This window comes from Apodemus sylvaticus, chromosome 1 (assembly GCF_947179515.1).
Source record: "Apodemus sylvaticus chromosome 1, mApoSyl1.1, whole genome shotgun sequence".
Classification (NCBI taxonomy): Eukaryota; Metazoa; Chordata; class Mammalia; order Rodentia; family Muridae; genus Apodemus; species Apodemus sylvaticus.
In genome coordinates this window covers 183,456,701-184,012,635 of record NC_067472.1, presented here as the reverse complement: position 1 = coordinate 184,012,635, position 555,935 = coordinate 183,456,701, and the positions used below count along the sequence as shown (strand labels likewise).

The following is a 555,935-nucleotide window of genomic DNA, read 5'->3' as shown; positions in this document are numbered from 1 at the left end:
TCTCTAGCGGGCCCTGGTTCAACTTCCAGCACCCACCGGGCAGCTCACAACCATCTAAAATTCCGGCCCTGGGGTTACATCGCCCTCTTCTGGCATTCATGGGTACTGCATAGTTATGGTGCACAGATAAACATGCAGGGACATTCATACACATAAAATAAAAATTTTAAAATTAAAGTCATTTCTAGCCAGCTGGTGGTGGCACATGCCTTTAATCCCAGCACTCAGGAGACTGAGGCAGGCAGATCTCCGAGGTGGAGGCCAGCCTGGTCTACAGGGTGAGTTCCAGGACAGCGAGGGCTACACAGAGAAACCCTGACTTGAAAATAACAAATAGGGCTGGAGAGATGGTTCAGCGGTTAAGAGCACTGACTGCTCTTCCAGAGGTCCTGAGTTCAAATCCCAGCAACCACATGGTGGCTCACAACCATCTGTAATGGGATCCGAAGCCCTCTTCTGGGGTGTTCGAAGACAGAGACAGAGTACTCATATAAAATAAATAAATAAATCTAAATTAAAAGAAAAATTATTCTCTAAAAAAAATAACAAATAAATAAAGTTATTTCCAACTGTCTCATCACCATTTGTAGAAAAGGCCACCACTGCCCAGTACTGGCCCCTGTGATTTTTTTTTTATTATGTGATTATATATGTGATTGGTATTGTCTAATACTGCCAAGATGGAGGACTACATTTTTTTGTTTGGTTTTGTTTCTGCAGGAACCAAAATTACCCTTATTCCTTTCTCTTGCAGTTTGTGAAACAAACAAACAAACAAACAAAAACCCGCAGTCATGGTTTTGATTTTCTTAGACTTTTCTGTTCAATCAAAATTCTTGGGAGGCTGGGGGTGTGGCTGGAGTCCATGGTCTGGCTGTCCCAGCAGGCACAAGGTCCTGGGCTGCCTCCCCAGCACAGCAAAGCACATAGAAACTTCTAAGGTGAGGGGCTATGTGTGATGCAAGGGTTTATTGAGTTGCTGGGGACGTTAGCCAGGGCAGGACTGGTCCCAGAATGAGTTTCATAGCTACAGGCCAAGCAGAAACACACACATACACACACACACACATTTCCATAGTCAGCATATGGAAGGAAAGCCTCTGGAATCTTCCCCAGCAGACAATGGTGAGTGGAAAGTTTAGGGTGGGATACCATCCTAGGAAGTCCTAGATTGTTACTGGGTTGGTGGAGCTCTAAGCACAATGCTATAGTACCCACAGCTTGAAAACAAAGTTTCCAGGTATATTATAGAGTACTGTTTGCTGACATGCACCTTAAATTCCAAGTTCCTAGTCTATGCAGGAGCTCCAAGCCAGCCAGGGATATGAAAACATTAAAGAATGCAAAACAGGTCAGGTTTGGTGACGCACACCTTTCATCCCAGCATTTGGGAGGCAGAGGCAAGTGAGTTCTAGGCCAGCCTGGTCTACAAATCGAATTTAGGACATCCAGGTGGTTGTGCATTAGCACGTGGGTGCTGGGAATTGAACCCAGATCCTGTGGAAGAACAGCCAGTGCGCTTACCTGCTTACCTACTGAGCCATCTCTCCAACCCTCATGAGTGTTTTGTTGTACAGTGAAATACATACCTACTTTATGACTCAATAATTTCATTCCTAGGTATTTACTCAAGGGAATGCAACCCGGGCCCACATAGACCTTCATACATGAACACTTCATACATGAACAATCACAGCAGTTTCATTCAGAACAGCTCCAAATGGGAAGCAGCTCAGGTGTCCATCAAGATGAGTGGATAAAACAGATTGGGGTTTGTCTGGTCGCTGGCAGAGGACTCAGCAAGAAAAGGGGGTGGAACCGATGGCACCATCCAACCACGTGGATGAGCGGCTGTCAGCTGTTCATTCTGAAGGAGGAAGCCAGATTCAGGGAGTGGTACATGTCAATCAGAGACCAGTCAGGAACCTGGCATCACTTAGTCACTGGAACCATGATTGATGATGTCTCCGAGCTATGAAGAGTACCAGGAGCCACACAAGGATCACGCACGCCTTTGATCCCAGCCCTTGGGAGGCAGAGGCAGGCGGATCTCTTGAGTCCAAGGGCACACACACGTGTGATCTCCACACTTGGGAGGCTCAGGACGTAAGACCAGCATAGCAAGACTCTGTCTCAGGAAAACCAATCCTAAACAGAGAAAACAAACATGCTGGCAAGATGTTTCGGTGTAGCCTGTCTTTAGCTACTTTGTGAGTTCTTTCTTCCACTCTTGTCTACCTTTCAACCCCTCTCACTAAACAGGAGAGGGATAAAAGGATAGAAAGGAAAGGAGCACTTATCCTTACACTGATTCCTGCTGACTAGGGGCTGACTTCCTTGGGACAATTTGATCTTCACTGTCAGGCTGTCTAGTTTCTTGTTGTCTTGTTTGCTCACAACTACTTAGCAAACAGTAAACAACAACAACCAATAGCAAACCCACCCCTTCTCTCAGGGCCCTAACTTTCTTTTAAAAGATGCTGGGTGGTAGTGACGCACGCCTTTAATCCCAGCACTTGGGAGGCAGAGGCAGGCGGATTTCTGAGTTCGAGGCCAACCTGGTCTACAAAGTGAGTTCCAGGACAGACAGGGCTACACAGAGAAACTCTGTCTCAAAACAAACAAACAAAGGTTTCTTTATTATATGTAAGTACACTGTAATTGCCTTCAGACACACCAGAAGTGGGCATCTCATTGTTGGTAATCTCATTATGATGGTTGTGAGCCACCATGTGGTTGCTGGGATTTGAACTCTGGACCTCTGGAAGACCAGTCAGTGTTCGTAACTGCTGAGCCATCTCTCCAGCACCCCACTCCCCAGCTTTTCATACACACTCTGAAAATTCCCCAAAATTCCAAATGTCACACACTCACAGAAACTATCTGCAGCTGGCAAAATCATGCCCCTGCTCGAGCACGAGGCAAATCACTGTCAGCCGCTGCGGACAGTCTGAAGCAGCGCCATGTCCCACATCTGGGAGTTAAAGGAAACCATATTCCCATAATGTTTCTGTGTCCTTCAAAGAAACCAAAACTCCCATTACATTTCAGCGTGTAAAGATACTTGCCACCAAGCCTGAGTTTCATCTCAGAGCCCATGATGCAGGAGAGAACCAGCTCTCAAAAGCTGTCCTCTGACCTCTATATGTGCATGCATATGCTTACACACACACACACACACACATGCACACACATGCACGCGCGCACACACACACAGTACACACACATGCACGTGCACACACACGTGCACACACACACATACACACAGTACACACACATGCACATGCACGCACACACACACAGTACACACACACATGCACGTGCACACACACGTGCACACACACACACATACACACAGTACACACACATGCACATGCACGCACACACACATACACACACATACACAGTACACACACATGCACGCGCGCGCACACATGTGCGCACACATACACACACATACACACAGTACACACGCACACGCACGCGCGCACACACACACACATGCACACATGCACACGCATGCACGTGCACGCACACACATACACACAGTACACACACACGCACATACACACAGTACACACACATGCACACGCACGCACACACGCACACATGCACACAGTACACACGCACGCACATACATACAGTACACACACACATGCACACACGCACGCACACACGCACACAGTTAAAATATCATTATGTCATTTTGGGAACTGGGAAGATGACTCAACAGTTAATAGCACTTGTTTAGGACTTACACAGTCACAAACATTCTTAACTCCTGTTCTGGAGAATCCAATGCCCTCAGATGACTTGTGTCTCAGGCACCAGACACAAATGTGTGCACTTATTAATTCATGCAGTCAAAACATTTACTTACATAAAATAATTAGTTTTAAAACATCATTTTATTGTGTGTGTGTGTGCCTAAGTGCATGTCTGTATTCTCTGCTACCTGGGGAACTGAGTCAAGAGGGTAATTTAAGCCCAGTGGTTCAAGTCCAGCCTGAGCAACATAGGGAGACCATTACTAAGGAAGGAGGGAGGGATGGAGGGGAGAGGAAATTATGGAGGCAGAGAAAAATGAGCACATACAGGGTCGAATGAGGTATCATGCGGCCGTAATCCCAACACTTGGGAGATAGAAGTTCAAGGCCAGCCTTGACTGCCTAGAACCTGTTTCAAAAACACCAAGAAGAGCCACTGAGATAGCTGGGGGGGGGGGGGGCGCGGGGGGCGGGAAGGCACACCCTGAGTTCATCCTCAGAAACTACCGGGTAGAAGGATCGACTGAGTCTACAAACTTTCCTCTGATTGCCACACACGTGCTGTAGCTTAAGTCCATCTACATGCACACAACACTATATAAGCAAGTGTTAAAGATAAACATTTAAACGAACAGAAAAAAGAAATCAAAAGGAAGAACAATTAAAAAAGACAGCAGCCCCAGGCTGGAATTGGATTTACCGGGCGTACGTATCCAGTAGGATGCCAGACAAAACCACACACAGGGAAGTGTCTGGAGCGAGATGGTGGTGTCAGCCCCACGAGGTACGAGCCAGGCGCTGGAGAATCCTGGTGATGCCACAGATGCGTCAGAGCCTGCAGGAAGAGCCTGCCACAGAGAAGCCCGACCGCCTGCCACGCTCCTCCAGCGCCCCCTACTGGAAACCTGTAGCTTCGTGGCAGCCATGAGAGGAAAAAATAAAACTATTAACAAACCTGATTTCAGTTCTATAATGGTTCATTGACATGTTCTACAGCAGTTCAGTGCTGTGGTCCTAGAACGCCTAAGGCTAAGGCATGTTCTAATCCGACTTGCACTAGAGTGAGACCCTGTATAACAGCATCAACAAAAATAAAAACTACCATCGAATACTTGAGGGCAAGTGACATGGGTAAAGGCTCTTGGTGACACACGTGATGACCTGAGTTCGATCCCCAATGATCCACATGGTGAAAGAACAGAATTGAAATTGATGTAATTATAAAAAACAAACAAACAAACAAAACACTTTTAAAAAGCCAAGCACATGTCTTTTTGATCCCAGAAGTCCCAAGGCAGAAGCAGGTGGATCTCTGTAAGTTCAAGCCCAGCCTTGTATATTTAGCAAGTTTCAGGGCAGCCAGGGCTACACAGTAACACACACACACACACCACACACACCACACACACACACACAGAGGCACCCAGGCAGACAGACAGGCAGGCAGGCATGCACGCACGCACACACCCCTTAAAAAAGAAAAAAAGAAAAAGAAAAACCCTTGGATTTGGAGTGGGAGAACAAAGATAGATGTTCGCATAATTATTTTGTTTTCATCCGGTGCTCTGGGAACTAACTGGTCTCGGCCAACTGGCCCACACTCAGGGGTCTCATATGTCATTGCTGTAAATGGAAGAGGAGTCTGGGTCACCCAATGATGACTTCTACCTTGGTACACATGTTGGGAATGCTAAACCAGCTGGCCCATCCCTGCAGTCTTCAGCACAGCGCCCCCAAGTGGCCATCTGAAGCGTCAGCGCTAACATCTGCAAGGATGTGCTGGGGCCCGCTTGCGCCAGCTCAAGCGGATAAACTGCGTGTTCGCAGCTCTGGGGCCTCAGCTGGGCCGTGTGGTTGTGTGATTCACACCCCAGGCAGTAACCAAGGCTATAAACATTAGTCTTCCCACCCCCAAGCCACACCGAGCCAGTTGTTAACTACTTAGCAACGCTCTAGGACTCCCGAGAAGGATCGTGACTCTACAGGGAGACAGAGACATTTTTAGACTGCCACCTGGAAAATCCCTTGGCAGTGCCACTTCTCGAGTGACAGAGGCCTTGTGACTCGCAGAAGTATGGAGGAGCTACGTGTTAGATAGGAAGTACTGTCATAGTCTTTTTTGGAATGTACAGTCAGGGGCCCTTGCAGATGGAATGTTAGCAGCATCCCAGTTACCATGCCAACCAGAGATAACCAACCAACAAACATGCAGCTCAGACTCTCTTACCAGGAGCTGAGTAGCTAGCAGGCCGTATCTGATTTCTCCCACCCAAACCGGTCTCAGCCAGTGACTGACATTTAGCCTCCAGACTGTGGGAGTGAGGTACCACGCGCATCCCCACAGAGAGACCTTCCTCACCATCTCCCTTTCTTAATAAGGATACAACCCAGGCATCATGCAAATGAGGAAAATGCTTGTCTGTCCATCTAGGTCCAGTCTGTCCATCCAGGGATCCAGCCCAAGAGATGACCTCAACTCTTTGTTTTAATTTTTAACTACTTGTACTTTTTTTTAAAAAAATTATTTATTTATTATTTATTATATGTAAGTACACTGTAGCTGTCTTCAGACACTCCAGAAGAGGGAGTCAGATATTGTTACGGACAGTTGTGAGCCACCATGTGGTTGCTGGGATTTGAACTCAGGACCTTTGGAAGAGCAGTCAATGCTCTTAACCGCTGAGCCATCTCTCAAGCCCTACTTGTACTTTTAAAATATATCTTTATTTATCTTATGCGTAGGGGTGTGTGCCTGTGTAATGCATGTACACCTGGTGCCCTCAGAAGCTAGGAGAGGGTGTCAGATTCCCTGAAACTGGAGTTAGAGCAGTTGCGACCCACATGTAGGTGCTGGGAGAGGCAATCAGGCCTCTACAAGAGAAGCAAGCGCTCTTGACCCCTCGTCCATTGGTCCAGCCCCGTTTGTCTGTCTTTCCTCTTCCTCCTCTTCTTCTGGAGACCAGCCCTCACTGTGTAACCTTGACTGGTCTGGAACCCACTGTGTACATCAAGAATGCTCAAGATCACAGAGATCTGTCTACCTCACCTCAGGAGCACTGAGATTAAAGGTGTGGGCCACCACATTTGGCAGGAAAAAGAATTTTTTTTAGAGAAAAGTTTAAGGGGGAGAAGTTTGGTAGTGAGGCCTTATAAAGGAGACATCCAGGGAAGGGCTCAGAGGTGTGGCCACCTTTAAGTGAGTACTTTAAGGGCATACGGAGGTGTGCATATCCCCAACGGAGGGACAGCCAAACCTAAGGCATGAGGTGTGGGGCCTGTGTGACTGAGTCAGAGTGAGGGAGAGGAGGACAGAGAGACAGTGGGCAGATAGTGAGGAACCTTACGGCCCTCAGAGAGGAATCTGCCTTAGCTTGAGAACGGGGAGTCGTGGCGGGTTCTGAGCTGCACAGGACATCACCTGACCCAAGTGTTTCTCCTACCTGATTGCTTACGAGGAAGGACGCACAAAGCAAGGAGATGGTGGTGGGTGCAGGTGATGGCTGATGAGAACTAAGGTTCAAAGGTCATTTCTGACAGGCCATCAGGGCAGCCACCAAAGGAGGAATCCCGATAGAAGCCTAGAATGGGGAGAAGGTTCCTAGGAACGAGGTAACAGCAGCAAAATGTTGCTGATGGCCCCAGCTGAGAACTGCTAGCTTTGTACCATGACAGTCATTGATGACCTTGATGTTACAGCTGCTTAGAAAAGGTTCACCGTCTGGACATGGTGATACACACCTGTGACACCAGCACGTGGGAGGTGAAGGCTAGGAGTTCAAGGTCAGCCTTACCTACATAGCAAGTTTGAGAGTATCCTGGACTACATGAGGGTATCCTGGGCTACATGAAATCCTGTCTTGGGGGTGGAAGGCAAGGGAGGAAATGGAAAGATTCAGGGGATAGTGAGAGGGCAGAAACCACAGGTTTAGGCGAATATGGACTTTTTGTTCTTAGATCTTGATTTTAGAGGCATTCACTGGGCTGATCTAGAACTTAGAATGCTCTGGAATCATGGATACATGAACTACTGTGCACGGCTGTATTAGTCAGGGTTCTCTAGAGTCACAGAACTTATGGGTAGTCTCTATATAGTTAGGGAATTTGTTGGTGACTTACAGCCTGTAGTCCGACTCCCAACAGTGATCAGCAGGATCTGTGAATGGAAGTCCAAGGATCTTGCAGTTCTCAGTCCCAAAAGCAAGCAGGTGAAGAAGAGAGATTGAGTCTTCCCTCTTCCAGTGTCCTTATGTAGGAGGTCTCCAACAGAAGGTATGGCCCAGATTAAAGGTGTGTGCCACCATGCCTAGATCTAGGACTTGCTTTGTCCCAGATGACACTGAACTCAGAGATCTCCCCGTCTTAATCTTCTGGGATTCATAGCCACTGTGCCTCAAGATCTCCATGATCAGAAACTTGTATCTCCCAGCCTCCAGATTAGGATCACAGGTGATCCTTCCGATTCTGAACTATAGTTCATTCCAGATACAGCTGACAACCAGGAAGAGCCACTACAACGACTAAGTGGGATAAAGGGCAAGTTTTACTCTAAAGAGGCAAAAGGAACGTGGCCCGGCTCGATTGTAGAGCTGCTACCTAGGATTCACCAGTGCAAGTCGATGATAGAATAATTGCCTAGTGCACACAAGGCCCAGAATTACACCCTCAGCACCGTGGGAGTTGGGGGTGTGGGGAGAGAGAGGAAGGAGGAAGGAAGAGCAGCAAGACAGGAAACAGTCTAAGAGAGTAAGAGGGAACCCGGCACGGCCATGTCTGGATTTGTGTAAAGGAAGGCTACATTTAAGACAAGGCGAATGGAGGGCCGTCTCAGTGCCAGAAGCCAGTAATCCCAAGTCCACTTACAGGCTGGAATGGCTAAAAGGTTAGGTAACAGGAAAGGCGACTAGTTGTCAAAGATTTCCCTTTTGGCCTGCAGTTAGCCATTGCTAGGGCTAAGCAGTGAGTGGTCAGTTAAAAAGAATCAACTGATCCAAAAAATTATCTCATGGCCAGTCATTAGGGACGGAGTAGGAGACCAATGGGGAAGTAAAGAATCTAGAAAAACAGCCGGGCATGGTGGTTCACACCTCGAATCCCAAAGCAGAGGCAGGGGGAATCTCTGTGAGTTCAAGGCCAATCTGTTCTACATGGTGTGTTCCAGCTACGGCGGAATAGTGAGACCCTGTCACAAAAACAAAACAAAACAGAAACCACAAAACAAACAAAATATAAGCCAGAATTGTTCTAGGGACCAAATTACTTTAGTTTGGGAATTGTCATTGTTTAACCAAAATGGAGAAGCCTTACAAAAATGGTATAGACATGGCTAACACTTGGGAAGAAAAGGGGGAGTCCTGGGCTTAAGGACAACAGCCTTGACATCACAGGAAAGAGAAAGGGCGAGAGGGAAGGAAGGAGGAAGGAGGAAGGAGAGAGAGAGAGAGAGAGAGAGAGAGAGAGAGAGAGAGAGAGAGAGAAGAAGAAGAAGAAGAAGAAGAAGAAGAAGAAGAAGGAGGAGGAGGAGGAGGAGGAGGAGGAGGAAGAGGAGGAGGAGGAGGAGGAGAAGGAGGGAGGAGGGATAGAGGAAAGAGTAAATATGAGAAAATCCGGTTCCCAGGTAGCACTGAAGAGAGTGATGGAGGTGGGGCTTGTAGGCTTATATTTTTCAAAACCTACTTTACTAAGGGTTCTTAAACATGTTAACCTCCCTGCTAGCCCACCACCCACCAGGGGTAGTGGAAAAGAAAAGTGAATAGGGTGAAGAAGGATGTGGACCTGTTTAGAAATAGTTCTTTGGGGTGATTCCGATCTTTGTTGTCAGGATACTGGACTCATCAGCAGCAGTAGCACAGCCCACTTGCAAACACTACCCATGAGTCAGCAATGGCAGTTTGATCCAGAAGAAACCACCAGGCTCTGCCAGTGCGGCTCCAGCACAAGGAAGTGGCAAGAAGCCACCAGAAGGTCTTTGGTTCATCTCTCTATGAAGCCATGACAAACAAGGTGAACCAATGCCACTCAGCGCCATCCACCGTCGGGTGGGTTATACTTATACCCTTCCCAGACATCATGTGTTCCCTCAGTGTCTGCTCTGGCAAAACATCACAGGTCCAGGCAGCTTCCAGAAAAACATGTCTGTTCTCAACGAAACATCCACGTGTCTGCTTCAGCAAAAACGTCCTCTCATAAAACGGTTTCCAGAAAAAAGTCACATGACACAACTGAATCTCTGAAGAAACCAGAAATTTCCACTTCAGGGGCTTGCTTCACAGAGACATGAGGCTGCCATGCAAGGCTGTATTGTTCCTGTGGGTACAGGCACAGGGGAACTCAGAGCTGGAATTCACACAACCCTAGGTGTGAGGAGAAACTAAAGGGTCTGAGAGTGCGTGGTCAGCCACGGAATTGAAGCTAGGCACGGAAAGAGCGAGGGGCAGCAGAATGGGTAGAGGAACATAAGAGACCAAGGTGACCTCAAAGGGTTGTGAGTCTCCAAGACACTGGAGAAAATGGCAGAGTCAAGGAAATGATTGGCCTTGCACCAGAATAGGGTGGGCGGTGGACTCACTACCCTCCTGACTGAGATCTTCAGATGGGGCCTGGTGGAGGCTTGAGACGGAATGGTCTGAATGCAGCTAGGAGGGGCAAGGACACTACTGGTCTGGAAGGCGCCTAAGTGGAGACTCGGATTCTAGGTAAATTCAGGAAGAAAGTGATGAGATAGAAAGTGAATTCCAAGGCCCAAGTGGATGGCACAAGCTGGGCAGAAATGGTTTTTCCTCATTGACCTTTGTTGTTTTTTAAAGGTCTTAATCTGTGGGACAGGCTAGGCTCAAATTCGTGGCAATCCTCCGGCCTCTGCCTCCAGGGTGCTGTCATTACAGGCAGGCAAGCGCTCCACCACGCCAGGCTGGGATTAGATTAGATTTGTCTTTAGGCAATTATTTAACTTGGATAATTTAGATAATTAGATTAGATTGGTCTTTGTCCCACCCCCCAGCCCCCAGGAACCGGTGTGCAGGTGTGCACTACATTCTCTATGCTGTCAGGCATCCGGACCCCGTCTGTGACCTTGGGAGGCTGACCCACCAACCCCTCTTCACCCAGAGGACGCCTCTGGCGGGACATGGGAGCCAGGCCCTCATGACGGCAGGTGACCGACGTTCCACGCATGGCTCCGACCAAGCTGCCCCCTGAGCTGCTGGTGCAGGTGCTGTGCCACGTGCCTCCTCGCGCGTTACTGACCCGCTGCCGGCCAGTGTGCCGGGCCTGGCGCGACCTGGTAGATGGCCTAAGTATATGACTTCTACAGATGGCTCGCGACCGCAGCGTGGAGGGCAGAGCCCTCTACGCCTTGCACCAGCGCTGTCCCGCCGACGACAGCGACCGCCACATCGAGTTCCCATTCTGCCCTCTGGCCCGCTTCTGCCTGCGAGCGCCGCTGGGCAGCAACCTCAACCGGAGGGCAGGGCCTGTCACCCGGAGGCGCGGCCTTCTGGTTGGTGGGAGGAGCCTGGCACTTGGATTGTGGAATGTGCAATCTGTAGGCCCCGCCTACCTGTAGAGGGCGGAGTCTAACGCCTAGAAGGCGGGACCTAAAGCCCAGAGACCCAGACAGGGGCGGGGCTTAGAGGCAGCGAGGGAAAGAAAAGCCGGCTTAGAGGGCGTGGCTTAGGACAGAGCTAAAAGGTTGCGGATTGAGCAAGGGTGGAAGGCGCACATCAGCCACCGGAGCCAATGGGCGGGGCAAGGCAGAAGGATGGAGATGGGACCAAGGGAGGACTTGGGAGTCTGACAAAGCTGAAAGCAGAAGCAAGTTGGGTGGCAGGCTCGATGGGGCCAGGATTACAGGTACTTGGAAGACAGGATCAGTAAGAAATCGCCAGATTGAAATGTACTGGGGAGGAGCTGATGGGCAAACTGGGAGGCCTCTGCCCCAGTGGGTAAATGCTGTATACTCGGACACGTTATATTCCACAGAGGGCTTCAGAGGGTGGGAAGTGGAGCACGGCGGGAACGGCTGGGCTGTGGAAAAGAATTGGACGCTGGTGCCAGGGGCTCCTTCCCAGACCTGCTTCGTGACTTCTTTTGAGTGAGTGGCCCCCTAATGCCTGGGGGGGTAGATCCAAGGGGAGGGTGCTACTTCAGGCTGCCAGTCCTAGTTTCACTCTCCTTTTCCCTCCTTCCTTCATTTAACAAATATTTTAATTATTTTTTTAATTATGTGTATGTGTGCAGAAGTGAGTTTTGCATGTGAGTACAGGCACCCAAAGAGACCAGAAGAAGGCATTAGATCCCCGGAACTGGGGCTTTTTATGTAACTATTGGGGATGGAATTCAGGTCTTCATCGCAAGGCGGGCATTTTACCCCCTAACCCCTGACCTCCAGCATGCTGGGATTCCAGGTATGTGCTCCCACACCACACCTGACTCTGGTCATTATTTGGTACTGGTGCTGGTGCTGGTGGTCTCTGTGATACTAGGGATGAGACCCAGGTCTCCAGGAATGACAGGCATTGGACCATGCCCCTAAATCTGCTAAATCCATCACTTATCTCCTTCACTTATAAAGAGAAACTAAAGCATAGAGGAAAACTAATATCTAAGATACAGTGACTGGTAGTAGCACAAGCCTTTAAGCCCAGCACTCAGGAGGAGGCAGAGGCAGGCGGATCTCTGTGAGTTTGAGGCCAGCTTGTTCTACATAACGAGTTCCAGGTCAGTCGGAACCACAAAGCGAGATCCTGTGTTAAAATAAATAAATATATACAAATAAAAAAGTAACTGGTAGAGTTGGGATTTGAACCCAGATAATCTGGCTCCAAATTTTCTGATTTTTTTTTCTCCTTAAACAGTGTCTCATATTGGCCAGGCTGACTTCTAACTCTTTGTATGGGTGATCCAACAATCTGGCCTTGAATTTCTGATCCTCCTGCCTCTACTTCCCATGTACTGGCAGTACAGGCCCCACTACCATGTCCATTCCCTCTATCATTTATGAAGTTCCCATGCATACTTTGGTTTGTCCCGACATCGCTCACTTCCACCAACAAGCATTTATGTTATCTTTTGGGCACCCAGGATGGTTTTTAAGAGGCTCTAGAATTCCCCAGTGCCCAGGCGCTGGAGAGATGACTCGATGGTTAAGAGCACTGACTGTTCTTCTGAAGGTTCTGAGTTCAAATCCCAGCAATCACATGGTGGCTCACAACCATCTGTAATGAGATCTAATGCCCTCTTCTGGGGCGTCTGAAGACAGCTACAGTGTACTCACACATAATATAAACAAACAAACAAACAAACAAATAAATAAATCTTTTAAAACAAGAATTCCCTGCTCAGGTGCCTAATGTGTGGGGCCCTCCAACATGGAGACTAGCATGAAGATCAGAGCAGGGTGAAATGGGACTGGGTGTAAGCGATGTATCATCCCCCATACACCTTCTGGTCCTGAAAAGCATGGTGAGTTGCTACCGTGAGCACAGCAATCAGGACAAGCTCCGCGGAGGTCGTTTTAGGACTGTGCCTCAGCCCCAGCATCTCCCTCTCAGGTGGTGCTTCAAGAGGCAGCTTGTAGACCTGGTGAAGGAAGGGGTATGGCCGGAGCTGCTGGACAGTGCCCAGATTGAGATCTGCGTAGCTGACTGGTGGGTGAAGACCGAGGGGGCCACCCGGAGCCACAGCAATGGTAGCTAGAGTGGGCTGCCGGGATAGCTCAGGCTTGCCCCATCCGGTCCACTGGATTGGACTCCGCTTTCCCGGGAGGTACTTACTGCGGCGGCAGAGCTAGGGAAGGGGGAGCCCTGTTGAGCCCCGAGAGCCCCTTCCTGTAGTCCCATGCAGGCAGGCGTCATGCACACAAGCCCACTGACTGACTCCATGCGATCGTTCCACTCAGAGCCAACCCTAAAGTCTTGGGGATTGTCAAGGCTTCTGATGAGTTGGCAACACCGACCCAAGAACTGATGCTCACAGAGGGTGATGGAGCTGAAGTCCTGCCTACAGGCACCACAATCTCCTGAAAAGCATTTTGCTCTCTTCTCTTGGGCTCTGGGGTTCCTTCTTCAGGTCATCACGTTCCTGCCTAGGTGTAATTCCTTCCTAGAACTCCGTAGTAGTTCCACTTTCCATTAACAAAGCCTTCCTGGGACCCTTTCCTCAGGCTTGGCTCCTCCCACATGATTTAGCTCCGCCCCAACCCTCAGGCTCTTAAGAACCTAGATGATCTTTTTTTTTTTTTTTTTTTTTTTTTTTTGGTTTTTGGTTTTTGGTTTTTTTCGAGACAGGGTTTCTCTGTGTAGCCCTGGCTGTCCTGGAACTCACTCTGTAGACCAGGCTGGCCTCAAACTCAGAGATCCACCTGCCTCTGCCTCCCAAGTGCTGGGATTACAGGCATGCGCCACCACGCCCAGCTGCCTAGATGCTCTTAAGTGGATAGGTGCAAGAAAGGGCGGCCCTCAGCCTCCCTCCCTTCAACCCAGACAGCTGGCTGGGTGGCAGGGACCTGAGGATGCACTCCTACCTTACAGGTGGGGCGCCCGTGAGAACTGCGGCTGCCATCTACCGGCTTCGGGTCCGCCTACTGGATGAATATGAAAATGAAGTGGTCAAGTTCTCTGCCTCACCCAACCCAGCCTTCAGTGGACTGAGGGGAGCTGCTGACAGGAGAGTCCTAACTGCCCGCGCAGCCCTGGCCCGCTCCAGGGAGCCCGCACACAACAGCCACCCTGCTGACCGACTTCCAGTTTCATTGATATGCCCTTACATCTAGACTCTGCTCCAAGATGTTTACTGATTAATTAATCCATTTTATTAGAGCAATGACCCAGTCATGCAGTATTTTATTGAACACCTACTGTGTTTGAGGTCCCCTTAAAGGTGCCGTGATGCAGGAACTTGGCCTGTTACTATCCTAGAGTTGAGAAGCTGAGGCACAGAAAGCCTGAGTGACCTTAAATCTCACAAAAACATGAAGGAGCCAGGCCTGGTTGTGCACGCTTCAGATCACAGCACTTTAGGAGACCGAGGTTGGAGGATCAAGAGTTCAAGGCCAGCCTGAGCTACCTGAAACCCTGTTTCAATAAGGGGTGATGCAAGCCTTTTAATTCTAGCACTGGAGAGGTAGAGGCAAGTGGATCTTTGTGAGTCTGAGGCCAGCCTGGGCTACATAGACCCTCTCTCAATCAGTCAGTAACAAATGAATGGAGATAAAATTAAGAGAGGTGCCAAAGTTTCGGCTCATCATGTCCCCTAAAGCCACACATGGTCACATTACCTACAGAGCCCACTCCCACTCTCCCCTCAGGCGCCGCAGGAATTCTTTTTTTTTTTTTTTTTTTTGGTTTTGTTTTTTGGTTTTTTGGATTTGTTTTTTTGGATTTGGTTTTTTCGAGACAGGGTTTCTCTGTGTAGCCCTGGCTGTTCTGGAACTCACTCTGTAGACCAGGCTGGCCTCGAACTCAGAAATCCACCTGCCTCTGCCTCCCAGAGTGCTGGGATTACAGGCGTGCGCCACCAATGCCCAGCTGCCGCAGGCATTCTTACCTCAGGGTCTTTGCACTGTTTATCATCTGCAATGCTTTCTCTAGAACCTCACTGGCTCCCAGGCCTCTACTCTCTCCTCCGACATCACCCCCACGAGGCGTTTCCTTGTTCAGTTTCACGCTTCCCTGCCTCCCTCCTGGAGAATGCCCGCCCACCCGCCCGCCCGCTCACTGCCCTTGTGCGCGCCATGTCTCTATCATCTAGCCCCTCCTTTCACTGCTGACCTCACTGCTGTGCTCCCAGCACCTAGAGTATAGCCGGGTGCCCTCTGGGTGCTCAGGGAGTCTACTAGGACGGAAGAGGGGTCCGTCAGCCTCGCTCTGTCCCTCTCCTGTCCCACAGGTCTCTCACGTCTTCACTGACTTTGGCAAGGGCATCTGGTATGTGTCTTTTGAGCAGTATGGAAGAGACACGTATTCCTGGGTGGGGCACTACGGTGCCCTTGTGACTCACTCCAGTGCGCGGGTCAGGATCCGTCTGTCCTAGCTGACCAGTCTGATTGGGACCTCCGGGATACACTGCCTTCTCCTGGATGGTGTTAAAACCAAAGGTGACTTTGCAGTCCCCAGCTGATGGGTATCTGGGGGGTGCGGGGGGAGAAGATCCCATGTGGCTTTACTGTGACAAACCAGGGACTGCCAGCTTGCTCATAGCTTCTGTCTCTCAAGCAGGGACTACCATGGTGTGATGCAGACATCTCTAGATTGATAAGCCTGAGAACTACTCCATGCGTGGATCCCAGGACAAACTTCTAGTCACAGAATCTAGGTAAATCCAGGAGGATTGGGAGTTCAAAGTCATCCTCAGCTGTATACTGACTTCGAGACCAGCCTGAGCTACATGAAACACTGTCAAAAAAAAAGAGAAAACATCCAATAGACCAATCTCGGAATTATAACACAAGGAGAAGGCTACTTATAAGACAGTGACAGGGGCTGGAGAGATGGCTCAGTGGTTAAGAGCACTGACTGCTCTTCCAGAGGTCCTGAGTTCAAATCCCAGCAACTACATGATGGCTCACAACCACCTATAATGTGATCTGATGCCCTCTTCTGCTGTATCTGAAGATAGCTACAGTAGTATACTCATATAAATATAAATAAATCTTTAAAAAAATTTTTTTAGCTGTGTTTGTGTGTGGGTATATGCATGTGTGTCCATGGGTATGTTCATGTGTGTCTGTGTATAGTTATGTGCATGTGTGTGGCTATGCGCATGTGTGTATGTGCATGTGTATGTGCATGTATGTGTATAGGTATGTACATGTGTGTGTCTGTGTGTGGGTATGTGCATGTGTGTGTGTGTGTGTCGGTGCATGTGTGCGGGTGCATGTGTGCAGGTGCATGTGTATGTGTTTGGGAATATGCATGCGTATGTTTGTGTGTGTGTGCATGTGTGTCTGTGTATAGGTATGTGCATGTGTGTGTGTGTGTGTGTGTGTGTGGGTGCATGTGTGTGTGTGTGCAGGTGCATGTGTGTGAGTGCATGTGTGTGTATGTGTTTGGGAATATGCATGCGTATGTTTGTGTGTGTGTGCGCATGGGTGTCTGTGTGTATAGGTATGTGCATGAGTACAGGAGTCTGAAGAGGGAGCTGGAGTTACAGGAGGTTGTGAGCCATCTGATGTGAGTGCCGGGAACTGAACTTGGGTCCTCTGAAAGAGCCACACTCACCATGACTTCAGTTTGTGTAGACCAGAGAGTCTCAACCTTCCTAATACTGCAATCCTAATACTGAAGATAACTACAGTGTACTTACATATGATAAAATAAATCTTTTATTTATTCATTTATTATCATCATACACTGTATTATCATACACTGTAGCTGTCTTCAGACACACAGAAGAGGGTATCAGATCTCATTGCAGATGTTTGTGAGTCACCATGTGGGTGCTGGGATTTGAACTCAGAACCTCCGGAAGAACAGTCAGTGCTCTTAACTGCTGAGCCATCTCTCCAGCCCCAAAATAAATCTTTAAAAAAAAGAAAGAAAGAAAGAAAAAAGAAAACCAGCTGGGCGGTGGTGGCGCACGCCTGTAATCCCAGCACTCTGGGAGGCAGAGGCAGGTGGATTTCTGAGTTCAAGGCCAGCCTGGTCTACAGAGTGAATTCCAGTACATCCAGGGCTACACAGAGAAACCCTGTCTCTAAAAAACCAAATCCAAAAACCAAAAAAAAAAAAAAAAAGAAAGAAAGAAAAAAGAAAAGAAAGAAAGAAGAAAACCACTGGTGCAGACAAACACATCCCAGCACATATCAGGTCTGAGCACAACTTGCAGGTGGAACCAGGGGATCAAATTCAGGCCACCAGACTCGTGGGCAGCCATCTTTGCTCACTGAGTGGCCATGCCAGCCCTGGACAGTGACTCTCATATGCTTTTTTGAGGGGGATGAGTTGATTGTTAGCAGGGAACAGTGGTCACTGGAACATCTGCATCTCAGATCCAGCTGTGGCTTCCTATCCATCTGGGGGACAGGACTGTGTCTGTCCTGTCTGTCTGTACTAGCCTATAGCACCTCACCTCTGCCTGGCTGGCAGCGTGTCTTATCAGTTCCTCAGAGGCCCCTTGCCTCCTGCCAGACAAAATCCTTTCTCCTGTAGGGATGCCTGGCACCGGACAGGCTGTGGGGGAGCCGCCCCTAAAGCCTACTCTAAATCCTTCCAGTTTGCCCAATAAAACGGGTGCTAATGGGGCTGGCAGATGGCTCAGAGGTTAGGAACACAAACTGCTCTTATAGGTGTTTCCAGCACCGAATCCTGGGGGGTCCAGAACCTGTGACTTCCGAGGGCGCCTGTGCTCACATGCACATACCCACCCCCCAAACAAAAGAACCCACATCACCACCACGCACATACATATATGTACTAAGCATGTGGAGCACACGGTCATTAACCTTCAGCACCTAGGAACCAACAGTTCCTCTGTCAGCGAACTGTTCAGGAAGAGGGAACTGGGGTGCACAGATTGGCATGTGCCACCACACCAGGGGCCAGACACTGCACACTGCGTGACATCACAACCTGAAGATAGGTTTATTATAACCTCCATCCCAGCACATGAGGCCAACCTGCAGGTTCCATACATGGAAGCCCAGGGATCGGGCACAGGGGTCCTTCCTTCCAATTCACCTCCAGAACTCTTGCAGGTTAATAGCAGTCTTGCTGAATCACAGTAAGATCTGAGCCCAAGACTAGCTGTCCCCGAGCAGGAGGAACCGGTTACCAAGGATCCAGTACCAGACCACTGTGAATTATGATTATGATCATTTCTTCTTTTGCACGTGGCCGCAGTCATACTTGCCCCTCACAACTTTGAGTTTAACCCCAGGCAGGTCCTGGGTGCGACCCCCCTCGACGAGGACCACGTGGTGCTCCTGCAGGGTGTGGCCCTCCCCGGGGATGAAGCAGACAGCCTCTTTGCCGGTGCTGAGACGCACTCGGCAGCACTTGCGGTTGGCGGAGTTGGGCTTCTTCGGCTTCCTGATGAATGTACGCAGTACCACACCCTTCAGCTGGGGCCGGCCCTCTGTGGGGCCTGGACGCTTGGGGGGGTCCTTCGGGCGGCCTAAGCGGTGCATCTGGTTCAGGGTGGCCATGGAGCGGGTGGCCCAGAGCTGGGGAGCCAGGGCTAGGCCTGGGGAGACACAAGAGGACGGCTAGGCTTCCGTATTCTAGACGGGGATCCAAGCCCTTTACAAGGTCATGTCTGCTTCTGTCTAAAGGTATTCAGCGGGCATGGACAGATGGTTCAGTGGTTAGAAGCACTGGCTGCTCCTGCAAAGGATGACTTTTTGAGTCCCAACACCCACAGTGGTGGCTCACAATTCCAGTTCCAGAGGATCTGACACATGCATGTGTTGCACTTATATACACACGTACATTCACACAAGGGACGCCTCGGTGTTTAAGAGCACGGGTTGCTCTCACAGAGGACCCAGGTTCAAGTTTCAGCACCACATGGTGGCCTTAATGACAGTTCTAGGGATCTGATGCTTCTTCTGGCCTCCAAGGGCACTGCATATAATTAATGCACATATTCATGCAGGCAAGACACTCGAATATTATTAGGACTAACACAACCGCTAACCTTTATTATTATGCCCATAATTATATAGTAATGTTCTTACAGATCTTAAACATTTTATATAAACTGAGCACGCTAGCAAGGCCAAGCCTTCTCGAAGACCCCACTCCCTACCCAGCCTGCATTGCCTCCCATCCCCCCCACAGTTCCTTGTTCAGACGGTTCCAGCCTAGGGACCTTCAAAACAAACAAGCAAACAGCAAAGACCTCAAACGTGGCTGCAGTGTAATATAAGGAAAGGCAGGGGGAAATACTGGAGATACTGAAAAGGCTGTTTTCAAGGCAGTCCTTAATTTGTGGAGCTGAAGAGGCGGCTCTGTGGTTAAGAGCACTGAGTGCTCTTACAGATTCACTTTATAGCACCCACACAACAGCTCACAATAATCATCTGTAGCTCTAGGTCCAGGGAATCGGAAGCCGTACACAAATGTGATGCACAGACGTATACAGGCAAAACTGATTTTATTTTTTGAAACAGGGTCTCCCTATGTAGCTCTCTGCCTGTCCTGAAACTCTTTGTAGAGCAGGTTGGATAGTAAAATATCCATGTGAATGAAATACCCAACGCCTCCCTCAGGACACGCATGTGCACAGACCTGATGTCTGGGCGATGTCTAAGAACATAAAAGTTGTCCTCCTGTGGGTGGCACGTCTTAGAATTAGAGAAATAGCACGGGAGTGTATAACTCAACTTCCTAGCTTGGATTTCTCACCCGTTGGAGGTCATCAGTAAATACTCGCTGAAGGAATAAACACAACGGAGACACCTAACCAGGGAGACATGGCGAGAAACGATCATTTGTTGGTATGACTGTTACAAGGACATCAAGAGTGTACTTAAACTAAGACAGAGTATCACTAGGCAATACAATCTCAGGGATTCACCGCTATCTATTCTGATACCATCCGAAATCTGGCGAAAGGACATATGAGTCCCAGCGAGTTGTCGTCCATCCTCGTCCCCGTGGCCCATGCTCACTTACCACGACTGAGGGACGTGGTGAGGCCATAAAGAAGTCCGGGCCAGGACATCTCGCCGCCTGCTGCGTCCCTGTATTAGGAGATAAGACATTCAGAAAGGAGGTTGGGACCGGAATCCCACTCTCAGAGCCTTTTAGAATCTCCTCTAAAACTCTAAGACAGAAAGTCACCTCGCAAATTCAGTCTCACTCTGAGAAGGCCCCCAAGGATACAACCGCCCTCGCCCGGATACTGGAAGGGGAAACTGAGGAGAGATGAGAGAGATGTCTGGATCACTGATAATTGCACCCACCCCACCAACCTAGCGGGGTCGTACACTCGCCAACCTCCAGCCCCTTCCGGGGTTGCTCTTTAGTGGTTGGCTACATCTTTCTGCGTCATTGAAGGGGCGGGATGAAGATGACGATTGGACAACGACAGGTTCTATTTGAGTTCAATCTTCCTCATTGGACGGGTTTCTGAACTCTCCTTCGCCTCTGATTGGCTCGTCCACGATGAGTGACTTTTTGTTTCCAGTCCAAGATGGCTGCGTCCATGGCGCGGCTCTTGTGGCCTTTCCTGGCTCGCCAGGGGCTCCGGTCCCGAGGACGCCGCGTGTGCAACCAGAACCCAAGGAGGGATTTCGCTACAGAGAAACGAGTTCGGAACCTCCTGTACGAACACGCACGTGAGGGCTACAGCGAGCTCCCATACTTGGACATGGAGTCGGTGTGCGCATGCCCAGAAAAAACCGCGCGCTCCCTGGAGCTCCGCAAGGGGGAGCTGCGGCCGGCCGACCTGCCTGTGATCGTGAGTGCGCTTGCGCCCCGCGGGAGCGGGCTGCTTTTTAGAACCGGGTTTGCCAGATGCATTCCAATTGTGGGAAAAACGACTCAACATGAATTTGGGTTCCTTCCCAAGTTAGGCAATGTCTTGTGCATGACACCCACTTATGTGCCAATGATCTGGGGAGAACTAAGGCCCTATTGAACGCCGTGGATGCCTTCTGTGACCTGCATGCCCTTTGGCATGCGTTTCGTAATTGGACAGTTGGTATCTACTGTACTTCCGGAACTTAAATACCATTGTTTTCTGTACCCAAACTTCATCGCGGCGCACCCGCAGGCCACAAAGAAAAATGAGGAGGGAGGTGTGAACCAGAGGGACTCATGGAGACTCTTAGGACTCTGCATCCTGCTATAAACAGCAACCTGATAGAGTTGAATGAATAAATACCTGCTGAACAGAGATATTTAAGATATCTCTGTTCATGTTCTTATGATCCAGATGTTTAGACTATGTGCCATAATTCTACCTTAGAGGGAACGAAAATCGGGGGTCACCATGTCGTAGCGAGTTCCGAACATAATGGGTGAATCTTCCCAACTCTGTCTTGAACCCTTCTGTAGAGTTACTTTTCTGTTGCTGTGATAAAACACCACCATCAAAGCAACTTACAGAAGATTTATTTTGGGCTTGGCAGGGACAGAATGGCACCAGGTGGCAGAGCAGTGAGGCTGACATCTTAAACCACAAGCGTGAAGCACAGAGCTACAAACTAGATGTAGGTTTTAAGCTCTCAGAGCCCACCTCCAGGGAACACATTTCCTCCAGCAAGGCCACGCCTCCTACGCCTCCCCAAACATCATCAGCCACTGACCACGTGTTCAAATGTCAAGATGTGGGGGACATTTCTCATTCAGATCACTACAGACTCTCACACCAGTCATTGTAAATCATGTTAGCCTCATTTCAAGTTTTTGTCATGTTGAGTTTTCCCACCGGGAAGCACTGGTGGTCCAACCAATGAGGGCACTTCCTGCCAAACCTGACCACCTGAGGTCAATTCCCCGGTGGTGGGAGAAAAACCAGTTCCCGAGAGAATTGTCCTCTGACCCCCCCAATTCAAGCGCAAACACAAGAACTTCATGTACATGCTTAGTAATAATAGAAAAATCTGTCTGGGTGTGGTGATGCAGTACTCTGGAGGATACAGAGATGGGCAGATCTCTGGTCTCCATAGTGCATTCCAGGCTACCCAGGACTACATAAGGAGACCTTGTGTTTAAAGAAGAAGAGCCCGGGGAGATGACTTAGCAGATAACCTTACTGCCAAGCCGGTGACCTGAGTTCAATCCCTGGAATCCACAGAGTGAAAGGAGAGGACCTGTACGCTGTCCTCTGACTTCCATCCTGCAGCCACACACAAAGTAAATAAACAAGAAAGAAAAGGAAAGTTTAGTCACCCTTAAAGAGGTGACTTAGCCAGGCGTGTGCTAGTACCTCCATCGTCCGAGCACTCAGAGAAAAGGACAGTCACACTTCCATGATTGTCCTTTGGTTGGTCGTGATTGAACCAACAGAAGCAGCTGCAAAGTAAACTGGGGCATGCACTGATTCAGGGCAGCTGTGCCCATCTGGGCTTCTGGGTGTCATAGTGCTAACGGAGGAGAGAGTGCCCCTCACCCACTGTCATCCGGGTACCTGGTACATGAGACTTCAGAGCCGTGGCCATTTCACTGTGGTATTCTCCCGCAGATCTCCACGTGGCAGGAGTTGAGGCAGCTGCAGGAGCAGATCCGGAGCCTGGAGGCAGAGAAGGAGGCTGTGGCTGAGGCAGTGCGGGCCCTGCTGGTGAGCATGGAGGAATGGGGGGTCCTGCGTGGGCCAAGGCAGGCCGGAGGCAGCAAGGATGCCTCTCTGTCTGGAAGTAACAGGAAACCCAATTAAAAGGGCTTGAATCATGTAGACGGTTGTTACCTCGTAAAACAACCACCCAGGCCTGATGTTCCTAGGGCTGACGAATTAGCTCTCGTCAGCATCCCCAACCAGATTCTGTGTGCCCAACTTCAGGGCATTGATAGAACCCCATCCCAAGATGGCTGCCACCAGGTCAGAGACAAGGTCTTTCCCAAGAGCAAGGAGCCCATGCCCTAAGTAGAATCCCCTCTTGTTGCCAGAGCTTGGACCCCCATTTTCCACAGGAGAGTTTTAAAGTCACTGTTGCTAGGTTCGGGGCAGTGCCCTGTGGTCCTGAACGGCGGCGGAAGGCTGTCTAGAGAGGGACAAACTGAATCCGGTCTGTGAGGAACGGAGAGAGCCTGGCTTAGACCTGAGCTTCTTAACCCTCCCCCACCCACCAGCCCCCTTTTGCCAGGAACACCTCATATGCCTTACATGTTTGATTGGTGACTAGTTTACGAAACACTTATTGTTGTCGACTTTTTTTTTTTACAACCCAAACATTCACTTACAACACCCCACGAAGAATCACAATCCAACATCTGTAACCCCAGCATCTGGCAGGAAGAGGTCACAGCATCAGGAGTTCAGTACCCTCCTTGGCTTCCGTCTGAGTCACTGTTCTGTTGCCGTGAGGAGATCCCATAACTAAAGCACGTGTTTTAACTGGGGACTTGCTTATAGTTTTGGAGTGTTAGTCCGTTACCATCATGGTGGGAAGCAGATGAGCATGGAGGGCTGGAGCAGTGGCGGAGACCTTTCTGTTGTAGGCAGAGAGCAGGCACTGGCGTGTGCTCTTGATACCTTAAAGCCCAAGCCCAGTGACGTATCCTTCCACCACACCTCCTAGTCCTTCCAGAGAGTTCATCACCTGGGGACTGAGCGTGAAAACGTGAGAACCCATCGGGTCCGTTCTCATTAAAATAATCACAGCTATATATCAGGCTCCAGTCCAGGCTGCCCTATGCGATTCCCCAAAAAGTTGTTTAAAAAGCAAACAGACAAGCGGGGGTGGTGGCGCACGCCTGTAATCCCAGCACTCTAGGAGGCAGAGGCAGGTGGATTTCTGAGTTCGAGGCCAGCCTGGTCTACAGAGTGAGTTCTAGGACAGCCAGGGCTACACAAAGAAATCCTGTCTCGAAAAAACCAAATCCAAAAAAACAAAAAAGCAAAAAAAAAAAAAAAAAAAAAAAAAGCCAGACAGGGACTGGAGAGTTAAGAGCACCGACTGCTCTTCCAGAGGTTCTGAGTTCAATTTCCAGCAACTACATGGTCACTCACAACCATCTGTGATGGGATCTGATGCCCTCTTCTGGTATAGAGCACTCATATACCTAAATAAATCTTAAAAAATAAAAAAAAAAAAAACAAAAAAAAAACCAAGCAAAAAACCTGGGAGGTGGTGGCGCACACCTTTAATCCCAGCACTCAGGAGGTAGAGGCAGGCAGACCTCTGAGTTCGAGGCCAGTCTGGTCTACAGAGTGAGTTCCAGGACAGCCAGGGCTACACAGAGAAACCCTGTCTCAAACAAAAAACAAAAACAAAACAGAAAGCTAGCGAAAGAGAGATGGTCCAGCGGTGCTTGCCGACCTGAATTTGGTTCTCAGACCCATGCCAGGTACTCATACCCACCTGCAACTCCAGCTCCAGTTCTGACACCCTCTTCTGGCCTCCAAGGGCATCCACACATGCAGGAGCGCGCACACACACACACAGACACACACACACACACAGCATCCACACATACAGGAGCACACACACACACACACACACACACCAGTAGGCCCAGAAATGTAGCTGAGTGGTTCATTGTTATCTACCTTGCACAAGGCCCAAAGTTTAAACCGCAATGCACAAAGTAAATAACAATATAAAATAAAGAGGTGTGCCCACATGAGCCCCCATCTTCCCCTCACACAGCCCAGGAGGAGGGAGCAGTTCATTCACAGCACCAAGTGTCACTGCTGTCCCGTCATGTTGCCACCTCATGGTTTCACCAGCAGATAACCTGAGGCAAGGTGGCAGATTCAGATGTCCTGCTCCTCTTTGAACTTTGACCTCTTCTGTCTCTACTCTGAACCCCCAAGCTCATTACCTAATCACCTTCTCCCCTCTCCTCTTTCCCACCAGGCAAGCCAAGGCAGTGACCAAGTGCAGAAGGTACTCAGGGCCCTGTCGTCTGCGCCCTCAGTGGGGAGGGCGGGGAGGGTGCCGTGCTGGTCACAGTTCTAACTCAGTCCTGGTTAGGACGTAAGAGCAGCTGTCACAGGGCCCGAGAGATGGCTCAGTGGTCACAAGTGTGTCCTGCTCTTATAGAGGGCCCAAATTTGCCCTCCAGCACACACATATACGTATGTAAGACATATGTATTAAAAACAAAGATTGACCGCTAGTGTCAGGTGCACTAGCGCTCTTGTACCCTGGCGCCATTACAAGGTTTATTCTGAGCCCAGCTTTCTCTCCTTTTCTGACAGAGGAAGACAGAGGCGAGTGCACCTTCCCGATAGTGTCCTCTAGGCTGATTATGGGTAGTTCAGCTTGGCTCCTGTCTCCTCACAGCCCAAGCAAGAGAAAGTTCCAGTTAGCTAGACCTGAGCATTGTCTGCATGATCTTGCCAAGTTGAGAGGAAAGAAATGACGACTGTCTACCTGGGGTCCCACCAGCAAAGATAAGTCACGCTGGAAGAGGGGAGCCCTGACTCTCCCCAAGGGTGACCCTCTGCCCTGTCTAGGACCCCCAATATCAGGGCCTGCGGGCCCGTGGCCGGGAAATCCGGAAGCAGCTCACACCCTTGTACCCCAGAGAGACCCACCTGGAGGAGCAGTTCTACCAGCAGGCGCTGAGGCTGCCCAACCAGACCCACCCAGACACGGTAGGTGAAGGCCATTCAGGCTGCAGGGCACACAGAGCATCCGCGCTGTCCCCTTCCCTCTGACACGCTCCTCTCCCTGCAGCCTGTTGGGGATGAGAGCCAGGCAAGAGTGCTGCGTGTGGTGGGCCACAAGCCGGGTGAGTCCCACCCCCGGGCGCAGTGTCTCTGCAATCTCGGGCTGGGAGTGGGACGTGGCAGGTCTTGGGTCGGGGGGGGGGGGGGGGGGCACAGCTGGAGGAGCCCTGCTCTGGGGCTGTCTCTGTGCACTTCCTTCACTGGGCAGCCTACCCCGGCACGGATACCGCCTGGCTGGCCACCTCTCTCTTTTCTTCCTGGTCCCTGTGTGTGTCTCCATTCTGTCTGATCTCCTTCCCTGCTCTCGCCTCTCATCCATTTCCTTCACTTTTTCCTTCCTTCCCCTCCCCTCCCTCTCTTCCCTCCTTTCTCTCTGCTTCTCTTACCTACTTCCCTTCCCCCATGACCCTCTCTCTCCTCCCTGCTCTCTGATTCATCTTTCTTCCTTTCTTACACCATCGTGTTCCACCTACAACCAGCTTTCTCCTTCCAACCCCGAGGCCACCTGGAAATTGGCGAGAAACTGGACATCATCCGGCAGAAGTGAGCCCCCGCCACCCCATGTTCCCCCCCACCTCACCCACCCCCCTAACCCATCATCCCCACTCGCTCTAACAGCTGGCAGCCCTAACAGCTGGTAGCTAGCTTCTGTCCTGCAGCCTTAGGGTACAAGGTGGAATGCCAGGGTCGGGCCCACCCAGCATGAATATTTGATCCCTGGCCCGCCTGTCATCTGGGCCTCTCTGCCCCCTGGGTACACGAGTCCTTTCCCCACCCAGCCGGGCCCAGAGGCACTGCTGGTTTGTCTGCCTGTCTGTTCCTAGGCGCCTGTCTCACGTGTCTGGCCACCGGTCCTATTACCTGCGTGGGGCTGGAGCCCTCCTACAGCACGGCCTGGTCAGCTTCACACTCAGCAAGCTTGTCAGCAGGGTACGGCCTGCCCAAGGACCTGCTGGGACAGGGCGGCCGCGGGACCAAGCTTAGGTGGATTCAGGATGCTCGAGGGGGCTGGTAAAGCCAGCACTTGCCTGGCTACGTTCCCCGGAGCATATCTATACACAGATAGTAGCACATACTGTACCCTGTGATGGAGAAACTGAGGCAGGAGGATCAAAACTTCAAGGCTTACCTGTGCAAGATGGTGGAACTCTGTCTCAAAAAATTAATTAATTAGTTAATTAATTAAAAACCAAGAAGCCGGGAGCTGGAGAGATGGCTCAGTGGTTAAAAGCACTGGCTGATCTTCCAGAGGTCCTGAGTTCAGTTCCCAGCAACCACATGGTGGCTCACAACCATCTGTAATGGGATCCGATGCCCTCTTCCGGTATGTCTGAAGACAGCTACAGTGTACTTACTTACATAAAATAAATAAAATCTGAGCCGGGCGGTAATGGCACACGCCTGTAATCCCAGCACTGGGAGGCAGAGGCAAGTGGATTTCTGAGTTCGAGGCCAGCCTGGTCTACAGAGTGAGTTCCAGGACAGCCAGGGCTGTATAGAGAAATGCTGTCTCAAAAAAACCAAATCCAAAAAACAAAACAAAAAGAAACAAAACAAAAAGAAAACTTAAAAAAACAAACCGAGAGGCTGATATGCTGCCATCTCAGCATCAGCATCGGCATTTATCGTCAATGCATTGATTCCCACGTCATCTGCACTAGGTGAATGCTATTATTATGCCCCCTTTAAGGATGGGAAAATTGAGGCTTGAATGGAGCTCAGAACTTGGCCTAGACCCTGCACCTGTGACCACTCCTGCCCGTCACTTCTGCTGCAGGGTTGGGGGCACCTGAGGAGCACAGTGTCCTCTGAGGCAAGCAGGCCGTGCCTTCAAGGCCCATGAGTCCTAGTCCAGTGGGGACGCCACCGGCTTCCAGGTTCTTTTGGGGTTTTTTTGGGTTTTTTTTTTTTTTGCTTGCTTGCTTTTTGTTTGTTTGTTTGTCTTTTGAGACAGGGTCTGACTTTGTAACCTTAGCTGGTAGCCTGGAGCTTCCTTTGTAGACCAGGCTGGCCTCAAATTCAGAGATCTGCCTACCTCTGTCTCCTCCTAAGTTCTGGGGTTAAAGGCAGTCGCCAAACAGATTTTCTGAGGGCACTAGGGAGGCTTCCAGTTAGGGCTGACTTCTCTCAGTGGCACCGCAGCTGCCCTCTGCGGGTGAACTGTGGGGAAAATGGTACTGTCAGCAGGAGGACCCCAGTAAGAGGGTCCCAGGGCTCAGGCACAGTCCTGTCCTCTGCTGAGGGCGTACTGCGGACAGGCAGGGCAGCGGCTCCAGTCTCCCCCCTTGGGCTGATCCCCTCCCTTCTCTGCAGGGCTTCACCCCCATGACGGTTCCAGACCTTCTGAGAGGAGCTGTGTTTGTGAGTGAGACTGGAGTGACGTGCCCCCCCTACTCCCCCCCATCTCCTGAGGAGACCACCCTGGGTTAGGTCATGGAAGTCAGTCACAGTGCGGGAGAGAAAAGCAATCCCGGAAGCTTCTAAAGGAACAGCTGGGGTCAGACTTAGGGAGGCCAAGGTTACCCATTACCTGACACGCCCCCCCCAAACCTTCCCCTAGGAAGGCTGTGGAATGACACCAAATGCCAACCCATCCCAGATTTATAATATTGACCCCTCCCGCTTCGAAGACCTCAACCTGGCGGGGACAGCAGAGGTGGGGCTGGCAGGTAAGCCGCTGCCCGGGTAATGGCAGGGGTTGGGGGGTGGGGTGGTGGCGGCGGCCAGAGGGAGGGTGGGGGGACAGCTTCCTGCAGGGAACAGGTAACAGCCCTGGGGATACCACATCCAGTTGTGTTGGCCGTTGACTGCCCAAAATCACAGGGACTCCAGAATCATGTCCTCTGCCCTGGGGTTCTGCTCTGAATCGCCTGTGGGCAGTGGCAACCCCGGCTAACCCCACCCCGCCTCTCTCCTCTCAGGATACTTCATGGACCACTCTGTAGCTTTCAGGGACCTGCCAGTCAGGTGACGCCCATTTCCTTTAATGCTACACCCCATCGGTAACATCCACCCTCCCTGACCCAGTGCCCCATCTTCCTTCTAGGATGGTCTGCGCCAGCACCTGCTACCGGGCCGAGACAGACACCGGGAAGGAGCCCTGGGGGCTGTACCGGGTCCATCACTTCACCAAGGTGAGCGGAGTAGGCCTGGCTGGTGTGCACAGGTCCCCTCCACCTCCGGGACCTCCTGACCCAGTGTCCCTTGCCCTGTCCCAGGTGGAGATGTTCGGGGTGACAGGCCCTGGGCTGGAGCAGAGCTCAAAGCTGTTGGATGAGTTCCTGGCCCTGCAGGTGGAGATCTTGACGGAGCTGGGCTTGCACTTCCGGTGCGGACATGAAGCTGGGCAGGACTGGTGGGCTGGGGGGGCAGGGTTGGCTGGGCTGGCCCACCAGCTGCTCCTTTCCCCTGGGTGAGGCCCCTGGGCTGTATAGTTCCTGTCTGTATTATTTTATTTTATGAGTGTCAAAAGCATGGGAAGGAGAGCTGCCCCCCTCCCCCAAAGACTTCCCCCTCCCATCTCTAGAGTTTGGTCCAAGAGTCCTCATCGTCCTCCAGGGTGAAGCAGGGTGCAGAGGGGAGGCGCCAGGTAGCACAAGGCCCACTTGTTCTATAGGACACATAGTTTTACTGATAGCTGAGGATGGCCACCTTTTACCCAAGTGACTCACTGCAACAAACAAATAAACAAAACAAAACAAAAAAACAAAAAATTGAGACTATGCAACCAGGTGGCAGGTCTCACGCCTGTAGTCTTAACACTTTAAAGTCCATGAGTTCAAAACCAGCCTGAGCTGTACAGTGGAACCCTGTCTCAAAATGAAACAGAAAGGAAGCAGAAAAGGCTTGATGTCGCGGCTCACGCTTAGAATGCAAGCACTGGGGAGGCTGAGGCAGAAGGATTGCTGTGAGTTTGAGGTCAGCCTGGATTACATGAGACCTTGTTTCAAAGGAAACAGAAAACGACCCCAGAAGAGAGCCCACTGTGCAAGCAGGAGGACCTCAGTTCTGGCCCGCAGCACCCACATAGGAGCCGGGGTGTTGGCGAGCACCTGCGCCCCGGTGCTGGAGAGGCAGAGACCGCACCCTAGAGCTCGCCGCCAGCCTGCGGTGCAGTCAGTGGGCACACAGCACGGGGCCCAGAGATGCACACTAGAGCTGGGATCTCCAGCCCCAGCACTGCTGATCCAGACCCTAGTCACAGCCATCCTCAGCTACATAGTGAAGTCTAGGCCAGCCTGGGCTGCATGAGACCTGATCTCAAAAAGAAGACAGACAGACAGACAGACAGACAGACAGACAGACAAAGCCAATTAGAACTCCATAACTGGAGGTGCTGCTCTAGACCGTAGAATGGTAGCGCGAGTGCCCACAGACGGCTGCTTGGCCGTCTTTCCTTTTCACGCAGGCCTTCTCTTCTGTCTCCGGTGGATACCCCCTCCCCATCTGCCGGTTCTCCTCTTCATCTGTGTTCCTATCCCTTCTCCTCCTTTTTAGTTGCTTCCTCCTCCTCTTCCTCCTCCTCTTCCTCCTCCTCCCCCTCCTCCTCCTCCACTCACCTCCTTTAGATCCTTCACCTTTATCCGATGGCTTTTACCCTGTTTTCTTACCTTGGCCTCAGGGTGCTGGACATGCCCACCCAGGAACTGGGTCTTCCTGCTTATCGCAAGTTCGACATCGAGGCCTGGATGCCTGGCCGAGGCCGCTATGGAGAGGTGAGAGGCCTGGGCTAGTGGACACCTTTGGTGAGACACTGGAGGACGGCCTGTCCCCCAAGACAGCCTCTCTCTCAATCACTCCTGTTCCAGGTCACCAGCGCCTCCAACTGCACAGACTTCCAGAGCCGCCGTCTGTATATCATGTTTGAGACAGAGACCGGGGAGCTGCAGTTCGCACACACGGTAAGGCCCACGCTGTGTCTCCACCTCCCCGTCCCAAAGTCAGAGCCTGGTCCTGAGCAGAGCACACCCTTCTTCCAGGTCAATGCCACGGCTTGTGCTGTTCCCCGAGTCCTCATTGCCCTCCTGGAGAGCAATCAGCAAAAGGTCAGCGATCCCCCAAGTCGGGAATCTCAGGTTTGACAGGAGGACTGCAGGTTCAAGGCCTGCCTGGGCAACTTAATAAAAACCTGTCTCAAAAAGTGGGAGGGCCAGGGTGTGGCTAAGTGATAAAAACACCTGCCAAGAATCCCCCAGGGAGGGGCTGGGGGCGTGGCTCAGTGGTAGAGCCCCGCCTAGAATCCCCCAGTGAGGGGCTGGGGGCATGGCTCAGTGGTAGAGCCCCTGCCTAGGATCCCCCAGTGAGAGGCTGGGGGGCGTGGCTCAGTGGTAGAGCCCCTGCCTAGAATCCCCAGTGAGGGGCTGGGGGCGTGGCTCAGTGGTAGAGCCCCTGCCTAGAATCCCCCAGTGAGGGGCTGGGGGTGTGGCTCAGTGATAGAGCCCCTGCCTAGAATCTTCCAGTGAGGGGCTGGGGGTGTGGCTCAGTGATAGAGCCCTGCCTAGAATCCCCCAGGGAGGGGCTGGGGGCGTGGCTCAGTGGTTAAGAGTTTGCCCTATGGAGAACACTCTGGGCTCAGTTGGCAGTACCACAAAGAGGAGGGGAACCGTGTGAGGCTTGAGACTTCCACCAGCAGCTGAGGGGAGAGCTGGAGGAAGGGTCGCATCCTAATAACTGCGCTGTCCCCAGGATGGTTCGGTCCTTGTGCCCGCCGCTCTCCAGCCCTACCTAGGCACTGACCGGATCACCGCCCCTACCCATGTGCCTCTCCAATACATCGGCCCCAATCAGCCTCAGAAGCCCAGGCTCCCCGGCCAGTCTGCCGCCAGATGACAGCTGTCTGCTCCAGAGGCTGGCGTCCTAGGGGCCCCTGATACTTAGAGCCTTTGCCCTGCAGCTGGTCCTGATGTCTCTGCGCTTGTGACCTCCCCTCCTGGACTCCTGAGTCTGCCTCTGTCCCTTCCCTGCCGGTGAATTATTGTCAGTGACCCCGACTACCACTGGGGCTGTCTGAGCCTGTGGCAGGAAGAAAGCCGTCCCGGCACTCTCTTCCCACCTCAGTCCTGAGCAGAATGCCCACAATAAACGGTCCTGGGATCAGTCTTCTGGGTCTGCGAGCACAGGAAGTGCTGGGTGACTGGACTGCTTTCATTGCAAATCATCGCAGAGGCTGTGGCCGCCTACGGGGCTCCTGCTGGGTGGCCTCAGGCTCCCCTGGGGAGTTGGAAGGGTGCGGAGCCTCTCTCTTCCTCCGGGATAAGTCCATCACCCACTGATGACTCCGTCAAACTGAGCCAACTTTACCCTTATCCTTGGCCCATGGTCCCCACTCTGGTGCTGTCCAGAGTGTCCTCATGCAGCTGACCCAGCCCTTTTGCCCACCTCACAAGCACTCCGACCTCCGCCTGCACGAGCTCCTCCCCTGGTGGGCCGTGCTCAGCACCTTGAGGTGCTCCCGCCACCCTTCAGGCTGTCCTCGGTGGTTTTACACTTCCAGTGGGTTAGCGAACCTGAGGCTTCGTCCTCAGAATGTTCTAGGGTCTGCCAGTAGCCCTCTCCTCCCTCAGCCCCGTTCCTTATCTGGCCACTCCCCCCCCCACCCGGATAGTCACAAGAGACTCCCCAGAATTCCTAATGTCACACGATCCTAGAAACTATCTATAGCTGGCACAGTCACGCCCCTGCTAGAGAACAGGGCAAAGCAACCGCTGCGGACAGCCGAAGCCGCCCCGTGTCCCGCTCCTGGGATGAAACCAAACATGTTCCTATTGCTCCGCTTTTTAAAGATGTGTTTGTTTGTTTATGTGAGTACACAGTCACTCTCTTCAGACACGCCAGGAGAGGGCTTTGGATCTCTTACAGGTTATAAACCACCCTGTGGTTGCTGCGAGTTGAACTAGGGGCCTCTTGAAGAGCAGTCAGTGCTCATAACCGCTAAACCATCTCTCCAGCCCCTATTTCTGTTTTGTTTTGTTTTGTTTTGTTTTGTTTTGGGGTTTTTTTTTTTTTGTTTTTGTTTTTTTAAGAAGCCAACATCCTCACTGGAGTAGAGTGCTTGGCTAGCATGCACAAAGCCCTGGGTTTGGGGCCCTCGCACACTTACCTGGGCATGTCAGTGCATTCTGTAATCTCAGCACTTCAGAGGCAGGTGGATAAGTGTGAGACAAACCTGGATACATCAGGTCCTTCCTTGGAAATATAAGTTCCTGGAGACTGGTAGGATGCCACACATCTGTGGTCCTAGCGTGGGGGAAACTGAGGCAAGAAGATCAAGGGTCAAAGGCTTTCCAAGAGTGTTAGTGCACACCTTTAAGGTCAGCATTTGGGAGGAAGAGGCAGGTAGATCTTCTGAATTTGAGTTCCAGGCTAGCCAGAGTTGTACGGTGAGACCCCATCTTAAGATAAGGAGCTGGAGAGAGGGCTCAGCAGCTGGGAGCACTCACCCTCTGCTCTTGGCAAGGACTCGAGTTCAGTTCCCAGTAGCCAGGCCTGGTCGCCCACAACAGCCTCTGACTCCTGCCCCAGCTGCTCAGAGGCCCTTGTTTGGACTGCATGTCACCTGGACTGCACGTCACCATCACCTGCACTCACATGTGAACATAACCACCGCCATACACTCTCATGTAATGTTTTTAAAAAGAGGCTGCAGCTAGCTGAGGCTGTCTCTGGCAAGACCCCGTCTCAAAGAAACAAAACCAGATTTCTTGTTATTATCTGTGGTGGTTTACATTTTATATTCCTAGAATTTTAGAAGGTAAAGCAGGAGATTGCCACAAAATTGGAGGCCAGCCTGGGCTATTTAGGGAAAATAAAAAAGAAGGGGAGGAGAAGAGGAGGAAAGGCAGGGGAAAAGTTACTTGGGACTTGGCTGGTGGCTTATGGAGAAAAGTGCTGTGTTAGCGTGACCTTAGTTCAGATCCTCGGAATCCACATAACAGCCATGTGCTCTTGCTACCCAGGCACTAAGTGGACAGTTGATTGGATCCCGGGAGCTTCCTAGTTAACCATTCTACCCCGAGGTCTAACTCGAAGCTCAACGAGAGACCCTGTTTCAAAAAAAAAAAAACAACATCAGGAAGACATTTGCCATGGTTGTGAGCCACCATGTGGTTGCTGGGATTTGAACTCAGGACCTTTGGAAGAGCAGTCAGTGCTCTTAACCATTGAACCATCATCTCTCCAGCCCACACCCCTCATATTTCGTCCTTGCCCCAAAGCTATGGAGTGAGTCGTCACCAGAATATAAAAAGGTGTCTTAAGCGGTTGTCCCAGCACTGAGCAGCTGGTGGGTGATGGAGCGGGGACTTGGGCCAGAAGGAACTCCCACCTCTGGGGAAGTAGATTTAGAAGGATCCACTTTCCAGATGAGGAAAAGAGCTGAGAAAAAGGAGAGTTGCCCAGCCGCCACGTGAGTCTCTGGGGAGACCCTCCCCGGCTGGTGGCTGGTGCTCCTGAGCCCGAAGCCCAGAGGGGTGCATGCTCGAGTGTGGGTTCCTATGAATAATTGAGGTTCCTAGAGGGCCCCACAGCTGTCCCCTCGCCCCGAGCCGAGGAGGGGGCGGTGGTGACGTAATTTCCTCCCCAGCGGGGCCACTACACCTGGGTTATAAGGCGCTGGCACTGGCTGTCTGCCTGGCAGAGAGGCCCCGGTCCGGACTCCCCACCATGCGGCTCCGTGCACCCACCTCTGCAGCGCTGCTGCTGCTCCCTCTGCCCCCACTGCTGGCGCTGCTGCTGGGGACTGGTGAGTCCAAGGCCCGCAGAGGGATACACCTGAGATTGGGCTATAGGTGGGCAGCTGAGCTAGCACATCTGGCGGGTGCGGGCTGCGGACCAGGGTGCTGGGGCCGAGGGGTGGGTGAGAGATGGGATCAGTACCATGAACAGCAACGGTTTCCTCCCTCCACAGCCTCCTCAGCTCCCCTGATGCCCAGACCCTCCAAGGAGGAGGTGAGCTGAGCCCTTCCCTGCCCTCCACATCCCATTAGGTCGCTTCTGCCCAACTTCTCCCGGTATCCCGACCTCTTTTGATCCTGTAGCCACTCTATTTTCCCAAATCCCTTGCCCTTGACCTCCCTCTGACCGCTCATCCTTACCCCTAGCTAACCCGCTGTCTAACAGAGGTGGTCATGGAGGTGCTGACCCTGGGCCAGGCCCAGAGAAGCCCCTGCACAGCTCTGCTCCACAAAGGTAGGGATGTTCCCAGTTCCCCTCAGAATGCCAAGATCCCTTTTCTACCTCTCTCCTAGCCCGCAGTGCATGGTGGAAGGGTTTCCCTGGCCTGGGTGAGTGCGGTACTATTCCCAACCCCAACTGAAAGAACCTGGCTCCCTTACAGCAGGACAGGGACTGGGCGGAGAACATCTGCAGCCCTGACTCCCTCTCAGTGCTGAGCACTTCCCTCCATGATGCCGGGAAGGACCAGGGACTGTTTCTCACCTGGCTGCACATATCCTATCTTTTCCCTGCCAGAGATATTGGAGACAGAGCCCCGTGGCTGTGTACCCCCTGAGGAGGAGAGGCTGCTCGCTGGGGACTTCGACAAGAAGGAGTCCGGAAAGGTGAGGTCCAGCCAGGAGATAAGGGATGAGGAAGAGGAGGAAGAAGCAGAGAGGACCCACAAGTCTGAGGTGCGGGAACAGGCGGTCCACACGCAGCTTCACCAGGAGGAGGAGAAAGAGGAGGAAAGGGAGGAAGAGAAGGGCGTTCCAGGGAAGATCTCTGAGCATGTGTGGAAGCAACACCTCGAGGGCACCAGAGGCCTCCAGAAGCGGGTGGCTGAGAAAGCCAGTGATGAGGAGACCGCCCGGTTTCAGGCAGAGGAGAAGGGCTTACAGCTGCTGGGTGGAGGCCGAAATCTGCGGCAGGAGCCTGAGAGGGTCGGAAGAGAGAGGCACGAAGAGTCCTCAAAGCATCGTCACCTCCCGGAGCAGCCGGGGACCAAGGCCAAGCAGGAGGAAGAGGCAGAGGAGGAAGAGGCTTTAGAGCAGGAGGTAAGTGGAGGGGCACTTCAAGACTCCAAGGGAGTGTCCTGGTGCTGGGCCATACGATGTGAAATTCACCACGACGTGGGTCAGTGGCCAAGTGTGCACCAGGACTAGGTAGCAATGCCCAAGCAGGGACAGTGACCAGGAAGACACCGCTAATTACCCAGAAGCACCAGAATTAGCCACCATTATCTGTACCAAGTAAGTCAGCTCCCACTGAAGCTAGCAGCTGCTCTCTGGCTCACAATGCTAGTGGCAGAGGCCATTGACTAGGCCCTCTGCAGAGTTGAATGCCCCAGCAAGATGGCTCAGTGGGTACAGTCACTTGCTGCCAAATCTTGCCACCTGAGTTCAATTCCTAGATCCCACATGGTGAACGGTGAGGCCTGGCTCCCACAGGTGACCTCTGACCTCTCCACACATGCTGTGGAGCCCGTGTGTATGCACAAGTTTGCACACGTGTGCGTGCGCGCACACACACACTATAAGTAAATCTGTAAACTTTTTTAATTTTTGTAATTATGGGCTGGATAGATGGCTTAACAGTTTAACAGTCTCCTCCAGAGGACCCAGCTTCAATTCCCAGGGTCCACATGGGGACTCTGTCTCTAACTCCCATTTCCAGGGGATCATATGTTCTCTTCTGGCCTCTCTGGGCATGAGACAGACATGTGATGTACAGGCATGTGATATAAAAGCAGGCAATCACCAATTTTTAAAAATTCATTAAATATCACTTCAGTTGGGAGCAGCCGTCAAAATGGTCATCACTTCACAAATGGGCCACGTAGGGCTAGCAATGTAAGTTCATGGTAGAATGTATGACTAGTGTGCACAGGCTCTGGGTTCACTTCCCAGCGTTACTACATAAACCAGCTGTAACGACACACATCTGTAGTCCCAGCACTCATAAACGATGAAGAGATCACCGTGGCAGGCTGTGTGAACCGCTGTGCTGCTCTGGTGGGCAGGCAGAGCTTTGGGGTTTGTAGAAACAAGGATGGTAGCCATCACTGACCGTAGCACACAGCTAGGGCAGGATTTCAAGTCAAGAGCATATGGAGTGGCAGGGCCGCTGTTCACAGCAGCCGCAGAGGTAAGTATGCATCTGATCTCCCCAGGAGCACGATGTGGAGCGGCTGGAGCGCATGCAGGAGCAGCTAAAGAAGGCTACTGCCATGCTAGGGGAGGCTCTGGGGAGGGAAGGCTGATCCACTCCACTCCGTCCCCACACTCTGAGGCTCGGGACTGTGGACCTCAGAGCCCCGCTTTCACCGGGCGTCCTGATCCACTTCCAACTGGCAGGGACTGGACAGCAAGGATGTGCCTGAGAAGCCAGCCTGAGAGAAGGCTGAGTGGGCGGGGCGGGGCAGGGCTCGGCTGCCTCGGGACCCCACTCCCCACTCCCCCATCCCTCCGTGAATAAAGCAAGCAAAGCACCCGGCGCACACTTGGCTCTGGAGGGACGGGACCTGGGCGAGCAGGCAGTGTCAGTCTGCAGTTTTATTAAAGTGGATATTATATTAACATTAGAACTTAGGTCAGGCAGGGTTGGGGTCATCGGGAAGAGGTCTGGATGCCGAGGAAGGAGGGAGCCGGTTTTGGCTCCTGCCACTGTGAACCACGATGTCGTCATATTCATCCTGGGAACAGAGAAGGATAGCACAGGGGTCAGAGAGCTGCCACCTTGCCCACTGCCCAGGGCACAGCACCCTGTGAAGAATGGGTGTCACTGTGAGGCCTGTGTTCTCACTGTCAGCAGAAACACTGCTCTGGGCCACTTTCTCCCCATGCTCCGGCCCCACCCACCTCGTGCCCCAGCCCCACCCACCTTCAGCCCTTTTCACACTACACTAACCCTCACCCCGTGTGCTGTCTGGGTTCTTCAGTGTGCTCCCCTCACCACTGCCTGAGGTCTTTCCCTACCATCAGTGTTCTAGACATTGACCAAAGTCACCAACCCGCACCGCGAGCCGGCCATCTCCTGCTCCCAAAGTCACTCCCCACACAGGGTTTCACCATGCAGCCCTTGCTGGCCTCAAACTCACATCCACTGCCCCTGCTTCCTGAATACTGGGGTCCTAGGCTAAAGGTGTGTGTCACATGACAGACGGCCTTAGCTGTTCAGATGCCACTACCACCCTCGCCCAAGTCTCTGTCTGTTCCCCACATCTCCTCATGGGCCCCTCCTCTGGATTCCCGGACAGCATCCAGCCAGGTTTCCTTGATGCTGGTTTACCCAGACCCTCTCGCTGGGATACCCACTCCCAACTCACGCCATCATCTCTGTTGTCGCTGTCACTGTCGCTGCCGCTGCTGCTGCAAGGGCTAAGCTTATCATCCTCGTCCTCAGGTTCCGGGGCCCCGTGTGCACGGAGGAGGCGGGCAAGGAGGGGGTTGGGCCGGAGCAGGGCACTGCCAAGCGGGGTGCGGCCGCCATACATGCGGGCGGTGGGGTCCGCACCAGCTTTCAGGAGAAGCTCCAGCACGCTGGCTGCCTGGGCTTCTACTGCCAGGTGCAGAGGGGTCCGGCCACACGTGGGCTCCTGTGGGGTGTGCCAGAGGTCAGTGACACTGGAGAGGGGACAGCGCCTTGCCCACACTGGCCCACCACAGTGTCTTACCGGTTTATTGAGGTCGGCTCCAGCATCCCTGAGCAGCCGGACCATCTCTGCATCTTTGTGGATGACAGCTACATGGAGTGGGGTGTGGCCTGGGGACAGAGCAATTGGTGTCAGACAGTGAAGTAAGAATCCTGGGCTCTGTCCTCATCCTAGGGAAGGGCCATGTGAGCTAAGGGCCCCGGCCTAGGGCTGGCTTCTGAAGTCTTCCTAGGTATGCATGCCAGCTCCTGAATACCAGGTGCCTACATCTTGGGCCTTAGTAGCCGGCGGGTACAAGCCTGACCTGCTGAGTCTGGGATCTACAAAGGATGAGGCCAGGGATGCCAAATGAAAGCACACAATCTGTGGACCAAGACACCAAGTCTTTGACCTTCCTTCACAAAGAACAAAGGCTTGACTAGCATGCACAGCCCTTGAGTTCCAGCCCCAGCACCATAAATAAAACAAAGGATATAATAACAATAACAATGAAAGTCCCCAAAAGGACCTGGTGCTCAGGGCTCTGGCTACCAGATGACCTCAGTCTATCCATGAGGCCTGGCTGAGAGGGTGACCTGTGTCCTCTGCCCTGGCTGGGAACATGGGATGGATCCTCTCATCATGGGTGGGCGGGGCTGGTGGCTTATGCTTGGGAACAATTGTGGAGGGAAGGCACCTTGCAGGTGGGTAGCCCCGGTTTAATCACTGTATCCTGGCATCTCTGGATCTGTGGGTGACGGGTCTGGGTTATAAGTGGTTTGATGACTAGATCTGTGGAGATAGGCCCTGTGCGTCCAATTCTTAGTACTCCTGAGACTATGTGGAGGTCCTCAGTCCAGATGCAGGGACCTAGGGAGCCTAGGGATGACTTCCCAAGAAGCCAGTTTTGCTTTGGGGGTTTTGGAGATGGGTTCACTAAGTAGCACAGGCTGAATTCGACCTCGTGATGTTTCTGCCACCCAAGTGCTGGGACTAGGTGTTTGTTTGAGACATGGTCTCCTGTAACCTAGACTGGCCTCAAACTAGTTAGTTAGCACCAAGGATGACCTTGAACTCCTGATCAAACCATGCTGTTTATGCTTGAGATCGAACCTAGGGCTAGGCCAAATGGGCACTCTACCAACTGGGGCATGCCCGAGGCCATCAGCTGCGTCTCAGGTTGGGTGAGAGGAGCCAGGAGCTCACACCCTGCCCTGGGCCTGGTCGGGAGCTCACACCCTGCCCGGGGCCTGGGGCCCTCACCATCATAGTTTTCAGCTTCTAGCTGCAGCCTCCAGTCTTCAGCACAAGGCTCCTCTTCGCTCTCTGGGTTGGGTTGGGGGTCCGTGGCAACAGGGGCATGGCTGCCGTCTGGGGTATGGTCCTGGCTCTGAGTGAGGTAGGTATCTGAGGCATCTCTTGGGTGGCTGGGACGGGGCTGGAGCAGCACGCATGCACACGTGTGCGCCCTCACCCGGCAGGCCAAGTGCAGTGCCGTGTGGCCCCCTCTCTCCGCCACCAACACTCCCGCGCCAGCTGCATACAACTTCTCCACTGTAGATGCCTCCCCGAGGATGGCTGCCAGGTGCAGGGCTGTCTACAGGGACAGAGAGGAGGAGTCAGGGCCACAGTGACAGTCCTGGGCCCGGCTCCCCATGGCAACCATCCCCAGTGGCTCACTTGGCCGAGGTCATTCTGCAGGTCCAGGTACTCGGTACCGGCGGAGAAGCCCAGGAGGAAATCCAGGAAGGGCTCGTGCTGATGTATCACAGCCAAGTGCAGGGCTCTGAAGACCAAAGGCAGAGGTCAGTAACACAGAGTGTCTACTGTGTGCTACACACTGTGGCCACAGTTGGAAACACTTCAGTGTTTGTTCCGGAGAGTCAGGGGCAGAAGTTACTCCAGAAACTCTGTCTAGCTGGTCGGGGTTCTGAGATGAGACGGGACCTTCATAAGTTGTCCACACCGACCTTGAGTTCGAGTCCCTCCCGCCTCAGCCTCCTGAGTAGTCCGGCTGACAAGCCAGACGAATCCATAAACGCGGTGATTTCAGTAAGTCTCTGTCACCAATAGGCCCAGCTGCCAACTTTGCTTCACCTATGTTTACTAAGTAATATAATCAGGTGTACTAACTCTAATTCCAGCACCTGGGAAGGCTGAGGCAGGAGGATTGTTAGTTCAAGGCCAAACTGGGCTACATGGTGAGTTCTAGACCTGCAGGGTTAAATCCTAAATAGTGAGATTCTAACACACACACACACACACACACACACACAGACACACATGCTGGGCATGATGGCACACATGAGAGGCAAAAGCTGTAGATCTTTGAGAATTCCAGGCTAGCCTGATCTGCATGGTGAGTTCCTGGTCAGCTAGGGCTGCATTGTGAGACCTTTGTCTCAAATAATAATAAAGTAATAAAGTGAGGTACAACTGAGGTCTTTAGCCTCCACATATACACATACACAAACACATACACAAAGACAAGCTGGGTATGATGGCTCTGCACCACACACACACACACACAGTGTAGCTCTAATAACAGACCTTAAAATTACATAAAGCAAACGCTAATAGGGAGAAGAAGCAACAGACGAGTCCACAGACTGGTGCTTTCACTAGGTCTCTGTCACCAACTGTTGAAGCAAACAGAACGGGAACAGAGAGGCACTGGGCGACTTGAACAGGGGGCTTCTTTGGTGGCTGCTGCCCTGGCTTTGCGGACTGAACCTAAGGGAGCATGGTGCCGGGCAGCTCTCTGCCCCTCAGTGACCTCCTACTGGTTCCCTTTATTTTGAAACAGGGCATTCCTATGAATGTCCCCAAGCTGGACCTGAATTCACTCATTCATAGGCAGGTCCTGACCTTGAAATCCTCCTGCCTCAGTCTTCTTTGTAGCTGGAATTACACAGCCAGCTTTGAATAACACTGCTAACCAACATCATCTCTAAGTCACACATTTATCAAAATGAATTCTGTGGGGACACGGTTCCTGCAAACACTTGCCTAGCACTCAGAAGGCCCTAGGTGTGATGACCAGGACTGCAAGGGAAAAACTAGAGAATGTAAATCAGGCAAAACATGTTCTCTGCCTACAGTGAAATGAAATTTAAAGCCAGTAACAGGAAGAGATCTGGAAATTCCAAGTGTGGAAAATGAATGTGCTTCTTCATAACCTACTGGCCAAGGGAGAAATCAAAAGAGAAATTAGAAAATATACTCAATAACGCAAAAACAAAAACACAATATATCACAAGTTCTCTAGAGGAAGTATTTACAGCATTCCAAGCCATTAGACAAGGAGAAAGGTGAGTTAGGCAGCGGTTGGCTTGGTAGAGTGCTAGCTTAGCATGCAGAAGGCCCTGGGATCAACCCCAACTCTGCAGAAACCAGGCCCGTGCCACCCCTCCTGGAACCTCAGACAGGAAGACCGAGAGTTGAAGGCTGGCTCAGCAGTGATGAACGCTTGTTGCTCCTGCAGAAGCCCCAGGCTTCATTCCCAGCGCCTCCACCGTGGCTCCCAGCCATCCCTAAGTCCAGTTCCGGGGGACCCGACAAGCACAACCCACACACATGTATGCAGGTAAAACATTCCTACACACGTAAAGTAAAATTATTCAGGAGGCAGTGGCAGACGTGTCCCTGAGTTCAAAGCCAGCCTGGTCTACAGAGAGAATTCTAGGACAGCCAGGGCTACACAGAGAAACCACGTCTCTAAAAACCAAAAATAAATGAAATAAATAAAATAAACCAATGAAAAATTTCATAGTGTGTAGACAGAATCGCTTATAGGCAACACCCGTCAGTCAAAAAAGCATATGGCCGATGAGCTGGGGCAGGAAATAGGAGATGGGACACTGGCAGGAAGAGAGGATTCTGGGAAATAGTGAGAGAATAAAAGGAGACACAGGGAGAGACACTGGAGGAGTCACTGAGAGAGACACTGAGAAAGATGACGCCAAGGAAGAGGCAGGCCCTAGCCTGAGGGAGAGGTAACTAACTCCATGGGAGACATAGAATAATTTAAATGATGAATAAGTTATAAATTAGTTAAATAAGTTATGAATTAGCCGGAGAATGAGCCAAAGCTTGTAGCCAAGACATTTATTAATAAATAATGCCAGAGTTCTTATTGTTGGGAACGAAGTGGTTAGAGGGAAAAAGGATTTTTTTACAGTAGCATTCAAGGCTAGCCTGGGCTACATAGTGAGACACGGACTAAAAAGGGGGGTGGCCTGGGTGGCTGGGAAAATATTTTGATAAGTAAAGCACAATGACCTTAGTTCAGAAACCGCTGGGTGTGGTTGGGATTTATAATCCCAACGCTAGGGAGGAGCGAGCACCAGATCCTGGAGTGGGGCACAGAGGCTCGAACCTTTGATCCCAGCACGCTGGAGGCAGAAGCAGATGGCTCTCTATGAGTTTGAGGCCAGACTGGTCTACCTAGTGAGTTCCAGGCCAGCCACCCTGTCTCAAAGAGGAGGAGGACGGTGGGGAGCAAGAGATGCTACCTGAGGCTCTCAGGCCAGCTGGTCTAACCTATGCCATCAGTGCTAGGCCACAGAAAGACTGTCTCAAAACACCAGCCCAAGGAAGGTTGTCCTCTAGTCTACACACACACACACACACACACACTCTTGTCCCCAGGCTAGATGTAGTGATACACACTTGGGAGGTGGAAGCAGGGGGATGAAAAGTTCAAAGCCATCCTTCGCTACAAAGTAACCTCAAGTCTAGGCCAGGCTACCTGAGACTGTCAAAAACAAACAAATGAAAAAGGAAGGAGGAGGATAAAAACTAAACCCAAAGTAACCAGAGGAAAATAATAAAAGGAACAAGAACCAATAAAGTAGAAAGTGAAAAATAAGAAAATTTAGGAAACTGCCCCTGGCTCTTTAAGATGAGTGTTTGTCGGGTTCCCCTCTTCGGTCAGGCACTGAGTCACTAGGCACACGCAGTAAGCACAAAAGACAAGAAAATCCCGGGTACAATCCCTTACGCACACCATCACCACAGCCATCCCTTCTCCCGTTTATCTACGAATCAACATTTCCTGCTTTGTTTTTTTCAGTCTCCTTCTCCTCCTTTTCCTCTTCTCTCTTTTTTGATACTGGCTCTTCTAGGCTATCTTCAGACTAGTGATCCTCCTGCCTCAGGCCCTTGAGTGCAGGGATGACAAGCGTGTACCATCACACTCAGCTAAACTAAAATCAGGGACTGGAAGGGGGTATTTTGGGAGAAACATTTGGTTAACAGATGAATCTATCCTCATAGAATCAAGGTTCTAAATTTTATGTAGCTCTGGCTGGCCGGGAACTCAATCAGATGGCCTCAAATTCACAGAGACCCACCTGCCTTTGCCTCCCAGGTGTTGAGAGCCCCACCCAGCAGCTCAAGTTCTCAGCTGCAGGGTCGATGCTGGACGTGTCAGCATCATAGACTTAGGGCCAAAAACCAATAAAAATCTGGCTTATACAAGAATAGCCAAAGACCACATCTGGAAGCAAGAGGTCAGAACGAGTGGGGACTAGAGTGGTCGGAAAGGTTCAGATCCGATTTGGGGATCAGGAGCTCAAATTTAGAGTTCAAAAAGGTGAGACAGACACCTGACTGTAAGCGAAAGCGGACTAGTCTCACAATTTAGTGTTTGTGGGTTATGGGTCAGGAAGTACAGCATCGGAAATCAGAATTGGGAACGAGAAGATAAGAAGCTACAGGAATAATAGGTTAATGGGGACTCAGGTAAGATCCTAGGGCTCAGTTTGGTAATTTAAGGTTTACTCACGTGTCCCCATCCTCAGTGACGTAGCCAAAGACTAAGGGCGCCCACGACAGCTCTGGGCCAAGGTCTGCGCTCAGACCTGGTCCTCCGGGAGCCGCTGCGTCGGGACCTAGAGAGCCCAGGCCGCTGTCACACCATTCATCGGCGTCCGCAGTTTTCCCCAAGCACGCGACCCCGGCCATGGCCCCTGCCACCTCGGGTGGCCCCCTGTGGTCGCCCGCCCGTGGCTGGACTCTGCCGTGAGCTCCAGCGCTTCCGCCCTGTTGGGAATTCCCCAACACGCCCCCTCATATACCCAATCAAAATGTGTTAAATAGCTACACCCCGCCCCTGTACTGCACCAGAACCAATCAGAATAATGAGGTGGACAGTCGCCGGCTGAATTTCCCCACATTTTCCAGACGCCCTTTATCAATATGGCCGCCGGCGCCGGGCTTTTTGGGAATTGTAGTTTGACAACATGAGAGGAGCACTGTACAAAAGCGGTTATGGGACCGCGTTGCCTGCCGGGAGTTGTAGTTCTCTATCCTATCTCGGCCCCTTCTTGTTTCCGCTGCCGTCACGGGACAGAGCAGTCGGTGACAGTCCCGAGGGCCCCCACCCCGCTCCCATGGCCGAGCCGGACCGTGAGTTAGGGCCCCTGGTGGGACGGTGGGAGGGTCGGGTCGCGCCGGGGCCTGGCTTTGGGCTGCAGGCCCCGGGGCCCGAGGGCAGGCTCGGTGGGGAGGGAGACAGGATCTACCTGAAGGGAGTGGGATTCGGAGGGCTGTTGCTAAGTAGTCGGTATTGCTAGGTTGGTGGGTTTCTGGATTGTTAAATTTAAGGGTCCGATTGCCAAGTTCTTAATGATCGCATTTCTCGCACTTTGGTTGCTGAGGACCCTCGTTGCTAAGGACCAAAGTTGTTAAGGACCACGATCCCGGTTGCTAAGGTTGTTTGTTGTTAAGGGCAACTGTAGGATGTTCGGGGACCCCTGCGGCCCCTTTCTATCTCATTCCTTCAGTTCTGTGCCTCTCCTAAACCTCCCACCTTCACTGCATCTCCTCTCCCACACTCAACTCTCAGCAGAAGTTATCCCTGCTTACATCTCTCGAAAAACTTAGTTCTCCCTCATTCTCCTGACTCGCACTCTACCATATCCTGCCTAACTCTGAAACCTTCCTTCGGTCCCGTTTCGCCTGCTTTCTCCTCCTAAACATTCTCCTCCTCGGCCTTCTCACATCACACATTCCTCCACTCTAAAATATGACTTTTCCCATCTCTGATAGTTTTACCATCCCTGACTCCAGGATAATTAGGTTGGTGGGTCCTCTTGTCCTCCACCATTGTGAGCCCTTCATCTGTTTAACTATTTCCCCCCCCACTGTAACCACGTCTGCTCCCCCTCCTCCCCAGCCTCTGACCCTCTGGAGACCCAGGCAGGGAAGGTGCAGGAGGCTCAGGTGAGATGGGAAAAGGGTGGAGGGAAGGAGAGAGATGGACTTGGTTCCACGCACCGCACTGGGAGGGAGGTGGCAAGGGAAGGCTTTTACCCAAGGGCCCTTGGCTTATGGTCCTGATCCCTAAGCCCATCTGGGGATTAGTACAGCCTCCTGGGAGAATGGCTTCTGGGGACTGTCAAGGAACATGGTTAGCCTCAACCCCTGGTTTCCTTCCATATTATCCTTGTTTCCTCCTGTTGCCCACCCCATCCTCAGCCCCTTATGAACCTCAATTGTGCTGGACCTGGAAGAGACAGTTTTCCAGTTCGATCCCCAAACCCAGGTCCTATGGAATGGGGGAAAGGACCCTATAGGGCTTGTTATCAAAGTATCGAAGCTGGGTGTGGTGCCAGCCACCTGTAATCCCAGGACTGCTGTGGGGGTGGTGGGGGGCGGGGGAAGCTGAGGTAGGAGGATGGAGAAAGGAGAGACAGCTTGAGCCATGTAGTGAGACCGGGTCTCAGAAAGGGAGGGGCGGAGAGGGGGAGAGCATACTCCGGGAATGCAGGGCAAACTTGGTGGATCAGAGATTAGAGAAGATGCTAGCCAAACTCTTCCCTGGTGGAACCCCACAAGCTGATCTAGGAACAAGGCCAAGATACAGTCACAGTGTCATCAGTGAAGTGATAGGGGATTTTGTTACATGAGATGGGAGATGGTGTTCCTTGCAGGGTATGCAGACCTGAGGGCGAGAAGGACTAATAAATGTTTCATCAGTTGGGTTTCAGGGTGGCCATTTATCGACACTCTGTATTTTAACGCACATGACCGCGTTTAATCTGTTCAGCATCCCTGTGGCGGGAAGGCCTTTCACGAAAGGCCGAGTTCCAGATGCGGAACTTACTTGGTGAAGACTGTTGGCTCCTGTGTCCTTTGGGTAGAGAGAAAGGAAAGGGCTTGAAACTTATGGGAAAATGGGCTCCAAAGATGCTCAGGTCCAGTGGAGAGGTAGATGAGCCGCCACCTCAAAGATGTTTGCAGACGCCCAGCAGTGCCTCCGGTCCCCCCAGGCCAGGCCGTCCTCATGCACTAGGGGAGTGGTCCTCAGCCTTCCTGACGCTGCAACCTTTTAATGTATCTCCTCACCGTGTGGTACCCCCCCCCAACCATAAAATTATTTTTGTTGCTACTTCATAACTGTCATTTTTGCTACTGTTATGGACTATAATGTGAAGATCAGATATGCAGAAAATCTGATATGGGACTCCTGTGTGTGATCCCCAAAGGGATCGTGTCCTACAGGTTGGGAAACAGTACTAGACCGTTCGAGCAACCGCTGACCGCCAGTATGCTCATCCTCTGAGATCACGCTCCGAAGGGAGGCAGGTGCAGAAGCTGTGGTCACCAGTACCCCCACAAGTGCACAGCGAGCCGTGACAGCCCGCTCTGGGTCTCTAGTATCTTACTTGTCTGACTCCCAAAGGAAGACTTAATGCCAGACCAAGAAAGGATAGTCAGAAAGGGGTCTCAGTGGCCGAGAAGATGCGGGGTGTCAATTGCAGTATTATCCAGACAGGGCGACACTAGCAGCCGCCTCAGTGGCTGTCAGGAGAGGGAGTCAATGAACCGTGGTCCATCAGACAATGCGTTACTATGGAGCCACAATAAAGAATGAGGTGGGGGCTGGAGAGATGGCGCAGTGGTTAAGAATGCATACTGCTGTTCCAGAGGTCCTGAGTCCCATGTTCCAGGCAGCCCACAGATGTCTGTAACTCCAGTTCCAGGGGATCTGAGCCTATGGGAACGTGCACACACATGCACAGATACACATAATTAAAATAAACCAAAAAAAACAAAAAACGACATGGGTCTGTGAAACATTGGTCTCATACTCTGGCAAGACCAATTTCTATAACAATGTGCAAATGAGCAAAAACTCATGCAGAGAAAACATGTAGCATCATCTCTGTTTAGCTGTTGCTTGGTTTTGCTTTGGTGTTTGTTCGTTACCCAAAGGCTTGGGAGGCCGAAAAGGCAGATTAGGAATTGGAAGCCATCTTGGGTGAAACAGTAAGACATGAAAAAGCTCTTTTTGAGGTTTTTATCTTTAAAAAAAAAAATTCATGTGCATTGGCATTTTGCCTGCGTGTAATTCTGTGTGAGGGTGTCAGAGCCTCTAGAACTGGAGTTACAGACGGCTCCGCTCTGCCATGTGGGTGCTGGGGATTGAAGCAGCCAGTGCTCTTAACCACTGAGCCATCTCTCCAGCCCCTCTTTGTAAATTTTTTTTTTTTTTTTGGTTTTTTGGCTTTGGTTTTGTTTTTGTTTTTCCGAGACAGGGTCTCGAACTCAGCAATCTGCCTGCCTCTGCCTCCCAGAGTGCTGGGATTACAGGCATGCGCCACCACCACCCGGCTCTCTTTGTAAATTTTTAAACCTAGTTAGTTTGTTTGTGTTTGTGTGTGTTTCGGAGCCAGCCTGAGCGATGTAGGACCCTGTGTAGTGATCTGAGGGTCCTCACCCTGAGGGTGATCTGAGCTGTCTCTCCTCCCACCATGTAGGACCCGGGGATCAAGCTCAGGTCGCCAGGCTACATGAGCGGCAAGCACCTTTCCTGGTGGACCTTCTTGCCAGTTTATGTAATTTTGTTTTGTTTTGTTTTTTGAGATAGGGTTTCTCTGTCCTGGAACTCACTTTGTAGACCAGGCTGGCCTCAAACTCAGAAATCCGCCCGCCTCTGCCTCCTAAGTGCTGGGATTAAAGGCATGCGCCACCACTGCCCAACTGTAATTTTTAACATCAGTGAAGGATCATTTTAGAGTCAGGCATGATGGTGATGAAACCCTGTAATCCCAGCACCTAAAACAATAAAAATGGATGGGTCAGGAATTCAAGGTCACCCTCATGTACATACAAATTGGAGCCAGCCTGAGCTATGTAGGATCCTGTCTCAAAACAATAACAGCAGAAGAATCTTTCAAAATAATTTGGAAAGGAAATTTGGAAGCAGAGTAGGGAAGGGATGGTCTGGGGGTCTTTGAGCAGGGAGTTGACTGTGGTGGCATCTGCTGCAAGGCCAGCCCTAGTCTGCATGTGTTCAGTGGCAGATGGTTCTGGAAGTCCTGTTATCTAGGCTGGGTGGTAAGTGGCGAACATAGATAAAGTCTCTGCCCTTGTGCGGCTGATATTGTGGCCCTCTGCAGATGTTTGTGATTTGGGGGAGGGGGATGTGTTAACGAAGAGAGAGGTGGCCTGCCATCATGTGATCTAAGACCTAAACTGAGGCAAGGAGACCAGGGCAGGACCCAGGAGAGAACAGACTGAGCTGGGTGGAGCTCTGGGGTTGGGAGGGAGTCAGTGGGAGGATGTCAGGAGGCTGACATCCCCGTGGTACACTGGGACTTGGCATGAGGGTGGTGAGGTAGGGAAGCCAACTAAGGGACAGGGAGACCTTAGTATGGGGGCTGGGAGCAGGAGCTGGTTTCAGGGAGATGTTGAGACCATTCTGGAACACGGTTGAAAGATGTCCAGTGTCAGGAATCGCATCCCAGTGACTAGGCTGTGGCACAGCGGGAGCCCTGGCACCAGCCCCTAGCATCTTGTCAGGCTGGGATGGCCAGCTGGATAGGGTTGGATGTGCTTCCCAATTTCATGCCCGTAACCCCAGCTTTGGAGGGGTAGAGGCAGGAAGGTCAGAAGTGCAAGGTCACAAAGATGTCATAGCAAGTTTGAGGCCAGCCTGGGCTATATAAAACCCTAACTCAGAAAGCAAGCTAGGCCCAATGGCACATGCCTTTAATCCTAGCAGTCAGAGAGAGGCAGGTGGTAATCTAGTCTACATAGCCAGCTCTAGGCCAACTAGGGATATATAAAGTGAGACTCTGTCAGAGAAGAGACATGGGGTAAGCATGCCTGTGCACGCCTTTAAACCCAGGCCGCAGAGCCAGGCGGATCTTCAGAAAGTCCAGGTCAGCCTGGTCTGTGTCATAAGTTCTAGGACAGCCAGAGAGGCATTTCAAAAGAAAGATAAGGCCCAGAGGAGAGCCAGGTCCCCTCTCTACAGGCTACCTTTCCCAGAGCCCTTACACTGGCCCTGTGCTTCTTCAGGGCCCCTCCCAGTCAGAGCCCTACTCTATTTGAACCAGGTTGTCACCCCTCCCCTCCCCTCCCTTCCCTTCCTTTCCCCTCCCCTCCCTCCCCTCCCCACTAACCCCCACTTCTTGGGCTTGGCCATCCCACCCGCCCTTCCAGGATTCAGACTCGGACACTGAGGGAGGAGCCACTGGCGGAGAGGCAGAGAGTAAGTGTCCTGGAAGAGGGAGGGAGGTGATCTGGGGTCTGGGGTTATAGGGTGGGCTCCGGGGAGACTCTCTCAAGAGCTAAGTGTGTAACAGTGGGGCTGGGGCTGGAGGCTGCTGGCTGTGCAGACACAGGAGTTCAGCTGTGGGAGAAGAGTGAAGCCCACACTCGGGCCCTGGCTCAATGCCCACTCTTGTTGTTGGTCAGTGGACTTCCTGCGGAATTTATTCACCCAGACCCTGGGCCTGGGCTCCCAGAAGGAGCGTCTGCTGGACGAGTTGACCCTTGAAGGAGTGACACGCTACATGCAGAGCGAGCGCTGTGAGTCCCCGACTGCTCGGCCACTTCTCCCATTCCTGGCCCCAACTGAGTCCATATTCTGGGGGTAGGCGTAGTAAGGAAGGCCGCTGTGCACACCCGTAATCCCAAACTCTGGGCAGATCGGAAAGTCTGAGCTCTACTGTGTGTTTCCTAAAACAAAACAAACAAACAAAAAACCAAGGGAGGAAACCCAGCTCTTGGGATGGAGAGATGGCTTAGTAGTTTAGAGCACTGGCTGTTTTTCCCAAAGACCTGGGTCAGATTCCCAGGACTCAGATGATGGCTCACAACTATCTGTAACTCCGGTTCCAGGGGATCCTACCTATGGCCACCATGGACACAAGCTTGCCTGTAGCACACAAACATTCACGAAGACAAAGCACCCATATAGCTAAACACAACTCAGCTCCCGGGCGGTGGTCGGGCATGGCTTTGATCCTAGCACTTGGGAGGCAGAGGCAGGCAGATTTTTCTAGTTTGAGGCCAGCCTGGTCTACAGAGTGAGTTCCAGGACCGCAGCAAGGGCTATACAGAGAAACTTTGTTTATAAAACCAAACCAAACAAACAAACAAACAAAAAACCTTAGCTCTCCAGGAAATTGAGGCCAGAGGATCATGAGTTTGAGGGTTGCATGTACTATGTAAGATTGTTGATTCAAAGAAAGGAAAAAGAAAAGAAACCGGAACTCTAGCCAAGAGGAGCATGCACACTCTAAGCATTAAACGTGATGGTGCCAGGCTCAAGGACTTTGTTAATCAGGTCTCACAAGTCTGTCTGTCTGCGTAGGGGGAAGGAAAGTCCCAGCTCCTGCCTGGGGAGCTGGGGAGGGAACCTTTGCTCTAAAGCACCAGGCCACACTGGCCCAGACTGAGTCACTTGACTGCCCTGAACAGGTTCTGAGAGCCTTGACTGTCTCTGATTTCCCAGACCTGAGTCACTACTTCTCTCTCTCTCTCTCTCTCTCTCTCTCTCTCTCTCTCTCTCTCTCTCTCTCTCTCAATGGAACAAGTAGGTGCTCAGGATGGCAGCCAGCCCCCCACACTCACACACCGTGCTAGTCAAGCACTGTGCAGTGAGCTACAGCCCCAGCCCTTTCTTACTGATTTATCTTGAATGGCTCTGACTTTACTCCATAGTCCCTGAGGTCAATCCTCGTCCCTCAGCCTCCGGCACAGGTGGAGTACAGACTCCTACCCCTAGGCCTCACTTTGGGTCACTTCCCTAGTAAATCTATTGCTGTCTTCTGATAGGCCAGGCCTGTGCCCTAGACTGGAAGTGATCAGACCTCTGGGGTGACTGGGGGGTGGGGGGAGGCTAGGGAAACTGCCGCAGGTGTGTGTGCTCAGTGTGCCGCGCTCACCCGCACGCAGGCCCAGCTACTCCGGAAGCTGAGGCTAGAGGGTTGGAATCTAGAGGCGGCCTGACTACACACAAAGAGGGAAATGGAATGACAGTGGTGGCGCAGGGCTGTAATCCCAGCACTCAGGAGGCAGAGGCAGGAGGATTTCTGAGTTTGAGACCAGCCTGGTCTATAGAGTGAGTTCCAGGACAGGCAGGGCTACACAGAGAAACCCTGTCTCGAAAAAACAAAGAGAGAGAGAGGCTTAGGAGATATCTCAGTCCACAAAGTACTGGCAGCTCCCTCATAGGAAGCTCAGTGCCTGTAATTCCAGGGCTGGAGAGGCAGGCAGGAGCCCAGCCAAGGTCCCCGTGACAGACCCTGTCTTAAGGACCACGATGGCGCCAGCTGTCCTCTCAGTTTCTGTCACATGTTTGTTGTGAAATACACAAAGAAGACAAACAAACAAACAAAACCCCCAAACCAGGTGAATGACCCTAGAGACATCCCTCCCTCTCTCTCTTCTTCTCCCTCTCTCTCTCTCTCACTCACACACACACACACACACACACATGCACACGCACACACAAACACACACTCTCTCTCATAAATGATTAGAACAGGACCCAGTCTCTTGAGAGATGTGGCCGTGTTTGCTATGGTATTGTTACAGGAAGCTTGTCTCAGAGGAGCTGTTTAGAAGCCAGCCAGCTGGGTCACCGTGAAATGTATATTTCTTGCTAAGGTCGAGTCACCAAAGTCTGAGAACTCGGCCCTCACAGGCCTCATTGGGAACAATGCAGCTTTGAGGGTCCTGAACAGCCCTTTGTTGAGGCCATCTTCTCCAGTTTCCCCTTTGCCCAGCTGCTCAGCGCCCTCCTTGGCAGCCAGGATGGCAGCTGAACCTCCCTCTCCTGCCTCAGGCTGGGTGGCTGCCTGCAGAGAGAGCCCACACTGTGGCCAGGAGACGCTGGTCCTTTCTCTTACACTCAGACCTTAGAGTCCCTGGCCTGTAGGGTGCTGGTGGGACACGGCATAAATATTGGTTAAACAGGCCCTTGCTGTGTGCTAGGCTCTGAGCTAAGTGTCTCACCAAGCATACTTGTACCTAACTATCATGGAAGAGCTGAGAGGTCTTTGTAGAAGTAAGCTGAACAGAAGAGGAAACTGAGGCACAGAGAGGTTGTGACTTGGTGTGAACATATGGCAAGGGGCACCACCACGGCCCTTGAAGCTCGGTCTTGTCTTTAGCTGTACCAAGCTTTGAATTTAAGATGATCTTGCCTCAGTCTTCTGAGTTTTGGTATTACAGTGTGACCACACCCAGCCTCAGTGCCTACGATCTCCAGCCAGATGTGGGGCCAGTGACATCCTAAAGACAGACACTGGGTGCATAGGCTGCAGAAGGCTTTCTGTTGTTGTCATTTGCCTTTTGTTTTGTTTTGTTTTGTTTCTGTGTAACAGACCTTGCTGATCTGAAATTCATTTTATAGACCACACTGGCCTCAAATTCAGAGATCTGCCTGCCTCTGCTTCCCAAGTTCTAAGAATAAACACACATGCCACCATGCCTGCTTTAACCCTTATTTTTGAGTGTGTGTGTGTGTGTGGTGTGGTATGGTATGGGCATTACTGCAGGTGCATGTATGCTACTGTGTTTGCCAGGGAACAACTCTGAGGAGTTATTTTTCTCTTTCCACTGTGTGGTTTCTAGGAGTCCGGCTTGGCAGCAAGTGCTTTACCCACTGAGCCATCCCCCCAGCCCCTGGGGCAGACCGACCTTTGTTCACACTTGTTGTCTCTTACACAGAACATTCCAGGGGCTCTCAATTCATGGGATACCACACTTGTATCTGTCCATCAGCTGACGGACAGATGCCGGGGTTCCGTGTGGCTGGGCCACTGGCCAGCCAGCAGCTGGGGCAGCGACAGGGCTGCGGCTCCCCAGCTCTGTGCTTGTGAATGAGCCAGCCATACCATCCCCTAATAGTTCTCTTCTAAGAACTATTCAAAACCAAGAGCAAAGCCCTCATACGAATACAAACCGTGGATCTGAAGATGCTTAATACGATTGAGGGGCTGGAGGCGAGGCTGGATCGGTAGAGGGCTGGCTCAGCATGCACAGGCCCTGGATTCAATCCGCGGGGCGGGGAGAGGCTTGGTGGCATCCTCTCCTCCCAATGCACGTAGGTCACTGTGAGTTCTCATACTGAGACCCTGTCTCAGAGAAAGAAAACAAAAGGTGGCCATGCTGGCACTTAAAGATGGAAGCAGGAGGATTGGAAGTTCAAGGTCATCTTTGACTGGCTACACAGTGAATGTGACGCTTGCCTGACACCCGTGAAACCCTGTCTCCCCCCCTCCCCCCCTCCCCCCCGCCCAAAAATGTTATTTGGTGCAATTGACTCAAAGGAGCAGACGTCAGGCTTTCGTGTGAGCAAAGCAGTGTGGTGAAGGACGCATACAGCATCCCTTTAGCGTGCTAGGAACGGGTCGCAGCCAGAAACCAGCAGGCTTGCTGGTGCACGCCATAACTCCAGCACCCAATAGGTGGAGCCAGGAGGGTCAAAAGTTCAGGGTCATCTTTAACTGCATCGAAGGCTCAAGGTCAGCCTTTGGCTATATGAAACCTTGTCTCAAATTTTCTTTTTTGAAAAACATTATTTTTGAGAGAGAGAGAGAAAGAGAGTATCTCTCTCTCTCTCTCTCTCTCTCTCTCTCTCTCTGTGTGTGTGTGTGTGTGTGTGTGTGTGTGTGTGTGTAAGCATGAGTATGGATGTACATATCCCCTCAAAGGCCAGAGGCATTGGATCCATGGAGCTTGAGTTAACAGGAAGCTGTGAACTCTGCCTGACAGCAGTGCTAGAAATTGAACTCAGGACCTCTGGAAAAGGAGGAAGTGCTCTTAACCACTGAGCCATCTATCCAGCCCTCGTCTGTGAGTGTGTGTGTGTTTGAGACAGGGTTTCTCTGTGTATCTTTGGCTGTCTTGAAACTCACTCAGTAGACCATGTGGCCTCAAACCCATAGAAATCTGCCTGCTTCTGCCTCCCAAGTGCTGGGATTAAAGGTGTACACAACCACCTCTTGACCCAAAAGTGATTTTTTTTTTTAAGTCATACAGTATTGTACCTAGAAGATAAGTTATTATCAGAATTCACTTTGAGTTGATTGTCAAGGTTCTGGAGTTGGAATGCAAGGCCTCAACCTAGCCGTCGCTGTACTGCCCCGAGCTGCCCCCAGCCCTCTCCCCAAGACCTCACCCATTGCTGTTCAGGCCAGCTGCTGTCCCTTCTCCTGGCTGTGTCTCCTCATCTGTGGTGTGAGGTTGCCATACCGTCCTCCCCACCACTGGCAATACATTTAGGAGGGAAACCCTAGCATGTGACATCAATTCTCTGCTCCAGGTCGCAGGGTCATCTGTTTGGTGGGAGCCGGCATCTCCACATGTAAGTGTCCCCTCCTTCGAGCCACTCCTGGGGGTTGGGCCGCCTGGAAGGGTGCGTGCACACGTGGGGCTAGAACCTCTGATTGAGGGTGCCTTCCTAGCTGCAGGAATCCCCGACTTCCGCTCCCCATCCACTGGGCTCTATGCAAACTTGGAGAAGTACCACCTTCCTTACCCGGAGGCCATCTTTGAGATCAGCTACTTCAAGGTAGACTGCTAAGATGAGGGGAGGTGGGTCCCAGCTCCAATCCTTATCTTACCTGGGACTTGTGGCCCTCTGGTTCTCTCTCCCACAGAAACATCCGGAACCCTTCTTTGCCCTTGCCAAGGAGCTCTATCCCGGGCAGTTCAAGGTAAGGTCTTCTGCAGGGGGGATTGGGGAGAGTAGGCACGGGAAGCAGGCTCTTTGTAGGCCCTTCAGACAAGCGTAACGTGATATAGACCCTAGCCTCTGGGGGCAGCAAGACGGTTCCATGTGGGTAAAGGCGCTTGCTACCAAACCTGACGACCTGAGTTCAATCCCTGGAACCCTCATGACTGAAGGAGAGAACCAACTCCATCATGTTCTCTGACCTCCATATATGCACTATGGCAAGTGCGTGCCCCCAGATAGATGGATGGAGAGAGGATAGATAGATACCCCAGATGGATGGATGGATGGATGGATGGATGGATGGATGGATGGTAGATACCTGAGACAGGCAGACAGACAGGCAGATAGACAGACAGATAGATAGATGGTAGATAGATGATAGATAGATAGATAGATAGATAGAGATATTATTAAAGAAAAAAAGAAAAAAATTACCTAAGTTCTGGCCAGATGTGATAGTTCATACCCATAATTGTAGCATTTGGGAGGCAGAGACAGGAAACTTTTAAATGCAACGTCAGCCAGAACTCCATGGACCCTATCTCAAAAGTAAAAAAATAAATAAATGTGAAGGCGGAGAAGGTGGAGAGATAGCTCTGTGTTACGGAGCAGATAGTACTCTTGCAGAGGAGCAGGTTCAGTTCCCAGCTCCTACATCAGGAGGTTCACAACCCCCTGTAACTCCAGCTCCGGGGAGCCTGCCACCTCTGGCCTCTGTGGTCACTAGGACTCACCTGCATATATCAACAGAGACACACACATACATGTAATTAAAAATAATAAAATGTTTTTAAAGGAATGCCTGGGGTGGTGGTGTGCACCTTTAATTCCAGCACTTGGTGGGACTGGAATGGTAGCTTAGAAGTTCAGTACATTGGCTGCTCCTCCAGAGAAACCGGGGTCAATTCCCAGACCCACACTGCAGCCTGCAGCTCTCTGTAATGCCAGTTCCAGGGGATCTGACACCCGCATACAGATACACATGCAGACAAAGCACCAGTCAGTGCACATAAAATAAAAATAAATAAGTAAATCATTTAAAAAATTCCAGCTCTTGGGGGGCAGAGGCAGGAGGATTTCTGTGAGTTTGAGGCTAGCCTGGTCTATATAGCAAATTCCGGGTCTACCTAGAGAGACCCTGTCTCAAAAACAAAATAAATAAATAGTAAAATAAGCAATTTTAAGAAATTAAAAGAAAGGAGGAGTGGGTTGCAGGCCTGGGTGGCCTGGCCTTCTTGGCCCCTCATCTCTACCCTGTGACTCTGGGCCTCAGTTTACCCAACTGTAAGAAAGCTGCTGAGATTATCAGGAAGGACTGAGGCCAAAGCCTGCGTGTGAACCCAACTCTGTGCCACCTCGCCCTTGCCTGGGTCTCCTCTGTGGAATAGGGAAGGCATGCTCGCCCTCACTGGGCCCCTGAGGTGGGCGGCTGTGGGCAGAATGGGCCCACGGCATGGCCTGGGACGATCCGTCAGTGCTGTCTCTCTTTTCTCAGCCAACCATCTGCCATTACTTCATCCGCCTGCTGAAGGAGAAGGGACTGCTGCTACGCTGCTACACGCAGGTAGGCGGGGCGTGGGTGGCCACGGCTGGGCGTGGGTGGCCATGGCTGGTGGGCAGGGGGCTGGATGGGTCTTGGAACACTTGGTCGGAGCTGGGGTAACACAGGAATGCACAGGACCAGGGCTCAGCTAATTGTAGTGGTGACCTACAGTGGGACACTTCCTCTTGGCCTCGGTTTCCCCTTTGTAAAACAGTGGACAGAAACAGGATAGAAGGTACTCATGGGAATCAGAAGGAAGATCAGAAATTCAAGGCTGGATGGTAGTGACATGTCCCTTCCTTTAATTCCAGTACCCAGAAGGCAGACACACGCAGATCTCTGTGAGTTCAAGGCCAGCCTGGTTGACATAGCAAGTTCTAGAAGAGCCAGGGCTATATAGAGAAACCCTGTCTTTAAAGACCAAAAAAAAAAAAAAAAAAAAAAAAGGTATTCTTGGTACAAAATGAGTTTAAGGCCAGCCTTCAGGATGTGAGACTGTATCTCTAAATTAATTGGTTAGTCAATTAATTAAAATATAAACGAACAAATATAAGAACTTTTAGATATAAAGAAATCAGAAGAGCTTTAGGCCTCTCAAGTCTGATGTGAGGTGACGGGTCACAGGACATCCCACATTTACTGCAAAAGGCCTCTGTATCTGAGGGACACCGTCCCTACCACAGCCGCTCCAATTCAGGAAACCGACACTGCATCGTAAAGGAGGTGGGCTTCTTCTTTGTACACTTCTGAGCCTGGCCGTGGGTACGGTGGCTAACGGGGCACTGTGGCCACACTGCAGTTCAGACAGATGTTCAGGCTGCTGGCTTCTAGATTAGCAACCGGAAGAAACATGTTTGTGTCTCTGTGTGTTTTATGGATGTGTCAAAGTTCAGACTTCTCTGTGTATACATGTGTGCTAAAAAAATTACGTCTCAGAATACAAACCGGCCATTACATTACACTCTTGGAATCCCAGTACTTGGGAGGCTGATGAAGGAGCTGATCATGAGTTCAAAGCCAACCTGGGTACATAGTGAATTTAAGGTCAGACTGACTCCAAAGCCACCGCCCCCCCCCCAACAAAGTTAAAAAGTTAAAAAAGAAAAAGAGAACTCCAAGTTGTACAGGAGACTTAATGCTTGAATACAAATAGATTTCTTCAGGAAACCCGATGAAGCTCTTGCAATGTCAGAAATGGCCACCAGGGGGAGGATGAGTCCAAACTTTTGGGGCCAGATGGCTGGAGGCCCTAGCTGGGGAAGAGCAGGCTTAGCCCTTCCGCGCACTGCTCAAGCTCAGGACTCTCCTAGCTCCGAGTCATCCTCATTCACAGAGAGGCCAGGCCTGACACCAGCGGCTCCCTTGAAGGCCATGCTCCGGCTGTGGTCGCATGTCCCCCTGGCACCCTTGTTTGCCGGCCTCTGTGAAACAGACGTCCACCCAAGTACCAGGCTCTGCCAGGGAGCAGAGCAGAGCAGACCCCGCTGCCCTCCTGGTGCTAATCTTCTCCCATATGCGACAAGAACAAGAGGAATGATGAGTCCTAGACGTAGGATGTCAGATGTGCCAGGTCTGCGCGCTTCCACGGAGGCGAGGCGGGGTTGCATGAGTGGGACACTGGTGCGCACAGGCAGCAGGGACGCCTGGCCAAGAAGGTGACATTAAAACGAAACCTTGGAGCTGGGAAGGAAGGAGCTCACTGTGGCTGCATGGGGACGGGAAGGGAACACGGAAAGCAGGCAGGCTGTTGATGCCGCTGTCCTGGTCCAGCCACGGTAGAAGGTGGGCCGTCAGTGAGGGCCGCTGATGCAGGGACACATGGGTAGGCGTCTCCTGGGTGGTGGCTGTTTCTCAGCCGAGCACCTCCGTGCTTTCCTGAGACTGAGAAGGGCAGATGTTGAGAGATGCTGTCCTACCTTGAGGCCCTGGGAGATAGCCAGCTAGAGGGAGCAGGGGGACAGCTGGACATGGGGTCCGGGCTGAGCAGAAAGGCAGTGGCCAGAGAAGCCACAGACGGGGAGAGAAATCGGGGCCCCAGACAAAGCCTGCTGTGCACCAGAGCTGCCAGCCCAACAGGCACGCTCAGTGTGACGTGTGCAGGTGTCTATCAGCCATCTGCAGTGTGCTTTAACTTTGGTATAGTTGGGTTGGGGTGTGTGTGTGTGTGTGTGTGTGTGTGTGTGTTTCCAAGTATACACAGACTGTGCAGGCATGCTACAGCAGGCATGCTTCATCAAAAGTTTGGAGGTCAAAAAAAAAAAAGCTAGGCGTGGTAGTGCATGCCTTTAAACCCCAACATACAGGAGGCGGAGGCAAGCAGATCTCCGTGAGTTCAGGACCAGCCTGAAGTTTGGAGGTCAGAGGGCAGTTTGCAGGAGTCAGTTCTCTCCTTCGAGCATGTGGGTCTCAGGGACAGAGCCCAGGTCATCAGGTTGGCGGCAGCTCCTTTCTCTGAGCCGCCTCACTGGCTCCACACATAGACTTTAAAAGGCGTTTATTTTTATTTCCTGTTTATGGGTGTTCTGACTGTGTGTCTGTCCATGATCTATGTGTGTGCAGTGCCCTCAGTGGCCAAGAGAGGGCATTAACAGATGTGTGCTGCCCGCGGACGGGCTCTTGGAACCAAGCCCTGGGGCCTTCTGGGAGAACAACCAACACTCTCAACTGCTGGGCCAGCCCCCCAGCCCCCATCCCCACGTTTTTGTAAAATATCTAAAGGTGGAAAGAAATGTTCCACTGCCCCTGTGGGCAGCTCTTCCTTCGTGGCCTCCTCTCCTCAGTCACTGTCTGAGTCACTGACCCACGCTCTGGAGCACAGTGGGTCCGCAGTTGTGCTGACACAGCATCTCTGGGGCTGTGTGGTGCTGTTTTTAGCTCTGCGCAGACACCCATTCTCACATTCAGTCAGTTGTGATCACTCAAGCCGCTGTGGTCCCCACAGAAGAATGGTTCAGACCCTTCGAGTGGTATATATGCAATTCACCCTCCAGAAAGTCCTCTACGCGCCCCTCACCCAGCCTCTTGTCAGGGAACCCTTCCGAACTCTCACCGGAGAGTAGCACCATGCTTTTTAAAAACCGAAGAGTAATCTTTTTCTTTTTTCCCTTTTATTTTGGGTGTGTGTCTGCTGGGTTAGTTATATAGGCCGCAGGGCTTCCGGCCTGCTAGGGAAGTGCTCGACCACTGAGCCACACCCCCAGCCCAGGCAAGACCTGAGCTTGTGATCTCCTGCCTCTTCCTGTAGCTGAGACTATGGCTTGGTGTGCAGACCCAGCTCTACCGTGCAGACACTGGCTAGAGGCAGCAGTCTGCCACATCACCATGAGGGGAAACTGTGAACCTCCATCACTGATGTGCAGTAGGGTAGAGTCACTCCCAGTGGGCTCCTCAGGACAGAGTCCCATCGCAAGGGAAACAGTCTGAGATTCAGGGTCTCCTTCACCCTGAACCATGTTCCTCTGAGGTAGTTCTGTGCGCCTTTAGGTAGCTGTTTGTATGTGTGCTGCTACCCCCAGGGTAGACTGAGCCAGCAACAGCAGAGACAAGGGTCTTGAGTGCAGGGCGTGGCGGGGCTCCCTGTAATCTCAGCACTCAGGAGGGAGGTTCTCAAAAACCATATCCCCTAAAGAAACAAAGAAGTCATTCTCATTTTATTTGTTTATTCCTCTATTTCTTTCTTTCTTTCTTTCTTTTTTTTTTTTTTTTTTTTTTTTTTTTGGTTTTTTGAGACAGGGTTTCTCTGTAGCCCTGGCTGTCCTGGAACTCACTCTGTAGACCAGGCTGGCCTTGAACTCAGAAATCCGCCTGCCTCTGCCTCCTCTATTTCTTTATATTACATTTATTTAGTGTGTGTGTAGAGATCAGCAGACAACTGAAGGAAGAAGGTGTTGCTTCTGCCATATGGTTTCCAGGGCCCAAAGCCAGGTGGTTATGTTGGTGGCAAGGGCCACTGCCTGCTGAGCCATCTTGTCAGCCCTTACTGTGGCTTTTCAAGACGGGTGCCAGTCTTGTCCCAGTTTGCCTGGATCTCACGGTGCCCCTCAGGCTAGCCTCACAGGTGTAGCAGTCTAGAATTACAGGTGTGGCCCACCAGGCCTGACTTTATGTCTTTCCATGTAGCCCTGGCTGGCCCAACACTAGCTATGTAGCCTCAGCTGACTTTAAACTTAAAGCAGTCCTCCTGCCTCAGTCTCCACTTTACCGGCAGCCACCGCACCACCTCCACCACTGGCCTGATTGATTTTACTTGTGTTAATGTTTGGCCAGAGTTGTTACATGTAAGCCGCACAGGTGGGGTCCCCAAGGGATGCCACATCTGAGGGGACACTGAAGACAGGTACATTTATTTCAGCAAATTTGTGGCAAACGGAGAGAGCATGTGTGGCTCTATCAGAAGAACTTCTCTGAACAATAGAGGCCGTGACCCAAGTTTACAGGGGAATTTGGTTCCCAGGGCATCCTTTAGCAGCCGTCAGTGGCTCCCTGGGAAAGTGGGCACTTTCCCTACATCCTTACCCTCCCTCCCTTGTCCCCTGCAATGCCACTTCTCAGAGCCACAAGGGTGGCTGTCTTCCTGACCTCCCTTCCCCCTCCAGAACATAGACACGCTGGAACGAGTGGCGGGGCTGGCGCCCCAGGACCTGGTGGAGGCTCACGGCACCTTCTACACGTCACACTGCATCAACACCTCTTGCGGAAAAGAGTACACGTTGAGCTGGATGAAAGGTGAGGCTGGGCTTCACGGGCAGGCCGGGCGCAGGCGGGCGAGCCTCGCCTCCCCTCCCACTGCCTGCCTGTGGAGCAGGCTGCAAGGAGTTGGTCCCCAGTGTAGCTGGCTCCAGCTCTGGCTCTTACCAGTCAGTGAGGTGGATGGTTGTGTTTGAGCCTAGGCTTCCCTACGTAGCCCAGGCTGGCCCGGGGCTTGCACTCCTGCCTCAATCTCACTATCCCTGAGACTGCAGGCGTGTGCTACGGTACTCAGCTGTCTTGCTTTTTGTGGTAGCTGTAGAAGCCTCAAGGATTCGAGGTGACAGCAAGTCTTTGTTCCCATGCCGCCCTCTGCGGGCTGTCATACATAGGAACCGCAGAACACGGCCAGCCACACGTGGACGGTCACACAGCCTCTGTCTCTGAGGTGTTTACTATCATGAAAGTTCTTGCATCAGGGCAAACATAGCTACATTCTCAGGAAGGCACTCCACAGAAGAACCTTCTGGAATGAGGAAGCCTGTGCCACATGCTCCGTGTGTCTCCTGAGCACTGGAATGGGCCTACTGAACCACAGAATCTATTCTCTGCCTCCACCATGTGGGTCGCAGGGATTGAACTCAAGCTGTCAGGCTTGAAGATGGAGCTTTTTACCACCTGAACCACCTTGCTGGCCCAGAACAGTTTAGTTTTTCTCATTTTTTTTAAAGATAGGGTCTCTAATGTCATTAAATATTTGTTGATTTAAATTGTAGAAGTCACATGAGGAGCCATGGTATATGCCTATCAGCCTATTGCTTGGGAGATAGAGGCAGGAGGATCAGGAGTTCAGGGCTAGCCTTGGCTACATACCAAGTTCCAGGCCAGGCTGGGGTACATGATGAAAATGAAAATAAAAAGTAATAAATTTATTTAAATAAATGTATTTAAATAAATAAAAGTATGTAAGTCTCATGTAGCTCAGACTTCCATATCGCACAGGGCAGGAGGAGCTTGTGGAGATAGAGAGGGAAGCCGGATGCCGTGCTGGCTGAGACAAGTGCTAGACGCACACGTGACGGGGCTCACTGCTGTCACTGCTGTCACTGCTGTCACTGTCCCCATTCCTGTGAGGACACAGCATGCAAGGGATGCCGGTCCCCACGCCCGGGTGCCAGCACCAGCCTGTTTCTGGCAGCCATTGTGCTGAGCCTGGAGCTGCTGTGTCACTCTGGGACTCCATGTCTATATTCTTTATGCTGACTTCACAAAGCCTCTGGTGTCCCCTTGAGGTCAGAACAGCCGTGGGCTTTGTCGCGGGACTCTGGGAGGTGGCTTTTCTGACAGAATGCCAGCCAGCTGCCCCAGACTGAGGGTTCCTGGGCAGCCCGAGCGTGCACAGCTGGGGGTGATGGACAATGGACATCGCCCCCTTTATGTCCCCGTGGAATCGTATCTATCACCCCCAGAAGAGCACGTTTGTGCAGAACCGCCCTCGGCAGCGGCCATTAGAGCTTCATCTGCCCTGGGGCTGGACAATGAGCAGCGGACCCATGCGCTGCGGTCCTGTGGGCAGCCGGCGACAGACGCGCTTTCAGACTCGCTGACCCATAAGTAAGGAGGAGTGGTGATTTTCTAAGGGTCATCTGTCCCGGAAGGGGTCTGCTACAGAATCCAAGGATGGGAAACAGATGGCCTTGAGGTTTGATCCAAGCCAAGACTATCTGCAGAGCCTTTCCTGACCCAGGGGCAGATAGGATTGTCCCCGGGACCCATTGGAACGACTTGACTCCCATTCCCCAGATGGGGTCTGGCGGAGTCCAGTGGTGCCTGTCTGGGGCAGATGGGTTTGCCCTATATATGTCCCCTCGTTCACTAGCTGTAGGCCACGGTGCTGCCAGCCACCCCAGGATACCTGGGGGTGAAGGGAGCTTTTTTCTGAGAAGCAGGAAGGACTGCCCCAGAAATGCCCAAGTAGTGGGCTGCACTGTTTGTGGTGCTGGGGGCCAGATTGGGGACTTGGGCATGCAAGGGCAGAAGCTCTACCGCTGGGCCACACCCACAGCCCCACACTGGGCGCCTCTAGGCGGGCATCCACTGCAGAGGCAAGCCCCACCCCACGTGGCGTCACCACTGAGACTCCTCAGCTCCTGGGGTCTGTTAAGTATTGATATTGATTTGTGTGTTTGTATGCATGGGGAGGGGGTGTACACAGCACAGCGCGCCTGTGGATGTCAGAGGACAGGCTGCAGAGCTCTTCCTCTCCTTTAGCGTGGGTACTGGGGATGGAGCTCGGGTTACCAGGCTTGGCAGCATCCCGTTACACACTGAGTCACTCTGCTGCCTCAGCTCTTGGGTTTTGAGATGTGGTCTTATTGTGTAGCCAAGGCTGGCCACAAACACAGTCCTCCTGTTTAACTCTCCCCCACCTCCCCAGCAGACTTGTGGCATGCACCACCGCCACCTGCCTGGGATGCATTTATGTTGACAGTGGGGAGGGGCAGAAAAGGGCTTCTCCAGCTGCCCTTGGGGGCCTCACAACTCACCCTCTCTCCCCCTTTCCCACCCAGAGAAGATCTTCTCAGAAGCAATTCCTAAGTGCGAGAAATGTCAGAGCGTGGTAAAGCCTGGTGAGCCTTGGGGCTGGGGGCTGGGGCGTGGGACTGCAGCTGGGACCCCTTACACACCCCTAATCTAGCCACTCTGCCACCTGGCCCGTCCCTTCTGTTCTGCAGAGAGTGGGTATCTGTCTGCCCCCCATACCCCAGGCCTCAGTCGGGCCCCGACTCCTGTGTGTTCTAGCTCTGTCTCTCATGTCTCCTCTCCTCTGTCCCTGTGTCCCTCTGTCTGTTTCTACCTCAGATATCGTGTTTTTTGGTGAGAACCTTCCACCACGCTTCTTCTCCTGCATGCAGTCAGTAAGTGTCCCCTGGGCTGCCCGCGTGGGGACAGAGGCCCTGCGGTGGGGTCCAGGTCCTTACTGCCCACTCCTCACAGGACTTCTCAAAGGTGGACCTGCTCATCATCATGGGCACCTCCCTGCAGGTGCAGCCCTTCGCCTCCCTCATCAGCAAGTAGGTAGAGGGTGGGGCTGGGGTCAGCAGGGCAGGGCACCAGGGCAGGTCCTCACTCAGCTCCCCCTTCCCAGGGCGCCACTAGCCACCCCACGGCTGCTCATCAACAAGGAGAAGACAGGCCAGGTAAGTCTGCCATAGCTTCTCTCCCCTCCTCCCCTTCCCTTCCCCCTCCTCCCTCCCCTCTCCTCCCCCTGCCCTTCTCCCCCTGCCCTCCTCCCTCCCCTTCCCTTCCACTTACTTTGCCCCTTCCTCATCCCACTGCTTCCTCAGGAGGACAGGACAGGTCTCTGTGTCCTCCCTGGACAGCATCAGTGCCTTATCTTGCCAGCTCAGGCAGGGGACCCTGGGAGTTGTGCTGTGCACTGGGCCAACCTGGTGCTTCCGGTGTCTGTGCCATTCTGGACTCCTCTGAGCAGATGACGAACTGTGCCTTGAACCTGCTGAAGCCCAAGTGCTTCCCAGGACCCAGGAGACAGTCCAGGCGTTACCTTCCCACATATCAAAGTCTGGCCACTCTCAAGTCCCCTGTATGAAGTGGCAGAATGTTTGTATAGAGCGATCTCCCGAAGATGCTAAGCTGGGTCTATGTGACGTGGCGTGATACAGTGTGAACTCAGGAGATAGGCTCCCCAGTAGCCCTGACCTCTCAAACACACCATGTAATCAAAGATGACCCTGAACTCCTAACCTTCCTGCCTCTGCCTTCCGAGTTCTGGCATGAGCAGCCTGCGCCCCGCCCCCGGCTGTGCCGTCTGGTTGCAGGAGTTGTTTGCCATGCATGCATGAGACACTGAGCTTAACCACCAGTGCCCACCTAAAGATCCAGGCACAGTGTTTGCAGTCCCACACAGGAGGCAAAGATTAGGGGTCCCTGGGGCGGGGGTAGGGGGGTAGGGGTTGGGGCTCACCGACAGCCAGTCTCACATAATCATCAATTCCAGGCCAATTGAGAAATGTCTCAGAAAGAATGTGTATGCGCTGAGGATATAACTCAGTGGCAGTGTTTGCTTGGCATATACAAGGCCCTGAGTTCAATCATTTATATATATATAATTTTTTGGGGATAGAGAGATGGCTCGGTGGTTAAGATTCAGGTCAGGTGGCTCACAACTGCCTTCAGCCCCAACTCCTGGAGATCCAATGTCCTCTTCTGTCCTCTTTGGCACCCACACATAAAGGACATACATACAGTTAGATAAAAATAAGCCAAGTGGTGTGGGGCACACTTTGATCCCAGCACTTGGTAGGCAGAGGCAGGTGTCTCCTTAGTGAATTCCATATTAGCCAGGACTACATACATATATTTTGAGACACTATCCAATCAATCAATCAATCAATCAAAATTGGCTAATTCCTAAGAAACAGTACACATGGTTGGGCTCTTGGCTGACCTCTAGGTCCACATGTGTACACACATAGACACACACACACACACACACACACACACACATTAGTTAGTAAATAGAAAAATAAGGCTAGGTATGCTGAGGCACACCTCTAATCCCAGCACTGAGGATGCAGAGGAAAGGTGAATCTTTGTAAGTTCACAGCCAGCCTGGTCTGCAGAGCGAGCTCCAGGACAGCCAGGGCAGCACAGTTAGACCCTGGAAGCAAACACAAGGTCGATCTGATGGCTCAGTGCAGGGCCCTTCGCTGTCCTCTCCCCACAGACGGATCCCTTCCTGGGCATGATGATGGGCTTGGGAGGTGGCATGGATTTTGACTCCAAGAAGGCTTACAGGTGAGGCTGGGCCTGGGTGTGGCAGCTTGGAAAGGGCGGGCTGAGGAGGGAGAGAAGACAGAAGGCCGGCCAGGCCTCAGCCTGTTCTCTCTGCCCACACTGCAGGGACGTGGCCTGGCTGGGTGACTGTGACCAAGGCTGCCTGGCTCTCGCTGACCTCCTCGGATGGAAGGTGAGGCTCTGGGCCACCCCAGCCCTCCCTGGGCCCAGCCCCACCCCAGCCCTCCCAGGGCCCAGCCCCACCCCAGCCCACCCTGGGCCCACCCCTACCCCAGCCCTCCCTGGGCCCAGCCCCACCCCAGCCCTCCCTGGGCCCAGCCCTACCCCAGCCCTCCCTGGGCCCAGCCCCAGCCCTCCCTGGGCCCAGTTCTGTAGGGATGCACGGTAATTTCTGACTCACATCAACTCTGCCCCTACAGAAGGAGCTGGAAGACCTTGTCCGGAGGGAGCATGCCAACATAGATGCCCAGTCAGGGTCACAGGCCCCCAACCCCGGCACTACCACCTCCCCTAGAAAGTCCCCACCTCCTGCCAAGGAGGCGGCCAAGACTAAAGAGAAAGAGGAACACCAGTAACCACCACCTCCCACGCAGGACAGCGGAGCCCCGGCCAGCACTGGGCCCTCTAACATGCAGCTTGTGTGAGCTCATAGACCCTTCATTCTCTTAACCACTTTCTTGAAACCAGGGTCCCCGACTGAATCCCAGAAAAGTCTAATCTACCTAAGGGCTGAGGCCTGTGCAGTTTCTAACCACGGCCCACAGCCTCTAACCACCCAGGGCAAGAAGCAGTCTCCCTAACTTCTAATTACTACCAGAGAGCAGGTTACCCCAAAACTCCTAACAGTGTCAGAACAAGGCATTTCTCTATTGTTTTCAGGGGGGGCCTATGGCTAAATCAAATTAATCTACCCCACATAGGGGCTGGACCCTCCAAATATAACGTCACCAAAGGGGGTGGGGCCTTGTGGGATTTCTGCACCTGCAGGCCTGCCAACTTCTGCCTCCAACAAAGTGGGTACTGGGCTCCATTTCCTGGGGACCCACTTGCCAGCCACTGGTGGATAAGCAAGAGACCTTGCTTATTAGAAACGAATTAAAAAAAAAACAAAACAAAGCAACTAACCATGCGCTGTGTGGCCTCTGCTTCTTTAGTGCGTACTTGAGGTGGCAGGGGAGGGAGAAGGCTGTGCCGTGCAGACTCCAGACCATCTCTGGCTCCAAGATCTTAGGAGGAATGGCGACTGGGGCCAAGAGACGCCCCTGGAGAGGGTAGCCTGGGGACTTCTCACCCTGGCTCTTAGCCAGAGGCCCACTCCTCCAAAGTGGAGCCCTTCTTACTGACCCCCAGAAAGAGAGAGGAAGGTGATATCAGACGCCAGCCCCGCCTCTTCCCCGCCTCCCTAGCTTCCTCTTCAGAGCACACTTTCACTTCCTGCTGCTCTGACTCCCCTCGGAACAGGTAGGGCCCCCAGGGACCAAACATCTGGTCCCATTTGTACCCACCGCTGCCTCCATCCAACCCTGCCCAGCACTACCCATGTCCGGATCTCCTTTAAAGGGTCCTGGGGGGGGGGGGAGGAGCACTGCCTCTCCCTCTTCACCCCTCCTCCCTGCTTGTCTGAGGTGTGCTCCCCATCCTCACACCTGAAGCTGTCAGTTGGCAGCTGATGATTATCTGGTTTGCACACAATAGCCTCAGAGAAATGGAGCCTGCAGAATAGGGCTGGCCTGCTTCTCAGCACTCCTCCCAGGCCAGTCAGTCACCTTAATGCTGGGCCAATGATTCAGGCAGAAAGATGGGGTGAGGCAGCTGGATGTTCTGTCCTGGCCCACACGCCTTACTCTGTTGACTGCTGTGGGGGAAACACCCGAAAGGTTCACTCTTGGGCGTACTGTGGGCATGGCGGCACCTTCCTGCTGAACCAGAACATGGGGAGTGGAGGCGAGAGGAAGAGGAAGAGTCTAGCCTCTGCTACAACACACAGCAAGTATGAGACAAGCCTGGGTTATACAAGGGAGGCCCTGTCTCAGAAAAGTTAATGTATGACAGACAAGTGGAAGCCAGGTGGTGGCCGCACATGCCTTTATGCCAGCTCTCGGAACAAAGAAGCAGGCAGATCTGTCAGTTCCAGGCCAGCCTGGTCTATATAAAGAGTTCCAGGACAGCCAGATCGACATATCGAGATCCTGTCTCCAAAAAAGAAAACACATTTTTTAATCAAATGTGGGAGAGGGTGTGGCAGGGCTCCTCTGAAGTCTGGGAAGAGAAGTGGGTGTCATGTATCTGGGCAACGGACAGAGCGAGCCAAAAACTTCTCCCCTCATGCTCTGAAAATTTCTGTTGGGAACGAACGCTCTCCCCCATCTCAAGATACATGGGCCTTCCTCCTGGGGTCTTCAGAGTTGTCTGTCACCTGGTAACTAAAGAATGTCACAGCTACCCCAGTGAAGCATGGTAGGGCAGCGGATTATCTCTACGCTTGAGAGCTTGAACCAGGAGGATTGCCATGAGTTCAGGGCCAGTCTTGACTACAGAGCATCTGAGCTAGTCTGAGCTGTCTCAAAAGAATAAAACAGAACAAAGAAACTCTCCTTGGCATAGCTGGGGACCTCTGAGGTCCATTCTGATCAGGCAACATCTCTGAGTCACACGTAACAGAATTGAACTATTAGCTCTTGCCCTAACTGAACAGCCTTGAGTCTTGTGTTCCTCCATGCCAGAGGCCAGAGCATGGCTCACTGGTGCCTGGCAGCATGAGGCTAGCCCAGCTGGGCATGGTGTCTGCAGCCCCTACTGAAGTGAACAGGTAAGGCTGTGGAGTTAGCTCTGGATCAAAATCCCCCTACCCAATTCCTTCTCCCCAGCTCCATCTTTGACCTTGTGTTCCTGGGCTATCCCTGCCCCTTGGACCGTGCCTCCCCCAGCCCCCACCTCAGCGGACAGCTTCCACTATGACCCTTGACCTGGAACCAGTACATCCCAGGCTGGTTTGGCCAGCAGACAGAGCAGACAAGCGCCCACTAGGGGTCCTAAGCACGACAGAACTGCTTCTCCGACTGCAGAGGACACAGAGAGTGTGGCAAGTCCCAGAGCTGGATGCCCAGCACGCCAAGGCCTTTCTGGAGCTGTGGCCACTGGGGGTGAGTACTCAGGACTGGGCATGACCTCTGACCTTCCCTACGTCAACTTGGATCAGGTGGGTGACCAACACAACACAAACTGGGCTAACCTTAAAACTTAGGAATTTGCTATAGGAAAGGCTTTATATACCCCAGGCTGGTCCCCAACTCACTGTGTAGCAGAGGCTGACCTCAAATTTCTAATCGTCTTGTTTACATCCCCTGAGTAGAGTATAAAGATTACAGGTGTGTGTGTGTGTGTGTGTGTGTGTGACCACACCCAGCATGTACGTGCATTACCAGGGATAGTTGAACCCAGTGCCCATGCCTTCAAGGCAGGCACTCTCCCAGCTGAGCTAAATCTCCGGTCCTGTCTGCAGGGACATCAACAAAAGTATTTGTCTTTCCGACAGCCAGGCACCTGGAAACTGGAGTTTAGCAGCCCAGTGACATCAGGGCTGGCTGTTCTCTGAGCTTTCCTCATTCACCCGGGGTGTGGCCCTGGCCTATGACATGTGTATCCCAGGCAGGAAGAAAGGAAGTGCCAGGTGTCTTTGTGCCTTTGACCTGAGGAAGAATGCATGGCAAGGGCCGGGAGAGCCACGGGCAGAGGAGGTGGCTCAGCCATTAGGAGCAATGTCCTCTTCCAGAGGCCCTGAGTTCAAACCCCAGCAAGCACATGGTGGCTCACAACCATCTTTAATGGGGTCTGATGCCCTCCTCTGGCATGCAAATGTACATGCAGACAGAGAACTCATATGCATAACGTAAATTAATAAATCTTTAAAAACAAACAAACAAAAAAAAAAAAAAACACAAAAAACCTGTCTTTGGAGCCTGGCAGTAGTGACACACCCTTTAATCCTAGCACTTGGGAGGTAGAGGCAGACAGGTCTCTTTTTTATTATTATTTTTTTTAATTTTTATTTATTTATTTATTTATTTATTTATTTGTTTGTTTGTTTTTTCCAATTTGGTTTTTTCGAGACAGGGTTTCTCTCTATAGCCCTGGCTGTCCTGGAATTCACTCTGTAGACCAGGCTGGCCTCGAACTTAGAAATCCGCCTGCCTCTGCCTCCCAGAGTGCTGGGATTACAGACGTGCGCCACCACCGCCCGGCTGGATACATTTTAAAACGAAGCAAACAGTACTGAGTCCTCAGCACCATTGCAGGGGCAGGGAGCCCACAAACAAACAACACAAAAAGATCTCCCGCAAAAGTCCCAGGAGTTAGGTTCATGAGTTAGGCAGGCCCAGGCAATTGCCGATCCCTGAACCCCTCAGTGACTGCGCAGTAGCCCATCCTATTGGCTGGGTCTAGTCTTGGCCCCACCCCCTAGGGTCCCATGCACAGAAACTGAGGGAGAGTTTCCCCAATGTCACTGGGCTGCCAAACTCTTGGCTGCCAGGTGCCTTGCTGTTGGAAAGACAATTACATTTGTTGATGTCCCTGCAGAACAGGCCGGGAGATTTAGCTCAGCTGGGAGATGCCTTGAATGGATCGAATGTTGGCTTCAACCATCCCTAGAGGTGCTCAGCCTGTGGGTCACAAGTACCCTCTTTGGGGGTTTGAACGACCCCTTCACAGGGGCCACATACCAGATATCCTGCATATCAGATATTTCCATGACGATTCATAACAGTAGCAAAATTAGAGTTATGAAGCAGCAACAAAAATAATTTTATGGGGCTGGAGAGATGGCTCAGCAGTTAAGAGCACTGACTGCTCTTCTGAAGGTCCTGAGTTCAAATCCCGGCAACCACACGGTGGCTCACAACCATCTGTAATGAGATCTGGTGCCCTCTTCTGGTGTGTCTGAAGACAGCTACAGTGTACTTGCATATGATAATAAACAAATCTTTTTTAAAAATTAATTTTATAGTTGGGGATAGCCACAACATGAGGAATGGTATTAAAGGGTCACAACTTAGGAAGGTGGAGAACCACTCCCCTTAAAGGAAGTGTCACCAAGCAGGCAAAAAGAAACACCTGCACACACCTGCCTCGAGCTGATTGTCACCCTCGCCCTCTCCTCCAGAGCTTCCTGGTCATCGGCCATGACCCTGGCCAGGTCCTGATGCTGAAGACAGGACCTTCGTCAGGAGATATCAACTCCTATCAGATTCAGAAGTTTCCTGGAGGTGAGAAACCTGTCCTAGGTTTTCAGTCCATGCAGCAAATGGGCCGAGAGCTCTCCGCTTTGATCCCCAAATCTCTCTTGAGTCTCCCCAGTCTCACACGCCTCCATCACTGAGTCTGAGCTTGCCTGTCACTTCCTACTTAGACCACTGCGGTAGCCTCCTCCCTGTTGCCCCTGTGGCCCCTGCGGCCCCGCGGCTACCCTTTCTCTTGAAATCCGAGCTGAGCACAGCCGACAGGTATGCTCACACAGGGGTTCCACGGGGTGCAACCCTCCCCCAAGCCCTGGAAGTGTCTGGTAACGTCCTCGAAGGCGAAATTAGGTGGCCATCGTGAGCTACAGGGTGGCGGTGGCAGGGTCAGGTTCAGTTTGCTTACTCCCTCGTTTGCTCCTGGCCCACACTCACCGATCGGCCCACCCCCCACACGCTCAGCTCTGGTCCTGCTCACCCAGATGGCACGACTGTCCTTCCTGCCAGGACAGTCTTGCTTGAGTGGTCGACTTAGTCTCTGGCCTTGAGAACCTCCATAAAAAGATAAGCTGTGTTGATTCGAGGATTCAAGGGCTGGAGCTGGATTGATGGTACCACGGTTAAGAACACTATCGATCTTCCAGAGTCCTTCGCTTGGGTTCCCAGCACTCCTGTCAGATGGTGCAAACCCCACCTGTAACTCCAGTCCCAGTGAATCTAGTGCCCTCTTCTGTCCTCTGTGGGCACTAATGTACTATACAGACATGGGCAGGCAAAACAATCATACACATAAATAAAATAATTTAATATAATAATAATAATAATAATAATAAAAGAGTTTTAGTCTAGCCTGGGCTACATATACAAAAACAAAAGAAAGCCTGGCATGGTGTCTCAGGACTGTATTCTCAGGCAGAAAGATTGCCATGTCTTTTGAGGACAATCAGGGCCACACAGTGAGTTCCAGGCCAGCAGATCTCACAGGATCTGAGGGATGTCCCAGGTGTGCAGGGGCACCACTGCCCTTAGGACCCAGAGATAATTTTTTTAGATTATTTTATGTATATGCGCACATCATAGCTGTCTTCAGACACACCAGGAGAGAATATTGGATCCTTTTATAGATGGTTGTGAGCCACCATGTGGTTGCTGGGATTTGAACTCGGGACTTCTGGAAGAACAGTCAGTGCTCTTAACCTCTGAGCCATCTCTCCAGTCCCACAGAGGTGGTCTTATCCCCCACCACCACAACTGCCTTCTCCTCTTCCTCTTCTTTATGGCTTCTTGAGACAGGGTTTATCTGTGTAACCCTGGCTCTCCTAGAACTCATTCTATAGACCAGGTTGGCCTACCAGAAACAGTGAGACCCTGTTTCAACAAAACAAAAAACACCGAAAACATTTTTGATGAGTCTTATTTGGTGTCAGAACATCAAGAGAGAAAATGATGTTAACTCCCAGTGGTGGAAACCCCCTGTCTCTGAGGGATAGAGGGGAGGGGGCGGGGCCACAGGGGTAGGGAAGAGGTGGCCAGTGGCCACCCTGCAACTTCCTGTCCTTTTCTCCTCACCAGGTGTGTCCCTGGAATCTTCCAACCTCTGCATGCCCGACTTTCCCCATCTCCTGGCCTTTCTGTCAGCCAGCAGGTACAGGTCACCCGGCAGAGTGGCAGTGGAGGACCGTTCCCTGAGGGACCCCATCCATATCAAGGTTTCCTCTCTCTTAACTCAGGGACATTTTGCCTAGGACTCTGCTCTTGCCCATGCCGACGGTGTGTCCTGGAGATAAGACTTCAGGTGAGGTCCACCGCTCCGGGAAGGGGAGCTCAACCTGCCTCTTTTTGGTCCAGAGAGACTGGATCTTAAGGACCAGATTGGGTCGGGTGGTGGCGCACACCTTTAGTCCCAGCAGCCGGGAGGCAGAGGCAGGAGGATCTCTGTGAGTTTGAGGACAGCCTGGTCTACAGAGGGAGTTCCAGGACAGCCAGGGCTACATTGAGAAATTCTGTCTGGAAAAAGCATAAAGAAGAGGAGGAAAGAGAAGGAGGGAAAGAGGAGGGGGATGAGAGGAGAGAAAGAAGGGGAGGAAGAAGGAAGAGGGGGAGGAGGCAGCCGCTGCGGGCACAGCTGTGGCGGGAGGACATAAGATCCCCCTGGGTTCTAACAGGATAGAGTTGGAGGGGCTGGGGCTGGGGCTGGGGCTGGGGCTGGGGCTGGGGCTGGGGCTGGGGCTGGGGCTGGGGCTGGGGCTGGGGCTGGGGCCGGGGCTGGCCTGCATTTTTGGTCCTAAGTGAGTAAGGATGACAATGAAGTCTCTCCCGGTGCCCCCTATACACCTGGGACACCTTGTCTCTTCTGCTCAGATCCTCATCGGCTTGGCTGCATCCGGGTGGACACCTCAGGGCGGGTGCTGTCTGTAGTGAACCAGCTTTACCTGGAGACGCACGGAGGCTGGGGAATGGAGACTCCACAGCAAACAGAGGCACAGACTGGCCAGAAGCACAGTCTCGGTTAGCGGGGCGGGGCCTGGGGACCTTGAGAGAAGAGGGAATGGATGCCCCTCTAATAAGAGAGCCAACCTGCTTCTCACCTCTAGCCCCCAGGAAGCCCACCCCACACCGGGTCTCCTGGGTGGAAGACCCTCCGAGACCGGAAGTTCGCCATACTGGACAGGAAGCGCATCATCCAGCAAGACAAGTACATTACCCTGGACCAGAAGCTCGCTCACTTGGGCCGGAAGTGCACTTTCCTAGTCCTGCTCTAGAAGAGGAGGAGGAAGTGAACAATGACGGCTACAAAGATGAAGAGGAAGGCTGCGAGGCTATGCTCACGGCCCACATCCGTGCTTTGGCCAGGACCCGGAGCAGCTATGTAGCCAGGCAGTGCCGATGCCTGCGGGCACGCCTCATCTCAGATTCTGGGAATCCCTGCAGCCCGGGGGACCCGGCTACAGAGCTGCTCCAGGATGTGCGCCAGCTCCTCACCAACCTCCAGAATTACCTAGCAAACGACCCCGATGTTAGAGCTGTCTTTGGGAACAGGGGACCTAGCATCCTGCGGGAAGAAGATCTTGGTAATGGGAATTGGAGGGAAACTCCCCAAGGGTTTAAGGGTGCCAGGAGTTGGTCCTGTAAGTGTTCACATCTAATCTCTGGGTCCCCAAAGTTGCATATAGCTATTACTTCATTGTTCCTCCTACCATGTTCATTGCCCGCTAAACCCCCTCTCCCCCATCCTTGGGAGTGTTCACACATTCCCCACAGGCCCCTAATCCCGCCTACACTTTGTAGGTGGCCTGGAGCAGGAGACAGGGTGACTAGGGATCAGGGTGGCATTGTCCTCACACGCCACCCACGCGCTTTGCAGGCTCTGCTGTGGAGGTGGCCCTGTGTCGAGCGGTTCTAGAGCCCCTGAAGCCCGCCCTGTGGACCAAACTCCGAACTCTCAGAGCCCAGGAACTGCGACGACTGCGCCGGCGCCAAATAGCCTTGAGGGTAGGAGCAGGGCCCGAGGGACAGAGCCCGGCTTTGCGGAACCGGATCCACGCGCGCCTCGCTCACCTGCACGCGGCGTGCGCCCCGCGCCGCAAGGTGGCGCTGCTGCTGGCGGTGTGCAGCGACGTCTACGCGGGCCTGGCCGGCGGCGGCGACGACAATAAAGGTAAAAGACCTCCGGACTTTAGAGTGGTTTGAAGGTGGGTACTCACGTCCAGGAGAAGAGTAACCCCCTCTGGTAGCAGACGCCCATTCAGGCCTGGGGACATGAAGGAAGGTGTTTTGTGCACCCTGCCAAACTTATGACCTGTCCTCTGGCTTCCTTAGAGCCCCTGGGAGCCGACGCCTTTTTACCTGCCCTGACCGAGGAACTCATCTGGAGTCCGCATATTGGGGAAACACAACTGGATGTGGAGTTTCTTATGGAACTCTTGGATCCAGGGGAGTTACAAGGAGAAGGTGAGCTCCCAGCCCCAGCGCCCTGTGCCTCAAAAGGGGAGGTGGGCATTCAGGGATGCCCAGAGGGCCGTGATGATCTCATTTGCTCTCCCCCAGCTGGGTATTATCTTACCACGTGGTTTGGGGCTCTCTACCACATTGCTAACTACCAGCCGGACACGGGCCGTGCACCCCAGGAACTCAGCTCCGAGGCCCGAGCCTCCCTGCGCCAGTGGCATCGGAGGCGGACACTGCACCAGCCAGCCCAGCCCACAGCCCAGGTAACCACCGGTGCGGGATCCAGGTCGAAGGGACGGTGGGATCTGTTGCCCCTTTGACACACTCTCCCATCTCTCCCCACAGGCCAACCAGCCCTTTGAGGAGCCATGGGCAACAGGGGACCCATGATGATTGGAGGTCTCAAACCCTAGTCACTTCTGAACCTTTTGACCCACTTCTCTGCTAAGCAAGATTCCAGAGGCATCTGGGGCAGCACAGAGGGTGGGGCAGGAAAAGAAACCGTGCCTCTTGCACTGTTCCTACTTCCTCCCTTTCTTCCCCTCCTTCCGGTCTGTCCAGACGGTACCTCAATGAGGCTCTCCCCAGCAAACAAAACCCACGCCCAAACAGTACTATGACTACAGCCCTCTCACCCGAATTGCTTTGGGGCAGGTAGAATAAAGACACAGTCCCCAAAGGGTGTCTACGTCCTGATCCTATCTGTGACTGTGACATTTAACTTGGTCAAGTGATCTTGACGAAAATGACAGCATGTCTGGACCTGAGACGGGAGCTTATTCTGGATTCTTCTGCACCTTATAAAGTTAAGAGGGCAGCAGAGGTATGGGGAACATCATGAGCTGATGCCCCCAGCTGGACAGCAGAATGAAGTGGAAAAATTACTTGAGGCCAGGACTGTGAAGACACAGTGGGACTGAAACATAGTAGGTGTTTGGGACAGTGGCACTGAAACATAGTAGGTGTTTAGGAACACCTATCTGCTTTGAAAACATGTCACTGCCCTAATCTTTGGCAAAATCTTTGGCAATGGTGTTTGTGCAGCCATTATTGTTGTTGTTGTTGTTGTTGCTTTGGTTTTTCTTTTTCTTTTTCTTCTTCTCTTTTCTTTCTTTCTTTCTTTTTTTTTTTTTTTTTGTTTGTTTTTTTGGTTTTTGGTTTTTGGTTTTTGGTTTTTTGTTGGTTTGGTTTGATTTGGTTTTTCGAGACACGGTTTCTCTGTATAGCCCTGGCTGTTCTGGAACTCACTGTGTAGACCAGGCTTTCCTAGAACTCAGAAATCCACCTGCCTCTGCCTCCCAAGTGCTGGGATTAAAGGCGTGCACCACCACGCCCGGCTCATTTGGCCATCCTTAAGGATAACAAGATGAGGGACAGTGTCCCCCAAGGATTGTGTCCCCAAGGATTGTGTGTGGCGCCAGGAGCACTCACACAATATGGAAGACAGGGAGAAGGGATGGAAACAAGAGAAAGAGATGGGAGGATCAGAAAGAAATGGAAAGATGTTGACTTTGAAGCCAGAGGAAGAAGACAAGTCGAAAATGGAGAAGCCACCCGACGCTGGGCAGCTCCAGGAAAGGCGTCTCTCCCCAGAGCTGTCGAAGTCATGGGGCCCTGCTGACACCCCGGTTTCTGTGAGATTGATGATGTCAGAACTCTGACCTCCAGAATTGTGAGCAGATAAATTCCTGCTGTCTTAAGACACCAAGGTAGTAATAATAATAATAATGATAATGGTAATAATAAATTATAAAATGTACTGACTGGGAATGGTGGTGCAGACCTGTAATCCCAGCACTTGTGAGGAAGAAGTAGGAGGACAGGAGACTGAGGCTTGCCTGGGATGCCTGACTCAGTAATGAAGCTCTTACCTAGAATTCGTCAGCAAAGGGCTGTGGGCAAGGCTCAGTGGCACAGTGCCTGCCTAGAGGCCACCGTTAAGGAGCTGGAGTGTGGCCTGGTGGTAAGGTGTTTGCCTTGCATGCTTGAGGCTGTAGTTTTTATTACCATCAACATACACACACACCACACACACACACACACACACACACAGGTCAGTGCTGGAGGGCTGTCTCAGTTAACAGCACTGACTGTTCATCTAGAGAACCACCAGGATCCAATTCCCAGCACCCACATGGCAGTCCAAAACACTCTATAACTCCAGTTCTAGGGTCTCTAGGGAGACCCTCTGGCCTCCACTAGTATCAGACATACATGTGATACACAGACATACATGCAGGCAAGGCACCTATACACGTAAACATTTTAAATACCTTTAAAATATAAGTGAAACGGTTCTAAATGAGCAGATGTGCATATTAAGTTGATAAAGGTATTTGCGTGTTTCTGAATTATGTGAATCATCCTAACAAGTCAACTAAGTCCATGGTGTGCCCATGGGAATCTGGGAGCCCACTGGCCAGATAGACAGTGTATTACCTGAAACCCAAGACTGGTCCTGAAGCAGCAGAAATTGGGTGCGTCCTGTAGACCCAAGCTCATTATCTGTGGGAGCTGCAGCTAACTCCAGATAGTGTCAGGATTGGGTTAAATTATAGGACACCCATCTTTATTGGCATGGACTTTCTTGATGTATGTGTGGGAAACCTTTATACACATCTGGTGTCTGAAGTGTGTGAATTGTGTGGGAGTGGGAAAAATGTCTTTTTTTTTTTTTTTTTTTTTTTTTTTTTTTTTTTTTTGAGATGGGGTGAAGCCCTGGCTGTCCTGGAATCCGCTCTCAGACCAGGCTGGCTTTGAACTCAGGGATCTGGTTACCTCTGCCTCCCAAGTGCCGGAATGAAAAACATGTGCTACCCTCCTCAGCCCCCCCCCCTACCTCTTTTGTTTTATAGAAAAATGAGGAAATCTTCTTGCAGATGGATCAGACAATGATTCATGACATACAGCAGAAGAAGGGGCAGCCAAAGAATTACTTGGGCCACATCTGTGTGCATGGCTTGTTGCGATAACACCCTGACCAAAAGCAACCTGAAGGAGGGAAGGGTTTATTTTGGTTTAAGGTTCTAGAAGACTACACGGTGGCGGCGAAGGCATGGCGGGAAGAGTGGGGAGCCGAGAGATCACGTCTCCAGCCATTCACAGAAAGCACAGCGAACCGGAGGGAGGGGTCAGGTTGAGAAGCCGCAAATCCTTTCCTCAGTGACATACTTTTCGCAATAAAGCTCTGCCTCCTAAAAGTCCCGGAACCTCTCCAGACGGTGCCACCAACCAGGAGCCAAGTGTCCAAACATCTGAGCCCGTGGGGACATTCAAGCCACCACGACATCAAAACGTAAAACTTCTAAACATGCGTGCCTATCTAAAGAGGCAGCCGAAGAAGAACCACTTGGGCCACATCTGTGTGCATGGCTTGTGATAACAACAGCCTTCAGAAAGCAGAGACAGGGGGATTCCTTCTAGTTCTAAGCCAACCTGGCCTATGTAGTAAGACCCTAGCTTCAAAACCCAAGTAGACTCAGGAGGTGGCCCAGTGGTCTACATGCCTACTGTCCAAGAGTGAGGACCAAAGGGCAGGGCCTGGGGATGGCAGCAGGTACCCACAGCTGGCTCACTGGTCCGAAGCAGCAAGCTCTAGGTTCAGCAAGAGACCCTGTCTCAAAAAAAAAAAAAAATGTGAAGCTGGAGAGATGGGGCAGAGGTTAAGAGCACTCCGCTGGTCTTACAGAGGACCCAGGTTCTAGTCCCAGCACCCGCATGGCAGCTCACAACCTTCTCTAATTCAAGTTCCAGGGGATCCAACACCCTCTTCTGACCTCCATGGACACCAGGCACACACGTGCAAGCAAAACACTCACATAAAATGATTAAATATGGTGCTGCCCCCCAGCCCCAAAAGTAAAGGGTTCTGCTGCCAAGGCAGAAAGACAGACATGTCAGGTCCTTGTCCTTCTGGTCCTCTGACCTTCATATCTGTGCCATCAGACCTGTGAACATAAACACACACACCACCAGGAGGTGGTGGTAACATACCTTTAATCCCAGCCAGCACTGGGGAGGCAGAGTCAGGAGATCTCTGTGAGTTCGAGGCCAGCCTGGTCTACTGGGTGAGTTCCAGGACAGCCAGGGCTACACAGAGAAACCCTGTCAAAAAAAAAAAAAAAAAAAAAAAAAACCAAGACAAAACAAACAACAAAAAAGTAGAGAAAGTATTGAAGAATATTCCAGTATCAACCTGCACTGCATATCCATGTGCACACACACATACACCAGAGAGAGACAGACAGACAGACACACGCACAATATAAACAGACACGGTGGTACAATCCCAGACCCAGAGAAGATGAGACAAGAAGTCATTTGAGGCTATATCGTAAAACCCTGACTCAGTCAAACAAACAAAAGACCGTGTGTGTGTGTGTGTGTGTGTGTGTGTGTTTAGGTTTTTTACCCACAATTCCTGAATCATAACCCTGGACCTACTTCCTTGGGTAGTAGGTCACAATGACACAGGAGAAACAGAGTTCTGTGAAGCATTCACCAATCAGTTTGCACAAGGCAGGTTTTAGCTAAATCGGTGCTGCCCCTAAATGACTTAGAGATATGTAGCAAACCACACAGGCTTGTGAGGAACTGTACGGAAAATTTCGTACACTGAACATGATTGCAGTTTGGGTTTTCTGAGAATATATTTCTGTTAAGATTTGTTCACTAAGATTGGCACCAATTAGGCCCCACCCCCGTCTCAGAGAACATGCTTCTACCTGGCTGGTACAAAGGGGCTGGTCCTGGCTAGCCGCCACCATTAAGTTCTAGTCTGCCATAAGCCCTGGTTCTGTTATCAGGAAGAGAGACCGCAAAGCGAGTACTGGTATAATCCCAAGGTAACTGTGACGGTAACGTTGGCTGTGTAAATCTCCCAATTGTCTAAAATGACCAGACTTGCAGGTTCTTGTCTCTTTTGAGTTCCTGAGTGTAACGTGGGGCCGGGACCTTAAAGAGAAGTACAGATGACAGTGTATGTGACACACTAAAGACGGAATCCCATGTAATTCGTTACAAAGGGCTGTTTGTGGCTGCTTTTACACTATTAAAGACTTTCTTGGACTGGAGAGATGGCTCGGTGGTTAAGAGCACTGATTAAGGGCCCTGAGTTCAAATCCCAGCAACCACATGGTGGCTCACAACCATCTGTAATGAGATCGGGATGCCCTCTTCTAGTGTGTCGGAAGACAGCTACAGTGTACTTACATATAATAAATATATAATAAAAAAAGAAAGAAAGAAAAGAAAATGTTTTTGTTTTCTTGTTTTTTTAAAAAAAGAATTTGTTTTTCTTATTCCCCCAAGTGTTTGGAGTAAATTCGGTGGGAACTAAACAAGACTCTGTCCACGCATCCAACCCTTTGCCCCAGAGGAAGGAATGCTAGAAGGAAGGACAGAAGAATCTGAACCAACAGGGTTTTCTGGGTCTCCCTGTCTAGTCTGCTAGCAATCCTGCCCGGGCGAGCTTCATAAAACCTCAGAAAGGATTGTGCTGGCGGAAGAGCTTCCAGACAGCAGAGCGTCCTGTGGGAGGTGGCCCCGCGGTAGTCTATGTGCCTAGCAAGTCCTGCCTTATACTAGATTCAACTAGTAGAGGAAAACACACACACACACACACCCTAAACAGCCAAATATATTACATAGTATAGGAGCTACAGGATTCCTCCTGCATTCCTTGTCCTGAGCCCCATCCGTTGCCTAGCAAATTTAGCAACCATGGAAGGTGGTAGTGGTATACTGGATTGCTTTAACTGTCAATTTGACACAGCCCAGAGTCACCCAAGAAGGTACTCCCAACTAAGACATTGACCAGATGAGATAGGCCTGTGGGCTTGTCTGTGGGGCGGGAGTGGGAGATGGGGTAGGGTGGGGGACAACATTCCTTAGGAAGGTGGTCCAGGGCCTTATAAGGAAACTACTCCAGCTCGAGCCCAATCGAGCAGGCTCGCTGTACTCTTCCACTGTTTCCGCTTGAGTTCCTGCCACGCCCTTCCTCATGACGGATGCTTGTGAAAGTGAAACGAACCCTTTCTTTCCACTGACTTGCTTTATGGTGTTTTACGGCAGCCACAGAAAGGGAAAAGGACAGATGGGACCCTGGTTTCTACACTGCGCTCCTATATTTGTATCACTGTAGCCAAAATATCCAACAGTTACAGTTTAAAGAAAGAAAGCCTGATTTGGGCTCAGCATTTCAGAGTGGTCCACGCCATCCTGGCCAGAAGGTATAGGGGGACCACTCGATTCATGGAGGTGCAAGTGGGTAGCAGAGGCTACCAGCGAGCAAGACAGGAATCAGCAACAAAGTCCTAACTGCCCTGTTCCCAATGACCTAATGACCCACTTCCCTCAGACAGGCCTCAGCTTCCAAAGCTTCCCCAAGTGGCATCCACCAGCCAGAAAATGAGAGCTCCACAACAGGAACCAACGAGGGACATTGCACACTGAAACAATAACATGGGCAGAAACACAGAAGAAGCCTGTGTGTGACTTGTCACCGACTGCTGTGTAAGTGGGGAAGCAGTCTTGGGACTGAGCCCTTAATCTAAGGGTCCTGACACTATACTCAAGTCGACAGTGTCAGAATACTGTCGGAACTGAATCCAGGTAGAGGAACACGAGCTGGTGTCTGAGATGGAATTACTTGCTTGATGGTGGGAGATGTGTGTGTATGTGTGTGTGTGTGTGTATGTGTGTGTGTGTGTTTTATACACATGCGGCCACCATAGCCAGCAGAGTAACAGTGCAAGGGGAGCAAGAAGGTAGTTCGTTTCAACACTACTAAGTAAATAGTCAGCATTGGTTCAAACTTTGAGAGTCTGACTCCAAGTAATTTACTTTAGGCATGTTTACGCACAGCACCATTTGACAAGAAATTCCCTGGCAATAATTAACCCAGATTCATGTGCACAGTAAAGTTTAAGGAGCAACTTTTTTGAAACTCTTTGTAAAGTGCATGTGACATCTTCCATGGCAATGGGGGTCTATAAATAGATTCCATGTGATACCGTCTATAAAAATGGGTTCTACAGATTGACAAGCACATGACAAGGGTCTGGGGGAGGATCTGGTGTGGCCTTGGCCACACAGAGAGCACAAAAGGCACCCGGCTATTCTCCACCCCCAGCATTCTGGGCTGAAACCAGGTTACATCTCTATCTTTTTCCTCTTTTGTTTTTTAAATTTTTATTTATTTATTTTTTTATTGGTTTTTTTGGATTTGGTTTTTTCAAGACAGGGTGTCTGTGTATAGACCTGGCTGTTCTGGAACTCACTCTGTAGACCAGGCTGGCCTCGAACTCAGAAATCCGCCTGCCTCTGCCTCCCAGAGTGCTGGGATTACAGGCGTGCGCCACCACCGCCCGGCTTATTTTTTTTAAAGACTTATTTATTTATTTATTTATTGTTATATGTGAGTACACAGTAGCTGTCTTCAGACACACCAGAAGAGGGCATCAGATCTCATTACAGATGGCTGTGAGCCACCATGTGGTGGCTGGAATTTGAACCCAGGATCTTCGGTTCCGAACAGTCATTGCTCTTAACCACAGAGCCAGTTGCAGTCAGGGAACAGGGTTAGGGTTAGGGTTAGGAACAGCTTTGTGGAGTCTCAGTGGGTCTCTCTGGCTGTATTATTTTGATTTTCATTCTCTCTCTCTCTTTTTTCTGAGAAGACTGGATCTCATGCACCTCAGGTGGCTGGTTCCCAACTCACTAGGAGTGGAGGATGACCTTGTACTCAGTTCTCCCGGAACTGAGGCGTGAGGAGCGAGGTGTGGTGGCAGCAGCCCTGAACTTCCGGCTAGGAGGCAGGGTTTAAAGGTTAGACTACATCAAGCAGTGGCTTTGTTAGCTGAGCTGGCTTTGTCCCTGTACCTCTAGCGAGGATTAGCCAGTTTAGCAGGCCAACGACAAGGAGGCTCATTTCATAACCCTTTCTGTCCCAGTGTGGTCGCCCGCCCTCCAGGTCACCCTTAGGGCAAAGAGTCCCAGTCTCCTGGCCTGCCTGCTTTACTTCTTTCCTAGGCTCTAACCTTGGGAATAAAAACAGAGAGTTTCTGTGATAGGGCAGTTGTTGTCCACACCTGGGTTCTCTCAGGGCGTATATATAATTAATACTGTGAGTAGGCTTAGGTACTAAAATAGCTAAGAGGCCAAAGGCAGTTGGATGAAAAGGAGCAAAGACAGGACCAACAACCAGGCCAGACTTGGTTGTTGTTTGGCTCAGCCCTTAAAAGCACCTGTTGCTTCTGAAGAGGGCCGGGGTTTCAATCCCAAGCACCCACATGTCAGCTCACAACTGGCCGGTGGGGGAGAGGGAGGCCTCCAGTACCTGGTAATCTGACCTTCCTCTGACCTCGGCAGGTAGAGAATCAGCAGATTTGGGTTGGTGTGGGTGGACAGGAGTTGTGAGTCAGATGACCTGCGTGTGGTCTAGATATGTCGCCCCAAACTGTCCTTACACTCCAAACTCCCTGCCTCAGCTGCATAGCTGAACCTGGGCGTGGGGTCTAACCCCTGTGCTTAACTAAGGTTCTCTAGTGTTCTCTGATAGACACACAGACATCACCCTGCATCAGTTTCCATGTCAGACACTTAGCAGCGGTGGCATCTTAGGCCCTCTGAGCCTGCTCACTCATCTGTACAACAAACATGTCCACATTTATCTCCCAAACACTCAGCAAATGGAGAAAACTGCCCCGTACACTTCGGTTTTCTGTACACATCAGCAACTGGGGGACTTATTTTCCTGGCCAGGGTGGAAAGTGGGACGGAAGGTGAGCAAGAACGTGGAGCTAGGACAACTCAGCTCACCGTTCTTCGCATTCCGTTCTAGATTCGGTGTCTTCCTCAGTTCCCCTCCTTTCCCCCAGTGAAAAGAGGTCGTGGTCCCTTTAAGGTCCGCCCCTCCCTCCCCCAAAACTTCCCAGTGTCTGCTCTTTACGATCCCGGACGGCCGGCCAAGCTCGCCGCCGAGCTGGTAGGGGACAGGGCCAAGGGGTCGGGGAGGGACGTGGCGGGGTGGGGGCACCAGCGGGAAGCACGTCTCTGCGCCGGCGGGAGGGCGGGGGACAGGCTGCGGGAGCCGCGGGCACGGGCACCGCTGGTGCCCCGGGCGTGCGCGGTCTCCGAGCCGCTCGCACTGTACAGGACCTAGCCTAGTGCGGCCAGCGCGCCCGAGTGAGGGGCGTCGGGGCCCGGCCGGGGGAGGATAGGAGACCTCCCGCTCCCCTCCCCCACCACCGCCTCTGACGTCGACGCGGGACCCCGCCCTTCTGCGGGAGCGGCCCGCCCCCTCCCCGCCCCCCGCGCGTCACCTGCTGCGCCGTGGCAGCGTACCCCATGTTGGGAGTTCCTTCTTTGGAACTGTGTCCCGTGAAATGGATGAAGGTCCATGTATATCCTCATCAGCCTCCACCGCTTCCAAACTTTTTTAATTGGAGAATCCCTGTGTAGCCCAGGGTAGCCCAGAACTCAAAGCGATCCTGCCTGACTCCAGAGCGCTGGAATTGCAGGCTTGCAACCACCACGCCACGCTCAAAACTTATCCCAACACACGGGGTTCCGTTCTCTGTGCCTTTACTCACATTTCAAACTTAGTCCCAAGTGGATATCCGCCTGGGGAATGACCTGGTAGAAAGGTGCCACAGCACGTTTTGGGGCGGCCTGTGAATCTTATACTGTCCAAAGACGTGTGTGTGTGTGTGTGTGCCTGTATGTGTGTGTGGGGGGAAGGGGGGGAGGAATGCGTCTCGTCTGTGCTAGGCAAGCGCTCCGTTGCTGAGCTACGTCCCAGAGTCTATGTGACTCTATATAAAGCCTCAGGACCGGACCGTGGTCAGGATCCGGATCCTCGATCAGCACGTTCCCCGTCCGCTGGCTACCCGGCGGGCAATGGCCCGCGTGGCAGCTCTCAGGGAAGAGACAATCGCTTCAGGGCAGCCTCCAAGGAGCGAGTCTAAGCCACAGAGAAACTCTCTAGGTCGAACAGTGCTCAGTTAGGTGCCAAGTGCGAACCGACTTGAACTATAAAGATCTACCGCCACGACTGAATTTAGAGTGAAATGACGGTCCCTGTCAGGGTCCGAAGTGGGATGGCAATGGATGCTTTATTAGTGAGGTGCTCATATTTGGAGGTTTTTTTAAAAATAATAACCTCCAGCTTAGGATAGGGTAGAGGGGAAGTAAACGTTCTAATGGGTTATAGCTGCTGCAAGCTGCTGCCTTGCTCTAGACTTCCGGAGCTTGCAAACAACAGACGTGAGAAAGACTGTCCGGGCACTCCAGTAGTTGCTTCCCTTACAGTCACCTCTTCTACAGAGGACCCCCCAAAGTACAGGAGCGCATGCGCCCTCACGGGGCCTGTTCCTAGATTGCGCCAAAGAGCGCGTACGGGCTCTCCTTTTTCGCCAATCAGAAGCTATCAGTCGTCCTACCATCTGGCAAGAGGGCATTCTTTCCACTCTCCATTGACCAATTGAGTGTTGACGTAGGAGACGGGCACCTGCGGGAACCATTGTAGGAACGCAGAAGGGAAGGCCTTTCTTGTGTCCCAGCGGGGTGGCGCGGGAAGATGCTCGTAGTGACTGGGAGACTCAAGGATTTCAGAGTGACCGATTAGCTAGGAAACCAATGAGAACGGGAAGGAGGCGGAGCTTCGGAGGCCCACTTCCATTTGCTGTCTGTGGGAAGGCGGAGCGATCCCAAAAATCTGGCCTATTAAATCAGAGTTTATTTTAAGGAGGTGGGGCCTGACGGAATGACTGGCAGGAAGCATTCACCTATAAGAAGTACAATTGGCAAATGGGGGCGGTCTTTCCAATAGAACGGCATGCGTTCTATCCAATAGAAATGAACCGTGAGAAACCTTCCCCTCCCCCCAAGATAGGGCCAGTGGCTCCCCCTATCGGGTGGGGGCGGCGAGTGACGGGCGTGTCCCTCCCCCAATGAGAGGCGGGGGGAGGCGGGTTCTGCGCCGCCATGTCGCGGAGGCTGCTGCCCCGGGCGGAGAAGCGGCGTCGGCGGCTCGAGCAGAGGCAGCAGCCGGACGAGCAGCTGAGGCGGGCGGGAGCGATGGTGAAGATGGCGGCGGCGGGCGGCGGAGGCGGCGGTGGTCGCTATTACGGCGGCGGCAACGAGGGAGGCCGAGCCCCTAAACGGCTGAAGACTGAAAACGCTGGCGACCAGCACGGAGGCGGCGGCGGCGGAGGATCCGGGGCGGCGGGCGGCGGCGGCGGGGTGAGGCTGGGGCTTTAGACTCCCGGAAGGAGGGGGAAATTTCGTACTTTAAAGCCATTTATTTTTACGGGGGAATCTCTGCGCACGCGCTGCAGCCCTCGCGCTTTTTGGTGGGTGGGGGAGGGGCAGTCGTTGGGCAAACGGCGGGGTTTGCGCGAGGACAGGCGCTTGCGCGTGCGCGCAATCCAAAGCGGGGCTTGAGGGGGCGGAGGAAGCGGCTGGCTCTGCAGGCACCGCACTGCGCAGGCGCCGCGGGCTGGCATGTGGGGGGCCCAGGCACGCGGCCGGGCCGTTTTTTTTTTTTTTTCTTTATCCCTTTTTTTTCCCCCCCCTTGTGTCCCTATGCGCAAGCGCGTTTCTACAACCACAGCTAGTGAGCGGGAAGCGTGTGGGCGGTGGCCTGACCCGGTCGCGTCCACATAAAAGTTCACTTGATGGAATTATAATACCCAGACTAAATTGTGAATCATCTTGCTTTGTGCATTGTAAAATGGAAGACGATTTGTGAAAGGCAGATTTAACTTTGGGAATTGAACCAAGCTTAGAAATTATCACTCGGTTTGCTTAGAGCTCCAGCGTTGGGGCATTGATAAACTAAATTATATTATGGTCCTGTGGCCATGCACGGGGACATTCGGCCTATTTAGTCTTCTGAAGGTCATAATTGCGATTTCTGGGTTAAGATGCAGTCTGCACTTTTGAAAGTTTTACTAAAGTCCTCCCGGTGGGCATGGAGTCACAGGCCTTTAATTTAACTCTTGGGTTTGCATACAAGGCTAGTGAGACTCCTCAAAAAGCCAAACAAACCGTGCTCTCTTCGGGCTGCTTCTTGTGCAGTAGGTATTTATCAGCTTCTCCCTGTTGTTAAGTCTCTGGAAGACATTTTAGTTGGGTCTATAAGTTAACTGCCAATCTAGCCAGTGAGGTGGAAGGAGAGGCCAGACTCCAGAAGGTGGTTCTCTGAACACCTCATGGGCTGTGTCGTGTGCCTTACCCCCTCCCTAATACATTAAGACGAGAGATTCCTCACATGCAGTGTTGGTCCTCTGAGATAGGGAATTTTATGGTCCTCCTTTACAAAGCAGGAAAGAACCTGGTAAGTTAGGTTGAGCCTCACCAGGGACAAACAGAACTAGGCTTAGAATTCGCTTGTGGCACGCCTTTAATCCCAGCACTAGGGGGGGCAGAGGCAGGCGGACTTCTGAGTTCGAGGCCAGCCAGGGCTACACAGAGAAACCCTGTCTGGCGGCAGGGGGAAAGATTTCAAGGTTGTGGAAGACAAACCTCTATGGGCCCAGAGTTCAGGAGAGATGGAGGAAGAAGCTCCCTCCTGAGCCCCAGAAACTGCCTGTGTGTGGTTGTGTGGGTGTGGAAAGATAGAGCCCCCGAGGAAAAGAGGAGGAGCTGTGGTAGCTCTCACAGGTTGGGATAACAGTTCAGTGTGGAAGACCTTGGCCTAGACAGTATAGGACGGGAAGGACATACTGTCCTGGAAGCCATGTGTCTTGAAGCACTTGGTCTTTCGCCCTGCCTGGCCTTGAAGGTGACTGCTTACAGTCACTCTTAATTAAATGGCTGCTGCTTGCCTAGGCAGAGAAAACACAAGAAGCTAGAGCGCTTGGATGGGGCAACTGTCAGGGCTCTTTCTTCCTGTGGGTGTGGTCCCTTTCCAGGCACTCTTCCTGTTGTACTTTGAGTTGGAGATAGATTCCAGGAAGAGTGTCATATGTGAGCCTCTGGCTCTTTCTGCACGTAGACTTCCTTAGAAGCTAAGCTTACCACTAAGCCTCAGGGTGGCACATGGCCAGCCACTCAGGGCTTACGGTGACCAATGGCAGTGTATTGGGGGTCCTTCTCACTTGTGACCTTCCTTTTTTCAGGAGAACTACGATGATCCCCACAAAACCCCTGCCTCCCCAGTTGTTCACATCAGGGGCCTGATTGACGGGGTGGTGGAAGCTGACCTTGTGGAAGCCCTGCAGGAGTTTGGACCCATCAGGTACTTCTGACGCCAGGGCTGTCTGGTCCTGGTCTGTAGCTGGATCCTGTGACTTGTCCTCAGAGGGTTCACGCTTCAGTGTTTCTTCAACTTTTAGTTCCTCGTTCCCCCATTTCTACCCCATGCCCGAGGCTGTAGTCAGAGCTCCTTTCTTCTAGTGATGTCTGGCTATTTGACCAGACCAGATGCTTGCTGTGAATAAGTGTAATAAAACTGCCCTAGATTTCTTCTCCCACAGAGTTGCCCAGGCAGTGATTGATTAGCACTGTGATTAGCTCAGCCTAGCAGTCTCTTCTAACGTGGGAGTGGGGCCTGGAGGATGATTGTGGCTTGGAGGGTTGGGGGTTGCTGTTTAGAAGAGCAGGAGTCGGTTCACAAAGTTGACTGGTTCCCTTCCCCAAGAGAACTGTAGCTTGCCTTCTCTCTGCAGCTATGTGGTGGTAATGCCAAAGAAGAGGCAGGCACTGGTAGAGTTCGAAGACGTGCTGGGGGCTTGTAATGCAGTAAACTACGCCGCAGACAACCAGATCTACATTGCTGGTCACCCTGCTTTTGTCAATTACTCTACCAGCCAGAAGATCTCTCGCCCAGGTGACTCTGATGACTCCCGGAGCGTCAACAGTGTGCTTCTGTTCACCATCCTGAACCCTATCTACTCTATAACCACGGTGAGTGCTGACGGCCACGTTGAGATCGCCTTCCCCTTGTCCCATCGCCATCCTCTGCCAGCCTTGGCCCCTTACCTTTCCTGTTTTTGCTTTTCTAGGATGTTCTTTACACGATCTGTAATCCTTGTGGTCCTGTCCAGAGAATTGTCATTTTCCGGAAGAATGGCGTTCAGGCTATGGTGGAATATCCTTTTCTGGGAAACCTGGTGTTCTTTGGTTCTCAGAGTTAGCGGTGGTGTGCGCCTTTAATCCCAGCACTCGGGAGGCAGAGGCAGGCAGATTTGAGTTTGAGGCCAGCCTGGTCTACAGAGAGAGTTCTAGAACAACCAAGGCTGTTAGAAAAACCCTGTCACGGAAAACCAAATAAAAAAGGCCAGGCACTGAGGCTTATAAAACAGCTGACAGCTGATCAGGGTGTGTTCTGGTGGGTTGCTGCTTTGTTCGGGTGGTCTGTGTACCCCTCATGAGAATTGAGCCCAGTGCTTCATGCAGCTGTGCAAGTGAGGCAAACCACTGGGCTGTATCCACCGTCCTCTCGTTTCTTGGAGGTGAATGGGTAAATTCTGTGTCAGAGGAGCTTAGTTAATGGGCAGAAATCAGACTACAGAATGATGGGAAAGGGGGAGAGGATTTTGTTGATAGGGTCAGCTTGGCCACATTGCTGTAAGAAGCCACCTTTAAAAGCAGGCAGGGAAAGCCGGGCATGTGGGCATGGTGGCGCATGCCTGTAATCCCAGCATTTGGGAGGCAGAGAAAGGCAGATTTCTGAGTTAGAGACCAGCCTGATCTACAGAGTGAGTTCCAGGACAGCCAGGGCTATACAGAGAAACCCTGTCTCGAAAAAACCAAATAAATAAATAAAAGGCAGGATATAGATTGCAGATGTGGGGTGCATGAGAGAGTGCTGCTGCTATCTCTGCTGAGGTTAGAATAAGGGTGCAGATCACAGTGAACCTAGCCAAAGACTGCTTCCTGAGCGCATTTCCTGGTCTGTGTCCATAGCTTGTTCCTGAGGCTGTAGGTGGTACTGTGTTGTTCTTGTTTTCTTGGGCAGTGTCCTTTTCCAAGCTCCACAGTGCTGCTTCCTTAAGTCCTCTCACATTTGATTCTGTGCAAAGTGCCCAGCGCGCCAAGGCCTCACTCAATGGGGCTGACATCTATTCCGGCTGTTGCACTCTGAAGATTGAGTATGCAAAGGTAGGACGGGGAAGTGACTACCCCGTGCTGGGTACCTGGTGAGATGAGGCCCAGACAGTTTCAGACTTTGTCTTGTCTCTGCAGCCTACGCGTTTAAACGTATTCAAGAATGATCAAGATACTTGGGACTACACCAACCCCAGCCTCAGTGGACAAGGTAATCAATCCCATGGCTACTTTGTTTTAAGTACACTGCCCGCCTCGCCTCTCCACTGGACTAGAGCGCTTGGTAGACCCAGGCTCAGGGTCATGTAATGCCATTGGGCTCCCTGTGGACATGGGAGTGCTGAGGCTGGGGCTTGGGCAGGGTGGGAACAGGGCATCGCTGAGAAGGAGGCTGGCAAGAAGGGCAGAAATGGGTAGCAGCTACAAATGATTCTGCTGCCTTCGTTCCAGAGCCTGATTAGGGTTGCTGGAATCTCCATTCCCTGGAAGATGAGGAAAAGTCCCTCTCGGTCTCCATTGTCAAAGAGGGACTGAAGTGGGGGTGTCAGCAAGAAGGGGTGAGCTCGGCTAGGGTTTGGAAGCACAGACTCCAAACAAGTAGACCTTGTAGAGGTCAGACACGTGGGATAAGTTGAGGCAGACATCACTGTTCTCCTTTGTAGAGGGGACTCAGCATCTCTTCGGGGGCTACATGCACAGCTCCCTTTCTAGTGTTGTCAAGAATGGCTTGCCTTTGGTAAGCGGGTGAAGGATTATCTTTGAAAAACAGCGTCACCCCTGTGAAAATCAGCAAGATTGACCATCTCTTGGTCTGATAACGTCGGACTAGTTCTTGGGCTGTGGGAGGAGGCTTGATGGCTGACATTGCAGAGGCTATGGAAGGCCAGAGACTCACCCTACACTTGTAGGCGGGCCTGTCTTGCTTGTTTTGCAGCTAAGAACCAGTGGGCAGGGTGGGCTAGACTCTCCCAAGGACCCTCAGAATTGGCCCTCTGGGCCTGGCTGCTCCCTCCAAAGGTCAGAGGCAAATTATGACCAAATGAATGTACCAGAGCGGGCAATGGCATTACATGACTGCTGACAGAAACATGGCAACCAACCATTTCTTCTCCAAGGAACACAAATAGAAGATGTGCAGACCGGCAGGGGCTAGTAGCAGGGGCTGGCTGTGCATTGGTTTTGATGCCTCTCAGCTTGGGCTGATGAGGTAACCTGGAGTGAGGGCGGTGCTTGGCCACCCCCTCCGGAACCACACTTCAGCGGCTCTGCCTCTGCACATTGCGCACCAACACACAGGGTACAAAACCACTAGTCCTTCCTGGAGAACAGAACATGCAGCCTCCACCACGTTCCCAGAAACAGCTGCAGATTGAGCTCACTACATCAAGAACACCACACCGCGCTCCAAGGAACAGCTACAAGCACAAAGACAGAGGCAGACAGAGACAAAGAAAGAGACGCAACATGGCAGCAGACACTGCTTTTTTATTAAACATAAAAAAAAAGTCAAAATCCAAGCAAACTTGAACCCAAGAATGTACACAGAAGTAGGAAACACAGCCCAGAGCGCGCCCAGCCAGCCAGCGGTGCTCTTTTCGGAGAACGATTCGATTCATAGACTGAAGTAGATTCCATGGGCCTCCAGGACAATAGGATCCTCTCTCCATTCCTCGCCACGCAGGTTTTGATTTTTAAGTCCTTTGGTTTGGGGAGGGCCTTCTTTTTTTGCTTTTGTATTTTGATTTTTTTTTTCTGCAGTCATCGGCTGCCAACACAGTCTGCACCAACTGGAGATAAGAAATAAAAAGTTAAACCACAACAACAAAAAAAAACAGAAAACCAAACAGACCTAAAATCAAAACAGCTCAGAGGCACACAGTTACCTGCTGGTGGGTAACCGGGCACGCTACCAAGGCCAGAGCGCGAGCATAGTGGGGCCACTGGCACACTTCATACCAGGAGACACGCACATGGAGCGCTACACAGCCAGAAGCACCGCACTGCAGCACACTGAGGAGGTGACAACACGGAGGGACACTACCCACTTCATACACCTTCATTTCCACTTTTCTGGTATCTTCTGAGGACAGAACTTCTGAGCCAATTGTGATTTAATCAGAACAGTGACTTTAAAACGGTTCTTTAAAGAAAAATGTAGCGGATGTGTACGTGACTTGTATTTATGACTGTAAAACCATGTGATGCAGGGTCGCAGTGTATGTTTGATGGGACGCCATCTTTCAGAACTGTGCTAACTCACTGTTGAAGCGTCCAATGGTAAGAGAAAAATACAGATTTGTTTTTTTGTGACAAATGGACATTGTACTCTGTACTTCTGCTGTAAGTAGCCCTTTTCCATCTTTGTAATGACTTGAAAAACAAACTCAGGCAGGTGGCACAAAAGGGCGGTGGTTTCAAGCTCTGGGTCTTGGTGCCACCCAAACCTGGGCTGAGGTTCTGGCTCAGCCAGTTTTGCAAGTGTCCTAACTGCTCAGTGAAAGAGTAACTGCTCTAATTTCTTATCTGTAAAGTGGGGCTAAGAAACAGTACCTACCTCATAGGGTTGTTGTGAGGAACTCAAACTGTGATGTCTGTAAAGTGCTTACCTGTGTCTGGCACTTAAGCCCTGAACTAACGGTTAATTAAGAACTGCAGCTGGGGAGGGGGCTCTGCGCCATCTTGGGACTGAGATTGTTGATGCCTTGTACTACCTAACTGCTCTTTGAAACTGACTGTGCTCCTGCCCTGCTGGTCAGCACCTAGAGTCCTTCTCCAGATAGGTGGGATATGGAGGGTGGCTGGGCCCAGGGGTGGTAAGAGGCCTGGAGCGGAGCCTGGAGCTCCTGGGACATAGAGGCATTGTGGGCTAGTCACCTCATTTCTGTCACCTTGAATTGCTTAACTTGGTTGTTGCCCTTAATCTTTCTCCCTTCATTGGGAATTACTTCACAAAGCTGCCCTTCCTGTCCATATGTAATACACCCATGCTATCGTTCCCTAGATGGCCTGTGAGCTGGGCTGCTCCTGCCTGTTCCCTACTGTAAGCCATAACACAGGAATACAAGGGGTCCCAAAATCCTCAGCCAAGGAGGAGAGTGGCTCCCAGCTGGGAGACCTGGGCTTCATGCCCCTACCTCTACCTCTTAGGAAGGAGGCCCCAGCAGCCCTTCTAAGGAAGGAGTTTGTAGCTGTGCTCACAGAGCTCGATGGCCTTAAGATTGGCCTCTAGTCAGGACTCCAGGGATTCTTTCTTGAGTTCTATTCCTAACTCTGTTTTCAATCTACAGGTGACCCTGGCAGTAACCCCAACAAACGCCAGCGGCAGCCCCCTCTCCTGGGAGATCATCCCGCAGAATATGGTGAGGGCAGGGGGTTCCCCTCCGTGGACTCCCGTGGCTCATGTGCCCCTGCCCGTCGTCCGCCGCGAAAATTCTCACCCGTCCTCCCTCTCTTTCCTTCCCACCCCCCAGGAGGGCCCCATGGTGGGTACCACAGCCATTACCATGATGAGGGCTACGGGCCCCCCCCACCTCACTACGAAGGGAGAAGGATGGGCCCACCTGTGGGGGGTCACCGACGGGGCCCAAGTCGCTATGGCCCCCAGTATGGTCATCCCCCACCCCCTCCCCCACCACCCGACTATGGCCCCCACGCTGACAGCCCTGTGCTCATGGTCTATGGCTTGGATCAATCTAAGATGAACTGTGATCGAGTCTTCAATGTCTTCTGCTTATATGGCAATGTGGAGAAGGTGAGCTTTCTTTCCTTAAAGAGCTGATGGAGGCCCCGTGTGTCAGACAGAGGGGAAGGAGCCAGTGAGGTGCATCCTTTGTAGTGGTGTCTCTAGTGTCACAGACAGCCTGCTGCTTCATGAGAGCTTCAATGTTTGCAGTCCGTGTTACCCATGTTAGAGGGTCAAGTGCCTTATTTTAAAATTACTGAATAGTTAAGTCCTAAGAATATAGGTAGTAAAAACTGTAAAAATTGCCTCTGGATAGCTCCAGGTTATCTGGCAGCTCAAGGCCTTTCTGCATTATGTGCTGGAAAGTTGACTCCACCTGGCTAGTGGTATCTTAGAAAAAACTCGCATGGGCCCAGAGTCATTCAAGTGTATGCCTGGGCTCGATTCAAGTGTATGCCTGGGCTCGGTGCTCCTCCTAAGAGTTAATAGCAGCTCCGTGTCATGATGCACACCTACGCACTCAGGAGCCCAGGCCACAGAGTGAGACCTTTCAAAGAACACAGGGACACTGGCTTTGGAACAGGAGCATTAGTGCACTTTGTGTAGTGGTTTGAGGGTTTTCCTGCTGTATTAAAGCAGAAAGGAGGGACAGGTTAAATACCCTTCGTATGGAAGTCTGACCTGGCTGCTTGGCCTGGCTTCTCGGAGCCTCATATAAAGATGTTTGAGACTCAACACTTAGAAGGCCCAGGCAGGGTTCTTCCCTCGGCACTTTTATTGATATTGTGATGGAATATACAACATGTAATAGCAAAATGCAGCTGGCTGGCGTCGTGCTTCTGCATAGCCGGCTCCGTGCATCAGCTCTCCAGTGAGACACGCTGGGCTCCACCGCCCACGTGGACGGAGCTCACTGCAGGGGCCAGGCCCACTTTGGGGTTAAGTCTGATCCCCATTCACCTGTGAGGAAATGGAAGTCTAGAACCAGAGCAGGACTTAGCTTGTAGCTGTCGGGGGAGAGGACCCTGGCTGGCAAGTAGATGCTGGTGCTGAACTGCACTTTTCTCCCCAAGGTGAAGTTTATGAAAAGCAAGCCGGGGGCCGCCATGGTGGAGATGGCTGATGGCTACGCTGTGGACCGAGCCATTACTCACCTCAACAACAACTTCATGTTTGGACAGAAGATGAATGTCTGGTGGGTACTTGTTGCGGGCGGGGACAGGTTGGCGGGAAAAGATGGGCAGAGGGGTGTGACTAAGATCAGGGTGCTGGAATAGGCAGGGGTGGGTGTGGGGATAGGAGCCATGCTGTGCTTCCTGTGACGCCTGGGGAGGAAGGGGCTTAGGTTAGCTGCAGCACAGCTGTGCAGCAGTGAGTGCTAAAGCACCCAGCAATATCAGATAGGCCGGAGGCCAGCTGAGCCTCTGGGGCTGGCCCTAGAGGACAATTCAGCATGTAACAAAGACTTCCTTTCTTCCCTCTCAGTGTCTCCAAGCAACCAGCCATTATGCCCGGTCAGTCATACGGGCTAGAAGACGGATCCTGCAGTTACAAAGACTTCAGCGAGTCAAGGAACAATCGATTCTCCACTCCAGAGCAGGCAGCTAAGAACCGCATCCAACACCCTAGCAATGTACTGCACTTCTTCAATGCTCCCCTGGAGGTGACTGAGGAGAACTTCTTTGAGGTAGGTATAGGCATTATGGAACTGATCTGTCATGACATTGTCTTGAGTTGGGCTCATTTGGGACACAGCAAAAAAACAAAGCAAAACAAAAAAAAGGGGACAGAGTCTCCTCCTCATGGCTGCGGTAGGCAAGAGCAGATGCATACTGTGTCCGGGGTAGAGCTCTGCACTGCTTTCACACCTTGGCCAGGCAGTCATGATTTATTGGGTTACAACAAAGGCGACGCTTTGGGACTTGGGCAGAGGGAGCAAGGGGCCCACGGTGTTGCCAGCATTTCAGCAACGCCCATCTAATGTCATAGCATGGGTGGCCGTGGTGGCCAGGGTTGGGGTTTGAGGAACAGTCTGCTCCTTGTGCTGCCTCATTGGGAGGTGGGTTTCTCTGTGGGTCCCAGGCTGGTAGGGTACCGTCCGCACAAGATCGCAGTTGTCTGGTCTGCTTGAAGTCTTGCATATGATTTCTGAATTTTTTTACTTTCTGCACCAGATCTGCGATGAACTGGGAGTGAAGCGGCCAACCTCTGTCAAAGTATTTTCAGGCAAAAGTGAGTCCTCTTCCCCCAGCCCTCTGCAGCTGTGGGTGGGTGGTTGCTGGGAGGAGACTTCCCTTCTCCGGCCCTGCCTAACCCTCTGCCATCTCTTGTTTCATTCAGGCGAGCGTAGCTCCTCTGGGCTGCTGGAGTGGGACTCCAAGAGCGATGCCCTGGAGACCTTGGGCTTCCTGAACCATTACCAGATGAAAAACCCAAGTGAGTGTCTTGTGTGTCCTGCAGAATCTCCCTAGTGGCTTGGTGGCTTGTCTGGCTGCATGCCAGAGTCATCTTTCTACCCTCAAGATAGGACCCTGGAGACTGCCTTTGTCGCAGACACAGGCAGATGGGACTTGGTCACCAGGAGAGCAGTCTGATGACATTCTCCTGGGAGGCCAGCCTGGCTGCCAGGTTCCACCCACCTGATAGCTTGGGAATTGCTCCAACTTACGCTGGGTGGTGATGAGTTAGATCCCTGTAACTGACCTGCAGAGGAGGGCGCGTGGGTGCAGATTTGCGGTGGCTGGTCCAGGATCTCCAGAGGGCTCCAACCTGACATCTGTCCTCTTGTTTGCAGATGGCCCGTACCCATACACTCTGAAGTTGTGCTTCTCCACCGCACAGCACGCCTCCTAATTAGATGCTGGGAAGGAAGAGTCCATCCGAGCAGGAAAATGTTTCGTTCCTTTATGCTGTTGGTTTCTTTGGTTTTGTTTTGATTTATTTTTGCAGTTCTTTTTTCCTTTTAAATACTAGGTCAGTAGAGGCTTAACCACAACAGAAATGCTGGAACTCTGGAGGGGGGGAGGGGAACTGGTATCTCCCAAGATTAACCTTCACTTTTTAAAATGATTGTATGTGTGATTTTTTTTTTCCTGTTCATACATTTGTGCTGCCCATGTATCTTGGCACATTTCAATAAAATTGTTTGGAAAATAAAACTATTTGCTGGGGCTCCAAGGGTGGGGTGTGCTTTCCTCTCTCCCACTTAGCATTCTGGGGAGTGGTGGACCCAGCCTTGATAGGGACAGGATGGGCAATAAACAGGAAGTAGAGTCCAGTGGCAGGACTTTTTGTTTGTTTTTTGGATTTTCAAGACAGGGTTTCTCTGTGTACCCCTGGCTGTCCTGGAACTCACTCTGTAGACCAGGCTGGCCTGGAACTCAGAAATCGCCTACCTCTGCCTGCCAAGTGCTGGACTTAAAGGCGTGCGCCACCACTGCCTGGCCCAGGTGACATTCTTGAAGGCCACTGCCCAAGCCAGGTTCAGGTTCTAGTTAGTGATGGGAAGATGCTGACTTTGAGTACCACCTGTTCTTTAGGAAGTCCTGTGTGTATCGTATCAAATGTACAAACTCACGTACATGGATATGGCCAAACTTTGGGCCAGCAGTTGTAATCCCGGCACTCAGGCTGTAAGGGGCAGGTCTGAGTTCCAGGACAGCCAGGCTTACACCGAGAAAACCTGTCCTGAAGACAGTAGAGTTGGGGCACTATTGTGGAGTCCTGTTGGCCAAGTGCTTACCTTGAGGCTGATCTGCAGCACAAAATGGTTGCCAAACTCTGGGAAGACTCAGTGGCTTGGGGGGGAAATGCCTTGACCTGCTGAGTGTGTGTGTTGTCACTTGTCAAACGGAACAGTGTCAACTACTTTTTTTCTTCCTAGTTTAAGATGTAAGATATCTGAGTACTCATCTCCATGCACACCTGCATGCCAGAAGAGGGCATCAGATCCTATTATAGATGGTTGTGAGCCACCTTGTAGTTACCTGGAACTGAACCTAGGACTTTAGGAAATGCAGACAAAACCTCCAGCCCCTTTCCTAGTTTACACACACACAGCGCTTGGACAGACTGCACAGACCTTGCACTGTTGTGTACAGAGTTGAGGTGTGTTGTGGTTTACTTAACCTGGTCCTGAAGACAGTTTCCAGGTCTTACTAACTCATAGGGTGCAAACTATGTGGTGGATACCTTCAAAGGCTTCAGTAGAAGCAAGGCCTAGGAGGAGCATAGGCTAGAGTGATGTCTTGGAGAGTGGAGCAGGCCACACTAGTCACAATGGTGACAAGGTCCTGGAGAGCCAGAGCCCTGGCTGTCCTGGAACTCACTGTAGACCAGGCTGGCCTCGAACTCAGAAACCCGCCTGCTTCTGCCTCCCAAGTGCAGGAATTAAAGGCGTGTGCCACCACTGTCCGGCTCACAGTTACTTTTTTATACCAGTTAAATGATGCACATTTAACTGGTATAAAAGCCAGAAAGGGGGAAATCATTTGAAATGTAAATAAAGAATATATCAATAAAAAAAATGCACATTTACCGAATGGAGTGAGGCTGTGACCACTCTAAGGTATGGTTGAGGTTTTGTAGATAGGGAGGGTACAGCCAGAGGCATCTGGAAGGGTCCAGAGCCTGGAGAGAGAAAGTACTAGACTGAGCGTGCCCAATATGGAGTCACAGAGAGGGGGTGGGCCAGGAGAGAGGCCAGAGAGCTTACATGGCCAAAATGGCAGGGTTGTATAGGATTCAGAAGCTGGGAAGGCAGCCCAGGAGCTGGAGTTTAGGGTAGGGGGTGGGGTGAGGAGCTACAAGGGTATATACTGAGCCTGCAGCTGCTTTGGCTTGCTAATAGCACCACAGTTAGCCATTAGTCCCAGGGTTTCTTCTGGATCTGACAGTCCAGAATTATTGACAAGAGGCAGCAATTTTCTCCCTAATTTCTTAGCTGAAAATTAGGGTGTCCTTTCCGCTCACATTTTGGCATTTGCATAGGATTTTCCAATAAATAGAGGATAAAACATTGTTCCTGGTAGCTGCTGTCTCTTGTGTGTGTGTGTGTGTGTGTGTGTGTGTGTGTGTGTGTGTGTGTGTGAGGGGTGGACAAAAAAACCCCTGCCTGTCTCAGCTGTAAGTCTGGGTAGCAGACATCCCCTATTGTCCCACTGGCCCAGGGACATCTGTTCACCCTCTTGGTAGACAGCTCCCTAAGGAGCACACTTAGACTGTATTTTATGCTCTTGGGTAATAGGCTTTTTTTTTTTTTTTTTTTGGTTTTTTGAGACAGAATGTCTCTGTGTAGCCCTGGCTGTACTGGAACTCACTCTGTAGACCAGGCTGGCCTCAAACTCAGAAATCTGCCTGCCTGCCTCTGCTGGGATTAAAGTCGTGCGCCACCACTGCCTGGCTGTATGTCTGTTTTTAAAATACAGCCTTTTGCCAGGTGGTGGTACAAGGTGGCACATGCGTTTAATACCTGCACTGGGGAGGTAGAAGTAGACAGATCTCTATAAATTCGAGGCTAGCCTGGTCTACAGAGTTCCATGAAAGCCAGAGCTACACCGAAACCCTATCTAGAAACATTTTATTTTTAATTAATTTATATTTGTTTAGTTATTTATTTAGACAGGGTCTCTCTCTCTAAGGAGCCCTGGAACTTGCTACGTAGAAGAGGCTTGTCTTGAACTCACAGTGTTCTGCCACCTGCCTCTGTCTCCTGAGTGCTGGGATTAAAGGTGTGAGGCACCACACTGACCTTCCTCCGTTATTTTCAGAGTCTATGTTGCGGGGTTAGGTGACTCATTCCACCCCTTTTCAGGAGGCAGAAGGAGGAGGATCCTTGAGTTCCAGGCCAGCCCGGGGTTTTATGTAGACCTTACAGAAAAAAGGGCGAAGAGGCTAAGGCTATGTTCAGCATTAAGTGTTTGCTTATGCTGCCCCAGTCCCCTAGCACGACAAAACAAAGGCGGGAGGGCGGGCGTCAGAGCCTACGCACTTCTAAATATCGTGTTATCTTGAATCAGTAACTTCCCTGATCCAGAAGCCAACTTCGTAAGTAACTCCTTCTGGCGGTGAGGGAATAAAAACTGCTTAATTCTGGCCAGTCTGTATCCTAGCAACTTTTTTGTTTCCATATCCTGGCAAGGACTGTAGATTGCTAAACTGCCGCCATTACGTCCTTGACTATTTCAGTTCTTTGCATTTTTGTTGTTCCAACACAGCGTTGTGATGAACTTTATACACAGTTTTCCAACAGCACCGTGAAATATTTTCTCAGGCCAGCTTCCCACTGGGCCAAAGGTTTAAGCAACGTCCTAAGCACATGAGACCTGACGGAGTGCTAGTTTCGTTTGCCCTTAGTAAAGATGGCGAACCAGGTGGGGCTTCGCTGCTAAAGGGCGGCGGCTGCGGTGGCTTCGGTGCCCTTGATCAACATGGCGAACTCTTGTGCCCGCCCCCAGTGTTTTTCTTCGGCAGGAGGTCGCACAGCTCCAGAGCTCCAGAGATGGCTACCGCGATGACAGTTTCCAACAAACTCCGCGGCCTGCTGATGCAGCGTGAGTTATCCCTTAATCCGTGGGGACTCGTTGTTGTGTCGTCTTGTTATAACTGCGATAAGATAAGTCTGCCCGGGTCACTTTAAACTCAGGAGTCCCTTTGTAGTTTAAAATGAAATTAATTTTTTAGGTCTGTCTTTCAATCTGAATTATTTGTCCCCAAGCTTGGGTCATTTCCACATGTAGTCTCAGACTGAAACCACTCATAAGCAATACCCTAGTCTTTTTTGGTTTGTTTTGGTTTTGGTTTTTTGAGACAAGTTTTCACTGTGTAGGCCTGGGTATCCCAGAACTCTCTCTATATATAGACCAGGCTGGCCTTGAACTCACATCGGACTGCCCCTGCTTCCCAAATGTTGAGATAAAAGGTGTGCACCACCACCTCGTGGTTTGCATACCCTAATCTTTTTTTAGTTTGTTTTTGGTTTTTGTTTGTTTGTTTGGATTTGGTTTTTTTTTCCGAGACAGGGTTTCTCTGTGTAGCCCTGGCTGTCCTGGAACTCACTCTGTAGACCAGGTTGGCCTCGAACTCAGAAATCCACCTGCCTCTGCGTCCCAGAGTGCTGGGATTACAGACGTGCGCCACCACTGCCCGGCTGCATACCCTAATCTTAAAGGTTATGTCTGGTCGTGCCGGTGTCTCTGGGGAGCTTCTGTGGTCCTCACTAGGAGCATTTCCTGTTAAAATGTCCCCGTTCTAGGATCTCAAACCCTCTTCCTTTTCCCTCCCCAGAGCTGAGAGGCACCAGCCAGCTGAACTTCAACATTAGCCTTCGCTCTCTGAGCTCCTCTGCACAAGAGGCCTCCAAAAGGGCCCCCGAGGAGCTCTCAGACCACAACTACGAGTCTATTCAAGTAACGTCTGCCCAGAAGCATGTTCTCCACGTCCAGCTGAACCGGCCAGAGAAGAGGAACGCCATGAACAGGGCCTTCTGGAGGTCTGGTCTGCAAACCCACGATCCTGTCTGCTAGAGGAGGCAGAGGTGGGCAGCGACCGAGGCTCCGCACTGCACATAGAACCCTTTACTTTTTGTGCCTCTGCAGGGAGATGGTGGAGTGCTTCCAAAAGATATCTAAGGACTCGGACTGTCGGGCTGTTGTCGTCTCTGGTGCAGGAAAGATGTTCACTTCAGGTACTTATCTTCCTGTTGGCACCCCTCCCCTCCCCCGTGGTATTTTTCTTTGCTGATTTTGTTAGCTTACCCTTTTATCTTTTACCTTTTGCTTTTTTTTTTTTTTTTGTTCCCTGCCTGGCCTGGGACTCTATTTAGACTAGACTACTCTAGAAGTTGAAGTAATCCTCCTGCCTCAGCTTCTTAAATGTTGAATGCTGGGATTATAAACGGGCTCAATGCTTTGGCCTCCTCCTTTTTTTTTTTTTTCTAGAAGGAAACAAAAATACCAGGCAGGTGGCACATACCTTTAATCCCAGCACTGGAATGGTGGATCTGTGTGAGTTCAAGGCCATCCTGGACTACAGAGCCAGATCCAGGACAATCAGGGCTACACAGAGAAATCCTGTCTAGAAAAACCAAAAAACAAAAATAAATGACTTTTATTTTGCGTGCACATACATGCACACAGGTGCACAAGTCAGACGACAACTTTTCGGAGTTGGTTTCTTCCTTCCCCATGGTCAAGCTCAGCTGGACGCTGGCCCCGCTTGTCTGCAAGCCTCCTTTTCCTGCTGAGCCATCTTGCTGGCCCCACAATGGTTCTCAATTAGAGTTTTCATTTTATTTTTTTAAAGATTTATTATTATTTATTATTTATTTTGGTTTTTTTTGATTTGTTTTTTTCGAGACAGGGTTTCTCTGTGTAGCCCTGGCTGTCCTGGAACTCACTCTGTAGACCAGGCTGACCTCGAACTCAGAAATCTGCCTGCCTCTGCCTCCCAGAGTGCTGGGATTACAGGCGCGTGACACCACCGCCGGGCAAGATTTATTATTTTTAACTACGAGTCTGTTTCTATGTGACCATCTCTCTATATGTGAGTGCAGGTGCCCCCTAGGGCTGGAATAACAGGTGGGTCGTGAACAATTTGACGTGGTTGCTGGGACCCTGTGTGTTGTTAAGAGTATATGGTCTATCTCATCAGCCCTCTGTGGGCTTTTGCTTGCTCTGTTTTTTGAGACAGGGTTTCTCTGTGTAGCCTTAGCTGTCTCAGAACTCTATCTCTAGATGGAGTTCAGGCTGACTTGGAACTCAGAGATCTGTCTGCCTCTGCCTCCTGAGCACTGGGGTTAAATGATTGGCCCACCATGCTCAGCTTTTTTGTTAAGTCTCATTTAAAACATTTGTGTGTGCATATGTGTGTGTGTGTGTGTGTGTGTACTCAGGGGTTGTTACAAAGCCCAGAATTCCCTCCCCACCACAAATTCAAATATAGAAAATTTTCCCAACAGAACCTGATAGGATCCTGAAGGTGGATTACCACAGTGGATCTGTAACCTTGACTGAGACTCCGAACCTCTCAAAGCTCACAGGGGTGTCAGCCAAGTGGGATACATGCACGGGTTTTCCTGTAATGACGTGGCACACAGCTCACTTCTGCTTACAACCTCACATGTGGAAGTTACCTCCACTGCCCTTTCTCCTCTTTGACCCCTGACCCCCTTCTCCATTTATTAGCATGGCCTGTTCCCCAAATCTCTGTTCTGCTGAGAAACCCACCCAATGATTTTTAAACTTTTTTTATGTGCATTGGTATTTTACGTGCCTGTGTGAGGGTGTCAGATTCCTTGGGGCTGGAGTTAGAGACGGTTGTGAATGTCTGTGAGTGCTGGGAATTGAACCTGGATCCTCTGGAGGAGCAACTGGCGCTCTTAACCCCTGAGCCATTTCTCCAGCCCCGACCCAGTGATTTTTTTTTTTAACTTCAGATGTTTTGTTTGCTTTCTTCAGATTTCTAGTTGGTTCTTTGTTATGAGGCCCATTGAATTTCTAGATCCTCCTGCCTTGGCCTGCTGTCTGACCTGCCTCTTGATTATTTTTTTGTTTTAAATTTTTGCACATGGGTGTGAGTATACTTGCACATGGATGAAGGCACCACCCCAAGGTTGATGTCCCGTGTCTTTCTTTTTTCTTTTTTCCTTTTTTTAATAATTTATTTATTTTTGTTTTATGTATATTGGTGAGTTGACTGCATGTATGTCTGTGTCAGATTCCCTGGAAATGGAATTATTGACACTTGTGAGCTGCCATGTGGGTGCTAGAATTTGAACCCAGATCCCCTGAAAGAGCAGTCAGTGCTCTTAACTGCTGAGCCATTTCTCTAGCCTTGGGATTGTATTATTATTATTGTTGTTGTTGTTGTTATTATTGTTATTACTATTATTATTATTGGTTTTTCAAGCCTGGGTTTCTCTGTGTAGCCCTGGCTGTCCTGAAACATGTTCTGTAGACCAGGCTGGCCTCAAACACACAGAGATCTGCCTGCCTCTGCCTCCTGAGTGCTGGGATTAAAGGCATGCGCCAGTAAGCTCGGCTTTCTGTTTGTTTCTATTTGGTTTTTTTTTTTTTAAACACCTTGAAGATGAACCCCAATGTGTTATTTGAATACAAGGCTTCTGCATTCTAGGCAAGTGCTAAACTCAGTGGGGGGTTCTAGGCAAGTGCTCCACCACTGAGCCACGCCCCCAGCTCTTCCCTTGGGAATACCAAGCAAACAGGAACGTGCCCTCCACCGCCCTCCACCGACTTGGTGAATTCTAGGCAAGCGTTCCACCACAGGCACAAACCAGCTAGGACTTTTACATTTACCGCATGGGTTGGGAGACAAGGGCTCACAGGCTCGGTCAGCTATGTGTGGTAAGAATAGCTTGCCATGCGTGGGGAATGTTTGAAAAAGTCTATAGCTGGTCTTGGCAATGCTGATATTCCCAGCATTGGGGATGCTGAGGCCGGAGACTCTGTAGATTGAGGTTAGCCTGGGCTGCACAGAGAAACCTTGTCTTAAGCAAAACAAAACGATTTATGTATATTTGGTGCCCAACAGGAAATCCCCACTGCCCCTCGACGTTCGTGAGTTTCTTTCTCTGTTGTGGTGATGTTTTGTTTTTGTGTTTGTTTTTTTCGAGACAGGGTTTCTCTGTGTAGCCCTGGCTGTCCTGGAACTCACTCTGTAGACCAGGCTGGTCTTGAACTCAGAAATCCGCCTGCCTCTGCCTCCCGAGTGCTGGGATTACAGGCGTGCGCCACCACTGCCTGGCAGTGATGTTTTGTTTGAACCCACAGATCCTGGGTTCTGCGCCCTGGCTTGGTTAGCGAGTGGCCCTGACAGTGACACAGCCTCTCATCCCACTCTTCCCAGGTATTGACCTCATGGACATGGCGTCAGACATCCTGCAGCCCTCAGGAGATGATGTGGCCCGGATAGCCTGGCACCTCCGCGACCTCATCAGCCAATACCAGAAGACCTTCACTGTCATCGAGAAGGTGACTCAGGGCTGGGCGGCATCCCCTCTGCCCACCCCTCCTCTGCCGCCTTTGATGACGACAACCGTCCTTTTCTATTCTAGTGCCCCAAGCCAGTGATCGCTGCCATTCACGGAGGGTGCGTCGGCGGAGGTTAGTCTGTAGCCAGTGGCCGCCGCTCGGGTCGGGCGCCAACTAGCGGTGAGGCGGCTACTCCCCTCCCCGCCTCCGCTCCTGCCCGTGGCCTCGGCGCTGCTGCTGCTGCTGCTGCTGCTGCTGCTGCTGCTGCTGCTGCTGCTGCTGCTGCTGCTGCTAATTAGACTTGGTCCCATGTTTTGGGAGGACAGATTGGTCCCTGTCGTTATTTATTGTCCCTGGCCTTTTGCTCCCAGGTGTGGATCTCATTTCTGCCTGCGACATTCGCTACTGCGCCCAGGATGCTTTCTTCCAGATCAAGGTGAGACACTTCCTGAGCTCTTGCCTTCTGGAACCCCTGTAGTGACAGGTAACCTCAGGCCAGGGTGGAGGAGAGACAGCGTGGGCCTGGCCATGGCTGCTGGTTCTGAGAGCTTCCTGGAAGGAGATCCGTCAGAACCAAATACCTCCAGACCAAGGCAGACATGGAGAGGCTCAGCTTGTAGTCTCGGCACCCGAGAGGCTGAAGACAGCCGGGCTGTTGCGTGAGTGGTGAACAGTTGATTTTTTTTTCCTGTCACTGTGATAAAACACTTGGAAGAGCAACTTATCAGAGAAGGGGTTGATTGTAGCCCACGGTTCAAGGTACAGTCAGTCAGTCCATCATGGGGAGGGAGGCAGTGGAGTCAGGGCGGCAGGACCTTGAAGCACCTGGTCACATCACTCTGCAGTCAGAAGAGATCGGTAAGGGCTGGAACTCCACCATCTAGCCCCAGGATCCCACCCACATAGATGCATCAAGGAATGCAGTCAAGACAGTTCCTCACAGTCACGCACAGAGGCTGGTCCCTAGCTACTGTTAGGTGTGTAAGCACTAGCCACCACCCAGCCCAACCTGAGCTACATAGCAAGACCATGTCAGAAAGGTGGGTGCGAGGGAGAAAAAGCTCTGAGTTGCTTCTGCCCAGCACCAAAAGGGAGATGTAGGCTCATCTGTACAGAATGCCATCCACCATGGGCACTGGGACGCCCGGTGAACGAGCTAGTGGTCTGTACTAGAGACAGCTGGGACTGCTGCCAGCGGTGCTGGAGACGGGTAGGAGGTGGAATGCAGCCCAGGGTTCTGGAAAAGACCTCGTGAGCAAGCCAGAGGGCTGCCGAAGCCTCTGCAGGCAATGCGTGATGCCCCAAGCTCGCTCGCAAGGGAAAGGACAAGCAAACACTGATAAGTTTCTCTCTAGGAGGTGGATGTGGGCCTCGCTGCTGACGTAGGAACCCTGCAGCGACTGCCCAAGGTCATCGGGAACCAGAGGTGAGAGGGGTGAAGGGGAGGAGGGGTCCCGCCCAGCCCCTCCCAGACTCTGGTTGACAGCGTCTTCTGATCTGCTCTTCCCCATTCTGTAGCCTGGTCAATGAGTTGACCTTCACGGCCCGCAAGATGATGGCTGACGAGGCCCTGGAGAGTGGGCTGGTCAGGTAGGGCCCTGATTGGCTGGCTGAGGGCAGGGACGTGCACGGGGCCACCCAGGTCAGGTTGGGCCTCTCTGGTGCCCTATATCCTCACTCCAGAGAGCAGAAGGCCTTGGTCAGAGTGTCTGTTTCCTCCTCTGAGCATCGTGATGTGGTTGAGCCCTTTGGTTGGGGTTTTCTGTTTTTCTCTGGGAGGTCACCTGGTCATCCACAGGGCAGGGGGAGAGTGTCCCCCTCACCTAATCCTTCCCTGGCAGTCGCGTGTTCCCAGATAAGGACATCATGCTCAATGCAGCCTTTGCCCTGGCGGCCGATATTTCCAGCAAGAGCCCTGTGGCTGTGCAGGGGTCAAAAATCAATCTCATCTACTCCCGAGACCATTCTGTGGATGAGGGCCTTGACTACATGGTAAGGCCCCGCCCACGCCAACCCTGGCCCGCCCTGGTCCAGGGTGAGCTACAGTTGGCTCGGGGAAGGGGGAGAATGTGCGCGTGCGCGCCCCTCCTCTGATTGGTCTTTCCCACCCCGCTGATCCAGGCCACCTGGAACATGAGCATGCTGCAGACCCAGGACATCATCAAGTCAGTCCAGGCAGCCATGGAGAAGAAGGACCCCAAAAGCGTCACCTTCTCCAAGCTCTGAGTGTCTTCCTGACGCTGAGAGAGGAAGACTCCGCGGGGCCAGGCTGGTCCCCCCTCGGCCCCTCCTCCCATGTGGATAGAACTTTAGGACTTAGTTCTTCTTTTCCCGGGGCCTTATCTACACTGTGAACAATAAAGTTTGAGCACCGTAAGGTGTCTTTACTGCAGTGGGTGGGGCCTCGGAGGCCCGGGCTCCTGGGAGGGAAAAGGGAAGGCAGGAGGCGGGCGAATCTGTCTTGGGCCAAGAGGAAGTGTGTAAGGAACTAGATCAGACCAAGGCTGAAGGGGACGCCTGTTCCCTGTGCCTGTCCTTGTGTGAACTGCGTCACTGCCCAGCGCTGTGGAATTGGGCTGACTTCATTGCTACCAACCCCGAGCCAATCAGTTAATTTCTCCTTTCTTTTTCTTTCCTTGCAAGAGCAGTAAGTGCTCTCAACTCCGTGGCTGTCTCTACTGCCCCTTTACCTACTGGTGTAAGTGTATTTGGAAGGAAGTTCGCTCTCTTCCCACCACGTGGGACCTTGGGTTGAACTTGGTGGCAAGTGTCTTACCTGTTAAGCCACCTAGCCACTCCTCCCCAACTCCTCCTTTTAATTTAAATTATATTTTAATTTAATTATATTTAAATTTAATTTTAATTTTATTTTTAAGTATAGTCTCATGTCTGGCCTGGAACTCACTGTGTAGCTGAGAATGACTCCAGACTCCTACTAACAGATGTGCATCACCACATCTGGCCAGTTGATTTTTTTTTCCCATTTGTTTTCTTATCCATGAATGATAAGGATTTATGTTTGAAATGAGTGTACGAGGTCAAACATTTACTTAGGGTTTTCTGTATGCAGAATACTGAGGAGTCCTGTGACAGGCACTTATTAACCGGGTGAGCCATCTGCCCTCCATCCTTGCGTTGGTGGGGCTGGATCCCAGGACCCCACACGGGTCAGGCAAGTGCTCCACCTCTGAGCTCCAGCCCAGCCGATCTTTTCATTTCTACTTTAATTGCACTTTGTGTTTTTGTCTGAATGTCTGTGTGTGTGCCTCAACCTTTGGCAGTATTCCTCAGAAATCCTCAATCTTGTCTGGTTTTTGTTTTTTAATCTTATTTTATGGATGGGTGTTTAACTTGCAATATGTATAACATATCACCCATAGGAGTCAGAAAAGGTTGTTGGGTCCCCGGAGCTGAAGTTACAGATGGTTGTGAGCCACCTTGTGGAACTGGGAATCCAACCTAGGTCTTTTAGAAGGGATCTTAACTGCTGAACCACCTCTCCGGCCCTGATTTTTAGTTTAGATTTTTTGAGTCCGAGTTTCTCCGTGTAGTCCTGGCTGTTTTGAAACTCACTCTATAGACCAGACCTCAAACTCCCAGAGATCTGCCTGCCTCTGCCTCCCAAGTGCTGGGATTAAAGGCATGTGCCATCACTGCCTGGCATGAGAATTCTTTTTCATTTATTTATCTTGTGCATAAGTATTTTGTATCATGTATGTCTATCTTAGCTAGGGTTTTTACTGCTGTGACAAAACACCATGCCCAAAAGCAAGTCAGGGAGGCATGAGATTATTTTATTCACAGATCCGTATCACTCTTCATCAAAAGCATTGAGGGCAGGAACTCATGCAGGGCAGGAACCTGAAGACTGAGCAGATGCAGAGGCCATGGAGGGGTGCTGCTTACTGGCTTGCTCCCCATGGCTTGCTCAGCCTGCTTTCTTACAGACTCTAAAACCAGCAGCTCTGGAGTGTGGCCCTGCCCACAGAGGGCCGGGCCCTCCCCATCAGTCACTAATTGAGAAAATGCCTGCCGCTTGTATCTTACAGACACATTTTTCCCAGCTGAGGTTCCCTACTCTCAGATGACATTAGCTTGTGTCAAGTTGACATAAAATGAGCCATCACAATGTCTGCACACCACATGTATGTCACTCATGGGTGCCATCAGAGGGCAGGAGAGGGCATGGGATTCCCTGAAACCAGTTACAGCTGGTTGTGAGCCTTCTGATGTGGTCCTCTGCAAGACCAAGTACTCCTACCTGCTGAGCCATCTCCCTAGTCACAGCTATGCTAGGCCGACTGGGCAGCAGGCCCCAGGGATCTAGGTTCTGTCTCTGCCTCTTCTGGGGCTGGGAGTCCAAGTGTGTGCTCATACCCATCTGTCCTCCGGGCTGAGCTCAGACCTCCATGAGTGTGGGAAGCACTTTGCTGACTGAGTCCTCTCCCCATTACTCCACTCCCTTTTCTGTGTGTGTGTGTGTGTATGTTTACTTTAAGACAGGATCTCATTGATCCAAGCCAGCCATAAACACCTGATCCTTCCTTCTGCCTCACTGCCTCCTGGGGTTGGTTACAGGCCTGTGCATCCCACCTCATACCACCACCACCACCATCTTGTTTTTGGGAAATGGTCTCTTTATGTGGCCCAAGATGTCCTTGAACTCACTGCAATCCTCTGGGCTCAATCCCCCTAAGGTTCAGATTACAGGCACGAACATACCGTCTGTCTCCTGCTGTGAATGTTCCTCTTCTTCCTCCTCCTCTTCTTCCTCTTTCTCTTCTTCCTCCTTCTCTTTCCTGCTTTTTTTTTTTTTTTTTTAATTTTTCAAGACGGGATTTCTCTGTCTGGCTGTCTTGGAACTCACTCTGTAGATGAGGCTGGCCTCAAACTCAGAGATCCGCCTGCCTCTGCCTGCTGAGTGCAGGGATTAAAGATGAATGTGCCATCACCACCCACCTTCTCTTTCTTTTCCTTTTTTTCTTTCCTTTTCTCTTTTCCTCTTTTCTTCTTGTTCTTGCTTTTGTTCTTCTCCTCTCTCTCTCTCTCTCTCTCTCTCTCTGTCTGAGACAGTCTTTTTGCATAGCCTTGACTGTTCCAGAACTGACTATTTAACTGTTAAGACACCTGGCTGCCCCTCCCCAGTTTGAGCCTGCAGGAGAGCCTCAAACTCTGCCTTCCTCTGTCTACTAAACACTAGAGTTAAAGCCATTGCCACCGTGCCCAGCATTTTTTTTTTTAAAGGAAGAGTCTTGCTCTGCAGACCAGGCTGCCCCTGAGCAGGCAGGTAATTCTGCCTCTGCCCCCCAAGTCCCCAAGTGCTGGGATTACTCTAATATCAGGGCCCCGGCAGCCGGCCACCATTTCCCACACAGCTCTCTGGACAAGCTATCAGTCCGATCCTCAAGATGGCCTATGTCCCAGCACCAGGCTACCAGCTCACCTACAATCCGGTGAGATGGCCACCTGAGCCCACACCTCCTCTTCCCGAAACCCCATTTGTTGTTGGGTTTTTATTTGTTTTGGGACAGGCTCCAGGCAGCCCAGCCTGGCCTTGAATTCACTGTATAGTGGAGGATGGCCTTGATCACCCGGGAACATCCTGGCTGGTCATGGGTGCTTGGGTCCAGGCGTGCACTAGAATACTCTGTAATGAGAGGTATGGAATCTGGGGTTTCTTGCAGGCCACAAAAGCATTGTACCAACTAAGCTAACTTCAAACTTGCAGCAATTCTCCTGCCTCAACCTTCCATGTGCTGGGGTTATGGATTCCGTTCTGCATTCATTTCAAGGATTTGTCATGTGGTTACTACCAGTTCTTCCACGTTACAAGTGGGCAGAGGAGACAATGGCAGAACTGGAACCCAGCCGGCGGCATTGGCGGTGGTGATGCATGTCTGTAATCCCAGCACTCTGGGAGGCAGAGGCAGGCGGATTTCTGAGTTTGAGGCCAGCCTGGTCTACAGAGTGAGTTCTAGGACAGCCAGGGCTACACAGAGAAACCCTGTCATGAAAAAAACCAAATTCAAAAAGCAAAACAAACAAACAAAAAAACCAGAACTGGAACCCAGAGCCTGTGGCCCAACTGTGTGTGCTCTGAGCCCCTGTTATATAGTGTGTGGGGTCAGGAGGTACCTGCCCTTTCTCCGGCTTCTATTGCCCACCTGTTCAGACATTCCTGTGGCCTAGCCCCTGCCCTGCCCACCTAGTTTACCCTCCCTCTGCCAACAGTCTTCAGGGCAGGGTTTTATGGCTCTGATAAAGCCTTGAAAGGGCAAAGTCTAGAAATACTTCCTCCTTGTCTGGGAGGATCAGCATCCCTGCTGCCAACTGGGAGGCGAGGGTGTGCCCTAGAGGGTGTGCCCTAGAGGTTCCCCCCACCCCCTGCCCCAAAGAGACCTGATGAACTCTCTCCCCTGCCGGCCCCTCCCTCTAGTATAAGGGCCCCCTGCAGCCAGCCACCACTTCCCACACATCTCTTCTCTCTGGACAAGCTATCAACCCGGACTCTCAAGATGGCCTATGTCCCAGCACCAGGCTACCAGCCCACCTACAATCCGGTGAGATGCCCACCTGAGCCCACTCCTCCTCTCCTCTTGTTTTTTTCCCATTTTCTCGTTTTTCTCCCTTTGCTATGCTGGGCAAGTATTCTTCGATTGAGTCACATCCTTAGCCCCTTACCCTGTTTCACCACTCCTGCTTAAGGGACTGAGGGTCTTTGGGGTGAGAGGAAAGGGTTGTGGCAGACAGGCGATCTCTGAGGCTCTTCAACTGGTCCTTTCTGCAGACTCTGCCATACAAGAGGCCCATCCCGGGTGGCCTCAGTGTTGGGATGTCCATTTACATCCAAGGAGTGGCCAAAGAGCACATGAAGCGGTGAGACTGTCCCCAGCCCCTTCCCCGGTCGCCCCAGGGAGGGGCCAGCCTTCCCTGACTCTGGTGCTGGGTGGTTTGAAACATGCCGGGATTCCATTGTTCACAAGGTTCCTCTGGTTGCTTGTGGGGTACAAATGGCCTACAGGGACAGAAATGAACAGGGAGGTCTCAACCTAGGAAGTGGACAAAGGAAGGGAGCAGTGAGTAAAGGCCATGTGGGTCACCTCAAGACTGGCCAAGCGAAGTCGGCAAGGGGTCGCTACGAGAGGAGCCCCCCCAAGGCTGGGACAATACCCTGAAGGGACAGATTTGAGAGCGAATTCAGATCACAAGCTCAGAGTCATACCCTGAGGTCACCTCACCCTGCCCCCTGTGTGGGGAGGTACTCAGCCACTGTGGGATTCAGATTGCTACTGAACATCTCTGTACTTCAGCTTCCCATCTGTAAAATGGGATTCTTGTAAGGTTTCCATGTGCAAACGAGCAGCTCCACTAAGGCTTGGCTTTTTCCACAGTTCAGCTTGGCATACAGGTGTGTGCAGAACATATATGTGTACATGTGTGTGTGCATGCATGCATGGATGCAGGTGTATTGTGAGGCAGAGGTTAACCTCAGGGGTCTTTCTCAGGCACCATCCACCTTTGTATTTGTGTGTATGGGCACATGTGTGTGCAGGTGCATGTGTGTGCATATGTGTTTGTGAGCAGGCATGTGTGCATGTGCAAGTATATGTGTGCACATGCATCTGTGTGCATATGGAGGGCAGAGGTCAACTTCAGGTGTCACCTCAATCACCTTTCACTTTGGTTTTTTTTTTTTTTTATGCATTTTGTTTTGTTTCTGAGGCAGTGGTCTCAGTATGTAGCCCTGGCTACCCACACCATGCCTAGTACTGGCAACAGAGAGGGTGAGGACAAAGACCCTTGCCCTCTCAAGTGGCACCCACCAGTAATCCCAACACTCTAGAGGTTAAGGCAGGAAGAGCAAAAGTTAGAGGCTAGCCTAGGCTACATCACCCCACCCCACCCTTCAAGAAGAAACCAATAAAAGAAAGATAGGAGTCCTATTTGCCCTGATCACTGAAGAGACTCTGGGGAGATGAGAAAGAGAGGAGGGGTGTCCACAAGACTCTGCCCCTCCCTCCCTCCCTCCCTCCCTCTGAACTGGGTCAAGGGCGCCCAGTTGGGGGTCCCTGCTGAAGGCCCCACCACTGGCCTGGCGGGCAGTACTTTGATCCAGCCCTCGTATCCCACCAGGTTCCACGTGAACTTCGCTGTGGGGCAGGATGAGGGGGCGGATATTGCTTTCCACTTCAATCCGCGCTTTGATGGCTGGGACAAGGTGGTCTTCAACACCATGCAAAACGGGCAGTGGGGCAAAGAGGAGAAGAAGAAGAGCATGCCTTTCCACAAGGGCAGCCACTTCGAGCTGGTGTTCATGGTCCTGGCGGAGCACTACAAGGTGGGAGCCCCTCTCCCTCCCTCCCTGCAGCCTCCCTCTCGTCCTCCCTGCCATCCACCCTGGTGATGGCGTCTAGAGCCTTGGGCACATTCAGCAGATGCAAAACGCCACCTCTATATCTGAGCCACAGCCCTAACTCTCTTTTAATTTTTTATATTCTTTATATATTCTCTTTATGCTCTTTATATATGCTCTATATAGGCCCAGCTCTCCTGGAACTCATTATATAGACCAGGCTGGCCTTAAACTCACGGAGATCTCTACCTGCTGCTGCCTCACGAGTGCTGGGGTTAAAGGCATGCCTGGCTCTCCTGACTTTTTACAGGGGGGATGCTAGGATCTAATTCAAGTTGTCAGACTCGGTGTGGGGAGTTTTTAGTTGCTGAGCCATCTTGCCAGTCCTCCAGTCTTTTTTTTTTTTTTTTAAACTTTTAATTTAAGATTTTACTTGTTTGCCCAAACTGTCCTGAGGCTTGGGCAGTCTCCAGTCTCAGCACTTTGGCTGAGACTGCAGGTGTGTATACCATATCCAGTTTGACAGTGGCACGTTGATGTCACCAGACCCAGCACTTAGCATACAGGAAGTTCTCAGTCTCATGGGACTAGCCCCAGATCCATGTCTGTCACATGAATCAATGATCAGACAGCTGGGGACATAAAGTACAGCAGACTGCCTCCAGCCGGCTGTAAGCCTCTGGCATGCCTGGTGGGGTTGCCATCCTCTTAAACTCAGATCTGAACACCTCCCATTTCATGGAAGATTTTAAAGTTCAGAAAGGTAAAGTAACTTACCTGAGGTCACACAGCCAGGACCATGTCAGAACCAGACCTTCCAGCCAAGTTATTCTGTGCCAATACCAACCCTCAGGCCTGATTCCACTCTTGACTAAAGTCTCCATTCTTTCTCACCCACCACTGTGAGCTGACTTTGTACTTCAGTTGAACCTCTGTCCCCAAGTCCTGATGGTGAGGCGCTCCTAGAACCCAACGAGTACATTGACTTCAGATCAAAGAGATCCCTTAGGGCTGGGGAACTGGCTCAGTCAGTGGAGAGCTGGCTGTGAGCTTGGGTTCCATCCCTTCCATCCAGAGAATGAGCTGGGAGTGGTACCCATGCCTATAATCCAAGTTCTGGGGAGACAGGGACAGGAGGAGCCTCAGGGCTGGCAGCCAGCCAGCCTCGCCTACTTGACAACTGCAGGTTCTGTGAGAGACTGGATTCAAAATCCAAAGCAGATGCATGATACTGAGGCCCAACACTCACAGCCGACCTCTGGCCACCACATAAATGTGAACACATGTGTGCTAGGCCATGGTGGTGCACGCCTTTAATCCCAGCACTTGGGAGGCAGAGGCAGGTGGATTTCTGAGTTTGAGGCCAGCCTGGTCTACAGAGTGAGTTCCAGGACAGCCAGGGCTACACAGAGAAACCCTGTCTTGAAAAAAAAACAAAAAAAAAATGTGCACACATGTGCACCTGCACATATATGAACACACATGCCCATGCATACACACTAAATCAATCAATCAATTCTATTTCCGGTTTCCCACAGTCTCTTGCCAGTCGTGGTTGTTGATGTCTGACACCTTGTCTCTGCCCTCCAGGTCGTGGTCAATGGCAATCCCTTCTATGAATACGGGCACCGGTTGCCCCTACAGATGGTCACCCACCTGCAAGTGGACGGAGACCTGGAGCTTCAGTCAATCAACTTCCTTGGCGGCCAACCCACGGCAGCCCCACATCCGGTATGGAATTGTCTCTTCATTTGTCCCCTTGACCTATTCACACATTCATTCGCCACAGTCTCTGTTTCCACCCCTAGTCTCTTTAATGAACGGGTCCAGGGACTCTGTGGTGACCAAGACAGTCCACCAGAAAGACAGACATATGACCAGACAGACATGATCAAGACCACCACGGTGTGGGGTGTGTGTGTACACACAGAGAGAAGGTCAGGATCCAGATAGGAGGCTCAGGCAGAGGGTTAGTCTCAGGGAAAGGGTTAACGAAGTGTTCTGAACATCCAAAGGATCTGACTCAGTCAAGAAGGGCTTCCAGGAAGGAGGAGGAAGCGATGTGTAAACTGAGTCAGAAAGTGAGATAAGAAAAGACAAGCAGATAAAGAGTAAAGAGTTTAGCAAACGCATTCAGGACAGGTTGCTTAACACACTGGTCGCCCGGAAACGCAAAGCCACGGTGTTTTGCTGCTGCGACTCCATCAAGCTGTAATGGAACACGGTGTCATACGGAGCCGTGTGACCTGTTGGCAGGCATGCGGATTGGCTAGCATGGCCACCATATGGCGGTTCAGAGCACAATTTGATGCAATCACCTTGGAAATTGGCCAGCAGAGCTGGATCTGAATGCCAAGAAACCATAGATGCCAGTGTCCTAGAAGGTCCACGCCCAGGGACACAGCCCTCGAAGGGGCCTCTGATACACACCCACTGCAATAAACCAGCACGCCACTTCCAAAAGTCTCAAGCTGAGGCTTACTTACTGGTGAGGAGGAGCTGAGGGCCTGGCTCAGCTGTAGAAGCTAACTGAGGGTGAGGGGTGATTTCCTGAGTTCTTTTAATGCCAACCAACTAACTAACAAAAGCCTGAAAGTCAAAACTATCAGCCTGGGGGCTGGAGGAAAGAGCATCTAAAACATCAGGCAGTGGTGGCACAGGCCTTTGATCCCAGTGCCGGAGAATTGAAGGCAGGTGGAGCTCCGCAAGTTCAAGGCCAGCCTAGTATACATAGTGAGTTCCGGAAGAGCCAGATTTAAACAGTGAGGCTCCTGTCTTGAATAAACCAGAAGGATCGGGATCCAGTTCCAAGCTCCCTAGCTCCCAACCATCTGTAAGTTCCAAGGTGTGGATCTAAGCCCTCCTCTGACCCCCACAGGGGTCACAAATGTGTACTTAGGCAGGTACACAAAAATTGAGTAATTCGATATTTTAAAAATAAAAAATAATCAGCCTGTTTTTCAACAAGTCAATGAATCAAAATGATGAGTTTATCACCCAAAGGAGAGAAGGAACGAATTACAGCCACACAGTGGGAGGGGTGGGGTGGGGTGGGGTGGGAGTGGGGTCTAGCCCAGCGTGGTGACTACCGCCTGTAATCCCAAGAACTGGAGGCTGAGGCTGAATGTTCACTGCAAGGAGACCGCCTGAGCCACATATCAACATGCCGATGTTCATGTTTGGATGTGTGTGTGGAGATGGGGGCAGGGAGACAGAGAGATGAACTGATCGATTGATTTGAAGAGTTTTCGGAATAGGAGATAATTAAAGAGGAGAACGCAGAGAAAGAGAAAGCAAGCATGTGGAGGATGAGCCGGGCGGTGGTGGCGCTGCCTGTAAGCCCCGCACTTGGGAGGCAGAGGCTGGCGGATCGCTGAGGTCAAGGCCAGCCTGGTCTGCTGAGTGAGTTCCAGGGACACACAGAGAAACCCTGTCTCGAAAAGTCAAACCAAACTAAGCAACTAAACAAACAAACAAACCTACAACAATGGAAAAAAGAGGAGGAGGAAGAGGAGAAAGAGGAAGAAGAGGAAGAGGAGGAGGAAGAGGAAGAGGGGGGAAGGGGTTCTAGACAGAAGAGTCATCTGCACAGAGCTATGGCTCCAAGAGAGACTGAGCCACAAAGGGCAGAGAACCTGTTAGACAGGATCTCGGGTGACTCCCAGGACCCCGACTTGCTCTAGGGTTGAGTATGTGAAGTGTAGGTGGCAGGACCTTGATTATCACAGGCCTAGAAAGAAGTGCCAAGGCCCCGATTTACCCTCTGAATTCCACTTTCTAGACTGACCCTAGGCTAGGGGCAGGCAAGGAGCAGATGAGGGGCCCGGGACAGAAAGGGTCAACACACAGTTGTGGAACGGCGAACAAAGAAGAGACTCTACCAGGAGTTGTCCCAAAGCCACAGGGGCTCCTGCCATCCCCAAAGACAGCAGGGGCCGTGGACCATGTACCAGCCTGGGTGCCCAGGGATTCTCCTCAACACTTTCCAGTCTAGATTATGGTCCCAGCCATGACCTCCTTCCCTCTCTGTACCCACAGGGACCCATGACTATCCCAGCTTACCCTGTAAGTACCTGCCGAGGGGTGGGCGGTTTCCCAGAGTTGGATTAATGGCAAGGGAAGTGTGGGGGCAGTCAAAGGACCCCACATGCCCTCATCTCTCCTCCCTTCTGTCTGTCCACCCCACAGAGTCATGGGCACAACCCTCCACAGATGAACAGCTTGCCTGTAAGTGGGGGGAGCATGGTGGACTCCAGGAGGGTGGGGGCAGGTTGGGGTTGGGCTAGGAATGGAGACATGTTCGATTAAGGTATCTGTCAAATCTCTCACAGTGGAATCTCTTTCTTCCTTCACAGGTCATGGCAGGACCCCCAGTGTTCAACCCGGTATGATATTCCAGGGGCGAGTGGCTCTGGGGAGCAAGTCTGGGGAAGGAAGCAGAGAATGTTGGGATCCCAGAAGGGTGGCCTGTGTGGGGGCTGAAAGTTTTGGGGTGGGAGGAGAAGAAACAGCTGGTAGTCAGGGGTTGGGAGGCAACATGGTTGGGGACAATGCAAAGGCAGACCTCTCCCTCTCTGTGAACATGTGCTCTTGTGTCTGGGTTCCCTCATCAAAGACTGAATGGGACCCCATGTTCTTTCTCTACAGCCTGTGCCATATGTGGGGACTCTGCATGGGGGCCTTACAGCCCGAAGAACCATCATAATCAAGGGATATATACTTCCTACAGCCAAGAAGTAAGCACTCAGGCTCAAGAGGGGGTCCACCTCACACCCAGAGGTTCAGCCTCAGCCCTCCTCCCTCAGACCCAGGGGCTCTGCCTCAGCCCTCCTCCCTCAGACCCAGGGGCTCTGCCTCAGCCCTCCTCCCTCAGACCGAGGGGCTCCGCCTCAGCCCTCCTCCCTCAGACCCAGGGGCTCTGCCTCAGCCCTCCTCCCTCAGACCCAGGGGCTCTGCCTCAACCCTCCTCCCTCAGACCGAGGGGCTCCGCCTCAGCCCTCCTCCCTCAGACCCAGGGGCTCCGCCTCAGCCCTCCTCCCTCAGACCCAGGAGTTGAGGTCCCAGCTTGCTTGCCTTGGAGCCTCAGACACTGGACCCCATTTGACACCATATTTGTCTTCAGCTTTGCCATCAACTTCAAGGTGGGATCGTCCGGAGACATAGCTTTTCACCTGAACCCCCGCATAGGCGACAGTGTGGTTCGCAACAGCTATGTGAATGGCTCTTGGGGCTCTGAGGAGAGGAAGGTGGCCTACAACCCATTTGGCCCTGGGCAGTTCTTTGATGTGAGTCTGGGGGTCCCCTTCCCACCTCCCACAGATCCCAGGCCGGCTGGACCTCACCCCTCCTCTCTCCTACAGCTGTCAATCCGCTGCGGCACGGATCGCTTCAAGGTGTTTGCCAACGGGCAGCACCTTTTCGACTTCTCACATCGGTTCCAAGCCTTCCAAAGGATAGACCTGCTGGAGATCAAAGGTGACATCACCTTGTCCTACGTCCAGATCTGAGCTCCTCCTGGGAACGGAAGCAGAAAGACCCAAGTTCCATCTAAGCCTCTAATAAAATGTTAAAGGGGTCTTGTGTGTGTGTGTGTGTGTGTGTGTATGTGCGTGCGCACATGTGCACATGCACACGTGTGCGTGATATTCACCTCTACCATGTCTCCTGTGGCCCCGGCTCTCCCATCTTGCACTGTTCTTCCCTCCCACTACAATAAACTTAGGTATGCACCACACCCTATAGCTTTATATATATCTGCCCTTTCACTCCTCACACCAAATTGCAAGAGTTAAGAGTTAAGAATTGAGCCAAGGCTACACAGAGAAACCCTGTCTCGAAAAACCAATAAATAAATAAATAAATAAATAAATAAATAAAAGAGTTAAGAATTGGCCAGGCAGCTGGGCAGTGGTGGTGCACACCTGTAATCCCAGCACTTGGGAGGCAGAGGCAGGCGGATTTCTGAGTTCGAGGCCAGCCTGGTCTGCAGAGTAAGTTCCAGGACAGCCAGGGCTACACAGAGAAACCCTGTCTCGAAAAAACCAAAAAAAAGAAAAAAAAGAATTGGCCAGGCAATGATGGTGCATGTCTGTAATCCCAGCACTCTGGGAGGCAGAAGCAGGGGGATTTCTGAGTTCAAGGCCAGCCTGGTCTACAGAGTGAGATCCAGAACAGCCAAGGCTACACAGAGAAAACCTGTCTCGAAAAAAAATGAAATTCAAAAGAACCAAAAAAAAAAAAAAAAAGAGTTAAGAATTACTGCTATATGTTATCCATAACAGATGAGGAGACATGCAAGGTGGGGGACAGAAGGGACAATAAATAAAAACCTGAGTGTGGCAGTACATCCTTTTAATCCCCACTTGGTGAGGGTAGGAAGTTCAGAAGTTCACGATCCTCCTTAGTTACATAGTGTGTTAGGGACTAGCCTGTGCTACATAAGACCCTGTTACAGAAATGAAGGAAGGAAAGGAAAGAGGGAAAGGGAGGGAGGAAGAAAGAGAAGGAAGGCAAAAGCAGCAATTTGCCTTTCTCAAAACAGACAAACAAAACCTACAACTCTGAGACAGACTAACACAGGCCTGTGGCTCCAGTGCTTGGAGGGCCTTCGAGACTAGCCTGGTCTACACCATGCAGGACTGTATAATGAGAACCTGTCTCCAAGAATTACATTTTTTTTCTGCATAGTGTCCTACAATCTCAGCACATGGGAGGTTAAGCCAGTAGGATTACAGTCACGTTGAGGCTAGCCTGAGCTAAGAGTAAAATCCTATCTCAGACTAGAGAGAGGAAGAGAGAAAGATGGGAGGAGAAAAAGGGAAGAGAGGGAGGGACAGGGAAGAAGATGAAGTTGTCCAAGGTTGCAGAGCCCATGAACCCTAGCACGAGGAGTGTGGCCCACTGTCTTGTCGTTCCGCCATCTGCCCTCTTACCCATCTGGGATGTTTAGTTTTTATGATTTTTGTTTGTTTGAGACAGAGCCCAACAGGGAACTCACTGTGTAGATCAGGGTGGCCTCAAACTCAAATATATCTACCTGCTTCTGCCTCCTGAGTGCTGGATTACAGGATTGTGCCCACCCCATCTTGCTTGTGATGGTTTTGCTTATCAACCTGACACATCTAGAGTCACCTGCAAATAGAGTCTCAGCAAGGGTTTGTCTAAAGGGGTTAGCTTGTGGGCAGGTCCGTGGGGATTACTTTATCCTAATGAGACAGTCCCCTGTGGGTGGAACCAGTCCTCAGGCAGGGATGCTGGACTGCCTACATGTAGAGGGATCTAGCACAAGTGAGCATTCATCTTCTCTCTGCTCTTGACTGTGGATGTGGCCAGCTGCCTCAAGATTCAGTTCCTGTCTCCACTGTCCCACGACCCAGAGCTCTGAGCCAAAAATCCTTTTCCTCCTCAGTTGTTTTGGTTAGCATGTTTTATTATAGCGACAGAAATAAAAGTAAGACACCATCTGACCTTCTATCATTCCCTTCATTCATGAGGCCAGCCATAAGTCTGTCCATCCATACATCCATCTGTCTATCCATCTATCCGTCTGTCCAACCATCCGTCCATCTATCCATCCGTCTGTCCATCTGTCCATCCATCCATCCATCCATGCATCCATCCATCTGTCTATCCATCCATCCATCCATCCATCCATCTGTCCATCTGTCTATCCGTCCATCCATCTGTCTATCCATCCATCCGTCTGTCTATCCATCCGCCCGTCTGTCCATCTGTCTATCCATCTGTCCATCTGTCTATCCATCAATCCGCCCATCTATCTGTCTATCCATCCATCCGTCCATCTGTCTGTCCGTCCGTCTATCCATCCGTCCGTCAGTCTATCCATCCGTCTGTCTATCCATTCATCCATCTGTCTGTCCGTACAGACACCCATCAACAACAACCCATCCACTAGCCCTGCCCTCTTCTCTGCCCATCCACGTACCCACCCACTCATCTCAAACTTTCTGAACATCTACGCACTCATTCCCAACCTGCCCAGCTAGCGCTGTCTACCATTGATCTCCCTTCCAGTCCTGCACTTGCCTCCCTGATGTCATCCATCCCATTCACCAAGACACACAACACCGTGACTAAACACACACACACACTCACACACACTCGCAAAGAAAAACGCCCATCCTAACATCTACCCATGCAACGCTCCTTACATCCAACCTCCATCTGCCCTCTGCTCCTACTTCTTCCTTTCCTGTCTCCCTCCCTCCTCCTTCTTACTCCAGACAGGATCTTCTTTTTTTTTTTTTTTTTGGATTTGGTTTTTCGAGACAGGGTTTCTCTGTATAGCCCTGGCTGTCCTGGAACTCACTCTGTAGACCAGGCTGGCCTCGAACTCAGAAATCCGCCTGCCTCTGCCTCCCAGAGTGCTGGGATTACAGGCGTGCGCCACCACTGCTCAGCTCAGACAGGGTCTTCTATGTAGTCCAGGCTAACCTGGAACTTGCAAGGTAGCCAATTGAGGCTTACTTAGAGGTTTCAACAGCCCTCCTGATTTTCAAGTGCTGGACTTTCAGGAGCATACATCCCTAGTACTTATGTGTGTTTGTGCGTATGCATGTATGTGTGCGCATGTGTGTGTATGTGTGTGCATATGAATGTGTGTACATGTGTGTGTATATGAATGTGTGTACATGTGTGTATATGAATGTGTGTACATGTGTGTATATGAATGTGTATGTGTGTATGAATGTGTGTACATGTGTGTGTATGAATGTGTATGTGTATATGAATGTGTGTACATGTGTGTGCATGAATGTGTATGTGTGTATATGAATGTGTGTACATGTGTGTTTGTATATGAATGTGTGTATGTGTATATGAATGTGTGTACATGTGTGTATATGAATGTATGTGTGTATATGAATGTGTGTGTATGAATGTGTGTACATGTGTGTGTATATGAATGTGTGTACATGTGTGTATATGAATGTGTATGTGTATATGAATGTGTGTACATGTGTGTGTATGAATGTGTATGTGTGTGTATATGAATGTGTGTACATGTGTGTTTGTATATGAATGTGTGTATGTGTATATGAATGTGTGTACATGTGTGTATATGAATGTATGTGTGTATATGAATGTGTGTGTATATGAATGTGTGTACATGTGTGTGTATATGAATGTGTGTACATGTGTGTATATGAATGTGTGTGTATATGAATATGTGTGTGTGTATGAATGTGTGTACATGTGTGTGTATATGAATGTGTGTGTATGTGTATATGAATGTGTATATATGTGTGTGTATGAATGTATGTGTGTATATGAATATGTGTATGAATGTGTGTACATGTGTGTGTATATGAATGTGTGTGTATATGAATGTGTGTACATGTGTGTATATGAATGTGTGTATGTGTATATGAATGTGTGTACATGTGTGTATATGAATGTATGTGTGTATATGAATGTGTGTGTATGAATGTGTGTACGTGTGTGTATATGAATGTGTGTGTATATGAATGTGTGTACATGTGTGTATATGAATGTGTGTGTGTATATGAATGTGTGTACATGTGTGTATATGAATGTGTGTGTGTGTGTATGAATGTGTGTACATGTGTGTATGTAGACCTACTTTTAGCTGCTTCGTGGGTTCTTCTTTCTTCCACCCTTCTCTCCTCTTTCCATGCTTTCCACCCCTTAGCACAAGGTAGGACAGAGAAAAGGACAGAGGGGAAAGCGGGCCATGTTACCCTTAGACTACTACTGGTTAGGGACGTCACATTCCTTAGGGCAAGTCTGATCTTCGCCAACAGGATATCATTTCTTCTTTTCATCTCTTTGTGCACAAGTACTTGACAAACCGCAACAAATCACAACCATCCGCCAACAGGCCCAACAGCCACTTCTGTTGAGGCTCTAGCATTTATATAATCTCTGAAAAGTCCTCAGAATTCCAAACATCACACACAGACAGAAACTATCAGCAGTTGGCAGAGCCATGTTCTGGCTAGAGCATGAGGCAGACCACAGCCACCTGCTGTGACGCGGCCCCAGATCCCACACCTGGGACTAAAACAAAAGCACGTTACCATAGTGTTTCTGTGCTTTTTAAAAAAGAAACCAAAATTCTCACTGCAAGTGTGTGTATATGTATATGAGTGTGTGCGTGACCGCATGTGTGTTCATATGTGTGTGCATTTTTGTGTATGTATATATGAGTGTGTTTGTGTATATGTGTAAATGTATATGAGTGTGTATATGTGTTTTTGTGTGTGAGTGTGTGCATGTTTGAGTGTGTGTATATGTGCGTGTGTTTGACATAGGTTTTGTTATGTAGCATAGACTAGCCTGAAACCCTTTAAAAAGTAAAACAATTGGGCTGGAGAGATGGCTCAGAGGTTAAGAGCACTGCCTGCTCTTCCAAAGGTACTGAGTTCAAATCCCAGCAACCACATAGTGGCTCACCTCCATCTGTTATGATATCTGATGCCCTCTTCTGGTTTGTCTGAAGATAGCTACAGTGTACTTCCATATAATAAATAAATCTTTAAAAAGATAAATAAAACAAAAATTAAAATTAAAAAAGTAAAACAATTTATTTATGTCTGTCTTTATATATATATATATATATATATATATGTGTGTGTGTGTGTGTGTGTGTGTGTGTGTGTGTGTGTGTGTGTGTGTGTATGTGTGTGTGTGTATTTATTTACATATACATATGAGTTCCCTTGAAGGTCAAAAGAGGTTGTTGGCTCCCTGGGAGCTGGAGTTGAAGGGGGTGGTGAGCTGTCTGGTGGTTGCTGGGAAACTGAACTTGGGTTCTCTGAGAGAGCAAATTCTCTTAAGCACTCTGCAGACCTGGCCCGGGACTTTTGGTTTTATTTTTTTTATATTTATTTATTTTGTTTTATGTGCATGAGTGTTTTGTCCAAATGCATACATTCATACACATGCATGTGCACCACATGTATGCCTACAGATATTTGTGAGCCAACATATGGGTCCTGGGAATTGAAACTTGCATCCATTGCTACAACAGCCAAGTGCTTTAAACTGCTGAGCCATCTCTTCATCTTTGAAGGTTTACTTTTACTGTTTTTAAAACAGTGTATGTAGGAGCCAGCCTGGTAGTGTCTTCCATCTATGACACTGTGGCCAACATCCTAACATCTTTTTTTTTTGTTGTTTTTTTGTTTTGTTTTGTTTTGTTTACAAACAGTTGATACTTTCATGTTTTACACTGTCTTTTGTTTTGATTTTTTGAGGCAAGTTCTCTCTATGTAGTGCTGGCTGTCCTGGAGCTCCCTATGTAAACCAGGCTGATCTTGAACTCCTGAGGTCCTCCTGCCTGTGCTCCCAAAGAGCTGGAACTAAAGGCATATGCCACCACTCCCAGCTACTGTATCTTTAAAAAAAAAATCTATTTATTGTCATGAATGTATCACTGCTTCCTGGGGCAATTTTTAAAGAAATGTATTAATTTTTATTTTATGTGTGTGTGTGTGTGTGTGTTGCCTGTATGCATGTCTATAGGTACATGCATTACCCACAGAGGTCAGAAGATGGTGCCAGGTATACTGGAACTAGAGTCGCAGGTGGTGCTGTAAGTTGAACCTGGGTCTTCTGGAAGAACAGCTGATACTCTCAACCACTGAACCATCTCTCTGGGCCTTCTCTACTGTGACTTTTAGTATTCCCTAACTGCTTAAGGCCAACTGGCATTGAGCTGAACCGGATGAGGGCAGCCCTGGAGGGATCCTGCCCACATTCTGATAAAGGGTTTGTCACATAATGCCAAGCTTGAGTTGAGTACAGGTCTGTGAAAAGGACCCCAAAAGACTGTGAGATAGCAGTTAAAGGTTTTAAGTGAAGGCATCCTACAGTAGTGGGAGGAAGTTTTCCAGTACTGGGGTGAATTACCGCCCTAGGAGTTGTCCCTGTTCGGTTGTTGTGAAGAGACACCGTGATCAAGGCAACTGTTCCGAAAGGAAGCATTTAAATGGAAGCTTACTTACCATTTCAGAGATTTAATCCATTACCACCATGACAGGAATCGTGGTGGCACGCAGGAAGGTATTAGCTACATTCTTCAAAGTCTACTCTGAGTTACACTTCAGCCTCCAACAAGGCCACACCCCCTAATCCTTCTAATCGCTTCAAATGGTGCCACTCCCTGGTGACTAGGCATTCAAATATGTGTGCCCATGGGGGTCATTTTTATTCAAACCACCAGGGAGGCCCCAGAAGTCTCACAAACCATTAAGTCCATTGACACAGAAGTCAGTTACATGGCAGAAGTAAATGGTAAATTTCTATTGCTGAAGACACCACACACGGTGGCAGAGACATTAAGAAATCAGTCTGGGACTGAGCTGGAAGCCCTCTCCCTGCTTAGATGATTTTCTTCCTTCCTTTTCTCCCTCCCTCCTTCCCTCCCTTCCTCCTTCTCTCTCTCCCCCTTCCCTTTCTTTCTTTCTTTCTCTCTCTCTCTCTCTCTCTCCCTCCCTTCCTTCCTTTCTTTTTCTCTTTCTTTTTTGTTTATTCTTGTTTTTCAATAATAATAATAGTCTGTGTAATAGTCTTGTCTCTTCTGGAAACTCACTTTGTAGACCAGGCTGGCCTCAAACTAACAGAGATCTGCCTACCTTTGCCTCCTGAGTGCTAGGATTAAAGTCGTGTGCCACCATGCCCGGCTGCTGGCTGGGTTTCAGTGTTAGGTTATACCATTCAAACTGATTGCTGAGAGAGAATTTTCCCCAGCAATCCTGCTTTACCTTAAGCTACCGTGCTAACACACAAGGCAAACTGACCACAAAGGCATAAGATTGACCCAAGTGAGCCAGGTGGCGGTGGTGGCACACACCTGTAATCCTTGCACTTGGGAGGGATTTCTGAGTTCGAGGCCAGCCTCGTCTACAGAGTGAGTTCCAGGACAGCCAGGGCTACACAGAGAAACCCTGTCTCGGAAAAACCAAATCCAAAAAACAAAAAAAAAAAAAAAAAAAAAAAAAAAAAAAAGATTGGCCCAAGTTTTATGAGCAGAACCAACTGCTTTCCAGTGGATCTAACACTGGAAGGAAATCACATCTGATACTGTAAGCTGGATCAAAAGCCTGTGGCTGAGAAGGTCCTCAGGTCAAATTACTCGTAAACACTTTTGCTTATGCTCACAGATTACTGTTGCTTTCAGTTGTTTGGAGCCAAACTGACCCAAGACTTTCTCAGAGGCCCTGATAAAAGGACAAAGGCAAATTTAGTTCTGTGCCCTTGTCTAGGAGTGGACTTGGCAAGGCCAGTCTAGTGCTGGAGCTAGGACCTTGAAGGTCTTGTTAAGGAGTCAGGGATGTTACTTCTGGGGACACAACTCTCCTGCTGTGGGTATCAGTCCTAAGGCAGTTGTGCCTGAGATATCCTGTGTTCTCTTTGCCAACATTGTTTTAGTTCTCTGATGACCTTGGCCATTTTTTCCTATCAAAAACTATGTAGGATTCTGTACTTTTTTTGAGATTTATTTATTTATTTTATGTATACGAGTACACTGCAGCTGTACAGATAGATGGTTGTGAGCCACAATGTGGTTGCTAGGAGTTGAATTTAGGACCTCTGCTCGCTCCGGTCAGCCCCTCTTGCTCTGGTTAGTCTTGCACACTCAGTCCCTGCTCGCTCTGGCCCAGAGATTTATTTATTATTAAAAAATTTTAAGATTTATTATTATTAAAAATAAGTACACTGTTTTTCAGACACACCAGAAGAGGGCATCAGATCTCATTACAGATCTCATTACAGACGGTTGTGAGGCACAATGTGGTTGCTGGGATTTGAACTCAGGACCTTTGGAAGAGCAGTCAGCGCTCTTAGCTGCCGAGCCATCTCTCCAGCCCCGGATTCTGTACTTCTTAACAACATGCTTGGCATAAATTGTCAGTTTATGAAAGACTTCGTGGTCCCAGCTATTGCTTTTGTCTTATTTCTTGTTTCCTTTATGTCCCATCCCCAGCCCTCCTACCTGACACCTCACATTGAGAACCATCATCCCTGTGGATTGGGGTCAGTTAGTCTTGATTTGTCATGGAAGAAATTTTCTTTTTGCTGTGGGAGGTGTACTGCGGAGATTCACAACTGGTCAACACCCTGGGACTGATTGTCGTCGTAGCACAATAGCCCAAGACTTAACTATAGATGAAGGAAAATAATCAATCAGCCACACGACTCCATCCATGACTGGGGAAAACTGTGGAAGGGTTGGCAAAAAGAATGGAGAGCCAGAGGGAAGGGTGGGATGTTACCTAGCCATTTTCTTGGAACTGAAACACTCCATTCTGGAGGGATGCTCCTTAAGATTTATGAAGTACAAAACTGATAACAACTTCCAAGTCTCAGGGACTTCCTCAAACTTACAGAATTCACAAGGCCCTTGTTAGTATTCTGTCTAAGCTCCACCCCTCACTTACCTGGCAACAGCCAGGTATGCCCCGCCCCATAGACGGCCCACTATAAAAGGGGCTACTTGTCCCTCCTCAATCTCTGTCATCGCTCTTGCCTCTTGACACTCCCACCTCTCTGCCTGTCTTGGGCTCTCCTCCCCTCCCCCCTCTCTCCACATGGTCAATGCCTCCACTTTTCTACTCTCTACTCTCTCTCTCTGCCTTTCTCTACCTCCACTATACATTAACTCCCATTCTCTGCCCTGAATATACTCTATTCTATACCATGTCTGTGTGCATGTGGTCCCTCAGGGGGAAGAGGTGCCTGGGCAGGGGCCCGCCTGGGCACCCCCTTCCCCCACACTGTCATGCCACATTCTCTAAACCCCCCATTCTCTCTTTTTAAGCCCCCTTCATTGGTGCGTTGGCCCTTCAGCCCTTCCAGAAGGTAATGGAAGCAGTAACAATTACTAAAGAGAAAAGACTCTGAGCCCTTTATCTATGATGGGGTGTGCTTTTTGGTGATGGGGTTGCTCTTAAGTTATCTGTGATCCAATAAGTAGTTCCTCACCCGTACTCCTTCTGTGCGTCACCCCAATCAACTTATTCATTTACTAAGTTGGACTTTTCTGGAATTGCTTCTTTGGTCAGTTGTTAGTGCACTCTCTGGAATGAATATAAATTTGCTTACTATTCCCCAGGTGTCTTAGTTAGGGTTTTACTGCTGTGAACAAACACCATAACCAAAGCAACTCTTATAAGGACAACATTTAATTGGGGCTGGCTTACAGGTTCAGAGGTTCAGTCCGTTATCAAGACAGGACCATGGCAGCGTCCAGGCAGGCATGGTGCAGGAGGAGCTGAGAGTTCTACATCTTGATCTGGAGGCTGCTAGCAGAATACTGGCTTCTAGGCAGCTAGACCCTCACCCACAATGACACACCTACTCCAACAAGACCACACCTACTCTAATAGGGCCATACCTTCTGATAGTGCCACTTCTTGGCCCAAGCACATACAACCTATCACACCAGGAAAAGTTATACAATACAAGGGTCCTTTTATTTCCAGAGTCTGGTGTGACCCTGCAGTCATGATGTGATGGTCATGGTATTCTAGGGAATCTCCAGTTTCAAGATGAAATTTACTATTTCCAGGTTACCCACCCTCTCACATGACTTGAACTTTCAGTGTCAGGAAACTCTAGGTGTCAAGGGTGTGACGCAAGAGCTCCAGCAGATTTCCAGACTCCTGGAGGCTTGAACATGGAGTTCCGAGCATTAACCAGAGACCCCGAGGTTGTCTTGGAAGCTTGAATTCCCAGAGAGACTTGAGGGCCCATGATGAAGTCAGAGGAACATCAGAGGGTACATCGAAATTCAGTAAGAATCAGAATCCAAGATTTCAATTATCAGATCCCCAGGGATCCCATGTCTGATACAAAAATTGGGGATCTGCTGATCCCAGAGACAGTGTGCTCTTTCTCCTGGGATCTGGGATTCTACCTGCCGGGCTGGTCAGGGATAACGCCTTAAGTCTCATTCCATTGCTCAGACAGATTGCTTTGGACATGGTCTACAAGATTTGGGTGGGGCGGGGCATGAGAAACAGGGAGACAAAGAGACAAATGGATCAGCCCTAGCTAGGAACTCCAGGGACGGGCTAGCATAAGGAGAGACTCGGGGACAAAAGAGAAACACATGGGACAGAGACAAAAGTCACAAGACAGGGAAGGTGGCAGGGCGATGGCCATCCGACCAGCTAGTGAAACCAGAGATAGGCAACGCCCAGCTCTCCAACGCCCAGCTCTCCAATGCCCTGCTCTCTTTTGATGGGAGGCTTCAGTCAAGCTCCGCCTCCTCATCTGGTCCTACCCGGATGCAGACCACCCAGTTTGCGCCAGAGCCCAGGCCAACAGCAACAGTGTGACAGGGAACTTAGCCTATGCCTTCCAACCATCACCTACACCTGGCACAGACCCTTCCCCCCCACCCCCCAGGCGAAGCTGTCGAGGCTGGGCAGGTCTCCTCCTGCTCTACCCCCACACTCTGGGGCGTGGCTACTCTCTTAGGCTTGTAGAATTTGCCCTTCCCTCCCCTCCAGGACACCCTGCCTCCTGCCTCACACAGGACTCTGTTGGTTTTCCTGGAGACTGGCCAAGTCCAGACAGGCTCAGCAAGCCACAGCCTCCACCTCCTCTCCCCAGAGGGCCTTCAGCCCAGGAGCCCGGCCTGCTGTACTCAGCCAAGATGAGCCTCCGCCATTTGTCCCAGCCATGAGAGCTACAACCGGAAGTCCCAAGGGCTGCATTGTGTCTGCTTGTCCAGTGCTGGGTTAGTCGCGGGCGGCTGGGCATACGAGAAGTGCCCGGTTACAGAGGGCGAAATAAAGATGCCATACTTAACAATGTCCTCTGGACAGAGGCAGGAGGATGTCTGAGTTTGAGGCCAGCCTGGTCTACAGAGTGAGTTCCAGGACAGCCAGGGCTACACAGAGCAACCCTATCTCAAAAAACCAAAACCAAAACAAAACAATAACAACAAAAAAAGTAGGAGAGTTGGGTACTGTATTAAAAGAAGTTGCTGGAAGGCAGGAAAGGAAGAAGGAGCTGCAACCACACCTAGCAGCCCAAAGTCCACCAAGGCCCCGCTCTTCCCCCGCCCACCAGGTTGTAGAGTCCAGGGATGAGGTGCATGCCGGGAGTGAAAAACTAAAGACGGTTGTGAGCGTAGCCTTTAATGGCCCTCTCAGCCCGAAAGACTGAGACAGAGATGCAAAACATAGAACCAACTCCGTATAGTCCTGCCCGTCCTACTCTCCCGAGATTCTAACCATGCGCTCCCAAGGCCCCTCACACGGATGCCCCGCTACAGAGCGTCAGGTGATGGGTTGCAGCCCATGGAGGCATTGCAGACCTCCTGACGATTTCATGCTAGAGTTTCCTAGAAGGCTGTGGAAATAACTCAACAGTAAAGTACCTGCCTAGCTTGGGTGAGCTCTGGGCTCCATCTTCAGTGTCACAAGAAAAGAAAAAGGAGAATATTCAAGTGTGGGAGTGGTACATGGTTGTAATTACAGAAGTGGAGGCAGGAGGATCAGGAGGAGTTCAAGGCCAGAATGAATGTAAGTTCAAGACCACTTGAGATTCTTTTTTCTTTTTCTTTTTCTTTTTCTTTTTTTCTTTTTCTTTTTCTTTTCTTCTTCTTTTTTTTTTTGGTTTTGTTTTGTTTTGATTTGATTTGGTTTGTTTTTTTTGAGACAGGGTTTCTCTGTATAGCCCTGGCTGTCCTGGAACTCACTCTGTAGACCAGGCTGGCCTCAAACTCAGAAATCCGCCTGCCTCTGCCTCCCAGAGTGCTGGGATTACAGGCCACCATCGCCTGGCTGAGATTCTTTCTAAAACATCTTACTTTCCCATCCCCCAAATTCCCAGGGGAGATAGAGAAAGAGGGAGAGGTTTTCATTTTGTATGAGACAGGTTCTCACGATGTAGCCTTGGATAGACTGGAACTTTCTATGTAAAGTGGGTTGGCCTAGAACTCAGAGACATTCCTCCTGCCTCTGACCTCAAAGGCTGCTTTTCCCACATGTGTCTCTTGGGCTTGCTAAGCCCCTTCTAGGGCTGATTTTGTTGATGATTACTCTGAAACCATTTGAATTAATTAATTAATTAAGACTTTAAAAAATTAATCTCCAATTTTAGACAATTTCTTTTTTGTCTCATTTTCCCCTTGGCACTTATAAAAGGCAACATGAATACTGATTTTATAATTTATTTGAGAAAGGATCTTGCTATGTAGCCCAGGCTGGCCCCCAGTTCACGGCAATCCTCCTTCCCCAATTTTCCATGTGCTGAAATTATAAGCATTTGCTATTAGACCTCCATAATACTTTTCCAGGGGGGGGAGAGTACACTGCTTCCCTTGCAACTTTTTAGTTCTAAGGAGTACAATGTCAGTTTGTTGACATCTGTTACAAGAATCTAGTTGCAAGGGAGTCCGCAAGCAAGTTCCTCATTAACCTCCCAGGGGAACCCTACCTCATCTGTTCCTGCCTGACTTGGGAAGTTATACTATAACTATGTGACCCCATTTTCTTAGTGTGAGTGAACTAGTGAAGTTAGCTTGAATTGAAGCCCCTGTTATGATAATATAAATGTCAACAAAGGGCTGCAAAGATGTCTCAGTTAGTAAAGTGATTGCTGAGTGAGCATAGGACCTGAGTTCAGAACCCAGCACCCATCCTAAAGGCGCGAGGTTTGGTGTGTTCTCAGTCCCAGTGCTTGGGAGGAAGAGAAAGGTGAGTCTTCGTGAGTTTGAAGCCAGCACGATCTGCATGCTGGTGAGTTCCAGGCCAGTCAGCGCTACATAGTAAGATTCTATCTGAAACAACAAATGAAGACATGTTTTAAAAACTAGGCATGCCCAGTCCTGGGGAGAACGGGGACAGGAGGAGGTGGGGGGGGGGTGCTTAATGTCTAGCCGACCTAGCTTAACCTGTTGTCTTGGTTAGGGTTTTACTGCTGTGAACAGACACCATGACCAAGGCAAGTCTTATAAAGGACAACATTTAACTGGGGCTAGCTTACAGGTTCAGAGGTTCAGTCCAGTATCATCAAGGCGGGAGCACAGCAGCATCCAGGAAGGCGTGATGTAGGAAGAGCTAAGAGTTCTACATCTTGTTCCAAAGGCAAACAGAAGACCGGCTTCCAGGCAGCCAGGATGAGGGTCTCAAAGCTCACGATCACACCCACAGTGACACACTTCTTCCAACAAGGCCACACCTCCAAACAGTGCCACTCCCTGATCCAAGCATATTCAAACCACCACACCTGTGTACCATCTCAAAAAAAAAATCAGTGTCTCTGAGTAAGTAAGTACACCAGGTCTCTGGCCTCTACGTGCTTGTATGAAGGAGCCTGCACACGTGTTCACACACAGAAAACTAGATTAACCCTAACTAAGTATTTTAAAAAGTGGGAATGGGCCGGGCGGTGGTGGCACACACCTTTAATCCAAGCACCTGGGAGGCAGAGGCAGGTGGATTTCTGAGTTCGAGGCCAGCCTGGTCTACAGAGTGAGTTCCAGGACAGCCAGGGCTACACAGAGAAACCCTGTCTCGAAAAACAAAAAAAAGAAAAAAAACATATTTAAAGATATTATGGTCAGTCGGGTCTATGTAGTCCGTTCTAGGAAAGCCAAATCATACTCTCAATAAGGATATATTTTATCATGTAGTTATTTTCCATGGTGGTGTTGTGTATATGAGCATGTGCCACAGTCCAGGTATGGTGGTTGAAGGTCAGCCTGTGGGAATCAATTCTCTCTTTTTACATTGTGGTTCCAGGGAATCAAACCCAGGTCTTCAAGCTTGGAAGCAAGCACCTCTCCTCCTGAGGGGGACCTACTGAGTCATTTTGCCTGTCTAAACTTTTTGTGTTGTTTTCTTTTCTTTTCTTTTCTTTCTTTCTTTTTTTTCTTTCTTTCTTTCTTTCTTTCTTTCTTTCTTTCTTTCTTTCTTTTTTGTTTTGTTTTGTTTTGTTTTGTTTTTGTTTAGAGACAGGGTTTCTCTGTGTAGACCTGGCTGTCCTGGAACTCACTGCCTCTGTCTCCCGAGTGCTGGGATTAAAGGCGTGGCCACCACGCCTGGCTTTGTGTTGTTTTCTTGAGGCAGGGTCTCACGAGGTAACTTGGCTGTCCTAGAAGGCACGATGTAGACCAGACTGACACTGTGTGTGTGTGTGTGTGTGTGTGTGTGTGTACACTGGAACTTCCTACATAGATGAGGCTGGTCTGGAACCCCTGACCCTCTTTTCAAGTGCTGAGATCGCAGGCATGCACCGCTACATCTATCTTGTTCTATGCTGGGCATTGAACTCAGGGCTCCATGCATCCTAAGTAGGCACTCTATCAGCTAAATCACATGCTCGGCCTCATGTATTAGATTTATTGCATGTGTGTCTTTGGCTGTGTGGGAGTGGAAGGAAGCTGGGTGTGGTGGCACATTTCTGTAATCCCAACACTTGGGAGACTGCGGCCGGAGAACCGTGACTTCCAGGCCAGCCTGAGCCCCACAGCAAGACCCTGTGTCAAAGGCAAAAATAAAGAATGATGGAAGGCAAGAATTCAGTGTGAACTCTGTTTAGGTAAAAAACAAAAAATTGCCCTGATCGGGCCCCCCCACCCCATGGCTTAGTGGCCTTGACGTACAAGCTTTGCAACCTGAGTTCAATCTTGGACCCCGAGAGAGTTGCAAGGGGAGAATGACCTTCACAGAGTTGACCTGTGACCTCCACACATGTGTCATGGCAACACATACATGCACACAAACACATACACATGTACACATATACACACATACATACACACACACACACACTTCTTTTTTGAGACAGGGTCTTTTTTGAGACAGGGTCTTAACCAGGCTGGTCTCTAGCTCACAGAGATCCACCTGCCTCTGTCCTTCAAGTGTTGAGATTAAGGACTGCACTACCATGCCTGGCTGAAATATATATATATATACACACATATATATTCATATACATATATTCATATATATGTATATGTATATGTATATATAAATAATGAAGCATCTAAGCCAGGTGATGGTGGCACACGCCTTTAATCCCAGTACTTGGGAGGCAGAGGCAGGCAGATTTCTGAGTTCGAGGCCAGCCTAGTCTACAGAGTGAGTTCCAGGACAGCCAGGGCTACACAGAGAAACCCTGTCTCGAAAACAAACAAACAAAGAAGCATCTAGTGAAAAACAGGAGGGTGTTTTGCCTTTCACCTCCCCACGGTCTTTTACAAAGAGGGCAAACACTTTTAACTTGACCTTTACCTAACAGTGTGATCATTACAGAAATCATGTGCTTCCTGTTCCTTCCAGAGTCCCCTGTTGGAGTGTCACTGTGGAGGACAGAGAAAAAGCTTTCTCTTTCTCTATCGCACATCCCTAAGAGGAGCACCTGACGCTCTGTTTATGTAGAGATTTGTTTTCTTTTTCAAGGACTTGTGCTTAGTTCCTATCTCTGTATCTCTGTGTGTGTCTGTGTGTGGGTGCATACAGGTGCGTGGGGGTGCCTGCGAGCATGGCACTGGATCCCGGGAGCTAGAGTTGCAGCTGGATGTGAGCCTCGGAACAAGGATGCAGGGACCTGAACTTGGCTCCTCTGCAGTAGTGAAATGCACGCTTAGCCACTGTGTCTCCAGGTTATGAAGCTCTCTCTCTCTCTCTCTCTCTCTCTCTCTCTCTCTCTCTCTCTCTCTCTCTCTCCTCCTCCTCCTCCTCCTCCTCCTCCTCCTCCTCCTCTTCCTCCTCCTCTTCCTCCTCCTCTTCCTCCTCCTGCTCCTCCTTCTCCTCCCTGAAAAGACTAGAAGACAGCATGGAACCCCTGAAACAGGTGGTTGTGAGTAGTTGATGTGGGTGCTGGGCACCGAACTTTGTTCCTCCCCAGGAGCAGTGAGCTCTCTTAACCACTGAGGCAGCTCTCTAGCATCTCACTGTGTCTCTGCTTTACTGTGAGGTGACAGAACTACGAATCTGTCTCTCCTGGGCACCAGATCTGTCTATAATAGATATAATAGTTAGGAAAGCAATTCTGCTTGCCTCGGTGTCCAGCGCTGGTGTTCCGGAGACAATGCAGCATCCTTCTCCAGCCAGCCCTGTGCTGTGTCTGTGTGGATGTCTCCTTGCATAACTTACCATCGCATCCTGGCCATCGCACTGTCTGCGTACTGTTGGGTGCACCTATGTTTCTGTTATCTTGGACTGAATCCTTTGGTTTGCTCAGTGTTTTGAAACAAGTCAAGGATCCTGTCTGGTTCACCTTGGTAGCGCTCTGACCCCAGTGGTTCCTTCTGTCTGTCTTCCGTTTCCTGTGGGGGGCAGGGCAGGAGGCCACAACCCTAAAGTTGCTGCTGTCCAGAAACCCCCTTCATCACCGCCACCCTCAGCCTCCTGCTTCAGGCCTATTTCCAGAAAGACCTGGTGCCACAGATTCCTTCGAGTTTGGAGGTCCTCAGGTCATCGAGCGTTTCTTTCTACCTAGGATTCCATTCCTCGGGTCTGAGAAACCACCATCCGTTTGGTTCTCAATTCATTTTCCCCCTCCTTTCCTGCCAGGGAATAACACCTGAATGACAGCCGGTGACGTCTTAGAGCTTTAGCAGATTCCTTCAGGCAGGCTGCCTAAGAAGGCAGAGAGATTTAGTTACCTCACAGTTTGGGAGCTGAAGGCCCAAAATACCATAGTGTCAGCCTTGTAAGGTCCCCACTGAGGGAAAGTGGGAGCCCACGAGGGCAGAGCAGTCATGTCACCCGACAGCTCACTCCCACACAACTCTTTAACATGTCTTTCTTTCCTTTCCCTCTCTTTCTCCCACTCTCTTTCTTTTCTATTATCTTTTTTGGGGTAACTGTGTGAGATACTTCCTCAGACAGCCCAAATTTGTGACCCTTCCACTTTTGCTCTGAAAGGAGGGGTTTTTTTTTGTTTTGTTTTGGATTTTTGGGTTTTTTTGGGGGCATGTGCCACCACACTGGCTATTCTCGATAGAACAGCTTCTGGAAACCACACACCTCTCCCCTGGCCCACAAAGTGACTGAATTCTGGGTAAAACCTAATATCCCTATCCTCAATTTTTTCTCTGTCTCATTTATCTTAAAACCTTGGCTTACAGCCCTACCCAGCTATGACCTTTATGAGCCCCATTAACAACCAGCATGGGGGTCTGGAGAGATGGCTCAGTGGTTAAGAGCTCTTCTGACGTTCCTGAGTTCAAATCCCAGCAACCACATGGTGGTTCACAACCATCTGTAATGGGATCCGATGCCTTCTTCTGGTGTGTCTGAAGACAGCTACAGTGTACTCACATATAACAATAAATAATTTTTTTTTGGTTTTTTTGTATTTGTTTTTTTGTATTTTTTCCGAGACAGGGTTTCTCTGTGTAGCCCTGGCTGTCCTGGAACTCACTCTGTAGACCAGGCTGGCCTCGAACTCAGAAATCTGCCTGCCTCTACCTCCCAGAGTGCTGGGATTACAGGCATGCTTCACCACTGCCTGGCCAACAATAAATAAATCTTAAAAAAAACAAAAACAAAAACAAAAAAAACAACCAGCATGGGACAACAATCCTGGCACACACGCCTTGGCAGTAACTAACAGCTCTCTAATTGGACTTAAGACCCATTCAACAAGAGGGAAACCTTGCCTGGTCCCAGTACTGAGTTAACTACCCAGTGCTAATGAAGTCATATTGTTGGAGGAGAAGCTACAACTATTAATTGACTAAACCACCATAATCCCTAACAACAAGCTGTAAACATGTGTCCCATATGCACAGATAAGTGTAGTCTTCATCCCTTGCCAAGGAAGCTTCTCTTTGTAACAGACAGAAATCACTGTAGCATCACCAGTCCCAATGGATACATCTACAAAGCACTCCAGCACCCAAGGCTCAGGAAATATTGATAAGGTGAGAAGGATTGTGAGAACCAGCAGATCAGGGAGCTTGCCGTGAGACCGTGTTCGCCTAGTAATATCAGAAGCGACAGCCATGAAGTCTCACCAGTCTTCCTCAGAGAAGTGAGTGTTATATGAGTTAGTTTTCCAATACCAAATGATCATCCCTGAAAATATACATATAAGTTACGTTGTATCAATGGAACAGGTTATACTTAAGAATATATATGTAGAGCTGGAGAGATGGCTCAGCGGTTTAAGGCTAGGCTCACAACCAAAAATATAAGAACACATATCTGTATTAAAAATTATATATATATATATATATTGTGTATATACATGCAATTGTATAGAAATGCACATGTATGCATTGCATATGTGTACATATGCATGCAGTAACAATTAGTGAAAAAAGAGGACATGAATTTGAAAGAGATGAGGAAGTGATATATGGCAGGGTTTGGAGGGAGGAAAGAGAAGGGAGAAATATTGTAATTATAATCTCAAAGCAAACAAACAACACTGGGCCAGTCTCCTGTGTAGCCCTGTGTTAATCACCCCAGGCGGGGGTGGATCTGTCGGGACCTAGCGGTCACTAACTCATCCCATACTCTCCAGGGCTGACGGTACAGGCGCTGAGGAGGCTGGGACAGATTACTCAGTCGGTAAAGTGCTTGCCACCCAGGCATGAGAACATGAGTTTGATCCTCGACGCCCACATGAAGAGCCGGGCATGGTGGGGCACGTTCGTAAACCCAGCCCTGGGGATTTGGAGACAGATGGATCTCTGGGCATGGCTGGCTCTATGACCTACCCAGATATCAAACTCCAGGCTAATGACAGATGCTGTCTCCAAGACCTAGGTGGGTTGCGGAGGGTGGGGGCACATGTCTTTGATCCTAGCACTCAGCAGACACAGGTAGGCAGGTATCTGTGAGTTCCAGGCCAGCCTGGTCTACATAGTGAGACTTGGTGGGCGGTGGGGGATGGGGCAGGAAAGACAGGACGTCAGAGGAGAGAGTCACCCAGAGCAGTTTATGATCAGGCCTTGAAATTTACGAGACCTACTTTATGGCCTAGAAATGCGTACTGCACAATTAAAACATGGAAAAATGAATCCTTTGTAAACAGCATACTGTCCACTTAAAATAATTAGTAGATTTTAATGAACTAAGGTCATAAATGGAACTGAAGACTACAAGAGAAGGCTTCCCTCATCAGAGACTGGAGTGCACACCTCACTCTAGTCACCATCAGAATTAATTAGCTTTCATACAGGTTCAGGGGCTCTAACCCAGCGATGGGGAGGCTGAGAAAAGAGGTTTGGTAGTTCCTGGCTCACATGTGCTACAGCAGAGACCTCATCTAAAAAAGAAAGAGGAGGCTGAAGAGATGGTGTCAGCAGTTAAGAGTACTTGGCTGATCTTCCAGAGGACTCAGGTTCTGTTCCCAGGATCCACCAGTGACTTGCAACTGTCAATAACCCCAGTACCAGAATACCTGGCACCCTCTTCTGACCTCCTCAGGTACTACACTCACATGGCACACATACATACATACATACATGCAGGCAAAAACCCATACACATAAAATAAAAACCCACAGAATCTATGTCAGAGGGCTCACAAGCCCGTGTAATTCCAGCTCTGGGGATCTGACACCATCTTGTGGTCTCCCCAGACATTACACTCGCATGCATATACCTCTCCCTAGACAGTGCACTTAAACCAAAATCAAATTAAAATCTTTAAAGTTCAGATTTTCACCAAATCATCAATATCATTATCACTTCATTTTTTTCTTACCTTTTTCTATCTTTTTTTTGTTGTTTGCTTTGTTTTGTTTCAAGACAATTTCTCTGTTTCACCCTGGCTGTGCTGGAACTTATTCTGTAGTCCAGGCTGGTCTCAAATTCAAAGATGTACCTGTCTCGGCCTCCCTAGAGCTGGACTTAAAGGCATGAACTACCGTGCCTGGCCTCACTTCATTATTTTCACTGTGTACAAAAAAATAATAAAAATGATGACAGACTGACATTGGCGATGGAGTTTTGGGTTTTGAGTTCCCACACCTCAGCTGGGGAAATGGATGCAGGTGTGTCTCTCTAGCACGGACAAAGCTCTGGGTCAGCATTGCACCAAATAGCGTGAGAGCACAGCCACTTGGGCGGCTGGGTCAGTAGGACCAAGAATTCAAGGTCATCCTTGGCTAATTAGGAAGACCAAGGCTAGCCTGGGCTACCTGAAATTTTTGTCTCAAAACAAAAACAAAAACTCCCCCTTTACCTTCCCCCAAACCCTCAAGGATCTATTTGTTAGAATCTTTCTTAGTCCACAGTATTTTACCACGAAAATGAGACATAAATACATTCACTAATGAATTAGAAATGAAAAAATGACCTGGTGGTGGTGGCGCACACCTGTAATCCCAGCACTTGGGAGGCAGAGGCAGGTGGATTTCTGAATTTGAGCCAGCCTGGTCTACAGAGTGAGTTCCAGGGCAGCCAGAGAAACCCTGTCTGGGAGGGCGGGGGTGGGGAGTGGGGGAGACGTGGAAAAGTGAATGCGTTCAGAGCTTACAGTCAAGCACATTCAGTCAACGATGAGCGCATCTCAGTTCCCAGTTCCCAGAAAGGAGGTAGATACAGGAACCGATAAAGGATTGAATGCAACTATTTTACCAATCACCTAAGGCGAGTTCAGACGTGACGAGCGAGCTGTTCGTGAACTTCCATCCAGCTCGGATGAAGAAAACGAGAGGCCAGCCCGTGGGAACCAGCAACCACAAACAGAACGAGGTGCAGACACGTGTCAGACGGTGATTTACACAGAGCGTGGAGCTAAAATAATGGGAGCCTCAATTATCAGTCTAACTGTGACGGGCGGGAGGTGACGTAACATGAAACTGAGGTCCTCTTGCTCCGCCCTGTGATGGGTCCTTGTCCTGTGGAAACCCGAGTCAGAGCCTTCAAACCTCGCTCTAGATCCTCTCGAACCCAAGGTTTCTTGTTTGTAAAGAGTATTAAAGTGTGTGTGCGGGCTGGAGAGGTGGCTCAGCGGTTAAGAACACTGACTGCTCTTCCAAAGGTCCTGAGTTCAAATCCCAGCAACCACATGGTGGCTCACAACCATCCATAATGAAATCGGATACGCCCTCTTCTGGAGTGTCTGAAGACAGCTACAGTGTACTAACATATGATAAATAAATAAATCTTTTTTAAAAAGTGTGTGTGTGTGTCTGTGTGTTTATACAGGGTTTCTCTGTGGAGCCCTGGCTGTCCTGGAACTCCGTCTCCAGACCAGGCTGGCCTGGAACTCACAGAAGTGCCTTCCTCTGCCTTCCCGAGTGCTGGGATTAAAAGCATGCCCCACCACTGTAAAAAAGAAAGGAAGGAAAATCAGTTGCTGTCGTTTGGGTCAGCCTCCCACAGCCTGTGATGGCTTCGAACGACCTTGAGCTGACTCTCCCGCCGTCGCCTCCCCTGTGCTGGTTTCCGGGATGGGTAATCTCTCCATCTCAAGGACGTCTTCCCCTGCGCTCCTCCCGCAGCATCGCAGCGCTCAAGAGTCTCTGGCATCTTCTGCGCCCCCTGTGGACCTCGGGGGAGGGGGGTGGCGAGTCCTTGATGTGTGTTCTAGGGGCGGGGACGGAGGCGGGGGCGGGGGTGGTGAATCTGGGATACTGGGCCCAGGAGCAGGAGAGGTAGCACGCTCCTAATCTCCGCGGCAACTTTCCACTCCCAGCATGCATCTGGCCTCGGGCTCTGCCACCTGCTGGGTGGGGCAGGAGTAGGGTGGTGGGGATAGGCATGGGAAGATCTTTCTGGAAGGCCGCTGGGCTGTTAAGAGGGGAAACCGCTCAGCACTCCCACCGCCCCTTTGCCTGCTTTCTCTTTTCATTCTTTATGAGTCATCGCCCCCCTCAACCACACACACACACACACACACACAGACACACACACACACACACTTTCTCTAGAGTGCTGGTCCAAGAAGACTAAAACTCAGGCTATTGTCAGTTTCCCCCGTTGTGTTTCATGTCTCTGGGTGGTGACTGGCGGCCCGGGTCACCCACCAACTCATATTCCATTTCACTCTAATTGGATGGAAAGATGGACTCAGTTTGGGGAGGAGCTGCTAGAGATCTCAGGAAGAAAAACAGAAACCAGAGAGAGACAGACAGACAGACAGACAGACAGACTGACTGACTCTTAAGACTACCGGGCTAGTGGCAAACTGTTCCCACCCGCTCCGTTTCCTGTAAGCCAGTGCACGGGCTAAGCTACACCCCACAGGTCCGGGTGAGGCTCTGACACATCTGGACCCCCAGAGGCCTCAGCCTGGCCACTGTTAGCCCACCTGCTTTATTTGACCCTCTGCTACTGGCCACTTTAAATGTGCCAGACACACTCTGGTGACCCTGGGGACCCCAGCATAGGACAAGAAGGAATAACGGGCTTCCTGGAGAGCCCAGTGGAGAGCATTGAGTTATTATGCGTGTCTTCGATGGCAGCGGCAGAGTTGCCCAGGACAAAGCCGAGCAGCCTGAGCTCCAGGGAAGAGGCTCCTTTCAGAAAGGGCGGAGGCCGATGCTTGCTCAGCCTTTCTGGATCCAACAGGTCTCCAAAGAAGTCCTGTACAGGCTGGCACGGGTCGGGGCACAGGAGGGGAGGTGGGGTGGGGGAGGGAGCACAGGGCAAGCCTCCCCAGTCTTGGTATTGAAGGTTGTGCCTATCTGTAAACCTAGGAAAGGGGAGAGGGAGCTCTACCTGCAGCTGGCGAGTAGGGGCAGGGCAGGAGGAGATGCGCCCAGCCTTGACAGCTTTGCCCGAGGGCAGGGGTCTGTGCCAGGTGTGGGCGTTAGATGGAAAGGGAGGAGCTGAACCACCACCTTGCCTTTACTTAAGGTCCCCTCCTACAGCTACTGGCCACATTGTTGCTGTATAGCTGTGCCAGCCATGTCTGTAAGTATACTGGGGGCCAAGCTGGGGAAACTGGGACTCAGGGTCTGACTGAAACCCTGAAACCTCCCCTTCAGAGCAAAAAAAAAAAAAAAAAATGGGTATCAGGAGAGCGGGGTGCTAACTCTCTCTGGGGTTTCACCAGTCCTGCTGGCCGTCTCCCCGCTGGCTTTGTCTCTGTCACATCTGTGTGCCTGTCTCTGCCTCTTCCGGAATCTGCATCCCTCTTGGTTTCTGCCCTGTCCATGGATGGTCCCTAGCTGGGGCTGACCTGTCTGTTTCTTTGTCTCCCTGGGTCTCATCCTTGCCCCCACCCAAATCTTACAGGCCACCCAGCACAAGACCGCTCTGCCTCAGGGCGTCCGAGTGGGCACTGTCATGAGAATTCGAGGCGTGGTCCCTGACCAGGCTGGCAGGTGATGTCCCAGGTTCCAGGGGAAAGGGTGGGTGGGGCATCTCCTGGCTCAGTTGAGCCCTGTTTCTCAGAGCTCACACAGGGTGTCCCTGGGACCTTGCTTGCCAAGTGGAGTCTTAGATTCCCCATTGCTAGCTTAATTTGGATATATTCACTGATATGCCCCCAAAATTGTGGGTGGGTGCCCAAGTCTCCCTAAAAATAAGAGTCCCTGGTTAGTCCTAGGATTTCCACGTCTAGTTTTCCAGATCATTGAAAAATCTGTCTTGGATCTTGAAGCTAACCTGGATGCCCAGGGTACCTGGTTATCAAGTCCATGGCCCACTAAAATTGAGACCTTGGGCTTTGTGGGAGTATTGATGAAATCTGTCCGTCTGGGAGTGGGGGGGTCCCTGTCCTCAGGCACAGCAGGCCGTCCCGCCAGAACCCTAGGACAGCTCCAGGCTCTGGAATAGAGGGGATCCTGGCTATCATCACAGGGACGCTCTTCGGGTGTGGGTGTACCAGTGCGCGTGCGCACGGTAGTTGCTCATCTTTGAGGTCCACTGTCCCCCAAAGGTTCCATGTAAACCTGCTCTGCGGCGAGGAGCAAGGGGCAGATGCCGCCCTGCACTTTAACCCGAGGCTGGACACGTCCGAGGTTGTCTTCAACACCAAAGAACAAGGCAAATGGGGCCGCGAGGAGCGGGGCGCTGGCATCCCCTTTAGGCGTGGGGAGCCCTTTGAAGTGCTCCTCATCGCCACAGAGGAAGGCTATAAGGTGAGTCTTCGAAGGAGAACACCACCAGACCCAAATTCTGGGGACCGAGCGGGAAAGCCCTTGGGGTACTGGAACCCGGGTCCAGACCTGACCCAGGCCTCCACAGACCCTCTCCAGGTCTGCTTCTAAGAGCGACAAAACAGCGATCAAGAGCCAAGCGCCCAGGGGTTGGGTGTCCTAGCAGTACTGCGTGTCCTATTACAAAGGACAACAGACCCATTTTCCTTCGGAGGCTCGGATGTCGTTAGCCTCTTCCGGGGCCGCAGACCGGGATCTGCATCCAGAGTTAACTTGGGCTCTCACCCTGCAGGCTGTGGTCGGGGATGACGAGTACCTCCACTTCCAACACCGGATGCCGCTCGGGCGCGTGCGCTTGGTGGAGGTGGGCGGAGACGTGCAGCTGCATTCCGTGAAGATCTTCTGAGCAAGGACTCAAGGGCTCGGTGGGTGGGGCTGGGGGTGGAGGGTCCTCGAGGAGGGGTGTGGATGGCGAATAAAGTGCAGCTGTAGTTCCTGACTGTGTCTGTGCCTGTCCTTTATGTGTGACTGAACAAATCGAGGCTCAGAGAAAAACAGTAAACCCACTGTCAAAGTGAGCATGGGACTCGCTGAGCAGCCCCCCCCCCCCGCCCCGCAGGGTTTCCTTTGGGGAGCAGGCAGGTATGGGGTGGGGGTAGGAAATAAAAAGTCAGGCTGTGTGACCCAGGTCGGTTAATTTGTGGCCACTCCCTTGCCTCAGCAGAAATTATAGGGAGCACTATCACACTAGTTACTCTGTGTGTGTGTGTCCGTCCATCCGTCTGTCTCTGGTATGTGAGTATAAATGAAAAGGGTGGTGTTACAAGGGTTTGTGAGGTGCTGGATACGGATACTGGGAACTGAACTCAGGTCTAACGCAAAGATCATCAAGTGTCTTTTGCACAGCAAGCCGTTGTGTTCCGGCGGCCCGCTAGCATTGGGAGGTACCTTCATATGACACTATGTCATCCTTAGAAAGGTCACCAAAATGCCTCCTTTTGAACACGGGGAGATTCTGGGCCTGGCGGTTCATGCCTGTTAGTCATCTCAGCACTCGCGAAGCTGAAGCAGAACAACTGCTTTCAGTTCTAAGCCAGCCTGGGCTACACACACAATGAGAGTCTGTCTCAATAAAGTTAATTAAAAAATAAAGGGAGTTCCATTTTATCTCTCTCATCCGGGCATCCCAAATTTACCACTTCCTGGGCCCCTGGAGGTTCCCCGGGCGAGCGGGGATGGGCATCCGGCTGGGTGGACCCAGCTGGGATCCACCCCTAGCATCCCCAGCATCGGAACAGGTCGCCACTTGCACACCCCCAGGGCAGACGCAGTGTCTCCAGCAGATGTTACTCTGAGCTGGGCGGGGCGCTGCGGGCAGGTTTGGGCCCCGTGGACACAGGTCGTGAGGTCCTGAACTCACGATCCCGACCACCAACCTCCCCGGCCCTGCCTTAAATAAACGATTTTGGAGGCGGTGCGCAGCCTGGTCTCCAGGTTTATTTTCAGGCTCCATCAGGGAGGTACCAGACCCTGCGCCTCGGAGCCACCCCCTGCTCCTCGTTGGAGACCAGGAAGCCCTCCCTGTGGCCTTCACTTTAGGCAGCAGATTGGAGCTCCAAGTTGCCCTTCTTTCCAGAACATTTCTTCCGGAGACACGCCCAAGAGGGACAGGCCACCGGGCTGTGCCCAGGCCCAGAGCACAAACGACAGTTCCCCCTGGTGGCCACCGTCTGCCTTGCCACCTGGATCAACGCTGGCGCAGAAAACGCCCCAGCATCTCTGTGGCCTCAGTGGGACCCTGGCGTCCGGATCCCCAGGATCCCGCTCTCCCTCCGCCCAAGGTTCCCTGCCCTTGGGACCTTCCGCTGGAGAGCCTTCACCTTGCCCGCGTCCTGAATGCGCAGAGGCCGCGCTGAGGACGGGCGCCCCCCAGTGGTAGAAGAGAATACTGGAAACACGGAAGCGACGTTAAAAAAGAGTTCTTTTTTCTTTTTAAAGAAAATTTAAATTTATTTTGTTGTTATTGTGTATGGTGTGCTTGTGTGGCACACGCCTTTAATCCTAGCACTCAGGAGGCAGATGCAGGCAGACGCCAGCCTGGTCTACAGAGTGAGTTCCAGGACAACCAGGGCTACACAGAGAAACCCTGTCTTGAAAAACCAAATCCAAAAAAAAAAAAGAAGAAAAATTTCAAAACACACGTTGTGCTCCAAGTCTTTGTAGAGGGAATTTGCCCCCAGATACTCTGTAGACTTTGACACAGAGTCACATTAGCTAATTTTCTCTCCCTGGGTAAGTGGCAGTGTGGTCCCTGAGCTGCTTTTAGCTCTAGTAATCACCCCAGTCACAGTGACATCCCGGAGTCCCTGCTGTGTATTAGGCCCTGGTTATGAGTATTCTTAGACAAAAACAAATATTATTTGAAATCTTATTTTAGTTATTTAATGCGGATGGGTATTTTGCCCACACCTATGCCTGAGCATCACACCCATGCCTGGAACCCTCAGAGACCAGAGAGATCATCAGATTTCCTGGAACTCGAGTTACAGACAGCTTTGAGTCACTATGTGGTTGCTGGGAATCAAACCTCTGGAAGAGCATTCAGTGTTCTAAACCTCTGAGCCATCTCTTCAGCCCCACCCCTCCTTTTTTTTTCGTTTTTAATAAAGATGGTTTCATGTAGCTCAAGCTTTCTTTTTTAATAAAGATGGTTTCATGTAGCTTCAAACTCACCATGTAGTTGAAGATGACCTTGAACTTCTGATCTTCCTTCCTCCGCCACCTGAGTCCTGGCTTTATAATCAGCTGGGCTTGATAGGTGTGCGCCACCATGCGCAGTTTTATTCAATGAGAGAAATGAAACCTACAGTTTCTGTATGTCCGGTAAGGACTCTGCCCCATTGAGCCACATTCCCCAGTCCTATGGTTAGCCCTTTCAGTTTGGGGGAGTTTGTTTTTGTTGTTGTTTTTCCCCCAATACAGGGTTTCTATATGTGGGTCTTGCTATCCTGGAACTTGTTCTGTAGACCAGGCTAGCCTCGAACTCACAGAACTCCTGCCTCCTGAGGATTAAAGGTGTGCACCACCACCACCACCACCGCCACCACCTGGCCCTTTTCATTTTTTTTAAACAGCTTTATTATCTTTATTTTATATGTGTGAGTGTTCTATCTGCATGAATGTATGTGAACCAGGCTGGCCTCAAACTCACAGTGGTCATCTTCAATCCTCCTGCCTCAGCCCTTTGAGCACTGGGATTGTGGGTATACACTTCCTCATCCTGTCTAAGAATATATCGGTTCTCTATTGCTGCATAACAAGCTACCTCAAAAACGTAGCCCCACTGATTATCTTGCTTGATATCTGAGGCTAGGAATTTGGGAGTGGTTCTGCGTGGGGGCTCAGGACTGCTCGTGCCAGTGGAGCTTACAATCATATAAAAGAGAGAGTGGTGCACTGCGGAGGGAGGCCCAGTTTGCCCCACTTCCTGTGGCTCACAAGCCAAGAATGAGTTTTCCAAGCTAGAGAGAGAAAAAAAAATCAAAGACGACTTCCATTATGTGATACTGAAAATTATATGACTTCAAACGTTGGTGTTCACAAATAAAGTTTTATTGGCACAGAGCCACGCTCATTCTGTTGCGTTATCTAGTGGTTGGTATCTTGCTTCACCAGCGTTGCAACATTGTGGCATCGCCCACAATGCTTTAAACGCTTGCCCTACCCATAGTGCCTTGCGCTCTATTGGCGCTCTCAAGCCAATCCCGGTACAGAGAAGGTGCGCTGGCCTTCCAGAGAGCTGGCTGATGCTGTGGCCTCTAACTCCTAGAAGATGCTCAGACATGGGTCTTAACCGGAAGCTCGAGTGGTTTTATCACTCGTGTCTTTTCATAGGAGGCATAAGGAGTGGCCGCATCCCCAGAGAGGCTACCCAGGGCAAAAGCGGTGATGTTTTGTGTAGCCTTCCCCTACCAACCTTGGTATGGTTTAGGAAAGGAACACTGCCAGTTCCGCAGCTTAGGAGGTCACCAGGGACCTGGCTGCCACAGACAGTCTGAGATTTTGTTTCTCTTTTTGAGAAGGGTTTTTCTGTGTAGCTTAAGTTGGCCTCAAATTCAGTCCCAGTACAATTTCCTGAGTGTTGTGACTAAAGGTACATACTGCCACCACGTATTTAATAGCTGTTTTCAACCTGTGTGTTGGCACAGGACTTCAATCCCAGTACTGGGGCCAGAGGCAGACATGTGCCTGTGCATTTAAGACCAGCCTGATCTACATGGCCAGCCTGATCTACATGGCCAGCCTGATCTACACGGCCATTTCCAGGACAGCCAGGGCCACACAAAGAGACTCTGTTAAGAAGAAAAGCTCTCTAGGGGCTTAACAATATGTACTGTCTTTCCGGGTTGATGTCCCTGCAGGGAGACGCAGCAGCCTGGCTCTGAAGTCTTCCTTCCCTTTCTCTTTTGTTCTACATCATCACATACACAGATCACAACGATATACATTATTTCAAATTGAAAAATCCATTTTAATTTAGCGCGCGCGCGCGCGTGTGTGTGTGTGTGTGTGTGTGTGTGTGTGTGTGTGTGTGTGTCTGCCAAAATGCTGGAGTGGAAGTCAGAGGACAATTTGCAGGAGTTGGCTCTCTCCATCTCGTAGGGATCAAATTCAAGTCAGCAAGCTCGGCAGCAAGCAGCTGACCCCCTTTATAGTTTCTGAGACGTAATTGGCTTGTGGGGGGGAGGGGGCAGGGTAGAGCTCTGCCTTTCTACAAGGCTTCTCTCCCAGTGCCCGGGGCCTCGGGCATGTGCAGCCACACAGAGCCTGTAGGGGTGTTGTTAGGATCTGAGCTCAGGTCCCCAGAAAGCACTTACCCGATGAGGTATCTCCCCAGCCTACCTGGTCTTTTTTTTAAGATTTTTTTTTCCAGGCGGATCTCTGGGTTCGAGGCCATCTTGGTCTACAAAAAGAGTTTCAGAACAGCTAGGGGTACCTAGAGAAACCCTGTCTTGAAAACCAACAATGACAACAACAAAAGTTTTGTTTTGTTTTAGATGGGGTCTCTCTATTTAGCCAGGGTCCTGGCTATCCTGGAACGTACTATCATTATGGGGTATCCACCAGAGAGGTCTACTCGGACATGGGTTTAAGCCAATAGAGGGTTTTATTAGGCAGCAGGCGACTGCAGCGTGTGTTTAGATCCCGGTGTAGCACTTAGCCTCTCTCGGGGTGAGCTTTTAAGCACAAACCATATCTCAGATTGACATACTTCAGTTAACAAGACCAGTTCGTCAGAATCACAACGACAGAAGCCAAAAAGCAAGGTTGGCACATTTAGAGACCTTCCCATGACTGTGGGCTTTCGTGGATTAGGAGTTCATTTTACTTTAGACAGGTGGCGCTGTCTAAGTTCTGGGTTTTATAGTCTAAATTCGAGTCAGTTGGGCTAAGGTCTGGGGGCTTCTTACATTCTCCAGTGGTCCTAGGGAATGAATCAAAGCATGAACTCATCCTGTTTTAAAGAAGTATCATCGGCCCCCAAAGACTACTAATTTTACTGAACTCATACATAATTGGCCATATAGTTTAAGATGGGACTGGGACAGGGCGGGCGGTGGTGGCACACGCCTGTAATCCCAGCACTCTGGGAGGCAGAGGCAGGTGGATTTCTGAGTTCGAGGCTAGCTTGGTCTACATTGTGAGTTCCAGGACAGCCAGGGCTATAAAGAGAAACCCTGTCTTGAAAAAACAAAAAAACAAAAAAAAACAAAAAAAAAAAAAGAGAAAAAATTAGAATTAAAAGCTCAGTCAGGGCTGATAGCAGAGCAGTTAGCTACACTAAGAGGACAGAACTGATATCAATGATCTGATCTAGGGCTTTGTCTCTTTCTCTTTTCGAGGTTTCTCCCTGCCATGACCAGATTTTTTTTTTAAATTACCTCCAATCAACATAGAAATAATAGGTTTTCCCCAAAGCCAGACACAGTTTCCTTTATCTCAGGAGAAGTGAGTCTAAGCCTCTCCAGTTCTGTTTCTGCAGGGGAGTGTAACTGTCTCCCTCTAGGTCTTGACCGATCTGTCGTAGTTTGGAAAGCATCAGAGGAGGCACATTTGGTCAGATCACTGCTACATGCCCGCCAAGTAGACTCAGGCACTCAGTAACACTGCTGTTGTCCGATGAAGGAGCCCACAAGGCAGAACAGCAGGCGTCAGAATAAGGGCAGTGCCCAAGTTGAACGTTGTGGACAGGTTTTAGCCCCTTAAAAGTCCACTCACACTAATCTGGGCTGCCCCCAGTCACAGTGAGTTTTGTCAGTCACTGGGCTGACAGTCTGGTTTGTTCTATCCCTGTGTAGTATGTGGTCTCCGCGTCTAAGCATAACCAGTGATCTTGGCTGATTTAAGTCTGGGAATAATTAACTCTCATCCCCAGGGGCCCTTCCTGTGGCACAGAGTCTGAATCCCCAGGTTTTTCCTGTTTGCCAAAGGCCCGAATCTTTTTAAAGGATTTTTTTTTTCACTTCAATTTCAGTTTTATAACCTCAATTTTTGAAATGGAAACTCTAAATTTGTTTCTGGCAACTAAGACGTCCATCCACAGGGCATGCACAGATCATAGACTCTGTGTTCCTGTCTCAAAATAAGTTTCCATGTAATAGTATCTTTGATGCGCCTGATGTAATTGTTGTCTCTGAGGCTTACTGCCTCAGTCTGCGACCCAAGGCCTAGTCCTGGAAGCTTCTAGGCTCTGGAAAATCTTATTTAGGCCTAAAATGCTTTCAGCCTCTGAGTCTTAACTGCTGAATAAGCTCACCCTTTCTAGCTGTTTCTGAATTCTGGCTGGCCGCTTCAACTCGGCTGTTCTGGCTCAAACTCCTCCTCGGCCGACTGATTCAATCTGGCTTCTCTTGACCTCCTCGGCCGACTGATTCAATCTGGCTTCTCTTGAATTGCTCTGCTTGGCCTCAAACTAACTTTGACAATGTGTTCTAATCTTCTGGCTCCTTCTCATCTCTGGCTCATTCAGTCTTCACCTGTGTCTAGCTTGTTCTCTCTGGAGCCTGCCTCTGCACAACTGTCCCAGTAAAAAACTGTCTCCTCCCCCCCCCCCTCCTCCTCCTCCTCCTCCTCTTCCTCCTCCTCCTCCTCCTCTCCCTCCTCCTCCTCCTTCTTCTTTTCTCTCTCTCTCTCTCTCTCTCTCTCTCTCTCTCTCTCTCTCTCTCTCCCTCTCTCCCTCTCCCTCTCTCTTTCTCTCTCTGAATTGCCCCTCAAGTAGCTTCCCTTCCCTTTCCTCTCTCCTTGTGAGAGTTGGGCGTATCCTATTCTGTCAAATCTTTCTCTGATTCGTCACTTTGTCTGCCACTCAATTAGACATTGCTTTCAAACATGGGCGCTTCCTTCTACAAACTAACCCTACCTTCATTGTTTGGGATTAAAGCTGAGTCTATAGTCCAGCCAGAGGGGTTAAAGCTGTGTGCTAATCGCTGAGCCACACCACAACTAGAAACAGGTTTTTTCCAGTAAACAGCACAATCTTGAGGTTCATAGTGTGATCAAATATCCTGCAACATTTCCAGATCTTTCTTTTTCTCCAATACAACCAGACACACCAGTGAGCCTTAGTGAACAAAGGTCAGTATGGAATATCGTTGCTAATCTGTAGTCACACTGACTAACACCTTCCTTGTATCTCTCTTCCTCAGTTTCCAGACCAGGCCTGAGGGTTAGTGGGCCACGACCTCAAATTCATACTCATAGTGAAAAACACAGGCTCAGGAGGAGGTAGAGGGGCAAGAAGTGGAAGACCCAGGTCCAGGGCCCAGTGAAGCCCTAATTCCAATAAGTCCATCATCCAGAGATTGTCCATTTAGCAGCCAGCGTCTGTGGCTTCTGCTTTTTCTTTTTTTAAAAAAAAATAATTATTTTGTGTATATCAGATCCTATTACAGATGGTTGTGAGCACCATGTGGTTGCTGGTAATTGAACTCAGGACCTCTGGTAGAGGTCTTAACCACTGAGCCATCTCCCCATGTCTCACTCTGGCCTACACACACACACACACACACACACACACACAGATGTACAGGAGGCTGCCCTGGCTCCCTTGGCACACAGACGTTTGCCTCCACTCTGCAATTCTAAAAAGAAACCATGCCTAAACATTGAAGATATTACCTTGTGGTTAATCATCCTTGAGCTCTACAGAAGCCGGGACCTGTGCTGGTCTTGAGATAGCATCAGGAGTCTCACATCTCTTCCCTGATCCTCACCTGCTGCATCCAGCACAGTCTGTCTACTTCGGGACTGTTTATTTGCAGAGAAACATTTGTAACTAGACCCCAGAATGTCAAGGTCAGTCATGATGTTTTGGCCAAAGACAGGGAGGAAAAAAAGAAGTTCTGGCTAAGGGAGACATTGTCTCCCATGTCACAAGATGGACTTTGAGAACAATGTAACAATAATCCTTCTGTCTTCCTGGGGTTGGACCTTAAATACGCTGGTTCTTTGTCATTGTCGTTGTCTTCTTCTTCTCCTTCTCCTTCTCCTTCTTCTTCTTCGTATCCACCTCCCATCCCCCTCATCTTCCTCTTCCTTTTCCTTTTTTGGTTTTTAGAGACAGTCTCTGTGGAGTCCTGGCTATCCTTGAACCTACTCTGTAGACCAGGCTGGCCTCGAGCAGAGATCAGAGATGTGACTGCCCCCGTCACGTGTGCCACCGCTGCCCAGCTGAATCTTCTTTTCTATTTTCTTATTCTTTGTTTGTTTGTTTGTTTCTAATTTCTATTTTTTGACAAGGTTTTACTCTGTAACCCAGGCTGACTGGAACTCATGGTGCCTCTCTACCTCAACGTCCTCACCATGCCAAAAGATCTGGGTAGAACCCTGGCTCTTGGGTGGCCTGGGGATGCTTAGTAGCCATCCTCTGCCTTATGAATATGTGTAGTCCCTTTGAGTCAGCTGAAAGCTTTATCCTAGCGCTAGAGCGCTTGGCTAGAGCGCACTGAATCCTGGGTAGCTCTCATTGTAAAGCTAGTGTGGTGCTGCACACCTGTAGTTCCTGTGCTCAGGAGGTGGAGGCAAGAGAATCAGAAGTTCAAAGTTATCTTCACTGTCTAGTGAGGCTAGCCTGGACTACCTGAGAAGAGTTTGTCTCAAAAAAAAAAAAAAAAAAAAAAAAAAGCCAAAAAAACCCAGTCCATCGAGGCTGGAGTTCGGTGGGTAAGAACACGTGTTGCTCCCCCAGAGGAACAAATTCAGGGGATCGAACCCAGGGAGGGCTTCATGCGTGCTGAGCAGGCTGTCTTCTCCTGAGCCGGTCTCAGCCCTGGTGTCAGGGTCTCTTGCAAGGATCTTAAGTATCAGCTTGCCTCTCCAGTCGGTCCTCTTGGACACAGCTGCCTCCCAGATTCTGTTTCTCAGGATCTCAGTCTATCACATCAAGCTAATACACCTAAGTATGTGCTAATAACTCACCTGTTGGGGGCGGCCGCTTTCCCCGGTGTGGGCCGCTCTTTCCCAGGGGAGTCAGTCAGTGACAAAACAGAAGCCAAATGGAAACAGGGTTTGGTGGCACATTTCTGTGAGTCCAGCACTCAGGGCACTGAGGCAGGAGGATGGAAAGCTAGAGAGTGGCACCTGCACAGCAAAACCTGTCTCAAAAAGCAAACAAGGGGACATGAGACCAAGTCACCAGAGCCACATATAGAGATGCGTGTGTTCCTGAGCAGACACCGGAAGTTTCGGTGCTGTGGAGACTGAGATGGGGAGGAGGGGACTGGAGATTGCTGGGCTTGATAGCTCCGGGATCGGTGAGAACACCTGACATGCTGACATGCTCTCTGCATTCTCTCTCGCGCTCTCTCTCTCTCTCTCTCTCTCTCTCTCTCTCTCTCTCTCTCACACACACACACACACACACACACACACAAAACACACTTTTTTTTTTACAACAAGGTCTCACTATATAGCCCTGGCTGGCATGAACTTGCTAATGTAGCCCTCACGTAGACCTTACAGAGATCCACGCCCTCTACCTCTCTAGCTCTGAGATTAAAGGTGCATCTCACCAAGCCTAGCCCACACAACCAATATATTTTTAAAAATACTATTTTATGTGTATGAGTGTTTTGCCTGCGTGTATGCATTTGCATCAGGTGCTAAAAGAGGCCAGAAGACATCGTCAGAGTCCAGGGATGGAGCTGCAGACAGCTGTGAGTGTCCACATGGGTGCTAGGAACCAAATCCAGGTCCGCTGGAAGAGCAGAAAGTGCTTTTCCCCATCAAGCCACGTCTCCAGCCCCTCACGCTAGCAGTTTCTAAAAAGCTAGACGGGCAGTTATGACCAGGACTTCCAGTAGTCAGCTGCCAGAGACACCAGCCTTCCTGGGTGGCCATGCTGGAGTTTAGAAATGATTTCCCATTTGCATATTCATTGGCTTATTAATTGACATAGTGAATGCTAAAGCTGAGTTTGAATTGGTGAGTCGGTGTGCCGTGTTGCTAGAATATTCTAGATACTTCTGCCTTTCTTTGAGCAGATTACAGGGATTATGTGTACCTTGGGGACTGGATGTGCACTGTAATGACCCCGCCTTCAGGGACTAGTTTAGGGCTCTCATTTCTAGGGCTGTCAGAATATGGTTTTCCAAGGACATGGTCAAGTTGACCTCAAACGAACCTTGTAGGAAAGGTGTGTCCGTAGCACAGAACTAGGACCTCATCAACTCACAGAACAGGTTGTGTGGCTGCTCGCGCCTGCCTGCCTGCCTGCGTCATCGGGGCCCTGCATCTCCCTTCTCCTTCCCTGCATTCCGGCTTCATCTCCAACTCCATGTGTGACCAAGAATGACCTTGCCGACCCTCCTGCTGTCGCCTCCTTGGGTGCACCACTAAGAAAAGTCCTCATTACAGCTGGATGTGGTGATGCACGTCTTAAATCCCGGTACACAGAAGGCAGGTGCAGGTGGGGCTCTGTGAGATGGAAGCCTGTTGTCTGATCCACACTGTGACTTCCAGGCCACTGAGACTCTGTCTCAAAAACAAATAACAAACCTAACAAACCCAGCTGGGTTTCACCACATCTGGACACCTGGAGTATGGTTTCACACTTGGGGGACTCGTGTCTCTTCCCCACCCCCATCCCCGACCCCATCGCTTGGCTGTGCTTGCAAGTCACCCTCAGCTTCTGAGGTAAGCAACTCGCCGGAGTAAGGAAGAGGCTAGCAAAGATCGCAAAGATCAACATTGGGGGCGTGGCTGGGGGAGGTGGCCAGAGGCTGCTGCAGTGTGATTGGCGGGTCTGCGTCAGATGTGATCTGAAGGGAGGGGTCATCTCAGAGCCAAGTGGCTATCTCTAGCCACAGCGTTGACTGTCCAGAAGAGTTTCTGGGTTCAGGAGGGAGCGCAGCCCTAGAAGTTTGACTGGAGTGTAGGGGTCCGCACTTAGCTCCAGCCCAGGCCAAAAAAGAAAAAAAGAAAAAAAAGGAGGCTGGAAGGCAAACCACTGACACACACTGCTGTTTGAAGAAACTAAGGAGCCGGGCGGTGGTGGCTGGTGGTGTATGCCTTTAATCCCAGCAGTCTGGGAGGCAGAGGCAGGTGGATTTCTGAGTTCGAGGCCAGCCTGGTCTACAGAGTGAGTTCCAGGACAGCCAGGGCTACACAGAGAAACCCTGTCTCCAAAAAACCAAATCTAAAAAACAAAACAAAAACAAAAACAAAAAAACAAAACAAAAAAAAAACCAAAAGAAAGAAAGAAAAGAAAGGAAGAAAGAAAGAAACTGAGGCACATGGCGTGTATGTGACTTAACTCAAGACACACAGTCCTTTGTCCCACCGTTTAGTGGAGGCAGGCCTGGAATTCAGGTTCCTCTGGTCTCTTCCTCCCCAGAGCTCGAGTCACAAGTGAACCAGGCACCTGTCACGTGGGTCTTGGTGCAACCCCGGCAACTCCACAGGAAGTTGGAGAAAGGGAGAAAAATCGGTGGTGGGATGTTTCTTTGTTTCTTTACTGGGTCTCTCGTAGTTTAGGCTGCCTGGTATTTGCTATAAGCTAAGACTACGGTAGAACTTGTGCTCCTCCTGCCTCAGACAACCCCTATTGTTGGCCATGGTGCTTGGGAGGGACAGGGTTGGATGGAAGATGTTGAAAGCTTGAGTTGTCAACATCTCAGCAAAATCAGAGTGACTAGGCTCCTCCAGGGCCAGAAGCTCAGAAAGGCAAGTCAGGATCCTCCTCGCCAAGGATCCTCCTCCGTCTGCCTCATAGGGCCTGCGCAGCTTCGGAAGGGGCCGCAGCATCCTGGGCACAGGTGAGCCCACATCCACAGCCCAGAGCAGAACCTGTTTTCTGTAGTCAGCCTTGCCTGGGTGACCTAGCTGTGGTCTACCTTCCTGAGAGCTAGCAGAGTGTAGCAGAGTGAGCCGGAAAGGAAACCAGGTTATGTATGTATATATATATATATATATATATATATATATATATATATATGAATGAAAGGGCCAGGTATGGTGAGGTGGAAGGAGATGACACTCAGTGGGCCTATGCTGAGACATCCCTTCTCCCTGAGGTACCAGTATGGTATAGAGTTCATTTAGGGCACAGGAAGGGGAGTTGGAAAGGGGGGGGGGGGAGAGAAACGTGGAGAGAGGGGGATGGAGAAGGGGAGAAAGGGGGCAGAGAGTAAGAGAGAGAGAAGGGTGCCAAGCGCCCCTTCTGTAGTAAACCAGGCACACCTGACTATTGCCAGGTAACTGTGGGGCGGAGCCTAAAAGCAATGTTGGTGCTAAGGTGAGTGGCCCAGGCCACATGTGGGCTGCGAGTTGACACTGAAGGACCAGAAATGGGAGATGGAATCAGATGTAGAAGCTGGTGTCCTGGTGTACGGTTTTGATTTCAGGCAAGTAGACCTCTGTAAATTCAAGGCCAGCCTGGTCTATATAGTGAAACCTTGTTTCAACAAGAAGAAACCAAACCAATAACAATAAAAACTAACCTCCCCTTTAAAACTGGTACACACCTTTAATCCCAGCAGTCAGAGGCTGGCCTCTGAGTTTGAGGCCAGCCTGGTCTACAGAGTTGAGTTCCAGGATAACCAGGGCTACAGAGAGAAACCCAAACCAAAACCAAAGGAACAAAAGGACAAAATCCACCAAAAACAAACCCACAGATACAGCAGTAGATCTAGGACCTGGGACCCTAAGGCAAAAGGACTTGGGAGCCCAAGGCTAACCTCAGAAACTCAGGGAGACCACATCTCAACGTAAGAGGTTAAAGGGCCTTGGAGATGTGGATGCAAAGAGTGCTCCCCCACCCCACCCCCACCCCACCCCCGACGCAGCTAAGGAAACAGCCAGGCTGGGCTGGGCTGAGATGTGGCAACAGGACCAAGCGGGCAGAAATACACCCCCACACTGACCTCCTTCCTGGCGCTCCCAGAGCGCAGGCTGGTCCTTTAGGCCTGCCTACCTTTTGTGTGCTGCTGGTCATTAGCTGCTAAACTGGCCACAACTGAAGGCTCCACGCCCCAGGGAGGAAACCACTGAAGAGGCGTCCCTGCTCCCTCGCGCCTCAAACCACCAATTAATGTTAACAAGAGAGAATGCTCCTCCGTGCCTAAAGACCCCCAACAGGGTACAAATGGAGCAGAAGCCCCGCCTCATGACTCAGAGGGTTAAAGGGCTTGGGTCCATCTGTGTGCCCAGAGTGTCCGAATGGCGACTGGCAACAGGAAGGTCACCATCCAGCTGGTGGACGACGGGGCCGCGGCTGGAGCTGGGGGCCCACAGCTCTTTAAAGGCCAGGACTACGAAGCCATCCGAACAGCTTGCCTGGATTCCGGGATCCTGTTTCGTGACCCTTGCTTCCCTGCTGGCCCTGATGCCCTTGGCTATGACAAGCTGGGACCTGACTCAGAGAAGGCCAAAGGGGTGGAATGGAAGAGGCCTCATGTAAAGTGGGGCTGGGCTGGGACCTGGGTCTGAGGGAGGAGGGCCAGGGCCTGGACCCTTGGGTCTGAGGGAGGAGGGCCAGGGCCTGAACTCCTCCTGAGTCTGATAGAGGAGGGCCAGGACCTGGACTCTTGGGTCTGAGGGAGGAGGGCCAGGGCATGGACTCTTGGGTCTGAGGGAGGAGGACCAGGGCCTGGACTCCTCCTGGGTCTGAGGGAGGAGGGCCAGGGCAAGGACTCCTAGGTCTGAGGGAGGAAGTCCAGGACCTGGACTCTTGGATCTGAGGGAGGAGGGCCAGGGCATGGACTCCTCCTGGGTCTGAGGGAGGAGGGCCAGGGCAAGGATTCCTAGGTCTGAGGGAGGAAGGCCAGGACCTGGACTCTTGGATCTGAGGGAGGAGGGCCAGAGCATGGACTCCTCCTGGGTCTGAGGGAGGAGGGCAAGGGCCTGGGTCTGAGGGAGGAGGGCTAGGGCATGGACTTATGTGTGTCTAAGGGAGGAGGGCCAGGACATGAACCCTTGGGTGTAAGAGAGGCAGGCTGGGGTCTAGAACCCTGGTTCTAAGGAAGAGCAACTGGGAGATAAGGGCAGCCTCACGGGGTTCAGGGGGATCCAGGAAGGCGAACCCCCACCCTCAGACCTTCCCAAGGCTGGAGGCCGTCCCTCATTGCCTGGGATACTGGTGTCAGGGCCCCAGGCCTCTGACCTCTGGTTGCTCCGGCCTTCCCTTACCTGGCTTCACTGGAGCCCTAATCTTCCAGGAGTTTTGTGCTGAGCCCCAGTTCATCTGCGAAGACATGAGCAGAACCGACGTGTGCCAGGGAAGCTTGGGTGAGCCCCTCGTGACCATCCGGAGCCCCTGCCCCAGGACCTGAACAGCTCCTCTTCTCTGTCTCCTGTCCCCATGTCTCCTGTCCCCATGTCTTCGTTCTTCCGTTTGCTGGTCTCTGGTCCCCTCTGATCTAATCTGAGACCCTCTCCTCCGCCCAGGAAACTGCTGGCTCCTTGCAGCCGCTGCCTCCCTCACCCTCTACCCCAGACTCCTGTACCGGGTGGTGCCCCCTGGACAAGGTTTCCATGATGGCTACGCGGGGGTCTTCCATTTTCAGGTAGAGCTCGGTTCCTCTCTCTGTGCCTCAGTTTCCCCCATGGTAGCATGATGACAGAGGCTTCACAGTTACCATTGTGTGCCCACCCCAGTGCAGGGGGATTGGAATTCCAGAACTTGGGAAGTGGAAGGCAGAATTGCGGGCGTTGCAGTAGGATTCAGGCAGGGTCTGGAAGCTGAGCAGTTCCTGCCCTGTTTTATTTTGTTTGTTTGTTTTGTTATTTTTGTTTTCACAGCTCTGGCAGTTTGGCCGCTGGGTGGATGTGGTGGTAGATGACAAACTGCCTGTGCGTGAGGGGAAGTTGATGTTTGTGCGCTCGGAACAAAGGAATGAGTTCTGGGCCCCACTACTGGAAAAGGCCTATGCCAAGTAAGGACTCCAGCCCCTCCCAGCTGCAGCCCCAAGAACAGGCCCAAGCCATGTAGAGTACGGACACTGGGGGTCCTCCAGATACCCAACCAAGGACCCCGAATCAAGTCATAGCCGCCATGGTCCTAGTATCACCGCGCTCTCCTGGAAGAATCTTCAGTTTTTGATATTTTATTTTATATTTATTGAGAAAGGACCTCATATAGCCCAGCTTGTCCAGGAATTAGCTGTAGCCAAAGGAGACCGTGAACCGATGGTCTTGCCTCTACCTCAGAAGTGCAGGGGCTATAGGTGTGGGCCACCACCCCAGGTTTATGCGGTATGAGGGATCGAACTCAGGGCTTCATGTATGCTCTACCAACTGTCTCATTTTATGTAGGCCAGGTTGGCCTTGAACTCATAATCCTCCTTTGTTGAGCTCTTGTGTACATAGAATACAGGCATGCACCACAACCCTGACTAAATCTAGGAAGGAGTGTGTGTGTGCTGGAGACAGAACCTGTGATCATGTGCATGCTGGGCCACGCCCCAGCCCCTCACTGGGGATTCTAGGCAGGGGCTCTACCACTGAGCCACGCCCCAGCCCCTCACTGGGGGATTCTAGGCAGGGGCTCTACCACTGAGGCATAAGATTCAGCCTGTTAATCTAATATTTATTTATTTATTTGTTTATTTATTTATTTATTTTTGGTTTTTTGAGACAGAGTTTTTCTGTGTAGCCCTGGCTGTCCTGGAACTCTAGATCAGGGTGACGTCAAACTCATAGAGATCTGCCTGCCTCTGCCTCCTGAGTGCTGGGATTAAAGGCAAGCACCACTACCCAGCAGGATCTTCCACAAACATTTCTAGACCCCCACTGACACTCATATTTCCCAAGGATCCTGAAACGCCATCCGTCTATCAGGCCCTGGCTTTGCCAAATCTTATTCCCTCAAAGGCCCTTAACTTCACCCCATCTCTCATGGTCCTCTGAGATACCCCCAGCCCACTCTTTCCCATCCCAGGCACAGGAAGGCCTACAAGTCCCCGTAGACATGGCCTCCACAGGCTCCCAGAGCCGCAAAGATTCAGGGAGTGTTGAGGGTGCTGGGTAGCTCCTTCCGTGGCTTCCAGACACCACAGGTTTAGCATGTATCAGAGCCCCTAGCTCATCTCTGAAGAGTCCAGGGATTGAGGCAGGCACGGTAGCCTACTTCTGTAATCACAGTAGTACCAAGTACACTGAGGCAGGAGAATTGCAAGTTTGAGGGCAGACCGAGATGAGCAGCAATACCATGTCCAAAACAAAACAACGAAACAAAAACACCCAGTTAGCTGAGCATGGTGGAGAACGTTTGTCTCTTGTACTCTGAGAGCAGAGGCAGGGGGATCTCTGGGATTTTGAGGCAAATGTGGTCTACAGAGTGAGTTCTGGCAGTCAAAGCTTGGCGTCAAAGACAAGAGGGAGGGGGTGGGTGGGGCGGAGGATCTGTAGAGACAGCTCAGTGCTCTGAGCACGAGCTGCTCTTCCAGAAGACCTAGCTTTTATTCCCAGTCACAACTGTGTGTGACTTCAGTACCAGGGATTCGAGGCCTCCATGGATACTGCACACATGACATGTGGTGCACAGACACGCATGCAGACAAAACACATACATATAAAAATCCTATACACATATACACAATGGGGGACAGGTCCTGCGGACCCTCATCCTGATAGAGCCCCCAGGCCCAAGGTGTTCCTACGTACCTCAGACCCACCTCTACCTCCTCCAACAGGCTCCACGGTTCCTACGAGGTAATGCGAGGAGGTCACATGAATGAGGCGTTTGTGGACTTTACAGGAGGCGTGGGTGAGGTCCTCTACTTGAGACAGAACACTCCAGGTGTCTTTGCTGCCCTTCGCCACGCATTGGCCAAGGAGTCCCTTGTGGGGGCCACTGCCCTGGTGAGAACTGAGCTCCCCCAGTCGGGGATGGGGCGGGAGGGGAGCCTTCGCATCCAGTGTCGTTCTTACCTTCTGCTGTCGCCCCCCCCCCGCCCCCCATCCTCAGTGGTAGATTCTATGCCGGCACTCTACACGTGAGCTCCATTCCCCCACCCCCTCCATTTTTCCATTTCGTTTCGAGGCAGCGTCTAGTTACCCGTTACCCACGCTGGCCTTGCACTTGTGATCTTCCCGCAGCAGCCTTCCCTGTAGCTGGGATCCCAGGCCTGTGACGCAGAGTCCCGGCTTCCCCCATCTCCTTTCTGTCACTCCAACTGTTCACCCCAGCACCTCTCTGAGTCCCTTGGCTTTTTATGCTGCTCGGAGTCGGAGAGCTCCGGGGTTGGAAGCATGAGGCTGGGATGGGAGGCTAGGGAGAGTGGTCTATCTCCTACCCGAGGCTCACAATCTTGGCCTCCTCCAGAGTGATCGGGGTGAGATCCGCACAGATGAAGGGCTGGTGAAGGGACATGCTTATTCAGTCACGGGCACGCACAAGGTGAGTCACTCCATAGGTAGACTAGGCTAACCCTACCCTCTGTAACGACGCCCCCAACACTACCCTCACTGATGATTTTGGCTTTAGATGTCTCTGGGCTTCACCAAGGTGCGGCTGCTGCGGCTGAGGAATCCCTGGGGCCGCGTGGAGTGGTCCGGGCCCTGGAGTGACAGGTGGGATGGGCTTGGGGTGGGCGGGGGCGTGGTATGGGGCGTGGCCCGGGGCGTGGCTCCACATGCCTTCCTCTCACATTGGTCTCCTCAGCTGTCCACGTTGGGACATGCTCCCCTCAGAGTGGCGAGATGCCCTGCTTGTGAAAAAGGAGGATGGCGAGTTCTGGTAGGTTCTTAGGGGCTAGCTCTACCTGTTGGGTGGTCCGCTGGGACAGGAGCCTTAGAACACAGGGCCAGAAAGGACACAGAGAAACTCATGGGGTCGATGGTTCACGTTGCACAGCAATGGTTCCTATCAGCTGTGATTTGGGGATCTGAATCTATTTTTGGCAAAGTCAGGGCAGAAGCAGTAAGATCAGGACTATAAAGGGCATTGTTTTCAGAGGGAGAACACTGGAATTAGGTTAGCCTAAAACTCACTATGTAGACCAGGCTAGCCCCGGATTCGTGGCAGTCTTTTGATCTCAGCCTTCCCCCAAGGGCAAGGCTGGGATTGCAGGCATGAGGGAACCAAAGAAATTTGGAGTCAGTGATTTTGGGAGCTTTAATGGGAACAGAACCACATTTAGGGTGATCTGGGGGAGGCTTGGTGACATTCGGGGCTTTAAATATATGTAATTTGAAACGATTTTTCTAGTTTTCTATTTCTCTATTGAGTCTGCTCCTGAAGCATGCCCCGGGGTGAGCGGAGCCAGTTCTCCCCTTCCACTGTGGGCTAAGGGTGTCGGGCTCGGACGGACGCTGCAGCTCTTATCGGCTCGGACAGCTTCCCAGCTCTATTTGAGGGTTTTTCTCAATTTCTCGAATTTCATTTGAACATATTGAGAGACGTTTGTGAATCTTCCCAGAGGTGGGGTATTTGTGAGGACTTGGAGACCTTGGCAAGGCCTGAAGATTTCGGGGAATCTGGAGATCGGAAGTTATTCGGCAGTATTTAAGGAACTGAGGGCCCTTCTGGGGTCCCTCGAGCCGGGCTCCGGGGTGGCTGGGTACTTCTCACGGTCGGTACCTTCCAGGATGGAGCTTCAAGACTTCCTCACGCACTTCAACACAGTCCAGATCTGTTCACTGAGCCCTGAGGTGTTGGGCCCCAGCCCTGCTGGCGGCGGCTGGCACATCCACATCTTCCAGGGCCGCTGGGTGCGAGGCTTCAACTCCGGTGGGAGCCAGCCCAGTGCTGGTGAGGCCTGGGGACCCCTGAGAAGCAAACTTGGGGGAGGCTTGTGTCAGGATGAGAACTCCACCACCTTCTTCTCTGTCAGAAAACTTCTGGACCAATCCCCAGTTCCGGCTGACACTGCTGGAACCTGATGAGGAAGAGGATGACGATGACGAAGAGGGGCCCTGGGGAGGCTGGGGAGCAGCAGGGGCACGGGGCCCAGCCAGAGGAGGCCGAGTCCCCAAGTGCACGGTCCTGCTGTCACTCATCCAGCGCAACCGCCGCTGTCTGAGGGCCAAGGGCCTCACTTACCTCACTGTGGGCTTCCACGTGTTCCAGGTGAGGGTCTGGAGGGGCAGAGAAGGGGTGAGGGCACAGGTGGAAAGGAAAGGGTTGGGGACGGGGTCAGAGGGGACTTAGGTCAGAGATGAGGAAATGTTAAGGGTCCAGAAAGGAGGGGTGTGAGAGGTGTGGAGGGGCGGGGAGTCTGCGAGCTCTCCAGCCCTCATTCCGTTGTGTTTTCTTCCTGCAGATTCCGGAGGAGGTGGGTATCAGATGCGGCCCCAGCCTCACCCTAGGGCTCGGTGGACCAGGGCAGGAAGCCTGGGAACACGGGAGGGCCTGGCCAGACAGTCTGGGTGTGTGTGGGGAATGGCGGGGTGGGGGGGATCAGAGGGTCGGGTGGGGGGCTCGGGTGGGTGGTGGTCATGGCGCCCCGCCCGCAGCTGCTGGACCTCTGGGACTCCCCGCGCAGCCGCGCGCTCTTACCGGGACTGCTGCGCGCGGACCGCTCGGTTTTCTGCGCCCGCCGCGACGTGAGCCGCCGCTGCCGCCTGCCGCCCGGCCACTACCTGATAGTACCCAGCGCCTCGCGCGTGGGCGATGAAGCCGACTTCACGCTGCGCATCTTCTCGGAGCGCAGCCACACAGCAGTGTGAGTCGGTGCTTTCCTCCCCTTACCAGAGGCAGGCCCCCGCCCCCCGCCCAGAAACCTCAATCTAGAGTCCCCTGGCCCCGCCCCTGGCCCCAAGCCCCGCCCAGGGACCGCAAACCCCGGGCCCTGCGTTCCCAGCCCCGCCCTGCCCCCCCAACCCTCAATCTAGAGTTCCCTGGCCCCGCCCCTGGCACCAAGCCCCACCCAGGGACCACAAACCCCCGGCCCTGCGTTCCCAGCCCCGCCCTACCCAGGGATTCGCTCTCTCTCCCCCATACCCACTGCCCTTTGACTGTACCCACTTCCTCTGTCGAGACCCCCTCCCCCGCCAGAACTCCTTCCTTCTTCCGTAATTTGCAGGGAGATCGATGACGTGATCAGCGCAGACCTGGATGCCCTCCAGGTGAGGACTGTTGTGGGCCGGCACAGGACTCAGGGCGGGCAGGGCTTTGGGAAAGAACTGAACTCCTCCACCCCACCCACAGGCCCCCTACAAGCCCCTGGAGCTGGAGTTGGCACAGCTGTTTTTGGAGCTGGCTGGAGAGGTGAGAAGAGTCGGGAACTGGGGCGCCCGGCCAGAAGATACTGAGCACTCCTCTCTCCTTAGGTGTCTTTTTTTTTTTTTTTTTTTTTTTTGAGACAGGGTTTCTCCTGGCTGTCCTGGAACTCACTCTGTAGACCAGGCTGGCCTCGAACTCAGAAATCCCCCTGCCTCTGCCTCCCAGAGTGCTGGGATTACAGGCGTGTGCCACCACCATCCAGGCTTCTCCTTAGGTGTCTTAAAAAAACAAACAAAAACCCAACCCAAGTCAAATAAACATTATAGATCAGGATATCCAAGAACAACTATGTAGCCCAGGTTACCCATCCTCCTTCAGGTTACCCAATGCTGGGGTTACAAACCTGGGTCACTTTGCTGGGGTTTGGGGTGTCTTTGCCTTACATCCGCAATGCTTTCCTCTTGTGTGTTCTGGGAATGCTCAAAGCGTCTCAAGGCCTTTGCTGGGTCTGCACCTTTCTCTGAAGGTTCACATCCCGTTCCAGACTCAAACATCTTTCCCAAGTGCCTTCCTCTGCCATTTGCCCGCGGTGGCGTCCCACAGTGTCTCCCACCACTGTCCTGACCACTCTGAGGACAGAGCTGCCTCCTCTAGCTGAACCCTAAGAAGGCAGCCACAGATAATGCCCTCAGCAGTATGGAGCACAGGGCCTGTCCCAGCGGGGATCGTTGACTGGATGTTTTGAGCTGGTGGCCTCACCGGCGGTTCTTTCCTGATTAGGAGGAGGAACTCAATGCTCTTCAGCTGCAGACCTTAATAAGCATTGCTCTGGAGCCTGGTGAGTTCGGCTCGAGGTTGAGGTGGGGGGTCCTTGCAACTGGAGCACCATGGCTATAGAGCCCCGGCCACGCCTCCGGGCACAGGAACCAGGCCTCCTGCACCGTTAGAGGAGGGCCTAGGTCACTCGAAGCCCCGCCCACTTCCTCTAAGAGGCGGGGCAGAGACATAGAAACCCAGCTTGGGTGGTTTTTCAGGCGTGAACTCTCAGCATCTGTTTTTACAAAACGCCCCCTGCGGGAGTTACTCTGCAAAGCTCTTGCAATGTTGGCCTGCATGCAAGGGCTGCTGGGTTTCTTCTTTGCAGCGAGGGCCAACACCAGGACCCCTGGAGAGATTGGGCTTAGGACCTGCGAACAGCTTGTGCAGTGTTTTGGGGTATGTGTGTGGGGGGGTGGTGTATGGAGAGGAGGGACAGGGATGCTGGGGTTTCCCCTTGCCTTTTAGAGGGGTACATTGATTGTAACCAGGTGTTCTCACTGCAGCGTGGGCAAAGATTGGCCTTACACCACTTCCAGGAACTCTGGGGCCATCTCCTGTCATGGCAGGTGGGTGAGAGTTGGGAGCAGGTGCCTCCTTCTAGACACTGATATCCTGTGGACCACCAAGGGGGCACTACTAACATGCGAGTGGGGTGGATATAAAGTCCCTGTCACCCCAGGGCGGCCCTCTGAGGGCACTAAATGCAGTGCTCTAGAGCTGCCTCTGGTTCCAGCTCCAAACTCAGCTCCTTCCTTGCCAGGTGACCGACCACAGGCCTGTCACCTCCCCTCGGAGGAGCCTCTGCCCAGCTACTAATGGGTGCTCCTTCAAGGGAGGATCTGAAGGCTCCCAGAACTGAGCGCAGTGCTGCCTCCCTGCTACTGAGTCCTCCCTAGCCCCTGTGGATAGATGGATTCAAATGTGTCCCCATCAGCCTGGGAGCTTGTTCCCCTCTCACAGACAAGCGGGTGCAGAGTGGTGCCCGCCTGGGAGCCAGGAGAGCTGCAGTCTGAGCCCCGCCTGTCCTGCCTCAGAGGCCCCTCCCTTAGCTCCTTCAAGGTGCAAGAGCATCACTCTGCGGCTGGTCTTGTGATGGTGACTCCCACCTGCCTCCATCCTCCAGGCCACGTTCGACAAGTTCGACGAAGATGCCTCCGGGACCATGAACTCCTGTGAACTGAGGCTGGCGCTGACTGCCGCAGGTGTGGCTGGGGACCTGGGATGGCTGTAGGGACAGCACCCAGTCCTCACATTCTTGTCTGCGTTCCTCCAGCTGTGGCCATCCCTAATGGGCCGTCCACAAGGCCTCGTGCCAATTTCCTCCCATGGAGGCTCTGACCGCTCTTATCTGTGACATGGCTGATGTCTGTCTGGTGTGGCAGGGAGCCCACAGGATGCCACAGAACACCCCAGATACCCTGAAGAACCTTCTGAGGCTATGAGTTAGAGCAGAGGAAGGAAATCCCACCCTAAGCTATGGAGAAATGTTAGGGTGGGATTATGGAGATTCCAGAAGACAAGTCAGCTCCATGCCCCACAGCTGGGTCCATCTGTGACCACTAAGTAGGAGCCAGGGCAGGCAGGGGGTGGCACGGTTGGCTAGTGAGAGACATGAGAGACTACAAGTATGAGACCTGGAGCAGTGGCCAGGAACATGGAAGACATGATCCCAAGGTATCAGAGTAGGTGGGGGCCAGGGTGCTGAACTAAAGCGGTGGACACAGGACAGAGAGGAGGGCAGGAACTTACTGGGCCATCCCCCCATTCACCCCGGAGTGCCTGGCACATGCCAAAGGCCTTTTTGGATAGGAGTCTGAGAATGTCTGCTTGGGAATTCTCAGCAGTTCTAAGAGGTTGACTGAGGGCTTTTGGGTCCTTTTACTGTCATCTATCCTGGTTTCCCTCCAGACCTGGGCCAGCATAGACCAATATTCAAGGGCACATGAACATCAGAGGGACACAGACCTGCCTCAGGCCACCTAGCTCTGGGAGTGTGGTGCACGTGTGTGTGTGTGTGTGTGTGTGTGATAGCATTTGTTGAATGAGTACACAAACGTACAATTCAAACTTGTGCAGTTGTCTTTGAGTCCGTATGAGGCACGTGGAAACTGGGAGGGACAAGTCCTTAGGCCTTGGGGCTTCCAGTTGCATTGTGCTGTACAGCAGATGTGACACAGCTAATGTCTAGACTGTGGCCTCAGAAGCGGAGTCACACAGTCACACAGCAGTGTTCTCCAGCACCCAGGCAGGGAGATAGCCCTTCCGCCTCTGAAGGAGCAACCGCATAGCTGCACCCATTGGCACCTTGAGAAGCAGAAGCAACTTAAGTGTCACGCTAAATTCGCAAAGGGCTGGGGATGTAGGTCAGTGGGAGAGCTGGCACCTGAGCCTGCCAGTGAGGGGCTGAGGGCAAGCGTGGTGGAGAAAGCATTTGCTTCAGCGAGGGCCCTGGGGTTCCCGCCCCCAACACTCCACAACAGCAGCAGAACCCCCACGTCAGTTGGAGAGTGCTCATCTAACATGCTGGAGGCCCCGAGTTCTAGATCAAGTGCTGTGTAAGCCACAGGGTGAACTCCTGGCGCCTGGAAGGAGGGGGCAGGACTCAGGGGCTGGTGACTGTCCTTGGCTATTTAAGAGGCCAGCTTCTTCCAAACAATGCAGCACACAGGAATGTGGCTTAGGTAAGGTACTTGCAACTGAAGTGTGAGGGCCAGAGTATGGATCCCCAGCACCCGCCTGAGGGCCAAGTGATCTCCACAGGAAGTTAGACAAACTGGTTTGAGTCCTGGATCTCAGCAGACTTCCTCAATACATAAAGGAACGATTGAGGAAGATGCTTCCTTATGGACACACAAGTGAACACACTGCATACATTAAAATGAAAAGACAGCACACGAGAATCCCGTAGACACAATAAACAAGGTAGCCTCCTCGCAGGCTTCCACCTCAACAACCAGCTGACCCAGTCCCTCACTAGCCGCTACCGGGACAGCCGGCTCCGCGTGGACTTCGAGCGCTTCGTGTGCTGTGCGGCCCGGCTCACCTGCATCTTCCGTGAGTGCTACTCCTGGCAGGGCGGGGCGGGGCGGGGCGGGGCAGGGTGTGCATGGGACCTGTGCTGCTGCTGCTGTGTACTCACCCTGGCCTCTCACACACAGGCCACTGCTGCCAACACCTGGATGGCGGTGAGGGGGTCGTCTGCCTGACCCACAAACAGGTGAGCCGGCCTGAGGGACCGCACAGTTCTAGCATCGCCCCAGGCCTCCGCCTCAAGCTCTTTTCTTTCTCTTCAGTGGTCGGAGGTGGCTACCTTCTCATAGGTTTGGAGCTGATGGAGGTCACCCTGCTGCCCTGCGTGGTGCCATTGATGGAAGATGAATGTGGGAGCAGTGCCTGCCTGGGTCTGGGGCCCAATAGCTGTCACACGGGCGATGGCCATGGGGTCTGTCTTCTGGCTATGTAGCCCTGGCTGGCCTCACAAGTGCTGGGATTACGAGCCGGAGCCATCACAAACAGAACTGCCTTCCCTCCCTTTGAAGCCCGCGTGTGTCAATCCCTGCTTAGAGAGGCCCACAACCCACCCACAGGCACTGGGCCGGGGCACTGTAAGCTCCCCGGGGCGTGGACAGGGACGCAGGGAGAAGATGACACCAGAGCCCTTCTTAAAAATATTACATGTTTTATTCTCCCATCCCCAGAGGGTGGTTTATCCAGAAACCAAGAAAATAAAAATCAATCAGAATAAATTCAAGGGGGCGGGTGGAGAGAACCCCATTAACGAGCAGGCAGGCAGGCCAGCAGCCCGTCTCCATCTCAGGGGTCCCCAGAGACCCCACCCACCGCCACAAGGGGAAAATCAGGAGGGGGTGGGGGGGCATTGAATCAGCTATGTCTTCATTATGAGTGAGAGGTGGCAGAGATATGCAGCTAGATGGATATATATTTATATAATAAATCCGTAAGTTAATAAAGTAAATAGTAATTCTCTGGAAGGTTTTACTTTTTTATAGTTTTTTTTTTTTAATTTTTTTTCCTTTTTTTTTTTTTAAATGATTTTTTTGTTTGTTTGTTTCTGCTCCATTCTTTGTGTGTTGTTGTTGGCTTTGGTCCTTAGAAAATCTGAGACTCGGCCAGGTGAGACAGGGCCAGGTGGGCGGGGCCGGCTGCCCCAGCAGCCACTCCTGAGGGGGAGAAGGGCTATGGCAGGTCCTCTGCTCCTGGGGATCAGGATTGGATCGCACAGGGCAGGGAGGTGGGAGGAGCCACTAGAGCCTCGTCCAGGGAGCTGGGTGCTGTCTGCTGTCCTCTCAGGCAGGCGGGTCCTGGACAAGGCACTTGGAGCTTTGGCCTGGATGTGAGAGGCTTTGAAGAGGCCTCAGGGGCAGAGGGGACCTGGGTCTAGAAGGATATCTCTGGGGCACAGGGGTCCGTTGTCCCCTCCGTATAGGCTAAGAACCCACAACACGGCATATATATTTAGCAGACCAGAAAAGCTGACGGCTAAGCCTCCCTCCCCTACAAGACTGAGAAAGAGAGGCCTGCATAGCCCCTCCTTGCCTGACCCCCTAGAAGGACCACAAAGAGCTCTTTGCATAGATAGTCAGGGTGGGGCAGGGCTCCTCAGCCCCTCCGGGAGGCCAAGGGAGTCTCTGTTCAGGGTGGCTGAGGCCTCACAGGTCGCTCTCCCCATAGAGGGCTGTGGAGAAGGACTTGTAGTCAAGGGCGCCAGGAGCGGCATCGGGCCCCTGGTAGGGCGCCATGCGGGCGATGCAGTACTCAGCCTGGTCAGGGGGCAGCTCTCTCCGCAGTTCCTCAGCAGTGATGAAGTTCTGGAGGCGTAAGACAGGACTCTGAGCCACCCAATCTTGCCCACTTGACCTAGTACTGGCTCAAGTTTTAGCAATGGCCCCAATGCTTCTGTGGTTCAGCTCACCTTGTCCCCGGCCAGGACCTTGAAGGAGGCGATGACCTGATCAGCTGTGTCCGTGTCTGTGGTCTCCCTGGACATGAAGTCGATGAAGGCTTGGAAGGTCACGAGGCCACTATGGTTGGGGTCCACCACGCTCATGATGCGGCTGAACTCAGCATCACCCTGTGGGGAGGGGAGGGGAGGGGAGGGGAAGGAGAGGACACGGTCCTTAGTGGAGCTGCTACAGATGCAAAGACAGCAAGCTGACAGCCAGTGCCAGGCCTGGGGCCTTTGTCCCTCAGCCTCCTTCCCTACTCCGGGGAATGGGGGGGGGAAGAGGGGGGAACGGACGGACACGGGGACTGTGGAAGGTGAGGGCAGAAAAGGAGAAACAGAAAGAGAAGGGCAGAGTGGGAGACTGCTCCCTGAACACTTGTAGGAGGAGGTTGGTTTGCTTTTTTGGGGGTGGGGGGACCCCAGCCTCCAGTGCAGCAGCACAGAGCAGGCAGGCAAGGCCATGGTGCACTGGAGGTGGAGGAGTGTCCCCAGGAAGATATGCAAGCTCGGAGGCGGTGAGGGCCAGGGAAGGAGGAGGAGCAGAGGCAGGGAGGCAGACGCAGCATACCAGGCTGTATCCTGTGGAGATAAGCAGAGCCCTGAAGTCATCGGAGTCCATGCTGCCTGTCTGCTTCTGCTCCCAGGACGCAGGCATAGCAGAGGCCAGGCCCAGAGGAGGCCCCATGTGCACAGCGGAAGACAGGACAGTGGAGAAGCAAGGAGACAGGAGGCCCAGAGACCAGGTAAGGGGGAAAGTGACAGAGGCAGAGGGGGCGGGGGAGGCACGGGAGCCAGAAGACAGCACGGGGTGCCAGGGGTGGGTGGTGAGGGGAGGAGAGAAAGAGAAGAGCAGTTAATGTCAGTCTACTGGGGCCACGGCGCTCCTACCTGCCGGTCATTCTCCACGTCGTAGCCCAGGCTGATGAGGCAGGCCTTGAATTCCTCAGGCCCCAGTGCCCCGCCATGGTCCTGCCCGGAGGCCATCGAAGGCAGGCGAACAGGGGTGATGTAGAGACAGGCCACGGCAGTGGGAGGGGCCAGGCCACATGCAGTGGGCAGGGGAGGAAGACACATGGGGAGGGAACACAGTTAGAGGTGATGCAGACAAGGTAGTGGCCGGGGACTGGTGGGGCACAGGTCTCCGTGGCCTCAGGGGGGTCGAGTGGGCAGCATGGAGGATCAAGGCCAGGGCCCAAAGATGGAGGGGACCTTTCCCTGCCCTCAGAGCTCACAGCACAGTGTACGAGGCTGCACACTGGTACTCACAGAAGCTGAGTGGCTGTGGTGTTGGGTCAAAGGTCATCTGAAGACAATCAAACTCAACACTTAGAATTCCTCTCAAGAGGCTACCAGTCTAGATCCAAATTTTAAAAACTCTGCATATGGGGACCAGAGTCCTGGAACCTCTGCCCACCTGGCCTTGTGTATACTCTGGGGTCCTGCCCAGCCTGTGGACAGTGGATGGAATGGATGGACGAGTGCAGATGGAGAGGGTAGGAGAAATGTAACAATGGGGAGACGAAAGGCCATGCTATGCCAGTATGGGGTGGGGGAGGGTGGGTCTACCTTGTCAAAGTGGTTGAAGGATGCCCGGAACTCCTGCATCTGCTCCTGGCTGATACCCTTGGCATCTCGGGTGAGGATCTGGTTTTCCACCTCGTTGATGGTTCGGGCAATGGTAGTGAGCAGCTGCTCCCAGCCCACACGGATATGCTGAGGGAGAAGAGGGCATGACTGGGCATGGGTGGCTGTCCTCAACAAATAAGGTCTGCGGGTGAAGAGCTCCACAGCTCATCAACTGACGGGGACACGGGGCCTTTGCCAACTGCGTGCCTCACTTGCTCCACCCTCAGATGTGGCAGACGAGAGGGGCCAAGCAGCTGGGGATACACGACAACCCTTTACAATCATGCTGCTCGCTGCTCCGCAGCTGACCCTCTGACGGGGTGGAACCCCATGGGGTCCCCTGGTGGGCTGCCCCAAGGGTGGCCTGGACTTGCTGCTCGGGTAAGGCCCAAAGTGCTGAGTCCACAGGTAGGGTAGGAATGCGACCCTTTCTGTGTCAGGTAATTCTGGAAAGGAACTAATGGAGCCACGGTTTTCAAATGTCTATGTACACTAGTCTGTAAAGACAGGCTCTCCTGCAGTCCAGGCTGGCCTTGCAGACCCCGAGGGAAGGAATGCTGGGATCTGATAGTGTCCCATTCTGGCGACTTGTGCGTGACACACACCTCCATTGTGTAGTTGGTGTGCTTGTTGTCGAAGATGAGGGCCTCCTGGATGAGCTGGTGCTGCTGCTCCAGCAGGTCCAGGCTGGGCTTGTAGTCCACAATGCTGCGCTCGTACTGCTTCAGGTGGCTCAGCTGGTCCTCCAGAGTCCCGTTCATCTCGATGGAGATGCGCCCAATCTCCTGCACGGAGGAGAGACCACGGTGTGACAGCAGCCCAGGCCACCCACAGCAGTGTCACCCGGAAGGCCTGCTGATGCCACCCCACGCTCTGGTGTTGAGTTTGTTTTATGTATCCAACCTCACCAGCTACTCTTGACCCCTCTGTGAGGCCCTGCACTGTGACAGAGAGGGAACTCCGGGAGGGCAGGCCAGGTAGCTTGGGAAAGAAAGTGCCTTCACCCTATGACAAAACTCTCTTTTGCTACTTAGAAACAAGAAAATAAATAAAATACAAAAGGAGGGCAAGCCTCTGGCGGTTGGCAGAATCCCCCTGCCCATGGCTCCCATTGCCTGGCACACCGAGCACTTGGGCAGTGGGGCAGGTAGAATTGCTACCTTACAGACTATCAGGAATGTCCCTAGGTACCGTGTTGCTCTTAGATCCACTACGGCCCTCACAGGGGTCTAACACAGAGCGGTGAGCAGAAGTCATTTGTTGTGGGAATGTTATCTCCAGAGATGAGCGCACAGGAGTGGAAGGCCAGCTCTGGGCTAAGGTGGACAGTCAAGGTCCAAACCGGCTCTAGCTGGTTTAGCCCAGCTTCCATTGGCTTGACATTACCATTTCCTCAGCATGGTCCTATGAGATCAAAAGGGGTGCTGACTGAGAGAGTTGAGATCAGACCTACCAAGGCTGTGGAATCTTCTCCAAGGCCACTGGGACCATGAACCTCTAGGATCCAAGAACCCACGCTTCTCTCAGTTGACAGACAGCCTGGGTTCACTGTTTGGGGTGGGGCAACCTTACCTCCATCTTGGTCTGGATCCAGGGCCCCACCATATTGGCTTGGCTGGCGAACTGTCGGCGAAGGTGCTCATTGGATTGCTGCTTGCTCTGCTCCTCCAGGAGGGCATGGTCCCGCTTTGGCACCAGCTGCTGCACCTGTGGGACGTGCCGCAGCAGAGGTCAGGCGACAGCTTCCCCACCTGGACCGTCCAGCCCTTGCATGTCAGAGAGCCTGGCCCACCTTCTCCCACTTGGAGTTGATGATCTGGGGGGTAACGGTGGTGTAGGGGTTGCTGCCCGACAACTTGATGTGATTGCTCTCGGCGATCCTTTGGGCCTCCTTGTGGATGGCCAGGATGGCCTCACGCTCCCTGTCGGCATCTGGCAGGGTGGACTTGAACTGGTCATGGGCTGAGATCAGGCCCTCGATCTCCTCGATGGTGTGGACGATGAACATGTCCTGCAGGTCCTCCATGGCGCTCTCCATCCAGTTGTTGAAGGGTGCGGCTCGCTTGGCGTACTCCAGATGTAGCTGGTCGATCGTCTCCAGCTGTTTCTCTGTTTTCTGTAGTGTGCAGAGAGAGATGGGGCGGGGAGGCAGGTGAGAGGGTGAGCAGATACTTGAGGGCCTCTGAAGACACCCTCCCAGACATCCCCAACATCCTTTAAGGGCCTCAGGCTCCCGGGTGACACACCCCTCCTCACCTCCAACGCTTCCCTGCGGCTGTGTGTCAGAGAGCCCAAGTTATCCCACTGGTCGCAGATCTTCTGGCACCGTGTGTTGACATTGTGGGAGTCATAGTAGTCCAGCTCGCTGTGGAACAGAGATGAGACCCAGCAGGTGGGCGGGGCATGCACAGACTCCACCCCTGGGACCTCGGGCCCTGGGGTACAGGCTACAGACTAGAGTAGGTGGATGGAAGGAGCTGATTTTCCTTTTCCTTTCAGCTCACGAGGACAGCATAGGCTGCAGCCACGCCACTGTCTGTTCCTGCCTATGCACGCTCAGTGTCTGCCTCAGTGATCCCACCTTTCCATTTAGACAGTCTCAGGGAAAAGCCCTGGCTGGCCTGGAACTCAAGAGTTCCTCCCCTTCCCGTACACTCTGAGGACTGGAGCTGAAGGTGTGGACCACCACACCCACCTGAAAGGTACTTCACTATGATTAGTGTAAGCATGTACACTAATGTCAGAATGTGTTTGTGGGCTTCATACTTCAGGGCTACCTGGCCTAAGAGCTCCTTGGACATTAGAGAGGTGCCAGGGTTCCAGACTTTTGTGGGCTCAGGAGGATGAACATAGACCGCCAGGCACCCACCCTCTCTACCTTACTGAGAAAAGGTCTCCCCCGACCCTGGAGATCATGGGATCCTCTTGTACCGGTCTCACCTAGGCTGACATTACAGGCATGCACATTTTTACATTTCCTCTAGGGATACGAATGCATCCTCCTACTTGCACAATAAATACTTCACTTACTGAGCCATCTGACCATGTGTTCTCACGGAGGCCAGAAGGATACCTGTGGGAACTGTATCCTTCTGGCCTCCGTGAGAACTGGGATCCCAGGCACTGAGCGGGCAGATGTGGGTACTGAGACCTGAACTTCAGTCCTCGGGACAGCACGCCCTGGAGCACTGAACAGGTCTCCAGCATGCCTTTCTAAAATTCTTCTACATTTATTTACTGTGTGTGTGTGTGTGTGTGTATGGAGGTCAGAGGAAAATGTGTGGAGAGAGTTCTTTCCACCTTACGGTCACAGGATCCAATTTGGGTCTCCAGGCTTGGAGGGAAATGCCTGACCCATTTTCCTGGCTCCAGGCTGCTCTTGTGGTTTTAACAACATCTAGCAGAGACAGCACACAGTGGTTCATAACTGTAAGCCCAGCACCAAGGATGCTAAAACAGGAGTGAGTTTAAGGCCAGTGAGCTATAGAATCAGGTCTTTATGAACTAGAGAAGTCTACCTCCAAACAAAATAAACAAAGAGCCCAATCACTGATAGCAAAGTCTTGGCTACTGAAACATTATAGTACTGGCTATAAACAAAGTTAAGGTTGCTGTCTTGAAAGGTTCTATTTGTAAATGCTGTCTGTGGTGACAATTTTGGAATTTTGGTTTCTTGAAAAAAAAATTATAAAAATGTGGGGGGATGGAGAGATGGCTCAACAGTGCAAAGTACGACTGCTCCTTTGAAGGTCCCGAGCTCAAATTCCAGCAACCACGTGGTGGCTCACAACCATCCGTAATGAGATCTGGCGCCCTCTTCTGGTGTGTCTGAAGACAGTTACAGTGTACTTACATATAATAATAAATAAAACTTAAAAAATAAAACTGTGCTTTCAGGATGGATAGATGGCTCAGGTTAAGAGCACTGGCAGCTTTTCTAGAGGTCCTGAGCTAAATTCACAGCAACTACATGGTAGCCCATAACCATTTATGAGATCTGGCGCCCCCTTCTGACTGTGTAGGTGGAACACTGCATAATAAACAAGCAAGCAAGCTCTTGTTTCACTCCCAGGTGTAGGGACACGGGGCTGCTCAGGACTGTCCACAGCAACTATGATTTGCCTGCTTTAGCAGAGGCATGGTTTTGCCAGCTGCAGAGAGTGTGCCATTTACAATTCTGGGGACTTCTTGGGGTTCTAGAAATGGTGATTTTCAGGAGGACAAAGAAGAACCCAGCTACAATGCTTATTACAAAACTGTTCTAAAGCTTGATGTGGTGGATGTCTTTAATCCCAGTACTCGGGAGGCAGAGGATCAAGTTTTGAGGCCAGCCTGGTCTACACAGAAAAACCTTGTCTTTGGGGGAAAAAATCTAGTTGTACTATTTTATTGCTGCTGCTGATCTCTTGGTGTGGCTTATGTAAAAGTTAAGCTTTATGACAGACATCGGAAATGACACAGCAGACTCAGGTGCGTGCGCTCTCTCTCTGAAGCATGCACACTGCACCCTGGCACTTGCTTGACTGACTTGAGAAATGCTGGGCGGATAAAGATAACATTTTTTTTGTTTGTTTTTTTTGTTTGTTTGTTTTTCGCGACAGGTTTCTCTATGTAGTCTTGGCTGTCCTGGAACTCACTCTGTAGACCAGGCTGGCCTCCAACTCAGAGATCCACCTGCCTCTGCCTCCCAGAGTGCTGGGATTACAGGCGTGCGCCACACTGCTCAGCTTAAAGATAACATTCTTGTTGGTTAGGCACAGACTCAAGAGACTTCTTCTGTGATACTGTTGTGTACCGGGCAATGGGATGGCACCCGGGTAGCCTCCTCTCCTTCCTCTAGGGCCATGTCTAGAATGTTGTTTCTTTAACCTTGCCTCAGGGATCAGGCCTCATGTGGCTGGGACCTAGTATCTGAAGAGCAGGCTAGCCCAGCTCTCCAAGCCTATGTCTCATGGGTATCTCACCTGCCACTCATGAAAGCACTACATGCACTGCTTTCCTTGATTTGGATGAGCAGGTCTCTGGAGGGCAAGGTATTGGTCACAGTACCGTGGTTCTGCCTCTGGCACACAAGCCTGCAGACTATGGCCAGCAGCAGGGGGAAGCAAGAGAAAACGAGCCCTGTTCCCGTGGTCCCACTGGCTTGTGTGGGAAGGCCCTGCAGAATTGCTCAAGTGTGGGGTGAATAGTGGGTGGGGGTGTCTGCGGAAAGAGCAGTTCCAGCCAAGGATCTTATTTTGGGAGCTCCTTCAGGGCCTGTGGATTTTCCATGATGTAATGGGCCAGGCCTCCCACTCCCTGGCTCCTCCTTGCTGCTGGCCACTGCAATGGTAGAATAAGGGCCCCATTCATTGGCTTCTGAGGTGCAGTGTACTAACTGTGTGCACAAATTTATGTGACTAGGCAGGGGAAGAGAGGAACACTGGCCGCCTGGAAGGCCTTACAGTGACTGTATTCTGAGCAGAAGGGACAGGGGCAGGCAGAACAACAGGCTCACTATACAACACTCCCTATACAGGGTGGCAGGCTGGGGAGAGAGGGACCCTTAGAGTCTGAGGTCACGCCTGTGCTGGAGAACCCAGGTCCCCTATGCTTGTTGGTGTTGGGACAGCATGGGCAGAGAGATCATTCTGGAAGACTCTCCTGGTGTATGGAGGAGGCAGGGTTGAGAGCTGTGGATAGAACTAAGCTTGTGGTGATGATGCCACAGACACCCACATAAGTAGGGGCGCACGTACTTGAGCTCCTGGGCAATTGCAGCAATCTGCTCCACACGGTCCTGGTGTGCGGCCAGGTCACTCTCAAAGGCCTCATGTTTTCGGATCAGAGCTTTGATGTCTGACAGGGTGGCTGTCTCATAGTCCCGGTGCTTCAGCATGGCCTCCTTCCCTACAGGTGAGGCAGAGAGGCACCTTAACAACAGTCACAGAGTCATCTGAGGGGAAGAGGTACAGCAGATATGGATCACATCTGTTACCACAGAGGACGGAGCCTAGAAGCTACTGGAACCTTCCTCCTTGCCCTTGGGGAATCTCCAAGCCCATTTATGTTCTATGCAGTTCTGTATAGACTTAGAAGATACTGATACTTGGTGTTTATGGGCCTGAGACAGATATCACAGTGTAACTACTTTGCTCTGAACAGTATCTCTTACTGGCAGGAGAACCAGGATAGAACAGTTGATACCAAGGCCGAAAAGTTACAGACACCCACTTGCGGAGGATGAGCACTGGGAGAAGCCTTGGGCTTTCAGCCAGGCCCAGCGGGATCAGGAAAGGGACAAGCCCGAAGTCTGGGCCCAGGAGCTGTGCCTGTGCCAGCTTTTTAGAGCCAGTTCTCCTGGGTGGTGGTCCTAACTCAGTCTTGTCACCCCGCCCGTTCTCAGCCCAGTGGGCGGGGCTGTCCAAACCCTTTGAAGGAAGGGAGTAACACTGTTATTAGTCCTGGAGCCGGGCTAATTACATGCCCAGAGCAAAAGCTGGAGCAGCCAGCTAGTAAGCTAAGGGACAGGCTACTGCGGGAAGGGCTAGCCAGGATGGCAATCAGGCTCCACGTTCGAAACCCTCAAGGAGCCCTGCCTCCCACGGCCTCTGGGCTCACCCTCAGATGAGTCCCCAGAGCACCTGGCAACAGCTGCACCCCTTGGCCAATCTCCCCTCTGTAAAACAGTGCCAGCAACAGCACCTCTGTGGCCTTGCCCATCCTGAATTTTAGCAAGATGATGGTTAAGAATGGAAAGAGTTGGTGCCACCCCCACTCAGCCACTCCCAGCCTCATCTTCATGCTTAGCCACTGCCAGCCACCCTCAGGCCAGGGCTGGCACCAGGAGGCAAGAGGTGGGCTTGGAACACAGACTCCACAGGCCTGCCACCCCTGCCCCAGGCTGGAGGGCTTAACCACAAGGCAAACTTGCAATTCCCTTCTCCAAACTGCTTTCTCCCAAGGGTGGGAACCAGAAATAGCAGCTGAGAAAAATTCAGCATCAGCTGTTTCAGCAGGGGACTGGCAAGTGTCTACAGAGCAGCCACGAGATGTATGCGGGGCTCAGTGGCGTCTGGGTTTATCCCCAGGCACCCAAGTCCCTTTGGATTCATCCACTTCTGATTACCCCTCCCCCGGGCACGGGCTTCACAGTGATTCAGAACACACATAGGGTCTCAGGAGGTGTGCCAAGTGCTGGGAGGGAAGGTGTATAACAGCGTCAGCCCAGTTGCAGGTGGGCCTCATTTCCAGACCCCTCCCAGTGCAAGCCTCCCCCAGGCATTCCCAGAGGAGGAGCTCTGGGGGGCTACCACACACACACAGCTCCAAGAAACCAGCTGTCAGGCCTCTGGCAGCCCTAGGTTGGGTACTCCAGCTCATTTTGTGAGAACCACAGAATAATCTAGAAAATGAGCTGGCAAGACAAAGCAGAAAACAGCCTAGCTATGTATGGGGGCACAGCAGCTACTGCGTTCCTTATGTACTTGGGGCCCTCACAGGACAAGTGTAAGCCCTATGTCTGAGTTCTCTCAAGGGCAGGCAGGACTCGCCCACTCGGGAAACAACCACACACAGGGCCTAGCACACCAATGTGGTCCAGATCCACAGCCATGCCTGTGCTATTTTGTTTGGATTTTCAAGACAGTAACACCTCATACTGTACTGTAGTCTAGACTGCTCTGGAACCCTCCATACAGCCCCAGCTGCCCATGAAGGGCACCATGTCTGAAGCAGGAGAGCAGGAGGTACTCTCACACCCAGCCTAGCCTGGTCAGCTCACCACCTGCCTCCTCTCCTTGGCCTGCTCTGGACAACAGCAGGGCTGACGACCGTGAGAGCAGGAGCAGGAGCGGTGCACTTTGTGTGGGGCTCAGCATCTGGCTGCAGCTGGGGCTATATGTCAACATAGTTAAGGAGGCTCCCTGTGGGACCATGGGGTAGCAGTGGTGGAGAACTGGGGTGGAAAGGGAGACAGTGCTATAAAAGAAGGGCTATTTATGTCTTGGCAGTGAGGCTGAGCCTGGGGCCTCCACTGAGTGACAGCTTGTCTGTGGGCGTGTCACGTCATGACTTTTGCTTTCCATGGGCATTTTCTGAGGGCTTAAGGGCTCCCAGGAATCATCTGGAATCTCAGCGATGGAATGGATCTCAACCAAGGGCCAAGACTGTGATGGAATTCTACATCCTGAGTCAGAGGCAGGCAGTTGCAGGGCTGCTGGAAAGCAGGCTTTTGGACAGGGCGGTGACTGGAGCAGCAGCCTCAGACATGCCAGTGGAGTCAGGAGGTGGCTGAAGATAGGCGAATGCACCCTGGCCAATGTGCTGTGAAGCTGTCACAGACAGGGGTGGGCTGAACCTGGGACTGGAAACCATTCTTGGAAGGGACACAGCAAATGTGAAGGCACAGGGAAGGGGGCTCAGCCACAAGGCATCTTAGGCCAGAGCAGAGGTGAAAGGGAGACCCTTTTCTGCAGCTGGGAGAGGGGACAGAGCATGGGAGCATGGGAAGCGCACCGTCAGTCCAGGACTCGTGGATGGAAGCCTTCTGCCGGAACTTCTCTGCCAGGTGGTCAAGTCGCTCCAGCCTACGGATCTCGTTCAACAGCCATTCTTCATAGCCCTTCTCCGCCTGCTCGAGGTGCTGCCACCCATTGTTGATGTCCTGTGGGGTAGGAGAGAGCAGAGGTCTCACAGGCTGCTGGTGGAGAGGCCTGCCTGACCTGGGCCTGCAGCTCTGTCTACATGGACTAGGATGGACAGACTGAGTGTGTGTGTGTGTACCCATGGGGACCAGAAAATGGCTGACACCCCCCCCACACACCCCAGGGACAGGAGTTCCAGTGGCTGTACTGCCTGCCGTGGATGGATACTGGGACCCTTTGCATTGATTGCTTTGTTCCAACTGAATGGATCTCAGTAAGAGTAGGCAGGTGGGCGAATCAATGGACGGAGGCTGCTGAGTAGACCTTGAAAGGTGTCGTGCTATCCCTCCTCTTACAGAGGATCTCAGACACTTGCTAGCCTGGAGTCCCAGCAAAGTCAAAAGGCCCATACAAACTGGTATGGCCCGGGTAGTGCATAGAGTTCTGGGTGTAAAACCTCAGAAGAAATAGTCCAGAAATGTAAAGCACGCCCATCCCCCCCAAAGGCTAATTTACAACGATGTTGGCTAAGCTTTATACCCTGCTGTGATTTGGGAGGTGATGCCCCTGGGTCCCAAGGTGGCAGCGAACTCACAGAGACCATCCTGCCCTCAGAAGGCATGAAGGCAGGCCGGTTGCTGAGCCGCAGCTTGGTCTGCAGTGTGTTGAAGTTGATCTCCAGCTGACACTTCTCCTGCACCTTGGGGGGCTTGTGCACGCGCCTGTAGTCTCGGAAGTCCTCCAGTTTCTGCTGCATCTCCTGGATGGTCTTCTGAGGCACGCGGTCCTCCAGCCAGGGGATGGTGCGCCGGATCCACTCCAGAAGCTGTGGGCCCATACACAGGAAGCCATGGTAGCTACTGAGGAGGTGCTCAGGGTGCTGCCAGGACACCCCTCCAAACCCCCAGCTCACAGGGAAGCAGGATGTGGAGTTACAAAAGCCCTGTCCTCAGGGCTGCCTTGCTCCCAAACCCAAATTTTCCAAGACTCCTGTGGGAACCCCATAGCAGAGGTCTATGAACGTGTGCCACTGCTAGGAGCCCTGTGCTATCTATCCCCTACTTTCTGCTCAGTCTTCCTTCCCAGACTGAAGTGGGTGGTTCAAGTCCACTGTCCCTTCCCATACTGTCAGGGGACTTGTGATTGCTGGACTCACATCACTGGCCAGGCGTTCATAATCTTCCATCAGGTGCTCATTCTCCTGGTTCACAGCCAGCACCTTGCAGATCCGGTTGGCAGCAGTCTCAGCCTGGAGTGGAGAAGCACAGTCAGGGCTGCCAGAGGCTGGGACCCTCCCTCCTAACAAGCAGGTCCCTTGAAAGCAGGCTGTCCAAGACCCACAGAACTCCCAAAGAGGGAAAGGAGAGAAAGCGCATCTCCAATAAAGTGGCCTTGAGCTGCCGTGTCCTCAGGGTCTTTGTGAGAACAGTGGCAAGACCTGAGCCCTGCTGAGAAGCAGCCTTCTAGTTCCCAGACTGTGTGGGCACAGTGCTGGCGGGTGGTAGGGGTGCCAGCACCATACAGTGCAGTGGTCGGTGCATGTCCTGTCCATTCTGGCTCCTACTTGGAGGTGAGGCTGACTACAGGGACTCATACGGGCACAGGTCACAATAGGGAGGGCAGAAGGGAAGCACAGAGGGGAGATGTCTAGAATCGGCTGCTGTCCACTAGGAGCCTAGGTGAGGGGCGAATGCCACACAGGAGAAGGGAGGCAGGTACCTTTTGGGCAGCACAAAAAAAGATCCAAGAAGAGTTGGAACGGCAACAGAACAGGAACAGAAAGAGTGAGGAGAGTCTACAGGGTGATGAGGAAAACAGAGGCTCGGGAGTCAGCTCCAGGTCCAGTGTGCTTTCCCATCCACCCCTGGCGCAGGGCAGCTAGGGGGCTGACAGAGCGGCCACAGGCGGTGTGCACTGTTGTATAGACAACCCTGTGCTCGGGAAGCTCCCGACCCCAACTGAACAGGTTCCTCCAGCTCTAACCTACTCTGCAGCCGGGGTGCTGACAGCCAGAGGTGTTCGACTTCACTGCTGGAGCACAGGGCATTTTAGAGAATTGGTAAATTTTAAATGCAGACAAGAAGAATGAATGCTTTGGTGACTGGACACGTGGAAGATAGTAGTCTTGTGCCAGGTCTGAATTCACCCAGAAATCATTTTGAGGAGACTGAACTGGCCTCTGGGAAATGACAGCAACCCTAAGGGGTACATACGAGAAAGCTAAATCTAGCAGAGTCCCCATTTTCCTTACTATATAGACCAGGCTACTTCAGAAGACAGGCCGAGAACAACATTCTGAGCCCACAACTTTCATGAGAGTGACTGATCCCTTTACCAGACCTTAAGTCAGCTCCCGGCAAGGGGCATTTCTGGTATTAAAAAATGGAATCATAGCTTGAGGCTAGGGAGGCCCACCATGGGTGTGCCCAATGGTAGTCTTGCTGTTAACCGGGGCTCATCACTACCTTTTCCCACTCAGCCTTCATTACCAGTCAGTGGGGGTGGGGGAGGGGGTGGAAATGGGAGTAGGGGAGGGGGTATGTCTTCCCTGTTCGTACCTTCCAGCAAAACACTCCAAAACAAGCTCTAACCAGTGCTGGGTGGGTAGGAAAGGAGCACGGAGAACTGGCCATTTGGGGAGGATTCTGGAAAGAACTGGGCACCCTTGCTGTAGCAGACTATCTTCAACTCTGGAGCTAGCTAATCATTAGCGCATGCCTATACCATCCCATCCTGTGAAGAGCAATAGGACCCCATCTTACAATGGGAACTGAAGTAACCTAGCCAAGATCACGCTGCCAGGAGGGGCAAAGTGGGGCAGGCTAGCCTGCCCATGATGAGGTCCCTACTGGATGTGGGCTTCTAGGAAGGCAGCACATAGACGACAGCAGGTGCGGTGTCTCTGGGCCTCCATTTCCTCCCTGGTGTGAACAGGAGTTCTGTTGGACCAGGGCAGCTACACGATGCTATTGACCAAGCCACTACATAAGACCAGGAGGGCACAGAAGTAGATGTGCCGAGTCCCTGACAGGAGCCAGGGCGTTGTGTCAGCAGGACTCATGGAGACTCACAGCAGACCAGACATGTTAATCTGACCCACACAGGAGCCTCTTGAGCATCTGGGCAGTTGACAGTTTTCTGAAAGGAGGCTCACAGGTAGGTGGCCCTAGAGTTCCTGATAGGTAAGGGGTCATAACACCAACTCTACCATCTACAGTGATCTGGGCTTCTGTTTCCCTGTGTGTGGTCAGAGCTGTCACATCCACCATAGGTAGCTATGCGAGAAGGTCTGTGAGACTTTGGCCAAACAGGAGGTACTGAGGTCCTATGATCATGAGGGCCCTGAGCCGTTCAGCCAGGCCTCCACACAGGCGTGTGTGGACATATAGGTTGTTTTCTTTTATATATGTTTTTATATATGCTTTTCTTTTATGGGGCTGACTTTAACATGACAGGAAGGGAAATCTGAGTCCCCAGCAGTGAGGGATCTTGCAGTGATAAAGTGTTTTCATTTTAATCAAGTATGGGCTACGGCTGTATCGGACTGTCCTCAGCAGTTGACTATGATTTATCTAGTGCTCTAGCAAAGGCGTGGGTCTGTGGCTGAAGTGTGTGAAGTCTGGGATTCTATAAATTTTTCAGAGGGTATGGTAATGCCTAGGGCCCTGAGAGGTAATCTCAGTCTTGATTTGTTAGAAGTCATGCTCAAAAGAAAAAAAATAGAAAGAAATTAGATTCAGGATCTCTTATCTCTCTCTGCCCATTCTATCCTTTCTCTCTTATCTAGAGATAGGGGGTGAAACTGGGGAGATAAAGGATGGGAAAAAGACGAACTCACAAAGTAGCAAAAGACTGGCTACAGGGTCCTCCCACCCTGGCTCACCTTCTGGGCCCCTGAGAAGGCGTGGTAGAAGCAGGACACGTAAGTCATGATGGCCTTCTCATCTGGCCTCAGAGTGCCTACAATATCTGCGCAGAGAGAGAGAGAAAGAGAGAGACAGGAGAGAGTGAAAGATGCAGGAGGGAGGTGGCCAGCCAGCCCGAGGCTCATGCGGGAAGAATAGCGCTTGCTCTGGACTGGAAACCAGCGGAGCTCAGACCTGGGGGGCATGCCCTGCACAGAAGGGCTATCAGGCTTTGAGGGAGGAACCTCATTTCCAAACAGGCCATTGAAACTAACTAGACTGCATGAAAGGAGCTGTATTTGGGGCCAAAAGTCAAAAGTTAAGTGACTGTTTCTGAAACCCTGCAGGATTGTGTCACCTGAACTAGCAGCCATTCTGCATAACCCCCTACAGATGCTGGGCTCTGTGATGCACAGCCGTAATCCTGGCACTCAGGAGGTGCTATAAAACCAGATTCTGTCTCAAAAATAGTCAAACATATTGTTATACATTGGCAATCCCAGCACCCGAGAGGCAGAGACAAGAAGATCAAGGCCAGTCCGGTCCATACATAGAAAGTCCCAAGATTCCAGGACAGCCAGGACTATATTGAGACACCCCGCCTCCCCACAAAATTAAATAAAAAGCCACAGGTAGTGGCACATGGAATATTGGGACTTTAGAGCTAGCTGAGCTATGTGTACGAGACGCTGTCTGAAAAAAAAAATCAACCTGTAACCAGAGAGATGGCTCTGCAGTTATGAGCACTGGACTTAGGTTTAACCCAAGCTCCCACATGGTGGTTGACAACCACCTGTAACTCTAGTTCCAAGCGATCCAACACCTGGCCTCCCTAGGTACCAGGTGCACAGGCACACTTGCAAGCAAAACACTAACATTAAATTAAAAAAACAAAACAAAACAAAAAATCAGCCCTCAGCAGAATGACCCATAGCTAACTGCTTTTTGCAACTTTCCTTGCCGGACTCTCAAGTCGTTGCATCTGCGACCTGAGCCTTTCACTTGCTGAGGCCTGCCTGTGTAGCCTTCACCTGGCAGAGTTTCGAGTGAAGCCCCTTTCCAACTGATGGTTCCAGCTATCAGGGGACTCAGGTGCCTCAGCCACACCACCCTGTCCGCTGACTCCTCACATGACCTGTCTGTCTGTCTGTCTGAGAGACTAGGAAACGGGCTTCCTTGCAGCAGGAACTTGCCTGTTCTCACTGCCTGCACAGAGCCTGGTGTACAGTAGGCACTCAATAGGCTGAGCAAGGACTAGCTAGGCGGCAATGCCCAGGACTGAGGGAGCTGGCTTCCAGTCCAAGAGAGGCCACTGCCGTCTGCAAGAGAAATGAAGTGAGCGCAGGAGGCAGAGGAGGAGGCGGCGGCGGCGGCATTGGGCAGTGGCGGCGAGGAGGGCTGCCTGGCCCTGCCTGGTACCTTCTGCGCTCCTGAAAAGGCATGGTAGAAGCTGGACACATATGTCATTATGGCCTTCTCGTCGGGCCGGGCTGTGTTCACGATGTCTGTAAGTGAACAACAAGGGTTAAACGGCCCAAGCAGGGGTGAGATCATTTGCTAGGGCCCACAGGCTCCCAAAGCCACAACTAAGGTGGGGAAAGACCCTCTAAGCTGCCCCAACAACAGTTGTTCAGTTGGATGGGCTCAGGCACACCCTAACCTCCCCTGTGGTCTCAGGAAAGGCCTACGCTGTGGGAACTCAGCTGCAGTGAAGCCACTTCCTTTCTCTGAGAATGGCCTCAAGGGGCTACAGGACAGTGAACTCCAAAGGCCACCAGAGGCCAGAGACATGGGTCCTGCCGGGGGGCAGGGGGTGGGGTGGTGCTGGCTGGGAAATGGAGCAAAGCCGGAAAAGGAAAAAACAACATTCCACTTTGGCAGGCTCCAGACCCCAGACCTTTGGCTGGTCAGGAGAGAGGCCAGGGTTGTTCACAGGAAGCCAGGAGCTGGCCTCGTCAGCCTCCTAGCCCCACTCTGTGGTACCAGAAAATTGACCCTTTTAGCCCTGAGCGCCCTCCCTTTTCTGCTGTCCGACTGCATCTGGCCATGCCAGGCTCACCCAGCATCTCGCCCGGATCAGCTAGCTAGCTCCCCAGAGTTTTCCTGAGGCTTTGAGGCCCAGGCAAAGCTGGGTCCAGAGAGATACGACCCAAGGAAACGTGCTGTTGAAGGAACATGGAGAGGTACTCACCCTCAGCATCCAACATTTTGGGGATATCAAGGTATTTCTCAGCCACTTCAAATGCATTGTTTAGGTTGGTGACTGGATCATCCTGGAGGCAGTTGGGAAAAACACAGAATCCCATCAGGAGCTGGACCCAGGCAATTGTAACAGGCAAATGGCTGGCCTGAGACAGGGGGGCCTTGAGGAGCAGGGCTGGAAAGTGTCAGGGTTTCTTATGATCCAACTGCTGCAACAGCAGCTACAGCGTGCTTAACAGACCGATCTACCTCACTCCCCTCACTCGTTTCCTCCTTCCTATCACACCCAAGCAGGCTGGGTGCAGGTGTTCCCGACACTCCCAATCTTGAGCTCTCCCCATCTCCAGGGGTCCTTCCCTCACCAGAGCAGCTTAGGGTTCCACAATCCTCCAGACGTCCAGCCAGAAACTCTGCAATCCCGCTGGCCTGGTATGGCACAGAGGGCTGGTTGCTTTGGACATGGGTCCCTGCCTCTCCCATGGGGCCAGGACCTCAGCTCTGTGTAAGCAACTAAGAGCAACTCTGCACAGGAAATGGTGGCCGGCGGGAAGGGTCGAAACTCCCTCTTCCCTCCTCTGGACAGAAGAATGCTTCTAGAACCCAGAAGGTCAAGAAAGGGGGTCAATGGTCAAGTAAGACCCTAAAACAACAGCCAGTTGCTGCGCCCATGGAGGACTTGACAGCTGGACAGCACCCAGGTGAAAGCTGACGTGAGCAGCTCGCAGCTCGTGTGGCCGGGCAAGAGTTCAGCTGTGAAGGTCAGCAGTGGGCAGCGTCGGGGATGGAGATCACAGATACCTACCTTCCTCAGCTTGTCATACTCAATCAGCTCAGGTCTGTGTCGGTGGATCAGAGCGTTGAAGGCCAGACCATCCTTCCAGCTGTAAGAGAACACAAGGGTTAGGAGTGGGTCCCTGGGTGGCATAGGCCAGGGGCTAAGTGCCTAGATGCTTCGTGGCCAGAAGGCCTTTGGAGCAAAATGATCTCTACAAAGCCAGTCTCCCCTGAGATGCTGTAAGAATCGGCTCCTTCTAGGGTGCAACTCTGTAATCGCCTGCTCAGAACAGTCACTCATTTCCCACCACCGCACTATAGGAATCCACGGCCCGACTAGTGCTTGGACTCGGGGGCAGGTGCTCCCTGCTGCAGAGCCTTTAGTGCGCAGCAAAGGAAAGACACTGAGCTGAACCACCAAGGAATCGATGTGCTGTCAAGGACAGAACACCATCAGCATGGAGCGATACAGCAGGGCCCTGTGGCTCCTGTTCCAGACATCACATGGTAAGATTAGTTCAGGGCACACCCCCAGGCAGATGGTAACCTCCTGCTGCCCTGGCCCACACAGCACAGACCCCTGGCCTCCTCATTTACAGCAACAGCATCTATCCTTTGCCTCCCTCGCCAAGGGACAGAAGACCCATAGCTGGGCTGAGTTTTGCTCATCCCAGCAGTTAGAAAGCTAAAGTTAAAACACAACAGCAATCTACATGCTGGGCTCTCCTGAAACGTTAAAAATGAAGAGGAAGGCTGACTGGCTTGAGCCGTGCTAGAAACAGTCTCCTGTCAGGATAGACAGAGCACACGGGCACACAGCAGATCAAGGACTTACTGAGCGTTGCTATGTATCACAGACCAGGATGAAAACATGGCAAGGAAAGCCAGGTATGAGGGAGCACCCGGATCCCAGGGTCAGCAGGGTGCTGCCGGGTGCCTACCTGATATGGAAGTTCTGCACATTGACGTTCTTGTATGGGGCTGTCTTTCTCTGGCACCACAGGAGGAGTCCTTCCTTAGCAGAGGTCTCTACAAAGCATACAGCAGGTGAGCTCAGAATTAAACCTCAGCACATGGCCCACACTGAACAGGACTTTCAGTCTGGATGGGGAGGAGCTTTGCCCATCTACCCACCATCCAAGAAGCCTTGTCATTGGGACTACTCCAGAAAGGAGTAAGGCAAGGGCGGGGTCTGAACCTTGCCCCCATCCCTCACTAGCCTGCCATCCGCCTCTAGGCCACGTGGTGAGTAGCCCTGGAGACTAGCCTCAGGCTGCTTCCAACAAGTACCATCTCCGCTGGGTAACTTGGCTGTCCTCACATGGGGAGTCGTATGGAGACAGGAATATATCTATCTTGGTCACCATAGTGACCCAACACCCAGGAGCCCCTCCAGATACTGCCTCATGGCTTTTCTCATTTTGTGGTGCCCGCACACAGTGGCTAGGTGGAAAGGGCAGCGTTCTTGGATGGCCTACACAGGCCAGATCGCCCACCCACACAGTGTGTGGGGCTGAAAGAGAAGAGGCCAGGCCTGGCCAACTCCTCCTGAGTTTGCTCTGCATCTCACGTCACCAGGATGTACAATGGTGCCAGCCATTCTGGCCTACTTCAAGGGGAGAGCTTGGGGTTGGTTTATGAAACAGAGGCCACAGAGCACTGTTGCTCTGGGGCAACCTGGAGCCAGCAAGAGCTGTGGGAAAGATGGGCTCCAAGCAAGCATGGTGGAGAGTGGAGGCAACAGCAGAGCTGGTTCTTGTCCGTCCCATCCCAGAAGACTGACGAGGTACTCTCTGCCATGTCTCACCTTCCACAGAGATGTCCTGAATGGCGAACCTGAGGATGATGGTCCAGATCATTCCCAGGGTCATCTTTGCATTGCCATCCACAATCTCTGCACACAGGACAAAGGGAAGGAGAGAGGAGGCTGTTAATGAGAGCCGAGCTCTCTGTCTCACCCCAAGGCAGAGCCCACCTTACTAGGCGAATGGACTGAGCATGCTCTAGTCTAGATAGTACTATTCTAGAAGCCTATGACACTGTCCCTAAGCCCCTGAACACATGCTTCCTAGCCACAAAGGCCTTTTTTCCACTGGCCAGCTCACTAATGGTCCAGCTCACAGTGCTCCTCCAGACTATCCCAGGCCTGTGGTCCTCACCTCAAACTTGTCATCCACTACTGTGGTCAAATTCCATCTTTATGTGAGCGGCCTGCTCTCAGGGTTAAGGAGGTCCAGCGACTATACTATCACCGACTAAGGACTAGCCACTTCCTTTCCAATCACTTTGCCACCACCCATACAATCTTCTGCACAACTAGACAATGCTGCCTCCTAGTGACTCTGCAGTATAGTGTGATTTACAGTGTGTACCTGGCTCTTTAAAGGAGCCCTAGTTTCTAACTGAGCTGGGCGTGATAGCCCACACCTTTAACACCACCACCGGGGAGGCAGAGGCAGGTGGATCTTTATGAGTCAAAATAAGCTTAGCTATGAGAACTGCTTAAGCTTATAACCTTCGGGGTTGGTTGTCTCTTAGACAGAACAAAGCCAGCTGAGGCAGAGAAAAGAGGAATGGGGCTAGCAGAGTGAGAAGACAGTTGGTGGACAAGATGCTAGGAGACTGAGCTGAGCAGACAGGGAGAAGAAATTGCTGAAGAACACTTTGGGAAACTGAGGAGAAACGGCTGGGAGAATAGTTGACAGGGCTGGGCTGGAAATTGGGAAGAGGGCTGGCAGGGAGTTACTGTTCCAAACCAGCTAGCCGTTTTACACTGCAGCCTGCCTCTGGACACAGAGGATGTCCCTCTGTGTAGACAGTAGTAGGCAAGCACTCTACCCTGTGAGCTCCCGGGGAGGCAGAGGGATGGAACGTCGGCCCGTCTCCCCAGGACTCAGAGCCATAGATTCAGTCAAGCAGGGCTACCAGCCTGCTACAGCATGGAGCCAAGCTAGCTCTCCCACCAACAAAAGCTAAGCTTCAAGAAGGCCAGGCTTCCTCAGTCAGGGACATGACCAATCTCCCAGCTGCTGCAGGTATAGGCTGGCCAAAGTTCCGGGAGGAAGAGGACTCTTATTACACATCCACCAGCTGCCTCTGTGACCCGCAGCTGTGCCACCCTCTCACAACCCTGGGGAAGAAGCCATGCTCCTCAACCACCAGACCATGAGGGCCGGGGAGGGCCAGCCAACATTCTTTGTGAAGCTGCCCTTTACCCTTGTTGTTTAGGCATGTGACCGTCACAGGTTGGGACAGGATCACTTAGAGCATGTGGAAGAAGCATTTGCAGCCGAGCTGTCCTCCCAGTGAGGTGGAGGCTGGAGCACCCGCTGGGCCCTCCTCTCACCCTCTGTATTTACAGACGAGCCTCTGAGCCAGACAACCGCAGCTGTGCGCACCCGGGGCTGGAGCGGAGCCCGGAGAACAGACCCATGCAAGGACATCAAATCTCTGGGCCTGACTGAATTTTGGGTTTTGGTTTTTAAACAAACACCAGCTACCTCTACTGTGGCATGCAAGGCTTGGCACCCCTCCAGAGGTCCCAGGCTGGGGCAGGGCCTTGGAACTCAGAGGCGCACATTCTGGCCTATTGTCCCACCAAATTCTCAGTCTTGTCATTAACACAAATTAGTTTTCTTTGTTTTTCTAAAAGCTGGGACAACATGGATGTCAGGGCAAGAAACTCTACTTTGACTAATGAGCAGAGGCTGTTGGCAGCCTCTGGCTCCATGAGCCAGACTCTCCTCATCCAAAGGCGCTGGGAGCTCAACCCCAGGGCCCCAAAGAGCTGCTGCTGACTGAGGTTGGTGATGCAAATCTAAGAATTTCATTCAAGACAGAGGGATCCTGGGTGTCTGGGGCCACGCACTCGGCCTATGCAGCAGAAGCAAAGCCTGGGGCTGGCTGACCTTTGACCTTGCACTTCCGGATCCAATGCCCCCTTAGGCTACTAGCTCCCCCTTTCTCCGTGCACTTTCTTCTACCCATATGGGCAGGCAGAGGTGCTCCTGTGGACAGGGCCCATGCACAGGGTTCCTCCTCACTCCTGGTACACACGAGCTTTTGCTTAAGGGCGCAGAGGCCATGGATTCCCCATGCTCTCCAGTGTAGGAGCACTGCTAGTCACTGCCAGCAAAGCTTCCTGTATTCATTGAGCACATAGGCATCCTACCAAAGAGCCTAGCAGCCAGGAGCCTGGCTTACCTTCTGCCCCGATGGACACTAGCTTGACTCCCTTGCTGGCGATGAAGTCCAGGGCTTTGTTCACATTGTTGATCTTGTGCACTCGCATCTTGCCCCGCTCGGGCTTAGGCAGCCGCTCCCCTGAGAAGACAGGTGGTGGGGATCCTCACAGTCACTCCAGCCACTCCCAGCCCTACCTCTCAGGCTCCCCTGTCAAGCTTCCCAGTGGCAAGGGGGCAGCGCCCCTTCCTGCTAGGCCAGGGTACTGTATGGGCGGCACAGTGATACCCGAGCCTTACCTGAAATGACCTCCAGCAGCAGCATCAGTTTGAGCCCATCCCTGAAGTCCTCGTCGATGTTCTCGATCTGAGTGCCAGCCTTGCGCAGGTGGGAGTTGCACCAGGCTGTGAAGGTCTAGGGAGAGAACAGGAGGGACAGAGGTAAGCCAGCATCCAGGCTTCACACCAAGCCGTACTGACCCTCCATATACATCATGCCTTAAGACAGGTTCCCATGTAGGCCAGGCTGGACTCAAGGATGGCCTTAAACTCCTAGTATTTCGGCCCCCACCTCCTGAATGCTGAGATGGCGGCCCAAGAGGTCACAGGCTTTCTTTACCTAGCATCCTGCCTCAGCAGGACCTCAGCTGTGACCTTCCTATCCTGGACACATATGACCTGGGACAAGAAAGCTATTGGGTGAGCAAAGTACTCTCCAACCAGATCACTGGAGCGGAGGCGCCGAGTAGCCACACCCTCTTCTGTAAGGCAGAACTCTGAGCCACAATTCTGACCCAGAGTTTGCAGCCTCACAGGTCAAACACCTTGGCCTCCCTACTTAGTCCATCCTTCCAAATGTTGGAAGCTAGATGTGCCTTCAGGGTGGCTGGAAGGTAAGTGGAAGGCAGTTCTATCTGGACATTTCTGAAGATCAGGTAGATGGTGAAAGCACGTGCTCTGGAAGAGAGCTACAAAGCAAGCAGCTGCAGTCCCAGACCCAGCACACTGCGAATGATGGTAGAACACCCCAGTGCAGGCCACTCAGCGCCTGCAAGCCGGAGCCTGTTATCTGTGCCACAGACGCGGCTCAGATCAGTTAATACCAACAAGCCCAGGCATCTTCTGGGGAAACTGGCCTTTTCCCTCCCACAGCAGGATCTGGGAAAGCCCAAGCCTCTGCTCTCCTAGGAGCCCCCAGAACAGAAATGGGCAGCCCGCCAGGAACATGCAAGAGCACATTCCATGCCTGGAGTGTAAGCAAAGGCCACACGGGGTGCCAAGGGCTTCCGTGGAGCCTCTGGCCAAGCATCATGTGTTTTGACAACTGTCGGCAGGCTTGCTCATTCAGAGACTCAGCACAAGGCGCCTTCCAGACAAAGACACTGTCTAATAATTCACCAACCCACAGCAAGGACTCAGCAGATGAGGGCAGGGGGTGGCCAGACCCGGCACTCACCCATGTAGCTATACAAAGTTCCTTGCCTGTGAGACAGAGACCCCTCCTGGATGCACACTGCTGTTTCCCACCTAACCATGCCTCTGCCTACTTTGTAGCCTTGCAATAGAGCTACCAGTTACCCATCACTCAAAATGCACCCACGTGGGTGTGGTGGGACATGCTTTTAACTCCAGCACTCAGGAGGCAGAAGCAGGAGGATCATAGTGTGAGGCTAACCTGAGCTAACACACCAAGAATCCGTCTCATAACAACAAGCAAAGCTGAAGCAGAGTGCAGCCTCTCCTAAAGACGGCCCCACAGCTCTCTCGGTTGGGGTCTGGCCCCGTGCCACTCAGACAGCTACTGATCTGCCAGTTGTCTTCTGTCACTCACAGTGTGTGCTCCTCCAGGGGAGGGGCCCCAGAGCAGGTTCTCCCTGACCTGTTTGCCAATCCTCTCCTCCATCCCCATTTCCCCTTCCTTCACCTGGCAGGTCTGAATTCAGTCAAATCAAGTCTAGACTTGGCTATAATTCTGAGGCGAATTTCCTAACCTTTCTTAACATCCATTTTTCCCCTCAGTATCATGGCAATGAAGACGCCATTGGGGCCGTGAACATGATAAAGACCTGAGCGCTAAGGCTGTAGAGGGCACAGCAGTGCTCAGCGTCTCCTCCGCCCGGTTCCAGGAATCCAGTCAACTGCCTCGCAAGCGGCTGGCCGTGCTGTGCTTGGCCCACCGTGGACTGCAGGTAGACCGTGGCTCACGTCATGCAGCAGTCTCCACCCATGTCTCTCTGTTTCGTTCTTTTCTTTGGGGGGTTGGGAGGGAGCAGGAGAGGCTAGCCTCCCTCTTGCTATGTAGCTGAGGCTGGCTTTGAACTTTTTAATTTTGAAACCTAGAAGAGGGCATCAAATTCTCTGGAACTAGAATTATGCACAGCTGTGAATGCCATATGAGTGCTGGGATTGAACACAGGCTTCTGGGAGAGCAGGCAGCACTCTGAGCCATCTCTGCTGCGTCGGCTCCACCTCCGACTACTATCCGAGCACTAGGATGATGAGTGTGAACTACCATGCCTTTTTTATTGTCTTATGGATTCTCGCAGACGCGCAGCCCACTCTCCCGCTGTGCGTGATCTTTATTGCTGCCCAAAATCCAGTGGGCGGCAGGCACAGCACTCAGAGATAAGCTGGGGCACAGCTCAGTGGTGGTGTGCCTGCCTGCCTACTGCACGAAGGCTTGGGCCTTATCCACAGCTCTACTAATCTCAAGAGCACAGCTCAAGAGGAACTGGGCCCAGCGTGCGTAGGGGACAAGGCTGAGCAGCCGCGTCTCAGCTCACAGCCTGAGCTTGTAGGAAGGCGGTCCTGGGGGTGAGCTCTCTGGTGTCGCTCAGAGCCCAGGGCATGTATGTGTCTGAAGGGTGCCTTTGCCTACGTGGGCCGCTCTAGCATGCTGCAGGAAGGGAGCAGATGAGGGCCTCTGTGCCAGCTTCTTCGGTAATTTGTTCTGTTTCCAACTGACTTTACCCATAGAGCTTGTCCCTTGTCCTGTAAAATGGATTGATCAGAGTCCCCCTCCTGTAGTTTCTCCAAGTATCAGTTGTGGAGAAAGGCAGTTAAGCATCTGTCACAGGCTGGGCACAGTGCCCGATGAAGCATACACACTAACGGGTTCCTTCCTACCGAGCCTCGGGAAGGGTAGGATGCCCTCTGAGCACAGGTCCTTGGCCCACTTCTGCAGGTTAGAGGGGAAAGGAGACTCTGAGTGTCTGTGCAGCTGTCCCGTTCCCACACAGGGAGATGACCCTGCTGCTCAGGGGCAGCCACCTGTCCTCACAGGGGCTGCCACACGACCTGCCCTTGAAACACACCTCCCATCTTTACTCCTGGCCTCCAGGCAGTGAGTGAGTGAGTGAGTGAGGTAGTCTCACCTCTGCCACTGGGGCAAACGGCCATAACCTTGGGCAGACAGCTGAATGGTGACCGTGATCTCGCCTACGATGAGGACTAAACAGAGTGATCGAGCCAGTCATTCTACACTGGGCCCAGCACAGAGGCCTGTTTTGACGACTGGTGGCTGGGCCATACACATCTGTCTTTCTCACTGCAGAACACAGAGCGGGTGCCAGAAGACACCCAGCAGGAGGACACAGGGTTGCTCCTTCCTGGCCCTGAAGTGCTCCAGGGAACTGAGCAGCTGTCTGCTGCTATGCGGTCATCCCGTCCTGAGATGAGGGACTCAGGAAGCTGTGAAGGAAGGACAGGCAGCTGCAGCCGTTACTGCTCCATGCAGCAGGACCAGTGAGGGGGCTAAGGGCTGGAAAGGACATTAAAAATTCATAGCTTCTTATACTTGGTTACAAAAATAACACTCTGCTCAGACTCTTCCTCTCCCTCCCCATGCATATCAGCACTGTGAGGTGGATGACAGAGGGCGGTTTCTATAGCGGGAGGCCTCACTCCCTGTGCCCACCAACTTCCCCTCTGTGCCCACTCCAGGCCTGCTTGCAACAATCCAGTTGCCTAGAGTCAGCCATCTGCGGTGTGTCTCCAGGCCAGGCCTAGTCTGCAGTGTCTAGCAGGAATCAAACCCTGACAGAAAAGATGGACATGGAAGCTTTAATCCAGGCAGTTAGGAGGCAGAGACAAGTCTGTCTCCGTAAATTCAAGGCCAACCTGGTCTACATAAGACAACCAGGGCTATGTAGAGAGACCCTGTTTCAAAACAACCAAACAAAACAACAATAACAACAACAACAACAAAACCCCCCAGTACCTGATAGAAGCTGCGTTGGCAAACCCCTCACCCTGAGCAGGGCCAACACATGACCAATCCTGCCACATTCGACATCAAGCACACCTTACAGCAGATGCCTGCCAGCCCCACTCTACACGCCTGCCACACAGCAGCATGTCTATTCTCACACTGGTTTGTAAAGCAGTACAATTACTGCTCCTGTCTGACAGAAGAGGGAATGGAGAGCCTATGGCGGAGGCGGCTGCCCACACCAGTCACCCATGGCCTTGGCTTGTAGGCACTGAGCTTCAGAGGCTCACTGCTGGGGAGGTTGGGGGGCACAAGGAAAGAGTGAGAGACAAGGAGAGAGAGGGAGGGGGAGAGAGACAGAGACTATACAAGCAGCTGCGCTGAGGTGATCACAAAGAATAAGACTCAAACACGTGCAAAGGCCCTGTAGCAGAGGAAGCAGAACCTGGTCAAATTCAAGAGCGAGAATAAGGGGCGACAGCAGGACAGCTCCCCATGTCTTCCCAAGATCCTGTGGACTGCTAGAGTGTGTGTAGCGCAGGAGGCCAGCGTGTTAGAACCAGGGAGAGAAGGAAGATGCAGAGGAAGTAGAAACTCTCTTCTGGCAGGAAGACGGAGGAACCGTGTCAAGGATGCCTAGTGTGACTTAGAAATCCAAGCTCACGGTCTCAGAGGTCAAGATGGGCCACATAGCACTGAACTGGTTTGGGGGACTCAGCGGACTTCCTCAAGAAGGCGCTGTTCCTGCTGAGGCAGGCTAGGCCCCTTTGGCAGCCATGCTGCTCTCAGCAGCGGCCCGAGTGCAAAGGCAGACTGAAGAGGGAAGCTCTGTGCCCAGCACTGCTTATGGAGACCAGGGAGGGGGAGCTGGGTACAGTGAGCAGCCTCCTTAGAGACCCTGGCTAGGGTGTTCTGCATTGTCACGCTTGAGGGCTGGGGGAGGGGAAGAAGGCTTGGCATCACTGGTCATAAAGTCCTTCCTGTGTCACAGGGTCCCCTCCCAGCCATCAGGATATGGGGCGGCTGGGTAGATGAATGATGGATATTGTTTGTGAGGTGACTTAAGCAGCCAGGAATGTGGCAGCAGTGGGCTTTAATGAGCCTTTCATTGATGGTGACGCCTCCTCCAACCCAAACCCAGAGAGGTGAACTCTCTCTGGGTTGTCCCTGAGCAAGAAAGCGAACACTCCCAAAGCCGGTGGCCAAGTGCCACAGATGGCCTGGACAGTCTGCGTTGGCCCCGCTGGAATGGTCCATTTTCTTTCTCATTTCCCTATACAAAAGTTGTTCTTTGCATTCAGCACAGAACAAGAAGCCCTGTAATGTCTGTCTAGACTTCGAGACAGGCTGTGATGTGTCCCAAGGCTAAGGCACACTTGCTGGCTCTGATGTGAAGGGACAGAGAGTTTGGCCTACCCAACACACCACACATGTGGGCTCCATCAACCTCTCACTTTAAACGATTTTAGGATAAACCGTTCAATACCTCAAGAGCTACCCCTCCCCACTGCCACCCACTCAGCAAGCCAGTCCACTGCCTGACCCAGAGAGCCTGGACTGCGCTTTCCCTGGGTCGAGGGTGAACTGAAGTTGCCCACAGCAACCTCCCCCAGGGAACAGAGGCCAGGGGTCCTCGGGTTTCAACCCTCATCTCTGAAATACCGTGTTGGGTGTGTTGGGTCTGCAGCTCCGCTGGGGCACCGACTGCTTTGAGGGAGAGGGCGCCATCCCACCTCCTGAACTCCCACCTTGTCTGCTGTGGCCTCTGACAGTGTCCATGCTCCTGCTTCCTTGGGTCCTCAGACGGGACATCCAGGGCTTGGCCGTGGAGAGGTGCAGTTATTTATTTCTAGGGTAAATAGCTACCTTTGTTATCACCTATCTGCCAGGCTCAGGCCAAGCCGGACCCAGTGAGACAGCTTGTCACTTCCTGAAAGCAGAGACTGCTCCTGGGCCCCGGCCTTGTCACTAACTATAAAGGTGCTTTCAGGGCTCAGCCTCTGGAATCTAGGTTACCAGCTGCCCAGGCAGAGGTGATCACTTTGCTAGTTTCTAAGGCCTCTGAGACCGGCTGTTAGCTTGTACCTGTGAGTGATACAAAGATCCATTACCTGCCCCAGATCCCTGAGGGCATGGAACCCAGGGGCTACAGCAACACAACACAAGTAGCCTTTGCAGCACAGGGAACCAGGGCTCCCACTGCTGAAATGCCAGCACACTGAGCCCAGCCTAGACCAAGGGCAGAATAGGCCGCGGTATGACTGCCCCATGACAACATGGCCTAACTTGAAAGCAATTACAGTGAAATATGGCAGCTTCTCATGTTCGGGTCTGAAGTTGCCTTATTCGGCATTTTCTCGGCCTACATGAGAAGCTGCCTTCCCTTTGGAGGAGAGGCATAAACACTGCAGAGTGCAGCCGTGAGCATTCCAAAGGTCCTGCGTGTCTATCCAGGACTAGCTCCCCAACCCCTCCCAGCAGCCTGGGTTCCAGCCAGGGCCAATCTCTTTCAGGGTGTCAGAGAACATGCACTCCCCTACGGACTTTGGAGTGCAGTCTTTCCTCATGAGACACGCTGGCCTACGGCTTTCTTCTGGTTTGTCACAGAGCTGGCTGAGTGTCACCACTCAGAACTCCCTTCAAATGTCACCATTTTAGGAGGCTCTCCCTGAGGACAACCTCATGAAGCTATCACTTTACTCTGCTTTATCTACAACACCCATTATCGGAAATTGCATTATCTGTTCACAAGCAGTTGCCTTACCAACTGTAACAAGAATCTACTGAGTCTCTCCGAGGACCCTTCTGGGGGAAATGGAGTCTTACAAGAATGCTCTGCTGACTCCTGGGATTAGGGCTTTTCATATTCAGCCATTTAGCACCTAATGGTTTCTTTAGTTTGTTACAGGATCTCACATAGCCCAGGCTGGCCTCAAACACACAATCCTCCTGCCTCAGTCTTCTGCTAGGACCGCAGGCATGCACATCATGCTGGCCTTCGGTTTCTGTTCCTACCCTACACTGAAAGTCACTGTGTGGGGATGAAACTGTGACTACACGCACGCCGTAGGCAAGCCAAGGAAGACAGTGCTGGCCTGTCACTTTAATGGAGGGCCAGCCTGACCCTCAGCAGCCCTCAGCACCTGGTAGTCAGATCAGTAGAGACGCCACTCGTTGCTACAACAGCAAGGCCACTTCAGAGCATGCCGCTCCTCAGCACCTGGGCCAAAGGTGCAGCCAGGCCCTTCCTGGGCTCGCCAAGTTGCTGGCTGTACTATCAAACAAATAAAGGAACCACCATAGTGGCACTTGGGAGGTAGAGGAAGGAGGATCAAGGGCTCAAGGTCACCCTTGGCTATACATAAGCTCCTACAGCCAGCCTGGGCTACATGAGACACCCTCAAACAGACAGACAGAAATGAACAAAAGAAAAAAGTAAATAGGTTAGTAAATAAATAAGAAGGATTATCTGCTTCTTATTTCTAAGAACTGGGGCTGTAGGGCTGTAGTGGGGCAGAGGGGGGTGGGGTGGGGGGCACAATGACACCTGTAATGCCAGCACTTGGGATGCTAAAGCGGGAGGATCCAAGTTCTGGGCCAGAGTGACACATTAAGGAAGTCCCTTTAAGTCCTTTCAGTGTCTCCGTGTGAGAAGCACCTGGGGCTCTCCTCGCTTTCTTGCCAGTTCAGACTATGGATATGCTACCTTGTGAAGGAGTTTCCTAGATCACAGCTATACTTGCATTCTTTCTCCCCAACCCCCTTTTTCTTTTTAGATAGGGCCTCCCTGTGCAGATCTGACCAGCTTAGAACTCATGGTGATACAGCTCGCTTGTGAGTGCAGGCCTTCAAGGTATGTGCCATTATACCTGGCCTTCCATACCCTTCTTAAAATATATGGTTTTCAGAGTCACGATTGCTTCTATGGGATGTAATTCACATAATTAAAGATTAATCCTTTAAAAACTGAGTCGGGCGGTGGTGGTGCACACCTGTAATTCTAGTACTTGGGAGGCAGAGGCAGGCAGATTTGAGTTCGAGGCCAGCCTGGTCTACAGAGTGAGTTCCAGGACAACCAGGGCTATACAGAGAAACCCTGTCTCGAAAACAACAACAACAACAAAAAAAAAATCTAGCCTGGGGGGGAAAAATAATCACACAGGGTTTGGTTATATTTACAACGTGCAACTGTCTCTACTATCTACTTCCAGGATATGGACACCACTGAAAAATATTAGGGGCCACTGCCCCACTTCCTGTCTCTGTGGAGTTGCCTCCTCTGCAAGAGACAGAAGAGCTTTCCAGGCTAGCTTCTTCCGAGATGTCTTCAAGACTCAGCCATGTTGAGTCATGTATATACCTGACTAACAACCCCTTCTGGCTGTGATGAATGGTGGCTGTAAATCCTTGCATGGATGGGTTTTCAATTCCTTGGGTATCTTGGATGTGGGATTTCTAGGCTGGATGCTAATTTTATGATTTGCATCATCTGAGGAACTGCAGTGGCTTTCCCAAAGACCATGTGACATCTCACATTCCTACCAGGAATTCCAGCTCCTTCATCTTCTTGCCTAACCCTGTTCCTACAGGACCTTTTTTATTACAACTGAGTGTAAATTCACATCTCTCTGTATGGGCTTTTTTGGGGGGGTGGGGGGTGCTGGGGAATTCAAGTCCAAGGCCTGGAGCATGCTGGGCAAGCACTTTATTTGATGCTAATATCCCTACACCTTCTGTCCTGATTCCTGACTGATGATGTCAAACACCTGTATGAGGATGTCCTGACCACTTACTTAGAGGAATGCTCATTCAAATCCTTTGCCCATTTTTAAATTTCATCTTTTTTTTTTGGTTTGTTTTTTGGATTTGGTTTTTTCGAGACAGGGCTTCTCTGTATAGCCCTGGCTATCCTGGAACTCACTCTGTAGACCAGGCTGGCCTTGAACTCAGAAATCCGCCTGCCTCTGCCTCCCAGAGTGCTGGGATTACAGGCGTGCGCCACCACTGCCTGGCCAAATTTCATCTTTTTATTGCTATGTTGTATAAGAGTTCATTTAACCTCGAGGACATTACATCTTCACCAGAAATATGATTTGCAAATATCTATGTGGGCTGTCATTTCACTTGCATAATATCCTTTGGGATGAGGACACGGCTCAGCTATACAGTACTTTATCTAACAACCACTATCTGACTCCTGATTTTGTGGAGTTAGGGCTTGCTTTTTGGAAGGTCTCTGAGCCACAGAAAGTTTCATCTGGTGTGTGGTAAGGTGTGCATCTCCACTCTGTACATGGGGTGTTCAATTGTTCAGGCACTATTTGTTGAAAAAGACTACTCTCCAGCTGGGTGAATCTCGGAGACACCTTATCTCACAAAACAAAACAACAAAACCCAAAACAGACCAAAACAAAATAAAACAAAAACAAAACAAAAAAAGAGTATTCTCTTCCCTAATTAAGTCTAAAAATCAACCAACAATAGACTTATGAACTTAGGGAATTTTGCTATTTTTCCTCCTCCTCTCCTTTCCTTCCCTTAGTTTTTCATTCAAGAGAGGGTTCTCTGTGTAGCCCTGGCTGTTAGTGAACTTGCTCTCTAGCCCAGGCTGGCTTTGAACTCAGAGGTTTGCCTGCCTCTGCCGCCTGAGTGCTAGCTGGGTAGGTAGACACTCGCCACCAAGCCTAATGATCCCCGTGACAGAAGAGAGTTGACTCTGAGTCGTTCTCTGAGCTTCACAGATGCTGTGGCATGTGCACACATACTAAATAATTTAATCTTTAAAAATGGCAGAATTTTACCCAAAGCCAAAATGACTCAGGTTCCTTGGAGGTGGATCCCAGACAAAGACACTGACACAGGAAGTCAGGGTTGAGACAAGGGAGAGGTAGCCTGGGGTTGGAAGGTGCTTCAATTGACCCTGTCTAGCCACACAGATTTACGGAGCCACCTCACACTCAGGGAGCTAGCCAGGCAACCAAAAGCTATTCACACAAGCCACAGAACTGGGTCCTCCCCAAGGACATGTGTCCAGCCTCCCCAAAGCAAAGTTCACCTGTCTAGGAAGAAACTGGCCTGATTTAGAGGTAGGAGGGGAGACAGACTCAGCAGGCTCAGCCCTCCCCACTGAGATGTTCAGCCGGAAGGAAGTGAGTGAAGCCTACCTTGGTAGCCACTCTTAAAAGTCCAAACATCCACTCCCAAGAGCTTTAAAATTAGGGCTCTGCCCACTCCCCTGGCATCCTGCCAGGAAGGCCCTCTGGCTGCCCTACTCACCTAGAGGACAGGGAGCTAGCTCCAAGGACAAAAAGCTCATTCATCTTCAATGCTTCCAGCTGAGCTCAGGTTTCCTAGTGAGGGAGGGGGACTGAATATCTGGTTAAACTTTGATCCTTCAAAAGATAGGCAAGGCAGCTGATTCTGACCTGGACACAGTGGCTCGCAACACTTACCAGTACCAAAGACCAGTGTTAGAATTAAGGTTTTAATATGGACCAATCTCCCTAGGGCCCTTGCTCATCCAGACAAGAGGGGGCTGAAACTGATGGGCACTGATGGGCAGTGGTCTAAGCAGGCACCATACCTCTGTTCCAGGCCACCCAGGGAACTCCCCATAGCTCTTAAGTGCCACAGGCCATGACATCAGGACATGGGGACCAGAGCAAGCATCCCTCCTACTCCCCCTCCCCTGGGAGGTAGCATGCTTTTGATGATACTCATAATACCCAGATACTGGGCTCTTCAACTACAAGAGGCCTGTTAACTGAACTGGTTTCACCTTCACAACTAAAATTCAATGACCTCTTCCTTTTTTGGAATATTTTGATTCCAGTTCACAGCATTCTCGTAGGGAAACAGACAGACCTGGAGGGTAAGCCCATAAAGCCCAGGGTACAGAAAAAAAATGAGTCTAGAAATCTGTGGTCTCAATCCCCTGAGGGACGGACACAGAAGCCAAGTACAGATGTCTTGCGAATACTGCTTCCACTGGAGCCCTGCGCTCTGAGTCTGGGCTAGAGGGTCCATCTCAGAGGGCTTAGAGCCCTAGGGGAATGAGGAGCCCATACAGGCATCATCAATCTTTTGCTTCTGAGTCCAAGGTCAATTGGTGTGATGCCAGAATGACTCCCGTCAGAGAGCACTAGGTGAGAGTGAAGGAATCCAATCAACCCAGGCAGGAGAGGCTTTTGACCAGAAACACTGGCCTTCTAGTGCAGACTTTGCCCCGGCCTCCTGTGAATAGGTGTTGGCTGATCCCTAGTCTGGAGATGCTGTGAGGTACACACTATGCTTGTGAATCTCCCCACCGCTGCACACATACCTGGTCTATCTCAGACTCCAAGGATATAAAACCTATACCAACAATAGAACAGTGTCTGGGGAGAGTTTTAAAAAAGAAAACCCAAAATCAGATTCTACAGTCAGAGAGTAATTACAGGACTAGGAGGAACCAGCAGGGAGAGACTGAAACCTCTGACTCACGGCTGGCTCTATTAAAAATGGTGAAACGGTTTGCTCTGGCCGAGTGACAGGGCAGACTCTCCCCCTAGCTTGCACTGCCCACATACTTTCTCAGCCTGGCCCTAGCAATGAACAGACCAGTCAGGCTTCTCTAAAAGCAAGTTCACTCGAGGCACTCTGAGGCAGAGCACACAGCTATCCTCGAAACAGTGGACAGGGCACTGGGCGAGGCCAGGTGTGGATTCCATTTCAACAGGGGGACAATGGAGAGGGGAAGCTTTGTATCTTTTCAACCCACCCTCAAAGCTACTAAAGGAGCCAACAAGAGGTGTCTTTTTGTGATTAGGTGGGGTTTTATGTTAGCCCTAACATATCACAGAAATGACTCATGACTCTTGAGCCCTCCCTGTGTATGGGGCTTTCTTTGATTTTACAGGTAAGGTTCCCAGTACTGAAGGAGCTGCCTACAGGTGGCCTGGAGCCCTACCTAGCCGAGATGGCTGTTAAGAGCTTCCACAGCCTGCTCCAATCACCATTAGACTTTTCACATTGTTTCTCATCAGACCCCCAAGAAGACACTAGCCCAATGGCAGTCTCAGACCCTCAGGCGGATTCCCAGCCCAGATGTGTTGCCCGCTTGTGATGAGGCACAGTGCCTGCCAGGGCTGTAGGTGAGTCAGAAAGAGGGAGGGCAGTCAGGTGACCAGGTGAGACTCAGAGCTCCTGAGGTAGCCTGGTTACCTTGACATTCCTGTGATTCTGCCAAGGTAAAAAGTAACCCGAGGAGTTTGCCTTATATGGGCACAATGACAGATTTCAACACAATGCGTTAACTGACCCCACATCAAATCTAGTCCAGGTTGCTCGGGCGACACCTGATAAAGCTGCTCTGAAAGTAGGAAGTAACAACTTATGACAGGTTGTGGCCAATGACTCACAAAACAAAGGTGCAGTCCAACTGCATCTGTGTGACTTTTAGACAGGGGAGGGGTGGGTGGCCTGTAGACCAAGAGGCTCTATCCTTCCTCCACCCACACCTGGTGGGGAGACCCTGCTTAAGGCGGGGAGGGGTGTGGAAGAAATCTACTTCGGGCTGTAACGGAACGGCAAGTCCCGTCATCTAGGTTCTGAGAGGTTCTGCTTTCCCCAAGAAGGCCCAGGAGGAGCAGGGGCCACTGGGAAGCATGGTTCTTTAGGCTGACAGGACAAAATGGGCATAGCAAGTACAAGGTTCCTTCATGAGAAATCCCAGCATTAGATTGAGATAGGAGGACTACATGTGCAGCCTTGGCTACATAAAGACCCCAGGGTTTTTGTTTAAAAAAGAAGAAGAAGAAGAAACATATGAGAACTAAAGAAAGCAGCTGGGCTTTGCAGGAGTCCTCAAGCCATCCTAGGAGGCAGGCCCTCCCTTCTCCAACAGCCCCAGGCCTCTAGAAGGAGGCACTGCCCAACCTCTGCCAGACTCCACTCATTCATTCATTCCAGGTTACAAAGGTAGCCAATACAAAACAGAGAAATCCACAGTAGGAGAAAGACTACTCCTAGGAAGGGCCTGGCACCCTGGTGGGAGGAAGCCTGGAGAGGGAGAGCAGTAGCACTGGTTCACTCCTGCGGGGTGGAGTTTTATCCTGCCAGTGAAGGAAGAACAGGAGCAACACGAGGTAAGAGAAAAGCTCCTCCCCCCATGGTTGGGTGGAGCAAAGGGGGAGTGTCTTGGACTAGAGTTCCAGAAGATGGACTATCTGAGCACACTGCAGACACACACAGTTGGAATGGACACACTTCCTGTCCTTTATAGAGCCTCTTTCTAAAGTCCTCTCCCTACAAGAGATAGGGACCACCAGGAGACTTCTGTGTAACTGCACACACACAGTAGGGGCCCCAGAACCCACAGGCTTGACCCATGCGTCAGAGACATAGGCCTCACTTCCACTCAGCCAGTGACTTACAATGGGCCAAGAGCAACAGTGGCAGTAGAATTAAGTCATAATAGTGATTGAACTCAGTATCCCAACAATGGGGTGTTGGGTCATAGTGCCCTATACTCAAAATACAACGTCAGTAGTTTTTTAAAGTGTTCTTTCCTGTTTGCTTCTGCAATGGTGGAGATGGATTGATCTCAGGCCTACCAGAGGAACACTCCAGCTTCAGGAGCTCTTGTCTACGCTGTAGTGTGGAAGACACATACAAGAATCAATTTGAAAAGCAGCTGCTTTGTTACAAGATATGATTTTAAGTCCTCGATACAAAATCTATTCCACATGGTTGTGGCCTGTATATTCCACTGGGGAGGTGAGTCCCAGGCTGAGATGCATGTATTCCTGGCCCGTCCTCTGCAGCCTCTCAGCTTCTTTGTTACATGGGTGGCAGGCACCACACAGATGGCGACTCCAGTCTTCCCTGGCCTGGCCTGAGCCACTCTCCTATGGAGAGAAGGCCTGTATCCTAAATTTCCCTACAGGCAAACTCCAGTATGGCCCAGGGCTAAGAGATGGTACCTGACAGGAGAGGCAGAAAAAGAACGGCCTGGTTCTAAAGACAGGGAGCCCTTCTTCTCAGAGGGAGAACACTTGCTTGCTATGACCACCTCTCCAGCCTCAACACTGTCACCTCAAAGGACCAAAGATGAGAGGAAGAGAAGCACTCCTCAGATGGTAACTAGCTCCTGCCAAGGGGAACCCTGCAGTCAGACGCCCCACTACACAGAACTGAGATCCAGGACATGGAAGGAGATCACAGCCAGGCGTCTAGAAGAGTACTGGTGGAAAGGGACCCTGGTGAGGTAGTCACTGCAGGGCAGTGTGACACAAGGACAAAGGTGAGAGGACACATGATCTGGGCCTTGAAAGAGGAGCACTGTTCTGATGCATGGTGGCCTGGGAAGAAAATCACTCCATAGTCAGAACACTGACAGGACCCCAGGGAGTAGTAGTAGGGTGCAGCACCAACATGAGTCAGGCATGTGTGCATGTGTGCACACGAATGTATAGTCTATAAGTCTCCTGTACTATAGAAAGGTTGAAGAGAGCAAGGTTTGTTCTTGGTGCAGATGGGAGCAGAGCAGGTTAACTCGGTGACCCGGTTAGAGTCTCTGAAAGATAATGTTCACCAAAGTACCAAGACTCCAGGTGAGTGGAGTCAAGCCAGGTAGGGGATCACTACAGTGTCCCATTCACCAGGCAGAGTGGCTGACTCTTCCACCCGGGGTAGCTACAGCTGTAGAATCTGCACTTTCTACTACCCACCATGTGTCCTGAGTTATTAGGGCAATGGAAGGAACATTGTAGAATGAGAAGAAGGGCAGGGTTCTAGATAGTCTAAGCAGTGGTTCTCAGCCTTTCTAATGCTGCAACCTTTTAATACACTTCCTCGTGTTGTGGCGACCCCCACCCTAAAATTAGTTTTGCTCCTACTATCCATAGCTGTAATTTTGCTACTGTTGAGTCATAATGTAAATAGCTGCGTTTTCCAATGGTCTTAAGCACTCCCTGTGAAGGGGCCATTGGAGCAACGGAATGGGTCTTGACCCACAGGTTAAGAACTGTTGGTTAGAGAGAGAAACTCAGTACCTACTACAGAGTGAAACGTCAAATGTTCCTAGGCTTCTGACAGGGATGGCTTATGAAGGACAATGTAAAATGTGGGTGTGGAGAACCTAGGAACATCAACTGGAGAACGCCAACATCAGAGTGCCACATGACCAGCAGGCATGTGACAACATCTGTCCAAAGCTAGCAGAAGAGTGTCTGTTCACGCTCGCTTCCATTCCACACTCATCACACATCCTGCCATGCTGCTGGCTCTGGGGACACAGGAGAAAGTGAAAGCTTTCCATGGCTAAGAGAAGAGACACAAATCTGAAAATAACTGGGTACAAGGAGTGAGCGGATCCCGGCCAGAGAAGTGAAGATATCACTGATGAGATCCTTAGGGTCAAGGGAAGAATACCTAAGATCCCTCAAGGAAAAGCATGTGAAATGTCATATCCATGATGAAAGTGGGAAAGGGAGGCACACAATGAAGGGTGGGAGCAGGGGTTGGACACAACTCTGGGACAGAGGATGAGCAGAGGGCCGGGCAGTAGTGGCTCATACCTTCAGTCCCAGCACTTGGAAGGCAGAGGCAAGTGATCTCTGAGTTTGAAGTCAGCCTGGGCTATGGATGAGTTCCAGAATAGCCAGAGAAACCTTGTCTTTAAAAAGAAAAATAAAGAAAAAGAAACCTAGGGTTGAACATTGGGGAACAGTCAAAAGCATCAAATACAGTAACTGTGATCTATTGTTAAAGTGTACACCTCCTAGGGGTTGGGGATACAGTTCAGTGATACAGTGCTTGCCTAACTCAGTTATCATCTCTGGATCCTACCTCTAGCATTACAAGAACAAAAACAAACAAGAAGGACCCATGGCTATTTGATCAGCTATAGTGCTCTATGGTTGAAGTGGGATATGTAGATCTGGCAAAACACTGATAATCACTGATGCTGGCAATGGATACATGACTATTTCTCCACGCTGATAACTATTCCAAAGATCAGCACATGTGTATGTGCACATGCATGTGTAGTCTTTAAGTCTCCTGTGCTGTAGAGAGGTTGAGGAGAGCAAGGCTGGGACACTGGCCTGTGTCCTGGGTGCCTGCTGAAGGGCTGCAGACACATCTGTGATGGAGCAGCCGGCCTTGGTAGACACTGGAAACTGCGAGGCACGCAGGAAGTGAGTTTTAAAGGCTTCGTGTTTTAATCACTAGATTCAGTAGACTACACTGACCTCTGATAAAATACTATAAATGTTCTCATTTGCTTTTCAACCTCAGTCCATACATTCCTTTTGAATCAGTAATAGACCACTGACCAAATGCATTGCGTCCAGTGGAATAAAAGTTAGTTGTTGCCCCTCAAATTTAACCATAGCTCTGACTTCTAAAACTATAAGCTAGGTTTTACACATTATAAATCTTTATGTAAAGTTGGATTATTAGTATATGGTCTTTCATAACACAGTTGGTTCCACTCATTATCTCTGGGACTGTCATGAGTGCATGGGCAGAAGTTTATTCTCTATAGAATTCCATTACATGCCTATATCTCTTACCCATTCTGCTATTGGTAGACTTTTACATTGTTTACTGCTTATGGCCATAATAAAAAGGTGCATGTGTGCACTTTTCTGTGTACATTCAAGGAGTGGAATCACGGAGTCGTGGGGCATATGGAAGTGAAGAGATTGGTCCCATTGGCAAAGGTTCATAGTGTAAAAATACACCAAAGTCAATATCCAAGGACTTTTCCCCAGATCTAAGCCAGCTTGTGAGCCCCAGTGCACTATCCTACAAGTGAAAGAATCGAATGCCCCCAGGTACAGGCTGGCCATTCACAGCCCATACTCTAACAGTGCACACTGGACTCCGTGTTCTCCTCCTGGCATTCATTACCCAGCAAAGGATGCTAGGGTAAGGCTGTGCCCTTTGCAAAGACAGACTGGAGCACACCCACCATAGTCACAAAACAAGCCACCTCTTTCTTTCCCTCTCCAGCAGAGCAAGGTTGCATTTAAAAGGAGAAACAGTCTCAGGTTTTGTCTCCCGAACAGTGAAAGCCCCAGGGGCAAGGGCTGGGAACAGAGCAAAAGGCTGGAAACAAGAGCAGCTAGTTCCTGGGGAATGGGTCACTACTGCCTGTGAAGAAGGTGCAAGGGACACAGGAGACAAAAGCCCCAACCCGAGCTAAACAGCAGAGAAAGAAAAGGGAGCAGCTGTGCGCCTTGGGTCCTATGGCCCAGAGAGAGCTGAGGAGCTATCAGATTCTGCCTGGCCACACCATGTGGCCTCTGTGTCTACATTTTCCACAGCTCTGGCTTCTCTGCCAATGTCACATAAATAACAATGGTCGGCAAATGCAGAGCAGCTCACTGCTCCTTTCCGGTGCTGCACTCTCAAGGCTGGGTGGGGCCCGGAACCTGGAGCGCTGAAGGCCAGGTTTCAGGAAGGTGGCTAGCCGGCTCCCCACAGGACTGTGCTTTAATATTTGTTAGCTGTTCCTAGGAACAAAACACTTTATTGTCTCTGGCTTCGTATATTAATTTTACTTAGAGGCAGCAATTTTGCTAACAAAGGATACGTTTTTCAAAGCAACAGCAGCAGCAAAGGAAGGTCTGAGGACGGGACCTTCTGATACCCTCATCCTATCCCCTCTCCTTGGACTCTCAGAGGATATGTGCACCAACCAGAGCCCCACCCCTCTAGCCGAAAAGTAATGGCTTCTTCCTCTGCCTGCTGGGAAAGCATACTGCTTGTCTCCCGATTGGCAGACACTCATGAAGAACTCTGTAAGAACAGCTGGCTGCCATGCTGGATCTAGACCTGTCCCAGAGAGGACTTTTTAGGACTTGTATAGCTTACAGCTGGACAGGAGGCTGGTTTCCAAATATATCACAGCAGGTTTGTAGGAGTGAGCTGGGCCTGGAGGGTAAGAATCTTTCTCAGAGAGCAGGCCAAAGGTAGATCAATTTCCACGCTTAGCGTCATACGAATGGCCGTTCTCAGGGAGGTCAGACAGACAGCAGTCCGTCCTGTCTGATGGTATCCATCCAATCAACATTCACTTACTGAGCATGTGTCAAACCACATGCTAAGGGCACTAACAAATCAGTGCCTCTGCTTTTGAGATGCTCACGGTCTTACAGAGGATGAAGAGCAGAGCACGGCTGGAGTTTAAAAAAAGTACAAGTCGGCTTGCCCCACAGTGAGCTCAATCCTTGGAACCCACAGTAGGAGTACTAACTCCTGAAAGCTGCCCTCTAGCCTCCATGCCTGTGGGGGCACTCTCACACACTTCGTACACACTTGTGACTACCACCACCACCACCACCGCCGCACTCGGGAGGCAGAAACAGGCCTGAGTTCAAGGCCAGCCTGGTCTACAAAGCAAATTCCAATACAGCCAGGGCTACAGAAAAACCCTGTCTGAAAACAAAGAACGGAGGGCAGAGAGATGGCTAGCCCATATTAAGGGCATTGGGTGTTCTTCCACAGAACCTGGGTTCAACTCCCAACATAGCAGCTCACAACTGTCTGTAACTGTCCGGTTCCAGAGGATCTGATGCCCTCTGACACACATGCAGGCAGAATACCAATGTACTGTGTGTGTGTGTGTGTGTGTGTGTGTGTGTAAAAGATAGTGAAAACTACGGTCTAAAGAATGAGGAGGAGGGGAACGGGGTTGAAATGGAAAGAGGCTAGCACAGAGGTCCCTGTGAAGGCGCTAGGCATGAGAGAACATGACCGTATCTGGGATAATGTGGATGTGACTGGAAAGACCAGTGGACAAAGCACATGCCACAGGGCCCCATCACCAGGAACAAAGATACCTAGGAGCAATCCAAGCAGAATAATGCTCAGTCCTATGAGAACAGCTCAGAGGGCCCAAGGCAATGCTTGGGCCAAACTACTTCCAACTGCAAGACCTGAACGCCTGGCTGTGCTCTTACAATGGGACAAAGAGGCTGTCTCAGAACTGGTGGGCCCTTGGGCTTCCTGAGATGAAAAGCTACAACATGGGCTTTCCTGGGCCTGTGTACAGCAGAGCAACGCTGCCTGTGTAGCTCCTAATATGTGGTCTAGATGGCACACACACACAGAACTCTGCATGATGCATGCTAGCTCGACATATGCTTGGGAGACTGCTGCGCGCTGCGGCCCCCTCTCAGCCTGCCCCACAGACACTGCTACCTCGCACACTGTCCTCTCGCCTCTGTTCAGCTCTATCCACTCTCACCCCCGAGGTGGGCTAAGGAAGACGACACTTATGCTTACTATGTGGCCGCTGAACTGACTGCAGCTTGGTGTCCCATAAAGAGCTGGCTTCTAATGTGACACCATGGATCCCTCTTCTAAGTTCCCTGTTTCCCAAACCCCATAAAGAGCCATCTCTACATCCTGACTGCTCCAGGGTGGAGACTCTTGGCCATGATTTTGTAAATAAGAAAACTGAGGCTTCTTTGCCTGAAATCCCCCAGGCAGGCAGACAATCTGGTATATTCCAGCTTGTAGCCTGAATCCCTGGAAACCAAGCTCAAGAGTACGGTAGTATTCAGAACCTGACCACATGGGTCCCAGCAGCAAGGCTCACAGTGTAAGGCCCTGTGCTCAGGCCTCTGGGGGAGGGCTCAGCCAGCTGAACCCTCACCAGGACACCTCATTAGCCAAAATGCTGTGACAGCCTGGACTAGGGCCCTTCCTTCAGAGAGCTGGAGGCTCCCAGGTCAGCTCTCAAGAACGCATCGATGCCCGCACAGATCCTCCTTCTCCAAAGTCATTTCTGGGCTTATTAAAAAGCAACAGCCAAGGAAACCACACCCACTCCAGGTTGGCTGTACTCTCATCGTGCAGATCTCAGACCAGGATTAATTCTTTGGCTGGTTTCAAACCTTTAATTTCAAAGCTATCTAGTTTGTGCTTGTCTACACAGGAATGTTACTGGGCACCTCCCGCTAGCAGCACAGAAAACAACTCCCACCACCGTCACCTGCTCCTTGAGACTAAGCCATATATAGGCAGCCGACTCCAGAAGGCCTCACTCGCCTCTACGTCCCCCCAGGTAATCAGGCTCCTCAACACAACCTTTAGCCAAATGCCTCTCCTACCTAAGGGTCCAGGGAACCGAAGTGACCTATGAAACCAGAGATTTTGCCATCTCTCTCCTCACCACCACACCCTATCCTCAGGACATGATGCCACCACATGGTAGAATCCCAAGTTTCACCAGGAGACCAAACTGCTCCATCCTGCTAGAATAGCCAAAAGTGGAAAGGCCGATTTGGTTCTCAGTTCTGCTGTTCACAGGTTGGGTGGCCTGAGGCAAGCCAGGCCCTCTCTCCCCAGGGCTGTACGTCAGTGCTGATGCTCAGTGCACGTGAGGCTGAGCTGAAGGGATCTTATAGGAGCTAGTGTGCCAGCTGTACCAGCATCAAACAACACAGTTTCTGGGGTGTCTCTCTTGCCTGGGAGCCTCCCCAGGGCAGGGCTGGTTCTCTGGTCGACGCTGTATATTCAGCAATTAAATGTTTGTGGACAATGTTCTGTCACATTTAGACTAGAATCCACGGCCCTCACGAGGGCCTGGTTCTGGGTGCTCTACCACCTGGCTCCTAGATATGTGGCCTATGTCTCACTTCTCCTACCCCTCTCCAGGCCTGTCCTTCCCAGCCTCTTTCACCTTGGACCAGTACACTATCTGAGAGTTGTGTGTCAGGTCGAATCGTCAGCCCCCTAAGGACAGGAGGCCTAACTGGTTCCCGCCACTTTAACAAACAAAACAACATCTGAGGCTGGTAAGATGGCTTCTCCCACTCTGCTCCAGTTCATTGCCATCCTTTCTCCATTCATCGCAAATCCACAAAAAAGGACACACTGTTGGGGACTTAAAACACTTTATAAAGGTTTTACAAACCCTTATAAAACTGGGTGTGGCGAGTGTATACCCTGAGCCTTGGCACCCAGGAAGCTAAGGCAGGAGAATCTAAAATTTGAATCCAGCCTGGTCTACATAGCAATTTCTAGGCCAGCCAGGGGTATTGAGATTCTTGCCAAACAAAAAACCTCTCCAAAACCCCACATAGTACTGCTATGTGATCCACACAGCTGGCATTGAAGGCTACTGCTACAAGAAGTCCCTGCATGCTGGCCCCTACCCTGATGTCCCCTGGGCTGTAAATCCGTGGGGAAACGTTCTCTTTATAGGATTAAGTGGCAGGCCAGTGGCTGATGAAGTCCCTCTCCATCCAGAGGTTTGTTTTTTTTAATTTATTTATTTTTTTTTTTTTGGACGCACAGCCCTCTCCAGGCAGTTTCCGCAACCACGGAAGTGGTGAGCAATGCAAAGCATTGCAACCATTTTCCCTCCAGCTATTTCTAGGCAGACAAAGAACGTGTAAGGACTCAAGGCCAGCCTGAGAAAACAATCGAATCAGGAAATAGTCACCAGCTCAAAGGCAACAGAGCCCAAAAAAAGTCAAAAGTTGAGGGCTTTGCCTTGGTGGAGACATTTCCTGGCTTTTCACAGGCAGTTTCAGCAAAGTTTGGTGAAGACAGTGGGACCACGAACAGAATTAGCACAGCATTCAGCTAAGAGCTAAGAAAGTCCCCAGGGTTCAAGCCGTTCTTTATTAACAGTCAATATGTCTGAGTGCCTACTATATCCTGCTTTCCCAGGTTTATCAGCTCAACGGTAGGAAGCATGGTGATCCAGTGTTCCTTCCCAAATGGGAACTGTCAACATCTTCCAGGTCAAAATTAAAGGGCCAATTCTACAGGGCATTCTTGCCCGTGTCATCTCTGTGTAAATTTTGAACAGGCAGGTTGTGTGAAGCCTGCTCCCCAGGCTCTGTGGGTGCAAGCAGCTGCCCGTGTGTGCGCATGTATGGACTTTAGGCCCTTCTGGACAAGCAAGCAAAAATACTTCCCACAGGTCAGAGCCTCGGAAAATGTGCATTTGTATGAGAGAGGCATCCACATAAATTACCTGAGGTAATGGACTGAAAGGCTGGGCAGAAATGCCCTCACCTTTTTATCAGGGTGGCTACTGAGGAACCCGAGGAATGGATTCGTTCCCTCCACTAAGAGGATTCTGAAACAGCAGTTCATAGGAGGAAAAACAGCAAAGGAGAGGCGGCAAGAGGGACACGGGTGCGAAGCAGATGGCGGGCCGCGGCAAGCAGTCCACAGAGCACTCCATGGGTTTCAGGTCTACACAGTGCTCCTGTGGGCCTCACTGTTTGGCTTAAGAGTTGAATTATGGCCGGTTGTGGTGGCGCACGCCGGTAGGATTTACTGAAGGAGACAGAGACAGGAGGATCATGAGTTCGAGGCCAGCCTGGGCTACACATTTAGCTGAGCGGTGGTGGCGCACGCCTGTAATCTCAGCACTCTGGGAGGCAGAGGCAGGCGGATTTCTGAGTTCGAGGTCAGCCTGGTCTGGCAAGTGAGTTCCAGGACAGCCAGGGCTACACAGAGAAACCCTGTTTTGAAAAAAACCAAAAAAACCCAAAACAAAACAAAACAAAACAAAAAAAAGAGTTGAATTATGTCAGTAGTGGGGGGTACACACCTTTAATCCCCAAATTTTTTAATTTATTATTTATTTATTTATTATTTAATCATAGGCAGAGGAAGGCAGACTTCTGAATTCAAGGTCAGCCTGAGCTCCATAACAGCCAAAGCTACAAAGAAAAATGATAGACAGACAGACAGATTGACTTAATTGTCCTATAAACTAAAATTGCAGCCTCTTGGAAGATGACCTCCCAGGACCCACTCTCACCTGGCAGCAATCAGTGAGGGCTATCTGGAGCTGCCAAAGCCATCCCACCTTTCTGTGAGTCACCTGTCCTAATGATACGCTAGGACCACTGCCCCTCATCCCTCAAAGAACTCACATCTATTCCCACAACAGTGGCCAAAGCACTGGCCTACCCACTGAACGACCAGATCCAAGATGGAAACACACCTGTCCCGCCTTTGAAAATGTACTAAGGAGCCAGATGGTGGTGGCGCAGGCCTGTAATCTCGGCCCTCTGGTAAGTAGAGGCAGGTAGATTTCTGAGTTCGAGGCCAGCCTGGTCTACAGAGTGAGCTCCAGGACAGACCTTGTCTCACAAAAACCAAAATCCAAAAAAAAAAAAAGAAAAAAAAAAAAAAAGAAAAAAGAAACTGGACTGAGGGTAGGGTAGCCTGGGCCCCGCTTCCTGGCTCCTTTGACCTTGACACTATGCTCCTACCTTCTACAGAAGCCCAGAGAAGTGTAGAGGGGGATCTGTGATCTCTGTCTGAAACACTGCATTTCCTCAGGGATGCAAGAGATATCCCAAGCACCCTGTCCAAATAGTGGGGCTCAGAGGTTGTGATAGGGCAAAGAGAACGTATGTTGAGGAAAATGTTACAAGCACCAACATCCTGGCTCGGCAGTCTGAGTAGTGCCCACCTGCTACAATACTTTCCAAGTTGTGTTCAGAGAGAATAACTATTACCACATAAATTAGAGAAGCCCTACAGATCCTTTCTGAACCCAGGGAGGCACTGTCAAGGGTACTGAACAGCTAAATCAGTCAACATGTCTGAGCCAAAGCTATATCATTTGAACACTGTCCCCCTTTTTAGGACCTAACTGCAGGACTAGAGCTCATGAGGGGCTGGCCTAGAATCCACCACTGGGGCAAGACTCAGTGAGCATGCGCAGTGTCTGGCTTCATTCTCAGCACTGGTACAAGTGTGCATTGATTTAAGTGTTTTAAAGCCATGATTAGGCACACACATGCGCACCCGCGCGCAGAGGATATGAAGCACAGGAAACATTCATGGCTTTCTTGTTTAACATGCACACTTCCTTCTAAGGCTACTAGGAGGGCACACATACTAACTGTATCCGGAACATGCATTCACTTTAGAGGCCCAGCTCCATCCAGAAAGCAGACTATGCAGTGCATGAAAGGAGACACCACATATAGCCCATCTAGATGACTGCCTGCCTGTGGTTTGTCTGGAACTCAGAGACGCGGGCACTTCCCTGGTCTTCTTATGGGAGCCTCTACATATAAATAGTTGGACAGATTGTATGCATTGCATTCATGTCCTTACACAGGGCTGCTCTGAGTTTATTTTTGTTGCTTTCATTTCAAAGGTGTATTTGTGCCTCTCTGTTAGACTTCCAGCCGGGAAAACTGACAAGATGCAAAGCTTGTCCTTTGCTCAGAGACAACCCAGACGGCACTGAAGGCACAAGGAAGATTGTAGCAGCGTGGGGCTGCCAACTCACTGGCACTGGCAGTCTTCTGAAATGCTTTCTGCGGAGGAAGCAGATGTATCAATCTAGCTTTGTGTCGGGTTCCATCCTTTCTAATGCAGGCAGGAGCAGCTACTACCTCTTACTTCACTAGGAGAACTGCCAGTTACACAAAGCACCCAAGAAGGAGTCGTTCAGAAAGGACTGTCTCTGGAAAAGCAGCATTCTGTGGAGAAAGACTAGTAACAGTGTTTTGTTTTTTAATTAGAAAAACTGAATCTAAGACACACTTTAAAAAAAAAAATCCTTCTTTTCTTTCTTTTAGGGGATTGACAGGGTTTCTCTGTATAGCCCTGGCTGTCCAGGAAGATATCTACCTGCTTGGGATTAAAGACATATCTCACCATGCTAATTTAAGATCCTCTTGAAATTCTCTTTCATTTGACTTGCTAAAAAAACAAAAAAACAAAGAACAAAGACTGATAGACTCCCCCCACCCACCCAAGCACTAGGTCAGATGTTTGGTGTTAACTACCGCAGGGGTTCTCAACCTTCCCAGTGTTTTGACTCGTATTTTGGTCCCCCAAACATAAAATTATTTCACTGCTACTTCAAAACTGTGATTTTGCTGTTATGAATCAGGCAGTTCAAACCTCCCCACCCCCGACATGCACAGGGGTCAAGACCCACAGGTTGAGAACTATGGACCTAGAACAATGACATTATCCAGGTTTTTGGTCCTTGGCAAGGGTCACAAATATTGTTCACACTGAGTTTCCTGCGAAAGCTCTGAAGACAGGAAACCAGCCCTGTGCCTCAGTCCCTTGCCTGATCTGAGCCATCCTGTCAGGGCAAAACAAAGACTTTGTATTTTTCCCTTACACACACACACACACACACACACACACACACACACACACACACACACACTTTACCAGTACTCTTAATGAGCACCTTAATTAAAAGCTAAAGAATTAGGTATATTTACAGATGACCTCATGCTTGCTGTAATTAGCAAAGTGCAAAGAGCTGGCACATCCCTCCAAGGCTGCTTCTTTTTCCTCTCCCCACCCCCACCCCAGTTCAGGTTAATTAGGAAGCTTGACCTCCCAAAACTAGTAGCGCTGGCCCAGAGAGCCCCCCACAGAGAGGATTGGCCCTCCCTCTCCTTAGTCCAAAACGGATCGGACTTGAAGGAGGGTTTGCCCTGCCTGGGATAATGATGCAGGAGAGGTGACAGATTTCTGAGGGGCCCCACTCTACACGTTGACAAGTTTTAATTAACACTGAAGATAATTTAACCCTGGCACAGTACAGGGTAAGAAAACCACTCATCTCAGGGGCGAGTGTTGGGATCTGCATGGTTCCCATGCTTGCCCCCACTGCACTAAGTTTGTACTTAAGTGTTCTCCTGATGTGTAAACCCAACACTGAAGGTGCCGCTGACTCAGGCTGTTACTTTCCATAGAGGAGTGTCGATAGCCTGATTTGGAAAAGTGCAGGCAGGGTGGCCCTCCCTCAGGGTCCTGCCTGCTGCCAACAATAGGAGCTCCTAAGAGTGGCTGTGCCCCCCCAGCCTTCAGTCAGTTGTCACTCTGCTGTAACATTTTCCAAATTTGCTGTGGGCCTGCGCCCTGTTAGGGAGGCTGGGAGGCGGACATTCTCCTCATTCTTTTCCCTTATTAGGCTGTGGGTTTGATTGCTGTGGGGGGGGGGAGGGATAGGGGCTAAGTTGAGGAATGGCATCAGGAAGTGACCCCAGGAAGGGGGGGCTGGGAAGGAAGAGGGAAGATGAGCAGAGGGCATGAGGGTTCTTTTGGGGGGAGGGGACACGGTTCTGCTAAGCCTCTAGAGCTCCACCTGACATCTGAGCATAGGCTCCAGAGTACCTCGTGGCCCTGTGTGACAGCCTTTCTGGGCACTTACTTTCTTGGTTATCAGTGGGAAACTTTCCTGTTTCTACATCCCTTAGCAGAAATGGCTGCTGACTGCAGTGAGCGTGGGGGAGGTGTGCTTCTAACATGAGGTCATAGGATTTTTTTTTTTTTTTTTTTTTTGCTTTGAAGAAAGGGGACTGGAGGAAACCTGGGGAAAAGACTCTCAGCTGACAGCAAACTTGGCAAGCTGTTGCATGGAGAAGTCTTGCTGATATTGTCTGTAGCTCATCCAGACACAACTGTCCAGGACTCAACTCTGAAACGAGCAGCGCCTCCCAGATGGACACGGTGCCCGTCCACTTTGCTACCACTTGCTGGAGGGTGCTCACTTGAAGTCACAGGCAGGCTTTAGGCTCTAGAGCTCCCAGGGAGAGAACTAAAGGATGCTGGTTCTCCTCTGTTGCCCAGAGGAGGCTAAAACAGCAAACACTGCCTGGATGCAGGATGGAACGCTAACATCCTGCTTCTGGATCACTATTTGTCTTGGTTAATGCTCAGAATGCTTCATTTGTGAAGTAAAGGGATGGATGCCCTTTCCAACACAACACTGAAACTTAACCCCCTGATGCCTGCCCAAGGACAAATAGCAGAAAAGTAGCCGGAGTGGGTCCAGTTCCAATTTCTCCCAAGAACAGCTTTGAAGCACTCCCTCCCAACCACATATTTTACAGCCTCCTACTTGATGCAAGGATAAAGTGTGGACTGGGGATCACAATTGCCTACCCACAGGTATTCACCTCAACACTGCCTCCCAGGGTGCAAACGCTGGGGTGAGGTACCATCTGGGCTGCTTGTGTCTAGTAAGGAACAGAGACTGATCAACCAACCCACTTGCCCAGCAAGCATCCCCACAAGAGCCTGGATCCATTCAAAAAGTACTTTCTTCTTGGATGCATGTGTGTACGTGTATATTATGTATCACTATATAACAGGCTAGCATTGAACTCGGGTAACCCCTGCCTCTGACTCCCAGGTGCTGGGATTACAGGAATAGGAACCACTCCTGGTTCATGCAAAAGTATTTTGCAATTTATACTCCAGGAACTTCTTTTCAAAATGGGAGTTAGACAATATATCCCCCAACTACAAGCATGAATCCCAAGTCCCCATCTGACAGTCCTCCCTAACTTCTCTGCCTTTCATGAGAGGGAGAAGAGGTACCTCAGGCAGCTTTGACCAGATGCCTGAATAGGCAGAAAAGGAAACAGAAACTGGCTATGTTTCTCCACCCCCTGGACCTAATGGCACCAGTTACAGCTTTGACTATGTCAAAGCAGGTCATTTGCACCACCTTCCCCACCCCTGCTGGGCCGCACAGCGAACCTATTAATCCCAGGTAGAGGAAGAGGAGGAGACAGCACTACCAGGTAACTGCAGTCCTTTCTGCTCGAGTGGAGCTGTAGTATGAGCGTCATGCATCATCTGCAAAGGGATGCCACTGGGACAAAGGCACAGCGAGTGACGCTAGCTTTATCTTAGAGGGGCCAAAACACTGCCCAAAGATGTCCGTTTATGAAGCTCATCAAGGGCACTGCAGTATCAGAGCCACACAGTTGGCCAGGAGCAACTGAATAAGGAAGGCATTTAAAAGCAAAAGCAAAACAAAACCAACCAACAAACACACACCTTAGTCAAGTGTTTCCTGGGTCGGGATCTCTTCAGATTCCATACTGGCACCTGGAAGTTTAGCTTGGCAGTAAAAATAACTCTTAGATATAGTACTTCTGGGCACTGCAGGGGCAATATATCATCTATAGAAGGCTCCACAGGCCAGCCTGCCAGAATCAAGCCTCACTCACTCATCTTTGAGAGCATCAGACAGAACGGCAGTAACTAGGCTTACGGAGCTATCTGCACCATGTGGCAGTGTGCAGCCTGCACAGGAAGTGGATGCACTACTGGACATACGAAAGATGTGTCCCTGTTGGACATTCAAGAGGTGTCCCTGTTATTTATGTTTGTTTGGTTTTTAAGACAGGGCCTCTCTGTGCAGTCCCGACTGTCCTGGAACTCAGACTGGGCTAGTCACGAACTCAGACCCAGCATGCCCAGCTTCCTGTCTTGTTTGAATTTGAGATCATGTCTCACATAGCCCACTATGAAGCTGGGGATGACCTTGAACTTCTAATTTTCCCGGCTCTCCTAAACACAGAGGTCCCAGGTGTTCATCAACTTGCTCAGCTTCGCCGAATGTTATGAAGGATGGCTACCACAAGTCTGAAGCCAGCCCAAACTAGAGTGAATTCTAGAATAGTTAGGCTGTCTGAAAATCGAAGGCAGCCAGAACAGATTTGGGCCACTTACAACGTTCTACCTGTAAAAACTAAGAGGACCCACGTGGACTTGAATACTTCAGGGGCTGGGGTGTTGTTACTCAGAGGGCTCCATACACAGCTGAGCTAAAGCAAGCACGGCAGCCACCTCTAACATCTGGGGATCCCACACAGACAACAGTCCTCAGGGCACTATCTGAAAGCAGCAGCTATGCACATAGGACCCTCCTCCAACTTTGCCCCCCAAAACTTGCCCAAAGCTGCGGTACACAGCCCCCAATCCCACACTCACCTCCTTTATGAAAACTTCCATGACTGACCCCACCTGTCCTTTGTCACCCCTTTCCTCTCCCAGGACACAGCGAGAGTGCTATGGACTGTCGGTGTGCAGTTCAGTGGCCTTCTGAGGTCTCCTGTAGCTTTGCTCGCTACCCAGACACGCTGTGAGCTCCTCGAGAGCGCGGGTCTCCGGTTTCTCCTACCCCAAAGGCTCTGCATGGTGCTCCTCTCAGCAGAGGCCCCGCAAGGGCTGTTGTTCGGCCCTGGCGGTCATGTTTCTACCTGAGTACTAGACTTCAGGGCCCATGGAGCCCCAACTCAAGTTACACGAGAAGCTGGCTGGCTATAAAACGCAAACCTACTCTGTAGCCAGTGGCCCCTCATCTTGCTACCTAAGTGGTCACTTTCAAGAAACCTTCCTCCACGTTACAGTTTAATGAAAACACAGTTCCCCCCCCTCACCAAGACTTCTCTATCTACAGCAGTAACCTGGAGCAGGCTCAGGTGAACATAAATGTGCAATTAAGCACCCACCGTGGAAACTAGCTCCAGCCTGCATGAGGGGGGAGCACACACACAACGGACTCTGACACACACACCCTTCACTGTACCCATTTTGTCCACTAAGTCGGTTTTATCAAGAGGAAGCTTATTTTCACATTTGAAGGGATGACTATAAACACACACACACACACACACACACACACACACACACACACAGCGCTACCCTGCCATACAGCTACTAAAAGATTTAATAAGTCACATGGGTACTCTGACAACAGCACACAGCACACCATCTTCTTTTTGACTGAAGCAGTCAGCTGCCTGGGCCACTAAGACAGAGCTGACTCCACTGCTCTTTTAGTTTCTGTTGACAGGGAGATGTTTGCTATAGGCTCTCTGGCGAGCAGGGTGAAGCCAAACCCACTCAGAGTACACAGGAACTTACCTTCTCCCTCTGATACAGTATGCACAAAAGCAAGAGTGTTCACCAAGAGCCCCAAGCTCACTCCCTGCTCCTCCCTCCAGGGAGTAAAAGCCATACAACTAGTCTGACGAGCTGAGCCTTCAAATAGCCATGGGCCCAGTGAGACTACATTGACCTGCACTGGCTTCCAACAGGATACAAACAGCAGAAATGCTGAGATGTAATCACCTAAAAGTCTACCTCCTTCTTTGAACTAGCCCTAGATGCACCTGACCAGAGGAAACAGGAAGAGATACAGAGTGGGTGGGAGGGGGCCTAGAAGAGCTACAGACTTGCAAGATGGGTAAACCAAGGTGATTGTTGATTACCTGAACCCCAGAACCCACAGAGTGGGGAGCCAGGTCTAGGATAGCCATGACTACACTATACAGAGAAACCCTGTCTTGAAAAAACAAAAAATACCCAGACTTCTGACAGAGTATGGTGACATATGCCTGATTCCTAGCAGTTGAGAGGGGAAGGTAAGAGTGGATGACACAGTGAGACCCTGTCTCAGAAGCCAACAGCAGGAACAACAGCATACAGGCTTGAAGCTTCAAAGGGGCACTGAAAGCTTTAAGGTCTCCTGGTGGGAGCTGGGATGGGAAGGGTGTTGGACCTGTCCATGTGGTAGAAGTTAGGTGCCGTCATACTACAAAGCATGAGCATTCAGAGCTGTAAAACTCCAGACTCCAAAGTCACCCAGGCTTTAATCAAATACAGGTGCCTACTGCAGCAACGATCACAGAGATAATTGAAGCCTTTGTTTGCTTTACTGTAGTGCAGTTTGGGGGTTCCCACTTCAGAAGTCAGTTCTGGTTTGGCTTGTCCAAGAAGCCCAGGAGGAGAAGGCTGCAACGCCCAGGTTCCTCACCACCTTATCAGTACTTCAGGAGACAAAGCCCCAGATTGCTGTGCCAGGCGGACTCTGACACCCTGGCCTTCCTCCACCGGAGGTCACAGCCAAACCCACTTCGACCTTCCCTCCACTCCAGAGCTATTCCCAATTTCCAGTCTATGGTGAAGCTCAGGAACAAGAGCATAGTCAGAGAGAGCCAGCCTTCCCTTCGCTCAGCTCTGGCCCATCAGTTCACCTCATGACTACATTGATTATTTGAGCCAAACACAATCGTTCTCATTTCCTTTTCTGAAAGTCTGTCTTGGCCTGGGCTCACGTGAACTTATTATCCTTCTGTCTCAATCTCCTGGATTAAAGATGGCTGTTGTTCAACCCAGGCCCTGGTCCCACTGCTGCACAAGTAATGTGAGGATAAAATCCACTTCAGAGGATGACATGCTGACAGTCACCATACCATGTACCAGAGTAAAATGCTAGCTGCCATTGTTTTATAGCACACAATCCAACCTGACGTTGTCTTGTTTACTGTGTGAGCACACTCACCTGTACAGACAGGTGTGGAGGCCAGAGGCTGACATTGCCATGTCTTCCTCTACTGCTTCTCTGCCTGTTTTCCTGAAGTGTGTGTGTGTGTGTGTGTGTGTGTGTGTGTGTGTGTGTGTGAGAGAGAGAGAGAGAGAGAGAGAGAGAGAGAGAGAGAGAGAGAGAGAGAGATGTATCTGAGTGCCCAGAGACCAGAAAAGGGTGTTGAATTTCATGGAACTGGAGTTGGAGGCCATTTTGAAGTAACTGCCTAGTGAACGCTGGTCCTCTACAAGCATACAGGCTCCTAACCAAGGCTACATCTCTAGCCTTATTTGTTACACAGGGTCTCTTGCCGAGTCTGGAAGTCGCCTCTCTGACTACAGAGGCTGGCCAACAAGCCCTCCAAATCTGCCTGGCTCCCTGAACATATATACCTGTGGTCCAGACATGTGTTGCCATGGCTGGTTTTTACATGTGCTAGGAACCCCACATCAGATCCTCACACCTGTGCGGCAAGCACTGTCACACTGAACCATGTCCCCAGGCCCCACCTTCCTTGTGTACATGTGTAGTGTCCCCATCCCCACCGCCCTCCAAGGCAACTGAGAACACAGAGTGAAATGGAGGAGGGCCTGCATTTTTTGGTCCTCCAACTTCCTTAGTGGTCACACACCAATCCCAAAACAGTCCCCAGAGGCCCTGAACTCCTGACAAAACTGAACCCATTAGAGCCTGAACTGCCACTCCTCAGAAATCTCATTTTCCAACTATGCTTGGAATGTTTGATAGGAACAGGAATTTATTTTTAGGCAAGAAAAGTTGCCTCCTAAGCTAACCCTAGTCTTAGAGCAGGCCGTATTTGGCAAGGGTTGCCTTCGACTTGTTTATCAAAAGGCTCAGAATTTTCTCAGTCTACAGTAGCTGCTCAGGGAATACCGTGGCCTGTGGCTTTTCTATCTTTCCTGTCAGAGCTTTGCTCCTGTTGAGGCTTGGGGTACTCCTATATTGCAGTAGAATCCAAGCATCCCTTCCACACCTTCCCCGGTTTGGGGCCAAGATCCATCTACCAGGCGTCCAGAAAGTGTTCAGAGTTATCAGTGTACTGAATTTTCTTCCCTCAGTTGACCCCATCACTGAGTTATAAAAGTCTGGCATGGCGGTCTATAATACCAGCTGAGACAGAAGCATTACCAAGGACTAGAGCCAGGCTTCACTATGTGCTAACTGACCAGTCAGGGGTTTGTGCCAGATTCTTTCTAAAAGTGAGGAGAGGTTGGCATGCTAGGGGTGTGGCACAGTGATAGTCTGCAGAACATCCACGAGGTCCTGGATCTAATCTCTAGTATCAAAAAATAAAAAAAGTTTTAAGACATGGCCAAGGTAGGTGTTTGTGTTGGGGTTCGGGGTGTGCCCATATACCTTTAACCCCAAACACTTGGAAAGCAGGGGCGGACAGGTCTGCGCTCTGCCTCAGCCTGGTCCACACTGTGAGTTTCAGGCTAGTTAGGACTACACAGTGAGACCCTGTCTGAAAAGGGGACAAGTGGAAAAGTGACTAAGAAGGAAGGCCCTCCCTCACTGGTGTGTATATTTCCTGACCACCCCACCAAGAACCATAGGAATGGGTGACTAAAGCCAACATCTCTGAAAAAGACATCTTGATACAGGCCGTTCATTCTGTTTTACAGAACGTCAAATCTACCACAGTCTTGGCAGCGCAGCTCAAATGATCCAAAAAAAAGTAACTGCCTCCCAACCCTGGCGATGTTTACTGTCTGGACACCTTCCAGGACTTGAAAATCTGAATCATGACTGGTTCACCGACAGCCTGCAAGAAGGGCTAATTCATCAGACTGCCCTTGAACTAGCCTGCAAGTCACTGCTTCCAGACATTTTGAATTTTGAAACTGGGTTTACCTCATAGGCCCAAACTAGAAGATTATGTTAAGTCTTAAAGCTAAAAAAAGAAAGGAAAAAAAGAACAAAGAAAACCCAGCCTTTCCCAAAGTAAGCCGTGTCGGCACCAGCCAGGGCCACGCTTCTCACAAGGATTTTAGTTTCATCAGGAATTTAATGAGCCATGTGTCTTAAAGGAAAGGACTCGGGTGTTCTCAGGTCTGGAAAGATGTGGATTTTTTTAAATTTCTTTTTTTTTTTTTAACAGTATTCTTTATTTGCTCTTGGGGCCTGATTGAGAACTTTAGAATTTTTAATTTGTGTTTGTAAAAACAGGCAAAAGATGAAGGCGCACGCACGCACGCACGCACGCACGCGCACACGCGTATGTGTGTGTCTGTTTAGTAGCTTGGGGTAAAGCTGCTCCCTAACACATGTGAGGTCCTGGGTTCAACCCCCAGCACTGAGACAACAAAAGGCCACATAGCTGGAATTCCAACTCTAAAAGCCTAGAGAAAAAGACCCTAGAATGGCTACAAAGCCACCAGCTGCTGTGCAAATCCCTTATCAATAAAGTAGGCTGTCCCAACTTCTCTTGTCAGGGAACAGAGCCACTCATACCCTTGTGGGCATGGCCACTGTGCAAGACATGTGGGCATTTTCCTGTGAGACCACCTGGCAGCATCTTTTCTGCCCTGGTTGGGTGCAGCACTTGCCTAAATAGTAAGCAGACTGGGTTTCCATGGTGAGAACAATTAAATACCTTCTATTCACACCAGAGTTAGTCAGACAAGAATGCTAATGTGCTAATCTAATGTAAGCGCGTGTGCACACACACACACACACACAGAGAGACAGAGAGAGAACACACACCACGAGCCCTGATGACACTGACTGAAGCCAGTTTCCAAGACTGCCTTTGGCCTTAGTGCTCAAAGACCTGTCATTTGGATACCTGAGCAGAAGACCCACAACTCTTCTGCCTGAGACACTCCCTCCAGCAACCCTGTCATCCTTCCCCGACCCTCTGGATGCCGATGAATCATTTACAAGCTTCCTTCCACAAGGCAGTTTAACCTCAAATTGGCTTCCTCTACTATGGTAGGGAGTAGGGGACACGACATTTCATTTTTGCTGTCCTCACTCTGGAGTGCTGTTAGAGACATTCTTAAAACTGCACTTAAGCTGGGCGGTGGTGGCGCACGCCTTTAATCCCAGCACTCTGGGAGGCAGAGGCAGGCGGTTTTCTGAGTTCGAGGCCCTCTTCTGATGTGTCTAAAGACAGCTACAGTGTACTCACATATATAAAATAAACAAATCTTTAAAAAAGCAAAAACAAAAACCCTACACTCTAGAGAAACTCTGCCCTCTGTGTATGTGGGACTGGGAAGAAGAGGCATCAGAAGACGGGCTGCCTATACTCCACCCACCACCAGAAAAACCCACTAGAAAGCCAGAGACAGACATCACTCAGCCCCACACCTTTGAGGGAAAAAGCTGAAAAGGGATAAAACAAACCACAATGTCGCCTTTCTTTCTGTCTGCAGCAGACACAAATGCCATTGTGCTGCTGGTACTCCAGCGCCCCATTCAGTCATTGCGACACCATCACAAGGATATTTCCCAAGATGACTTCACGATGTTCCTCAGGGCAGTAACAGCCACTTTCAGCTACTACTGCCCCATGCCCATGGTTCCACTGCAAGACAAAGAATCTGTTCTGCTCTGATATTTAGAGGAAAAACATTTTGGTAAGTCAGTCTTACCTCCACAGGAGAGCACCGGTTTCCCTTTCAGACAGGAAAGCAGTGTGCTTTATTCACAGCAGTGCCCAGGCTTCTAGCATGTAAGTCTAAGCAAACAGCCTTGGAGAGAAGCTATGTGTGGGGCAAGTGACAGCTCACTCCTATATTTACAATAGTCTGCAGTGGTAATGTGGACCTGTAATCCTAGCACTCAGAAAGCAAGTGCAGGAGTTTGAGGTCCTCCTGGTTTACATACCATTAACCTGTCTCAAAAGATCAGGAAGGAGGCCTAGAGATGGAGTTTAGTAGTAACAAACTTGTTTAATAAGCACCATGTCCTGGGTTCCAGTCCCAGCATGGCATCACTTGGTAGCCCTGCCTATACCACCAGCTCGAGAGAGGAGAGACCGGAGGGTCTGAGTCCGGCTTCAGCTACATACTGAAGCCGGCAAAGCCTGGGCTATGTCAGAGCCTGAAAGAAAAGCAGAAAACAAAAATGGGAAAGGGGACTGAGCAAGGATGAATCAAGTACCATCCAATCCTGAGCAAGTCTCTGGGGACATTCAAGGGACTGACTAGTCCTGGGTGAGTCACTGCTCTGCCCACTTCCGGACATGTTTCTAGGGTCAGATGAGATAGTTTTGAGTGTGGCAGGCACAAGGGATGGTCACGGCTGTCCTCCACAGACCCTCTGCAGAGCCTTGAGTCACAAAGTGGTTTGTCCCATCAATTCAGTCACCAGTTAACCTGGTGATTTTAGAGGTCCTTGCCATACGGGTCTTCAATACCTACCAGTACGCACCACCCTCTGAACAAGGGGAGCTGACTTAGGCCAGCACCTTTGGCAGGAATAGACCCCCGCTGGAACTTAACATGCTTTTGTTCTCCATGAATTTATTTTTACGGTTTCCTTTTATATATGGCCAGGGAAACCAAATCTGTCAGTCACCATACAGATTTCCCCCTTTAAAAAAAAGGCTTTTAGTGCCATGCATGGAGGTACGTGCCTTTAATCCCAGGATTCAGGAGGCAGAGGCAGGTGGATCTCTGTGAATTCCTGCCCATCCAGAGCTGTATGGTTAGATCCTGTCTTTTTTTTTTTTTTTGAGACAGGGTTTCTCTGTGTAGCCCTGGCTGTCCTGGAACTCACTCTGTAGACCAGGCTGGCCTTGATCTCAGAAATCCACCTGCCTCTGCCTCCCAGAGTGCTGGGATTACAGGAGTGCGCCACGACCGCCGCTCGGCGATCCTGTCTTTAAAAAAAATGAGAAGTGTTCCGTGTAGCCTAGGCTGGGCACGAGCTTGGCAGTAGCTAAGGAGGGCTTTCACCTCGCTCCTCTGCCTCCATCCACCTCCCAGGTCCTGGGGCTGCAGGCATGTGCCATTTATTACATCCAGTTTTCAATTTGCTTTTAAAACCAAAAAAATCTCAAATTGACTTAAAGATACTTATTAAATATGTAAGGCAAACATGGATATGGAAGAGTTTAGGAGACTGAGTTAAGTGCAGAGAGTATCTAGGTCAGTTTCTTCATGCATACATGCATGTTACCTAACTATTGGCTGGGGGTGGGTGGCTGGGAGAGGTCATTACAAGAACAGAGGAGCAAGTACAACAGGTGGCAAACACCAAGTCCCAGTAAGGTCAGCCTACAGCTTTTCAGGTAACATTTCAATATATCATAGCTAAGAAAATGGCCACCAGCCTCCCCAGTAACTGTGGCTCAAACTAGCTACTGCGGACTTTCTGTGGGCAATCTGTTATATACAAGAGAGAAGGATGTGGAGAGAGAAAAAAAAAAACCCACAACCAAAAGAGGCATAGCATCAAGATAAATGCCACAGGAACTCTATAGTCCAGGCAGACTGCTCTGAGCTAAAATCCCCAAGCACTCAGTTCTGTTCATCTATACAGAGATGCTGCTCCCTGCCAGAGCCCCTCCCTGTAAGATGGTTTAGGCTACCTCATCTTTAAAAAGAAGCTAAGATTGAAAATAGTTATTTCTCTTTAATTCAATGACATTAGACTCCAGATATCTAGGCAACAGACTAAAATATTACTCATGATTCTTCTTGAGGCGTTAAGAGCTATTCTGCCACTTTCAGATACTCTGTAACAAATCCCGACACCTACATTGCAACACAGTAACTATGCTTCCTTGTAACTGGTCTTTGATGTTTTAACCTAACTAAAAGGACTCTAATCTTGAGTTCTCAAACTACCCAGTATAAAGGCTTCTTTCACTGGTCCAGGAAAGAAGGTTTTTGTATCTGCTTTCATCTCCCCTTTAATAGGTCAGTGTCTCAGTTACCTTGGTCATTGAATTGCCAATTTGCTATATCACTAGCCTCCTATTTCCATGAGAAAGGAAGAGGAAAAATAATCATTAACAATGAAACATGAGTGTCTTTGTTATTCTGTAAAACTAAACACATACATAAAGGCAACAGAAGGAAACTGAGGGGCTGGGGCTGAATGCTGAGAACAGAGACATGGAGAGCACAGGAAACAAGGATCAGCAGGTGGACGCTCAACAAGACCATGTAGGCAGCGCAGGGCTGAGAACAGCATAGGGGTATTTGCACTATTCAGAAAACCCAAAGGAGTGAGACTGCAGCAAGCCGCTCTTGGCTCAGTTCCTCCCCCTCAAGATACCAGCAAGGCAATTAAACAAACAAACAAACAAATAAATGAAAGAAAAGAAAAGATCTGGTGTCAAAGGTTTGTGCCATGTCCAGCATGCTATAAATCAGTTCATCTCACCAGCCTCAATTCCTCGGGCATTCCCAAAGTGAAGCTTTTTTGGCTCCTCCTCCTAGCTGTCATCCACTAGGCAGCACTGCCAGCCACATCACCTGTACTATGCACTCACTCAACTCTGGAAAGGCTGCTGTCTGGCCAAAGTCAGCCCTAAGCTGAGTGCGTCCTGAAATGGCGGAACTCTACCTACCTGCCTGCTGGGTTTAGACTTGAAATTCAGACTAGGCCCTGCTCCCCAGGAGGAGAATGAAGTGAAAATGTGAGGATACATTTTAATTGACTTCCCTGCTAGCTAGCCTCACTTGGATAGGAAGACAGTATCACACCCTCACTTCCTGGTGGGCTTTTCGTTGCTGTCTTTTATTTAAGGTTTTAAAAGGCCTGAAACTCTCCGTAAAAACCCTAACCAGCCTTGAACTTATTTATAATCCTCCTGACTCTGCCTCTAGTGAGCTGATATTACAGATGTGTGCCACCATGCTCAGCTAGAGTCTTACTCACTCAGGCTTGCCTTGAGTGTTAGTTAGCTTACCCAGGCTGGCCTCTAACTCTCAGTGATCTTCCCGCCTAGGAATACCAAAAGCTGGGATTAGAAGCCGACTCATTCATTTTTTGTTTTTCCCACTAACACTTTCACCCAACTTTCCCCACAAGGCCAAGCAATTGGCTGCCATTAAATGAAAGCTTTTAGCATGACTTTCATTCAACTGGAGGATGAGTCAGTTCCTGCTGCCAAAGAAACCACCCAGTTGGTCTCAAAAGCTGGAAGCAAAGAGGGTGAAGAGGGTGTTTTAAAAGGTAAAGGCAACCCCCCACCCCAACACTGCCCTGGACTGCCTAGGATTAGGTGAGGTGGTAGATACTACTCCAGGGCCACAACCAGACCACAGCTGTAGAGTGTGAAGAAACCTTATCCTCCCAGCAACTTTTCATTTCTTCTTGCTTTCTGAAATAAAGGGATCCCCATATTTGCTCCTGCTGGCAGGCCCTGAACTTGAGATCTGCCTGATTCAAGATCTTGAGTGCTGGACTTCCAGGAGAACACCACACATTTTCCAGGAGGGTGTGAGGAACAGGATACTGGCAGCTGAGGCCCTTCCTCCTCTCTTCTCCCAAAGGGCACACGCACAGTATATACTCACCCAGCTCACATACTCATCTTGTTTCCAGAGGACAACCCAGTTTGGCTACATTTTTTTTTCTTTGTAAGTATGTTATTTAATTTTGAAAGCTGCTAAGGAGCTGTTAAGTCTTAGCCAGCTCCTTAGAGGGGAGCAATTAGAGTAATGGAGCAAAATACCAGATGGCCACTTTGGGGCCTTCATCATCAGTCCAAAAGAAAAATGGGGGTAGGGGGAAGGATGGCTTACAGAAAAACAAAACACTATCAGAGCTTTCAAATAATTAACTCACATTTAATACAGCCTGAGCCAAAGGTCAGGGTCTAAACTCAGGTCTGCAAACAATGGCGTGCCACAGAACACTCAAGCTCAGAACAAGGCATTTCCTCTTACTGTGAGACCTTTGGGGGTAACTCTCACCCTTCCACCAGAGCTGGAGATGTTACAGAAGTCACTTTAGGAAAGTGGTCTTCAGTCACACTATCCTAAGGGTTAGGTCTGATTAGCACTTGGATGGGACAAACTAGGAAAGGGAACTAGGGACTCTTAATTGCTCAAGAATTTGTTTACAGGCCTGTAGTTCCAAGCTACTTGGGAGGCTGAGGCACGTGGATCAGCTGAGCCCAGAATTCAGGGAAAACCTGAACATAAACCTAGACTAAAACGACAACAATAATAAAATATTTTCATAAACTAGCTCAGTCCCCTGTCCTCCCACAATGTTCAAGACTGCCCTGTGAAACACCTGTTGCATAACCTCCTTGGTATAGGGCCCCTAGAATTCAGAGTGAAGGGCTTCCAGTGAGAGACTTGACTTGAGCCAACTCCTGCTTCAGCTGTCCTGGTCACAAAATTTTAGTGTGTGAACAGGTACATACAAGACTGTCGTTCTCCCTGTGGTGGGAATATCTATACGCCTGGGAGAGGCAAGACAGGCCTGTCATTTACATTCACAAAAGTCAGACTGGAACATGGGAGAGGACCAGTCATAAAACAAAAAAGGAAAGTCCTAGCCATCCTGTCGGGGGTTGGGGGCTCTTGTAAGAAAGATAAAAAAGCACCGACTGGTATATTCCTTTCATAACTCGTTCCGCAGGCACCAGGGATCTTAGCTATGCAGGACAGGGTGTAGAGGTGAAGCAATACTGTTCCCCTAAAGAACAGCTAAGTGTAAATATTTGCTGGAGTAGGTTATAAAGCAAGCACACTAAAGCAGTGCCCTTACGGGGAGCTGAAGCAACTTCAGGGAACACCATGAGCCACCCTGTTCCTCGACCTTTCCTAGCTGGGAAGGAAGGGAACCAGGAAGGAGCAGGGGAAAGTGACACAGGCAGCCATGGGGATTCTATTGAGTCCAGGTTCCTGCCCAGGGTCTGAATGCACACTAGGCCCTACGAGTGTGGCCCCTACTCCTGTTATCTGGGGGGGGGGGGGGGGGGGGAGACAGCACAATTCCTAAACATTAGAAAAGATCCAAGACAGTCTCAAAGCCAATGCTGTGACCCTGTTTCCTTCCAACTTTCCAAGTCTTTTGGCAACTTTCAACCTTTTCCAATCTCACATGGCCTCAGGCAATAAATAATTGTTGAGATCCAGACTAGATCTCCCCAGCTTTTCAAAATGCATTCATTCCTCAGTTATTTTACACACCCACTTTTATGTTTAAAAAAAAAAAATGTAAGACACCATCCTTACACCACTGCTGACTTCCACCCCGTTAGCATTCAATCGAACATTCCGATTGAGCCAAGGTTATACCAGGTCCCACTTCAGGCTTCCCAGGCACAGAAGCTTCTTCCACCATCCACCCTCCAGACTGGTGACTGGGCCCAGGCGGTATAGCAACTCCCCTGCCCCCCTATCCCGGGGGTGGTCTGGGAAATGTCACCAAACCAGCTCTCTCTCACACCCTCAGGGCCCCGCTCCCAACTCCATGCAGATCCCGTCTGCAGTCAACAAAAGCACACTTCTGATCGCCCAGAGAGCAAGGATCTTGTCCAAAAGCCACAATGCCCATCAGTAAGTTACAAATCTTGAAAGTCTCAACCTCTGGAACACATGAAATAGCTTCTAACTTCGATTCTAATTTCCCACCCCCTTCACACACTTGTGAACCACCCCCTCTTTCTCACCCACTCAACACACCCTTCTTTAGCTCTTCCTGCATACACTCACACCCTCTCTACCACCCCAACACATCACCACCCTTGGCCTCCTATTCTGACCGCCCCTCCATTCTGTGGCTTCCCTTTAACATTGCCCCCACTCCTAAATACCACCAGGAAATACTATTTTAGTGTCCCTTTACCTACCCTCCCCATCCAAACACACCATTCTCCCAGGACACCCATTTCTTCCTCACCCAATAAATAAATACCCCTTTCTTTCTCAGGCTCTGCATCACCCAGGGCCTTTCTAATCAGACTTCCATTTTCCCAAAATAACCTCCTCCCATTATCCTCCATTCCACTCGACTGTCTTCCACTAGTCTCACTCTTGCTGAACTATCTCCCCGTGGGGCCTGGAACCTTTACTATTTCACTACCTCTCCCTTCTTCACAGCACCCACAAACACTCTTGTGGGTGGCTCTTGGGGCCTCCCCACGATTCTAATTATGCCCCTATCCTCTTCTTTTACTGAAAGGCACCCTCAATAAACCTCACCCCCTTCACAAATATCTGTTCCTAGGCCCCTAACTTCTGCTCTAAACACCTACCTTCTCAGACCCCTCGACCCATCAGACCATCTTAACTCCTAGCCACCTCACACCCCAAGCCCATGTAGACTCCCTGGCCCTCCTGTCTCAGGACTCCACAATCCTCTCCCTAGTGCCCCTTCTTTACCTTTTCTAATTCCCCATCTCTTCTAGAACACACACACACACACACACACACACACACACACACTATGGTTTCCCGCAATTCCAATCTCTTCTTCAGACTCTCTGCTCTCCAAACCATCTCCTCCATACTGGGATTCCCAAACCGCCAAATACTATCCAGGCTCACCAATTCCCTTCCTGGACCCCACTGCTTGCTTGCCTGGGCCCTATCAATTTCTCCTTAAAACCCAGTTCGATTGCAACCTCCCGAATGATCATCTCGTTTGCCCCAGTTCCCCGCGTCTCATACCTGGCCGCCACTTCCCCCTCCCCCTCCAGATTCCCAATTGCTTCCTTAAGCTCTGTAATCCCCCTCCGGGACTCCAAACCCGTTCCCAGACCCGCCAATTGTTTCCCAGGATCCTCCTCCAGACCTCCCCGCCCCGCGCAGGAGCCCATCCAGCCCGGCTCCCGGGCCGCGCACCTTGCGCTGCTGCTTCTCCCAGGCCGGGTCCAACAGCAGGTCCCGGTCCCAGTCATCCTCCTGGGCCATGTAGTCGCCCATGCTTCCGCCGCCGCCCGCGCCATTGCCGCCGCTGCTCGGGCCGTACTGGTACGCCTGGTTTGCTGCGTGGTAGTCCACCATCCCGCCGCCTTTCGCTAGCCCGCCAGCCGGTCCGCTACCGCGTCAGCTCCCGCCCCTGTGCCGGAGGCTCCGACTCCGCCGCTGCTTCAGCTGCTTTCAGCCCGCCCAAGACTGACGCCTGCGCAGTTCACTCGGCGCGCCTGCGCACTGAGCTGCCGCCGCCGCCCTCCCGCGCGCGCGCGCACCTGAGGAAGCGAACCCGCCCCCAGGCGCTCGGCGCCGGCGCAGAACACACCTCCGGCCGCCCGCCCAGCGTGGGAGCCCAGTCGCTTCTCTAGCGTGAACGCGCGCGTCTACCCCCCCCCGTGTGGGCGGGGCCTGAGTCATGAATGATTCATAAGGCGGGGCTCGTCATCCGGCTTTAACCTGTTTCGGTGTGGAATGTGTTCCCATTCAGCCTTTCAGACTTAATCAAGATTTGGCTGCCTACTGTGTGCAAGACCGTGTTTTCTGCCTTGGTACTAAAGAAGTCAGAAAAAGTCCCCACTCTTTCGGGACTATATACTATAAACCTTGCACGATGGTACATGGGGTCTCTGTTCTCAGGCCGCTAAGACTGAAAGACATGTTGGAGTTTGGGTTACACCGGGAGACCGGTCTTAAATAAATAATCGAGCTTAAAACTGGGCTTGGTGACGCATACCAGGGATCCCAACCGGAGGTGTGGACAGGAGGATTCAAAGCCAGACTTGGCCCACAGCGAGTTTGAATCTAGTGTGGACTACGTGAGGACCCTGTCTAAAAAAAAAAGAAAGAAACAAACACTAGGGCTGGAGAGACTGCTCAGTGACTGCTCTTCCAGAGGTCCAGAGTTCAATTCCCAGGAACCACATGGTGGCTCACATCCATCTGTAATAAGGTCCGATGGCCTTTTCTGGTGTGTCTGAAGACAACTATAGTGTACTCATATAAATAAATAAAATAAATCTCTTAAAAAATCTTTTAAAAAAAGAAAAGAAAAGAAACTCTAGAATAGGCTGGATTTATAAAGTCTTCAGGGAAATGGGGAAAAAAGGTAGATATTTGAAGAAACTCTTTCACAGAATAGACCTCAGTTAGAGTGGATTGGAATAGCTAGCTAGCCAGGAAGGCAAGGGATCCTTTTAAACTTAAAGCATTCTCTCAGCAAATACTGAGCACCTGTGTGCAGCCACTTTCCAACTACAGACGGCATGATAAGCCAGGTCGATTACCAAATAACTAACTTTGTAGGAGAGAAAGGCAGTAATAAGAGTCAAGGAAACCAGGCGTGGCGGTGGTGTATTCGTCCCAGCACTCAGGAGGCAGAAGCAGGCAGAGCTCTGAGTTTGAGGCCAGCCCAGTCCATAGAGTGAGTTCTAGGACAGCCAGGAAAACCCTGTCTCAGAGAGGGAAAAAGAGAAGGGATAGGGAGGTGAGAGAGAAAAAGCAGAGGAGGAGAAATGAAAAAATAATAGTGCCTCATTAACAGCCAGAGTGGCCTTCTCCATCTTGAAAGGCGACTTCCTGCTTCCAGGCGCTCAGGGAACTGTCATCCTCCCTTACAGGGCTTCTTACAAAGAGGCAGTCAGCATCCGCCGCCACTCAACAGCCTTCCTTCTTCCTGCCCCCCAACCTTCTGCCTCCAGCCCCAGTTTGTTATTGTCCATGGGTTTGAGTTTTTTTAAATTTACATGTGTGGGGCAGGGGTGCCCATGTCACCTGTGGAGGTCCTAGGGGTCAGACTCAGGTTGACCAGCTCTGCTGCAGATGCCTTAACAACGGAAGCATTTGGAGGTGTTGGTTTGGTTGGAAACAGGGTCTTATGTAGCCCCGGCTGGCCACTAATCCACCTCCTAAACTCTGGTCCCTCCTTTTCTTTTGCTTTCTTTCTTTCTTCCCTCCCCCTCCCCTCCCTGTAGTGTGTTTTTTGTTGTTGTTGTTTTTTGTTTTTTTTCTTTTTTCTTTTGCCTCCTAACTGGATCTCACTATCTCTAGCCTGCCTGGTGCGGAACTCTGAAGAACCATTCACAGCCTTAGCAGAGAGAGTGCTGCTGGGTCAGACACCTGAGTGAGACCACAACCCTCCCTGCTCAGCTCAAAACCTTTCTCCACATTTAGAAGTCAGAAGAGCTGGGGACTGCCGCTGGGGTTGCTTTTTCCTAGTCTAGACCTGCCCCTTCTCAGTCATTTAAAAAAAATTTTTTTTATTAGTTAAAACTCAGTTTGATAGCTCACAGGTAAAAGAACTGGGACCCATAAGGTAGAAGAACCATCATCTCCTACAAGTTGTTCTCTGACTTCCACAGATGCCCCTTTACAAAATGAAATGTAGTAAATTTAAATATTTAAATACGTAAAAAAGATAATTGTACAAGAGGAATGGGATTCTGTCAGATCCAAAAGAAACTCCCGATGAATGGCTGGCGAACTGGGGTGCTTATGTAGCATACCACAGGGAACACTGGCTTCTTATTCGATGAGTACCCGCCGCTCCCCTCTGTGCTCCCCTCCGTGCTCCTTATCCTTATAACCCTGTCTCTTTGCCCTTTTGGCTCTTGGTTCTCTCCTACTCTGTCCTCTCTGCTTTCTCTCCTCCCCCCCCCCCCCCCATGGTCTGGTTCAGTCTACTAACCATGACTAATCTACTACTTTCCCAGCTCTGGGCTCTTCCAGATGCCTCTGGCTGTATTCTCCCTCCTAGCTACAATAAAACCTCCCCTGGTGGCACGTGCCTGAAGTCCAAGCGCTGGGAAGGCAGAGACAGGCGGATCTCTGTGGTGAGTTCAAGGCTAGCCTGGAGGAGTGAATTAAGGACTTTCCCTTCAACCATTCCTTGAACCAGTTATATCTCCATTCCATTCCATTTCCATTCCATTTCCATTCCATTCCTTTCCATTCCATTGCGACATTTCACAATTCCTATCTACCCACTACCCCTTTTCACTCATCCCTCCCTAGGTAATTCCATTTCCTAATCTCAGCAAGTCTCCTTCCCCTTCCACACCTGGGATCTTGGGTCGGACCTTCAGGCGGAGCCACGTCGCCAGCTTTGCTTGTTAGCCTCTTTTCTCATGGAATTTTTATTTTGTTTTCCTCTGAACTGGAGATTAAAGTTAGGGCCTGCTAGGCAAGCTCTCTACCCTTTTCTTGATTTTGTATTTTGAGCTTGGGTTTCATTAAGCTGCCCACACTGGCCCGTTGACTTGTGATGGTCCAGGTGCAGCCTTCCGCTACACATCTTTCTTACTTTCTTTCTATCTTTCTTTCTCTCTCTCTCTTTCTTTCTTTCTTTCTTTCTTTCTTTCTTTCTTTCTTTCTTTCTTTCTTTCTTTCGTGTGTGTGTGTGTGTGTGTGTGTGTGTGTGTGTCTGTGCCTGTGTGTGCCTGTGGTCTGTGCCTGTGTGTGTATGTGTGTGTATGTAATTTGTCAAGACAGGTTTTCTCTGAGTAGCCCCGATGGTCCTGAAACTCACTCTGCAGACCAGGTTGGCTTTGAACTCAAGAGATCCACCTACCTCTGCCTCCCATTGCTGGGATCAAAGGCGTGCGCCACCACAGCTCAGCTCCACGTATTTTCTTTCAAGTGGAAATTTTATTCTTTATGTCAGCATAGCCTTTAAAATACTAGGAAAATATATTTAATAAAACAATGAAAGTCCCGGGCTTTCAGTCAGACCCAGAAGGCTCTCCACATCCGGGTCCCTGATCTCTCAGCTTACCCGCGGATCTCTCCCTAGCTCCTGGCCTCCTTGCCTTTCCTGCCACCTGTCCAAATGACCCTTAGCCTCCAAGGCCTTTGCAGTGTTGTCTGTCTGCGGTGCTGTCCCCATATTCCTCAACTCCCTGACTCAGCCTCCTCCCCTGCGGGCCTCTGCTCCTTCCGGAAACCCGTCCCTGATTGCTTTATATAAAACTATATTCTGGGTTGGAAAGGTGGAGGGGTGTTTTGTTGGAGCTCACCAGAGAGGGATACGGGTGCGCCCCAGTGGCGGAGCACACGCTTGGAATCCAGCAGTGAAGGTTTCAGAACGTGGCTCTGAGGTAGACCGCTTAACTAGAACCCACCAGCAAGGGTCTGGGGGTGTGGCCTACTGAAAGAATGCTTGCCTAACCCACGGTGCCTAAGTTCAATTCCGTCCGGGCAAAGACTGACTCCTGAAGTCTTTTTTCCCAAAATACTTTTCACCGTTTAACGTTGTTAATTCATTACTGTTCTAGGTCTTGTCAGCTTTCCTCCCCCGAAATAGCAACCCAACCCACGAGGGAGGGAGGGGACCTTTGCTTCAGATTCTGCTCTAGCCCTGGCCTCTGAAGCAGCAGCTGTCGGGCAGAGGAAACTTACCAAATCCTAAGGGAAGGAATGAGTAGGCTCAAACCCACAAGCAGAGCTGGTGCAGTGACGCAAGCCTGGAGCCCCAGCCCTTGGGAGGATGGGGCATGAGGCGTTCAAGAGCAAAGATAGCTTGGGCTACAGGGAGAGGTTAACAAAACTATGAAACGGCACAAACCAAGAACACGGGGGCACTTAGGGGGTGTTGGGATGGCTCAGCAGGTAGATACGTAATGCCAAGCCCAATGTCTTAGGGTTTCTATTGCTGCAATGAAACACTACGACCGGTGGCTCCAAAAACTTTGAAGAGCGCCTGCGTGGGCTAGCTCATTCTTTTTTCCTCTTTGGGCACCCGAAGGCAAGATGGGTCACCAGCAGCTCTACCGGAGTACCCCACGATATGGGATACGGGCTGAGCATGTGCAGCCGGAGTATGCGAAGGGCACAGGCAGGCTTCCGTAAGTTGGATTAAGCGACCTTGAATCGATTATTGGACCATCTACCAAGTGGAACCAATCATGCTAGTCTTTGTGCACAAAGAATAAATATGCGAAGACCTTTGCAAAAAAAAAAAAAAAAAAAGAGGCTCCCTCCTCTCAGATGACTCCAGCTTGTGTCAAGTTGACAACACATCTAATGGCTTCAGTGTCATCTCCAGAACTTACACAGTGGAAAAAGAGGACTGATTCCTACAAGTCGTCTTCTGTCCCCCCACCCCCCACCCCCACAGAGGCAGGCACAAATAAGTGCATTTTAAAAAGTATTTAATGTGTTCGTGTTCATGTGTAGATGTGTAGTAGAGTTTGTCAGATGCCCTAAAGCTGGAGTTGCAGTCGGTGTGAATCACCCAACATGGACACTGGGAACCACACCTGAGTCCTCTGCAAGAGCAAGAGCACTCTACTGATGGGCCTTTCCCCAGCCCCTAAAATAGTATATAAATATATAATAATCTATATTATTTTTTATAATTTTTGTTTTGTTTTTGGATTTTGTTTTTTTCGAGACAGGGTTTCTCTGTGGAGCCCTGGCTGTCCTGGAACTCACTCTGTACACCAGGTTGGCCTCAAACTCAGAAATCCGCCTGCCTCTGCCTCCCAGAGTGCTGGGATTACAGGCATGCGCCACCACTGCTCGGCTATTTTTTATATTTTTTATGGGGATTTAAAGTGGGGTTTTCGGCAGTGGGAGGCTGCTGACTCGTGAGGAGCCACAGGTGAGGAAGGACTGTTACCTACAGCACTGTGGAGGAGGGAGATAAGAAAGCGGACTGGGCAAGAATATCATGAATTTCACTGTGTTGGGACAATCAGGGTGACTCCCAAGACTGGGATCCCAGCAGAGGAGACATGAGGGAACTTTACAGAAACCAGAAGAACCCCAGGGAAATGGCTTTTTTGGGGTGTGATCTCAAGTAAGCCATTCTGGTCTCCAGCACCCTGCTTATCTGAGGATGGTCCTGAACCCCTGATCACCCATCTCTCAAGAGCTAGGATTCCAGGTGTGCGCTGCATACCCAGCCTAGCCCAGGACTCTTGCGATGGGTACAAGTGGCAATCAGCCCTCCCTGCCCATTTACTGGTGGGCACTGAGAATTCCAGCTCAGAAGCAGAGGCAGCAGCTTGCATAGTGAGGTTCATACCAAATGGTCCCTAGAGCACTTCCTGTCACCCACGGTCGCAGAGCATAGGAACTTCCATATCCTTGGGGAGGGACTTAACAGTCCATGAAGGTCAAGTTAAGGACAAGTCCTCTGAGGGTCTCCTGTAAGTAACCACAGCTGCTGGTTCTTAAGATTAACATGTGTAGATGTGTGTGTGTGTGTGTACATACCCATACAAGCACCATATGCACACCTGGTCCCTTCAGAGACCAGAAGGGAGCAGAATGTCCTGGAACGATAGTTACAGATCTCAGCAAGTCACTGAGCTATCTCTCCAACCCTAGCCTTTGTTTTTGTCTTTTGAGACAGGGTTTCTCTGTATAGCCCTGGCTGTCCTGGAACTCAGAAATCTGCCTGCCTCTGCCTCCCAAGTGCTGGGATTAAAGGTGTGTGCCACCACACCCAGCCAACCCTAACCTTTTGAGACAGGGTGGTACTACGTGGTCTAGCTGGCCAGGAACACAGGAGTCTCTCCCTCCACAGAGCTGAGAGTAAAGGTGTGTACCACCACTGCCAGACACTAGACTGCAATAGCTGTTACACCTGTTCATCAGTGTTCTACAACACAGGGTCTCCCTTTGTATTCCAGGCTGATCTTGAATTCCAAGCAGTCCTCCTGCCTCAGCCTCCAGAATGCCAGGAAACTATAGCTAGCTCCTGTGTCTTTCTTTTGGTTTTATTTTTCAAAACAGGGGTTCTCTGTGTATCCTGTGTCCTTTATTAACACTGTAAGAGGAGTCTCCTGAAAGGACGGTGGACTGACTGTCTCCCAGGTTGGGAGCAGACAGTGGAAAGTCACAGTGACTTCAGCAGTTCTAAGAGGCGGACATCAGAAACACCAGGTTAGACTCTGGAGTTTATATCACACACACATACACACAGGCGCCAGTCATTAAACCAAAGTCCGTGAGTTCTGGTCTTTAGTCAGATTGAGATCGAAAGTGAAGGAGACATGGCTGACAAAGAGCACAAGGCCATTTCTCCCCCTGCTGAGCAACTGTGGCCAGTTGTTCAAGTTGCACCCTACACAAGAGCACTGGCCAGTGGCTGCCTAGCTGTGGTCCCCACCCAGAGATGGCTCCTTGATTTCTCCACAAGACAGCTGAGGGTAGGGTAGGGCAGCACACCAACCCTCCCTCCCTTAGTGCCTCAGAGGTTTCGGGAACAGAAGTCATTTACTTGCTATCCCCAGGGTTAGGGTGAGTTCTAGTTCTGATGCCTGCTCTGGTAGGGTTAGGTCTAAAGGCCAAAGCCAAGGGTGTGTGCCCCACCCTGGCTCCTCAGGCCAGGATCCTCGGGAGGAAAGATAGGTGAGCGCTGATGACAGGGAGGGTGAACACGCCAGCAATCCATTCCCTGGCATGACAGGACAGGCCCCAGGGAGCTGGGAGTGGCCAAGGCTGAACATTTACTGGGTCACTTATCTCCACTGACCTCACCCCTGACCCTGAGCACGAAGAAATCACCTGTTGAAGGTCACTTGGCCAGAATACCAGGAATATCTTGGGTGTGGCATGAACTGGGTGGCTGGGAGGACAGCTGACTAGGCAGACAGTCTGGTAACCTTTCTGACTGGAACTTCGAGAACGGCCAGCCAACCCCCAAGTGACAGATCTAAGTCCAAGATGAGCGCTTCTCTCCTCGCCAGCCATTTGTGTTTCTCTGGTGACTCAAGGAGTTTTGGATTACTGAGAGCAACAGCTAAGGGGCTGTTAGAGGAACCAGAGCAAACCACTTCATGCTGTCAAGTGTGCAGTGTGCACACGTACGCGTGGAGGTCAGCCTCCCAAAGACGGGGACTACAGGTATGCTGTGATGCTCAGAACTGAGCCAAACTGAGCATAGCTTTAGTACCAATTAAATCAGGGTTCCCCACTTCACTCAGGGGCCAGCAACTTGGTTAGACTGGCTGGCCAGCAAACCGCAGGGAAGCTCCTGTCTCAGGCTCCGCAGTGTTAAGGGTTACGAGCGCATTACCACATCTTTTTATTAGAGCAGCACAAAGTTTATGGAGTGAGCCCCTCAGTCCCCTTTACGGGCAGACTCGATGAGGCCAAGGGTAGCTTCCAATCCCTGATCTTCCTACCTGCACCTGCCAAGGGTGGGGCTGGGGCAGGCTGCCCCCCCTGCCAGGTGTGGAAGCCTGGGTGACTAGTCAAACTCAGAGCACGAGCTCCACCACTCTCCAGAGCTTAGGGCCCCAGGGTGGCAGCTCCCAAGGCCATTCCCTGGCCTCAGCTTACCTCATCCAGTGCTGACTCACAGGTCAAAAAGGAGGGGCAGGCAAAGGAGGCAGGGTGGGTCGAAGGAGGAAGTGGCGTGGGGGACGCCCAAGAGGAGGGAAGGGCCCCAGCTCAGGCCACAAGTTGGCTCTCTAAGGGCAGAGGCAGGAGACAACAGGGTGGAGTGAACAAATCTTTATTAAAGCACACTGGGTCACTGGGAGGAGGCCATGATGCTGGACACACCTGTGGAGGAGGAAAAACCGGGGTGAGTTTGTGAAGAGGGGGAAGAGCCACCTCCCAGGGAGCTGCTGTCCTTCCGGGCAGGGTCACAGTCACAAGAGGGTAGTTAGGTGCTCTCGGATATGATAATAGTGCTGTTTCCAAGGCTGTCTATATTACAGGATTAGAGCTAACTGCGGAGCTTGAACAAGCCTGGTACTAAGCACCGCATGCACTTAAGCCACGTGCTGCTGGACACTGGCCTGGCCTGCGGCTCTCCACAGCAGACAGAACTGTGGGATTCTGAGACCCACGCAAGGTGAACACCTTCTGTATAGGTCAGAGGGCCCAGTGGGAAGAGACACAGCTCCCTGCTGCTCGGGCGTGGAATGGGGAGGAGCCCAGCAGGAGGCGTCCCTGCTCTCCACGTCATCTCACTTGCCCTGACAGAAGGCCAGGCAGGGCACCTAGCTAAATGCCTGTGCGACTTTAAAAATATTTGTTACTACTTACTTACTTAAAGATAGAAGCATATTAGGTAGGCCGGGCTGGCCTTGAACCTCCCACCTCTTAAGTGTTGAGATCAAAGCCAAGTGCCACCACACCTGCTTTTTGCTCTTTTTGTCTGTTTACTCAAAATGTGACAGGAGCCGCAGTCACCGCCGCCGTTCACTCTGCGCCTTGCTCTTGGCTGAGTGCCCTACGCGATGAGGCAGGCACTGTGCCATTTCTAATAGTGTCCAAGTCAGAACAAGAGCAACTGCCGTACGGTGGGACCAAGTGACTCATTGAGAGCCACAGCCTGAGTGGACAAGTCTTTAATCCCCGCACTGGGGAGGGAGAGTAAGCAGGTCTGAGTTTGAGCCAGTGTGGCAGGGCAGGCTACCCAGCACCCCTCACTGATTCTCCCTAGGCTAGCAACTTGGGTGGGTCAGTGGAATCTGGCAGACAGTTCCCAGCCCAGGAAGGAAGGACCTGCCCAGTGCCCTGCACACCCAGCGCTGCTGCGCTCTGATGAGGACACCATGTCTCCCCTGCTGCCTCTGGCCCCAGGCCACTTACTGTCAAAGTCGATCTTCTCCACGATGTTCTTGGGCTTAATGCTCTCCTCCTGGCTGCAGATGAAGATCTGCCCGGACTCGTCAGCGCTCCAGCCGTACTTACTCATCCACACCTTCAGCTGGTTGTCTGCAGGTCACATGGGCAGAGGCGTTGGTTGCCTGAACCCTAAGACTAATGCTCTGGAAGCAGGGGAATCGGGGCTGACCAGGCCAAGCCCCCTTGGCCAACTGCTCCAGGCAGCTCTTGACTGGACAGCAGCAAGGACTGGAAGAGATCCTTTAGGGCAAAGCCAGTGTTCTGGGGCTCATTCTCCACTTGGCCACCAGAGGGCGCATTAGCCTCTTTCTCCTAGTCACATGGGGTTTTGCTGTAGTTTTATTTATTTTTGAGACAGGATTTCACGTAGCCCCAACCGGCTTGGCTCGCCATAACTTAATCTCCTAACACTCCAGGACTCTTTTCCAAGTACCAGGATTATATTGTTTGTGCCTCCAGGCCCAGGTTCCCTTAGTTTCTTAACAATACTTTCTATTTCTTTTAAAAACCATTTATTTATATGTGTGTGCAAACCAGGTCGAGCCTGTGACCCGCCCACCTCGGGGACCGAGATCCTCAAACCTTCTTCCAGATCAAGCAGGAAACACTCACAACTGCTAAACCACTCTCCAGCCCAGGCTGCCTTTTACAAACTCAAGTGCTGAGGATTTTGGTTTGGAGGGACCTTTTAAGGACATCATTCTGAGCAAGGCCAGTCCTTCTCAGAGCCGTCCTATGTCCTGTCACTAGAGGACAGACCACGGAAGTTCTCCGAAGATGCGTATGTGACGGGAAGGAAAGCTGCCTTCTCACCTGGAATCACGCTGGCCTGGTTCTACAGCACAACGAGCACAACACCCATGACAGGCAGGCCCCTGCTGCAGGATGACCACACTGGCTTTCCTCTAGAGGCACTGGGGCGCTGCCAAATGCCATGCCTCTAAAGCAGCCTCACTATCCTTGGCAACACCAACTACAAGATGCAAACGCTTCCACTTTGCTCCCTCTGTGCACAAGGCCTGAGCTCTCACGTTCACTCCCACGGTCAGCATCAGGACCACTGTCTGCCATGCACATCCATTAACTGGTTGGTGCAGAGGCTTACGCTATCGCCCGGGCTGGCCTGGAATTTCAGATATCTTCTTGCTCCAGCTTCTTGTAGCTGGGATTACAGGAGGACAGCACCACACCTGGCGAGGGTGTTTTCGAGGCAGTGTCTCACTATGTAGCCCAGGCTGGCCTTAATCTCCTGGATTCAGAGGGCAGCAACCTATACCAAATCCTCACCCATACTCTGGGGCAGGTAATAACCTAGGAAAGGCGAGATGGGTTCCCCTGGGCTGGCTGAGGCCCCATTCCCCAACCACCTGTCCCTCTCAGACTGACAGAAATAGCACCAGCCTCACCAGTCAGGTCTCCGAGCATCTCGGCCAGCAGCCAGCGGTCGATGTGCTGGTATGTGATGCCCACTACATGGCAGATAACTGTGGGAATCAAAACAAAGACGGTCAGAGGCCACTGAGACGTGGTCCAGGAATGTATCTGTGTGAGAGCTCGAGGGCTCTTCTGTGCCGCCCTCCCCCAGGTACAGCAACAGCAGTGAGTTTGCTATTTTATTCCAAAACCATTCCCAAGCATGGCTTTATCCTTGTGGCTGTATATGGCTTGTTATGAACTTTGGTCACGTGATCATGCGTAACTTAACCTTCAGAATATAAATTGGTGCTCTAAATAGAGCTGGTAATTGGACGAGGCCCAGTCGGCCTCATTCCCCCCCCCCCCTTCTCCCAGGATCCTACTACACTGCCCTCAACCCCTCGGGAACCCAGGCTCACAGGACTCACATTTTCGGACAGAGTCTTCAAAGCCAGTTATGCCTTCCAGGAGGTCCATGTTCTCATCCAGGGCTTGCTGGGGAAGAAATGATGCTCAAATATTAGCACTAGCACCATCACTCAGCATTAACCAGGAAGAGTGCTGATGTTCTCTGGGGGCTGAGGCAGGAGGATCTCAAGTACTGGGTCCACAGGTGTGATCAATCTGGGTGCAGGAGATCCTGTGTCTGTCTGTCTGTCTGTCTCTGTTTTAAGACAGGTTTCTCTATGAAAACCAGGCCTTGAACTCAAAGAAATCCACCTGCCTCTGCCTGGCTGGGGAATCCAACAACCACAGAAGGTAAATGCACGCACACACACACACACCTCCATCTCCCTCAGCCATGAGGGTCTCCTCACTACCCCTCCACCCACCACGCCTGTCTACCTCAGGCCCTTTGTGCCTGGAAGCCTCCTCTTTGCTGCGGTCTTTCACCCTCTCCAGGTCTCCACTCCCAGCAAGGCTCCCTTCAGCAGGAGCAGAAGGAAGGGCCTGCACTGTATTGGAAGTCATTGTTACTAAGGTGGGAGGAACCCTGCGAGCAGTGACCTTGTCTGCACTGGAAACTGGACCCCTGAAGGTGGGGTGGAGGGCAGCACAGAACCAACCGCCCAGTGAACAAAGCGGAGCGGCTTCTAAGAGGAGGGGACACCGAGGAAGGAGACCCGCAGCCCCTGGCCTGACCACCTAACAGGGGTTTGTTTTTGCTTTTTCCTATTGTACTTTGGATAGTCTTGTCACGTAGTGACAGTTGGCCTGAACTTGTTTTCTAAACATTTATTTTATTTTTAAAAGATGTTATCTATTTTATATGAGTACACTGTAGCTGTCTTCAGACACACCAGAAGAGGGCACTGGATCCCATTACAGATGGTTGTGATCCACCATGTAGTTGCTGGGAATTGAACTCAGGACCTCTGGGAGAGCAGTCAGTGTTCTTAACCACTGAGCGATCTCTCCAGCTTCCTAAACATTTATTTTAGAAGGCAAGATTTGGGGGATGGAAAGATGGCTCAGTGGTTAACTCAGAGGTCCTGAGTTCAATTCCCAGCAACCACAGGTGGCTCTCAACTACCTACGCTATTTGATGCCCTCTTCTGGCAGACAGGTGGAGATGCAGTTGGAGCACTCACATACATACAATGAATAAGAAAATATTTTTAGAAAAGGGAAAGATTATATTTCTATTTATGTGTATGTGCGTATCTCTATGTGTGAGCATGAGGATGTGTGAGGGGGCGACCATGGTGGCCAAAAGAGGCGGCCTGAGGAGAGTGCTGGAGCCAAACTCTGGTTCTTTTTAATAAGACCAAACAAATCACACATGCACATGCATGCACGCACGCACATATGTGTATGGGACTTTGCCTGCATGCATGTCTGTGTACCAAGTGCATGGCCAGTGTCTATGGAGTCAGAGGAACACGATGGGCCCCCTAGAACTGCAGTTCGGATGGGTTTGAGCCACTGCTTGCAACCGCCCTGGCCTGGAGCGCTATCTTCATTCTCCTAAGCTACATCGCTCAGGACAGGACCACCTGCCCAGCTTAGCTTTGTCCTGGAAAGGCAGAGAGCTCAGAGCGGATAGGGGAGGGTTTGTCTCCAAGGGCTCAGCACGAGGGGACGAGGCCGGCCTCAGCCACGGGGCCGATGCTGGCTCTACGTGAGGATGAGACGTCCTGAGCACTTGGCTACCATGCCTTTGTGTGAGACAGGCCCTCATGCAGCTCGGGCTGACCTCGAACTGTCTGTGCAGCTGAGGGTGGCATCAAGCTTCTGGCTCTCCTGCCCCCAGCTTCGAGAATTACAGGTGTGGGCTAGCGTGCCTGGTTTTATGAAGCACTGGGCGGGGAATGGCACCCGGGGCGCCCCACACACTAGACGTGTACTCGAGCATCCCAGCCTGCACCCGAACGACATTACCCAGAAGGCTTGAAAGTGGCAGGTCTCCAGCAGGTCCCCAAGGTACAAGATCTGTCGGATGGGCCGCTCTTCTTGCTAATGTCACGACGCATTAAGGCAACAGTGCAAGAAGCCATGGGTCTAGCTCGACCCTCTCCATCCATCTCCTAGCTCCTCCTCACCCCCAAAGAACTGGGAACTAGGATGGGGGTGTCGTTCAGCTGCACAGTACTCCAGTACTTGCCTCACACGCGTGAGGGCTTGGGTTCCATCCTCGACACCACTTGGGAGACAGAGGCAGCCGATCTCTGTGTTCAAGCACAGCATGGTCTACACATGCCAGCTGGGGTGGAAAAGCAAGACCCTTCCTTAGCCAGCAAGATGGTCTAGTAGGTAAAAATGCAGTGTAAGCCTAAGGACCCGAATCGCTGGACCCCTCAGGCAGAAGGGGAGAACGGGTAGCCCAAATTGTCCTTTGACCTCCAGATGCACTAAGACACAGGAGCACCGTTCAGCATCTGACGCCGGCCCGGCATTGAGCAGGCGCCTCTACCTGCCCCGCTTCCCAACCCTTACACGCTGCAAGGATACGTGTGCCTGGTCGATCATACATTTGCACAGAGTGAAGTCGGTATGGGGCAGGTTGGTGAGGGCTTTCAGCAGAATCTGGGCAGTGACTGTGGTCTGGAAAAAGGCTGGGTTGAACTGGTACCTGAGAGGGACAAGAGACATAGCAGTGGTGTCACCGTGCAGAGCTGGCTGTAGCGGCGGCACATGCCTGCAACCCCGGGACCCAGGCAGATTGCAAGTTCGAGGCCACACTGGGCTATTTTAAAACAAGTAGATAAAATGATAGCCTGTGTATGCCCCTTGCCTGGGGCTTGGAATCTAGGAACGTGTGAGCTCTAACGCCAACTGTATCTTCTATGTAACCTTAACTTCTCCGTGTCCACCTCCCTGCTCTAGACACTGTTGTGTAACTCGCAAACGGATATAGTTAGAAGCAGCCCTCTGGAGTGGGAGTTACGGCTCTGAGCCAGGCTGTGTTCAGCCCCCACACAACCTATAATAGAGGAGGCTAGCACACAGTGAGCACTCAAAGGGCAGCCAGCATCTCCAGTATATACATTATCCCCATTTGCTAAGGCCACATAAACCGGCACATACAAACGGCAGAAGGAGAAGCAGGTGGACCTCTGTGGGTTCAAGGCCTGCCTAGTCAACATAGCAAGTTCCAGAACCAATGGCCATATAGTGAGAGGCCCTGCTTCAAGAAACAAAACGAACTTAGCTATACAGCGGGCAGTGTGTCAGGAACGCACTGGAGGGTAACCAGGTGTGCTAGCACATGCTTGTCATCACAACACTTGCGAGCCGGAAGCCAAAGAACCCCGGGAGTTTAAGGCCAGCCTGAGCTGGGCGCTAAGATGCCAGGCGGGTGGCAGAGAAAGTCAAGCCCGATGTCACAGGCCTGGGAGGACTCAGAGTTCAATGTCACAGTGATGGAGGTTCAAAGCCACAGGACCCTGGCTACAAGTTAATTAACAAAACCAGAAAAAGGACCAGAGAGATGGGTATAAACGCCATGTGAATTCACTGACCCAAGTTAAACCTCCTGGACTCATAAAGACAGGCTTGAGTGAGTACGTGTGTAAGTCTGGCACTGCCCTGGGGGAAATGAGAAACAGAAACTTCTGGAAGTGTGTAGGCCAATTAGCATTCGGAGGCAGAAATTCAGAAAGATGCAAAGTGCTTGACAGGGTGCCACGCCTTTAATCCCAGGGCCACCCTGGTCTACAGCACTTCTGAGCCAGGACTGAATAAAACAAAATGGTGGAATGCAAGATCGGCTGTTCCAAGTTATCCCTGGACCTCCACACTTGCCCTCACACTCATACAACAAAATGAATTAAAAAGAAGCAAATAAATGCTTGTGCCAGGTAGGCATGCCAGCCTGTCTGGCTCTCCAGTCTTGAAGGCGTTAACGGAGGACCCCAAGAGAAAGCTGGTCAGCAAGAGAAGCCGTGTCAGTGACTTCTGCCCTTAACGAGGCCTTGACTCTGAATAAGGTGGCAGAGTGACTGAAGATGGCTGGTTCTCGATAGCAACCTCATGCCGCCACATGATGTGTACACACACAGCCCCTCCACACAGACACACTCATGAATTTGGGCAAAGGACAAAAGGAAAAAGGCACCACCAACCCAGTGCCAGGAGAGCCTGTGCTATGTAATGACAGCGGAGCTCAAAGCAAGCTGACCCGACCCAAGGCGGGGCCGCAAGGGCCCAACAGTGGTTTACCTAAGCCAGGGGTGGTGTGTGTGTGTGTGTGTGTTTGATGGGGCAAAGCATGTGAGTCAAGGGCCAGTGGAACTAACAAAATCAATGTTCAGCTACAATAATCTGTCGAGCACCAGAATTACTTATTGGTTATCTTGTATGTTTTTGGAAAGGATTAAAGACAAAACAAAACACGCCCCACCCCCTACTCTGACCCTCTCAGCTTACACACCCAAGAGAAGTCCCTTCCTGCAGCTTGCCCCAGGCACCTCTGCACCAAGTTCCCTATCCAGGGTGGCTCCCTGCCAGCTAGCGGTCGGTGCGAGGGTGGGGAGAGGACAGACACTCACAGCTTCAGGACGGCCAGGTTGGCCTCCAGATCATAGGCATTCTCCTTGGCCTGTGTCTCCACGTACCGCTCCAGGGTGGCCAAGTTTTCAGGATTGTACCTGGAAGGGCATCAAGACTGGTGAACAGCCTGGCATGGTGGTTACATGCCTTTCATCCCAGCACCTAGGAGGCTGAGGCAGGACAGGAGGATTGCCAAGTTTGAAGCTAGTCTGGGATTTAGAGTGAAAACCCGTCTCAAAAGGAAAAAGAGAGATAGCTAGACAGACAGACAGAAGATAGCTAGACAGAAGACAGACGCGGGTAAACAGAGAGAAGAACAGCGACCAGTCCCATTATAAGCTTAGCAACCACTGTGATTTGTTATTCTTTCTTCCTACAGCTTTAATTCTGGCCATGGGATATTCCTCCCTTTATTCTTCTTTTAATAATGTTACATTCATTCGGTCTTTTGTTTGTTTGTTTGTTTTCAAGACAGGGTTTCTCTGTGTGGCCCTGGCTCTCCTGGAACTCACTCTGTAGTCCAGGCTGGCCTGGAACTCTGAAATCCGCCTGCCTCTGCCTCCCAAGTGCTGGCATTAAAGGCGTGCACCACCACCCGCCGCCGGCACATTCATTCAATCTTAAAATAGCTAATTTAGTCCCATCCACAGGAACTACCCAGATAGCAGATGAATCTCCAGTAAACGTCGCTCATAACATGGACCTCTTGCTAGCACTACTTGAGCCCGGGGTCGTGTCTAGGATGCCTCCAACCTCAGCCAGTCTCTGCAGCCCCTATGTTTTCCTCAACACCTTCTCTTGGATCCCGTTCTGACCCAGTTCCATCTTCTCCTGCCTAGCTCAATACGTGGCCTGACCTGGCCAGACCCTGATCGCTCCTTCCTGTCACTATCTGTTGAAAGGGAATGGAATGGGAACGTAGGTCCAGGAACGCAGGACCTGTGGCTGTTTCCATCACCTCGGTTCCCAGCAGACAGACATCAGTGAACATTATGTAGAATGGTCCACAAGAAGGGCAGAGAAGAAAGAGACTAAGAGACACCGAGAGTCTGTGACAGCAGAAAAGGTAAAGTTGAGGGAGGGAGAGAAACTTGAAGAAACTCCACCTCTGGATGAGCGTGGAGCCCTGGCCACCCTAGGCTGGCTCCCCGTCTTCTCCACCCCGCTTGGCCAGAGCGTGCCCTCCAGCCGAGCTCAGACCTGTCGATACCCTTGAGCAACTTGCCCACGTTTGCTCTCATCTGCTCAAACATCGCCATGATCACTGTAGACTTCTGCAGGCTCAGCTGAAGTCAAACACCAGGCACAACGCTTAGTACTCGAGGACCGGAAGAAAAGGACGTACAGGAAGCGGAACCTGCGTCACACCCTCCCTCCAGCTTCTACAAGGAAGGCAAAGGGAAAGGCGTTTCCGGCAGCCGCACCTTTTTTTTTTTTTAACCACATGATTTCCTCCCCGCCTTTGTAATTTGCACATGCGCAGTGATCTCACTTAAATGAGACCAATAGCGTGAGAAAAGGTTTAGTCTGCCTTACTACGCAGGCGCCAGGGGGCGGGTTAAGCTTTTCCCGGGCAACCCAAACCTAGCGCTTAAGCTTCTGACGCGCGTGCGCTGGAGTTGTACGGAGAGGAAACATAATTCTCTGTACGCATGCGTAGCCGTAAACGCGTCTAGCGGCTTGAAGGGGGTCCAAGTTTCCTTTTCTTTGTGTTTAGTCGGGTGGGAGATGCTCTCGGAAGCCCTTCTTGTCTCCCGACTTGGGCGCCTGAGACAGCATCCCGTATATATCCTCACTTCTTCGCTGGTCCCCACTCGTGTTCCGTGATGCTACAGTGCTCTGTTAGAAGGCCGGGAAAGCAAATGACACCTGCACCTGTCTGGGATTACCGAGGCACCCTGGGGTCTCCATCGGCTCCGCGTAGAGGCTGCTAACAAGTGTTCCACATCTGCCACAGAGTCCGTACACGTTTGAAGCGATGCACAGACACGTACCATGAGGGCAGGTGTCCTGAGCTCAGCTGTCACCTAAGTCACATCCATGTGTCACGAGTAAACAATCCTCTGTGCAACTCAGCCAGCTTTGTGCAGACCTGCAACCTCTGGCTTGACTCCCAGTCTTCCAAGTACCCAGCAGAGGTTCAACTGTAACCTGTGACTCCTCCCAAAATAGAGTGTTGGGGAGAGGGTGCTAGGTCAGCCCCAGGCTGCTTTTCAGAACGTTTGCATCTTATTTACATAGCGTCCTTCAGGGGGTAAAGGAGAGTCCCATGGGTCCCAAGGCAATCAAACTCTCAGAACCCAGGGGACGGGGGTGGAGCCCTCCACCCAGCACTCTGCACAGCCCTGCAGCTGGGGCAGGAAGCGAGAGTGGGGAGGGGGAAGGCCACAGCCCACAGAGTCAAGGCGGGCCCAGGACTTGTGGAGACAGAGAGTAATACCAAAGCTTGAGCCCTGAGGTCCTCCTGTTGGCCCCCTGGGCGCTGGCCCAGCCCCGGCCTCCAGGGATGGCCCTTGTGGACCCTGACATCTTTAATAAGGACCCTCGAGAACACTATGATCTACTACAGCGACTGGGTGGTGGAACTTACGGAGAAGTATTCAAGGTGAGAAAGTCCTTCTGTCTCCTCTACCATCAAACCTGGGAGAGTTGGGGTGAGGCCGGCAAACAGGACTGTAAGAGAATGTCAGGCCTTGACCTTGGTTCAGAGATGCTGAGGATAGCAAGCTCTGAGACCTGCCTGATAGCCAACTTCCCCTTTACAAGGCTCGTGACAAGGTGTCTAAGGACCTAGTGGCTTTGAAGATGGTGAAGATGGAACCTGGTGAGAGTGCCCCCAGAAACTTCTTCCCCGTCCCTGCCCTTTACTTCCTGGGATATGGGGAACACTTCTGTAAGCCCCTGCTTGTAGCCACCTTTTCCCTCTGGCCCCTCCTCACAGATGATGACGTCTCCACCCTTCAGAAGGAGATTCTTATGCTGAAAACTTGCCGGCACGCCAACATCGTGGCTTACCACGGCAGTTACCTCTGGTGATGTCTTAACCCATCCCCCAACCCCAGCCCCTTATTTCTGACCGGGCACCTGTAACCTGGTCCTCAGTCCTAAACTACCATTTGTGGACCAGATACCCTAACTTGACCTCCAACCTGAGGACTTTCACTTGTAATTGGGGCATCCTAGCCTGATTCCCAATCTGAAATTCTGCCTTTCTTACTGAGTACCTGCTAATTTAAGGGCTACTCTAGAACCCTCTTCGTTGTTGTAATCAAATCTCTCATTAATCTGCTCCCTGCATCGTCCATTTTTACCTCTCTTTTTCATTATGAACCCTCACATTCTGTGGCTCCCAAGATAATATCTCAGCTGCCCCAATAGTGACATCTGTTCCTCACACCTGGGAGTCTTTGTCTTGTCTGCTTCTCCACGAGTTCTCTGCCCTGTCCCCTAAATTACCTTGGGGTGGCAGTGGGGTGCCCTTGGGCTGGAACCCAAAGACCTAAAAATTGCTCTGGAATGCACACTTCCTGGCCTATCCTCTACTCCTCTGTCATGGGGACAGGACACTCTGGTGGGCAGGGAGAGTGAGATAGCCCTGGGAGGTCTCACTGCCACCATAACCCCTGCTCTCTTGCCTTCCTGTAGGCTGCAGAAGCTGTGGATCTGCATGGAATTCTGTGGAGCTGGTTCTCTCCAGGACATCTACCAAGGTTAGAAGGACAAGGGGACATAAACCCCCTTCTGTCGCCAGTCCACCTCTCCTGTCTCTCTGTGCTCGTATCCCGGGAGCTGCCTTTCTTGTCCACGGTTCTACCATGAGCTTGGAGGGCGGGATCCTGGGACGGCCCCGCCCTCCAGCTCCTGTGCATCGGCCTGTCTTTCCTGTAATCCCCCTTCACTTCCGTGGTTCTATCTCTGTCTGGGTGTCTATATTTTCTTGCCAAAAATTATTCCTGGGTTGGGGAAGTTTTGCATTTTCTTTCTTCTTTTTTGAGACGGGCTTCTCACTATGTAGTCCTGGCTTGTCCCCAACCCAGAGTTCTGTCTACCTCTACCGGCCCTGGTGTTGAGCTTCTAGGCACGTGCTACCATGGCCGGCCTATTTCTCTAACTCAGATCAGTTGCTCAGATTTTTGGGCAGGCACTCAGTGAATTTCTGGGTCTAGCCTGCGGTCCACCTTTCAGGGGAATTTGAGGGTAGGAGTTACATAGGCCTCTCATCCCTTCTCTCTCTCTCTCTCTCTCTCTCTCTCTCTCTCACACACACACACACACACACACACACTTTTTTTTTTTTTTTTGCTATCGTGTTTTGAACCTAGAGTCTTTTTTTTTTTTTTTTTGGTTTTTTCGAGACAGGGTTTCTCTGTGTAGCCCTGGCTGTCCTGGAACTCACTTTGTAGACCAGGCTGGCCTCAAACTCAGAAATCCACCTGCCTCTGCCTCCCAAGTGCTGGGATTAAAGGCGTGCGCCGCCACCACCCACCACCCGGCTTGAACCTAGAGTCTTATGTTAAGTACTCTGAGCTATATCCCTAATACCTACCCCCTCTTTAAAATTAATTTATTTATTCATTGAGGGTTTAATTTAAACTTAATTTATCTATTCTTTAAGAATTATAAGTATACAATGTATCCTTAGTACATCCTTTCAGTTTCTTGTAGGCACTCCTAGCCCTCTTTTTATGTACTATTTTGCAACAGACTCAATGAGTTACCCAGGCTGGCCTTGAACTTGCGATCTCACTGCCTTAGCCTTTTCAGTAGCTAGGACCACTGGTCTATTGCAACCAGGCCCTATGCCTCAGCCTTCTCTGCAGTTCTGGTATTTACTGTCTTACTCTCTCTGAGTCCCACTACACAAGATTTCAAATGTCTGAAAAGGTCTCGCTAAACTCAGTGGTAGAATGCTTGTCTGGTAGGATGGATCGAGGTCCCAGTTCCATCCAGGCAACATGAAACCTCTCCTAGAACGAGAAACTGAGGCCGATAGCAGGAAGTGACTCACCCAGCCATTGTGTAAGCCCCGGTGTCTGCCCGACACCCTCTGTCCCATCTTTCTCTCATCCCTTCACTAACCCTGCTCATCTTCCAAAACAGGTCTATCTCCCTGCATTGGGTCTCCGCTCATCTCTTCTCTGCTCTGGCACTGGGTCTGTCAGTCTGTCTGTCTGTCTGTCTGTCTGTCTGTCTGTCTCTGCCATTGCTTGTCTTGCCTGCCCTCACATCACCCTGTCGCCCTGACCGTTGACCCCACCTCCTGCCCTTGCTCCTTCTCTCCTGAGAAGTGGGACCCATCACACACACACACACACACACACACACACCCCGCTCCGGCCTTTGCTGACCAACATGTGTAAATGTCATAGCCCTTCCCACACATATTTCCTGTTGTCATTTCTGGCTGTTTCTTCTTACTAATTACTAGCGTATTAACACCTTACGTTATATGTTTTTCGTTATTTCTTATTTGTTTTTGAAATAACGGGCAAGAGGTCCAGCACTGAGACATTCATCCAGCCTTTCTATTTTATGTATTCCTTCCCTTGGTGTGTTCTCTCCATGAAAGCAGGGGTTTATCCTTGTGTGTGTGTGTGTGTGTGTGTTTGCAGGTACACGTGCTAGTAGTGAAACATGGAGACTTTCACATGCTAGGCAAGGACTCTGTTGTTGAGCCACGCCCCAGCCCCTCCCTGGGAGATTCTAGGCAGGGGCTCTACCACTGAGCTACGCCCCCAGCCTTTTAGGATGACTATCTTGCTTGTACCTGTGTCTCCAGGACTTGGCACAGAATAGGACTATTGTAATTATTTGCTGAGTGACTGTCTTCCTCCATCTTATATAGCTACTTATTTATTTATCTTCTCCCATGTGCAAATGCCCTTGGTTATTTTGAAAACAAGTCTCTCTATGTAGCCCTGGCTGGCCAGTATATTTGTATATAGCGGAGACTAGCCTCAAACTCCTGGCAACTCTCCTGCCTCAGCCTTCCAAGTAATTGGATTACAGGCAAGAGCAACCACCTTTCAGGCAGCTACTACCCCCTCTTCCCCCTTTCCAGTTGTCCCATCTAAAGTCCCTGGAGGTTGGGGACCCCAGAGAGAGCCAGGATTCCTGACTCTTCTCCTAACACCCGGCCTGGTTGGGATGCTTTTTGCAGTGACCGGCTCTCTGTCTGAGCTCCAGATCAGCTATGTGTGCCGGGAAGTGCTTCAGGTGAGAAGGGATCACGGGACTCCCAAAGCCAGCAGGGCCTTTGCAAGGCAGAGGGTGCTCACCACTCTCCTCTCTCCAGGGACTGGCCTACCTGCATGCACAGAAGAAGATACATCGAGACATCAAGGTAGCCTGGGGACAAGGGTGCCACCGAGAGAGGGTCACAGGGGGGCCTAGAACTCATTTTGAGCTTTAGGGAGGAGTTCACAGGGGTAGGAGCCCTGGGAAGGAGTTCTCTGCCGGCCTCTAATCCCTCCTCTGGTCCCCAGGGAGCCAACATCCTCATCAATGACTCTGGGGAGGTTAAGCTGGGTGAGTCTGGCTCACAGGGTGTCCAGGGAGCTGGTGGAGGTTGAGGAGGGGGTGGGGCACACACACACTGTTTCTGTCTCTGCCTCCAGCGGACTTTGGGATCTCAGCCCAGATCGGGGCGACACTGGCCCGGCGCCTCTCTTTCATTGGGACACCGTACTGGTGAGGGTGCTGGGGACGGCTGGGATGAGAACAGGGTCATTTCCCGTCTTGGTCCCTGGGAAGTCCTTGGTTCTGCCTTCTCCTACTAAAGACCGTTTCCTTCTCTACGACCCCCGTTGACTTTTCCACGTATCTATGTCTCTTTCTGGCCCTTTTTGTCCATTTCTCTTTGTGTTTAGGATTTCAGTGGTGGTGGTTGTGTGTGTGTCTCTGTGTGTGTGTGTGGTGTTTTGTTGTTGTTGTTAACAACACAGGTTCTCCCATAGCTCAGGCTGGCCTTGAACTCCCAATTCTTCTGTCTCCAGTTCCTAGAGTCTTAGGATTACAGGCACGCACCACCATCGCACTGAGCTTGGGTTGGTTTGTACCTTGATCCCTGTCTCTCCCCAACTGTTTTTATCTATTTCTGTGTTTTCTGAGCTTGTAGCTCTAAGCCTTTTGCTTTGTCTCAGGGACTGAAGCTAGGTTCTAATTCCAGCCCCATCTTCCCTCACCCCACCTCTCTGCTGCCCCTGGGCCACTTCTTGCTCTCTGAGGGTCTTTGCCCACAGGATGGCTCCAGAGGTGGCAGCTGTGGCCCTGAAGGGTGGATATAATGAGCTGTGTGACATCTGGTCTCTCGGCATCACGGCCATCGAGCTGGCTGAGCTTCAGCCTCCTCTCTTTGACGTGCACCCTCTCAGGTAAAGGCCCTCCGCTCCTGAGCACACCGGCGCCCCGCCCAGTGGCAGTCCCACCTGCAGACGTGTCGTAAGCAGCTTCTCCCAGAGGTGGCCTTCTCAGCCCAGCATGGCTGGCTTGTCCCAGCACTCCGTAGCTGAGGCAGGAGGTGGGGAACTTGAGGCTGGCCTGAGCGACGTAACAAAATCAACCCTGGAGTCACGGGCATGTCGACGTTTTTATAGGGGATCTGGGGATTCAAACTCAGATCCTCAGGCTCGCATAGCAAGTGCTCTTACCTACTGAGCCATTCTTTCCATGGAGAACTCCTGAAACTAGGAGGTCTGTCCCTATGGATTATAACCCCATGTTCTTCCCTACTGGTGTAGGGTTCTCTTCCTCATGACCAAGAGCGGGTACCAGCCTCCTCGGCTAAAGGAAAAGGGCAGATGGTAAGGGAGGCGACTTGAGGGCGGGGGGAGGAGGAGGGCGTGTGGTGGGAGGAGGAGGACTCCAATCCCTTCACACCAGACCTGGCTTCTTCCTCCCAAGGTCATCTTCTTTCCACAACTTTGTCAAAGTCACCCTCACTAAGAACTCCAAGAAACGTCCCAGTGCCGCCAAGATGCTGAGTGTGAGCCTTGCCCCTCCCCGCCCTGTTCCGCCAGCCCAGGCTTACCAAGTCTTCCACAGCTCACAAGAGCTATAGATAGAACCCTGGGCCCCTTCAAAACCCCTCGTCCCTCAGACTTTCCCAGGATTCTACCCACAGGACCTTCCCAACTGTACAGGGAGATTCAGGCCTGGGGGCACAAGCCTGTAGTCTCAGCACTAAGGAGGTAGAGATACGAGGATCAGAAGTTCAAAGCCATCTTTAGTTACATAGAGAATTTGAGGCTAGCCTGAGCTACATGAGACCCCGTCACAAAAAAGAAAAACAAACCAAATTAATACCCAATTATTTCTTGTATGTTTCCTAGTGCTTGTTCTCTCTCTCTCTCTCTCTCTCTCTCTCTCTCTCTCTCTCTCTCTCTCTCTCTCTGTGTGTGTGTGTGTGTGTGTGTATGTGTGTGTGTGTGTGTTTCATTTGTTTGCCTTGTTATGGTCTCATATAGCTCAGGCTAGCCTCATACTTGCTACATAGCCGAGAACAGTCTTAGACTCTTGAAACTCCTGCCTCCTTGTCCCCAGGGCTGGGGTTACAGGCTTAAGCCGCCATGTCTGGCTTTACCCCAGAGCTTTCTAACTTCTCCTGAGTTGCTGGAATTTGCCAAGTCCCAGAGGCCTCCATGTGTTTCTGAGAGTCTTCGCCAAGGCTGGCTGCTTCTAAGGCATTTTAGAATTCCTTACGTCCCCTCTGGGAACCCTCAATTCTTCTAATTCCTTAAGACTTCTCAGGATCTCTGGGCCCCCGAGTCTCCCAGCCCCTTCCCGGCTCCCTCAGCTGGCACCTTCCCTAGAGCATTATCTTACAGGAGGCCCCTGTCCGCCCCACCCCCACCCCACCCCCACCCGTGCCAGCCCTCTGACCCTTTCCCCTCTCACAGCATCAGCTGGTGTCCCAGCCAGGGCTGAGCAGAGGCCTCATCTTGGATCTTCTTGACAAGATGAAGACTCCTGGGAAGGGGCTGCTGCCTGTGGAGACTGAAGACGAGGAGCCTGAGGTGAGGTCTTGGTAGAGAAGGGAAGCCTTTGGGTCCTCGTCCTGCCAGGAGAGGCCTCTGGAATGGCGTGAGGACAGGAACCCTGTCAGGGCCACAAGAGCGAGGGTGTGAGGTGGGCTCACAGTGTGATGGAGGACTGTCAGCAGGCTGTGAGTCCTGACATGGCTACCCTTCTGCCCAGCCACCCCCTGCCATCCCTCGGCGGATCAGATCTACCTACCGGGCCAGCTCCCTGGGGGTCCCAGACGCAGACTGCTGCCGTGAGTAGAAGGCCCCACAGCTTGGGGCTGCCCAGCACACTACCAGACCAGCTCAAATCCAGAGAAATCTAGCTGTGAAACTTTCAAACCAACCATAGAGTCCCCTCTTCTCAGTCCCTTGACACCACCTTCCAGCTCTGACCCAAAAGAAACCTCAAGAATCAGTCTGAAGGTGTGGTGGTGCACGCCCTTAATCCCAGCACTCAGGATGATCATGGTGAGTTCAGGGCTGCCCAGTGAGTTCCAGGCCAGGGTGAGACAGTGAGACCATGTCTCAACACAAAGCAATTACAGGAAATAGGAACCAAACCAACCAACCAGCCAACCAGCCAACCAAACAAAGACCAAAGCCAAGCCAACCCCTAAGAAGAGGCTGGCCCGTAACTCAGTTGGTAGAGTCCATGCCTCACACACAAGAGGTCACAGGCTGACATTCAGCTGGGATCCTAGCACTAGGGAGGTGGGCAGGAGGATCAGAAGGTCAAGGTCACACATGTGTGGCCTGTCTCAAAAATAAGTAGGAGGGCCAGTGAGGTGGCTCAGTGGGTGACGGTGCTTGCTGCTAAGGCTAATGACCTGAGCGAGTTGTCCTCTGATGCACACGCTCCTCCCTCTCACCAAACAAAGTCATGTAATGTTTTATACACTAAAAGAAAGAAGAAAGGAAAGAAGGAAGGAAGGGCCCGTGGTCATGGCACAAATTTTTATTCCCAGCACTTGGGAGGTAGAGGCAGGCGGATTTCTGAGTTCAAAGCCAGCCTGGTCTACAGAGTGAGTTCCAGGACAGCCAGGGCTACACAGAGAAACCCTGTCTCGAAAAAACCAAAAAAGAAAAAAAAAAACCAAAACCCCCCAAAAAACCAAAAAACCAAACCTGTCAGAATCCCTAATACCTACTTAATGTCCCAGAACAAACACCTCACAGCTACTTTGTGCCCTTCTACCTCTCCACTGCCACCCCTAGGCCCCCAAACAAGACCCCTGTAAACAAAGGCTCCTCCCACAAGGGACCGGAGTCATCCTTAAGGTCCTGGCTCCAGCCCCGCCCCTCTCCGGCTCCACCCACATTCTTCTTCATCCTATCTCCCTGCCCCATCCTTCACTGGGTTGTCTCCGCCCACTTCCCAAGGCCCCACCCTCACTGGGTTGTCTCCGCCCACTCCCCCCTTCCCAGGGCTGCATATGGAGTTCCAGAGGCCCAGATGTGTAGACTGCAGATCTCAGGCTGAAACTGTGAGCACTCCTGTACTTGCCCAGATGCGTTGCCCTCCTCCCCCCCCCCCCCCCCCGTTCTGTTCCTGCCCTGTGCGGTGCTTACTCTTTCCTCTTCCCGCAGGCTCGCTTACAGCCCACTGCAGACTTCAGGAGCACCAGTCCCAGGTCCAGGACCCCTCCCCATCCTCCGGGCTGGAGGGGAGGGGGACAGGTTATGTGGGAGCCACCTGAGGCTCATGTCTGTCATTCTTCAGGAGCCAACTGTCAGACTCTGACGACGACTACGATGATGTGGACATGTAAGACCCCCATGAGCCCCTCACCGCACCTCCTCAGCACCTGAGAACCCCTGCTTTGTGTCTCCAGCCTCTACCCCAGACCTCCACCTTTCTTATCTCATCACCCCAACGCTTGAGCTCTGATGACCCCTCAGCGCAGCTCCCACCTTCCCTCCTCTTCTCCATCCGTGCTCCCCACGCCCATTGGACCCTCTGCCCTTCCCTTTGACCCCTGGACTCGCCCCCATCCCAATTCCACCGCTCCCATTCCTTCCCTAACCCCCCGTTCCTCCTTCAGATTGATCTTAAGGTTTCCCACTCACGACACAAGCACTTTACCCCAGAGCCACACCCCAGCCCTTCCACAGTGGGGTCTAGGCAAGTGCTCTATCTCTGAGCTACATCTTCAGCTCTCTCTCACTTTAAAAAAAGCTTTTAGATTTATCCTATGTGTAAGGTAGGTGTTTTGCCTGGGCCACATTCGTTCCTGGTACATGTGACGGCCAGTAGAGGGCGGTAGATCCCCAGAACTGGAGTTCAGGTTGTTGGGAGCTGCTGCATGGGTGCTGGGAACCCAGGTCCTCTGCAAGAAGTTCAAGTTTTCTTTCTTTGTTTCTTTGTTTCTTTGTTTCTTTCTTTCTTTCTTTCTTTTTTTTTTTTTTGGATTTTGTTTTTTTTCAAGACAGGGTTTCTCTGTATAGCCCTGGCTGTCCTGGAACTCACTCTGTAGACCAGGCTGGCCTCGAACTCAGAAATCCGCCTGCCTCTGCCTCCCAGAGTGCTGGGATTACAGGCGTGCGCCACCACTGCCCGGCAAGTTCAAGTTTTCTTAACCACTGAGCCGTATCTCTATAAAAATGATTGTTTTTTTGAAGCCGGGAAGTGGTAGCATACATTGTTAGTCCCAGCACTCGGTACAGAGGTAGGCAAATCTCTTGAGTTCAAGGCCAGCCTGGTCTACAGCGTGAGTTCCAGGACAGCCAGGGCTACACAGAGAAAAACAGAGAGAGAGAGAGAGAGAGAGAGAGAGAGAGAGAGAGAGAGAGAGAGAGAGAACTTGAAATAGAATTTCACTATGTAGTCCCAGCTCTATATTTAGACCAGGCTAGCCCTACACACAGAGATCTACCTACCTCTGCCTCTCCCATGCTGGGATTAACTGCATGGCTAGCTTCTTCTACTTTTTAATTTGATACAAGGTAACATCAAGTTGCATAGGCTGGAACGGAACTCCTTCTGTAGCCCAAGCAATCCTCCTGCCTCAGCTTTTGAAGCTGCCCAACCAGGCCTGGCTCCTTCTACTGTTTATCTAATCCCCAGTGTGGGTCTTTAGCTGCCCTCAGGCCTGACCGCACCTGACCGTCCCAGCTCTGGCATCTTGCCCCTCCTAAGCTCAGACCCCTCTGCTACCTACTGCAGTAGCTTCAACCCCAGCCCTTCCCCCAAGTCTTGGTCAGTTTCTCCCAGCTCCAGTCTGTAGCCCATATGGGTCTGGAACTCTCTCAATCCTCCTGCCTCTGCTTTCTAAGGAAGTGAGATGACAGGCTTGTGACTGGAGGCCTAATCTCAGACTAAAATTTTGACCCATGGAAATTTCCTACCAGTCAGGGTCTGAGTCCCAGGTTTCAGGTGCACCCCAGCAGTCATCCCAAGTCCCCACATTCTCCTTGCCCAGCTCGGGGATGCCTGCCTGGTTTGTTTCCGACCTTATGTGTGTGGGTGCGTGCATGCATGCGTGCATGCGTGGGTACGAGGGGTGGAGCGTGAGGGAGGGGTGAAGCAGGACCCCATGACTTCCCGCGGACACCATGGAAAAGCCCAGAGCTGCCATGACTCTAAGTCCCCCTTACCTCACTGTCCCTCAGTCCCAGCCCATAAGCCTGAAGCATCCCATCCCGCCCTTCGCACCCACACCTGCTCACCCCATCTTTGTATTTCAGCCCCGCCCCTTCAGAGAACATACCTCCTCCACTGCCCCCCAAGGTAAGGCCCTGGGAATCCCGAGGCCAAGTCCTTTGATGCTGGGACCTTTTAGATGTTTAGAGTTTGAGGCCAGAGGTGTTTGACTATTACAGAAAGCTTAAGAACTTGGGATTCAGGATGGATGCATAGAAACCCCACTGGAGCTGGGTGTGGTGTTGCATTCAGGGAGTGAAGGCAGGAAGATCAAGAGTTCAAGATCATCCTTAGCTGGGTAGCAAGTTAAGGGCCAGCTTGGGCTACACAGTGACATAGCGAGACCCTGTCTCAGTACAAAAATGTGTTTGTGTAAAGCACGGCCGGGGGTCAGGGTATCTGTGGCTGTGGATAGAATGGAAGCTGGTTAAGTTGCTGGGTTAGTGCCCAGCATTAACCCTTTGTGTGCTGATGTCCCTTCTCATGGGGACATGCGTCTTGGAAATGGTGGAACCAGGGCAGGATGTCATAGCGGAAGGGTCATAGATATGGCTAATTCTTGGTCCTGGAGGAGGCAGGGATTGGGGCAGGAGGCACACTGTCTTCTGGAACCTCTCGTGAATCTATTTCTCCATCCTCCTGTCTCTGCAGCCCAAGTTTCGGTCTCCATCAGATGATGGTTCCGGGGGAATTAGAGACGACGGGCAACTGAGCCCAGGAGTGCTGGTCCGGTGTGCCAGTGGGCCCCCTCCACGTACCCCCCGTCCTGGACCTCCCCCAGCCCCCCGCAGTCCTCATCTCACAGCTCACTCAGGTACCAGGAGAGCCCCGGGGGAGGCGGACAGGCAGGGTGGCAGTCTCCTGGCCTGATGCTGCCAACTCCCACCAGATCCCTCTCTGTGGAGCCCGGCTGCTCCGGAGCTAGGCCAGCCTCCGCTCGTGCCCCCTAGGAAGGAAAAGATGAGGGCCAAGGTAAGCGCCGGCTGTCAAGACAGGCTGGGGCCGCCCAGCGGAAGATGGCGTGGCCTCTGATAGGTGACGCTTATGCAGTCCTTGTCTGTGCCAGACGCTGACCTTGTGGGATGTGTGTGAGTGTGTAGGTGGGCGGGCGGTGCACACACAGGCGTGTGTGAGGATGCATATGTGGAGGCCGGAGGAGAATGTCAGGCTTTACCACGCTCCATCTTATTTCCTTGAGACAGAGCATCAGCCTGAACTTGTTGCCAGGTTGGAGACCAGCAAGCCTCAGGGACCGTCTGGCCTCTGGGGAACAGAGGACCACAGCCAGGCCCTGCTTTTTTTTTTTTTTTTTTTTTTTTTTTTTTGGATTTGGTTTTTTCGAGACAGGGTTTCTCTGTGTAGCCCTGGCTGTCCTGGAACTCACTCTGTAGACCAGGCTGGCCTCGAACTCAGAAATCCGCCTGCCTCTGCCTCCCAGAGTGCTGGGATTTCAGGTGTGCACCACCACTACCTGGCTTCATGCCCTGCTTTTAACATGGGTGTTGGGAATCTGAGCTCAGTTCTTCACAGCCAGTGCTTTCCTGCTGAGCCCCGATCTTGTGTCTTCATAAAGTGCAAACCTTCATACATGAGAATAGATACCCCCTACTCTGTGGTGGCCACACACTTGGGGACGGGGTGCTGAGGCGGGACAGTGGGGAGCTGCAGGCCTGAGAGGGTAGCTGAGCTCTTTCCTCCACTGTGATAAAGCAGCCCGGGGAGGAAAGGGCTCGCTTGGCTTCCATTTCCACTTCACGCCCGCCATGCAGAGGTGCCAGGGCGGGAGCCAGGGGCAGGAACTGAAGCAGAGGTGAAGGAGCAGCACTGCTTTCTGCCCCGCTCCTCGTCGCCTGTTCGGCTTGCTTTTCTATACAGCCCAGGTCCCCCGCCCAAGAGCAGGACCACCCGAAATGGGCTGGGCCCTCCCCATTACTTGGTAATAATCATAACAATAATAATGTTCCACAGTCTGGTAGAAGCATTTTCTCAGTTATGGTACCTTCTTTCCAAATGACTGTAGTTTGTGTCAAGTTGACAAAAACCAAACCAAAACTAAACTAAAGTAAACTGGTCAGCAGCTGCAGCAGCAGACTTCCCTAGAATTCCGCTGTTTCTGAAAGGTTAGTCTAGACTAGGCTGGCCAAGTCTAGTTCCACCGCCCTGGGCGGGGCGGGGCGGGGCTCTGTGGAGGAGAGCTGCTGTGTGCCAAGCCTGGCTTTCTGTGTCCGTTACCTGCAAAGGCAGGAGTAAGGGGGAGGCTCTAGGCCGAGTGGGGTGCATAGCGAGACTCTGCCAAAATAAAAACAAGAATGCTGGAGGAGGGGGATCCTAGAGGTGGCTCTTTTCTGTTCCACAGGTGGAGAAGGAGAAGCACCGAGAGGTAAGCAGCTTACTCAGGCTTATGTGTAAGGCTTTCCCTTTTATGCATGGAGGATCCACTTCAGGGCCCCAGTGGGTGCCTCAAATTGGCCAGTACCCAATCATATATTTTCCACCAATATACAGATTATCAGGGGGTTCACTGATAGGCAAAATAAGAGATTTACTGAAGGATCAGCGTGTGGTATGCACATGTAATACCCAGCACTTTGGAAGTGGAAGCAAGAGGGTCAGGAGCTGAGAGCCAGCCTAGGCTACATATTGAATCTAAGGCCAGCCTGGCTACATTGAGAATCTAAGGTCAGCCTGGGCTACATATAGAATCTAAGGCCAGCCTGGGCTACATTGAGAATCTAAAGTCAGCCTGGGTTACAATGAGACATTGTCTAAAAAGGAAAAAAATATTAAAACAAAACAAATATTTTTGTTTTTCAAATCTCCCATGTAATGTTTTGGACCACACCTAACCATGGTAAATGAGACCATGAAAGGCAGGACCACAGATGGGGTAGTGGGGGGTAGTGGGGGGCAGTGGGGGGTAGTGGGGGGTAGTGGGGGGTAGTGGGGGGCAGTGGGGGGTAGTGAGGGGTAGTGGGGGGGTAGTGGGGGGCAGTGGGGGGTAGTGGGGGCTAGTGGGGGGTAGTGGGGAGTAGTGGGGGGTAGTGGGGGTAGTGGGGGGTAGTGGGGTCATATGCCTCGGAGGCGCGGTCAGATTCTGAACCCAGCACCCTCCTGTTCTCTGTTGACTGCTGCTGCCCACTGGCCATGGGCATCCAGAAATCTCCCCTTCTCGTGAAGTTATTCAATGGCTGCCCCCTCCAGATCCACAGCACAGCTGCCTGGACACATCCCTCTACGAAAGGTGGGTGCTCAGGAGATCCGGGAGAGCCGGGGTGAGGGGCCCAGTGGGCAGGGCCAGGACCGGAAAGCCGGAGAGACACAGGCAGAGTATTGTTTTAATTTCATGTCTGAATGTTTTTATCTGCATGTACACCTGCCTATCACATGCCCGCAGTGTTGACAGAGGCCAGGAGAGGGTGCTGTGTCTTCCGGAACTGGAGTTAGCTGGTTGTTGGCTGCTATATGGGTGCTGGGACCTGAATCCAGGTCCTCTGCAAGAGCAGCAAGTGCTCTCAACCACCGAGCCAGCTCTCCAGCCCCAGGAAGCTTTTTTTTTGCTATTTAAGATTTACGTTTTTAATTTTTAGATACTGTCTTTTAAAGTACAATATTGTTATTAATTATTTGAGAATGTCATACAATATACTTTGATTCTATACCCTCACCTTCCAGTCCTCCCAGATCCAGCCCCACCCATCCTGAGTTTGTACCCTTCCTTTTCTTACGATGGGGCCTTCCACTAGAACATGGTTAGCTCTTTAAAAAACTCACTTCTCCTCCCTGGAAGCTGTCAACCATGTGTGTGCAGTGTTTAGGCTTGTGCACATAAACCCAGGCATTTACAGAGTATGAAGGAGCATGTAAGGTCCGCCTGAGCCGCAGTTACAGGCACCGGTGCTGGGATCCAGTCACCCGGGCCTGCAGGAGCAGCAGGTGCTTGGCCTGCAGGGAGGGTCTTACTGGAGTGATGTTGGCCTAGCCAAACCTGGAGTAGAAGTTGTGGTTACTGTCAGGGTTAAAGGACGAACTGAGAAGCAGATGCTAGAAGAGTCTGAGCTTAGAGGCCAGTGGTGTCTGAATAAGATCGTCCACAGTTAGGGGCATGTGACTGAGCCCTGAGGAAAGATGAGGTCACCTGCGTGGGGATGGTGGAGACTCGGCTCAGTTGGGTTGGAGGGGCGGGGGCGTTGACTGCAGCAGAAAAGGACAAAGTCAGGACATCACAGATAGAGAATAAGATTGAGGGGTCAGTATTAAATAACAGAAGAGACTTGGAATAGAGTTGTCTACCTTAATGCCTGCACAACCGCGGCTAGGGAAGAAGGACCATCACTTGTTTGAAACCAGCCAGAGTTTATATAGCAAGAGCCTTCTCCTCTTCCTCCTCCTCCTCTTTTTTCTTTTCTTTTTTGGGTTTGTCAAGAAAAGTTTCTCCCTGTAGTCCTGGCTGTCTTGGAACTCTGTAGACCAGGCTGGCCTCGAACTCACAGTGATCCACCTGCCTCTGCCTACCAAGTGCTGGCCTTAAAGGTGTGTGCCACCACCACAACCACCTGGCTAACAAGAGCCTTCTTAAGCAAACAGAGAGCACAGTTAGTCCACACTGGTAACCCCTGCTCTTGGGAGGTAGAGGCAGAAGGATCAGAAATTCAGATTCAACTTTGGTTTCATAGAAAGTGCAAGAGCCAGTCAGATATTTGTGGCCAGATCTCATAAAACAAGAGACAGGCTCGGGGGAGGGCTCAGTAGCTAAGAGCACCAGCTGATGTTTTTCAGAGGACTCATGTTCAGTTCCCAGCACCCACATGGGGGCTCACAGTCTTCTCTAACTCCGGTTCCAGGGGATTCCCCCCTCTTCTGGCTTCTGAGGGCATTGCATGTACATAGTGCACATACTTACATGTAGACAAATATTCATGCTGAGACGCCAGAGCTGATCAGTCCCACTGGATAGAAAAGGCTACGTGGGGATCCAGGGTCAAAAATTAGTGATTTGAGATCAGCACTGGGCAGGAAGGGGCGGGACCTAGAGAGCTGCTCAGGAAGTAGAGTTGGACGGTCAGGAACAGAACTGCCAGGCATTGGCAAGTCGTGGGGGTGGGGGGTGGGGGGTGGTGGGGTGCATCATGGAGACTGGCTTAAGGGACTGAGCAGGGGTTTAAGCTCAGATTTAAGGAGGTTAGACACTGGGGATGTCAGCCTGCAAGGGGAATGTACGAACGGGTGGGTTTGGGGTAGATGGCCAGTTTTAGACAAAGGTCTGGGAGGTCCGTCCACCATGATGAGAGAGCCTAGCAACCTCCCTGTCTGGCCCTCTCAGAGCAGCACCTGCTCCTGGGAGCAGAGGAAGGCATCTTCGTACTGAACCGGAATGATCAGGAGGCCACACTGGAAATGGTGAGGGATGGGGTCAGTGCTGGGAGTGGGGGTCAGGTGGCGTAGGGTCACGGGAATCACAGAAGTCACCCCATTCTCTACAGATCTTCCCTGGCCGCACAACCTGGCTGTATTGCATCAACAACCTCCTCATGTCTCTCTCAGGTTAGCCTGTGGTTGGGGGAGGGGCAGGGGCCAGGAGTTCAGGGAGGGTGGGTATGCGTGGGTGAGCACAAACTGAGTCTGCACCTCCACCGGGCCTGAGGTTCGAATCTCACCACTGTCTTACTGAACTTAAGGCCAGGTACTTCTCCCCCTGAGCCCCAGTTTTCTTATCTGTAAAACGGAGCTCCAATATCTTCACTTCTCAAGTTGGTTGTGAGTTAATTTTTTACGACCGAGTCATCCTTAAATAACTTTGACATCTCTGGGTGTAGCTGGCACACCCCTTTAATCCCAGAACATGAGACAGGGCCAGGTGGGTCAGAACTTAGTCTCTATGGAGATAGACTGAAGAAGTTACAGGGTTTGTTGTTGTTTGGTAAGTTTTAGGGTCCATGTATCTGGGGCAAGTGTGCTACCACTGAGCTCCAGCAGCACCCCACCCCAACACAGGGTCTCTCTGTGTAGCTCTGGCTGTCCTTGAACTCATGTAGACCAGGCTGGCCTCCACCTCACAGAGAACTGCCCAGCATCACCCCCCCCCTTTTTTGAGAAGGTGTAGCCCAGGCTAGCCTCAAACTTAGAGTGACTGTCTTGCTTCAGCCTCCCACGATCTGAGATCATGAGCAGGCGTCACCCATCCCGGCTTAGGTAGGCTTTCTGTTAAACTTTGAGATATGTGCCAGGTGTAGGGTCAGGAGGACGGGCGTCCACGAGCTGTCTCAGCTCCACGGGGAGTTAGAAGCCAGCCTGACCCGAGACACCAGCACCAAAATCAGGTGCCACCTTGCGGGCTGGTCTGACCTCCCTCCCGGCTCACTCGGGGCAGGGTTAGGAGAGCAGACAGCCTGTTCTGCTCTCTGTTTTCCTGAGGCGATCACAGTGCCTGGACCACACTGGTCCTTTCAAGTCTCAAGACTGGGGACTGTGTGAGTGGGAAGTGGGATCTGTACGCTGGGGAGAGAGGTAAGGGCCTCTAACTGCTCGCCCTCCCCTCTCATACACACACCGCAGGGAAGACGCCCCACCTGTATTCTCATAGCATCCTGGGCCTGCTGGAAAGGAAAGAAGGCAGAACAGGAAGTCCCATCGCTCACATTAGCCCGCACCGCTTACTGGCCAGGTAGGAGCCCCAAAGGGGCACCAGTGGCCTCCCTGCCCCCACTGCCGCCCGCACACCCGCTCACTCCTCCTTCTCCTTCAGAAAGAACATGGTCTCCAGTAAGATCCAGGACACCAAAGGCTGCCGGGCTTGCTGTGTGGGTGAGAACCAGCCTCTGGGTGCGGAGTGGTGGGGAGGGCTGATACCTGGACAGTATCTACTCAATATGGTCGAGGCATGGTGTCCAGGACCGTCGGAGAGATACTGGGTGGCCCTGGAAGGAGGCAGGGGCCCTGACCCATGGTCCACTTCCACAGCCGAGGGTGCTAGCTCTGGGGGCCCATTCCTGTGTGGGGCATTGGAGACGTCCGTGGTTCTGCTCCAGTGGTACCAGCCAATGAACAAATTCTTGCTTGTCCGGGTAAGTTTGTAGAGCGAGGGCGCCTTAGCTTGGCCTTCCAGCACTGGCGCTTATATAAAGAAGTGGATGAACCCCTCCGAGGTGCTGTTGCCCCTCCCCATCCTGAGGCATTTTGAACATTTCCTGAGAGTCTGAAGAGATGGCTCAGTGGTTAAGAGAGCACTGGCTGCTCTTCCAAAGGACCCAGGTTCAATTCCCAGCACCCACATGGCAGCTCACAACAGTCTGTGATTCCAGCTGCAGGGGACTCAACAGCCTCACACAGACGTACGTGCAGGCAAAACACCAAGCACATAAAATAAAAATAAGTAAATCGTTAAAAAACAAACAAACTCTCCAACTTCCTGATATTTAAGTTCCACCCACCCCTCACATCTGAGCTTAATTATTCCTCAGTCTCCAAGGGTCTGTCCCTTTGTCTAAAGTGGCTTTCCCGTCTTGGTGTGTGTGTAGGGGTGGGGTTCCTGCCTTAATATCGGCAGGTTGACATGCTTCCAGACAAAGCCACATTTACTCTAAAAGCACGTTTGTTTCTTTCTAATGAAGCCCGAAATTCTCCGAGAGATTCCCCACTTACCCCACTCCCATCCTCCATTCCTCCCCCCGCCCCCACCCCCACCCCCTCACCCCCGTCCCAGAGCCTCCCTGAGTTTCCTTTCCCCACGTGGGCCTGCAGCAGGTGCTGTTCCCGCTGCCCACGCCACTGCCTGTGTTCGCGCTGCTGACAACGCCGGGCTCGGAGCTGCCGGCCGTGTGCATCGGCGTGAGCCCCGGGCAGGCGGCAAAGTCCGTGCTCTTCCACACCGTGCGCTTCGGTGCGCTGTCCTGCTGGCTGGACGACTCCAGCATGGGTGAGTGGGCTGTGCAGCTGAGAGGGCTGCAGGGGAGGGAGGGGAAATACTGCAGGAAAGAGGATGGGGGCGGGGTGTTGCAGACCAAGGCGGAGCTGTAGGGATGGATGGGGCTCAGGCTGCAGGGAAGGGGCGGGGCTGAGGGAAGAGGGCGGGGCTTCAGACAAGGGGCAAGGTTTCAGGAAAGGACAAGGCTTCTGAGAAGGGGCTGCAAGAAGAGGTGGGCCGAGCTAGGGCGGGACTACAGGTTAGGGCACCAGGGACGGGGAAAGGCAAAGTGGCTGACAGGGCTAAGCCCGAACCCTAATCTGAGAACAAGATGGAACAGGGTGTGTGGTCTTGCTTGACTGGTCATAACAGGGTGGAGCGCATGTGGCAGGCAGGGGACCTCAGGGGTGCTAGCTGGACAGAGCCAGGAAGTTAGTTCTTAAGCCTCTGCCTCTCGCCCAGAGCACAAGGGACCAGTGCAGGTCATCCAAGTGAAGGAAGACGTGGTGATGGTGTTGATGAATGGTAAGAGCCTTCCTCCCTCCCCTTCCTGGTCCTTAGCCCAGGACTGTGCGCAAACCTTCCTTGGGCTTCCTTCCAGGCTCTCTGAAGCTCGTGACCCCAGAGGGGGCGCCAGCTCCTGGGCTTCGCACCCCTGAGATCCCCATGACCGAAGCGGTCGAGGCTGTGGGTATGTGTTGATGGGAGGGCCCAGGGTCAAGGGTGGGAGCTCTGTGGCCTTGGGGTCACAGGCAACTGCTTCCTCTCCAGCTATGGTTGAAGATCGACTCCAGGCCTTCTGGAAGCACGGAGTCCAGGTGTGGGCTCCAGACTCCAAACAGGTAGGCTGCTTCAGTTCACACCTCTCCCTTGCCCTCATCCTCAACCTTCGCATCCTTTAAATGGGCTTGGAGAAGCCCTGGGTCAGGACAGGGACTCCTGTAAGGATGCTTCAGGGCACACATCGTCACCTTAGCGCAAACAGGCTCATTTCAGAGTTGGGCTTCCCGGTTCCCGACTTACTCTTCACAGTTGCCTATCAGATAGGGCGCTACGATTTTGCACGTTAGTAGCCTTGGACTATGAGCAGTTAAGTCGCATGCACAAAGTTACACAGCTTCAGGAGTGGGTCTGGGGTTAGACTTAGCCCGAGGAAGCCATGTTTGTAGGGAGAGAGGAGGCCCTACTTCTCGGTACAGACCCAGACACACTTTCTCCACAGCCGCTGCAGGAGCTGAGAGACCCCACCCTCACCTTCCGTCTGCTGTGCTCCCCCAGGTATGGTGGTAGAGGGATGGATGGGGACTAGGAGAGGCTGCTGGTGTGGAGAGGAGGTTTCCGTAGCCTAGGAAACCCTTCCAGGTTCTTTTACTAGGTTATGTTCTGAGGCCCCTGCTCCCCGCCATGACTCGGGAGCTGGGCTGCCCTCGGTAGAAGCCCCTGCACCCCGTGCCTCCCTGCAGCCCTTTAGTCTACCGTTGAGGTTGGGAGTGTGAGCTCCCTGGGGCTCCTGAAACAGGATTTTATAGATCAGGCTAACCTCAGACTCCCTAGGTAGTTGAGGATGGCTTTGAACTCCAGATTTGCCCGCTTCAGCCTCGCAGTTATTGGGATTGTAGGCATAGCTCACCATGCCTGATGTCGTCATTGTCACGACCCGGCATTGGAATGGTACAGTTTCTATTAACTGCTTTGAGAATGAATGAATGAATGACTTGACCTCTGTCTTTCTCAGGCCCGTAGTGGTGGAGACGCGGCCCACCGCTGACCCTACCGCCCCCAGCAACCTCTACATCCAGGAATGAGCCATTGAGAGGGCGAGAGAAACGGACGCCTGCACAAGCGGTCACGGCATGGCCCTATCTCCCAATAAACTTGACTTTAGTCTTGTCATCTTGGAATTCTTGTGGTTGAGATTTTTGGATGCCTAGCCGCCCCCCCCCCCCCGATTTAAATGACCCAACCCAATGAGGCTGGGGGTCTAGCACAGGCTTTATTGGTCTAGTTCAGGATCACCCATCCCCAGCTACTCGGGGAGGAGCTTGCAGCGGGAAAAGGCACGTGAGGTGGGGAAGGGCCGGCAGACTTCAACTGAGCTGGTCCTCATACTGCTTGCGGAAACAGTCTCCAGCAGGGAAGAAATCCCAGCACCGTTCTTGGTACATCTTCCAGACGTACGACTCCTAGGGTGGAGGGAATAAGTCTCTTGGTCACATCTTCACGGGCTTGATTCGGATTCTCTGCGGCCTGCTGGTTGTCCTCTCTTAAGACTAGTTTACTGAGTACACTAGGGTGTAACCAGAGAACAGCCCGCCCGAATGGCTTGAGCCATGCGTCCCCTCCTTGTCCCTCATTAGCACCTCGTACCTGACCGGTGTGCTCTGTCTCATCCTTATTTATCAAATACATCAGGAAAAACCTGAGGGACAAAGGACCGCAGGGGAAGGTAAGAACCACACTTGCACTCAGATTTGGTTTTATTTCCTGGTGCTGAAGGTGAAACCCCAGAGCCCAGTGCATGCTAGGCAGAAATCCTACCACTGAGCCACGCCCCCAGACCCTCACTGGGGGATTCTAAGCAGGGGCTCTACCACTGAGCCACACCCCCAGACCCTCACTGGGGGATTCAGGCAGAAATCCTACCACTGAGCCACGCCCCCGGCCCCTCCCTGGGAGAGTCCAGTCAGGGACTCTCCCAAAATGAACCATGCATACAGTTTCCCACTGGGGGATTTTACTTTTTCACAGAGCCACAGTGATTGTCTAAAACCTATCCACACAGACACCCACATCCTTTCTGTAACTGGCCCAGGCTCAGTGGCCCTGCCCTGGCTATCCACAGGCTCACTCCCACTCTCTGACCACCAGTCACTTCCCATACTCACATGTAATTGGCTAGGTTGTGTTCTTCTAGAGTGTGGGTCTCAAACCCATGTGGGGTCGTGTCGAAGTAGTCACTGCCTATTCCACAGATGAAGCACTTGGTCTGAGGACAACCAAAGATGTCAGATGTCAGAGCCAAGGTGACATCCAGTACGTCTGGGCCTTGCCTTGCTCCCACGTGTTTCCTAACCTCACCACGCTTCCCAAGCGCAATAGCAGCAGCTGTTTATTGAGTGATTCAAAGGAATGCACGGCTTACTGTCCCCGGCAAGCTGTGAGGTTAGTACCAGTAATAGCCCCAATTATCTTTCCCTATGTATCCCATAATTCCTTAGATTCGCTAGGGCATGACGCACCTCCATGTCTTCCTTCACTTGCTCCTGTTGGTCTCGGAGTTCCCCGAAAGCATCAATAATCAGACCTGGGGCGGCAGGACATAGGTCAAGACCCACGTACACCGAGTATCTCGGGCTAGCCTTCCTCCCGAGGGTTTCTTACTTCTACCACTTCCCAAGCAGGACAGAGGCAGGTGTTTATTGAGTACTTAGTACGGACAGACACTTCAAAGCAATGTACGGCTCAATCTTCCTGGCAATCTCTGAGCTTAGTACCAGTAACACCCCTAATTATTTTTTCCCTATGTAGCTTTGGCTGGCCCAGAACAGAGACCAGGTTAGCCTCAAGCTTATGGTAGGTCTCTGGCCACTGTACCTGTTTTTTTTTTTTTTTTTTTTTTTTTTTTTTTTTTTTTTTTTTTTTTTTTTTTGGTCGTTGTTGGTTGGTTGGTTGGTTTTTTGTTTGTTTGTTTTTCGAGACAGGGTTTCTCTGTGTAGCCTTGGCTGTATAGTCCTGGAACTCACTCTGTAGATCAGGCTGGCCCCAAACTCAGAGAACCACTTGCCTCTGCCTCCGGAGTGCTGGGATTAAAGGTGTGCGCCACCACCGCCCAGCTACTGTGCCTTGTTTCAACACCTCCATTTTTTAGATGGGGAAACCAAGGCTCAGAGAGACCACCAGTCTGAGGTCTCACAGTCAGGAAGGGCTAAGCCAGGGAGCTAACCAGTGAGCTAGCCAGCCTCTAGGGACTATACACCCCTCCCACCCACACTCCCAACCAGCACTCACCCTGAATGATGGCCAGCAGGATGATGATAACGAAGAAGAAAAAGGTGATGTCGAAGACGACCCGGTAAAGTTCATATTCATCACCGGCCGGGTCCTCGATCTCATCCCCGATGCCTCCACCGGCCCGGACGCCCACATACATGTGGAACAGGTAGCACTGGGGAGGAGGGGCAGGTCACTCAGTTAACAGCCACAACACCTACCAGAAGCCGGGACAAGCAAGCCTGGAGACAAAGCAGTGACAGGGAGCCCTGGGCCCTTCCTCTCACAGCTGGGGGAGCATCATGGCTGTCACAGGAAGGCACGGGCAGTGATAGCTGAGATCATCAACTGGACAGGATCTAAACTCAACTAGGAAACATACTTCTGGGCACGTCCATGAGGAAGTTTCTAGATCTGGTTATCGAGGTTGGAAGACCTAGACTGAATGTGACCCCAGTGTGGGATTGGGATCCCAGAATGAATAAAAAAGAAAAAGCAGGGACTGGAGAGATGGCTCAGTGGTTAAGAGCACTGACTGCTTTTCCGAAGGTCCTGAGTTCAAATCCCAGCAACCACATGGTGGCTCCCAACCATCCATAATGAGATCTGACGCCCTCTTCTGGTGTGTCTGAAGACAGCTACAGTGTACGTACATATAATAATAAATAAATCTTTAAAAAAATTAAAGAAAGAAAAAACAAATAACCACAGAGTTTTCCACCTGTGCCCCACTTTCCAAAATAATGACTCTGAGACTTAATTATTTATGAATAAACGCCTAGGCTAAATAAATCACTTGGGCTTGTCCCCTGACTAGCTCATAACTTATTTAACCCGTTTATCCTATTCTGAGAACCACATGGCTGGTTCTCTCCTTGGCTTCATGTGCCTATCTCCTCAGAGTTCCAGGAGAATCTCTTCCTGCACCGGATGCTATCCCAGAGTTCCTCTCCTGCTGCGGAACTTCCATCCCCTACTTCCTATCAGAACTCCCACCCCCTACTTCCTATCAGAACTCCGCCCCCTACTTCCTATCAGAACTCCCACCCCCTACTTCCTATCAGAACTCCGCCCCCTACTTCCTATCAGAACTCCGCCCCCTACTTCCTATCAGAACTCACGCCCCCTACTTCCTATCAGAACTCCCGCCCCCTACTTCCTATCAGAACTCACGCCCCCTACTTCCTATCAGAACTCACGCCCCCTACTTCCTATCAGAACTCCGCCCCCTATTTCCTATCAGAACTCCCGCCCCCTACTTCCTATCAGAACTCTGCCCCCTACTTCCTATCAGAACTCCCGCCCCCTACTTCCTATCAGAACTCCCACCCCCTACTTCCTATCAGAACTCCGCCCCCTACTTCCTATCAGAACTCCCGCCCCCTACTTCCTATCAGAACTCCCGCCCCCTACTTCCTATCAGAACTCCGCCCCCTACTTCCTATCAGAACTCCCGCCCCCTACTTCCTATCAGAACTCCCGCCCCCTACTTCCTATCAGAACTCCCGCCCCCTACTTCCTATCAGAACTCCCACCCCCTACTTCCTATCAGAACTCCCGCCCCCTACTTCCTATCAGAACTCCCGCCCCCTACTTCCTATCAGAACTCCCACCCCCTACTTCCTATCAGAACTCCCGCCCCCTATTTCCTATCAGAACTCCCGCCCCCTATTTCCTATCAGAACTCCCGCCCCCTACTTCCTGCCTCAGCCAATAGGTCATCGACTTTTTATTGACAGATGATGTTTCCCTACAGTACACACGAGAGGCATTCCTCTCGTTCTGCTTCCTGACTGGGGACTCAGAGGCCAGCTGCCTCCTGCTCCTGCCACCATGATGAACTGTATTCTCAAGTTAGGGCCAGAGCAATCCTCCCTCTCTTCCTAAGTTGCCCATGTTGGTCACTCTGGGCAGAAATGTGACTGACGCCAGGGTGGGAGCTGGAGGTGTCCCCTCGCTGTATCCCGGTAGAATGCTCGTCTGGTATGCAGGAGGCCCTGGACGTGAAGCCCAGCATCACCTAGGGTGGCGTATGGCTGGCATCTCAGGTAGAGGCCAGAGGACCACAAGTTCAAGGTTAACCTTGGCAATGCTGAGAATTGGAAGGATCGGAGAATTAGCTGAGGTGACAGGGACAGAGGGGTCAGGCTGGGTCAGGGAGGAACACTGTCATCACTAGGAGCAGAAGAAAGTGCGGGAACCCTCACAAGCTCCAGGATGCATCTGGCCGAGCCTCAGACGGCGACCAGAATGGCTTCATGCAGGAGGGGGAAGAGTCTCTAAGATGGAACGGGAAGGAGGCGTTACCAGAATGGGTGATGGCAGAGAGAGGTCCAGGTAGTCGGAAACAATGCGCTATGTCACCAGTGGGGAGGAGAGGACACATGGTGGAGGGGAGGGGAGGGGATGCTGGGTGTGTAGCAAGGCCCTGGGCCCCAACCTTATCACACATATACCAAAGCCTATTTATTTTATTTTATTTTGAGAGGTGGGAAGCTAGAGAGTTGGATCAGCTGTTAAGAGCACTGGCTGCTCTACCAAAGGACCCAGGTTCAATTCCCAGACACACCATGTGACCATGTGATTATAACTGTCTGTAACTCAGACATACATGTAAGGCAAACACCATATATGTTGAGAGAGAGAGAGGACTGATTTTGCTTTCATGAGGAACTGAAATGGCTGCAGAGAGGAGCTGCTATGAACAAGGACATGGAGGAAGATGAGGCAGTGATGGCTACGTGGGTTGTGCATGCCCAGCCCAAGCATTGGTCAGAGAGGACTTCCTGTAGGAGGCAGCATTTAATGTGGAAGATGACAGGTGAAGGGGTGTGGCTGTTAGGCCTGGTATAGGGCAGAGAAAGGTCAATGCAGAGGAGCAGAAATGGAAGGAAATATGTGGCCCTAGAGGAACTGAAAGAGAACCAGGAAGCCAAAACTCAGAAGCAATAAGGACTGTGGTTAGACTCAAATAGGGCCAGATCTTCTCTGTTTTTTGTTTTCTTTTGTTGGGGGTGGGGGTAGTTCCGAGCCAGGGTTTCTCTATGTAGCCCTGGCTGTCCTGGAACTCACTCTGTAGACCAGGCTGGCCTCGAACTCAGAAATCCGCCTGCCTCTGCCTCCCAAGCACTGGGATTAAAAGCATGCGCCACCACCGCCCGGGTGTGAAGGCACTTTAATTTTGTTTTGAGACCCCACCACCCCACCACACCCAGCCTCTTTTTCTTCTTTTCCTTTTTTTTTTTCTTCATTTCCTTAAGTAGTAATTGATGGATGGCCACCTCTGGGCTGGTGGTCCTGGGTTCTTTAAGAGAGCAGGCTGAGGCAGCCACGAGGAGCGAGCCAGCAGGCAGCACCGGCCCCTGCATCAGCTCCTGCCTCTGCACTCCTTTGTAGACCCTCACTGCTTTGGGGATAAACTGTCGCTAGAAGGAACTGTGAAACAACCCTTTCCTACGCAAGCTGCTTTCGGTCATGCTGCTTCATCACAGCAATAGCGACCCTAAGGAAGACACGCAGGGACCTTGCGACCCGGCGTGGGGGAGGGGCTCACCGTCATCATGTCGTCACACTTCATGTCAGGCTCGTCCTCATCTTCGCTCTTGTTGTAGAACTTGCGGAAGAAGTTGAAGGCCACCACCGTATACAAGTAGACCACGACGGCCAGGAGTCCTACGGTCATCACCAGCTGGGGACAGGCGGGCACTCGTCAGCTTAAGACTCCTTCTACACAAGGCCCTCAATTCTCTGACCCTTTGGATTCTGGATCCTCTTCCACGCTCCATCCAGCCCTTTCCCAGAATGCCCTAGGCCTGTTGTGGTGGTGCATTCCTTTAATCCCAACAACTCGGGAGGCAGAGGCAGACGGATCTCTGTGAGTTCGAGGCCAGCCTGGTCTAAGTAGTGAGTTCCGGGACACTGAGGCCCACATAGACTAGAGCGTCTGAAATAACCTCCCCACAAGGCACAAGAACAAACCAAAGAATGCCCTAACCTTGCCTCAGACCTTTTCAGATTCCCATGCCTCTCCCCTCTCGGGAAGCCTCTCCCCTCTCGGGAAGCCCCTCCCCTCTCGGGAAGCCCCTCCCCTCCACGGGTTCCCACCACTCCAAGATGCCTCTTTGTCCCGCCCCCCAACGATGACTCCGCCCCTACTTCCTTGTTCCCACAAACACAGCTATCATACTCTCTGAGTATACCCTGTATCTCTTGATCGCCACCCCTCTCCCTCCGCCACTCCCAGATCTCCACGCAGGTCCCTGCCAGGTCCTCTCCACACCTGCTTTCCATTGTGAGTGACAGAAGAAAGGATGGTGCGCAGCGTCTTGACTCCCATGGCGATGTCCAGGAGGTGGGCGGCGAAGAAGAAGTTATTGTAGTGGCCCAGGAGGGACATCACCATGTACCAGCCCAGATACAGGAAAGACTGCGTGTAGAAGGGTCGGAGTCAGGAAGCATGGAACGATGCCTCAGAGTCTCTGCCTAGGGGAGTACCTATCTGCTCCAGAGGAGGAGGGGACCAGGGCGCAGGTCAGCCACAGAAGACCCACAAGGATGCCAAGGATGTTCCGAGGATGGGGGACACGGGGCTTAGCAATCGTTCTGGGGTCACAGAGTCCTGGGCACATTCCTACTCTAGGGGCTTTGCGTGAGCTGTTCCCTCATTCGGACTCCTTTCCTCCCTGCCGCACCCTCTCCATCCACAGCCCCCCTCACGTTGTCTGTGAAGATGACTCCAAACTTCCAGATCTGGTATTTGACATCGATGGACATGATCCTGAGGGAACAGCAAGGGAGACAGACAGATGCCTGGCTGTCAAGGCGCTAGCCATGTTCCCCCGGGCGCGCCTCTGGCAGAGGTGTCCCTCTCACCATGTCAGCAGGCCTGGCGGAGGGTCAGGCTTGCGTTCGTTGTGGGCTGTGATCTCCAGAGAGGCTAGATCCATGCCCAGCAGCTCCGCAATCCGCTCCCGCCCAAAGATGTCGCCGTGTTTGTCCAGAACCTGCAGGAGAGAGTACCAGGCTGGAGTTGGGGACGGGGACATTGCCTGTGGAGGGTTTCTAGGGACACTCAACTTTACATGAGAAATGGGGGCGGGGGGAAGCATTTTTCTGGGAAGAAGGGCCTGATTTCTGCAGATAAGGAGGAAGGTCCAACATCTGGCAGATGCAGTAGCCAAATTAATGGGGAAACTACTGTTTGGAGAGGCAGAAAGAGGCTGTGGAGCTGGTGCCCCTGTCCTCTCCAGCAGCTTGGGGTCCCTCCAGCCACACTGGCCTCCTGGTCCCTCCCAGGGCTGCTCCAGACCCCTCTAACAGAGCAGCAACCTTTCCCGGCCAGTGCACACACTTTCCTGCACTTCCACACTGATGCTGATACAGATTTATTTATTTATTTATTTATTTAGTTAGTTAGTTAGTTAGTTTTTTTGAGACAGGGTTTCTCTGTGTAGCCCCAGCTGTCCTGGAACTCACTCTGTAGACCAGGCTGGCCTCAAACTCAGAAATCCACCTGCCTCTGCCTCCTGAGTGCTGGGATTAAAGGTGTGCGCCACCACTGTCCAAAGGGAGACTCTTTCTTTTTTGAGCCTGGATTTCACTCTGTAGACCAAGTTGGTCTCAAATTCATTGAGCTCTGTTGGCATTGGCCTTCCAAGTGCTGGGATTAAAAGGCATAAAGCCATAACACCTGAACATTTAGTTATTTTAATGTTTTATGTATGTGTTTCTATGTGTGTGCAGTGCCCACAGAGGCTGTAAGAGGGCATCTCATACTCCAGAGCTGGAGTTTAGAGGTGGTTGTGCGCCACCATGTGGGTTCTGGGAACTAAATCCTGGTCCTCTGCAAGAGCAGCCGGCGCTCTTAAAGGCTGAAGCATTCCCTCAGCCCTTTATTACATTTTAAAGATTTGTTGCTGAGTTCGCATTTCTTTCAAGGTTTATTACTTATTTAGTTATATGTGTGTTTGCCTGTGTGATTGTGACTGGGTGCTCTCCAAACCCAGAAAGTATCAGAGCCCCTGGATCTGGGTTCTGGAAAAGGAGAAAGATCTCTTAACTACTAAGCCATGTAGTGACAATTTTGGAGCTTTGATTTCTTTTAAAAACACAGACACATTATGGAAATATGTTTTTTTTTAATCCCAGGTGTGGGATATGGGGCCGCTTTGGACCGTCTGCAGCGGCTATGATTTGCCTCGTGCTCTAGCAGGGGTGTGAGTTTGCCAGCTGCAGATAGTTTCTGTGATTGTGTGATGTTTGGAATTCTGAGGGCTTTTTCAGAGGGTCTATAAATGCTAGGGCCCCAAGAGGTGTGTCGTTGGCTGGTTGCTGTTTGTTAAGTAGTTATGTGCAAAGAAGAAAGAACAAGAAGAAATTAGAGGTCCTGACACAGTGAAGATCAAACTTGCCCCAAGGAACTTGATGCCCTACTCAGCAGGAAGTAGTCTAATTATTGTTGCCTCCTTTCCTTTCTATCCATTTCCCCCTCTTATCTGGTATTAGGGGATGGAAAGGGAAGGAGGAGGAGGAGGAGGAAGAGGAGGAGGAGAAGAAGAAGAAGAAGGAATAGGAGGAGGAAGAGGAGGAGGAGAAGGAGAAGAAGAAGAAGAAGGAGGAGGAAGAGAAGGAGGAGGAGGAGGAGGAGGAGGAGAAGATGAAGAAGGAAGAGGAGGAAAAGGAGAAGGAGAAGAAGAAGAAGAAGAAGGAAGAGGAGGAGGAGGAAGAGGAGGAGGAGGAAGAGGAGGAGGAGGAGAAGGAGGAGGAGGAGGAGGAGAAGGAGGAGGAGGAGGAGGAGAAGAAGAAGAAGGAAGAAGAAGAAAAGGACCCACAAAGCAGCCAAAGTCCAGCTACAAATTCATCTCTCCATCCATCCATCCATCCATCCATCCATTATCCATCCATCCCTCCATCCATCAGTCTGTCTGTCCATATCGTTGCTGGTTTGATTTGGGTTTTTATGGAGACAGGGTCTCACGTAGCACAGTGTAGACATGAACTTGCTATGTAGATGAGGACAACCTTAAATTTATGATCTTCCTGCCTCCATCTCCTAAGAACAGGCTTGTACCACCATCCTTAATTTTATACCATGCTGGGGATTTACGCATGCTCAAGAAGCACGCTACCAACCAAGTGACATCTTCAGGCCCTCAAAGAGATATTTAGACACAGACTTTCTCTGTGTAGCCCTGGCTGTCCTGGAATTCACCCAGACTGTCCTCAAACTCCAGGAGATCCGCCTGCCTCTGCCCTCCCTCCTCCCCCCCCCCCCACCAGGTGCTGGGATTACAGGCGTGCGCCACCACGCCCGGCTAAGAGACCCTGGGCCTTTACAGGCATCTTCTCTTTTAAGAAGAAACTATGATCACCGTGCCCATGTTCCCCACGGCGAACTCTTCAGAGGGACACAGCCCCTTAATCAGGGTCCCATAAAAAATAAGCCCTTGGCAAGGCCAGGGGTGGTCTACTGGCCGCAGGGGACTCAGCCTAGCAGCCTGCCCCGCCCCGCACGGTCCTCTCACCTTCCGCTTGACAAACTTGTCCCAGTAGTTGCTGGGGAAAGACCTGTCAAGAGAGAAGTGGGGGGGAGGTTACGATGGTTTGAATGAGGCTGACACTCACAGGCTCGTGTATCTCAGTCCTGGATGAGCGGTCAGGGAAGAACTAAAAGGTGTGGCCTTACTGTGAGGTCTCCAGAGCCCACAGCAGGCTCAGTCTGTTTGTCTGTCTGTCTCTGACTGTCTCTGCTTCTCTGTCTGTCTCTGTCTCTCCCTGTCTCTCTCTGTCTCTCTCTGTCTCTTTCTCTCTGTCTCTCTGTCTCTGTCTCCCTCTGTCTGTCTCTCTCCTCCTGGAGACCAAGATGCAGTCCTCAGCTACTTCTCTAACACCATGCCTGCCTGCCTGCCACCACGCTCCCCACCACGAGAACAAACTCACCCTCTGAAACTGTAAGCAGACCCCCCAATTAATGCTTTCTTTTGTAAGAACTGCCGGGACGGTGTCTCCTCACAGCAACTGAACAGTGACTAGGACACATGGGAAGGATCAGAAGCCAGGGGCCAGGCCAGGAGGCAATGGAATAGGACAGGGATCATTTTAACTCCTGCACTCAAATTATCCCCCTGCCTCGAGCTCACAAGAGCTGAAACACTAGCATAAGCAGTTACACCTGACTCTAGACTCTATTAACAAGTAACAAATTATTTGTTATTTTGAGTGTATGAATGTTTTGCCTGCATGTGTGCTGGATGGAGGCCAGAAAAGAGGGAGAGGGGTCAGATCTTTTGCAACTGGAGTTACAGATGGTTGTGAGCCACCAGATAGGAGCTGAGAATCAAACCCAGGTCCTCTGAAAGAGAAGCCAGTGCTCTTAACTGCTGAGCCATCTCTCTAACCCTTCCCACAGGGTCTCTGACTGAACGTTGAGGTTACCAATTGGCTAGACTAGTTGGTCAGTGTGGTGGTTTGAATATGCTTGGCCCAGGGAGTGGCATTATTAGGAGGTGTGGCCTTGTTGGAGGAAAGTGTGTCACTTTGGGGGTGGGCTTTAAGACCCTCATCCTAGCTGCCGGGAAGCCAGTCTTCTGTTTGTTTTCAGAACAAGATGTAGAACTCAGTTCCCCCAGCGCTGTGCCTGCCTGGACGCTGCCATGCTTTCCGCCATGATAATGGACTGAACCTCTGAACCTGTAGGCCAGCCCCAATGAGATGTTGTGCTTTATAAGAGTTGCCTTGGTCATGGTGTCTCTTCACAGCCATGGACCCCTAGCTAAGACAGTCAGTGGGCCCCACGGATCCTTCTATCTTTGCCTCCTAGTCTGGGATTCCAGGTGCCTGGTGGTCACATCCCGGTTTTCATTCTATTGCTGAGGATCTCAGTAGATCTCATGGCGTCTAGAAGCAGTTCATTCATTGAGTTGTCACGCTAATCCCACACCCAGAGGAACCTCAATGTGTCCACTGGGTGGGGACAATGACCAACCTCACAGAGAACAAGCCAGGCCTGGACTGGGGTGGGAACCTAGCCCTGCCCCCCTCTGCCACCCTGAGGTGGGGCTGGTCACTTACGGCGTGTTGAGCACCAGGCGGTCCCACTGTCCCTTCACGTCGTCATCTTCCGGCTGCTCTGTAATGTAGAGACCGTCGAACTCCAGCTTCCGGGCCAGCTCCTTCTCCCGCTTGAAGATGACAAGGGGCACCTAGGGACGGAGGGAGGCAGTGCTGAGGGGTGACATTAGTTCTGCAGGGAGGGAGACCATGGCCTTTGCAGAAGCCACAAGACCTGTGGTAGCCTGTGAATGGCACCAACGGGACTGTCTCAGTCTTCAGGGTAGAAAGATGGTGGTGCCGGCAGAGGGCCAGGGGTGGCTGGGGAGGAGCAGGTTCCCGTTCTCTGCTGCAGGGTGGGGCTCCAGAGGACGGTGTCAACTCAGGGCCCATACGGTATATAAGACAGAGGCAGGGGAAGCCATGGAAGGAGGGCCAAGCTGCAGACGCAGCATGGAGAAAGACTCTAAAGCAAAGATTTACACAACCTTCCAGACCCTCGGAACCCAGCGGGTGCCTGAGACACGCCTTGGGGGCCGTGACAAACCTTGAGCATATCTGATATATATCAGAATCCACTCCCCTGTCACATCTGAGACCCCAGAGACAGATCTTTTATTTAGACCAGGCTGACCTGGAACTCGCAGAGATCTGCCTGTCTCTGCCTCTTTTGAGTGATGAGACTAGAGGTGTGTGCCACCATGCCACGCCTTGATTTTTAAATATAACCCATGAGTCCAGTTAGTATTTTTCATATACAAATGGGTGTGGGCCATTCCATTGAGGCAGGGGCAGGCTACCCCAGGTCACACTCCTGAAGAAATGTGTTTCTTCCCTTTGCCAGCAATCAATAGTCAAGAGCTACTTGATAGGGGTGAGGGCTTGTGTGTCCATACCCCCCTTATTTTGGAGACAGGATCTCCCTATGTAGCCCAGGCTGGCCCAGAACTCAATATCCTCCTGTCCCCTGGAATTACAAGCATGCACTACTATGGGCCCAGCTTATCAGAGATCTTTCATATTAAAAAAATCTTTTAAGTGTGTATATATGTGTCTGTGTGAGTGCATGCTGTTATGTGACTGCATTTGTGAGCCACTCTGCGTGGGTGCTGGGAACCGAACCCTGGTCCTCTGCAAGAGCAGCAATGCTCTCAATCACTGAGCCATCTCCCCAGCCCCTTTGCAGGAGATCTTATAAAGAGAGATTTTATTTTTATTAGTTTTAAATTATGTGTATGCTTGTGTGCTTGTGTGCACGTGCACACAAGCGCAGTACTTTTGGAGGCCAGAAGAGGGCATCAGATCTCCTGGAGCTGAAGTTACAGGCTGCCTGAGCTGCCTGACACTGGCGCTGGGAAGCGAACTCTGGTCCTCTACAAGAGCAGTATGCACCCTTCACTGTTGAGGCTGTCTCTCCACCTCTCCGATTCACAGAGATTCTAATTCAGCATTCTCCATGATAAATTTGTCCCCTTGATAGGGAAATGCACACAGCAAGGTATGCATGGTACAGATAGTCTGGGGCTTAGCCTGGGAGCTGTGGGCTGCATTAGCTCCCATTTGCAAAAGCATCCGTGCTGACTGGCATCTTTGACAGTAACCTATTAGTTGTTCTGCTGGTTACTAATTCTACCCAACCTAAAGCCTCCTGTCCCGACCACCTCCTAGGTCCTCTCTGCAAGCACCCTCCATAGCCCCAGGGCCAGTCACAGGCCACGTCCCACCTTGAGACAGTTATAGCCGATGATGCAGAGGAAGGCCACCAGAGTATGCAGCAGGCTGAGGCACCTCAGGGCGGGCTCCATGTAGCCGGTGCTCTCCTCCAGGAAGTAGTACACCATGTTCTCATCTTCATCGCCCTCTGCCTCCTCGCCGGCCCTGGAGCCCCAGCCAGAGCCGTCCCCAGACCCTGCCCCAGACATGTCCCCAGCTCCGGAGCCTTCTATGTCATCCTCCCCTGGTGGAGAGTCTGAGACCTGAAATGGGATCGAACACAAATCAGAGAGGGAGCCCAGGAGCTCGGAGCTTTCTGGCATATGACACTTCCTTTGTTTCCTCTCTCTCTTTGCTTTCCCCTTTTGAGACTGGGTCTCACTAATGTAGACCAGGCTAGCCTTAAATGCCGGAAGATCCATCCGTCTCTGCCTGCGTCTTGAGTGCTGGGGTTGAAGGCATTCGTCACTACATCCATCAACATTGCTATTTAACATACTATCTTGATAGCATAGGCTTGCCTGAGATTTGCTATGCAGCCCAGGCTAGCCTCAAACTAGTGATCTTCTGTGACAGCTTCCCAAGGACTGAGACTATCAATTTGTGCTTCCACACCAGGCCTCAAGGGCATTTTCTAGATCCAGGAACTGTTGCATGATTTATTTATTTATTTATTTATTTATTTATTTATTTATTTATTTGAATGACTGGGTCTCAAGTGGCCCAGGCTGACCCCAAACTCTCTGTATAGCCAAGAATGACCTTGAACTCCGGATCCTCCTGTATCTATCTCACTGGTTGAGATAAAGTCTGACTTTGTAGTAGGCCTGGCTGGCCTAGAACTTACAGTGCCTCTGCCCTCCAAGTGTTGGGATTCAAGTTGTACTACCGTGCCTGACCCTGGTTCCCTCTTTTAAGTTTCAGAAGTCGCAGACGTAAATGTGGTTTTGATCCCATTTTGAGAACCAGGAGACAGAGGCAGAGAGAGATTATGCATTTGCTCACCGCTGTCTGTGTTGATCTCTAAGCACCCACCCCAAGAACACGAATCTCTCCTCCTCACAACTCTCCTCAGCTGCTCTGGCCCCGCCGCATCACTGGGTACACTGATGGGACGTCCACACCTGGGCACTGCCTGGCAGGGGCCAAAGCTGGCAGGGGAAGCAGCTCTGTGTCTTGCTCTATCTCTTGAGTGCACTCAGACACCTGTCCCATATGTGCCTATCACCTCCCCTCAGCCCCACAGGGCACCCCACATCAGCACCAGCTGTCCAGGCTGAGCTCCCCTAAGAAGGCTGAGTCTGGACCGTCCACCGCTTCCCTGAAGGACACCTGTGGTGTTCCGATCTCCCGCCTCTCAGCTGGGTGAGGATCTGCCTCCCTCCCCCCCCCTCCACCAGGGCCAGTTGCCACTGAATAGACCCTCCCCCCCCCTCCAGGCCTGTAGCCACAAGACAGACACCTTATAAAACAGTAGGATGAAGTTGATGGCAAATGCCAGGAAGAGAGCGAGGAATCGCAGCGTGTAGAAGTTCCTCGACAAGTAGTTCTAGGAAAGAGAAGAGAGTTCACGGAGGCCTCATCTCTGACCTCTGACCGCATCCCGACATTTACCCACAGCGAAAGCACCTGATCCTCAAATAGCTCCCCACAACCTCCTACTCGTGGAGTGCTGGGAACCGAGACCTCCACTCGGAGAATTTCCTATGCGTGGGCTTGCTTCGCGCCAGAACAGCTTTAGTGAGGGCTGTTGCCGTCACGACCCTCCCCTCGGCAAATGAGGAAACCGAGGCCCAGGGAGGCGTCCTTCTCAAGGTCACATAGCCAAGGATCTGCAGGCTGATTCTTTGCGGGAAGTGATTCTCTAGATGGAATCCCGGATGCTCACACCGGGCCTTCTTTCTGCCACCCAGCCACGCCCCAATCCCACACCCGGATTTGAATCCGGGTGGACTGGAGTCGGTATCCCCAGCCGTGCTGCACCGTCTGCTCTCCTGGGAGCGTGTGTGTGTGTGTGTGTGTGTGTGTGTACGCGCGCGCGCGTGCGTGCATGCGTGTGTGCGTGCGTATGTGTGCATGCATGTGCGTGTGTGTGTGCGCGCGCGCGCGTGTGTGCGCGCGTGTATGTGTGCATGCATGTGTGCGTGTGCATGTGTGTGCACGTGTGCGTGTGTGTGATTCTTCACCATGCCCTCTTTTCCTCCCCACATCTCCTATCCCTGCTCCTCCCACAATTCCTCACAGAGCCACTTTCCATTCATCTCCCTCGGCCCCAGCGCAAGTCTAGCCTGGCCCCGGGAAGGGACAGGCCGCTGTCTCCCAGACACCATCGTGAGGTGGTGGGTTCCGCCCTCCCAGCTGTGGCTGAGCACAGCTCTGCGCCCGCCCTCTATGCCGGGCCCTCACCAAGAACTTCACTCTCTGGACTTCCAGTTCGCTCCAGAATTCCTCCAGGCCTGCTCCTCTGGCTTCCTCCTTCTTTGGAGGGGGTGGAGGGGGTGTCTTCTTGGGGGGCTCTGGAGGTGGCTCAGGGACTTCCTTTTCTCCATTCTCGGTACTGAAGGACACAGAAAAAGCTTGGGCAATTCATTCATGCATTCAAAGTCACTCGTTTGTGGGCCACCCCACACCAGGCCAGGTCTAGATGGTGCTCGGGACCCAGGGTGATGAGACAAGCATCGGCCTTGTCCGCACAAACTCCCTTAGGCCGAGCTGAGTAGCGTGGGTGGGGGCAGGGCTCGGTTGTAGAACACTGCCCTGGGTCTTAACCCCAGCATTGTAAAGAAAGTAACATAAAATGTTTCTGGTTTGCAGCGCTAGGGATTAAAGCCGGGCCCAAAGCATTCTGGGTAAGTGCTCTACCTCTGAGAAACACTTTTTTTGTTTTTTGGATTTGATTTTTTTCGAGACAGGGTTTCTCTGTGTAGCCCTGGCTGTCCTGGAACTCACTCTGTAGACCATGCTGGGCTCGAACTCAGAAATCTACCTGCCTCTGCCTCCCAGAGTGCTGGGATTACAGGCGTGCGCCACCACCGCCCGGCTCTTTTTTTTTTTTTTTAAAACTATTTATTTTGGGATGTTATCTTGTTATCTCGTTAAGTTGGCTTGGATAGTCTGGAACTTGTTCTGGTCCAGGGAGGCCTTCAGCTCGCTGCTCTGAGATTACCACACTCCACACAATAACTTCACGTGTAGTGCAAGTGTGTGTGTTCCAGACTGAAGGAACCACAAGCACAGAGATCTAAACCTAAAAGGAGCGTCTTAATTTCGATGCCTTTGAAGTCTCTCCTCAGTCCCCCCACGTTATGGACGTGATAATGCTGAGGGCGGAGAGTGACCAGCACAACTTTTGGCCTTGACCTCAGAAGCCTCTCAGTCTAGAAGGGTTGAGGCAAGGACCTGCCCCCTGCCCCTACAGACACTCACTCAGCTTTCTCGGGTTCAGGCTCAGGCTCGGGCTCCGGGGGCGGCTCCTCCTCTTCTCCGTCCACCTGGGGGTGGGGCACACACAGGCCTCAGTCCTCTTGGTGCTCGCCAGCCTCTTTCTAGCCCGTTACCCCCTGGCCTTACTTCTTCCCCGCTGGGTAATCAGAGTGATCTGGATCCCCGCTTCCTAGGAAACTGAGGCTTAGGGAGATAAAACGCCCGCCTCCCGGCCCTGTGCAGATCAGGCCGAATTCTAAGAGCTTTTTGGCTGCTCCTGATGGGTTCTCTCTATGTAAGCCAGGCTGGTCTTGAACTTCAGATCCTTCTACCTCAGCCTCCCCAGTGTGGAATCACAGGCTTGTGTTAGTGTCCTTGCCCAAAGGATGCTCTGCTCCCTCATGGTTTCTTATCACCTTGGCAACTACAGGCAGCAAGTCACAGTACCAAGGTGTGAGGACGCTGGGGGACCTTATCCTAGGACCTTTCTCTCACACAAACTTCCTCCAGCTCTGTGCTTCTCTGACGGTTGTTCCTGGTGTCTTGGCCCTGTCTCTGTGGGTCGTTTTAGTCCTGACCCCTCCCTCCTCTCCTTTAATTTGGTCTCTAGGTCTTTGGTTCTCTCTAGTTCTGCAGTATCTGTGTTTCTCCCCAATATTTCGAGCTTCTCTTTCTGCCTGGCTTTCGCAGGGTTTCTGTCAGGCTGTCCCTCTCTCCGCGCCCTGGAGCCTCGCAGGCCTCGCTCACCCCCAGCTTCCTCTTGAGGATGGGCGAGCCCTCTGGCGTGGGGGGCTCCACTGGCGTCGTGTCACCCATATCCCCGAGACCACCGGCGCCTTCTGGCCGGAAAGGGCTCCCGTCCGCTGCGGCCACCGCCCCGTCGGCACCTCCCGTGCCAGCCTGGTCCGCGGCCGCCTCTTCATCTCCAGCGCCGTCGGCGGCATCGCCTTCGCCCTCTCCCTCCCCCTCGCCCTCCGCATCGCTGCCAGCGCCGCTCGGCTGCTGGCCGTGCACCTCGTCGCCCGTGGGGTCCGGCATGCCTGCCAGGAGCTCGGTCACTGTCACCTTCTTGGCGCTGTCTACCAGACCCCCGCCGAACAGCGAACCCCAGAGCAGCCGCAGCGCCCCGGCCGCCGCGCCCGCGCCCGCGCCCCCCGCGCGAGCCACCAGCGCCCAGAGCAGCGCGGCCACCGCCGTGGCAGCCTCCCGCGCCGTCAGCCGCCGCAGCCTCCGCACGCGTCGCCGCAGGCTCCGGTAGCTGAGACCCCGCAGCGTCCGGCTCGCCACCGCCGCCAGCCACACCCACACGCCCGCTGCCGCGGCAGAGCCCGACCCGTCGGGACCCGCCGCGCCCTCGTCAGCCTCCTCCGCGCCCTCGTCCTCGTCCTCCTCCGGCTCGCCCTCGGGCTCGGAGATCTGAGCGGCGATCTGCATCTCGAAGATCGTGTCCTCGCAGAAGCTCACGAACATCTCCATCTTCTCGGACTCGCCGCCCTCGTTCACCACGTCGAAGATGAACTGGCGCTTGGACTCCTTCACCTGCAGAAGAGGGGAGCAGATGGTGGGGTTCATTGTAGCAGGTGAGACTGGGACTTAAGTAGACCAGGTCAGGCTACAACTAAATATAGAGGATGGCCTTGAAGTCCTGATACCCCTGGATCAGAGGTATACAGCACCATCCTTCACAATTTTCTTTATTATTGTTGTAAATCATCTGTAAGGCTGGAGACATAACTCAGAATTAAGTGCGTTGGCTACACTTCCAGAAGACCCCATTCAGCTCCCGCATCCATAGAATGGCTCACAACCATATGTAACTCCAATTCCAGGGGTTTCGATGCCCTCCAGACAGACAGACAGACAGACAGACACACACACACACACACACACACACACACGTGCGCGCGCAGGTGGTGAACTCACTGCGTGCAACCAAAGCACTCACACGTAAAATAATCTTTAAAAACAATAAAATTATGTGTATGTATGTGCGAGTGCACGTGGGTGCCGGGGACCTAGGATCCCGGGTGAGGCTATAAGATCCCCTAGACCCGGAGCTACCACTCAGATGGTGTGAGCCACCAGTGTGGGACAGGAAACCAAACTCGGGTCCTCTGCAAGAGCAGTGGGCACTCATAACTGCCAATGATCGTGAGCACTACCACTATTTTTTTTTTTAAATTACCATTATTATTTTGGATACGGCACCGTGATGTATGCTAGCCTGGAACTCGCTATAAAGACTGGGCTGTCCTCAGATTCACAGACATTGGCTAGCCTCTGCCTCCCAAATGCTAGTATTAGAGGGGTGTACCACCACATCCCATAATTTCTCCTATATTTAAGGAGTCATGGTCTTGTTAGGCTGCCCAGGCTGGTTCTGAACTCATGGCCTTAAACAGTCCTCCCCACTCAGCCTCCAGAGTACCCAGGCCTACAGGCACATAGCTCTGCACACAGCCCAAAACTTATAAACAGCAGCTCTAAGCACAGAGCATGCTCCTGCAAGGTTCTCAGCCCAGCACTTGCGAGGCTGAAGCAGGAGGATCCCAAGTTCTAGCCTTCCCTGGGCTGTAAAGTAGGTTAGGGCTAGTCTGAGATACAGACTGTGTGTGTGTGTGTGTGTATGTGTGTGTGTGTGTGATTATATATGTTATATATACAACATATATATAATATATAGGTATCTGTATAATCACTCACTTGTAGGCAGTAATACAGATCATAAATTAAAAAGTAAAGTTTGAGCTTTCAAGAAGCTAGCTCTAGAATCTAGCCTTTGTTTATTTTGTTTTTATTTTTTCTTTTGGTTTTGAGACAGTCTCCACATCAGCATGTGTTTCCTTTCTACATGTGATTCTTCTGCCTCGGCCTTTCAAGTGCTTGGATTACATTCACATACTTGTCCATGCCCAGGGTCTTATATTTCCCAGGCTCAACTCAATGCTGTGGGTTGCTAAGGGTGACCCTGAACTCCTGGTATTCCTGCCTTCACTCTCCAGGTCCTAGGATCGCAGGCAGGCCCCACCATGCTAGGCTCCTTCTGGTTTTTCTGGGAGGACTGAGTACGGCAGTTGAGGGCAAAAGTTTTGCAGCTGATTCTGCTATTAAAAGCTGGGTGACTTTTGACTTCTTTCAGCCTCAGTTTCTCCCTCCATAAAAGGGGCACAATTGAAGGTTATACAGATTTAGGGAGTTGACAGGTGTTGGGTGGTTAAACTAGTGCAGTGCCTGTCTGGTGTGAGACAAGCGTATAGTGTTCACTGGTGATATATTCCCCATGAGGCCCACATGGACATGCATGGATTCTTAGGCGTACGGGAGGGTGTTCATACGAGGAGCTCAGGGAGATCATGGGTAGAAAGTATGCACTAGGGAGCAGGAGAGGGGCCGAGAGGGAGGAGGGAGAGAGCTAACAGAGCACGAGCACCATCCAGGAGGACGGGATGAATGGAGGCTTGCTGCAGATGTGCGTGCACAGGTACGCTGGGTGCAAGGACGTGTAAAAGCACACGCGGGCGGCCCTGATGGGATGTGAGTACGTGGTGTGGTGTGAGATCGTAAGGGCTCTTGTGGAGAGCGAGGAGACACCAGGGGCGGGTCCACGAGCCGGGTTTCTACTGAGGAGTGGTTTGAGGGGTGTGCGGTTAAGGAAGGCATGGGTGTGTGAGCCTCATGTGTGGGTATGGGAGCATTGCACACGTGTGAATGCAAGTGTATGCAGGAGGACCCCTGGGTGCTGGGACAGGGTAGGGACTGAGGGTGGCAGTGCGGCTCACCCATGAGATGGGCACCCGGCAGGCATGGAGTCCGCTGGAGCTGTGAGGACTCTCAGGGGAGTGTGTGAGCCGCTCTCAAGCATCCGTGGGACATGGGGGTTGGGCAAGTGAGGTTGGGGAAGGGAGTCCTGAGATAGGACTCAGAAGGCCCAGGCTGCTAGGGACATGGTTCTGAGAGGCATCTCTGAGAATGTGCTAGCATGCATGGCAGGGTACCCCGGAGCCACGGCTGTATACGAGAGAGCTGGCATGGGCTTCCTGGGGTCCAGAGCACAGGTGGAAGCATGTGTGTGACTGCGTCAGGGTGACAGGTGGCACTGACACTCCCAGGGTGAGTTTGCAAGTTATGATGCACCACTACCCACCACGAGGACACACCCATGCTACCGCTGCAATGCACAAGGCATGCACATGCAAGAGGCGGCCACCAACCAGCTGGAGTTGTGCAAGATCACAGCCCGAACCACAGAGTGTCTCCGAGAAGGGATGTGGGGGTATAGTTCGACTGGTAATTTGCCTAGCATGCAGGAAGCCCTGAGTTTGATTCCCAGAACCCCCAAAGCATGATGTGGTGGGACACACTTTGAATCCCAGCACCGAGGGCACAGAGGTAGGGTTCATCCTCAGCCACATCGAGTCAAAGGCCAGGCTGGGATGCATAAACCTTGTCTTCACATATAATACAATGGGGGAGGGGTGTGGGCTTGTCAGAGCCGGGTTGGGCCTGAGGTACGGACACTGAAGGTGTCTACAGCGCCATAGAGGGTTTTCAGGATACCAAGACCTCATGCACACACACAGGACTACTGACCTGGGGCATCTCCCATTGGGCACGGTTGGTCTCTGAGATCTCAAAGTAGATCCGTTCTATGCGACGCGATGCGCCCATGATTTCGATGCGGCCCAGGTAAGGCCGGAAGTACTCCAGGATGCTCTCAGCCAGCTCTAGGAAGTTGCGCAGGCGCGGGTCGTGGGGCACATGCTCTGACAGGTTGGTGAGCAGCACCGCCACGTTGAAGCCAATGTCCCGCGCTGGTTCCTGGAAGCGGTTCGCAAACTCTTCGCAGTTGATCATCTCGTTCTCATCTGCTTCGGAACACGAGAGCAGGAACTGGATCTCTGGGCCAGTGAACTGCTTCTGGCTGTCCATGGCCTGCGGGGGTGGGGGTGGGGGGGTGGGTGGGCGGGAGAGGTGAGAGAGAGAGAGAGGGAGGGAGAGGAGGGGGGAAGGACAGAGAGAGGGAGTGAACTCAAGGGCCTCAGCATCAGCAACAACTAAACTGTAAGGGCTTGCGCTAGGCTGGGCGTGCTCTTTTAATCCCAGCACCTGGGAAGCGGAGGCAGAGATCTCTGTGAGTTCGAAGCCAGGCTGATCTACATAGTGAGTTTGAGGCCAGGGTGGTCTACATAGTGAGTTTGAGGCCAGGGTGGTCTACATAGTGAGTTCGAGGCCAGGCTGGTCTACATAGAGAATTCCAGGATAGCCAGGATGACATAGTGAGACTTTGTTTCAAAAACAAAAACAATGACAACAACAACAACAACAACAACACAATAAATCTCCACAAAATAAAAGGCTCCGTTGGTCAGGTGCTTGCCTCAGATATATGATGGATGTCCAGAAGAAACAGATGTGTAGATCCATGCCTGCGATCCCAAAACAGAAATGTAAAAGGCCACCATGCTCTTGGTAAGATAATGGTACACCCAGCTAATAAGGGTGGGTTTTTTAAAATTAAAAAATAATCTTGATTCTGCTTGTTTGAGACAGGGGCTATGCAGCTGTCTGAGAACCCATTATTGTAGAGCAGGCTGGCATCTCACTATATAGAGATGCACCTGCCTCTGCCCCAAGTGCTGGCATCAAAGGCCTTTGCCACAATGTTGGCATCTTCTTGTTTGTTTGTTATCGTTTATCTTGTCTTGTTTCCTTTAATTTTGCTTTTTTCTATTTATTTATTTATTTGTTTATTGTTTGTTTGTTTGTTTGTTTATGAATGTGGGTATACTGTCGCTGTACATGACACACCAGAAGAGAGCATCAGATCCCATTATAGATGGCTGTGAGTCACCATGTGGTTGCTGGGACTTGAACTCAGGACCTCTGGAAGAGCAGTCAGTGCTCTTAGCCACTGAGTCATCTCTCCAGCCCGCTTTTTTGTTTTTTAAGACAAAGTGCCATGTAGGCCAGGCTGGCCTGAAACTCCCTACACAGCCAAAGCTGACCTTAAATTGCAATTCTCCTGCCTCAGCCTTCTGAGTGTTGTGATTACTTGCATGCACCACCACGCCCAGTTCATGCAATTCTGGGAACCAAACTCAGAGCAAAACAAAACAAAACAAAACAAAAACAACAACAACAAAAACCAACCATATACAAAAACAAAATTTCAAGAGGCACTTCAATTCTGACTCTAGCTGTGCAACAGTTCTCAGCCTTCTGTTTTACATTATAGGACACTGGTCATATTTTACTAGGTGAACTTCCAGATCGACTTCCAGATGGGCTGCAGAATGCAGACAGAGAGATGTAGCTCTGGGGTATAAACAGAAGCGAAATTTCCTGGCTCCGGGCTGTCCTTTGTGAAAAGCCAAGGGCTTTGCAGAACGCTTTCTAAATGAGTAACAGGCTTTGCAAAATCATAAAAGGCTCTAAAACCACAGAGCAAGGAGACTCAGTCACACAGGAACCTCTTGTCATGTAGCCCGCCGCATCCCCCGCCCCAGGAGCGGCACCTGCCTCGCACAGGGGCCTGGGCTCACCATACACACGTCCTTTCTTTTGTAACACCTTCTCTGGTCCCCTTCACATGAGTCCAGACCTGGAGAGGCTGAGGTGGGGCGGGCAGGACCGAGAGCTGCCATCTTCTTTCCCTTCCTACCTCCCATGAGGTAACACTGGGATCTCGGGCTCCAAATGTCACCGTGCACATATGATTGTCAGGTGTCCCATCTGGGCTCTGACCACATTCCGGAATCTTGACGGATGTGGCAGCTGACACATCTTGGTGGAGGGCGCCCCACAACAGAAGTGCTCAGAAGTAACTTGTTTTCTTTCGATTTATTATTTCAGACTGCCTTTACAGTGTAGCCTTGGCTAGCCTGGAACTTCCTCTAGAGAGCAGGCTAGCCCTGGATTCTTGGCAATCCTGTTTCTACCTCCAGAGCACTGGGATTACAGGCATGGAAGATCGCATTGGACTCCAGAAGTGAACTTTAGAAGACAAACGGCTCCAGCTCCCCAGTCTTATGCATTTCGGGAGTGACAGCCCCACCCACCCACCCACCCACCCACCATGCCTAAGTTAAAATCTCTGAGTCATATCTGTTTGCTCTCTCTTGTCTTGTTGCCCACATCAGATTCCTCAGCAAAACTCTCAGCTCTGCTTTCAGAACAGATGCCGGGCCCATCCGTGTCTTCTCCCTCCGTGGTCCCCACTTCCTCTGTCTCCCACCGTCACAGGGGGCTCCCCACGGCACCCCTATCTCTACGCAAAGCGGGAGGGACTCTGAAAACACCTGCTCCAGGTCTGAACCCTCTGCTCAGAACCTCCCTTGGCTGCGTACCATACACATTAAATGCCAAAGCCTACTTGCTGCCCCCAGCCCCCGCCAGCCGCGCCCAGGCTCCCCGCCAGCCTGCCACGCCCCTGGGAGACTCTGCCTCTTCCTTTCTACCAGGCTGCCTCGCAGCCTCACTGATTTCCTTCCTGTCTGCCTGTTTTCCAGCCTTCACTTGCTGTCCATCTGCAGGGAACACTACTCTCTCCTCCACTTATATGTGGTGGGTGCTACTCAAATCTCAACATCAGCATCTCCCTCCTCCGCCCCCCCCCAACCCATTCGCAGGCTCGGTTTAGCTTATTTTCACTTACGCCCCCGCCCCGCCCCCCCCCCCCATTTGAGTAGGGTGTCTCAAGTTTGCTCACTAGCGTGCTCTCAGGATTAAGGGAGCGGCCGACACCCAGTAGGGGCCTCATCTGATGCTGTGGTTTTGAAATGTCCCCCAAAAGTCATGGTGTTATTAAAGATCTGACTTACAGATGGCGATATTGGAAGCTGTTGTGGCCATTCAGCCGGTGGGACCCTGTGAAAGGGCTTTAGGCCATTGGTGGAATGCTTAAAGGGATTAGGGGATTGCAGGCAAAATACCTAATCCTTCTTGCTTAGTTTCTGTCCTGGAACTCACTCTAATGACCAAATCCTGAAACCAGGAACAAAAAATGAAAACCTTTTTTCTTTATAAAGGAATTATTTCGGGTATTTTGCCACAATAGTGGAAATCTAATATATCCTTTTACTTCACTTTTGTGGTTTAAGACAGGGTCTCAGGTAGCTTTGGTTGGCTCTAACTCTATGTAACCAAGGCTGGCCTAGCTATCCTGATCTTCCTGTCCCAGCTCCCAAGTGTTGGGCTACACGTGAGCGACTGCACTGATGAATCTAAAGCTGTCAAACACACAAAATGCCTGAAGATGGGACAGTTTTAAAGTTTGTTCCATTTTCAGAGAAGTGGTGAGGTTTTTTTTGTTTGTTTGTTTGTTTGTTTTGTTTTTTGTTTTTTGGTTTTTTGGATTTGTTTTTTTCCGAGACAGGGTTTCTCTGTGTAGCCCTGGCTGTCCTGGAACTCACTCCGTAGACCAGGCTGGCCTCGAACTCAGAAATCCACCTGCCTCTGCCTCCCAGAGTGCTGGGATTACAGGCGTGCGCCACCACCGCCCGGCTGAACAATGCTTTTAAACCTGCACTGCACTGCAAGGTGCAGTGTACAATCCGGAGATCTGCTTGGGAAATGAATGAATGCTTGTTATGGTGTTTGTGAATGTTTAGAAATTTAAATAGCAACATGTTCCATCTCCAAGGAGCTTACGTGTCTGGGTATTCACCACCAGCAGCTGCCTACGGGATGAAATCAGAGAGGCAAGGAGATGTGTCCGCTGGGTGGATGGTTACAGGGCAAAAGCACAAGTAAAATAATAACACCCTCCCAAACAGATTCTGACAAAATGTCTGTAACAAGTCTCAGCTGACAGGCCACACAGGGACAGAGGAACACATGAAATGACAGAGAAGATGGTATAGTCAGACCCAGACTGCGAAAGACTCTACACCCGGAGGCTCTAGCCATCTGGGACTTGGCGTGGGATAAACACAAAATGTTGAAATAATATTTTGGATAAACTGATATGTATGTGTATTTCTTCCCTTTTAAAAAAAATCACAAGGGCTGGAAAGATGGCTCAGCTGTGAATAGCTCTGACTGCTCTTGCAGAGGACCTGGGTTGGGCTCCCAGCACCACGGGTTGGCTCCCAGCACCCACAGCCTCTCACGGGGTGGCTCACAGCCTCTGAAACTCCAGGTCTAGGCACCTGGCTCCCTATTCCGGCCTTCCTAGGTACCAGGCATGCACACGGCACGCTTATACGCAGATAAAAACCATAGACATAAACAAAAGACCTTGGACCAGGGACATAGCTTAGTCAGTAATGCGTTTGGCCTGCAGGAATAAGGACCTGAATCCAATCATCAGAGGAAAAAAACTGATGTGTACAGGTGTTCTGGTTGCATGCGTTTACAATGGCCTTGGAGGCCACAGGGTTTGAGATACCCTAGGACTGTGGTGGTTACACAGGTGGTTATGAGCTGCCACGCGGGTGTTGGGCCTCTGCAAGAGTAGTAGTGAGCCATCGCTCCAGCCCCAGAATCCATTTTAAAAAGCCGAATGCTTGCTTGTCATCCCAGAGCTGCGAGATAGAGACAGAAGAGGCCCAGGCTCACTGCTCAGGCAGTTTAGCCTAACGGTCAGCTCTAAGCCGGTCAACAATCCTGGTGGTCAGCCACAGAGGAATGGCACCTGAAGTGGTCCTCTGGCTTCAGTACGCCTAGAGGTGCTCACACATACACACACAGATTCAACACACACAGAAGTACATACACACATATGTACACACTGTGTGTGTGACTTATGCATAAAATCCCCAAACTCAGAAGACCAATGCTAATGACTGCTCGAAGTTTGAGGTCAGCCAAGATGGAACCTGTCTCAAATAATAACAAACACAGGAGTGGGAAGACAAGTGACAGATGACCCTTTAAAGAAGAGTTAAAGAAATGTCAGATGATTATGTTAGCATGAGTTTTGATTCAAAGAAATTGTCACAAAAACCTCCAATTATTGGGAATTTAAGAATTGGAATTCTGGGCTGGAGAGATGGCTCAGCAGTTAAGAGCACTGACTGCTCTTGCAGAGGAGACTGAGTTCGATTCCCAGCAACCACATGGTGGCTCACAACCATATGTAATGGGATCCAACACCCTCTGCTGGTGTGTCTGAGGACAGCAACAGTGTACTCATATACATAAAATAAATCTAAAAAATTAAAACAACTGGAATTCTGACTGAATATTTGAGCTCTTTGTTTTCAGTGCTGGGCTGGACCCCAGCTCTAGATAGTCAATGATGGATGCCTGGGATCCCAGCAATCAGGAGCTGGGACAGGCATCCAAGGTCAGCCTTAGCTACATAGCAAGGCTGAAACCAGCCTGGGCTACGTGAGAATCTGTCTCAAAAAAACTCAAAAAAAAAAAAAAAAGACCATCAAGATGATTCAGCAGATAAAGTCTCTTGGTGGGCAAACCTGGTGCCTGAGATCAATTCCCAGCACCCACATAAAGGTGGTGGAGAGAGAACCCAATGTCTGCTGACTTCCCGAAGGCATGATGTCACTTGCACTGTGTAAAGATCACCGTGTGTGTGTTATTCACAGGCTCATGTCTGCGCCCACAGATCCTTAGTCTGAGAATCTGCTGTCTCAGTTTGTGTAAACACTGCTCCCCAGTTATTCCCTGATTAGTCAATAAAGCTAGATGATCAACCAATGACTGAGCAGGGGAGAGGATAGGGCTGGACTTCCTCCCAGAAGGGAATGAGGGAGCCAGGGAGAGGAAGCGAGGTTTCAGCTTAGAGGAGAGGGTCCGGGAGACACCGGGGAAAGCCCACCTAAAGCCCAGAGAGCCAGATCAATACTAAAGTGCAAATATCTTGGGGAACCTGGCCGGGAGGCAGCCAGGTGAGCTTAGAGGATTAAAACAGAGCAGTACTGCTCAGTTGTTGGGCCCTTAAAACTTATTAAGTTGGGCTGGAGAGATGACTCAGTGGTTAAGGGCACTGACTGCTCTTCCTGAGTTCAATTCCCAGCAGCCACATGGTGGCTCATAACCATCTGTAATGGGATCTGATGCCCTCTTTTTGTGTGTCTGAAGACAGCTACAGTGTACTTGTATAAAATAAATAAATAAATAAATAAATAAGTAAATAAATAGATCTTTAAAAAGAATCTTGTAAAATAAATATAATAGTTCATTCTTAATAATTTGGGATCTAGCTGGGTTAAGAGAAGGGTTAACAGCCTCCTATGTTTGCGCGCACATGTGCGCGCACACACACACACACACACACACCCCTCTACTCCCTTTCTCTCTCACACACATACAGTAAGAATAGGTAAACAAACAAACCAACAATTCCAAAGACAAAGAAAACAAAAAGAACCTGAGCTGGGCACGGTGGTATTTACTTGGAATCCAGCACTTTAAAGGCTGAGGCAGAAGGATTGCTGTGAGTTGTGGGCCCTCTTAGGCTCTGGGCTATGCAGTGATCTTTCAAAAAGCCAAAAGAAAAGGATTATGGGCAAAACCCTTTCTTTAAATTAAGGACGCGTTTTAGTACACGTGTCCAGATGTTTGTCTGCGTGAATGTGTGTGCACTGCTTGTGGGCAGGACCCACAGACGCCAGGAGGACATGGGTGCCCTGGAAACAGAGTTGAGGATGGTTGTGAGCCACTATGTGGTCCTGGGCATTGAACCTGGATCTTCTCCGAGAGCAGCTGGTGCTCCTAAGCACTGGGCGGCCTCTCCAGTGGATAATTCTAATTTTATTTTCATCGTGTGGTTTGGGTGAGGAACGATAATGTCCCGTGTCTTGTCAAATAAAAGGAAGGCCGTGTGTGTGCACACGTAGTGTGATACCACCGATAAGCCGTGTGTGTCCAAAACAGGCCAATCTCCAGAGACAGACACCGGGGTAGTGGTTCCCGGGGGCTGAGGTGGCGGGAGGGGCAGTGACTGCTAAAGGCCGCAGGGCTCTTTCTTGGGGTCATTGCAACATTCTAAAGTTAGATGGTGACAATTTCACCATTCCCCCAATCTCCTCAAAACCATCGCCGTTGGAAGCTTTAAATGGGTAGGTTGGAGGCGTGTGCATTGCAAGGCAGTAAAGATGTGATTGTTTTGTTTTTTATTTTGTGTTTGTTTTTTGTTTTTGTTTTTTTCCCCGAGACAGGGTTTCTCTGTGTATCCTTGGCTGTCCTGGAACTCACTCTGTTGACCAGACTGGCCTAGAATTCAGAAATCTGCCTGCCTCTGCCTCCCAAGTGCTGGGATTAAAGTCAAGACGTGATTGTTTAAAAGGAACTCTTAGCCAGCCAGCTGTGAAGTCTCAACAGCACCAGGTACATCAGAGGCTGAGGAAGGAGAAGTGTAGGTTCTAGGCTAGCCTGGGCAACATCATGAGTCCCTGTCTCAAAACTCAAAAATGTAGTAAAAATGGAGGCTGGGGGTGGAGCCCTGTCCTCGCCTCTCACTCCATGATCACTCAGCCTAACTGTTGCGGCTTCCTGAAAGGCCTTGTCTGTCCCCATGCTGTGGGGGTCAGACACAGGGCTTCGAGCCTGACAGGCACATCCTGTCAGGCCTTGAGACACATTCCCAGAACACTCTGTTGTGTCTTTAATGAGTTTTCCATTGAGGAGCCCTGTGTCTGGAACACTTTCCTGACATAAGCTGTAGACAAGGAGACTGTGTCCAGCACAGGCGGCGACACACAGAGTATTTTCTTGGTCAGCGGCAGAGCACCCACAAACTCACTCACATTCGCTACGGTTCTTCAGTAACTTGGTTTATACAAGGATGTACGGTGGAAAAGACACCCGGACACCCCTGCCTGTCCGAAGCCTTTAGAGGTGGGATGAGGATGACTGGAAGAAGTACGCATATGAGACAGGCTCAGGGATAGACGCGATGACCAACACAGGCCCAAGACCTGTGTTCGAGTTCTGCAAATCATGGTGGAAAGAGAGAACTGACTCCAGACAGCCATCCCACGACCTCCATGTGGCAGCACCCCCCCCCAGGAATGATAATAAATAAAACAATATTTGAAAAAAGTGACCTCGAATCCTTTACAAGATTAATAAACGTATTGTTTGTTTAGTATTTTTATATGACTAAAAGTTAATAAAATTATTAAAATGAATTTCCACATAGAACTCAAATATTCTGCATGGCCAAAACAGCATCATAAAGAAGAGCAGCCCAGCGACATTCAGGAGGCAGAAACAAGCGGTCTCAGGTTTGAGGCCAGCCTGGTCTACAGAGCCTGGACACAAGATCTACAGTTCCAGAGAAACCCTGTCTGGGGAAAACCAAAATAAACAGATAGATAGATAGATAGATAGATAGATAGATAGATAGATAGATAATCCTTGGCAGGTTGGCACCCACCCAGAATCCTAGCACTTAGAAGGCCGAGACAGGAAGATCACCGTGAGTTCTAGGACAGCCTGAACTCAGGAGACAGGAGGGTCAGCAGCCCAATGTTATCTGAGGTTGCATATCAAGGTTGAGACCAGCCTGGCCCACATGAGATCCTGCCTCTGGGAAAAAAAAAATTAAAGTAGAGGCTGGGGTCAGGCATGGTAGTGCATGCCTTTAATTAATGAGTTTAATCCAATGAGGAAGGTGGATCTTTATGAGTTTGAAGCCAGCTTGGTTAAAAAAAAAAAAAGTGGAAAGAAAAAAAGAAAGAAGCGGGAGAGATGGCCCATCGGCTGAGAGCATTAAGATCATGCACCTTTCTTGCTTGGAAGGACCTAGGTTTTGTCTTTGACACCCATATCCGAGGGCTCCTAACCACCTGTCCCTCCAGTTCCAGGGACCTGCAGCCCTCTTCTGTCTGCTACAAGCAACCGCATGCATAACTGCAGACAAAATACCCACACATATAAAATCAATCAATCAATCTTTAAAACCAACCAGCACAAACAAAAACCAAACCAACCAGCCAAACCAGGCATGGCTGCACGTGCTGGTAGCCCCATGGATAATCTAGACAAATGGTATAGTGCCCTGTAGGTTATGTAAGACTGAGGGAAAAAAAAAAGACTATTTGCATTTGTATGAAAAAATAGCAAAAGTATTAAGACGAATTTGGTATGGGATGGGTGGGGGAGGGGTATGTGTCAACAGGTAGAGGGGGACAGATTCAGTTAAAATTCTATGAATGCAAGCCAGGTGTGGGACACACCTTTAATTCCAGCCTGGGGAGGCAGAGGCAGGTGGATCTCTGTGAGTTCGAGTCCAGCCTGGTCTACAGAGCAAGTTCTGGGACAGCAGGGCTACACAGAGAAACCCTGTCATGGAAAACAAACGCAAAACAAAAACTAAATCCCAAGAATGCACACTTATTTAAAGAAGAAAACGGGGTTGACGGGGAGGAGGAGAAAGACCGGAGAGATGGCTCAGCGGTTAAGAGCACGGACATCTCTTCCAGAGGTCTTGAGTTCAATTCCTAGCAACCACATGGTGGCTCAAAACCATCTGTAATGGATCTGGTGCCCTCTTCTGGTGTGTCTGAAGACAGCTACAGTGTCCTCGTGTAAATAAAATAAATAAATCTTTTTAAAAAAGAAAGAAAGAAAAGAAAACAGGGCTGGAGAATGGTTCAGAAGTTGAGGTCTTCCCACTCTTGGAAGGCCTGGGTTCAGTTCCCAGCACCCATGTTATTAGAAAGCTCACAGTGCCTGTCCCTGCGGCTCCAAGGGATCCAGTACCTGTTTCTAACTACTTTGGGTCCCAACACACACACACACACACACACACACACACACACACACACACACACACACACACACAGAGAGAGAGAGAGAGAGAGAGAGAGAGAGAGAGAGCTCCAGTGCTTGGATTAAAGGCATGCACCAATACACCACCATGTCTACTTTTAATTCTTTTCTTCCCCCTCCCCCAGACGGGGTTTCTCTGTGTAGCCCTGGCTGTCCTACTCACTCTGTTGAACAGGCTGGCCTCGAACTCAGAAATCTGCCTGCCTCTGCCTCCCAGAGTGCTGGGATTACAGGCGTGTGCCACCACCGCCCGGCTTACTTTTACTAATTAAAAACAGTTCTTTAAAGAGAGTGTGTGTGTGTGTGTGTGTGTGTGTGTGGGTGTGTACGCACGCTTCAGGTTGTCATGCTTAGCCTGCTGAGCCATCTTATCAGCCCCTCACTGGGGGATTCTAGGCAGGGGCTCTACCACTGAGCCACGCCCCCAGGCCCTCACTGGAGGATTCTAGGCAGGGGCTCTACCACTGAGCCACGCCCCCAGGCCCTCACTGGGGGATTCTAGGCAGGGGCTCTACCACTGAGCCACGCCCCCAGCCCCTCACTGGGGGATTCTAGGCAGGGGCTCTACCACTGAGCCACGCCCCCAGGCCCTCACTGGGGGATTCTAGGCAGGGGCTCTACCACTGAGCCACGCCCCCAGCCCCTCACTGGGGGATTCTAGGCAGGGCTCTACCACTGAGCCATGCCCCCAGCCCCTCACTGGGGGATTCTAGGCAGGGGTTCTACCACTGAGCCACGCCCCCAGCCCTTCACTGGGGGATTCTAGGCAGGGGCTCTACCACTGAGCCACGCCCCCAGCCCTTCACTGGGGGATTCTAGGCAGGGGCTCTACCACTGAGCCACGCCCCCAGCCCCTCACTGGGGGATCCTAGGCAGGGGCTCTAACACTGAGCCACGCCCCAGCCCCTCACTGGGGGATCCTAGGCAGGGGCTCTAACACTGAGCCATGCCCCCAGCCCCTCCCTGGGGGATTCTAGGCAGGGGCTCTACCACTGATCTTCCTGCCTCAGTCTCTGTGGTGGTTTGAATATGCTTGACCTGGGGAGAGGTACTATTAGGAGGCATGGCCCTGTTGGAGGAAGTGTGTCACTTTAGGGGCGGGCTTTGAGACCAGTCCCATAGTTGCCTGGAATCCAGTCTTCTCCCAGCTGCCTTAGGAACAAGAGGTGGAACTCTCGGCTCCTCCAGCCCCATGCCTGCCTGGATGCTGCCGTGCTTCCCGCCACGATGCTAACCCCAGAACCTGTCAGCGAGCCCCAGTTAAATGCTGTCTTCTATAAGAGTTGCCCTAAGACAGAAGCTGGCACCAGTGGCTGGAGTCGCGCTGTGACAGGCTTGACCATGCTTTTGCTTGAAGGAATGTGGATCTTGGAACTTTGGGAAGCAGTGGAATGCTTCGTGTGGGGCTTAGTGGGCCAGCCTGGTAGGAATATGAAAGATGGGGGGGGTTGGGGCCTGCTGGACCAGGGTTTCAAAGGGGAAGAATGTTACCATGTGGCCTAGAATCTGTTCACGTGGAATTTTAGTGAAGGCTGGGGCTGCTTTCTGCCCTTGTCTGAAGAGTCCGCCTGAGGCTAAGGTAAAGAGACTTCCCTGACTCGCTTTGATGAAGGAAGTCTCAACACAACCTGCTATAAATTCCATTGTGTGGTTACTAAGGTTCGCTCTTACGAAGGGCATTCTGAAGACGTGCAGGAAGCTTCAAAAGAAAAATGTACAGAAAACAATGGCTCAGAGAATAAAGGGGACCAGGAAGTGGAATGGAGCCCGTTCCTATGTCCAAGGAGATAACAGAGGATTGAGAGGGCGGCGGCCTTGATGCGCGATCCCGCCAGACAAGCTTGCCTGTGCCTTTGCCACTGCACAGGGGACCTAGTTATTGTTGTCATGTGTACTTCAGATCTGAACTGAGCTGCAGTCGGAGAAACGGGGGACCAGTGGCCTAGGAACGGTGGGACACTCCTTTAATCCCAGGAGAGAAAGACAAGCAGCTCCCTGAGTTCAAGGTCAGACAGGCTTAGGCGGAGAAGGCGTTGGAAAACAGAAAGCTGGCGAGGCTGTTACAGAAGAAGGGGCCATGTTCCAGCCCCAGCAAGCTGCAGAACTCAGCAGCTTTGGCCACGTGGCTCTGGCTTTAGAAAGAAGAGTAGAAGGAACTATGGGGACACTTGAGGATGCTGGCTAGCTGGAGCTAAGCACTGAGCGGCAATTAAGAAGAACCAGCATCACTGAGGTGAAATCTTCTGGGAAGTGTTTCCCGAGAGCACAAAGAAGCTGTGTTCCGGAGAGCCAAGGTTGTACCTGAACTGCAACTGAACTTGGTAATGTATAAGACTCTCCCAGGTGCTACTAGTTTTGAAGGCATGAAGGGGTCATGAAGAGCAGCTGAGGCTTGGCACTTTGAGAGGCCATGGAAGGCCATTGGTGAAGGCACAGCCTCAGTTGCAGTCGATGGCCCAGGACTGAAGAGGTCATGCAAAGGAATTGAGGCTTGATACCACGAAGACGGCCTATGAGAGGCCATCGGTGAAGCCTAGTTGTAATGAGTAACTCCAATATGACAGAGATGCCAGTACCATGGGGTGACCGCCAGGAACAGCAGCAGCAGTGGGTGGAGTGAGCCAGCCCTTTGGAGCAGCCCAGAAGATCATGTGTGGATCCCAGACACTGGAGCAAGAAGCTGTAAAGTTGAAGTTGCCTTGGAGACCCCATGATGTCGGAGATGCCAGAGCCGTGGGGCATTTGCCAAGGAGAGCTCCTAACGGAGTGGAACCAGCCCGAGAGAGGGAGAAGTGTGCCGCAGTCAACAAAGCAGATCGGACAGGAGATCTGAACACTGCTTTGACGTCACACATGGAGACGCGAGTTCAGAGTTTACCCAGCTGGCTTCTGGTCTTGCTTTGGTCCAGGATTTCTCCACTATGTCCATTTTGGAATGGTAATGTACATTGTGATGTTGGAGGTATGCTTTTTGATTTTATAGGAAATTACGGTTAAGGGATTGTGTGATTCTCAGAAGAGGCTTTGAATTTTGGAGTTTTAATGTTGTTGAGACTGCTCTATGGGGACTTTTGGAGTTGGACTAACTGCATTTTGCATTATGCTATGTTTAGGCATGGCCCCCAGAGACGCAGGTGTTTGAACCAGCCCATGGGGGCAGGGAGTGGAATGTGGGGGTTTGAAAATGCTTGGCTCAGGGAGGGGCACTATTAGGAGGTGTGGCCTTTAGGAGTGGGTGTGGCCTTTAGGAGTGGGTGTGGCCTCATTGGAGTGGGTGTGGCCTTGTTGGACTGGGTGTGGCCTTGCTGGAGGAAATGTGTCACTGTAGGGGTGGGCTTTGAGACCCTTCTCCTAGCTGCCTGGGAAGTAGTTTTCTTTTAGCAGCTTTTGAAACAAAATGTAGAACTCTCAGCTTCTTCAGCGCCGTGCCTGTCTGGATGCTGCCATGCTTGATGATAACGGACTGAACCTCTGGACATGTAAGCCAGCCCCAATTAAATGTTGTCCTTTATAAGAGTTGCTGTGGTAGTGGTGTCTCTTCATAGTAATAAAACCCTAACTAAGACACCCCTCAAGCCCTGGGACCACAGGCATAAACCACCACACTTAGACCACCTCAGCGTTATGGATAATTGACGCCAACCGAGAAGTCTTTCCCTGAAAAGCAGCCGGCAGGGGAGGCACAGCTGGCGCTTGGCCACCCCGCCTGGATCCCAGGCTCACCCCGTGTCTGGCACCCACCTTCTGGAAGTCCTTCTTGGAGATGAGGCCTCGGGGATCTGTGACGTAGTCCTGGAAAGCCTCAGAGCCCACGATGTCCTTGAGTTTCAGAAACATGTCGAAGAACTTGAGGATCATCTCCACATTGGACGAAGACTCCACGAGCATGTCCACCATCTGCCGCGCGATCATGCCGTTCACCACGTTCCCTGCAGGAGACCTGGGTCAGTGCTGCCCAGCGGAGCATCTGATCTGGACCCTCTGGGTTTGTTCTCTCCAGCTCAGACACCACCCATGACCTTAGGGCCCGACCACTAGGCGGGCACTTCCTGGCCCCCTGCCACGCCTTCAGGAAGAGGATCATCTTGTGATCCGTGGCCACCTTGGTTTTGGTAAGGTCCAATCCCTCTCAGAGAGTGTGTGGAAAGATCACCAGCAAGGACAATGGAGCTGGAAGTCAGCAGGAGATGGGGGCGGAGCCTATGCCTGGAGGCTGGGTCAAGAGTGCCTCAGGGGAGCCTTACTCGGGGAACTTCGCATGTATGTGTGCTGTGTGCTTTCCCCAGCAAGAAAGACCTGGAGAAACTGTGTCCAGCTGGTCAATAGGCAAGGGAGGAGTTGCACCCAGAGCCTTGTGAGCTCTGAGCTCTCGCACCTAAAAGCTCCAAACTAATGAAGCTGCGTATGGAGGCACGTATTAGAAATGTCAGCACTTGTCAGGCTGAGGCAGGAGGACCGTCGTGAGTTCTAGGCTAGCTTGGTCTAAAGAGTGGGACTCTGTCTGAAAAACATTAAAAGTAAGAACATTTGCGTATGCACCCAGCATATATACGGCCTGGCCTGGGTTCTAGGCTTTTATCCCCAGCACCATGCCTAAGAGGGACTCCTTGAATGCCCACCAATGGAGAGTTAATTAAATAAATTTACCATATACTTCTCGATGGAGTACTATACACCCACTTAAAAGGATGAAGAGGCTGAGCATAGTTTTTAATAGAGCACTTGTTCGTTCCCAGTGATGGGGAGAGAGGGAGAGGTGGGAAAGAGAGGAGGGAGGGAGGGGGAGAGGGAGGACAGGGGAAGGGGAAGGGGAAGGGGAAGGGGAAGGGGAAGAGAGATTTGCAAGAAATGCTTTTCAGCTAAAATACTGTGTTGTAGTTTCTGAGATGTTGTAGCCCAAGTAGCGTGTAGCCCAGGCTGGCCTCAAACTCTATGTAGATTAGAATGGTTCTGAATTCTTGAGCCTCCTCTCTCAGCCTTCTGCGAGCTGAGATGACAGTTGTGTGCCATTGTACCCATCGCCATCACCATCATCTTATGAGGTATGGTGCTTTGCCTGCATGTATGTTTGTAGGCTACATATGTGCAGTGCTCTCAGAGGCCAGAAGAGGGCACTGTATCCCTTGGAACTGGAGTTACAGGCCATTATAAGCTGCCACTTGGGTGAGCTGAACCCAGGGCCTCTGGAAGAGCAGCCAGTGCTCTTAACTGTGAGCCGACTCTCCAGACCTAGCATATATATAACCATATATATATAACTATAACTATATATATATAACTGTATGCCTGCAGGCCACAAAACGTCATCGGATCCCATTATAGATGGCTGTGAGCCACCATGTGGTTGCTGGGATTTGAACTCAGGTCCTCTGGAAGAGTCAGCGCTCTTAACCGCTGAGCCATCTCTCCCGCTCGCTCTGGCCCTAGTTTTTGTTTCTTTGAGAGAGAGTTTTTCCATTAGGGCAAGCTGACCTAGACTCACCATGTAAGTCAGGCTATTCTTATTCTTATTCTTATACTTATTCTTATTCTTATTATTAAACAAAAGGCTTTGTTTTAAGTTGCTAAATTTGGTGGGTATTTGTTATGCAGCAAAACTGATACATTTAATCATTCTATTGGTTTATTTAATACATCTTAAGTTCACAGATAAAGTCTTCAGGCAAGTCATCTTATTAAAATGTCTCTGTGGAACCAGTAAGTTGGCACCCATATAGTCAGACCTCGGAAGGTGTCTGTTGACCCTTGTACAGCAAGCAGCCTCTTTGTCACCATTGTCCCTAGCATAGTGTCAGGTGGGGCTCGGTGGCAGAATCTCCGGTTTGCTCCCCACCCCTCCCGGGCACTCACCCTCCAGGAGGGACAGTAGCATCACCACCATGTCCTTCTGCAGGTCCAACAGCTCCTTCAGTAGCTCTATCTGGCTGGAGTCCTGCGGGGCACACACCAGCTGTGAGAGGAGCTCACACCCCCCGCGGAGCGCCTTCCCTCACCTCTCCAGCGGGACCTCAGTCCTCTTCCTCCTCTCCCTTACCTCTGAGGGAACCCGCGTCCAAACATGTTCCTCGGAAGCAGAGGAAGGGCAGAGAGACAAGATTGTGGGGTGGGTTTGGTACCCAGGGGCAAGTGTGTGAGCGGGTATAAGGCTGGCAGAGAAGGAATCCGGGAACCTTTGGAGAGCAGACATTCAGGCCAGAGCGAGACAGACAGACAGGCAGGCAGGCCAGGACAGACAGAGACTCAGATCTTAGGAGGATGAAATTCCAGCATGGTGCCTGGTGTGTGGGGCGGTCGGCCATGCCGGAGCTGACTGTGATGGGTGGGTGGGGCCGTGAGCAAGTGCAAGCAGAAAGGCTTTGGTGAGGTGAAGAGCCGTGCAAGTTCTGGCGTGCCATTTGGGGGACCTAAGAACATAGTACATCCCCGCCACAGCAGCCAATGGGGTCATAGAAACCTCTGCCAAAGTCCCCCATGGCGGCATCCGCACCAGACCAAGTCACACATAAGTGTCATCTGGAATGCACACTTGAGCTGTGTGGCTCTCAGAGTCGCTCATCTGACCCTAATGCAACCCACGCACGGTTCCAAGGCTTGCTATTCTGACCCCAGGTCCCCACAGACTAGGATCCCGGTACCTCTAGGTGAGTAGGGCCTGGGCTCTGCGCCTCCCCACAAGCCTGTCTTGACTGAGCTGCCACAGCTGAGGGGTGAGCCTTACTTCTGTCAGAGCTCACGGAGCTAACTCCACAGCCTGGCTCTGGGAATGACTACATCTGGCCCACCAGAACTGTCTTCCCTTGGGCTAAGACCCAAGAGAGCAGTCTTGGTTCTTTTATTTAAAACTTTTAAGGAAGACCTGTTTCGCCCTGCCTGGAGCTGCTAGTGTGGTGAAGAGAAGCTGGCTACCTGTTTTGTTCCGGGTCCTAAGTAAATGATTCTAGGCAGGAGCTCCACCACTGAACCACACTTTCAGCTCCTTTTAGTGAATATCCCTTATAATTTGCATCTGGAGTATGGCTGACGAATTATCACAATAATACTTGAAAGTTTGCTTCCACCAGTATTTAAGGATTACACCAACATCACACGTCCAACTGCACTGACAATCTGAATTCTCAGTTCAACTCCTTTCAAAGACAGGTGGCATCATATGGGGTGACTGCGGCACACGGAACAAAAGAGGAGACACTGCTTTGTGGGAAATTATATGGAATACTTGTCCGCCACCTGCTGGACAGTTATTGTACTACACCAATGTATTTTTTACAGGTTACGTTGTGTCTAGCGCCACGTGGTAGCCGGCAGTGCACAAACTCGCCTAGCGCTTTAAGGAAGCCGTGACTAAGTCTTCCAAGCAGAAGCACACAAAATGGATGGAGTGTGTGTGAGGCATTCACGAGGCCACAGAGGAGCGAGGAGGCGGGAAAAGGCGAGGGCAAGTATTCTGGGAGCAGGATCCTTACATCATGGGTACTTGGCACGGGAGTCTTCTGCCGCAGGCAGGGTAAAAGAAGGAACACTTCTTCAGCCCCAGGTCCTAATCTAGAAACATAGTCCCACCCTATTCCCCAGAGCTGGGAGAATCTGGGATGACCTCGTTAGAAGAAAAATGGTGCCGGGCGGTGGTGGTGCACGCCTGTAATCCCAGCACTCTGGGAGGCAGAGGCAGGCGGATTTCTGAGTTCGAGGTCAGCCTGGTCTACAGAGTGAGTTCCAGGACAGCCAGGGCTACACAGAGAAACCCTGTCTCAAAAAAAACCAAATCCAAAAAAAGCAAACCAAAAAAACCCCAAAAACAAATGAAGGAGGAGGGGGGGGCACAAATCAGTCCTAGAGCGTTCTGGACGGGACGGATTGGCTCCAAAGTCAAACCAGTGGAAGTATAGGTGGGGAAGGAGCATGTTGGTGGGGCAGAGGAAGAAGCATGCAGAGGACCAATTCGGAAGGGGTTTGAACCTTGGTGTTGGTGGTGGGGGTGAACCTGTCTGAAGCATGCGTAGAGCACTAGGGGACCGACCAGTAGGGACAGGGGCCAGTCTGGGGATTCTAGGGGATGGCTGGAGGCAAAGAGCTGATCTCAGACGATATTCAAACCTGAGCCAGCTTCATCATCATGTGCGCGAACACGTGCAGGAAGCCCACCACGGCGTCCCAGAGGCGACTGTGCGCCAGGCTCTGCTGGTTTCCGGTGCATGGTCCCTGGGGGACAGAGGGTGGCCTGAAGCCCCCGGAAGGAGGGCCGGATGCAGGCAGCTCAGCTTCCGCAGGTCCCCGCGTGCGGACCCTACCTGGATGTACTCGGTGAGGCTGTTGAACACTTGTTTGGCGACCGACATGGCTTTGGAGAAGTTTCTCTTTCCCTGATCCTCGATGACATCCTTGCCCGAGTAGTACCAGTAGAAGTCACTGATGGATTCCTGAGGGTTCGGGAGGGCATGAAGGATGCGGGAGCCACCCTTGGGCCCCCGGCTCAGGTCCCATGAGGCTGGGCCACCCCTCCTCACCTGCAGCCGCAGGAGGTAGTCCACCGTGCAGATGATGATATTGATGGTGGTCGTGTTCCCGGTCTGTGTCCGTAGGTAGTTTTGGAAATCTGAGGAAATGAAAAATGTGTTTATTCAGTGAGCGCCTTGGTCTGGGGGAGACACCAGTATCTATTCATTTAGGGTTAGGATTAGGGTTCATATTTCGTGCCTGCTGTGTGCCAGAAGTCATGTAGTTAATTACTTTTGTAAGTCTGAAGTCTGTGTGTCACACGGATGGAGGGTCACTTATATATTTATGTAAAGACATTGTGGAAGGCCTCCGTGCAGCAAATGCAGTAAGGATTCAGCCTCCTCGCTTCTCTTTTCTTCCATTTTTTTTTGTAAATTTTAAAAGATTAATTTATGGGCCTGGAGAGATGACTCAGTGGTTCAGAGTATCGGCTCTTGCACAGGTCCTGGGTTCAGTTCCCAGCACCCATATAGTGGCTCACAACCATCTGTGACTCCAGTCCCTGGTGATCTGACGCCCTCTTCTGGTCTCCTCGAGAACTGCATGCACGTGGCCGCGCCTATACATACTCGTAGGCAAGATACCTATGCACACTAAACATTTTTATTTTCATTTATTTGGGGATGGGCATAATAGTCCCTGTCATTAGTTCTAGCACTTGGGAGACAGTCAGGTGGATCTTTGTGAGTCTGAGGCTAGCCTAGTGTACTCCAGGCCATTCGAGGCTACGGTGAAACCCTCTCTTTCCTTTTTCATTTGTTTAGTCCTGAGGAGAAGCAGGGGAGGCTTGTGCCTGCTAGATGCTTATGATTAGAAGTCTGCTCTCCATCCATCAAGGGGGTCCAGAGAACAAGTTCAGGTCATGAGTCTTGGCAGCGAGGCCTTTTATGCACTGAGCTGTCTAACCAGCCTCTCTCTTTTGGTTTCTCTGAGACAGGGTCTGGAGAGACGCCTCAGGTTAGCCTTAAAACCTCTTACCTCAGACTTCCACCTACCAGAATTACAACCGTGTAACCCTCACACCCAGCTTCAATTGTTTTTTATTTATATTAATTAATTAATTTAGTTTCTTTTTTCAAGACAGGCTTTTTTCTGTGTAGCCTTGGCTGTCCTGGAATTAGCTTTGTAGACCAGGCTGGCCTTGAACTCAGAAATCCGCCTGCCTCTGCCTCCTGGGTGCTGGGATTAATAGCTGCCACCATTCCCAGCTTCCAATTGTTTTTTAATTAATGTTTCTTGGACAAATATTTAATGGATAAATAGAGATAAAATCCTCCATTTGTTTCTCTCTGTTCTTCTCTTTTGTTTTGTTTTGTTTTGCTTTGCCTTGTTTTTGAGACATGTAGCCCGGGTTAGCCTTGAATTTAGTATGTAGCTACAGAGACTAGTCAGCAAGTCTAAGTGGTAAAGGTACACTTCCTGTTCATTGAGAAATCCTGTTTCAAGACTATAAGGCAGAGAGTGACAACAGGAAGACACTTGATGCATCAGAGTCACACACACCACATAGTCACACACACCACACAGTCGCACACATCATACAGTCACACACATCACAGTCACAAACATCACACAGTCACACATATCATACAGTCACACACACCACACAGTAACACATATCACACAGTTACACACATCACACAGTCACACACATCATACAGCCACACACACCACACAGTCACACATCATACATTCACACACACCACACAATTACACATATCACAGAGTCACACCCATCACAGTCACACACATCATATAGTCACACTCATCACAGTCACACACATCACAGTCACACACATCATGCAGACACACATATCACACAGCCACACACATCACACAGTCACACACATCACACAGTCACACACATCACACAGTCACACACATCATAGACACAAATCATACTCACACATATCACACAGTCACACACATCACAGACACAAAATCACAGTCACACGCATCACACAGTCACACATATCACACAGTCACATCCATCACAGTCACACTCCACAGTCACACCCATCACAGTCACACACATCACACAGTCACATCACACACACAAATCACAGTCACACACATCACAGACACACACATCACTGCCACACACATCACACAGTCACATACATTATGCAGACACATGCATCACACACATCACAGTCACACACATCACACAGTAACACACATCACAGTCACAAACATCATACAGTCACACACATCACACACATCACACACACAAATCACAGTCACACATCATACAGTCACACACATCACAGTCACGAACAGTCACACACATCATACAGTGTCTTCGATACATAAAAGCCTCTCATAGATACACACACCACACACACTTTCCCTCTGGGTGGTCTGTGGCTTTCTATGCACTGTGAACATTGTAAGCACAGCCCCGTGACACTCGTTTGTCATGGGAAACAGCTTGCAGGGAAGGTTGGTCAGGCCTTAGGCTGCTCTTTGTTTCTGGTTTCACTGGGCAGCCAGGTGGCTTGTCCTCCTCCTCCTCCTCCTGCTCTTCCTGCTCCTGCTCCTCCTGCTCCTCCTCCTGCTCCTCCTGCCTGAACACCGGGATTGCAGGCCTCTGCCACCACGCCTGGCTTAACTGTCCCTTCCCTTCAGTGTAAACTGTTTGAGCCACACAGAGTTTACTTAGCGGGCTGTGTCACACTGGATTTTGTTAAATTGGCACAGTGATGGCAGAGCCTGTGAAAGCTCTCGCTTCTGCTAAGACAGGATCCGGACATCTCCTGGGAAAATGTTCTCTGTGATAAACAAATGAATAAATCAAATATATTCACTTTTAAACACCAAGCAATTGGTTCGTCTGTGGACTCTGGCGTCCATCCTCTGAGGGAGGCTGCCAACCGCCTGTGGGAAAACCGCGTGTGACGAATGGCCCATTTGGGGAAATTGACTTCTGGCCAAACTGGGTTTTGGCAGACTGCCTTTGGGGAGTTGGCGTGGCCAGAGGAAGTGAAAACGAAGCTAAGAGGTTTGCTTCCAGACATTTCAGAAGCCGGAGAAACTTGTTACTCTTGCTTGTTTCTTGGGACAGGGTCTCCTGTCGCTCGGGCTGGCTTCACACTACCCATGCAACTAAGATGGCCGTGAGCCCCTGATCCCCACGCACTGCGCTTCTTCGGAGCGTAGAGGAAGGAGAGAGAAAGGCGGGACGAGGTCTGCATGGCTAGGGAAGGCCGCCTTTCCAGTGTCCTCCCCCAGGGCCGCCGCGTGTCCTGCCCACCCTCCTTCTCACCATTGTTGTGACCCTCGCAGAGCAGCTGCAGGAAGCGGAACAGGTCCTGTGTGAACTCATCATCCGCCATGACTTTCTCTCCTGGGTGGGAGGAAGGGGACCCAGGAGGGGTCAGATGTGCCAGGACACAGCACACACATGCACACAACCCATGCGCACTGCACACGCATGCACAACGTATGGGGTGCTAAAAGGAGCAAGCAACACTTCAAAGACACTGTGAGGTCACCGGCATCCAAGACACCAGCCCGTGAGCTCTGTAGATGGAGCCCTGAGGAGCTGGTCTCCTCGATGGCTAATGAAGGGCCTCAAGTGTCTTTTTACATCAGTGTCTCTCCAATGTCACCATTTGTGTGACATCTAGGAGTGGCCCAGCAGACATAACCCTGAGCCGGACTCCAGGCTGCAGGGGTTAATGGATTATAGGGGTTGGGGTCACTCGCACACAAGGCTCTGGGCAGGGGAGGACTGGGCTGGGAAGAGACAGGGATTGAAAGCCAATCAACTGGCCCCAAAGCCCCAAAAGCAGCCAACCCAGGAGAAGGAGAAGGGAGGTGTGTCAACATGGTCCAATCAGAATAGACCTCTGAAAGAAACCAATCACAGTGGGCTGTAAGATTGGGAATGGGCCAATCAGAGCAGGCGCAGAGGGCACGCGCGGCACCAATCAGAGTGGTTGCCTCCAACAAAAGAGGACCACCAGACTAGGCTTGGGACGCACAGCGCAGAGAGGGTGGGAATGGGGGAGGGCTCGTCCCACCCTGGACTGGGAATCTGGGTCTGGAAGCCCCCAAAATATCCAGCTGTAAAGGGGCCTTGACTGTCTTCTAACTTCTGTGTTACATACGGGGAAACTGAGGCTTACGTTAAATAAAACATTCTTCTGGGCTCGGGGAACTTTCACCATGGGATCCTCTGAAGGGGCCACCACCCTGACCTCCCTGACTGTCCCAGATCCTCAGCTCCAGGGGGTGTCAGGGGTTAGAAAGGGGGCGGGTGGGCGCAGCACAGCAATGGATGGCGGGGGAATTACCGTTTTGGCGATTGATGACTGGGGCAGCCAACAGGATGGGAGGAGGAAGCAGGAGAAAAGAGGAAAAAGAGACAGAGACGGACAGAAGTACAGCGACATGGGACAACAACAGAGACACACGGAGAGAGACGAGCGCAGAGAGAAAGACAGCGGGAAGGAGACAGGAGGGAATCGGTTAGCCGGGAAGAGGAATGATGGGGGAAGCGAGGGGAGGGAGAGAAGGAAGAGGGGAGAGAGAGAGAGAGAGAGAGAGAGAGAGAGAGAGAGAGAGAGAGAGAGAATATACTCGTACACAAGAGAGGCAGGAGGCAGAGGTCAGGATGGAAAGTTAGACACGTCAAAACACAGCAAAGAGGAGACTCGATTAACCGGATTAGGACCATTAATAAACAGCAACCAGAATAAGACTTGGGGCACGTGGAGGGCGGGTCCACGTGGTGATGGGTGACAGACCGAATGACACCCAGGGGTGGAGCCCATGGGAAGGGAGACCCTGGAGGCATGGGTGTGTGTGTGTGTGTGTGTGTGTGTGTGTGTGTGCGCGCGCTCAGGACGGGGAATAACAACCCTGGGGAAACCTAGGCGAACTCTTGGGGAGAGGGGTGCCTTGGGGGACTGGGGCTATGGGCGGCCAGGGGGTCTTGAGGAAGGTGCTGCCCCAGGGCGAGGGTCACCCAGAAGAAGGTCTCACCAGTCCCATCCTCGTTCACCATGCCCAGGCCCTCTGCTTTGTTCTGCCTCTCGAAGGCATTGAGGTCCAGGACGCTGCGGAAAGACGATTGAGGCGAGGACGGTCCGGTTTCCGTCCCCACTCACCGCTCGCCTTCTGTAGACACCATTCCAGCCTTCACCCCTATTCAACCCCTCCCCTCTGCCTGCACCCCCACCTCGCCCTTCACCCATCCGCCTGCATGCCCAGGCACTTCCTGCCTCTATCTGTGCCCCCGCCCGTCCACACCCCACTCTCTTCCTCAAGCCTCCGCCACCCTGGCCTTATGAAGCGAAGTGGGTCTAGTATGCACGCTGAAATCATGAAGACAGAGAACTGCAGTGAGCAAGGCCTACAGAGGGGCAGAGAAAAGTCACCCAACAGCGAGAAGGGAGGAAAGAAAAATGGCGGAAGAGCCATAGGAATCCAGTCACCTAAGAGAGCTGGTCCTGCGGGGGCCCACCCGTGAATTGTCACTAACCAAGGTTCCATTTGTCTGAACCGTTATGATGACTTCTCCTCTTGCCCCTCCTGTTTTTCTGAGACAGGGTCTCATGTAGCTCGGGTTATCCTCACACTCTCTGTAATCCTCCTGCCTCTGCTTTCTGGGTGCCGGGGCCCCAGGCATGTATCCTAATTTCCCTTCCATGTTGGGGAAGGAACTCAGGCCTTGCACAGCTTAGGCGGGTGCTCTGCTGCCGAGGTGCGATGCTAGCCCCTAACTCAGTCCCTCCACCCCCACCCCCCCATTTTCTCTGAGACGGGATTTCTCTGGGCAGCCCTGGCCCTCTGCGGACCAGGCTGGCCTCAAATTCACTGAGATCCTCCTGCCTCTGCCTCCAAAGTGCTGGGGTTAAAGGTGAGCGCTACGACCCACAGCTTGGTCTTACAACTTGTGAGATTCTCCCTTCCAGGTGAATCCCCCTAGGAAACTCTCTAGTGTTTGTACTCCTCCGTGGAGGGAGAGCCCTTTCCCCAGACAGGGGCGTGTAAGTAGAGCCCCGCCCCGCCCCCCAGCAGAGCAGAACTGGAGGGGAGACCTAGGGTCCCACCTGCACGTCTGCATCAGCGCCTGGATGCTCTGGAAGAAGCCCACTTCCTTCTTGTCCTTCAGGTAATCCAGCATTTTCTGCAGTGGAAGTAGCAAGAAAAGGGGGTGAGGGGTGGGGCACCTGGCAGCGACTCGGCAACACCCACCCGCCCCACCCCCACCCCTCTCAGCCCCTCCTCCCAAGACCCTGCCTGTCCCGTTACCTGCTGTACTTCCGCGTTCCCTCCGTTGAGGATGGAGATGCCCAGCTTCAGGGTCGAAGACACCATGGCACCCGTCTCTCCTGGAGGTCGCAGAGACAGAGCCAAAGAAACAGATCACCCACCCACCAAAAAAACAAAAACAACAACAAAAACCTACTATAGGTACGTGGGGGTGGGGGATGAAGTATATGCACGGACAGGGTTCTGTGTGTGACTCAAGAGAGGAGGGGAGACTCGAAAGACAGACACGCCAAAGACCCTGCAGGAGCTGGAGTGTGTGTAGGTGGGAGGCGCGCAGAGGGGGCAAGCGGGGTTGGCAGGGAGTGAGTGAGTGTGTGTGTGTGTAGGGGGAGGATGTGGCGGGTGTGTTCACAGCGGGAGGGGGGATGCCTGGGATTGGGGGCGGGGCACAGACGGCACCTTTGCAGGCACTGATCATCTGCAATACCATCTCAGCGGCACCCCGGTTGTGCAGCCTCGACTGCTGGTACAGGAGCCTCTGCTTCTCCATCTCCTTCTCCTGGGGGGTGGGAGCGGGTTTTAGTGCTCAACAGCCCAGCCTGGGTCCCCGGGTCCTCCTCCTTCTTTCTCTCTGTCTTCTCAGCTCCAGCCACGTCTGCCCACTCTCCAATTCTGAGGGCCCCTCCATGCCCCAAGGGGTTCAAATTCTGTTTCTCTCCTATGCCTGGCTCAAGTCTGCAGACCTCCAGCAGTCAGAGCTATGTTCCTGTGTGTCACTCACTAACGGAATCCTGGGCTTCCTTCTGCTGTGGAAATGTTGTCAGAACTCTTGCTGTTGTTACCAAGAAGACTCTCAAGTGTACCCATGTCACATTACTGTCTCAGATGTCTTGAGTGAAATAACACTCAATGTGCACTTTGACCTCTTAACCCCTGCAACGCCTTGCTTCAGATAGCTAAATAAAGGACAGGCACTACCCATTTCTAGACTTAATTTGGAGTTGGTTTGTTTTGACAAAGGTCTTACAGTATAGCCCTACTGGCCTGGAACTTTTGGCAATCCTCCTGCCTCAGCCTTTCAAATGCTGGTATTATAACCATTAATCCATCACTGGATCCACCTTATGAATTTGTATTTTAAATATATTTTTTAAGCCGGGCGGTGGTGGTGCACGCCTGCAATCCCAGCACTCTGGGAGGTAGAAGCAGGTGGATCTCTGAGTTCGAGGCCAGCCTGGTCTACAGAGTGAGTTCCAGGACAGCCAGGGCTACACAGAGAAACCCTGTCTCCAAAAAAACCAAATCCAAAAAAAAAAAAAAAAAAAAAACCAAAAAAAAATATTTTTAAAGGTGTATTTATTTTACGTACATGTGTGTGTGTGCACAAGAGTGTGTGAGCAGATCTGAAAGTGCATATGCACTTTCTATATGCATGTAGTGCCCATAGAGACCAGAGAGGGCACAAGAACCCCTGGAACTGGGTTATAGGTGGTTGTGAGGCACCGTGTAGGTGCTGGGAGAGGAAATCAGGTCCTCAGGCAGAGCAGCAAGTGCTGCTGACTGCTGAGCCATCTCGCTTGCCTCTAAATATCTTTTGTCTTCCTTCCTTCCTTTTCTCTAAGGCACAAGTTCCTCACATATCCTAGGCTGGCCTCAAACTTACGATTCTTCTGACTCGTCCTTCTGAACACTGGGATTGCAGGTATCCACAGCTGGCTGTTGTATTCTACTTTTTGTCCTTCTCAGGCACTTCTTCTCTGAGAATCCCTTCCTGAGACTCTCCCACTCTGTGTCTCAGCTGCTGTACCTCCAGAGCTGGCCCCATCCTCCCGACCCTTCACCAACGCCCCCCTACTCCGCAGTGAACACCCAGTGTTGGTGACGTTTGTTTGGGCATCTTTCATCTTCGAGGTACAGTAAGCTGGTCACGTACTGAATGAACGGGAGTCAGGCGTTCCCACCCTTCCCTCCAGGACGTGCCTACCCTCCTACCTCAAAGGACACCTCGGCTTCCTCTTCTTCACCTCCTCCTTCTCCATTTTCCCCGCCCTCCTCCTCCAGGTGGCAGCTCTGGGGAGCAGCATCAGTTGGTGAGTGAGGAAAACAAAACAAAACAAAACAAAACGATGCCCCGTCCACCCCCAGGAGCCCCTTCAGTCTGTGGGATGCTGCGGCCGGGAGACACGGGTGGAGCAGAGGCGGGAGCTCACCTTTGCCATGATGTCGGCGTAAGCCATGTACAGGTAATCTTCGTCCAGCTTGCTGAGGAAGTAAGCAGAGACACGCCCAGTGGCGACACATCCCCAACCTTTTGTTTTTAACTTGAGATAAGGCTCCAGGTAGCTCAGGCTGGCCTCAAACTCAATACAGAATGACCCTGAGCCCCTTCTCATGGCGCCCGCACCTCCCGAGGACTGTGATTCCAGCTGTGCCTCATCTGGCGTGCACCACCCAGCGCCCGGCGAATTTTTAAATTTTAAAAATTTGTGTTTGTGTGTGTGTAGTTTATATATGCTGTGTAGTTTATATATGCACTGAGTGCAGTCCTTTTTTTATGGTGTTGGGGATTGAACACAGGGTTTCATCCATACTAGACAAGTAATCTACCAACTGAGCCGCGTCCCCAGCCTTTTGTTTGGGGGCAGATTCTGTAGATGTAGCCCAGGCTGGCCTTCAACTCTTCTGCCAGGTCTTCCTTAGAACTGGGATTTTACACACACACACACACACACACATACACACACATGCACGTGCACGCGCGCGCACACACACACACACACACACACATACACACACGTGCACGCACATGTGGCACCATGCCCACCCATTTTATAATAGGTTTTTTTCTCCTTGTTTTAGAAAGATAACAGGTGTTCTTCATGTATTGACCAATTTATCTTCACGGCAGTCCTATCAAATATATTTCCGGCCCCATTTTTACAGATTGTAGTAACTGAGTCACAAAGACCTTGGTTGTCCAAGGTTGTACAGCTTGCAGTGGGATTCAGCCTGTATAGAGTGACATAGAGTTCCAAGTCTCCCACAGATGGGACACAAGACACTCGGTTCCCCCATGTCCCCTGCAGCCGCAGGTGCATGTCAGAGTCTTGGCCATGGGCTGTGTGTATAAGCTTACCAGGGAGAGCTTCCTTTACTGGAGAAAAATGGCTAAAGGTCTTGCTGGGGTGGGGAAGGTCATGATGTGTCAAGCCTCTGCTACACACTCCCAACACCACGCCTTTCCAGCCTTGGTGGGCTGAAATCTACTGAAGCCATCATCCAAAACAAATCTTCTGAAACAATGTTCAGCTGTGGTGTCCCAGGCTTGCAATCCCAGCTCAGGAGGCTGAGGTGAGACAATCGATTGATTGTGGGATTGTTCAAAAGGAAAAAAACCAGTTGGGGTGTGGTTCCAGAACTCAGGAGGCAGAGGCAGGAGGATTTCTGTGAGTTGCAGGCCAGCCTGGTCTACAGAGAACTTGTAGATAGGGCTACACAGTAAGACCTTGTCTCAAAAGGTGGGGGAGGGTTGGGGTGAGAAAGGCAGACAGTAAATACTTTAGGCTTTTCTGGTCAGAAAACTCTGTTGCATCTCTAACGCTGCTCTGTGCCGGAGCCCACAGGAAGTCTTAATAAGTAGGTGTAGTTAGTTCCGGTAAAACGGTCTTCAAAAAAACAAAAGCAAATGAAACAATCTTTCCTCCCCTTAAGTAGCTTCTGTGGAGAATGGTGTTTATAGTGGCAGGTAAGAAACCGATGCAGACTCTTAAGACTCGAGCTAAGACTGACAAAAAGATCAGAAAGAGTGTGGGTCCCTGCCAGCCACCCTGCCCAGCCCCAGACGCTCTAGAGCTTGATTTCATGTTATGTGAGAAAAAGAAATCCCTGTGGGCTTTCATTTCCTCATCCATAAAATAAAAGGGATGGCGAGGGTCGTCTGTGCCAGCCATTGTGCGTGCTGAGTGCACAGTGTGGTGTCAGACAGAATCAACACTCACAGATGCCACCCTACTACTAGGTTTTAGTTTTTGTTCTTTTTGTTTATTCAAGACAGTGTTTCTCGCGTGGCCCTGGCTGTCCTGGAAGTCACTCTATAGACCAGAGAGATCGGCCTGCCTCTGCCTTATGAGTGCTGGGAGAAAAGGCCTGCACCACCCAGTGCCTGGCTAATTTTTAAATTTTAAAAATGTGTGTGTGTGTGTGTGTGTGTGTGTGTTGTTTATATATGCACTGAGTGCAGTACCTGCAGAGGCCATCAGAGGGAGCCAGATATCCCCAATCTGGAGTTACAGATGGTGGCCAGCAGTTACATGGATGTTGGTACTAAATATGTGGATATTAGCATGGGGTCCTCTGTGAGAGCCACAAGAGGCGCTAACTGCTGAGCTATCTCTCCAGCCCCTCAGAAGCATCCTCACTACCCTGGTTATTACTAAGATGAATTAGTAGCCATTAACTCATACCAAAGTCTTCAAATGAGTTAGAAATGTCTCCAGTCCTCTCTAGTAGAGAAATTTCATATGTATTCATTCCCCCTCGCCCCCTGCAACACCATCCGGATGTTTGTCAGACAAATGCTCCTATTCCTGTGCTTTGTTTTGTTACAGCTCTGGGTGTTGGAAGCCCTCCAACAGGAGACTCCTGTGCCGTGTTCAGCAACAGTATAAAGTAGCAGCCTGTGCTCACAGAGTGACACTAAAGGGTCCCACGACTGGGGGCCAGTAAGACGGCTCAGAGGGTAAAGGACCTTGCTGCCAAGGAAAGATGAGTTTGACTCCTGGGACCCACACGTGGTGGATGGAAAAAACAGATTCCTGCAAGTTTTTCTTTGACGTCCAGTGGCTATGCACACACAATAAAGAAATCAGTATAACTTAAAATTTTAAAGGTCACATGGTTTTTGTTTTAAGGTTCTGGGCACGTTTCTGAGGGAGGGGGGAGCCCTCACCTCTTTTCAGTCAGAGCTGTGCGGCTGAAGTGTAGGACCAACTGGTGTAGGGGGTCCGGTTTCTTCTCCTCCACCTCTTCCTCCTCTTCTTCCTGCTCCCCAGCTTTCTGGGGGGACAGGGTGAGGGTTGGGGGATGGCGTTTTTTTGGGGTCCCCATCAGTCCCCTCTCATAGTTTTGCTGGACTAGAATTTTGTCTTTTCCCAAATCAAGCCTAAAGGGGCGTGTTTCTTAGTCTCACCCTCCCTGCCCCACATCTCCAAGCTGTCCCCGGCTCACCGATAAGTCATCTATCATGCGGTCCTCGAAACTGTGGTCCTCAGTCAGGATCCAGGAGGCTTTGTAGCTCTCCAAGAACATGTTACATGCTCGGTGCCTGCAAGGCAAAGGTCTCCAGGCCACTGAGCCGCTCCTGCTCCCCCAACTCCCGCGGCATCTGCCGCCCTCAGTCCTAAGACTCCATCCTCCGGACTCCCAGTGCTTTTTCCTTCCTCTAAGTTCCTGTGCTACCCTCCTTCCTGGATGCCTTACGTGGGCAAGTTGTACAGGGGCGTCATGCGGAAACAGGCCACCACTGCCCTCCGGCGCTGCTTGGACAGAAGTTTATGCCACACTGCCTTCTTGGACTTGTAAGGATGTTCCGTCTGGGGAGTGGGACAGTCTGTCGGTCAAAGGAACACCTGGGCTCCTCCTCCAACAGACTCAAGGCACCTTGCTAGCCCCAGTGCTTTATCACACTTGTCCCTTGACGCAGTAAGCCCTTTCCCCAGATCCACAGGGCTCCTTGCCTCCTTGCACACAAGGATCCGTCCCTAGCCCCGCCCACCATCAGCTGGCCCCGCCCACAGACCCAAGACCACGCCCTGTCCAAAGACTCAGCCCACAAAGGTGCCCACCTGGTCCAGGTGATAGAGCACAGCGGACACTTCCTGGACTCTGCGCACGATTTTCTCGGGATCATCAGCATCTTCCTCGCGGCCTGGGACGCCGCGGTACAGTGCCATTTGCCAGCGAAGAGAGGGTGAGCCTTCCACCTGAGGGGAGTAAGCACCGGAACGGGAAGGCACCTCCCTGGCTGCCTGCCCCCTTTCCACTGCCAAGCTTAGGTGCGGTGAGTGAGAAGCAAAGTCCCTTCTGCAGAGCTGGCAAGTTGGCTCAGTGGTCAGGGCGCTTGCCGCCAAGCCTGAAGACCTGAGTTCAAGCCCCAGGGATGCACATGGTAGAAGGAGAAAACTGATTTCTGCATTGTCCCCTGACTTCTTCTATATGCAACCAAGACACATCAAATACATACATGTAATTTAACAGAAAGTCCCTCTTCCATGTCGGGAGGCTCACACACTTCCCTCAAAGGGCTTACCTTTCCCTGAAGGTTAAGGTTGTTCTGAAGGAATTCGCGGACCTCCTCATCTGTATCTTTCTGGGAAGACAAAGCCCCCTGGGTCACTCTGGAGGCCTCGCCTTCCACCATGACCCGTGCCCCTCCCCCTTCTAGGCCTGACTGACTGAGGAAGTTGCCTGGGTGTGACCTAGGGAAAACAAGAAGAATGTAGGTGGGCTGTGGACAGACAGATGTCTAAAAGTGACTCACAGGCTCACTCTGAAGGCACAGAGGGGATTAGTGAGCCTGCGGGCTGTGTGACAGGCGACACCATCGGAAGTCAAAGCCCAAAGAATGATGTTTCAGGGGCAGAATAGAGTGGGCTTTTCTGTAAGATCAGGGGAGGTGGGGGGGTACGAGGGGAAATGGTGAGGTCGGCAGAGATTAAAGTTGGAAAGGTCAATTAAGTGTCCAGGTACACAGAGCCAATGGGAGAGTTAGCCGGGTGAAGTCGGGGGGCTCTGGAGGATTCTATAGGGTTCCAAAGACTCAGTATCTCCTAGGGGGTTAAAGTGGAGGAGAGGCCTTCGGAGACTCTGGGAAGGGGTTGTTTCAATATGAGGAAGAAGTCAGGTGTCTTCAGGACTCGGGTGGGTGGGGCAGAACGTGGCGGGGTGCTGAGCCTTGAGTTAGTCTCAGGAGACAGTTCAGACTGCAGGTGGGGAGGGGGGGAGACCATCGGTTTCGTGGCCGTGGGAGAGAGGCCTGTGAGGTCCTACAGAGCTCACTGGAGTCCTATAATCTGTATCCGTCTCTGGTTGCATTTGAGGATTAAACTGTATCCTGTCCTTAGATTTCTTGGATGGAGTCCTCGGCATCCTAACATAAGGCTCGGAACATCCTAGAGGGTTTGGTAAGTGTCTGAGGTCCTGCAAAGCTTTGGGGGATTCTACATCAGGATTCTGAAAGTCTCCATTGGATCTTAGGGGTTCCCTGGGATCCCCCAAACAGAGCAGGGTGCTGGGTCGGGCTGGATAAGCACCAGGGCATAGCGGGCCTTGGCCAGCACGATGAGATCCTGGTCAGTGGGGGCGCACATGTTTAGTCCGATCGGCAACATCTTTTTGAGTGTGGCCACGATCAAAGATGTCTGCACCGAGTAGCGGTCGCCCCGGCGCTTCTTCTTGGTGCGTTCCTGGTCGGAGCCACCTGACTGCGGGGACACAGGATTCAGTGCTTGCCCAAGTCCTCACCCCACCACCCCCAGCACTAGGCAAAACCTAGAGCTACTTTACACAACCCAGCTCCTAACCTGGTTGCCAAGCAACCTCTTGTCACCTGGCCCTTGCTCCTCCTTGTGCTACTGCCACGACCATAGCCCATCCCCCACCCTGGTCCGATATCGGCATTCCTGCTTCTGTCTAGAGCCCTGGTATATCCATGCTCCTGTTTTTTCAAACTCTAGTGATCCTCTCTAAGAGAACTCTGTAGGATCCAGTGTCTACCATGCTCCACCCCATATTTCATATCCCCAAACCAAGTTTCCAAGAACAAAACAAAGATGTCGGCCCACAAAGAGCCCCAAGACACAAGATAAGCTGGAAGGAAGGGAGAGACAGGGAGACTGAGGCAGACAAGGACACAAGGAGACGGAAGGTGCAAGATAGATCTGGAAAGATCTGGAAGCCAAGACACAGAGCACAGACTCCCGCAACCGTGTTCTGGAGCCATAGGCGCAGACCCCTCCCTAACCACGGCCACTCCAGTCATGCCAACAAGAAGTCCCAGTGGCAAGCTGCGGCCAGAGCCCCGTCCATGGCTACACTGAGCATGGCCCGCGTGCCAGACACTGCCCAAGGTCCCACATGCAGCACTGCTGAGTCTTCAAAGAGCCCCAGGCTTGGGGTCCGTCGCCTGGATGCCATCAGGGGCTCACAAAGATGTCACACAAGATCACTACCATCACTCGGTTCTCCCCCAGAGGCCAAGACACATACCTGTGCTCAGCCGGGGATGCCCCTAACCATGCAGCTGTCCCACCCATCCCCCGGGGACCAAGCCCACAATGCACAGGGGAAAGCCGGTGGGGTTTTTTTTTTTTTTTTTTTTTGGTACCAAAAAAAAAAAAAAGATGATAAAGAAGAAGAGGAAGAAAAGGAAAACCACCCAAACCAGAAGAGAAATAATTCAACAACTCGTCACAAGCTGAGAGTGGGGGAAGGAGTGGATGGTTGGGGACAAGGAAGAAGACAAAGAGGAAGGAGGGCAGGAACTAAGGACAAAGGGTGGGGACAGGGACAAAAACAAAGGGTGGGGAACAGGGACAAAAACAGGGGGGTTGAAGGGTGGGGCTTTGGGTGGGAAGAGGTGTTAGCCAAAAGCCATGCAGAAGGTTCCAGATGTGGCGCTGACCTGTACGTCTCCTGCCTGCTTCAACGGGTTGCCGACAGAGACAAGAAGGGTTACCCCAGCCCAACAGAGTCCCAGACCCAACTCCAAGGGACCCTGGTTCCTCTGCCCGACCTCCCGCTCTTTAGCTGGGAATTTCCAGACCTTGATTTGGGGGCGGGGTGCTGTTCTTTAGGACCCCAGAGAGGGCCTTGTGCAAGGAGGTGACGGGGAGAGAAGGAAAGTAATGGCGGGGATATGGGGGGGGGGAGAGTAATTGGGTGGGGGAAGGGAGGGGAGGGAAGGGGTAAACAGGATGGAGGCCGGAGGAGAGATGGAAGAAGGAATGATTGACAGAGGGGAGATGGGGAGGGTAGGGAGGAGGAGGACTACAGGGAGGCAGAGGAAGAGGAGGAAGGAAAGAAATCGGGGGAATGGAGAGGTGGAGATGGGGGAGGTGGGGAAGAAGAGGCAGGTAAGGAGGAGGGTAATAGGGAAAGGAAGAATGAAGGGAAGGACAGAAGGAGAGATAAGGGGAGGACTGTGAGGAAGAAGGAAGGGAGAGGAGAAAAAGGATGGGGGAGGGTGGGAAGAGGTGGTCCCTGAGAGCTAAAGGGGATATGACCAGAGCAGGACAGGTGACATCCTGCAGGGTGCTCCCTATCCATCCAGGCCTGCAGGGTGCTCCCCAACCCCCTCAGTTCTGCGAAGCGCTCACCTTGGCCATTTTGCTCTTATTGTCAGCCGTCAAAAAGGACATGTTGTTGATCTCGTTCTGGACCACGAAGTTCTGCTCTTCACGCTTGAAGTTCTGGAGGGGGAAGCAGCGTGGGGCTCAGACCCCGAGGCTGGCAGAAGGCGCCCACAGGCTCTAGCCGTAAGGAAAGGAGATTGGTACTGGTGACATGCGTGGGGGTTTGCACGGGGTTGGGGACTCACGTGGGACTTGGACCAGTAGATGAAGATTTCTCCCACCATCCTGAACAGCTCCTCCGCATTGGGATTGGGCTCTGTCAGCCAGTGTGCCCTGGGGACCGGGAGAGAATGGACAAAGGTTCAGGGATCCTCAGGGAAGGGGCTCACCCAGAGACGCTCAGAGATGCCCAGAGACGCTCAGAGATGCTCAGAGATGTTCAGAGACACTCAGAGATGCTCAGAGACGCCCAGAGACGCTCAGAGACGCCTAGAGACGCTTAGAGATGCCCAGAGATGCTCAGAGATGTTCAGAGACACTCAGAGATGCTCAGAGATGCTCAGAGACGCTCAGAGACGCCTAGAGACGCTCAGAGATGCCTAGAGACGCTCAGAGATGCCCAGAGATGCTCAGAGATGCTCAGAGACACTCAGAGATGCCCAGAGATGCTCAGAGATGCTAAGAGACGCCCAGAGACGCCCAGAGACGCTCAGAGATGCCCAGAGATGCTCAGAGATGTTCAGAGACACTCAGAGATGCTCAGAGATGCTCAGAGACGCTCAGAGACGCCTAGAGACGCTCAGAGATGCCCAGAGATGCTCAGAGATGTTCAGAGACACTCAGAGATGCTCAGAGATGCTCAGAGACGCTCAGAGACGCCTAGAGACGCTCAGAGATGCCCAGAGACACTCAGAGATGCCCAGAGATGCTCATGGGAACCATGACACATTCATCCAATAGAGGGCATGGAGTGTTTTAAGGGAATCTGATCAGTTCAGTGAACTTTAAAATTTTAGGCTCCTCAGACAGGATCTTACTTTGTAGCCCAGGCTGGCCTGGAGCTCACTGTGTAGACCAGGCTTGCCTCAAACTCACAGAGATCTGCCTCCAGAGTACTGGGATTTGGACTACCATGCTCTATCAGAACTTTTTTTTTTTTAAATTTAGTCTAGGGAGACTTGGAACTCATAACAATCCTCCTGTGTTAGCTACTTGAGACATATACCACCAGACCCAGCTTGGAATTTTCTAATTTTCTAATCGCTATGAACTGTGCTAAGCCAAAGCTGTGAATGAAAGGATAAATATCTCTGTGGTGCACGGCTATGTTACTGTGTATGTAGTGGAAAAGCTACATTATCCAGTAGGAGGGCAGCGATAAAGCTTCGCAGTTGGGCGTGTGCCGCCAGCTACAGGAGGCAGAACCGTGAGCATGAGGCCAGCCGAGGCTACACAGCACCTTCAAAGCCAGCCTGAGCAACAGAGAAAGAAGCTGTCACAAACAGAACAGAAGGGGGCACACAATGCTGTGTAGTGGGCTCTGTGGCGCGCTTGTGTGACAGCTGTCTTAATTTCCTTAGTCAGTAGAGCCAGACCCTGCCCAGCAGACCTTCTTCCCTGTGTCAACCAGAAGCCATCCTGACAGCCCAAACCAAGCATGGAATTCTCTCTAAGCCTAGAGATATAAAATTAGTGGCAAAGGTAGAGGAGGGAGGGGTCAGATGGGTGGGTAAAGCTCTTTGCTGTGATCTAAAGGAGATTGAGGTAGTTGCGTGTTCTGGTGTGTGTATGTGTGTGTGCCAATTCTCCTCCCTTTCTGTTTAGATTAAAAAAAAAATCAGATAGAACCAAGCAGGGAACTGTAGATATTTCTTTTAGATTCAATTTATTTTGTCTAAATATGAAGGTTTTTAGGTCCAGAGTGAGCCAAAGAAAATTAGCCTAATTGTGCTAACAAAATGTATGGCTGACCGTGGAAGGCTGATGCAGGAGGGGTTGCTGGGAGTTTGCCTGCCTGTTTTGTTCTCGTTCTGACTACGGAGTGAGACTCTCTCAAAGACTACTAAACAAATGGCAGCGACAACAAATAACCTATGGCCGACTAAGTAGTGATGGATCACAGCTCAAGGGTAGTCAAAATCTGCAAAATGCTCACCAGTACTCCCATTTCTGCCCTATGGCAGACATAGCTAATCAACCACAGAACCCAAGCCAAGCTTACGATCTTTTTCAATGGGAATAGATCTTAGAGTTTAAGCTATCTAAATAGTGCTTTTGATTTATTAGTTAGCAGGCTGATATCTGCGTATATTGTTTTCTTAAAGACGTATATCTTGGGGGATATCATCTATGTTCCTGTCTTCTCTCCAGTGGGTAAAGCCTGACCATGGTCCTTCACTACACATGTAGACACAATGCTGGAGAGAAAATAAGTCTTCTTATAGTGAATGTTGTAACCCTCAATACAGTTTTAAGAAACAAAAGAAGGCAAACCCAGGAAGGCTTTGTGTGTGTGTGTGTGTGTGTATGTGTGCGTGCATGTCTTGGCCTTGTATGTGTTTGTATGTATCTATGTTGTATGTATCTGTATGTCTTGGCCTTGTGTGTGTTTGTATGTATCTATGTTGTATGTATCTGTATGTATGCGTGTATCTATGTATATATATGTATGTGTGTTATGTGTATATCTGTGTGTACATTATGTGTGTAGGTGTGTATATATATGCATGTATATTTGTTTATGTGTTTATGTATGTGTATGTATGTATATGTGTATCTGTGTGTTCATGTGTATATCTGTGTGTACATTATGTATGTAGGTATATATGTATGTATATGTATGTATATTTGTGTATGTGTTTATGTATATATGTGTTTATGCATGTGTATGTATTTATATGTGTATATACACACACATGTATCTGTGTGTGTACCTGTATGTGTGTATATTGTGTATGTATGTGTATATATGTGTGTATCTGTGTGCATATGTGTGTATTTGTGTGTATGGGTTTATGTATATATATGTATATATGTATGTGTTTGTGTGTATCTGTGTGTTTGTGTGTTCATGTGTGTATCTGTGAGTGTGTGTGTTGTGTGTGTGTGTGTGCATGTGTATGCATGCGGGCATTTGCTACCGTGCACATGGAAGCCAGAGGACAGCCTCAGGTGCTGGCCCTAGCCTTCTGCCTTGTTTGAGACAGTCCCTTGGTGGACGCCATCGCAGGCTCCACTTTCAAGGCCGAGCTTCATTGCGGCTAGGCAGGCTGTGAGTTCCCAGAGGTTGTCCCTTCTCTACCGCCCATCTCACCACAGGGGCTCAGGGATTACAGATGTGTGCTGCTGCAGCCAGCTAGCTTCTCATGAGTTCACTTTATCCACTCGGCCATCTCCCCGACTCAGAGAGGCTACGGAGGGAGAAGGGCGTGGAGGGGCTGCAAGGGTCCGTGGCAGCTCAGAAAGCCTGAGTCAGGACAGACTGGGGCCTTGCTGACCTGTTGTTGTCTACGTAGCGGATGAGCAGCGGGTAGAGGGCATACAGGTCGCGGCAGAGCACGGAGAACTCGTCCCGGACCAGGAGCTCCCCCTCTTCAGCTTCTGCCTTGGCCTCCAGGCGCAGCTGCTCCTCCTCAGCCACCACCTTCCCTGCCCGCTTCCGCAGTCGCCCAATGGTAGGGATGAAGTGGGAGCAGAGGAGCTCTGGCCTGGCTCGGCTCACAATGGGCTGGGCAAACACTGCGGGAGGGCGGGTGTTACTCACACGTGACCTCTGACCTCCAGGAGCCCCAGCACCCTGCTCCCCAGGAGACACCGCCCTGCAGACCCACCAGCCAGCCGCTTCATCCACGAGGCCTCGTCGATGCCCAGGTTGTTGACGATGATTCGGAGGATGTTCCCCAGTAGGGAATTGAGGTGATCGGAGGTGACTGCCGTACAGGGTGGTGGGGCGCCTGCAGGCAGGGCTGGCGGGGGTGCCTCAGGCCCTCGCTCCCACCAGCGGGGCAGGTAACTGCACAGCATGGGCAGCGTAATCTCGATGACATGCGGCATCTCTGTGTAGCGTGCCCCGGACTCGGCCAGTCCCCCGATTTCTGCCATGAGCCTTTCTAGCACTGGGATGTCGGGACACATCTCCTCCACACTGTTGGGAAGCCCCAGGACTGGGGTGCAGGGATAGGTCAGGGTATGCCAACCGTCAACCCAACGCCTTCCCTATGACCTGCCTGACACCTAAGTCACCTTATACTTAAAAGAGTCTCCAAGAGTCCATCCGCCCTATGCCACCCTCCAACCCAGGTGCCTTTCAGAGCCCTCCCACTGAAACCACGACCCGCAAGTAATTTACACCCCAGCCCTCGCTAATCCCTAAAGCCAAGTGCAAGATTTGTTTCCAAACTCAAAATATACCCCGTCATGGAATTTGGTCTCACTATGTAGACCAGGCTGGCCTTGAGCTCACTATGTAGACCAGGCTGGCCTTGAGCTCACAGAGATCCTCCAGCCTTTGCCTCCGGAGTGCTGGGAGTAAGGGCATGCGACACCATGCCTGGAATGACATGGGACTTCCACACTGAACTTCTGAAGAAAGAATCCCAACTTTGTATCTAGGTGGGGTCTCGTGCGAGCCCTGAGCCCTAAACACCTTCACTCCCAAAATCATCTCAACTCTGCATCCGATATGTGGCAAGCTGCAAAAATTGTTTTCCAGCCCTGACCTATCCCACCTCAGCCCCCAGAGCACGGAGAGGAAAGGCCTGGGCCGTCTCCACCACCAGTTTCAGGTCGCAGAGCTCGGACTCCAATTTTGTATCTGGAAACCCACAGTCCGTCACCCACTGTCCCCTCCCATGGGCTGGGAGTGGGCTTTCTTTTTCTTTCTTTTTTTCTTTAAACAGGGGTGGGGATGACTGAGTCTCATGTAGCCCAGGCTGGCCTGGAACTTTCTAAGGTGTGAAGATGGCCCTGAAAAAGGCCCTCCAGGATCTTACCTTCCAGATTTCGGGGTACCACACATTTTGGGTTTGGGGAGCACAGCATGGCTCTCCCGACTGGATATTTTCTGAGCCCCACTCCTGGCTCTAAGCCCCGAGGTTGAGAAGACAGGATGCCTGCCTGTGGCTTGTGTGGCCACCACCTCTGACTCTTGCCCCTAAGAGTCCGCAGATATCGTGAATGAAAAACATCCACGATAAGCCCTGGTCACTCAAGTCTTAAGGACACTCACTGGAGGGCACCTGCCTCCCCAAGCGGCACATTACCAACTCCATAGTCAGCCTCACAGCTCCTAACTTCAACTCTGACCCCCTAATGCTCCCAGGGGAGTGGCTTCGGAAGGTCCCTTACAGCATGGCCCAGCCCCTCACAGCCCAGATTTAGGGAGCACTCCACCCTGAGGGCGGCTCTCCTGTGCCCCTGACAGCTGCCCCAGCCCACGCGACTCACTGGCCCGCTCTCGAGGAGACTTGGTGGTGTAGACAGAGCAGGCGTTGTATTCATTCAGCTCAGGCTCCAGGAATGCCACTGGCATGGCTGCGGCCAGGCGGGCCAGGCATTCCCCGAGGGCTGGCCGCAGCCTGGAAGGAGAGCTGTAATGAGTTTCCAGGCGCCCCTCCGCCTGAGTCCTGAGTCCCAGCCCCATCCTGCACAGGAGCGCCCCCTACTGGTCCGCTCTGGAGCAGAGTTGCGGGCACCGCTTTCTTTCCTGCGTGCCTGGCAAAGACTAGTATGCAGACTGAAAAGTTCCTCTTTAGTGGTCTCCAGCACGCTGTTGTCCCGTTTCTGCACGTCTCCTACCAGGTCTAGCTTGTTCCCCAGAAGAAGACACTCAAAACCTCCTTAGCAGGTGTCTGATTCCCGTTCTCCCAGATCCCACAGCCTGTTTCTATGCCAGGCCTTTCCACTACGCGCCCTCTGCTGGCTTCTGGCATGAACTTCAGTTACCCTAGTTTAGTGGCAAGTTCAAGATTTTAACATGTCTAGCTCTGCACCTCCACCCCACTTCCATGCCTTTCCCCTCACCCCACAGCCTCTAAGTCCTAAATAAACCCAATTATCTGTCCCGTTTTCTTACTTTTCCACATAGGGGTTCCTGGTGGTTCCCAGAGAGTAGATACTGCAGAGCGTTCGGTAGCAAGAAACTTGCACATCATCCACTAAAGAGGAGAGAGAGTGAGGGTCTGGGCTGGGCCCACCATGCCAACTCGCCCCTTACCACCTTCTCTGTCACATGGTCAGTGGGTAACAGATAAAGCTGCACAGCCCACTGCTATTTATGCTTTGTAACACAGCCAAGACCAGCTTTCTTTTAGCCTATCTCTAAAGTGGCATTATTGTGGAGCCTTCTGCACAGGGTAGGTTGAGGATCAAGTGAGCTGTTGTTTCAATTTGTGATATTGGGGGGTGGAACATGACATCTCCCACTGTGCTGGGCAAGTGTTCTACCACTGGACCACACCCAATTCTCAAATAAATTCCTGAAAAGTAATTAGAAAAGAGGACACAGGCTGGACAGTGGTGACACACATTTTTGATCCCAGCACATGCTGGGGTGCGGAGGAGGGTGGGGGAGAGGAAGGTGGATCTCTGAGTTAGAGGTCAGCCTGGTCTAAAGAGTGAGTTCCAGGACAGGCAGGGCTACACAGAAAAACCCTGCCTCTCCGGGCAGTGGTAGTGCACTCCTTTAATCCCAGCACTTGGGAGGCAGAGGCAGGTGGATTTCTGAGTTCGAGACCAGCCTGGTCTACAGAGTTCTAGGATAGCCAGGGAAACACAGAGAAACCCTGTCTCGAAAACCTAAAAATAAATAAATAAATAGAAAAAAGAAAAAAAAGAAAAAGAAAAAAGAAAGAAAAAAAGAAAAACCCTGCCTCAAAGAAACCAAAACCAAACCAAACCAAAAACCAACCAAACAAACAAAAACCAAAAGGAAAAGGACACAGGATGTGCTTACTAAAGGGGCGGTGCTTTTAAAGGGGAGGTGCTTATTAACAAAGAGGGACTTATTTTGCATCAGATCTCTTTGATGAACATGGGAACACTTCTTCCAGAACCTAGCACACATATGTACATGGTTTCAGGCGTCCTAAACCCCTCCTACAGGGCCAAGGTTAAGATCCTCACTGACTGTACAAATCCATCAGGACAACAGAGGGCAGGGAGGCTCAAGATTTAGAAAAAACAGCTATAGAGAGAAAGACAAAATACAACGGAAGTGATGTCACTGCATCTATATTTTCCACATGTGTTTGTGTGATACACATATGTGCATGTGTTCCAGTGTGTACGCATGTGAAGGTCAGAGGTCAAAAGTAGTCAGCCGCTTGATCCCTTTCTTCCTTCCTTCCTTTCTATTTACGTACGTATTTATTTATGCACGATTTATTTAAGGCAGGATATCACTATGTAACGTGAGCTGGGTTGGAACTCACTGTGTATCTCTGGCTGTCCTGGAACTTACTACGCTGAGATTACAGCCTCAGCTCACCTTGTTTTCTGAGGCAATCTCTCACTGACCTTGGAGCTCACAGATTCTGCAAGTGTAGCAGCCAGCGAGCCTCGGGGATACTCTTGTCCGTCTTGCCAGCACCGAGACTGCAGGAGCATTACCACTGCACGGTCTGTTGTGGACACTGGGAATCCACGCCCAGGTTCTCACACCTGAGTGGCAAATACTTTCCCAACTGGGTCATCTCCCCAACCTCTGGGATTATGAAGTTTTAAAAATGAAGGACAGCTGAATGTGGCAATGCGTGCCTGTAATCTCAGCTTTGGGAGGTGGACCAAGAGTTGAAGGCATGTGGTGGCGCACGCCTTCAATCCCAGAGCACAGGAGGCAGAGGCAGGTGGATCTCTAGGAGTTCAAGCCCAGCCTGGTCTACACAGTGAGTTCCAGGACAGCCAGGGCTACACAGTGAGACCCTGTCTGAAATACACAAAAACCAAACAACAACAACAATGAAAAGAGTTGAAGACCAGCCTGGGTTATATGAGACTGTCTCAACAAATAAAAATGAGGGCCACAGGATAGCTCAGTGAGCAAATGTGTCTTTTACCAAGCCTAATGACCTGAGTTTGGTCCCAGAATCCGTATGGTGGAAGGAGAAATCTAACTCTTTAAGATTGTCTTCTGACCTTCACACTTTACCATATTGGCACACTTACACCACACGCAGACACATAATAAAGAAATCAACGTAAAAAAAAAAAAAACAAAACCCAAACTAGAAAAGATTCTAATTTCAAATAGATGGTGAACTCAGGAGCGGCTATAGAATAGCTCATAGCCTAGTGCCCTGCAGTACCTGCAGAATACGGCCACCTTTTCCCCCCAGAAGCCACAGCGCCTGTTATGGAGCTTCCCATGGGGCTCACATGTGCAGGCTGGGCCCCAAGGCAACGATGTTCAGAGATGGAACTACTGCGATCTGATAACGGCTCTGACCTCACGAATGGTCGTATTCCTAACTGGACGGGAGGTAGGGCCTGGGTGAAGGAAACAGGTCCTGGGGGACAGGTCGTTTGGAAAGTATGTCCTGCCCCTGCCTCTTTGCCTCAGCGTCTCTAACTCCTGGTTCCCATGAGGCCAGCAGCTTGCTGTGTGACCCCACTGCCACGATGCCACTCAAAGTCATGGAGCCAGGTTGATGAACGACTGAAATCTCTGAGAGCGTGAGGCGAATAGATCTGTCTTCCAACTGAATTGCTTTTTAGGGTTACAGGGTGGGGCTCGAGATAGCTGTCTCTGTGCAGCCCTGGCTCCCCTGGGACTAGCTGTGTAGACTAGGCTGGCCTCGAACTCACAGAGATACACCTGCCTCTGACTCCCCAGTGCTGGGATTAAAGGCACGCACCACCGCTGCCTGACCTGCATTGCTTCTTTCAGACAGTCCACCATAGTGAGAAATTCTGACTAACGAGGCCACTTCTAGACTGTTCCTTATCGGAGCTGCAGCAACTGCTCATTTCTTTTAGCCTCCTCGGCTTCCTGGGAGGAGGATGCCTGTGGTGAGGAGTGTGAGGGAAAGACAACATTTCAGAGAAGGCAGGCAGGGCCATGGGATGGAGGGAACTGATGTTCTGACCTTAGGATTTTTCTAATCTACTTTGGAGAGTACAACATTCGGGAGAAAGAAGCTTCTAGCTTGTTTGAGTTACAGTGATTTAGAGTCACTGGGTCTCTGGTGCAAGTAGCTGAATCTTGTGTGTATGTGCAGTGCTGGGGATGGAACCCAGCACCTTGTGCATGCTAGGAAGGGCTCTACCCCTGAGCCACGCCCCCAGCCCCTCACTGGGGGATTCTAGGCAGGGGCTCTACCAAAGAGCCACACCCCAACCCCTCCCTGAGGGATTCTAGGTAGGGGCTCTACCACTGAGCCACGCCCCAGCTCCTCTCTGGGGGATTCTAGGCAGGGGCTCTACCACTGAGCCACGCCCCCAGGCCCTCCCTGAGGGATTCTAGGCAGGGGCTCTACCACTGAGCCACACCCCCAGGCCCTCCCTGGGGGATTCTAGGCAGGGGCTCTACCACTGAGCCACGCCCCCAGACCCTCACTGGAGGATTCTAGGCAGGGGCTCTACCACTGAGCCATGCCCAGTCCCTACCTGGGGGTTCTAGGCAGGGGCTCTACCACTGAGCCACGCCCTCAGCCCCTCACTGGGGGACTCTAGGCAGGGCTCTACCACTGAGCCACGCCCCCAGCCCCTCCCTGGGGGATTCTAGGCAGGGGCTCTACCACTGAGCCATGCCCAGTCCCTACCTGGGGGTTCTAGGCAGGGGCTCTACCACTGAGCCACGCCCTCAGCCCCTCACTGGGGGATTCTAGACAGGGCTCTACCACTGAGCCACGCCCCCAGCCCCTCCCTGGGGGATTCTAGGCAGGGGCTCTACCACTGAGTCACGCCCCCAGCCTCTCACTGGGGGAGCCTAGGCAGGGGCTCTACCACTGAGCCACGCCCCCAGTCCCTCACGGGGGTGGGGGGGGGGAGGGGGGCTCTAGGCAGGGCTCTCCCACTGAGTGCTCTTAGCCTTTCATTGTGAATTCTACTACTCAGTGGGTCTTTCTTCCAGCCCTTCACTGCTGGATGCCAGCCCAGTGCTTTACCTTGAGATGCAGATCATCAGCCCTTGCTTTTTTTTCTTTTTCTTTTTGCAAGTCAAGACCTCACCCTGTGGTCCAGGCTGGCCCAGAACTCACTATATAGCCCAGGTTGGCCTCAAACTTTCAGCCATCCTCCTGCCTCAGCCTAAGTGCTGGGATTACTCAGCGGTGTGCAGCAGCACTGTGGATTTTGAGTGTACGTATTAGTTAACGCCTTCCGTTCCCCGCAGTCAGTCGCTGTGTGCTTTGGTTCACCGCAAGGAAGCATTTGCTCTAATACCACGTGACTGCCTCACGCCTCAGGATGGACCCTGCCGGCAAAACTGATGCCCCGCCCCATGCCCTTTGCCCTCAGGGTCAGGAGTCCTTACGGATGACATCGTCTCCGAACTGGTGCTGGGCGATGTGCTGGAAGAGGGTGGTGAGGACAGGCAGCAGGGCCACCGTGGTGTAGGTGAGGTTCTGGCCCACGCCCTTCACCTGCGTGCGCGCCTGGGACACCTTGCCTAGCCGCAGGTTCTCCACCATCTTCTCAATGTCCTCGGAGGCACTCTCGAAGAAGGAGCGCAGACCCGCCTTTACGATCTCAGGGCCTGATTTCATCACCGTTCTAGGAGGTGGGGTGCAGAGCTGCAGCTGTAGAAGCAGTGTCCCCCTCTCCTCCCCGCTCCTTCCCTCCCCTCCTTCCTCCATCCTCCCCTTCCTTCCGCTTTCTTCTTCTTGAGAAAAGTGTCAGAGAGTACAGGAGGACTGGGTTGGGGGGCGTGGTTAAGGTGTGGTGAAAGGCTACCCCCAAGCCATACCTGGCATCCAGGGAACGTGCCAATATGTGAAGACAGTTGACCACAGCTGGGGCATCCGTCCCTGGGGAAGGAATACGGGCCAGGATGAGGAAGAGGCCTGGTGATGGTTTGTACATGCTTGGCCCAGGGAGTGGCACTATTAGGAGGTGTGGCCTTGCTGGAGTAGGTGTGTCACTGTAGGTGTGGGCTTAAGACACCCATCCTAGCTGCCTGGAAGTGAGTCTTCTGCTAGCAGCCTTCAGATGAAGATGGAGAACTCTCAGCTCCTCCTGCACCATGCCCGCCTGGATGCTGCCATGTTCTCACCTTGATGATACTGGACTGAACCTCTGAACCTGTAAGCCAGCCCCAATTAAATGCTGTCCTTATAAGAGCTGCCTTGGTCTTGGTGTCTGTTCTAGCAGTAAAGCCCTAAGACAGGCCTCAAGGCCGGACCCTCCTCTGTCCATCCCAACCCTCCCTGGCTAGGTTCACGCCACGCCATACTAACCGTGCCGAGCTTCCACAGTCCCCTCAGCGTCCCCACCCCAGCTCTGGCTGTCCTCCCTCCTGTCTCCCTCTCCTGTCTTCTGTCTAGCTATGACTTCCCAGGGCTGTCCTTGTGTGAGACAACGCTGCACGGCTGTCTACCCATCCACGGACAACCCAGTCTGTGATCAGAGGGAAAAGGTATAAAAGGCTGAGCCCGGAATTCTTTCTTCGAGGTGGAGCTGGGTGTAAAGGAATCAAGAGAGCTGGTAGAGGCTTGGAGGTGGGGCTACTTACCAAAGAGGGACACGCGGTGGCGGACAAGGGCAGCAAGTTTACAGAAGAGGCTGAGGAAAGAGAAGGGGACAGATGGACAAGGGAACGAGGAGTGAGGAGACCAAGATGAAAGACAGCGGTGATGTGACCAGAGGACACAGAGCAAGCTTGACAGTCACAGGCAAGGGCTGGGGGGCTGGAGAGGTCGCTCAGCGGTTAAGAACTGGTTAAGAGCGCTGACTGCTCTTCCGAAGGTCCTGAGTTCAAATCCCAGCAACCACATGGTGGCTTACAACCATCCTTAATGAGACCTGACGCCCTCTTCCAGAGTGTCTGAAGACAGCTACAGTGTACTTACATATAATAAATAAATAAATAAATAAATTAATTAATTAATTAATTAATTTAAAAAAACATGCAAGGGCTGCAGGAATGGCTCAGTCTTTGAGTGATGGTCTAGAATTCCCAGTAAAGGACTCGAGATGTGACTCTGGTAGAGCTCCTGCCTAGAATCCCCCAGGGAGGGGCTGGGGGAGTGGCTCAGTGGTAGAGCCCCTGCCTAGAATCCCCCAGTGAGGGGCTGGGGGCGTGGCTCAGTGGTAGAGCCCCTGCCTAGAATCCCCCAGTGAGGGGCTGGGGGCATGGCTCAGTGGTAGAGCCCCTGCCTAGAATCCCCCAGTGAGAGGCTGGGGGTGTGGCTCAGTGGTAGAGCCCCTGCCTAGAACCCCCAGTGAGGGGCTGGGGGCGTGGCTCAGTGGCTCATACATTTATCATACATAAAGATCAGTCCTCAGCACTGCAAGAAAAAAAAGTCACAGCAATAACTGGCCAGGAGAGGTGATGGAGGAGAGGCTGTCTTTGTCAGTATGATTGGTTTGTTTCACTAAGTCCTGGGAATCTCTTCAGTCACAGGGAAACTGGGACAGTTAGCTGTCACTTTAGAACATCCCAAGGCAGAGACACTCATCAGAGAGAGCCCTTATGAGTCACGGTCAGGAGGAAGAGGTTTGGGATTAAAATGCTGTAAGGTCAGAGGTCACTGGCAGCCCACCTGGTGATCATTTCCTTCTCCTTGTTGGAGGCGTGGCCACCGCTGCCCAGCACTTTGGCGGGTGTGGACAGGAAGTAGAGACAGTGGTTGGTGAAGTATTGGTTGATCAAGGGCAGCAGAATCTAGATGGGGGGAAGGAGGAGGGGCTGGGTGAAGGGTCCGGGGGCCCTCCTAGACCACAGCCCCTCCGGGTTCTGAGCCCACCTCTCACCTTAGCAAAGAATTTAATCTCCTGTTCGTGAGGAGATTTCTCTACCCGTCCGCTGCTGACCACAGCCTCTGTGGGGAAGGGCAAGTAGGAGCCATTGTGGGTTTAGGCTGAGGAAGCCAACATGTTGTGGTAGGAAGGGACACTGGATGGGGGCAGAGTGAGGAAATGACACGTCTTCTGTCCCAGCACTCGGGAGGCAGAGGCAGACAGATCTCCGAGTTCGAGGCCAGCCTGGTCTATAGAGCATGTTTCAGAACAGCCTGGGCTACACTGAGAGACCATGTCTCAAAACACCCAAACCAAACCAACCAAAAAAGTTTTCTCTCCTTTTCTTTCACACCTGCCCTGGCCACAGTCAAGCCAGAGGGCCACCTGGGCTAGGTCCCTGCTCAGGCCACTCCTGTGACTCCGTCTCCGTGCAGGGGACGCGCTCTCACCCCCCATCTAGTTACAAAGCCCCTCTCCTTGCTGCGCGGGTCCCCGCAGTCGCTCCCCTCCAGGGGTTCCAATGCCCCCACCCCACCCACGCCACCCCTCCGTGTCTTGGTACAGATGTCACAGTGTCACCCATGTCTTCCTTGACTACCCTGCTTAAATAGCAGCTGGCTCCATACTCCCCGCCCACCTCTCCTGGTGTCCGGTTCCCCCAGCACTAGGCACTTCCTAGCACACTTGGCTTAGTCTTGTGCGACTCTGTCTGACTCCAGAACAGGGAGGCAGAGGAGGAACCACCTTCTGTCTTGCCCCCTGCTAACCCACACCACCATCCCCAGCAGGCTCCGCCATGACTGATGCTCCATGGATGCTAGGTGGGGGAGAGGCGGAGGGAACTTCTCCTACCCAGGTGGGCGATGAACTCCTGGGAGATGTCCATCCAGCGCAGCAGCTGCTGCAGGAAGCCAAAGGCGAACCGCTTCTCGATGGAAGACGTGTCCAGTTCCATGTCCTTAAGACCCCTGTGTGGAGAGGCAGGGGCAGCTCAGACACAGGCCTTGCCCTATTTCCTGTGCACACTGCTCTCTCTCTCTCTCTCTCTCTCTCTCTCTCTCTCTCTCTGTTTTTTTGGATTTGGTTTTTCTGAGACAGGGTTTCTCTGTGTAGCCCTGGCTGTCCTGGAACTCACGCTGTAGACCAGGCTGACCTCGAACTCAGAAATCCACCTGTCTCTGCCTCCCAGAGTGCTGGGATTACAGGCGTGCGCCACCACCGCTGGCCGCGCACTGCTCTCTTGCAGGTCCTTCCTCCACCGCCTCTTCCTCAGCTCAGGTGGTTCTGAGTCTTGCTTTTCTCCCCCTCGGCCTGATTAGATCCCTGCCTTTAGCATATCTGCTGGCCCTGACTTAACCCTCCGAGCTATGCCCAGTAAGAGGTCTGCTAGCTGCCCTGATGCTTTCAGGCCCACCCTTTGGCTTCCTTATGGCCCCGCCTCCATCCCAAGCCCCGCCCCTAAGGCCTTTCTTCCGGCCCTGCCAGCCCCAGCTTCTGCCCAGGTTCACAGGTTCACATGCCTGGTGACAGCATAGCCATTCATCTGCAGAAACTTCAGCAACTCCTGGGCCTTCTCCCGGTCCCGGGCCTTCTCCTTGGCCGTGAGCGTGTCGTAGGGGACCAGTAGAGGATGGGACCCACCCCCTGGGGACGGCAAAGATTGGAAATCAGGAGCCAGGGAAGACCCAGGCCACTCTCACTGAGGCTCCTGCAGTTGAGTTAGTTAGCCGCACAATTAAAAAGGTGCTAACAATGCAAACTCTGATTGCTTTCTGATGCTGGACCTCAGTGCGACGGAGTAGAGCCGGGAGGATGATTAAGTAACACACAAAGCCAGGACTCTAACTGAGGCTCTGTGTCTGCGCGGGCGTGGAGTGGGGTGGGGTGGGGAGGCAGTGGTGGGAGGGGATGGGTGCCCTCACCTTTAGCCTCCAGCTCTTGCTTCTTCTTTCGCCCCCAGGTGTTGTGGTAATTTTCTGCCAGTTGTTCGGCCATGGCCTGGAAGGGGGATGCAGACCATCAAGGGCCAGATTCAGACAGGCCCGGGCTTCCTCCAGAAAGCGCCTGCGATCTCACCTGCAGCTCCCGCGACAACGTGACCACGCTGAGGTCTGGTGGCTGGGGGTTGTAGCCTTCTCGAGGGTCATATGTCTGAGAGGGCAAGAGAAAGGGGGAGAGTTAAGGGGCGTGTAGGAAGCTCGGAGCTTTGCTCCAGATACCTATCCCAAGCCTGTCCCTTAATGCCCTGCCTCTAAGCCACCCTCCGCCGCTGGTGGCTGTCCTTTTGGTGCTGAGGTATCTGCTCAGGACTGTCCCCTCTCTTTACCTCCCCTCTGTCAGGCCTCATTGCAACCCCACCCATTCATAGTCCCTTGACCACTTGGGGGCACCCCTCTCAATCCCACCACGTCCGACCCATCCTCCCCTTGCTCAGACCTCCACTGTCTCCTCGCAAGCTCACCTGGGCGGTCTGGGATATCTTTCTTGTTTTTTTCTTTTCCGTCTTCTCCTCCTCGCCTTCCCTGGCCTTCTCCACTGTCCATTCCCAGGCAATCATGGCCTTCAAGGACTCCTTGATGGGCCAGCGGTAAATCTCTTTGTCCTGGGGTAGATAGCATAAGCAGAGTTGGTGGAATGGGGTCAGAAGGTGTAAGCTTGACTCAGCCTCCCTGGTCTCTACGGGCTCAAGGCAGGAGAAGCCCCAGCTGGGGCTAGGAAGTTAGAAGTGGGTCAGTCAGGATCGGAACCCAGGACTCTAACCTGCTCTGTAAACAAGTGACTCAAGCATTCCTAGCACTCATCTTACAAGGGCCTCAGAGAAGTCTCACTGTCAAGGACTCTTTCTAGAGAAGGGACTTGAAGATTCTGGGGTAGTCCAGGGGAAACATGAAATCTTGAGAGAAGGCAACCAGATGCCAGCCAACCTGTCTCACTCCTCCCTGGTCCCCCTCAATTCTGGAGCTTCCTTCTGACCTTAACATCAGGACCTAAGGTTTGGTCACCTTCTCTGAGAAAGTCTTGTAGGGTCTCAGCATGGGGTGGGTCTTCAGTTCTTCATCAATGTTCTCGCCATAGGACCAGTTGTTCTGAATCTAGAGGTGGAGGCCGGACGAGAGGCAGAAGAGAGTGGGGGGTAGGTGTGAGGCAGGGGAAGGCTGTAGGGCTCTCAGAGAACAGTGAGGGCCTTAGGGATGGCTGAGGACCTAAGACAACCTGAGGCCTCTGGGCAGGTATGAGGCTTGGGGAAAGGAAGGTAGGTCAAGGTGGAGGCCCCGTGTTCACCTTGTCGAAGGCCCACTTCTCATGGGTGTATTCTGCAAACTTGTTAATGAAGGAGTCCAGCTTCTCGGGGATGATGACGCTGTTAGAGAGATGGGGTTGGCAGGCATTGGGGTGGGGCTTCCCTTCCCAACCCCCAGCCACGCCGCTATCTGTCCCTGCCTCTTACTTGAGGGTCTCCACAGGCCGGGGATCGAAGTTGCCTTCGGCATCCACTGTGGCTTTTTTCTCCGTCTTGGAGGAGTACGAAGCGTCCACGTAGTCAGGGGGCAGTGCGCCCGCGATGGCGCACAGACAAGGCATGGCTATTCGGTAAAGCTCCTGGTCGTACTTCTGCGGGGGCCAGGGGTGAAGGGGAGGATCATGAAGGCTTCGCTTGGCCCGCAATCTTACAGCCCCCGATCCACCTGCTAGCCATCAACTCTCCTCTCTGAGCCCACAAATCTGCTAGTCACTCTCTCAGCAGCCCAAGCCTTGCTTTGGTCTGTTTTGTTTGGTTTTTTTAGACAGGTCTCATGTAAGACACTTGATATATAATCCCAGAGTGACGGAATTCCTAATCCACCTGCTTCCGCCTCCCGCTGAAATCATGGCGTGTGTCACCAACCCAACAGGGATTTCACCCCAGATCTCTAAGCTTGAACCCCCAAACCCTCTGCACAGATTCCTCTGAGACCCCATGCGTCCCCAGACCTTATGCGCCAGAGAATCAAAGATGCCCCAGAAGAGCTTGCGTGTGAGGTGCAGCTCTTCCTCAGAGGTGACCCCGAAGTTGGCCCAGCCGGTGGGGAGGCAGTAGTACTTCCAGCAACGCTCATAGTGGTTGGTAAGGAGCTGAGAGCAGGAGACACACAGGAGGCATAAGCAGATGGTAGACAACAAAGGCCCCAGGAGGCAGAGGGTGTCAGTGCTTGCAAATGAGATGCTAATAAGGGACGGATGGCGTGCTTCTTCGAGAATGGCCCTAGACAGTTTATTACCCAGAGTTGGCATTCTCTATGACAGCCAGCATGGGCATTAAACTACGGCTGGATTTGTCTGTTGTTTTTACAGAAATAGGCAAGCTAACAGTCCCCTGTAGCATTGTGTGCACACTAATGGGATGATCCATGCTTATGCAAATTTGCATGTCAACCAGAAACATAGGCAGTGCCCCATGCAAATGTATGGTAATCAAAAAGGCCGCCTCTATCCAATATGTAACTCAGAGTTGGGGCTAATTTAGGTAACTTATGCAAGACAGTCTAAGTTAGATGGGGTATCTCCTTATGCAAACTAGCATACAAATGATAAAGTAGGAGAGACAGTATGCAAATATGCAGAATAGCTAGGGTACTGTTGATTCAAATAAACGCACTCATTTGAATACTGGAAGGCTGGTGGTCTGGACATGCGAATAAAATGCTAAGTAGAAAAGTAGTGCGCCCATGAAAATATATGCTAATTGAGGCGGGGGCTGGCTCACTTAGTTAGGCAAATTAAGCGGTAATTAGGGAATGTTAGCAGCGCCAATGACGCAGAGCGAATGCCATGGGAATCCTAGCCGGCAAATGAGGATGTTAATTGGTTTCCTCAGGGTTCGCTGTCCTCCAGCTTTGGTTAGTTGTGGTGGGCGTGGCTAATACGAAGGACCCCACTGGTCCAGAGGCAGAGCCAGACTGTGGGTGAAGAAAGGACTGCTCCGCTGAGTAGTGCCCTCACCTTGAGTGGCATCTTGGCGAACTCATTGAGGATGGGCACATCGAAGACCAGGCGTCGAAGCAGGTGCTGCAGCATGGACGGGCGGATATACCTGAGGAGGGGACAAGCCGAGAGAGGGCAGAGATCTCACGCGAGGCCCCGCCTTGGCGGCACGCCCACTCCCTCCGCCACCATCCGCCCCTCCTCACCTGCACAGCGCCATGAGGCAGTCCTCGATTACGTCGCGCTGCGCTTTGGTGAGCGAGCGGCCCCGCGACAGCCTGTACACTGTGTGCAGCATGGAGTCTACCATGATGGCGCGGTGCTCGGTGCCGGCAAAGAGTGGCGCGCACTTGGTGATGAGCGGCAGCACAGCCAGGCACAGATAGCGGTTCAGCGCCAGCGCCATCTCCGTGGTGCTGAAAGTAGCCTGGGATGTCGGGAAGACCATCAGAGCCTTGGCGTTGCCATGGTACCCAGGCTTGAGACCATCAGAGCCTTGGCGTTGCCTTGGCACCCAGGCCTGAGACCATCAGAGCCTTGGCATTGCCATGGTACCCAGGCCTGAGACCATCAGAGCCTTGGCGTTGCCTTGGTACCCAGGCCTGAGACCATCAGAGCCTTGGCATTGCCATGGTACCCAGGCCTGAGACCATCAGAGCCTTGGCGTTGCCTTGGCACCCAGGCTTCTGATCATTCATTCTCCTAAACTTTACTCCTCCAGATCTCTACCCACATCTCAATCCCCTGCCCCCCCTCCCTCCCTCCCTCCCTCTCTGTCCCTCTGTCTCTCCCTCTCTCTGTCTCTCCCTCCCTCCCCCCTCTCTCTCTTTCACACACACACACACACACACACACACACACACACACGCACGCACGCACGCACGCGCACATGCGCGCGCGCCAGGTACTGATTATGGAATCCTATAGGATCTCAGGTATCCAAGGCTGGCCTGGGCTCTTCCTGCCTCTATTTCCAAAGTGCCGAGTGCAAGCATGCCCGGCTTTCTGTTGTTGCTTTGGGCTTTCCGTTTGTTTGTTTTGAGACAGGGTCTCATTACCTAGGCTTGGCTGGCCTAGAACTTACCACAGAGACCACAGTGATTATTAGCCTGACTCTGCCTCCTGCGTGATTAAAGGCCTGCATCCCCACGCCTAACTTCACTTTGGTTTTTGGAGACAAGGTTTGAGTGTAGCTCAGTGAATTCTCTGTCCTCTGGCCTTTATCTTTCTGATGCTAGGTAGAAGATGCACACCACTACACCCAGCCGATGCGTTCTTGTAACTGAAGGTAGTAGGGATTTCTGCCCACCCTTCCTTTCATGGGTTTTATTTTCTATCACAAAGGTGGAGGTGGGGATCAGGACATGCATGCAACTCCAGTTCTGCAGAGGCTGCCTCTCAGCCTACGAGATGTCCTGGGTGCAGGCCTGTGGGAATGCTCACCGTGTCCAGTGAGGCAGCTGCCCGCATGTCAGGAAGGAAGCCCACATCCAGCACATGCAGCAAGAAGTCCTGGTTCTCAATGCCATACACTCGGTCCAGGAAAAGCACCATGGATGCCTTGTGGTCAGGCACAAAGGATGCGGACATCTTTGGCTGAACCAGTGCGCCATCTACAGGCAAGGATGGTGGGATGTGAGCATGTGCTTCTTCCCAGCCTCAACAACCCCCCCTCCCCCACCTACCTTTGCCCAGGGTGGGGATCTGCAGTGGGAGGCTGATGATGCCCACGAGGTCATCCAAGGGCACGAGGGACCGAAGGATAGCACGAATCCTCAGGGCCTCACCCTTACCGGCTTGAATCAGCTGGAGATGGTGGACAGGGTAATCAGCATGGCATCAGACAATGGTGCCCGGTCTGGGACTTGTTCTATCTTAACCATTGACGCACTGACGGTAAAGCAAACCTTCTTTGTGTATATGTCTTGTATGCATTGTGTGCATGTGTATATGTTGGAGGTGCATGTGTGTGCACACATATGGTGTGCATGTGTATATGTGTGTGGATGCACATGTGTACACTTGCTCCGGTGCCCCCACGTGGAGGCCAGAGGTTGGTTGATGTCAGGTGTCTTTCTCCATTGCCCTTCCTTGTTTCTTGAGACCGGGTCTTTTTCTGAATCTGAAGCCCGTTGTTCCACCTAACATGGCTGTCCAGTTGTCTCTGGTGATGCCGTTTTGTGGGATGTTGTTTCTTTATTCAGGTGGAGGTGTTTTGTTTTGAGACAGGATCTCTCTGTTACACAGCCCTGGCTGGCCTGGAACTCACAGACATCCACCAGCCTCTACCTCTTGAACATTGGGAATAAAGGCTTGCATCCCCATACCTGGTTGTTTAATTTATTAGGGAGTGCACATGCTATGGTGTATATGTGGAGGTTGGAACAATTACTGGGAGTCAGTTCTCTCCATCCACCATTGGTGACCAAAGTCAAGTCACCAGGCTTGGTGGCAGGTGGCAGGTGCCTTCACACACTGAGCCAGCGGACCCTTGTTTGTTAATAATTGATTTTAATTTTATGTATGTTGTTGTTTTGACTGCATATATCTGTGTGAGAATGTCAGATCCCCTATTACAGATGGTTGTGAGCTGTCATGTGAGTGTTGGGAATTGAACCCAGGTCTTCTGGAAGAGAGCCCTACCCCCTTGTTGGTTGTATTGAGGCCAAGTTCTCACATAGCCCAGGCTGACCTCCAACATGCTATTTAGCCAAAGATGGCATTGAACTTCTGATCCTCCTGCTTTTACCTTCCAAGCCCTGGGACGACAAGCCCGTGCCACCATGCGCAGCTATGAGACAGGGTCTTGTCATGTCAGGCTGGCCTCAGACTCTCAGTACTCCTGCCTTGATAGCGCTGTGGTCATAGGTGTGCATGTCAGGGTGCTATGTGGCACCATTTCTCGTTCAACCCTCCTTGAAGGATCCCTTTAAGTGGACTTGCAGGTCAACAGGGGCCTGGCATTGCCCTTGAGTGTGTTGGGTTCTGGGGTTGCGTGGGGGGTTCCCCCAAGAGCTCTCCTGAACTTTCTGGGTGCCAGGTGAGAGCGTGGAAGAGAACGCTAATGTGGTCGTGCGGCTGTTGATCCACAAGCCCGAGTGCTTTGGACCTGCCCTGCGGGGTGAGGGTGGCCCTACCATGAGTCTATTGGTTCTTCACATCTTGTCTCTTCCCTCTACTGGGCTCCATGGGATTGGGACCTGAGCATCACAGCCCAGAACCACACCCAAGTGAGCTATATGAATGCTGTCCAGTGCCCGGATGCTGAGGTTGAAGGCTGGCCGTGCACACCCATCCCTCTCCCACCCCACCGCGCCCTCCCAGGGCTTACATGCAGCTCAGGTGCACAGCGTCCCAGCAGGTCAATCAAGGCAGCATAGAAGGACATGATGGCGTGTCCCAGGTGTACTCGGTTTTCTTCAGGGGGTTCCTCACCAAAGCTGTAGAGGAGAAGTGATGGGAAGAATCCAGGGACATGGGAATGGCGGTTACCATCCTGGGAAGGGGACAGGGACTCACTGCTCACGTCGCCGGTCCCTGCGGACACCCGGTCCATCCCGTGCAGGGTCCTCGGAGATGCGGATGGCTTCTTCGATGGCAGCCAGCAGCCCCGAGCCACCCTCACCCCGCAGGGCAGGTCCAAAGCACTCGGGCTTGCGGATCAACAGCCGCACGACCACATTAGCGTTCTCTTCCACGCTCTCACCTGGCACCCAGAAAGTTCAGGAGAGCTCTTGGGGGAACCCCCACGCAACCCCAGAACCCAACACACTCAAGGGCAATGCCAGGCCCCTGTTGACCTGCGAGTCCACTTAAAGGGATTCCCCTCCCAGGGGAGGTCTGTGGCTCAGGGTATGGATGTCACCAGAGGGAAGCTTTAGCCAGTGACCCCGTAGGTCCCACCCTGCCTCACCGTTGACAAAGACAGCAAAGCGCAGGAAGTCCAGGTAGCGTTCGCCCCCGCAGGGGTTCCATCCGATGTCGGGATAGCCTTTGGCCAGGAGCATGGGGCAGCTTTGTAAGCCACACCCTGCCAGGTATGACACAACCTGCAACGCGGCAACGGAGCTCAGTTCAAGACCACTGTGCCCCCCCAAGATTCTGGTGTGCTTCAGAGCTCCTCAGCCCCTCGAACCTGCAGAGCCTCAGAGAGCCAGCCCCAGTGCCAGCCTTCCTCAGCATCCTCAACTACCCCACGACCCATCCCACCAACACGAGCCAGGTCTTCCTTCCTCTGCCCAACACTGGTTCTGTGTCACTCAGGATAAACCCAGCGTCCTTGCCATGGCCCACAGGACCTCACATGCCCGCCATGATGTCACCTCTCGCCACTCAGCCCCCACGGCTTCTGTCCCAGCCATCCTGGGCACTCTACTGCTCCGAGGCCTCTGTACTGCTCCCCTCCTGAGGTCAACTGAGCCGCTCAGGTCATTCTGAGCTTTAGTCAAATGTCACTTTCTCAGTGACGTCTCTAACGAGTCTGTTTTTGTTTTAAGGTCTTTCTAACACAGCCTGGCAGTAACTCAGCCTGGCAGTAACACAGTCTGAACACCAGGCTGGCTTCCGACTCACAGACTCCTGCCTGCCTCTGCCTCAGAGTGCTGGAACCGACAGCACGAGCCACCGTGCCTCGCGTATAAATGCTTATAAATCGTGATTGCAGATTCCCTGACCAGATAAGTGACAGAGGTCAGAAGAAGCCCTCTCTTTTCTGGGTCACTCAACACGGAGTGGAACCACTGACTGGTGGCTGAACTCCAAAGGCTCTGTGGCCCTGCTCCTGCGTGACAACCAAGGCCACCCCGCTGGGAGTGTAGCCCCTAGACCTGCTCCCAAACCCTCTTCTACGGAGTAAAGGAAACTCTGGCTTCTGGCTGCTCCCCGCCCACGCCCCACAAGTCAGCCCCCTTCTGACTGGGCCCTGGGATGACCAGCACAAGTCTGAACAGGGTGCTCAGAGCCAGCATGTGCACACACAGTTGGGCGTGGCCAGGGCTCCTTGGGCCACACCTTTTCCAGGTCTTGCTCTTGTAATGCCAAGGCTAGCTCGTTGTTGTCAATGACAGACGCGGCTGCTACATCCAGGGGTGTGGAGCCTTGCATGCCTGTGGGGGCAAAGGGCAATCAGAGTTCCCCCCTTCTCTCTCTCTCTCTGCTCACGCATGTGTGTGTGTGTGTGTGTGTGTGTGTGCAGGTGACTGTGCAAGCCAGGAGAGGACACCAGATCCTTTAGGACTGGAGGTGGCTATGAGACACATAAAGTGGGTGCTGGGATTCGAACTCTGGTCCTTCTGTTAGAGCAATAAGCACTCTTAACCAGTGAGCAATCTCTCCAGCCCCTCCCAACTCTTGATGGTGCCTCCTCTGGGAAGCCCTCCCTGACCACCCCCTTTGCAGAATGGGTAAGCGCCTCTGCTGGTCTGTGCTTTCTGAGTCCCAGCTCTGTGGCTCTGGGTTGATGATATCTGAGAGTCTGAACTTTATTCCCTGGCTGCTCTGAGAGCTGTGGATCGCTCAAGGTTGTCTGAGCCACTGTGTCCTAGTTTTAGGTTCTGTGCTGCTTTTGAGACAGAGTCTCATGTCATGCCCAGGCTGACCTCAAACTTGTTATGTAGCTGAGGATAACCATCCAGACCCTGGGATAGCTCACCCAGGCCAATGCCGCTGTTCTCCAGCAGGTAGCTCAGGTGGTCAAACATGGAGCGCTGGTTCTGCCGGCTGATGCGGCAGAAGTAGCAGAGGAAGCGGCAGCAGCTTGTCACCATCTTGGGGAAGCGGATCTCCTGCAGGGAGGAGGCAGGGAGGGCCAGTGGTGAGTGCCCGCACTCGGTATCCCCTTCCCTGAGCCCACACGCCCACCCAGGCCCCTCACCTTTGACTCTCCGCCCCCGAGGACGTTCACCATGACCTCCATGACTGTCTCATGCATACCCAGCGCCCTCATCAGGTTTGGGTGTTGGTAGAAGACTTTGTTATTCATGATGTTCCTGTGAACAGACAGAAAGTGTGGGGTAAGCACAGCCTGGGGGTGGGGCGCACATCCAGGGAGATTCGCGGTCACCATGGTGATAACAGTCTGCACTCCCTATGCGCCTTTTGCAGATCTAAATCCATCCGTTCTTTTTTGTCTGTTGTTTTGTTTTGTTTTAGTTGGGTTTAGAGACCAGGTCTCACTCTGCTACCCCAGCCAAGCCCGAAACTACATAGCCCAGGCTGCTCAGCGTTCACAGTAATCCTCCCTTCCTAGCCTTAGCGCTGAGATGACAGGTACCTGCTAGGTGGCTAGCTCTTTGAAGAGTCATCATCACATCTGCTCTGTGAGGCAGGAATTATAGTTGTGGGGTCTCACAGACACAAAAAATGAGATCTGGATCCAAGGCGGGCTCACCTAAGGTAGAGATCTTGGCCATGCTGCCCCCAGTGTTTCCCCAATGTCTAGTGAGGGAACGGCATACAGTAGGAGCTTAATGACAGACTTGCATTCCACTCAATGCTCAATCCTGATCATGATTTAACGTTATTTAAAACAATGTTTAAAAATTATTTCTATTTATGTGTGTACGTTCATGTATACCATGCACACGGAGGAACTAGAGTCGGCGGCAGTTGTGAGCTGCTTGATGTGGGTGCTGGGAATTGAACCCTGGTCCTCTGGAAGAACAGTAAGGGCTTTTAACCACTGAACCAATCTCTCCGGTGCTTCCCCGTTTAGTATTTACTTGGTTCTTGTTTGTCTGTATGTGGAGAAGGGTACATGCATCCCACAGAAAATGTGCTGGAGTTCCTTCTCTCCTTCTACTACGTGGCTCCTGGGGACAGAACTCAGGTCTTCAGGCTTGGCAGCAATCACCTTTACCCACTGAACCATCTCACCAGCCCAATTATTAGTATTTATTATTATTCTGAGACAGGGTCTCACTATGTATTCCAGGCTGCTCTAAAACTTCCTATGTAGCCCACGATGACCTGGAACTCAAGATCCTCCTGCCTCAGCTTCCTGAGTGCTAAGATGACAGGCCTGAGATGCCACCCCCAAATTTGCTAGCTTGTTATTATAAGCACAAGTCCCTGAAGCCGTATGGCCTCTCGAAAGAGGAGGCGTGGTCGCTCCCTTTGCTACAGCAGAGGCCTTTAAGCTCAAAATCAGCAGATGAGCCAAGAGTGACAGTGTCCAAGAGCTTCTGAGGAAGGTTAACCATTAGGACGGAGGGACGCCATGGAAAGGACAGACAGTACAGCACCCGGGCAGGGCAGCCGGGACCGGGGCGGGGCAGCCGGGGCCGGGGCGGGGCAGCCAGGCCGGGGCGGGGCATCCGGGGCCGGGGCGGGGCATCCGGGGCCGGGGCGGGGCAGCCGGGGCCGGGGCGGGGCAGCCAGGCCGGGGCGGGGCAGCCGGGGCCGGGGCGGGGCAGCCGGGGCCGGGGCGGGGCAGCCGGGGCCGGGGCGGGGGCAGTGGGGCCGGGGCGGGGCTCTCACCCAATGCTCTGGATCATGAGGTTCTCCTCCTGGGGACCCATCTGCACGATAAGCAGTGAGCGTATCTGGCCCAGGCACTCCAGCAGGCTCATGGTGTCCTCCACAGAGGACAGAGAGATTGTGTAGGCCCGGGGGTAGGGCTCGCAGCAGCTCCCCAAGTCCATCGTACTGCCGATGCAGGAGACTGAACATGGCACGGACCAGCTCCGGGCTCTGAATGAAGTCCTCCTGGGCCCAGCGCACCACCGTGTGGGACACCAGCTCCTGCAAGGACTCTGGGAAAAGGTTGGGATACTAGGTTGCATCTCTGAGCCAGAGGAGGGGGCGGCCCTTCTTTGTCACCACCTGTCCTGTCTTCCACCTGCCACAGCATGAGGATTCAAAGACATTTTCTATTGTTCCAAGAGTCAGTCTCTTCCTCCCTCCCTTCCCTGGCTTCTGCAACCACCTATAGTCATGCACGCGCACGCACACACACACACACACACACACACGCACATGCACACGCACACTCTAAAAATGGGCAGGCCATCATTAATCTCAGCACTCGGGAGGCAGAGGCAGGAGGATTCCTGTGAGTTTGAGGCCAGCCTAGTTTACATAGCAAGTCCCAGGTCTACATAATGAGACCTCCCTCTCAAAACAAAGCCAACACCCCCACCTCAAAAAACCCAAAAACAAAAAACAAAAAAGAAAACCAAAAAACCCAACCCTCTCCAAGTCTAAAACCCACCCCCCTCCAAAAAGAAAACCAAAAACCAAACCAAAACAAAAAAAAGTTACAGGATCAAACTACCAACATTAGAGACTCTGTCTAGGGGGCGGCTAATACAGTTTGTGATACCAACGCAGGCCAGAATTTCCTAATTCCGCCCATGGGAATCATCTCAGTATGAAAGAAACTGAGAACAAGGACCAAGAGAGCACAGAAGCCACCACGGTCCTGGAGCTGTCACCATCCCAGGCTAGAGAAGCCTCAGCTCTGGTAGGTAGCACCGCCACGCCCCCAGCCCAGCCCACACACTTGGTCCAAGCACCACCATCAATCCCAACCCTGCCTTCCTGTGGCTGTTTGTCTACAGAGAGCTTCGAGCTGCCTGCCCCGCCCTGTCTCGCCCTGGGGCCCCTCCCGCCACTCCTCCAACCCCCTCCAAGCTCCCCCTCCTCACGAGGCTTGTGCTCCTCAGCTGCGGGCTCCTCCTCAGGCTTCTCCTTCTTCTTCACCAGCCGCACTTTCTCCAGCAGGCTCAGGAGGCGGCTGCCCAGCGTGCTCTCTTCCTCTGGTTCCTCCTCCTCTCCCTCCAGCTGGATCCCTGGAGGTGGTTAAGACAGTAAGGGATGCCACTCTTGTGCTTGCGTATTCATATGTTCATCCACTCACTCACTCATTCATTCATCCATTCACTCACTCATTCATTCATCCATTCACTCACTCACTCATTCATCCATCCATCCATTCACTCACTCGCTCATCCATCCATCCATTCATTCACTCACTCTCTTTCATTCATTCATTCACTCACTCATTCATCCATCCATTCACTCACTCGCTCATTCATCCATCCATTCACTCACTCGCTCATTCATTCATCCATTCACTCACTTGCTCATTCATCCATCCATTCACTCACTCTCTCATTCATTCATTCACTCACTCACTCATCCATCCATTCACTCACTCTCTTTCATTCATTCATCTATTCATTCATTCACTCACTCATTCATTCATTCACTCACTCACTCATTCATTAATCCACCCAGCCCATCATCTGTCCCTTTCTCACTCAGGCAGGCTCTCTGGGAAGTTCTCCTCCTCTTCTCCCTATGTTTATGTTTACTGACTTAGCCATTCTGTGAAGGATAATCCAGATCGATCTAGAATTCCTAGTCCTGCGTCCACCTCCCCTGCGATGGGATGACTGGTATGTGCTGACACACTTGGCTGTGTATATTTTCATTAATTTGGGGGGAAAAATGCTGGGTTTTGGAGATAGGATCATGTTGGTCAGACTTGGTCTTCAACTAGTTATGTAACCCAGGCTAGCCTCAAACTTGAGGTGATCCTCCTGCTGTAGCCTCCTGAGTAGGAAGGGTACTGACGTAAACCACCATTCCCAGACGCATGTGTCTTTCAAATCAACTCTTGTGGCCGGGAACTCAATATGTAGACCAGGCTGGTCTCAAATTAATAGAGGTCTTCCTGCCTTGTCTCTTAAGTGCCAGGATTAAAGGCATGTGCCACCACGCTGGGCTGAGTAGAGATTATTAGTAAACAGGTAACAGTATAAAAAGAACACCATGGAAAAATATATGTTGGTGCACGATTGTCATCCCAGCTCCCAGGGGGAGGAAGTAGGAGGGTCAGAATGTCAAGGTCATCCTTGGTTACATGTCCAGTTCAAGGCCAGGCTGTTTTACATGAGATATTGACTTTAAAAAAACTGTAATAACTACACAATTGCCAATCAAATATTTTGTTTAGTTCAGAAAGGAAAAATATAATCGGTGAAATTTAAAAACCACTTAGGTGTGGATTTGAGCTGGTCAAAGACAGAAACCGAGAAGCTAAGGGGGCGGACAGAGAGCAAGGGAGACGGCTCAGCAAAGCTCTTGCTGAGAAGTCTGATGGCCTGGGTTTAATGCGCACAGTCCACGTGAGAAGCTGGACGCAGGGGCACCCGTCTGCGATCGCACCGCTCGCCCTCTGAGGAGACGAGAGACAGGAGTGGGAGAATCACTCAGAAGCTTGCATGGCCAGTGGAGCAGCAGAAACAGGAGAGATTTCGCCTCAAAAACAAGGTAAGGGGCTGGAGAGATGGCTCAGTGGTTAAGAGCACTGACTGTTCTTCTAGAGGTCCTGAGTTCAATTCCCAGCAACCACATGGTGGCTCACAGCCATCTGTAATGGAATCTGATGCCCTCTTCTGGTGTGACTGAAGACATTAACACTTTCCTCACATAGAATAAATAAACAAATCTTAAAAAAACAAACAAACAAGGTAGGAACTAACTTCTGCAAGCTGTCTCCTAACTGTTGCACAGATGCACACACACATCCACACACGTTTATACACACTCATGTACAGTCACATATATATACTCATCTTATACTCACATACATACACCCTCACAACTCACATACACACACACACTCATATATGCACACTCAATACACTCACACACACATTCACAGACATACCCCTACACTCACACTCACACACACACATATTCAGTCACACACACATGCTCACATACACACTCACACACACGCACACTCACATACATACTTGCATACTCACATACACACCCACACACTCACACACATGCAGGCACACTCACACATACATACACACACATTCATACACACTCACACATGGGTGTACATACACACACATTAATACTTTTAAGGCCGGCTGTTAGAGGTTTGCTAATCTAAAAAAAGCAGAAAAATGAAAGAATCAGAAAAGTAAGCTCCTGAGAGACTGCAGCGGGACAGCATGAGGCGGAGACCGCTGATGAGATTCCTGGGGGAAAGAGAAGCAAGCAGAAAGAGGAAAAATTGCTCAGGACGTCCCAATAGTGGTTAAAACAATGCTAGTCTAATTTCTAAGAAAATGAAACTCCAAATAAGATCAACTCAAGGACCTCCATATTCGGACGCTACAGCTCAAGCCTTTGAAAAGCAAAGACAAATTCCTGAAAGTCGTCTTGAAAGTCGGGCAGAGAAAAATGAGTCGTCACCGCCCAGAGAATCTCAGTAAGGTTCCATCCAGGTGGCTTGTCATCAGATACAGTAGAGGACTGTCGTCTGCCTCTCGTGCCAGCCAGCTGTCTTTCCACGGAATCAGCAAGCCAGCTACCCAGCTATTTATCTACCTCATTTATTTGTCCATCCATCTTTCTTAGGAATTCTTACTGCATTTGTGTGTGTGTGTGTGTATCTGTGTGTGTGTATCTGTGTGTGTGTATGCATGCCGAGACATACATGTGGACATACATGTAGACGGAGGCCAGCTTGCGGAAGTTAGTTCTCTTCTTTGATAGTGTGGGTCCTGGGGATTGAACTCAGGTTGTCAAGCTTGGCCGCAAGCGCCTCCACCTGTGGAGCCAGCTCGATGGCCATCCACCCCTGCTTCTGTCCATCAGCTTGCATCTGTCATCCAGTCACCTGCCTACCCAGCTGGTCAGATCCTCCCCATCATCATCTACCTCTGCAGCCATATACTCATTCATTCACTCAACAACCAGTATATAGCACCAACACATGCGACTTTTTGTTTTGTTTTTGTTTTTCAAGGGTCTCACTATACAGCCCTGGCTGTCCTGAAACTCACTATGTAGACCAGGCTGGCCTCGAACTCAGAGACCCCCTGCCCCTGCCTCCCGAGTGCTGGGGTGAAAGGTCGGCACTACTGCAAACAGCTTAAGATCTATTTATTTATTTTTATTATGCGTGTATGAATGTTTTGCCTCTATGTATGTCGGTGCACCATGCGTCTGTCCAGTGCCTGTAACAGCCAGAAAGTTGTTGGATATTCTGAAACTGGAGTCACATAGTTGTGAGCTACCATGTCTGTGCTGGGAATAGAACCCAGGTTCTCTAGAAAAACAGTCAGTGCTCTTTACTGCTGAGACATCTCTCCAGCCTTTACATGGGTGTTTAAGATCAGGAAATCTTACTGAAACTTCAGGCGAGAATGCAAAAAAGAAAGTTTTTGGGGGAGGACTCTCTGAATTTTTTTCCTTACCACAATGTGCCAGCAGGTCTTGGTGAAAGTTGACTAAATCCTGTCGGATCTCTTCAGGGAGAGGACAATCTTCCTCATCTGCACCATTTTTGAATTGCAATAGCATGTTGATCTGGAGAAAGATTAAACACTAGAAATAAAGACCTTCGACCTCAGATCAGGGTCAAAGGTCATAGATTAGACCGTCAATCTCTCTCTAATATTATGACCCCTCTCCCAAATGTAAGTTAGCAAAGATTATTTGAGGGACTAGAGACAGAGGTTATAAAAGGGGCATGACCAGTCTCCGGTGACTCCGAGGTTAGTTCCTGAGAGGAAGGGGTTAATACATAATTTCTAAGGTCAGGCGCCGATTTTGAAGGTAACCGACATCAATCAGTGGGGACCGAGGCAAGCTGAGGTTGGGTTTTAGGCAGTGAGAGCAGCTGGAGGTCAGGGGTCAGAGGACCTGCTCCTGCGGCGGAGAGCGGAACTCCCGGGTGCGCCTTGCAGTCTCGGCCGCGCTCATGGTGAAGGCTTTCATGAGGAGGCCGTAGCGACCTCGCTGGTTGCCCTGCAGTTTGTCCACATAACACTCCGCAAAGGCGGCCAAGGACTCCACCCGGTGCTGCAGCTCTTGGTCACAGAAATACTCCAGGAGGTGGCACATCTGCAGGAGCACAACCACACAGCAGGCGGCACGGTAGGGACGCCATCAGGGGCTCCTCCACACCGCCGCCAATGCTTTCTCTCCCCTCTCCACGGCCCTGGCCAGTTTCAAACACCATCACTTGGGTCCTCAAGTCAGCCTCCCCGCCCCGTGGAGTCCTCTCACGTGGATCAGCGACCTCACCCGAAGCCCGCACCACCCCACTCTCCACAGCTTCCCGTTGCTGCGGGGCAAAGCCCAGACTCAGGCTCCACCAGACTGGGGATCTCCGAGCCCAGAGGGCCGTAGGCCAGAAGACAGCGAAACCCACCTGTAACTTCACAGACTCTGGAAGCTTCATCTGCAGCAGGCCCTCCTCCAGCTCCTCCTTCTCCTCTTCTGCCGCCTCCTCTGCCTCTTCTTTTTCCTCATCCTCCTTCTCGCGTGCTTCCTCCTCCTCGTCCTCCTCTTTCTCCTCCTCATCTTCCTCCTCCTCTTCCTCCTCCTCCTCTCCCTCTTCTTCCTCAGTGAAGACTTCAGGCTCAATCATCTTCAGGATCTGCTTCACGTCCTCGTCGCTAAAGACACCCATCACCTGCAGGACAAGGGGGCCAGAGTCCTTCCCAGTGGCCAGTAAGGCCTCCTGATCTCGCCCCAGCCCCGCTTTCCAGACCTGCTTCTCCTGCACACACCAGGAGCATCCCAGCAAGGGCCGATATGGCTCCTCCCACAGGCAGAAAGCAGATATGGCTCCTCCCACAGGCAGAAAGCAGATATGGCTCCTCCCACAGGCAGAAGGCAGATGTGGCTCCTCCCACAGGCAGAAAGCAGATGTGGCTCCTCCCACAGGCAGAAAGCAGATGTGACTCCTCCCACAGGCAGAAGGCAGATATGGCTCCTCCCACAGGCAGAAAGCAGATGTGACTCCTCCCACAGGCAGAAGGCAGATATGGCTCCTCCCACAGGCAGAAAGCAGATGTGACTCCTCCCACAGGCAGAAGGCAGATATGGTTCCTCCCACAGGCAGAAGGCAGATGTGGCTCCTCCCACAGGCAGAAAGCAGATATGGCTCCTCCCACAGGCAGAAAGCAGATATGGCTCCTCCCACAGGCAGAAAGCAGATGTGGCTCCTCCCACAGGCAGAATGCCATTCCTGTCTGGCTGCCCGCCTTCCTTAAGATCCCTCAGTACAGTAGGATTTGAGTTCGATAGGATCAAGATACACGATATGCATTTAGGAAATTGTCAAAGAAGCCCCTCCCCTGGTCCCCATCCGTGTCTCACCCACGTGGCCCACCCCACATCATCACAAGCACCACAGTCCTTCACAGGTGTCTTTTAAGCCTCAGCATAGGTGACTCTAAGACAAGACATGCTGCACCTAATAAAGGCCTACAAGGGTCCCAGCACACCTCAGCTCTCACCTGACACAATGAAGATGCTAATGGATTGACGCAAGGAAGGGAAGAGAGAAAGCAGATACACGAGAAGAGTGGGGGCGGGAGTCAGAGAAACTAACAGAGAGAGGACGGACTGGCTGGCTAGATAAATCGATAGACTGAAATACGGAGGCTTGAAGGGGAGCTGAGTGAATGAGTGTGTGATGGAGAGATGGAGGAGATGGTCGAAGAAGAGATGACAGGTGAATGAAATGAGGACACATATGGGTAGGCAGGTGGATGGACTGAATGAGGATGGTCCACATAGGCTCATGTATTTGTATGCTTGATAAACTGGGAAGGACTGGGGGTGTGGCCTTGTTGGAGGAGGTGTGGCCTTGTTGGAGGAGGTGTGGCCTTGTTGGAGGAGGTGTGGCCTTGTTGGAGGAGGTGTGGCCTGGTTGAAGGAGATGTGGCCTTGTTGGAGGAGGTGAGTTTCTGGGGTGCGTTTTGAGGTTTTAAAGTCTATTCCAGGGATAGAGAGATGACTCAGCAGTTAAGAGCACTGACTGCTCTTCCAAAGGTCCCAAGTTCAAATCCCAGCAAAACCACAGTGGCTCACAACCACCCGTAATGAGATCTGACGCTCTCTTCTGGAGTGTCTGAAGACAGCTACAGTGTACTTACATATAATAAACAAACAAACAAATAAAAAGAGTCCATTCCAGGCTCAGTGTCCCTCTGCTGCCTGTGGAGGAGGATGTGCAGCTCTTAGCTCCCGCACCAGGGCCACGCCTGTCTGCTTCCTACTGCGACGAAAATGGACTAAGCCTTGGACGGTAAACAAGCCTCCAGTTAAATGCTTTCTTTTCTAAGAGTCGCTTCATAGCCATAGAACAAAAACTAAGACAGACTGATAGTAAGTGTAGATAAATGTGCAAACAGACAGGGAAACGGGATTGATGGATGGACAGACTAGCTCATGCAGTAAAAGCTGGGTGAGTGTGTGTGTGTGTGTGTATATATATACATATATATATGGTTGAATGGCATATGGATATATGAATAAAGTATATGAATAAATGGTGGATAGAAGGATGGCTAGGTGGACAAACAGAAGAATGGGCATAGACAGCTGGGTGGACATCAGATGGATGGGCAGGCACATGCACGAAAACGGATGAGGAAACGGATGGATTTGTTGCTGGGTCTACAAATGGATGCACAGGTGAAGGGAAGAAGGCCATGATTGGCTATATGGAAGGAATATTTATTTATTTATATTTGTTTTTTGTTTTGTTTTTTTGGATTTGGTTTTTTCGAGACAGGGTTTCTCTGTGTAGCCCTGGCTGTCCTGGAACTCACTCTGTAGACCAGACTGGCCTCGAACTCAGAAATCCACCTGCCTCTGCCTCCCAAGTGCTGGGATTACAGGCATGCGCCACTACGCCCGGCAGGAATATTTATTAATAGATGAGTATGTATTATACATGTATTAATAGACAGAAGAACATGGGATCATGTGAACGAATTTGAAGATAGGAGTTTGATTCGCTGAAAATGATGGATGGATGGATGGATGGATGGATGGATGGACGGACGGGCGGATGGATGGATGGATGGGCGGATGGATGGATGGACGGGCGGATGGATGGATGGATGGATGGATGGATGGACGGACGGACGGATGGACAGACGGATGGATGGATGGATGGATGGATGGATGGGTGGATGGACGGGCGGATGGATGGATGGACGGGCGGATGGATGGATGGATGGATGGATGGATGGATGGATGGACGGACGGATGGATGGACAGACGGATGGATGGATGGATGGATGGATGGACGGACGGACGGACGGATGGATGGACGGACGGACGGATGGATATGTGGGTGGACAGAAAAGCAGGAAGTTGGAAGCACTTGTAAATGGGGGTATAAAGACATGAGTGGACCTCTGAGTGGATGGAAATCGATGGATGAATGAACGAATGGTTAGTGGGATGGGGAAATGGGGGAAGGAAGAAGATACTGAAAAATACAAATAGAGGATTAAAGGAAGAGTGAATGAGAGTCAGGTGGATGATGGATAAATTGAAAGGTGGGTGGGTGTAAGATGGGTGGAGAGATGAATGGGTCGTAGATACGCCACCCAAGATGGATGCACAACTTCGAATCTGGATTAAAGGGGAAGAAAACCGGAAGGAGCCATTACCAGGAGGGTAGACACAAGCTTGAGCACCGGCACGAACTGGAACTCCACAGAGCCCCCGACTGGGTCGCGAGCATGCTGTCCTCCGTCGCGCACGGCTTCCCCCAACATTCTCAGCGCCTTGTCTCGCAATGCCTCCAGGGGGATGGCCGGGCTGAGGCGAGCCGGGGCTTCTGCGGCCCCAGCCGCTGGCAGGGCGACCACAAAACACGGGGGTGAGAAGTGGTGTGGAGGTCTCAGGGAGGTTGTGACCCCAACGCCAGGCAGGCCGTGGCGGCGGGGGCCATCTTCCGCGCTTCGTCCGGGTGGGAAAAGCGTGATGGCGCGGGTCTCCGGCGTGAGCGGCACAATGTACTCGGAGAGCATGGAGCGTCGGCTGCGGCAGGCGCTTTCGAGGTGGATGCTGATGAGGAGGTCGTAGTAGCCTGCACGCAGAGGACCTGGCAAGTGCGCGTCCTCCAGAGCGTGCAGCAGCTGTGCCTGGTCCACGTGGCTGCACAGGGCGTGAGCCACGCGGTTGTTGCCCAGGGCGCACACCGAGCGGTAGAGCGAGAGCGTGTGCGAGTGGAAGCGCTGTAGGTCCAGCCGCTCAGACAGCTCTAGGATGTCCATGCACCTGCAGCAGAGACGTGGCACACCGTCAGGGGCGGTGGGCGGGGACAGAGACCTCAGAGAGGCTAGGGAACCTCAAGGGTCAGACTCTAAGATGACTCTGCCTCTGGGCCTAGGAGTCTTTCCATGCCCTGCTAGTCCCTAAGTGGCTTGAATACTTTCCACCCTACATGGGATTTCTGGAAGAGTCTAATACTCTGGAGCTTTGGGGACAACAGAAAATATGCGGCAACCCCTAGATGTAGCTGAGATGCCTCGAGATAGGGCTTGAGTTCTTTGTTACCGGTTTCAGTACCCTGGTTATATTTGAGCGAGTCAGCCTGAGGAGAATTTGCCAGGTATGGTGGGAGACACTTGGGAGGTAGACCAGGAAAATCAGGTGTTGAAGACCACCCTCAATCGTATAGGCCAGTTCAAGGCCAGCCTGGGCTACAGGAGACCTTGTCTCAAAGCAGAAACCTTAGGGGAGATCCCATCTCAAGATTATAACTTTTAAAATATTTTAAGAGCTAGGGCTATGCCGTCGCTGGTAGAACAGTTGCCTAGCACGGGAGAGACACCCTAGGTTCAATCTCGGCCACTGCATTCACAAAAAATGTCTAAGATCTGGGTTGAGGAGTTTGATCATTGTCTGGGCTCTCTTGAGTCAGTTTTAGTGTCCCTGTAGTGTCTGGGGTCCTTGGGGTGTGACTGTGCTCTCCTAAGATGAAGATGGGTCTAGAGCCCCCTGGTGGGCTATCTGAGAAGGCCGCTGCTGAGCCTGAGTCTCTCTGATTAAGACCTGGAGCCTCCTGGGACCGGTGCTGGCCTGGGGTTGTAGCTGGGAAAGGCCCCGAGCGCAGCGGGCCCGCCCGGACCTGTTCTCCTCCGGGATGTGTAAGGCCATCATCATCAGTGGCTCCTGGCACTGCACAGCCCAGCCCAGCCGCTCTCCAGCACGCCGCGTGTCCACGTGAAGGAAGTGGTTGGGCATTCGGCTCCAGGAGACCGGCATCAGCATCTGCACCTCCAGCCTCGGTGGGCACTGAGGGGCTGGGTTCTTGCGCTCGCTCAGGAACATGGCGGCCGACAGCGGCATGATGTTCTGTGCGGTTGGGAAAAAAGAACGGGTCAGGAGTCACGGTCCTCTCGGCCCTGCCCGGGTGCGAGCTACACAGTCTGGCCTGAGAAAACTCCCATCCATGTCTCCTTGCCTTCTGCTTCCCCAACTCAAACTGGACCACGTTCTGGTGGGTGGGCAGGACAAAGACGGCAGGGAACAGCTTCGTGTTGGGTTCCACCTGGTAAGAGAGAAGCCGGCAAGCCGTAAGAGAGGGCAGGCCGGAGGCGACGTGGACTCTGCCTGGACCCAGTTTTGTAGAACCACACTTGGGCACTGGAGATCCACAATGGCCGTAGGTGAGACTTGGGCCCGGCCACCCTGATGCAGCCAGGCCAAGCATCTCCAGCTCCTTCAGAGCAACCTATCAGCTACATCTTTGTGCACATCATGGTCCCTCCAGGAGTGCCTTCCCCACTCACTCTTCAGAAGCCGGAGTTTCTCCTGACTGGCCCCCTCCTGCCCTCCTAGTGGAACCCACCGTCAACACTGCTTTCCTGCCTCCCCAAACCACACTGGGGAGGAGGAAGGGGCCTTACCAGCACCTGACTGCACCTGCAGACCCAACCCCCAGTTCCCTGGAGATTCGAAGGACAAGAAAAGTGTCAGGATGACAAGCCAGAGGCAGTAGGTAGCTAAGGCAGAACTCACCCCCCCCCCGCCCCCGAGGGGGTAACGTGCACAGAAACTTCTGAAATCTCAGTAAAGCAGAGTCGCAGTCAGCAGCTCTGAGGAGGGGCCTGCAGCTCTGTGGGATCTTAGAAAAACGCTGCTGGTCCGAGGACCTCCATATAAGGAATAAGGTGGACGGTCCAGACAGTGCCCATTCAGCGTCAACGGCTTAAGAACAGAGGGAGGGAGGGGCAGGGAGGGGGGAAGGAGGAAGAGGAGAGGAGGGGAAAGGAAGGAAGTGGAGAGAGGGAGAGGGGGAGAAAGCAGAAGGGGAGAGAGGGACAGAAGGAGGGAGAGAAGAGGGAGGAGGGAGGGGACACAGGTAGAATGTGGTAGCATACACCTGTGATCTCAGCACTTGGGAGGTGGAGACAGAAGGATCAGAAGTTCAAGAACATCCAAGGCTCTATAAGCCAGCCTAGGGTGCAGAAGACTGTATCATTAAAAAAGGAAGGAAGGAAGGAGCCGGGCGGTGGTGGCGCACGCCTGTAATCCCAGCACTCTGGGAGGCAGAGGCAGGCGGATTTCTGAATTCAAGGCCAGCCTGGTCTACAGAGTGAGTTCCAGGACAGCCAGGGCTACACAGAGAAACCCTGTCTCAAAAAAACCAAATCCAAAAAACCAAAAAAAAAAAAAAAAAAAAAAAAAAAAAAAAAAAAAAAAGAAGAAGAAGAGAGGGGAGGAGAGGAGAGGAGAGGAGAGGAGGCAATATATGAAGAGGTTTAAAGGACGTAGGAGTTCATTGAAAGATAGAGCTTTACTTAGGTTCTGACTCAAACAAAGGAAAGGCAAGGAGACGTTTTTGAGACAATCAAAGACATCTGAACATGAGCTAGGTATTTGATGACAGTCAGGAACAGTTAGGAACTTTTCTTCTTTTCAGCGATAACAGTATTGTGGCTCTGCTTTTTTTTTTTTTTTTTTTTTAATAATCTTTATCTTTTAAAGAGATGAGGCTCTGTGCTGTCGGCAGCTTCTTGCAAACCCTCCGGTGGGAGTGGCAGGGGAGTGGGTGTGGAGATGAAATGCGCTTGGCTCCGAGTGGGCGGTGGCTGACGCTGGTAGCGGGGGACCTGGTGGCTCGCTGTACTGTTCTGCTTTTTGTGTGCTTCTGAAATTCTCCACTTAAAATGGAGTTTTGCAAGCTGAGCCCGGCGGCAGCACGGGCCTGTAATCCCAGCGCTTGGGAGGTAAAGGCAGGAAGATCACGAGTTTAGGTCATCCTTGGCTACGTGGTGAGTTTGAGAACACCCTCAGCTACATAAAATCTTGTCTCATAAAATGATAAAATAGAGACTGGAGAGATGGCTCAGTAGCTAAGAGCACCTGTTGCCCTTGCAGAGGGCCTGGGTTTGATTCCCAGAACCCACACAGTGGCTCACAACAATATATTGTGGCTCCAGTTTTAGGGAATCCTAAGCCCACTCATCTCCATGAGCACCAGGCACGTACACGGCACATCCACATATGCACAGGCAAAAAAAAAACCCATACATATTTAAAAGTCTGATAAATAAATCTTCCAATAAGGAACTCCATTTAGAGGTGCCTCTAAAAATTAAAAATAATTTAGATGGGCTAAAGGGTAGGTAGGTTGGACATATATGTGACAAATAATCAAGTTTGGTGGTGTGCTTATGTAGGGAGGAGTTACTGTACAATTCCTTCAGTGTCTCTGTATACTTACAATACATGTGAACATTTAAATAATAATATAGTGACAACAACAATAATAATATGCTCAAAAGGACAAACCCACTTGAAGATTTTGGCCTACTCTAGGGTGTTTGCTTCATGGTGAGGAGAGTGAAGGTGGCCGTCACCCTGCCCGTGAGGGAGTGAGTCTACAGACCTCTCTTCAGTGCCAAGGTTCTGCTGTCTCCTCCATCCTGGGCAGAACTTTAATGGAAGGGTCAACTACACAATTTAGGAGCGGGCCTGTTTTCTCTCTCCAGGGTCTGACCTCAGGGGCTACTCCGAAGGGTCTTCCTGGAATGCTGGGAAATGCAGATCCCGTTGCTAAGGGGCGAGGGGCTGGGCTCACCTGGAAGAAGGTGTTGCTTTCTTTGCCATTGGCTGTAAAGGTCATCAAGCCGGTGGCCAGGTCCACCAGGCAGCCAATGACAAGGTCCGTGTGGCTGATCCGGCCTTGCTGTCCGGGACTCACAAAGTCTCCGCCCCACACCATGTAGCAGTTGCTACACTTGAGGCTGCAAAAGACAGTCTCAGTTACGGCACACACAGTCAGTCAGGGAACCCTCGATGCCTCTTCCCCACACTCCAGGAACGCCATGACCTCAGAGCCCCCCCCCCCCCCCCCAAACATCGCCCGCCTGCAGACTGAGCACAGAAAACCCCTCACCCTGGACCTGGGTGCCTCACAGCTAGAATCCATAGTTTAGTATGGGAAATCTGAGAAAGAGGGGTCAAGAGAACAGAGCGGGAGAGAAGGAAGGAAGCAGAGTGGGAGTCAGAAGAGACAGAGGGGGAAAAAGGGAAGGCCATGAAATAGAAAAAGGAGGATAAAAGAGACAGGGCTGGAGAGATGGCTCAGTGGTTAAGAGCACTGACTGCTCTTCCAAAGGACCCGGGTTTAATTCCCAGCACCCACATGGCAACTCAGGACTGTCTGTTATTCCAAGATCTGATACCTTAGCACAGACATATGAGCAGGGGAAACACCAATGCATGTAAAATAATAAATAGATAGAAAGTATCTATTTAAAAAGAAAGAAAATAGAACAAAGAAACAATTAGCAAGCAAGGAAAAATAGAAAGAAAGAAAGAAAGAAAGAAAGAAAGAAAAAGAAAGAAAGGAAGGAAGGAAGAAAAAGAAAGAAAGGAAGGAAGGAAGAAAGAAAGAAAGAAAGAAAATCTTCTGAGGTGGGCACCATGATTTCTTTGTATTCTGTAAGGTTCCCAGGAACCCCAGCCAGGCAGCTCCAGAGCTGTCCCTCGAGCTCCCGGCTCCTGCCCATGCCAACCTCCCGGCCCCTGCCCATGCCAACCTCCCACCTGCACACGGAAGCCCCACCCTGGCCCAGCACCTGCTGTGGACATTGCCTTGTTCATCCCCCATGGTCACTGTCACCGCCCGGACTTTGCTGAGGTCGAAGCTCATGTCGTGTTGATGGTAGTCAGGAGTGACCCAGCCCACCCACACACAGGTGGGCTCCTGACCCGCGAAGACCCTCACAGAGTAATAGTACTGGGGATGTAAAGAGAGTGGGTCAAAGGTCAGTCAGGGAAACGGCCCTTCTTACTGCACGAGAGATCTCCTGAGTCTAAGTGTGTGCTGGTGTGCCTACTCGTGCTTTGTAAAGCCTGGGGAGCCCCCTTGGGGATATTTGGTGGAACCCTTACACCTGGTCCTTCTTCAAACTACAGCAAAGCAATAACATAGCCCACAATAGCAGCTTGCTGCCTTAAGGAAGGTTCTTTCCTGTCTAACTCAGAGCATCCACCAAGCTGCCTCATGGGGTGGGTGGGTGTGGGTGTGGGGTAGGGTTACCATTGTTACCCTTGTATTTAGTGGTGGGTAAACAGACGGCAGTCCTTCCACTAGAAAGCACAGAGCAGTGAAGTGATTCACCCAGGGGGCCTAAGATCCTAAGGGTTACAGTGTATTCCTCTGTCCCTGCCCTGCCCTCCCCTCCCCTATCTCCTCCCCTCTCCCCTCCAGTCCTCTCCTTTCCTGCACTAATGCTGGAACTTAGGACCTTGTGAATGCTCTATTACTGAGCTAACCCCCGGGCCTGGGATGGGGCTGTGCTATGTTGCCCTAGCTGGTTTTGAACTCCTCCTAGTAGCCCAGGCAGGCCTTGAACTTGTGATCCTCCTACCCCAGCCTCCCCAGTAGCTGGGATTACAGGCCTGTGCTGGCAAGGTTGGCATGAATAAGATTTCTGTCTTAACAAATATCTGAGGACTCAAACTGTATTGGGATAACAATGGACTTTTACTCCCAGGAATATGTTAGCTATTGGATTTCAAGTATTGTATTTATATAGTTGATCCCAAATGTTGATCTATATTGGCTTATCCTCTGGACTTTGGGACCCTCTAAGAATTATATAAGTTTGCCTTATACCATCACTGAACCCCCTACCATACCCTCAGGTCACTAAAACATGAGAATAGGGGATTCAAAAGGCACATCGGCATGTGTTGTATGATGACTCTAGAATGTATCGGTGGAATCTCAGATATAAGGATGGCAGCAGTGATCTGGAGGTTCTAGATTTCCCTGTTATGTTGTCTGTGTGTGTGTAGAGGGGCTGTCCCTAAAGTTGAGGGTCCTAGCTTCACACCGTGGTTGTGTTGAGGATGATCTCAGGGTCATCACGGTTGTCAGCAGGCACCACATCTCGAGGGAGTCGGGGAAGAGCCGGGGTGGTAGGTGGCTGGGTCATCATGGCCACCTTCTTGGCCTTGAACAAGAACCTGGAGGTCAGAGGAGAGTTTGCCGTTAGCTGCAGCTCTGAAGCCCAGCCCCTGATTCTTCCCACCACAGTTGCCCTGTGGAGCGCATCCTTGCCCGTCAGACCCTCCTCCTAACACTGGCAGCATGCCTCTGGAGGACAGGGATTCCCGACTGGCCCAGCCCAATCTATTCGGGAGGTGCTGTGCACTGTACTTGTGGATGCTGGGCCAGTCGCATCTAAAGAGGGCAACTGACAGCTAAGTGTAGTGGTGCACAGCACTGGGGAGGAGAGACAAGAGGACTGGGAGTTCAAGGCTGCCCTCAGTTGTACCGCAAGTTCGCAAGTTCGAGGCAAGTCTGGGCCATTAAAAACAAAGCAAAATAAAGAGGGTAAGGAGGGTAGCCATGGAGGTCCTCTTTGGGACACACCCACCTCGTTTGGTGAGACAGTGTTTTTTGTTGACACAGAGTTCACTTGAGTAGGTTAGGCTGGCCAGCCAGTGAGCCCCAATAGCCTGCCTGTCTCCACCCCCCACCCCCATCCCTGGGACTACAAGCTCCTCCTACCACCCCTGGCACTTTCCTGTGGGTTCTGGGGATCAAACTGAATCCTCGCGCTTTCAAGGCAAACGCTTTATTGAGTGCGCCATCCTTCCAGACTGATTTCTGGTGTTTGTTTGTTTGTTGTTTTAAATTGGTGTTGTTTATTGGTTTTTGAGATAGGCTATGCAGCCCAGGCTGGTCCGGGATTCACTATGAAAACAGTCTGCCTGCCTCTGCTTCCCAAGTGCTGGGATTACAGGTGAAGCCATCATGACTGGATAGCAAGTCTCCACTGCATAGCACACGGTATGTGGGACCTTCCAGTAACAGCACCACCAACTGTGACAGATACCAACAACACTCCATCGTTTCCAAACAACCTCCAAAACACTCCTACTAAGTTGAAAATTACTGCCCCGATGGGAAAAATAGATTTTGTTTCAATCCAGTCCCCACTGCCCCCGCAACACACCTCCACTTTTGTTGTTTTGAGACAGGGTTTTTCTGTGTGGCTCTGGCTGTCCTGGAACTCATTCTGGCCCAAGCTGGCCTCAAACTCAAGAGATCTGCCTGCCTCTGCCTCTGGAGTGCTGGGATTAAAGGTGTGTGCCATCACCCCACATCAATCCAGTGCTTGGTATTGGCCTTCTTTGACCTTAGTTAGCTTTGGCTGTTTGTTTAGATTGTGTTGTTGTTTCAACAGAGGGGTCTCATTACATAGTCTCAGTGGCCCAGAACTCACTGCAAAGAGCAAGCTGTCCTTGAACTCATTGAGATCCTCCTCCCTGCCTTCCAAGTGCTAGGATAAGGGCATACACCACCATATCTGGCTAAAGTTAGTTTGGGAGGCCACACTGGAGACACAGAATGGACCCCCAACTTAGACGACCACTCTGTGTCCCCTGAGGCATGGAGGGGTGGGGCATGGTAAGCTCTAACAGGATACGAAAATTCCCCTTAGTGTTTATGCCTAATGGCATTCATAGAGGACTCCGGGACCCACCAGGTACTCTGGGAGAGCAGTCTTCTCCATACTGCATAGTTTGGGGTCTCCAGTCTCATAGTTGTCATTTTGTGGAAACGACAGCATACCATTCGCCTCACACAAGATCACTCAGTGTTCTGACCTCACTTAGCCTCACAACTGGGCCTCTTTTGGGTACAGTGGAGGCTTCTTAAATTATTGCAGTTGCATAACTGGGGATCCCAAAACAGACTCTGAGTCCCATCCTAGCCCCAATTTTGACTCACCCTCTCTTCTTGTTCTTCTCCGTGGTAGCGTCTTTCTCGTTCTCCGCCCTCGCAGGCTGAGTCTCTACCCCAGCCTGGGCAGTGCCTCCGGGTGTCCCCTCCTTGGAAGTTCCATCCTTGCCCCCCTCAGCCTCTCCCCAGCCTCCAGCGGAGCGGCGCAGGTTTTCATAGTCCGTATCCGGTTCTGCTGCCCGGGCCTCATCTTCGGCAGGCGGCTGCAAGCCAGGGGACGCCAGGGGTGTGGCCCCTGCGGTGCAGCGGAAGTGCTGGTGGAACTGGACCGGAAGGCTTAGCCGGAGAAACAACATCTCCACCAGACTGTTCTGCGAGCCCCAGGTGCGGTGGGTCAAGCGCAGACAGGGAGGCGTGTCTACAGTGCCGTCCATGCGGGCCACCTTGAGGGAGAAAGGAGGACGCTCTGAGCCAGGCTTGGGAGATAGGGTCCTGAACACGGTTATGTGTAAGTCACTACTGGGCCTCGGGGTGGGAATTGTGTAAAATAATGTGATGGGGCTTGGCTGTGGAGTGCTATCGGACTCTGTCCAACTCTGAGCCTTATAAGAAGTTAACAGCTTGGCCCTACACGGGCATCTCTTGGAGGAATTTTCAGAACCTACCTATGCACTCCAGAGTAAGGCCCCACATACGCATTCAATGCACAATTCCACTCATGCATTCACCCATCTACCCATCACCTACCCATGCATGCACCGTGTTCATGCATAATACATACATACATACACATGTATATACATACATTATACACCCATCTGTGCGTCACCATTTCCCACGCATCAATTTACATCTGTCTGTCCTTCCATGCATCCATTTGTCCATCCATGCATCATCTATCCATACTACAAATATCTCAGGAATTCCTACTGTGTTCCAGGCACTGTTCTAGAGACACACCAGGAAACACACTCAGGGCTCCCTTCCTAGCGTCCTAAGGGGACAGAAGGGTTCCCCCAGATGAACGTTTGTTAAAAGGGCTCAGGAAGTATGAACGTTATATGTGATGGATTTTCACAGATTGAACACTCCCGTGCACCCAGCACCCAGATACAGAAACGGGTCTAGGTTCCTAGGAACCACTTGACCAGTCTGATTTTAAATAAAGGGCAAGACCCAAGAGTCCTGTGTGCTGTGTGCTCAAGATAGACTCTCACAGATGTGTGTGTGTGTGTGTGTGTGTGTGTACACGTGTGTTGCTGGAGATAGAAGCCTGGGTCTTGTACTTGATGAGGTACCCCTAGGGTGCATCCCGGCCCTTGGATTTATGAAACTGGGACTTTTACTATGTAACCCAAGCTGGTCTCAAACTCTTGGTCCTCCTGCTGAATTCAGCTTCCCAGTGCTGGGGTCCTGGGCTGTGCTACGAACCCAGGGTTCTCAGCGGCTTTCTGGAGATTGGTCAAGGCTGTGGAGGCAGGGTCTATCTCCCTGAGCACCAAATCCTTACTTGGCCCTCTGTGTTCCTCAATATCTGGAGGATTCACCCCAAACTGTACCTACAAAACCCTGCTCCATGGTGTGGGGTTCCTCCCCCTTTCTTTCCTCTTAGGAAGCTTCTTTTGCCATTGTTCCCCGACAATAAGACGACTCCATCCTATGACTTATATGTGAGGAGACCAGCACTATCTCTGGGTAATTCTCCAGTAACTTCTCTATTACCATCGGCACCACCACCACAGCCACCATCGCCACCTCCATCACCATCACCACCTCCATCAATCACCATCATGATTACCACTACCATAACTATCACCCCACCACCACACCCACCACCTCCTCTTGACCATTGTCACTATCACCACCACCACACCAATAAGTGATGTGGGGGTAAATCATCTGTTACAGCAAAGATTCACTTGGCAGTTCTGGAACTCTCTATGAGAGTTCCCACACCCTGTGCTCTTCTGTGCACACTCTGCACAGTGCTTCTGGGATTTGTCAGGGTGGTTCTGTGCATTTTGGCTTCTTTGCTCTTATTGGTGTAAAACTCAGTTGTCTGGATTGTTCTACACTCTGCCTCAAGCACAATCACACTCGCTCCTGTCCATCCTCCCTGATCATCCGGCTACACTGTCACTTCTGTAACCTCTTACCAACAGGTGGATGCCTTTTGAAAACTCCAATCTCAGCTAGAAATGGTCCTACCAAAAAAAAAAAACTTCCATACCTTACTTCTAAAATTTACCCCACATCACTTATTGTATTGTTGTTGTTGTGGTGGCAGTGGTGGTGGTGGTGATGATGGACAAGATGGAGGTGGTGGCTGTGGTGGTGCGGGTGATAGTTATGGCAGTGGTAATCAAGATAGTGATGGTGATGGTGATGGAGGTGGTGGTGGTGGCTGTGGTGGTGGTGGCTGTGGTTATGGTGGCTGTGGTGGTGGTGGCTGTGGTGGTGGTGGCTGTGGTGATGGTGGCTGTGGTGATGGTGGCTGTGGTTGTGGTGGCTGTGGTGGTGGTGGCTGTGGTGATGGTGGCTGTGGTTATGGTGGCTGTGGTGATGGTGGCTGTGGTTATGGTGGCTGTGGTGGTGGTGGCTGTGATGGTGGCTGTGGTGGTAGTGGTAATGATCGAGGCAGTGATGGTGATGGAGGCTGTGGTGATGGTGATGGTGATGGTGGATGCAGTGATGGTGACAGTGGCTGTGGTGATTGTGATGGCAGTGATGGAGGTGGTGGCTGTGGTGGTAGAGATGGTGGTGGAGGTAGAGGAAGCTATGGTAGTTTTGTTGTGTGTTAGCTGGTTTGTTTCTGAGATAGGGTCTTGCTAAGCAGCCCTAGCCTGGAACTCTCTGTGAAGACCAGGGTGACTTCAAACTCATAGTCACCTGCCTCTGACTCCCAACTGCTGGGATGAAAGGCATACCTGCCTGGCCACACCAGGCTAGATTTTGTTATTTATGAGACAGGGTCCTATGTAGCCCAGGCTGGCCTCAAACTTACCATGTACACCAAGAAGACCCTGAACATCTGAGCTCCCTGCCTCTGCTCCCGAGCGCTGAGGCAGCAGACATGCACTGCCCATGTGGGAGGTTGCTGTGTTCGGTCACTTGTTAATCACAAATAGAAAAACAGCAACTCGACAGGGGAGTGGCCTGACAGACCCCGCCCCACCCCACAGCAGCCAAAGGTAACAGGCAGCCAAGCTGTACTGCCTGATGCTGAGACTGGCAGGCACAGGACCATTTGCAGACGCCCAAATGAACGGTCACCTGCGTCAGATGGCACAGCACTTACGTCTAACTCGCACACACCTTCCACGTGCTATTTATACATTTACTGACTTTTCCCAGGGCTGTGACCACACCTAGGACCTGGCACATGCTAGGCAATCAATCACGCTACCAGGAGGCTACATTCTCCTCATGCTTTAAACATGCATACAGCATGTAACACGACTCAGTGCTATGGGAATGGCTGTTCTGCGGTGCTCTTTAGGACACAGCAGTGAGAAGGGAACCTGCACCGGCTCATACAGAGGCCGCCCTCTCAAACAGTCCTGATCCGCAGCTGGCTGAAGACACGGCACAGAGCCCGTGGCACAGCGGCACCGAAAGCTGACCGCAATAAGCTATAGCGCTCTCCAGGCTGGAGAGGTGAGATGCCTCAGCAATCAGAAGCTCTTCCAGAGGAGCTGGGTTTGATTTCCAGCCTGGTGCAGAAGGTGGCTCACAACCATCTGTAACTCGAGATCCAGGGGATCTAATGCCTTCCGTGGGCACGAGGCACACACGAGGTGCACAGATTTTCAGGCAGGCAAAGCATCCATTCACATAAACTAATAAAATTAAGACCAAAAAGAAATAGTGACCTCATAAAGTGGGGGACACAACTTCACTTCTATGATATTTCTGCAGAACACACACTGACACTGACACACACACACACACACACACACACACACACATACACACTGAGCCTGATTACAATAAAATATCTCTCAAACCCAAGCAGAAGGACATTTTGCAAAACCATTGGCCTGTAGTCTACAAAAATGCCCAAGTCAGGACAGAAGGGATGGCTCCAGGGTTAGCTCACTGGCTGCTCTCGCAGATGAGCTGAACCCAGGTTCAGTTCCCAGCACCCACACGGAGTCTCACAAACACCCACAACTCCAGTTCCAGGGGATCTGACACCCTCTCTGATGTCTGCAGGTGCCAGGCACACACTCATGGTACTGAGATATACATCCAGACAGACCATTCATGCAAATAAAAAGATAAAACTTGAAAAATGTATTTAAAGTCAATGTCATCCAAGACAGGAAATAATCAGGAACATTCAACACAGGGATGGGAGAGACCTAACCAATAAATGTAGCATGTTGAACATGCAGTGGATTCTGGTCCAGAAAAAAAAGAGACGTGGGAACTGTTTGCCACACCTGGTAAGCTGGGGATCAGGTCATAGTGTGTCGGGGTTGAATCCCTGGTGCTCCCCTCAGCTCCAAGTGCTCCCCTCAGCTCCCCACTTAGCTGGGCATGCCACAGCTTAGGAGAAATGCAGTATTTTACAGTGAAGAGTCCCAACGTCCCAACTAGTTATTCCTTCTCCTACTTATTCTTTGATTTCTTGAGACAAGGTCTCATGTAACCCAGGCTGGCCCCCGACTCCCTAAGTAGCTGAAGGTGACCTTGAGCTTCTGCCCCCACTTTCTGAGTGCTAGGATGTCAGGCTTGTGTTACAACTGATTCTGCTGGGTCATTAAATCACAGTTGTCTTTGCTCCCATCTCTTGCCTTATAGATTGAAGACAGTTGCTTTGTGAAGGTGAAATTTAGAAGGGTAGCTCTGGAAGACCATCAGGCTGACACCTCCTTCTATGACATTTGTGCATAGAAGAGACAGGGAGAAGAGAATTGTGGAAAGAATAGAGTTTGAACACAAATTATAAAATGTTATTCTAGAGGTTGGAAATGTATTTCAGCAGTAGATCTCCCAGTGAGGGGGTGGGGGCGTGGCTCAGTGGTAGAGCCCCTGCCTAGAATCCCCCAGTGAGGGGGTGGGGCGTGGCTCAGTGGTAGAGCCCCTGCCTAGAATCCCCCAGTGAGGGGGTGGGGCGTGGCTCAGTGGTAGAGCCCCTGCCTAGAATTCCCCCAGTGAGGGGCTGGGGCGTGGCTCAGTGGTAGAGCCCCTGCTTAGAATCCTCCAGTGAGGGGCTGGGAGTGTGGTTCAGTGGTAGAGCCCCTGCCTAGAATCCCCCAGTGAGGGGTTGGGGCGTGGCTCAGTGGTAGATCCCCTGCCTAGAATCTCCCAGGGAGGGGTCGGGGTATGGCTCAGTGGTAGTATACCTGCCTGGCCTGTGAAAGGCCCTAGGTTCAATCCCTGGAACCACCAGAAAAGAGAAAAAAGAAGATACGTTATCTAGTGTGTGGCATGCCCTGTGTTCAGTCCTCAGCAGCACAGAATACTAATACTAGTCATTTGGATGGGAATCGACTCTTACCTCATAGTGGGGGTGCTCGAGGGGCACAGGCTCAAACTGAGGAAGGCTCTTGCTAAACCAGGTGGTAACCGGGCGTTGCATGTTGATGGCGAAGGGCTCAAAGCCTTCCTGGAGGCCACAGATGGCAAAAAACCTCAGGGAGCTCACATCCTGGCCCAGGTTCAGGTGGCCCACCTGACCAGGCCCCAAGCTGCAGACTGGCAGGAAGCCTGGGGGAAAGGGACAAGGGCGGGGTGAACAGGAGGTGCGGGCGTCCGTGGGAAGGAGGACCACAGAAGACAGGAGAACTAGACAAGGAAGGGCGTGTAAAGAGATGGTGGCTCTCACCGTCCCCAATCTCAATGTCGCGGAAGGCTGTTTCTGAGCCTGAGTCAGACATGAGAACCTCGCCGTTGAGGGTGAAGATGATGGTGTTCTCTGTGAGGTCAATCATGCAGCCGACGACATCACCCGACTGCCAGGGGCGCCCAAATGGCTCACTGCCCAAGTGCCAGCGCTGGCCCTGTACAGAGAACCCCAGGAACCCACGATGAGAGACATACAGGGCAATGGGGACAAAGGGCAGGCGTGCGTGGTGTGTCACACAGCATTGAGGTCGGTGCACGTGAGACAGGACAGGGTCACCCACGGCACCCTCCATCTTCCTCACACTTGCACCCATGACCCTAACATCATCTTCACCAATCTCGACCCCACACAATCTCAACTCCATGTCTGCTGCCTGTATGGGTGTGTGTATGTATGTATGTATGGGTGTATGTATGTGTGTGTATATATGGATGTGTATATATATGTGTGTGTGTATATGTATGTATGTATGGGTATATGTAGGGATGTATGCATGTATGTACGTATGTGTGTATGTATGTATGTGTATATGGATGCATGTATGGATGGATATATGGATGGGTGTATGTAGGGATGTATGTATGTATGTGTGTATGTATGTGTGTATGGATGTATGTATGGATGTATGGATGTATGGATGGGTGTATATATGTGTGTATGTAAGTATGTATGTATAGGTATATGTATGTGTTTATGTATGTATGTGTATATGTATGTATATATGGATGGGTGTATGTAAGGATGTATGTATGTATGTGTATATGTATGTATGTATGGATGGATGGCTGAATAGATGTGTGTAAGTATGTGTGTATGTATGAGTGTGTGTGTATGTATGTATGGATGGATGGATGGATGATGTGTGTATGTAGGGATGTATGTATGTGTGTATGGATGTATGCATGTATGGATGTATGGCTGTGTGTATGTATGTATGTATGTATGTGTGTATGTATGTATGTATATATGGATGGATGGGTGTATGGATGCATGAATGCATGGATAATGTATGGCAGATTCATGGATCAGTGAATAGAGAGGCACAGACAGGCAGGACTAGACTATGTGACCGGGAGAAACCACAGGGCCGGACAGGATGGAGCCCAGGGAGGTACCCACTCGGTGCCCATTGAAGACATAGGCCAAGTCGTCAGCCCCCAGCTCCACGTCAGGTCTCAGCTCAGGCCTCGCCCAGCCCACTCGCATCTCTCCCGTGGTGACTGCTTCGAACTCGAAGTACCAGCGACCGCTTTGGACTGCATAGGATTTCTCTGCCCGGAAGATGCGGGCCCGGTCCCCACGAGCCTGGCTGTCAGCTTGGCCTACAGAGGAGGCCAGAGTTAGAGAGGCTAGGAAGGAAGCGGATCCCAAGATATCAAGAGGTGAGGGGGACCAGAAAAGGGGAGGGTCTTCACCTTACACTGTCTTGCTGGATTTTGGTTTTGAGACAAGGTTTCATTGTGTAGCTTTGGCTGGCCTGGAACTTGCTATACAGACCAGACTCACAGCCTCGGCCTCCTGAGTGCTGGGAATACAGCCACCGTGCCAGCATCATTGCTATGAACAGGTAGTTACTGGCAGTTTCCCGCACTCCAGAGGATCCCACACCTATCCACACACGGGCAACACTCACTGGACTTAGTGACTTGACAGGAAAGTGAGAGTGGACATGGGGGTTGGTGTCAGAGAGGTGTTGGAGGGAGACAGTGAGGGTGAATGTGATCTTATTTCATTGAATACATGTATGAAATGCTCAAGAATAAAGAAAAAAGCTGAGGCAGACATGGGGGCACACGCCTTTAATCCCAGCACTCAGGGTCTCTTGAGTTCTAGACCAGCCAGGGCTGCATAGTGAGACCCTGTTTCAAAACAGGAGGAGGGAGAAGAGGAGAGAAAAATAATAAAAAAATTCTCTCTCTCTCTCTCTCTCTCTCTCTCTCTCTCTCTCTCTCTCTCTCTCTCTCTCACACACACACACACACACACACACACACACACACACAAATGGTTACCAGGAGAATCCAGAGTTCAAGGCCAGCCTCAGCTATACTAGTCAGAGGGTCCCCTGGTCTACCCGGGCTACGTGAGACACCATCTTGAAAGTAATCATGGCCGCAGCCCAGCATGGTAACACATACTTATAATCCCAGCACGCAGGAGGCCGAGGCAGGGGCCATGAGCCTGACATTACCATTAGCCTGGATTATATAACGAGTGCCCAGCTAGCTTCAGCTGTTGAGACCCTTCCTCAAAAGACAAAAATAAACAAAGAAAGTGTGCGGAAAAGGAGTAGAGAGTTTGGGGACAGTGGTCATTCTTGGGGTCAAGGCTCAGTTTGGGAATTGGTGAAAGATCAAGTTACTGACGGAAGTTCTGAACCCAGTCCTTGGTGACTGGGTTAAGTGGCTTCATGTTACAGCTCTACCCAGGCGTTGGGTTGGGGTTAAGGGTCAAAGGTGGAGGTCAGCAGTCACTGGGCACATGGCACAGTGCCACAGCTCAACATTGTGGTCACGGGCCACACAAACACTGAGGCAGACCAAGGTCAGAGTCAGATGGGGTCAAGGCCAGGGTGATGGGTAAGGGTCATGGCCGAAGGGAGGGGTAGATGCTTACCAGCATCTGATCAGTGCACTCAATGCTAAAGACTGGAAATGCTCACCACCGGAGGTTGAAGGGTCAGGGGTTAAGGTCAAGGGTAAGCTTAGGGGTGGAGAGAGACAGCGGAGGCACTCACTGGGCTCCTGGTCAGGCGGCTCGATGTTGTAGCCGTAGCCCAGCAGGGTGCGCACAGCCTGGCAGAGACTGTCGCGATTGCTGCGCTTGGTGGCCTCGTCCAGCAGGCGGTAGGGCACGAGGCGAGGGTTTCTGCGCGCAGGGATGTCCTGCACGGCACTGTAGCTCCAGCCCTGGGCCACGCGGTCTCTCGCCCACACATTGTGCCCGTTCTCCGCCAGCCGGTCCACCAGAGTTGTCTGCGCAGGCGTCAGCCTCACGTGGCTCAGGTCCAGCGGCGCCGGCTTGTAGCCATTGCTCATCATGTACCTGCAGATGCGACAGCGGCTGGCTCACCGTGCGCCCCCGCTAGCCCGGAACTCACTGTGTGGAACAGGCTGGCTTGGAACTCTCGGAGACCTGCCTCTGGCGCACTGGAATTAAAGGCGTGCACCACCACACTGGGTTGACTGTGGGACCCTAAGATCTTTAGCTCTGTTGTTGCTTGTGTGTTCGTGATATGCATGGGGCGGGGTTCAAGAGTGCACAGTGCACGCGGAGGCCGAGTCTGTGTGTTCAGCTCTCTCCTTCCGCCTTCGCGTGGGTTTCCAGATTGAACTACCTGTGGGGCTCGGCACTGCTGACCTCTGTGACCCCTTCGTTTTAAAAAAATATTATTTTTTATTTAGTGTATGTGTGTCTGAGTGAGTTTCCACTGAGCCATGCCAGCTTCCTGAAACTGGGGGTTTGCTGTCTTTAAGTTGGGGTCTTACTATATAGCCCAGACTGCCTCCAACTCCCAGATGTTTCTGTCTCAGGCTCTGGCGTGCTGGAGTGACAGATGTGCCCCACCACACCCAGCTTTGGGAGTCTTTCTCGTGACCACACTATGCGACTCCAGCATTGAGGCTTCATGTTTCTGACCCATGCCCAAACACTCGTAAACACCTGGCTTTGAAATCTTTGACCTTTGAACTCAGGATCTCTATCCCCTCACCCCCTCACCGCAGCTTCCTAGCACCAATTACTTCCGTCTCCAGCAGCCTCTGGATTCTCACCTTCTGTCTCTCACCTAGGACTCTAAGACGGAAATGCCACCTTAGATTTCTCAGGGCAGCTCCTGACCCTGCATCCCTGGTTCAGTCTCTGTCCCTGGATGTCCTAATTCTTCAACCCTGGACACTCACTTCTGACCCCTGACCCCTAACCCCTGACCCCTGACCCCTGGCTCCTGAACCGTCAGTCTGTATCCTAACCTGTGCGGTTTCATCTATGACCTCAGCCTCACCGCCATGGCTCTTTGGTCTCTTTAGACCGAACTGTGAATCCTCCCCCCGCAGCACGCGGGCCGCCCACACTCACGTCTTAGGGAGCTTCGTCTTCTTCAGGTTGTCTTCTGCCTTCTCGTCCGCCATGCCCACATGGCAGCCCAGGGCCAGCAGAGTCCTGAGCAGGGGAGATGGACAGCAGGGTCGCCACCCATGGGGCTCCTGCCCTGTCACCTGTCTCTGGCTGCTCTGATGTCTGTGTGCCTCTCTCTGGGTGACCTCTGCCTTCCTGTACTCCATCTCTACATCGTTGCTTATGGACAGCGTTTCCTGAATGTTTTCCTCTGCCTCTTCCTGTGTCTGTCTATCCTTTGCTAAGGCTTCCCACATCCCCTCCCCAGCTCGTGAGAGTGTCTCACTGAGGATAGCCCAGGCTATCCTCACAGCCTTGGGCTTGAGCCATCCCCATAGCTCGGATGACGGAAGCACGTATCCCCACAGCTGCCTTTCTCTTGTATGCCGTGTCTCCTTTCCTTCTCTGTGATAACATTCTGTCTGTCTCAGGGACTGTCTGGGCACACACTTGTGTGTGTGCACGTATGTACATGTATGTGTGTACAGGCCACGGGTCTGTGTCAGATGCCCTTCTCACCCATTTTTCTGCCTTATTTCTTGAGGGACAATCTCTCACTGAGCCTAGAGCTAGCCAACTGGGCACGCTGGCTGCCCATTAAGCTGCCAAGCTCCTCTCCAGTGCTGGGATCACAGGCACGGTACTGTAATCCATCATATGTATCCACAATGTGTGGCTTTTTAAAAAAGATTTATTTATCTTATGTATGTGAGTTCACCGTCACTCTCTTCAGATACACCACAAGAGGGCATCGGATCCCATTACAGATGGCTGTGAGCCACCATGTGGGTGCTGGGAATCGAACTCAGGACCTCTGGAAGAGCAGTCACTGAGTGCCCTTAACTACTGAGCCATCTCTCCAGCCCCATGTGTGGCTTTTTCTGTGGGACCTGGAGTCTAAACTCAGCTCCTCAAACTTATGCAGCAAACACTACTGACTGAGCCCCCTCTCCAGCCCCTCATAGTCTTCTCATTTGTTTGCTTGTTTTAGCGATACTGGAGACAGAGTCCAGGACCCTGTGTGTGCCAGAAGAGTATCGCAGCACTGAGCCATGCCTCGCCCTTCACTGGTGGATTCCCAGCAAGTGCCGTACCTCTGACCCACCCTGAGCCCCTTTGGCTTCTCTTCCCTCAGTCTCTGCCCCCCTCTTTCCTTTGCCTCCCCCTCACACCATCAGCCATACCCACTCCCTGCTCCCCTGAGCCCCTCACTTGAGTGTCTCCCCCGACATCTGCAAGTTGTAATTCCGCTCGGGCTCTGGCAAGCTGTGGAAATTCACAAGACATGGGTGCAGCCTCTTGTTGTCATCCCGAACCTAGAGAAACACTGGAGTCAGTGTTCGGGCTCCCCTTCACCCCCCTCACCCATATCTGGTGACCCACTGATCTTCCACCCATGCAGCCCATTTGCAGCCCAAAGACTTCTTGGTTCCTTGAAGTCCCCTGGTACCGGTCCTCCCTACCCTCCCTGCTCCTCCCTCCAGGGTCTAGGCTCACCGGACCATAAGTCCATCCCTGCTCAATACGAGTCAGTGCCCAGAGTTCATGAATGTTCTCTGCCAGCTTCTCCCGAATCCGCTCCAGGTGGGGGGGCAAGACGATCTGGGGGGGGGTACAGGGACACCTGTGAGAGCTCTGAGATCCTATTGCACCTCCACTGTGACCTCTGTTTCCAATAATGAAGGAGTCCTGCTAGTCTCCTCTCTCAGCCGCGATTCTCCAAAGCCCTGTTCCCACCCCTTGCCTTAACTGGAAAGGCAGCTTCCAGAGGAGCGAGGACCCAGCGTCGTTAAGGAGAGCCTGGGGACAGACAGAGCCGCCGCGTGCCCCTGTGCACTGAGAACCCCTTGAAGACAATTTAGGCTACTTCTCTCTGAGCTTCTAGCCCCATCCAACCAGAGCTAGAGTCAGATCCAGAAAACTGTTCAGAAAAAAAAAAAAACTGGCTGAACCAGCAGTTGAATTATGTCCTTCATCGCTTTATAAAGAGGATGATGAGAATCTGACTAAGAGTTCTTACACGCACTGGTGAGACCGGAACCCGGAGCTTCGTACAGCATCAGGCAATCACCATAGGCGGCTAAGCCACGCCCCCAGCTGTTCATTGGGGAATTCGAGGCAGGGACAACGCCCCCCCCCCCGCCACGCCCCCAGCCTCTAAGTTCATTGCTTGAGGTTCTGCGCTGACTTCCCTTACTGATATTGAACTCTGATATTGAAAAATAAGCTGCAATAAACCCTTTCCTGCCCAAGCTGCTTTCAATCAGTGTTTTCTCACAGCAATAGAAGCCAAGACAATTTTTCTCTAAATCAATGTTTAGAAGAAAGAAAACCCTTGCAGAGCAGGCGGTACCTGGATGGTGTCCACAGGACAGGGCACAAAGTCCAGATGTGAGAGGCAGCGACTGGGGCCCACCAGGTGGGGCCCCCGAGGCCCTTCCCGGCGATACTCTTTGATAGGTTGGAGATGGAGCCGCTCCCGAGGGAGCACAGCTTCATGGCACGGAGCGTAGCCAGGTGGGGGCAAGAACTTAAATTCACCATGGCGGCCACCAAGGAGGAAGCGCACTCTGGGGAAGCGAGGTGGGGATGAGGGAAAGAGCTTGCGGTTAGTGGGGGTATGTGAGCAACTCTGGGGTCAATACAATGTTCTAGGGCTTTACTTCTCAACCTGTGGGTCACAACAGCCTTTGGGGTCACATGACTCATCAGAAAACACAGATATTTACATTATAATTCAGAATAGTGGCAAATTTTTTGAAGTAGCCACAAAAATAATTTTATGGCTGGGGGGGTCACGACAACATGAGGAGGTAGTTGTATGAAAGGGCCGCAGCATTATGAAGGCTTGAGAACCACTCTTCTAGGGGAGTATGAGGAACCCAAGAAGTCTTGGCTCTGTCTCCCTAGTATCACGAAAGTCATTTAGGAGTCACTTAAATTCTATGATCATTACAAAATAAACAGGATTTCCACGGAATGGGAATTCATAGCGTTGAAAGTGCTCAGAAAGGACCGGGTCCATTAATGTGTTTGGAGTATACCGGTGGCAGGGAGTCACTGGGCAAGCCTGAACTCATTAGACCACCACAGGGACTCTGAGGCCACCAGGGTGTCGAACAGGATCTTAGATCACTATCAAATGCTAAAGTCGTTGGAAGAGTCTAGGGTCACTGCAGGTCACTGGAATGGTCTTGGGTCACTGAGACATCTCTGTGAGAGTCTGGAGTCATTATAAAGTCACTGTGAAATTCTAAGGGTACTTGGAGGTCCCTGGACAGACATAGGAATCGGAGATCACTAGGGTCATACTCTGAGGTCACATAGCCCTTGGTGTGAGCACAACTGGCCACCAATCTGTTGTAAAGCAGGCGTCTCTGTCCCTGCCTTCTAGGAGGATGGCTTCTGATTGGGGATGGACAGTGGGACAGGGACGGATTCTCACTTGATACCAGCTGAGAAGCTCACAACAGGGAAGAAGAGCCCATCCAGGTTGAAGGATTCGAAGACACCCTGCACGGGGCAGCCATTGATACGAAAGGAGATGGACGGTACACTGAGGTCCAGGCAGCAGCTGACCACATCCTCCGGGGCCAAGAGGTGCTGTCCCGGAGAGGTCACTGGGCGTGCCACATGCCCTGCAACAAATCACCGGAAAAGGGTCAAGGATCAAAGGTCCCACAAAAGCAATGATATTGCCACAAGTTATGGCTATTAAGACATCCTGTAGGGGCCAAAAAGTGGAATCTGTACAAGCAGAGTTTCCCATCGATACCTGTCCAGAGATGCAGCCCATCAAAGCCGTAAGAGTAGAGGTCATCGCCGACCCCGTTGCCGCCCCAGCCCTCGCCGCCTCCAGGGTAGGGGCTGTAGCCCTCGCTGAGGGCCCAGCCCACCCGCAGGTGGGTGGCCTGAGCTGTGAGAAATGGAGCCACCTCATCCACCATCACCTCGAAGTACCATTTGCCATACTGGGTGGAGCCTTCTGCTCGGCCCACAAAGATGTTGGGGCGGATGCTGCAGGAGAAACAGGACAGGAGAGATGGAGATGAGAGCCGGAAGGGGGAAGAAAAGAGAGAGACACACAGACATCAAAAGATAAAGGGAGAGGAGCCGGAGAGATGGCTCAGAGGGGAAGAGCATGGGCGGCTCTCGCAGAGGACCTGGGTTCGATTCCCAGCACTCATTAGGAGGTTCACAACCAACTGTAACTCCAGTTTCAGGGAATCATATCCCCTATCCTCTGTGGGCATCAGGTTTGCAGGTAATACACAGATATACACAAAGGATGAGAGATAGCCAGGGAGAAGGAACAGGAAGAGAGAAGGACAGAAACAGGCAAAGAGAAAGAGGAAACACAGGAAAGAAGGAAGAGAGAGAGGCAAAATAGAGACCAAAAGAGAAGAAAGAATAAGGGTCCACGCATGAGCCAGGGCCAAGGGACTCCTGGACAGGTAGATGGGCGAGAGACATCCCTTGGGTTGGAGTCCCTGGGTCAGGGGGGTGCTTGAGAGGCTCTGAGCCTGAGGTGATGTTGGGGTCCAGGTTGGGGTTAAGAGCCACACCTGGTGACATAGTTGATGAGGTTTGTCTGCAGCAGAAGCTCGCGGCCCGGGAGCAAGTTCTCCGTAATAAGGTCCTGGTTGGAGCGCACAGCCACGCCATTGCATACACAGAGTGAGCACAGTACATCCAGGACCTGGAAGTCAAGTTCAGAGGTCAAGGGGAATGAGGCTAGCGTTAGCCAGGCGTGGTTGCACATGCCTTTAATCCCAGCACATAGGAGGCAGAGGCAGCTGGATCTGGGACTCGGGGCGGGGTCGGGGATGCAGGGCCAACCTTGTGATTCCTCCCATGCTTGTCTAAGAGGGAGATGATGGACTTGATGTGGTTCTCCTGGATGATGTTCAACACCTCAGGACTCTCAATCAGGACACAGTACAACACCTCCAGGATGCCTGCCGGTGCCCACAGGAGAGTGAGGTGGGATGGCCTTTCCTCCCCAACCTTCCCTTCCGCCATCCTGTTCTCTTACCAGATGAGGCCTCCAGACGATCCAGCTTGCTGACCAGCCAATCCAAGTTTGTGGAGAAGAGGGCACAGTTGGTACGATTGCCACGGATCAGAGAGGCTGTAGGGGGCACGAAGGTCGGGTCTATTAGGATGGGCGTCTGGGTGCCCTCGGGGACGTCAGCTCTGGGTCCCCTTACCTAGAAGCTCATACAGCAGGTTCACAATCTCTTTCCAAGATTCGGCTGCCTCCTCCCCTGCAAATTCAGCAAAGTGGGCAGCGGTGGTGTAGACGTTGAGGCGGTCGATGCAATTCAGGACCAGGGAGAGCATCCCCTGGGGTGAGGAAATGAAGGTTTTACAGCAGGAGTCCCAGGCCCAGCCTTGGATTTCCTAAGTCATAGCCTGAAACAGGTAATGGCTGTGTGCCCAGAGGTCACCAAGCATCTTTAGTCTATGTCTCCAGACTTACTGCCTTCCTCTCCTTAACTCATCATGCCTGTCAATGCGCTCTTTGCCTCGGTCTCCATTATACTATGCCCTTATTAACATCGGGCTGGATTTGCGCCTCTGTGAGCTACTGTTTTCTCTTCATTTTACTCATTTCCAGGAACCCTACTCCTGGTCACACTTGGAGCAGTTCACTTTTACCACTTAATAATGAATAAGAGGGGGCCAGAGAGATGGCTCAGTGATTAAGAGCATCGACTGCTCTTCCAGAGGTCCTGAGTTCAAATCCCAGCAACCACATGGTGGCTCAGAACCATTCGTAATGAGATTGGACACCCTCTTCTGGTGTCTGAAGACAGCTACAGTATACTTACATATAATAATAAATAAATCTAGCTGGGCGATGGTGGCGCATGCCTGTAATCCCAGCACTCTGGGAGGCAGAGACAGGCAGATTTCTGAGTTCGAGGGCAGCCTGGTCTACAGAGTGAGTTCCAGGACAGCCAGGGCTACACAGAGAAACCCTGTCTCAAAAAACAAAAACAAAAACAAAACAAAAACAAATAATAAATAAATCTTATAAATAAATAAATAAGAGATTTATTTTCACCCTCTCCCCTCTGACAGTTTAATTTTTCTTCTCCTTCTTCTTGTCTCACTGTGTAGCCTTGGCTGGCTGTAGACCAAGCTGGTTTTAACTCCTAGAGCTCTGCTTAACCTCTGCTTCCAGAATTCTTATGTTAAATGTGTGTGCCAATATGTCCAGCTACACACACACACACACACACACACACACACACACACACACAACCACAATGGTTTGCTTTCAGGGATGTAAGTGAGCCATTTTTATGCCCAGTGGCTGCAGAAGTCAAAGGAGGAAGTCGGGTCCCCTGGAACTGGAATTGCAGATAGTGGTCATCTGCTCTGTGGGTGCTGGGAACTCCCAGGCCCTCTGAGAGAGCAGCAAGTGTTCTTAAGCACCGAGCCCGCGCTCGCTCCAGCCCCTGAGTATTTTGTGCATGTGTGCGTATACAGATGGGCATGCGCATGTATGTACCTATGTGTGTGTGTGCAGACGGGCATGCGCATGTATGTACCTATGTGTGTGTGTGTGTGCAGATGGGCATGCGCATGCGCATGTATGCACCTATGTGTGTGTGTGCAGACGGGCATGCACATGTATGCACCTATGTGTGTGTGTGCAGACGGGCATGCGCATGTATGCACCTATGTGTGTGTGTGGAGGCCAAAGAACAGAGTTTCTCGTTGGCCTGGAGTCTGGCACTTAGGTTACACTGGCTGACCACCAAGCCTTGGGGATCTGCCTGTCTCTGCCTCCCCACTGCTGGGCCTCCGAGGGTTTCCCAGTGTGCCTGACAGTTTCCCACGGTGGGTTCTGAGTATCTAACTCAGTTTCTCATGTACTTTGACTGAGCTCTCTCTCTAGCCTTTTGATCGTGTGAATCCTGACACACGTAGAGAACGTGTGTAAAACCTGCACAGCTAATCCTCACTCTTCACAGTAACATTCTGTAAAATCACACGAATGGTGAATTATCAGCTATTGAACCATTTATTACTCACAACAAAAATACAGGGGATTCCTGCAAATGTCTGGATAAATATGTTTTTGTTTGTTTATTTGAAAGAAGGCCTCACCCTGTAGTCCAGGCTGTCCCAGAATTGGTAACAACCCCCATGTCCCAATTCCCAAGTGCTAAGCCTCCACACCTAACTTACTATAATTTTTTGAGTCAGGATCTTGTTGTATAAACCTGGCTGGACTTGGTACTTACTACATAGAGCAGACTGGATTTGAACTTGTGCAAATCCTTCTACCTCTGCCTCCCGAATTCTGGTGTGCCGCCACCCTGCCTTAAAATTTTTATTTCTAGGGCCTAGAGAGTATGAAGAGATGGCTCAGTGGTTAAGAGAGCACTGGCTGCTCTTCCAGAGGTCCCTGGTTCAATTCCCAGCAACCACATGACAGCTCACAACTGTCTGTAACTCCCGTTCCAGATCTTATGACACCTCACACAGACATATATGCAGGCACAAAACAAATGGGCCCAGGCTAGCCCATAAAACTAGCCCAGGCTAGCCCATGAAATAAAAATAAATTATATATATTTTTTAATTTTAAAAAGATGGAATCATGGTTGAAGTTGTAGCTCAGGTGGTAATATTTATTTAGCACATAAGAAGTCCTGAGTTTGTTTCCCAGCACCCATCAAGTGAAGGTGAGCATACACTTGTAATTCCTAGGAGGCGAGAGCACAAGCTACAGCCTTCCCTACTGCAAGTTCGTGGCCAGCCGAGGGCAAGAGGGAGAGGGGAGAGCATGGGAGAGGAGGAGGGGAAGGTAGAGGGAAAAGGAGTATATTTGCTGTGTGACCCAGGCTAGCCCCAAACTCCTGGGCTCAAATGACCTTACTTTACCTTCCAAGTAGTTGGGACTATAAAGCATGAGCTATTGTGCTCAGCTCTGGACACAATATTTCATCAATGAGTTAGTGCATAACCTTGCTTTATGTATGTTTTTATATAAAGAAACTTATTCATAATACAGTGTTTTATTAAAGAATATCGAATTTACAACTAACTGCATTATATTAACTCCTAAATGAAACACATCTGCAAGAATTTCCTTCCTGCACGTAAGAATTCCAGAGGGAGCTACATAGTAAGGGGAAAAAAAAGGTCTGTGTCCCACACCTTTAATCCCAGCACTGGGGAGGCAGAGGCAGGAGGATCTCTCGAGTTCAAGGCCAGTCTGGTCTACAGAGTGAGTTCCAGGACAGCCAGGGCCCCACAGAGAAACCTTGTCTCAAAAAACAAAAAGATATATCATTAAACAAAGAAGTGGCAGGAAAAACTGACAGACAGACAGACAGACAGACAGACAGACAAACTGGGCCTCACAGAAATTTCAAAAAAAATAAGCATCAGGTTGGGAGAATTAGTTGCACATGCCTTTAATCTCAGGGTTCCCAAGGTGGATCTCTGTGAGTTCAAGGCCAGCCTGGACTACAGAGTAAGTTCCAGGACAGCCAGAACTACATAAAGAAACCCTGTATCACAAAGACAAACAAACAAACAAAAGAATTCCAGATGATACCTGAAAGTCATTCATTCATACGTTTACATTTTGACACAATGTTTGTTATGTATTTGTTCATGCATAGGTGTGCATTCTGTTCCTGTGGAGACCAAAGGTCAACTTCTGGGTGTCTTCTTTCTTATTTGGCATCTTGGCTTTATGTTTTGTCTCAGTTTGTAGGCCTGGCTGGCAGGAAACTTGCTATGTCGACCAGGCTGGGCCCTGAACTTACAGAGATCCTTCCAAGCACTAGGATCAAAGATGTGCCTCAAGTTCAGCTTTACATTACTATTTTTAATATGTGTATGTGTGAGGGTTTGTGTGTGTGAGTGTGGGTCCCTGTGGAGGCCAGAGGCACCTCTAGAGCTGGAGTTCAGGTGTTTGTGAGCCACCAGATACGGGGACTGGAAACTGAACTTGAGTCCTCTGATACAGCAGTACATGTCCTTAACCGCAGAGCCATCGCTCCAGTCTCCACCTGTGTGTGTGTGTGTGTGTGTGTGTGTGTGTGTGTGTGTGAGAGAGAGAGAGAGAGAGAGAGAGAGAGAGAGAGGAGAGAGAGGGGGGGGTCTCTTCCTGTACCTACCTATCTGTACTGCCCTGCATATACTGTACTAATTCCACCCTGTCGGTAGTTTTACAATGATCCTTCTTCCTCATCAGGAGAGGAGGGGCCACGCTATGCCTTAGTGTAGACACACTTCTCACCGCTGACTGGGCAGCAGAGTCCTTAGTGTAGACACACTTCCCACCACTGACTGGGCAGCAGAGTCCGGAATCTCTTGTTCCACCCCTCTCAGGTCCTCCTACTTTTGCAGAGCTGAGCACCCCACACCTCTTCCTTTCTTGATCTCCTAAGAGATGACTAATACCTCACCCCAGTTGAGGTCCTCCCTGTAATCTCCTCCCAGATGTACCAAGATCAGCCTCTGTTGCTGTATCCCTACTGCCCACTCTGGTACTGCCCTCGAGGCCACATCCCATAGACTCCAAACCAGAAGCCCGATCATTAGGAGCCTCTGACTCAGCGCTTGGACATAGGTCTCCCCTATTCCCTCCCACCTGCGAGGCCCCGCCCATCTGCACCGCCCGCCCCCTCCTAGAGGCGAGGTCCTTCACTTTCTTACAGGCCCTGCCCTCTCTAGCGCTCCTCCCCTGACTCCGCCCCCTCCAAGCCCCACCCTTCGCGCCGTAGCTTCACCTCCTCCTGGAAGAGACTCTGTCGGTTGCGCAGGCTGCGCAATTTGGTCTGCTTCTCCTCGTGCTGCAGTTCCTCCGAAGGCGGCTCGAAGTAGCCGATGAGGTCCTGTAGGCTCAGGATGACGCCCTCGATGGGCAGTGCTGACCCAGCCGGTGGCCCCGAGCCCCGAGGCTTCCCGCTGAAGCTATCGAGACCCCTGTGGGGACCACAGAGCTCAGGAGGGGTTGGGAACCACCACCGTGCGGGACTCCCACAGAGTTCCCACAGGAGGGGTGCGGGGGAGAAGACAGGGAAATAGAAAGGCCTTGGCCCTTTATGCGTAGCAGGCACAGGGGATCATGAAGGAAACAGAACTGGAGAGGGTCAGTCAAGGGTTTGGGTGCTGTTGTGAAAGTTGTGAGGTCGAAGGTCATGCGTGCTAGATCAGAAGCCAAAGGCTGTGGAGGTCAGAGGTCTCTCAAGAGGGCTTGTCAGGCGCATGCGTGGCTAAGAGTGTGTACGGGCTCACTTTATGAACTGGTTGTACAGGCCCGAAGTGCTGTATATCATCCGGGCAGCCTGGGACTCCTCCTGCTGGCATCGTGTCAGTGATAACGCATCATCCATGTGTCCTTCCTGGTGCAGCATGGCCTGGGTGTGCAGACAACCGAGGGGTCAGGAAGGGTTGCCACCTGCTCTATAGGGTGACGGGGACGGAACCTAGGGCTTCATGCATGCTACATGGGTCCCACACTGAACTACAGCTCTGGCGTGTTTTCTTTGGGGTCCTTTGAAATAGGGTTTCACTACGTAGTCCAGGCTGACTTCGAACTCACAGTCCTCCCTCTGCCTCGTGAGTGCTAGAGTTATTGGTGTGACCCACCAGGCCCTGCCAATGATTTACGAGTATTATTTTCAGCCTGTTATTACTTGGAAGACTCTATCTACCATGCAGTTCCTAGGGATCAAAGTCAAGGCCTCAGGCTTTGCAGCAAGCTCCTTTACCCACTGGGCCTTTTCCTGACCCTTATTTATTTCTCTCTGTGTGTACGGCTCTCTAGTTTTCAATTTCTGTGTGTCTGTATCTGTGCTTCCCCCGCCCCCTCTCTCCCCACACATACACATACACACGCACACACACATACTCACACATGCACACACACCTCTTTTATCCCCCGTCTACGCTAGTATAATTATAAGGTTCCCAATAAGCTGGGTAATGGACACCACAGCCCGTCCCTGGCCCTGTTCGCGCACCCACCCTTCTGGGAACCTACCTTCTTCTTGAGTACCCCAAGCCTCAGGGACTTAGGGTCTGGGGCAGCATAGGTGAGCCACAGGCCCGAGGCCACATGCTGCACAAAGCAGAGCGACTCTCCATACTTGATCTCAGGGGGCCCCATGCCCTCCACGTCTCTCTTGGGGGCCACATCCAGCTTCTCCTACAGGGACAAGGGACAGACATCAGCCTTCTCTGCCTGGCATCATGGGGGACGCCCAAGCAAGATCCTAGCTATAGCTAGGAGGCCAGAGGGGTGCCAGGGCTGCAGGTGAGCAAGGGCATCCCTCCCTACACACACACACACACACACACACACACACACGCACACGCACACACACATATACACAAGCATACACACACATACACACATGCGCACACACGCATACACAATCGTGTACACATACACACATGCATACACACACATTCACACATGCATTCACATACACTCATACACACATATACACACACATACACATGCATGCACACACACATACACATGCACGCACATACACACATATGCACTCGTGCACACATACACACATGCATACACATGCACTCACACATGCACTTACATACATGCACTCACACACACGCACACACACGCATACACATGCACACACACATACACACGCACACACATACATGCATACACACACTCATACACACACATACATATACACACATACACATGCACACATACATGCATACACACACATATGCATGCACACGTGCGCACACACATGCATACACGCATGCATATACACACATACACATACAGACACACACATACACACACACACACACACACACACACACACACACACACACGCACACACCAACCTTGGAGATTCGGAAGCAAAAGGAAGTGGCCTTGGTGTGGGCCTTGCTGGCATCAACCACCACAAGGCCCTGGTCCTCAGTGAGCGCAAGGTACCTCCCTGTGGTCACGTGTCTGATTCTTAGTGGCTGGCCCCAGCGAAGATGGCTCCCGCTCCAGCTATGGACAGTTAGAGTGAGGAGAATCAGGGGGCCCCTCCCCAGGAGCCATTAAGGTGATAGTCTTGGCTTGCAATTCCTCAATCATCTATTTCTTGGGACCCCTAATCTTTCTCAGAGCCCCCTCCTCCCTGCTCAGCAGCTCCAGGCCTCTTGCCTGTCCTTGCACATTCTGCAGCGCTCATCAGCTGTCCCCAGCTCCTCAGGAACTGCCCACCTTCCCCAAGGGCTTCTCTCTTCTAGGGCTCCAGGATCCCTGAGGGCCTACATCTCCTCCAGTCTCCTAGGTTGGATCCCCCACCCCCACCCCAAACCTTCCAGTATCTTCTTCAGATCTCCTTCAAGACCCTTTCTCCTCTCCCAGGCTGCAGAGTAGTCCCCAACCCCGCCCCCAACACACCTGATTCTCAGCGGCTCTAGCCTCCACAGGGAGCGGGCATGCGTGCACACAGGCCCCCCCTCGTAGTAGACAAGTCTGGGGATATGGCAGAAAACAAGGTCAAGGGTGTAGACTCCAGCCCCTAACCCTGTCCAGAGGCTTCTGAGATATGCACAAACGGCCCATGCATGGAAGGCTTGGTCCCCAACCTATAGGACTATTGGGGAGTGGTAGAGCCTTTGGGAGGGAGCTTAGTGGAAAGAGATTATGTCACTGAAATATCAGAACCTTGGCCCATAGTCATAAGGTAGAAACAGCCTCTGCCACATACTGTTACCACGATGTCCTGTGCCACCCACACAAAATAACAAGAGCCAAGCTATCATGGATCGAAACCATGAGCCAAAATAACCTTTTTCATTTACTGAGTTGCCCCTCGGGCATTTTGTCACAGTAACAGAGAGCTAAAAGGCACAAAGTCCCAGCCAATCTTTCCCTCCAACACCCCTGGACCCCAGGTCTCCTTGTCCCAAGCGCAGACCTGCGTTGGTCATCACTGTCAGAAGGGGAGATGGTCAGACATTCATCCATGTGTCCATGAAAGAGGCGGAGGACATGACCTCCGGTTACGAAGCCTGAGGAAGATCAAGGAGAGGTAGCTGCTGTGAGGCGAGAACCCCAGAAAAACCTGGATGTCGGTGTGGAGTCTAGGGGTCCCATATCTCCCCCATGGAGGGTTAAGGGTGGGTCTGGGAAGTGATGTCCTGGAGTTGATGGTCTGTGTCATACATAGGCCATGTTTAAGGATGTGAGATCTGGGATCTGAGGTGAGAGGCCACCCGTAGGGATCTGGATAAGCCAGAATAGGGTCAGCGGACTTGGAGTCTGTGACTTAGGGCTCTCTGGACCTCTGAGGTTGAGGTCAGATTATTGAGTCAGAGGACTGGGGCTCCCTGCTGTGGGGTCTGTGTTCTGAGGCCTGAGGCTCAGGCTTAGAGGTGCACTGGTTGGCTCTGAGGCTAAAGTTGGCAGTAAGAACTCTTTTTTTAAAGATTTATTTATTTTATGTATGTGAGTACACTGTAGCTATCTTCAGGCACTCCAGAAGAGGGCGTCAGATCTCATTACAGATGTGGTTACAGACACCATGTGGTTGTTAGGATTTGAACTCTGGACCTTCGGAAGAGCAGCCAGTGCTCTTCCAGCCCTGCAGTAAGAACTTCAATTCTGAGTGTTGGTTTGGGGGAATCTTAGGCTGACATGAGGTCAAGGCCCTGGGCTGTGGTCTGAGTCTGAGACTCTGAGCTCGGGAGTATGAGCTTGGAAAGACCTGAGCTTTGTCTTATGTAGTTAAATGATAAGGGGACTGGAGAGGTGGCTGTCATTGCAGAGGCTGAGTCCTGTTCCTAACACCCACGAAGCAGCTCAGAACTGTCTATCTACAACTCCAGTTCCAGGGGATCCAACATGATCTTTTGGCCTCTGCAGGCACCGTATGTATATTTTATATACATATAGTATATAAAATATATAAAACAATATATAGCATAATATATAAGATTATTAATCAGTTAATTAACATATAGTTATATATAATATATGTTTTGTGTTATGTTATATATATATCATAATATATAATATGTTAGAGTTTTTAAGAATTCAGTGGATTTGAGTTTCAAGGCTTAGGTATCAGTGGCTTAATTCTCATTTTGGTTCTAGTTTAGAACCCTGCGGTTGGAGTCAAAACACAGGGTCATTTTCTGGTGTCTTACTCTAGAACCTAAGACTGGAATTTTTGATGTGAGCTTTTGCTTTTTGTTTTCCTTTGGTTTGCTTTTGGGTGAGATCACCCGTGTGGTTTTGTGAGGCCTTTCCTTTTGTTCAGCTGGGGCTTTCTGTGTACATATGTGTACATGTTTGCATGTGCTCGTGTGTAGTTTGTAGGCAGGTGCTCATGCATGTGGAGCCAGAGGTCAGCACTGGGTGTGTTCTGCAGCTATTCCTCACTTTACTTCAGGGAGCATGGAACCCGCGGGGTAGGTTTCTCAATGAGCCTGGAGTTCGCTGACCCAGTTCACCTGATTCCCAGGAAGCCCCAGGGCCCCTCCTGTCTCGCCCACCAAATACTGGGGTGACAGATAAGTTTGTGACACCTTGCCTGGCTTTTGATTTGTTTTGTTTTGTTCAAGACACGATTTCTCTGTGTAACAGGCCTGGCAGGCACTCTTTCTGTAGACCAGGCTGGCCTCGAACTCAGAGATCTGCCTGCCTTTGCTTTCCAAGTGATGGGATTAAAGACGTGTGCCACTACCTCTAGGTTTAAACCTAGCTTATTAAAAACAAAGGTGCTCATTTCTCATTTCCCCATAGTTCCACAGCAAAAACTTTGCTAACTGAGCTATCTTCCCAGCCCCTGTGGCTTTGGTGTGTGTGTGTGTGTCTGTGTGTGTGTATGTGTGTGTGTGTGTGAGAAAGAGAGAGAGAGGGAGAGAGGGAGAGAGAGAGAGCGTGCATGTGTGTATGGGTGTCTGTGTGTGTATCTGTGTGTGTTTGTCTCAGTGTGTGTTTGTCTGTGTATTTGTATTTGTGTGTGTGCATATGTATGTGTGTATGGATATCTGTGTGTGCGTTTGTGTGTTTGTGTAGGTGTGGGGGTGTATGTGTGTATTTGACTGTCTCTGTGTGTGGGGATGGGTGTGGGTGTTTTGCCTGCATGAATATCTTGCACTGCTTGTGGACCTGGTGCCCACAGAGACAGAAGATGGCATTGGATCCCTTGGAACTGAAGTTGCGGAAGGTTGTGAGCTGCCCTGTGGGGGCTGGGGATCAAATCCGGGTCACCTGGGAAGAGCAGCCTGTGTGCGTGCCTGCAGAGCCATCTAGCCAGCCATGTTTTCTGGGTTTTGGTTGGTTAGTTATTTTGGGGTTTTGTTTGTTTGTTATGAGTTTGTTGTTGGAGCGTTACGGTTAACATCTGAGAGTGTGGAGCCAGGCAGGTGGCTTAGCAGGCACTAGCACGTGACACCACGCCTGGCAGGCCGAGCTCAATCCTCACAGCCTGCAGTGCAGGGGAAGAGCTGAGCCCACTAAGTTCCCTCCGAGCTTCACACACATGTGCATGGTCCCCTCCACACACTCAAATTTTAATCAAAAAACTTTGAGAGTCCAAGGCAGGTAGGATAAGGTCTGAGGTCTGAGCTGAGTCCTGGGTTAGGATCCGAGGTCTAGATTTCAGGGCTTTGGTCTGAGAGCTGAAGTGTGAGGGTTTCTAAGCTGTGGATCTGAGTGTAGGGGTCTGACTAAGAATAAGTTTTCTGCAATCTGGGCCAGATTAGACCAGATCAAAAATACATAAAGGCAGGTTTATCAGATGCTGCTCCCAAGCCGGGTCACCAGTCCCGAGGAATGGGGCAGGGAAATAGCACACCAGGGCTAAGGCAAGGAGGTTTTATGGTTTTTTGGCAAGGGGTGATGACATGCTCGCCTGGATGTTTCTCCATGCAGACAGCAATGGGGGAAGGAGAGCAGATGGGGATTTCCCAGCTTGCGTGGGGACAAATGGGGGCTCCAACAAAACCGGAATCTTGAGGATTGAACTTGGTATGGGAAGCTTTGGGATCTGAGTTTGGGAGTGGTAGTGAGTGAATTTGGGGCTTGGAGATCTGGGGTTCTGGCTTCTGGTTAGTAAGAAATGTGACGTGAAGGAAGGTTGTAACTTGGAGATGTGAATTATGAGATCCCAAGATTCAGTCTGGGGAAGCACCATTGAGAACCTGTTTTGATGGCCTCGTCTTGGGCCAGAAGCCTGCAGTCCTCACCTTCTTCGCAGCCAGAGCAGATAGGGTTCATGTTCCACAGAGTCTGCATGAAGGAAGCATCCACCTGGAGTTCCCCACTTGCGGTTGACAGGTGCTGTGGACAGCCAAGGTGTGGTGGTCAGTGGTGAGGAGATGAGCAGTAGTTGAGAATCAGTGACCAACCATCAGGGGTAGACGCCAGGAGATACACAGATTGGAGGCAGAAAGTTGGGGGTCAGAAAAATGAGAGCAAATTAGGAAAGGGTTGGAGGAATGGTGGCAGCTGGGTGTGGGGTTGGGGGGGCTGGAGAGGGTGACCAGATCTCTGAAATGTGGGTGTCAGAAAATCAGGAGTTCTGAGTCAGAACACAGGGCCAGAGACCCACTGCGCAAGCCAATGATGAGAGATGAGGCAATGCTAGGTAGAGGTGGCGCACGCCTTTAATCCCAGCACTTGGGAGGCAGAGGCAGGCGGATTTCTGAGTTCGAGGCCAGCCTGGTCTACAGAGCGAGTTCCAGGACAGCCAGGGCTACACAGAGAAACCCTGTCTCAAAAAACCAAGAGAGAGAGAGAGAGAGAGAGAGAGAGAGAGAGAGAGATGGGGCAAATCCAAGCTTCCCTACAGGGGTAGTAGGAGCCATCAGGGGCAGGGTTACTCACCAGGTACCGCTCAGAGGAGACACTCACAAGGATGAGGTCATCCCCAACGCGAACCTTCTCTCCTTCAGACCTCTGCTTCGAGGCTGGGTGCATCGTCCACCAACAGGCCTCCCCTAAGAGTGGGATGACCATCAGGATAACGGTTTCCCACAATGCTCTTCACCAGGGTACTCACAGCCACCAAGCCTTCCAGACCTCAGAGTCTATAAATCCCCACCTTGTCTTCCGGTATAGAATGTGCCCACCCCCCTGTCCAGACCCCCTGCCCACAGCCCCTGCACCTGTTGCATCTTCCTGTAATCCCACATCAAAGGCCAACTTGTCAGTCATGGACCGGGAGGTGGTGAGGCAGCTCAGGTACTAGGGTGGGAGAGCGGGGTCAGCCTCCAGGCAGGGCCGCGCCCTCTCCTCCGCCTGCACCTGTGCTTAGTACACTCACCATGCGGCTGTGCGCGTGCCGGAGCAGGATGGCGTGGCCGTACAAGAGTGTCCTGTGTCCCCCGCCCTGGGATGACTGGAGGGAGGAGATGGCACAGAGTGAGCACAGACGCCAAGGTTTACAACACCGTCTAAAACACATGGCTTAGTCACAAGTGGATGTATGAGCCCGTAAAATGGTACGCTCAGACAGGAAGGCGGGAAACCTCAGCTCAAATCCCCTGTCTGCATCCATTTTCCCATCTATAGAAGCAGGGGCCAGGCGGTGGTGGCGCACACCTTTAATCCCAGCACTTGGGAGGCAGAGGCAGGCGGATTTCTGAGTTCGAGGCCAGCCTGGTCTACAGAGTGAGTTCCAGGACAGCCAGGGCTACACAGAGAAACCCTGTCTCGAAAAAAGCCACAAAAAAACCCAAAAAAACAAAAAAACAAAAACAAAACCCAATAACCTCGGCTACTTAGAGCATTTGAGGCTGGACTGGCATACAAGAGGTTCTATTAAAAACAAAAGAAAAGAAAACAAAAAACTACAAAGCCCACATTGTCATCCCACCTCTTTCCTCTTCTACACCAGCTCCTGAAGTCACCCAAAGAGTGACTTCATCTTCCAGGTGACCAGGGTCACTCGAGAGAGCCCAGTATACCACCTACTGGTGTACCCGTCGTAAATCGTCGCGCTCTAGTCTATGTGCACAGGGACAGTCCTAGCTGTTGCTAGGCTTGTGACTCTCAACCATGGGGATAAAGCGACTCCCTAGTACTGACACACACTCCCATGCTCGAGGAGACTTGGCCCTTTGGAGGAGGGAGGAGACTTCAGTTCCTTGAGGGGCATCAAGCCTCTTTCATGGTTCTCCCATGCCCATGCTCGAAGGAGCCACGTCATGGGGCCACACAGTCCGATGGCAGACCCACACAGGGATGAGGGCGGGGCGGGAGGGGGGAGATGTCCCATGCAGTGCCGGGCAGGGTGGGGAGGAGGATAGAAAGAAGAGAAAGGAATGGACCAGGGAGCAGGGGTCCAGAAGCCCCTTGCTCCCTCCTTCCTTCCTGCCTGGCTTGTTCTGGGCTCCACAGCCCCTGACATCTGGGGTGGGGGAAATACCCCAGCCCCTGTGGTCAGGATGTGGGCCTGAGCAGCAGGCCTGGGGTCAGGAGTGATAGGAAAGACAGATGACACCCAAGGCCAGACCTACCCACTTATCCAAATTGAGGGCCTGTGGGGGGCAGGGCAGAGAGAGGAAGAAGAAGCACATGGTGAATGACCCCCAGATCCCTCACCCATCTTCACCCCTGGCCCCTGCTCCTTGGAGACGGAGCCTTACCTCTACGCCGGCCTCCACAGTGTTGGCCAGCATCTCCTGCAGGGCTCGGACTGACAGAGACTGCTCCAAGATGAAGCAGCAGATGGCCAGATCAGGGGGGACATTCTAAGGTGGGGTGGATAATTATTGCTGGAGCAGGAAGTCTCTCAAGCACTGCTCCCCACAATGCCTCATCCATCCCTTAACCAGAATCAGTCGCACTCCCAGACACCCAGACCCAACCCTCACCGCACAAGAAGCCCCTGACCCCACCAGGCACCACACACATCAAATCTTTGCTAACAACACAGAAAATACCGCTTCCCGCCTCCTCCTTCAAATTCCTCCAACTCACCCAACTCCGCAGAAACTCCCAGATGGCCTGAGTCACACCAGCCTATGTCCCCGGTCTCCTGGAAAGCCCCCACTCTGACCCTATTCCCATAATGTCTTCCCTGCCATCACCCCAAATCTCTCCAATCCTAGAAGAACACTACTTCTGGTCTCTGTCCCTGCCTTTCCAGTCATACCAAATAGGACAGACAGACAAACACACTGTCCCCTCAGATCCCTAAACTCCCTGCTCCCCAGATGTCTGTTGATACCTCCACCCCCCCACCACCACCACCACAGACCATCTCCTTCTCTCAGTCCCCAGGCCCTCTCCTCTGGTCCCCTCCTCTCCCACCTGACTACACCTCACCCTCAGACCACAGGCTTGTCTGGCCTCTTGGTCTTCATGCCCTCCTGACAACCCTTACCAAAGTTCTCCTGGATATCTGAGCCCTCTACTCTTGAATTCAAAGCCAGCTGTGTTTCCGATTCTAACTTCCCTCCATGCCTAGAGCCCTCAAAACCACACACGCTCAGGTGCCTTATACTCGTCCCATCTCCCATGGGACACAGTTCTCTCCTGTCAGGTCGCCTTTCCTCTAAACTGCCGAGGTCTCCTCCTTTGACCTTTGCCCCTCCTTCCGAAGACTCATGACCACCCATTCTGGGTGCCCACAGGAATTCTCCCTGACATCCACCCTCCTCTCACCCTTCACCACCCACCTAAGACTCCGCCCCCCCAAGGCCCCGCCTTTCGTTCTTCAAACCCCCGCCCACCTACCTCAGATCCTGTCCCATAATAGGCTCCGTCTCCATCTCAGACCCCACACTTTTCTCTTCAGAGCCCCTACACACACCACAAATCTTATCCCACCTCAAGTCCTTGCTTATTACTCTTCAGACTGGGTTTGTCTCCTCTTTAGACCCCGCCCCCATCCAAGGCTCCGCCCCTCGGATCTCACCGTCTCAGACTCACCCTAATAGCCTCAGATTCCGCTCATCCCATCTCAGGCCACGCCCCTTTCCCCTGTTAGCTGATCACTCTTTCCAATCAGTATCCCCCTTTTCAAGCTCCAGAGCACCCCCATTTTTTTAAGGACCCAACCCTGCCCTCCTCCCGTGCACTGTGCTCACCGACCTGTGCGTTGCTGGTGGGTTCCAGAAAGCAGAGGCGGTTGCCGAAACCTTCAGCGGCCAGACACAACTTGAGCTGCTCCTTGAGCACTGTGGCGCTGCACTGCAGGACCACCTCGTCATCCTGGGAAAAGAGAGGCACGAGGTTCATTGGTGGGAACCGGAAGGGACAGAGCAGCGAAGACACTGCATCCGATGCTGCTGTCTCTTTCCTCTTCTAGAAAAGATACACTCTACACCCATCAGGCTCCATTTATTTATCTATTTGGTTTGTTGGTTTGTTGTTCGTTTACTTTTATTTTGAGACAGTGTCTTTTTAAGTTGGCCAGGCTAGCCTTGAACGCTTAGAATCGTGAGAGCTGCCTCAGCCCCTCGAGTTGCTAGAATTACTGGGATGTGCCACCATACCTCACTTCATTTTAAAAGAGAGAAACTGAGGTTTAAGGGAATCGAAATCTGGCGCCTCTAGAGGCCTCCTAATGGGGGATCTGCAGGGTGACACAGTGGAGTGTGGAAAATAGCAACTTTCTTACAAATTAAATGTTTGGGGGTGCTCTCTTTGTTTTTTGTTTTGTTGGTTTTTGACACAGGGTGACTCTGTCCTGGATGTCCTAGAACTCACTCTGTAGAGCAGGCTGGCCTCAAACTCACAGAGATCCACCTGCCTCTGTCTCTGGAGCTTTAGGATCAAAGGCATACACCACCACAGCCTGGACAATTTTTTATTTTTTGTTTTTTGGGGGGGTTTGTTTTGTTTAGCAACAGAGTCTTATGTAGCCCAGGCTAGCCTCAAACTTGCCCTGTAGCCAAGGATGACACTGAGCTCCTGACACTTCTGCCTACACTTTCCAAATGCCTACGCTTTCTGAATGCCTATGCTTTGCCTGGCAAATTATTGCATTATGTAGCAGAGAAGACTAGTTCAAGAAATTTACAAAGGGAGCTGATGGACAGCTTGGTGGTTAAGAACACTGGCTGTTTTGACTTCCTTGAGGTACTACTGTTAGCCAGAGAGAGATTCCCCCCAACCCCCAGAACATGAGGTGGGAGAGCCGGCCCCCCTCCCACTTGGTGGCTGTAGCACTGGGGGGGGGGAGAGGGAGCAGGCCCTGCTCCTTGCCTGGGGAGCACAGCAGAGCTGGCTCCTGTGGCATGGGTGCCAGTGAGCGTGCACAGGGGCTGTGAAGGCTGCAGAGCTGGCCCGCCCCTTGCGGGCTGCAGCAGTAGGTGAGTTAGCCAAGGCTAGCTGGAGAGCCCGTCCTGGTGTGTGGGGAGGGAGAGCTGGCGGGCTGCCTCCCAGGCCCAGATCCCGGGCTCTGAGTCAGCCCAGCCCAACATCTACCCCACCTATGAACTGCTGGGGCCCTGACGGAGATCACCCTACAGATCCATAGCTGCAGGACCTCCATGACACAGGGCAACAAGAGGATATCCCAGGAGTCCCGGTGCGGATCCAGTGTTGGCTGTGTGGGCAGAGAGGCGTACTGGGGGGCACACTGGGGCTTTCACGATGAGCGGCCTTTCTGTTTAGTTTATTTTTATTTATTTAATTTTTTTTGTTGTTTTTTGTTTTTTATTTTCGTTTGGAGGAGAGGTTGCAAGGACAGGGAAGGCAGATTCAAAGGGATGGGGAGATGGTGGGATTGGGGTCCATGATGGAGAGAGAGAGAGAGAGAGAGAGAGAGAGAGAGACTGGCTGCTCTTCCAGAGGACCCAGGTTTGACTCTCTGCACCTACACCATTTACAATTCCTGTCCACGGGAACTCGACACCTCTGCTGCAGGCACTAAAGTGGTTCACAGACATGCATGCAAACATGCCTGTACACATAAAATCATGGTAAAAAAAAATGAAACTTTTGAAAAGAAGGTTATACATCCTCCCATAAATCACACTCCAAATTCCCAACACAACAAACACACTCTCCTCCTGAGTGGCAAATCCACAAAAGCAGTCTTCAGTTCATCGGCCTGGTCTGGGAGGAGACAGAGGCAATGCCTAGAGACAGCTGATCTCTATGTACTTCTGAGATCCTGAGATACCTGCTGGGCATCTGTATATCCACAGAAATGATGCAGCCTGGACATCGTTTAGCAAGAATTTACTGGCTGTCTTAGGCTCACGGACACTTCCTGAGTGTACACTACCTGTCTGCACTACTAGGCACTGAATATACAGCATCAGATGCGGGGGGGGGGGGGGGGGAGCCCTGCCCCCAGTCAGCTGATGTGCTCAAGTGTGGCACCATCCATCACCAGGTGAGTAAATGCATAATATATGTAACTAATTATAGTTAGTGGTAGGTGTTCTGAAAAAAAATCATTGTGATATAACAAAGTATAACAAAGTAGCATTGAGGTGGGTGGGGGATGGGGAGAAGTGGCACAGCCTAGCCTAGAAGATGACCTTTAACCTTTAGGTCTTGTCCAAATCAAAAAAAAAAAAAAGTGTGGCTGTTCATCTGTCAGGAGGAATGTTCTAGTGGGTGCAGGGGGTGTTCAGGACTGACACGTGAGACGGGATTGTGGGAACAGCAGGACTGAAGGTGATACGAGGTCAGAGGTCACTTTGAATCCTTGTTAGGTGTTGGTTTTTACCTGCCTCTCCATTTCTCTGGATAAGGAAACTGAGCTCCGAGAGGAAAGTTCAAGTCATTTTCCCAGACAGAGAAAGCGAGTGAGCGGCAAAGCCTCGAAAATCAGAGCCTGGAGTCTGATCATGGGTGCCAACCGAACCACACACAGTCGACTCCCAAGTCTGATCGTGGGTGCCAACCGAACCACACACAGTCGACTCCCAAGCTCTGCTGCATAAGGACAGCGTGAAGAGGAGCCCCGGCTCCAAATGCTGCTTCCAAAGCTGCTTAAAAAGACCCACACCTGGCGTGCCATCGACTCCAGGAGCTGAGGCAGCAGCTTGGGTCCAGGAGTTCAAGACCAGCCTGGATAATATAGCAAGACACTATCTCAAGAGTAGATAATAGCTAGATAGGGATGCCAGTCAGACAGATGATGGATAGATAGATGACAGACTGATGGATGGCTAAGCAAGTAGGTGATTGGCAGATAATCTGGTGTTGCCCGTGGCCTTGGTCTTGCTGAGATGCCATCAAATCTTTATTACGGATGTGCGAGTCCCCACGAAACCCTACTATAGCCAGGTTTACCAGGAAATTTGGGTAGGAGTGGGGTTAATGATCCTCATTGCTTATAAAAGCAGGAGTGATGAAGAGAAACGTTGAAAGGCTCCGGGCCTGCACCTGCCCAAGGCCACTAACTGCTCCCCGAGTCTGCTCAAGATGGAGGAATACATCGGCTAAACTCAAGCAAGATGTGTTAGATAGGAATGTGGAACATCACTGTACACTTGCCCAAGAACCGTTTACCATGTGGCAGTAGTAAATATTATCTGAGGGGAAAAAAAAATCAGTGTGTCAAGACTTGAGGTGTGCACACACCTTTAATCCCAGCACTCGGGAGGCAGGGGAGGTGGATTCCTGAGTTCTAGGGCAGCCTGGCCAATAGAACAACACAGAGAAACCCTGTCTCAAAAAACCAGAGGCAGGTGGATCGCAGTGAGTTTAAAGAGAGTGTGACCTGCATAGGGAGTTCTAGGCTAGCCAGGGCTACACAGAGACCCTTTTATTTTTATCTTTTATTTTTTTAAGTGAGTGTGAATGTTCACTGGGGTTTTCTGTAGTATCAACCTAGTGAGGGTGTGACTAGCTCAGTGTGTGCAAGCGAAGATACAAGCAAACGTGATATAGCCACGCAACAGTATACCAATAAGCTCCTCTGCAAACGGACTCCAGGCTGGGTACACGCTACGTGTCAAAAACTATCCTGAGCAGAAAGACAAATGAGCGCATATCACATATGAAATCCTGGTGGTAACTGAGAGTGTGTGTGTGAGAAGGCTGGGAGGGAGTGACTGCTGCTGGGTGGGAGGGGCCTACGTCGTGAGGGAAGATGCCGGTTACTTGGTTTGCACAGTATGTCAAAACTCCCACACAGCAGACGTGGGGGTGAATGCCAGCAACCCCAGGACTTGAGAGGCGGAGACAAAAGGATCAGGAGTTCACATCCTTGGCTGTGTGGAGTGGGAAGCTAGCTTTCCACACACAGATCCCCTCTAAGGCCACCCTGTTTGAATCTGTATCAATTGCAGCTTGTCAGTTTGACCACAGTCAAGCTGATGGTTTGACACAAAGTCTCCCTAGGTAACTTAGGCTAGTTTTAAACTTAGAACGTGGCCCAGGCAGGCCCAGCACTGGAGTCATGGGTATATACCATCACCACCTGCTTTAACGCTGGAATTTTCTTTTCGTTCAGTAACCAATGAACACATAAGCTATGCCTTGGATTGCTATACAGACTCTTCCTATAAGGGGGGAATAGGAGGTAAACAAGATTTTTTTTTGAAGTACCACACAACCTCAGTCACATTGAGGCAAACAGACCCAGTCTCGGGCCTTAGACCCCCTGAAGACTGTCTACTCTAGCAATCCTGGGTCCAGATTTCCTCTGTTGAAAGCAAGACTTGGCCTCTCGGCACACTCAGAGATGCCACTTCCTGGCCTTGACCTTGGGCAAGTTCACCACTTGGGGCTTGGTTTCCCTCAAATCTCCCTGGGAGATAAAGATAGGGCCCTACCTCAGAAGATAGGGCAATGAAAATATAATTAGACACCTCAGGAGGCTGAGGGCCTGGGCACCGGGCCTGGTGCGGAGTGATGGGAAGCCACAGCCATTAGCTTATTAGGGCAGTGGAAGGCCATGCTGTAGGCTAAGGGGCTGGGGCTGCAGAGAGGCCCTCCTCCAGTGGCTTCACATCCAGCTGTCCCCATCCTTCATTACCAGCCCCACCTGTTTGTTCCTCCCTCCCAAGAAACCGGACCCAGCTTGCCAGGGTCCTATTCCGGGTCTGGAATGCTGCGTCAGCATTTCTGCACGGACCCAGGACCTAGGGGGAGGGGGGAGAGTACAGGGTCAGCAGACCTGGCCCCAATGAGAGACCATCTCCCATACCCATACCCCAACCCCCATCTCAGCCCACGGGAAGGTCTGGTGGGAAGGACTAAGAAAGAGGCAGCCCTTCCCCCTCTTGCCCCCTCCTTGTCCCCTACCCAGAGCCCAGAAGAGAAGGCTATTCTGGGAGAGACACCTGTTGTCCTAAGTCCCATCCCTGCCCCCCAGCTAGGGATCTAAGATTCAGGGAGACAGGACCAGAGGGACAGCAAAACGCAGAAGGCTGAAGCCAAGGGAGCAGAGACAGAGACGGAGACATAAGACATATCAATGGGCTATGCCTGGGAGAGACTGAGTCACCCAGACACCCTCAGAGGCCATTAGCCTACATCGTTAATCCTCCTCACCAAAACCGAGAAGGAAAGTACATTTTAAGATCCGAGAGATGCCCCCCCAGGAGACCGCCAAAGGTTAAGAGTTGAAAAGAAAGGTGTTGTCCAGCCCACCCCAGCCCCCTTCCCAAGAATTTAAATAGGTCAGAGCCTGGAGCAAGAAGGGAATGAGGGCTGGGGTGGCGGTTGAGGACAGCTAAATTAAGCCCAAGAATTAGAACCACCTTCCTCAAGTGCCTGCTTCCATAATGGCAGGAGGGGGGTGCTCCCTCACTGACCCCAAATCTCTTATGTCAGGAGAGGGGGGCATCTGAAGATCCCACCTCTCCTGCCCACTCAGTCCTCCTAAATCCTGCTTATTTTCTGTGGTCGAAATGAGAAAAGACGGAAAGATAAAGTGACCTCGGATTTCAGAGATAAGCAGGGATGAGACAGAGAGGCTCTCAGGAAAGTAAGCAAGAAAGCACCCCAAAACCTCCTGACCCAGACAAAACGTACCGTCCGCAAAAACTGGACCTCGTCCTCGCCTTCACCTCCTCCATCACCCATGATGACAATCCCCGGGTGTCCCGGGCTAAGGTCTGAGGATGGCGAGAGGGGGCTGCAGGCTTGGCGGCGGGGCTAAGGGCGGGCTGGGGTCGGAGACCTCTAGGGAAGCCAGAGGCACCCGCGAGGGAGATGGAACTGCAGGAAGCATGCCCTGTGCCGGCCACAGCCACGAGGAGGTCCCCGCCCCACCGCACACCCATTGGGCAAGCATGGGACGGACCACGCCCCCGTCCCGAACTCCGCCCACAGCACAAACTCTGGTGAAAGGCGGTCGCTCCAGTGGCCTAGGTGTCTAGAAAGCAGCTGAGTGGCCATGGTCACAGCGAGATGTCATGTATATATTTGTTTAGTTAGTTGTCCCTCTCTCTCTCCCTCTCCCTCTAAGTGTGTCATTTACTTCAATATGGCCTTAAACTCCGTAAGTCGTCAAGGATGATCTTGAATGTCTGGCCCCGTTTGATTTATGTAACGCTGTAGTTCAAACCCTGGGTCACTTGCATGCTAGGCAAGCACTCTACCATTGGGCTACATACGCCCTCCATCCTTTCTTAATAGCTAAACCGAACTTCACCCTTGCTGCAGAATCACAGGATTGTGCTTGGATGCACACCACATCCCCTAACATAAAAATAAAAAAATAAATCACTTAGTACCAGACAACCAGACATAGTGGTATGGCTCCTCATCCAAGCTCTGAAGAGACTGAGGCAGGAGGATTGTAAAGTTGGAGTTGGGGCTGCATAATAAGCCCCCGTCTCAGTGTCAACCGATCAGACCCCCCCCCCCAGCTCCTGGGGACTGGACCACCAACCAAAGAATACACATGGCTCTGGCCGCATATGTGGCAGAGGATGGCCTTGTTGGACATCAGTCAGAGGAGCGGCCCTTGAGCCTGAGGGTGTTTGATGCCCCAGTTTAGGAGAATGCTATGGCCAGAAGACGTGAGTGGGTGGGTGGGTGAGTGGGGGAGCATCCCCATAGAGGCAGAAGGGGGTATGAGTTAGAGGGTTTGCGAAGGGAAGACCGGGAAAGGGGGAAATATTTGAAATGTAAATAAAGAAAATATCAAAACAAAAACAAAATCAAAAAACAAACAAACAAAAATGCCCTGTCTCAAAAGAGAGACAAAAGCAGGGTTGCTGGCATGCCTTAGTTGACAGAACATTTATCTAGCTGTCACAGAGCCCAGGGTTCCATCCTGCACCTCGTAAACTGGGAGTCTGCAATTCCAGCGAGCAGAAAGTCGAAGAGAATATAGGTAACCCAAAGTCATCCTCAGCTCCCTGGCTAGAGGCCAGCCTGGCTACAAGATACCCTCTCTCAAAACTGGGGAGGGGGAGGAGTGGGGCGGGGAGGAAGGGCGTGGGCCGTGGGAGAGAAAACACCAGTCTGACCTTGAACTCGAAAACATTCCCAAGCCTCTGCCTTCTAGCACTGAGATTAAACAAATGTCACCCCACCCCAAGAGCCCCCAGCTAAAAACTGCCTTTTGGAATAAGTGTTGATGTCTCTTACCCACCTGTTGCTTTTCAGGTGTGAGCTAAGATCTTTTTATTACCACTCGTTTCTCACCGCCCTGCTATTATTGGCATCCTTAGCAGCAGAAAAATAAAAGCACGTGGCCCCTACGGATATCTCCTAAATGCCCTGTAGTCCCCAGGGTAACCTTTAGGGGGCACACTTTCCTCACTCTCACAGTGCCAAGTCTGCAGCCGCAAAGACCTGCGTTTGGGAGATGGAGTCAGACACTGAACACAAAGTCACAGAGGCTGACCTGGGGATCTGAACCTAAAGATAGGGTTCCTGACGACTTTGCTTTGTCACCTCCATATCTGCATATGATCGTCTAATTTAGCCATGTGGAGTCACATGTCTGTCATCCCCCACTTTAGGAGGTAAAGGTAGAAGGAATAGGAATTCAAGGCCAGCCTTGGCTACATAGAACATTCCAGGCCAACCTGCATTACATGAATCTGTCTCAAAAATTAAAAAAAAAAAAAAGAGTCAGGAGGTGCATGAGGTTAATGCTATCACTTGGGAGGCGGAAGCAGAGAGAGCTTGGAGAGTTTGAGGCCAGTTTGGGCTACAGAGTGAGTTCCTGGCCAGACAGAGCTGTACAGCACCACCTGTCTGAAAAAATAAAATTAATAAGGGCCAACAAGATGACTCAGCTGGTGGGCTGCTTGCCCAAAAACCTGATAATGGTCTGAACTTGATCCCAACAACCCAAGTGATGATGGAATGAAAAGAGGGCTCCACAAGGTGACCTCTGACCTTCACATGCCAGCCATGGTGGTGTGGGCAGCCTACATACACATGACACATACACACACATGTGCATATACATGCATGCACAGACACACATACATACACACGTGTACACAGACACACACAGACACAGACATACACAGATACACACATACATACACACATGCACAAATGTACACACAGACACATGCATGCGCATGCACGTGCACACACACACATACACAGAGACAAATCCATATACACACATACATACACATGTACATATACATGCACACATAGACACACATACATACACACATGTACACAGACACACACAGACACAGACATACACAGATACACACATATATGCACACATGCACACATGCACACACAGATACAGACATACACAGATACACACATACATACATACATACATGCACAAATGCACACACAGACACATGCATGCGCATGCATGTGCACACACACATGCGCATGTGCGTGCATACACACACATACACACATACATATATACTCACACAAAATAAATGTTGTAATGTAATAAATGTTTGTAATGGAGAGATGGCTCAGGGATTAAGAACACCAGCTGTTCTTGCAGAGGACATGAGTTTGATTCCCAGCACCCATATGGTGGCTCACAACCATTTATAACTCCAGTACCAAGGAATCTGATACCCTCTTCTGACCTTCTCAAACAAGGCAATAATGCCTATAAGCATATCATTAGATAAATCTTAAAGATAAACTAAGGCAGGGGTGGGGCTAGACGGAGCTAGTTAGCTGACTGTTTGCCCAGTATGCAAAGCTCCTTGTGTGTGGTCCCAAGCACTACATAAGACAGACCTGGCTGTGCACATGCATCCCGGCACTTGGTGTGTTAGACAGGAGAATCAAGACCTCAGGCTCACCCCATCTACAGAGCAAGTTAGCCTGGGCTACATGAAACCCCGTTTCAAACAAACAAAATGTATGCATAAACATCATTCCAAAAGGACTTAAGTCCCAGCACTTGGGAAGCAGAGGCAGGTGAATCTCTGTTAATTGAAGGCCAGCCTGGTCTACACAGTGAATTCTAGTCCAGCCAGATTCTGTCTCTAAATGAATAAATAAATAAATAAATAAAATGATGAGGCTATATAGTTCACTAATAGAACACTCATTGGCATATTTAAACAAAACAGTATCTTGGAGATGGTACAATTGCTGAGCAAACGTGGGAGCTGGGTTACTTGTTTGCTTGGGTGTGTTGGGTCCCGTGGGACTGCAGTTACAGCTGATTGTGAGCCACCATGCCTGTTCTAGTACTTGAACCCAGGTTCTCTGGAAGAGTAGTCAGTGCTCCTAACCATTGAGCCATGTCCAGCTCCTAAGGACCTGCTTTCAAATCCCCAGAACTCTGTAAAACTGTGGCGCTGCAGCAAGCAGCTATAACCCCATTGCATGGACCACGAGAGGGAAGAGGAGACTAAGAATCTCCTGCACTCAGCCGGGCGGTGGTGGCGCACGCCTGTAATACCAGCACTGGGAGGCAGAGGCAGGCGGATTTCTGAGTTTGAGGCTAGCCTGGTCTACAGAGTGAGTTCCAGGACAGCCAGGGCTATACAGAGAACCCTGTCTCAAAAAAAACAAAACAAAACAAAAAACAAGAAGAAGGAGGAGGAGGAGGAGGAGGAGGAGAAGAGGAAGAAGAGGAAGAAGAGGAAGAAGAGGAAGAAGAGGAAGAAGAGGAAGAAGAGGAAGAAGAGGAAGAAGAGGAAGAAGAGGAAGAAGAGGAAGAAGAGGAAGAAGAGGAAGAAGAGGAAGAAGAGGAAGAAGAATCTCCTGTGCTTGCTGTCCTACTATCCTACTGTGTGCAGAGGGGAAAAGGAACCAAGGCAGAAAGTGAGAGTTAACGCGGAGGCTCTCCTCTGACCTCCACAAAATGCTTCTGGACACATCTACAATAACATACATGAACACACACACACACATGGAAACCAGTATTCTACTGTTCAGCAAAAGTGTAATTGTACTTCTCAATATAGGTATTTCTTATTAAACACTGGCAAAAATACACTTGCATTAAACTGAATCTAAATTATTATTATCATCATCATTATCATTATTTTGAGATTCGGCCTTATTGTGTAGCCCTGGCTGGTCTCAAGCTTGCTATATAGACCAGGCTGGCCCTGAACTCATGTAGATCCTCTGCCTCTCCCTCTGCCTCTGCCTCTGCCTCTGCCTCTGCCTCTGCCTCTGCCTCTGCCTCTGCCTCTGCCTCCTGAGTGCTGGGATTAGTTTGCTGTATTAAATTATTGAATTATAAAATTCAGTGATACGTTATATAATGTGTAGTTTTATATAGATATACATATATTGTTTATTATATTGTACAATATAACTGTTGTATTTCATACATTAAATAGTCTCATGGTAAATATTTTTCCTTAGATGTTCTAAACAGAATGTGGAGTTACTCTGTGCCACAATGAGTCAGATCATAAGATAGCTACAGTGTTTCTTACGCCTTAGTCATGAGTACCTGTTTTAAGACTTTTCCGTGTTGCTTCCTGGACAACTGATGGACGGCCATGGCAGCTTTGAGGACTTTCTGGTGACAGACCCACCTGCTCACCCACCCTTCCCTGGGTGCCCTGCGGGTGATTCCTGTGACTATCCTTACCCATATCGCCCGGGGTGATAAATCCAGATTGTCGCTTTGACTGGATTCGGGAATCCCTCAGAAGACGGAGGGTCGGACACACCTGAGAAGGCATTTCCAGGATGGCTTAACTGAGGAAGACAGATTCACCCTGGCTGATGGGCTGAGTCTCCTGAATAGAGAGGAGAGAACTTGCTCAACGTCAGTGTTCACCTCTGTTCCTGACTTCAGGTGCAGTGTGACCTGCCGCCCCCTGCTCCTGCAGCCAGGCTGGTCTCGGGCCCTCACAGGAGAACCAGAGCAAATCCTTCCTTACTAAAGACGCGTGTGTTTTATCTCAATAATGTAAAGTTGGGTATTTTGTTTCAATAATGAGAAGAGTTGCCATCCGCCCCCTTATGGAACTGCACTGTTTTGGTTTGAACCACCCAGAACCTGCTTGCTAGGTGATGCCCAAATACACAGTTCCTCTAGCAGCCTGGCCAGTGGCTGCCCCTTGTCACTATGTGAAGATTTACGTCTCCATCTCCCAACCTCTACTTGGCATCTTCTGGCTTCTCATTTGTGTGGGGAGGGGTGGGGGGGTCACGTGGGTGAACATGTGTGCACTTGTGTATGAGGACAGAGACTGTCCTAGCCGAGGCTCCTCAGCCAGCCTGGGGCTCGCCATTAGGGTAGCTTGGATGGCCAGCAAGCCCTGTTTCCCCAGCACCCAGCCCTGGATTAAAGATCACATGCTGCCTTGCCTGGTGTTTTAAGTGGGGGCTGGAGCTCGAACTCTGGTCCTCACGATTGTGTGGCAAGTTGTTTCCTGACTGAGCCATCTCCCCAGCTACCTGACTACTTGTCTAATGGACTTATTTTTCCTGTCTGAGCAGCTCTTATCTGTGCTTACCCTTCCACGGTGCCTTGTGGGAAGAAGTTTTTCTAGAATCAAAAGCAGGGTCTTTCGGACTTGTGGGTTTCTGCTTTGGCTCAGATGGCCTTTTCCTCTGTGGTCATCCCTGTTCTTGGGCGTGCAAATGGCCACCCAGAGGGCCTTGGAGGCCGAGTGCTTATGTACAAGTGCCAAGGACCTTTCCCACCTCAGGCTTTGGGGCTTCTCTGGGCCTGGGACCTGAAAACACTCTCACACTGAAGGCCGAGCAGGTGCTAAGGGAGATAGAGAGATAGATAGATAGATAGATAGATAGATAGATAGATAGATGATAGATAGATAGGTAGATAGATAGATAGATAGATGATAGATAGATGATAGATAAATAGATGATTGATAGATGATAGATGGATGGATGGATGGATGATAGATATCTAGATAGATAGATAGATAGATAGATAGATGATAGATAGATAGATAGATAGATAGATACTAGATACTATATCAATAAAGGATGGCAGTGCTTGAGACAGTCAGGAGACACAGGAAAGCAAAGAGTTGGGTAGAGAGGGAGTATTCAACCAGGGCACTTCATTTGATGGGAAAACCAAACTAGGCCTTCTTGCCTGTGTAAAAAGATTCCCACAGCGAACACTTTTAATGGAAAAGAAAAGATCAAACACCCTCTCCTGAAAGTGCTGCCACACTGAAGCCACTAAGTACGAGGTTTGGCAGAATCACTCTACTAAGACGCATTTGTTCTACCCCCTAGTGTGTGTGTGTGTGTGTGTGTGTGTGTACGTATACATATATAGTCTGCATGGTTGTTTTGCTTACCTGTATGTGGTGTGCTACGTGTGTGCCTGGTTGGTCCCTCGGACATCAGAAGAGAATGTCCCCCTGGAACTGGAGCTAGACCCCGTTTGGGGCCATCATGTGGATGCTGGGACTTGAACTCAGGTGCTCTGGGAACCCACTGAGTCACCTCTCCAGCCTTGAAATATACTGTTTCAGACAGACCCAAGCAAAGAACTCAACTGTCCACTGTAAGATAGTTAACAGATGATTGTATCAGCACACAATGAAAGACAAACCAGCAACAGAAAAGAAGCATAAACAAATAAGATAGCTTGGAAGACTAGCAAAGGTGAAGGAGAAGAGGAAGAAATGACACAATATATGGTCGTTTTTTTAAGATTTGTTTTTCTTTTTTTCTTAAAGATTTATTTATTTATGTATTTTATATATATGAGTATACTGTAGCTGTACAGATAGTTGTGAGCCACCATTGGTTGCTGGGATTTGAACTCAGGACCTTGGGAAGAGCAGTCAGTGTTCTTAACTGCTGAGCCATGTCACCAGCCCAAGATTTGTTTTTCTTATTTTTAATTATCTGCAGGTGTTTGTGTCTGTCTGTGAGCACGTGCACAGTGAGGGCCAGGGCCTTCAGAGGTCAGGGTATTGTGCAGCAAGCAACATGGTGGGAAGCTGGGGAGCCGACTCCAGTTCTCTGAAGAGTAGACAGTGCTCTTAACTGCCAAGCCATCTCTCCAGCCCCTATGTACAGTTTTAAAACAGACAGAAAAAAAAAAAAAACCCTACTCTGCTTATATCAGGCTGCAGATAAATCATAGGAGACTGTGACAGGAACTAAGAGAGATTAAGAATGTTCTAAGGCTGGGTGTTGTGGCACATGAACGCCTTTAGCTCCAGCACTTGAGAGGCAGAGGCAGACCTCACAGGTAAATTCAAAGCCAGCCTGATCTACACAATAAGTTTCAGGATAGCCAAGGTTACACAGAAGAACCCTATCTCAGGGAAAAAAAAAAAAAAAGAAAGAAAGAAAGAAAAAAAAAGAATATTCTGGAGTCAATTGAGTTTTTTGGTTTTGGATTGTGGGTAGGGTAGATGGGGGTGGGTAGCTCTAGTCTAGACCAGGTTAGCCCTGAACCCATAGAGATCTGTCTGCCTTAGATTCCTGACCCTACCAAAGGTGCTAGTATTAACAGTATCCTGATCCTTCTTCCTCTACCTCCTGTTCTTGATTTGAACATCGTTGGGGTTTCCTCATTCAGTGACAATTCGCCAACTGAAATACCAATATGTGCTCTTTTTTGGTTCTTCAATTAAAAATATGTCAAGTATGACACACTTAGATAAAAGAACAAAATGTATACACTCTGTAAATCTGTCTCCATGGGCACAAAATTACACACACACACACACACACAGGAAACAGTTGAGACAAAACCAAACAATGTAAAGTACTGTTCACAGCAACCTAGGAGGAGCAATGGAGGGAGAGGGGGGCTTTGAAACAGTCATTCTGGCTGGGCATGCTGGTGCTTACCTTAAATTCCAGCACTCAGAAGACTGAGGCAGAGGGATCTCTGAGTTCAAAGCCACCCTGGCCTACAAAACTAATTCCAGCCAGAGCTACACAGAGAAACCCTGTCTCTAAAAAAACATCAACATTTGGTCTGCTTTAAAGCTGTGCGAAGGGGCTGGGGAGGTGGCTTAGGGCGTTTCTCTATCCTTACATACAAAGCTCTAACTTCAGTCCTCATCACTGTATGAACCAGGCATGGTGACCCACAGTCACAATCCCAGCACTCAGGAGACAGAGGTAGAAGGTTATCCTCAAAAAGAATCGGAGGTTAGCCTGATCTACATTAAAAATTAACACACACACACACACACACACCACCACAACAACAAAAAGCAGTGCAGTGCACAGGGTCAATATGAAAATGAAAACCAAGAGGCTGCCCTGCTCCTGCAGAAGACCTGAGTTTAGTTCCCGGCACGGCGGCACCTGTGCTACATGGCGGCTCCCAAGCGCCTGGGACCCCTGCTCCAGGCGGATGTGGTGCTTCTAGGCTCCTCCAAGAGCACCGGACGCTTGTGAGCACACACCCACATACGGACCCACACATGCACACGATTCAAAGTGAAAATAAAATACGGCAAAAGGGGACTGTGCCTTTAGAAAATAATAAAGAAATAAAACTCCCCAAACCTTAGAGAAGTATATGGTATACAGTAAGTGCTACATAAAGGATTTTACAACGAGAGTGATAAGGTGAAAATGTTTTCCAGGGGTAAACGGTGTCCTTCAAACCAGACGCCATTCACAGCCATTCACACCTGTAATCCCAGCGTGTGGGAGGCTGGATCCTGCTTCAGTCTCAGTCAGGAGGTTTGTGGCTGCCACCCCAGGCCAGCCTGACCTTCTGGAGAATCTGACTTGATAGAGTGAGGGGGGAGAGAGAGGGAGGGAGAGAAGGAGGGAACGGGGTAGAGATAAGAAAAGCAAACAGAGAGAAATGCAGACTTTTCTTTTGAGCCTGTTTTTACACACTTTTTAGAACTGTTTTTGTGGTGTGTGTGTGTGTGTGTGTGTGTGTGTGTGTGTGTGTGTGTGTGTGTGACAGACGGGGGAGATAGAAAGATAGATAGAGCGATAGATAGAGAGCCAGCTGAGGGGTAGGCAGTACCGGAAACCTCAGCAGGCAGGGATCCCCACGAGGGGGAGGGGAGCCTTTGGTCTCTCCCCAGCCTCTTCCTTCCCCCTGGCCTGGGGGTGGCTGGGGAGGGGCAGTTCCTCTTTCCTTCCTAAACACCGAGGACGCTCCAGCTCCCAGGGGCCTGACAATCTGGTTAGGGAAAGAAGATCACACTCCTGTCGGGACCCCCTTCCCTGTCCCCTCCAAGAAACATGAACCGGAAAGACATCAAAAGGTAAGAGGACCCTCCCCAAGGAGACCTGGGAGAACCAAAGTCCTGGTGCCGCTGGCTGTGGGGAGGTGGGGGAAATTATAGGGGTGGGAAATGCCCCACTCCTCCAAGACCGGGCTGGGGGGAGGGCGTCCAAGAATGAGATGCTTCAGGGAGCGGAGCACCTGAGCCTCGGTTACTGCTGCTGTCTCTCCCTGGAGTTTGAGCTGTCCTGTGTCTCTCCATCCTAGCTCCCTCAGCTGGCTGCTCCTGTCCTCCCCGGGTCTTCTCTGTTCCCTATTATGGTCACTGCCTCCCACCCCCATCCCCACCCCCACCCGGACTGGAAACTCCAGGCTCCTGCAGGACCGTGTCCCAGGAGAGAGGGTCATGACGTAGGTCTAGGTAGCTTCTCCGACTCTTAAACCACTCCTGGCTGTTCCAGACACTCTGGGGGTTGCCGGACTGCAGGTAAGGGGCAGCAGGATCTCAAGTGGACTTCCGACTCCTAGCATTGCTTGCCCGCCTGCCCCTCTAAGGAGGGATGGGGCTGGGTCCCCCAACCTGGATAGCTCGTCCAGCTTCCCTAGCACGACCCTGATGAGCAAAGGGATTCAGTATAGTGAGAGAATCCCAACTGCCTCATCCTCTGCCTGTGTGGCCTTAGGTAAGTTACTCTGTCTCGGTTTCTGCTTCTGTCAGAGTTATCATGGATACCACCTCGGAGGGACTTGAATTGCACAGCCACATAGAGGGCTTGAAAAGCACGAACCATTGGACTCACCCGGAAAGTTTTAGATTCTGTGAGATTGTGGACTAGCCTGAGGTGCTGTGCTTGGGTGGAATGCCAGGAAGGTGACACTTTTGGTTCTTGGTGTGAGTGCCTAAAGAACAAAAAACAAAAAACAAAACCACTGATGTTTACAGAGTGCTGGTCCCTCCGCCGGCTGGCTTCCTAGTCAATGCGCAACAGGTGTCCCCTTTATTTAACATTTAATAGCTATCATAAGGCCTTATGATGCTGTGGGGGACACGGCAGATTTTATTTTAGGATGTCCCTGTTTGTGATCTCACACCCATGCCGTGCTGAAAGTCTGGCTGCCTCCTTCTGTCTTGGTTGGTTTTTGGTTGTTTTGTTTTGAGGTGCTGTTTTTGTTTTTGTTTTGAGAGTTTTGCTCTGTAGCCCAAGCTGGCCTCAAACTTGCAATCCACCTGCCTCGATTTCCCAGGCAGCTAGGATTACAAGAGAGCATCACAACCAGCAGCTTTCTTTTCCCATCTAGAGGTCAGCTTTCCACCAGCCAGGTCTCTTTGAGGATCCAGGCTTTCTAACATCTGGGGAAAATCCAAGGATGACTCTACCTTTTCCTATGAGGAAGACAAGGACCAGAAAGACATTAGGTCACTTTTTAAAAGGCAAACAAAAGGGGTTTTTGTTCTTTAGACACTCACACCAATTTTTAAAATCAGAAATTTCTCGAACCCAGTTCTGGCTGAGTCTGATGACTAGAAGCTAACTAATCCCTCCCTCTTGCCCTCTCTTCCTCCCACCACCCCCTTTTCCCCACCTGGGACAGACACCTAGGGAGGCATATGACAGGAAAGGTTATTTTTAAACTTTCCTTGAAGCTGCTGTGCCCCGGGGACCCCGCCTAGCTCTCAGGAGCCTCGGAGAAGCTCTGGTCCACTTCCTCTGCTTGCTCCAACGGGTGGGGAGCAGGCTAGAGGCTAAGACTCTTGGGTATGCGAAAGCTAGCTTGGATGAGGAGTGTGCTGACTTGCCGGAGATGGGGTGGTGAGGTAGAGGCCTGACCACATAGGTCATCTCCATCAGTGGGAGGGACACAGAAGTATAACTTCTACGGAATTGGGGTGTGTGTGACATTCTGGCTTTGGAAGGAACCAAGGATCAAGTCATGAGATGTCTTGGGAAGCCAGGGGTTGGTCCTAGAGTCCTAGGAGTAGTCCCGGGGTCTACTTACTGCAAATTTGTGATAGCAGCCTAAGAGGAAATTTTTGTGGCAATAACAGAGGGTAACAGGGGAGAGGCACAATATGATGTGTTTTCCTTTGTATATGAAACCTAGATTTAAGTCTGTGTATAGACACATACGTACATACATACACACATGACAGGAAGGCAGAAGGACATTTGGGAGGGAGAGGAAACCAATGAGAAGAGAGAGGTCACATGGGTACCCGTACGATGATATATATTATGTGTGAAAAGTGTCATAGGGAAACCCATTATTTTGTACACTAACTGTAAAAACAATAATTAAAAACAAAACAAGGAATGAGTCAGTGGCCCTTGGTCCTGCATCTTTGATCTAAAATATATTGGGGGTTTGTCACTCATGAGTCCCTCATAGGTATCTCTTGAGATCTGATATGCAAGAACTTTGGTTCATGGTGCCTAGGGGAATAGGGACCCAGAAGAACTGGGCGGGCGTAGTTTGAGAAAGGGACTCCCATGATGCTTCGCGGTGGGCTTTTTGTGTCTTTTAGGAAGTCTCATCAGGAATGCTCTGGGAAGGCAGGAGGGCGGGGTCGGCCACGGCAGGCCCGCCGCCACAAGACGTGCCCCACCCCCCGGGAAATCAGCAAGGTCATGGCTTCCATGCATCTAGGACTGCTGAGTGAGAACAGCTGCAGCGAGGATGAGCTCCTGGAGGAATGTATCCGGTGCTTCGGTGAGTAGCGGCTTCAGCCCGAGCACCCAGCTAAGCATCCGCTCTCAGCCTCGCTGGTTGCGGTAGAACACGGCTCAGTAGGAGGGATTTCTCTCCTGTGTTAACGATGAGAGAGAGCACACACGGGTCTGGGGCCTTACTTTTGAAGGCTGAGGCAGGAGGGTAAAGTTCCAGACCTACCTGTGATGCCTTGCAGTCCTTTAATCCCAGCACTCAAGAGGCAGAGGCAGGCATTTCTCTGAATCTGAGACCAGCCTGGTCTAAATAGCGAGCTTCAAGCCAGCAAGACTACATAGTAATTCGTGTCTTTTTTTTTTTCAGTATTAGTTGTGACAATTTTATTCTCCACTACCAATCTCTCCCAAGATGGGGCTTAGGGAAATTTAGACTGAGTAGATGAAGACCATTGTTTGCTTTGACAAATTAAACGATAGCAAATTAAACGATAAACACAATATTGAAAAATGACTATTAACAAGACAAAACGTAAAGTTCCAGACTAGATAGTCACAAATCTGATGGGGAACTGTTTAAGCACTGAAAAATATTTACTCAAATTTTTTATGTGGCATAAAGTCGACGACGCTGAATCCTTAGTTCTCTAAGCCCATAGCTTAGTAAGATAAAGATGTGACTAATGCTATTAAAAAAAAAAGTCAATTTAACTAGGTGGCACCTAGATCAAATACAGGTAAGGCCAGAATTGAGGCAGGAACCTTTGTTATTGTGGGCAAAAACACAGCAAAGTTCCAAAGATGAACCATAGAAACCCTTTCCAGGAGATGTGACTGTCTTCCACATTACACCACTAACTCCATTCATGACCGGCCAATTCTTTTTTTTCTTAAATATCGTGTGAGCCTATGTAACGGCTTGTCCCATGAGGAAGAGAACACCAGAACAGATCAGACTTTGTTGCTATAGCAAGCTCAAATTGTGTCAGACAGTTTTGTCCATCTGCCACAGAGCTGTGCTTGCAGGTAATTAGTGTCTTAAAAAATAAATGAAGAGGGGGCACTGGACAGACAGCTAAGTGATTAAATCACATACCTCTCTTCTAGAGGACCCGAGTTTGGTTCCTAGTACCTACCTCTGAAGGTTCATGTCCACCAGTAACTCCAGCGCCAGGGAACCTGACACATCTGGCCTGAGACCCATTTGAGCAAACCCACACTTTAACACACGCACGTACACACTTTAAACATCTCAACCTTGCCGGGTGGTGGTGGCGCATGCCTGTAATCCCAGCACTCTGGGAGGCAGAGGCAGGCAGGTTTCTGAGTTCAAGGCCAGCCTGGTCTACAGAGTGAGTTCCAGGACAGCCAAGGCTACACAGAGAAACCCTGTCTCGAAAAAAAAAACAAATCCAAAATAAATAAATAAATAAATAAATAATTTAAAAAATGTAAAAAAAAAAAAAAACAAACATCTCAACCTTGCCTGGAGGTAAGGATCCAGATTCACACACACACACACACACACACACACACATACACACACACACACACACACACACCCCGCCCCATGTACCTTCCAGCTGCGGAAACTGAGGCATAAAGAAATCGTATTGCTTACCCACGTTCCTGCAGGGCATTGCAGGTAGAATACACACGTACGCCAGCCGGCCCGCTCAGTTCTCGAGGCCACGGGTCTCTTGTTCAGGGCCCAGGCTGATAGTCTTTCCTTCTTCCTCCAGACTCAGCCGGCAGCCTACGCCGAGGAGACCACATTCTCAAGATGGTGCTTACGATGCACAGCTGGGTGCTGCCATCCTCGGAGCTTGCTGCCCGTCTGCTGACTTCATATCCTCCCAGAACCACAGTCGGTCTCCATCTAGAGGGATGAAGGCAGACCAGTAAACTCCTGGGAGATGGGAGGGGGTGGGGGGAGAAGTAGGCAAACGGGGGATGCTTAAAACAGCCTTGACTAGAACTCTCAAGTATCAGAAAGCTGCCAAAGATGCCCAGGAGCCAAGACAGCTCCAGATCTGTTACCTGGTCAGGTAGGTTTGGCCCAAGACCCTCAGTACCATGAAACTCCCTAAGATGCCCCCAACCTGGTCGCTATCTCAACCCCCACACTCCATTTTCTAAAACCCCATGCAGAGAACTTGCACGATAGTTCATGCCTGTAGTCCTGGTATGAGACAGCCTAAGGCAAAAGGATCTCTTCAAGTTTATAGCTAGCCTGGGTTATGGAGTAGACTTCAACTCAAAAAACCAAACAACGACAAAAAAAGTTATCAAAAAGTCCATGCCAAAATGCCATTGGCTGGGACTGGACAGATGGCTCAGAAGGGTATTTGCTGCTCTTTCAGAGGATTTGAGTTCAGCTCCTGGCACCCATATATTGGCCGGTGACTGTAACTCCAGTTCTAAGGGATCCAGCACCTGTCTTCTGGCCTCCAGGGGCACCAGGCATGCACACGGTACACATACATGCATGTAGCAAAACACTCATACATACAAAATGACAATAAAATTTTAAATAAAATTAAAAACAAACCAACAAACCATTCCTAACCGTTCCTGAGGCACTTCCGTCCCCTACCCTATCACTCCTTAGAACACATAATTCTTGGAGATTCCTGGCCACATCCCATAGACTCCCCTAGGTGAGACCTCAGTTCCTACATACCCCCAAAAACTGCATCACCTTGACTCCCCAACTCTTCCCCCCACCTCGTTCCTGACACCTCTACCATCTTGCTTCCCAGTTGTTTCAAGAGATGCCTATCCGGCTTTACCAGCCCTCCCCTTCTTACCTGAGATCTCCCCACCCTTTGAGTCACCCCTCTAAATCCTGACTCCAGAAACCCCAACACACGTGTAAATGCCCATAGTTCATTGTTTAGAATTCCTTGGCCTAAAGCCCCCTTAACCTCCTCACCCTACTGCCAGCCCACGTTTATTCCCATCTCTGAACCCCTCCCAGGTACTGGCTGACCCATCACCCTGAGGTCGTGTACCAGGAACCTCAGCTGGAGGCAGTCATAAGCCAGTTTTGGACCACTGTGGCTCAGGAGGGCAACATGGCCCAAAGGGGCCTAGGAGATGCCTCCAGCCTGTGAGTCAGCCCTACCTTCCTTCCATGCCCCCCAGATCCTCAACTCTTGAGCCACTCCAATAACCTGTTCTCCTTGGCTTCCAGGCTGAGCCCCGCAGGGCCCGGTCCCCCACCTCCCATGAGCAGCCCAGGCCTAGGAAAGAAGCGGAAAGTGTCCTTGCTGTTCGATCATCTGGAGACACAGGAGCTGGCACAGCATCTTACGTACCTGGAGTTCCGGTCCTTCCAGGCCATCACAGTGAGAATGCCTTTCCCGGTCCACCCCTAAGCAGGAAACAGGATGGGGGCAGCGCGTGCTCCTGTCTCAGGCATCCGTGTGGAACTGTAATTTTACTGTTTTTACTACTAGTAGTAGTACAGTTATCACGTTAACAGCTCTGATAACTGAACCCAGGGTCTTGCCTGTGTTTACATCTCCGGACCAGATTGTTAACTCTTTCAAGACAGCCTTTTTCAGCCGGGCAGTGGTGGCACACGCCTGTAATCCCAGCACTTGGGAGGCAGAGGCAGGTGAATTTCTGAGTTCGAGGCCAGCCTGGTCTACAGAGTGAGTTCCAGGATAGCCAGGGCTACATGAGAAACTCTGTCTCGAAAAAAAAAAAACAGAACAAAACAACAACCAGTACTTACTGCAGCGTGTTGAGGTGGCACAGGCCGATTGATGACCCAGCACGCAGGAAGCAGATGCCCAGGAGGACAGCCTGGGCTACATGAGACCCTGTCACAAAAATACTTATTGCAGTAGAATCAATCACAGAATTGTGTTCAAACTATTTCATCAGTTATTAGTTTAGACACCATTCGATTCACCATGCCCCAGGTCCCTCATATAGAAAGGTAAAAATTAAAAACAGAATATTAACAGTTCCTGCCTGAGACCAGTACATGGCTCAGAGTAGACTCCCTCTGAGTAAAGCCTTTGACATGACTGTATTTCACTTCCCTAAAGGCAACTGCATGCACTTCCATATTGTAATGCATTAACGGCTATCATCTAGACATTGTTTTTAAGTGGGCACCTGGTTCCTTTATGGGACAGATGTCTAGATAGGGATGGGTTGTGTGAATATGTATGTGTGTGTGAATGTATGTATATGCATATGTGCTTGTGTGTGCATGCATGTGTGTATGCATATGTGTGTATGTGTACATGTGTATGCACATGAGTGTTATGTGTGCATGTGTGTACATGTGTGTATGTGTGTGCATATGTATATGTGTATTGTGTGCATGTGTGCATGCACATGTGTGTGTGCCTGTGTGCATGCATGTATGTATGTGTGCATGTGTGTGTGTGTGTGTGTGTGTACATGTGTCCTTGTGTGGTATAGTAGATTTGCATGTGGAGTGTACACACTATTGAGCAGAACAAGTAGAAGCCACTTTCCAGTCCACTTTCCCATCATTCCCTTTGCTAACCTGCCACAGTCAGGCACATAATAATGAGCACAAGACTGGAGAAGGACACAGCGATGCCAGGGACCTCCAGCAGCCCGGGGGAGGCTTGGGCTAGCCCATGCTAGGGCATGAGCTGTTGGCTCTGCCTGACACACCCTGACCAATCTTGGCCTCAGCCCCAAGACCTGCGGGGCTATGTTTTGCAGGGCTCAGTGAGAGGTTGTCCTGCTCTGGAAGGTTCTGTGGGTCTGAGCAACAGTGTGTCCCGCTGGGTGCAGGTCATGGTGCTGAGCCGTCCTGGGCCTGCACAACGTGCCCAGGTACTGGACAAATTCATTCGTGTGGCACAGGTAAGCCTCTGACCACCCAGTCTTTCTGCTTGGTTTGTTTTATTTTATTTTATTTTATTTTATTTTATTTTATTTTATTTTATTTTATTTTATTTTGAGAGAGGGTATCTCCATGTAATCCTTGTTGTCTTGAGACTATGAAGACCAGGTTGGCCTTGAACTCAGAGAGATGCTCCTGCCTCTACCTACTGAGTCCTGAGGTTATTAAAGGTGTGCATACCACAGCTGGCTTCTACGTGCTTCTAGGATTGTGGCGTTGGCACAGCTACCTGACCTTCCATATTGCAACTGACCACAGCTCAAGGCTTTTTAAAATATGTATATTTATTTTTAATTATTTCAAATTACGTGTGTGTGTGTGTGTGGCCTGAAGCAGGTGCTGGGAACCGCACTCAGGTGCTCTGCAAGAGCAGTATGTGGTCCTAAGCCCTGAGCCATCTCTCCAGCCCCTGGCTCCATGCTTTTGACCGAGCAGGCCGTCTCTCAGCCATCACCCCTATGACATCACACCCTGGCCTGATCGAAGCTGGATCTAGCTGGAGCCTGTGACCTTGATATCACAGAGTTAAACCTGGCTTGACCCCACCAGTTGGCTCTGTAGTTAGGAATTGACAGTTTCCCAGGCCCGGGGAGTCAAAGATTGTATTCCCTGCAGAGAGAGGGGAGCCTCTCCATGTCCTCGGCTTCACTTCTCCAGTCCTCAGGACCCCTCTGTGTCTTTGGGATGGTGAAGGTATCTCTCTTAGTGATGCTTCAGTACAGAGACTGGCCTTGACCTGTTGAGTCAGTCTCTCCCCCTTCTCTTCTGGGAAAAGGGAAGCCCTGTGGTCTGGCCTCTTTGAATATCTCCGAAGCAGATCACGCCCTTCCTTATGAGCCTTCCAGCACTTTCCTTCCTCTTGCATGGCTATTTGTGTCCATACTAGGGATTAAACCCAGGGTGTCCTGCACCCTAAAGAAGTCCTTTGCTACTGAGCCATACCCCGGCCTCTCCTGGGGGTTTCTAAGCAGGGGCTCTACCACTGAGCCACGCCCCCAGCCCCTCACTGGGGGATTCTAAACAGGAGCTCTACCACTGAGCCACGCCCCCAGCCCCTCACTGGGGCATTCTAAACTGGGGCTCTACCACTGAGCCACGCCCCCAGCCCCTCGCTGTGGGATTCTAGGTAGGGGCTCTACCACTGAGCCACACCCCCAGCCCCTCACTGGGGCATTCTAAACTGGGGCTCTACCACTGAGCCACGCCCCCAGCCCCTCGCTGTGGGATTCTAGGTAGGGGCTCTACCACTGAGCCACACCCCCAGCCCCTCACTGGGGGATTCTAGGCAGGGGCTCTACCACTGAGCCACGCCCCCAGCCCCTCGCTGTGGGATTCTAGGTAGGGGCTCTACCACTGAGCCACACCCCCAGCCCCTCACTGGGGGATTCTAGGCAGGGGCTCTACCACTGAGCCACGCCCCCAGCCCCCTCGCAGGGGCTCTACCACTGAGCCACATCCCCAGCCCCCTCACTGGAGATTCTAGGCAGGGGCTCTACCGCTGAGCCACGCCCCCAGCCCCCTCACTGGGGATTCTAGGCAGGGGCTCTACCACTGAGCACTATCTTGTTGGGCTCTTTAGACATGAGAGCTGGTCTGGCATCAGCCTGAGACCTCCTTGGTCTGATCATCTTCTACTGGGTCCTGCCTCCCTCCACCTTTCCAGCTTTCAAGGGAAGGAGAGGGAGTTCCTCTGATGCCTTATGGACCTCACACTTGCCCGTCATCTCTCCCTCTTCCACGTCACTGTCATCCTAGTTAGTTCTACCTGGTCCCCAGCTCCCACTCACAGTCCATGCCCTCACCTGGGTGACTCTGGCAGTTGTTGGATCCCCAAGTCCCGACACCTGATACACTTCAGAATCCTCTATCCCTGGCTGACACATGCCTGGCTGTTCTCCAAATCTGTCTAACTCTAGGGACATACCTGGCACCTTGCCAGTCCAACGCACTCATCTGCTCACACCAGGCCACACTCCCACAGCCCTGGCTGCCACCCTGAGCTCAGCACTCCACCCTGCTGCTATTCTGTGGTACCTCCCACCTCTGTCCATTACCTCCCTTCTAGGGGCTTCACCAGCTGCAGAATTTCAACACACTGATGGCGGTCACAGGGGGCCTGTGTCATAGCGCCATCTCCAGACTCAAGGACTCCCATGTCCATCTGAGCCCTGACAGCACTAAGGTAACCCCTTAACTCCCCAAAGTCCAAAATTGTCACGTGCCCTGAACCCTCACACATTACTCTTTGACTGCCATCAGTCCCTAATCAAGGGCTCTGGAACCAACCACCTAGGACCTCTGTCCTCCAAATTCTATAGACCCCTCGCTATTCCTTGTCCTTCTCTCTGGGCCACCTATCATGGTGTCACATCACTGAGCCACACCCCCAGCACCTCCCTGGGGGATTCTAGGCAGGGGCTCTACCACTGAGCCACGCCCCCAGCACCTCCCTGGGGGATTCTAGACAGGGGCTCTACCACTGAGCCACGCCCCCAGCACCTTCCTGGGGGATTCTAGACAGGGGCTCTACCACTGAGCCACGCCCCCAGCCCCCTCACTGGGGGATTCTAGGCAGGGGCTCTACCACTGAGCCACGCCCCCTGCCCCTCCCTGGGGGATTCTGGGCTAGTGCTCACTCTTTGTGTGTCCAGTCCAGATTCTGGGATTCAGAGTCTACAATGGAGACTGCTACTCTACCCCATCCAGGAGGCTCAGAACAGTGACATTCTGGTCTACAGCATGCACTTTCTACACAGGCCCTGCTGGAGCTGACAGAGCTCCTCTCTTCCCACAACAACTATGCCTACTACCGCCGCACCTGGGCCAGCTGCACTGGCTTCCGGCTGCCGGTACTCGGTGTACACCTCAAGGACCTGGTGTCTCTCTATGAGGCCCATCCAGACAGATTGCCAGATGGTCGCCTGCACCTACCCAAGCTGAATAGCCTCTATCTAAGGCTGCAGGAGCTGACAGCACTCCAGGCACAGCATCCCCCCTGCACTGCCAATGAGGACCTGCTTCACCTGCTGACGGTGAGCTCTGGGCCCTGTGTTCTGTGCACCCTGAAGATCCCAGGGGACCAGTATTTAGAGTCCTTGGCTACTGGGAATCTGTAGGACTTAGATAGTTATGATATGAGAGATTTTTTTTTTGTTTGGTTGGTTGCTTTGCTTTTTGCTGTACTAGAAATTGAAACTAGGACCTCACTTAGAATCTGTGAGCACTTAACCACTGAGCCACGCCCCCAGCCTCTCACTGGGGATTCTAGGCAGGAGCTCTACCACTGAGGCACACCTCCTGCATGGTATAGATTTGATTTTCTACCAGTCAGCTATATCTCCAATCCAAGAGTCTTCCTTTTCCTTTAGTATTTTTATATAGGCTAAAGAGGCATTTTTAAAGAATCATTTATTTATGTGTTATACATATATACTGTAAGTTTGTGAGCCACCATGTGGCTGCTGGGAATTGAACTCAGGACCTCTGGAAGAGCAGTCAGTGCTCCTAACCACTGAGCCATCTCTCACTTATCTTAAGATTAGGTCTCACACTATAGATCATGTGAGCCAGGCAGCAATCCTGCTTCACCCTTCCAAATGCAGTGATTACAGGTGTGTAGCAGGAAGCCCATCTGTGGAACACCTGAAGTCCAGGAGTCCAGCTAGCTGCATGGCTACATAGTGAATCACCTCCCTCAGTTTCATTGCCTGCAAAACAAGGATAATAACAGACCCGCTTCAGAGTGTGGCTAAGAAGAAGCAGTCAGTAGTGTCATATGACAGCGTCAGAACAGCATCTGAGCTGCTGTGGTGGCTTACATCTTTAATAATCCCAGCAGTCAAAAGGATGAGACTAGACAACTGTTACAAAGTCAAGGCTAGCCTGGGCTAACCTGTGGCTCAAAGAAACCAAATGAGCAGGATCTGGAACATGACGGAACACTTTTTCCGGACTCAAGGACCCACCCCAGGCCCCTGGATTGCCTTAGACTTTTGTACCTCGGTGGCACTAAGGGGCTAAAGCGTCATAGGCATTGCCTAGCAAATGACAGGCCCTGGGGGTCCATCCTCAAGCTCTGGAAAGAGAAACAAGACCAAATAGACCAGTGTCCTGAGCTCCTTGGATCAACAGTCCAAACTTCCAGGGCGTGGCATATCTGGAATGTAATAAGAAGCTACTGACAGTTACTGTTCATAGGCACCAGATCGTGTTACCCATGCTTCACAAGCCCAGGAGGCTAACACAGGACTTATGAGTTCCAGGCCAGCCTGGTGTACACAGTGAGATCCAGGCCAGCCTGGTGTACACAGTGAGATCCAGGCCAGCCTGGTGTACACAGTGAGATCCAGGCCAGCCTGGTGTACACAGTGAGATCCTGTCTCCCAAAACAATAACACAATGGTAATAAAGTAGAGAGAAATTAAGGGAAATGACCAGCATTAACCTCAGAAGCCACATACGTGTGAATCCATGTGCCTCCACATACACATGTGTGCACCCATGTGCATGCACACCCACACACAGAAGCAAGAGCTAAGGATGTAGTTTCATGATAGAGCACTTTTTGTTTGCTTGCTTTTTGTCTTGTTGACACAGAGTCTTACAATACAGCCCTTGCTTGCCTAGAACTGTATAGACTAGGCTAGCCCTGAACTTGTGACACCCCTCCTTCCTCTACCTACCGTACACTTTTACTCAGGCTTACTTACCATGCCCAGAGGGCAGTAGAGCATGTTTGAGACCCTGGGTTTGATCCGTAGAAGTATGCAAAAGAGCCCAGGTCACTTCGACTTAACGCCATGAAAATAGCGCCTTTATGGTGCTCGCTTCGTGTGTCAGGAAAGCTGAGACAGACTCCGAAGGTTGTGTGGTGCAAGCTTGAAGAGTTGAGTTCACAAACACAGAGACAAAACTTGGCCTAATTGTCAGGGCCCAGTGCAAATGAAAATATGTAGCTCATTGTTAAATTCTACACACTCAGGAGGCTAAGGATCGTGAATCCCAGGCCAGCCTGGGCTATGTAGAAAGCATGCTGGGGAATGGATGGGGAGAGATGGCTCAGTGGTTAGGCGCTCTTGCTGCTCTGAGAATCTCATTTCTGTTCCCAGCATGCAGGTGGGTGGCTCGCAATTTCCCATAACTCCAACTCCAGGGGATCCAGTACCTTTCCTGGTCTCTGTAGGCACCAACTCATGCACAGCATACATGCAGACACACACACACACACACACACACACACACACACACACACACGTTTAAAATAAAGCCTCAGTTGGAATAAGGCACCTCTGGTGTGGAGAGATCAGTATAGAGGGTGACTGGTATGGCTAGACAGGTCCAAAAGTCTGTGGAGGAGGATCTGATGGGAGGATGGTGCAGGCAGAGACTGACCTAACATGCAACTTCCTGCCCCGCCCCCTCAGCTTTCCCTGGATCTCTTCTACACAGAAGATGAGATCTATGAGCTTTCTTATGCCCGGGAACCACGCTGTCCCAAGAGTCTGGTGAGCCTTGACCTTTGACCTCTGACACCGGCCCCTCCCCCTCGACCTCTGAGCCCTGTTCAAGTCTATGCTTTGACTGACCACCTCTGAGCCCTGCTCAAGTCTATGCTTTGACTGACCATGTCCCCCTGTGTCCTCTAGCCACCATCCCCCTTCAAAGTACCTGTGGGGGTAGAGTGGGCCCATGGTGTGACCCCAAAGCCAGACAGTGTGACTCTGGGCCAGCATGTGGAGCAGCTGGTGGAGGTAAGGGGCCATTCCAACTGCAGCCTGCGGGAGGGATGCCAGGTGGCAGGTGGGAAAGGAGCTAAGCCCCCAGGGCTGGACCCGGGCGCCTCGGCCTCACCCTTCTCTCTGCATTCCTCTCAAGTCCGTCTTCAAGAACTACGACCCAGAAGGCCGCGGCTCTATCTCTCTGGACGACTTTGAGCGGCTGTCAGGCAGCCTCCCCTTCGCTTGCCATGGGCTCCACCCACCTCCCCGCCACGGGTAAGAGGCCTTCACTTCTCATTCTTCCAACGCCGAGGATCCTGCACCTGCCGTGAGTGGCCAGTCGTGCTGAGGTGCGGCCTTTGCCCTGCAGGAGTGGTTCCTTCAGCAGAGAGGAGTTGACCAGGTACCTGCTGCATGCCAGTGCCATCTGCTCCAAGCTGGGCCTGGCCTTCCTGCACAACTTCCAGGAGGTCACCTTCCGCAAGCCCACCTTCTGTCACAGCTGCAATGGCTTCGTGAGCACTGGCTCTGTTAGCACCCTTGGGTCCCATCTCCCCTGGATTGTCTCAGCTCCTCACACCCTAACTTGGGCCAGTGTTGGGGCAGGGTTTTGGTGGTGGTGGTGGTGGTGGTAGAGACTTTAGAAATGCCCCAGCCTCAGATATTTCATGGAGTTCATATAAGCACCAAACACTGTGTCCTCCCCAAACTCTACGTGATATTAGGTGATCTTCACCTAGACAATGGCTAAGCTGTGAATACTCTCCAAAACCCCCAAGTAATTCCTAAAACATAATCTTCAGACCTGGGTAGATCACTTTGGGCATGGTGGTATACTAGGATCCAGGAGTGCAAGGCCATCCTCAGCTACATAGTGAGTTTGAGGCCAGCCTGAGTCATAGGAGACCCTGTCCTTTAAAAAACACTGACATAGCTGGGTGTGGTAATGACACAACTTTAATCCCAGCACATGGGAGGAAGAGGCAGCCTGAACTCGGAGGTCGAAGCCAGTCTGGTCCACAGAGTGAGTTCTAGGACAACCACAGAAACCCTGTCTTAGAAAATATAAACAGCCGGGTAGCAGTGGCGCACGTCTTTAATCCCAGCATTTGGGAGGCAGAGGCAGGCGGATTTCTGAGTTCGAGGCCAGCCTGGTCTACAGAGCGAGTTCAATGACAGCCAGGGCTACACAGAGAAACCCTGTCTCAAAAAAACCCCAAAAAACAAAAACAAAAAACAAACAAACAAAAAAATATATAAACAAAGAGGCACTGATGTTGCTGGAAAGAAGGCTCAGCAGGTAACATCCCGGGGCTGCCCTTGCTGAAGGGCTGGGTTCGGTTCCCACCATTGTAAGCAGGCAGCTCACAGTTGTTTGTGGTTCTAGTTCCAGGGGTTCCGGTGCCCTCTTTCTGCCTCTGGGGGTACCTGCATGCATGTGTTGTACACACAGACAAGTGGCCTGCATGCATATCCTATAATAAAATAAATACATTTAAAATATGGTAGCTGGATCTAATGGCCCATGCCTGTATTCCCAGCATGGAATTACATTGGAATCATTCTAGGGGACTGAGGCAAGGGTGTTTCCACAAGTTAGAAGCTAGCCTGGGCTATATAAGTGAGCTGTAGATCACTCTTAGCTGTAAACAGAGTGAGACCTGTTGTAAAAACAGGCCAGTGAGATAGCTCTGGCTCGCTGCTCAGCCCAGAAGCCCAGGTTCTGTCTCCAGGTGGAAGGAAAGAACTAATTCCATGAAGTTGTTCTCTGTCATCATCATGCCCTATGGCATGTGCATGTGTGTACACACACTGACACACAGAAACTTCGAGTAGTAACAACAACAACAACAACAACTTTGAAACATGTTACTCAAGTTATTTTTCCAAAAAAAAAAAAAAGTTAAACAAATTTAAGTATCAGCCTGTGTACACCTTGAATGCCAGCATCTAAGAGGCAGAGGCAGGCAGATCTCTGTGGGTTTGAGGTTAGCCTGGTCTATATGAAAGAATACTTAGTGAAACCTAGTCTCAAGTGAATTAGTCTCTAATTGTTATACCCAGAACCATTCAAAGTTTATTTCATTTCCGGATTAAAAGCATCTTTTATTTTTTGTTGGTTTTCCCTCAAATTTTGACCTTTTGAGACAGGGTTATCCCATGTAGCTCAGGCTGGCTTCAAATTGGTTTTTTAGGCCAGGGGATATAGGACAGTGGGTGAGGCTGCTTGTCTGCCATACATAAGACCCTGGGTTCAATTCTCAGACACACACACACACACACTTAAATTGACTGTGTTGCCCAGTCTTGCCTCGGCCTCTTGGGATTACAGGCGTGTGTCTCCATACCTGGCTTCAGATTCTTGATCATGGACAAATCTCAATCAAATCAAGACCAATTCATAGATATTACCGTTTCTTTACTCTTAGGCCTGCATTTGACACAGCCCATGAGTCAGACACAAACAGCCCCTGCCCATAGACAGTACATTTATGAACTCAGTTTACCCAGTTTTAATATCCTGCATACCCCTACGTTTGAGATAATCTCCACGTTCCTAACATTTTGGTTAATTGTCAGGATCTTAAGAAATTTCAAAACCCGTTGGCTTCCATCCTTTCCCTCCCGTCCTCCCTCCTGCAGTCCAGCTAACCGCCTCCCCTTCCTTTCCCCAGCTCTGGGGGGTCACCAAGCAAGGCTATCGCTGTCAGGGTAAGTGAGATGCCTTCAAGAGGGAGGGACTGTTGACCTGCAGGCTGGAAGAGTGAGGTGCTATTTTAACAGCTCCGTCCCCCCAGACTGTGGGCTGTGTTGTCACAGACACTGCAGGGATCAGGTGACAGAGGACTGTAAGAAGACGCCAGAGACGAAGGGGGACCCGGGCACCCCAGGCGCGCCTGTGCCAGCCACACCACTTCCTCCTGCCAGCTGTGGTAAGACCCAGGGCGCCGCAGTGCCTGCCGGGAGAAGAGCACAGAGGATGGGGTCCACTGCTAAGGTTCTGGGGTCCTCCCTGCCTGTCAGAACCACAGCTCTTCCATCTGTCACATCACCAGCAGGCTCAGAGGAAAATCTCTCCTATGCTCTCTCCCGGGATCCGGAGTCTGGCTATCATCTTCACCACGCTTAGACCCAGACAGCGTCCTCACACTCTTCCTGGGAGCCAGAGATGGTAAGGAGCCCCTGGCTGAATCTGGGAGAGACAGGCCATTTGTCTGGGCACACCAGGCAGGTGTGGGAATCATAGAGAAGTGAAGTCACATAAGAACCTTCAGTCACCAGGATGGGAGGGCATAGACATCGTCTATCTCGGTGTGCTTTCTGCTACTGGATGAAATGCTGACCAAAATCAACTCCGGGGAGAAGGGGTTTATTTGGCTTGCACTTCCGTGTCATTGCCCAGTTTTTGAAGGAAGTCAGGTAGGAACCTGGAGGCCGGCACCGAAGCGGAGAACACGGAGAAGCGCTGCTGGCTGCCCGGCGGGCTCTCCACGGCTGCCTCAGTTCCATTCTTATGTGGTCTGTTACTACTTGCTCTTGCCCAGAGGTGGGCTCCCCCACATTATCGTTAATCAGGAAAATGCCTCGTGATCATGCCCACGGGTCAGTCTGATGGAAGCAGTTCCTCAGCAGAGGTTCTCTCTTCCCAGGTGACTCTAATTTGTGTCCTGTTGGCAAAAGCTACGCAGCTCACGTTATAACCCAGGCTGGCCTCAGACTCACAGTCCTCTTGCTTTGGCTTCCAGAGTGTTGAGATTATCGGCATGAACCATCATGCCCAGTGGATACTGACTGGCTTTTATTGCGGACAGAGACTAATAGTAGTTTTAATATACTCAGGGGACAAGGGTGGGTAACTACTAGCACAGAAAAAGATTCTGGGAGAAAAAAAAACAAAAACAAAAAAACCAAACAACTAGGCATGGTGGCTCAAACCTATAATCCTGGCACTGAAGAGGCTGACAGGAGAATAGCCACAACTTCCAGGCTAACCTACATGGTGAAGATCCTGGTCAGACTGTCACAGTGAGACCCCGTCTCAAACAAACAAACGATGGGGGAGGTGGGGGAAGGGTAAAGCAAGAATAAGACCCAGGGCACCCGCCTACCCGCACCGCCTTGGCGTACTCTCTAGGGTCGGATAGGCAGCATCCACTTGGAACGTGGCTCCCTGCCACAAGAACAAGGCCAGATGAGGTCAGGGGTTACACTAAGTATTACTGGAACAATTTCCACCCCTAAAAGGCAGAGGTTTCTTCCTGAAGTATTGGTTCATTTACTTAGCCACAGTCTACGTGAGATACGGGCCCTGGCTGTGGAGAAGCGAAGCACTTACTTCTCCTTGTGGATTCTTCCTCCTTCCAGGTGCCCTGCCGAGCACCTGTTCTACCTTCCAAAGCGCCCTCGGAGCCCAGCGTCTGAATGGCATCTGGAGTCTTTTCCCTTCCTCCCCTAACCAATGACTCCTCCACCCCCACTCTGCCTGACAAAGCACCCACCATCTTTTCCCCTAGAAACTGTTCTTTTGCCCTGCACTGACTTCGTCACGCCCCTTCCCCTCACTTAGCATCTGCAGCTCTGTGCTGGAGGCATTGGGTCTCCAGCTGGGTCGGCGCCCCAGCTCACCATTTCCCAGAGAAGGAAGACTAAAGCTCAGTAAGGTTAGCCTTCAAGCCCACGATGCGGGAGGCAAGACTCATCAGTTTTAAAACTGGAGCTCTGAACCAGCGGACCACATGGACTGTTGGCATGGGGTCGGGAGGCTGTGAGGGTGGACAGAACAGGGTTCTAGCCGGTGTCAGGAAAGGGGCTGGTGTGGGCAGTGTGTGTGAAACATCTTCCTTTGCTTGCTCAAGATAAAACCCAGTCCTGTGGTTTACAAAGCTCTGCAAGGTCTCTCCCCACCACCTGTCTTCCCTCAGATTTACCCAGCCTCTTCCACCTACATTGGCCTCTAGGTTCCTAGAACATGCCCCAAGTATTTCTACCCCAGGGCCTTTGCACTACCTGTTCCCTTTACCTGCAGTGCTCTTTGCCAGAGGTCTGTATGACTCACCTGCTCTAGAACTTTACTCCAGGGACATCCCTTGGGGAAGCCTCCTGACCTCAAGACTTGTCACACAGACATGTTCTGTCCCCCTGCCCCCTTCTGCTTTATTTCCCTCTGTGGTACTTTGGTCCTCTAACAAGCTAGACAGTCACCTAATTATCTTATTTAATGTCTGCCCCTCCTTGCCAGGAACAGCTCCCCAAAGGCAGAGATGTTTGTCTGTATTGTCCAGTTGTGCCTAGATAGAGTGCCTGGCAGAGCTGGCACCAGGGAGCGCCAATAAAGTGTCGGTCTGATGCTTCGATGTATCTTTTCCCACACCCACGTAAAAAGCAGAAGGCTTATCCAGACTTGGGGGTGGAAATCCGCTACCCCTCCGCAACATTACACCCCTGACCTGGTCCCTACAGATGCAAGATCCTGTACCATCAAAAGAATTCAATTTATTTTTCAGACAACACGGTTCATAGTTCAGGGTTCATCCTGTTGAGTGGTGACTGGGTGTAGGGCATTTAGGGCCTCTAGACCGGGGAAGGCCAGGCTAGCCGAGGCTAACCCTCTGTGACTCCCAAAGGATTAGCGTCAGCACCTGGCAGAATCTGCAAGCGATCTTTACTTCTTCTTCTTCCTGCGGCCCCAGCGCTGTTGGCCAGCCTTCCCCCTTCCTCCATCTTCTCTTCGGCTCTTCCAGGTTGGCATGGGAGCCTCCAGCTCACTTGGGCGCCCCCCACGGTCTGGCACATCTCCCATAAGCACCTGAGAATCGATAAGGCTAGGGTTTCAGTAGGAGGTAAAAGGAGCTGGGCGTGCTGGTGTACCCCAACATGCTACCATTTGGGAAGTAGAGGAAGAGTTTCCACCCAGTCTGTGGCTACATAATGAGTTGGAGGCTAGCCTGGGCTACATGGGACCCTAGCTCAAAGGAAAAAGAAAAAAGAAGTCCGACGTGGTACATACTTTTAATCCTGGCACTCAGGAGGTAGAGGCAGGAGAATCTCTGAGTTAGAGGCACCCTGGTCTACAGAGTTCCAAGACAATAAAAGCTACAAAGAGAAACCCTGTCTCAGGAAAAAAAAAATTCTTTCTAGCTGACACGTAGAGTGTGGGTAGTTTGAATCCAATTAAGTCCAGAGGCCAGAAACCAAGGGAAACACTGAACCAGGGACACACCCCCACCCCCCACCCCCACCAAAGGCCAATCTAAAGGCCAAGGGTGCCCAGGCTCTTCCCCTGCCCAGGGTGTGCACACCTTGTTGATTGCACAGCTGGTTCCTCGCCGGGCAGCCACACTGGTAGCTGGGACCAGGCGGGAAAGGTCAGCTCGGGCAGCCAGAACGTGTGCGGTGGAGACATCCGATTGTGGAGTCAGAAGCCCTCGGATGGGGAACAGCACGGCCTTCATGACCTCCCCGTGGGCCTAGAGGAGGGCAAGGGCAAATGTGGAGAGGGTGCCCAGGGGCTCATCCCTGTGCACACACAGGGGCTCTGCGTGCTTTGGAGGGGGTGCTTCTCCAAGGTGCATGTGCTGTGCTGGAGAGCCGGGCAAGGTGGTGTAGCGCTGAAGTCTCAGCACTCGGGGATCAGCAGAGGTTGTCAAGATCATCCTCAGCGGCATGGCAAGGCAAAGCAGAAACATCTTAGAAGTGGGTGACCACGCATGAGATGGAGCAAGGTCCACCGTCCCTGCGAGGCCTATTATGATGACATGAGATGGGACACTGGCCAGATCTACTGTCCGATCCTACATGTTTCAGCCTCCAAAACTAAAAGCCAAAAGGAACTTGTCTTTCCTTTAAAAGTTCTGGGTTTCTGATATTTTGTCACAGCTACACAAAACCAGTAAAAATAGCCTTACCGTCTAGTTTGTTACATATGGTAAGCAGTTCTTAGCACTCCCAGCTGAGAGCTGGGCTTTCTAGAATGCCCTTGAGGGGTCCTGGGCGGCTAGAAGTCTTGAAAACCCTTAAGATTCTAAAGTGTGGGTTGGAGAGAACGTTTGACATTAAGGGAACTTTCTGCTCTTATAGAAGACCTGGGTTCAGCTCCCCATACCCACGTGGTGGCTCACAACCTTCTATAGCTCCAGTTCTAAAGGATTAAACGCCCCCTTCTGGCCTCTGTGGGTACTGCTCACATGCTGTGCACACACACACACACACACACACACACACACACACACATATTTATGAAATCTTAAGATTCTAAAGTGGCCTGGGCCCCAGAACCCCCAAGATATATATTCTTCACCCTTGACCCTCGTCCCTGCAGCTGTGCCTCCCCGGCAGGTCTGCTATGGTCCCCACACCTCTGCCCGATCACCCCAGTGGAAAGCCGATGTTGTGAGGTCAAGGCGCTTCAGGAGGAGGCAGCGGCGGCAGCAGTACTGTTCTGTCAGGCTTTGGGACAAAGCCTCCAGGGCTTCCTGGAAGGAAAGGTCTCGGTCACACTCAGGGCCGCATCTCTGGGTGGATGCTGTTCGCAGCCGGCACACATGCTCGCACCCATCGTGAAGCATCCAGTGGCGAGTTAAGGAGAGGCTTCATGGACTCTGGGGGCAGGGAAGGCAGCAGCTCAGAGATCTGGTGAGAGAATCATTGGAAGCTGATGAGATACAAACACGATGGACCTTCTCCAGGGCTCTCGTTTTCCTCAGCCGTGTGAACCTGGTGTCAGAAGTGTTAACGACTTTTGCCAACTTGACAATCGCTATTGGATATAGGAGTGCCTAGCCCACTATTTTGCATTAAATAATCAATGTGTAGTATCACTAAGCACCTCACTTTTCCAACTTAGAAGGAGAGTGAAAGTCATGATTTTAGGGTGAAGGCGCTTTGACGCTCTTATTGGCTTGGCAGTGCACCACACGCTCCCTTCACGTAGTCTGTCCAGTGTTGTAAATTTTACAGCTCGAGGTTTGGATCCCTGAGGTCACAAAAGTCATGATTTTTCACGTTTCTCCTCATTTTTCTTGTCTTTGATAATGAAAATGTATACAATTTCCTTCAAACTGTCTAAAGTGAGTAGCTGAAATCATTGGATCATTTCAGCTGATTTCATCCGCTCAGTGGAATGAGCGGATCCCATAATTCTGAGCAGTGCCATCCGTTTGTAGACGGGCCTGGGCTGTCTAAGAGGTAGCTGAACACGCCAGCAGGCATGAGCTAGTCAACCGGGTTCCTCCATGCTCGGCTTGAGTTCCTACCTGAGTTTCCTTCAATGATGGGCTGTAACTTGTAAAGGGAAACAAAAGGTTTCCTCCCCAAGCTGGCTTTGGTCAGTGTTTTATCACAGCAAAAAGTAAATCAGAACGAATGGCCCCTGTCGTTGGGTCATTCTTTCTAGAGTTGGTTTTGAAGATAGGATCCTTTCCACAAGAAAGGTACCTCGAGAGGGGTCTCTGTCTCACTACCTTGTCATGAAACTCCCGAAGTAGCTGGCTAGCTGGGGTTCCACGCAGGGGTCTAGGGAGCCCCAGGGCTTGAAGAGTCAACATCAGCTCCTGAACCACGCCATTTCCTTCCTTCGTCCCTTCTCCAAAGGATGGCACAAGGCTAGGATCCCGCTGGAGCCTTAGATGCAAGAGGCGGGCAGCCTGGAGCTCAGAGCAAAGAAATCCTAAAAACAGGAATAGATCCCTGCCCAACCAGAACCTTGGCCCCTCCCCCAGAGTAAGTCTCACCCACTTACACTGGGGGATGTGGGTCCACTTCAGAACCACCCGACTGGCGTTTAACTCAACGCACTAAAAGTTCCCAGAGGCTTTTGTCAGAATTCTAGCCTAGACCTAACTGGAGCCTCTCCACCTGTGGCTTTCACGCTCCTAGCAAAGCTTTGGCCACGCCCCAGGAGCGTCTGAGTCAGAGCCCGCCCCCTTCCGAGGCCCCGCCCACCAACACCTCCCGGGGCCTTCCAGGCTGGCTCACGCAGCAGGCGCAGGCCGCCGCCGGGTTCCCGCAGCACAGTGGCGCAGTCTCCGCCGCAGAGCGCGCGATCCGGGCAGTGCAACGCCCGCAGCAGGCCGGCCAACTGCCGCAGGAACTCTTCCTCTGCGTCCGGGCCTGCGGGAGGAAGAAGCCATCAGGGAACAGCGGGTTCCGCGGCTCCACCCGCCGTCCTCCCAGCCCTTCACGCACCGTGGCCGGCGCCCAGCACTGCGATGCCCTCCTCTCGCCGCTCCAGAGCTCCCAGAGCAGTCAGCTCGGCCACCAGCCGCGCGCACAGCGCTCTGAAGTCCGCACACGCGGGGCCCCGAGACGCCCCCTCCGGGAGGGCATCATACCTGCGGTGGGTGGGACGCGCGTCAATGCGAGTCCCTCTGCGTCCGCGTCCCCAGGCGAGTGCGCCCTTCCCGTATCCCCAAGCCACACCACCGAATCCTTTACCCCAGTGTCAGCAGGTCACCGGTTACCATGGCCCCATCCATGGCAACTTCGTCTGCGGACCCCGTGCACGCGCCCCCTTCCGGCTGGAACAAGCTCCGCCCCCTCCTCCCCGCTATCCAATCACATTCTCGTGCGAAGGCGCTTTGGTGCTCCTATTGGCTTGGCAGCGCGCCACGCGCTCCCTTCACGTAACCTGTTCAGGGTTGTAAATTTTACAGCTTGAGGTTTGGATCCCCGAGGTTGCAAGAGGCTTGAGTGTCCCTACTGTCCGGCACATAAAAGCAAAAAGCAATTTATTTACCTTTCCCACTTTTTTACATTTAAGTTTGTTTTGGAGGCGGGGTCTCGATATACACAACATATATGTAGCTCAGGCTGGCCTTAGTTCTGCTTCCTCCTTTGGTTTGCTGGTTGACAGGCGTGTGACACGCCCAGCTGCCCTTTGTTCTTAATGCACCCCAGACCTAAAGTCCCATCCAACTTGTTCCCTTTTCTTGCGCCTTACGATTAGAATATCAGCACACCTTCACAACCATTCTCGCACCACAGCCAGGCCCTCCTTCCACCTCACAGTGGGCTCCAGTGCTAGCCATCCTGTCTCTGTAGGCCTTCCAAAAAGGAAGCAGATGTCATTGAGAAACTACATCCTAAGGGAGGGGCAAGCGGATGGGACCGGAGTAGACTTCATTTGCCAGCTCATGTTCCTGCCAAACTGGTTTTCCATCTATGCAATAGGGGTCCAAAGGCAATAATATATATTTTTTATTTTATGTGCATGGATAGTGTGTGTGTGTGTGTGTGTGTGTGTGCGCGCGCGCGCGCGCGCGTGCAATCCGCTGCAACTGGAGTTCCAGACAGTTGTGATTGTGTGGGTGCTGGGAACCAAACCCAAGTCCTCTGCAAGAAAAACAAGTACTCTTAACCACTGAGCCATCTCTTCAGCCATTATTAAACGGAGCCTGGTCTGTCTAAGACCCTCCTATCTTAGCCTCCCAAGATCTGGGTCTACAGGTTTGTGTTACACCCAATCTTTCAAGCACTCATTCTTAAAGGGGTCTGTGAGGATTATGGTTCATATGTTAAGGTGCCTAAAAGGGCTTGATGTATCCTCAGTTAATAACAAGCCAAGATGGTGGTGGTGCATGCCTTTAATCCCAGCACTTGGGAGACAGAAGCAGGCAGATCTCTGAGTTCGAGGCTAGCCTGGTCTACAGAGTGAGTTCCAGGACAGCCAGGACTATACAGAGAAACTATGCCAAAAAAAAAAAAAAAAACAAAAACAAAAACAAAAAACCAACCAACCAAAAAAACCCAACAGGTAGGGGAACTAGACTAGCTACTCTCTCAACAGTTGGTTTCCAGCACTGAGCTCTGGAGGCTCGTAAGCACCAGCGGACCCACCATGCTCTTTTGGCCTCTTGGGGCATCCCCGCAAACACACATGTACATACAAATACAAAATCATGCTTCTAAGCTGGATCTGGTGACTTAGACATGTGTCCTCATAGGAAGATCACAAATTCCCATGTATGTGACCCACAAGCACCTGTAACTCCTGCTCACATGCATGAAGCCACATATAATTTTAAAATATTAAGGAAAAAAAAAACAGAAAACTTGGGCTAATAACCTCTACTCCTTCTTTGATGTTGGGCCTTACCTCAAGTTCCTGCCCGTGCTAAGCGTGCGTGCCACCACTGAGCTTTGGTCTCTGCTTTCTTTTAGACTGCATGTGTAAGCCTATGAGCTCTGGCTGGAGAGAGAGCTAAGCAAGAGAGTACTTATGGAGGATCGGGGTTGGGTTCCCAGCAGACACATGGCTCAGTTCTAAGGGACCTAATACCAGAAAGCCCGATGGCGCGCGCGCGCACACACACACACACACACACACACACACACCTATGGGCAAGCAGACACAAAGTGATTTTTCAATATGTGGAGTCTTTCCAAACAGCCATTAACCTCCCTGATCTGTCTCAGACACTGCCTGTACCACCACAGGGGCAATCCCTGGAGTCTTCATGCAACTATAGTCTTTGAAAATGCAAATCAATACTTGGGAGCCTTCCTGTGGTCCCATCTCACTCACCAGGGTGACAAAGTGTACTCGATGTCACGCAAAGCCCCTCCACCCTCCTCTCCCAGGATCCACCTTGCTTGAATCCATTCCCAACTTACCAGCCCAATTCCTACCTTAATGGCTGGTGCTAGTTGACCCCTGCACATACCCACAGAACCTCCCTCCCTTTCAGTTGTTCCCTGTGTTCAGTGTTCCGCCGGTCACGATGGGACTTGACACATTAGGGGTTTAGTAAATGTACTTAACTGGACTAGGCTGGAGAATGTATAGGGAAGAGGAACAGAGACAAGCCCTGGGGTAAACAAGCAGACAGGGCGCGCCAACACGAATAAACACCAGGCTGAGACAAGGTCACAGACATTTCTTGGAGCAGATCTCAAGTCTCCCCTCCCCCAATGACAAGGCTGGGTCTTTGGCGCCCGCCTTCCCTCCCTCCCTCTTCAGCCTGCACTGAAGCTAACAAGGTCACAGACTGGCTTGGAATCAAGATCAGGAAGATAAGTTGGAGTACCTCCCCCCAAATCTGGGGGGGGGGGGAGGCAAGCATCCAATCTGAGGGGAAAGCAGCTGGAAAATTGGGCTCGGGAGCTCCAGGATCTGAGGTCTTCCTGGCTCCCAGGGTTCAGTCCTCCATGCACCCCAGATATGGGGGCAATGAAAGGTAATCATGGATCAGAGGTGGGTGTCGACAAGGAACAGGGCTGGGGGACCTGGGAAAGGGGGGACTAGGGAACCTTCCCCAAGTCCCCACTGCTTAATCCGAAGATCTCACAGCACCATACAGCACTCTGGCCCCCCTCCCCACCCCTTCCCAAAACGAGGTAGGTTAAGAATGGAGCTTCCTCCCGCTTGCCATGGAAGGGGGGAGACCGAGGCACAAGGAGAGGACGGGGACCCAGGCTGCCCCAGCCCCCAGTTCCTCTTCCCTCAGCTCTGGTGGGTCTGACATTGATGAGAGCAGGGCAGAATGGGGATGGGACACCCACCTCTCCCCCATTTTTCTCTCACCCATCCCAGGGTCTGCTTGGGGGAGCTGAATCACAGGTTCCGGATACAATAAATAGTTAATAATTTAAAGTGACACAAATACTCATCCCTTGAATTCCCACAAGGCCACCCAAGTCTGGGTAATGAATGATTCAAGGGCTCATTCCCAGGTCCTTAGGGCCAGATGTAAGTCCTAAGCCTACAAACCATCAAGACTGTCTTGGGTCTCCTATCCAGGACACCTGATCCTAGTGTCTCTATTTAGGGAAAAGAAGCTGTGGTACCTCTCTTCTCCATGGGGGAAGTGCTACAAAACAATACTGAGCCTTCCAGAGCAACTCCCAACTGAGATGGAAGAGGTTTCACAGGAGAGGGAGCCGAATGTTCTAGGGGTTATAGTGTGGGAAATCTGCAAGGTTAGGGATGGGGGAGGGGTGGCTTCTGTGAAGCAATTGCTGGCTGCAGAAGTCCAGGTGTGCAGAGGGTAGGCCTTCTTCTGCTGTCTCTGCTTGGCCCCTGCAACGGCCTGCCTTTGCTGAGCTAACAGCTTGTGTGCAATCTTCCTTGACAAAGCCGGGCCCCAGAGAGGGGAAAGGGGAACTGATGGGTGAGCCCACATTCCAGGAATCTGGATTTACACTGGCATAAGTGCCCTGCCCTAGGATAAAAGGGGTGGGAGTAGGAGTCTGGGCATTGCTGGGACATTCCAGTTTTATGGGCCTCTGGATGGCAGGTCACAGGGGTGGGAGTAGTGGAGGGGAATCAGGTAGTGAGGAAATGGGGGCTTCATTAGTCTAGAAGTACTTAGAATTCAAGAACATCTGGAGCCTAAAGGTGCTGAAATCCTGGGGCATCTTGTTGCTGAATGTCTCTGGTCTGAAGGGAATGAAGTTGTCAAGTCAAAACCAATCCCAAGATTGTGGAGGCTTGACTCTTACACCTTGGGCCCAATGACATCGTGTGGCCTTAGATCCAGTGCTCTTAAAGAACTTTGGGTTTGCTCTAGGGCTGAGAGTCAAGGAATGAAGGACCTGGGTTACCATGGCCACCACATCTTCTAAGTTCCAGGCTCCCACCCAACCTGGTGAATGGGAATTGTAGACAGAAGGAAGCCAATGTTACCAGAATATTTGGGGGGAGGGTCTTAAAACTCAGGCCTAAGGGAAACTGGGAGGTTAGCTAATTTCTACAAGCCAGTGTGTCGGGCCCAAAGTGCCGGTGGCCTTCGACCATACATTTAAGGGTACCAGGCATCTCAGAGCCCACCCATGAGATTCCAATTCTCACGGTTGGCTTGAGGGGTAGGTGTTTGCTCCCTGGTTCCCCGAGCATCTATCTTGGTGTGATATCTGGACCTTGCTGCGCCCTGAAAAGGGCCTCCCAAGTCATTTTGGTCAGAAAATATCTCATGTTTGAGGATATCTAAGGAGTTTTTAAACCTGGGGTGCTAGGGAATTAGCGGGTCACTTGCACATGAACTGACGGCAACGTCTGTGGACTCTCAGGAGTGGGGAGACTTCAGGCCAGTATCTGGTGATTCCAAACCATCCTAGTGTCTCTTACCCAGGAGGGTTTTGTGTCTTCAGCAGGTCCTGGGTATGTAAGAGTGGGTAAATGTGCAGATACCAGGCCTCAGGCAAAAATTCAGGGACCATTTTCTGGCGATTCTGGGACCTCTGGTCTCAAGGTCTAAGTCATTTGATATAGTCAAGTTTTAGCAATTCTTGACTAATTTGGGGGCTGTAATATGAGTGTTTACAATGTCAAGTATGACCTGAAGTCTGGGTTGGGCATTTTGACAGTTAGGGTCCAAGATCCCTGGGTCTCAGGGATGTGAGCTCCTAGGCCCCTTGAGATGCAATGTTTGAAAATGTCCTAAGTCTCCTCAGTGGGGAAAAGGGAGGGAGAATCCAGAATTCAGGACTTCTGGTAGACAGACACCCTGATGAAGCTGGGTCTGGGGATCTCAGTCCTCGGTTTGGGGTCCAGGTACCAGATCTGGGATCTCTCAAATCCATTCAAGTTCCAGATATACCTAAGTTTGGGTTTTAGGTTCATATGCTGTTCAGGGTCCTGGAACCTTCAATTTTTGGGTCTTCAGACCGATTTCCAAACCAGCCCAACAATCCTCATCGCGCAGCCTCCTCGTGGCGGCCCCCACAGCCCGCACAGCCACAACGTGCTGCAACCCAGTGACAGGCGCGCAGGGGCGCATAGCAACAGAGGCAGGGCACTGCCAGGGACAGAGCAGCCAGAGCGGCCCAACGCGCAGCAGGGCGTGGGTGGCCTGGCTCACAAGCACAGGGGTCGGAGAAGTCACCCTCGGCGTCCGACAGGCAGTGATACAGCAAGCTCTCCGCACACCACAGGCAGCTGAGCCTGCGCACTAGCAGGCGACCTGGGTCGGGGGCCTCTGCGCAGCGACCACCACGCCCATCTGCCCGGCGGCGGAAGAGTGCTCGGCAGTGCACACAGCGCGCAGCCTCCTCAGCCTCTGGGGAGGCTTTGGCTGGAGCAGGGGTGGGGCCTGGGCCAGGGGGTGGACGAGCAGGGGGTGCTGGAGGTGCAGCCTCTGTGAGAGGGGCAGGGAGTGATACTGGAGGACCCAGGGCTGCACCCCTCAATGCACCAGTCTTGGCAAAGCGCACAGAGCAGGTAGACAGGGCAAGGGGTGGAGGCGGTGGTCCAGATCGCCGGTAGTCCTCATAGCCGCGGCTGCCCCAGCCCTGGCTCCCTGCCCCAGCTAGAGACTCTGAAGGTTCAGGAATCCCAGTGAACGGTAGAAGCGGAGGGTAGCTCTGCAGAGCCAAGGGACAAGGAGGTCAGGTTAGGGACATCTGCAACTTACTCAATACCCATAAGCTACCCAGGTTGGGAAGATCCAAAATTCCAGAAAGCAAACAGAAAGCATCAGTCAGAAGGCACTGGGTTCCCCTGAACTCTCTTGGGCTCGGGGTTCCGAGACAGAGCCAGGCAGGCAGCAAACACACACCTTAAGATTTCCTAGTTCGGTCACACTCAACAGTCTTTTAAGAAGTCCTTCCAGAGTACCAGCATCTTCTAACATTCTAGAAAACCTGTCCATGCCATCCCCCAAGTCCCTGCATAAACTAGACAGCCCTCAAATCTCCCAGGGAGGTAGACACACTTGGGAGTTCCTACCAGCTCTCAGGAGCCCAGGGGTCTTTGTTCCTGACTCAGCGCCGGCCTCGAGCACCTTCCCTCTGGCTAGGCAAGCACTCTATTGCTCAACTACAAACCTCAGACCCAGACCCAGGCCTTTCTAATCCACTACCACCAATGGCTCAATCAGGCTGGCCATTTCCCAGGGATCCCTGTCCCTTCAGCAGCAGACAGCTTAGGGAGCTGCCCAATTGTATCCACGTTTCCTGCTGAGAGGCGCGAGGGCCGAGGAGGAGGTCGTACCTGAGCAGAGGAGCGGCGCCTTTGTGGGGGCGTGGCCGGTGGGAAAGCAGTTGCTGACTCCACTGTGGCAATGGGAGCGACAGCTGTGGGAGGAGTCTCCTGGCGGCTGTGACTGGAGGAGGAATCGCTGTCCACGTGGGACTGAGGGAGATTGGTGAGGTCTCAGTGCAGGGGAGTTCCCCAACCAAAGAAAGATACCCTTTTATGCAGAGCAAATGCTCTGCAGCCCGGAGGTCTGGCCTCAGACCTTTGCTCTGCCACTGACTGGTTCTGTGACAAGTGAGCTCACCGTGGAGCCCAAGTGTCCTGCTCTTAGAATGGTATCATCTAAGAGCATCATAGTATCTATTCTTAAGGATGTGATGACGACACTGTCTCTTACAGCGCCCTCTACGGCTGAACCACGATACAATCTCTCACTGGTGCTTCTAGGCAACAGCTGTCCCTATCCTACCCCCTTGCTAGTGGATTCTGGGTAAGCATCTACCATTTAGCCACTCCCCCAGCCCTTCGCGGGCGGGTTTCACCAAGTTGAATCCACTACTCTTGTTCACTTAGGCCAGGCCTCAAACTCAAGATCATCTTGCGTTTCCTTAGGAGCACCTGGGATTATAGGTATATGCCACCCGGACTCTGGATATGGGCACCGTTTTTACTAGATTCCTAATAGCTCAGAAAACCAAGCTACTGAACGGGCCATCACACCATACCCTGCTTCCCGGAAGCCCACTTCCTTGGCCCGCCAGTACATTGCAGCTCCAAAGGATAGTTTGCCTGCCTAGACACCTTTCTTCCGTCCAAAGCAGGCCTCTTACTTTACTAGCTGAGGCCCCACTCCCCGGGTCTTCTGCTCCCTTTCCGGTAACCTCCTACCTCATCTGTTCATAGCCTCCAGTCTATATCCACTGACCATCACCGCAGGCCAGAAGAGCCCCCCACACAGGAACTGTGCGTGACCGCTGGAAGGCCACCTCCATCCCTCATGACCTTGAGACTCTCTTTGACCCAAGGAACTAGTTTTGATGAACTCAGTATTCTCATAAACTCCCCAAATGCATCTGAATATTCTGTGCCTCGTTTATTTCACTCAATTCAATGTATTTGGCCCATTTGCCTAACACTTAACCCGTACTGGGCACTGTTTTAAGGACTGGAGGTGAAGGATCCTTGGCCTCTGGGAGCTGACTTGCTAGCATAGAGAAAGGGCAGGAAACTAGCAGATAAGAAAACTGTCTTAGGGGGCTGGAGAGGTGGCTCAGAGGTTAAGAGCATGGAATGCTCTCCCAGAGGACCCAGGTTCAATTCCCAGCACCCACATGACAGTTACAGATAATCCAACACCCTCATAATACATACACACACATAAAAATAAAAATAAACGATTAATTTTTTTCAAAAGAGAGAAAACTATCTTAGAAGGGGGAGGGGATTAAAACCAAATAAGGGACATTGGTGATTGTAAGTGGGGAGTGGTGGTGATGTGCAATGGTTTCATTTGTTTGTTGAGACAGGGTTTTTCTATGTAGCCCTAGACCAGGCTGGCCTCAAACCCACAGAAATCCACCTGTAGACCAGGCTGGCCTCAAACCCACAGAAATCCACCTGCCGCCTGCTTCTGCCTTCCAAGTGCTGAGATATAAAGGCGTGTGTCTACCTGGAGAAAATGTTCTATGTATTCCAAGCTGGCTTCAAACTTGTAACATAGGCCAAGGATGACCTTGAATTTCGATCCTCCTGACTCTCCCTCCCTAGTGCTGGGATTACAGATGCCAGCCAGGGAATCAAAGCCAGGGCTCTGTGGATGCTGGACAAGCAGTTCACTAAGCAAGCCACATCCCAGCCTGAGAATGGAATTGTAAGTAGGTTGCTCAGTGAGGCCACAAAGGAGACATTCTGTATAAAGCCTCAAAAGAAAAGATCGTAAGTCAGATCTGAAAACATGCTCTGGACAGAGGGGCCTAGGACAGGAATACACCAACCCTGTTGCAAGGACAGTGAGGAGGAGTCTGGCGTGGCAAGAGGCAGGCCAGCCCAGGCCCAGATGGCCTCTCCTATGTGCCATGGGAAGGTCATGAATGGGGAAAGGGTATGATTAGACTCAGCCACTGGTAAGAGCCCCCTTGGCAATCCATCCCCATACCCCACTGTGTGTGTGTGTGTGTGTGTGTGTGTGTGTGCTGGCGCAATTTTTTTTTTTTTGAAAAAGAAAACAGAACCAATATTGTGACAGATTCTTTTGGAAGCAGGAAAAAAACAAGAGTCAGCCCCGGGTGGTGATGTACCCATAACCCCAGGCTTTCGAGACTGAGATAGAAGGATCATGAAAGCCAGGCTAACTTCATCTCCTAACAGACCTATCAGTTTCTCATCGTCAGCCCCTCTCCTGACTATCATCAGTTTCTCTAACAGAGCCCGGAGATCCTACTGATGGTTAGCTGCCACCACGCCCTCTCCTCACTCAGTGCCTCTAAGGCACTAACACTCAAGGTAAAGGAACATTACATGACAGTAGCATATAAGATTTAAGACCCCGCAGGGCAGTGGTGTCACACGCCTGTAATCCCAGCACTCAGGGAGGGGGAGGCAGGTGGATTTCTGAGTTCGAGGCCAGCCTGGTCTACAGAGTGAGTTCCAGGACAGCCAGGGCTACACAGAGAAACCCTGTCTCGAAACCCCCCCCCCCAAAAAAAAGATTTAAGATCCCATGCCATCTGTCCCTGGGTCACAAGACCTGGGCTATGTAGTAAGGCCCTGTCAAAACCCACCCCCACCAAAACAAACAAACAAACAAATAAACAATGAAGTCAAAGATGACTCCAAGTTTACAAGCCTCTAGCTTGAACAATAAATAGAAGATAGAATTATCAATTCATAGAAGGGCAGGGTTGGTGCATGCTTTTAATCCCAGCACTTGGGAGGCAGAAGGAGGTGGATCTCTGAGTTTGAAGCCAGAATGGTCTACAGAGTGAGTTTCAGGACTGCCAGGGCTACCCAGAGAAACTATTGTTTCGAAAAAACCAAAACAAAAGGAATTAGCAATTCATTTGTCTGTGTATTTATTTTAATGTTTATTTCTTTTTATATTTTATGTTTTCCTCTAAATCACCAAGAAAAAAGGAAGCTTGTTTTGCTTACTTATATATCCCTGGCACCTAGAACACTGCCTGGAATGGGTGTCTTTTAGCCCTTGAACAAAATGTATGGATCATAATAAATAAAGCAGGAAGCCACACATGGTGACAGCATTTAAGAGGACCAAAATCAAGATTATCATCAGATATGTATTGAGCTTGAGGTTGGCCTGGGCTACATTAGACCCTATCTCAAAAGATAAATTGATAGATACATATTCAAAGACAGAAAAACTAGAACCACCATGGCTGAATTGGCATTATCCATATGGGCCTGATTTTGTGTCCCTGGCATGAGGTCTTTTGCGGACTACACAGCAAATGTTTAGGAATAGTTGTAGCCTAGAACCAACCCTCTGCCCTCCCACGGGGAGGGGTTCTGAGACTCACCGTCAGAGGGCAGGGAGTCTCTGCCGTGTCCTGGGAAGGGGAGGAGGAGGAAGACGAAGAGGAAGGAGTCAGAGAGCCTAGGGCAGGGAGAAAGGCAGAGGTGAGTGCCCAGAGCCCAGGTTCTCCCATTCTGTCCCCAAGCCTGGTTGAGAGCGCCTGGGCCACTGACCTCGGCTCAGTGCAGCCAGGGCAGCCAGCAGGCTCTTCTGGAACTCATCAGCTTCCGCAGGACTCTGAAATGTCAGGCCAAACTTGCAGTCCCCCAAGCTCCAGTGGTGGAAGATAGGATTCACTTTGTTGTAAACCAGACCTGGCCTCAGGGTGCACTCCAAGGTGGTCTGAGGAACAGGAAGGGCCAGGTCAGCTAACGCCAGCATCCCAACGCTGGGTGCACCTAAACACTAATATACCCTCATTTCAGGAGATGTATCTCTGACCCCACAATAGTCCTTCAATCTTTTCATTTCTATACCTATCTGATTTCTTCCTCTGAACCTCAAATCTTATTAAATGTTAAAAAAAAATTAACCTTTTCTCATACCCTAAGGATACCTCTTTTGATGGAAGAAAAAGCATTACTTACACTTTACTGAACACATGAAAATATTACAACCAGTTTCTGGTGCCTCAATAATCCCTGGAAAACTTCCCCAGAGACAGTTCCTGTCTTCACAGTCCACTGGATGCTAACCAGCCCTCGTGTTCCCTCCCTGTCTTTGTCTGATACCAACACTTCCTCTACACTGTTCCTGGTGCCCCGCTTTGAGATGTATCCCTTCCCCAAGCTTTTCTGTTTTTTTAGGTAAGTTCTCACTACCTAGCCCAGGCTGGACCTTTACAATCCTATCCTCCTGCTACAACATCCCTAGTGCTGAGATTGGAAGCATGTGACATAGGACTGTCAACCACATTCGACACGTCTAAGCAGACCCCGTAAATGCCCCCGGATACTCAGGGCAGGCAGGGGCCACTTGGTTGCAGTCTCCTGGTGAGCATCTGTGAATAAGATGGATCCAGAGGAGGATGCTGAGCAGAGAGGGGACATGATGGGACTTGGTGTGAGCTGGGTTGTTGTGGAAGGGGCCAGGGTTAGAGGAGAGAAGGAACACAAACAAATGGGGCAGGAAGGCCACTACTGAAACAGCTGCGCTGCGACAGAACAGCCAGAGAAATGGTGGATAGGAGCCTCCTAATCCTCCACCCCACCCCCAAAGCCCAGCTCTTAATTCACAAACCAGATTATTTATTCCAAACTCCACCCCACGGCCCCACTTTGAGTCCCAGTGGTAGAGGGACAGCGTGACCTCTCCTTGCCACCCCCTCCCCAGCCCCATCCTCCCTTCCCCAGGGCTCATCCCACTCCCACACCCCAGGGTGGCTCACTTTCTGGTCCCGAAGCCGCTCCCCGTGGATGACGTAGTGCCCCTGGCGGGCCCCCCCCTCGGGCCTGGCCCCTCGGACCCGACATACGCTCACCTGGCTGAGGCCCCCGCCCCCCACAGGCAGCCAGCCCCCACTGGAGTCGTCTCGGGCCATCACCACGGCTCGGACCCGCACCATGTACCTGGAGGATGTGGGGAGGACAGAAACAACACAGGCCGTGAGCTCAAATCTTGTTCCCGGTTTGAGCGTTCTCCCCACCCTCCTCTCCTCTTTTACCTCTTACCTTTGGATTTACCTCACCCTCAAGCCACCAGTACACCCACCCTTGCCCACTTTCTTCTATCATGGCTTCTTTCTTCTTAGTGACATCTTGCCCACCACCCTTTTCCTGGACCTACCTTTTCTCACCATGCCACCTTTCCAGCACCTTCCCCTATCCCCACCCCTTAGCTTGGGTTTGCCACTTCCTCTCCTCTACAGCTCATCCTCCCCTCAACCCCAGTCTCCTTCCCTCTCATCACAAACCCAAAGCCCCACCCATTGTCCCCCCCCCCGCCCCCCACAGCTGGATTCCTGCGCATATGTATTTTCTCTGGACCCATCAACACAGCGTCAGTGCCCCCCAACACTGCCTCCGCACCCTGGTCACCCAGGCCACTAACTGGGTGAGAAACCCTGGCTTCCCCCCCCCCCTTCCCGGATTTATGAATGAGACCGGATGCAAAGCTCACTGAGTCACCCAGCAACCAGGAGATGGGCAGGGAGCAGAGAGAGAACCAGAAATGGCCAGAAAGAGAGGCCGAGAAGGAGATGGAGGCAGAGAAAGCCTGCAGCCGGCGACCGAAAAGATGCAAGGAGCATTTCATTCACAAAAATCAAGGCTGCTCCCGTTGGTCTCAGTTAAGGGAAACCAAGGAAGAGAGATGGGAGGGGAGTAATGACCCACCCCCTCATCCCCCCTCATCCTTCAGAAACATTTACCCCGCCCCCAGTTTAGGGGATGCAGCCCTCCGCCCAGCAATCAGGATTATCATTCAGCCCCACTGTCCCCAGGTTCATGGACCCTTAAGTCCCAACCTTAGGAACCCAGGCAACGAGTTCTAGCCCCCTCCCCCACCTGCAGGATGTCGGGTTTCCCCAGCCGTTCAGGAGGGGAAGGGGCGGCCACAGCGCCCCCAGCCCCCTTTTCTCAATGGGATGGGATTTTGTGAATGAGCAGTCACGTGACACTGCTTCCTTTGTCCGCCCGCCTCCCCCAACAACAGGTGAAGCAGGCAAAGAGGGCAGGGGTCCCCCCCAAAGGCCTAGCTGTGATAGGGCACTGAGATCTTGGGGTGTCCTATGTTCCCACACATGTATTTTCCTGAGGAGAGTAATCATCAGAGTTCCTCAATGGCGAGGGTCCACGACAGAATTTTGTGAATGGGGCATCCTCGGAAGAAGTCCAGGGACCCCCAAATGGAGATTGGTACCCCAAATGGCTACCGCGTAGTTTGGTGCCCCCACCCCTCTTGTTCTCCCAGCCTGTATCCGCGGGGCGCAAGGGTGGGCAGAGGGTTACAGCTGTGATCCAGGCTGCCCCATCACCCTGGCAGGCGGTCTCGTCAGCCCCCCGCCCCCTCGCCACTCTGGGCACCTGCCTGGGAGGCTCCGGCCGGGCTCCGAGCGGCGGCGACGCGGCCTCCTCCTCCTCCTCCTCCTGTTCTCTCCCGCTCCCTCACTGGCTCCGGCGGCGCTGGAGACGGGCACCGGGAGCCGGGGCGAGGGGAGAGGGAGGGGGAACCTGGAAGACGTGTGTGGGGGAGGGGGCGGTTTGGGGGAGGGGTAGAAGCAAGGCGGGCGTACATGCCCGCTGGGTCCTAGAGCCGGGCTAGGGCTACCACGAACATCTCCTATAGCCCCCATTTTCTCGGGCTCCAGAAGGGAATCCCCACTTTTCCACTTATCTGAAGGGTTGGTCCCTGATGATGTGAGAAGGGAACAGAAATAGACCCTGGTCCCAGGGTTCTAGAGAGACGGTGGTCCACGGTCAGGGCTCGGAATGGGAGGGGCGGGATGCCTGGTAGGGTTCGAAAAGGGGAGGGGCCTGGGAGCCTGAGTAAGGAGGAGGTTTGGACACCGAAGGAACTGAGAGGGTGCGTCACGGAAGGGGCGGGCGGGTGGAGCTTCTGAGCCATCCGAGGGAAGACAGGGTCTTAGAAAGAGATGCTGCCTGGACTTAGCAAGGCGGAGCTTGGACATAAATTTCCTTAGTGACAGATCAAATAAGAGGCCCAAAAGGAGTTACGTAGCAGTGTTTGCCATAAGCGAGGGTCCGGGGAGGGGCTTAACAGAGAGGGGTGGAGCATTATAAAGGGGTGAGGCTTAATGAGAAGGGGCCCGCCTACCCACTATGAAGAGGTTCCTGTATTTCTAAGGGTGATCCAGGTTCGAAGGGCTGCGCTCAAGCTGGCTCGCAGGGGGCGGGGCCTCGAGCTCGGGGCGGGGCCTAGATCTCGGGGGTCGTCCTCGCTGTCTCGCCCACTTGCCTTCACCCGCACATCCGTTCTTTTCGGTTATTTTCTGCTACGGCCGTTCCCCGCCCTGCCTTGGGCCCACGGGGCAGTGATCTGATCTTTGGTCGGCTGGAGGAGTCGGTGAGTGGAGTCCACTTAAGAGGCGGAGCCTGGGCGGAGCTTAAGGAAAGGGGTGGAGCCTAAGTTAAGAGCTGTCACAAAAGCCAAGCGGGAAAAGTTTAAGAGGCTTGGGGATTTGCTGCTGGCTGAGAAGAGGGAGGGATCCAAATGATCGACAGAGAGAGACGGTGGGTGATCGGAGGGTTAGGACTGAAGGACTAGGGAATTAGACCACAGTCCCAGATATTTGCTAGGCAGAGGCGGACCCGATCCAGGGAGGGGAGGGACCAGGACACTGCCCGATTCTTGACAATCAGGGGCGGGACTAGAGAATAGGGCGGGGCCTGGTTAGACTAGAGTTAAGAGAGAGAAGCGTGAATTTATTGTTGGCTACAGGGCATAACCATCATTACCCGTGTGGTTTGAAACTTTCAACAGAGAGGCTGGCGAGACTGACTCCTGAAGCCTGGAGATCCCGGGAGTGGCAAAAGTGTTAGGGATGTGATCTAAGCAGCCAAGGGATCAGGGTTGGCGCCTTTGTACAATAAGAAGTTAGGTTCGAAGAGTAAGAACCGCAGCCTTGAGACCATGGGGAAGGGGGCGTGACCATGACGAATCGGAGAACTGAAGACTTAAGAGCTTCAGCCGGGGGCTGAGAGAATATTGGAGGACAGGGCAGACCAATGCAGACAGGGGCAGTCCAAGAACAGCCTGAGCCCTGGAGTCCCCGCAGAACCCGCCGACTGACTGGTGGAAGTTTTTTTAACCACAGTCCCCGACCTTCTTCAAAAATGGGGAACGTGCAGTCGGAGCCGTCCGCGGGCGGGGGTTCCCGAAAAGAGCAGGCTTCAGACCGCGCCTCCGACTCCCGCAGGACGCCTCTGGTGGAGCCCGAGGTGACCCCCTCATCCCCTGCCATGCGCCTGGCTCGAGGGCTGGGCGTCTGGTTCCCTGGCAGTTCCGGGCCCCAGGGACTCCTGATACCCCCGGAGCCCCAGGCCTCATCCTCGCCCCTGCCCCTGACCTTAGAACTGCCCTCACCAGTGACACCCCCTCCAGAGGAGGCGGCTGCGGCGGCGGTCTCCACACCACCCCCGCCCCCCGTGGGGACCCTGCTGCCCGCGCCATCTAAGTGGCGAAAACCCACGGGCACTGCAGTGCCTCGGATCCGCGGTCTTCTGGAGGCGAGCCATCGCGGTCAGGGTGACCCTCCGAGCCTCCGCCCGCTGCCATCGCTGCCCCGGCAACTGACCGAAAAAGATCCAGTCCTGAGGGCCCCAGCCCCACCTCCGACGCCCCTGGAACCTCGGAAACAACTCCCGCCAGCACCGTCGACTTCCGACCCGCAGCCCCCGAGCCGCAGAATCACTCTGGCCTCGTCGGCCACAAGCCCCACAGAAAGCCAGGTCAGACACAGCAGCGAGGGTCAGGCGGCCGGGGGAGCCCACGGAGGGGTACCTCCCCAAGCCGGAGAGGGCGAAATGGCTCGGTCCGCTACTTCCGAGTCTGGCCTGAGTCTGCTGTGTAAAGTCACCTTCAAGTCGGGGCCCCATTTGTCCCCCACATCGGCCTCGGGCCCCTTAGCAGCCAAAGCCTCACTGGGGGCCAGTGGTAGCGGAGGACTGTTTGCCTCTTCTGCAGCCATCTCTTATGCTGAGGTCCTGAAGCAAGGGCCCCAACCTCCTGGAGCCACTCGTCCCTTGGGAGAGGTCCCTCGTGCAGCTCAGGAAACTGAGGGTGGTGACGGAGATGGCGAAGGGTGTTCTGGTCCCCCTTCGGTGCCTGCACCCCTTGCCCGGGCTCTACCGCCACCCCCTTACACCACCTTCCCAGGTTCAAAGCCCAAATTCGACTGGGTGAGCCCTCCTGATGGCACTGAACGGCACTTCCGATTCAATGGGGCTGTCGGGGGAATCGGGGCACCCCGACGGCGCACGACCACGCTCTCAGGGCCTTGGGGATCCCCTCCACCAAGGTCAGGTCAGACACATTCAACTTCAGGGCCACGGAGGCCTACACCTGCCTTGCTAGCACCACCCATGTTCATCTTCCCAGCGCCAAACAATGGCGAACCCGTTCGCCCAGTGCCTCCAAGTCCGCAGCAGATTCCTCCTCTGCCGCCACCGCCACCGCCCTCACCACCAGCCTCGCCACCACCGGCGCCGCCATCCACACCACAGCCATCAGCGCTCCCGAGGACGCCGATACTGGTGGCCCGTCCGCCTACTCCAGGCCCTGGCCACTTAGAGTCAGCCTTGGCTCCCACCCCTCCCACCACTTTGTCCCCACCTGCAGCTGCCGACCAGGTCCCAACAGCGACTCCAGCCCCAGTCGCAGCCCAAGTTCCAGCAACCACCACCGCTGAGCTGTCACCGCCGATGCCCCAGCCCAAGATTCGTACACGCAGGAACAAAGGTCCCCGGGCGGCCCGGGGTGTTATCCGTGAAGAAGGGACTTCCGGAGACGGCCCTCGAGAACCGAGCACGGCTCCAGTGACTGACAGCAGCAGTGGAGGGGGTGGCGGTGGTAGCAACGAAACCTCCACAGCTGGGGCCTCTAACAAGGGAACAGCACGGCACTGGCCGCCTTTCGAGGTGCTTAATTCCTGTCCCTGCAAGTGCTACTGCCGCCATCAACGCCGTCACCGTCGACTGCCACGCAACGTATCTGCCTGGTGAGGGAGATGGGGGAGCGGGAAGGGGAGGGCACACTCCAGGTCCTGCACCTATTTACCTTGGATGGAATAAGATCACACGGTTTGGCGTCTTGACCATAGGCTAACCCATAAGTTACCTGGATCTCAACTTAGCTGGGCCTCAGAAACCTTGGCCCTTTACTGGCCTTAGCTCAACCCCTATTCTGGATGCCAAGCTGACCCTTGGCCTTCCTGCTGGCCTGACCCTAAGGCAGTAAGAATGGTTTATAAGAGACGGGGAAAGGAAACCACTGTTTCTGGACCCCGAGGGTGGGGTAAGAAGCCTCCAACTTCCCTGGTCCCAGTGAAATCCCAGCATCTAATCCTTTACAGCCCACCCACTCATGAGACCAAGGCTTCAGCCCTTCATCCTTGCCACGATGCTGAGCCCCTGGATTTGGTTACCAGGCTTGGCTACAAAGCCTCTCTTGGGGGCTTAGGGCCCCCACACTCCTTCCCATTCTATATTGGATGTATTTCTGACCCCCCCCCCCCAACACCCGTGGGAATCTATGGCAGCCTGCAGGGAGAAAGACAGCCCCTGTCAATTCATCTTCCCAGGCTGAGTACACCCACCAACCACCTGAGTGAGCCACCCTGGGTGGCCACCGTGAAGCTGGCTGGCTCCCTAGTAGCTGGCCTGGAGCACTACGATTTGCAGGCCACCCATTCTACCTGAGTGCAACTGCCCAACCCCCTCTGCCTCACCCTCCGTGCCAATAAAGTACCCAGTCTACAAGTTGCCGAAGTACCTGTCCATTACCAACAAGGGGTGGGAAGGCAAGGTGGCCAGCCCCGGGCTGGGGTATTGATCCCCTTCATACTGCTAGTGCTGGGTCTGAGTCATGGGTCACTCTAGAAAGCACTGAGGACAACCAACTGGACAGCTTTCTTTGAAAACCCTGCAGGTGGCTTGGCTCGACTTGGATAGTTTGTTTCCCAAGAACTTCAAAGCAAAAAGTTAATGTTGGCTCAAGGAGGTAGCCCACAGACAGTCGTTTCATGTCTCATTTAATCCATGGCCAACACACGGTGCTTCGCTGGTGCACCATGATGCAACACCACAATGCATCCACAGCTGGCTAGAAGAGTCCCTGAATCTGGGCTGTGCCCTCCTGTGGGCCACTAGGGCCTAAAACCCAGCAATGACAACTGGGAGACCCAGGGCCCAAAGGCCCCCCAAACTCCCAAATTTATCTCCACCATCCCACTGGGGAGACTCGGGCCCATAAAAGGTTGTTAATCTGCCTTTATTGAAGGCCAGCCTATACTGGGTTTATTGGACTAGCCATCCACCACCCTGGCCGAGGCTCAGACGATCATCTCCAGCTGCCGGGCATACTCGATGACCTGTTTGGCCAGTTCCGTAGAGGGGATGGTGCTGTCTTCTGGCTTCTGCTGCTGGCTGGCAAAGCTGTAGTAGTTGTTAGGGCCCAGCACCCAACCTCGCTGAGGAAAGAGAAATGAGAAATGGGTGGGTGACCTCACAGGCTGCTCCCCACCCTATGCAGTCACCTCCCAGTGGACCATGGCTCCTTTCGTCATGAATTACTGCCACTAGATTTACTCTGTGCCTCAGTTTCCCCATGTTAAAATGGGTACCATAATCATCCTCTATGAATCTACAAGACTCATAAAGCCTCTGAGCAAAAACTGTATTTGGTCCACAGAAAGCAGTTGGCAGCTGCCTCCGTCACTCCTCGCAATTTCCCTCTTACGGTCTGCTCTTGAGACTGCTCACAGTCCACTGCTGACTCCTCTTCCTGCCTCCTGGGATACCAAGGTCACCGTGCAGTAAGAGTCAACATTCCTGGGGACACTGCTCCACTCAAATGAAGCAGTGTAACCATCACCTACAAGTTGCTGCCTCTAAGGGGTTCTTAGGGCAAACTCAAAACTCAGAGCATTCCTTAGAGCTGGAGCTGAGCTGCACACTGTGTCAGCCTCTCTATGGAAAGGCCAGCAACCGCAGAGACTGAGCCACTTGCCAGGAGTGTCAACTGGGTTTAGTCGTGGGCTGTCTTTGTTCTGCTGATGTCCCCTAGACTAACCACATTGTGCACTGACAGCGTTCAGACAGGGAACAATACCCTCCATCCCCCACCCTGATCCACAGTCCCTTGTCCCACATCCCAGCCACCTTCTTGGCATAGTCTGTCATCTTTTTGGGTGTGCTGAAGAAAAGGATCCGGGTAGCCTCAGCAAAAAGGATTTTCTCATAGGCCTTCTCAATGCATCCTGCGATTTCATCCCTGTGGGAAGGTGACAGTTCTCATCACTGGCCTGACAACCTCCCAGACCCTGTCTTCCAATGACTAACTCCAATACTGAGGGCTTCAAGGGAGGAGACTAACTTGACCAGTCACAAAGCAGGTATGGGTCAGAAGGGACCCACAGCTCAGGCTGAGTAAGTCTTTTCACATAGGAACCTTCATAAGAAAACAACACCCTTCTTCAAATGTCTAAAGGAGTTTTTGGTATGAACAAACAAGAGAGCTTGTCTAGCATGCCTGAAGCACAAGCTCTATCCCAGCACCACATAAACCAGGTGTCTGTGATCCCAGCAGGCACCATGGGAGGTGGAGGCAGGAGGAACAGGGTCATGGCCAGCCTTAGCTACATGAAACCTTTGAGGGCAGCTCAGTAGCCGAGCATTCATTTACACAAGGTTCTGATTCAAGCCCCTGGAGGGGGAAGGGGCAGGGGTAGGGTGGGGCTACACTATGGGAAACACCAGGGAGTCAAATCATAGGAATCAGTGTGGCATCTAGGGGACAAACAAGGACAGGAAGTCTGGGGCCTGGAGCCACATACCTGATGGTGTCCAGCAGGATGTCAATGAAGAAGGTGTAGCTTTCGGCGGGGATGTTCCCCTTAGCCAGGAACACCTTGTTGTAGCTGCCCTCCATGAGGTACTGCCAAGGCCCAGGAAGAAGAGAAGAGGATGGAGCAGCGCAGGCTCTCCTTGGTGCTTCCCAATGCCCGCTCTACCAGAACACTCTGCCACTTAGCCCACGCACCCCTAGTACACTGGGCGCCTCCTCTTCCAAGAAGCCCTCCCTGGCTTATACACTCACCTTGGCATCCTCCTCTAGACTGGCATCTAATCGCCTTCTCGCCAATTATAATGTAAGAAAGGTGTCTCCACCCCAGCTCCCACTCCACATTCACCTACCCTGCTGCCCCCACCTGCCACTCCGCCACCCTCCTCACAGCTCAGACCCTCAGGGGGCCTCAGTATCTGACACAGCTTCCTAACCTCAGCTGCCGCGGCCTCACCCTGGCCTTCCCGGCTTTCCCCCACTATCTTCTTACTGTCCTTTATGGCAGCAGGGTTGAGCCTCGGCACGGACCGCCTCGGCCAGATGACCTCCTAGCCCTTTCAGACCCTCTCTGACCCCTCCCTGGCCCAGGCCCCCATCACACTTAACGTCTCACATACCACACAGGTACCTCCTTTCGGTACCTATCTGCCTCCACACTTCACCGACTCTAGATTAGGGGTTTTATCTATTTGATTTGCCTTAACATGAAAACCTATCCTAGTGCCTGGCACATATCTGTTTTGCTTCTCTTTTTGTTAAAAAAGTTGGTTAAAAAATGTAAAAGCCAGGCGGTGGTGGCACACGCCTTTAATCCCAGCACTTGGGAGGCAGAGGCAGGCAGATTTCTGAGTTCAAAGCCAGCCTGGTCTACAGAGTGAGTTCCAGGATAGCCAGGGCTACACAGAGAAACCCTGTCTCGAAAAACAAAACAAAACAAAACTTTGTTAAAAGAGTTGATGGACTGAAAATGGCTGATCACTCTTCCAGGAAACCCAAAGTCTGAACTGGCACCACCCCCTCACCCAGGCTCTCCCTTCCCCTGCCCAGCCTCACTTGCTCGAGGGACACGGGGTGTTTGATGTAGACATTAGTCTGGATGTCCTTGGCAGGCAATCGTTCTAATTCTGTGTGGAATTCAGCCACTCGGTTCTGAGATAGCAGGAAGAGGAGATTGAGGCCCAGGAGCTGGTGCATATAAGCTGACTCAGGAAGCTGCTCCCTGTAAACCAGGCAGTGGGAGGAGACCACAGTTAATAGGTACTGGGGAGCCAACCAAGTCCCTCATCTACCTTCCCGGATTCGTACAACTACTTGCAGGAGTTCAGACAAGTTAGGTCCACAGAGGTAAGAAAAGCCACAGCCATATGGACCAAGCATATATGGACTACAGTGATTCAGCCTATTTCCCATCTGCTAAACCATTGTCACTAGGTACCCATGCCATCAAGGCATGTTCAGTAACATAAGTGAAACAAATGGTCTAACATAAGTAAAGCCATAAGAAGAGTATCCAGAGGCTAGAGGCTCAGTACGCAGAATGTCTCCCTCGAATGAACAAACCTTTTGGTTCCATCCCCAGCACTTCACAGACATCAAGACATGGGGGTGCACACCTGTAATCCCAGCCACTGGGAGGTACAGGTAGGAGTATCCAAAGTTCAAGATCAGAAGGGCTAGTACACAACTGAGTACTCAGCCAGCGTGAGACACACAAAACATAACCTCAAAAAACAACAGCTGGGTATGGTGGCCCAGCTGTTAATACCAGCACTCAGGAGGTAGATGCAGGCAGATCTCCAGGCCAGCCAAGGCTACACAGAAAAAAAACCAAAACCAAAATACAAAGAAAAAAAAAACCCACAACAAACCAGCAGGGGGCAGCACTACCCATACTCTCCAGGTGGAAGCCTTGAACCCTGTCTCAAACAAAACCAGCAAAGTGTGAAGCAAAGTAGCATCCTATCTGCTGTTATAGCTATGTCAGCTAGAGGGAGAATGAAAGGTAACACGTAACCATACTGGGTAGAGGGGACATAGTGTGGGACTAGATAAGGGAAAACAGACGGGAGGGGCTGAAGGAAGAGATGGCTCAACAGTTAAGAGCACCGGATACATGGAAATACATGAATAAAATAAAACTATGTAGAAACTTAACAGAAACAGACTACACAAACCCAGTCTCAACATCTCTAATCTTCTGGCCCTCGGGCTTCTGAGGACAGAGCTAAGAACAGCAATGGTTCTCAGGTGAAGAAGCCAGAGATAAATGGAACACCCAGGAGCTACCCTCCCCAACTTCAGACCCCCCCCCCCCCAGAGGGCCCGACCTCACTTGTAATCAAAGTAGTAGCATTTGAGCTGGGCCATGTAGCGCTCGAAGGAGGGAATGTCCTTGCACAGGATGCTCCACTGGGCCCCGATCTCCAGAATGTCACCTGTGAGTAAGGGGAGAGGGGCTTTCAGGTGGTGGCTACAGTGCCCCCGGGACCATCACTACAGTCATTCCTACAATGACCCCAGGCCCATCACCATCCACCAACCCTAGTGACACTCACGGGCCAGAATGAGCTGCTGTTTAGTCAGTTTGGTCCCCGTGGTTGGCAGGAAATTGAGCTCCAGCAGAACCAACTGAGGGGGAAGGAATGAAGAAGAGGCTTCAAATATAGATTACTTACTTTCTCTGGACTTTCATGTTCTTACTTGGCAAATGCAACTTACATGCGTCCTAATCCACACAACTGCTATGAATACTGAAGGAGTCAGTGTTTCTAAAGCCCCCAGCACAGGGCCCGAGAGCACAGAGGACCAATTGGATTACCTCACCTTACAAACCACTGGGAAGCAGGAGGCACTCGGTGCCTGACTCAGTGGGATCATGGGGTGAGGAGACACCCATGACCTCAATTCTTTCTGCTGCTATTTTTGGCTTGTTTTAGGTTTCTGTTTTGTTTAAGACAGGATCTCCCTAGGCAGGCCAAGCTGGTCTAGAACTGGAGACTCCCAAGTGCTAGGATTACAAGTGTGGGGCATCATGTCCGCTGTTATACTCAGTTCTGGGAAGACCTTCTCCACCACAGTATGCCTGGGAAAGGGTAACGAGGAGTGTGGGGCACTAATTTTCCCTTCCCCCAGTTAAGCCCATACACCTTTCCTTAGTAAACTTAGGGACCTAATACATATTTTGTTGTTTACTTATCAACATTACTATTGTATATGTTTTTGAGACGAGGCTAAGCCTCCCTGGAGTCGCTGTTGAAGACCAGCCCGACCTTCTATACACCTCAATGTGTTTACAACCGAAACTTATGCTCTTGTAGATTCGTTATGGCTTCAAACTGTTCCTGTTGCCCCTCTTGACACAGGTGTTTCCTAACCTCTGCTCTCTCAGCTTCCCTGGATTTTATTTGCCACACATTCCCTCAACGCCCCGTCATCTCGGTCTTATTCTTTTCACTATCTCCTCGTCCGTCGGTGTCTGATCCCACTTCTGCCTTCCTCCAAGTACCAATGCTCAAACCATCTTCTGCCAGAAGCCATCACTCCCTTCCCGCCACTTTACGGGCCGAACTTCTCTCTTCCCATTCCTCGGCCCGCTCTGCCGGCCGTGGATCTCCCGTCTGTCCCCTTCCCTCAAGCTCTAGGCATCTAGGACCCGGTGACCCCTTACCTTCAGGCGGCCCAGCTCTTCTCCACATTTACTAAGATTCGGGCTCTTCCGGTTCCACTCGTCCTTGAGGTGCTCGTACATGCCGGCCGCTGCCTGTAGTATCCCGCCCGAGGCGGCCGCGGGCCCGGAGCCGGTCGACCCGTTCACTGTAGCCACCGTAGCCGCCATCTTCCGTGATGCGGCAAACCGCCGACCCGACTTACGGCAGCGACGCCGAGCAATGTTCTCCCGGCGGAAGTGAGACCGGGAGGTGGAGCCCAAAGCTGGAGGCGGAGCTACCACTGCCAGCTTCCGCCCCCCGCGGGAGGAGCGCCGAAGCTCTCCTCTAGGAGCCTTCGCAGCCCGGCCCTTAATGAACATGTCACCGCTCCGCCCCTGCTGTCATTCAAAATGGCGAACGGAAGTCGGTTTGCTCCAACGGAAAACAATACCCACAATGCCCCGCCCATTCCCGTAGTTACCATGGCCTCCCTTGCTTCAGCCTGTGGAATGTCCATCTTAAGGGTACCGCCTCTTGGCCAGGAGGTGGCGGTGTAGAGCCATTTGGAAAACTGGTGTCACTTCAAAGGCAGGCTCTGAGAGGACTAGCAGGTTTAAAATTAGGGCGCTCCTGTTGATTAGAGCATCGTTCGTCCACATTTTTTCTTATATTTTCCAGACTCTTTAAAAGGATTTACTTATTAATTTTATGTATGTGAGTACACTGTGGCCGTCTTCAGACACACCAGAAGAGAGCATTCGATCCCTTTATGGATGGTTGTGAGCCACCATGTGGTTGCTGGGATTTTAGTCAGGAAGAGTAGTCAGTGCTCTTAACCACTGAGCCATCTCTCCAGTCCCCTTTTTTATTTTTGAAATTAAAATATAATTATAGACCGAGCTTTGTGGTTTACACCTTTAATCCAATCTCTTGGGAAGCAGAGGCAGGCAGATCTCTGTGAGTTTGTGGTCAAACTGGTCTACAAAGTGAATTCCAGGATAGCTTACACAGAGAAACCCTGTCTTGATACACACACACACACACACACATGTACAGGTTGAAGAGATGGCTCAGGGGTCAAGACCACTTGCTGTTTTTGCAAAGAACACAAGTTGGATTCCTAACATCCTCATGGTGAGAACTCTAACTCCTGTTTCAGGAAATCTGATACTCTCTTCTGACCCACAAAGACGTCAGGCACACATGTGGCACATATGCATACATTCAGGCCACACATTTGTATGCACCAAAATGGGTTTTTTGTTTGTTTCTTTTGATTTTTCAAGACAGGGTTGGAGTGAAAATTTTTGGTTGTGTCATGTGATGCAGACTCGCATGATGTTTTGCTGAAGCAGACCCATGAGAGGATGCGCAGTGTTTGGAGAGAGTATAAGTTGGACCCCACAGAAAGTGAGGGTGCGCTTGCTTTGCTTGGCCATTTTCACCGGTCTCTCCGCTTCACTCATCTTCACTTCATTGAGAAGGGCATGACAGAGAACTTCTCCTGGCATCCCTGGTAATTCTGGCAACTCCTGCTGACTTGTACCAATGCAGACAGAGGCCTGGCTGTTTCTGCTGGATTGGGCTACCACTGCTGATTCATGTTTGCTATCCTGACACTACTGAACTGGGCTGCTGGCATCCTGACACTGGAGATTAAAATCACCCCAAAGAACTACTTCTACACTACTTGTCCTATTTACCATCTTTTCTCCCTTACCTTTTGATGATGGGCCAGAAGGGGGATCAAAGCATTTGAGAAACTTTATTAAGGTAAATTTTGAAAAATCTAAGCCTGAGCTGGGGGAAATGGCTCAGCGGTTAAAAGCACTAACTGTTCTCCTAGAGGTTCTGAGTTCAATTTCCAGCAACTACATGGTGGCTCACAACCATCTGTAATGGGATTTCTTCTGGTGTGAGAAGAAGGAGGAGGAGGAGGAGGAGGAAGAGGAGGAGGAGGAGGAGGAGGAGGAGGAGGAGGAGGAGGAGGAAGAGGAGGAGAAGAAGAAGAAGAAGAAGAAGAAGAAGAAGAAGAAGAAGAAGAAGAAGAAGAAGAAGAAGAAGAAGAAGAAGAAATGAAAAAATGTAAGCCTAAACAGGGTTTCTCTGTGTAGCCCTGGCTGTCCTGAAACTCCATTTGTAGACCAAGCTGGCCTAGAAATCATGGAGATTGCCTGCCTTTGCCTCCTGAGTGCTGGGATTAAAGGCTTGAGCCACTACTCCTGGCTCATTCTTAAAAGGGGGTGGTGTGGTGTTAAATCTTCCATTACATTCCTTTCCCCTTTCTTCCCTCCAACCATTCCCATGTAACATAAATCCTTGCCAAATTCCCAGCCTTTTGTCTCATGTTTTCTGTTATATATTCTTAAACATATAAATGCAACCTTCTCAGTCCCTATAGTGCTACTTGTGTATATATGATCTCAGGGCTGACCACCAAATCTTGGGTAGCAAATTGAGGGTCTCTTTCCCTTAAGAAACAGTTGTCTTTTAGCATCCTTAGTTGCCTGTGGCTATCTAAAGGTAGGGCTTTTAGCGTGTCTACTGATGCCCTCCTGTTCAAGTCTTCTTTAGACAGTAATATCCTTGAGACTTCCCTGGCAGCTCTTAAGACCTTCCCCACAGTTCTTCAAATTTAGACATAAACAATTTAAACATAAATGTATGAAATATTTATAAAAAATCATACATGCCTATTGTTTAAATGTCACAAAAAAGAGATTTCAAAATTTTATTATTATTGCATCTTGGTTTGGTTTTGGTTTTTTGAGACAGGGTTTCTATGTGTTGCTTCGGCCATCGGAGAAGTCTTTCTTTCTCTAAAAAGAAATGTTTTTGTTTTTAAGATAAGGCTTTTCTGGGAAGCCCTGGCTGTCCAGGAACTGTTGTGGGGTTTGTTTGTTTGTTGTTGTTGTTGTTTTGTTTTGTTTTGTTTTTTAAGAAAAATAAAGATTATGTATTTTATGAACATGAGTGCTCTATCTGCATGCGCCTCTGCAGGCCAGAAGAGGGCATCAGAGGCCAGTATACATGATAGTGAGCTACCATGTGGTTGCTGGCAAACCAGGACCTCTAGAAGAGCAATCTGAGCTCTTAACAGCTGAGACATCCTCTCCAGTCGTGTCAGAGAATCTTTTTTTTTTTTTTAAATAAAGTCACTAATTTATTTTTGAGGAGGAGACTACCACTAGTATCAGAGGACAAAATTAGGAGAGATTTTTCTTCTTCCCATCTCTGGAGATCAAACAGTTGCCAGGGTTGGCAACAAGTACCTTTACCTGAGTAGCCATCTCACCAGCTGGAATTTCCCAGTTTTATCCAACAGCCACTTCTTCCATGGATACAATATCATCCCCCACCCCATATCCTGAAATCCATTCCCAAAATAGCCCTCCAATACATTATTCTCGGGATAGGGGGTTGCATGCCTCTGCCTCATCTGTGCTGGCTTTAAAAGCCTGGGCCACGATGCCCACCTGTCACATCGCTTTCTTTGTCCTTTTGTCCTTTCTTCAGCACTGCTAAACATTGGGGTGGGATTAGGAATGGCTCCTAGCTCCGACACTGCCCTGGGATTGGTACAGTGGGGACCCTGAATGGAGTGGCTGATAGGACTTGAGGCTTGACCCTTCTTTCTCTGAGCAATGTGACACGTGATTGGGGCCTCTGAGGATGGAGATGGAAGGCTTGAGGCCAGAGTCCACATTCAGTGCTGAAATTACAGATTTGGGTGGACACAGAGGGCCAGACCAGAAGCCTTTGTTAACAATGCTGAGGAGAGAATGCTAGGGAGAGCTGTAATCTCAGGGTTTGGGAGATGGAGAAGCATCAGGGTTTCAAAGTCATCCTTCAGTTATATAACCAGTTCAAGGCCAACCTGAGCTACATGAGACCTCAGCTCCAAAGAAGAGAGTAGGGAAGGAGGGAGGGAGGGAGGGAGGGAGGAAGAGAGTGAGGGAAGGAGAGTGGGAGGGAGGAGATTTAGAGGTGCAAAAGATATGGCTCAGCCACTCAAAGCACTTGAGGGTCTCAGAGAGGATCCAGCTTTGAGTTCCCAGCTCCCATATGTCCTCTTACAACCACTTGTCATTTCAGTCCCCAGGGACCCAGTATCCTTTCCTTGTCTCCACTGGCACCAGGCACCCGTGTGACGTACATAAACATGTAAGTACTTGCACATACAAATAAAAATCATTTATTGGAGAAAAAAACCCACAAAAGCTTGGCTCATGGGCATATGTTTGAAATTTCATCATGTGTAAAGCAGAGACAAAGGAATCTCTGCAGGTTTAAGGGCAGCTTGGCCTCCTGTTGCTCTGCTATACGACTGGCTCTGCTACAGAGAGAGACTTAAAAAGAGGAAAAAAGAAAGGAGAAAGAAGAAATGAAGAAGAAAAGAAGAAAAGGAATAAGAATGGGAGGAGGAGAATGAAGAAGAAAAAGAAGAGGAGGGGAGAAGAAAAAGGAAGAGACGGAAAGAGAAAGAAAGAAAGAAAAGGAAGGAAGGAAGGACGGAAGAAAGAAAGAAAGAAAGAAAGAAAGAAAGAAAGAAAGAAAGAAAGAAAGAAGAAAAGGGTCACTGAGATGGTCATGTGGAGCAGAGCTCTGGAGCTCAAATGATCAATCTGTTACTGAGTTATCTGATCTCCACGTTCATGCTGTGCCATGTTTGCCTACCCCTTCCCCAAACACACACACAATAAATGTAATGAAAAAAATCTGCACTTGCAGGCAGGTTTCTGCATTCGAGGCCAGCCTGGTCTACAGGGTGAGTTCCAGGACAGCCAGGGCTATACGGAGAAAGCCTGTCTTGAAAGAACAAAACAAAACAAAACAAAACAAAACAAAAAAAATTTATTCATTCACTGTAGCTGTCTTCAGACACTCCAGAAGATGGAGTCAGATCTCATTACAGATGGTTGTGAGCCACTATGTGGTTGCTGGGATTTGAACTCAGAACCTTCAGAAGAACAGTCAGTGCTCTTAACCACTGAGCCATCGCACTGGCCCTGGGAACCATGTCTTATAAGAGCATATTTTCCTGAAGCAGACATGAGGATGTTTTGCTGAGAACAGACATGTGTTTTTCTAGAAGCTGACTAGAGAAAATGGCATGTAATGTTGTGCTAGAGTGGACACTTGAGAGAACATGTGATGGTTGGAAAGGGTACAAATATAACCCAACAGATATGTGGCCAACAGCAGATGACACTGTGTGGCATTGGTTCACCTTGGCACTCTCTGCTGACACTGGCCAACTTGCCTTTTTTGCTGAACATAGTTTGCCGTGACTTCATAGAGAAATGCACCAAAGAACTCATGAGATTCTAGCAGCTTCCTGCAGCATCTGCAGCCTCAGGCCGGTTGGCAGATTTTGCAGTTTCTTCTGGATTGACCTGTGGTTGCTGACTTTTGAATGGTGTTTGTGAGTGGATCGAGCTACTGTGGCTGAATGTGTGAACTGAACTGCTGATATCCTGACAGTGAGGATGGAATCACCCAAAAGAACCTCTAAACAGATCCACATCTCCCATTTGCCTTTTCTACCACCTTTGGTGGGTAGTGGGCTAGAAGGGAGGTTAAAACATTTAAGAACCCTTATTAAAATAGGTTTTGAAAAGCCTACAAAAGCTATAAAACTGAGTCCAAGCACCATCCCGAGAACAACCTTGACCCTTAAAAAAAGTTTAGTTTACTTTATGTGCATTGGTGTTTTGCCTGCATGTTTGAAGGTGTCAGATCCCCTAGAATTGGAGCTACAAATGTTTGTGAGCTGCTATGTGGGTGTTGGACATTGAATCAAATGTTCTTAACCAGAGGCATCTGCATCTCTCCAGGCCCTAAGATTTATTTATATTCTGTATACGAATGCTTTTTCTGGGGCTGGAGAGATGGCTCAGTGGTTAAGAGCACTGACTGCTCATCCAGAGGTCCAGAGTTCAATTTTCAGCAAAGACATGGTAGCTCAAAAACCATCTGTAAGCCTGGCAGTGGTGGAACACACCTTTAATCCCAGCACTTGAGAGGCAGAGTCAGGCAGATTTCTGAGTTTGAGGACAGTCTGGTCTACAGAGTGAGTTCCAGGACAGCCAGGGCTACACAGAGAAACCCTGTCTCGAAAAAGAAATCTAAAGAAATCTGTAATGGGGATCCTCTTCTGATGTGTCTGAAGACAGCGACAGTGTGCTCACATACATAAAATAAATAAATCTTTTTTTTAAAAAAAGTGCTCTATCTTCATGCACATCTACAAGCCAGAAGATGGCATCAGAACTCATTATATATGCTTTGTGGGAATTGAACACAAGACGTCTGTAAGAGTAACAGGTGCTCTTAACTGTTGAGACATCTCTCCAACTTAGACTTTCAAAATTATTAATGGTTTAATGGATCTTGATCTTGATTAGTCCACTTTAGCCTGGAAGTCACTGAGTAACCCAGACTGGCTTCAAACTCAGAATATTTCTGTTCCCTCAGCTTCTTAATTGGTCAGACGATAGTCTAAGCCATGACACTGGTGAGCACCATTTTGTTGTCTGTATTTATACATTTTGTTGTTGATGTTGTTCTGTTTTGATTGGTTTCAGACACGGTCTATATAGATCTGGCTGGCCTGGAATTTGCTGTGTAGACCAAGCTGACCTGAAACTCCTGAAGCACCAACTACATTTGCTTCCTCTGCTGGGATTACAGGGCATGTGCCTGGCAGGACTTAAAACAAAATGTTACTGTGCATGTAGGGTGTGTGTGTGTGTGTGTGTGTGTGCGTGCGCGCGCGCGCGCGCGCGCGCGCGCATGTGCACATGTTGAGGTCAGAGGACAGCTTCCCAGAGTCAGCTCTCTCTAGATCTCATGAGTCCTGGGGATCAAACCCAGGCTGTCAGACCTGGGAGCAAGCTCCTTTATCTGCAGAGCCATCTTGAAAATATATGACTCTGATATTTTGACAGTCAACTACAGATGTGCTGGTAGAAACCGAGCAGAAAGACTCAGAACTGTTTCTGAAATGAGGCTTTATTAGGGTCTGAATGAGACATGAACATTCTAGCAAACAAGAAAATCCTGGGTAGGTGGCAGGCTGCATTCCCATGAGGAGAGGCTGAGGGGGTTATGAGGAAGAGGGCAGACCAGAGACTCAGGCCACCTATGCTCTCTTAGCTTGAACATTCTCTTTGGAACCTGCTCTGGAGGGAGCCTTGGCACTGCCCTCTGAGCTGTGAGACTGGAGGCTGAAGCCCCCAGTGGAGGAGGCATATGTATAGTAGGACTCTGACGCCATGATGTTGTTAATCCTCCAGCGTAATGAGACCCAGGCCCTCACTAAGTGAGGCCACAGGAGGCAGAACACGATGTAGAGGAAAACCAGCACTAGGAAGAAGCTGGTAGACACCTGCAAGCCCAGTACAAGAGTCATGAGGGGTCGGGGTGGGGTAGAGTAGTGGGCGAACCCCTGCCCACCCAGTAAGGAAGCCTTTGGACACCACTCACGAAAACAATGAAGGAGGACCGTTTGTTGCTGAGTGGCAGCCCATGGATGTGCACAATAAAGGTGAGCTGGTAGTCACAGTATGTGCTATCGTCCACACCTCTGGTGAGAAAATGGAGTTCAGGGTTGAGTTCATTAGTGGGGCATCACGTCAAGGATCAATGTCAGGACTCTGCATCCCCCCGCCCCCCCCCCCCACACACACACACAAGGCTATGTGCCTGGCTTACCTATTGCTCACTAACAACTTGAGGAAGAATTCAGGGGGATAGATGGTTTCGGGGGTGATGTCGTAGCAAGGGGAGTTCTCCATACACAGCCACCTACAAGTCCAGGTGCAGACAGATGTTGCACCTATACTCCAGGGGGATCATCGGCTTCTCCAACCCACCTGCTGCTCGGGGACTATGGTGCTTCAGACTGAACTTGGGGCCTCCTGAGACTTAGGCAAGCACTCTACTGCGGAGCCAAGACTTGACTCACTGCACTAGTGCAGGCAAGTGGGAGACCACTGAGGCGCACCTCCAGTCTCAGGTCTGCCTTCGCCAGCCTACTCCATGCCCTCAGCCAGTAAGGCTGTCTGAGCATCAGCCGGCAAACAGGCTGGCTGCTCAGATGCTGCCTGCTGCCTCCATGTGCCAACTGACCCAGATGTGGGACTGAATACCTACTGTGTGCCACCTTCATCCCACAAGTACAGTCAGGACACGAGCTAAGTACACACACATCTTTTTTGTTGTTGTTGGTTTTTTGTTGTTGTTGTTATTTTTTGGATGTGGTTTTTTTCGAGACAGGGTTTCTCTGTGTAGCCCTGGCTGTCCTGGAACTCACTCTGTAGTCCAGGCTGGCCTCGAACTCAGAAATCCACCTGCCTCTGCTTTCTAAGTGCTGAGATTACAGGCATGTGCCACCACCGCCCAGCTACACATTTTTTCTTACAAATTCCCTCTTGACCATTGTTCAATCAATCCAGACTGAACATGGTCTTGGGTGCGGTTGGTGACTTTGTCCACGATGAAGTGGGAGTTTCTGGCTATGCCATGAGATGCTGAAGCATGTGAGAACCCTGATTAAAAGTAAGTTTTAAAATGTGAGCCTAGGGCTGGAGAGATGACTCAGCAGGTAAGAGCACTGGCTGCTCTTCCAGAGGTCCTGAGCTCAATTCCCAGCAACCACGTGGTGGCTCACCGCCATCTGTAATGGGTTCTGATGCCCTCTTCTGGAGTGTCTGAGACAGCGACAGTGTACTCATATACATGAAATAGATCCTAGAAGAAAACAAACTCTAAGCCTACACATGTGCTGGCTTGTGTGTTTGCTTTCAGTGAGTTAGACATGGCTTTCCAGCCCTTACACAGTAACCAGGGCCTCTAGAGTTTCCCTCACTTGTCAGCATCTCCACCTAGCTGTCAATGAACGCTGAGCACACACTAACTTATTCCTTCTTCGTTTTGAAAATGTTATATTGTGTCTATACAAATTGTGCTGTAGAGAGAGACAGATCCTCCGGGAGACAGTGACAAGGTCTCAGTGCTCAGTACCAGACTGTGAGGAGAATGCAGGGAAGGGTGAGGAGGTGCAGGCAAAGGCTCAGGGTGGGAAAGGCATGTGAGAGTCCAGAGGAACTGACTGCCCATCTGGGGGGACAAGGGGCATAGCTAACCCTTCTGAAGGCAGGAGCGCGCAACCTAAGGTCTAAAGGCAGAGAAAAAGGCCCCAGACGATCAGGAGAACTCCTCTCTATGAAGGATACCAGACTTTGGAAACACAAATACAATTAATGTGACTGTCTGGGAAGCCTCTGAGAGATCAGCACAACGGGCCGGAGGGATGGGATGGGGGAAAACTCGTGCAAAGGGCACATCTACAATCCCCACATCTCAGAAGGAGGGCAAGCATAATTTTGAGAATAGACGAAACCACACTAGTGAGACTCTGTGTAAACATAAATAAAGGGCGGGGCAGCAGAGGGTGGAGCTCAGTATGAGGAATGCTAGCCCGCCATACACCAAGCCCCGGGTGGAAAACCAGAGCCCCATTAACCTGTGTGGCAGACTCAGAGGAACAAGGCCATCCTCAACTACATAGTGAAGTCAAGGCTAGCCTGGAGGGTGGAGTTCGCAGGACTTGTACTCACTCAATTCCAGGGCTCTCGTGGGACATTATGTAGAATTTGTTATCATCGGTGGTCCTTTTGACTTTTGTCACCCAGATGAGGCTCTTGGTTCTATGCAGGCCAATGCAAAGTCAAAGTGGGTTGAGAGCAGAAAGAGTTCTCAGCACCTAAGGGTGGGGACCTAGTGGGCAGGGCAGGATTGTGGGGCCCTAGGCATTACTGTCTGAGGCACCTTGAATGTAACTTGCAGAAGTGGGAGGGGAGACCCTACAGAGCAGACCCGCCAACTGTGGACTGGGGCCCCGAAGGGATTACTTGTCCATCGGGCTGTTGTAACGGAAGATTTCTTCTTCTGAGTAGTCTCTGATGGTGTCCATTGTGGGACCACCGCCCACCACCTTCAGCACATAACTGAAGAATGCAGAGGTAAACATGGATCCCTTAGAGTCTGAAACTACCCATCTCCCTCTTCCACTGTCATGTGCCCGAGGCTGCCAACCAGTCAGTCCTCACCTGCCCATGAAACTGCCAGAGTCGCCCGTCACCAAGTCTTGGACTAAGAAGAAGGGCTGGAATACTGTGGATGGGGAAGGAAGGAATTAGCTTTGTCCGAAGAGGAAGGGAACACGAGTGGAGGGGGGCTCTAGGTTAGAGCAAAAAGTGGTGCTGCTGTGGCGGGAAGGGGACACATGAGGGAAGGCAGAACGGCCAGGACAGGAGGGCAGAACATCTGGGAGAAGGGGAGGAACACACAGTCACGAAAGAGGAAGCAGGGCATCTCGGGGTCCTTATTCACACAGTCGAAATAGTGCTTGTTTATCTCCGCGGAATGCTTAACCGTGTAGGAGACATCAAAGGCCAAGCGCTTGCCCGGCGGACAGCCGATGTATACTGGTACCATCAGAAAACCCTGTGGAGGAAAAAGACCTCCTGCTGGGGAGTGGCCAGGTTGCTTTGAAGGCACAGAGGGAAAACCACCCCTCTGAAAACACGCAGTGGCACCCACAGCCCCTGGGCAGGGTTGGTGGCTCACTCTGCGGTCTGATTCTTCCCACCTGCCTGGCTTTTCCAGTGCTAAGAGTGGAGCCAGGGCCTCCTTCTGTGCTGAGCAAACACAGGACCCTTGAGCCCCATTTCCAGCCCCAGATGGAGGTTGTGTGCTTGCTTTGGTTTCAGTTGTGCTGGTGGTGGTTGTTTTAATGTATGGGTGGTCTGTCTGTATGCACTCCTGCATGCCAGAAGAGGGCAGCAGGTATCCTTCTAGATGGTTGTGAGCCACCATGTGGGTGCTGGGAATAAACTCAGGACCTCTGTATGATCTTAGACACGGAGCCATCGCTCCAGCCCTGATGTTGTTGTTTTTAATAAGCATTTTATTGGCTTTTAGAGTTTCATAAGATCTACTTTGATCATACTCACTTCCCCTCCCTCCTCTTAACTCCCCCCAGGCCCAATCACACTTCTCTGCTCCCTCCACTTCCTCTTCTTTGTGGCCACTGGAAGCAAAGTCTCCTTGTGAAGCCCTGGTTGGTCTGGAAATTACTATCTAGACCATCCTGGTCTCTAAATCATAGAAATCCTCCTGCCTCTGCCTCCCAAGAGCTGGACAGATTCAAGGTGTTGCAGCACAAGGTCCAGTTTCCTTGGTATGAGATAGACTCTTCTGTGGCTGAGCCTGTCCTTGAATGCCCTCTGCCTCTCTAAGAGTTAGAGGTGTGTCCCATAATGCCCAGTTAAGACAGTATTTCTGATAAATGTACAGGCACTGGGTAATGCTCTAAGAGCTTAACATAGTTTCTTTACTTTCTTTCCTTTGTTATTTTTTACACAGGATTTCTCTATGTAGCCCTGGAACTCTCTGTAAACCAGGAAGGCCTGGAATTCATAGATATCCTCCTGCCTCTGCCTCCCAAGTACTGGGATCAACATTGTTTCCCACTACTGCCTGGCACATTTTCTTAATTAGCCCTGTGTGAATTGTATGAGCCCTATATGGTAAAGGTCATTAGTATGCCCCACGTTGCTGAGCACTGAGATTAGAGCGGTGTAGCATCACCCTAGACAATATCCTTCACAGTACAGATGTTGAGCCACATGTGATGGCAAGCACCTGCTATTGCTGCCTTGGGGAGGGTGAGGCAGGAGGATCTGGGACGTGAGGCCAAATCCCAGTGTTTATATATAGCAAGACCCTGTCTCAGACTACAGCAACCTGAAGAGAGGACAGGGTGAGGGACAGGCAGCTGCGGGGGCTCATGCTAGAATCCCAGCATTTGTGGAAACAATACAGGCCCGCAGCTCAGAGTTTAAGGACAGCCTGGACTGTGTAGTGAGTTAGAGACTGAGGCTAGGGCACGGGCTTGGTATGGCACCTCACACCTGTAATCTCAGCGCGTTGGAGGCTGAGGCAAGGAAGGTCTGGGAATTCAAGCTACTTCAGCCTTAGCTACTTAGCAAGCCTCTGTTATTTGACTCTGTCTCAAAAAAGAATTGAACAACTAGACACAGAAAGGCCCAACTGGAGCTGAAACAGGCAGGATTTATATACTACTGGCAAGCAACAGCAAAGGCCCTGGGCCCTACAGGCCCACGGCTGCGGCTCCTCCTCACGTCTCAGAGGCCTGACTATGGGGATGACAATCACTACAAGGAGCACGTGATACCCAAGGGAAATAGAGCCCAGAATGAGTACCATGAGTCCGGGACATCACCGCCCCCCCCCATTTCATTGTCTTCAGAATGAAGAATCTCTCTAGGCCCATCTGGGTATAGGTCATGACATCCAGAGACTGTGTATGGCCTTGAGCTTGGTGGCTGCTGAGTAAGCACCTTCCATGCCAGGCCTGCACCAGTCATCACCCATCAGTCAGCACTCACTAGGAGACTGAACAGCCATCTGCGATTCCATCTATACCGAACTCATTTTAGTTGAAGACTTCCATATCTACCCGATGTTCAAGTGAAAAACTTTGGGTCCTAGGCTGTGAGTGCAGCTTGACCCTGTAGAGCCCAGGCCTGTAATTCACAGTGAGGGGCTAAGGGTATGGCTGAGCCTCTCTGCCTGTTCAGGGCTGGGATACAGGAATGCCTCAGGGTGCCTGCTTAGCTGCTGTGTTTAGCCTTCAAAATCCATCCAGAAGACTGGCCCACGGCTCATCCTATAGTAATGATTAGCATGTTGGGCCCCTGCATTACACCTCTAGCAACCCACACAGAGATTCATGTAAGGAGGCCAAACCACTACACATTTGAAGCCAGGCTACACAGCAAAGACCCTGTCTCAGAAAGAAAGAGAAAGAAAGAACACATTTAAAACCTATTTATTTTCTCCCCTGAACCTCAACTTTCTTCCCTTACACTTGTCTCATTTAGCTTTCTAGAACACGCATGTGCGAGCGCACACACACACACACACACACAGTCACACACCCTTCCACACACTCCTACTCCCAAACACTCACACAAACTTACACACACATACTAACACTCACACACACACACTCACACGTTCACACATGTACAGATGTTCACACCCATACTCACACACACACACTCACATTCACTCACTGACACACACAGAGACACTCACATTCACACTCACACTCACATACACTCAGACACACTCAGACACACACACACTGGTACACTCACACACACTCACATACTCTCACACACTCACAGACACACACTCACACACACACACTCACACACACTCACTCACACACTCTCACACAGACAGTCACACACTCACTCACACACTCTCACACAGACACTCACACACTCACTCATACACACACTCACACACACACACTCACACACATACTCTTACTTGTACCCAGCACACACACATGTGACAACAGCTCAGTCTCTATCCTTCCCTCTTTACTCATCCCAACACAATCAAAATTGTGCCTTGTTACTTTCACCCAACACGCGCCATCTGAGGAGTCTCTGCCTATTACAACTGTCCTCTACTTCCTGGGTCATTCTAAATCAGGAAGGAGGGAACCCAAGGTGAGTTTGCTAATGGGTGCACAGGGAAGTTACAGGGAACAGACTCTAGGCCCTCCACCACTTATGAGCTCTCTGGGTTAGTCAGAGTTGCTCTGGGCCGAGCGACTAACTTTACCTAGGGGGACAGTACCTGTGTAAGCCAGAGGAGAACAACGAAGCCAAAAATGCCAATGAAGAACACCTGAGGCTGAGTGCGGAGAACAGTGTGTGCGGGTGGGGGCGGCATCTCAGTGGGAGCTTGGGGGCTTGTTTAGCACCTTCAAAGACCTGAGCTCAGTCTCTAGCACTGGATATTTCAAATAAATACATTAAATAAATTAATGAATGAATGAAATTGGTGTGTAGCAGTGTGTGCTTGCAATTGCAGAGGACCTGAGATTTGATCCCCAGCAGCCACATGACAGCTCACCACCATTGGTAACTTTAGTTCCCGGGGATCAAATGGCCTCTTCCATCCTGGCCTCTGAAGGCACCAGCCACACAAACGGTGACCAGCCACACACACAGGCAAAACACTCATCATGTACGTTTACCATGGGAATGCATTTACGATGCTCCCAGGACAGCAACAGGAACCAGCCCTCTGGGGACTCTAGCCAGCCCTCCACCCCAGTACCAGACCCTGTACCCAAACTCCAGTACTCGAATGGCTGTCCCAAGATATGTTTTCTGGAAGCATTTCCCAGGAGCGCCCAAGATCTGTGAGGAGGAATCGGTGATTGGAGAACCCAAGGGCCGGTGTTCTCCCTCCACCTCCCTCCCCAAAATGTGGACCATACCTTGACCATCATGGAAGTCTTCTTGATGTTATGTCCAGTCCTGCCCTGTTCAGAGCATATCTTTAGGTCTACGATTTTAATCTGAGGAAGAGAGAGACACTGAAATAGAGGAATACCCAAATCTGTCCTAGGATCCAGAGACATTCAAAGGCCACACAGATAACTGGGGCTCAGAGTAGGGGTCATAAGATCTGTGGCTTTCTACTTACTGTGCAAGGGCCAAAGGGGGAGCAGCCAGGACCCCATCCCTCCTCTCCGGCCTCCTCACCTTGAAGACCACTGCGTTGCGATTAAGAAGGACATCCTGAGTAATAGTTACTGAAAGACACTCAGGATCTGCTATTATCACAGCCACTGCCAGCTTCTTCTCCACATCAATCAAGGCTCCTGCAGGGATGGGGTGGGGCCTTTGATGCCTCACACCAGCCTCCCTCCTCCCTGCCAGAGGACTCAGGCCTCGCCCCTGGTTACTAAGCATGCCCCGACCAGAAACCTTTGCTATCAGCGCTCGTGAAGGTGTCCTCATGCGACAATAAGACCACAGTGACGCTAAACCAGTTTCCCTTGTCTAAAAAGATAAGTTCGGGAAGTCCATAGTCGCTCGAGATGTTGTAGAGCTTTTGGTAGGAGTTCATGTTGATATACATGCCTTCCGCTGCCAGCCGGTTGCTGAACAGGTAAAAGAAGTAATCCTGGATGCACAGGACGGTCAGCTAGTGGGCACTGGACAGGAGGCACGCATCCCAGTGCTGTCCTCCACAACTCCCAACATGTCCACCTACCTTGTACTGTGATTTGTGTTGCCACCAGCTCCAGGTAGGATCGTGCACTGGGTCTGCGTAGGGCTGTGGGACAGGACAAAACCATGAGGTGACAGGGAGGAAAGAGACAATTCTACGATTGCATTTAGCTCATCACCCAAAGTTGGAGAAAATATCCCAGGCAACCCCAAATTGGGCTTTGTGGGCTCTGTGGGGTATGTGAGACCCTGGGGGCCAGAGGAGGACCTTGCTGGTGTTTCCAAAGAAGCCACCCAGGAAGTTAGTACCAAACCCTGGCCTGACACGACTCTTATGGCTGGTGAGTCTCACACGTCGGCCTGTCTCTGCCTCCCCAGTGCTGGGATTCCAAGCCTAGGCCTCCAAGCTTTATCTGTGGGTGCTGTGATTCATACTTAGCTGGTCATGTTTTGTGTATCAAGTATGGCCTCAAATTCAAGAGTTTTGTCCGTCTCTGCCTCTGGGATAACAGCATACGCTGTTATACTAGGTTCATTTTTTTTTTTTCTGGAAAGAGGACAATCTCATGTGGCCCAGTATAGTCCTGAATTCCTATCTTCCTACCGTGCACCTCCCACATGTTGCGGTTTCAGGCACGCACCAGCTTGTGAAATCGAAACCCGCGGGCCTCAGGCCAAAGATCCACTGCAAACCTGTCTACCTCCAGCCTCCTCCCCTTCCCTTCCTCCCATCTCTGAGTTCGGTTCCACTCTGGCTTCATTAGCCCCCCAAGTCAACCTACAGAACAGTTCCCTCTTCAGTGTCCCAGGGGCCCACCTTATCATACTTGGAGTGCAGCCACAGCAGGTAATACACGAGGCCTTGAAAGACAGCCAGGGTGAAATTGTTGTGGAAGCCCAAGGAATCAGAGACCAGAGGTGGCAGAGCAAGGTAGCACTCGTAGCGTCCTGCGTGCTGTCTCTTGGGTATATCCATTACATGAACTTCCCTGAACGGGCACACGTGTTGGAAGTCGAGGACACTGTGGTTCCTGGGGAGCCATGGACAACAACATGGAAGGGGAGATAAGTTAACAGTTCTTCAGGAACATCTCCAGTCTGCATTTTCTACTTCTGAGCTGCTGATTCCCCAAATTTAACCTGCCCTGTATCAAGCTCAGTTTCCAGCCCTCGGTGCTCAGCCGCCTCTGACACTCGGCCGCTGTGCCTCAGCCCAGAGTCTGTCTGTCCCTCCACCTCGGTCCCCACATGCTAGCTAATTGATCCCTTCTCCCTCCCCACAGCCAGGTCGCTTGCCTTGATTCTACCCCCCACCTCCAAGCTTCCTTCCTGGTGGCACCGTTTGCAGGTGCCCAGAAACTTCCCCTTCCCTCCATACAGTCTCACTAGACATTCCCGCCTGGCTTACACACATGAATTCCAAATTCTTCAGCCTTAACCTCACAAGTGCTCAGACCACAGACGGGTCCTTTCTGAAGTCCTTCAACTACAAGTAAGGCTCCCATGTCACAAAATCCTCCCACTTTCTCCTTATCCTCTGTTATCCTTTGTATGCTCAGCCAGGGAGTGGCACTGTTAGGGGGTGTCGCCCTGTTGAAGTAGGTGTGGTCTTGTTGGAGGAGGTGTGTCACTGTGGACTTGGGCTTTAAGACCCTCCTCCTTGCTGCCTGGAAGTTGGTTCCAGGGACACCAGGATTGCTGTGATATGTCTGACAGTGCTTTTGCTTGGAATGTGGATTTTGGAACTTTGGATTTGGAAAGCAGTAGACTAAGTGGGGCTTAGTGGGCCATCCTAGTAGGAATATGGAAGGCTGCTGCTGAGGGTGATTTCAGTTGTGGAAGCCTCACTCTCCAGGTTTCTAAGGAGAAGAATGTTAAGATGTGGCCAAGAGACTGTTCTTGTGACATTTGATGAAGAATGTGACTACTTTTTGCCCTAGTCTGAAGAGTCCCACCTAAACTAAGATAAGTAGATTTAATTGCATTGATGAAGGAAGTCTCAGCAACGCCCATCATAGCCTTTGTTCCCTGGTCAAGTCTCACGAAGACCGTTTTGAACAAGCTTAGGAAAAATATAAAATATATGGTGAAAAAAATTAGAGGGAACCAGGAAGCAGAATGGAACTGAATCCTATGTTCTAGTGCATAGCAGATTAACAGAGTAGGAATTTGGGTCAAGATCCTACCCAGGTAAACTTAGAGCCAGGCATGGTGGTACACACCTTTAATCCCAGCATTGACAAAGCAGATTGGGGGGAATTAGGGGGCAGAGGCTGGCATGTTCAGCCTCAGGAAGGAGCAGAAGTCAGGTGCTTTGGTCATTTAATGCTGGCTTTGTAGCAGAAATGGGAGGGACTACTGGGACAATTGACACTGGTTAACTGGAGCTAAGAAATTAGCAGTTGCCGGCTGTGGTGGCACAAGCTGGTACGATTTGCTGAAGGAGGCAGAGGCAGGAGGATCATACTTTCAAGGCCATCCTGGACTACACATTTAAAACAAAGAAAAGAAAAAAGAAATTAGTGGTGATTAAGAAGAGACCAATATCACTATGGTGAACTCTTCTGGGAAGTGTTTTCTGAGAGCACAGAGAAGCTGTGCTCCAAAGAGCCAAGGTTGTACCTCATGCTGCAGCTGGACTTGGGAATGTGTAAGAGTCTCCCAGGAGGTACTGGATTTGAGGGCATGAAGTTGTCAAGAGCACCTGGAGCTTGGCACTGTGAGAGACCATGGAAGGCCATGGGAGAAGGTGCATCCCCACTTGCAGTTGATGGCCCAGGACTTAAGGGATCATGCAAATGAGTTGAGGATTGTTACCATGAAGAGAGCCTATGAGAGGTCACTGGTGAAGCCTAGTTGAGGCAAAAGAACCAACTATATTGGAAACTCCAGCACCGTGGGATGATTACCAAGAAAGCAGCCACAATGGAGTAGATCAACCTGAGCTTAGGCTGCTGCAAGGGCATGGCTGGGGACGGGAAGCCAGCCCTTTGGAGGAGCCAGGTAGATCATGTGTGGGTCCCAGCCATTGGAAAAAGAAGCCGCAGTAACACTGATGTGGCCCTGCAGATCCCAACATGTTGAGATGCCTGAGCTGTGGGCTGTCTGCTGAGGAAAGCTGTTAACAGGGAGTGGAACCGGCCCTGGGGTGAGAACGCTGTTGCAGCCAACAAGATGAAAAAAAAAAAGGAGTTGAAGATCAGAAGACCACCTTGACATCAGACATGGAGATACAAAGTTTAGAGATTGCCCACCTGGTTTCCCCCTCTTGCTTTAGGAATCACAGTTATGTATTAGATGAATGTCAAAAGAGACTTTGACCTTGGGACTTATAACATTGTTGAGACTGCTGTAGATTATGGTGACTTTAGAAGAATTTTGCATTATGCTATGTTGAGGTATGGCCCCCATAGACTCATATGTTTGTACCAGCCTATGTGGGGCAGAGAATGGAATGTGACGATTTGTCTATGCTCAGCCCAGGGAGCGGTATATTAGACTGTATGGCCCTGTTGGAGGAGGTGTGGCCTTGCTGGAGTAGGTGTGTCACTGTTGGAATGGGTTGGCTTTAAGACCCTCATGCTAGCTGCCTGGAAACCATTATTATGCTAGCAGCTTTCCGATGAAGATGTAGAACTCTCAGTTCTGCCTACACCATGACTGCCTGGATGATGCCATGTTCCTGCTTAGTGATAATGGACAGAACTTCTGAACATGTAAGTAATCCCCAATTAAATGTTGTCCTTGGAAGTGTTGCTTTGCTCATGGTGTCTGTTCACAGGAGCAAATCCTAACCAAGACACCCTCTAACCACTCCCACTTCCTCCACACACTCAGGTCATGGCTTCCGTCCTCCCTGGTGCCCCAAGCCCTCCAGCTGCACCTCCCTCTTCCTCTGACCTGTGTTCCATATTAAGCATGCACCCATTCCCACCACCAGGTTACCATTAGGGTGGCTCCAGGTCCCACCCCTGGGCTGGGAGCTCTGAGACAGCTGCATGGTCCCAATCTTCTCACCCCTTTTTCTCCACTGAAATGGGTTTGTGCAAGTTGTACTCCATCACTATTCCCACAGGCACTGGCCTCTTGACCAAACGTTCTTTTCCGATGTCAAAAAGATAGACCAGCTGGGGCCACAAGCAGGCATGTAAGTTTGTGGAAACCTCCTTGTAGCTTCCAACCTGCTCCCCACCTCCAACCCTACCAAACCCTCCTGGTACCTGATAGAGTTGCCCATTCTCATAGAAGACGGAGACCAGGGCCTCATCATCTGAATAGAGGGGAGACTTTTGCAACTTCTGCAGGTTTAAGAAGATGTTCCAGCCTTCGGAAGGGATCAGCTGGTATACATCATAGCCACCCTCCAGAAAGTACCAGATCTGTGGATCAAGCAGTATAGCTATGAGTATTCAGGAACAAGGGAAGCCTTCCTACTCTCCCACTCACTCCACTGTGTCCTTCCAAAGATGCACACTCTTTGGAAAAGTCTCCCACCACCTCCAAGTTCCATGACCCCATTAGATGTATTGCCTTCTATTGACCTTTATCTTGGGGTCCCTGAAGGGTGTTCACCCTGGCAGTGCAGGAAGATTTGGAGTTGAACAAGGAGGGCTTGGGGAGAAAGACAGGGCATCTCACCTGTTCATTTTCTGTGACAACGGCCATGTGTCCATTGTAAGAGTTGATCATGTATTTGATGGTGAACTCCTTGGGGAAGTCAGCCAGTAAAATGAAGTGTTCCCTATTGTAACTGCAGGGGCAGAAGGAGGGCGCTCTGAACATGGGGACAATGGTGTTCTAGACACCTCTTTTCCCATTGCATCCATCATATAGCCAGTAATGACAGCCTGGTTGTTCTCTGTCATTGTAGACAGTAGCAAAGGGAACCTGTGACCATGGCTTTCGCTTCCCCTGGGCATGAGCACAAGCGTCCTTGGGCCTTTGGACCTGTATCTTACCATCTCTCCTTTTTGGGGACTCCAGCATTCAGCTGTCTGCCCTGGACAGTAAAAGTACTACCTTGCCTAGATACGGGGTCCTCATGGCAAGCCTTCTGAGCTCTGGACCTAGTCATGCCTGAGGCTAGACCTTCATCTTTCCATGCACCAGTCAGAAGATTCTTTGTGCTTAAGTGGTTTTTGAGTTGGGTTTCTTTCTTTTAAAACCAAATGCATCAAGAAAAAGCAGTTTGCCCCCTGTCCATGCAGATGGCATGGGACCTCTGGGTTCCTGAAGAATAAGAGACTAGACCCCAGAACACACTCTCTATTGCTCACATGTGTCCTGTCCAGACAACTTTCATTTGACAAAATGGCTCCTGGAGTTGAAGAGGAGTGACCCTGAGCAGAGTCCTCATCCAGAGTCCACTGGTGCTGGTCCAGGGTGTGGCTTACCAATGGAGGACTTCCCTAACCTATGCAGGACTTGAGCTCCACCCCAGTGACTGGAAAAAACAATCCTTTCAGCTTACGGGTTAGGCCCAGCTCCGGGGTGTCTAACATCCTCTTCTGGCTTCCACAGACAACTACACCCCTATGTGTACATCAGCACCGCACAGACACAGATACATACACATGATTCAGTAAAGTAAAACTTGACTGGGAGGCATGGCATAGGCCTTTCATTTCAGCATTGGGGAAGCAGAGGCAGACAGAAGTTTGAGGCCAGCCTGGTTTTCAGTGAGTTCCAGGACAACCAAGGCTACATAGGTGAGACCTGTCTCAAAAACAGATTAAAAGTATTTAAATAAACAAGTGTGTGTGCTCGCTCGCTCACATGCCTGTGAGCCTATACCTACCTCTGCAGGATGAAGTTACCCCAGATGTACAGCATGTTGTTCAACGTATTGAAGTACAAACCCTTGGGTGTCGTCGGGGTGCTGGTGTAGGTCTCCCTATCAAGGAGCACCAAGAAGTCCAGTTCCTTAGCTGACCACAGCAGAGGAGATGAGAAGGCAGGGCAGAGGGGAAGAGTGCTCACCTGCTCTCTTCCTGGCCACTGTCCCCCCGGGAAGCCCCCCTTCCCTTTGGTCCTACCTTCAGGGATAAACCGTGGTATTTTGTACAGGATATCCACAGTGCTGGACACTAGAGATAGGAAAACAGCACCTGAAACCTGAAGAACTAACTCTCTTGAAACCCTAATCTCTCAGGATCTGTAAGCAAAGCCAGAGTTCCTGTTCTCCAAGCCTCATGTGAGACTCTGCTGGCAACTGAGCACGGTGACCTTTTAATCCCAGAGGTCAGGAAATAGCACCACGTGGATGTTTGAGAGTTTGAAACCTGTTTGATCTACATGGGGAGTTCTAGCCCAGCAAGAGCTACATAATACAACCTTGTTTCAAAACACAAAAATCCAATATAAACAAATCCCTACCCACCTTAAAGAATCTCCTAGTTTTTTACTTAAGACAGAATACCTTCTTGATTCATTATATTTACTCAATGTCAACATGTATGTATATGTGTGCATACAAAAATGCAATTTCTTCAGCCACAGAAGACAGCTTTTGGGAACTGTCTCTCTTTCTACCAGGTGGGGATTGAGAACTGAGCTTAGGTTATCAGGTTTGGTGGCAAGTGCTGTAACTACTGAGCCATCTTGTTGGCCGAGAATATCAAAATGCAAGTATGTGAATACACACACTAGGCGTCCAGTTGTGGATTCCTCCTCTATTGTCATTTTTGAGACAGCTTTTATCTCAAAGGGAAGATAAAACTGAACCTCCTTGTGGACTCCAGGGCCTTCCAGATGTAGTTCTGTTCCCCTCTGCAGGCTTCCTCCTTGTCCTCTCTTACCTCTCCTAGACACACTGGCTTCCCCAGCCCACTGTACACCTTATCTAAGCGTGGCATGTGTGGGGTAGGCATAGGGTCACACAGTCCCAGCTCCTGCATGTTCCCTCCTGACCTCCAGGCAACCTGATTTACCTGTATTAAAATTGACTAAATAAAATTGCCCAGAGTCAATTTTCACTAACAACAGCAGGTTCCACTCATCGGCGACGTATGTAGCCCAGTCGATGCTGCAGTTTTTACCTGTTGGGGAGAGCAGAATCTACAGCAGTCTAGAATCTAGCTAACCCCATAACCTTTCACACCCTTTCTCAGAAGTCCACCACCCTCCTACTCCAGATCCCACGGAAAAAAATGAGTACCTGGTAACTTTTCACATATAGACCAGCCATCCGGCACCATGTGGAAGGACACGAGGCCAGCTGTGGAGCAAGTCAGATGCCATGCTCAGCCCCTTTCTCGTCCACTGGACCCTGAAGGGCATCTGACCCAACCAGCACCCCTCGGGGTCCTCCACACCTTGAACCTCTTAGTCCAGGGATTCTAGGGGTCAGGCTGACTCTGGGCATTCTCATCTTTACACTTGATCTACTGCCTCAAAATCCCTTTTAGATATGGAGGTGTGAACATCACAAGCCAGTCAGAGTGCATCCTGTGACTGGGTATCAAAACTGATGGAGCGGGTGTAGGGGTACACAACCGGAGCTACAACAGTTACTGGAAGATTCCATAGGCACTGTCTAATGCTGGGCCACTCCCTGGTCCTGCGGTTGTTTTTTTTTTTTTTAGTTCATGATGGCTTCCAGCTCTTGATCCTTTTGCCTTAGACCTTGTGACTACCTTAAGTGCACAACCACGTCCAACGAATTTATTGAGTCTTTTTTATTAACCCAAAATATATGACAGTAATGTCATCTGGTCCTATTTTCAGATGGGAAAGTGTGTGAGGGAATTGCTGTTACTTGGCAAAAGCTACAGACCTAGGGTTCCACAGATCAGGGTGAGGTGGGGGTTGTATCTGTGGTATAAATGGTTAGACACTATGTCATACAAAATAGGGACTCATCAACTACTCTTTTTTGTTTTTTTTTTCTAGACACAGTTTCTTCGTGTAGCCCTAGCTATCCTAGAACTCACTCTGTAGACCAGGCTGGCCTCCAGCTCACAGGGGGGCCTGCCCCTGCATTCTGAGTGCTGAGATTAAAGGTGTGCACCACCACGTCCCAGCAGTACTGGCTGGGTTTGTGTGTCAACTTGACACAGGCTGGAATTATCACAGAGAAAGGAATTTCAATTGAGGAAATGCCTCCTTGAGATACAGCTGTAAGGCAAGGAAGAGCAGTCCCAGTAAGGGTGTAGAAAACTGTCTCCTGAGTATTCAGAAGACACAGGCTGTTACCTGTGATGGTCCCGATGTGAATGTAACCCTCATTCTTGCCAGTGGTGAGGGCCAGGATGTACTCAGATCCATTGCCACTGCTATACACGGGACACAGTCTCTTGATGCACTCACTGGGCAGGACACGGACCCATCTGCCTAGGGTGAAAGCGTGGTGACTCAGATCCAGGCTGGTCAGGAGGAGGTGTGGACCCCAACCCTTTCCTTCTGGTCTTACAGAACCTGCCCCCTGTCCTCTTAGCCTGGAGCAACATGTCAGCATGGTTCTGGGGAGGTAGGAGAGTAACACCTGCCACTTTCATAACACCCCACTTCCTTGAAGGTAGAATTCTACCCTCGAACTCTAGCTTGTTATGGCTGGCTTTGGATTTAAGAGACAGGGTTTTAACACTGTAGCTCTGGTTGGCGTCCAACTCCAGATGTAGCCCAGGCTGCTCCCAATCAAACTCCTTATGTAGCCCAGGCTGCTCTCAAACTGGCCAGCTTCCAGCTGCTGCTTCCCTCAATACTGTGGTGTCAGGTGTGCACCACTATACTGGGGCTGCTCATGAGGTCTACATGGGCTCGCCCCTTATTTTGGTGCCTTGGTTCTGAACTGTGTGGTGGACACAGTGAGGCCAAGAGAGGCCCTTCCAGCTTGCTGCCACTAGCCAAAGGATGCGGGGCTCTCTGGGGCTGGGTGTGGGCAGGAATCATCAAAGTCAGCAAGGAGACCAAGACTTACAGTGAGAACCTGGACAAACCTATGTCTGAAGCCCAAGTGCTCATGGGCTTCTGGGTCAGGTATCCACGCCACAGGCGCGCCCAACTTCTCCTGGCTTTTTTGCCCTCACCTCCATCCTGGAGGGAGTGGCTTGAAGCAGTTGTCACTCAGTTGCCCAGGCTGTCTGGGACCTAAAACATGGTCCATGCTTGCCCTGAACTAGACAGTCTCGAGTGCTAGGCTTAGAGGGTGGCAGCATCCCTACCCATGTGTGCCCCCTCCAGGGCCTCCCATAGCCTAGATTCACCTCAAACAGCCTATATGGCTAAGGGTGACCATATGCTCCTGATCCCCCTGCCTCTACCTCCCATCCACCTTGGCATGAAAGGTGTATACCACGGCAATGCCTGGACTTTTACGGTCAATATCCTTCTTGCTTTTGTTTCTCTGACACCCACATGCCCCCCACCCGCTACCCCCAGCCCAGTGTTCTCACTGCTGCCGTGGCTTCTGTCGTAGAGCGTGGGGTATGTGCCTGTGAAATAGTAGACGAGCTGGTTCTGTCGAATGAAGAGCGTGCTCTCGGTGGAGATGGCGTCATGGATGGTGGCTGAGAAGCCGAGGATGGGACAGTAGTAGGAACCGACCCAGCAGCTGTCAATGCTCAGCTGCAGGGGAGCAGAGAAGGCATGAGCCAGTGTGAGAGTGCGGCCTCTGAGTCCTGCCTTGGCTAAGGGTGCTGCTCTGACTGCTGAGACAGGGGCCTGACCCGAGCATGAGACTGTACACAACCTGCGGCTACAGAGTGCACCACGTGTTCACCAGGCCCCGTGCACAGGTCAGAGTTCTGCTCCCATGAAGAGAAAATATTCCATGTTGAACCTGGAGGGGTGGCTTAGTGGTTAAGAGCACTGCTTTTTCTTCAAGAGGACCCAGGACCCCCAGCATCTCCTTGGGGGCTCGCAACACTCTCACTCTACTGAGAGGGGACCCAGTGCCCACTTCTGGCCTCTGTGGGCACCAACCAGGCCACCAGTGCTCTTCACTGTCCAACTACCTATCTAGCCGTGCGTGTGTGTGTGTGTGTGTGTGTGTGTGTGTGTGTGTGTGTTTGTATTCTTTCTTTATAAAGAGTGTTACTATGCTGCCTTGGTTAGCCTTGAATTTTTTAATGTAAATCTAGATCAGGCTGGTCTCAAACTCACAAGAGATCAGCCTGCCTCTACCTCGTGAATGCTGGGATCCAAAATGCGCACCACTATCCCTGGTTCTACTCCCTCTGTGTCTGCCTCTGCTGTTCTGACTCTGACTCTCTCATATATATGTGTATACATGCACATACATGTATATTTACATGTATATTTCATTTCTTGTATGTATAGGTTGACTGCCCAATGTGTGTAAGGCGGGGTGCCTGTGGCAGCCACTGGAGGACCTTTGACCCTTAGGACCTGGAGTCACAGATGACTGTAAGCCATCCTGTGGGTGCTGACAATCCAACCCACATCCTCTAGGAGAGCAGCCAGTGCCTTCAGTTTTCAACCCTCTCTCCATCCCGTCCATATATGTACACATGATATTTATGTAGTAAATGATAGGACCAGGCATGAAGGAGCACCAACTTTAATCCCAGTATTGAGGAGGCAGAGGCAGGTGGATCTCCACCAGTTGCAATTCAGCCTGATCTATGTATCAGGCTTTAGGCTAGCCAAGGTTGCATAGTGAGACCTTGGTTTTGTGTGTGTGTGTGTGTGTGTGTGTGTGTGTGTGTGTGTCGTTTGCTGGAGAAAGGGTTTCTCTGTGTAGCCCTGGCTGGCCTGTAACTTACTCTGTAGAGCAGGTTCACCTCTGCCTCAGGGATCTGCCTGCCTCTGCTTCCCATGTCCTGGGCTTCACGGTGTTTACCACCACTGCCTGGCCTATGACCCTGTCTTAAAAGAATAAAACCTTAACAAAAATATAATTGGGCTATAACTTTTAAAAATATATTTCATTATTTTGTTTTATGCATCTGTGTGTGTATGAGAGAGAGTTTGTGTTTGACCGATAGTGCCTGTGGAGGCCAGAGGCACCAGAGTCCCTGGGGCTTGAGTTACAGCTGGGTGTGATCTGCCATGTGGGTGCTGGGACTTGAACCTATATCCTCCGGAAGAACAGCCAGTGATCTTAGCCTCTGGGCCATCTCTCCAGGCCCCATGAAATGTATTTTTTAAAACATATTTGAACCTATGCTTCCTAGCAGTCAGTTTTCCCTTCAAGCCCTGTTGCTGGAGAATGGTATGTCCTTGAAGCCCCATTCTGTAGCCCCAGACCCGGAAGACCCAGCACTGCCCAGCAGCCCAAGCCTGGCTCTGCCCGCTGTCACTCACCTCCAAGAGCACATAGTCATCAAAGTTAGAGTCTGAAAACAGGATGGACTTTTCATCATAAAAGCCTCCGAGGATGTACACGGGGGCGTGTCTCACAGTATACCACAGGGGCCTGGACATTGAAGACCTGAAGTGTGTCGACTTCAGAACAAGGCTCTGTCAGGGGGAGAGAAACGCCACTCAGCATTTCTCACCTGCCTGGCTGGACCTCCATCTCTGCCACAGCCTGAGATCTCCTCTGACTCTAAAGCCTCTGCTTGCTGTCGCCTCCCTGAGCTCTCTCTCCTCCACTCTCTGGCTTCCCTCTAACCAGTGCCAGCCTCTTCCTTAGCTCAGCTCAGCACAAGGGCTCTAGGACAGCTGCTTCTCCATTCATTTCCACCTTACACGCCCTCCCCATTTGAGGTGAGGTCCATTCAGCCCTGGACGTCCTCTGAGCTCCACCCTCAATGGGGAAGCATTTGCCAGCTGAGTGAATGCATAGCAAGCTCAGAACACAGGGGCAGTGCTCCAGATTTACCTCAGTGGTGCTGTGGCTGGACTAGCATGTGTAACGACCGAAGTTCAACACAGACACACACGCACACGCACACACACACTGAGACACACACAGACACACACACACAGACACATGCACACACTAACACACAGGCACACAGACACACACGTGCGCACACACACAGACACACATGCACACAGACACATACTCAGATGCACAGACACTCAAACGTGTGCGTGCGCGCGCACACACACATAAACTCTCTCACACACACACACACAAATAAACACTCTTTCACACACACACACTATCTCTCACACACAGACCCTCTCACTCCCCTCACACATATACACACACACTCTCTCACACATACACATACTCTCTCACCTCACACACATATACTCTCTCACTCTCATACACACACATACTGTCTCACACACAGTCTCTCTCACAAAACCACACACAGACCCACCATCACTCTCTCTCACACACAGAAACATACACTCTCACAGTCTCTTTCTCTCTCACAAAAACATGCAGAGACTCTCTCTCTCTCTCACACACACACACACATTCTCACACACATGTACATACACACATGCATGCAAGCACACTGTCATACAACACACTCACACTAGAATATGGGTATGGGAATCATGAAGAATGGTGTGAGGTCTCTTTTTCTGGGATCTCTCTGACAGGAGGTAGGAAATTGGAGCCTCAGTGTTCTTGTCTTTGAAGTGAGTGTACACAGCATGTGAGCTGGCTTGCTGGGTAAAAGACACCTGCCACCAGGCTGGATGTCCTGAGTTTAATGATAGAGACAGAGAATCAACTCCTGAAAGTTGTCTTCAGACTGCCATATATGTGCCCATGTGTGTCCTCCGCCACAAAGTAGACAGATGTATTAGAAAAGTTAAAATGGACCTGGGAGGCTTGCCTTGGCGCCCCACGTCTAGGATACGAGTTCTTGGGAGGCCGAGGCAGGAGTCTGACAAAACTTGCCTGGTCTGTACAACGCGTTCTATGCCATTGCTGGCTACACTGAAACCTTGATAGAAAACACTACACGGGAGCCTGTGAGGTGGTCTGGCAGGCAACGACTCCTGCAGCCAAGTCTCATGTCGTAGCATTCAGTGCCAGACAGTTCCACATGGTGGGAAGAATACAGGCTCCTAAATGTCCTCTGACCACATGCATACCATGGTATAAGCACATGCAAAGTAATGTAATAAAACAAACCCATATTAACCCCAGGGAGACAATACGCACGGGCTGTCTATCACCCCATATTTACCTGGAGAGGACTCTGGAGGCTCTAGCATGGGGGAGACTGTGTGTGTGTGTGTGTGTGTGTGAGCACCCCTTTCTCTCCAGATTAACTCAGAGAGGAACTCAAAGATACCATTGGAAAAAATGGCACCCGGGGCCCAGAGATAAGAAAGTGCTAACAAATGGGATCTGTGCTGGTTTGAAGACAAGGTGTGTGTAATTCATGTATTGCCCCTGTTGGTAGCCCTCACCTCATATCCTATGGTGAACTCAGCCTTACCACTGGCATCTGTCCTCATGTAGCCATTCATATTCACATAGAACCTGTAAGCAAGTTGCAGTTAGGCATGCCATCTCAGGCCCCTGCCCAGCTCCTAGCGCCCCCCTTTGGCTTCCCCTGCTTCCTCTGGGATTCTGGGCATGGCCTTTCCCCTGAGTGTGCACACCACCAGAAGCAGCACCTTTTCCTGGGAATGAAGGGCCCTATACCATTGGTGTAGATGTCCACTTCAAAGACCACGGAGCCATTTTTAATGGGCATGGGTGTGTACCAGTTCAGGATACACATGGCCTCTGCTGGGCAGTACCCTGCAGGGTGGAGGAGGCACAGAGGCAGGAGGTATCCAAGAGACTGCCAGAGGCCCAAGTGGGCCTCAGGGCATTCCGGGAATAGCCATCCCCCTCCAACCACCATCAAGCAGTTTGGCCTACCTGTGCTGCGCATTGGAGCAGCCTCCATCAGAATCTGCATATTTTCCAGCTCCCAAACATAAAAATTGACTGAGGAGATGAAGTTGACCAGGACCATGGGTTTCATCCCCATCAGGTGGCCCTTTCGGGCCAGCTCCTCGCTATTCTGAGGGGGGAAGGGCATAACTCGGTTTTAGGGTCACTGGCCTCCTTGGAGGAGGTGTGTCACCGCAGGTGTTAGGCCTTGAGGTCTCCAGCATCTGCACCATTCCCAGTTAGCTCTCCTCACTCTCTGCTGCTGCTCCAGCACACACCTCCCCATCGCGGTGGCCCCCATCATGTTCCCTGCTGTGGGGCTCATGGACTCTTTGATTATAAGTTGCCTCCATCATGGTGTTTTCACCATGGCAACGTGGAGCTGAGACAGTGGCCAGACTCTGTAGATACACTAACATGGACTGCTGTGTTCCCTTTAGAATGGCACTGTCGGGGCCTGGGGGCATGGTCGCAGCGTGCACAAAGCCTAGGTTCTGTCCCTAGGCCCCCAAACAAAACAAAAGATGAGCTACAGCTCAATTTTAAAACCGGGCTGGGGTGGGGTGGGCTGGGGTGGGGTGGGAGGAGTTTCTTTTTCTCCCTATTGTGTCTTGTACCTACTGGGAGACTGAAGCCCTAAGGTCTTCGGGGTTGGTGGAGACTATTAAACTGTATTGAAAAACATTACTGGAAATGATGGGAAATTGGAGACTTGCAGAAATCAGCCCACTCACACCGTAAACTCTCACCTGTTCGGGACAGGAAAAGTTGATTTGCAGGTAGTAAGGAAAGCTCAAGTATTGCTGTAAGAAAAAGTGAGGGAAATATCTAGTCACCCGGTGTACTGACTCAGGATCCCCCTCTATTCACTGACCCCAAATCTCTTTGGGTCAAATGTCTGTTCACTCAAGTGAGTCTTGATCTCTCTTCCCTCACCTCTGACTGCTCAATCGGCGAATCTGTCAACTTTCTGAACACCTCGGTCACTGTGTCGATGGGCTCATGATCGACAAATCGGTCCCTGGAGAGATGCGAGCCTATCTTCTCGAACTTGTTCAGGACAGCAAGCCAGGTGCACCTCCGTAAATCATCTGCAGCCCACGACTTCAGCAACAGCAACAGCAACAGTACTAGCCGCAGTACCCAGAATGCCCATAGGTTTGGCTTTCTCATCCACACAAGGCTGACAGGGGACATGGCTGGTCTGGACACCTGGAGAACGTGGGGACCAACACCCACTTGCAAGTTGCCTAGCCGAGGCTGATCGCTAGGAAACCGCTCAGTTCCTGTCCTTTTTCCCACTCCTCTTCCTAGCTCCACCTTTGCTCAGGCTTCCTGGCCCTTTACTCTCTGCCCTGGCTCTGCTCTTAGGCCTGGCCCCGCCCTTACTCTCAGCTCCTCCCCTACTAAGACTCCTCGCCCCGCCCCTCCTCCTACTCTCTGCCCCTCCCCTACTAAGACTCCTCGCCCCGCCCCTACTAAGACTCCTCGCCCCGCCCCTACTCTTACTCTGATCCCTACCCCTGCGGCTTTTTTCACCCCTCTTCCTAGTTGCTCTTTCTCCCTTTGGCCTCGCCTTGCTCTTCTCTGTTCCAGTTCTCTTCGCCACGTCTCTCTTTTTTTTTCTTGCCTTGCCCGAGCCCTTCCTGTTTTCCCTTCCACTGCGCCCCTCAGCGGACTTGGCTCCGCCCTCACAAGGTTCCCTGCCCTCACACTGCTCTTCGCCACGCCCCTTTCTCTTCGCTCTATCCCTGCTCAAGAACCGACTCCTGGTCTTCTCGTCCTTTCCTGAGTCCTCGCCCACTCCTCTGTGCTCGCTAGTCTGAGTCTTTCTGGAAATCAGATCCTCGCTCCGCTTTCTCTCCTGGCCAGGTCTCTGGTCCTCGATCAAATCTGGAGCATTGCGGTAGTTCGAATCCTCACTCCATCTTCTCCCTTGGCCACGCCCCTGGTCCCGGTAGAGGCCCCGAATGTTGTCGTAGTTCGAATCCTCGCTCTGTCTTCTCTCTCGCCCACGCCCCTCGTCCTGCCTCAGGCCCCGAGTGTTGCGGTGGTCCCACTCCTCGCTCCGCTTTCTCTCTTGCCCACGCCCCTGATCCTGGCTCAGACGCCGAGCATTGCGGTAGGTCTGATCCTCACTGGGTCTTCTTTCCTGGGCACGCCCCTGATCCTGGCTCAGACGCCGAGCGTTGCGGTAGGTAGGATCATCGCTGGGTCTTCTCTCTTGGCCACGTCCCTGCTCCTGATTCAGGGCCCAAGAGTGGCAGTAGTTCAAATCTTCGCTCTGTCTTCTTTCCCGGCCACGCCCCTGGTCCTGGCTCAAGCGCCTGGGTTTGAGGTAGAGTAGATCCTCGCTCTCCTTTCTCTCCCGGCCTCGCCCCCGGTCCTGGCTAGTTCTTCTCCCTGGGTCCCAGGCGACCTGGCTCTCCTGTTCCTCGCACCACTTCTCCGTAAAGCCCTTCTCCCGCCCTGGCGCTTTGTCCTCAGCACCAGCCCGGCCCTGCGCGCCAGCCTTCTCCTTAGGGAACCTTTGCTGGTCGCGGGGACTCTCTATTCCTCCGGTTCGCTCCTCGTCTTCGGTTGTGTCTTCGAAGGGTAGTCGCTCCTCACTCCAGTCCTCTCTACCAGTTTCTCTCTCCAGTCTCTCTCTACCAGTCCTGCCCCCCAATTTGGCTCTGTCTTCGCCGAACCCCCTCTCATAAATAATTCTCTCCCTGCCCCAGTATGTGTCTCTGCCTGGACTTCGCTCGTGATCTCTGGGTCCCTCCTGGGTAAAGATTGTCCTCTGGCCGCAAGAACTCCCGTCGTTCCACACCCACGCTGACTTTGCTATCCTCACTGTCCCCTCTGACACCTTTTCCCTCCACCATCTTTCTTCTCTCCTGTCCATTCCCTGAACCTCACCCTCTCTATGCCCCGCCTCTTCTAGACACGCCCATACTCATCTTTCAGGCCTCAGATCTTCACCAGGTCCTGACTTTCACCCCGCCCTTTCTGTGCCTGGTCCTGCTCCTTTCCCAGCCTTTTCTTGCCTTCCCATCCCTCCCCTCCCCTTCTCAACTCCCTCCCGCCCCCCTCATCCCCTAGGATGGCACCGCCCTCTTCTCCCCGCCCAGCTGTACCAGTCACTTAGTTAAAACCGATCCACCGGTTAAAACCGGTTGCCTGGGAGCGCCTGTTCAACCCCTCTTTCCAGGTCCCAAAATGGCCGCTTGGACTTCCACTTTGCACGAGGCATGCCTCCAAGGCGTGCGTGTTTCCACGGTAACGCGCATTTTTCCCATCAGGTGCCCAAAGGCTCCCAGATCTGTGGCCTGCAAAAAAACAAAACAAAACAAAAACAAAAACTAACAAAAAAAAAAAAAAAACCCAAACAAACAGTTACTTTGTGCTCAGAAGGCCACAGAGGAACTTATAATGGTTGTTCTGACGGTGGCACTGTGCTCATTTGACCTCTAGATCAAAACTTCTCTGGAGGAAAAAAGGATTTTCCAGAACCTTTATGGGTTTGAGCTAGTGTGTGATCTCGACGTGAGCAGATCACATTCAGTTAGGAGGCTAGTTAAATATTAGCCAACTTAGAGTTGGGGCTCTCTAGTCAACGGCCTGTAAAAACAAAGCACCAAGGCTTTAATTACTGGTCAGAAGAATGGGGCCAGAGTCACGCCTCTGCTCAGTTACATTGCAAATGCTTAACAACCTTCCCAGGCACTGAAATGGTTCACACTCATACACATAAATAAATCTTTTAATTGAATTTAAAGATTACTCCACATAGCTTTAATCCCATCACTCAAGAGTGGGGAGGTAAGGGAGCTAGCTCTCTGTGTTCAAGGCCAGCCTGGTTTACAGTACTAGTTCCCAGACAGCCAAATCTTCCAAACAATGAAATCTTTTCTCTAAGAAAAGGGACGCAGGGGAGTAGAAAGAAAAAGGAAAAGAAGCAGAGGACAGAGACTGGGGTCTGGGGTACGTGGTAGAGTCTCTGCTTAACCAGCAGAGAGAGTATGCAAGCTGGCAAATACCCGCAGTCCCAACTCTCAGAAGACAGAAGAGAATCAAAAGATCAAGGTCTTCTTGGGGAGGTCAAGGCCAGTCTGTGTTACAAGAGACCCTGTCTCAAAAGGAAGAAACGCGTGATTCTGGTGGCCAGAGCCTTCCAGTTGGTCCTCCAGAATCTGCTTCCCATTGTATCTTTGAAGTGCTGGGATTACAGACAATTAATTGCCACTGCATCCAGCTGGCTTTCCTCCATGCATCCTGAGGATGAAATTCAGGCTTGAGTGGCAAGCCCATTTTACCAGTGAACTATCTTCTCAGCCCAGCCCAAGCTGGCCTTGAACTCACATCATCTAGTCTCTGAGTCTTCAGCATATCCTGCCAGCATATGCCACTACAACTGGCAAGTAATTTCAAAACCAGTATAAAGCCTGTGCTGACTGTAGATCTAGTATGGCTCCTTTGGTCATTGCCCTTTCAACCCTTGAGTGTTTGGCCATCTGCTACACTACAGTCTGACTTGTCTCCTGAACTCTTTCCAAGGCGATCAGTACAGGGAGACAACAAGGTCTCAATGATACCTGCATCCCAGCGTCTACATAGCAAATGCCCAGAGGGCCAGAGCTTTATAGTGAGACAACAACAACAAAACTCTAATACCTGCAATAGGAGTGTAAGACCCCAAGTCTCAATTAGTGGGACTTACTCCGAGAAGCCCCCAAGTGAGCCGCCAAGACTCAGACGGATGCAAAAGCAAGAGATTTATTTTCCCATTCATCAGGGTTGACCTTCAGTTAGTCCTTCAAGTGACTAGTAGATGACCCTGAAAGTCTATTACCAGCAGTTTTTATACTTTTTATGGGCACAGGTTACATCAGCAAGGTTACAGTTCAAACTTATTGGCTAAGCATATTGACCTTTAAATGTATTGACCAGCAAGCATGGGCAGATCGTGAAGGCATTTGAACTCTATCTGGGACTTTCCAGAGGGTCAGGTAACTATCACTCAGTACATTCTGAGGTTTTTCTGAGAATTTTTTACTCAAGAATATTCCTGTGGGTGCAGAATGGAGTCCCAGGGGTCTCTATTACCACCTGTTGATTACTCACAAGATATCCAGCTTGTCCTTTAGAGGAGCCATCAGTAAAAATCAAAGGAGCATTATCCAGAGGCTGTAAAGATGTCATATTAGGAAATACAACGTCACGTACATTTAAATTTTTTATCAGCCTATCTTGAGGATAGTGATTATCTAAATTCCTTTAAATCCTAGTTGAGCAAGCAACCAATCTGCACTATGTATGCTGCTTCAGCCAAGTATTTTGATCTACATTAAAAGGCTCAATAATGATATCTGGTTCTTTGCCAAAATAAGTCAGATTATACTTGGAAGGACTTGATTCCTTTCAAGTATAATCATCCGGGCTACTGCCTCATAATATGTGAGGATATTACATTTAGGGGATATCCTCGAATGTATCCACATAAGAAGAGCCCATTGCCGCAATAATCCTGTAAGTGTGTGAGGCATATTAAAAATCAACAGATGTAAAGGCAAAGAATAATCTATATAGGTAACAAATTGTTTTTCAATAGCTCTTTCTACTTGTTGTAAGGCCAGCAGTCCTTCTGAGGTTAAAGATCTAAGGGAGGTTGGAGAAGCACTTTAGAATATCAAATAAAGGTCTTAATGCTCCTGTAGTAAGTAAGCTTTAAATAAGGTCGAAGTCAATTGATATCACCTAACAATTTTTAAAAATCATTTGAAGTTTTACATTGTCCCTGTGGATAATTATCTTATGGGGAAAAATGGCTTGATCTGTAAGTCTAAAGCCCAAATAATTATAAGGATACTGAGTTTGCACCTTTTCTGGAGCTATTTGTAATCCTTTATCAGCTAAAGGCTGCTGTAAGTCTCTATAACATAAAAGCAAGTCCTGAGAATCTTTTCCTGCTGTCAGGGGATCATCTGTGTAATGAATAAGGAATAGCATTGGCCATTGCTGTCTTATAGGCTGAATGGCTTGTGCCACAAACTTTTGACATAAGGTAGGACTATTAGCCATGCCTTGAGGAAGAACTGTTCATCGATATCTTCTCATAGGTTCCATGAAGTTAATAGAAGGAACACTGAAAGCAAATCTTTTACAATCCCCAGGATGCAAAGGAATAGTAAAGAATCTTTCAAATCTACCACTATTTTATAATATCCTCTGGGAATAGCCACTGGAGATGGAGGCCCAGGTTGTAAAGCTCCCATAGGTACGATGGTTTCATTGACCTTTCTTAGATCTTGTAACAATCTCCATTTACCGGATTTTTTCTTGATAACAAATACTGGAGTATTCCATGGTGACTGAGATTCTCTTAGATGCCCTGCCTCTAGTTGCTTCTGCACTAGCAAAGAGGCAGCTTCTATTTTTTCTTTAGATAAAGACCACTGATCAACCCACACTGGAATATTATAAAGCCATTGAATTTTGTCAGAATGGGATTCAGGTAAGATAGTGGCCATTACGGAAAATGCCACAAAGTTCTAGTGTCAGAGTGAGGCTTTGGACTTTCAAACTACTTCTTCTTCTTCTTCTTCTTCTTCTTCTTCTTCTTCTTCTTCTTCTTCTTCTTCTTCTTCTTCTTCTTCTTCCTCCTCCTCCTCCTCCTCCTTCCTCCTCCTCCTCCCCTCCTCTTCCTCCTCCTCCTCTTCCTCCTCCTTCTCCTCCTCCTCCTTCTTCTTCCTTCTTCTTCCTCCTCCTCCTCCTCCTCCTTCTTCTTTTTTTTTTTGGTTTTTCGAGACAGGGTTTCTCTGTGTAGCCCTGGCTGTCCTGGAACTCACTCTGTAGACTAGGCTGGCCTCAAACTCAGAAATCTGCCTGCCTTTGCCTCCCAAGTGCTGGGATTAAAGGCGTGTGGCACCACTGCCCAGCAGACTTTCAAACTTCTTAATGCCTTGTCCTTTTCCTGGCCCCTGACCAGACAAAAATCCTTGTTCTATCATCTGCTTAGCCACTACATCATTAGGACTATACATTATATGGCCCATCTGTGACAAGAGATCTCTTCCCCAAAGGGTAGTAGGCAAACCTGGCATAATGCAAGGCTGAATCTGTCCTGAATTGCCCACCTCATCTCTCCAGGTTAGAAGTTTTGCTCTGGGTTGTTGGCATAGCTAATCCCCTGGAGGTGAGTGAGCATGTCTGACCAGGGCCGAGTTGAAGGTCAAACTTGTCCTCTAATAATTGTCACCTCAGCTCCAATATCTATTAATTCTTCAAAGCTTTCCCCCTCAATTAATAATTTAAGTTTAGGTTGAAGGGAGTTGGGACTTTTCAGAATCCATAGTTGAGGCAGCAAGCAGACTAGAGCCAGGGCATGCTGGACAAGCTTGAAGCAAGGTTGTGGTTGAGCCATTCCACAAACAGACCGGCCATAAAAGATAAGGGGCATGCCTGGGAAAACTCCTATGGGTCAGACACTATCTGGACTGGAGTCTCCTGTCTCCTGTCCCTTGGATGCAGTTTACTAATGTCAAAGTGACCTTCCTGCTAACAAAAATAAACCGCCCCCCCCTACATTGCTGACGGCCCGATCTGCACGTATGCCAAAAAAACCCACCCTGCGCGCCAGAATCCCCCGCCAATGTTTGAATCAGCAAATCATGTGTAACCGTGACAACCCCCCTGACACCCCCCCTGACTTTTCCTATATAAACCCCTAACTTTTGAGTATCAGGGTCGACTCCTCTGTTTCCTGTGTGAGATACATGTCGATCCAGAGCTCTGATAATAAACTACCTCATGCATTTGCATCAAGTCGGTCTCTCGTGTTTCCTTGGGTGCACGCTATCCTGAGAATGGAGTGGGGGTCTCCCCAAAAGGAGGTCCTACATTTGGTGGCCCATACGGGGAAATTGGTGGCACCCAGGAACCTCGAAGACCCCTTGGAGGTATGTCTGTGTGTGTGAGTGCCGGCGATGTTTTTGTTTTAAATGTCCTGAATGTTTGATTGTGGCGCAGCTGTGTAAGTGTCTTGGTTTCTGTTTGTTAACAGGAGTAGATGTGGAATCCTACTCCGTGGTTTGTTTGCAGCTGCTGCTGTGGGCCGTGAGGACCCAGTGGCTGCGGAGGGAGACGTCCTAGAGTCCCGCAGGCTGCAACCCTGGAGGACGCTCCAAGGGTGAGAGACAGTCAGGGGGGCCTGACTGTGGTTTTCTGGAATGAAGGGGACGGAGTGCTCCTATTACTGAGAAGGGAGTGAAGTAGAATCCCACCCTTCAGCTGATCTGGTTACTTGTCAGTTTTGTGTGTCTTTGCCTACAGTCTGACTACTAGATGGTGCCATGGTTTGTTTTTTGTCTGTCTCACCATTGTCAAGGTCTGAGTAAAGCTTTTGGTTTTGCTTGCAAGCTTCCGGGGCTCAGAGAGCCTGTCTGGTGCTGTGTGTTCAGCTGCTAGAGTTGAGACCGAGGGGGTCTGGAGGAAGCTGGACCTTGGAGAGAGCTGAAAAAGGCTTTCCTCCCTGCAGTTCGTGCAGGAGCACCTGGTGTCTGAAACTGGGCCCCTCTGGGAGCAAATTGTGTGATTTTCCTTGCTCTGTGTTCTTGAATCTAGAGGCCTGACAGTGGCAAGGTCAGGCTGGTTGTCTATGTGGTGTTGTTTTGTATTATGTTTTGTGTTCTTGGACTTAGACGAGACGACAATATTTTGACTTTGACTGAAACACAACTTTCTCAAGCCTGCCAAAATCAGGTCATGTGACTCAGAACAACTCAGAACAAAAGGACAGACAAAATATTTGGACTCTGACACTCCCTGGTGGGGAAAATCAGCCTTAACAAGAAGCTCAATGTGGCAGGTGCGAGTATATTATGGTTGGTACAGATGGCTTATTTCTTTTATTTTAACTTGTTTAAATTATTATGATCAATATGATGTTAAACTTTGTGGTTATATTGTTCCTCTGGGAGAGAGGTCAAAATAAGGGAGACCTCCAAAAGACTAGATTCTAAAATATTAAATGAAAAAAACTGTCTTTGTGATACTAAAATCTTGTTTTGAGATTTACATTACAGAAAGTAGCACTCCTCTTCATATCAACATCCATGTTCAGATTGAAGAAACGGTCTTTCTAGAGAATATAAAAATAGTCAGATTTAAAATGGGGAAAAATAAAATTAATTTCATTTAATAAAAATCTTTATAATTGTTATTAAGTTCAAGGCATAAGTTCTTATTTGATACAGGTTTTATTTTGATACAAAATCAAGGTTTTCATTGGTATAAATACTAAATTTGAAAGTACAGGATTTACACCCAGTTCTTTGTTATTATTACTGAGCTGAGATGTTTAAGCCTGTGAGTTTAGGGCCAAATAGAAATATAAGGCTCTGAGTTTATTGATGGGTGTTTTCTAGGTTTTAATCAGAAATAGCTAAAGATAGTTTAACAGACAACAGTCCTTATTACTTTACATAGATAGCTGGTTTTCAAAAATGTCAAAAATCCATGGAATATAATATTTAAGTCTTAAAAGCTATGTTAAACTTTCTATATATTTTTAGTTAATATTGGTCACTCTAAGATTTCTGATGGTATTGAAGACTGTTAGTCTCACAGACAGCCCAAGCTGTTTAATCCTGAGAAAGCTGATATAGATTTAAATAAATGATTTTCAGGTAACATAAAATTTAAAGCCAGGACATGAGTCAATTCTTACAACGTTAATTTTTAAGTGTTAATTCTGACAGTCTTTTAAGATAATACAGATAAAAAGGTTCAGTTTAATTGACAGGGATGATAAACTGTTATGTCTATCTCATAGTTTATAATTTACAAAATGGTAATAATTATGCTCAATTGATATTTAGAGAGGACCACAGAGTGGAGCAGGAGAGGACCTGAGACCACCTATCCTGATACCATGGTAGCTCTCTCACTAAGGGTATATTTCCCAAGAGACTAATTAATCTCTTTGAGACTGTTTTATTTATAATACAGGAAGCCAAGAAGATTACCCCCTCAGACAAAGGGTAAGAGGCACCTGAAAGACCAACACCAGACTCCATTGGCAGGTCTCGAGGGCATGGCAGCCCACAAATTTGACCAAGGTATGTAAGGTTAAGCAGGGACCAGATGAGTCACCTGCAGCTTTTCTAGAGCAGCTCATAGAGGCATTCTGTCCGTATACATGCTATAAATCCAAGAGCAAGGACTATAAAGCTTTTATATTATGACAATGGCTTTTATAGACGGGGCTAATAGAGATATCGGGAAAAAGCTTCAGAGGCTAGAGGGATTTGGTACAGGTTGCTGAGAAGGACTCTGAATGTGGAGGGGGCATAGTGAAGGGATAGAACCTTTAGAAGATGGTCTTTGAAGATAGAGTCTAACAAAAATGGGGACAAGTGACGAGCAGTTTGGAGGCAAATAGAAGAGCTAGTTTGCTCCTTCAGCTACGTTTCCTTGCTTTAGAATAAAAAGTCTATAGAAATATTTAGTACAGTTTGCTGAGACAGGGAGACAGAGAAAGAGAAGAAACAGAGGAAAGAAAGAAAGAAAGAAAGAAAATAACAGAGAAAAAAGCTACAGAAGATCCTGGCTATAACAGTTAGAAAAAGCAGAAAAGAGAGACAGAAAAGAACCAGTGTGCACACTATAAGGAGAGAAGCCACTGAGCCAGAGTGTGCCCTAAGAGATAGAAGCTGGGAGCAGGAATTCCCAGGTCTTGAGAAAAGTGCACCCAAATGGTAAACCCAGGTGTTAGCCCTGGGTGGAGACAATGACTAGGGGAGATGGGGTTTTCTGACCACTTTCCCCAACCCAGGATAACTGTGAGAATAAAAGAGAAACCCACTCAGTTCTTGGTGGACACAGGCTCAACACTCTGTCTTTCAAGCCAATGACGCTGTTTCCAAGAAAAGATCTTGGGTCCAAGAAGCCCCTGGCACCAAAATATATTCATGGACTACCCAAAGAACAGTGGAACCAGGGATGGGATGGGTAGCCCATTCATTTAGGGTCACCCCAGACTGTTCCTACTCTCTGTTGGAGTAAGACATACTCTCCAAAATGGGGAGGGGGGCAGATATGCTTCCTGCCCAATGGGCTGCAGCTAACTGACCCAAAAAGAGAAACTGACCCCTGCTGAAAGTCGCTACAGACAGGAACAGTTTTCTCCATGATGGACAGAGATAAGCAGGTGCTGCTATGGTGGACGACACAAATGTCATCTGGGTAGAAGAATCTTTACCCCCTGACATGTCAACGCAAAAAGTGGAGTTCGTTGCCCTCACCAAGACCTTGGAACTTAGAACCAGCAAGAAAATCAACAGCCATATGGATAACAGGTATGCCTTTGCCACAGCCCACATTTACAAGGATATATGCCAAGAGGACTGCTCACATCAGAGGAAACCAACAAGAAGTCTTGGACTTCTTAGATGCCCTAATGAAGCCCGCCATTGTGAGTATTCACTGCCAAGGACGTCCAAAGGGAAGACTAAATGGGCAATAACCAGGCAGAGCAAATGGCTCCAAGAATAGATATCCAGGAGCCTACACTGGTTATGGGTCTATAAGAGACAGCCACTAGAAAATAGAATAAAATTAAGAAAAAGCCTCACTTACAAAAGACTGAGATTGCTAATTACCCTACCAACTATTGCCAAGAGAAGGTGCCAAGAAGGGAGAACTATACTCCCCAGAAAGTAAGCCAAAAACTCACTAGGCCAAATGCACAGATGGACTCATTTAGGGGATTAAAAACCTTGTCCTGGCAGTTAAGGGACCAAATATATATATTAATGACTCAGGTTTTAGGTTAGAGAGATAATAGAACAATGTAAGATATGCCAGCAAGTAAATGCTTATGCAATAAAGAGTAAACAGGGCAAAAGACCTAGAAGAAAACAGCTGCCAAGGTTAGAAGAAATTTTCCTGAGTTTCAGAGTGCCCAAGATAATTGGATCAGATAATGGTTCTGTTTTTGTTTCTAAGGTAAGTCAGACATTGACAGAGATATTGGGGACTAATTGGAAACATTATTGGACGTACTGTCCCCAGGGCTCAAGACAGGTTGAGAAAGTAAACAAAATCCTATTTGAGACCTTAACTAAATTGACCTTGGAGACTGGCTCAGGCTGGGTGGTGCCTCTCCCCTTGTTTCTGAACAACCCCTACCATTTTAACCTGACCTCCCTGGAGATCCTCTTTGATACCCCAACTCCTTTGGTGTCCACTGGGCCCTCCCAGGAGGTGTCCCACAACATGAGATTTGACTTAAATGCTCCAGGCATGCCAGAGACTCTTCACTGCTTCCAGATAGGTGACTGGATCTATATAAGAAGGCTTCAGGAACAGTTGCTGAAACCCTGATGGAAGAAACCCTCACCAAATGGACCACAGAGACTGGTGTTAATGATTAGATAGCTCTCCTACCCTTTGTGTTCTTCAGGCTTTTGTTCTCTAGGCTGAAGGCACTCGAGTGGATAAGGCAGCGAGCATAGAAGCAGCTCCAGGAGGCCTACTCAGGAGGAGACTTGGAAGTCCCACACCGTTTCCAAGTTAAAGATTTGGTCTACATTAGACGCCACTGTGCAGAATACCTTGAGACTTGGTGAAAAGGCCCTTATCTTGTACTCTTGACCACTCTGCTTTCTGCTTTGATGAGACCCTTTGTAATTTTACTCCCTTTGCTTACAATTAAAACCAGTATAATTAACCAGTTAATAGTTTTTATTAAAAAATATATAAGTGCTGTGCAGATTCTTATGCTATGCCAACAATATCAGAGATTAGGACAGGACAATCCAGAATATATAGAGTCAGAGATTTAATTCTATAGTTCTAAGATTAGAACTCCTAACAAAAAAAGAAGAGGGGAAATGAAGGGAGTTGGGACTTTTCAGAATCCATAGTTGAGGCAGCAAGCAGCCTTAGAGCCCGGGCATGCGGGACAAGCTTGAAGCAAGGTTGTGGTTGAGCCATTCCACAAACAGACTGGCCATAAAAGATAAGGGGCATGCCAGGGAAAACTCCTATGGGTCAGACACCATCTGGACTGGAGTCTCCTGTCTCCTGTCCCTTGGATGCAGTTTACTAATGTCAAAGTGACCTTCCTGCTAACAAAAATAAACCGCCCTCCTACATTGCTGACAGCCCGATCTGCACGTATGCCAAAAAAACCCACCCTGCGCGCCAGAATCCCCCGCCAATGTTTGAATCAGCAAATCATGTGTAACCGTGACAACCCCCCTGACAACCCCCCTGACTTTTCCTATATAAACCCCTAACTTTTGAGCCTCGAGGTCGACTCCTCTGTCTCCTGTGTGAGATACGTGTCGATCCAGAGCTCTGATAATAAACTACCTCATGCATTTGCATCAAGTCGGTCTCTCGTGTTTCCTTGGGTGTACGCTATTCCGAGAATGGAGTGGGGGTCTCCCCAAAAGGAGGTCCTACAAGGTCTCTTACTAGTAATAGATTGAACCCAGTACACATCAGAGTACACTCTGTCCTCTCTTACTCTTAATGAATTTGGAAGGTATTGGATGCAAGGGAACTAAGATAAGTTGAGCAATTCTTTGGTTAGCAGGTACAGTTATAATACCCTGAGGGGAAGCAGCGATAATTTTAATTTCTACCTCATAATCATTATCTATGACACCTGGATAAATCAGCAGTGCTTTTTACAATGCTACTGCTTTGTCCTGGAAGCAATCCCCAAGTTTCTGCAGGCAAACGTCCAAACACTCCTGTAGAGAGGGTCTGAACTCCCATTTCTGGGGTTAATGCCTCATGGGAGGTGGAATAGATGTCCACTCCAGCACTTCCTGGGGTTGCCCTGATAAGTTCAAAAGTGGATTTCCCTGGCCTGGCAGCGGCTTCTTGTCCCCATAAGCTGCTTGCTGTGTGTCTGGGGGCCTGAGGCTGGCCCCTCTGTTTCCTGACATGGGACAGCTCTGAATATCTGTCTTAGATTTACATTCCCTGGCTCCGTGGTTATGCTTCCTGCATCGAGGACAAACTCCTGGGGGATAACCTGATTGTCAGCTTACATCATAACTAAAATGTCCCAAACCTCCACATTTAAAACATGATTTAATCCCACGTCTCTGTGAAAGTATCACTTGCACAGTGGTTCCTTGCAAAGCTGCAGCCATGGCTAGACCTTGATTGTACGAAGGCCCAATCTCTGCACAAAGGCAAATATACCCAGATAAGTCTGTCATGCTTTGTAAGGCTGAACAGTGAGCAGCGCAACACACTGCATTAGCATTCCCATAAGTCAATTGTGTAACAAACGCGTTTTGTGCTTCAGAATCTCCAAAGATTCTACTAGCTGCTTTTAGGAGCCTATCCACCAAATCCTGAAAAAGTTCATCAGGAGCCTCTCTAATTCTAGCTAAATTTCCACTGAGATCCCCTTTAGTCGGTGATTGATTCCATACGCGTCAGGCAGCCATTGCAACCTGAGCATACACTTCAACAGGAAACCCAATCTGATTAGCATTGCCTTCATACTGACCTCCTAAACGCATGTTAGCATCCCAATCTGGATTACCGTCTGAGCATTCATCCTGGCAGCTCTCTTTCTTTCTTCATGCCAATCAGGACTCCAAAGCAAGAAATCTCCTCCTGACAAAGTAGCCTTAACGTAGTCTTCCAATTTTGGGGGTTAAATTTGACTCCATCACAGTATCCAACAAAGCTTGTGTAAAAGGAGGGGGTAGGGCCATACTGTGCCACAGCTGCTTTTAATTCTTTTATAAGTTTGAACTCCAAGGTCTGATATTGTCTAACTATTCATTTGCTGGCTCATTATCTCAATGATAGGGAAGGCCAGGATGTCAGATGTATCCTGCCATTTCCCTCGAGTCTGACCCACAGCTCTTCCTAGTGGTGATTGGTGCATCTCAGAATCGGTGTTCTTTCCTGCACTTGATACCCTTTTTAGCTCCTATAGCTCATTAGTCAATTTCTGCAACTTAATTTCAAGCTCTAATTTATGTAGTTGCATCTCCATCTGGGCAGCATCCCGTGCAGGAGAGGCCATAGGTGGGCCAGGAGGTGTGCAAGGAGGCCAGATCCTTGCATTACCCTCACCAGAATGTTTGGCAGCTCCTTCGTCTGAATGAACTTCCTCCTCTAATGTTAGCTCGTCAGTACTATCTCTATGTCTTTCTATTTTAGGGTTGAGAGGAGCCTTTTCTGAGAAAGTCCTCTCTGGCAGGCTTCCTTTCTGGGAATCCTCAAGTTCTCCTTGGGAGTTCTGACGCCTGCGAGGTCTCTTCATCAATAGCATCTTTCCTAAGTACCCAGAGGTGGAGGGTAGTATTATCTGTCTGGGTGGTACTTAGAGCTTCTCCAATTTTCCCCCCATGATCTCTTATCTAAACTTCTTACTTCTCAAAACCATGAATCTATCTGATCTAAAAGGGCTTCTAACCATTGTTCCTCAAACCCTACCATTCGCCTGAAGCAGCTCTCCAAGGCTTCGGCAGGCAAGTGCCTGTTTAGAAGTTTCCTGTCCCGTTTTCCACTGTCAACCCCTAAGTGAGATCAGTGTTAGGTGGACGCCGTCCCAACTAAGACCCAATCCCTCTCCACCTACAAGAAAAGCTTCAAAAAGATGAAGTGTAAGCCTAGCGCTAATATTTAATGCTGCATGGTGCTCACTGTGCAGGATACTGTCCTCTTCCATTGTCTGCTGAGCTCCGCCAGGACAGTGTCCCTCAGATCCCCCCGAGTCCAGCCACACATTCAGGTGCCGCCTGTAGCTGCCCACAGCTAGGTCAAACAGATGAGCTGGAAAGGGAACTGGAGATGGATGGGAAGAAAGGACTGCGACCAAGACAATGGTGCTGATCAAGGCCTGAATTTTAATGGCTGACTTTGAATTTAAAGGTGGGGGAAAAAACCCTTCCCCCAAAAGGCCAGGGTCTGTTCAGGAAAGCCTGTTTGGCTGCTCAGCATGACATGGCTGGCTCCACTGCGCAGTGGGTCGCCAGCTCAGTGCAGGAAGCTACAGATCTGGAAAACAATACACTTCTACTAGGTCTGAAAGCTCCACCCTACGTAGGGTGGCTGTGGCAAACACCAAGGTCTGAATTTCCTGCTCAAGGGCTGGAGGAAGACACATATGCTGGCAGGATATGCTGAAGACTCAGAGACTAGATGATGTGAGTTCAAGGCCAGCTTGGGCTGGGCTGAGAAGATAGTTCACTGGTAAAATGGGCTTGCCACTCAAGCCTGAATTTCATCCTCAGGATGCATGGAGGAAAGCCAGCTGGATGCAGTGGCAATTAATTGTCTGTAATCCCAGCACTTCAAAGATACAATGGGAAGCAGATTCTGGAGGACCAACTGGAAGGCTCTGGCCACCAGAATCACGCGTTTCTTCCTTTTGAGACAGGGTCTCTTGTAACACAGGCTGGCCTTGACCTCCCCAAGAAGACCTTGAACTTTTGATTCTCTTCCATCCTCTGAGAGTTGGGACTGCGGGTATTTGCCAGCTTGCATACTCTCTCTGCTGGTTAAGCAGAGACTCTACCACGTACCCCAGACCCCAGTCTCTGTCCTCTGCTTCTTTTCCTTTTTCTTTCTACTCCCCTGCGTCCCTTTTCTTAGAGAAAAGATTTCATTGTTTGGAAGATTTGGCTGTCTGGGAACTAGTACTGTAAACCAGGCTGGCCTTGAACACAGAGAGCTAGCTCCCTTACCTCCCCACTCTTGAGTGATGGGATTAAAGCTATGTGGAGTAATCTTTAAATTCAATTAAAAGATTTGTTTATGGGTATGAATGTGAACCATTTCAGTGCCTGGGAAGGTTGTTAAGCATTTGCAATGTAACTGAGCAGAGGCGTGACTCTGGCCCCATTCTTCTGACCAGTAATTAAAGCCTTGGTGCTTTGTTTTTACAGGCCGTTGACTAGAGAGCCCCAACTCTAAGTTGGCTAATATTTAACTAGCCTCCTAACTGAATGTGATCTGCTCACGTCGAGATCACACACTAGCTCAGACCCATAAAGGTTCTGGAAAATCCTTTTTTTCCTCCAGAGAAGTTTTGATCTGGAGGTCAAGTGAGCACAGTGCCACCGTCAGAACAACCATTATAAGTTCCTCTGTGGCCTTCTGAGCACAAAGTTGGCGGTTTCCAGCATTTTTTTTTTTTTTTTTTTTTTTTTTTTTTGCCGGCCATACATCTGGGAACCTGACTTGGGAGCCCTGCTCTCAAGTTCTTGGGCGCCTGTTGGGAAAAGGCGCGTTACCATGGAAACCCGCACGCCTGGGAAGCGTACCTCGTGCAAGGTGGAAGTCCAAGCGGCCATTTTGGGACCTGGATTGAACAGGCGCTCCCAAGCAACGGTTGACCGGTTTTAACTAAGTGACTGGTACAGCTGGGCGGGGGAAAAGAGGGCGGTGCCATCCTAGGGGATCAGGGGGGCGGGAGGGAGTTGAGAAGGTGAGGGGAGGGGAGGGAAGGCAAGGCAAGGCAAGGCTGGGAAAGGAGCAGGACCAGGCACAGAAAGGGCGGGGTGAAAGTCAGGACCTGGTGAAGATCTGAGGCCTGAAAGATGAGTATGGGCGTGTCTAGAAGAGGCGGGGCATAGAGATGGTGAGGTTCAGGGAATGGACAGGAGAGATGAGAGAAGGTGGAAGGAAAAGGTGTCAGTGGGGACAGTGAGGATCGCGAAGTCAGCGTGGGTGTGGAACGACGGGAGTTCTTGCGGCCAGAGGACAATCTTTACCCAGGAGGGACCCAGAGATCACAAGCGAAGTCCAGGCAGAGACACATACTGGGGCAGGGAGAGAATTATTTATGAGAGGGGGTTCGGCGAAGACAGAGCCAAATTGGGGGGCAGGACTGGTAGAGAGAGAAAGGACTGGAGTGAGGAGCGACTATCCTGCGAAGACACAACCGAAGACGAGGAGCGAACCGGAGGAATAGAGAGTCCCCGCGACCAGCAAAGGTTCCCTAAGGAGAAGGCTGGCGCGCAGGGCCGGGCTGGTGCTGAGGACAAAGCGCCAGGGCGGGAGAAGGGCTTTACGGAGAAGTGGTGCGAGGAACAGGAGAGCCAGGTCGCCTGGGACCCAGGGAGAAGAACTAGCCAGGACCGGGGGCGAGGCCGGGAGACAAAGGAGAGCGAGGATCTACTCTACCTCAAACCCAGGCGCTTGAGCCAGGACCAGGGGCGTGGCCGGGAAAGAAGACAGAGCGAGGATTTGAACTACTGCCACGCTCGGGCCCTGAATCAGGAGCAGGGACGTGGCCAAGAGAGAAGACCCAGCGATGATCCTACCTACCGCAACGCTCGGCGTCTGAGCCAGGATCAGGGGCGTGCCCAGGAAAGAAGACCCAGCGATGATCCGACCTACTGCAAAATTCGGGGTCTGAGCCAGCACCAGGTTTGTGCCCAAGAGAGAAGATCCAGCGAGGATCAGACCCACCGCAACTTTCCAGGTCTGAGCCAGGATCAGGGGCGTGGCCAAGAGAGAAGACTCAGTGAGGATCAGACCTCCCGCAGCGCTCGGCGACTAAGCCAGGACAAGGTTCGTGGGCAAGAGAGAAGACAGAGTGAGGATTTGAACGTAGGGGAAACTCGTGGGCAAGAGAGAAAGCGGAGCGAGGAGTGGGACCACCGCAACACTCGGGGCCTGAGGCAGGACGAGGGGCGTGGGCGAGAGAGAAGACAGAGCGAGGATTCGAACTACGACAACATTCGGGGCCTCTACCGGGACCAGGGGCGTGGCCAAGAGAGAAGATGGAGTGAGGATTCGAACTACCGCAATGCTCCAGATTTGATCGAGGACCAGGGACCTGGCCAGGAGAGAAAGAGGAGCGAGGATCTGATTTCCAGAAAGACTCAGACTAGCGAGCACAGAGGAGTGGGCGAGGACTCAGGAAAGGAGAAGAAGAAGACCAGGAGTCGGTTCTTGAGCAGGGCTAGAGCAAAGAGAAAGGGGCGTGGGGAAGAGCAGTGTGAGGGCGGGGAACCTTGTGAGGGCGGAGCCAAGTCCGCTGAGGGGCGCAGTGGAAGGGAAAACAGGAAGGGCTCGGGCAAGGCAAGAAAAAAAAGAGACGTGGTGAAGAGAACTGGAACAGAGAAGAGCAAGGCGAAGGCAAAGGGAGAGGGAGAGACTAGGAAGCTGGGTGACAAGAGCCGCAGGGGTAGGGATCAGAGTAAGAGCAGGGGCGGGGCCGAGAATAAAAGGGGCGGGGCGAGGAGTCTTAGTAGGGGAGGGGCAGAGAGTAGGAGGAGGGGCGGGGCGAGAAGTCTTAGTAGGGGAGGAGCTGAGAATAAGGGCGGGGCCAGGCCTAAGAGCAGAGCCAGGGCAGAGAATAAGGGGCCAGGAAGCCTGAGCAAAGGTGGAGCTAGGAAGAGGAGTGGGAAAAAGGACAGGAACTGAGCGGTTTCCTAGCGATCAGCCTCGGCTAGGCAACTTGCAAGTGGGTGTTGGTCCCCACGTTCTCCAGGTGTCCAGACCAGCCATGTCCCCTGTCAGCCTTGTGTGGATGAGAAAGCCAAACCTATGGGCATTCTGGGTACTGCGGCTAGTACTGTTGCTGTTGCTGTTGCTGAAGTCGTGGGCTGCAGATGATTTACGGAGGTGCACCTGGCTTGCTGTCCTGAACAAGTTCGAGAAGATAGGCTCGCATCTCTCCAGGGACCGATTTGTCGATCATGAGCCCATCGACACAGTGACCGAGGTGTTCAGAAAGTTGACAGATTCGCCGATTGAGCAGTCAGAGGTGAGGGAAGAGAGATCAAGACTCACTTGAGTGAACAGACATTTGACCCAAAGAGATTTGGGGTCAGTGAATAGAGGGGGATCCTGAGTCAGTACACCGGGTGACTAGATATTTCCCTCACTTTTTCTTACAGCAATACTTGAGCTTTCCTTACTACCTGCAAATCAACTTTTCCTGTCCCGAACAGGTGAGAGTTTACGGTGTGAGTGGGCTGATTTCTGCAAGTCTCCAATTTCCCATCATTTCCAGTAATGTTTTTCAATACAGTTTAATAGTCTCCACCAACCCCGAAGACCTTAGGGCTTCAGTCTCCCAGTAGGTACAAGACACAATAGGGAGAAAAAGAAACTCCTCCCACCCCACCCCAGCCCACCCCACCCAACCCCGGTTTTAAAATTGAGCTGTAGCTCATCTTTTGTTTTGTTTGGGGGCCTAGGGACAGAACCCAGGCTTTGTGCACGCTGCGACCATGCCCCCAGGCCCTGACAGGGCCATTCTAAAGGGAACACAGCAGTCCATGTTAGTGTATCTACAGAGTCTGGCCACTGTCTCAGCTCCACGTTGCCATGGTGAAAACACCATGATGGAGGCAACTTATAATCAAAGAGTCCATGAGCCCCACAGCAGGGAACATGGTGGGGGCCACCGCGATGGGGAGGTGTGTGCTGGAGCAGCAGCAGAGAGTGAGGAGAGCTAACTGGGAATGGTGCAGATGCTGGAGACCTCAAGGCCTAACACCTGCGGTGACACACCTCCTCCAAGGAGGCCATATGCAATCCTGCCAAAGAGACCCAAGGCTAGGAACAAAGCTTTCACATCACACAGGGGAGCCCGAGGGGCCGCCCTGACTCACCCAGCCTCAGGGAGCCATTATCTGCCTCCTGAGTGTTTGTTATCTGACAACAAGAACTGGGTGCCTGCTGATAGTTACTCTTTCTTTTTTAAAAAGAGCATTCATCCTATTTTTTCATAGGTTTCTGCATGTGCATGCAGTTGCCTATGGAGGTCAGAAGAGGGGGACAAGTTCCTGGAATTTGAGTTACAGTCATGTGGCTTACATCAATGCTCAGGCATGCCTTGGTCATGTGTGAGAACAGCACACACTCTTAACCTCTGAGCCAGCCATCTCTCTAGCCCCACCCTCTCTCTTTGATGACTGAGGATAGTGTTACTTAACCGGGCTGGCCTTGAATTCACAACAGTTCTTGTGCCCCTGTCTCTCAAGGATTATTGGTATGAGCCAGCATAGGAATCTTCCTTTACCCATTTTGGTTTATTTGTTTGCTTGCTTGTTTGTTGTTTGGGACAGGGTCTTTCTCCAGAGCACTGGCTATCCTGGAACTCACAGAGATCTGCCTGCCTCTGCCAGGATCAAAGGTAGCGTGTGCCATATGGATCGGATCCCTTTGATCATTTTATTCTTTTTTAAAATAATTTATTTCTTTTTATTTTGAGTTCACTTGTGTTTTGTCTGAATGTATGTCTATGCGAAGGTATCAAGTGCCCTGAACTGTAGATACAGACAGTTGTGAGCCCCCAAGTAGTTGCTGGGAACTAAACCTGCATTTTCTGGAAGGGCGGTCGGCACTCTTAACCCTGAGCCATCTCTCCAGCCTCCCTGGCTTTTTTAATAGGAAGGGTTTTTTTGGCCTTTTAATTATTGATTTGTGAAAAATTATTATTTTTGTTAAAGATTTTATTTATTTTATGTATATGAGTACGCTGCAGTTGTCTTCAGACACACCGGAAGAGGGCACCAGATCCCATTACACATGGTTGTGAGCTACCATGTGGTTGCTGGGAATTGAACTCAGGACCTCAAGAAGAAGACTCAGTGCTCTTGACCACTGAGCCATCTCTCCAGCCAGCCCATACAAATTATTTATATACTTTGACTGATGGTTGTTTGTCATACAGATGATTTGAAAACAATGTGCCTTATTTTGTAGGTTCTTTCTCTGAAGACAGGGTCTTGCTATGTAGACCAGGCTGGTCTGAAACTCAGAAACATCTACTTGCCTCTGCCTCCTTAGTGTTGGGGTTAAAGATGTGCACCATCCCGACCTGGTTCTTTTATTAGTGTTTTGGAAGCGGTGCCTCATCAAACTCAGGCTGGCTGACTTGAGGAAACAATAACCTCAGACTCCTGATGGCCCCGCCTCTGCAGGCTCCACTGGAGGGGGCTGGGATTCTGAAATCCCAGTGTGCTGCTGCATTTGTTTTTATTCTGTGAGGAGAATGGAGCTTCAGGCCTCATGCATGCAGGGGAAGCAGTCTCAGGGCAGGGCCAGAGAGGTGGTAGCTCACTGGTTAGAGTACTTACTTGCTGCTGTTGCAGAGAAGCAGTGTGAGATTCCTAGCACCTGTGTGGTGCTCACCACCGCACACAACCCCAGCTCCAGGGCCCATGATACACAGGCAGGTGTTCAGACCAAATAGTTTTGCATGTTAAGTGAGTAAACCTAAAGAAAGGGAGTGACAAGAAAGTGCCAGTGTGACCTGCAACTCCCACCTGGGCCCTGGCTAGCCTGGAACTTGGTACTGATGCTCCTGCTCCTCTTCTCTGAGTGCTGGGATCACAGAATTAAGTCACCGCCCTTGACTCAAAAGGTTTTGTTTTGTTTTTTTTAAACATTTTATTTATATCTAAGGATGCTTTGCCTGCATGTGTGTCTGCATATCGCATGCATGCCTGGTCCTTGCAGCTTCCAGAGGACAGAATATAAAGCCAGGAAACTGATCACCAGGCCTGGTGCACTTAGAACCCTCTGTAGAGAACAAACTGGCCTCAGACATGTGATGATCCTCCTGTTCCCGTCTCCTGAGGGGTGAAAGGTGACTGTCACTATACCCGGCCTCTAGAGCATATTGATTTGCTTCTTTTTGAGACAGTCTTACGTTATTGCCCAGGCTGACTTGAAATTCCCCATGTGTCCTCCTGGACGAGCCTTGAACTAAAGACCCTGCTGTCTCATCCCCTGCAGCACAGGGAACAAGCATGTGCCACCACAGCAGGCTGCACCGCCACAATCTCTTACCCTGCCATGGTGGGGAGAACCTGCTGTGTGCACCCAGCTCGGGGTATAGGACATTACTCCAGGGTTCTCCAGGCAGTGACCCTAAAACCGAGTTATGCCCTTCCCCCCTCAGAATAGCGAGGAGCTGGCCCGAAAGGGCCACCTGATGGGGATGAAACCCATGGTCCTGGTCAACTTCATCTCCTCAGTCAATTTTTATGTTTGGGAGCTGGAAAATATGCAGATTCTGATGGAGGCTGCTCCAATGCGCAGCACAGGTAGGCCAAACTGCTTGATGGTGGTTGGAGGGGGATGGCTATTCCCGGAATGCCCTGAGGCCCACTTGGGCCTCTGGCAGTCTCTTGGATACCTCCTGCCTCTGTGCCTCCTCCACCCTGCAGGGTACTGCCCAGCAGAGGCCATGTGTATCCTGAACTGGTACACACCCATGCCCATTAAAAATGGCTCCGTGGTCTCCGAAGTGGACATCTACACCAATGGTATAGGGCCCTTCATTCCCAAGAAAAGGTGCTGCTTCTGGTGGTGTGCACACTCAGGGGAAAGGCCATTCCCAGAATCCCAGAGGAAGCAGGGGAAGCCAAAGGGGGGGCGCTAGGAGCTGGGCAGGGGCCTGAGATGGCATGCCTAACTGCAACTTGCTTACAGGTTCTATGTGAATATGAATGGCTACATGAGGACAGATGCCAGTGGTAAGGCTGAGTTCACCATAGGATATGAGGTGAGGGCTACCAACAGGGGCAATACATGAATTACACACACCTTGTCTTCAAACCAGCACAGATCCCATTTGTTAGCACTTTCTTATCTCTGGGCCCCGGGTGCCATTTTTTCCAATGGTATCTTTGAGTTCCTCTCTGAGTTAATCTGGAGAGGAAGGGGTGCTCTCTCTCTCTCTCTCTCTCTCCCTCTCTCACACACACACACACACACACACACACACACACACACACACACACACACAGTCTCCCCCATGCTAGAGCCTCCAGAGTCCTCTCCAGGTAAATATGGGGTGATAGACAGCCCGTGCGTATTGTCTCCCTGGGGTTAATATGGGTTTGTTTTATTACATTACTTTGCATGTGCTTATACCATGGTATGCATGTGGTCAGAGGACATTTAGGAGCCTGTATTCTTCCCACCATGTGGAACTGTCTGGCACTGAATGCTATGACATGAGACTTGGCTGCAGGAGTCGTTGCCTGCCAGACCACCTCACAGGCTCCCGTGTAGTGTTTTCTATCAAGGTTTCAGTGTAGCCAGCAATGGCATAGAACGCGTTGTACAGACCAGGCAAGTTTTGTGAGACTCCTGCCTCGGCCTCCCAAGAACTTGTATCCTAGACGTGGGGCGCCAAGGCAAGCCTCCCAGGTCCATTTTAACTTTTCTAATACATCTGTCTACTTTGTGGCAGAGGACACACATGGGCACATATATGGCAGTCTGAAGACAACTTTCAGGAGTTGATTCTCCGTCTCTATCATTAAACTCAGGACATCCAGCCTGGTGGCAGGTGTCTTTTACCCAGCAAGCCAGCTCACATGCTGTGTACACTCACTTCAAAGACAAGAACACTGAGGCTCCAATTTCCTACCTCCTGTCAGAGAGATCCCAGAAAAAGAGACCTCACACCATTCTTCATGATTCCCATACCCATATTCTAGTGTGAGTGTGTTGTATGACAGTGTGCTTGCATGCATGTGTGTATGGTATGTACATGTGTGTGAGAATGTGTGTGTGTGTGTGAGAGAGAGAGAGAGTCTCTGCATGTTTTTGTGAGAGAGAAAGAGACTGTGAGAGTGTGTGTTTCTGTGTGTGAGAGAGAGAGATGGTGGGTCTGTGTGTGGTTTTGTGAGAGAGACTGTGTGTGAGACAGTATGTGTGTGTATGAGAGTGAGAGAGTATATGTGTGTGAGAGGTGAGAGAGTATGTGTATGTGTGAGAGAGTGTGTGTGTATATGTGTGAGGGGAGTGAGAGGGTCTGTGTGTGAGAGAGAGTGTGTGTGTGTGAAAGAGAGTGTTTATTTGTGTGTGTGTGTGAGAGAGAATTTATGTGTGTGTGTATGTGTACGCGCGCGCGTCTGAGCATCTGAGTATGTGTCTGTGTGCGTGTGTGTCTGAGTGTGTCTGTGTGTGTGCGCATGTGTGTCTGTGTGCCGCTGTGTGAGTGTGTGCATGTGTCTGTGTGCATGTGTCTGTGTGTGTGCGTGTGCGTGTGTGTCTGTTTTGAACTTCGGTCGTCACACATGCTAGTCCAGCCACAGCACCACTGAGGTAAATCTGGAGCACTGCCCCTGTGTTCTGAGCTTGCTATGCATTCACTCAGCTGGCAAATGCTTCCCCAGTGAGGGTGGAGCTCAGAGGACGTCCAGGGCTGAATGGACCTCACCTCAAATGGGGAGGGGGTGTAAGGTGGAAATGAATGGAGGGGCAGCTGTCCTAGAGCCCTTGTGCTGAGCTGAGCTAAGGAAGAGGCTGGCACTGGTTAGAGGGAAGCCAGAGAGTGGAGGAGAGAGAGCTCAGGGAGGCGGCAGCAAGCAGAGGCTTTAGAGTCAGAGGAGATCTCAGGCTGTGGCAGAGATGGAGGTCCAGCCAGGCAGGTGAGAAATGCTGAGTGGCGTTTCTGTCCCCCTGACAGAGCCTTGTTCTGAAGTCGACACACTTCAGGTCTTCAATGTCCAGGCCCCTGTGGTACACTGTGAGACACGCCCCCGTGTACATCCTCGGAGGCTTTTATGATGAAAAGTCCATCCTGTTTTCAGACTCTAACTTTGATGACTATGTGCTCTTGGAGGTGAGTGACAGCGGGCAGAGCCAGGCTTGGGCTGCTGGGCAGTGCTGGGTCTTCCGGGTCTGGGGCTACAGAATGGGGCTTCAAGGACATACCATTCTCCAGCAACAGGGCTTGAAGGGAAAACTGACTGCTAGGAAGCATAGGTTCAAATATGTTTTAAAAAATACATTTCATGGGGCCTGGAGAGATGGCCCAGAGGCTAAGATCACTGGCTGTTCTTCCGGAGGATATAGGTTCAAGTCCCAGCACCCACATGGCAGATCACACCCAGCTGTAACTCAAGCCCCAGGGACTCTGGTGCCTCTGGCCTCCACAGGCACTATCGCTCAAACACAAACTCTCTCTCATACACACACAGATGCATAAAACAAAATAATGAAATATATTTTTAAAAGTTATAGCCCAATTATATTTTTGTTAAGGTTTTATTCTTTTAAGACAGGGTCATAGGCCAGGCAGTGGTGGTAAACACCGTGAAGCCCAGGGCATGGGAAGCAGAGGCAGGCAGATCCCTGAGGCAGAGGTGAACCTTCTCTACAGAGTGAGTTACAGGCCAGCCAGGGCTACACAGAGAAACCCTTTCTCCAGCAAACGACACACACACACAACCAAGGTCTCACTATGCAACCTTGGCTAGCCTAAAGCCTGATACATAGATCAGGCTGAATTGCAACTGGTGGAGATCCACCTGCCTCTGCCTCCTCAATACTGGGATTAAAGTTGGTGCTCCTTCATGCCTGGTCCTGTCATTTACTACATAAATATCATGTGTACATATATGGACGGGATGGAGAGAGGGTTGAAAACTGAAGGCACTGGCTGCTCTCCTAGAGGATGTGGGTTGGATTGTCAGCACCCACAGGATGGCTTACAGTCATCTGTGACTCCAGGTCCTAAGGGTCAAAGGTCCTCCAGTGGCTGCCACAGGCACCCCGCCTTACACACATTGGGCAGTCAACCTATACATACAAGAAATGAAATATACATGTAAATATACATATATGTGCATGTATACACATATATATGAGAGAGTCAGAGTCAGAACAGCAGAGGCAGACACAGAGGGAGTAGAACCAGGGATAGTGGTGCGCATTTTGGATCCCAGCATTCACGAGGTAGAGGCAGGCTGATCTCTTGTGAGTTTGAGACCAGCCTGATCTAGATTTACATTAAAAAATTCAAGGCTAACCAAGGCAGCATAGTAACACTCTTTATAAAGCAAGAATACAAACACACACACACACACACACACACACACGGCTAGATAGGTAGTTGGACAGTGAAGAGCACTGGTGGCCTGGTTGGTGCCCACAGAGGCCAGAAGTGGGCACTGGGTCCCCTCTCAGTAGAGTGAGAGTGTTGTGAGCCCCCAAGGAGATGCTGGGAGTCCCGGGTCCTCTTGAAGAAAAAGCAGTGCTCTTAACCACTAAGCCACCCCTCCAGGTTCAACATGGAATGTTTTCTCTTCATGGGAGCAGAACTCTGACCTGTGCACGGGGCCTGGTGAACACGTGGTGCACTCTGTAGCCGCAGGTTGTGTACAGTCTCATGCTCGGGTCAGGCCCCTGTCTCAGCAGTCAGAGCAGCACCCTTAGCCAAGGCAGGACTCAGAGGCCGCACTCTCACACTGGCTCATGCCTTCTCTGCTCCCCTGCAGCTGAGCATTGACAGCTGCTGGGTCGGTTCCTACTACTGTCCCATCCTCGGCTTCTCAGCCACCATCCATGACGCCATCTCCACCGAGAGCACGCTCTTCATTCGACAGAACCAGCTCGTCTACTATTTCACAGGCACATACCCCACGCTCTACGACAGAAGCCGCGGCAGCAGTGAGAACACTGGGCTGGGGGTAGCGGGTAGGGGGCATGTGGGTGTCAGAGAAACAAAAGCAAGAAGGATATTGACCGTAAAAGTCCAGGCATTGCCGTGGTATACACCTTTCATGCCAAGGTGGATGGGAGGCAGAGGCAGGGGGATCAGGAGCATATGGTCACCCTTAGCCACATAGGCTGTTTGAGGTGAATCTGGGCTATGGGAGGCCCTGGAGGGGGCACACATGGGTAGGGATGCTGCCACCCTCTAAGCCTAGCACTCGAGACTGTCTAGTTCAGGGCAAGCATGGACCATGTTTTAGGTCCCAGACAGCCTGGGCAACTGAATGACAACTGCTTCAAGCCACTCCCTCCAGGATGGGGGTGAGGGCAAAAAAGCCAGGAGAAGTTGGGCGCGCCTGTGGGGTGGATACCTGACCCAGAAGCCCATGAGCACTTGGGCTTCAGACATAGGTTTGTCCAGGTTCTCACTGTAAGTCTTGGTCTCCTTGCTGACTTTGATGATTCCTGCCCACACCCAGCCCCAGAGAGCCCCGCATCCTTTGGCTAGTGGCAGCAAGCTGGAAGGGCCTCTCTTGGCCTCACTGTGTCCACCACACAGTTCAGAACCAAGGCACCAAAATAAGGGGCGAGCCCATGTAGACCTCATGAGCAGCCCCAGTATAGTGGTGCACACCTGACACCACAGTATTGAGGGAAGCAGCAGCTGGAAGCTGGCCAGTTTGAGAGCAGCCTGGGCTACATAAGGAGTTTGATTGGGAGCAGCCTGGGCTACATCTGGAGTTGGACGCCAACCAGAGCTACAGTGTTAAAACCCTGTCTCTTAAATCCAAAGCCAGCCATAACAAGCTAGAGTTCGAGGGTAGAATTCTACCTTCAAGGAAGTGGGGTGTTATGAAAGTGGCAGGTGTTACTCTCCTACCTCCCCAGAACCATGCTGACATGTTGCTCCAGGCTAAGAGGACAGGGAGCAGGCTCTGTAAGACCAGAAGGAAAGGGTTGGGGTCCACACCTCCTCCTGACCAGCCTGGATCTGAGTCACCACGCTTTTACCCTAGGCAGATGGGTTCGTGTCCTGCCCAGTGAGTGCATCAAGAGACTGTGTCCCGTGTATAGCAGTGGCAATGGATCTGAGTACATCCTGGCCCTCACCACTGGCAAGAATGAGGGTTACATTCACATCGGGACCATCACAGGTAACAGCCTGTGTCTTCTGAATACTCAGGAGACAGTTTTCTACACCCTTACTGGGACTGCTCTTCCTTGCCCGGTGACCTCAGCAGAGCTAGCAGGCTCCAGGTTGTCCGGATGTATGGAGATGGGTATGCTTGCCTGCTAAGTGAGGAGTTGAATTCAGTCCCTGGGAAGCATGTGGAGGAAGGAAAAAACCAACTCAGTGTGTCCCTCTAACCCACTCATATATGCAAAGCATGTCGAATTTGGGGCCATCATGGACTACAAAGGGAGTTCCAGGATACCTAGATTTTTATAGTGAGATCTTCTCTCAAAAACAAAAGAAAGAAAAGAAAAGAAAAGAAAAGAAAAGAAAAGAAAAGAAAGAAAGAAAGAAAGAAAGAAAGAGAGAGAGAGAGAGAAAGAAGAAAAATTGGGGGATAGAGGACCAGAGAGTTGGCTCAGAGACTGAGAGCACTGGCCGCTCTTCAGTTCCTAATGATATTCCAGATTATCTGATGGTCTCCATTGGCCTCCACCAGAGCCAGGCACTCAGGTAATAGACATAGACATAGGCATACAAAAACACAGACAGGAAACAAGGGAATCACAAAAACGCTATGTAGGTGCTAACATGCAGTGCTAGGCCGGACCACCACATTTCTTGGTAGTCAGGAGCTCATACAACAGAGGCACAGCCCTCCTCGTGCCGTGTTCTCATTCCACATCCTTTACTTGGTTTTGAGACAGGATCTGAGCATGGGACTCGCTCTCTGGGCACTCACTATGTTGACCAGGCACTCCACAGCAATCTCTCCCTGGACTCTCCCTATCCACAGCACTCTCCCTGCTGCTGCCTGTGCCAACACTCAGGGGCGCTCCTGCTCTCAGTTCCCCGCAGGGATCTGCCAGGCCCAGTTGAAAAGATAGTGTGTTTGTTTCTGTGGGCTTTTTTTTTTTTCTTTAAAGGAAAACTAGTTGATAAGCTGGTGTCTTAGTCAGGGTTTCTATTCTTGTATAAAACATCGTGACCAAGAAGCAGGTTGGGGAGGAAAGGGTTAATTGAATTTGTACTATCAGATTGTTCATCACCACTGGAAGTCAGGACTGGAACTCAAGCAGCTTCAGAAGTGGAGGCTGGTACAGAGGCCATAGAGGGATGTTATTTACTGGTTTCTTTCTTTTGCCGTGCTCAGCTTGCTTTTTTTATAGAAACCAGGACTACCAGCCCAAGGATGGCACCACCCACAAGGGACTCTCTGCCCTTGATCACTAATTGAGAAAATGAATTATAGCTGGATCTCATGGAGGCATTTTCTCGACTGCTGGCATTTCTTTTCCTTTCTCTGTGATAACTCTAGCTTGTGTAAAGTTGACACACAAAACCAGCCAGTACAATTGATCCCTTGTCAACTTGACACACAAACAAAACTATTAAACCTCAATCCTTACTTTCTTATTTATCCCCAAGGTCTAAATAACTTTAAAAGTCCCACAGTCTTTGCAAATTCTTACATATTAAAATTCCAGTCCCTTTAATGTGTCTCATCTCTTTGAAAATCTAAAGACTTTTTGCAACTAAAAGTCACTTAACTGTGGGCTGTACTAAAATACTTTTCTCCATGAAGAGGGAAATTATCAGTGCACACTCATGTTCAAATGCAAAATCAATCTCCAACCTTCCAATGTCTGGGAACCCCTCAAGGGACCTTCTGGGCTCCTCTAAGGACTTGAATCACATCTCCAGCTCTGCCCTTTGTAGCACACACCTTCTAGGCTCCAGCTGCCTGTACTCCACTGCAGCTGCTGTTCTTGGTGGTCATCTCACGGCACTGGCATCTCCAAAGCACAGCTGTCTTCCGCTGTAACTAGGCTTCTCCAATAGCCTCTGATTGGCTCTCTTCATGGTGCCAAGCCTCAACTCCTTTGCTTGACCCCTTCAGTCCTAGGCCATCAACTGTAACTGAGTCTGTGACTTCACCAATGTCCTCCCTTGGCCTCAGCTGCTCTTCATGACCCCTTCAAGCTTTCAAAACCAGTACAACCTGGGTGACTCTTCCACATTACCAAGTCCAGCTGAGCACCTTGGCTATCTCTGGAACACAGTATCTTTGTGCTCTCAGAAAATGCTTCCCAGAAGATGTCACCTCATTGAAGCTGGTCTCTTCTTGGTCCCCCCACAAACCCCCACCCCGAGACAGGGTTTCTTTGTGTAGCTCTGGCTGTCTTGGAACTCACTCTGTAGACCAAGCTGGCCTGGAACTCAGAAATCTGCCTGCCTCTGCCTCCCAAGTGCTGGGATTAAAGGCGTGTGCCACCACTGCCCAGCGATGCTGGTCCCTTCTTAATCACCAACAATTTCTTAGCTCCAGCTAACCAGCACATCAATAGTCCCAGTAATGCAAAGGTTTCACTTTAGTAGTTCTGGTATCTTGTTCATTACATCTGATTCTTCAGCCCCAGCTAACCCAAACCACAGAATCTTCACAATAACAATAGCAATAGCCCTGATAAGTCTTTAATCTTCCCTCTGAGATTTCACAAGCCAGGCCTCTATCTTCTGCACTGTTCTCAACATTATCTTCCAAGCTCCTACAGGACATCCCACAGAACCTTTAACATCCATAATTCAAAAATCCAAAGTCGTTCCACAGTCTTCCCCAGAACATGGTCAGGGTGTCACAGAAATACCCCACTTCTGAGAGCTATTTGACTTAGTCAGGGTTTTTATTCCTGCAAAAAATATCATGACCAAGAAGCAAGTTGGGGAGGAAAGGGTTTATTCTGCTTACACTTCCAAGTTGCTGTTCATCACCAAAGGAAGTCAGGACTGGAACTCAGCAGACCAGGAAGCAGGAGCTGATGCAGAGGCCATGGAGGGATGTTCCTTACTGACTTGCTTCCTCTGCCTTGCTCAGCTTTCTCTCTATCTTAGAGAATCCAAGACTCTCAACCTAGGGATGGCAGCACCCACAAGGGGGCCCTCCCACCTTGATCACTTACTGAGAAAATGCCTTACAGCTGTATCTCAAGGAGGCATTTCCTCAATTAAAATTCCTTTCTCTGTCATAATTCCAGCCTATGTCAAGTTGACACACAAACCCAGCCAGTACTGCTGGGACGTGGTGGTGCACACCTTTAATCTCAGCACTCAGAATGCAGGGGCAGGCCCCCCTGTGAGCTGGAGGCCAGCCTGGTCTACAGAGTGAGTTCTAGGATAGCTAGGGCTACACGAAGAAACTGTGTCTAGGAAAACAAACAAAAAAGAGTAGTTGATGAGTCCCTATTTTGTATGACATAGTGTCTAACCATTTATACCACAGATACAACCCCCACCTCATCCTGATCTGTGGAACCCTAGGTCTGTAGCTTTTGCCAAGTAACAGCAATTCCCTCACACACTTTCCCATCTGAAAATAGGACCAGATGACATTACTGTCATATATTTTGGGTTAATAAAAAAGACTCAATAAATTCGTTGGACGTGGTTGTGCACTTAAGGTAGTCACAAGGTCTAAGGCAGAAGGATCAAGAGCTGGAAGCCATCATGAACTAAAAAAAAAAAAAAACAACCGCAGGACCAGGGAGTGGCCCAGCATTAGACAGTGCCTATGGAATCTTCCAGTAACTGTTGTAGCTCCGGTTGTGTACCCCTACACCCGCTCCATCAGTTTTGATACCCAGCCACAGGATGCACTCTGACTGGCTTGTGATGTTCACACCTCCATATCTAAAAGGGATTTTGAGGCAGTAGATCAAGTGTAAAGATGAGAATGCCCAGAGTCAGCCTGACCCCTAGAATCCCTGGACTAAGAGGTTCAAGGTGTGGAGGACCCCGAGGGGTGCTGGTTGGGTCAGATGCCCTTCAGGGTCCAGTGGACGAGAAAGGGGCTGAGCATGGCATCTGACTTGCTCCACAGCTGGCCTCGTGTCCTTCCACATGGTGCCGGATGGCTGGTCTATATGTGAAAAGTTACCAGGTACTCATTTTTTTCCGTGGGATCTGGAGTAGGAGGGTGGTGGACCTCTGAGAAAGGGTGTGAAAGGTTATGGGGTTAGCTAGATTCTAGACTGCTGTAGATTCTGCTCTCCCCAACAGGTATAAACTGCAGCATCGACTGGGCTACATACATCACCGATGAGGGGAACCTGCTGTTGTTGGTGAAAATTGACTCTGGGCAATTTTATTTAGTCAATTTTAATACAGGTAAATCAGGTTGCCTGGAGGTCAGGAGGGAACATGCAGGAGCTGGGACTGTGTGACCATATGCCTACCCCACACATGCCACGCTTAGATAAGGTGTACAGTGGGCTGGGGAAGCCAGTGTGTCTAGGAGAGGTAAGAGAGGACAAGGAGGAAGCCTGCAGAGGGGAACAGAACTACCTCTGGAAGGCCCTGGAGTCCACAAGGAGGTTCAGTTTTATCTTCCCTTTGAGATAAAAGCTGTCTCAAAAATGACAATAGAGGAGGAATCCACAACTGGACGCCTAGTGTGTGTATTCACATACTCGCATTTTGATATTCTCGGCCAACAAGATGGCTCAGTAGTTACAGCACTTGCCACCAAACCTGATAACCTAAGCTCAGTTCTCAATCCCCACCTGGTAGAAAGAGAGACAGTTCCCAAAAGCTGTCTTCTGTGGCTGAAGAAATTGCATTTTTGTATGCACACATATACATACATGTTGACATTGAGTAAATATAATGAATCAAGGAAGGTATTCTATCTTAAGTGAAAAACTAGGAGATTCTTTAAGGTGGGTAGGGATTTGTTTATATTGGATTTTTGTGTTTTGAAACAAGGTTGTATTATGTAGCTCTTGCTGGGCTAGAACTCCCCATGTAGATCAAACAGGCTTCAAACTCTCAAACATCCACGTGGTGCTATTTCCTGACCTCTGGGATTAAAAGGTCACCGTGCTCAGTTGCCAGCAGAGTCTCACATGAGGCTTGGAGAACAGGAACTCTGGCTTTGCTTACAGATCCTGAGAGATTAGGGTTTCAAGAGAGTTAGTTCTTCAGGTTTCAGGTGCTGTTTTCCTATCTCTAGAGTCCAGCACTGTGGATATCCTGTACAAAATACCACGGTTTATCCCTGAAGGTAGGACCAAAGGGAAGGGGGGCTTCCCGGGGGGACAGTGGCCAGGAAGAGAGCAGGTGAGCACTCTTCCCCTCTGCCCTGCCTTCTCATCTCCTCTGCTGTGGTCAGCTAAGGAACTGGACTTCTTGGTGCTCCTTGATAGGGAGACCTACACCAGCACCCCGACGACACCCAAGGGTTTGTACTTCAACACGTTGAACAACATGCTGTACATCTGGGGTAACTTCATCCTGCAGAGGTAGGTATAGGCTCACAGGCATGTGAGCGAGCGAGCACACACACTTGTTTATTTAAATACTTTTAATCTGTTTTTGAGACAGGTCTCACCTATGTAGCCTTGGTTGTCCTGGAACTCACTGAAAACCAGGCTGGCCTCAAACTTCTGTCTGCCTCTGCTTCCCCAATGCTGAAATGAAAGGCCTATGCCATGCTTCCCAGTCAAGTTTTACTTTACTGAATCATGTGTATGTATCTGTGTCTGTGCGGTGCTGATGTACACATAGGGGTGTAGTTGTCTGTGGAAGCCAGAAGAGGATGTTAGACACCCCGGAGCTGGGCCTAACCCGTAAGCTGAAAGGATTGTTTTTTCCAGTCACTGGGGTGGAGGTCAAGTCCTGCATAGGTTAGGGAAGTCCTCCATTGGTAAGCCACACCCTGGACCAGCACCAGTGGACTCTGGATGAGGACTCTGCTCAGGGTCACTCCTCTTCAACTCCAGGAGCCATTTTGTCAAATGAAAGTTGTCTGGACAGGACACATGTGAGCAATAGAGAGTGTGTTCTGGGGTCTAGTCTCTTATTCTTCAGGAACCCAGAGGTCCCATGCCATCTGCATGGACAGGGGGCAAACTGCTTTTTCTTGATGCATTTGGTTTTATAAGAAAGAAACCCGACTCAAAAACCACTTAAGCACAAAGAATCTTCTGACTGGTGCATGGAAAGATGAAGGTCTAGCCTCAGGCATGACTGGGTCCAGAGCTCAGAAGGCTTGCCATGAGGACCCGTATCTAGGCAAGGTAGTACTTTTACTGTCCAGGGCAGACAGCTGAATGCTGGAGTCCCCAAAAAGGAGAGATGGTAAGATACAGGTCCAAAGGCACAAGGACGCTTGTGCTCATGCCCAGGGGAAGCGAAAGCCATGGTCACAGGTTCCCTTTGCTACTGTCTACAATGACAGAGAACAACCAGGCTGTCATTACTGGCTATATGATGGATGCAATGGGAAAAGAGGTGTCTAGAACACCATTGTCCCCATGTTCAGAGCGTCCTCCCTCTGCCCCTGCAGTTACAATAGGGAACACTTCATTTTACTGGCTGACTTCCCCAAGGAGTTCACCATCAAATACATGATCAACTCTTACAATGGACAAATGGCCGTTGTCACAGAAAATGAACAGGTGAGATGCCCTGTCTTTCTCCCCAAGCCCTCCTTGTTCAACTCCTAATCTTCCTGCACTGCCAGGGTGAACACCCTTCAGGGACCCCAAGATAAAGGTCAATAGAAGGCAATACATCTAATGGGGTCATGGAACTCAGAGGTGGTGGGAGACTTTTCCAAAGAGTGTGCATCTTTGGAAGGACACAGTGGAGTGAGTGGGAGAGTGGGAAGGCTTCCCTTGTTCCTGAATACTCATAGCTATACTGCTTGATCCACAGATCTGGTACTTTCTGGAGGGTGGCTATGATGTATACCAGCTGATCCCTTCCGAAGGCTGGAACATCTTCTTAAACCTGCAGAAGTTGCAAAAGTCTCCCCTCTATTCAGATGATGAGGCCCTGGTCTCCGTCTTCTATGAGAATGGGGAACTCTATCAGGTACCAGGAGGGTTTGGTAGGGTTGGAGGTGGGGAGCAGGTTGGAAGCTACAAGGAGGTTTCCACAAACTTACATGCCTGCTTGTGGCCCCAGCTGGTCTATCTTTTTGACATCGGAAAAGAACGTTTGGTCAAGAGGCGAGTGCCTGTGGGAACAGTGATGGAGTACAACTTGCACAAACCCATTTCAGTGGAGAAAAAGGGGTGAGAAGATTGGGACCATGCAGCTGTCTCAGAGCTCCCAGCCCAGGGGTGGGACCTGGAGCCACCCTAATGGTAACCTGGTGGTGGGAATGGGTGCATGCTTAATATGGAACACAGGTCAGAGGAAGAGGGAGGTGCAGCTGGAGGGCTTGGGGCACCAGGGAGGACGGAAGCCATGACCTGAGTGTGTGGAGGAAGTGGGAGGTGGTTAGAGGGTGTCTTGGTTAGGATTTGCTCCTGTGAACAGACACCATGAGCAAAGCAACACTTCCAAGGACAACATTTAATTGGGGATTACTTACATGTTCAGAAGTTCTGTCCATTATCACTAAGCAGGAACATGGCATCATCCAGGCAGTCATGGTGTAGGCAGAACTGAGAATTCTACATCTTCATCGGAAAGCTGCTAGCATAATAATGGTTTCCAGGCAGCTAGCATGAGGGTCTTAAAGCCAACCCATTCCCACAGTGACACACCTACTCCAGCAAGGCCACACCTCCTCCAACAGGGCCATACAGTCTAATATACCACTCCCAGGGCTGAGCATAGACAAATCGTCACATTCCATTCTCTGCCCCACATAGGCTGGTACAAACATATGAGTCTATGGGGGCCATACCTCAACATAGCATAACACAAAATTCTTCTAAAGTCACCATAATCTACAGCAGTCTCAACAATGTTATAAGTCCCAAGTTCAAAGTCTCTTTTGACATTCATCTAATATATAACTGTGATTCCCAAAGCAAGACGGGAAACCTGGTGGGCAATCTCTAAACTTTGCATCTCCATGTCTGATGTCAAGGTGGTCTTCTGATCTTAAAGTCCTTTTTTTCATCTTGTTGGCTGCAACAGCGTTCTCACCCCGGGGCCAGTTCCACTCCCTGTTAACAGCTTTCCTCAGCAGACAGCCCACAGCTCAGGCATCTCAACATGTTGGGATCTGCAGGGCCACTTCAGTGTTACTGCGGCTTCTTTTTCCAATGGCTGGGACCCACACATGATCTTCCTGGCTCCTACAAAGGGCTGGCTTCCCGTCACCAGCCATGCCCCTGCAGCAGCCTAAGCTCAGGTTGATCTACTCCATTGTGGCTGCTTTCTTGGTAATCATCCCACGGTGCTGGAGTTTCCAATATAGTTGGTTCTTTTGCCTCAACTAGGCTTCACCAGTGACCTCTCATAGGCTCTCTTCATGGTAACAATCCTCAACTCATTTGCATGATCCCTTAAGTCCTGGGCCATCAACTGCAAGTGGGGATGCACCTTCTCCAATGGCCTTCCATGGCCTCTCACAGTGCCAAGCTCCAGGTGCTCTTGACAACTTCATGCCCTCAAATCCAGTACCTCCTGGGAGACTCTTACACATTCCCAAGTCCAGCTGCAGCATGAGGTACAACCTTGGCTCTTTGGAGCACAGCTTCTCTGTGCTCTCAGAAAACACTTCCCAGAAGAGTTCACCATAGTGATATTGGTCTCTTCTTAATCACCACTAATTTCTTTTTTCTTTTCTTTGTTTTAAATGTGTAGTCCAGGATGGCCTTGAAAGTATGATCCTCCTGCCTCTGCCTCCTTCAGCGAATCGTACCAGCTTGTGCCACCACAGCCGGCAACTGCTAATTTCTTAGCTCCAGTTAACCAGTGTCAATTGTCCCAGTAGTCCCTCCCATTTCTGCTACAAAGCCAGCATTAAATGACCAAAGCACCTGACTTCTGCTCCTTCCTGAGGCTGAACATGCCAGCCTCTGCCCCCTAAATCCCCCCAATCTGCTTTGTCAATGCTGGGATTAAAGGTGTGCACCACCATGCCTGGCTCTAAGTTTACCTGGGTAGGATCTTGACCCAAATTCCTACTCTGTTAATCTGCTATGCACTAGAACATAGGATTCAGTTCCATTCTGCTTCCTGGTTCCCTCTAATTTTTTTCACCATATATTTTATATTTTTCCTAAGCTTGTTCAAAACGGTCTTCGTGAGACTTGACCAGGGAACAAAGGCTATGATGGGCGTTGCTGAGACTTCCTTCATCAATGCAATTAAATCTACTTATCTTAGTTTAGGTGGGACTCTTCAGACTAGGGCAAAAAGTAGTCACATTCTTCATCAAATGTCACAAAAACAGTCTCTTGGCCACATCTTAACATTCTTCTCCTTAGAAACCTGGAGAGTGAGGCTTCCACAACTGAAATCACCCTCAGCAGCAGCCTTCCATATTCCTACTAGGATGGCCCACTAAGCCCCACTTAGTCTACTGCTTTCCAAATCCAAAGTTCCAAAATCCACATTCCAAGCAAAAGCACTGTCAGACATATCACAGCAATCCTGGTGTCCCTGGAACCAACTTCCAGGCAGCAAGGAGGAGGGTCTTAAAGCCCAAGTCCACAGTGACACACCTCCTCCAACAAGACCACACCTACTTCAACAGGGCGACACCCCCTAACAGTGCCACTCCCTGGCTGAGCATACAAAGGATAACAGAGGATAAGGAGAAAGTGGGAGGATTTTGTGACATGGGAGCCTTACTTGTAGTTGAAGGACTTCAGAAAGGACCCGTCTGTGGTCTGAGCACTTGTGAGGTTAAGGCTGAAGAATTTGGAATTCATGTGTGTAAGCCAGGCGGGAATGTCTAGTGAGACTGTATGGAGGGAAGGGGAAGTTTCTGGGCACCTGCAAACGGTGCCACCAGGAAGGAAGCTTGGAGGTGGGGGTAGAATCAAGGCAAGCGACCTGGCTGTGGGGAGGGAGAAGGGATCAATTAGCTAGCATGTGGGGACCGAGGTGGAGGGACAGACAGACTCTGGGCTGAGGCACAGCGGCCGAGTGTCAGAGGCGGCTGAGCACCGAGGGCTGGAAACTGAGCTTGATACAGGGCAGGTTAAATTTGGGGAATCAGCAGCTCAGAAGTAGAAAATGCAGACTGGAGATGTTCCTGAAGAACTGTTAACTTATCTCCCCTTCCATGTTGTTGTCCATGGCTCCCCAGGAACCACAGTGTCCTCGACTTCCAACACGTGTGCCCGTTCAGGGAAGTTCATGTAATGGATATACCCAAGAGACAGCACGCAGGACGCTACGAGTGCTACCTTGCTCTGCCACCTCTGGTCTCTGATTCCTTGGGCTTCCACAACAATTTCACCCTGGCTGTCTTTCAAGGCCTCGTGTATTACCTGCTGTGGCTGCACTCCAAGTATGATAAGGTGGGCCCCTGGGACACTGAAGAGGGAACTGTTCTGTAGGTTGACTTGGGGGGCTAATGAAGCCAGAGTGGAACCGAACTCAGAGATGGGAGGAAGGGAAGGGGAGGAGGCTGGAGGTAGACGGGTTTGCAGTGGATCTTTGGCCTGAGGCCCGCGGGTTTTGGTTTCACAAGCTGGTGCGTGCCTGAAACCGCAACATGTGGGAGGTGCACGGTAGGAAGATAGGAATTCAGGACTATACTGGGCCACATGAGATTGTCCTCTTTCCAGAAAAAAAAAAAATGAACCTAGTATAACAGCGTATGCTGTTATCCCAGAGGCAGAGACGGACAAAACTCTTGAATTTGAGGCCATACTTGATACACAAAACATGACCAGCTAAGTGTGAATCACAGCACCCACAGATAAAGCTTGGAGGCCTAGGCTTGGAATCCCAGCACTGGGGAGGCAGAGACAGGCCGACGTGTGAGACTCACCAGCCATAAGAGTCGTGTCAGGCCAGGGTTTGGTACTAACTTCCTGGGTGGCTTCTTTGGAAACACCAGCAAGGTCCTCCTCTGGCCCCCAGGGTCTCACATACCCCACAGAGCCCACAAAGCCCAATTTGGGGGCGGGCTGGGAGATTATCTCCAACTTTGGGTGATGAGCTAAATGCAATCGTAGAATTGTCTCTTTCCTCCCTGTCACCTCATGGTTTTGTCCTGTCCCACAGCCCTATGCAGACCCAGTGCACGATCCTACCTGGAGCTGGTGGCAACACAAATCACAGTACAAGGTAGGTGGACATGTTGGGAGTTGTGGAGGACAGCACTGGGATGCATGCCTCCTGTCCAGTGCCCACTAGCTGACCATCCTGTGCATCCAGGATTACTTCTTTTACCTGTTCAGCAACCGGCTGGCAGCGGAAGGCATGTATATCAACATGAACTCCTACCAAAAGCTCTACAACATCTCGAGCGACTATGGACTTCCCGAACTTATCTTTTTAGACAAGGGAAACTGGTTTAGCGTCACTGTGGTCTTATTGTCGCATGAGGACACCTTCACGAGCGCTGATAGCAAAGGTTTCTGGTCGGGGCATGCTTAGTAACCAGGGGCGAGGCCTGAGTCCTCTGGCAGGGAGGAGGGAGGCTGGTGTGAGGCATCAAAGGCCCCACCCCGTCCCTGCAGGAGCCTTGATTGATGTGGAGAAGAAGCTGGCAGTGGCTGTGATAATAGCAGATCCTGAGTGTCTTTCAGTAACTATTACTGAGGATGTCCTTCTTAATCGCAACGCAGTGGTCTTCAAGGTGAGGAGGCCGGAGAGGAGGGATGGGGTCCTGGCTGCTCCCCCTTTGGCCCTTGCACAGTAAGTAGAAAGCCACAGATCTTATGACCCCTACTCTGAGCCCCAGTTATCTGTGTGGCCTTTGAATGTCTCTGGATCCTAGGACAGATTTGGGTATTCCTCTATTTCAGTGTCTCTCTCTTCCTCAGATTAAAATCGTAGACCTAAAGATATGCTCTGAACAGGGCAGGACTGGACATAACATCAAGAAGACTTCCATGATGGCCAAGGTATGGTCCACATTTTGGGGAGGGAGGTGGAGGGAGAACACCGGCCCTTGGGTTCTCCAATCACCGATTCCTCCTCACAGATCTTGGGCGCTCCTGGGAAATGCTTCCGGAAAACATATCTTGGGACAGTCTTTCGAGTACTGGAGTTTGGGTACAGGGTCTGGTACTGGGGTGGAGGGCTGGCTAGAGTCCCCAGAGGGCTGGTTCCTGTTGCTGTCCTGGGAGCATCGTAGATGCATTCCCATGGTAAACGTACATGATGAGTGTTTTGCCTGTGTGTGTGGCTGGTCACCGTTTGTGTGGCTGGTGCCTTCAGAGGCCAGGATGGAAGAGGCCATTTGATCCCGGGAACTAAAGTTACCAATGGTGGTGAGCTGTCATGTGGCTGCTGGGAATCAAACCTCAGGTCCTCTGCAATTGCAAGCACACACTGCTACACACCAATTTCATTCATTCATTAATTTATTTAATGTATTTATTTGAAATGTCCAGTGCTAGAGACTGAGCTCAGGTCTTTGAAGGTGCTAAACAAGCCCCCAAGGTGCCACTGAGATGCCGCCCCCACCCGCACACACTGTTCTCCGCACTCAGCCTCAGGTGTTCTTCATTGGCATTTTTGGCTTCGTTGTTCTCCTCTGGCTTACACAGGTACTGTCCCCCTAGGTAAAGTTAGTCGCTCGGCCCAGAGCAACTCTGACTAACCCAGAGAGCTCATAAGTGGTGGAGGGCCTAGAGTCTGTTCCCTGTAACTTCCCTGTGCACCCACTAGCAAACTCACCTTGGGTTCCCTCCTTCCTAATTTAGAATGACCCAGGAAGTAGAGGACAGTTGTAATAGGCAGAGACTCCTCAGATGGTGCGTGTTGGGTGAAAGTAACAAGGCACAATTTTGATTGTGTTGGGATGAGTAAAGAGGGAAGGATAGAGATTGGGCTTTTCCCATGTGTGTGTGTGCTGGGTACAAGTAAGTGTGTGTGTGTGAGTGTGTGTGTGTGAGTGTATGTTAGTGTGTGTGTGTGTGAGTGTATGAGTGTGTGAGTGAGTGCGTGTGTGTGTGTGTGAGTGTATGAGTGTCTGTGTGAGTGTCTGTGTGAGAGTGTGTGTGAGTGTGTAAGTGTGTGTCTGTGTGAGAGAGTGTGTGTGTGAGTGAGTGTGAGTGTGTGTGTGTAAGTGTGTGTGTGAGAGTATACCAGTGTGTGTGTATGAGTGTATGTGAGTTTGAGTGTGTATGTCTGTGTGTGCGTCAGTGAGTGTATGTGAGTGTGTGGGTGTGAGTATGGGTGTGAACATCTGTAAGTGTGTTAATGTATGTAAGTATGTGAGTGTGTGTGAGTGTATGAGTATGTGTGTGTACATTTGTGTGAGTGTTTGGGAGTGGGAGTGTGTGGAAGTGTGTGTGTGACTCTGTGTGTGTGTGTGCGTGCGCACGCACATGCATGTTCTAGAAAGCTAAATGAGACAAGTGTAAGGGAAGAAAGTTGAGGTTCAGGGCCTGTATTGTTTCCACAAATGCTGGGATTCTAGCATGAGCCCCCGCAGCTGCCTGTCCCTCACCCTGTCATCTCTTCAGGTTGCTGTAGTCTGAGACAGGGTCTTGCTATATATAAACACTGGGATTTGGCCTCACGTCCCAGATCCTCCTGCCTCACCCTCCCCAAGGCAGCAATAGCAGGTGCTTGCCATCACATGTGGCTCAACATCTGTACTGTGAAGGATATTGTCTAGGGTGATGCTACACCGCTCTAATCTCAGTGCTCAGCAACGTGGGGCATACTAATGACCTTTACCATATAGGGCTCATACAATTCACACAGGGCTAATTAAGAAAATGTGCCAGGCAGTAGTGGGAAACAATGTTGATCCCAGTACTTGGGAGGCAGAGGCAGGAGGATATCTATGAATTCCAGGCCTTCCTGGTTTACAGAGAGTTCCAGGGCTACATAGAGAAATCCTGTGTAAAAAATAATGAAGGAAAGAAAGTAAAGAAACTATGTTAAGCTCTTAGAGCATTACCCAGTGCCTGTACATTTATCAGAAATAGTGTCTTAACTGGGCATTATGGGACACACCTCTAACTCTTAGAGAGGCAGAGGGCATTCAAGGACAGGCTCAGCCACAGAAGAGTCTATCTCATAAACCAAGGAAACTGGACCTTGTGCTGCAACACCTTGAATCTGTCCAGCTCTTGGGAGGCAGAGGCAGGAGGATTTCTATGATTTAGAGACCAGGTTGGTCTAGATAGTAATTTCCAGACCAACCAGGGCTTCACAAGGAGACTTTGCTTCCAGTGGCCACAAAGAAGAGGAAGTGGAGGGAGCAGGGAAGTGTGATTGGGCCTGGGGGGAGTTAAGAGGAGGGAGGGGAAGTGAGTATGATCAAAGTAGATCTTATGAAACTCTAAAAGCCAATAAAATGCTTATTAAAAACAACAACATCAGGGCTGGAGCGATGGCTCCGTGTCTAAGATCATACAGAGGTCCTGAGTTTATTCCCAGCACCCACGTGGTGGCTCACAACCATCTAGAAGGATACCTGCTGCCCTCTTCTGGCATGCAGGAGTGCATACAGACAGACCACCCATACATTAAAACAACCACCACCAGCACAACTGAAACCAAAGCAAGCACACAACCTCCATCTGGGGCTGGAAATGGGGCTCAAGGGTCCTGTGTTTGCTCAGCACAGAAGGAGGCCCTGGCTCCACTCTTAGCACTGGAAAAGCCAGGCAGGTGGGAAGAATCAGACCGCAGAGTGAGCCACCAACCCTGCCCAGGGGCTGTGGGTGCCACTGCGTGTTTTCAGAGGGGTGGTTTTCTCTCTGTGCCTTCAAAGCAACCTGGCCACTCCCCAGCAGGAGGTCTTTTTCCTCCACAGGGTTTTCTGATGGTACCAATATACATCGGCTGTCCGCCGGGCAAGCGCTTGGCCTTTGATGTCTCCTACACGGTTAAGCATTCCGCGGAGATAAACAAGCACTATTTCGACTGTGTGAATAAGGACCCCGAGATGCCCTGCTTCCTCTTTCGTGACTGTGTGTTCCTCCCCTTCTCCCAGATGTTCTGCCCTCCTGTCCTGGCCGTTCTGCCTTCCCTCATGTGTTCCCTCCCGCCACAGCAGCACCACTTTTTGCTCTAACCTAGAGCCCCCCTCCACTCGTGTTCCCTTCCTCTTCGGACAAAGCTAATTCCTTCCTTCCCCATCCACAGTATTCCAGCCCTTCTTCTTAGTCCAAGACTTGGTGACGGGCGACTCTGGCAGTTTCATGGGCAGGTGAGGACTGACTGGTTGGCAGCCTCGGGCACGTGACAGTGGAAGAGGGAGATGGGTAGTTTCAGACTCTAAGGGATCCATGTTTACCTCTGCATTCTTCAGTTATGTGCTGAAGGTGGTGGGCGGTGGTCCCACAATGGACACCATCAGAGACTACTCAGAAGAAGAAATCTTCCGTTACAACAGCCCGATGGACAAGTAATCCCTTTGGGGCCCCAGTCCACAGTTGGCGGGTCTGCTCTGTAGGGTCTCCCCTCCCACTTCTGCAAGTTACATTCAAGGTGCCTCAGACAGTAATGCCTAGGGCCCCACAATCCTGCCCTGCCCACTAGGTCCCCACCCTTAGGTGCTGAGAACTCTTTCTGCTCTCAACCCACTTTGACTTTGCATTGGCCTGCATAGAACCAAGAGCCTCATCTGGGTGACAAAAGTCAAAAGGACCACCGATGATAACAAATTCTACATAATGTCCCACCAGAGCCCTGGAATTGAGTGAGTGCAAGTCCTGCGAACTCCACCCTCCAGGCTAGCCTTGACTTCACTATGTAGTTGAGGATGGCCTTGTTCCTCTGAGTCTGCCACACAGGTTAATGGGGCTCTGGTTTTCCACCCGGGGCTTGGTGTATGGCGGGCTAGCATTCCTCATACTGAGCTCCAGCCTCTGCTGCCCCGCCCTTTATTTATGTTTACACAGAGTCTCACTAGTGTGGTTTCGTCTATTCTCAAAATTATGCTTGCCCTCCTTCTGAGATGTGGGGATTGTAGATGTGCCCTTTGCACGAGTTTTCCCCCATCCCATCCCTCCGGCCCGTTGTGCTGATCTCTCAGAGGCTTCCCAGACAGTCACATTAATTGTATTTGTGTTTCCAAAGTCTGGTATCCTTCATAGAGAGGAGTTCTCCTGATCGTCTGGGGCCTTTTTCTCTGCCTTTAGACCTTAGGTTGCGTGCTCCTGCCTTCAGAAGGGTTAGCTATGACCCTTGTCCCCCCAGATGGGCAGTCAGTCCCTCTGGACTCTCACATGCCTTTCCCACCCTGAGCCTTTGCCCGCACCTCCTCACCCTTCCCTGCATTCTCCTCACAGTCTGGTACTGAGCACTGAGACCTTGTCACTGTCTCCCGGAGGATCTGTCTCTCTCTACAGCACAATTTGTATAGACACAATATAACATTTTCAAAACGAAGAAGGAATAAGTTAGTGTGTGCTCAGCGTTCATTGACAGCTAGGTGGAGATGCTGACAAGTGAGGGAAACTCTAGAGGCCCTGGTTACTGTGTAAGGGCTGGAAAGCCATGTCTAACTCACTGAAAGCAAACACACAAGCCAGCACATGTGTAGGCTTAGAGTTTGTTTTCTTCTAGGATCTATTTCATGTATATGAGTACACTGTCGCTGTCTCAGACACTCCAGAAGAGGGCATCAGAACCCATTACAGATGGCTGTGAGCCACCACGTGGTTGCTGGGAATTGAGCTCAGGACCTCTGGAAGAGCAGTCAGTGCTCTTACCTGCTGAGTCATCTCTCCAGCCCTAGGCTCACATTTTAAAACTTACTTTTAATCAGGGTTCTCACATGCTTCAGCATCTCATGGCATAGCCAGAAACTCCCACTTCATCGTGGACAAAGTCACCAACCGCACCCAAGACCATGTTCAGTCTGGATTGATTGAACAATGGTCAAGAGGGAATTTGTAAGAAAAGATGTGTAGCTGGGCGGTGGTGGCACATGCCTGTAATCTCAGCACTTAGAAAGCAGAGGCAGGTGGATTTCTGAGTTCGAGGCCAGCCTGGACTACAGAGTGAGTTCCAGGACAGCCAGGGCTACACAGAGAAACCCTGTCTCGAAAAAAACCACATCCAAAAAATAACAACAACAACAAAAAACCAACAACAACAAAAAAGATGTGTGTGTACTTAGCTCGTGTCCAGACTGTACTTGTGGGATGAAGGTGGCACACAGTAGGTATTCAGTCCCACATCTGGGTCAGTTGGCACGTGGAGGCAGCAGGCAGCATCTGAGCAGCCAGCCTGTTTGTCGGCTGATGCTCAGACAGCCTTACTGGCTGAGGGCATGGAGTAGGCTGGCGAAGGCAGACCTGAGACTGGAGGTGCGCCTCAGTGGTCTCCCACTTGCCTGCACTAGTGCAGGGAGTCAAGTCTTGGCTCCGCAGTAGAGTGCTTGCCTAAGTCTCAGGAGGCCCCAAGTTCAGTCTGAAGCACCATAGTCCCCGAGCAGCAGGTGGGTTGGAGAAGCCGATGATCCCCCTGGAGTATAGGTGCCACATCTGTCTGCACTTGAACTTGTAGGTGGCTGTGTATGGAGAACTCCCCTTGCTACGACATCACCCCCGAAACCATCTATCCCCCTGAATTCTTCCTCAAGTTGTTAGTGAGCAATAGGTAAGCCAGGCACATAGCCTTGTGTGTGTGTGGGGGGGGCGGGGCGGGGGGATGCAGAGTCCTGACATTGATCCTTGACGTGATGCCCCACTAATGAACTCAACCCTGAACTCCATTTTCTCACCAGAGGTGTGGACGATAGCACATACTGTGACTACCAGCTCACCTTTATTGTGCACATCCATGGGCTGCCACTCAGCAACAAACGGTCCTCCTTCATTGTTTTCGTGAGTGGTGTCCAAAGGCTTCCTTACTGGGTGGGCAGGGGTTCTCCCACTACTCTACCCCACCCCGACCCCTCATGACTCTTGTACTGGGCTTGCAGGTGTCTACCAGCTTCTTCCTAGTGCTGGTTTTCCTCTACATCGTGTTCTGCCTCCTGTGGCCTCACTTAGTGAGGGCCTGGGTCTCATTACGCTGGAGGATTAACAACATCATGGCGTCAGAGTCCTACTATACATATGCCTCCTCCACTGGGGGCTTCAGCCTCCAGTCTCACAGCTCAGAGGGCAGTGCCAAGGCTCCCTCCAGAGCAGGTTCCAAAGAGAATGTTCAAGCTAAGAGAGCATAGGTGGCCTGAGTCTCTGGTCTGTCCTCTTCCTCATAAACCCCTCAGCCTCTCCTCATGGGAATGCAGCCTGCCACCTACCCAGGATTTTCTTGTTTGCTAGAAAGTTCATGTCTCATTCAGACCCTAGTAAGGCCTCATTTCAGAAACAGTTCTGAGTCTTTCTGCTCGGTTTCTACCAGCACATCTGTAGTTGACTGTCAAAATATCAGAGTCATATATTTTCAAGATGGCCCTGCAGATAAAGGAGCTTGCTCCCAGGTCTGACAGCCTGGGTTTGATGCCCAGGACACATGAGATCTAGAGAGAGCTGACTCTGGGAAGCTGTCCTCTGACCTCAACACTGGCCTTGAGGGACTAACTGAAGGTCGACCCTCACAAGCTGGAAAATAAACCTCTTGCTTTTGCATTGATTTGTGTCTTTGTGTCTCACTTGGGTGCATCTCAAAATGAGTACCTCTGTTCGAGGGTTTGGGGATCTAACAATTGGGAGCTCATTCCTGATTTGAGGAGACCCACCCCCACCCCTGAGCGACCACCAAGTAGACTAATTGGAGGGGGAAAGCCTGATGTCAGCAAAGGCATGAGGCGCCTATCTGTAAGTGTTTATCTCTTGCTTTGTGCCTTCACTTTTGGCTACTGAGCATGGTGTCAGCTGGGAAGACTCAGGTCTGGTGTGCTCAATTGCAGTGGGCAGATGTGCCTTAATGCTGTGACTGTGGGAAGTCTGAAGACCCTCTGCCCCTCCCCACTCCAGAGGGAGTTGGAGGACTTTGCTCCTTTTGGAAACCAGAAGACACAGTATCAGGAGGAGCCAACTGAGTCTTTCTGCACCCTGGTTTCTGTGCCCATTGCAAAGGGGAACTGTCTGTGTGTTGGTTCTCTTTATCAAAGGTTGCATGTTTAAGTACTGCCAGAGTCGAAATGACAAGACACAGTATCGGCAGGAGCTGGCTGAGTCTTGCTATAACCTGGTTTCTGTGCCTGTGACAGGGGCGAACTGTGTGTTGCCTGTCTTTCTCTGTGTTCTTGGTCTTCGACTGATGTTATTTTTGGACATGACGCAGACTGAATCTACCTCATTAAACATCATAGTTAACCACTGGAGGGAAGTTAGGAAAAGAGAAAACTTGTCAGTAGTAGTAAAGATGAGCAAGTTAGTTACTCTCTGTCCCTCCAAATGGACCAGCTTTGGAGTAGGGTGGCTGCCCTAGGGACCTTTGACTTGCAGGTGATCAAAGCAGTAGAGGAGAGAGTCTTTAGGCCAGGATCCCTCAGGCACCCGGACCGCGTGCCCCATATAGTTACCCAGAAGGATCTAGTGGAGGACTCCCTTCCTGGATAAAAGCTGTTTTGTCTCTGAGACTCTCACAGGTCCTGGCCATGAAAGAGACGAACCCCATAGAGACCAATGAGTCTGTGAAGAAGAGCATCGTCCAGGACCCTTCCACAGAGGACACACTGCTGGATCCTCCACCCCCTTCCCTCCCTACCCAGTTCCCACAGCCCCTCCTCAAGGGTCTCCCTCAAGCCCTTGAGCCCTCGTGCAGTGTTCCTTTATCCCACCCCTTTCCTCTGGCCCCAGCAAGGGAGGAGGGTGGGGAGGGACCTTAGGAACTGGGACTGGCCATGGGGACCTGGAGCAAAAGGGTCCCTTCAGCTGATACGACAGTGGCCCTCCCCCTCCGAGCCTATGGGGCCATGGGTGAGGATGGGAATCAGGCCAAGCAATACTGGCCTTCTCTTTGGCCGACTTGTACAACTGGAAGGTCCAACACTTCCTCCCGCCTCCGCCCTTTCAGATAATCCCGAGGGGCTGATTCATCTCTTTGAGACTTATTTACTCATCAGCCCACCTAGAATGAGCTCCAACAACTCTTGAGAGTGCCCTTCACCACCAAAGAGCGAGAGAAGGCAGGAAGCCAGAAAGAATGTCCCCTCAGGCACCACCTTTCCTCAGAACCAGGACTCGACTTGGTGGTTGGAAACATTCCTGAGTGGAAGTGGCAGGGATGGGTAAAGCAAAATGTCATCCCAGCCCTCCCCCCCAAACCCATGGTTGTAGAGCTCAAGGTGCACGCTATCCCAGTGTCTCTCAGACAATACTCTATGTCTCAAGAGACACAAGAAGGAATTAAGCCACACACTTCCCGGCTCCTCCAGCTTGGGCTTGCGTACATGCTGTTCGGACTGGAACACACCGCTTCTGCCTGTTAGGAAGCCGGGCCCTAATGATTACCACCCAGTCCAGGACTTATGAGAGGTAAACCACTGAGTGGCTAGCACCCTCCCTACTGTGCCTAACCCCTACACTCTGCTAAATTCTTTGCCACCTTCCAGAATCTACACGGGTCTTAGACTTGAAAGATGCTTTCTTCTGCCTGCCCTTGGTACCCTAGAGTCAAGAATACTTTGCCTTGGGGGCTGGAGAGATGGCTCAGGGGTTAAGAGCACTGACTGCTCTTCTGAAGGTCCTGAGTTCAAATCCCAGCAACCACATGGTGGCTCACAACCATCTGATGGAATCTGATGTCTTCTTCTGGGGTGTCTGATGAGAGCGACAGTGTATGCACATACATAAAATAAATCAATAAATCTTTAAAAAAAAAAAAAAAGAATACTTTGCCTTTGAATGGAAACCTCTTCGACTGACCCCTGCCAGGAGCTGAGGCAACCTGGTGCACAGACAAGAGTAGTTTCCTCCATCAAGGTCAGAGACGAGTGGGTACTGTGTGGTGGACAGAGGCACAAATGTCATCTGGGCGGAACCTCTACCCCGTCCTCCCCCGCCCCACTCTCTCCCCCCCCCCCCATGTTGCTGCAGAAAGCAGCGCTTATTGCTCTCACCAAAGCCTTGGAACTTAGGATTGGCAAGAAAATTAACATCTACATGGATAATAGGTATGCCTTTGCCACAGCCCACGTCTGTGGAGCTATACACCAAGAGAGAGGACTGCTCACATCAGAGGGAAAATAAAAGAAAGAAAGGAAGGAAGGAAGGAAGGAAGGAAGAAAGAAAGAAAGAAAGAAAGAAAGAAAGAAAGAAAGAAAGAAAGAAAGAAAGAAAGAAAGAAAGAAAGAAGCAGGAAATTTTGGATCTCTTGGATGCCCTGGTGAAGCCAGCAACTGTGAGTGTTATTCACCGCCCTGGACCTCAGAAGGAAGAGACTCGGTGGCCTGAAGCGACAACCAGACAGATCAAGTGGCTCAAGAGGTGTCTATGCAAAAGCCTATCCCAATGACGGGCCTGCAAGGAATGGGACTGGACTAAGGGATGGCCTCACTTAAAATACATGGAAGAAGAAAGGACTCAGATTGCTAGCTACCTACCAACTAACCTAGAGAAGGAAGGGTATTGGTGCACACAAGGAAAAACTATACTCCCAGAAAGCAATCAAAAGACTTACTAGGCTAAATGCACAGATGGACTCATTTAGGGGATAACTGCTTGTCCAAGCAGTCCAAGGGTATATATAATGGACCTCAGGTTCTGGGCCATAGAGACAGCAGAACAGTGTAAGGTGTGCCAGCAAGTGAATGCTTATGAGACCAAGAGTAAACGGGGCAAAAGACCTAGGGGAGAACAGCCTGGAGTAAATTGGGAGATCGATTTTACAGAAGTTAAGCCAGGAAAATGTGGATACAAATACCTTCTAGAGTTTATGGTTACTTTCTCTGGATGGGTTGGGGCTTTCTCCACCAAGCAGGAACCAGTTACTATGGTAGCCAAGAAGATATTAGAGGAAATTTTCCTGAGGTTCAGAGAGCCCAAGGTAATTGGATCAGACAGTGGTCCTGGTTTTGTCTCTAAGGTAAATCAGGGATTGGCAGAGATATTGGGGATTAATTGGAAGCTCCATTGTGTGTACTGTCCCCAGAGCTCAGGGTAGGTAGTGAGAATGACCAGAACCCTAAAGGATACTTTAACTAAATTGTCCTTAGAGACTGGCCTTGACTGGGTGGTGCTCCTTCCCCTGGCCCTGTTCCAAGCCCAGAACACCCCCTACCAGTTTAACCTGACCCCTTTCAAGATGCTATATGGGGCTCCCTCCCTTGGCCCATTCCCCAGGGTGACTTTTCAGGATAACGAGGATCTTATGGCTCAGTTGGCAGCTTTCCAAATCGGTCACCGGGAATTGTGGCCTAAACTTAGTGCCCTGTGTAACCCAGGTACCCCAGAGGTTCCACAACAGAACCAAGTTGGAGATTGGGTATATGTTAAGAGGCATCATGCTGAAAACTTGGAAGCAAAGTGGAAAAGGCCCTTCCTGGTGGTGTTGACTACCCCAACCTCCATTAAAGTGGATGGAGTAACTGCCAGGGTTCATGTAACTCACGTGTGCCCCTAAAAAGTAAAAAACTACTTGTAATAGCCATTCAGGGTCGCCTTCTAGTCACTCGCCTTGAGGGATTCATTGAAGGTTGGCCCTGACTCACCAGAAATAAACCTCTTGCTTTTGCATCGATCTACATCTTGGTGTCTCGCTTGGGAGCGTCTTGAAGTAAGTGCCACTGACTGAGGGTCGGGGACTTACAGCACCAGCTATACGATGGGTCTGGGTCAAGTGTAGAATAGAGTTCATTTGGGGACATGGAAGGGGAGTTGAGAAGGGAGCAGAGGCAGAGAAAGAGAGGGGACAGAGGCCAGAGAGAGGGAATGAGAAGAGGCTGGCTGGGGACACATGGAGAAAGGGGAGAGAGGAAGAAAGGGGTGAGAGTGAAGAGAAAAAGAGGGAAGCAGTCCTTTTAATAGCAAGCTAGGCCCACCTGGCTACTGCTAGGTAACCGTTGGGTGGAGCCTAGAAGGGATGCTAACAGGCTGGGGTTGGGGAAGGGTGGGATGTGAGGGGAGGGTGGGTAGGAACCTTCTCTGAAGATATTTAATAAAGCTGCTCTCTGAGATGATCTTAGCTTGTTTGTATTTCTTTATTGGGGGTATGTTTGAATGCATACACTTAACTGGGTGAACCAAGGGTTATATAGGTTTTGGAAAGGGGCATAAGAATTATCCAGGGAGGAAAGTGTCGCTGGCCGAAGGCTAAGGCCGCTGAGATCTTCATGAGCGGCAGTCCAGGTGCTGACTGTCCTTGACCACCTGTTTGGGGGTTGCCTGGTGACAGCTACGAGGAGGCAGGCACAGGGGAGGCAGGGAGGGAGTTAACCCTACTCTTGTGTCAGTCTCAGGATGAGACTCTCATCTCAGCTTTTGAGATTTCCTGCCTTTGGACATGCTCCACCTCACCTATTCCATTTCAGGCACTGTCCATGTGACAATATATATTTCTTTTCAGTTTTTGAGGCAGGGTTTCTCTGTGTAGCCCTGGCTGTCCTGGAACTCACTCTGTAGACCAGACTGGCCTTGAACTCAGTCTACCTATCCGTGCCATGTGAGTGATGGGATCAAAGGCATGCACTGCTGCCTCCACCGCCACCGCTGCCACTACCACCATGCTCTTTCTTCTCGTTCTTTTTTTTTTTTTTTTGGTATGAATTTATTTTTTTGCCATCCTGGAGGTGGAGCTCAGGACTCTGTGTGTGACAGGCAAGTACCATTCTAAGAATATTCTTAGACTTGATGGTTTGTTTTTTTTTTTTAAAGGAACCACATTTATTTATTTGGTTACTTACTTATTCAGTGTGTGTGTGTGTGTGTGTGTGTGTGTGTACATATCTAAATATCAGAGGACAGCCTGCAGGATGACTTAGTGGTTAACTGCTCTTTCACAGGACCTGCATTGCATTCCCAGCACCCACTCAGGCAGCTTATACTTACACTTGGCTATAACTCCAGCTTCCTGGGGCAAGGGCAGACAAAAGCTTGGGAAAGGCCAAGTGGATTCAGAAACCCTGGTACCCTTATCCCTGAGCATGGTAGGAGTTTCATCTACTCCTGACCAGGGTCCTAGCGTGTGACCGTGACACCTCATGGAGTAGACTGTGACAATCAGTCACATAGAGGCAACACCTGAAGCCCCTCCACATGCAGATGAGGCACCCCTAACATCTCAGACCAAGCCATCTGCCTTTAGATGCCACCCCACCCCAAAATGTTTATAAGACCCTGCCCACAAGGAATAAAAGACACACAAATTATTTCTTCAAAGACCATCTGTCTTATACAGCTGTAACACTTTGGGGAAGAGAAGTTCTGCCCCGAAGCTTTCGCTGCTCCAGCATACTTGTCTCCTAACTGCCTTGCAACTATGACTCCAGCCACAGAAGAGACCCTGCAGCAGCCTAGATCAAACACACACACACACACACACACACACACACACACACATACACACACACACACCTACCTGGTCCCCCTCCCCTTTGGAGAGCACAACTCTTTGGCCACTCCGGTGGAGCCAGAGCCCCGCAGATCTCAGTAGACATCACCAGGCATGCAGACTAGGATGTGCCCATGGGCTCTGGCACCCTTTCCTGGCATCCATGGGCACCTAAACACATGTGATACACACAGGTACATACACATAGTTTTAAGAAAAAAGTTTATTGAGAAGGCACAAGAGGATAAAGCATTTCTATTTTACATGACCTTCCTTATGAAGAAACAGTTCAGAAACGATTAGGCACTTTGTAGACTCTCTGACGGTGTTGTATGATAGGATTTACAAGCATTAGACTGCTGGGTGTTCCAGTCCATGAGGTAGTGCTGTACAAACACCCTTTCCTAAACAAGCAGTCTGAGGCACAAATGAAACACAAGAACAAGGGTTCAAACTCACAGAGTTCTGCCTTCAGATCCAGGAACAATCACCACTTCCCATTGCTGGTAACCTTAGGGTGGAAGATAACGGCACTCACTCACATCTACATATTGCTAGTTCCTGCATAGCCCATATGCAGATAAGGACTTGAGAAATCAGCTGGGCGGTGGTGGCGCACGCCTGTAATCCCAGCACTCTGGGAGGCAGAGGCAGGCGGATTTCTGAGTTCGAGGCCAGCCTGGTCTACAGAGTGAGTTCCAGGACAGCCAGGGCTATACAGAGGAGAAATTAGTTGTACTTGGGTGGTTTAGAACCCTGGGACAGGGAGTGAGGTGCATATTTTATATATCAGAGCAGACCTGGCCTCCAGGTTCTCCCAGCATCCCTCAGTCCCTCCCTGTGTATCTGGCTCCCAACCTTGGATTTTTTAGGCCAGGGGCTGGGCTGCCCTCCCCCCAGAGGCTTCTCCCTATACAATCCAGACATCTGTCTCTCCATGTGTGTGCACACATGTCCTCCATGTGTGTGCACACATGTCCTCCATGTGTGTGCACACGTGTCCTTTCTCCCCACCCGCCCCTCATGGCGACACCCTGGCCTCAGTCCTTGGGGCCATCGAACTTGACCAAGACCAGCTTCCCAATAAACCTGCCTTTAATGTCATCCAATCTGGCCTGAACTGGCTCAACTCACTGGTGGAGCAATAACTTCTTATGGAGGTCAAGGGGAATAAAATTTGGAGAGTTGATTCTTTCCTTCCACTGTGGGTTCCAAGGATCTAACTCAGCTTCTCAAGATTACACAGCAAGCACTGTCGTCCCCTGATGAGCTAGCTTGCTGGTTCAGACTTTTAAGAGTGTGTGTGAGTGTGTCTCTGTGTGTGTGTGTGTGTATACATATGAGTTTACATATGGAAGCTAGAGTTTACTATCAATTTTTTTCCTCAATCACTTGCCACACTATTTTTAGTTTTTAGTTATTTTTTGGAGGCAAGGTCTCACTAATGTAGCCCTAACTGTCCTCAAACTCACTATGTAGACCAGGCTGGCCTGGAACTCACAGAAATCCTATCAGCTTCTGCCTCCGGATGCTGGAATTAAAGATGTGTGCCACACTTTTAACTCCACCCCATTTTCAAGGAACCTGGAGCCCCCTCATTTGCTCTGGCTCCCCCACCCACCCACAGACTCTGCCCTCCCCCACCCCAGCACTGGGATTGTAGGGCTGCACTATGACATGTAGCATTTTTTTATGTAGGGGCTGGGGAGAAACTCAGGTCTTTGAGCCTGCTTGGCTAAGCCGTCTTCCCTGCACCTATAATCGTCAACTGTTTTCTTTAGCACCTGAGGTAGACATGTTCCTCCACTGTGATCATCCCTAGCTCCCTTTGGAGTTTTGTGGTGTCGTTATCAAGTTACCCAGGCTAGCCTAGCCTGAGGACTCTCCAGTCTCAGCCTCCACAGGGCTAGGATGATGGGTGTATGCCAACACACCCAGGTCCCCTGTGTGACTTTCTAGAGCGGTTTGGTACTGAGCCCGCCTTCCTTAACATTCTCAGTATACTGGTCGACGTTTCTATTGCTTGTGCTAGAAATAACGTGTGGTTTCGATGTCTGGGTCTGTGGGAGCCATTTGGAGGAGAGCACATATGAGAGCTAAGTCTTCTGTGGAGAGAAGAGAAACAGCCAGGGCCACCATGCTTTCCCCAAGGCTGTGCAGAGCACCACGCTCAGGGTGCTTGCTCCCCGAGTGTCTGTCCAATTACAATGTAACAATTAGGTCATGTCAGTCTGGGTTTTGTTAGTTTCAGTCAAAATCTTTAAGTGATATAACTGTATAAATAAGTCCCAGCCCCAAGGGTTATATGTCCTTCTATAGCCTACTGTCATGTCCCTTCAGCCTGGCACTGTATTCTTTTGATTATATTTATTATTGTTATTATTATTATTGTTGTTGTTATTATTATTATTATATTGCTTAAATTATTTGATCACCTGGCTCCTGCTGTGTATCTCATCCTGCTATTGAACCCTCAAGTCTCCTGCCTCAGCTCGGATTACAGGCACCTGCTGCTGCACCTGGTTGCGTCATCTTTTTGGAGTAGTATTATTACGGTCAGCATTTAGCAGACACAGAGTCCCAAAGGTAGAGTGGCTGTCCAAATGAATTGGCAAAACGTGGCCTAGTTACAGGGCTCTCCCAGGAATGCCGTCAGTGCCCCAGTAAACAGACAGCATCTCCATGGGGACTGTGCTAAGTTGCCCCTCTCGTGCCACTTGGCTCTGGGCTCATATCCTGGGTCAGTTCCTTGCTGGTTAAGTCACTGAGGGAGATGCTGGCCCATTGCAGGCCTCTTCCCACAGCTACTATGGCCCTCAGACACCTGAGAGGAAGGGACAATTTCTTCTCTTGACTGGCAGTTCTTGGTTAGTTCTTATCCCCTTTTCTAGGAAAGGGACACTTCAGGTCCACTCCTCAGTCCCGACTACTCTGCTTCTTCTGGCACCCACGGGAGTTTGTCACTGTCAAGGGACAAGTCAGTCAGTTCACCTCACTGGCTAGTCACCCCAATAAGAGCAGAGCCCCAGCCACATCTATTATTACCATGTGCTCAGCACAGAGAAGCAGGACAGAAGCAAAGGTCTGTGGATGCGTTTGAATATTCTTTGCATCTGATGACTGAGGGTATCAAGGTTCAGAACGGGGAAATCATTTGGCCAGTCAGAGCCACCAGTACAGCGGCTGAAGTGGAGTCCAGGCCTAGAGCCCAGAAGAAAACTACGAAAGAGAGAGACACAGAAAAACAAGAACAAAACAAAACGTGTATAAACCACCACTCTCACCAACAAAGTCAGAAAGCCCAGTGGTCAGAGACTGAAAAGAAATGGGAGAAAAGGAAGGAGGAGAAAATGTCTGTCAGTGACCCAGGAGCGGAGGGCGTAGGAGCAGAGCAGCTCCTCCTCGCCTCCTAGTGGAGCTCTGTGGAAAGACAGGAGAGTGTGTGTGGACATTTCAGTGGGGCCCCAAGCCCAGGCCAGGTGTGTCCGGGGCCACAGCTACCTGGGGATGGAGGCGTAGTTAGCATGGGAGGCAGAAGAGAGGTGCTGATGCAAATCTGTCCGGGCGTCCAGAACGTCCACTTGATCATCCTCATCCTGACTGAGGCCGACAGGGTCCGGATCGGGCAGCAAGATGAGTTCAGTGAGGCCGTGGAGGTCGGAAACACGGCGGAAAGTCTGCAACACCAGCACCATGGCAACAAGGCCCAGGAAGAGGTACGCTGTAGACATGGGGGAGGGGAGACGGGGAAGTGGCGAGGCTCCAGGGCAGCAAGGATGTGGTCCTAGGGGCGCCTCTCCCTGGGGGCAGCTGGGTGGTTCTTGGAAGCCCTTCAACACCTCTTAGAACAGGGCCATTTCTCTGCCCGCCCCCAGCCCCTACTACCAGCCCGCGGGTGCCCAGCCAGTTTTCCAGCTCACCTGTGACAAGCACCTTGTAGAGGGCACGGTAAGGCTGGCCTGGGGCTTCCCCGGGCACGTAGTCCCCTAGGCCAATGGTGGACAGAGAGATGAAGCAGAAATAGAAAGCATCCAGAAAGCTCCAGGCCTCCTCAAGGTAGGCGAAGACCGCAGCCGGTACCAGGAAGAATATAGCCACTATGGCCACCAGCAGGGCCACCAGGTGCCAGCGGGCTGCCCGCTGCGGGTGCCAGCCCCAGCGCAGGCTCAGCCAGGACACGGGTGCGTGGGTGAGCAGCAGTGACAGGCGCTGGGCTGAGGCAGTCAGGAGTAGCATGGTGACAGGCACGCCCAGGAGTGCGAAGACGATGGAGAAGGCTTTGCCTGCATCTGTCAGTGGGGTCGTGTAGCCATAGCCTGTGGGGAGAAGAGTCCTCCTGCACCTCCACAGCCTGGGGCCTAAGCGCCCCCCAACCCTCCATCCTCCCTAATTTCATTTGTGACACCTTTCCATCCAAGTTCAGTGGTTTCTTCTGACACCCAGGGGAAAGTCCTATAAATAAACCCTCTGGACTTGCTTTGAGTTATTCACATAAAAAAAATAAAAACAACAACAAAAAAAAATGAAAAAAAAAACAAACGTTTTTTTTTCCCAACTTCTGAGGCATCAAACCCATAGACTGATGCAGTTAGGTAAACACTCTATGTGCCCCCAGTCCCTCCCTGGGGGATTCTAGGCAGGGGCTCTACCACTGAGCCACACCCCCAGCCCCTCACTGGGGGATTCTAGGCAGGGCTCTACCACTGAGACACACCCCCAGCCCCCTCACTGAGGAATTCTAGGCAGAGGCTCTACCACTGAGCCACGCCCCCAGACCCCTCACTGGGGGATTCTAGGCAGGGCCTCTACCACTGGGCCACACCCCCAGCCCCTCACTGGGGGATTCTAGGCAGGGGCTCTACCACTGAGCAATACCCAGCCAGCTACAAGGACTGTAACCTTCTGTATTTCCTTGGTAGGACTGCTCCTTACACCCAGTTCCGCCTTTAGCAGCACTGAGACTGCCCAAATCAACAGCAGGTTCCAGGTCTTTGAAATTCTTGCCTTCCGATGAAGCACACCATGGAAAGAGGTTTTAACAATGTTGACTTTGTGTCAGACAAATACTCTCCTCCTTAAGGGCTGGAATTACAGGCATGCAAACACATCTAGGGCTTTTTGTAACCTTTCAATTAGCATGTATTAGTTGTATAAAGTAATGGGTTTTATTATAACCCTTTTTAAAAATCTATTTAGCAAAAAAACCAAACCAAACCAAACCAAAACAAAACAAAACAAAAAAACCAAAAAAAACCAAAACAAACAAACAACAACAACAAAAAAAACCAGCCGGGCGGTGGTGGCGCACGCCTGTAATCCCAGCACTCTGGGAGGCAGAGGCAGGCAGATTTCTGAGTTCGAGACCAGCCTGGTCTACAGAGTGAGTTCCAGGACACCCAGGGCTACACAGAGAAACACTTTCTTGAAAAAACCAAATCCAAAAAAAACAAAAAACAAAAACAAAAAAACCCAAACCTTTTTAGTTTTGTCTTTTGGGGTCCAGGTCTCATTCTGGGGGGCCTCATAGCAATTCACCTGCTCTAGATTCTTTTTAATTTTATGTGTATATCTGAGTACACGTATGTACACCACATGTGTGCAAGAGTCTGCAGAAGTCAGAGGCCAGAATCCTGGGAACTGGAGTTACAGTTGAGAGTTGAGCTGTCCTAAGAGTGCTCAGAACTGAACCTGGGTCCGCTGCAAGGGCAGAAAGTGCCCTTAACCACAATCCTTCAGCCCAGACATCAAACTCCTGGGTGCTGAGATGGCCCATGTGAGCCACCATACCCAGCCTTATTCACCCAGTCACCCTTTTCTGTGCCCCGCCCCCAGCAATCCTCTCCTATATCTTGGTGTTTTATTTAGTAATCTTCCATCAATGGCCTTGTGGTGTGCTGTTTTGATATATTCAAGTGTTGAGGTTCTTTTAGGGCGTGCGCGCACAAGCACACGCACACACACACACACCAACCATGTCCCTTACAAGTGATTTCTCTGAAGAATCTGCTGCGCATACCTGTAATCCCAGCACTCTGGGGGGCAGAGGCAGGTGGATTTGAGTTCGAGGCCAGCCTGGTCTACAGAGTGAGTTCCAGGACAACCAGGGCTACACAGAGAAGCCCTGACTCGGAAAAAAAAAAAAAAAAACCAAATCCAAAAAACAAACAAACAAGAGATGCAGTAGAGAGTCAAGCCCCAGGCTCCCCTGGTTTATTCTAGGCAGGTGTTGAACCCCCAAGGCCTCTTTTTTACTTCATATTTTAAGACAGCATCTCAGTAAATCTCCCAGGCAGACCTTGAAATCGGGGTCCTTCTTCCTCGGCCCTCGGACATCTGGGACTCTGAGCCTGAACCACCAGGCTGGCCACATCACCGTCTTTTGCGTGCTAAGCTATATGAGGCAGCTCTAGGAAGGCACTTCCCTGTTCGCACTAACTGTACAGGCTGGCTTTCAGAACTGACCTCAAAAGCCCTCCACAGTTTGGTGGAACCAAAAATCTCAGAGGAACAGAACACAAGGAACAAAACAGAGCCTCGTGTTCTGGATTCGAGGCAAGAGGTGCCACCCACAGTAGCAGAAGGGACCAGATTTATCCACAAGCCCCCTCAGGACCAATGTACTGGTGTAGACCATTTCACCAAAAGCCATGGTTAGAACCACTCAGCCTTCTATTTCCGCAGCTGCGAAGACTCCTCAGCCACTGAACTGTAACCCAGATCCCCACTGCCTCTCTATTAGCAGCTTTTTTATTCATGTTATTTTGTTGTTGTTGTTGTTTGTTTTTTGAGACAAGGTCTCACTACACAGTCCTGGTTGGATTGGAACTCCGTATGTAGTCCAGGCTAGCCTTGAACTTGCAACAATCCCACTGCTTCTGCCTCCAGAGTACTAGGACTAAAAACATGTGCCACAATGTTCTATACTATCCCAGCTGTGTGACTGTGTTCAGGTTGGCCAGCTTTACTGGGCCTTAGCTTTATAGACAGACAGACAGACAGACAATAAGTGGCAGCTACCTCACAAGGCTGTTGCATTGGCTGAATTAAAACCCGGATGTGGCAAGCCCCTGCCATGCTATGGCTGAGAAACTGTGAGGATGCAGCTGTGGCCGAGCCTGGTGCATGTCTGACTGCCCTCACCTGTCCATCTACCAGCACCAGGTATGACCTGTCAGAAGGGAGAAATCCGAGAGGAGAGAGACGTAAGGGCTGCGACCCAAGAAGGTCCGGGAGCAGGCCAAGCTGGCTCAGGAAGCTGGGGCAAAGCTAGCCTGGGGGTGGGGGGAACCAGTTCACGGTTTTCTTTGAAGAGACACCCAGCTCTGCTGCCAGGGACCTCAATTTGTTGGTCACGTGCAATGGGCACCCCAAAGGGGGGCACAAAAGCCACTGTAATGCTCTGCAATGATGCCAGTCAGAGAAGCACTTGACTCTGGCTCGGCCTCCTCCCTGTCTCAAGTCCCTGAGAGAAGTCACCTCAGGAAGCTGAAGGATCTGTAGAGCAGCAGAACCTGGCCTCTGAGCGGAGGGGTTTCCCAGGTCTGTGGTAGGAGGACAGAAGGGACTTTCCGAGAGGAATTTCCCAAGGTTCTTAAGGCCTGGGGGTGCAGGTAGAATGATTCCTACCTGAATGGGTCTCAAAGAAAGCTTTGCAGAGTGCTAATATTTGTGTGTAGGTGGTACTTTTATAGTGTGTGTGTGTGTGTGTGTGGTGTGTGAATGTATGTGCATAGGTGTGCACAGAGGCCAGAGGAGCATGTCTGCTGTCCTGCCCAGTCCCTCCTCAGCTTATTCCCTCTGGCAGGGCCTCTTACTGAACCAGAAGCTTGTGGACTCAAGTCCCAGGAAAGTGTCTGTCTCTGCTCCAACGCTGGAGTGACAGGCTCGAGTAGCCTCACTCAGCATCTGCATGACTGCTGGGATTTTGAATCCAGTTTCTCATAAGCACCTTCTCCCATGACTTCTCCCTTGTCCTGTTTTGTCTCAAGTAGTTCTGGCTTCTGCCTCCTGAGTACTGAGGTGGATCCCGCCAGGCCCAGCCGAGGAGTGCACAACCTTAAATCAAGACCAGGATCCTGGCAGCAAATGAGACCTGGGGGGTCCTAGCTCCACAGGAGGCACCAGCAGGTATCATCCGGACTGTGTGGTTCTCATGCAGTCAGAGCTCCTGAACCCAGGTATCTGAGGGAAGGAGTGGTAGACATTGCTAAGGTCCCTTCTGGGCGTCAAGTGGACTGAGTAACGCTTTTGGGGGGAGGGGGCTTTGTCATAGAAGGCCCTGAATGTTCCAGGTAGAGAGGATGTCACCCCTCAAGCAGGGGCAGGGCCGGGTGGCAAGGGAAGTCCCAGCTGTAGGGTGCAGAGGAGGTTCAGCCTCAGAACATCCCCTCTGTTTGGGGAATCCTCAGTGAGCATGTTGTTCATCTGTGTGGTATAGTGACAGTTGGAATTTTTTGTATAAAAACACAGAAATATTATAAGAATATGTTTTTGTTTCAATCCCAGGTGTGGGGCATGGGGCCGCTTCGGATTGTCCACAGCAGCTGACTGTGATTTGTCTCATGCTCTAGCCGGGGTGTGATTTTGCCAGCCGCAGGTAGTTTCTGTGATTGTGTGACATTTGGAATTCTGGGGACTTTTTAAAGGGTATATATAAATGCTAGGGCCCTGAGAAGTGTGGTGGGCTGTTGGTTGGTCACTGTTGGCTGTGGTTTGTAAAGCAAGGAAGAAACAAGAAACTAGATATCCTGGTGTTGGAGAGGTGGCTCAGAGGTTAAGAGCACTGACTGCTCTTCCAGAGGTCCTGAGTTCACTTCCCAGCAACCACATAGTGGCTCACAACCATCTACGATGTGATCTGATGCCCTCTTCTCGTGTGTCTGAAGACAGCGACAATGTACTCACATACATGAAATAAATAAGTCATTTTAAAAAAATCTTTTTAAAACCCAAAATACATATATAAACAAAACTTTAAAATAAGAAAAAAAAAGAAATTAGATATCCTGACTATGAAGATCAAAATTGCCCCAAGGAACTGGACACCCTAATCGTCAGGAAGTAGTCTAAGGGGTGGGAGTGGGTGGGTTAGTGAGCAGGTGGAGGGGGGAGGGAATGGGGGAGGTTGGAGGGGAAATGAGGAAAGGGGATAACATTTGAAATGTAAATAAAGAAAATATCTAATTTTAAAAAAAGCCCCCCCCCCGAAAAAAAGGAAGAAGTCTAACAATATCATTGCCCCCTTTCTGACCCCTGAGTTTATTCAGGATGTGTCCTCTCTTTCCCTTTTTTGCCCTTATCTAGTGTTAGAGGGTTGAAAAGGGTGGATAAAAAGAACCCACAAAGTAGCAAAAGACAGGCTACATGGGGAGGGAGAGCAGATAGAGAGAACTGAGTCTTTGTTTGGATTGTGTCCTGGGGTGAGGATTTGTTCTCACTGAGTAAGATCACAGTCTAGAGAAGAGATAGGAGTCCCATTCATGAGTTTAGGTGGGGTTTTTTTTTTTTAAGTGCTAATGGTTGAACTCAGGACCTCACGCATGCTAGGCAACTGTTCTACCACTGAGCTACCCACCCCTCAGCCCCCTCACTTGAGTTGAAAGAGATCCTCATGACCAGTCCTTGGTTTGAAAGGGGCAAGAGATTTTGCTGGAGGTAGTTTGGGGTAGGAGTCTCAACTTGGCAGATTTCAAGCCGGACAGCCTGAGGACACTCAGGGTTTGTCCCTCTCTTACGCCCAGCTGTTGGAGCTGCTGATCCAGGATTCCGAGTCTAGAGTGGAAAACACTGGGAGAATCCCAACAGCCCAGGGGAGGCGAAAAGATGGGTGGGACCCAGTCTTAGAGTAGGAAACACGGGAGCCGCAGGGGGAATGGGTACCTTCCGTCTGGGGCGCCTGCTCAAGAGTGCCCAAAGTGGAAGGGATCCCAGAAATGGTCTCAGGTCTGGCTAAGGTCTCTTCCTAGAAGACAGGCTTCCGGTAATGGTGCCCAGCAATTACTCACTAGCATGCATGAAGTCCTGAGTTCAACTCAGTTCACTGGGGCACTGAGTTCAGGAAGAAGCTAAAGTGGGTTGTTCCAGGAAGGACCTATCTGGAGCCAGAATACAAGGCTGGAACAGATGGTGGGCCAGCCCTATTGTAACACAGCCCCGAGGTTAAACACCTAAGGAAAACCCTAGGCCCTTGCTGATCATCTATATGATAACCCTCGGATTAAGACAAGAGTGAGCCAGGCCTGGTGGCTCACACCTGTAATCCCTGCATTTAGGAAGCTGAGGCAGGAGGATGAAATTCCAAGCCAGCCAGCCCCTAAAGGGAGATGCTATCTCAAAACCAATAAAAAAGGCACCTGAGGAGATGCAGTCTGAGAAAGTATTATGGTGTGGGGAGGGGGGATTCTTACTCCGAGGGAACTGGGGTGTGTAGTACTTGAGAGGAGAGGAGAGGCTTGCACGAGGTCTCTCCAAATGGGCATCTGTGGCCAGTGTGGGTCAGCTGGGAATGGACGTTGTTCCGAGAGGATGGGGATGATTGGGATAAAGGTGTGTGTGGAGGGACCCGGACGCTATCCCGGCAGTGGGTGATGGACGGCACTCACTTACCCACGGTGGTGACTAGCGTGCTGGCGAAGAAGAGCGCGGAGGCGAAGTCCCACGCAGGATCCGAAGCGTTGGCGGGTCCCGAGGCGTTGGCCAGCGCTGCGCGCCCCAGCCGTCCGGCCGCCAGTACCCGCTCCACGAAGGCGTCCAGGGCGTGAGCCGCCACGCACGGGCTGTGTCGCAGCAGCTGCTCCCGCAGCGTCCCCAGCTCTGCTCGCAGCCGGGCTTCATGAGGCCGCTCCAGCCGCGCCACCAGCAGGGCGCCCAGCGCCAGGTACCCGGCGTAGGCGGCCAGGGCGCAAGCCAGGAGCGCGCCCCGCCGCATGGTGCCCGTACAGCCCCGCCACCCGCTGACGTGGCCCCCGGCGGCCCACCGCCCGAGGTCCGCTTTTAGTTCCGGGAGCTCCAGGCGCGGCCACCGACGCCCCGAAGAGGAAGAGGAAAAGGAAAAAGGGGGAGGAGCGGGGCTGGCGCAACGCCCTGCCGCTGGGAAACTGAGGCACGCCCAAACACCAGGTGTAGGTACAGGGACGCGGGAGGGTGGAGCTCGATGCTCCCGGATCCCGGGGACACATGGGATGGGAAGGGCTGTGGAGTCCTTTCCTGCCGGACGTTCCTTGCAACTCTCCTCGCGACTTCTTAACTCAGAACTGAAACTCCTCTCCGAAGTGGGAGTTTTCTGTCTTAACCCCTGGGGAGGCTGAGGCAGGATTGCTGAGAGTTCAGGGCATCCTGGGAGAAAGTGAGACGGGGCTCTAGTGACCAGGCCTTAAAACCTCTGTCTTAACATCTGTACTGTATGGTCTTCCTTGAGGCACTAAGAGGAGGGATAAGTGGTGGGTGGCCAGGAGGGGGGACGATGATTTCAGAATAATTGACCAGGAGTCAATGGGCATTGTTGGAAGGACTCTGTCTCAATAAATAAACAACACGTAGCTTACTTTCATGGTGGTACGCCCCTTTATTCCAGCACTCAGGAGGCAGAGGCAGATAGATTTCTGAGTTCAAGCCAGCCTGGTGTACATAGTAAGTCCCAGGGCTACGTAGTAGGACCCAGTCTCAAAAAACACAAAACAAACACACACACACACACACACACACACACACAAATGAGAAAACAAACCTCGGTGTGGTTGTGGTGGCTTACACACAAAATACCCTTAACATTTGAGGAATAGACTGGGCCATCACCGGCTCTGGCCAACCTGGGCTACCTACCTAGTGAATACCTGTCTCAAAAAGGTGCGATGGAGTGGCTGGAGAGATAGCTAAGTGGTTAAGAATATTAGCTGCTTCTGCAGACCACCAGGGTTCCATCCATTCCCAGCACTCACCTGGTGACTAACAACTGTCTGTAACTTCAGTTCCAGGGGACTCCAGGGATCCAATGCCCTCTTTTGGCCTCTTCGGACCTCAGGAAAACACATAGTGCACAGACATATGCAGGCAAAATACTCATATGCATAGGAATAAATGAGCTAATATATAATATACATTATGATGTGTGTGTGTGTGTGTGTGTATTATAATATCAGGGTAGGGACTCCTACCCTAATAGATCCCCTATACCTGGGAGGCTGAGATGTTCCTACATATATTTGAAATTTTAAAGGTAGAGGAGCTGGGTATAGCAAAGCCCTGTCTCAAGACAAAACAAAATAAAACAAAACCCAACAACAAACTAGTAAGTAGTCTAGAAGGTTGTTTAACTTGGGAGGCGGAGGCGGAGGCAGAGGCAGCTGGATTTCTCTGAGAGGGCAGCTTGCTCTACAGAGGGAGTTCCAGGTCAGCCAAGGTTACAAAGTGAGACATTGTCTCAATAGTAAATTAACAGGTAAAACTAAATGAATTTTTCTCTGGTAGGACTCCCCACATCCCTCTATGATTTGGA

General features: G+C 51.1%; 24 protein-coding genes, 5 long non-coding RNA genes and 1 other non-coding gene across 52 annotated transcripts; 16 read left to right on the top strand and 14 right to left on the bottom strand.

Moving 5' to 3' along the window:
- Nucleotides 1–10,890: 10,890 nt before the first annotated feature.
- On the top strand, nucleotides 10,891–14,426 carry Fbxo17 (F-box protein 17). Its single transcript, XM_052167496.1, is given in 6 exon segments — nucleotides 10,891–11,238; nucleotides 11,747–11,856; nucleotides 13,316–13,411; nucleotides 14,294–14,321; nucleotides 14,323–14,395; nucleotides 14,398–14,426. Coding segments are annotated over 6 exon segments (684 nt in total).
- A 3,893-nt stretch (nucleotides 14,427–18,319) lies between these two features.
- Nucleotides 18,320–20,763, bottom strand: Mrps12 (mitochondrial ribosomal protein S12). Of its 3 annotated transcripts, none has more exons than XM_052167510.1 (3): nucleotides 20,677–20,763; nucleotides 20,378–20,445; nucleotides 18,320–18,944 (listed from the first exon to the last, which is right to left on the bottom strand). In XM_052167510.1, exons 2-3 carry the CDS (start codon nucleotides 20,424–20,426, stop codon nucleotides 18,574–18,576), a joined length of 420 nt encoding a protein of 139 aa, XP_052023470.1. In that variant the 5' UTR covers nucleotides 20,427–20,445; nucleotides 20,677–20,763; the 3' UTR covers nucleotides 18,320–18,573. The 3 variants fall into 3 exon arrangements, with proteins under 3 accessions (XP_052023470.1, XP_052023484.1, XP_052023478.1); XM_052167524.1 differs by having other exon boundaries at nucleotides 20,668–20,728; XM_052167518.1 differs by lacking the exon at nucleotides 20,677–20,763 and adding an exon at nucleotides 20,546–20,661.
- A 110-nt stretch (nucleotides 20,764–20,873) lies between these two features.
- Sars2 (seryl-tRNA synthetase 2, mitochondrial) lies at nucleotides 20,874–32,167 on the top strand. Its single transcript, XM_052167413.1, has 16 exons — nucleotides 20,874–21,164; nucleotides 22,893–22,988; nucleotides 25,228–25,257; nucleotides 25,830–25,970; nucleotides 26,053–26,107; nucleotides 26,525–26,588; nucleotides 26,870–26,975; nucleotides 28,359–28,406; nucleotides 28,606–28,714; nucleotides 28,967–29,012; nucleotides 29,092–29,179; nucleotides 29,264–29,373; nucleotides 30,667–30,760; nucleotides 30,854–30,946; nucleotides 31,025–31,090; nucleotides 31,731–32,167. The coding sequence occupies exons 1-16, from the start codon at nucleotides 20,898–20,900 to the stop codon at nucleotides 31,872–31,874; spliced, it is 1,557 nt and encodes a 518-aa protein (XP_052023373.1). The 5' UTR covers nucleotides 20,874–20,897; the 3' UTR covers nucleotides 31,875–32,167.
- Nucleotides 32,168–34,169: 2,002 nt separating this feature from the next.
- Nucleotides 34,170–37,267, top strand: Ccer2 (coiled-coil glutamate rich protein 2). Its single transcript, XM_052167484.1, has 5 exons — nucleotides 34,170–34,785; nucleotides 34,951–34,991; nucleotides 35,144–35,231; nucleotides 35,514–36,034; nucleotides 37,150–37,267. Exons 1-5 carry the CDS (start codon nucleotides 34,707–34,709, stop codon nucleotides 37,237–37,239), a joined length of 819 nt encoding a protein of 272 aa, XP_052023444.1. The 5' UTR covers nucleotides 34,170–34,706; the 3' UTR covers nucleotides 37,240–37,267.
- A 246-nt stretch (nucleotides 37,268–37,513) lies between these two features.
- Nfkbib (NFKB inhibitor beta) lies at nucleotides 37,514–44,677 on the bottom strand. The gene is made up of 6 exons (XM_052167437.1): nucleotides 44,399–44,677; nucleotides 40,291–40,396; nucleotides 39,874–40,207; nucleotides 38,653–38,741; nucleotides 38,305–38,574; nucleotides 37,514–37,671 (listed from the first exon to the last, which is right to left on the bottom strand). The coding sequence occupies exons 1-6, from the start codon at nucleotides 44,575–44,577 to the stop codon at nucleotides 37,570–37,572; spliced, it is 1,080 nt and encodes a 359-aa protein (XP_052023397.1). The 5' UTR covers nucleotides 44,578–44,677; the 3' UTR covers nucleotides 37,514–37,569.
- A 191-nt stretch (nucleotides 44,678–44,868) lies between these two features.
- Sirt2 (sirtuin 2) lies at nucleotides 44,869–67,769 on the top strand. Of its 2 annotated transcripts, XM_052167424.1 has the most exons (16): nucleotides 44,942–45,021; nucleotides 45,791–45,837; nucleotides 50,068–50,116; nucleotides 50,323–50,436; nucleotides 55,184–55,225; nucleotides 55,326–55,432; nucleotides 55,521–55,577; nucleotides 57,093–57,161; nucleotides 61,736–61,865; nucleotides 64,397–64,456; nucleotides 64,689–64,744; nucleotides 64,824–64,900; nucleotides 64,975–65,026; nucleotides 66,574–66,644; nucleotides 66,750–66,816; nucleotides 67,064–67,769. In XM_052167424.1, exons 1-16 carry the CDS (start codon nucleotides 45,006–45,008, stop codon nucleotides 67,217–67,219), a joined length of 1,170 nt encoding a protein of 389 aa, XP_052023384.1. In that variant the 5' UTR covers nucleotides 44,942–45,005; the 3' UTR covers nucleotides 67,220–67,769. The 2 variants fall into 2 exon arrangements, with proteins under 2 accessions (XP_052023377.1, XP_052023384.1); XM_052167417.1 differs by lacking the exon at nucleotides 45,791–45,837 and having other exon boundaries at nucleotides 44,869–45,021.
- LOC127672400 (uncharacterized) lies at nucleotides 65,883–67,994 on the bottom strand. Of its 2 annotated transcripts, none has more exons than XR_007974984.1 (2): nucleotides 67,770–67,994; nucleotides 65,883–66,684 (listed from the first exon to the last, which is right to left on the bottom strand). It is a non-coding gene; the product is annotated as an uncharacterized LOC127672400 (long non-coding RNA). The 2 variants fall into 2 exon arrangements; XR_007974983.1 differs by lacking the exon at nucleotides 67,770–67,994 and adding an exon at nucleotides 67,045–67,140.
- A 37-nt stretch (nucleotides 67,995–68,031) lies between these two features.
- Rinl (Ras and Rab interactor like) lies at nucleotides 68,032–76,874 on the top strand. 6 transcript variants are annotated; one of them, XM_052167409.1, is made up of 11 exons: nucleotides 68,032–68,105; nucleotides 69,512–69,787; nucleotides 71,806–71,908; nucleotides 73,451–73,523; nucleotides 73,609–73,673; nucleotides 74,240–74,386; nucleotides 74,473–74,949; nucleotides 75,243–75,536; nucleotides 75,698–75,829; nucleotides 75,926–76,089; nucleotides 76,172–76,874. In XM_052167409.1, the coding sequence occupies exons 2-11, from the start codon at nucleotides 69,599–69,601 to the stop codon at nucleotides 76,214–76,216; spliced, it is 1,689 nt and encodes a 562-aa protein (XP_052023369.1). In that variant the 5' UTR covers nucleotides 68,032–68,105; nucleotides 69,512–69,598; the 3' UTR covers nucleotides 76,217–76,874. The 6 variants fall into 6 exon arrangements, 5 of the variants coding, with proteins under 5 accessions (XP_052023369.1, XP_052023370.1, XP_052023371.1 ...); XR_007974920.1 differs by lacking the exon at nucleotides 68,032–68,105 and having other exon boundaries at nucleotides 68,112–69,787; nucleotides 76,172–76,756; nucleotides 76,789–76,874; XM_052167410.1 differs by lacking the exon at nucleotides 68,032–68,105 and adding an exon at nucleotides 68,112–68,634.
- A 5,013-nt stretch (nucleotides 76,875–81,887) lies between these two features.
- LOC127672406 (uncharacterized) lies at nucleotides 81,888–83,955 on the top strand. The gene is made up of 3 exons (XR_007974985.1): nucleotides 81,888–82,056; nucleotides 82,185–82,339; nucleotides 83,506–83,955. It is a non-coding gene; the product is annotated as an uncharacterized LOC127672406 (long non-coding RNA).
- A 783-nt stretch (nucleotides 83,956–84,738) lies between these two features.
- Hnrnpl (heterogeneous nuclear ribonucleoprotein L) lies at nucleotides 84,739–97,720 on the top strand. 3 transcript variants are annotated; one of them, XM_052167406.1, is made up of 13 exons: nucleotides 86,798–87,070; nucleotides 88,951–89,069; nucleotides 89,500–89,737; nucleotides 89,836–89,923; nucleotides 90,840–90,934; nucleotides 91,019–91,091; nucleotides 94,168–94,239; nucleotides 94,351–94,631; nucleotides 95,636–95,757; nucleotides 96,048–96,249; nucleotides 96,737–96,794; nucleotides 96,903–96,998; nucleotides 97,357–97,720. In XM_052167406.1, the coding sequence occupies exons 1-13, from the start codon at nucleotides 86,813–86,815 to the stop codon at nucleotides 97,413–97,415; spliced, it is 1,761 nt and encodes a 586-aa protein (XP_052023366.1). In that variant the 5' UTR covers nucleotides 86,798–86,812; the 3' UTR covers nucleotides 97,416–97,720. The 3 variants fall into 3 exon arrangements, with proteins under 3 accessions (XP_052023367.1, XP_052023366.1, XP_052023365.1); XM_052167407.1 differs by lacking the exon at nucleotides 86,798–87,070 and adding an exon at nucleotides 84,739–84,812 and having other exon boundaries at nucleotides 94,168–94,631; XM_052167405.1 differs by having other exon boundaries at nucleotides 94,168–94,631.
- Nucleotides 97,721–100,863: 3,143 nt separating this feature from the next.
- Nucleotides 100,864–107,927, top strand: Ech1 (enoyl-CoA hydratase 1). The gene is made up of 10 exons (XM_052167432.1): nucleotides 100,864–101,113; nucleotides 101,847–102,051; nucleotides 102,158–102,246; nucleotides 105,426–105,550; nucleotides 105,634–105,682; nucleotides 105,922–105,986; nucleotides 106,906–106,976; nucleotides 107,069–107,140; nucleotides 107,392–107,542; nucleotides 107,672–107,927. The coding sequence occupies exons 1-10, from the start codon at nucleotides 100,879–100,881 to the stop codon at nucleotides 107,774–107,776; spliced, it is 1,167 nt and encodes a 388-aa protein (XP_052023392.1). The 5' UTR covers nucleotides 100,864–100,878; the 3' UTR covers nucleotides 107,777–107,927.
- A 4,078-nt stretch (nucleotides 107,928–112,005) lies between these two features.
- Lgals4 (galectin 4) lies at nucleotides 112,006–119,593 on the top strand. Its single transcript, XM_052179660.1, has 10 exons — nucleotides 112,006–112,110; nucleotides 112,338–112,426; nucleotides 113,684–113,888; nucleotides 115,494–115,634; nucleotides 117,942–117,968; nucleotides 118,092–118,130; nucleotides 118,259–118,288; nucleotides 118,551–118,639; nucleotides 119,026–119,188; nucleotides 119,264–119,593. Exons 1-10 carry the CDS (start codon nucleotides 112,066–112,068, stop codon nucleotides 119,408–119,410), a joined length of 975 nt encoding a protein of 324 aa, XP_052035620.1. The 5' UTR covers nucleotides 112,006–112,065; the 3' UTR covers nucleotides 119,411–119,593.
- Nucleotides 119,594–141,824: 22,231 nt separating this feature from the next.
- Nucleotides 141,825–144,340, top strand: LOC127682906 (galectin-7). Its single transcript, XM_052179651.1, has 5 exons — nucleotides 141,825–142,383; nucleotides 142,672–142,728; nucleotides 143,053–143,141; nucleotides 143,699–143,900; nucleotides 144,211–144,340. Exons 1-5 carry the CDS (start codon nucleotides 142,258–142,260, stop codon nucleotides 144,322–144,324), a joined length of 588 nt encoding a protein of 195 aa, XP_052035611.1. The 5' UTR covers nucleotides 141,825–142,257; the 3' UTR covers nucleotides 144,325–144,340.
- Nucleotides 144,341–157,412: 13,072 nt separating this feature from the next.
- On the top strand, nucleotides 157,413–169,386 carry Capn12 (calpain 12). Its single transcript, XM_052167397.1, has 21 exons — nucleotides 157,413–157,871; nucleotides 158,633–158,702; nucleotides 158,862–158,980; nucleotides 159,216–159,349; nucleotides 161,108–161,276; nucleotides 161,740–161,814; nucleotides 161,902–161,987; nucleotides 162,079–162,153; nucleotides 163,004–163,167; nucleotides 163,250–163,485; nucleotides 163,679–163,690; nucleotides 163,872–164,080; nucleotides 164,441–164,483; nucleotides 164,566–164,625; nucleotides 165,361–165,418; nucleotides 165,725–165,795; nucleotides 165,903–165,965; nucleotides 166,523–166,601; nucleotides 168,337–168,453; nucleotides 168,558–168,616; nucleotides 168,693–169,386. The coding sequence occupies exons 1-21, from the start codon at nucleotides 157,635–157,637 to the stop codon at nucleotides 168,717–168,719; spliced, it is 2,163 nt and encodes a 720-aa protein (XP_052023357.1). The 5' UTR covers nucleotides 157,413–157,634; the 3' UTR covers nucleotides 168,720–169,386.
- Nucleotides 162,513–163,090, bottom strand: LOC127672196 (uncharacterized). The gene is made up of 2 exons (XR_007974865.1): nucleotides 162,997–163,090; nucleotides 162,513–162,893 (listed from the first exon to the last, which is right to left on the bottom strand). It is a non-coding gene; the product is annotated as an uncharacterized LOC127672196 (long non-coding RNA).
- LOC127672174 (uncharacterized) lies at nucleotides 163,200–164,000 on the bottom strand. Its single transcript, XR_007974843.1, has 3 exons — nucleotides 163,915–164,000; nucleotides 163,459–163,672; nucleotides 163,200–163,294 (listed from the first exon to the last, which is right to left on the bottom strand). It is a non-coding gene; the product is annotated as an uncharacterized LOC127672174 (long non-coding RNA).
- Actn4 (actinin alpha 4) lies at nucleotides 169,059–234,081 on the bottom strand. Its single transcript, XM_052167355.1, has 20 exons — nucleotides 233,796–234,081; nucleotides 191,978–192,092; nucleotides 191,700–191,819; nucleotides 189,304–189,390; nucleotides 188,438–188,525; nucleotides 187,525–187,603; nucleotides 186,712–186,793; nucleotides 185,940–186,025; nucleotides 181,772–181,864; nucleotides 181,211–181,441; nucleotides 180,488–180,635; nucleotides 177,730–177,880; nucleotides 174,248–174,356; nucleotides 173,784–174,107; nucleotides 173,564–173,698; nucleotides 172,597–172,776; nucleotides 171,932–172,078; nucleotides 171,254–171,334; nucleotides 170,333–170,491; nucleotides 169,059–170,228 (listed from the first exon to the last, which is right to left on the bottom strand). The coding sequence occupies exons 1-20, from the start codon at nucleotides 233,955–233,957 to the stop codon at nucleotides 170,070–170,072; spliced, it is 2,736 nt and encodes a 911-aa protein (XP_052023315.1). The 5' UTR covers nucleotides 233,958–234,081; the 3' UTR covers nucleotides 169,059–170,069.
- Nucleotides 234,082–242,312: 8,231 nt separating this feature from the next.
- On the bottom strand, nucleotides 242,313–251,216 carry Eif3k (eukaryotic translation initiation factor 3 subunit K). Its single transcript, XM_052167389.1, has 8 exons — nucleotides 251,061–251,216; nucleotides 249,860–249,958; nucleotides 247,821–247,941; nucleotides 247,251–247,325; nucleotides 245,297–245,363; nucleotides 244,859–244,936; nucleotides 243,417–243,542; nucleotides 242,313–242,378 (listed from the first exon to the last, which is right to left on the bottom strand). The coding sequence occupies exons 1-8, from the start codon at nucleotides 251,117–251,119 to the stop codon at nucleotides 242,347–242,349; spliced, it is 657 nt and encodes a 218-aa protein (XP_052023349.1). The 5' UTR covers nucleotides 251,120–251,216; the 3' UTR covers nucleotides 242,313–242,346.
- A 946-nt stretch (nucleotides 251,217–252,162) lies between these two features.
- Nucleotides 252,163–272,324, top strand: Map4k1 (mitogen-activated protein kinase kinase kinase kinase 1). 2 transcript variants are annotated; one of them, XM_052167367.1, is made up of 32 exons: nucleotides 252,163–252,465; nucleotides 252,627–252,684; nucleotides 252,802–252,892; nucleotides 253,506–253,570; nucleotides 256,021–256,076; nucleotides 256,156–256,203; nucleotides 256,346–256,388; nucleotides 256,478–256,550; nucleotides 257,102–257,233; nucleotides 257,600–257,662; nucleotides 257,763–257,844; nucleotides 258,758–258,874; nucleotides 259,056–259,134; nucleotides 260,309–260,367; nucleotides 260,471–260,514; nucleotides 260,604–260,648; nucleotides 262,568–262,610; nucleotides 263,175–263,337; nucleotides 263,413–263,495; nucleotides 264,880–264,903; nucleotides 265,680–265,764; nucleotides 267,844–267,920; nucleotides 268,004–268,064; nucleotides 269,076–269,184; nucleotides 269,266–269,324; nucleotides 269,481–269,584; nucleotides 270,261–270,435; nucleotides 270,886–270,948; nucleotides 271,025–271,114; nucleotides 271,195–271,265; nucleotides 271,646–271,701; nucleotides 272,159–272,324. In XM_052167367.1, the coding sequence occupies exons 1-32, from the start codon at nucleotides 252,367–252,369 to the stop codon at nucleotides 272,226–272,228; spliced, it is 2,487 nt and encodes an 828-aa protein (XP_052023327.1). In that variant the 5' UTR covers nucleotides 252,163–252,366; the 3' UTR covers nucleotides 272,229–272,324. The 2 variants fall into 2 exon arrangements, with proteins under 2 accessions (XP_052023327.1, XP_052023337.1); XM_052167377.1 differs by lacking the exon at nucleotides 264,880–264,903.
- Nucleotides 272,325–272,397: 73 nt separating this feature from the next.
- Ryr1 (ryanodine receptor 1) lies at nucleotides 272,398–406,205 on the bottom strand. Its single transcript, XM_052167344.1, is given in 107 exon segments — nucleotides 272,398–272,606; nucleotides 272,791–272,842; nucleotides 273,309–273,409; nucleotides 273,663–273,727; nucleotides 274,432–274,588; nucleotides 277,967–278,101; nucleotides 278,693–278,839; nucleotides 279,130–279,190; nucleotides 279,286–279,416; nucleotides 281,937–281,979; nucleotides 283,483–283,613; nucleotides 285,186–285,437; nucleotides 286,637–286,723; nucleotides 287,581–287,731; nucleotides 288,601–288,665; nucleotides 289,345–290,136; nucleotides 293,188–293,529; nucleotides 307,078–307,265; nucleotides 309,187–309,268; nucleotides 311,431–311,535; nucleotides 311,625–311,753; nucleotides 311,841–311,929; nucleotides 315,098–315,178; nucleotides 316,131–316,148; nucleotides 316,822–316,895; nucleotides 317,892–317,968; nucleotides 318,094–318,173; nucleotides 318,514–318,613; nucleotides 320,047–320,124; nucleotides 320,265–320,316; nucleotides 323,003–323,109; nucleotides 323,281–323,377; nucleotides 323,533–323,645; nucleotides 323,898–324,035; nucleotides 324,362–324,421; nucleotides 325,365–325,535; nucleotides 326,735–326,749; nucleotides 327,429–327,521; nucleotides 327,650–327,737; nucleotides 330,902–331,142; nucleotides 331,235–331,567; nucleotides 332,850–332,980; nucleotides 333,478–333,559; nucleotides 337,876–338,114; nucleotides 338,308–338,368; nucleotides 339,073–339,122; nucleotides 340,103–340,224; nucleotides 340,314–340,381; nucleotides 341,154–341,269; nucleotides 341,822–341,945; nucleotides 342,224–342,299; nucleotides 342,378–342,452; nucleotides 342,763–342,903; nucleotides 343,304–343,393; nucleotides 343,584–343,662; nucleotides 343,750–343,913; nucleotides 344,274–344,414; nucleotides 345,282–345,372; nucleotides 345,470–345,690; nucleotides 346,707–346,876; nucleotides 346,949–347,069; nucleotides 348,595–348,703; nucleotides 348,783–348,969; nucleotides 349,177–349,312; nucleotides 350,274–350,368; nucleotides 350,914–351,046; nucleotides 351,136–351,250; nucleotides 352,740–352,873; nucleotides 352,875–353,014; nucleotides 353,909–354,052; nucleotides 357,488–357,599; nucleotides 357,936–358,136; nucleotides 358,447–358,710; nucleotides 361,712–362,324; nucleotides 363,178–363,404; nucleotides 363,514–363,600; nucleotides 366,136–366,301; nucleotides 367,139–367,299; nucleotides 368,402–368,534; nucleotides 370,309–370,703; nucleotides 375,767–375,975; nucleotides 376,094–376,268; nucleotides 377,234–377,436; nucleotides 378,852–379,159; nucleotides 380,192–380,275; nucleotides 381,443–381,546; nucleotides 381,728–381,832; nucleotides 382,584–382,800; nucleotides 383,676–383,868; nucleotides 384,006–384,247; nucleotides 384,796–384,929; nucleotides 385,070–385,188; nucleotides 385,266–385,361; nucleotides 385,441–385,576; nucleotides 389,995–390,190; nucleotides 390,503–390,624; nucleotides 391,251–391,415; nucleotides 392,096–392,252; nucleotides 392,652–392,726; nucleotides 393,172–393,265; nucleotides 396,449–396,542; nucleotides 397,089–397,201; nucleotides 397,370–397,448; nucleotides 397,528–397,602; nucleotides 398,852–398,956; nucleotides 400,302–400,421; nucleotides 406,155–406,205. Coding segments are annotated over 107 exon segments (15,102 nt in total). The 3' UTR covers nucleotides 272,398–272,510.
- On the top strand, nucleotides 317,871–322,941 carry LOC127672185 (uncharacterized). The gene is made up of 4 exons (XR_007974854.1): nucleotides 317,871–317,953; nucleotides 318,061–318,255; nucleotides 320,028–320,297; nucleotides 322,662–322,941. It is a non-coding gene; the product is annotated as an uncharacterized LOC127672185 (long non-coding RNA).
- Nucleotides 406,206–415,545: 9,340 nt separating the features above from the next.
- Nucleotides 415,546–434,318, top strand: Rasgrp4 (RAS guanyl releasing protein 4). 8 transcript variants are annotated; one of them, XM_052167293.1, is made up of 17 exons: nucleotides 415,547–415,732; nucleotides 418,217–418,401; nucleotides 420,098–420,203; nucleotides 420,341–420,403; nucleotides 421,336–421,467; nucleotides 421,552–421,705; nucleotides 423,042–423,215; nucleotides 425,321–425,437; nucleotides 426,012–426,287; nucleotides 428,679–428,759; nucleotides 428,901–429,005; nucleotides 429,130–429,248; nucleotides 429,343–429,502; nucleotides 431,648–431,684; nucleotides 431,771–431,905; nucleotides 432,032–432,144; nucleotides 433,338–434,318. In XM_052167293.1, exons 1-16 carry the CDS (start codon nucleotides 415,710–415,712, stop codon nucleotides 432,100–432,102), a joined length of 1,938 nt encoding a protein of 645 aa, XP_052023253.1. In that variant the 5' UTR covers nucleotides 415,547–415,709; the 3' UTR covers nucleotides 432,103–432,144; nucleotides 433,338–434,318. The 8 variants fall into 8 exon arrangements, 7 of the variants coding, with proteins under 7 accessions (XP_052023268.1, XP_052023253.1, XP_052023249.1 ...); XM_052167289.1 differs by having other exon boundaries at nucleotides 432,029–432,144; XM_052167321.1 differs by having other exon boundaries at nucleotides 415,548–415,732; nucleotides 418,339–418,401; nucleotides 432,029–432,144.
- On the bottom strand, nucleotides 419,252–419,377 carry LOC127676524 (small nucleolar RNA SNORA28). The gene has a single exon (XR_007975997.1). It is a non-coding gene; the product is annotated as a small nucleolar RNA SNORA28 (small nucleolar RNA).
- Nucleotides 434,319–434,445: 127 nt separating the features above from the next.
- On the bottom strand, nucleotides 434,446–438,494 carry Fam98c (family with sequence similarity 98 member C). The gene is made up of 8 exons (XM_052167333.1): nucleotides 438,405–438,494; nucleotides 438,156–438,301; nucleotides 437,946–438,080; nucleotides 437,432–437,637; nucleotides 436,524–436,601; nucleotides 436,328–436,444; nucleotides 435,272–435,439; nucleotides 434,446–434,778 (listed from the first exon to the last, which is right to left on the bottom strand). The coding sequence occupies exons 1-8, from the start codon at nucleotides 438,443–438,445 to the stop codon at nucleotides 434,635–434,637; spliced, it is 1,035 nt and encodes a 344-aa protein (XP_052023293.1). The 5' UTR covers nucleotides 438,446–438,494; the 3' UTR covers nucleotides 434,446–434,634.
- Nucleotides 438,495–440,830: 2,336 nt separating this feature from the next.
- Nucleotides 440,831–454,782, bottom strand: Spred3 (sprouty related EVH1 domain containing 3). 2 transcript variants are annotated; one of them, XM_052167275.1, is made up of 6 exons: nucleotides 454,706–454,782; nucleotides 449,802–449,982; nucleotides 448,588–448,756; nucleotides 448,419–448,495; nucleotides 444,898–445,038; nucleotides 440,831–444,269 (listed from the first exon to the last, which is right to left on the bottom strand). In XM_052167275.1, the coding sequence occupies exons 2-6, from the start codon at nucleotides 449,976–449,978 to the stop codon at nucleotides 443,601–443,603; spliced, it is 1,233 nt and encodes a 410-aa protein (XP_052023235.1). In that variant the 5' UTR covers nucleotides 449,979–449,982; nucleotides 454,706–454,782; the 3' UTR covers nucleotides 440,831–443,600. The 2 variants fall into 2 exon arrangements, with proteins under 2 accessions (XP_052023235.1, XP_052023243.1); XM_052167283.1 differs by lacking the exons at nucleotides 449,802–449,982; nucleotides 454,706–454,782 and adding an exon at nucleotides 451,442–451,658.
- On the top strand, nucleotides 452,325–455,835 carry Ggn (gametogenetin). Its single transcript, XM_052167265.1, has 2 exons — nucleotides 452,325–452,437; nucleotides 452,855–455,835. Exon 2 carries the CDS (start codon nucleotides 453,100–453,102, stop codon nucleotides 455,092–455,094), a length of 1,995 nt encoding a protein of 664 aa, XP_052023225.1. The 5' UTR covers nucleotides 452,325–452,437; nucleotides 452,855–453,099; the 3' UTR covers nucleotides 455,095–455,835.
- Nucleotides 455,836–456,342: 507 nt separating this feature from the next.
- Psmd8 (proteasome 26S subunit, non-ATPase 8) lies at nucleotides 456,343–461,981 on the bottom strand. Its single transcript, XM_052167254.1, has 7 exons — nucleotides 461,604–461,981; nucleotides 460,492–460,564; nucleotides 460,269–460,371; nucleotides 458,990–459,155; nucleotides 457,926–458,026; nucleotides 457,252–457,363; nucleotides 456,343–456,560 (listed from the first exon to the last, which is right to left on the bottom strand). The coding sequence occupies exons 1-7, from the start codon at nucleotides 461,961–461,963 to the stop codon at nucleotides 456,423–456,425; spliced, it is 1,053 nt and encodes a 350-aa protein (XP_052023214.1). The 5' UTR covers nucleotides 461,964–461,981; the 3' UTR covers nucleotides 456,343–456,422.
- Nucleotides 461,982–468,601: 6,620 nt separating this feature from the next.
- Catsperg (cation channel sperm associated auxiliary subunit gamma) lies at nucleotides 468,602–493,369 on the bottom strand. Its single transcript, XM_052199804.1, has 29 exons — nucleotides 492,115–493,369; nucleotides 491,416–491,789; nucleotides 491,229–491,282; nucleotides 490,465–490,609; nucleotides 490,215–490,341; nucleotides 490,005–490,077; nucleotides 487,983–488,138; nucleotides 486,110–486,281; nucleotides 484,911–485,048; nucleotides 483,874–483,933; nucleotides 483,647–483,754; nucleotides 482,753–482,803; nucleotides 482,515–482,644; nucleotides 481,356–481,467; nucleotides 480,938–481,096; nucleotides 480,735–480,844; nucleotides 477,535–477,748; nucleotides 476,761–476,823; nucleotides 476,472–476,670; nucleotides 476,247–476,365; nucleotides 475,979–476,059; nucleotides 475,842–475,898; nucleotides 471,939–472,095; nucleotides 471,699–471,762; nucleotides 471,501–471,596; nucleotides 471,207–471,296; nucleotides 469,300–469,392; nucleotides 469,072–469,171; nucleotides 468,602–468,973 (listed from the first exon to the last, which is right to left on the bottom strand). The coding sequence occupies exons 1-29, from the start codon at nucleotides 493,367–493,369 to the stop codon at nucleotides 468,728–468,730; spliced, it is 4,803 nt and encodes a 1,600-aa protein (XP_052055764.1). The 3' UTR covers nucleotides 468,602–468,727.
- Nucleotides 493,370–508,104: 14,735 nt separating this feature from the next.
- LOC127696779 (cation channel sperm-associated auxiliary subunit gamma 2-like) lies at nucleotides 508,105–537,516 on the top strand. The gene is made up of 29 exons (XM_052199722.1): nucleotides 508,105–509,644; nucleotides 509,853–510,226; nucleotides 510,360–510,413; nucleotides 513,377–513,521; nucleotides 513,645–513,771; nucleotides 513,910–513,982; nucleotides 515,900–516,055; nucleotides 517,713–517,884; nucleotides 518,946–519,083; nucleotides 522,981–523,040; nucleotides 523,160–523,267; nucleotides 524,112–524,162; nucleotides 524,271–524,400; nucleotides 525,447–525,558; nucleotides 525,818–525,976; nucleotides 526,070–526,179; nucleotides 529,161–529,374; nucleotides 530,087–530,149; nucleotides 530,240–530,438; nucleotides 530,545–530,663; nucleotides 530,851–530,931; nucleotides 531,012–531,068; nucleotides 533,805–533,961; nucleotides 534,137–534,200; nucleotides 534,303–534,398; nucleotides 534,603–534,692; nucleotides 536,507–536,599; nucleotides 536,727–536,826; nucleotides 536,925–537,516. The coding sequence occupies exons 1-29, from the start codon at nucleotides 508,105–508,107 to the stop codon at nucleotides 537,168–537,170; spliced, it is 5,088 nt and encodes a 1,695-aa protein (XP_052055682.1). The 3' UTR covers nucleotides 537,171–537,516.
- A 6,131-nt stretch (nucleotides 537,517–543,647) lies between these two features.
- Kcnk6 (potassium two pore domain channel subfamily K member 6) lies at nucleotides 543,648–554,661 on the bottom strand. 3 transcript variants are annotated; one of them, XM_052167221.1, is made up of 4 exons: nucleotides 554,048–554,655; nucleotides 547,363–547,758; nucleotides 546,944–547,163; nucleotides 543,648–543,953 (listed from the first exon to the last, which is right to left on the bottom strand). In XM_052167221.1, the coding sequence occupies exons 1-4, from the start codon at nucleotides 554,367–554,369 to the stop codon at nucleotides 543,914–543,916; spliced, it is 978 nt and encodes a 325-aa protein (XP_052023181.1). In that variant the 5' UTR covers nucleotides 554,370–554,655; the 3' UTR covers nucleotides 543,648–543,913. The 3 variants fall into 3 exon arrangements, with proteins under 3 accessions (XP_052023181.1, XP_052023191.1, XP_052023200.1); XM_052167231.1 differs by lacking the exon at nucleotides 543,648–543,953 and having other exon boundaries at nucleotides 545,140–547,163; nucleotides 554,048–554,653; XM_052167240.1 differs by lacking the exon at nucleotides 543,648–543,953 and having other exon boundaries at nucleotides 546,996–547,119; nucleotides 554,048–554,661.
- Between the last annotated feature and the right edge of the window lie 1,274 nt (nucleotides 554,662–555,935).

What these genes read in the sequence shown, in the direction of transcription:
- Mrps12 (XM_052167510.1), bottom strand. Translation starts at nt 20,426, where the DNA reads ATGTCCTGGCCCGGACTTCTTTATGGCCTCACCACGTCCCTCAGTCGT. An exon ending in CACCACGTCCCTCAGTCGTG is followed by an intron (nt 18,945 to 20,377) that starts GTAAGTGAGCAT and finishes GTGTCTCCCCAG; the next exon opens with GCCTAGCCCTGGCTCCCCAG.
- Sars2 (XM_052167413.1), top strand. Translation starts at nt 20,898, where the DNA reads ATGGCTGCGTCCATGGCGCGGCTCTTGTGGCCTTTCCTGGCTCGCCAG. An exon ending in CGGCCGACCTGCCTGTGATC is followed by an intron (nt 21,165 to 22,892) that starts GTGAGTGCGCTT and finishes ATTCTCCCGCAG; the next exon opens with ATCTCCACGTGGCAGGAGTT. An exon ending in AGCTGCAGTTCGCACACACG is followed by an intron (nt 30,947 to 31,024) that starts GTAAGGCCCACG and finishes CCCTTCTTCCAG; the next exon opens with GTCAATGCCACGGCTTGTGC.
- Ccer2 (XM_052167484.1), top strand. Translation starts at nt 34,707, where the DNA reads ATGCGGCTCCGTGCACCCACCTCTGCAGCGCTGCTGCTGCTCCCTCTG. An exon ending in GGCGCTGCTGCTGGGGACTG is followed by an intron (nt 34,786 to 34,950) that starts GTGAGTCCAAGG and finishes CTCCCTCCACAG; the next exon opens with CCTCCTCAGCTCCCCTGATG. An exon ending in CCAGACCCTCCAAGGAGGAG is followed by an intron (nt 34,992 to 35,143) that starts GTGAGCTGAGCC and finishes CCTTACCCCTAG; the next exon opens with CTAACCCGCTGTCTAACAGA.
- Nfkbib (XM_052167437.1), bottom strand. Translation starts at nt 44,577, where the DNA reads ATGGCCGGGGTCGCGTGCTTGGGGAAAACTGCGGACGCCGATGAATGG. An exon ending in TGCAGAATGACCTCGGCCAA is followed by an intron (nt 40,208 to 40,290) that starts GTGAGCCACTGG and finishes CTGTCCCTGTAG; the next exon opens with ACAGCCCTGCACCTGGCAGC. An exon ending in GCGACAACAGAGATGATGGC is followed by an intron (nt 37,672 to 38,304) that starts GTGAGTTGGGAG and finishes CTCTGTTCCCAG; the next exon opens with GATGAATATGACGACATCGT.
- Sirt2 (XM_052167417.1), top strand. Translation starts at nt 44,884, where the DNA reads ATGGGACCGCGTTGCCTGCCGGGAGTTGTAGTTCTCTATCCTATCTCG. An exon ending in TGCTACGCTGCTACACGCAG is followed by an intron (nt 57,162 to 61,735) that starts GTAGGCGGGGCG and finishes TTCCCCCTCCAG; the next exon opens with AACATAGACACGCTGGAACG. An exon ending in ACAAGGAGAAGACAGGCCAG is followed by an intron (nt 65,027 to 66,573) that starts GTAAGTCTGCCA and finishes CTCTCCCCACAG; the next exon opens with ACGGATCCCTTCCTGGGCAT.
- Rinl (XM_052167409.1), top strand. Translation starts at nt 69,599, where the DNA reads ATGACCCTTGACCTGGAACCAGTACATCCCAGGCTGGTTTGGCCAGCA. An exon ending in CCTGCGGGAAGAAGATCTTG is followed by an intron (nt 74,950 to 75,242) that starts GTAATGGGAATT and finishes CGCGCTTTGCAG; the next exon opens with GCTCTGCTGTGGAGGTGGCC. An exon ending in CGGCGGCGACGACAATAAAG is followed by an intron (nt 75,537 to 75,697) that starts GTAAAAGACCTC and finishes TGGCTTCCTTAG; the next exon opens with AGCCCCTGGGAGCCGACGCC.
- Hnrnpl (XM_052167405.1), top strand. Translation starts at nt 86,813, where the DNA reads ATGTCGCGGAGGCTGCTGCCCCGGGCGGAGAAGCGGCGTCGGCGGCTC. An exon ending in CAGGAGTTTGGACCCATCAG is followed by an intron (nt 89,070 to 89,499) that starts GTACTTCTGACG and finishes TTCTCTCTGCAG; the next exon opens with CTATGTGGTGGTAATGCCAA. An exon ending in TTACCAGATGAAAAACCCAA is followed by an intron (nt 96,999 to 97,356) that starts GTGAGTGTCTTG and finishes TCTTGTTTGCAG; the next exon opens with ATGGCCCGTACCCATACACT.
- Ech1 (XM_052167432.1), top strand. Translation starts at nt 100,879, where the DNA reads ATGAGACCTGACGGAGTGCTAGTTTCGTTTGCCCTTAGTAAAGATGGC. An exon ending in CCGCGGCCTGCTGATGCAGC is followed by an intron (nt 101,114 to 101,846) that starts GTGAGTTATCCC and finishes TTCCCTCCCCAG; the next exon opens with AGCTGAGAGGCACCAGCCAG. An exon ending in CCTTCACTGTCATCGAGAAG is followed by an intron (nt 105,551 to 105,633) that starts GTGACTCAGGGC and finishes TTTCTATTCTAG; the next exon opens with TGCCCCAAGCCAGTGATCGC.
- Lgals4 (XM_052179660.1), top strand. Translation starts at nt 112,066, where the DNA reads ATGGCCTATGTCCCAGCACCAGGCTACCAGCCCACCTACAATCCG. An exon ending in GCCAAAGAGCACATGAAGCG is followed by an intron (nt 112,427 to 113,683) that starts GTGAGACTGTCC and finishes GTATCCCACCAG; the next exon opens with GTTCCACGTGAACTTCGCTG. An exon ending in GACCCCCAGTGTTCAACCCG is followed by an intron (nt 118,289 to 118,550) that starts GTATGATATTCC and finishes CTTTCTCTACAG; the next exon opens with CCTGTGCCATATGTGGGGAC.
- LOC127682906 (XM_052179651.1), top strand. Translation starts at nt 142,258, where the DNA reads ATGCGTGTCTTCGATGGCAGCGGCAGAGTTGCCCAGGACAAAGCCGAG. An exon ending in TAGCTGTGCCAGCCATGTCT is followed by an intron (nt 142,729 to 143,052) that starts GTAAGTATACTG and finishes CAAATCTTACAG; the next exon opens with GCCACCCAGCACAAGACCGC. An exon ending in GTCCCTGACCAGGCTGGCAG is followed by an intron (nt 143,142 to 143,698) that starts GTGATGTCCCAG and finishes TGTCCCCCAAAG; the next exon opens with GTTCCATGTAAACCTGCTCT.
- Capn12 (XM_052167397.1), top strand. Translation starts at nt 157,635, where the DNA reads ATGGCGACTGGCAACAGGAAGGTCACCATCCAGCTGGTGGACGACGGG. An exon ending in TTTTGGAGCTGGCTGGAGAG is followed by an intron (nt 164,626 to 165,360) that starts GTGAGAAGAGTC and finishes TTTCCTGATTAG; the next exon opens with GAGGAGGAACTCAATGCTCT. An exon ending in AGCTTGTGCAGTGTTTTGGG is followed by an intron (nt 165,796 to 165,902) that starts GTATGTGTGTGG and finishes TTCTCACTGCAG; the next exon opens with CGTGGGCAAAGATTGGCCTT.
- Actn4 (XM_052167355.1), bottom strand. Translation starts at nt 233,957, where the DNA reads ATGGTGGACTACCACGCAGCAAACCAGGCGTACCAGTACGGCCCGAGC. An exon ending in AGTGTCCATCGGGGCAGAAG is followed by an intron (nt 189,391 to 191,699) that starts GTAAGCCAGGCT and finishes TCCTGTGTGCAG; the next exon opens with AGATTGTGGATGGCAATGCA. An exon ending in TCAGGACATCTCTGTGGAAG is followed by an intron (nt 188,526 to 189,303) that starts GTGAGACATGGC and finishes TATGCTTTGTAG; the next exon opens with AGACCTCTGCTAAGGAAGGA.
- Eif3k (XM_052167389.1), bottom strand. Translation starts at nt 251,119, where the DNA reads ATGGCGATGTTTGAGCAGATGAGAGCAAACGTGGGCAAGTTGCTCAAG. An exon ending in TTGCTCAAGGGTATCGACAG is followed by an intron (nt 249,959 to 251,060) that starts GTCTGAGCTCGG and finishes ATGCCCTTCCAG; the next exon opens with GTACAATCCTGAAAACTTGG. An exon ending in GTATGATCGACCAGGCACAC is followed by an intron (nt 247,326 to 247,820) that starts GTATCCTTGCAG and finishes TCGTGACATTAG; the next exon opens with CAAGAAGAGCGGCCCATCCG.
- Map4k1 (XM_052167367.1), top strand. Translation starts at nt 252,367, where the DNA reads ATGGCCCTTGTGGACCCTGACATCTTTAATAAGGACCCTCGAGAACAC. An exon ending in TACCACGGCAGTTACCTCTG is followed by an intron (nt 252,893 to 253,505) that starts GTGATGTCTTAA and finishes GCCTTCCTGTAG; the next exon opens with GCTGCAGAAGCTGTGGATCT. An exon ending in CTCCTCCACTGCCCCCCAAG is followed by an intron (nt 262,611 to 263,174) that starts GTAAGGCCCTGG and finishes CTGTCTCTGCAG; the next exon opens with CCCAAGTTTCGGTCTCCATC.
- Rasgrp4 (XM_052167289.1), top strand. Translation starts at nt 415,710, where the DNA reads ATGAACCGGAAAGACATCAAAAG. An exon ending in TGAGCCCTGACAGCACTAAG is followed by an intron (nt 425,438 to 426,011) that starts GTAACCCCTTAA and finishes CTTTCTACACAG; the next exon opens with GCCCTGCTGGAGCTGACAGA. An exon ending in CACCCACCTCCCCGCCACGG is followed by an intron (nt 429,249 to 429,342) that starts GTAAGAGGCCTT and finishes TTTGCCCTGCAG; the next exon opens with GAGTGGTTCCTTCAGCAGAG.
- Fam98c (XM_052167333.1), bottom strand. Translation starts at nt 438,445, where the DNA reads ATGGATGGGGCCATGGTAACCGGTGACCTGCTGACACTGGG. An exon ending in AGTGCTGGGCGCCGGCCACG is followed by an intron (nt 438,081 to 438,155) that starts GTGCGTGAAGGG and finishes TTCCTCCCGCAG; the next exon opens with GCCCGGACGCAGAGGAAGAG. An exon ending in TTCGGGAGTTTCATGACAAG is followed by an intron (nt 436,602 to 437,431) that starts GTAGTGAGACAG and finishes TTCTCTCACCAG; the next exon opens with ATCTCTGAGCTGCTGCCTTC.
- Spred3 (XM_052167283.1), bottom strand. Translation starts at nt 451,648, where the DNA reads ATGTACGCCCGCCTTGCTTCTACCCCTCCCCCAAACCGCCCCCTCCCC. An exon ending in GCCCGGCCGGAGCCTCCCAG is followed by an intron (nt 448,757 to 451,441) that starts GCAGGTGCCCAG and finishes CCTGTTCCTCAG; the next exon opens with ACCACCTTGGAGTGCACCCT. An exon ending in CCTGGCTGCACTGAGCCGAG is followed by an intron (nt 448,496 to 448,587) that starts GTCAGTGGCCCA and finishes TCCCTGCCCTAG; the next exon opens with GCTCTCTGACTCCTTCCTCT.
- Ggn (XM_052167265.1), top strand. Translation starts at nt 453,100, where the DNA reads ATGCAGACAGGGGCAGTCCAAGAACAGCCTGAGCCCTGGAGTCCCCGC.
- Psmd8 (XM_052167254.1), bottom strand. Translation starts at nt 461,963, where the DNA reads ATGTTCATTAAGGGCCGGGCTGCGAAGGCTCCTAGAGGAGAGCTTCGG. An exon ending in AAGAGCTGGGCCGCCTGAAG is followed by an intron (nt 460,565 to 461,603) that starts GTAAGGGGTCAC and finishes CTTCCCCCTCAG; the next exon opens with TTGGTTCTGCTGGAGCTCAA. An exon ending in ATCCTGCTGGACACCATCAG is followed by an intron (nt 457,364 to 457,925) that starts GTATGTGGCTCC and finishes ACCTTCCCACAG; the next exon opens with GGATGAAATCGCAGGATGCA.
- Catsperg (XM_052199804.1), bottom strand. Translation starts at nt 493,369, where the DNA reads ATGGACAGGAGAGAAGAAAGATGGTGGAGGGAAAAGGTGTCAGAGGGG. An exon ending in CACGAGCGCTGATAGCAAAG is followed by an intron (nt 476,366 to 476,471) that starts GTTTCTGGTCGG and finishes CCATCCCTGCAG; the next exon opens with GAGCCTTGATTGATGTGGAG. An exon ending in CTGCTTCCTCTTTCGTGACT is followed by an intron (nt 471,763 to 471,938) that starts GTGTGTTCCTCC and finishes CCCCATCCACAG; the next exon opens with TATTCCAGCCCTTCTTCTTA.
- LOC127696779 (XM_052199722.1), top strand. Translation starts at nt 508,105, where the DNA reads ATGGACAGGAGAGATGAGAGAAGGTGGAAGGAAAAGGTGTCAGTGGGG. An exon ending in ACCACGGTTTATCCCTGAAG is followed by an intron (nt 524,163 to 524,270) that starts GTAGGACCAAAG and finishes TGCTGTGGTCAG; the next exon opens with CTAAGGAACTGGACTTCTTG. An exon ending in GGTCCTCCTTCATTGTTTTC is followed by an intron (nt 536,827 to 536,924) that starts GTGAGTGGTGTC and finishes CTGGGCTTGCAG; the next exon opens with GTGTCTACCAGCTTCTTCCT.
- Kcnk6 (XM_052167221.1), bottom strand. Translation starts at nt 554,369, where the DNA reads ATGCGGCGGGGCGCGCTCCTGGCTTGCGCCCTGGCCGCCTACGCCGGG. An exon ending in CACGCTAGTCACCACCGTGG is followed by an intron (nt 547,759 to 554,047) that starts GTAAGTGAGTGC and finishes TTCTCCCCACAG; the next exon opens with GCTATGGCTACACGACCCCA. An exon ending in CTACAAGGTGCTTGTCACAG is followed by an intron (nt 547,164 to 547,362) that starts GTGAGCTGGAAA and finishes CCATGTCTACAG; the next exon opens with CGTACCTCTTCCTGGGCCTT.